This window comes from Rana temporaria, chromosome 3, assembly GCF_905171775.1.
Source record: "Rana temporaria chromosome 3, aRanTem1.1, whole genome shotgun sequence".
NCBI lineage: Eukaryota > Metazoa > Chordata > Amphibia > Anura > Ranidae > Rana > Rana temporaria.
In genome coordinates, this window is record NC_053491.1 from 332,308,431 (window position 1) to 332,885,146 (window position 576,716).

Here is a 576,716-nt window from a genome sequence, read left to right on the forward strand (position 1 = left end):
GGAAGCTGACAGGGAGGATGGAGATGACAGGGGTGGGTGGTAGGAAGCTGACAGGGAGGATGGAGATGACAGGGGTGGGTGCAGGAAGCTGACAGGGAGGATGGAGATGACAGGGGTGGGTGGCAGGAAGCTGACAGGGAGGATGGAGATGACAGGGGTGGGTGGCAGGAAGCTGACAGGGAGGATGGAAATGACAGGGGTGGGTGGTAGGAAGCTGACAAGGAGGATGAAAATGACAGGGGTGGGTGGTAGGAAGCTGACAAGGAGGATGAAAATGACAGGGGTGGGTGCAGGAAGCTGACAGGGAGGATGGAGATGACAGGGGTGGGTGGTAGGAAGCTGACAAGGAGGATGAAAATGACAGGGGTGGGTGGTAGGAAGCTGACAAGGAGGATGAAAATGACAGGGGTGGGTGCAGGAAGCTGACAGGGAGGATGGAGATGACAGGGGTGGGTGGTAGGAAGATGACGGGGAGGATGGAGATGACAGGGGTGGGTGCAGGAAGATGACAGGGAGGATGGAGATGACAGGGGTGGGTGCAGGAAGCTGACGGGGAGGATGGAGATGACAGGGGTGGGTGGTAGGGAGGTGACGGGGAGGATGGAGATGACAGGGGTGGGTGGTAGGGAGGTGACGGGGAGGATGGAGATGACAGGGGTGGGTGGTAGGGAGGTGACGGGGAGGATGGAGATGACAGGGGTGGGTGGTAGGGAGGTGACGGGGAGGATGGAGATGACAGGGGTGGGTGGTAGGGAGGTGACGGGGAGGATGGAGATGACAGGGGTGGGTGGTAGGAAGATGACGGGGAGGATGTAGATGACAGGGGTGGGTGCAGGAAGATGACGGGGAGGATGGAGATGACAGGGGTGGGTGCAGGAAGCTGACGGGGAGGATGGAGATGACAGGGGTGGGTGGTAGGGAGGTGACGGGGGGGATGGAGATGACAGGGGTGGGTGGTAGGGAGGTGACGGGGAGGATGGAGATGACAGGGGTGGGTGGTAGGGAGGTGACGGGGAGGATGGAGATGACAGGGGTGGGTGGTAGGGAGGTGACAGGGAGGATGGAAATGACAGGGGTGGGTGGTAGGAAGCTGACAAGGAGGATGAAAATGACAGGGGTGGGTGGTAGGAAGCTGACAAGGAGGATGAAAATGACAGGGGTGGGTGCAGGAAGCTGACAGGGAGGATGGAGATGACAGGGGTGGGTGCAGGAAGATGACAGGGAGGATGGAGATGACAGGGGTGGGTGGTAGGAAGATGACGGGGAGGATGGAGATGACAGGGGTGGGTGCAGGAAGATGACAGGGAGGATGGAGATGACAGGGGTGGGTGCAGGAAGCTGACGGGGAGGATGGAGATGACAGGGGTGGGTGGTAGGGAGGTGACAGGGAGGATGGAAATGACAGGGGTGGGTGGTAGGAAGCTGACAAGGAGGATGAAAATGACAGGGGTGGGTGGTAGGAAGCTGACAAGGAGGATGAAAATGACAGGGGTGGGTGCAGGAAGCTGACAGGGAGGATGGAGATGACAGGGGTGGGTGCAGGAAGATGACAGGGAGGATGGAGATGACAGGGGTGGGTGGTAGGAAGATGACGGGGAGGATGGAGATGACAGGGGTGGGTGCAGGAAGATAACAGGGAGGATGGAGATGACAGGGGTGGGTGGTAGGAAGATGACGGGGAGGATGGAGATGACAGGGGTGGGTGCAGGAAGATGACAGGGAGGATGGAGATGACAGGGGTGGGTGCAGGAAGCTGACGGGGAGGATGGAGATGACAGGGGTGGGTGGTAGGGAGGTGACGGGGAGGATGGAGATGACAGGGGTGGGTGGTAGGGAGGTGACGGGGAGGATGGAGATGACAGGGGGTGATAAAATGTATGACAGGCCTCAGAGGTAGGATGGTGGGATCATCGTGCTCCTCGTCATCCCCCTGTTCCTGGCATCCCACTGGGATGCCAGGAACAGGGGGATGACGAGAAGCATGATGATGACAGGAGACAGTAGGTGGCATCACAGCATTAGGGCTGTGTGTGAGGTCATCACAGGCAGCTGGTAGCAGGGATGTTCGGGCGCCCTTGTTCAGGGAGTGACGTCACGGGAATCGAATGCTGTCAGTGTCGGGCAGCGGACCGATGATGCACAGTACCTCGAGACTGGTTTGCCGATAATCGCGTTGCTCTGGCAGGTCTTCCACACTACGGGCGTCCATTTAGGAGTCAAGGAGCTGCTCAGCATTACCCGCGCTCTGCACATGGCACTTGGTAGGAGATTCGCAGAGCGCGGGGGAAGGGGAGGAGCCAGGGGAGGGGGAGCTCACCACCTACTGACCAAACAATTGGATGATCGAGGTTGTGACAACCTCCCAGCGCCGCCTCCTCTTCCTCCACAGGACTGCGCGGCGGCAAGGCTTACAATTATTTATGTCACTCACACATTAAATGCAGGGGGAGTGGAGCGGGCGGAACGGCATGGCGGGGCTCTTCATCCTCACCGGGCCCCACTCGGCTGCGGGCCCCATAGCGCCCGCGTGGGTCGCTATGGCGGTAGTTCCGCCACTGGCAGCGTATGTTTTACTGGTTGTTTTTAGCAGGTGAGGCTTAATCCGTGGGTGGATGTTGGATGGCTGTTAATAGCACACTCTGCATACCTCCATCTGAATGTTGCTCATGACAAGCAAAGAAACAAAAGTGCACATAGTGTAATCCAGTAAAAATTCATTTATTAATAAAATAAAAGTGATCCCATGTGGGTATGCACTTACAAGTGTATTACCTTTGGGGGATTCCCATACAAGTAATAAGGATATTATCTGGAATTTCGATCTGCAAAGGTTTGGGTTTTTCAACAACTTTTTTTAAAGTGGACTATCAGTTATCCTACATCCTGCTTTTTTTATTAAAACAAGTGGAACTGTCATCGCTATACATGAACTTGCCAAGCACTAATAATGTTTTAATGATTTATTTATTTTAACATATTTTTGATGCAGTCCCTTATGATCCCCTCCAATAGCTTGCATACAATTGATGTTAGGTTAACTGGTCTCTAATTCCCAGGGATATATCTTGGCCCTTTTTTAAATATTGGTGCCACATTGTCTTTTCTACAATCAGCTGGTACCATTCCAGTCAGTAGCCTGTTCGTAAAAATTATGAACAATGGTCTGGCAAATGGCAATTACTGGACTGAGTTCCTTAAGGACCCTCGGGTGCAAGCCATCTGGTCCTGGTGACTTATTAATGTTAAGTTTTTCAAGTCTATTTCTAATTCTGTGCCCTGTTAGCCATGAGGGTGCTTCCTGTGATGTGCCATGAGGATGAACATTGCAGTTTTGGTACTGAAGCCCCCCAATTCCCTTGTGAAGACTGAGGAGAAGAATAAATTCAATACCTTTGCCATCTCTCCATCCTTAGTAACCAGATTCCCTTCATCATTCTTTATGGGACCAATATGATCTGACCTCCCTTTCTTACTATTTATTTCTTTAAAGAATTTCACCAGGGGTAGGCTTTGCATGTCAGAGCATGTGAGAAACACTGAGAGACTGACTCCCGGAGCTCTGCCGAATATCCGCTAATAAGAAGGGTGGTATACCTGTGGATCTCCTATCTCCTATCTGGATCTCCCCTTTGCATTCTATTGGGATTATTTGTGGGTCTCTGCCTTGCTCGACATTGGGACTACCTTTGATGCTAAAACCAGCTAGCATCAGTGTAGTACACCAGTACACCAGTGTAGTATAGGCATTGGGATCGGTATAATCTGTATAATCTCAGTAATTTCAGTAACATTACTACCGAGCAGAAAACCCTGGCTAATTACCAGTTAATTACCTGTTAATTAACCTGCGGATTGCGGATTGCAGCAGTGCTTGTCTGCGGACTACTATCCTACTATCCTATTATCCTTTGAAGGCAGCTGGATATTAGCGTGTAACACCTGAGTGGATTGTGTAACCTGCTGTTAGCTAAGAGCATTGCTATATACCTGCTATCTACCTGTATTAAATGTATTTCTATATTGCCAAATAATATCTACAAGACCTGTGTTACCCGTGCTACTGGAATCAGCTGATTTAGAACTCAGACCGAAACGGTTACCAGAGCAATGAGGAAGAAGCTTAAGGATGCCAGAGCGGACGCTGGAGCCAGATCAGGAAGGCATGGAGGAGCAGGGGTCCAGAGCGGAGAGAGAGGCTGGAGAGGCTGGAGCAGCAAACCAGAGAGATGGAATGTCTGATGAGAGGACAGGGACAAGCTCACGTGGAGGAGGTGAGGAATGCCTGCCAGATAAACAGCCTGGCAAGTTAACTATGGAGAAAGATTTGCGGAGCGAAGGGATGGCTGCAGTGGCTGCCAAATTGGAGCACTTTGTGTGGAGCTCCGCTAAGATCATGGACTCTGGTAAGGACATTTCTGTTATGTCCAGTAACATGTCTTCTGGTTTGGAGGTAAAGGGGCCGGAGGAGCAGGAGACTGTAATAAATGTAATGATTGGAGTAGAGATCTTAGTTGCGAGGGAGTTAAAGGAGGTACCTGAAGTGAGGGACAGATAACGGCAAGATGAGGACAGCGTGGAGCTGGCTGTGACTGATAGAGGGGAGTGTGATATATTAGGTGCTTCTGTCTCTGCTTCTGTGTCTGAAGCCTAAGGCCCCGTACACACGGACGGACAGTCCGCTGAAAACGGTCCACCGGACCGTTTTCAGAGGACATATCTGCCCGGAGATTTCTGTCTGATGGTTGTACACACCATCAGACAGAAATCCACGCGTAAACAATACGCGGGGACGTGGGCGCGCCGTCGCGCCGATGGCGCGGCGACGTGGGCGGCCTTGAAGTTCGAAGCTTCCACGCATGCGTCGAATCAGTACGACGCATGCGAGGGATGGTGGTCGGTCGGACATGTCCGGTGAGTCTGTACAGACGACCGAACACGTCCGACGGACAGGTTTCCAGCGGACAGATTTCTTAGCATGCTAGGAAATTTTAGTCCGCTGGAAAAAGTCCGCTCGGCCGGGAATCCGTCGGACAAATATCAGCGGACAGATCCGGTCGTGTGTACGGGGCCTTAGAAAACTAGGTTACTATAAAAGAGAAAGATTCAGGATGTATTAAACAAGAAATCAAAGCAGTCGAGCTGCAATCTAAAGTCCATGATAACCATATTGATGAAATTGAAAATAGATTAAGAAGGAATAATGTATGAATCCTTGGAATCCCAGAACGCATAGAAGGTGTGAATATTGCTGAATTTATTGAGAAGTGGTTGCTGGACTTTAAAAAAAAAAAAAAAAATGATCTCCTTTTTTGCAATGGAATGGCACATTGCGTTCCTGCCAGACCACCACCTCTGGGAAATCTTCCCTGACCAATTATATTACAAATGCTCCATTGTGGAGACAGAGACAAAATTCTCTCTCTAGCTCGTATTAAAGGAAATATAGAAGCTAATGGTTCTAGAGTTTCGTTTTTCCAGATTTTTATGTGAATTTTTAGTTCAAAAACAGAGAGCTCAATTTATGGACATTAAAAGACATCTCCGAACCTTTCAAATTCAATATGCAATGCTTTACCCTGCTAAACTCTGAGTTGTGGCTAAGGGAGAAAAAAACATGTCTGATTCAAAAGAGGCCAATAGCTGGCTGGATATAAATGAGCAATTTCTTTCTCCCCCTGCATCTAATAAGAATATAGCATGAGGACCGGAAGATTGAAATTTAGGCCGGGTACACACGGACAAACATGTATGGTGAAAGCGGTCCGTCGGACCGTTTTCACCATACATGTCTGCCAGAGGGCTTCTGTACGATGGTTGTACACACCATCGTACAGAAGTCCGCGCGTAAACAATACGCGGGGCGTGTCCGCGGTGTCGCCGCGTCGATGACGCGGTGTCGCCGCGACAATGACGCGGCGACGTGGGCGGCCCGCCTTTAAAATGCTTCCACGCATGCGTCGAAGTCATTCGACGCATGCGAGGGACGGCGGGCGCCTGGACATGTACGGTAGGTCTGTACTGACGACCGTACATGTCCGAGCGGGCTGAATTCCAGCGGGCTGTTTTAAAACAAGTCCAGGAATATTTGTCTGCTGGGAAAAGGCCCGGCGGGCAAATGTTTGCTGGAATTCGGCCCGCTCGCGCCCACACACGACCAAACATGTCTGCTGAAACTGGCCTGCGGGCCAGTTTCAGCAGACATGTTTGGTCGTGAGTATGGGGCCTAAGACTGAAATAATGGAATGGGTTAACCCTTTTTTTTTATATATAATTTAAACTGAACTGTTGGAGTGTTGGACTTACTATAGGACTGAAATAGTCGTTATATAAGATTTGCTTAGTATTGAGTTTTTTTTTCCCTTTTAAATCTGCGGGAATTTGTGTGGCATACAAATTTTTTGGGGGGTTTTTGGACGCATGCATGGATGCACGTATGGTTGGGTGGGGTGGGTTTTTTTATTTTTTTATTTCACCCCTTCTTGCCTCCTCTCCTCTCCTCCGTCTTCCCCCTTTCTCCTTCTTATTTTGTACAGTCCTCATAGAATTTAAAAGGCTATATGCCTATGGATTAACTCCCTCTCCTAATGTTTTTCTTAATATTTGTATGGATAAATGCTTAAACCTCAACTTGCTCATAAGCCATAGGTACTTGTTATTTTACCCATTTTTTCTGCTTATTAAGGTTTCTAATAATATTAGCATATATACATATATAGTGGATTATGGCAAGGGAAATCTTGATATTATCATGGAACATTAGAGGAATAAAGGATCGTACTACGAAGAGGACAGTGGCATGTCCAGTGACGGCCCGTCCATAGGGGGCGCCCGGACGCCGCCCCCCCCCCCCTCCTGTAGTTACAAAATAAAATAAATAAAACAAAAACAAAAACAAAAAAAAATGGGCCCTTTAAGAATTTTTATTTTCCTTAAAATGTTGTTTTTAATGAAACTAACTGCAGTGATAGCGGTCTGTCTATAGAGGTCGCTGCAGCGCCGCCGGCTCTCGCAAATAACATACATTCATGCATTGCATGAATGTATGTTATTGTTGCAAGCTGCCGCTGGTCTATTCAGGTGGCCGGATGTTGAGCGCCGGCCATCTGAATAACGGCAGCTGGTTGGCTGTGCGGAAGTGCCTATCAGAGCCAGCGGCTCTGATAGGCTTTCCGAGTACAGCCCTCGTCTCCCGGATGTCTTATCCTCGGGATGTACGGGGGGTGCGTTCCTTGGATAAGACTGACGGCCGTCTCAGCCAATCAGGTTCGCCGATTCTGGGTATCGGTAACCTGATTGGCTGAAGCGTAACCAAGGGGGATAGAACTGGGTCTACATAATATATGGCGACTTAAACATTAATTGTCCTATATGTACTCTTGTTGTTCTAGTACATACCAGACTCTATCGAGAATAGATTTAACGTTGGGTATGGAACTAGTTTTTCCATGGGTTTCCAATATACAATATTTGACTAGGGGTTTATCACCCATCCCGCCTATAAAGGGAATACCCTTGCTATGGTTGCCAGCCAATTATGGGTGATTTGTAGATGTTACAACAAATAACAAAACCTTTCAGTTTGGAATATATATTAGCAAAACATTGTTTGTACCTGACAAGGGAATATAACCCGCTAAAGCAGAGAGTGTACTTTGTATTCCTCATATATCACTAAGCCTCCTCCCTATTCCGGAAATCCAAGAGATAGACTAGTAATTGAGTTTACCAAGTTCATCTTGATGACACTCATAATCATTCAGCTTTGTGTCCATACTAATTATTAATTTCTCCTGTAACAGATAACTTGTGGCAGGATTATCCTGTTAACTTTTGTTGAACCTAAACCTAGTTATAAGAAACTTTGGGCAGAGGTATCACAGTCCTTATCAGTCAAAGACAGAGCCAGAGATGTAAATAGAACCACATAAACATACAACGTACATAAATGGAAATTGTACAGGATATAGCTCCTTAAAATCCTTAGCGTGCTAATGAGAATTTAAAATGGGCTAAGATATCCTCCTTCTTACCACCCTCTCATGAAACACCTTCTGAAGTATTTTTTTTCCAGATAACTCTAAAGTCTATGTCCCTTACTGGAGCCACTTCAAGCAGGTATTAGCAACAATCCAGCACTGCAGTCAAGGTCGCCATCAGGAATTATGGGGCCCATTACACAGCTTCAGGCATGGACCCCCAGGGAACCGGGGGAGTACTGCCGCATGAAATTGAGAAGCGGGGGGGCTGCCGCTGATTGAGAAGCGCGGGGGGGGGGGGGTAGCCATCCGGGGCCCTGGGGACCTCCGGGCCCCTGGGGATCTCTTGGCCCTTTCAAAAAATATATATATAGAAAAAAAGAAATATAAAAAAAGGGGGGTTGCCATCTGGGGCCCTGGGACCTCTGGGCCCTTTAATAATAAAAAAAATTATATATATATATATATATATATATATATATATATATATATATATAAATAAAAAAATAAACATTTATAAACAAAAAAAAAGGGGGGGGGGTTGCCACATGGAGCCCTGGGGACCTCTGGGCCCTTTAATAATAATAATAATAATAATAATAAAAAAATATATAAATATATATATAAAAAAAAGGGGGTTGCCACCGGGGCCCCTGGGGACCTCCGGGCCCCTTACAGGTGTACTGCCTGTACCCCCCTGATGGCGGGCCTGATCTACAGTATACTGTATGTCCAGCCAGACATCACCACCGCTGTCACTACAGATTCTGAGAGGACTCTGCTACTTGACAGCCAATAGGAATTGTTCACACTCTACTCAGTGAAGATGATACAAGTTTTGAGACCAGGAGTGCCACTTGACCACAGATTTAGGTGATTAAAAATAGTTTTGTTTTTGTTTTTAGCCAACCCAGTAATTAGTTGGGGGGTGCAGGGGCTGGAGAAGAGGAGAGTTCCTGAAGTATTTCAGCTTTAGGCTTTTAATAAATGAATACTTGTAAACCTGCACAGAATGTTCAGCCACTTGCCCTTATGCATAGCTCCCAAGTCTCCAACATGTGGAGGCCTTGCCTTTTTTTGGATCTGAATCCCTCTGTTTCTATATCCTCCTTTGTTGTTCCTATTTTGTGACCTAACTTGTATATTGCTATCAGAAATGCATTATTATTAATTTTGTTTTATTTAAAACAATTATTTATTAATATAAAATCTAAGTTTTTCATTATTTATTTATTAAAAGCCAACAATAAAAATCGTTTTTTCAAGTGATTTTATCACGCTAAAACTTATGAGAATGTAATGGTTGGGTTGACATCCACTTTTACAAACTGCGTTTCAGTTCTATCAATTGCAGTGCTGGGTACATTTTTATAGGCACAGATCTGTACACCAAAAACAAATTTTATAGACCAATATCTGTCTGCAACAACTTATTAGCTAGCACTTAATTACCAAAATCTTAGCTACTGTTTTCTTCTATTTGTGGCATTTTTTCTTTTTTTAAGATGCTACTTTGTTTGGGGTGATTCAAGCGTATCAGGCAGTTGTTGCCAAAATTCAGTTCAAGAACTTTCTTTTTCACAGCATTTCACTGTATTCCTTTGAAAAAAAATCTAAATAATAGTCAGATTTTTCAAAGTATTAAAATATTAGCGCTATAGCTTATAATATAGCATATAATATAACAATGGAACAGCAGCAGGACAGGATATAAATGTGATCAAGTAGAATAGCCTGGAAGATTACAGCAATTACTATATTGATTTTCAACTTTTCCAGCAGCCTCTGGTATGAGATATGCATACCGGTACTTACATTGTGCCAAGCTGGATCAATATAAGTAAACAATACAAATAATCCCTTATTTTTCTATTTTGCACAATGAAGCAGCATGTATAGAACTCTGTCCCCACTGCTGTTTTTGTTTTTTTCCTTAACATAGGCTCACTATGACCCCCTTTTCCTATGCCTTTTTTAACAATAGTGTGCCTTGCAGCCTTGAAAATGGACAGATTTTATCGTCAAAATTTGCCTCCTCCCCCTCCATAGACTTCAGTGGGATTCAATGCTAAGTTCTGGTTTGTGAATTTCAAACAGGATTCCTCAACCCTCACCCCTTACAAGCTGATCTTGAGCAGATTCACCCTATTCACAGGTGATGATCAATATATAGCAAAAATATATAGCAAAAATCAACTTTACAATGTTCTGTCCCAGTAGTCCGCCTGTTCTCTTAGTAAAAAGGTCAGTGATCAATACCTCCATGTTACACTGTTTAAATTTAGGATCTATTTCTAGTGAGCTGCTGGACCATTGCCTAACCACTTTCTATGAAAATCAGCCTTTTAGGCTTCATGCAAATGGAAAGAAATACACTGCTTTTAAAGACATTTTTTTTAATATATATTTTTTTTATTCCTTTGAACGCAGCTTTATTTTAGCCAATGTGCCCATGCTCATTGTGGTGTTTAGATTCAAATTTTAGGGTAGCATTTAGAGACATTAAAAAATGTCTCAAACCTGCATATGGAGAGATGCTTTCTGGCATAATTTACTAGTGGCTAGAAGAAGTGATTATATAGAATGGCCCAGATTCACAGAGAGCAAGGCGCACATTACACCACCGTAGAGCAAACACTGTACGCCACGCCAATGTAGCGCGGAGAGGCAAACATTGCATTCAGCAAGCCAGTGCTCCCAACGCTGTGCCAGCGTGGCGTTGGTTTCGAAGGCGCATGCCGGCATAGGTGGAAGTGGGCGTGACCCCATGCAAATGATGGTCCGAGCGCCAGATCGGTACGTCGGTGTGGCGCAGTGTTTTACGCCCGGCGTATCAAGAACTGCGCATGCGCCGTGACGTGGACGCATGCACAGCACCCCCCTGTGCCTGCTCACAACCATGCCGGCACAACCGCCTAAGCTACGCCGGATCACCGCGTACATAACGTACGCCCAGCCAGACGCACCTCCAACGCAAAAGTACGCCAGCTTGTGTTCCCTGGTGCAGACGTGCTTTGAGAATCTGGGCCAATGAGTTTATGCAAGTAAGCTTCTTAACATGTGCCTGTAAACACAAATAAAAACACATAATCATGTGCAAAAAAAGAATTTTTTAAAACCTCTTGCCAACCGCCCACATTACATTTATGTCATTACTTTGACATTAAATACCATTGTTATGGCAGCAGATGTCATAACCCCAGTATGGTTTTGTACTGTGGGGGATTCTCATTCACATAATGGTGGTCCTAGCCCTGAATTCCTCACAGGATTACTTTTAGAGGTGGTGGGAGAGGTGCCCCCTCCCGTCGCTTCCCAGTTGTTTCCGAGCTTACCAGAGCCGTCAGTAAGCCTGGAGCCGATCCCTCAAATGCCTGGGCAGGAAGTTGAATGAGGGCAAGATAGCCCCACTCGGCTCTATGCCCTTGGAGGACCAGAGAAACGTCTGATGTCACTTCCGCCTCTCAGGCTTAAAGGGCTTATTTTTTATTTATTTTTTGCTTTTAAAGGGTAAATGAGAGATCTGGGGTCTTTTTGACACAGATATCTCAATATAGAGGACCTGTCATGCTTATTTCTATTACAAGAGATGTTTACATTCCTTGTAATTGGAATAAAAGTGATAAAAAAAAGGAACAGTGTAAAAATAAAAAGTAAAATAAATAAGAAAAAAATACAGTAAATGTAAAGCATCCAGTCCCTCCGTGCTCGTGCTCAGAAGCAAACACATACTTAAGTTGCGCCCGCATATGTAAACGGTATTCAAACCACACACGTGAGGTTTCACCAGGATCATTAGAGTGAGAGCCATAATTCTAGCACTAGACCCCCTCTGTAACTCTGAAAAGGTAACCTGTAAACATTTTGAAAAGTGTCGCCTATGGAGATTTTTTGGTACCATAGTTTGATGCTATTCCACGAGTGTGTGCAATTTTAAAGCACAACATATTAGGTATCTATTTACTTGGTGTAAAATCATCTTTCACATTTTACAAAAAACTTGGGCTAACTTTTTATTTTTTAATCATTAAAGTGTATTTTTTGTAAATTGCGTTTGAAAGACTGCTGCGCAAATACTGTGGGACATAAAATATTGCAACGATTGCTCTAGGGCAGGGGTGGCAAACACAAGGCCCGCGGGCCGAATTCGGCCCGCCGGACCTTGTAATGTGGCCCGCACAGCAGCCTCCTCATTTTGGCAGGTTGGAATCCCAGTCCTTCAGTCCCATGAGCGACGCGGCCTGTCAGTCTGAGCACAGGCATCTTCCCCTTACTGTGCCTCTGTCTCTGCCTCCGTCTCCGCCCCTGCCTCCACCGCAGTGTCTCCAACCGTATTGGCTTAGGCTGCCACTCTGGCCTCCGCCCTGTCTCCGCCTCCACCGCCGCCTCCGCTCTGTCTCCACCCATGTCGGCTTACAATGCCGCTCTTGTCTCCGCCCACTGACGTAGTGGGGGGGAGGCCGTGGCACCGAGCGCAAAATTTAGAGGGGCGCAGCGCCGCATCCAGTGGCACCAGTGCCAGTGTCCCTCCTTCCTATGGACTGTGTAACTCGCGCTTCAGCCGCCATGTTGCGGCTCCCCGATAATTGGAGAAACGGGTGTCGTGCGGTGGCAGGGGCCATCATCTTCTCCTCCTCCGCGCCGGACAGGATTTCCCCTTGATGTGGCAGCCAATCTGGGACTGGTGCAGCGGCGCCTGCTCTACCCCACAGGGCAGCATATGTGGTGAAAGGACATCTCCAGGGATCTTCAATCCTGACCAAGTGAACTGTGGTACGTGACAGTGACACAGATGCACAGTACAGTCACACAGTGTACACTACTACACGCATGCACAGAGCATCACCATCTCCCCCAATGTTCTCCTGTCCCCCAATGTTCCTCCTGCCTCCACTTATTCTCAATGTTCCCCCTAATTATCCCCAATTTTCCTCCTGTCCCCCAATGTTCCTCCTGTCCCCAATGTTTCTCCTGTCCACCCAATGTTCCTCCTGTCCCCCCAATGTTCCTCCTGCCACCCCACTTATCCGCAATGTCCCTCCTGTTCCCCCACTTATATCCAATGTCCCTCCTGTCCCCCCAATTATCCCCAATGTCCCTCATGTTCCTCATGTCCCTCCTGTCCCCCAATGTTTCTCCTGCCACCCCACTTATCCGCAATGTCCCTCCTGTCCCCCCAATGCTCCTCCTGTCCCCCCACTTATATCCAATGTTCCTCCTGTCCCCCCAAAAAAGGTACTATAGCCCAATAAAAAGGGAGGGAGCTGCCTATACAGGGAGGTACCAGAGCTGAGCCAGGTAGGAAGGTAGGAGAGAGTACAGATGTGAGGAATTGCACTGTATACGTAGCGCAATCCTGACCCCTGCACTGTATACGTAGCGCACCCGGCCCTTTGAGGGTAACCATACTGCTGATGCGGCCCCCGATGAATTTGAGTTTGCCACCCCTCCTCTAGAGTATCTGCTTAAAATAATATATATATATAATGCTTGGGGGGGTTTCAAGTAATTTTCTAGCAAAAAATACAAATTTAAACAAAAGGTTCCAGAAAAGGCCTGGTCAGCAAGTGGTTAAGCCTGAATTCTCTGCCAGGTCATGGCAGAAAGATCCAGCTTACATAGCAGTATTTTAATACACTGGTTTGCATGAGGCTTTATATTGGTCACAAAACTAACCGCTACATTCACGGTTAACTTCATGAATGCACTCTATTGAACATTTTTTTCCATTGCAAGAGGAAGAGACTTCAAAAGACATGGTAAGCAGATTATTAAGAGATAACACAGTAACAAAGACTGATAGGAGCAGATTGCCTACGTGGAAAGCACCATGGCTTTAGTTAACCCATTTGCTCCCAGACGTAACACTTTTAAAGGAACAAAGTCATGGAAACAATTTAGCTCCTTGTAAATGAAGAGTTAAATAAAGTCAGCCCTCTGCTTCACTCTTCATTCACAATGGTTATATGTTGCCATCTGCAGGCAAAATATGAGTACTGCAATCATAAAACCTTGCGTGGAATTGACTATGATCATCAGACCTCATTAAGATCTTTAGTGAGGCTTTAAAGCAATTGTATAGCTGCTGATTTATAAGGCATTGTTTTCCTGAGTAAATAAAGCGAGCCATTAAAACAGTAGCAATGAACACTATAGTAATTTAATTTATGATTATGGCCCAATGTAGTATAGATTTTCTCTTCGGAAAGTGTTTTATGCTTCTGGGTCACATGACTGTGCATTATAAGGTCTAAGGGTCTAATGAGTATGGAGTTGTGAAATGCATGCAAGGTGACAGAATTATTACAATGTGAAAGCAATATGGAATCCCCTTTGGATTTTAGTCAATAGGTAACAAACAGATAAGATTGCAATCTAGGGGTCATATATACAGTAGACTTAAACTGTGGCCATATGTGTAAAGATTTCCACTGAACTAGAGAACCCAAAAAGTCCCATATCCATGCAAAAGCACGTGGATGGAGGGATCTCCATTGCGGACTACTGTATTCTGACCACCTGCATATGATTTTGTGCACAAGAAAAATAGAGAGCAAAAACTTAATTTAAGCCTATGCATTGTCCAGTCTTTTACTTAAAGCTTTTGTTACCCTAAAAAAAAAAAAAAAAAGATCCTGTTAAAGCATAAATAACAGCACAGTGTTTGTGCTGTGTAATTTGGCCCTTTGTATCATCTAAAATACCTGGCTGCATAGGTGTGGCATTAGGGTGTGCACACCAAAGCTCAAACACAAATGCGTGTGTAATATACCGTATATGGCAGTGGGCAAGTCAGTAGGGCTTTGTCAGTAGAGATGTACAGAACTGTTCGCCGGCGAATAATTTGCGGCGATTTTCGCGCATTCGCGTTCGCCGCCACGGGCGAACATATGCGATGTTCGATCCGCCTCCTATTAATTAACATTGAGCAAACTTTGACCCTCTACCTCACAGTCAGCAGACACATTCCAGCCAATCAGCAGCATACCCTCCCTCCCTGACCCTCCCACCTCTCGGGTAGCATCCATTTTAGATTCATTCTGAACCTGCATTCTTAGTGAGAGGAGGGATAGTGTTGCTGCTGCTGAATTTATAGGGAAATCTATAGCTAGGCTAGTGTTTTCAGTGTCCACTCCAGTCCTGAAAGACTCATCTGATCTCTGCTGTAAGGACAGCATCCCAAAAAGCCCTTTTTAGGGCTAGTATATCAGTCTGCTTTTTTTTTTCTCTGTAATCTAATTGCAGTTGCCTGCTAGGCAGCGTGTGTGTGTCAGGATTACAGCGTACACTATGCCCAGTGCCACTCATCACTCATCTATCTTGGTGGCATAACATTTAAAATATATATATATTTTACTGCAATAAAATAGTAGTCAGTTGCCTGGCTGCCAGCGTGTGTCAGGGGTACAGCGTACACTGTGCCCAGTGCCACCCACCACTCATCTATCTTGGTGGCACAGTACATAACATTTAATTTTTTTTTTTACTGCAATAGAATAGTAGTCAGTTGCCTGGCTGCCAGCGTGTGTCAGGGGTACAGCGTAAACTGTGCCCAGTGCCACCCACCACTCATCTATCTTGGTGGCACAGTACATAACATTTTATTTTTTTTATTTTTTTACTGCAATAGAATAGTAGTCAGTTGCCTGGCTGCCAACGTGTGTCAGGGGTACAGCGTACACTGTGCCCAGTGCCACCCACCACTCATCTATCTTGGTGGCACAGTACATAACATTTAAAAAAAATATATATTTTACTGCAATAGAATAGTAGTCAGTTGCCTGGCTGCCAGCGTGTGTCAGGCTCATAGTGTATACTGTGCCCACTTGCCCAGTGCCACCACTCATATATCTGGTGGCATAGTAGATTAAATAAAATAAAAAAACACACAATTTTGACTGCAATAGAATAGCAGTTAGTTGTCTGCAGGCATGTGTCAGGCCTACAGCGTCTACTCTGCCAACTTCTGCCAGTGCACAGTGCCACTCATATCTGGTGTCACAGTAGCTTGCACGCATAGTACAACTAAACAAATAAAAAAAAATGACTGGCAGAGGCAGGCCACCCTGCAGGGGCCGTCGTGGTCGTGGTGCTGTGATTCCCTTTGGCCCTAGAATAATGCCCAGTGTTCAGAGGCCACGTACCCTAAACTCGAAAAGTTCTGAGGACATAGTTGACTGGCTAACACAGGACACCCAATCTTCTACAGCTTCCGCTCGGAACCTTGACGCACCATCCTCCTCCAGCTCAGCTTCGGGCACCTCTGAAGTTACCACTCGCCCGCATGCCTCCACCACCAACACTAGCATCACAGCTGCTTCACTTGATCTGTCAGAGGAGTTATTTACACATGAGTTGGAAGAAATTAGTGATGCGCAACCATTATTGCCAGAGGTTGTAGATAAAAGGGATATGACTCAGTCATGCAGCATTACACACATGGACGTATGGTGTGATGATGATGTACCCGCTGCTGCTTCCTTTGCTGAGTTGTCAGATACAAGTGAAGCGGTTGATGATGACGATGTGTCCGGGGATGTCACGTGGGTGCCCACTCGAAGAGAAGAAGAACAGGGGGAAAGTTCAGATGGGGAGACAGAGAGGAGGAGGAGACGAGTTGGAAGCAGGGGGGAGGTCATCGCAAGGAGCTAGTGGCACAGTCAGACAGCATGTATCGGCACCCGGGGTCAGCCAGACAGCACGCCAATCAACGCATGCTGTTGCCACCACCAGAATGCCGTCATTGCAAAGCTCAGCAGTGTGGCATTTTTTTGTGTGTCTGCCTCTGATAACAGTGATGCCATTTGCAACCTGTGCCAAAAGAACCTGAGTCGTGGGAAATCCAACACCCACCTAGGTACAACTGCTTTGTGAAGGCACATGATCGCACATCACAAACGCCTATGGGATCAACACATAATGACGAGTACAAGCAGCACACAAGCTCAAAGCCACCATCCTCCTCCTGGTGCAGCATCTTCAGTCACGTCAACCACTGCTGTCCTCCTTGCCCCCTCTAAACCATCCGCCACTGCGTCTCTCACCTTGAGCAGTTCCTGCTCATCTGCCCACAGTCAGGTGTCTGCCAAGGACATGTTTGAGCATAAGAAGCCAATGTTACAGAGTCACCTCCTTGCCCGGCGTCTGACAGCTGGCTTGTTGGAACTCTTAGCCCGCCAGCTTTTACCATACAAGCTGGTGGAGTCTGAGGCCTTCAAAAAATGTGTAGCTATTGGGACACCGCAGTGGAAGGTACCCGCCTAAATTTCTTTTCACAAAAGGCAATCCCCAACCTGTACTCTATTGTGCAAAAGGAAGTCATGGCATCCCTGGCACACAGTGTTGGGGCAAGGGTCCATCTGACCACTGATACCTGGTCTGCAAAGCACGGTCAGGGCAGGTATATCACCTACACTGCGCATTGGGTAAACCTGCTGACGGCTGCCAAGCATGTAATGCGTGGCTCTGCAGGGGAGTTGGTGACACCGCCATGACTTGCAGGCAGGTCTGCTGCCACCTCCTCTACTCCTCCTACTCCATCCTCTTCGATAACCTCCTCGGCTGAGTCCTCTTTTGCTGCTGCGTCTTGCTCCACATCAACTGCAACCCCCCCAGTTCCCCAGGGGCTATTCCACATCACGGATACGACAGTGTCACGCCGTCTTGGGGTTGACTTGCCTGAAAGCAGAGAGTCACACCGGACTAGCACACCTGTCCGCCCTGAACGCACAGGTGGATCAGTGGCTGACTCCGCACCAACTGGAGATCGGCAAAGTGGTGTGTGACAACTGAAGCAATTTGTTGGCGGCATTGAATTTGGGCAAGTTGACACATGTCCCGTGCATGGCACATGTGATGAATCTGATTGTACAACGCTTTGTGCATAAGTACCCAGACTTACAGGACGTCCTCAAGCAGGCCAGGAAGGTGTGTGGCCATTTCATTTCTGACTGTTTTTCACTAGTTTTGCATCTGACTAGGGTCAGTGTTACTACTGGTAGCACAAGGCGATACTTCAAGGAGGAACAGGATGAGCACTGCCAGAGCCCTACAAAATGACCTCCAGCAGGCCACTGGTGTGAATGTCTCTGACCAGACAATCAGAAACAGACTTCATGGGGGTGGCCTGAGGGCCCGACGTCCTCTAGTGTGCTCTGTGCTCACTGCCGGACACTGTGGAGCTCGATTGGCATTTTCCATTAAACACCAGAATTAGCAGGTCCGCCACTGGTGCCCCATGCTTTTCACAGATGAGAGCAGGTTCACATCACTGGACATCACTGGATTTTTGCAGTGGTGGGCAGACCTCCGCCTTAATGCCATATTGGTTTATATTGTTTGTTAATATGCTTGTAATATTTCTGCACTCTCTCTTCAGCCCTCTCACAGTTCTTTCTATTAAAACCAATAACACATTTATTAAAGTGATTTTAAATCTTAGCATTTATTTTTATTTTTTTAAATAACAGGCATAGTATACTTACCTGGTCTGTTCAATGGTTTTGCACAGAGTAGCCCCAATCCTCCTCATCTAAAGTCTCCCCTTCTCCCCCCGGCTTAGTGACCCCATAGCAAGCCGTTTTCTTGCCATTGCCACACAGAACATGTCTCGGCCCCCTGCTCCCTCCCCACTGTCTATGATTGACAGAGGCTGGAGCCAATGGCTCTTTTATATATACAGTAATATGAATTAAAAAAAAATGATTTTCAACACACCTGTATAATCCTTTTTTTAAGGAGTACAATACGTGTCACTACCAGTGCCTTGAAAAAGTATTCATCCCCCATAAAATTTTCCACATTTTGTCATGTTACAACCAAAAATGTAAATGTATTTTATTGGGTTTGGTGGCATATAATTGTGAAATGAAAGGAAAAACATAAATGATTTTCCATTTTTTTTTACATAAAAATATCCAAAAAGTGTGGCGTGCATTTGTCTTCATCCCCCCAATACTTTGTAGAACCACTTTTTGCTGCAAGTCTTTTGGGGTATGTCGCTACCAGCTTTGCGCATCCTAGAGAGTGAAGTTTTTGCCCATACTTCTTTGTAAAATAGCTGAAGCTCTGTCAGATTGGATGGAGAACATCTGTGAACAGCAATTTTCACGTCTTGCCACAGATTCTCAATTGGATTTAGGTCTGGGCTTTGACTGGGCCATTCTAATACATGAACCATTACATTGTAGCTCTGGCTGTATGTAGCGCCTGTGTACTTTTCAGTACAGGTGCTATGTCAAATTTAGTTGGGGGATGAGAGAGTTATCTTGCTCTCATCCGTGTTGATCTATTAAATTGGGTTTCTGTCAGCCCTGGGCTGTCCTGTGGTGTCAGAGTGTGTTCCAAAGATACCTTCCCATATTTGGATAGCAGGTGACGCCAGAGGGGGCCAGGCGGAGCGCTTTTCTCCAGCAGCCAATTAGAGGAGTGTTTCCCTGGCGGGGCATGCTGGGGGAGGGTATTTCTGTGACAGGCGCCATTTTGTGGGGTTCTTCGCCCGTTCCTGGTTCCAGGTGCGGCACCCACCTTCAGAGTGTGCGCACATCACGGGCCCCGGCGAGATGGCCTACCAGGCCGGGGCGCACGTGCAACGTGGAGTTCCTGACTCGGCCTGTGGCAGAGGTCTCATTACTAATCTTAAACTTACTAGAGTCAAGTCGGTGGCAGAGACTTGTTCCTTCCCAGAAGTTCTAAGTGACACTCTGGCTGCCAGGCCTGTGGGAGGGACCTGTCCAGGGGCACTATGCCCACTCCGGCTGGAGTGGCGACGAAGCAAGAGCTATTATCCTGAAGCAGGACTGCTTCGCTTATCTAGAGGCCTGAATCTGCAAGTTCTCTCCTTTCACCAATCTATTCTATCTACCTCGAGTTAACTGTTTGGTCATGTTGGACCAGTAATAAAAGCACAGAAAACGTCACCCTGTTGTCTGGACATTTCGTCATTTGCTCTCATCACCATCCTATCCATCATCGTCATCCCTAGATACATCACAGAGGTAACATAATCATGCCGTCCCAAATCTGGCCAGCGGCTCCTCCGGGGGTAGCGCTATATGTATGTTTAGGGTTGTTGTCCTGCTGGAAGGTGAACCTCCGCCCCAGTCTCAAGTCTTTTGCAGACTAACAGGTTTTTTTCTAAGATTGCCCAGTATTTGTCTCCATCCATCTTCCCATTAACTCTGACCAGCTTCTCTGCCCCTGCTAAAGAAAAGCATCTCCACAACATGATGCTGCCACCACCATGTTTCACGGTGGTGATGGTGTGTTCTGGGTGATGTGTGGTGTTAGTTTTCAACCACACATAGGGCCAGATTCACATACATTTGCGGCCCTGTAATGTAACCCGTTTACGTTACACCGCCGCAAGTTTCCAGTTTTAGTGCCCGATCCACAAAGCACTTACCTGGAAACTTGCGGCGCAAGGCGGGCCAATTCAAATAGGCGTGTGCCATTTAAATTAGGCGCGCTCCCGCGCCGGACCTACTGCACATGCTTCGTTTCGCAATTCCCGTCGTGCTTTGCGTGCAGTGACGTCATTTTTTCGAACGGCGACGCGTGTAGCGTAATTCCGTATTCCCGGACGTCTTACGCAAACGACGTTAATTTTTAAATTTCGACGCGGGAACGACGGCCATACTTTATACAGCAATACGATTGCTGTGTAAAGTTAAGGCACCAAAAACGACGACTAACTTTGCGACGGGAAACTAGACTAGCGGCGACGTAGTGAACGCGAACATCCGTTGTGGATCGCCGTAACTCCTAATTTGCATACCCGACGCTGGTTTACGACACGAACTCCCCCCAGCGGCGGCCGCGGTACTGCATCCTAAGATCCGACAGTGTAAAACAATTACACCTGTCGGATCTTAGGGATATCTATGCGTAACTGATTCTAAGAATCAGTCGCATAGATACTCTGAGAGATACGACGGAGTATCTGAGATACTCCGTCGTATCTCCTTTGTGAATCTGGCCCATAGTGTTTTGCTTTTAGGCCAAAAAGTTACATTTTGGCCTCATCTGACCAGAGCACCTTCTTCCACATGTTTGCTGTGTCCCCCATGTGGCTTTTCGCAAACTGAAAACAAGCTTTCTTTTAACAAAGAGGCTTTCTTTCAACAATGGCTTTCTTCTTGCCCCTCTTCCATAAAGGCCAGATTTTTGAAGTGCACGACTAGAAGTTGTCCTGTGGACAGATTCCACCACCTGAGCTGTGGATCTCTGCAGCTACTCCAGAGTTACCATAGGCCTCTTGGCTGCTTCTCTTATTAATGCTCTCCATGTCTGGCCTGTCAGTTTAGGTGGATGCCCATGTCTTAGTAGGTTTGCAGTTGTACCATACTCTTTCCATTTTCCGATGAACAGTGCTCCATGAGATGTTAAGAGCTTAGGATATTTTTTTTATAACCTAACCTTGCTTTATAATTCTTCACAACTTTTTCTACGACCTGTCTGGTGTGTTCCTTGGCCTTCATGATGCTGTGTGTTCACCAAGGTTCTCTAACAAACCACTAAGGACTTCACAGAACAGCTGTATTTATACTGAGATTAAATTAAACACAGGTGGACTCTAGTTACTAATTTGGTGACTTCTGAAGGCAATAGGTTCCACTAGACTTTAATTGGGGGTATCAGAGTGAAGGGGCTGAATAGAAATGTCTGCCACACTTTTCAGATATTAATTTGTCCAAAATTGGAAAAAACGTATAATTTTCTTTTCACTTCACAATTATGTGCCACTTTTCGTGTTGGTCTAGCACATAAAATCCCAATAAATGACAATTACGTGTTTGGTTGTAACATGACAAATGTGGAAAATTTCAAGGGGCGTGAATACTTTTTCAAGGCACTGTAATAATATTTTAAAAACACTGGGTTATACTGCCACTTTTAGGAGGAGGCAGGTAATGAATGACTAGGTATATTTCTTACAACACTTATGACCTTGAAGAAACCACTTGCTTGGAGGGTGGTGAGGAGGTTGCAGTAGAAATCCTGGAACTCTTCTCCTTTGGGACTCCTTAGGAGAGAAGCTGTTTCAGAGCAGCGTGGAGGTCCGCCAATCCGCAAGTTTGACAATATGAAGAGAGGTAGAGGCAAGGACCAAAATTCTAGATGGTAGCCCCCACGGACAACAATCCAGACCCAAGTGTCTAAGATGTCCTGGGACCAGATGGCTGTGAAGTTCAAAGACGAATCTTCAGATTTAAAAGATGAGGGGGGTTGCCTCACTCAGTAAGAAGGCCTTACCTCTGGTCTTGGAAGATTCCAGGGCCAGGGGCTTAGTCAGAGCTCTTTTTTTTTTTCAAGAGCAGGGTTTTTTTCTTTTCATCTGTGATTTTTCTTGATAAAGGTGTCAAGGGATTTGCCAAAAAAAACATTCCTATGTGAAAGGCATCCTTGATAGACATTCTGAACACATTTCTGGAATTTTATGAAACCTTCTATCAATCCCAGTCCAGATGTACAGATCAGGAGCTTCCCTCCTATTTGGAAAACCTGAATCTTCCTTCTCTGGACTCGGAGAATTATATGATGCTATCTCCTCAGCAAACCGGGCAAATTGCCTTGATTGGATGGTTTCCCGGCAGAATGGTACCAACTACATAGAGAGAGCATAGTGTGACATCTACAAAAAGTTTTTATAGCAGCAGAAAAAGAAGGTATATTACCAAAATCCATGTGTGAAGCTCTGATTGTAGTGATTCCAAAGCCTGGAAAAGATCCACAGGAGTGTGAGTCATATAGACCAATATTGGCCAAAATTTTGGATCGGCAATCCTTAAATTGATCAATTCACATCAGACGTGATTTATACAGGGCTGTTGTACTCAAATGAACCACAGAAGACTCTATGTAAACTTACAAATCCCACATATGAATACAGGCAAAAGAGTGATAGCATCACAAGATACTAAAAAAGCATTTGACTTGATCGAATGGGACTATCTTTTCTCCCTGCTTGTTAAATTGGGCTGTGGACCCAAATTTGTAAACTACTTTGGGTTAAACTACTTTACAAGGATCCCAGAGCAAGTATTAGAGTGAATAGGCACATACTTTTAAGATCGGAAGGGGGACAAGACGGGGATGTTCCCTGTCTCCTCTCCTATTTGCTCTAGCCATAGAACCCCTTGCAGCCAAAATTAGGACTCGGGATACCATGAAAGGACTATTGGTTGGGAATCTGGAGGAACGAGTGTCCTTATATGTGGACGATATGCTACTATATTTGGCAAACCCGGAACTATCATTGCCTGCTGCATTCACCTTAATCCAGGAATTCCGAGACTTCTCTGGCTTTAGAATTAACTGGTCTAAATCAACGCTGTTTCCTGTAGATCCACAGCCAAACTTAGTACCTCCCGTTCAATAGCTAGAAATAAATATTAAATTACCAGTGGATTCATTCACAGATATGAACTTATGGCCCGTAGTTAGGACCTTTAGAGACAGAGTACAGAAACGGAAAGCCCTCCTGCTCACATTTTTAGGTAGAGCTAATCTGTTTAAAATGATTTTCCTCCTGAAATGCCCCATTATACATTCCAAAGAAAACGTTTAGATACATTTATTCCCTGTTGACCTCCTTTTTATGGGGTGACAAGGTGGCTAGAGTATAGCTGGAAATTTTGCTGTTACTGATGGGGAGGCGAGGTCTGGCAATACCTGACCTTAGCCTCTACTACCTGGCATCACAGCTGGTGCAGATTCACTGGCGTATATTTCCACAGCTGAACAATGCTTCAATTGTGGTGGAGGCAGCTGCGGCAACCTCCTATGAGGCACTGTTTTCTTTAGAGGGGAAGTCTCTACGGCAGGAGGTATGACCATGCTGAGGTCAGCTAAATGGGTGCTTGGGAATTGTATAAAACACATAAATGACAGACCTCTACACCTATCACCCAATGCCCCATTATGGTTTAACCCATGTTTGAAAGAATTTATTCATCTAGAGGACGGACATGGGAGTGCCAAATTTATCATACTTTCCTGCACCAATTGTATGACAATGGCAAACTCAAGACATTTGCACAGCTGAAGAGTGAGCTGGGTGTCCCAATTCCAGGACATTTCACTTCACCAGGATGAGGCATGCAGCTCATGCTTAATTTGAGACGGGGCCAATACTTTTAGAAAACACTAAACTAGAAACACTCTTTACTGCACCTGACCACACCAAACGTATACCTACATATTATACTGTACTCATGGAAAAAAAAAACACTTGAGGGAAGAGAAAATAAGAGCCAGATGGACCGCTATAATTCCAGAGCTGACTGAGGCACAATGGGAGGAAGTTCTGACCTCTTATATGCCCATGGACAAACTGATACAACTGAGATACCTACATCAAATGTATTATACCCCATACAGATTATATAGGATGGGTAGAAGAGATGACCCCACATGTCATAAGTGTTTTGTGGCAGATGATACTTTTATGCACATGGTGTGGGATTCTAATAGAATATGGCCCTTATGGTCGCAGGTAACCCAATTTATCGCAGATACGTTTGATCTCCCGAACATATGTAGCCCATTGTTGGGTCTCCTAGGTATTATAGAAGATGACGTCATGAGTAACAATATGAGAATGTTCCTGAGACTACTGTTTTATTATGTTAGGAAGCTAATTGTCCTCAACTGGATCATCTTACCATAACTACTTGGAAAGGACTGGTTAATGCAAATATCAAGCTGTATAAACTGACTTATGAAGCAAGGGGAAGTAAAAATAAATTCAATAAAGTGTGGGGAAGATGGCTAGACTCCAATGAAACTATACCTTGTGATATCTAAAATAGATTTTCTGTATGCCACGGTAGAGTTATATATAATGTAAGTGTAGCGCCCTGCTACTTTCATAGATGGTGTTGCCTTAAATTTAGAGGGTGATCAGAGATTTAGTTGCCTCTGACCGTGTTATTTTTGCCAAATTTGGGCCTCTGTTCCAGCCATGGCTGTACTTTGAGTGACCACTATTGCTGTCTGGGGTGTTGGTACCACCCCAGGCCAAGGGTGGCATGCGGTCGAGTCAGGGCATATTGGGTGTTTTTCCTCAGCAGCCAATCAGTGGGGGTTGATCGCCTTGCTGTGCATGCTGGGGGAGAGTACTTAGGGGCAGACCTCATTGGTTTGCGGTCGTCGATCGCTGATCTGTTGTCCCACCACCCACCGTGTATGGCCCTTATGGCCGGGGGTGCATGTTCAAGTGTTCCTGGCTCCGGGACCACATTGGTCCGGGGTTGTGATCTACTATGTAGGCCTAGTAGTTTAGACTGGGTCTACAGTTGCAGAGTGGTCCTGTGCTGTCCGTCCTGAGGAAGGAAGCCGCCCGATGAAGAACCTGTCTGGGGGAGTACCAAGCACAAGGCTAGTATCTCAGGAGAGGCGTTGAACTTAATCGAAGGACGTGCGCTTGCCGAGAGGCTGAATGATGGTCGCCTGTAGGGTTGAGCGAACCCGAACTGTAAAGTTCGGGTTCGGTACGGACTTTGGGTTTTTCCCGAACCCGGACCCGAACCCGAATAATTGGAAAAAATCCGGGTTCGGAGTTCGGGTATGTTTTGGCACACTGCACGGCAGCCAATCGCCATTCGTGTTACTACTGTGACTGGGAACTGATCACAGCCATGCCTACTTATGGCATGGCTGTGATTGGCCAGTGCAGCATGTGACCCATCATGTGACGTGCCTCTATATTAGATAGAGGCACACAGCACAGATCGTCACTCTGCTTCACTCATGATAGGGAAAGGCTGCTGAATCTGCTGGTTAGGGAAAGTGTTAGTTGTATCTGGCTCGTTTTCACTGTATTTCACTTATGTGAGGGAAAGGCTGCTGAATCTGCTCAGGGACAGTGTTAGGTCTATGCTGGTATGCTGCTCCAGAAATATCAAGAAGCACACTCTATTTCTTTGATATCTGCATCATCTTATGGCATCTGGCTCGTTGTCACTGCTTCACTTATGTGAGGGAAAGGCTGCTGAATCTGCTTAGGGAGAGTTTTAGGTGTATGTTGCTCCAGAAAAATCAACAAGCACTCTATTCCTGTGACATCTGCTGTGCTTCATATAGTTTAGGAATTTTGTTCAGCTATAGTGGCAGTTTGTAATCTATAGGTGACTCTGAATATTTCAACAGCAGTACACCTGCCACACCACCTGTGCACCTGTGATATACTGTGTTTCTGTCAAGTACATAGTCAGGGAGAGTTTGCTGAAATATTTTCCCTATAGGGGCAGTCAGCACTCTATAGGTGACTGAGTATTTCAACAGCACTACACCTGCCACACCAACTGTGCACCTGTGATTTACTGTGTTTCTGTCAAGTACATAGTCAGGGAGAGTTTGCTGAAATATTTTTCCTATAGGGGCAGTCAGCACTCTATAGGTGACTGAGTATTTCAACAGCACTACACCTGCCACACCACCTGTGCACCTGTGATATACCGTGTTTCTGTCAAGTACATAGTCAGGGAGAGTTTGCTGAAATATTTTTCCTATAGGAGCAGTCAGCACTCTATAGGTAACTGAGTATTTCAACAGCACTACACCTGCCACACCACCTGTGAACCTGTGATATACCGTGTTTCTGTCAAGTACATAGTCAGGGAGAGTTTGCTGAAATATTTTTCCTATAGGGGCAGTCAGCACTCTATAGGTGACTGAGTATTTCAACAGCAGTACACCTGCCACACCACCTGTGCACCTCTGATATACTGTGTTTCTGTCAAGTACATAGTCAGGGAGAGTTTGCTGAAATATTTTTCCTATATGGGCAGTCATCACTCTATAGGTGACTGAGTATTTCAACAGCAGTACACCTGCTACACCACCTGTGCACCTGTGATATACTGTGTTTCTGTCAAGTACATAGTCAGGGAGGGTTTCCTGAAATATTTTTCCTATAGGGGCAGTCAGCAATCTATAGGTGATTCTGTATATTTCAACAGCACTGCACCTGTCCCCTGTGATATACTGTCTGTGCAGTACATTGTTTAGGGCTGGGTTCCTGCTTCTTGCTGTAGGTGGAGAAATATATAGGTGAATCTCTGCCTATTTCACCAGCTTACACTTTTTTGTATTTAAAATTTTTCAAAATTAGGGCAAGACCCTAAATTTGAGAAATATATAGGTCAATCTCTGCCCATTTCACCAGCACTCCACCTTACCCCTGTGATATACTGTCTGTGCAGTACATTGTTTAGTGCTGGCTTCCTGCTTATTGCTATAGAAATATATAGGTGAATCTGCCTATTTCACCAGCTTACACTATTTTTGTATTTAAAATTTCTCAAAATTAGGGCAAGACCCTAAATTTGAGAAATATGAGGAAAACGTCAAATAAGGGACGTGGCCGCGGTCGTGGTGCTGCTGGTGGAGCTCCTGTTACAGGGAGAGGATGTGGTCGATCTGTGCCAGCTACAAGCACAAGTGAAACACCTTTCTCAGGTGCGAGTAGCCGACAGAGCCTGCAGCGGTATTTGGTCGGGCCTAATCCAGCTCTACGAATGTTGAGGCCAGGAGCAGAACAGGCGGTAGTAGATTGGGTTGCTGATGTGCCTCCAGTTCCTTCACATTGTTTTCCAACCAGTCTTGTGCTGAAAGCTCAGAGTTGGCGCCTGCAGCCGATGTCCACCATCAGTCTTTCACCTCACCCCCTTGCAAATCAGCCAAGCAGTCTGAGCCCCAAAGCATGCAGCAGTCTCTTCTTCTTTTTGATGAGTCTGTTAGCATGTGTTCCCAGGGCCATCCACCTAGCCCAGCCCCAGAAGGGGAAGAGATTGAGTGCACCGATGCCCAACCACTTATATTTCAGGATGAGTTCATGGGGGGACCATCACAGCACGTCTTGCATGATGATGATGAAACACAGTTGCCAACTGCTGGTGCTTTTGCAATTGTTCAGACCGACAAGGAGGACAGTGGTGAAGACTGGGTGGAAGATGATGTGGAGGACGATGAGGTCCTTGACCCGACATGGAATCAACCTCATGCAGGTGACCCATGTAGTTCGGAGGAAGAGGCGGTGGTCGCACAGAGCCACCAGCACAGCAGAAGAGGGAGCAGGGTGCCAAAGCAGAGCGTCCGTCCCCTAGACAGTACGCCTGCTACTGCCCAACGCAGCAAGGGACCGAGCACACCAAAGCCAGGTCCAAGGAGTTCCCTAGCGTGGCAGTTCTTCACACAATGTGCTGATGACAAGACACGCGTGGTTTGCACGTTGTGCAATCAGAGCCTGAAGCGAGGCATAAACGTTCTCAACCTGAGCACAACCTGCATGACCAGGCATCTAAGTGCAAAGCACAAGCTGCAGTGGAGTAGACACCTCAAAAACCAAGAAAGGTCTCTGGCTCCTCCTGCTTCCTCTTCTGCATCAGTCTCGGGCCTCTCTGCCTCTTCATCCACCTCCGTAGTGACAGTGCCACCTGCCACCCCTCAATTAGAGGACCGGCAAGCAACACTACCACCTGGGTCACCAAACATCTCCACAATGTCCCATGGAAGCATTCAGCTCTCCATCTCCCAAACACTGGAGCGTAAGAGAAAGTACCCCTCTACCCACCCGCAATCCCTGGCCCTGAATGCCAGCATTTCAAAATTACTGGCCTTTAAAATGCTGTCATTCCGTCTGGTGGAGACGCAGAGTTTTAAAAGCCTGATGGGATTGGCTGTCCCACAGTACGTCGTGCCCAGCCGCCACTACTTTTCCAGGCGAGCCATCCCTTCCCTGCACAACCAAGTGGGGGACAAAATCAGGTGTGCACTGCGCAACGCCATCTGTGCCAAGGTCCACCTAACTACGGATACGTGGACCAGTAAGCACGGTCAGGGACGTTATATCTCCCTAACAGCGCACTGGGTAAATGCAGTGGCAGCTGGGCCTGAGGCGGATAGCAGTTTGGCGCATGTCCTTCCACCACCGAGGATTGCAGGGCGCTTCAGTTTGCCTCCTGTTCCTAACTCCTTCTACTCCGCTTCCTCATCCTCTACCGCCTCCTCATCCAGTCAGCGTAACAAATTCACCACCAAATTTAGCACAGCCATGGGTAAACGCCAGCAGGCAGTTTTAAAAAGTTCCTGTTTGGGGGAAAAACCACACACCACGCAGGAGTTGTGGAGGGACATGGAACAACAGACCGATGAGTGGTTGGCATCAGTGAGCCTCAAGCCAGGCCTGGTGGTGTGCGATAACGGGCAAAATCTCATAGCAGCTCTGGGCCTAGCCGGTTTGACGCACATTCCTTGCCTGGCGCATGTGCTGAATTTGGTGGTGCAGAGTTTCCTGAGAACTTACCCCAATATGCCACAGCTGCTGCAGAAAGTGCGGGCCGTCTGTGTGCACTTTCGGCGTTCTCACCCTGCTGCTGCTCACCTGGCAGCGCTGCAGCGTAACTTCGGCCTTCCCGCTCACCGCCTCATATGTGATGTGCCCACAAGGTGGAACTCCACCTTGCACATGCTGGCCAGACTGTGCGAGCAGCAGCAGGCGATAGTGGAGTTCCAGCTGCAGCACGCACGCGTGAGTCGCTCTGCGGAACAGAACCACTTTACCACCAATAACTGGGCCTCCATGCGAGACCTGTGTGCCTTGTTGCGCTGTTTTGAGTACTCCACCAACATGGCTAGTGCCAATGACGCCGCTCTCAGCGTGACTATCCCACTTCTATGCCTCCTTGAAAAAACGCTACGGGCGATGATGGAAGAGGATGTGGCACAGGAGGAAGAGGAGGAATCGGGATCATTTGCAAGGCTTTCAGGGCAGTGCACCAACAAAGGCCAGGTACACAATTGTCTAGCAAGGGCACAGTTCTGGAGGATGACGCGGTGGAGGATGAGGAGGAGGAAGACATGGAGGAGGAGGAACCATGTTCACAGCAGGATGGCATCCAGACCAGCTCATGGCCATTACTGGTGCGTGGCTGGGGGGATACAGAGGACACAGATGATACACCTCCCACAGAGGACAGCTTTTCGTTGCCTCTGGGCAGCCTGGCACACATGAGCAATTACATGCTGCAGTGTCTCCGCAACGACCGGCGTGTTTCGCACATTATGACAGGTGCTGATTACTGGGTGGCCACGCTGCTGGATCCCCGTTACAAGGACAATGTACCGTCCTTAATCCCCTCACTGGAACGTGAACGCAAGATGCGCGAGTACAAGCGCACGCTGTTAGATGCGCTGCTGGTGCAATTCCCACCTGGCAGCAGGGCCACAGTGGAAGCAGAAGGCGAAGGCAGAGGAGGAGGAAGAGGTCGCCAACGCAGCAGGGGCACCGCCAGCTGATCCATGGGCCCAAACAGTTGTAATTTTGTTTCATCATTCCACAGAACACAATCCCAAAACGTGTGTGGTTTGCCCACATGACTTTTGGCATACTGCAGTCGACTCTTCTTATTCTTTGGAGACAGCAAGGGGGTGCGCCTGGGAGTTCTGGCATGGAGGCCTTCATTACGCAGTGTGCGCCGTATTGTCTGAGCAGAAACTTCAGTACCCACATCTGACAAATATTTTCTCAGTTCCTCAGCAGTCACACGGGGACTTTTCTCCACTCTACGCTTCAGGTAGCGCACAGCAGTCGAAGTCAGCATCTTCTTTCTGCCACGACCAGGTAGCGTTTCAACAGTGCCCATTGCATTTACTACTGTATTAAAAAACCAATTGATGTCATATTAGTTGCATATGGTTCTTTATGAAGTCCTTGTAGGAATTCATTCTGAATACAATTCCAAATGTACACTAAATTCCCTAAAACCCTTTACAGCATTGGGGGGTTCAATAATTTTGAACAAAACTGTATGGACCTCGTCCTCAAAGGTCAAAAATCATTATATATTTTTTTTTTTTGTTATGTTATTTTAAGTTATTTCCCTATCCACATTTATTTCCAAAGTACTTGCCATGCTCTTCCCGACATTTTGCTGCCATTTGCAGCCCTCCAGCCCTTTCCCTTAGTTTTTTAGAGACATTTTTGTAGTCAAAAGTCCGGGTCCCCATTGACTTCAATGGGGTTCGGGTTCGGTCCCAAACCCAAACTTTTTTTTCAAAGTCCGGGTTCGGGTCCGAACCCGAACATCCAGGTGTCCGCTCAACTCTAGTCGCCTGTCAGTTCTGAATTCACTAAAGTTTACTCGAGAGGGAGATCCGGGTGCTTAATCCTGTGTTAAGAAGGATTCTGGACCGAATACGTCTCCACCTTTGGGAAGGTCTATGGCAGAGACTTTGCTAAAGTTTCCGTGTGACACTCTGGCTGCTAGGCTGGTGAGAGAGGCCTATCCAGGTGCACAATACCCACTCTGGCTAGAGTGGCGACAAAAGTTTTATCGGTGGAAGCAGGATTGTTTCCCAACGAACTGCAACATAAGGACATGGATAAGCGATTTTGGGGTGGAGGAACTTGACTGGCCTGCACAGAGATCTGATCTCAACCCAATAGAACACCTTTGGGATAAATTAGAGTGGATACTGCGAGGCAGGCCTTTGTAGTCCAACATCAGTGCCTGACCTTACAAATACACTTCTGGAAGAATGGTCAAATATTCCCATACTTTGACAAAGCGTCAGTGATGAAAAACATGTCATTCACGGCTCTTTTTTAACTTATACTGATGTCCTTTGATGTCCCCATTTGCATCCCATTGCAGCCCTTTCTTTAAACCAGCGTCCTGTCATATCATACAGTGACGCTCGGGTTTGTTTACAACATCATTGTCCGCTTCTCTGACTGGTTACTGTGGTCACGTGACTCCAGGAGGTCGGCGTCCGGACACCGCATCCTCCTCCTTCCGTGACGCTGCGGGTGTCCCACCCACCATCCGAACAGCTGACGCGACTGTGTCATTCCCAACTCCAGCGGTGTTGTGCCAGGGTTTCCCCGCCGGCTTGTGTCGCGGCGGTGTTGGGGGTCCTGCTCCTGCTGGCTCCCTACATTGGGCCGTTTTTTTTTGTGCCTCTTCCACCTCTGGGCCTCCTTGTACACTGCAGCGGTGTGGATCGTTCCCCGCCTGACAGTGTCTCCACCTGTTCCCTCTGGCCAGCTGATCCCCTCCTAAGTGGTGTATCCATCTACAGCACAGCAGACTGGACATTGGAGTGTTTCCCGTTTGAGGTACTGTACACTTACCTTCCCTACAACAACTTGCCAACCGATCTGGTTACTTGCCAACTGTTCTGGTGTGCACCTGATTACCCAATCACAGCGTGACTACTATATTTAATCATTCCATCACAAGACTTTGCCTTGCTTTGTGGATTCATTGTGGACTAGTTGTTTTATACATGTGGAAATTGTATTTATTTTTAATTTTGTCTGTGCTTATACCTTTGTCAACTGTTATTCTCCATTTTAGACTATAAAGTGTGATTATTATTTTACCTATTGTGCGCTGCTCTTTTGTTTGTACCATAGACACTCCTACACCGTGTGGACAGCCTTCCCAGAAGAGATGAAGCTGGTATAGCTGCAAAGGGTGGGCAAACTCAATATTGAACCCTACGGACTAAGACTGGGGATGACATCAAAGTTCATGTGCGTGTAAAGTCAGGCGTCCCAATACTTTTGGCAATATAGTGTATGTTGATTAAGTCTTAAACACGACGTGTAGGTGACTGTGTGCCTAGCACAGCAGCTTTTATCACCTTAGGCCACAGCCTCCCAAATGTCACTAATTTCCAGGGACTGTCCCTGATTTGGAACAAGTCCCTCTGTCCTTCTCATTTGTGCCTCACTTTGGTCTGATCTACATAGTTGTATATAAAATGCACTTATTTATCTTTCAAGTGTTTCCCAGCGCTAAACCTTTCATCCGATTTCTAAACGGCTTCATTTGTAAATTTGAAAAGTCAGTATAAAGAAATAGTAGTGGTTAAAAATAGCACTCGTGGGTTTAACTAATCTTTAGTTTGTATAATTCTCCTTTAAGGGGGGGTAGCAGGGAATGTGTCCTATGCCTACATACTTTTGATTATAGGTGACAATAGGTGTCCATTGCTCCCATCTGAAAATGTTGGGAGATCTGCCTTTGTTGGTTATGCAGAAATCTGGCCACATGTGTATGAGCCCTTAATAAAAGTCACTCCGGCTTCTACCGAGGCTACAATAAGCACATGCAGTGGATTTATTGATTTAGGCGAAATGGACTTATCTTGTCAGGTCTCAAAGTGAACATGTTAAAAACCTAGGCAATATAGCAAAGCAAATGATGAACAAAATGGATAAACAGACATAATTTACCGTAAAAATCACACGTTTGGCAGAGCCATTAATATATGCTTAGAAAAAAAGAAAGACAGAAAGAAAATAAAAATAAAAAAGAAAGCAGACGTCATAAAATTTCAGTTTGTGCCATTTATTGAAATCAGACATCAAGATTAAAATATACAGCCAGAAAATACTGTGCCAGGGTATTAACCACTATCTTACCAGTGTAACAGCCACAGGCTGGAAAGAGAGAACAAAATTAATTGACCTGAACAAGTACATCTGCAACACGTTACACCGGTGCACGCTCTGAATTACTTAGAAAATAAATAGATTTTTTTTAGTTTTAAAGTTTTCATTTCAAACATTTTGTGCCTAGAGCAAACTGACAGTTGTGCTTTTTCCTTTCACCTGTTACAGACTTAACGTCTCAAAGTTTGGGACATTTCCAAAAAGTAAAGATTGTAGAAAATGTAAACATTTTGTAGGAAATTCTACCATTACACCACAGAATATGAGAACAAAAAAAATCATACATGCTTTCCATGGTGCTTACAAATTTTATGTTATATGTTATAAATCTTTCTTTGACATAATCCCAAACATTTATAATTTTAACTCTTTATATGAATCGGTTCCTATTATTTCCTTGCATTTCTACCAACCAACACATAAGAAAAAATATTTCCCTGCATGCATTGCTTCTCACCAAGGATTTATAAAATTAAGAGTTTTCATCTCGTCAAAATTTCTGTAAAAATCGAAAGATTTTTTTAACATTTTGACATTTTAGTACAATTCATTGCAGCCAAAGGATAGGCATAATGAAGGAGATTTTTGATTGTTTTTAGGAGTGCAGAAGCCTTTGAAAATATCCTGAGGTCCTCCTAAATGGAATCTTTCATTTATCTTTGATTATCTTATGTCCTTTTTCACAGAGAAAAAAAGCAGTGGGAAAACAGTAGACATGTGCATTCGTTTTTGTCCGAATGCATTTTCGTCCGAATTTCGGGTATTTTCGTTATCGTTTTAAGAAACTAAAACGAACACGCAGAATCCGAAATCCGAAAGATTCAACATAAAAAAAATGCTTTGTTTTCGTTGCTACAGCAGTTCGATATAGATAGGAGATTCGACATGACGCTGACAATAGCAATCTCTGTCTATCGAACCTGTGGTCGAATGTGCCTAACCTTAACTCTATTAGTCCAAGATTATTCTACATAGAGAGGAAAGTTTCGACATTATAGAGACAGTGTTTGGGTAGACCATTCGACATGAATGACGAAGATTCGACGAAGCAGCGAAAAACATACAAACGTTGAATATGTCATTGAAGGCTTATGGTGTCTGGCGAAAGTTCTAAGAAGGTTAGACAGAGCAGCTAAACTGTACGACGCCACAATAATACATTTCCGGTTAAATGCTCGGCCCATAGGCTATAGAAGAATTCTAATGTTGGTTGACTAGTAATAATAATTTATAAATCTAATTATTACTAGTGTCATACAACATTAGAATTCTTCTATAGCTTGTAGGCAGAACATTCGACAGGAAATGTACGATTGCAGCGTCGTACAGTTTAGCTGCTCCGTCAAATCTTCTTAGAACATTCGACAGACACCATAAGCCTTCAATGTCAGATTTAACCTGAATTAATTTTGATTTTCGGACGAATGCATTTTTTAACGAAACAAAATAAATAAAAGCGAATTTCGGAAATAACAAAATAAATGTATTTTTCGGACGAAAACGAAATTCCGAAACAAAATATTTCAGTGTGCACATGTCTAGAAAACAGCACTGTTGGCAATCACATAGATTTATAAAAAGGGAAAAAAAAAACACAAATATAAGTTACATTAAATAAAATAAAGTAAAACTACCCTAAATACACCCCATAAAAGTAACCCTTTAAAAAAAAAAAAAACGTTTTTTCATGCAATATCCTTCGCTCATTCCTAATTCTCACATGACGAATGCGTACAATAAGGATCTGGCAGCTATTATATTTTGCTCATGTAATCTGAAGCAGGTTGTCTGTACCAAGCCACATCAAAGTGAAGAATCATGGAAAAAGTTAAAAGAAAGTCTATTAAATCTAAATGAAAAAAACAAGACACTGCAAAATGGCACTGCTAGTAGACATTGTGCTTTAAAAGTTTGTTTCAACTTTCTTTTTTTCTTTTTTTTTTTTAAACATAAAAGTAATCATATTAATGTAACCATCATCTAAATATGTTAATGCATCAAAAAACTTATTTTCTATATATAGTCTATAATTTTATTTGTAAACGGGAGCTTACGCAAGCTTGCAAAATTTGCCACACTTACATCAAATTTCAGGCAAACTTAACTGCATTCATCCAGCTTTGAATTGCATTAATGATGAAAAAGAGCAAGGTCACCTACCTCTATGAGTTGCTATCAAACGTTTGAAACAATTGGTGATAGGTTGCCTTAGTTTGTTAGATATTCTTGATTGATAGCTGGTTGATATTAGCTAAAATTGCCAATAGTGTCATGGGCTAAGCTATATAGGTGATTTTACCCAGATAAAGACCTTGGGGTATGCCATAATCTAAATACCTTGGACATATCCAGCACATCTAGAGCCTGCTCCTCTACCTGGCCCAATCTACACAGTGAAGGCACAAGAACTGGCTGTCACTTTAACAGTTCAACTCAGGAGTGCTGACAGTAGGTCCTGTATGAATGAAGCCTAAAAACTTTGTTTGCAAGTTTCATTCATAAATATATTGTAACAATACTATTACATTTTATAATGCTATATTATGCCCTCTATATATTGTAAGCTTTTGCAACCCTTTAAGTTTAAATTTGTTTCTTAAACTGGTTTCAATGTAATATATAACCCTTTCTTAACCCTATTCAACCATTGTTATTTCAGTCCTTCACATAGCTATTTTTTAATGATTTGTTATTTTTTACTGTATGTATGAAAACTATTTTCCATTTTGTCACATTCACAACATTAAAACACACAAAAAAACAACAACTTGTTTTAATTTTTTTGTTTCATACTATAACTTACTTTTGTCTTTAGAACATTTTAGAATGTATAGAAAATAAAATACAATTTTGTAGACAGTAATGCAAAAAAGGCGCCCCCCCCCCCCCCCAAAAAAAAACGTTGCTAGTACCGTTTTAGCTGAATTAGGCCCACAGCAAAAATGTAGAAAGTGCAAGAGCAAGAGCATGAGCATATGAAAGCAATGTACACTCAAAGTCTCTCTGCTCTCTGCCATTTTATTCACTGGCTCATATAGCAGGTGTTGTCAATGAAAGGAGTTCTGCATAGTTGTGGAAAAATTGTTATATGCTCATAAAATAGAAGAGTGATTATGAGCTGCATAGCAAGCACCCTTTGACACTCACCTTTCTTAAGTATGGGTACAGCACATTGGCTTTCTGTAAATTCAGGAATATCACATTGAGTAGTATTATCCTTTAACCCCTTAAGGACTGCATCACGCAGATTTCCGTCAACAGAATGGCACGGCTGGGCAAATGAGCGTATATATACGTTCTCTTTAGTGCGTGGTCGCGCACAGCCATCGACGCGCTCGCCCGCGGGACTCGATGTCCGCCGGTGTCCCGCGATTGGGTCACAGAGCTGAAGAACGGGGAGATGTTAGTGTTAACACAACATCTCCCTGTTCTTCCTAGTGACATGTCACTGATCGTCTGTTCCCTGTCATCGGGTCCGGGGCTTAAGTGGTTAAAGAAATACTGTAGTGTGTTTTCATATTAGATAGTAATATAGCTACTAGCTCATTCTACTTTTCATACATTGAAAGCAGCAAGGCCAGCATCTAATAGGCAGCCATAGCTACACAATCAGTTCTTCCATATCATATGTGAGGACCCAACACCTTAGTACCCAACCTGTGGCCCCTTGGTATTTACTGTGCAGCCCCCGTGAGCCAGTAGTACGAGGTGGAGTATTGATCTGTAAAGGGCTGTAATAGCAGTGATATATACTACGCTAATGTACTATGTTTCTAGCTTTTGATTGTTTCCTACAGCATGTCTCCAAAGTTTTAGAAAATTAACTAGCTCTGTCAGGGTGTAAATTAAATATAATTCTAGGGTGCAGGTAAGGCAAGAAATGTTTGGTCACTCAAGAGAATACATTCATTAAGTATTGAAAAAGCAAAATTATAGAGCACCCAAAAAAGGTTTAGGCTAGATCATTTATGAAGGTGTGTTTTTTCAAAGAAATAAAAAGGAAAGCAAAATCGATGTTCAAAAAGATCTAGTGCAGTGAAATTGAATCAATCCAGCCTTTTGGCAAGAAACATTACTATTTGGTAGTGGAATGAATCCAAGAGTGCCTACTTCTGTATGATGCTTTTCACAGAAGTGCAGTATTTGATGACTTGTGTTATCCTTTACAGCCTTGATCATTTTAGCTAAGATTTGAAGAGATTCTTCTTTTAGAGTAACTATTGAGGATAAATAAAGTTTCTCCTGTATGAACGTGTTTAAAATAAGAAATCTCTTGCCTATAGCTTGCACCAAGGCTAAAATAACGAGACAATGAAATGGCAGGAGGGAAGTCCAACCTATCTTCTTTTAGATAAGGTTAATGATTCTTACTTTGCTCCCCCTGCTCACTCATTAGGCCACCATCTCCATCCCTCTGTAGCTGTTAGCTTGCACCACGTCTTCACCACAGTTTAGTATTTAGTGGAAAGGTTAGATATACTTATGCCACCAATCCCCCATTTGAGCAGGGGGTCAAACAGAAACAAATTCCCTTTGGTCAGGTGGCAGAAAAAGTAAGGACTGCACCCAGTGGAAGAACTGCTAGCTGTGCAGACACAGTAAGCTACATTTATTAAAATATCTGAAAAAAGGACTGTTTGTGTTGGCCACAGCCAGTATGACACAAACCAGGTTCCAGTTAATGTTGATTTACTGGCACACATCTTTCCCCAAGTCAACCAATACTGTAGGATCTAACTTTTCTACAAGAAATGCTAGGTGAAGGCACGTTTTTATGAGATTTGTGTACGTAGTGTCCAGTTCAAGTGAAGACTGCACTGTAGCCCGTAGCTACCAATCAGATATGAGCTGGGGTTTTTCAAGTATAGGGGGGTTAACAATGTGATGTGGGTATGGGCACATCAAGTTATTTTTTCAGATACTTTGATAAATGAGATTAGCTAGCGTCAAATGATGATGTATTTGTGGTTTGTTGTCTTTTTTTAAGAATGGTTCAAGGTACTTCAAAGTTAGCCCTCACATTCCCTTATAACATTTGAGAACCATTATTCTGTAGCAGGTGAGAGGGTAGTTACTGAAGCGGAGGTATAACACAATATAATCTTTACAGGTACAATTTTCGGAAGACTAGAGACAAGACATTCTGCAAACAACCCTGACCATAAAATTTACCCCAAGAAGTGAATGCAAAAATGCCCCTCTTTGGAGACATTTGGCACAGGCCACATATGGGCAACAAAGACGCCATGCAACAATATATCTGAGTCTACTTAACGTAGAAAGCCTTGCTGATAAACTTATTTGGCCAGTCATTCACATACAGGTTAAACACTAATTGACCTGCAATTCGATAATGAAACTATAATTGCCTAAACTCAAATGCATTCTGAAAACACTGCTAATCTCCATTAGATGGAAATGAAGAACGTGTAGGGTAGATGTGCTATTAGACCAGTTTTTTTTTAATGGCCTATTAAATCAGTGTTACTTACACCAAAATAAATCCATTTGGCAATGATGCACGATTGCAGTCAAGTGAAAAAAGTCATGAATGATCGTCCTAAAAACAAATCAACATCACTGAGGACCACCACTGACCACAAAAAGAGGACAAAATAAATATTAATCAAGAGGTTAGTCTTTGTGGATGGTTTCTGCCTTCTGCGTTCCTCAAAAAGTCAAGATCTTTGAAATTCAGTGATCATTCTGTGTGCATAACACATATCCAAGAAAAAAATTCCACCAGTAGTACCATTCAAGTGTCCTGCTTATTGTGACGCAGAAGTTCCGATTCATTTCTTCGATTCGTTCTGCAAATCTTGCACAAAAATAAATTTGAGTCATGTCAAATTATTCCATCCAGTTTATAGGATAGGGCCTATATTTTTAAACTCCACATCTTCACTAAAGAAAGAAACAGACATCACAGCCCAGTACTGTCATTTGTTCTTAGGTGTTTTTGAAAACAGGAGGACATTGACCCACCACATTTATCATACAGATTATTTCATAAGCAACCTAATCTGACAGATCACTATTATAGCTAAAAATGTAAACATGCCTAGACCTTCTCATCATTAGACTTCATCATTGCTTAATTTTAAAAAGCCACCATGCAGAGGACAGGTAAACTGAATTCCCTGTACATTAGGATGCCTCTTTAATAAGAGCGTTCCTATAATTAAAGTAAATAAAGCAACCACTAATTTAAATGTAGAACCTGAACAACACAATAAATTAAACTACACTCGTCTAAACTCATAAAAAGAAAACTTTTAACTGTTCATTCAACAGCAGAATATTGTACAAGCATTTTAACAAATGTTCAGAAAGGTGAGCAGTACACCATCCACCAAAAGATGGACGTGAAAAAAAAAGAGAGACTGCTTCTAAGGTTGCTTTTGAGAATCGCTGTTCCCCACCCCCTCCCAAAAAATTGTTGTAACATATTGCAAATCAATTATTACAAGAATGTTTTACTTCTATAAAAGCATGCATATATTAGATCTCAAATAGAAATACAATTTTTTCTTAACACACTGATGTATTTGCACAAAATATATATATGTATGAATATTTATAGATATTTATTATTACTATAGCTTGCATCGTTGGTCTGCACTGAACTTTATTTTTTTATTTTTTTTATTGTTTGTCTGTTCATTGCACAACATTGCTTTGCAACGTAAAAACGATGAACCTTTTAGCTCTTTTAAATAAATATACATTCTTTGAAAAAGAAAACATTTGTAGGTGGAGACACTGCACCCACAAAACAGCAAGGTTTTGGGCAGAGTATAGCCAAAAAACAGATAAAAAAAAAAAATCAAACATTTTTTATTATTAATATTATTACTTTTGTCCCTGGACTGCTAACGCAGCATTGAAATTGATCGGATGCTCTAGTAGTTAAGGCAGCCTTTGATAACTCTGATCTAATATTCAAAAAAGTAAGAAAAAAAAAAGAATAAGTCCTTATGAAATTAGATGATTAATGATCAATAAGTACTTTCAACATCTGCAGAACCTTATGGTTTAAAAACCCAGGGTGCCTCTATTATGTGTGAACTTGTGCTTTTGGTTTATGTGAATGTCTGACACTTTTCGCTGACTTTTGTTTTTTTTATTACATTTGTTTAGATGGTGTCAGCTGTGTAAATGTCTGTCATAATACTAATATTAAAGTGATCTGTATTTTATTGTACAATGAAAGTAAAATGTTGGTGATGCATTATTTGATCTGCTTGAGTATCACTGCTGAAATCACAGTCCCAATTTGCAGTGACATAATTTCCAGAGAAGACGCACCCCCTCTCTCCCTGACCTCTTATTGGTGGGTGACTAGAACTGCGCAGAGAACATGTTAACGCACACAGGCTCACACATATCTGGACACAAACTTCCACACTGTATCCTGTCACCTGATACCTCAGAAGTAAAAGAAAGAAAGAGAGGTATGGACCAGCGAAAAAGAGAGGTGCAGAGAGAAAGAGAAGGGGAGAAAGTTGCAGAAGTCGAATGGGGCTGCTTCTTCTGGCACTGATAATTAGAGTCCATGGCCAAAGATGGAGTCTCAGCTGAAAAATACAAAGATTATGACATTCTTTTACTGAAATGTATTGAAGTTTTGACAAAGAAAAAAAGATAGAGGCAATAAACAATCAATGTATAGGCATAAGATTTCAATACACAGTGTACAGAATTTCCTCTCTGATTGTAGGGCATGAAAGGCAATGGCCATATAAGATTAGGACATTGGTTTTATGAACAGCTACACTCATACCTATGAACTTTCCCCACCTAGAGACCCAGAGAATGTTGGGGCTTGGCATGGTTTTCTTCAAATATGGGTAAATTGTTAAAGTATCTAAACCAAAACTTTTTTTGTTTTGAGTAGAGTTGGGATTCTAGATTTACCATCTCTATAAATGCAGGTGCCCAGTGTTACCAGGGCTAAAAGTGAAGGCACAATTGTGTGTTATCACTGCAAAAGAAATACACAAGAAATCTTTCAATGGGGACACATCTGTCTCAAACAAGTGTTTCCCAAATTATGGATTTCAATTCTCTCAATTCCTGTTGTGTCAATGGGACAGGAAGTGAATGTAAATCTCTGACGAAAAAAATTACAGGAGTTTAAACCTTTCCCTTCTCTTTAAAGCGGGGGTTCACCCAAAAAAAAATATTCTAACATTACATTGAGCCGAGTTGTGATAATGACATTATGCTGACCTTTTTAATTTTATTGCCGTACATACTGTTTTATCTATATTTTCACCGCGACTTCCGGGTATGTAATCTGCGCGTCTGGACTTTTCTTATTGATTGACATGCTTCCGACCGGCGCATCACGAGTTGCCGAAAGAAGCCAGACTGCGAGTCGGCTCTATACGGCGCCTGCGCACCGACGTTCGGCTTCTTTCGGCGACTCGTGACGCGCTGTATGCGCCGGTCGGAAGCATGTCAATCAATTAGGAATGCCCAGTCCCGCAGATTACATACCCGGAAGCCACGGTGAAAATATAGATAAAACAGTATGTACGGCAATAAAATTTAAAAGGTCAGCATAATGTCATTATCACAACTCGGCTTTAACTGACAGAGGCAGAATGGGGATCTGCCAGTGTAAACAAAGCGGGTCCCCATTCAGACATGTGAGAGATCTTGTGTTCTCAGTGATCGAGAACAGTGATCTCTGTCATGTCCCAGTGAGCCCATCACCCTTACAGTTAGAACACACCTAGGGAACACACTTAACCCCTTGATCGCCCCAGAGTGTTAACCCCTTCCCTGGTAGTCTCATTTTTAGGGCTAGTTTACACTTGCACTGATCAATGTAATAATGTCACTTGTCCCCAAAAAGTGTCATTTGGGGTCGCTCTTTTTTAGTTTATAGAGCGAAAAAATAAAAACCGCAGAGGTGATCAAATACCACCAAAAGAAAGCTCTATTTGTGGGAAAAAACGGATGTCAGTTTTGTTCGGGTAGAGCATCTCTTAGCAGAGCAATTGTCAGTTAAAGCAACAAAATACTGTATCGCAAAAAATGGCCTGGTCGTGAAGTGGGCAAATCCTTCCGGGGCTGAAGTGGTTTAAATAAAAAAAGTATATTTTAGATGCTAAGGTTGAGAAGCATGGTTGTACAGCCAATAAACACGACTATTTCATAAAAAGTTCAAAAATTGTTGGGTTTTTTACACTTGATCCATTCTAACATTTTTAATAGCAGTACTTAAGTACAACACTTTCTCGTGCCTGTGTTATTCTTCAATTTGATCTTAGGTCCAGATAGTAAATGGGACCTGAACTTCTGCCCAAAATCAAGATTACACCCCAACTCTCTTAAAGTGTTACTAAACCCACAACAGTAAAATCTGTTTGTATAGGCCGGGGATATGCAATTAGCGGACCTCCAGATGTTGCAGAACTACGATTCACATGAGGCATAGCAAGACTCTGACAGCCACAAGCATGACACCCAGTCAGAGGCATGATGGGACTTGTAGTTTTGCAACAGCTGGAGGTCCGCTAATTGCATATCCCTGGTATAGGCAGTAAAGCAATGCTTCTCAACTCCAGTCCTCAAGTACCCCAACAGGTCATGTTTTAAGGATTTCCCTCTGATGAAACGGCTTTGGTAATTACTAAGGCAGTGAAGCTGATCAAATCACCTGTGCAAAATAATGAAAAGCCTGAAATCATGTTGGGGGTACTTGAGGACTGGAGTTTAGAAACATTGCAGTAAAGCATGCTTGCTATTCACTGGGGAACTTAAGGGGTTAATCCTCTGCAATCTGTAAAAAGGCTGTTTGATTCTGTATTCTCTGATCCTCCCCTTCTTCCACTGTCCCCAATCTTACAGAGCCCTGGGGACGCTCTGCACATGCTCAGTTTGGTGTGTATTGCTAGAGGTTTTTTTTGAATTGGGGGAGGTGCATGCGATCAACACAGGGCCAATCAGCACTATCCAGACAGAGGGTCAGAGGTCCTGCAGCCTCACAGTGAGAGGAGAATGAAAACACCTCCTATAAGCTTTAATCAGACACTGATAGAAGACATGGTATATACTGCTGATGAGAGTATGTATTTAACAGTTTATATTTACTAAAATAATTGCATTTCCATGTTCTGTGTACTGTGGGAAACCAGATATAGTGAATGCAGGGTGCTGGATTTAGTAACACTTCAAGCCTTGCCTTTGTCATTTACCTTTTCAAAGGCCAGAACTTCAATGGGTAGTACAGGGTTTAACATTTGACATATTAATGACTGCTTGGGTATCTTGGTGCCTGGAGGAAAAGGAAAGTTGACTTAGACAGAAGTTGAGGCTCTTTATATAGCTGGGCCTAGAATCTAAGGGGCAGCACAGGGATACAGATATCGATAAGAAGACAATTGATAATGTTTTTAACACCACAAGCATTTAAATTACATCTAAAAAACAGAAACTTCATTTTAGATAAAGTGTTAAAAGAATTCAAACCTCCTGTCGGGTTTTTATTGCTGGAATGTGTGTGTATGAAGTGCTAGATTTGACTCATTCGTTATGGCTGAAGAAGGTGAATCACATTCACATAGTGTGCAATGACTCCCTACACTGAGAGACACAAAGCTCGAAGTTTACATGTAAAAAGTTCAATGAAAGTGCCAGCACAAAGAACTGACCATCTAAAATCCTGGACATTTTTCATGTTCCATCATCCAAACAATTAATGGTGGTGATTATGCAATTTTGATTCCTCGCAATTATAATATTTCAGCCCTACAGAATGAGGAGATCTGTGTACCTCTGAAACACACTGGTTGTTTTAAATCATCTTGTGAATGAGAACCGTTATTAAAAAATGTTGTGTTTTTTATTGCTGTCTGTGTCTCTGCTAGGTAGGTTTGTCCTCTTTTTGTCTTGGTGATTATTGTGACCAAGAGTGAGGCCCCGTACACACGTCCGAGGAACTCGACGGGCAAAACTCATCGTTTTGCTCGTCGAGTTCTGTGTGAAGCTGCCGAGGTTCTCGGCGAGCCAACTTTCCTCATTGAACAACAAGGAAATAGAGAACATGTTCTCTATTTGGCTCGACGAGGAACTCGTCGGCTTCCTCGGCCGAAAGTGTACACACGCCGGGTTTCTCGGCAGAATTCAGCTCCGATCGAGTTTCTGGCTGAATTCTGCCGAGAAACTCGGTCGTGTGTACGGGGCCTGAGAGAATATAAAAAAAATTGAGTTGCCTAAGTTGTCAATGGAACAGGACACTAGAAATTTTCCAATAGGAACACTTGTTCTGGTGAAAACTGTCTAAAACTGGGTTTCTTTTCAAGGAAAAAAATATTGCAACATTTTTATCCACAGTTGAAACTCGAAAAATGTGAATATCGTGCAAAAGTTCATTTATTTCACTAATGCAACTTAAAAGATGAAACTAATATATGAGATAGACTCATTACATGCAAAGCAAGATAGTTCAGGGCGTGATTTGTCATAATTGTGATGATTATGGCTTACAGCTCATGAAAACCCAAAATCCACAATCTCAGAAAATTTGAATATTGGGAAAAGGTGCAATATTCTAGGCTCAAAGTGTTCCACTCTAATCAGCCAATTAAGCCATAACACCTGCAAAGGGTTCCTGAGCCTTTAAATGGTCTCTCAGTCTGGTTCAGTAGGAATCACAATCATGGGAAAGACTGCTGACCTGACAGTTGCAGAAAACCATCGACACCCTCCGTAAGGAAGAGAAAGGCTCAAAAAGGTAATTGCAAAATAAGTTGGATGTTCCCAAATTGCTGTATCAAAGCACATTAATAGAAAGTTAGGTGGAAGGGAAAAGTGTGGAAGAAAAAGGTGCACACGCAATAGGGATGACCACAGCCTGGAGAGGATTGTCAGGAAAAGGCCATTCAAAAGTGTTGGGCACTTTCACAAGGAGTGGACTGAGGCTGGAGTCAGTGCATCAAGAGCCACCACACACAGACGGATCCTGGACATGGGCTTCAAATGTCGTATTCCTCTTGTCAAGCCACTCCTGAACAACAAACAACGTCAGAAGCGTCTTACCTGGGCTAAAGAAAAACAGACCTGGTCTATTGCTCAGTGGTCCAAAGTCCTCTTTTCTGATGCAAGCAAATTATGCATCTCATTTGGAACACACTGCAAGATGCTTGAAGTCCAGTGTGAAGTTTCCACAGTCTGTGTTGATTTGGGGAGCCATGTCATCTGCTGGTGTTGGTCCATTGTGCTTTATTAAGTCCAGGGTCAACGCAGCCATCTACCAGGAGATTTTGGAGCACTTAATGCTTCCCTCCACAGACAAGCTCTATGGGGATGCTGACTTAATTTTCCATCAGGACTTGGCACCTGCCCACACTGCCAAAAGCACCAGAACCTGGTTCAATGACCGTGGGATTACTGTGCTTGATTGGCCAGCAAACTCGCCTGACCTGAACCCCATTGAGAATCTATGGGGTATTGCCAAGAGAAAGATGAGAGACATGAGACCAAACAATGCAGAAGAACTGAAGGCCGCTATTGAAGCATCCTGGTCTTCCATAACACCTCAGCAGTGCCACAGTCTGATAGCTTCCATGCCACGCCACATTGAGGCAGTAATTGCTGCAAAAGGGGCCCAAACCAAGTACTGAGTACATATGCATGCTTGTACTTTTCAGAGGTCTGATATTGTTCTATGTGCAATCCTTGTTTTATTGATTGCGTGTAATATTACAATTTTCTGAGATTGTGAATTTGGGGTTTTCATGACCTGTAAGCCATAATCATCACAATTATGACAAATCACGTCTTGAACTATTTTGCTTTGCATGTAATGAGTCTATCTCATATATTAGTTTCACCTTTTAAGTTGCATTAGTGAAATAAATGAACTTTTGCACGATATTCAAATTTTTCGAGTTTCACCTGTATATTCTATTTTATCCAAGACTAAAAAAAAAATCTTAGATACACTTTTAATGCCACCAAATAAGTGTCTTAGGCCAGCACAGGTTCACCGTTAAAAAATCAACCACTGGGCTGGTTGCAGTGGAGGACACCTTCTCTTTTCTCTGAATACATTTTTACAGTTGAGGGATATTGTGTTCTCTTGTTGACCATCATATACTGTACTGTATACCTAAATTGTCATCAACATATAAAAAAAAAAAAAAATACACAGCCATAAAATAAAGTACTAAACAAATCCATTTGTTACTCAACGTTTCATTCACAACCTTGTGTTAAAAATAATCCACCTATTACATTTAGGCCTCGTACACACGACCGAACATGTCTGCTGAAACTGGTCCGCTGACCAGTTTCAGCAGACATGTTCGTTCGTCTGTACGGCCATCCAGACAAATGTCCGGCGGATTGGGCAGGTTTCCAGCGGACAAATGTTTCTTAGCATGCTAAGAAACATGTCCGCTGGAACCATGTCCGTCGGACATGTTCGGTCATCTGTACAGACTCACCGGACATGTCCGATCGGCCGCCATCCCTCGCATGCGTCGAAGTGATTCGACGCATGCGTGGAAGCATTGACCTTCCAGGGTCGCGCACGTTGCCGTGTCATCGTCGCGGCGACGACGCGGCCACGTCACCGCGCTGTCTGTCCGCGCGGATTTCGGTTTGATGGTGTGTACAACCATCAAACCGAAATCTCCGAGCGGACAGTCCGCTCGTCTGTACGGGGCCTTAGGAATAAAAAGTCCAAGTTCAAACTAAGGCCCCTTTCACATGGTCGGACCGTTCAGGTCCGTCTGTCAGTTTTGTTGGCGGACCTGAACGGCCGCTTCATGCATGCCTATGGAGCGTCGTATGTCAGCGGAGACATGTCCGCTGACATCCGACCCAATCCGATCCGCCAAAATCAGACGAATGGCGATACGTCCCCATCCGTCCATGGCGGATTGGATCAGGTGAGATCTGATGAAAACGGACAGCATGTCTCTCCATAGGAGACAGCGACGCTGCACAAGCCCTTCCTGCTCAGTGAGCAGAGAGGGACCTGTCATCTACCGGCTCAGCGGAGATCAGCGGAGAGATCTCCCGCTGAGCTGGCAGGACCTGGCAGACACCGTAGGGACAGAGTTCGCCTAGTGTGAAAGAGGCCTAATAATGAACTTCCATGTAACTCATTCAGAGATCAGCTCTCCACCCTGGTTACAAAACCACTTTTTTAGAATAAAACACTGGAGAATTTTTGTTATTTTTAACACCCAATGGATGGTTTTATTATATATTATAACTTTTCTATACATAAAACATTTAGAACAGACATTTGTGTATACTGATTTATTTGGATATGTTGGTAACCAAACCCCTTAGTTATATAGACTAATTTGATAGTTTTTTTGATTAGGATAGGCTACCGTTTTTTATCTAAGGCCCCATACACACGAGAGGATTTATCCGCGGATACGGTCCAGCGGACCGTATCCGCGGATAAATCCTCTCGAGGATTTCAGCAGATTTCTATGCGATGGCGTGTACACACCATCGCATTGAAATCCACGCCAAAATCCTCTGGCGATGACGTGTCGCGCCGTCGCCGCGATTATGACGCGGCGACGGGCGCGACGCTGTCATATAAGGAATTCCACGCATGCGTCAAATCATTACGACGCGTGCGGGGAATCCCTTTGGACGGATGGATCCGGTGAGTCTGTACAGACGAGCGGATCCATCCTTTGGGATGGACTTCAGCAGATGGATTTGTTGAGCATGTCAGCAAATATTCATCTGCTGAAAATCCATCCCAGGGGAGATTTATCCGCGGATAAATATCCGCCGGAGTGTACACACCATAGAATCTATCCGCTGAAACCCATTCGATGGGATTTATCTGCGGATAGATTCTATGGTGTGTATGGGGCCTAACAGAAGGCACTGCAAGTTGATTTATTAGAAAGGCTGAGTGCCAAAAAAATGGACACTTTAAAAATAGGTGTTGAAAATGTCTTGGTTCGGAAGAGCAAATCAGTAAGTAGTTAAGGAAATAATATTAGACTGCTCGCTGAAAAGACTGTCACTGAAACCGAAGCTATTTTGGACATTTGATGCAAAGACAGGGGATGGTTTTGGGTAAAATTCTGCTGCTGGCAGAACTTGAAAGTAAAAGAAAGGATTGTCAGCATTATTAAATCAATGAATATAAACCCGTAGCTTCTCAGAGAAACAATGGCTGCTAGACAGGCCTGGTGTGCTAGAATTTATGAGGTCAGGGGGCTTCAGAACCCAGAATAAAAAGCTGAAGAGGAAGTCCAATTAGTTTACAACGCTCCATTTATGCCTTTTTGCCATCTGTAAAATGATAACTTTCATCAAAGTTGGTCTAGATCCAATCTGAGGCACAGAAAAAGAGGGATGGAAGTTTATGCTCATCAAAATACATTATCAAAATACCATACACAAATGTGGGACTTTTTATACACATCTGAAATACAGATGTAATGTCTGCTTTGAAATAAATGTTAGCCAGTTATACAATCCAGACCTTCATGATAGATACAATAGAAGGTCCCATTTCAGTTTCCTATTGTCAAATGGTAAAGAATGTGGTGGGTAGGTAATGGCCTGCATTCCTTTACTCTCAGTAAGCTGTGTTGGGTGCACTACAGTATAGCCTGATGGGCTTACAGTAATGCACTCTAGAATGAGTGAAGTGATGACACCAGCAATGTCAATTTTCAGTGATCCTATGTAGGGTTTTGCAAGTTTCCTGTTTGTATCAATGTGGTAGGCCTATAACATATGTAATTGTTCATGGTCCTTGAACAGAAGTAGAAAAAAAAAGACATCCAAATATTAAGGAGCCTGTGACTATCCTACAGAAAAAAATATATAATTAAAGCTCTTACTGTGGGAGGACTGAAGGGGCCCCTGATCGGTGAAAGTGAACATTTTGCCATTTTCCATCACGACGATGCCAAATACATGTCTCCTCTGATTGGGCAGTTCGGGGAACACCACTGGCATCCAGGTATTGGGTTATGCGGATGTAAGCAATGCAAGCAGACTCATCTCCCATCAGGTGAATGTGAGGGTTCAAGATGGTTGTATGAAGAGGTTTATTGCTTCGTGACCACACTGAAAGACAGGTAAGTGTATTGCTTAGACATTTAAAGTGAAACATTTTACATTTTTTAACAGATATCTTGTTTTACAACTGTTTAGATATAAGCATTATATTTCCTTGCTTTTTTATTTTTTTATTTTTTTTAGAATAATATGAAAACGTATTCATACCCCTTGACATTTTCCAAATTTTGTCATGTTACAACCAAAAACTTAGGGGTAGATCCACGTACAACGGCGCATTATTGCACCGGGCGTAGCGTATCTAAGATACACTACGCCGCTGTAACTTACTTTTTTTTGGTTCGAAACCTCAACGAATTTGCGCCGTTAGCAGCTTTAACTATACGCCGGAAAAAGCCGAACGCAAACGTCGTAAAAAAATGCGCCCGGCCGACGTACGTTCGTGGATCGCCGTAACTAGCTAATTTGCATACTCGACGCGGATTTCGACGGGAACGCCACCTAGCGGCCGCCGAAAAATTGCATCTAAGATCCGGCGGCGTACTAAGACGTACGCCTGTCGGATCAATCCCAGATGCCGTCGTATCTTGTTTTGTGGATACAAAACAAAGATACGACGCAGGAAATTTAAAATTACGCCGGCGTATCAGTAGATACGCCGGAGTAGTCCTTTTGTGGATCTGCCCCTTAAATGTAATTTATTGGAATTGTATGTGATAGACCAACACAAGGTGGCAGGAAATGATAATTGGTTTTCAATTTTGTTTACAAATAAATATCAAAATGTATTCATCCCCCTGAGTCAATACTTTGTAGAACCACCTTTCACTGCAAGTCTTTTTGGGTTTGTCTCTATCAGCTTTGCACATCTAGAGAGTGACATTTTTGCCCATTCTTCTTTGCAAAATAGCTTAAGCTCTGTCAGATTGGATGGAGGGTGTCTAAACAGCAATTTTCAAGTCTTGACACAGATTTTCGATTGGATTTAGGTCTGGACTTTGACTGGGCCATTCTAACATATGAATATGCTCTGATCTAAACCATCTCATTGTAGCTCTGGCTGTATGTTTAGGATCGTCGTCCTGCTGGAAGCTGAACCTCCGCCCCAGTGTCAAGTCTTTTGCAGACTCTAACAGGTTTTCTTCTAAAATTGCCATGTGTTTGGCTCCATCCATCTTCCCATTAACTCTGTCCAGCTTTCCTGTGCCATTATGCTGCTACCGCCATGTTTCACAGTGGGGATGGTGTTTTCAGGTTGATGTGCAGTGTTAGTTTTTCACCACACATAACATTTTGCTGTTAGGCCAAAAAGTTAAATTTTGGTCTCATCTGACCAGAGCACCCTCTTCCACGTTTGCTGTGTCCCCTACATGGCTTTTAGCAAACTGCAAATGGGACCAGATTTGAGGAGTACACAACAAATTGTTGTCCTGTGGACAGATTCTCCCACCTGAGCTGTGGATCTCTGCAGCTCCTCCGGAGTTACCTCTTGGCTGCTTCTCTGATTAATGCTCTCCTTGCCCGACCTATCAGTTTACGTGGATGGTCATGTCTTTGCAGTTGTGCCATACTCTTTGCATTTTCGGATGATGAATTGAACAGTGCTTGGTGAGATGTTCAAAGCTTGGGGTATTTTTTTTATAACCTAACTCTGCTTTAAACGTCTCCACTTCTGACTTGTCTGGTGTGTTCCTTGGCCTTCATGATGCTGTTTGTTCACTAAGATTCTCTAACAGACCTCTGAGGGCTTCACAGAACAGCTGTATTTATACTGAGATTAAATTACACACAGGTGGACTCTATATACAGTACTAGTTAGGTGACTTCTGAGGGCAATTGGTTCCACTAGATTTTAGTTATGGGTATCAGAGTAAGGGGGAGTGAATGCAAATGCACGCCACACTTTTTACATATTTATTTGTAAACAATTTTGAAAACTATTTATCATTATCTTTCCACTTCCCAATTATGTACCACTTTGTGTTGGTCTATGACATAAAATCCCAATAAAATACATTTACATTTTTGGTTGTAACATGACAAAATGTGGAAAAATTCAAAGGGGTATAAATATTTTTTAAGGCACTGTAAAAACAATCAGTTTCATGTCAATAATCATATTATTGGTTTCAAAATATCTTGTAGAGTGTGAAATTTTATGTGGGCATTGGGGCAATTATTATATACACAGGCTCTGTTTTCTGCTTTGCAGTGGTTGTAATTAGAGATGTGCTTGATTTTTTTTTTGTAATTTGTATTCATGCGTTAAGGTAATCATTTTGTTTCGTCATATTTGTTATGTTAGAATGATTTGTTTTCAGAATGAATTTTGTATGTTCAGATTAGTTTCGTATATTCATTACAAATCGATGCGCATGTTCGGAAGGTTTTTTGAAAGATTAGGCTCATTCACTATGTTATGAATCAGAGATTCAAAGGGATCCATCTCCATCCAACCCAAACACAATAAGAAGGAATCATACATGTTATACCTTACTGAAGCTCTTTATTGCAATATGTTTCCATTTCACCTGTATTATATAATGCATTTTCTATAATTTATGCTACATTCACTAGGATATAAACAAAAGTATCCGAGTCATTTGTTATGTTGTTACGTTATTTTGGATGCTTCTAACATTACCAAAAGGCCCAAACTATTACATCCTGTCGCCTGAATGAAAATAATGAATACAAATTAATTTGTTGCTTTCGTTATTTATTTTGGATTCATTGAAATTTGTTATTATTGGGATTTAGAGATTTGAAAACATTTGAATCTCTGAATACCGAAAATTTTGTTCAAATTTCAATTCATAATTAAACGAATTGCACATGTCTGATTGTAATTTATTGCTACTCTAAATTCAAATCTATGAGTTGGTTGACTCATTGAAAACAACGCACGTTCCGTGTGGCTGATATCGTATCTCAACAGTTGGTAAGAGACATTAGTGAAATTGCACTGAGCCACTGAGAGATCCCTCAAGTGGGTAATCTAGAAATCACTTATATTTAGTACAAAAACAAGAAAGCAGACAAGCAAACTTATATCATTTTAAAGTTGTGTCAAAAATGACAGTTTATGTCGGTTTAAAAAAAAAATTGTAGTGTCTGTGTGTAGTGTGTCAAAGCGTGTCAAAGGCCCACACATGTGCCCAGACTACAGTCTTTTCAAATGATAAGGAAACATTGAAACAATATGAGATATATATATAAAACAACAAAAAAAAGATTAGAAAAATGTTCTAATATTTTAGAATATTTCCCTAATATTTTTGTTTCAATTACAATATATCTCATATTGTTTATAGCATTTTTTACTTGTGTCTTGATTTTATTATGGTATGGATTCTGGCCCAGGAGAGGACTGATCTGCAGGGTTTAAATTATAGCCCGGTTCATCTCCTGAACCAAATGCCACTTGTCTATTTATTGTGCTGTGTTTGTTGTTATGACTAAATCCCACCTAGGCTGAAATGCATTAACACACTCTGTGTGTGAATTGTATATCCCCTGTGGATCGCAATAAAGAAGATTTTAGAGCGTATACACAGTGATGCCAACCTTTTTTTTTGGAAGTACAGAAGAAAAAAAACTGTCCATCTAAACCCTAAATAGTTGATATTGTGCTTGATAAAGCACCATATAGCATTAAAAAAAAGAAAAAAAAAATCAGACCCTTTTATAAAGTACTGTTTTCAGACTTTTTTATCCCTTTTTTAGTCACTTCCTGTCTACATGAACTGCCTTTCTGATAGTGACAACGGTGTACCATGCCTGCCTGTGTCAGCATGTCTGCCTAAAGTCTCTACCAGGGGTGACAATGCAGGAGCAAAATAAGAAGACCATTGTAATCCCCATAAAAGGGAAAAAGTCTATCGAAGGGCCTTCATGACTGGGATCAGCAGGTATTATTTTAAAGCTTCTGATTTAAAATGACTGACAATTACTTTTGCATCGACATGATGAAGATGATATGAAACTTTAGTGATTGGACTAAGATCTACTTGAAGTAGACAAAATACACACAGGTTTTTTTCTTTGCTTTGGATGTGGGCAAGAGTTATGCCGCGTACACACCATCACTTTATGTGATGAAAAAAAACAACATTTTTAAAAACGTCAATTTAAATGACCGTGTGTCGGGGAAAATGTTGTTTTATGTCTTGTGAAAAACGACAAAAAAAAATTGAAGCATGCTTCAATTTTTTGTGTCGTTTTTCAAAACCTCGTTTTTTGTTTCACAAAAATTGACCGTGTGTAGCAAAAACGACGTTTAAAACAACGTTTTTAAACCCGCGCATGCCCAGAAGCTAGTTATGAAGCGAGCTTCAATGGAAAAAAGTGGTGAATGTAACCTCGCTTTGCTAGAGCATTGTGAAAAAACGATGGTGTGTAGGCAACATCGTTTTTGAAAATTGAAGTTTCATTTTTTCCTTCACAGAAAATATCGTTTTTTTCCATCACATAAAGTGATGGTGTGTACGCGGCATTAGAACCTCTGTCAAGTTTTCATTGCTGGATGTGGCCTAGTGGCAGAGATTTAATTTGTCTAATACAGTCACAAATAGTAATTTTTTACTGGAGCGGCGAAAGGTTAGAACAGCTATCAGGTTGTTATTACTGTCTGCAATGATTTTCACCCAGGGCCTGTTCACCCCAGCCCATTGGGCAGCCTTGTCCAAAGCAGTCCTAGTGCATAGACAAGGCAAACTGCTTTATGTCCTATTGCATCAGTTTACACCAACGAGCCACGATGGTGTGTGTTGAAAAGAAAAAGTAGCAAACATTGCATTTTAGTGCTATAATCCATTACAACAGCTTGCCATGTGTACAGTTAGGGGCCATGCACACTGGCTTAAAAAAATGCTGCGCCTAGAGGAGTTTAGCATAACAAATGTTATCCTTTGTGCAGGGCTTCTTTTCTCAGAGAATAGGTGCAGGAACTCCCTACTTCCGTGTCACATGTTGTGTCCATCCCCTACCCACCTCTGAGCACCATTCCTTGGTTCCACCCCCTACCCACCTCCGAGCACCATTTCCTGGTTTCAACCCCTTATGTACCTCTGAGCACCATTCTTTGGTTCCACTCCCTACCAACCTCCGAGCACCATTCCTTGGTTCCATCCCCTGCCCACCTTCGAGCACCATTCCTTGGTTCCACCCCCTACCCACCTCCGAGCACCATTCCTTGGTTCCACCCCCTACCCACCTCCGAGCACCATTCCTTGGTTCCACCCCCTACCCACCTCCGAGCACCATTCCTTGGTTCCACCCCCTACCCACCTGAGAGCACCAATCCTTGGTTCCACCCCCTACCCACCTCCGAGCACCATTCCTTGGTTCCACTCCCTACCAACCTCCAAGCACCATTCCTTGGTTCCACCCCCTACCAACCTCTGAGCACCATTCCTTGGTTAAACCCCCTACCCACCTCCGAGCACCATTCCTTGGTTTCACTCCCTACCCACCTCTCAGTAATGGATTCAGAACCAAGTATCAATTTGTGGTGCTAAGTAATTTGTAAATGATAGGAAGTAAAATAGATCAACTGTAGCCAGCAACAATAGACTCTGAACAGCTAGCAATAATAGACCCCTCCCTCAACAGTTGATGTCTCCCAGGAGTATAAGAGCCCTTCAGCAACACTAGATCCTCTACCAGCGACAACTGACCTCCCCAGCAACAATAGACTCTACCCCTGTAAAAATAGATCCCTTCCAGCAACAATAGATCCTCCAGCAGCCAGCAATAATAGACCCTCCGGTACACCTCAGCACCCCTTGCCATTACATACATTCAGAGCTGGAGGTGCCGGAACTGCATTCCCCCGCATTCCTGCTGAAAAAAAGCCCTGCCTATGTGTCATTTAAAGCTCAGCTTGTAGAGGCAAAAAAAAAAAAAAAACACTTTGTTTTGCATTTTTTTAAAGCGGTTTTCCAGCAGAAAAAAAAGCTAAACGCACCTAAACGCTAGAACAAAAAGGCGCTCCAAATTTGAGTTTTTTTTTATGCCAAGATCACTGGTGTTTTTTCACATGCACAACACACACCTTAACGTGGACCCGCTGGTATGAATTAACCCCTTATGGAAAACAAGACCTGTTGGTTGCCCATAAGGACTGCAGTAGGAAATCACTACTCTAGTACAAACCTCAGAAATTTTGAGGAGCTGACTGCTGCAACACATTGAAGTGAATCCATTAACTAAATAGTACTGTACTAATTGTAGAATTGAGAGTCATAGAAACGCACTCTAGCAGATGTATCTGCAGGCCAATGAAATCATTGGCGGAAATCAATGGCGGAACATATTTCTGAATTATAACAATGAGGCTATGTCAAAGGCTTTTGTATTCTTCATGTTACAGCTTCATGGTACTGTTGCAATATGTAATTAGCTTTTGAAACAGACATGAGGTTATTTAGAAGAATAAACACAAAAGGAATGGGAATTGTTGCTCAGATTAGACTGTCATTTTTTAATGAAGACTAGAAAACAACAGCTTGCCCACTATAAAGAACAGACTTGTATATAGTAAATGGCCCTGATATGTGAGGCGTTGTTTTTCATAATGTGCACTTTCAATAGCACGAGTGGTTTCAGCACAGATGAACGGAGAGACACACAACGTGTCTGTCCTCTGAAGGCTGCCATTGTGGAACTGTACTTTTCTGAACAAAATAGTTTATTTTCATTCATCAACAAAATGGAAAGTAAGTGAATTGAAGAGAGAGTCGAATCAAATCAAGTCAATATTTGGTGTGACCACCCTTTGCCTTCAAAACATCATCAATTCTTCTAGCTATACTGTACTTGCACACAGTCTTTGAAGGAACTCAGAAGGTAGGTTTTTCCAAACATCTTGGGAACTATCCACATATCTTCTGTAGATGTAGGCTGTCTCAAATCCTTCTGCCTCTTCATGTAATCCCAGACAGACAAACTTGATGATGTTGAGATCAGGGCTCAGTGGGGACCAAACTATCACTTCCAGAACTCCTTGTTCTTCTTTAAGCTGAAGATAGTTCTTAATGACATTGGCTGTATGTTTGGGGTCATTGTCCTGTTGCAGAATAATTTTGGGGTCAACTACATGCCTTCCTGATCATATGGCATGATGGCTAAGTATCTGCCTGTATTTCTCAGCATTGAAGACCACTTCTGGCCAGACTTCTCCGGACAGAAGATAGGTGTACCTGGTCCCTCTGGTTTCTCCAGGGCCTTAATGTGCTTCTTAATGTGTACCTGGTCCCTCTGGCCACTCCAGAACCTTAATGTGCTTCTTCTTGAGACACTCCTTTGTTGCCTTAGCCGTGTGTTTTGGGTCATACCCATCTTCGACCCGTTTTTAATGCCCTGGCTGAGGGAAGGAGGTTATCACCCAAGATTTGATGATACATGGCCCTGTTCATCTTCCCTTTGATGCAGTGAAGTTATCCTGTCCCCTTAGCAGAAAAACACCCCCAAAGCATAATGTTTCCACCTCCATGTTTGACGGTGGGGATGGTGTTCTTGGGGTAGCAGCATTCCTCCTCCTCCAAACATGGTGAGTTACGTTGATGCTAAAGAGCTCGATTTAGGTCTTATCTGACCACAACACTTTCACCCAGTTCTCCTTTGAATCATTCAGATGTTCATTAGCACACTTCAGACAGGCTTTTACATGTGCTTTCTTGAGCAGGGGGACCTTGCGGGCGTTGCAGGATTTTAGTCCATCACGGCATAGTGTGTTAAAAATTGTTTTTCTGGTGACTATGGTCCCAGCTGCCTTGAGATCATTGACAAAATTCTCCCGTGTAGTTCTGGGTTGATTCCCCATGATCATTGAAACTCCACAGAGTGAAAGTGAAAGAAGAAGCAGGACATTGAAGAGTTCATCTCTCTGTTAAGGCAGCTTCACACTGCCCTGCTGTGCTTTGGGCAAAGCACAGCTAAACCATGTTTTTTGTGTGGTTTATCTGCACTTACCCATAGGCTTCTATTATGTTTCATGGTTTTTTTTTTTTTTTTTTTTCTTTTTTTTTAAAGTGTATTTTGTGCGTGTACTCGAGAGAGGAGCCGGACTGCAGGAGTTGGGAGTAGGCAGGCCTCCCCCAGAGGCAATCTGCCATCTTTCTCCATGCCCCGGGTGGCAATGGCGGGTGTGTGAGGGGGTCCTCCCACACAACCCGCCCTACCTGCTCCGCTTTGAAGCCCAACGGGGCAGAGGGACTCCCTATAAGGGAGTGAGAGGATTAGCCCGCTCAACCAGCCCCATTAGTCCTTCGCCTCTCTTTTAGAGACCGCGTGGTCAAAGTGCGTGTGTTAACCCAATTTAGAGTGCGTGTGTAGGTGTGGTGGTTTTTGTGGGAGGGGGGTGGGCGTACTAAGCACAGGCTTACCTTGCATAGCACACCCACCAGGAGCCGGGCTGAGACCACCAAACTCAATTCACATGAAGCCGAGACCGGGATCCGAACCTCTAGCTGCAGAGGTGAATGGCTTGTCAGCACAGTGCCAATCGCGTTGAGCCACCGCAGCTCCCATGTTTCATGGTTTTGATGCATGCAGGAGTTTTCAAAACTGCAGGACATAATAAAATCTATGGGAAAACACAACTAACCCACATGAAAATCATGGGTTAGCTGTGCTATAGCCAAAGTGCAACAGGGTTCAACTTGAACACTGGCTGTTCGCCCGTTCGTCGAATAGTGAACAATTTGGGGTGTTTGCGGCAAATTCGAAAGCCGCGGAATACCCTTTAAAAGTCTATGGGAGAAATCAAAAGTGCTTATTTAATGGTTAATATGCAAGTTATTGTCAAGCAAAGTGTTTGGAGACCCAGGTCCTGCCCCAGGGGACATTTATCAATGCAACAAAAAGTTTTAAAAACTGAAGTTTTTTCGGGAGAAGTGATTTTAATAATGCTTATAGTGAAACAATAAAAGTGAAATATTCCTTTAAATTTCGTACCTGGGGAGTGTCTATAGTATGCCTGTAAAGTAGCGCATGTTTCCCGTGTTTATAACAGTCTCTGCACAAAATTACATTTCTAAAGTAAAAAACGTTATTTAAAACTACTATGCCTGTAAAGTAGCGCATGTTTCCCGTGTTTATAACAGTCTCTGCACAAAATTACATTTTTTTTTTTTTTTTTTTTTTTGCCACTTCAGACTTCACCACAGCGAGAGACTTGCTCATGATTTTATTCATAATTCCGTCTCTACATCAGGTATAGCATCATTTGTGGTGCATTTCTCCTGCAATTTTTTATACTTGTTATTTTTATTTTATTTATTTGTTTATTTTTATATTTTCATCCTTTTTTTTTTTTTTTTTTTTTTTTTTTCACCGTTTAGGACTCACTCTTTTATAGTAAGTACGGAACTATTTAAAAGGTTTTATCTGCGTGACAAAGAAATACCCAGCACCCCATCTCCCCCCTCCCCAACTAAATCCCCCCTCCCCCCCCCTACCCACCCCCTCCCTGAACCATCCCACGACTCCACTATAAGAATTCATTCTCTTAATTGAAAAATGTGTTCCTATTCCTCTCTCAGGTTTTCTGCGAACCTCCAGGACTTTTTAAATTCCAACCAGGGTAACCATATATCCTTTTCCCCTTCCTTATGTTTATAGCTCCCGTATTTTAATTTCTCTCTCCTATAAGTGCCCTCTACGGAGTCGATCCACTCCCACATTTGCGGACTTTTCGCGTCTCTCCATTTAAGGGGAATCAATCGTTTTGCTGCGTTCAGCAAATGAGGGATCAGTGAACCCTTGTACTCCTTCTCTGGAATCTCCCCCCCATGAAAGAGAACTACCCATGGGTTATCTTCCACTTCTTTTTTTGTTATTACCTTTATCAGGGACAAGATTTTTTTCCAATAGGCTTTAATTTTCCGGCAGTCCCACCAAAGGTGTGCCATTGTTCCCCTTGACTCACAACCTCTCCAGCATTTCTCTGACTCTCCTCCTCTGAATTTTGCCATTTTATCTGGGGTGGCGTACCACCTCGTCAAACATTTGAAGTTCATCTCGGCAGTTCTTATATCTACTGCCGAGGTGTGAGTCATTTTCAGGATTCTTCCTATGGTCGTTTTCCCCCTTGGGACCCCTAAGTCTGTTTCCCAATTTTGGATGTATTTTAGCGTGTCCGACTCTTCCATTTTCTGCAAGTAATTATAGATTTTAGATATATTTCCTTTTGAGCTTTCGGTGCTACACAATTGTTCCAATAAGGTGTAATCCTCTTGTGACCTCAAAGGGTGTGGTAGGCGCTTGACGAATGACACTAACTGCAAGTATCTCCACTCGTCGAGCGCCCTAATTCCAATCCTATGTTTAATATCGTGAAGTGTCCTAATTTTACCATCTAGTGTTATATCTTTTAACTGTGTTCTATTTGTGATCCAATTTCCCCCTACTTCTTTTGTCCCTGGAATAAAATATTCGTTTTCTTTTAAATCAATAAAGGGTGAGTTGAATTCTGTTTTTAATTGTTTGTGAAGTCTATCCCAGATCCTCCATGCATTATGAGTAATTGTGTGTGTTGAAGTGTGTAAGGATCTGTGTTGTGGTGGATTCCAAATTAATCTCCCTAACTGTGCCCTTGCTAATGTGCATTCAATATTTATCCATCTTTTGTCCTGGGATTCTTTAGCCCATTCTATAACCCGTGAGAGAACCGAAGCATTATAATACAATCTGATGTCGGGTACAGCTAAGCCTCCCTTTTTCTTGGCCCGTTTTAGAATTTGAGCAGACACCCTGTGTTTTTTATTATTCCAAATATAGTTCATTATGAGGGAGTTGATTATTTTAATGAATGACGGTGGTAGGTATATTGGGACCATTTGGAACTTATATAGGATTTTTGGGATGAGAACCATTTTTACTACATTTATCCTCCCGAACCACGAAATGGGTCTGTTGAATATGTTTTTAATTTCCCTTTTTATTTCGTTGAGCAGGGGGATAAAATTTATTCTATATATTTTCTTGATGGAATTTGCCAGTTTTATTCCCAAGTATTTTATTTCTTTTTGCCATTTAAAATTATATTTCTTCCGTAGATATTGTTCTTCATCTTTAAGAATATTGATATTTAAGATCTCCGTCTTTTCTGTATTCACTTTGAAGTTTGACACCTCACCATATTGTTTTAAAGTAGCTATTAACTTCGGGAGAGTGACTCTTGGGCTACTTATATAAAATAAAATGTCGTCTGCGAAGGCGGATAATTTGTGCTCATCTTCTCCAACTTCTATTCCATATATTTCTGGATTTTGTCGAACCATTGCAAGCAGGGGTTCCAATGATAAGACAAAAAGAAGGGGGGATAGGGGACAGCCCTGTCTGGTTCCATTTCTCATCTCAAAGGGTGCGGATAGAGAACCATTGATCTTGATCCTAGCACATGGATGGAAATAGAGCGTTTGGATCCATTTGATCATCCTTGGGCCTATTCCTATAAATTCTAGTGTTTGTATCAGGAACCCCCAGTCTACCCTGTCAAACGCTTTCTCAGCGTCTACTGACAGGAATAGACCGGGGGTCTCTCTTTCTTTAATCTGCTCCATGAGAAGAAGTGCCCTAACTCCATTGTCCTTTCCCTCCCTCCCAGGTATGAAACCGACCTGGTCCGGGTGGACAATGGCAGTCATTACCCCCTTCATTCGTTCAGCCAGAATTTTTGCATACAGTTTGGTATCTGCATTCAGGAGTGAGATAGGTCGGAACCCTGAACAATTCGTATTGTCCTTTCCTTCTTTTTTAATGACAGTGATCGTGGCTGTTAATGCCTCTCTACTCATCTCATAGTCTAGCCCCAACCCATTGAAATATTGACATAGTCTAGGGACTAAGATGGTGCTAAACCTTTGTATGTAGGCAGACGTAAAACCGTCTGGTCCAGGACTTTTCCCATTGGGAGTATTTTTTAGGACCTCCCTTATTTCCTGCTCAGTTATACTTTCCTCCATTCTTTCTATCTCATGCTCTTCTATCTTCGGTAGATTAGTTTGCTGTAATACTGCCCTGATCTTATCCTTTTTTTCGGCAGGGTCCCAGATCTTCTGTTGAACGTCGTATAGTTTTTCATAATAGCTTCTAAAGGATTCTGCTATTTTATTTGTCGCATATACTAAGTCCCCATTCCCATTCCTGATTTTTTCGATAAAGTTCCTGGTTTTCTTTTTTCTTACCATTCTGGCCAAGTTTTTACTAGGTTTATTTCCCCAGACATATCTTTCTCTCTCTACCCTGTCTATAAAATTCTTGGTTTCTTGCCCGGCAAGGGCTTTGTATTCATCCCTTGTTATAGTTAACTTACGGAGTGTTTCCCTCTTTTGGCCCTGTAATTTATGTTCCTGTTCCAGCCTGTAAATCTCCTCTTTTAATGTTTTTAGTTTACTCATTCTTGTTTTATTTTTCTTTGCCCCCTCAGCAATAAAAATCCCTCTTATATACGCTTTGTGGGCGTCCCACAGGGTTGCTCCTGTGATTCCCTCCTTGTCATTCTCCTGAAAATACCATTCCAATTCTTTCTGTACTCTCTCGACCACATCCTCGTCTCTCAACAGACCTTCATCCAATCTCCATTCAGGAGGAATGCATTTTTGTATGGATGTGCTTATTTTCATGGTTATAGGGGCGTGGTCAGATAGCGTTATGATCTCGCACCTTGCTTCGGCCACCCTCTCCAAAAGTCTATGGTCTACGAGGATGTAGTCGATCCTCGAGTACGTCCCATGCACAGGGGAAAAAAACGTATAGTCTCGTGTCTTGGGGTTGAGAATTCGCCAGACATCCATCATTTGATTTTGTATCATTTGTTTTTTCAGTAGCTTGAGGTGCTCACCGTTATTCCCCTGAGCATGGGACGTACTATCGAGGCTCGGGCACATGCAAAAGTTAAAGTCCCCCATTAACACCACATGTCCCTCTTCGAAATCTTTTAATTTTCTGAGAATTTTACTAATATATTTAGCCGAATTCACATTGGGTGCATACACATTTGCCAGAGTATAGTCCTCCTCTCCTAGTTTTACTTTCAAGAACAAGAACCTCCCCTCCGGATCGTTCAATCTGTCAACCAATGTGCATCTAACTCCCCTTGCAAATCCTATGGCGACCCCCTGGGATCTCAATGAGACAGTGTCTCCATAATACCAGACGGGATAATCAGATGAATATAACTTTATATTAGACTCTAAGGTAATGTGGGTCTCTTGTAGGTAGACTATGTCTGCTTTATACTGCGTGATTTCGGCAAGAATTTTATGTCTCTTAATATGGGAGTTTAATCCTTTTACATTATATGATAAGAACTTAATATCTGTCATTTATCTCTCTTTTTTTTTTTTTTTTTTTTGAGTTTGAGAAGAATTCCTGTGGAGTCGTTCAGATGGTCCCCCTCCCGTTACCCTCCCTTCCCCCATTTCCCATTTCCCCCCCCCCCCTTCCCCCCCTCCCCCTTGCCCCAACCCCCCCTCCCCCCCTCCCTCACCCTGGCCCGCTCTTGGCCTGGGAGCCGCTGGTAGAAGACTACTCGCCTTCATCCTTGGCTCCTCTTTCGTGGTGGTGTTCGGGGCTCTCCCTTGGCTCCACCCTCCCCACCCCCTCCCCCCACCTCACCGTCCCGCTTCTCAAAGTTCCATGCTAGGCAGAGCCCATCTAATCAACCCAATCAGGAAGTTCAGGAATTGTTAAATCCATTTTAAGGCAAAATACATTCAGTTCCTCCGGGTACCTAAGTCGTGCTGTTTTGCCCCCCTTTATACCTATGAGGCACGCCGGGAATCCCCATTGGTACCTAATATTTTGTGCCCGCATCAGCTCTAAGAGGGGTTTCAAGCATCTCCTCCTTGCCAGTGTTTCTTTCGCCAGATCGGAGAATATTTGTAAGTCTGTGTCTCTATATCTCAGGGGAGGTTTTCCCCTAAGCCTACTCCATATTTCTGCTTTATCGACGTAACTCCTGAATCTCACTACCACATCCCTTGGGCCGTATCTTTCCATCTGTTGGGGGTTCCCCACACGGTGCAATCTCTCAATCTTAAGGGGCTTATCTTCTACTGATCTCTCCAGCAGAGGGTTAAAGATTGTATTCATAATGCTTCTTAGGTCTTCATCCTTTTGTTCTATCAACCCCCTGATTCTAAGATTCTGTCGCCTGTTGCGGTTCTCCTGGTCCTCGATCCTATATGCCGCCAATCTCTGATTTTCAGTCAGAACCTTTACTTGCTTTTTCAAGGAGTTTATTTCCTGGTCCTGCTCCTCTATTCTCTTTTCCGTCTCCACCACTCTTTCACGAAGCCCTCCAAGGTCTATTCTTACCTTGTTAATTTCTGTCCTTATAATATTTTCCATGACATTTTCCATCCTCAACAGCATTGCGTTCATCTCTGCCTTTGTGGGGGGCTGTGTATCTTGGGCTAGTTCCTCAGCATTATTTTGCTCTTGCTCGCTTTCTAGTGTCGTTTCACCTCTAGAGCTCTCCACACTACCTGTTCCTACATCTTTTTTTTTTTCAATTTTCTTCTTTTCAGTTTTTTTTGCGAGACCTGGGCTTTTAAGGCTCCCTTCCTGCGTCATATATTGCTGTATGGAGCTATTCCCCGAGTTATTCTTGGTTGGTTTTGTGGTACCGCCCCTCGTTGATCTATTCATTTTATTAGAGGGTCGAATTCTCTTCCCCAGTTTGAAGGTGGATTTTTTTTTTTTTTTTTTTTTTTTTTTTTATGTAATTAGCACCCTTTTCGGCTCAGAATTTTCTTCACCTATGGATGCTCCTATCTTCCCCTAACTGCTTCTCATGCCCTGGGAGAATAGATTTTTTTAATATAGGGAGGGCCACAGGGAGGCGAGAGCCCCGAACTGAACAGAGGAGGTACAGGGCTGGTCAACACGAGAGAAGACGTTTACTGCTGTGGGCAGAGTTACTTGGCCTACCGGCTTTTCTTCTTATTGGGTGCAAACTTTCAGTGTATTTACCGAAGTTTCTCTTGTGTTGCATCCGCCCAGCACGTCCTAATTGTTCCGGTCAACAAGGTCGACACTTTGTGTCAGGAAGGGTCTAATTATTCTTTCCCCTATTCCCCAATCATTGAAACTGGGATTTTACCAGCTTCTCACATTCACGTATGCGTTTTGTACCAGTTCAGTCCGGAGAAAATAATATATTTTTTATTTTTGACCGCTTCAATGCCCAGGCCCTCGAGGTTGTCATTAGTTCCGCTATAAGCCGGGCAATTTAGGCAGGTCACGGACGGGGAGTTTTGTGTTAGGGTCTCCTAGGTTTCCCAAAATTACATTTCTAAAGTAAAAAAAGTAATTTAAAACTACTTGCGGCTATAATGAATTGTTGGGTCCCGGCAATACAGATAAAAGTCATTGAAAAAAAACGACATGGGTTCCCCCCCAGTCCATTACCAGACCATTTTTTTTATATGTTTTACTAAAGGACTTGTCCCAAGCTGTGTGTGTGTTTTTTTTTTTTACCTTTTTTGTCACTTTTTTTGGGTGAAATGGTAGGGGTACAATGTACCCCGTTACCAATTCACATAGGGGGGCTGGCATCTCAGGGTCCCCTTTGTTAAAGGGGGCTGCCAGATTCCGATAAGTCCCCCGTCCACAGACCCACACAACCACCGGGCAAGGGTTGTGGGGATGAGGCCCTTGTCCCCATCAACATTGGGACATCCTCCTCATGTTGAGGGCATGTGGCCTGGTACGGTTCAGGGGGGGCGCTCTCGTCCCCCCTCTTTTCCTGTGGCCTGCCAGGTTGCTTGCTCGGATAAGGGTCTGGTATGGATTTTTTTTAATTCTTTATTTTATTTTTTCTTTACTTTTTCACAAAAGATAATCATAATAAATCTTTACAAATAAGCCATCTTATGCATACTTTCTACTTATTTTACTCTTAAACACTTCAATGTCTCCTATCCCATTTCTACTTTATCTTTAAACTTATATTATTTTAATTCTGTCCTTAATTATATCTTTGTGACGTGGCTATCCCTCTAGCCTATCCACTACATACTCCCCTCTCCCCCAAGAAAGAAAGAAACCGAGAATATCGGTTTAATCTTAGAATAGTTAAACAACAAAACAATGAAAAAAAACAAAACAAAAACAATAATAATTTTGGTTCCTCCCTCCGCCCTCTCTCCTCGGCTCACCCCACCCACTCCCTGTACGCAACATAGGGAGCCCAAATCTGTCGATACTTATCTTCCTGCTCTTTCATACACATAGTAAGGTCTTCCATCAATTGGACTTCTGATATTTTTGCCATCTATTGTGCTTTACTTGGAGACACATTGCTTTTCCAGAGCGCTGGAATACATGATTTTGCCGTGGAAAGCAAATGTCTCAGCAATGAATTTTTATATTTTTCTGTCGAAAGAGGGATGTCAAAAAGCAGGAAGGCAGCTGGATTATCTCCAAGTGACACATCAATCATTTCTTCTATTGTTTCTGAGACCATTTCTCAAAAATTGTTTATTTCTGCACATTCCCAGAAAATGTGTATCATTTTGCCAACAGTTCCTTGACAACGCCAACAGAGATTGGATACCTGTGGATATATAGGATTCAATACTTCAGGGGTTCTACACCACCTGCTCAAAATCTTATAACTTTCTTCTTGATACCTAGTTGCTATTGACACCTTATGCATAAACCTAAATATCTTATTTTTTTGTGCTTCTGAAACCAAGGTTCTTTGGGGCCTTCAACTCGATCACCATGGTATACAATATAGATACTGCATGTCTCACTCACTCTCCCTTTAGGCATAATTTTTGCGAATTTAGAAGGTGTAGCTATTTCTCTCGTTTGCCTAGATATTGATCTGAGAAATGCATTTAACTGCATTCTCCTAAAGGGATCCAAAGTTTCTCCAAACTCACAGTCCAACTCTTCTCTAGACATTACTTGATTGTCAACCATAAAATGTATGGGCCAGATTCTCATAGAATCCGCGGCGGCGTAGCATAAGCCATTTACATCACGCCGCCGCAATTTACTGGAGCAAGTGCCGTATTCTCAAAGCACTTGCTCCGTAATTTGCGGCGGCGTAGTGTAAATGGCCCGGCGTAAGGCCGCGTAATTCAAAGGGGGCGGCTTGTATTTAAATTAAGCGCCCCCCCGCGCCGATCGAAACTGCGCATGCGCCGGCCGTAAAAATAGCCCAGTGTGCATGCTCCAGCTCACGACGGAAAACGTCAATGAAGCCGACGTGAGCGTCATTTACTTAAAGCCCTATTCGCGAACGACTTAGTAAAACGATGTAAACGACGGAAAAAGACGACGCTGTCCCGACGCCATACTTAACATGGCATACGACTGACCTTTGTAAACTTACCCCTCATATAGTAGGGGTAAGTTTACGCTTACGGAAACAACGTAAACGACGACGAGGCGGCGCAAAAATGTTCGGGAATCGGCGTATCAGGCTCATTTGCATAGTCAAATGAGAAATTGTCGTAAACGCCATTCTGTCCACACCATGTTATTTTAAAAAAATAATAAAGATTTGATTTCAAATATATTTGTTTGTCAATTTATTATTATTTATTTTTACTCTGTATACCAAAGGCAATTTTATTTTATTTTGAACATATGACCAGCTCCTCCTGCTTATGTTTCCCTGCAGACAGGCGTGGAGAGAGCTGGGTCATGTGACAGCTGTATATAGATTAGTAAAATTATTACAGCTCCGTCCTCCCACATCCAGAAATAGAAGGGACAATATAATATAAAGAGTTTGCATTTAGTATCACTTTAACTCTGGTCTACATAGAACTCATTCATCAGTCACCACCTTCTGAGTTCTATGTAGATGGTAGGGGAACAGGTGAGAAGGAGATCTTTATATAAATGTAGACTTACAATTCTCAAAGTAAAATCGGTGAAAGTCTAAACCTTCCACCAAGTTTCCCAGTGCTTCAGGTTCAAACGCTGTCATTCCAGGGTCACACATCTTACTGAAAGGTAGAACAACGGACAGTTAGAAAAACTATGCAATGAATGTAGAAAACACCATTCACACTTATCCATTTTCTTACAGTAAAACACAAAAAATTTGCAGTTCAAGTGGAATTTTTTTTGCGTATAAATTGTTTTTATCTCCAAGTAACGCAATGTGTAGGGTAAACAAAGCTCAAAAGCAGCCCAGAAGGTGGTCAGAAGAAGCTTAGAAGAAGCTCAGATGACAGCAGCTCAGGAGGAATTCAGAAGCATCGCACATACAAACTAAATGCAACTGAAAGCCTGCTGACTTCTATTTGGGCCTCTTTCACACGGAGCGGACCGTTTTTGTGTCCGCTCCGTGTGTGTCCGTCGGCTCAGCGGGGATCATCCGTAATCCCCGCTGAGCTGTCGGCGGATAGGGCGGTCCCCGCACACAGTGCAGAGACCGCCCTGTCTCTCCTCCGCTCCCCCCTATGGGGAATCGGATGAAGACGGACCGTCTGTCCATCTTCATCCGTTCCGCCGGACGGAAGAAAAATAGGGTTTTCTTCCGTCCGAAAAACAGGATCCTGACGGACGTGGATGGTTGCGGACGTTAGCGGATGCTCCATCCGCTAACGGACGCAATCCCATAGGGATGCATTACAAGTCCGTAAACGGACTTGTAATAAACGGACGAACGGTTCGCTAGTGTGAAAGAGGCCTTAAAGTCTTACATTTTAGACATGACAAATATTTTTTAAAATTTTTCAAACATGGACAGTCATTAATCTAGTAGCAAAAATACACGTATAAAAAGAGAAACCACAAATATTAAAGAGGAACTGCATTCTGCTCACATATTTGTAAAACACACATCTTTTAACTGTGGGCAGCTGAAGCTGATGCCTGTTCACTTTCCAGATTTACGCAGACACACACCTCCAGCTCTGCAGCTCTCATTGGCCCTCTTATGACTCACCCCCCTCTTGGCAAACTTATCACGAGAGTGAGAGAGGGAGCTGTGCATGATGTCATAAGCCTAAGCTTTTTACCAGACAAGAAACAGGAAGTGGGTTGTATAAGGTATTTACTGTCAGAAAAAATTATGTTTTACAATCCAAAGTTAAAACAACAAGGGCAGAAGTTTTAATAGATGGAAAGTTGAAAAAATGACTGACGGTCTGCTTTAATTTTCACAAGTCTGCTGCCTCTGTTTTTTTATGGCAACTTGCATATATTCCAGAATGTTATGAAAAGTGATCAGATGAATTGAAATGAATTGCAAAGTACCTCTTTGCCATGAAAATGAACTTAAAGTACAGTTCCACTCAAAAGTGGAACTTCCGCTTATCCGTCTCCTTCCTCCTCAGATGCCACATTTGCCCCCTTTCAGGGGGAAGGGGGGAACAGGTACCTATTTTTGACATGTATGGTTCTCTACTTCCGGGAGACAGGGCCACGGCCCTGTCTCTCGGAAGTTCGGCCCCCTCGTTCTGTCTCTGCTGTCGAAACAATTAGAAAACTTTGCGCTCTGTGTGCTTCATGTCTAAGCAGTAGGGAACTGGCTGTGAATCTGAAAGGCTCCACTGCTGGGTTTCCTTAACAGCAATGGCTTCTCCCTACAGCCGATCCGAAGATCAACTGGGGTGCCGTCATCGCAGGCTCCCTGGACAGGTAAGTGTACATATTGTGTGCAGCTGCAGTATTTATAGTTGCTGACTTTTACATTTTTGTGGGAAGGATGGACTTCCTCTTTAATCCCATAACAAACATTTCGACTGCATTTGTGAAGAAGGCTCCAGGGCGCCCAAAAAAGTCCAGCAAACTCCAGGACAGTCTCTTACAGTTGTGGGATCGGGGCAGAGCTTGCTTAGGAATGGCAGCAGGCAGGTGTGAGTGCATCTGCATGCACAGTGAGGGGAAGACTTTTGGAGGACGGCTTGATGTCAAGAAGGGCAGCAAAAATTGGAAAAAAACCTTGTCGGGCTAAGAAAAGGTGAGCTCTACCATCAGTCCTGTGTCATGCCAACCGTAAAGCATTCTGAGACCACTTATGTGTGGAGTTGCCTCTCAGCCAAGGGAGTGGGCTCACTCACAATTTTGCCTAAGAACACAGTCATGAATAAAGAATGGTACAAAAACAACCTCCGAGAGCAACTTCTCCCAACCATCCAAGAACAGTTTGGTGAGGAACAATGTCTTTTCCAGCTTGAGGAAGCACTTTGCCATAAAGCAAATGTGATAACTAAGTGGCTCAGGGAATAAAACATTAACATTATGGGTCCATGGCCAGGAAACTCCCCAGACCTCAATCCTATTGAAAACTTGTTCTCAGGATGTGGCCCAGAAGTTGATTGACAGCATGCCAGGGCCAACTGCAAAGGTCTTGAAAAATAAGAGTCAACACTGCAAATATTGACCCTTTGCATAAACTGAATGTACTGGTAATTGTCAATAAAAGCTTTTGACACTTATGAAATGCTTGTAATTATACTTCAGTATACCAAAGTAACATCTGACAAAAATATCTAAAAACACTGAAGCAGCAGACTTTGTGAAAATTATAACTTGTGTCATTCTCAAAACGTTTGGCCAGGACTGTAGACTATTAATGTACCCTATGAACATTGAGCGGTAACCCCCATTGATAATCAACGTTCTCATCTGTAAAGTGTGTTGCAGAATGGCCCATCATGGACTGCACACTATAAATTATTATTGCGTTAAATTCATGCCTATTCTTGCTGAAACTTTCAGAAAGATGATATAAAAATGATTTAAAAAATAATGTGTCTGTGTATGTATAGGTGTACTTATACTCACGTGTAACACTCAAAGTCGCCATTGCTAATAGCCTCTATCAGCTGCTCTGTCACTTTAATAATCTCCTGCTTCCTCACTGAAATCACGAGAAGAGTGAACGTTAAATCAGAGATCAGATGTCAATGAAAATGTTAATGGAATGCTGTCAATGTGCTATAAATAAAATGATCCTATTGTGAACATAGCTCAGAATTGTCACCTCTAATATCTAAGCTTCCAGACATTTGTCCTAATTATGTATCCTGCAGAATTAAGTTACGGAGGGTTAATGTTTACAGAATTGCTTATACTTACCACTTCATTGCATAATTAGTACAGAAATGTGCTTATTTAAATTAAATAAATGATTTAAGCTTTTGGAGGACAGTAATTAGATCACTTTAAGTGAACCTATCAGTGCTTTAAAAACTCTCAGCTAATAATAGCTAAGTGCAGACACCTTGCAGTGCCTGTGAGATCAGGTTTTAGTCTTCATCTCTGTGCCCCTGCAGAGTTCCTTGGAATTACGCTGTACACAGGGCCATAATTACTGCCCAAGCTGTCATTAAAGCAGTATTAAACCCAAAAGCAAACATTTATTATATTACAGTGTAACTACTCTTAATGTGATGGTTGCATTTGTTTCCTTTTTTAGGCTTTCTTTCTTCTTTTTTTCATCTGGTGAACCAGCCAGCATGTATGTTTTTTAAAAGCTAAAGTTCCCCAGCAGAATGTATAATTTTACATGGATGAGACAGACCACTTAAAGTGGTTGTAAACCCCCGATTTTAATTTTTACCTATAGGTAAGCCTGGAATAAGGCTTACCTATAGGTCGTGGAAATATCTCCTAAACGTGCGCCGTTTAGGAGACATTTACATTGTAATGTGCTTTGTGATGTCATTGGCGCATGCGCTGTGAAGAAAACAGACCTCCGTGCTGTTTTTTCACTCGCAAGTGCCGTGACTGACGGATCCCGCTTGCATGCGTGGGAGTGACATCACGCGACTCCGGACAGTCAAAGAGCCTGAGTCCACGGCCCTGGAAGAAAGAAAGGCAAAGATGGATGCGGCCACCAGTGGGGACAGTGCGGGCTTAGTTTGCAGGTAAGTGCCACATAACGGGCTAGTATACAATGCTTACTAGCCTATTATGTTTTTACTTTGCAGGGGAACAAAGAGGAAGTAAAACCCATCAGGGTTTACTTCCTCTTTACCACTGGCAGGGTTGATTAAAATGATCAGCTTTTATCAGGGGCATATTATGAAATCAATGGGCCTGTGTGCAAGATCAAACGTGGGCCCTAGGCTTTGAGAAAAAAAGAAAGCGTGGGTGTGATTTAAATTGCACTTAATATTAGGCGTGGCTTAAAGTGTGTGTGGTTAAATAGAGTTTGATATGACTTACATAGTGCAGAACATGGTAATGATTACACAGGGAATGTACAGTGTGGTGGTGGGTAGTATGTGCAATAGAGGAGTACGGAGTGTATGGCGGTGGGTGATATGTGCACAGAGAGAATTACGGAGTGTATGGCGGTGGGTAGAATGTGCAGAGAAAAAAGTGCAGAGTGTATGGCCGTGGGAAATATGTGCAGAGAGAGGGGTACAGGGTGTATGACAGTGGGTAGTATGTACAGGGAGAGGAGTGCGATGGGTAGTATGTGTAGGAGGTGAATGTCGAGTGTATGGCGGTGATTAGTATGTACAGGGAGAGGAGTGCAAAGTGTATGGCGTTGAGCAGTACAGGGAGAGGAGTGTGAAGAGTATGGCGGTGGATAGTATGTGCAGGAGAGGAATGCAGAGTGTACTAGGTTGGGTAGTATGTGCAGGAGAGGGTTAAGAAGCATATGGTGGTGGGTAATATGTGTGGGAGTGGAGTGCAGAGTGTATGGCGTTGGGTAATATGTGTAGTAGACGCATACAGATTGTATGGCAGTGGGTAGTATGTGCAGAATAGGAGTGTGGAGTGTACGGCATTGGATAGTATGTGCAGGAGAGGGGTAAGGAGCGTATGGCAGTGGGTAGTATGTGCGGGAGAGGAGTGCAGAGTGTACAGCGTTGGGTAGTATGGGCAAAAGAGGGATAGGAAGTGTATGGTGGTGAGTAATTTGTGCAAGACAGGAGTGCAGAGTGCATATACTGTATTACTGATATCTATACAATCCTCCACTCCATCTCTATTCAATGCTGCTGCCTGCTGTGCCTCCTATGTTCATTCCTCCATAATTGTGTCTCACTAATAGTATTTTACTGGCCAGATCACCAGGTGAATATAGAAGGGATAAAAGCCAAAGAAAATGAAACAAATGCTGCCACTACATCTAATGATTGGTAAGCTGCGATACAATACATTTTTGTTTTTTTGGGTTTAAAAATGCCTTCTTAATGCTGAACTCTGTCACTTGCCATGTAAAAGTCCAATGCCAGAACCTCAGTAGCCACTGGAGATTTCTCCAGTTTAAATGTTGGTGTTAACCTGGCCAGAACTACGGGCACTGTATACAGCTAAGGTATAGTAATTTTGGGGCTCCATAAAGACTGAATGTCCCTAATAATGTAACTGTGACACTAACTGGTAATGGGAAACATGCACTGTTTGTTGCCCTTGAGGACTGAGTAAGAGTATGGAATGTACATTATAGCATATAAAGTAGGTCAGAAATATGTATAAACAGTTAATTTGTTGATTTTAAAGCAGTACTTTTGGGAACTTGTGCAATAAATGTAGAACCTTTCTATGTTGCTTGCACATTTGTGTATTTTTAATTTTGGACATAGGGCATGAAAGGGTTACAGTCTGACAACTTTTTTTTTTCAATGTGAGTGCCCACTGGGGAGACTGACCCTCATTTCCTGTCATTTAACTAGTCCAGGAGGTTAGCTGAAATGGAGACACAGAGATCAATATACATTTTTATAAAGTTTTTTCCCCCCCATTCTTTAAAAAACTTTTGCCACTCTGGGCAAATTGGTATTGAATACCTTCAGTAACATAGAAGTATTTTTCCATGCCCTGGCAAATCAGTTTTTTTAAGGGTGAGTCGGGTAGGGGCCTTCAGAATTTGTATTTATGTAAACTTCACTTTGAGAGATGCTGTACAGTGATTCTGCAGCATCTGTTAAATAAAACCAAATAAACTAACACATTTGTTTGACAGTATGTTCACAGCTCTAAGGTGTTACAATGTAAACTGGGGATTAAAAATAGTCATAGTGCTTTTAAATGTAATAGATGCAGCACTACAATCATCCTTTTAAAAAGCTGAACGCTAGTTAACTCTAAATGCTCTAAATGCTTGTTTTGTCTAGGGCCGCCATTCTCAAACTTTTTACCCCTGTTAAAACCCTCTATTTATATATCCCTCTTCTAGTATCTGTTTTTCCAATATATGGAAAAACAGATACGAGAAGAGGGATATATAAATGATCAAAGGCCAGAGATATGGCAACAATGGGAAGAGTTTCAGACCTCAAAAAGAATAATAGATTATTTATGAAGTAAAATGAAGTTGGACCCAGGAGGTGAGGGGAATAGAGGGAAATTGTTTCTGTCTTATGTTTTTTTTTTTGGGGGGGGGCATGAATAGAATAAAGAATTCTTATAATTAGAATAAAATGTCCCTTTAATAAATCCCAAAGCAGGTAAAGGATAGACAAGATATACGGGACGTTCTATAAAACAAGCAGAATGTAATGGAAAAAGTTTTTGTTGAAATGTGATAATTTGTTTGTATGTATGTTTTAAATAAAGATGGATTGAACAAAAAAAAAAAAACCTTGACATCCTTTTAGGTCATGAGGAACTATTTCTAAAACCAATTCATTGGGCTCAGTAGAAAAAATTTCCATTAAGTTGGTGGCCAGTAGGAAGAAGGCTATTTTTACAGTAATAGAATGACAACCTTACAGACAGCTAAAAAGATTACTGGTGTCATCCTGCTCACTCTGCCATATGGTTTCGGCCCTGGCACTTTGCAGGCATCGTCGGATGGGAGGTCAGTTAGCCACCGCTCAAGGAACCCCGTAGAAACCTCTGGAGAAACCCTAGAATTCCACAGAACCCAGGTTGGGAATGGCTGGTCTAGAAGGAAAGGAATAAGGAGCCATACTTAATTTATTTTTTTGCTCCATCAGGCTTAATATCCTCAGTACCACCCGTGCCTGAACGTTACGTTCATCTAGATTTGGTTTCCCCAACGTCATCACATAAAATGCTGGACCAGCAAGCTTGTGTTGTATGTGAGTAGGCTGAGTGTCCGCTCACATCCCACAAAGTGTTGGGGTAACGAGGAATGAGGTAAGCATTGTTGCTTAAGCCAGCCATACATGGATTGAAATTCGGCCAGTTCAGTAGGGGCTGGGCGAATTTCGATCCATGTATGGGCATGCCAATTGACTTCTGTAGAACCAGCCTATTGTGGAATTTCTGCATGATCAGTGCCTCTGGCTATAGCCAGCAGCCTTGATCAAGTGTATTCTGATAGTGGGGAAGTCTCCCCACTGTCAGAATATGACAGCTCAGCAGGGAGGATTCCACCATCCACATCCAGCTGGTTGAACAGAAAAATAAAAGAACCATCTATGGGCTGCCTTATTCCTCCCCCCCTAGACAAAACTAAGAATATACAGTGCCTTGAAAAAGTATTCATACCTTCTGAAATGTTTCACATTTTGTCATGTTGCAAAAAAAAAACAAAAAAAAAAACACGTAAATGTATAAATGTATGTAAGTGGCACATAATTGTGAAATGAAAGGAAAATTATAAATGGTTTTCAAATTTTTTTACAAATAAATATGTGGAAATTGTGGCAAGAATTTGTATTCAGCCCCCTTTATTCTGATACACCTAAATAAAATCTAGTGGAACCAATTGCCTTCAGAAGTCACCTAATTAGTAAATGGTCCACCTGTATGTAATTTAATCTCAGTATAAATACAGCTGTTCTGTGAAACCCTTTGTTAGAGAACCTTAGTGAACAAACAGCATCATGAGGACCAAGGAACACACCAGACAGGTCAAAGATAAAGTTGTGGAAAAGTTTATAGCAGGGTTAGGTTATAAAAAAAAATATCCCAAGCTTTGAACAACTCACAAAGCACTGTTCTATCCATCATCCGGAAATGGAAAGAGTATGGCACAACAGCAAACCTACCAGGACATGGCGTCCACCTAAACTGACAGGCTGGGCAAGGAGAGCCTTAATCAGAGAAGCAGCCAAGAGGCCCATGGTAACTCTGGAGGAGCTGCATAGATCCACAGCTCAGGTGGGAGAATCTGTCCCTAGGACAACTATTAAGCCGCGTACACACGATCAGTCCATCCGATGAGAACGGTCTGATGGACCATTTTCATCGGTTAACCGATGAAACTGACTGATGGTCAGTCGTGCCTACACACCATCAGTTAAAAAAACGATCGTGTCAGAACGCTGTGACGTAAAACACAACAAGGTGCTGAAAAAAACGAAGTTCAATGCTTCCAAGTATGCGTCGACTTGATTCTGAGCATGCATGGATTTTTAACCGATGGTTGTGCCCACTAACGATCGGTTTTGACCTATCAGTTAGGAATCCATCGGTTAAATTTAAAGCAAGTTGGCTTTTTTTAACCGATGGTTAAATAACCTATGGGGCCCACACACGATCGTTTTTGACCGATGAAAATGGTCCATCAGACCGTTGTCCTCTGTTTAACCTATGGTGTGTACAGGGCCTTAGTCTTGCACTCCACAAATCTGGTCTTTATGCATCATGTTGCTTTTCTTCAGCAGGGACAGAGAAGCTGGTCATAGTTGATGGGAAGATGGATGGAGCTAAATACAGGGCAATCTTAGAATAAAACTTGTTAGAGTCTGCAAAAGACTTGAGACTGGGACGGAGGTTCACCTTCCAGCAGGACAACGACCCTAAACATACAGCTAGAGCTACAATGGAATGGTTTGGATCAAGGCATATTCAAGTGTTAGAATGGCCCCAGTCAAAGTCCAGACCTAAATCCAATTGAGAATCTGTGGCAAGACTTGAAAATTGCTGTTCACAGATGCTCTCCATCTAATCTGACAGATAAGGATGAGCTCCAGCGTGTTCGTATGGTACACGTGCAGAGCCCCCCAGGAAGTCTGCATGGTAAAGCGCTAATCACAGCAAGGGAGACATTTCCCGATGCTTGGCTGCAGAGATCGGAAAATGTCTCCCTGGCTGTGATTAGCGGAGCGCCGTGCAGACTTCCTGGCGGGCTCTGCACGTGTACTATGCGAACACACTGGAGCTCATCCTTACTGACAGAGTTTGAGCTTTTTTTCAAAGAAGAATGGGCAAAAATGTCACTCTCTAGATGTGCAAAGCTGGTAGAGACATAACCAAAACGACTTTCAGCTGTAATTGCAGCGAAAGGTGGTTATACAAAGTATTGACTCAGGGGGCTGAATACAAATGCATGCCACACTTTTCACATATTTATTTGTAAAAAAAAATTGAAAACCATTTATCATTTTCCTTCCGCTTCACAATTATGTGCCACTTTGTGTTGGTCTATCACATTAAATCCCAATAAAATACATTTACATTTTTGGTTGTAACATGAAAAAACTTGAAAATGTTTGTATATTTGATTTTTTTACACTATTAGTATGTTGCGTGCTGCTTTATTTGTCTAATTTTTTTTTTATATATATCGTATTTATACAGCAATTAATGTATTTTTATAGCACTGATCGCTGTATAAATGTGAATGGTCCCAAAAATGTCCGTTGTGTCCTACGCAATATCGCAGTCACCATAAAAATCGCAGATTGCTGCCATTACTAGTAAAAATGTATCCCCTATTTTGGAGCCGCTAAAACTTTTGCGCAAACCAGTCAATATACGCTTATTGCAATTTTTACCAAAAATATGTAGAAGAATACATATTGGCCAAAACAGAGGGAAAAAAAATAGTTTAAAAAATAAAAATGGAAATTTATTATAGCAAAAAGTAAAAAATATTGTGTTTTTTTCAAACTTATCCCTCTTCTGTTGTTTATAGCGCAATAAATACAAACCGCAGAGATGATCAAATACCACCAAAAGAAAGCTCTATTTGTGGGAAAAAAATGATAAAAATGTATTTTGGGTACAGCATTGCATGACCGCGCAATTGTGATTTAAAGTGTGACAGCGCTGAAAGCTGAAAAATGGCCTGGGCAGGAAGGGGGTGAAAGTGTCCTGTAGGCAAGTGGTTAAAGACACATTTCTCCACAATTCCTAAATCTACAGAGATGAATGAGGACTTGTTTTAAAGTGATTATGGAATACCTTTATGCTGCGTACACATGATAGGTTAGTCTGATGAAAACGGTCTGATGGACCGTTTTCATCAGACCAAACCGATCATGTGTGGGCCCCATCGGTTATTTATCCATAGGTTAAAAAAATAGGAACCTGTTTTAAAATTATCTGATGGATAAAAACGATCGTCTGTGGGTACGTCAAACCGGTTAAAAATCCATGCATGCTCAGAATCAAGTCGACGCATGCTTGGAAGCATTGAACTTAATTTTTTTTCAGCACGTCGTTGTGTTTTACGTCACCGCGATCATCAGTCAGCTTCATCGGATAACTGATGGCAAAATCCATCAGACCATTTTCATCAGACTAACCTATCGTGTGTACAGGGCATTAGTGTTTTTTTAGCCTGGGCACAAGTTCACACATGTACATGAGGGAGCAGGGTCTAGTACAACTTTTACAGGAAAGGGTGAAATTTGCATATCATTTCATTTTTTCTGTCTTTCTGGATCAGATTGTCTTAACACACAGCTTTTGCGCAACCTCTGCGTTTGCACTTTTTTTTGCATTTGCATAATTTAAATTGATTAGGTATGTGCTAGAATTACATTAGGTCACAAGGGTGTTAACCTGAGTCACATTTAGCCTCCTACACAATGAAGCATCTGCAATCTCTAATCCTAAAGTTGTTTTAATATTGGCTTAATACTCTCTCCTAGGCCAGCTACCCTGTGCTCCTCTTCACACAAATGCCTGAGCGGCTCTGGAGGCAGATGGGGTGGACTGGGCATACTAGAGAGACTAGGGGAAGCTCATGGGCATAGGGGCACTGCAGAGTGCTAGATGCACCTAAAGAGGATGGGGGTCACTACATAGGGATGGAGGTACTCCAGAGGACTGGAAGATGCTCAAGTGAGGCTAGGGTGACCTGAAATAGCAATCCAGAGTACTTCAGAAGGTTGAATATAGCTAAAGGGCTTGCAACTAGGGTGCCAGTGCATGGGACTGGAGGAATCGGCAAGCGGCAATGGAGAGGAATGGGAGATACCTAAGGGGTTTAGGTGTTACTTGTGGGAGCTAGGGGGAATAGTAAGAGATTTGGGGGGCACTGCAGGGAGCTAGGTGCTGAGGTGGTGGTGGTGGTGGGGGGGGGCCTCCAGAGGACTGTGCAGAGATGAGATGCTTCTCTCAGCCCGCACTTACTTTTCAGTCCTCCTCTTAGAACAGACACCCAGCAAAAGGTGAAACTTCTCCTTTTCCAGTTTCTCACATGATAAGGGAGAAAGGAACAATGACACTGCCCTTCCTGGGGTGCCTGTTCTGGAAGGAGTTCTGTGTTTTGAATCAAGACTGAAACCCAGACGCATTATTCAGACTGGGCTGTGGCTCCCCACATAACCAAGATAGTCACACATATCTGTTGCTCTCCAGGAGCTGTGGGTGGCTGTCTGGAGGTAGGTTCAGCATCACTGGGGGCAGGGCAATGATGTCAGCAAGAACAATTTAGCCACACCCAAAGTTAGCTGTGGCATGCCATGCACACAACATTATTACTCTCCTTGGGGATACTTACTAACTGTGACCATGGTGTCTCCCCCAGTGACAAGGCCAGATAGGTGGTGATTGGTTTTATAACAGAGATAAATGATCTCTAGATTGATTTTTGTACACACCTGTTGCAAGGGATTAGTTACATTCAAAAAAACATACCTGCACCCAATAGTGTTAAAAATATGTGCAAGTCCTACATTTGTGTCTAGTTGCAAATTAACTTGACCACATACCTTTGGTATCTTCGTCTTCAATAGTAGTATTTGTACTTTCTGAGGATTCCTGAATAAAAGTAGGAAAGGAGGGAAGAATTGTATTATTTCAGGTGAAACAACATACTATGTGTTTTGGGCACCAGAAAAGCACCCCATGGCGAAGAGGTTCTTGCTGTGCATCGCAATACGTCCTGTTCAGAAGTTGAGGCGAAGTTCCCCTGCTTTCTAAATATAGGCCACTAGATGTCACCACTGACCAGGAAAAATGGGTTATAGTGCTAAAATCCTGTACTTTTTTTTTTCTTGCTCTTTATCCACAGCAGCTCACTGTATTATTTTGCTGAGAACATAAAACTATTTTATATCCCAACATTATGTGCAGTCTTCATGTCTAGGAGGCAATTACAGCTCCCACATATCCCAATACCAGCTGCACCAACTGACTGCACACAGAGCTGTGGCTACAAACACAGCTGCTCATTCCTCTGTGAGCCCCATAGTGAGGATGACATCGCCGTCTGCTGGGCAAAAAAAGGTACTGGACAATCTATTACAGAATGCCTTCGTAATGGTCCATTGCCTTCTTGTGCATAGCAAAGAGCATGTGCTGTACAGTGGGCAAAAAAAGGAGGCTGCTCGGACTGGCACAGTTTGTGATTTCATTGTACAGAAGGTTTATAAGCATAAATAGACCTAATTTGATAAAGCAATGCAAAAATGATGATGATCTGTATTATACCCTTAAAACCAGGCATTTAGGTTTTACTACTCATCTCAGTTAAAGAAAACATGTCATGACAAACATTGAAGCCCTGTACACACGACCGGGATTCCCGGCGGTAAAAAGTCCACCGGTAATCCCGGGGCGAAAACCGAGAACCTGCTCGGTAACTTTGCCCCTGTACACACCAGAGGTTTTCCCGTCTGAAAAACTGCGGTGAGAGCTTTGGCCGGGAATCCCGGTCATGTGTATGCTCCACCGCAGTGTTTCCCATAAGAAAACTGCCGGGAAAAAGACCGCCGGGAATCGCTACAGTAAAAAAGGGAACATGTTCTCATTTTTCCTGCTTTAATTCCCGGCAGTTTTCCTGTCGGGAAAACTCCCATGGAGCATACACATGGCCAGTTTCCCCGGCCAAAAGCTGTCATGGCAGTTTCCCCGACAGGGGAAAACTGGTTATGTGTGCAAGGCTTGAGGCTGGCAATGATGAACTCTGCTGAAAATACCAGAAGCCTGACTTATGCTTTTGCTTCAGATCTGCATACTTGTTCCAAAATAGTGACCCCAAAGTAATGGAGCCAGTAAGTCAGCATAACTAGTATTTTAAGAAAGAGGACAATAATGACACCCCATTTTTCTCACAATAGATTTACTTTAAGAGAAGATTCCTAAATGCATTGAGTGGGTTACAGGATTTGGGACATCACAATTGCTTTTTGCGCTGCCTTACTAAATCAGCCAACTAAAAGCTAGTAGCTATATATTTTATATCAGTTTATAACAAATATGGATACTCTTAAGCCTCAGCTTTGGGTTACTATAGCAATTCTAGGAGGTTAGGTTTTGGGAGGTTAGGTATCACAGTGATTTTACACAAATATATTATCCTCTCTTTCTTCTGGAGACCCAAGTAAAATGTTATTTTCAGTGTAATCTTAATGATAATTTGCTACAGTGTTTAGGGCATTCTAAGTCCAAGGGTCTGTGTCGATGAGCTTTTGTTCACATCAGAAGTGCTTCTTGTCCCATACAAGTCTATAGGGATGCAAAAGCAGCTAGAAGCAGGTTGATGCACCTTAGAAGGACAGATGAAGGTCAACTGCACCAAGGAAACTAGATGAAACAGGTAAGTACTTCAAACTGATCTCAGATTCAAGGTAAAAGCAGCAAGCTGCATTTGGCCATCCAAACAACTCTGAAGCCCATCGACACAGGTCCTTATTCTTTATTTTTCCATTCTCTAGTGGGTTCTATGCATAACTATAAGAATTGCCTTGGGTAGCTACCTTCTACCATGGATGGGAGTGATGCAGCGTACTTCTGTAAAATTCCACTATGTGCAATGGTTCCACCAGATCATCCCCAAGCATGTGGTTAGTGTACAAAACTGGACCTGTCTACGAAGCAATATGTTTTTGTAGATATAACCTGGTGTGTCCTGTGCCATTCTGAGTAGACCAAAACTCCTTGTAAATTGAGCAGTCTGAAGCTTTAAGCCTTTTAGGCCTTCGACAAATTTTCCAGTGACACTGAAAATGTATTGTTCAGTATCTGTAAATTTCTCACCCCTTTTTCAGACTGTTCTGTTTACAGGGAACTGCAGAGCTCCTTACTGGGACTCAGAGGAACCAGCACTGAATAAGACAAAACATAGACTCACCATCAACTGGACACTGGAACTGGACTTTCTTTTCTGGAAAAACAAGGAGAACAGATAGGAAGGATAGTGAGACACACAGCCAGCAGCACAGTGACCACAGAGGGAAGCACAAAAGACAACACACCAACTGCAAGCAATAGCAGAAGCACTGGAAAAAAAAACATGGCGCCAAAAGCATGAAGATATACAATAGGAACACAAAAAGACAAAAAAGCAGGGGCAGCCATAACACACATCAGGTGCAAAATTGAAACTGAAATAAAAGGAGAAAGCTGAGAATTATGGATTTCTGGTATGACAACAAGCAGCAAAGTAGCACAAGATTTGAAAGGAGGTTAAGGCATGAGTGTTCCTTACACAGTGTGCTGCAGAAGCATATAGAAGCAAAAGCACAATCAGAGGGTAGAGAAGGGAGCACAGCGGGAGACATACATTAAAAAGAGGCATCCTAACATGTCACCAGAATGTCAACCTGCACAAAAGTGAGTGACAAAGGTAAGAGAAGTACAAGGCCAACGCTCAGGACAGAACACAGTGACCAAAATTGAATCAGGTGAGAGAATGGAACCAGCAAGCAGAGCCAGAATGAACCAATGGTTTTCTGCATTAAAGGGAACATGTATATATACTGATAAAACATGCTCTCAGCTCTCAGGTTGTGTGTTCTTCTTTATTCTTTTCTAATTCATCTCCATCATGACATATGTCTTTAGCACATGCTGAGGGGCAAAACAAATTCCTTCAAAATTCTATAGTTCAAAGGCTCAGTTTACCCAAATGTATATTCTACCAATAGGTCAAGCCTAGTGAGCTGCGCCAATCCCTGGCTTCTAATATGTTTTTGATACTCCAACAGTGAACTCTTCTCAAAATCCTTTCTCTTCATCTTTTCTGGTGTTTCTGGGGGTTTTGGCCATTCCTGTCCATTTTTGGAAGGTCTAGAATCTCATGTTACATTTTCCATAATTACAATACATTTAAAATTTAGTAGCAAAGTGGGTAATTCTTATAAAGCTACAGTAGGTGTACAGACTAAGGAACTCAAAAGCAGAGACCACATTTGGGAATTATGGTATAAGGACCTATAAAGTAATTTAACTATCCAACGCTTTTCAAGTATCTGGTTTGGGCAGACTGATCCCTTAAAGTGTCTGTAAACCCTTTAATACCACTTTTACCTACAGGTAAGCCTATAATAAGGCTTACCTGTAGGTACCATAAATATCTCCTAAACTTGCACCGTAGGAGATATTTACTGTATCCACATGTGCCGACATCATCGCACATGCACACTGAAGAAATGGCGGCACCCGCGCGAATGCGCGGGAGTAAGGTCATCGCGGGTCCAGCCAATCGCAGGTTTTCGGATACAATCACACATGGAACTAGTGGGGACAGATGATTTTCCCAGAGAGCAAGGAATATGCTGGATTCTTGCTGCAGCTGTCAGTAAACTCCCATGTGAATGAGGCATTAAGTCATTGGGATTAGTTTCACTTTAAGGGTTGAAATAAATGGAGGTTGTAGTGACAAGGTGATAAGGAGAACAGTATGGCACACAAGGTCACAGTTAAAGGATTTGTTTCCTGGCAAGAAGAGGACTGTGCTAGATGTCCTTGCTCCTGATGATCATGCTTAGGTTTCCCCTAGGGTCTTTTTGGTCTCATTTAGAGTGGTCGACCCCTAGAACCATGGCTATTAACTGTTAATGTTTAGGTTATATTTCAGAGTGTTAGGCTACATTATAGTATTAAGGGTAATTGTAAGGGTTAATTTTGGGGTTAAAGTTACAATGAGGTTAAGTGGTAGGCAAAATTTGGGGAATAACTTAAAAATATCTGAAGCCAAAACTTTTTTTAATCTTGGATAGACTAGGATATGTTTAACAATTTTTGTTTTGCTAGCTGTAGCTTAGTGGATGGAATTGTCCTCACTTTCTCTCCCATAGGCACAATAGGAAGTAAAAAGAGATCTTTCCAAAATAAAGGAAATACTCTCTGTGACAGTTGGGTCCCCATTCAAAGCTTTCCCATCTATTTTTGCCTTACATTCAGTCTTCGTGACAATTGTCACCAGTACATATAGAGAATACATAGACAGCAACATACAGCTAACAGAGGTTCCAATACTTCAACCAAAACTATAAAGAAAAAGTTTTTGACTTTCGATACACAATAAAGTATATCGAAAGTCAAATCTTTTTTTATTTATAGAGTCGGAGAGGGTTAGAATGTGTGTCTGTTTGAGAACTTGTCACAGGAACAAGTGTCCATTTTAGAAGATTTCCCCTCTATTACAGTTCTGGTGGCAACTCAAAATTTGTTTCTACACTTACTTTCATTCACAGTGACATTGGTGATCAGGATAATTAGAGAGAATGTATCATCCTTATAAAGACATAGACAGCTTTTTGGTTTTGGTAAGGTTACGTGTTAGGGTCAGGCTATGGATTAGTTTAGAGATCAGGCGGTTCCTGTAAGTGCAAATGGTGCAAAAATCACCAAGACAAATGAGACTCTTGAAGCTGTGTCAGGCGTACCCATGGTAGGTTAGGCCCACTCAGGAGCACTGGCTAGGCGATCTTACTGCTGAAGTCCTTGAATAGCATGGAAAGTAAGCCATTCATTTAACCATTTATGACTGTGACTATGACTTGAGCTTTTAATATTTTCAGGTGAACAAATCACAATACTATGTGGCTTGGCATCCATCCATTGCCTCTGTGTATCTCCAGCGGATCAGCTCTTGTGTCTCAACCTGCTGTGTTACTATCCACTGGTGGATTGGTGATTTCTTACATGTAAGTGTGCTGCACTTAGTAAGGGGTGTTTTTGTGCTTGGTATTAACCTCAGTGCCCTGCTTTTTGCTATTTCGTACTATGTGGCATGCCTTTTAAAATGCCAATATACTTTCCCTTTAAGGCTTTGCAGTGCACACAACAGTTTGATATATAAGCCAGTGCAATGACTCAGGAAATGAAGCGATGTGTAAAAGCAGCAATATGGAACAGATTTATCCACTAAAACATTCATTATGACAAAAATTTTTAGCAGTCTGTCTAGAGCAGTACAAAACAATGAATTATCTCTGATACATAGTGCAGTACAATAAAGCAACATTGGAATCAATATGCAGTGCAGTAAAGCAGCATGTCAAACAGTGCGCAGTGCAGTACAGCAGCAGCTTGTAGAGTGTGCAGTGCAGTAAAGCGTCAGATGACACAGTGTGCAGCAGGAGCGCAGCTGATGACAGGAAACTGTTTTGTGGGTCCTTTTGGTCACCTGTCCTTGGGATTTTTTGATATCAACAGGTGTTATTCCACAGTCTATTTTAGGTTCCTGCAGCTTAATGCAGTGAAAATCATAGCACAAAAGTTCCTTGAAGACAATCCTAATTCAATACCCACCCTGCAAGAAATGTCTGCAATCTAAGCACTTTCTGTGCATGTTTCTTTAACCAAAAACAAGAGACAATTCTAGAATTAGAATGCTTAAAGGGGATGTCCACCTTACAGCTCTCTCATTTTATCAGTTGACTGGTAGGACCCAAGTAATGCTTAAAGGGGATGCCTACCTTACATAATCTATTTTATCAATTGACTGATCAAACCATTGTTGATAAACTACTAAGATCTTCACCTTTTCTATGCAAACAGTGCCTCTATGTGAATGACCACAAGCTTGGCAAGTGCTGCATCCAATTTCAAATTCCTCTTATAGTAATTCCACTTAGATACACTTGCAACACTAAAACCCAAAAATCAGTTTTGCCAGGATGATTTTAAGGGCAGAATTTTTAAAGGGAATGTTCAAATAAAATGGGTTTACAATTCGTTTTTAAATTAGTAACTATCCATTAAGTGGAGAACCTTAATAAGTCTTGATTAACACACTTAACACACTTAAGCCGGCCATAAATGATTCAAATCTCTGCAGGTTTAGCAGGGACCGGCCAAGATTCCAACTATCTATGAGTAGGCTGATTGTACCCAAGTCGATCTTAATCAACATACAAATCTAGACTCACCTAAAGTGCCACCTTGTGAAATGGTAAATAGGAAGTAAAATGTAATGCTTTATAATTATATGATTAAAAAGACATTTTAAAAATTATGTATTCTTTTTTTTTTAGTGCTGAGCATATTAAAAAAGAAAAGAAAAATATTTAAAATATTCTGTAAATTGTCTTCAAATGATTATAAACGGTATTAATTAATTGGGATCATTTTGGGGTAAATGTTTCAAAGAGTAAAAGCAACTGCAGAAAATAGTTCTCAGTTTTGTGTGGAATGGGTTGGATTCAGTCCCTGACATATCTTGACTTTGTAAGGGACCATAGAAAGGAAGAATTCTATCTTGGCTTTTTGGCTTATGCCGCGTACACACGATCATTTTTCGGGTTGTAAAAAATGATGTCATTAAAAACGATCGTGTGTGGTCTTCAAAGCATTTTTCGGGTTCTGAATTTTTTTCCCCGAACATGCTCTATTTTTTCACAACGTTTTTAACGTTGTCGTTTTTCGGGTTGTAAAAAATGGTTGTGTGTGGGCTTTAACAATGTGAAAAATCCGCGCATGCTCAGAAGCAAGTTATTAGATGGGAGCGCTCGTTCTGGTAAAACTACTGTTCGTAATGGAGTAAGCACATTCATCACGCTGTAACAGACAGAAAAGCGCAAATCGTCTTTTACTAACACAAAATCAGCTAAAGCAGCTCAAAGGGTGGCGTCATCCGAATAGAACTTCCCCTTTATAGTGCGGTCGTACATGTTGTACGTCACTGCGCTTTGCTAGAGAATTTATTTTTCACGATCGTATGTAGGCAAGGCCGTTTAATGATCAAGTTGAAAAAAAAGTTGTTTTTTCTAGAGCCTGAAAAACATTGTTTTTTACAACCCGAAAAAATTATCGCGTGTACGCGGCATTAGAGTTGTGAAAATTGAATGTAGGCTTACGCAGGAAATATCAGGATTAAAGGGCCTGTTCATGTTATAAACTTTAAATTACCCATGTACCTTCTGCACTGTCAAAAATACTTCATGCAGGATATTTTTTTAAATACTAACTGATATCTACAGGAAAAAAAATGGCTTCCGTTTGCAGGATAATTTTGGAACTATTGATATTAACTATTGATATTAATTATAAGAAAGACAAAGGCATTTTTAAAACTACATGAATAAAGGAATGAGACATGGTAAATTTGAAGGCTGGGCTTTCCCCTTTAAGCACACTTATTTATCAGCATGTTCTTGGTCTTGTCGAGGAAAAGAAAAGAGTAACAGATGGTGTTCAGCACTGAACTGTAGTTCTACATTCAAAGCCCTAATTAAGGCTGCAGATTACAATATAACCAGCAGTGAAAGGCGCATAACTGTAATTACAATTAAATTATTACATACTGTAATTGGAACATCCGTCTCTTTCGGGAAGATATTTGTCAATACCTATGCAGCATTTACATATGTCACAATGTTTAAACAAATCTAAAAACAGCAATCAGTCAACAAGTGATATTAAAGGCCAACTCCCCCTAAAACTAGCATTTCAGTTCTGAGTGGGCACATATATACAGTATATATAGAGATAGAACTAACTCTTGGCTTTTAATTTATTTCAGAGATTTCAGTGGCAAAATTTCCCTGCAGTCAGAAGTGGCAGGAGGTGGGTGTTTGAGCCTCTGCAAGAAGGGGCACAGTACCCACACAGAACCCACTTGATTGAGTCATCAATATCCTACATCTGTATCCCCCAAAAAATCGTCCTTTCCCAAGCCAATGACTTTTGTTGGTTTTTGCTAATAATTACTGGAATTAAATCGAGATACATTTTTCACCACCGTGATGAGAAATTTGGAAGGAGCAGGGTGGAAGATTTTTCTCAAATGTATAAATTTTTAAAAGTTTATGTGGTTTTTGCTCAGTAAAGTCCATAAATTCTCAAACTGCTTTCATCCGACATTTGAATGTTCTGAAAATTTTCGTACATGTTTTCCCAAGAATTTTTGTACAAATGTATATTCAGCTGAATTTAACAGGTGTTGCTAATTTCGTGTGAAAAATAAATAAAGTCAACAAAAAATTAGCCTTATTCAGTAAACTTAGTGTATATCTGTAAAGTTAAAGGAGAAGTAAGGCCAAAGCTCTTTTGGCCTTACTTCTCCTGGGGACCACTTAGGCCCCGTACACACGAGAGGATCGATCCGCTGAAATTGATCCGCTGACCGGTTTCAGCGGATAGATCCCCTGGTGTGTACAATCCAGCGGATCTGTTTCCGCGGATTTTTGTCCCCGGGGATGGATTAGTACAACCAGGAGATCAAAATCCGCCAGAGGATTTATCCGCGGAAACGGTCCGGAGGACCGTTTCCGCGGATAAATCCTCTTGTGTGTACTAGGCATTAAAGTGGTTGTAAACACACAACATTTTTAAATATAAAAATAAACCAGCAAGACAAAGGCATAATGAGCTAGTATGCATAGCATACTAGCTCATTATGAAATACTCACCTTAAATCAAAGCCCCTGCAGCGGTCCCGGCACACTGCTCTGCCCGGCGACATGTCTCCCGGATTTATTTGCGGTTATCGCAGGCATGTGCGCGAGAGCCAATGGTAACGGCACATCAGCTAAAGTAACGGCACGAACGAGCCCCTGCTTCAGTGCACATGTGGCGGTAACGTCGGCACATGCTGATACAGTGGATATCTCCTAAACCGTGCAGGTTTAGGAGATATCCACGGTATCTACAGGTAAGCCTTATTATAGGAATCTCTGTAGTAAAAAGTGGTCTGTAAGGGTTTACAACCACTTTAAGCTTTGCACTTCTGTCACCCATATTCAGCCGTCAGTGGGCTAAAATCCACTCCTGACCAGCAGCTGGCTCAGCCTGTCAGCACACCACTGAAGCCCCATACACACTATCAGTTTTCCTGCTGGTTTTCTCTTCAGGTTTACCAAAACCATGTAGTACAAGGACCTGCCTGATTGCATTCAAATTGAAACGTTTAAGGTTTGACCTCATATTAGATGGTTTTGGTAAACCTGAAGAGAAAACCATCAGGAAAACTGATAGTGTGTATGGGGCTTCAGAGCCAGAGCCAGCCGTTCCCACACTCAACCCAGTGCTCCAGCTAGTGATGTAGGCGCAGAGCAGAGAGCCATTAACTGACAGTCACACTAGCTCTCTGCCCCCGAAGACCGAGAATTGAGCGATCAGTGGTCTTTGAACGCTCAGTTCTCAGTCATAGAGGAGACAGAAGACACATGCTGCATCGGACTGATGCTGCATTCACCTAGGTGATTATGATTGTTTTTTTTTTATTCTCCCAATTCTCTTTTGAAATTCTGTACCCCTTTAGTAAATAAGCCCTATTTTTTCAAGCTTAAACTTAGTGTATGAGCTAAGAATTCGGAGATACTCTCCCAGAACTCTCACAGTTGAGCTTGAAATTCAGAATTTCTGGTTTAGAGGCCAAATATTTTCAATCAGAATCGTGGGATACTTTCCCAGAGCTTTGACATAAAAGTTCCGAATTCTGAGATGTTGTTCCAGAGTTTTAATATCTTAGCTTAGAATTCTGCTATACTGTCCAAGAGGTCTGACATAAAAGCTCAGAATTCTGAGATACTGTGCCAGAGTTTTGACATAGTAGTTCAGAATTCTGAGATACTGTCCATAAGGTTTGACATATTAGCTCGAGATTCTGGGAATATTGAGATATAGTGCCGTAGGCCTAAAATTTGAGGTCAGAATTTTAAGATACCGTCCAAGATGTTATCTCAGAGTTCATTATTTTAAACTGACTGCAAACCTCTTTTGTAAATAGCAGTTGCAAAGAACTAAAGCCCAAACTTGTTTTTATTTTTTATTTTAGAGGGAGGGTTGCAGCCTCTGTCAATTGTTCCCCAATGGGAAAAGAAAAAGGGGGTTCCCCTGGGTGGACTTTTAAGGCACTAATAGTATTCCAGTATTCTGTGTCCCATTGTGGAGATTTCCCTTCACTTTCTGTCTTATGGCCACAACAGGAAGTGAGAAAAAATCTGTCTAAAGTGAGAGAAATCCCTGGTTGACACCAGAGTCGCAAGAACGAATGATATCAGATTTTGATTGCAGTTGTACTTTAATAACATTGTTGGCTATAGCGTAGAGAGAAAGCTCCCAAGGCAAAAAGCAAGCTGCATAACAAGGAAATTCATTGTTACAGCCATCTTTCATTGTTCCGATTGCTGTGATCTAATAAAAGATAACATTGTGTTATTGCACTGCTCTTTTTGCCAAGCATTAAATGTAATTTTTGCAATCAATCACCAGATGGCGCTTCACCATGCCTAATGCATAACACGCTGGCATCCGTCATTATCCAGATATATGGTATTGGCTGATTCAGTCAGCATGTTAAAATGGTAAATTCATCTGTGACCAGCAAAGATTACAGTTCCATTGATACAGTAACACAACACAGTATATGAAATTCTGTCATCGGTTATTTACTTGAGAATAAGAATCTTGGCAAAATGATAAGCAAGAATTATTGCAAGTAAATCAAATCCAGTGTAAAGTGTGACTTGTAATACTTGACAATACTTTGCCTTTTTAGAATATTAATACAGGAATAAAATATTGCCAACGCTGCCAAGAAAAAGTTAATAGAGAGATTGCAAGATTCATCAAATACATCACACATATTATAGCCAGAATTGGGCAACAACTAGCAAGCTTGTTCACAGGTGAAGAACAAGAAAAATGAGAAGACCAGGTAAATAATGAGGGCAAGGAAAACATGAAAAAGTTTTTTCCCCCAGATGTCTAAAGCTCGCCATGCATGGATTGAATTTTTTCAATTGACTTTCGTCATAAGAAGCTGGGCAGAAAACTCTAGGCCGAACAGCAGCTGCATGCGATTAGATGCAGGCAGTGTTCAGGTATTCTGACAGCCGCGAGTGCCGACTGTCAATAAACAAGATCCAGGACTGCAGATTGGTCCATTCACACTATTTAGTGTTAACATGGCATTTGACTGATGTCTCTTGTTCAGCCCATTTATGGCCAGCTTCAGCATGCATGGACTGACATAAGCCTCTTTATTAGCCAAAGTAGAATGAGAGGAGTCAGGGAAACTGACAATAAGAAAGTCATGCTTCTCAGTTTTACTTGGTTGTCAAGAGAATTAGAGCAAGAGAAGTAAACACAGGCAGTCAACTGCTCTAAACCTGACCATTTACGCTTATATTTTCTTACATTTACTCTTATATTTTGTGTTCGGCTTGAATCCAACAGATTCCTCCATCCACACTATACAGCACGCTGTCAGGTGTCAAAATACCTGAACAGCGGCTGCATCTGATGGAATAATGTTAATGCTAGGAAGTCCTCCTTAAATTAGCATCTACTATAACAACTTTGTTGATTTTTTTTCAACTGTATCTTACCATGCGCAGCCAGCTTTAAAGTATATAGGCCAAACTCTTTTTGGAGATCGATTGGAAAGCCCGTCAGGTTTTTTATTGGCGCCTGTGCCCCCAGTAGAGAGATACACCTTCTCTATTTGTCCTATTGATCACCGAAAATGAAAGTGAAAGCGAAAGAAAATCCCACATTTTGAGCCATCACCAGAACAGGAACTAATTCTGGTGACAACAACTCATTTCCTGGTTCGATTGTGGAACAGGACATGAATAGAGATCTTCCCAAAGGGACACAGAAGGCAAAGCAAACCTGACAGGGATCAAACCTTCCTATACTGTATCCAAAATGAAAAGTAGAACATATTAGGACCATTAAATCTCAAGTACATGCTGACTGACAGAATTATTATTTTTTTGGCACAATTACAAAGATCCTAGGCAACTACACTACATTCTAAAGGCCATCGATCAAGAGAGAAAATGGTCCCCCAAAGCTTGTGGAGCACAAAGGGGCTACGTTGGTTGTCATGACTGTTGTTCAACCCCTGCATAATTGCTTCATTACATTTTTATTAACCAATACAAAATAAGTCTTGTTGGCTTTTTTCAGACCCTTGTGATTGTGAGATAAGAGATTCCCGACTCCAACATCAAGAAATTGGAAAGCAGCAATGCAAGACATATCACTGAAATAAAGTAATGGTTAGAGATTTTTGGAATCACAGCTACCACCATCTCTTTGTAGCATAATCAAATATTCCCTTACCTTAACCCCATCATTCTTCTTGTTGCCACTCTTGCCTCCTAGGAAAAGAAAGCAGGCAGTGAGAACAGCCAATCCAGGAACCAGTAGGATACCCAAGATCATAAGAAGCATATTGACCAGTTCTTTGTCTTCAAAGATCCTGACATCAAGCTGGGGTAGGCTCAGATGACAAACATTCCTAAACAAGCTGCATTTTAATCAATACAAATTCCACTTTCTGTTGTCCAATTATATACATCAGTTGGGATCCTGTTCAATCATGCGTGCACGGTTCACTTTCACTAGACTAATAGACGTTCTTCAATAATCTCCATTCATTGCATGTATGTCCTTAACCATGAGCCTTTACCACTAGACTGAAGCTCTCGTTCATTCTATAGCCAGTCCCTTCACTACTGGTGTCTGGCACTCTCCTGTCAGCTTGACTTGCCCTGATGAATACATGAGGCACATCTGTCCTTTTCCACCCATCCTCTGAGTTGTATCTTTATTTCCAGTCTGTGTACGCCAAGCACTCGCTGCTCACCTCTCTAATAATAGTCATTTAATGCTCTGGCCATTTGAAGCTAGTATACCGCAAAGACAGCTGCACAAGTATATGATAGACAGTTGTCTTTCTATATCTCTCACTCCCTCCTTCAGTCCTGAAGTGTGACCCAGAATGTCCTGTGGATAACTTCCAACAGACATTCCAAACAGGGAGAGGAGTGTAGTCAGCGGAAGACTTTGGAGGCAGGAAATATCTTGCTAACACCCACTTTACCCTATATATATAATGAGTTCAAGTGAAAAAAAGAAAAAAAAAGATTTGTAATACTCCAAAATATAGTAGATTTTTAAAAAATGGAATTAAAATAAATGAAACCTGTGCTGGAAAAAAATATAGCCATTGTCATTACAGACCTCCCCTTCTGAGAAAGCTAGTTGCATATTTATCACGCTAATACATCAATACTTTCAGATGCAGATTTGATGTTTTGCTGAAGCTGTGAACCAGAAGAGAGCCAATCAATGATTGCCTTCATGGTTTTCTTTGTTTAAACAACATATACTGACCATAGAAGCCATATCAGGTTATTTCTTTTGTTTTCTAATGCTAACTGGAACAACTTAAAACCTTCAACTGGCCATACACAGATCAAATTTTGGCTGATTACTGTTTAATCGGCTGGATTTTGAGGTGTGGCTGAGCCTATCGGCACCACTCGGCTTGACAAATGTTGATTTCTATCAAAAGTGGCATAAAATTCTTGGCCAAACCGTGTCTAAATCCAATCAGATGCAGGCACTGTTTTGGCATCCTGATCCAAAATACAATATCTGACCTTAGAAATGTGTCCATCCAGCATGGATGGGGGAATGGAGTGATGTCTTTCGTTACTGTGAATGGATCTGTATAATATTTTAATTAAGGCTGCATGATAAGCTCATATAGGCATAAGATAATTGTCTGCTTATTTGACATCAGCTAAGTCAGGTGACAGTCATTTTGCCCAGGGTGTGCCTTCAAATTTTTTCTACACATGATATGCTTCCATATCGAGCATTTATGTAATGATCATCCGTAAAGATAAACATGTGAAGGCCAGATCACATCTGTTTGTTGGCCTCCATATAACACCCATTGCCATCTTTACACAGTGTTCCCTGTCCTGTCGGTATTCTCTGCAGTAAAAAAGGTACAATGTACTATAATACATAAAGAAGTGGTATCACTTACCAGAGAAATTCCGGGTTGCCAGCATTGTGGTCAGAATAGCACCCTAATTTGGCAACAGAAAATACAATTATGAGTTATTAGATACTGAGAGGTAATCCAAGCAATCTGTATAGATATATCCAAAGTAAAGATGAACTTTTGAAGATTATTTAAAGGGATCTGGGTTCTGAATGTATGTCTCAAGTCTCAAGCAAGAGTGCACTAGCATGTAAGGTGTCATGGTGTGTGAGGTGAGGCTGTGTGTTATGGAGAGGTCCAGAGACAGAAGTTATGGGAGGGGGAACAAAGAAAATAAACAGGGGGGGCTTGTGAGGGAAGGAGATATTGGGGTGGATTGTTAAAGGAGTAAGAAGGAGTAAAGGATTGTGGGGTTGCCATACCCCAAACTAGGGGGTTTCATCAATAGTGATTGAGTATGTAGGGATGCTTCACTCGGTATGGTACATATCCATGGGGACCAGATTTTTAGTAATCACTTGAGCATGTTTTGAACAGTTGCAGTGAGTCTCTCTTTCATCTTAAAGTGGAGTTCCACCCATAAATATAACATTACATCAGTAGTTTTAAAAAAATTTCATTAGTCCTTTACGAAAATTTTTTTTTTTTTTAGATGCCTTCAAAGTGTTGTTGCTAGGCAGAATAGTTAATCTTCCCACTTCCTGCACCTAGGTGCTTAAGCTTCCTAACCTACACCGCACAGACTCATGGGAATGTAGTGGGTGTAACTTTCCAGGAGTCTGTGCACTCCCCAGTCTCAAAGAATCATGTGACTTGGACAGCACAGGTGCTGAAACCTGATCTGACACTGCTTGTGCAGCACTGAGCATGTGCGAGATCTGCAAGGCTGAAATCCAGGAAGTCATACAGTCTGGCTTCATGATGCCCACACTTAAGATGGCCCTAGTCAATTTCTATTTTATAAAGTGTCTAAATGCTGTAACAACCTAACAAAACGGACCTTAGTTTACAGACTAACTTTACTAGAATACATTAAGCTTGTGTATTACAGGGGTATTTATATTTAAAAAGTGAAATTTTGGCCAGAACTCCGCTTTAATGCCATTAAGATGATCCATGAGTGGGTGATAGTTTGCTTGGTTCCACTAAATATGAAGTTAAGAAAACGTAAGCTTTGGTCTGCTTAGCAGGGATTAAACAGGGTCATTTTTTATGTTACATTGTAGGACTGTAGAAATTAAAGATTAATTCCTTGATTAATCGTACATTTTTTTGATCAATCAAAATTCTTTTGATTGGTACTACTGGTGCAACAGATCGTAAATGATCCGTGACCCGAATGGGTCACCATATGCGGATCGGCACACCACGTGATCTGCGGAGCTCCGCTGCTGCCTGGGCCATAGGAAAGGCTGCGGCTTTGGCCTAGTTCCCGGGAGCGGCGGCCATCTTGGTTCACCCACCTAGGTGAGCCTAGTGCGGTGTGCTGACGTCATCACCTGGCCTCAACTGCTCGTGTTCGGCCGGCTTCTCTGGTAAGACTAAGCAAGCACTAATCTTCCTATACAGTGATGGAGATGTGGACCATATTACAGTGGGGGAATATCTGTGGATTACAGTGGGGAGACGTCTGAGGATATTACAGTGGGGGAGATGTCTGTGGATATTACAGTGGGGGAGATGTCTGTGGATATTACAGTGGGGGAGATGTCTGTGGATATTATAATCGATTAATCGAACACGAAAATTTAATCAGTAACAGCCCTATTCCATTGTAATTATGTACTGAATTAATAAATTATGGCCCCTGATTCATTAATCATTTTGCCCTGGGACAGGACCACTAGATGAGCAGCATTGTGCTTTTTTATGAACATTGTTTAAAGCAGTTTAGTAAGTAATCCACAACTTTATTTATCTATACAAGATGAACTAAGGTACTATCTGAAAAGTACTTTATATGAGTTTTCTAAAGCTAATATATTGGTGGAGCTCTGGCATTGGAGTTCCAGCTCTTTTTCCAATCTGGAGTACTTGCATGGCCAAAATCAGGTCTGGAACATGTATACCCATGCGGAATCTATTTTCAAAAGTTTGTGAAAATGGGTATTGAGTCATGCTATTGAAGTAGGGAAGAACTGAGATGCTGATATTATCTATACTAAAAAAGCAATTGTGTTGGGTGCTTCATGAGTTTTCCGGAAGTAGTGAAAGGTTTTTATATTGGTAAATGTTAGATAATAATAGATACCCAAGAAACCCTATGCATATTCACCAGCCTTTACGTATTCTCACAATTGCATTTGTGGTGGCAAGAAAGGACACCTGATTATTCCAAGCTGGGGCAAGTCCAGTGAGATGACTCTTCCAGAGTATTTAGTTAAGCCCCTATATTACTAAAGATTACTTTAGGGTTCGCACAGTTAGGTCAGTCATAAGGTTGTGGGGAGGGGGTAACCAGATTAGTGGGAAGATTTCTACCATTTGTTTTTATGGGTAACAAGGCAAGGGGGCTTTGTGTGCTGCTTAAAATAGTTTTCTAGTATAAGGAACCCCAAGTGTTATGTTTATGAGGCTATGAAGTGGTTCAATTGAGTCGTGTGGGGCCCTATATAAAGTGCATTCATTTGTTTTGGAGAGAGCAAAGAACAAAGTTGGATACGGCTACTGATAGCACCCAATAGAATAACGTAACGTATGACGTTAAGTCAAGTTTATGGCATTTAAACTGCCTATCAAGATATGTGGTAGTGGTTACAGATCTCCAACAATGTATTAAGTATGCAGACGAGTGGAGGAAAGTTTTCCCTGTATCATGTGTCACATGTCAGGGTAAGGTGAATGCCTAAATAAGAGAGGTGACTGGTCCAACTGAAGGTACTGTTTTGTTGTGCTGACTAGAGGGTTTCTGGTTTCAGTGACATATTTATGGCTGTGGATTTAGTCCTAAGACTGCAGAAAATTTGTCCAGGGAATGGAGTTGGCAGGGGAGTGAGATGTACATTTAAGTAAGAGAATATCATCAACTATTTGCAGCCCCCTTGATATCTTTGTGCTGACAAAAAGAGGTTGTTAAGAATGGGCATCCCTGGCATGTTCCCTGCTAAATTGGTTAAATTGGTATCCAGTGTATCTTGCCATGGTACTGTACTGCAAACGTACAACAAGCAGGTATGCATGTCGGAGAACTATACAAACTAATATGATAGGATAGGATCATATACTGATCATATATTTCCTTTAATACAAAAAAGCATTACATTGAAGCTTAGACAACATTTAACTTGGCACATTTCATCACTTCAGCCTACAGAATGATTTACAGACTCCTATGAATAAATTGATAGTGTTAATAATCTGCTAATACCCCACATTGTTGAAAGTGATCCAGGGTAAATAAAGAATCGCTGTACAATGTTCTCTAATGCTCTGCCAAATCTACAAATGTACAATGCTTCCGTATTTACAGCTTCATAATTAGAACGTTCCATACAAAGAAAGGATTCCTGACAATACTTGTGTGGGATTTCTCTAAATGTCACAGCGGAAAAAAGATTACAGATTACAATAAACATCACAGTTTTTTTCCTTTGTGCAGAGATAGGTATAGGCTATATTGTCATCTGGGGGGGCTAATGAAAAGGGGAAACCAAGGGGGTGTAAACATAAAGAGGCAGGGTTGTTTTGAGACATGCTGTTGCCCAAGACACACATAAACAAGTTTTTTTTTTGTACAGAATCCACCCCGTATTACCAATTCAAAAACTACTGGAGCTAGCATGGTGTGCATTTAATAAGTAAAGATACTATTTAATGCAACGTTGTACTTACCGGTATATGTTTGTGTTTGAACTGGCAGCAGCTTATTCATTCCTTCAGCCCATGCAATACAATGCATAAGCCCTTAAAAAGGTTTACTCTATCGTACAAATATTGAAGTCTCCTAGGAAGTTGACGTTTGGCTGTGCATCTTCCCACGTCCTGTGTCTCATAATAAGGCTACCCATCAAGTGAATGAGTAGCTCAGGGAAGTGAACAAAGATGAGGAGAGTGCCAGCTGCCTATTGGGAAGTTTTTCTGGGAATATCAGAACTCCACAAGTTGAGGATTAGCCAGGGTGTTCTGGTGTAAACTACGCCTCTGTCGCTGTATTGTGTTCCGCGCTGGAGTGCATATGGCGACTGCGCGATGACGTCATCGCTCGGTGCCGCGTGCGTTCCAGCTTGGAACGGGAAATTGTGGCTCAAATCAGTGCTTATGCACTACACATGCCTGCCTCCTATAAATAGAACAGTGTGCATAGTACACGCTATCCTATTATTGTCGGCCGTAGCTGGCCTGGCTACAAATGAACTACAGGTACCATCAATCCCTAAGCTGGAGACAATGCCATGCTGGATCCCTACCTGAATCAAGCCAATGCAGATTGCCATTGCTGGGACACCCTAAACAGATCTTCCTTCAGGAGACCCTCCATAAAAGAATCCCATTGCTGCTGCAATACTCTGTTTACCGGAGAGCACTCATCCTTTGCAAGCGGATAAGTACTATTACTACGTTACATTTACTGTTCTAGAATTGCTTGCTTCACATATAGCCTCTCCAAGTACTGTATTTAAAATTGGCTTATTTAATGCTATGCTGCTGCTTGGGATTATTTAGTGTGTCTTCAGCTGAGTGCTGCAATATCTTAAAGGGACATACACTCTGAAACCATCTGAGCTATAATTGCCTTTCTTACGCCAATGCTACTTGCATACAGTATTTTCATATGCTACGTGCTTGACATTCATTGTTACTTGTATACGGGCTTCCGCCCTAAAATACGTTTTTTTATGCTAAGGGTTGAAGGTATTCTATACCTGCTCCCTTAGTGGCCCAATTCATTCCTTTGTGTAAGGTGATATGATGTAGAGAACCCCTAAACTCCTGTTCTCAGATTGGAGTGGCGCCTGGGGTCCGGTACTGATAATCACTTACATAGAGAAGTGCATTGGTTGTGCTCATACACGTCTATCGTATTCTTTCAACGCTAGGGGTTGGAGGCATGTTGTAATACGTCCAGCCTTAGTAGCTCAACGCATTCCTATATGTGAAAGTGATATGATGGAGAGAACGCTCAAACTCCTGTTCTCTGATTGGAGTGACTCCTGGGGTCCTGTACTGAAATTTCACATAACATAGAGAGGTGCATTGAAATCTGTCCTTGTCCGCAGTTGTGGTTCACTCCCGTTCATCGTAGTTTGCGACATCTGGATGGAAAGTGAGGAGATGTGCAGGTACCATTGGGTTGCTTTAAGTGTGTGGGCTACTAAGCAAGGGACTAGGAATTAGAGTTAAAATTGTCTGAGCTTCTAACTGGAAAACATAAAGTGGAATGACAAAGACTAGCAGTATCCAGAATTGTTCTTAGATATCGGTTGCCTAACGTGTATTATACATGGATTCTGTCCATCTTCTGTGATGTAATGGTCTATTTCTCTTATATGATTATCACTGTAATTCATCTATCATCTAAATAAAACACTGAAAAAAATGAGCTTCAGAGTTTTGTAATTCCACCTTTCTTCTACTGTTCTTTTGCTGTATTTTTACACAAATGCCCAGAGGCAGCTAAACATGGGAGAACATGCAGGTGTAAAGCAACCACACTTTTATGGTGTTGTGTTCCCTTTCTAAACCTTCTCCCCCAGACACTGACCCATGAGCATCTTATGGCAAGTATAACACTAGGAAGGGGAAACATAACTTAATAATCTGCACTTCAGAGATGACTAAATATCTCTTTCTCCGATTATAGTTTAATATGTACCTTCAGCTTCCTCCTGGCATTGAACTTCTTCAAGCAGTCGACTGTCTCCTGTCTGTGCATACAGGAAGCCACTGTAGAGCGGTGCTGAAAGAGGAATTAACAAATTCAGTATCTACACACAGACTATTGATAAATATAGGAAAGATTAGTAAAGGGTTCGAATGGCGAAAAAATTATCCACTCACTGAAATCCATGGGTGCTTCAGGGCTTCCGCAGCCGTGATTCTTTTTGCGGGATTTATGGTTAACATCTTGTTAATGAGGTCCTTTGCTTCTGGAGTTACAGTGTCCCACTCAGGGGAAGGAAACTGATCGACAAAAGGAGAAAAGAACAACCTTTGTTAATGTTTACAATACAATTATATTGTAGTAGCAATTTTAAAAATATTCCCCAAGACCTCCAATGCAGCAGCAGTCAAATAATGTTTCTTGGCTTGAGTTCTTTTAGAACTGCTTGATATGGGAGAATATACTATAGGTTTAATGGCAAATTAAGCCCAATGTTCCTTGCCTATATGTTACCACAGGATGTAACAGTGTCAGTGCTTAAGATAACATTTTAGTTTTGTTGCCATTTTTATTTCTTATGTAAGTTGCTCTTATGAATAAGAATATAATTCCTATAGGTTACAGTACAATCACTTACAGAAGCAACACATATTGACATATTTTTTTTAAATTGAACCCACATGAGTCGAATCATCCTGATTTTAGGTGCATAGTTTACATAGTTACAATAGATCACAAGCACCCCTTACTGCCTTACATACAATAAGATGGGTTTTCAGGGCTGGTTGTCTGTAGAAATATGGACCCTCTAGATTTCTACCAAATACTATAAATTAGTTAATTCTGCCTAAATTGATCCTAACTATGTAGAGTTATGCCTGTTCCCTGCTCTCCTTTAAATCTAATAGGGGGACTAAGGTCTGTTCTCCCAGATATCTTTCCTAAACATTTGTCCATACAGACCACTGATTCTGCATAGTGATAATTTACTGAATGTTTTTGTATAAAAAATCAAGACAGGCACATCAGAATAAAATCTTAAAATTACCTTACAATAATCCTTTGTTCTTATCCAATACCTTTTTTTAAAGGATTCCCACATTTTTAGCCATTGTGTGTCAACAATAGGGTGCAGTAAGATGAACTGGAAGTTTTCCAGTAGATTTACTTACATCATATGCTCCTGCTTTGATCTGCTGATACAGCCTGTGCTGATCTTCATCCCAGAAAGGTGGGTAGCCAACGAGTAAGATGTATAGAATAACCCCTAATGGAAGAGGAAATTGATGCAATGCTCAGAGTATAACATTGACTGTAAATAAAGGTAATATACGGACAGATCTGGAGTGCAATCTGACTATTATTGGGTAGCTCAGTCCTGTGTGATAGTCTTGGGCAAAGGTGATATCTTATAATTATAAAAAAAAAATTAAGTATGGCCACATTCACAAATGAAGGTTGATATGCTTTATATGCCAGGGTTGCTTGTTATTTTAAAATTGTACATTTTAAATAAAGAGAAAGCCAGTCAGACAGTTAGCATGGTACAATGGTTCACTATTGGCTATAACAACAGAAGATACTACAACAATAGATCATATGGAATCACAAAGATTCCACTATTAAAAGAACTACAATTAGACCATATCAGTTTGTAACTGAACTGGGCTGAGGAGCTGCAAGTTGCCAAAATATTGGATGGATATGGGATGAGATAAACTAGGGCAGCCCTCAAAATTTCCACTCGCCTACTAGCATTTGGTGAATGGATTTAAGCTGGGGGCGAGTGATGACAGGGCTGCATGACCAATCTCCCTCCAATCTGTGCCTACACTTAGAGTCCCGATGAGATTGGCGGCCGAAGAGGAAAGGTGCATGCTTGGGAAAAGTAGTCTGGTGAGCCGCGCACAGGCAGAGCAGTACACAGGTGCTCTACTTACAATTCTCATTAAGCCATGGGACCCAACAGTATAACCTCTCTGAGCCTGCCCCCCTCCCCCGGGCCCCGACCAATGTAGCTGGAGAGCAGAAAGTAATGAGTGAGGTGGAGGATTGCAAAAATTACCAATCCGGTGCAGCGCTCACTGAAAGTTGCCCTGACATGAGAGCAGCAGCCTTCTAGTTTGTGCAGTTTTCTTCTCCTTGTGCTCTATGTAAGTGTCCAACAGTTTAGCCTGAGCACTGTGAACAGACTGGTCTCAATTTTGTCTTGTGCACTGTCAGTGTGCACTGTGCTATGGTGTCAATGGCTGTGCAGTTGTGTGGATCTCAGCGCTGGATTGTACTCCCTCCCGCTGTGCTGCAGCTCCTCTCCTCTCTGCCAGCCTGAATAAAAGGGGGAAGTGGGGACATGCAAGCGTGGAGCCTCACACACAGGCTCCTGATGATGAGATGAATGGGAGAGAGAGAGAGGATGGATGGGAGTTGCAGAGGAGACAGCAAGAGAATGGGGAAGAGACCCAGTTCTAGTGTCCTGTCCCTCTGGTCTGCCCCCAGTGCCCTGTCCCTCTGGTCTGCCCCCAGTGCCCTGTCCCTCTGGTCTGCCCCCAGTGCCCTGTCCCATTTTGTTAAAGTTGTTGTTGGTAATATTTAATTTTGTAACTTGATTCTGCATAAAACATTGTCATTCCATGAGATAATCTACGAGGGCGTGTTTACGGGTGCAATTAGGCGCAGGGCAGTGTATGAATTAGGTGGGGCAACTGGTGGCGAGTAACTCTTGAGGCCTGGCTAGTAGCTCAGGACTTGAAATTTTGAGCCCTGAACTAGGGTATTCGTAGAGAAAAAGGTAGAATAAATAAATAGATAATTTACAAAGACTCTTAACTAAGACTAGATTAAATAGATGATAGATAGATAAAGAGAGGCAGATAGATAGATAGATAGATAGATAGATAGATAGATATATAGATAGACAGACAGACAGATAAGTATAACCCACAAAGCTTATTTATATATTACCGCAGGCCCATAAATCAACAGCCTTTCCATAGGGATCTTTTCTTAGCACTTCTGGGGAGAGGTAGCCCGGCGTTCCAGCAAATCCTTTGATTACAAAAAAAAGGTTGTGAAATTTCTAAAGAATAGAAAACAACAGTGTCTACTAATAACAGGTTTCCCCATCATGTATCACTCTTATCAAATGCTACATTGCATTTCATTGAAGCTGTACAATATTGAAATCATTATAACTTTTGACTTGCAGGAGTTCATTTCCCACCAAGGTTAGATATTTCTGCAAGTTTATAGACATAATCCTGGAGAGATGTGTATACTTTTCCCATTATTGTTTGGGTTTCTCTAGTGTTCTGGTTTAAAAAAATAAAAATCATATTTTAAATCAACTTTTTGGCAACATTTCCCTGCTGTGTACTTCTATATGATAGGTTAGTACTGAAGAATTTATTGGTGCCATGTAAATAAACCCAGACATTTATATTGTGCAGGTGGTACTGTAAGTGCTAGTAGTAAGACACTGAGTAATGCATAGCACTGAACTGATTGTGCAAATTGCTATCGCTAGTTTTGAAGCTGGTGCGTGTTAACCATGCTTATCCCAATGTTGGCTTTCCAATATTTATCTAGGTTTTCGAGTAAAAGTAGCTAATATTAAACCAGAAGTTCACTCAACTGTTGATGTGTGTATTTCTCATAGCATTGGTTGTTTTTAAGATTACAGAAGTAGTCAAGTGCAGCACCTTGCATTTCATGCAGCACCTTTGGTAGACTTTAATGCAACCTTTAGGTGAAATCTGAGATAGTGGTATAAAAAGCCATGATCCCTTCGAAATTCTTCTTTTAACCAATTCAATACCGGCCACTTTCACTCCCTTCCTGCCCAAGCCAATTTTCAGTTTCCAGCAGTGTTACAGTTTGAATAAGAATTACTTAGTCATGCAACACTGTACCCAAGTGAAATTTCTATATTTTTTTTAGACAGATACAACTTTGTTTTGGTGGTATTTAATCACTACTTTTTTTTATTTATTTTTTTATATAAAAAAAAATACAGGGCCAGATTCTCAGTGGAGATACGATGGCGTATCTCCAGATACGCCGTCGTATCTCTGCGTTGCGCCGTCGTATCTATGCGCCTGATTCTTAGAATCAGTTACTCATAGATATCTGTTAGATCTGACAGGCGTAAGTCTCTTACGCCATCGGATCGTAACTGCATTTTTACGCTGGCCGATAGGTGGCGCTTCCGTCGAATTCCGCGTCAAGTATGCAAATTAGCTAGATACGCGAATTCCCGAACGTACGCCCGGCCGACGCAGTAAAGTTACGCCGTTTATGTTAGGCTTTTCCCGACGTATAGTTGCCGCTTGCTATATGGTGGCATAAGTGTGGCGTAACAATGTTAAGTATGGCCGTCGTTCCCGCGTCAAAATTTGAAAAAGTTACGTCGTTTGCGTAAGTCGTCCGTGAATGGGGCTGGACGTAAATCACGTCGGGTCACAGTACATTTACATAAAACACGCCCCCCTGATCCAAATTTGAATTAGACGGGCTTACGCCAGCCGATTTACGGTACGCCGCCGCAACTTACGGAGCAAGTGCTTTGAGAATACAGCACTTGCCCGTCCAAATTGCGGAGGCGTAACGTAAAGCGGATACGTTACGCCCGCACAAAATTACGCCGCTGGACGAGAATCTGGCCCACAGACTTTTTAAAAAAACAAAAAAGTTTTTCTTAGTTTCTGTTATATAATTTTGCAAATAAAGAATCTTTCTTCATAAATCTAGGCCAACATGTACAGGTCATTCTCAAAAAATTAGCATATTGTGATAAAGTTCATTATTTTCTGTAATGTACTGATAAACATTAGACTTTCATATATTTTAGATTCATTACACACAACTGAAGTAGTTCAAGCCTTTTATTGTTTTAATATTGATGATTTTGGCATACAGCTATCCTATCTCAAAAAATTTGCATATCATGAAAAGGTTCTCTAAATGAGCTCTTAACCTAATCGTCTGAATCAACTAATTAACTCTAAACACCTGCAAAAGATTCCTGAGGCTTTTAAAAACTCCCAGCCCGGTTCATTACTCCAAACCGCAATCATGGGTAAGACTGCCGACCTGACTGCTGTCCAGAAGGCCATCATTGACACCCTCAAGCAAGAGGGTAAGACACAGAAAGAAATTTCTGAACGAATAGGCTGTTCCCAGAGTGCTGTATCAAGGCACCTCAGTGGGAAGTCTGTGGGAAGGAAAAAGTGTGGCAGAAAACGGTGCACAACGAGAAGAGGTGACCGGACCCTGAGGAAGATTGTGGAGAAGGACCGATTCCAGACCTTGGGGGACCTGTGGAAGCAGTGGACTGAGTCTGGAGTAGAAACATCCAGAGCCACCGTGTACAGGCGTGTGCAGGAAATGGGCTACAGGTGCCGCATTCCCCAGGTCAAGCCACTTTTGAACCAGAAACAGCGGCTGAAGCGACTGACCTGGGCTACAGAGAAGCAACACTGGACTGTTGCTCAGTGGTCCAAAGTACTTTTTTCAGATGAAAGCAAATTTTGCATGTCATTCGGTAATCAAGGTGTCAGAGTCTGGAGGAAGACTGGGGAGAGAGAAATGCCAAAATGCCTGAAGTCCAGTGTCAAGTACCCACAGTCAGTGATGGTCTGGGGTGCCATGTCAGCTGCTGGTGTTGGTCCACTGTGTTTTATCAAGGGCAGGGTGAATGCAGCTAGCTATCAGGAGATTTTGGAGCACTTCATGCTTCCATCTGCTGAAAAGCTTTATGGAGATGAAGATTTTATTTTTCAGCACGACCTGGCACCTGCTCACAGTGCCAAAACCACTGGTAAAAAACAAAAAAGTTTTTCTTAGTTTCTGTTATATAATTTTGCAAATAAAGAATCTTTCTTCATAAATCTAGGCCAACATGTATAGGTCATTCTCAAAAAATTAGCATATTGTGATAAAGTTCATTATTTTCTGTAATGTACTGATAAACATTAGACTTTCATATATTTTAGATTCATTACACACAACTGAAGTAGTTCAAGCCTTTTATTGTTTTAATATTGATGATTTTGGCATACAGCTATCCTATCTCAAAAAATTAGCATATCATGAAAAGGTTCTCTAAATGAGCTCTTAACCTAATCGTCTGAATCAACTAATTAACTCTAAACACCTGCAAAAGATTCCTGAGGCTTTTAAAAACTCCCAGCCCGGTTCATTACTCCAAACCGCAATCATGGGTAAGACTGCCGACCTGACTGCTGTCCAGAAGGCCATCATTGACACCCTCAAGCAAGAGGGTAAGACACAGAAAGAAATTTCTGAACGAATAGGCTGTTCCCAGAGTGCTGTATCAAGGCACCTCAGTGGGAAGTCTGTGGGAAGGAAAAAGTGTGGCAGAAAACGGTGCACAACGAGAAGAGGTGACCGGACCCTGAGGAAGATTGTGGAGAAGGACCGATTCCAGACCTTGGGGGACCTGTGGAAGCAGTGGACTGAGTCTGGAGTAGAAACATCCAGAGCCACTGTGTACAGGCGTGTGCAGGAAATGGGCTACAGGTGCCGCATTCCCCAGGTCAAGCCACTTTTGAACCAGAAACAGCGGCAGAAGCGCCTGACCTGGGCTACAGAGAAGCAACACTGGACTGTTGCTCAGTGGTCCAAAGTACTTTTTTCAGATGAAAGCAAATTTTGCATGTCATTCGGTAATCAAGGTGTCAGAGTCTGGAGGAAGACTGGGGAGAGAGAAATACCAAAATGCCTGAAGTCCAGTGTCAAGTACCCACAGTCAGTGATGGTCTGGGGTGCCATGTCAGCTGCTGGTGTTGGTCCACTGTGTTTTATCAAGGGCAGGGTGAATGCAGCTAGCTATCAGGAGATTTTGGAGCACTTCATGCTTCCATCTGCTGAAAAGCTTTATGGAGATGAAGATTTCATTTTTCAGCACGACCTGGCACCTGCTCACAGTGCCAAAACCACTGGTAAATGGTTTACTGACCATGGTATTACTGTGCTCAATTGGCCTGCCAACTCTCCTGACCTGAACCCCATAGAGAATCTGTGGGATATTGGGAAGGGAAAGTTGAGAGACGCAAGACCCAACACTCTGGATGAGCTTAAGGCCGCTACCGAAGCATCCTGGGCCTCCATAACACCTCAGCAGTGCCACAGGCTGATTGCCTTCATGCCACGCCGCATTGAAGCAGTCATTTCTGCATAAGGATTCACGACCAAGTATTGAGTGCATAACTGAACATAATTATTTGAAGGTTGAATTTTTTTTTATTAAAAACACTTTTCTTTTATTGGTCGGATGAAATATGCTAATTTTTTGAGATAGGAATTTTGGGTTTTCATGAGCTGTATGCCAAAATCATCAATATTAAAACAATAAAAAGGCTTGAACTACTTCAGTTGTGTGTAATGAATCTAAAATATATGAAAGTCTAATGTTTATCAGTACATTACAGAAAATAATGAACTTTATCACAATATGCTAATTTTTTGAGAATGACCTGTATACTGCTACATTACTGAATCAGTGTATATTGTTTAGTTTGTGTGAAAGTTTTAGAGTCTACAAACTATGTTACATATACAAAAAGAAGATAAAATGGATACACACAGTAAAGTGGCTACTCACAAACGGAGGTTTTTCACAGCTGTGACGCTGTGAAACGCGTAATCCCATTGGCCGGCTTGAATTCCCACGTCACTTCCGGTGCGACGACGGGACGCTGCGCTCCACGGTGGAGCGCACGCCGATTCTCCTTGTCCTTTCTGGATCTCCCTTCCTCAGATGTGTACATCGTCAGCCTGCTGCTGCCCGGGACAGGGAACCTGAAAGATGATGCCACCACATCGACCCCAGGCTCGCATACTACCACCTGCCACCTGCATCCAACCTTTTCGTTTTACTGCCTGTGAAAAACCTCCGTTTGTGAGTAGCCACTTTACTGTGTGTATCCATTTTATTTTTATTAAAACCAAGGCTTACTGCACTTAGATTGGCGCATCTTGTCTTCTTTTTGATTCCTTCAGAGATCTGCTTCTGCTTCAGGTGCTGCCGCTAAGTGTCCCCTACAGCCATCATTACTACTTTAATTCAGGACTTTCATGGACATTAGGTTCTCCATATGGACTTGATTTGATCATTAGACTATTTTATATACCTCATTTAGTTTTATATGCTTTATTGGATCATGCGCCACATACCATTTTTTGTATATGTTACATATACAGTATTTGAAAATCCTGATGTGCTGATGGCCTCTCATTCCTTGAGTCCCTGGCCAGGACTGTACAAATACCTCCAAAATAACCCCTTTTTAAAAAGTAGACACCCAAAGGTATTTACTAAGAGGCATGGTGAGTTTTTTAAGTTGTAATTTGTTTATCACTATTTTTTCTTTGTTTTTGCATACTGTAACCAAAGCAGTACAGCGTCACCATATGACTGGTGTGGTGGTGATAAGGACACTGACTAGTGATTAGAATGTTTAAAAAATATGCATAATGTTTTCTTTTTTTTTTTTTTCATGTTTTTTTTTTTTACCAGAGCAGTACAGTGGCACTAGGGTGCCACTGTACTGCTCTGGGGAGGTGATCTGGATGTATTAATTGTTTTACACTACAGTGATGATCAATGGATAAGCAATTATGTTTACTTTGTGAATGGCATCTGTTCATGTTCTATTGTGTACTATTGTGATAGCTGTAATTGGTCACAGCTATCACATGGTACACCAGGTCCTCTGTGATTGGCCCTATACTATGTAATCATTGTGAACAATAACAGAGATCACAGTAGTACACAATGGCTATAAATGCAAGCCATTGTTCTTTTACAGCCGCCATGTGATCACTGTGATTGGCCACAGTGATCACATCACACCAGAGCCACATACAGTGGCCTGGTATGCTGATCTTTGTTCCACTGTCCGGTGAACACAGCGGATCACAGATCATGCCTCTGTGCGCCCCCAGGGTGCGCATAAAGCACGCAAGGATGCCATATGATGCCCACCCAGAATAGCAGTGTTACCGCCTGACAATTTTAGTACTATAGGCCAGACGAAAGGTGGTTAATAATTATCCAGAATTTCAAGATAATTTGAAGGAAGTCTATACTGAAAGAATATTGGAGCTCCAGTTGTCTAATTGTTAAACATCAGTCTAACTTGCTATTCTGCATAGTTGTAGTCAGTGGCTCAAAAAGTGAGAACCTGACAGAAAGCTTTTTGTCTTAGAATGAGGTAAGAGAGAGGAAAAGCAGATCATGCATGTTAATAGCTGCAAAGGGAACATAAAATCCCAAATAAACAAACATGTTCTAATTTCTTGTTCTGTGATTAAAGTGTGAATGTTTGGGTTGATTATAAACAGGCTTAATCGGATATTCTGCCTTGGTATCTTAAATGGTCGTTTTGGCAAACAAAGGGTGTTATAAACAGGAGTGATACAGTGGATGGTAAAGATTCAAATTTATGAAAAGCCAAAACTTTATTTACAGTTTTGCATAGAATGTGGAAAGGATAGAAACCCTGTCTGGTCTGTGATACACAAAGTGAGGCCCCGTACACACGACCGAGTTTCTCGGCAGAATTCAGCCAGAAACTCGGTCGGAGCTGAATTCTGCCGAGAAACACTTTCGGCCGAGGAAGCCGACGAGGATCTCGGCGAGGAAATAGAGAACATGTTCTCTATTTCCTCGTTGTTCAATGGGAAATTTCGGCTCGCCGAGATCCTCGGCGGCTTCACAAGGAACTCGACGGGCAAAACAATGTGTTTTGCCCGTCGAGTTCCTTGGACGTGTGTACGGGGCCTGATAGGAAAAGTATCACTTTTTGAGTTGTCACAGGAAAAGGAGAATAGGTGACAATGGGAGATTTACCATTGGGTAAACCTATTTTTGTGATAACTGTTTAAGAGAGGAGTTCGCCTGTTACTTCCTGCTGTGTCTCAGGAAAGGAAGAGAAATAGCTCCGATGGGCACAGGAAGAAAAAGAAAACTGACAATAATTGTAGCCATTTCCTGCTTTATCAAAAACAAAAATAGTTGTTGGCCTTATATACATTTAACCCCTTCACGACGACCGCCTCCCTGCCATTCAAGAGTTTTAAAAGCAGAGGCGGGCATTTACGTCATGTGACCACTGTGATTGGTTGTCACAGCGGTCACATGATTGGAAAGCTCCCGATTGCACGTATGCATCGGAAGCTTACCGATCTCCGCCAGCTACTGTGCTGGGAGCATGCAGGGAGTGCACTCTCAGCACGGTAAGTTGTTTACACATGGCCACATATATGCGGCCACTCAACATTAAGGCCCACCCACGAGAGGCTGCATATATGCATACAGCTGGCGTGAATTGGTTAATATTAGGTGGGCTGGGTGATCCAATCTAACACATTAACAAATTTATGTTAAGAATGTACAATAAATGTATATTTTGAAAGAACATAAGAACTTCTCAGATAAGTGAATAATAATAATAATGATAACTGTGGTGATGTTCACTCCTCCACTGTATCTATAGAGGGAGGCATTGTTGTCACCCAGGATGGAATATAAACATGTCTGCCTTTGTTTATTACATGGCGGTGGGGGGTTATCAAAATACTTAGGAAAGATAACATTATCTATGCTTTTAGTTCAGCTCTCGGGGGGGGGGGGGGTGTCAAGGACACCCCCCCCCCCCCCCCCCCCCATAATTGATGCAGCAACCATATTGATAGACTGGTAAGCTGCAATATATTGCATTTTGTTCTTTGGTTTGTTGATACCAAAGCTGCAATTATGCAAAATAACTACATTTACTCTCTCCAATAACTGAGGGAAACTAAATAAATAGGATATGGAATCAAGTATAACAATATCATACGCAGTACAATTTACCTGCCACACTTCAATTTTGCCCCTGGAAAATTATTCTGATCAGGGAATATTCTCCATTTGGCTGTACAGTATATTTATGCTTTTGTTTGAAGCTGAAAGGTATCTTGTTGCGCTCTATACTGGCACCACATGTTTTATGTAATAATTCAATCCGGAGATTTATGTCTGTATTATTTTAATGTCACTTCAATATGCATGACATATTCTGCCATGAAATGCTCTAGGAACCACTTTATATGAATCATGTATGATAAGAGGCAGCCAAGAGCTCTAGCACACTCTTTCCACATTTTCTACATATTAATATAACATATTTTTATTGCAAAGGCTTCTATTATTGTGTTATACTACATTTTATTGCATTTGCATCTTTATTTAAATCCAAACTATAGGCAGATATAAAAGACCATATATTTTCGAAAAAAAAAAACACCTTACTGAAAAGCATACGTAAACCCAATGAATAAATATCATATAAAATTTAAAGCTGAAGTTTACTTTTTTTGGGGGGGGGGATACAAAACCAAACACATTCGGTATGTGTACTAGTGTGTGTTCTATCACCTGCATCTAGATGCAAAAAAATCCTCCTCTCAGTGACTCCTCAGAGCCACTGGCTATCATGCTAAACAGGCATTGTGGAACAATAATAGTAGGAGTTCAGTAAATGGTGGAGAGGATAGAAGGGATGGGTAAGCGACAAAAATTAATACTAGGGCTGTTACTGATCAAAATGTTTGTGTTCGATTAATCGATTTTTTTAAATCGATTAATCGACTAATTCTGATTAATTATAACACACATACAGATCCAACTACTTTTAGCTGATCTCCTTGCAGGCTGATTCCCAGTGCAGCTACCAACCACTGGAAAAATGGATAGCAGGATACAAAAAACACACAAAGGCAGCGCTCGATGGGAATAGCATTAAAACTTTTATAGTCTTCAAGTAGATAACAAAATAAATATTGCACTGGAGATAAAGTCGATGTAGCTACATAAACTGTAAAAATGGTGTGAGTAATACCAAACGGTAGCAAAAGCAGTCATAAAAAAACATGTAGCTAAGTATGATACTGGTATAAAAATGTGTACAACGATGCCACTGCTGAATCCAGATGAGCCCTTGCGTGTGGCAGATAGTAAGTTCCTGCCGGCATGCAGATATGAAGGCACAGCAAAGGAGCCCTTCAGATCGACACGGCAAGCCCCGCTGGTGTCCATGACGTCACCGGATCTCCGACAGAACTCCCTGAAGCCAGCGGAGAGGTGAGTACCAATCAAAAGAATTTTGATCGATCAAAACATTTTTGATTTTTTTAAAAAAATTAAAGATTGATCGATGAATTAATAGTTAATTTCCACAGCCCTAATTAATACATTTATTGGACATTTACATATATGAAGATAAAAATGTGTGGCATAGGCAAACCCCCCCTTCCCCCTCCACCACCACTTGGGGTATTGGGGCAGCCTGGATGCTGTGGAAGTACCCCAAGTGGTGGTGGGGGGTTTGCTTACGCCACACATTTTTTCTTTATATATGTTAATGTCCATGTCCAATAAATGTATACATTTTTGGATTGGCAGCAGTTTCCTTTGTGGTGTTCTTGTATGTTGTATTTTTGGAAGCATCTCTCCTTTGATTTTGGGTACAGTTACCAGTTCAAATACCATTCCCAGGATTCAATCCTTTGTGAGGGTTTTTTATATCTTTACCTGCCAGTGACAGAAGACAGCCACTTAGGACAGTATGTAGCAGCTCAGAGGAGGCACTACAGGGAAGATTTTTCACAGAAGCAGCTGCCTGTGTGTGGGCCACTTGGTTGCCCCTTTAAAAAGGATTCCTCTATAAAACCTTTACATGAAGGGGAGTGAATTTATTTACTTCCTGGCAGAATCATATACATGTATAAGCTTGGGGTGGAGCTTAGCTAGAGCAGACCAGGCTGGCTGATGGGATGAGAAGAGCCAGGAGATAGAGAGAGCACATAAGGAACAGCATCTTTATTCTGTACTACCACTGGGATGGGCACACCTGCTAAAGGGCACACGAAAGAAGACTGGCACGCAACATGGAACTGATGATTGAGAAACAGAAGGGTTATTTATTTATGAACTTGAGCTGAGAACTGTGACAATAAAATTGAGTTGAACCAAGCTTGGGCTGCTCCGTGGGTCCTCAGTACCTTTGCTGCTGTAAAATTAGATAGTGCCTTTTTAAGCTTATGCTAGACTGTGCATCTCATGAGGTACCCACATGGAGAAAAAAGGATCCCAGGGAAGTCATTTGTGTGCAAACATAGTCAGGCTAGGGGATGGTGGTGGATAGGGGTGTACCACATGCAAGACATCAGGCCCAAAGTTCCCAGCCAGAGTAGCAGTGCTGACTGAAGTGAACAGAAGTATAACCAGTGTGTGCATAGGGCACACCATTAGGCACACTGTACATGCAAGTATGTGAGTGAAGTGGAGTGCTTAGAGGTCTGTGGACTGGTGTAATGGCTGAATAAGCCTTGGTATGGTCCCTGGACTGGTGGAGTACATGTAGGTGATTGAGTCACCTGTGTACATGTCAGTAATGGGATATACACTATTACATATAACTAATGTGATGTATCCAAAAACACTTTAGTGTGTTATTATAATGTAAATTCAAAAGCAATTCAAAAGTTTAAAAATGTAATTTCAAAAGTAATCTTCAATGTTCTTATCCAAGTGTGTTGTCACCCTGGAACACACATTTTTATTGGAGACTACAAGTGGACATTTCAACTCATTATGTAGGTATGGTCCATGTGATGGACTTTTTACCTATATGCTTCAGTTTAATCCTCCCTGCTTGTTTAAGGCTGTTAATTGTAGTTACTCTTCTGCAGCCAGTGCTGTTTCAAATGTTAATTGTTCTAGCCCTGTGTTTACTGGTTACTGTGATTAGATAAGGGGCTCATGTTAATTATGCTGATTGCTTCATTGTGATAATTATCTCTCTATATGCGGTGCCGAACCGGCTAGCTACTGAGTAGTTCAAAGAAATATCTTTATTTCAAAGGAGCTGTATTGAAGACCCCCCACTGTGTGAGGGGGGGCGGAGATTTGTCATTGTAACAGTTGTAACCACATATAAGCTCTGGCTTCTTACGATTAAAACTCTGTGTTGTTCAAGCAGTAAGCTGGTCTCATGTGTGGCTTTCTGGGCGATTCCAGGGATATCCCTCCTCGTGGAATATTGGGGTGATTTTCGTTATGGGAAGAAGGGAACGTTGACGGGGATATCATACCGATACCGTCACAAATTGGTTGGCAGCAGCGGGATCTTCCCTCTACTCTCCTTTACACCCGGATTCCAAGCAGACACTGGGAACAGTGAATGGAAGGCTGCTACACCCTGCTTAAAAGAAATACACTGAAAGAACTACTGGAAGTTCGTGGAAGGATTGCTAGCAACAAAACCAAGCGGGTCATCATAGCAGAATTAATGGAGCTAGACCAGGAGAACGGGATTACAGCAACGCCAGCAGTACAAGAGATGGAGACACCAGTGATTCAGGAGGAGTCACCAACCAACAAGCTCATGAGAGAGAAGCTAGCGTGGTTCGGCCCGAACCCAACGCCAGATGTGGTACTGAAAGTGATGGACATGTTAGCGAAGGAGGCTAAAGAAATAAGGGACGCAGAGCTACAGTTAAAACTGGCAGCAGTCCAACAAGCAGCCGCACCTTCTCCGAACAGTGAGTACAGCACAGCAGACGCAAGGAAGATTCCGTTTAGCGCTTTTAAAGCTTTTGATGAAAAGGACTGTGAGATTGATAACTTCCTGGCGGATTTTGAGCGACAATGTAACCTGCACCGAATAGCTAGAAGAGACTGGGTCGCAATATTGTCAGGCAAACTGTCAGGCAAAGCTTCTGATGCTTTCCGGACCGTGCCAGATCAGGATATCCATAGCTACGCCCGGGTTAAAGAAGCGCTCCTGGCTCGTTATGCAGTAACCCCAGAGTCCCACCGACAGAAGTTCAGGGACTCACGCAAAACCACGAAAGACTCTTACGCAGAATGGGCATGCCAGCTGTCCCTGTCGGCCTCTAACTGGGTTAACAGCAGCCAGGCCACCACCGCAGAGGACATTTTGCAACTAATGCTCCTGGAGCAATTTTACAATCACATCCAGACGGACGTCAAAGATTGGGTGAGAGATCGCAGGCCCATGACTCTACCAGAGGCCGCGAAGTTGGCGGATGAATATGCGGATACTCGCAAGACAAACCAGGTCACACCACGGGTACAACCTCCACAACCAACGGCGCCCTCACACCCACCAGCCGCTAGATACCAACCGCCTAACAGACCGATGACATCTAGCCCTCGCTACCCACGCCAGGAGGACAACGAACAACGCTGCTTCCGGTGCAAACAGTTGGGTCACTTCAAGCAGAATTGCCCCATGAATGACAACACCAGGTCAAATTGGTCTCAACCTGGGTACCGCCCACCAGCAGCAGCCCATTGTGTAGACTCGGCTTGGGATCCCCAGGAGCTGGGTCAGGAAGAACCATTGGGCACCCCTTACGAAGCCCTCATGGTACAATCTGTTATTACGGACAACAGGGAACACCATTGTCAGCTGGTCATGGGCGACTGCCATGAGCCGGAGGGGCCTTGGAGGGAGCTGGGCAGAAAGAGGCACCGCCAGCTACCCTCCAAGAAGAAGAGGTCCTGGAAGTCATATAACCAGCGGACCTGGGAGGAGAAGAAGCGACTGGAGGAGATGGAATCGCAGCGGGCGCCCCAGATGCGGGCCGAGATGTTCGCCAAGGGCCCACCGGTGGCCCCTTACACCACCACCCAGTTCCTGATGATGAAGGACCACGTGGAGAGCCTGCAAGACATGAGCAAGCAGGATCTGATCCGTGAGTACATAGAGCTGGAGGAGTGCATAAGCCGCATGGAGGAGGAGAACAACCACCTGAGGTCACAGCAGGCTGACCCCCCCAGGCTCCATGAACTGGAGATGGAGCTGGAGAGGCTCAAAGAGGAGAACCTGCGGCTGCGGAGGGAGCAGGGGGTGGCTGACCTTATGGGGCTCTGAGTCCCCTCTCCCCCCCCCCCCCCCGGACTCTGAGCACCAGTGCTACAGCATTTCAACAAATATAACTTTTTCTTTTTATGAATCTCCTGTGACTGTCACTTCAGAGCCATAACCTGCCCCTCCCATAGCGGGACACCTAGACGGCAGCGCACAGACCCATTCGCCGTCTTCACACTGACTTCTGGTGACTTTGCAGATCGCACAAAGACTTGGGGACTGACCGGCGTGTGATCTGACGACCCGGTGGCATACCTGAGTCTGAAGCAGTTGCCAAGGGAGGTCAGTCATGCCAAACGGAGTTAACCTCGGACTAAAAGCTCTGAACCCGTCAACCCTATTGGACCAGGAGAGGTCCAACCGGCTTTTCCGGAGCAGGGAGAAGAAGGGGGGCCATTGTGATGGACTTTTTACCTATATGCTTCAGTTTAATCCTCCCTGCTTGTTTAAGGCTGTTAATTGTAGTTACTCTTCTGCAGCCAGTGCTGTTTCAAATGTTAATTGTTCTAGCCCTGTGTTTACTGGTTACTGTGATTAGATAAGGGGCTCATGTTAATTATGCTGATTGCTTCATTGTGATAATTATCTCTCTATATGCGGTGCCGAACCGGCTAGCTACTGAGTAGTTCAAAGAAATATCTTTATTTCAAAGGAGCTGTATTGAAGACCCCCCACTGTGTGAGGGGGGGCGGAGATTTGTCATTGTAACAGTTGTAACCACATATAAGCTCTGGCTTCTTACGATTAAAACTCTGTGTTGTTCAAGCAGTAAGCTGGTCTCATGTGTGGCTTTCTGGGCGATTCCAGGGATATCCCTCCTCGTGGAATATTGGGGTGATTTTCGTTATGGGAAGAAGGGAACGTTGACGGGGATATCATACCGATACCGTCACAGTCCACTGTTGTCATCATTAGGAAACTTGTCATGAGAAAAGCCACAACCAGAATGTTTGTAGACAGGAAGTGGCTGCAAAGTGACTGTAGGAGTATTTTACTTCAAAAATAGCAATTGTTTAGGATACATGCGATAGGAAACTAGGGACTACTTTAACAATATATATAGTGGGCATAATAATGTAACATGCTATAAAATAAAAATAGGTTATAAAATAGAAATAAAACCAGTGTGTGAACATCATACATGTTGTCTTCTTTTGTGTATCATTGATCATAAGCCTTCTCAAAGTTCAGTAAAGGCTAGACTAAGGCCGGACCGTTTCCAGCGGAGATTCCTCCTCCGGATTTTGATCCGATGGCTTGTACACACCATCGGATCAAAATCCGTGTGGAATACATCCGCGGTGATGTGTCGCGCCGTTGCCGCGATGATGACGCGGCGACGTGCGCGACGCTGGAAGGTAAGTACTTCCACGCATGCGTCGAATCATTACGACGCATGCGAGGGAGGGGAGCGGACGGATTGATCCGGTGAGTCTGTACAGACCACCGGATCAATCCGCTGGACAGGATTTAAGCGGATAGATTTCTTAGCATGCTAAGAAATTTTTATCCGCTTGAAATCCGTCGGCTGGATTTTAATCCGCCGATAAATGTCCGCTAGGCCGTACACACGACCGGATCTATCTGCTGGAACTGATCAGCGGATCAATCCCAGCGGATAGATCCGGTCGTGTGTACGAGGCCTCAGAGAGATTTGTTGAAGATGGTATAAAAGAATAGTCATCTTGGGAAAGTGATGTATTACTCTAGCCAATGTGGCTTTAAAATGTATATTTAAATACATAGTAAAAATGCCACAGTTTTTCATTTAATTTAAAATTACCCTGCCACAGTGCCTTGCATAGAAAGACTGACAGGGGAGGTCAAAGTAATATTGGCAATTGCAGATTACTGTATTGCACATTGATGTTAATCTAACACAGGAAACATGTTTACAGACCTCAGGGATAAGCTAAAAATGTTATGCTGGTTAGTCAAGCACTTGCTGGGGAAGGTGGTTGACCAAGCTGTACTATTTACCTGCTGGGAAGAAAATTGAGGTCAAAGGCCTAATTTAGCTGTAAGGCCTCGTACACACGGCCGAGGAACTCGACGTGCCAAACACATCGAGTTCCTCGGCCAGTTCAGCCCTGAAGCCGCCGAGGAGCTCGGCGGGACGAGAGCTCCCATAGAACAACGAGGAAATAGAGAACAGGTTCTCTATTTCCTCGTCGAGCTCCTCTTCGGCTTCCTCGGCCGAAAGTGTACACACGACCAGTTTCCTCGGCAGAATTCAGCCAGAAACTCGGTCGGAAGCTGAATTCTGCCGAGGAAACTGGTCGTGTGTATGGGGCCTCCGTCTAAATTCCAAGAATGGTTGAAAAGCATTCCTAATCTTTTGGAAAGTAACAGTATACACATACATATGACAAATGTGATTTTAGCTGTTTATCTAAGTCTGAACTCTGAAACGGATGAAAATATATGTTTGCCTTTTGCATTTAGTGAATATTTTATGTTATATGTTTTTCTGAGCATACCGCAGATAAAAACACATGACGTCAACTTTTGATAGCTGATGAGGTACTGAAATTGATTATTTTAACAGTACTTAGGTCTCTTGTTTTTAATTTATTATAGCATTATTACAGTGTGGCAGATAAAAACAACTTTTTGTAAAAAAAAAAAAAAAAAAAGACAAGCTTGGGCACTTGAATACATTTTAATCCAAAAGACTTACCAAACCATGCCTGTTGCTCGCCTTCCACTTCGATAGCCAAACCAAAGTCTGCCAGTTTCACAGCTGCCCCTTTTAGCTTTGAAGCCAACAACAGGTTTTCTGGCTGCAGATAACAAAGATGGAGAGGCTTCATCAGAATTAATATACAACATTAACAGTACCTTTCAACTGTTGAAGGGGATAAAGGCAGCTGGTTGATAAGCCAAACCAATACTTTCCTAGCCTCTAGTTACCAAATTCTTAGTCAAGCCATACAGTATGCAGTTTAAAAGAAATATGTTAAAAGATAAATAAAGAAGCTGACATTTTTTACCTTCTGAAAATGCTAGTGCTTCCCCAATAGCTTTAATACTTTTGCGAGACATTGACTCAAAAAAAAAAAAATGATGAGGAATATCAGAAAAAAGTACCAATTTGTATGCTTGCTCTGGGTTAATGAATCAACATGGCAGCCAGGCATCTTCAAAAGGAGAGATCAGAAATAGGAACATTCATGCTTCAACTTTTACTTTAAGTTTTAATAATGCTGAAAGGGTGGTAGATGTCAGCCCAGTGTTAGATAATAAAAATATTTATATGGTCTACCATGTATGCTCCAAACACACAGGTATACCAGCACACTAAAGAACATATGCACACAAGAATATGCATAAAACTACTATTACTTTACAAAACCAGAGGAAATGTACTAATGCAAAGAAGCAAAAAGATCACTTATTAAGTTCAGAATTTGTTTCTCGAATTCCATTTCTGTAAGTGCCTCGTGCATATGGCCAGCACTGGCATCTCCTGAATTTCTCTGCCTCTTCCTCAGAATGCTCGTCAAGGAAGGGGTGAAACCATGGAAACATATATTAGTAGAAATTAGCAAACTTCTGAAAAGTTTGATACATTCTGGCTCAGAAAAACTTTTTGAAAAACTCTAGACATTTTTCATTTCATGAATAGGAAATCCTTTGAAGTCAATGTGGATCAAAACCAAGCTTCAATAAAGGTTTATTAAAAAGCAACCCTAAATAATGGGATAGTGAGGCCAAAAAAGAAAAAAAAACTTGTATGTAAATCTGTAGAAACCAGGAAAACCAGTAGTAATTCCTGAAGATATAAAGCAGAAGTAGTTGAAGCTGTCTGGGAAGCTGAATAACAAAAACACTGAAGTTCAAATTTGATTTGATTTGGGACATCCAAACTTCTGACCTTTAGCCTAGGTTCACACTGAGCTGCAGGAATGAACCCGTGTGAGTTCAGCTGAACTCGCACGATTTTACTCCCGCATGTCAGTCCCGTTTTCAGTGGCTGAAATCGCGAACGTAGTACAGAAACAACTTTTTGAAATCAGTGCGGCACCGCAAATGCGGCATCGCAAATGCGTGGTCACACCGGTTAGGATGGTGTCATTGCCGCAGATTTGACATGTCAAATTGCATGTCAAATTGCACCAGTGTGAACCGAGGCTTAATCCAAATTCCATCCCTTTCAAATTCTGGTATTTTAACATTAGAGATTAATGCTAATTTGCCTTGTGTGGGTGTCACTGTTTTTTTTTTTTTTTTTTTTTTTCATCTTATGCTCTCCCAGCTTACTGATCTGCAGAAAATCAGTATGTCCTGATGATGGCCACATGCAGGAATATGGATTGTAAATTGCAGAGCTGATACAATTTAGGGCATAGAATCCCACCAGGAAAATGTGAGTCTTCATAAAATTCTTAGATGATTGAAAGACAAGGCTCACTTCTAAATCACATAAAAGAAAAATGAGCAGAGGATATTGTTATCCCATAGGCAAGAAAACACAGATGGTAGCTATAGGATGGATGATACCACTGGGTATACATACATAATAGGCAATTATTAGGACCCCTGAGATCTCAGTTTTTTTGTTTTGTTTTTTTTCGCTTACAGAAAAGTCACCTAGATAATGGAGAAAGGCATCTAACAATGTAAAATTAGAAATCATTTTTATTGCTGTGTTACGTGTATTAACAGTATTATCAGTCAAACTTTGTGGGAGTGGTAGGTATGTGTTTTCTTATTCAATGGACATATAGCTAGTGAGTAATGAGTAAGTGAATGATAAGATTACTCTCATTTTCTGCATGCTCTGTGGATTATACACTGTATGACACTGAAAATTTTAAGAGGGTGCTTTCTCTGTCATGGATGTTAAAAATGTAATGTTTTGTCATTTTGATACTTTTTCTTTTACAAAAAGTTTTATTGTCATATAAAGCAACAGTACAGGTTTACGCTAGAGTGTTATAGCATACATTATACAAAGCAAATCCAGGCCCTAACCAACATAAACTAAGCAGGAGCCGAGCTCTTATGCTATACTCAAATAGAGAAAAAAAGTCCTTAGAAGCATAAGGTCTAGAACTTGGTCTACGCCCGGCTGTCTATAAACCTGTAGAACAAATATATAATACACAACAAGAGAACCTAAAGGTTAGCATCCTCTAGAAAGAGTAGAAAGGATTAACTGCAAAAAGAAAAGAGACTATGGGAGAATAAAAAAAAGAGAAGAAGAATGGAGCAGAGCGAGAAGAGGAGTAGAAGGTGAAGAGGGAGAGATAGAGGAAGGGAGTGTGAGGTCCACGGGGTGCGCGCAAGAGGAGTCCTATATTGATAGTAATGCAGCGTCAAACCTAGAAGGGTGGTAGAGTGCAATACAAGGCTGCCATACCCTAATAAACATGCGTGTCAGAAAGGACCTCATTAACCATGACATCATTCAGGCGGTTTTTGACTGCCTCAAAGCTAAGTGTGGGGTTTTTTTATGCTCTCGCGATTGTCAACCTTGTTGCAGTAAAGAGATGCTGGGCTAGTTGCCGTTTTGGACGCAATAATTCCACGATAAGCTTACCAAGGAGTGCTACATAGGGACCCCTTTTAATGTTAATCTGAAATGAATTGCGAAGGAGAGTGTATATCCTAATCCACAGTCTGCACGCCCGTGGGCATGACCACCAAATATGTGTCATGGAGCCCTCCTGGGAACACCCTCTGAAACAGAGCGGAGAATAATTTGGAATAAATCGAGCCAATCTCACCGGTGTGTAGTACCACCTGTATAAAACCTTATAGGCATTTTCCAAGATCAACACGTTACGTGAGCACCTGGACAGAGTTAGAGTCATTACCTGCCAGTCCTCAGGGTCCAACTGCTTCCCCAACTCTCTCTCCCATTGAAGGTGGTAGGATATCACGGGGGTCTCCTTGTGGATATCACAGCTGAATATATCAGCGATATCAGGCCCGGTGAATGGGCTCTGGCTCTATAGAGACCCTCAAAGGGGGTCAAAGTATAAGGGGTAGGTTGAGACTTAGGAAGACTTTGAAAAAAGTGGCAAAGTTGTAAATAGTGATAGTGCTCTCGCAAAGGAATACTGTGAGAAGAGCGTAAAGCATCAAATGTCAAAATCCTAGTAGGTCTTAAGAGTGAGTGAACATCTGTGAACCCGTTCGTGGTCCACCATGAGAATTGGGAGGGATTATCACGACCTGGAGGAAATAGAGGGCAATGCAAAAGTCGTAAGAGGGGGAGATGAGGAGAGATCAACCCCGCAGAGTACTTTACCGAGTCCCAGAGGTGCAGGGAATGGGCCAGACAGGGCCCCATATCCAACGGTCGATGCACAGGAGGGAGCCAGGGCAATGAGGAGATGGGAATAGGGTCGATGTCAACCAAATCAAGCATAGCCCAGAGCGGAAGCTGATAAGTCTCATGAAGGCGCGAAAGAGGTGCTATATTAGCAGCTGTATAATAGGCCCGTAGATTAGGAACCGAAAGACCACCATTGATTCGCCTAGCAAACAAAACCCGTTTGCCAATTCGAGGGCGGGTCGAACCCATATAAATTGCATAATTCTACATTGATGTATGCAGAGAATATGTGAATGAACCAGAACAGGCAGGACACGGAAAAAATATAGTAATTTCGGGAGGTAGGACATACGAATAGCTGTTATTCTGCCGAACCATGACGAAGGTAAATGTGACCAGGACAACAGCATATCCGTTAGCCTTTTAAACAAGTGTGGAAAATTAGCCTGGTACAATCCAGAGTATGTAGGGGTAAGGTGGATTCCCAAATAGGGTAGCGAGGAGACCCATTGGAAGGGGAACACCGACTGTAAATCCCCCAACAAACCAGGAGAAAGATTAACCGATAATGCTTTTGATTTGGCAGGATTAACTCGGAGCCCCAAAAGGGAAGCAAAGGTGTCTAAAAGGGATTGTAAATTTGGTAAGGAAGTTCTAGGGGAGGTTAAAGTGAGAAGAATATCATCAGCAAAAAGGGAAATTTTGTGGGGATAGCCCGCCACTTCAATGCCCTGTATGTCCGGATGTGAGCGAATCGCCTCCGCTAGGGGTTCCAGAGCCAATACAAAAAGAAGAGGTGACAGGGGGCAATCCCTGACGGGTTCCCTCTTGATATTAAAGAGAGAAGATTCAAATCCACAATACTTAATTTTTGCCCGGGGGGAGTCATATAAGACTGACATCCAGTGCATAAACGATGACCCGAAGCCATAATGCCTAAGAACAGACATGAGATAGGGCCACAACAAAGTGTCAAAGGCCTTGTTTACATCCAGAGACAAGAGCATGGATTCCAGCGAGCGAGTGTGAGCTATGTGTTGGAGTTGCAATATACGCCGAATAGCATCATTAGCCTATCTCTGAGGCATAAAACCGACTTGGTCCTTCCCGATCAACCGAGGAAGAAAATAGTTTAGGTGATTTGCCAGAATTTTGGTAAAAATTTTCATATCAATATTAAATAGGGAAATAGGCCTAAAATTGGCCCAGGAGGAGTGATCGCGATTCGGTTTAGGGATCATCACAATGCTTGCCGTTAAGAGGTCCGGGGTGCAGCAATGACCATTTTTAACAGAGTTAAACATGGCCGTTAAACGCGGGGCTACCACAATGGCCAGTTTTCTATAGTAAAGTGCCGTAAAGCCATCCGGCCCCGGTCGTTTTCCCACCTTAAGATCCTTAATACTCTGGAGGACCTCTAAAACTTGTATGTCCCGGTCCATGAGGGTAACATGCGCCTCCGTCAGAGTCGGGAATGAGAGACGGCTGAGGAAGTCAGCAGTGTCCCGAGCGTTAAATTGTTCCGGGTCTGAATACAATTTGGTAAGGCGGAACTCCTCCAATATATGTATCCGGTTGCCCGTGGGAGCGAATTTAGGAGCGAAAGTCCTGAGTCTATTAGCCAGCATTCGATTTGGTTTGTTTGCCCTGGTATACCACCTCTGGCGGGACCAACGTAAGATGCATTCAGCCCCCTCAGTAAGACAAATATCTAACTCTGTACGGGCCTGCTCCAAGAGTTTACGAATGCCAGGGGTGGGGGATTGTTTAAAAACCGCAGATAACGCCTCCAGACGGGTCTCCAAGGCCTTATGCTTCAGACCCCGTTCTCGCTTACGTGTCGACACCAGCCGAATAATGTGGCCTCGGAGTACTGCCTTATACGCCTCCCAAAGCATTACAGATGAAGCAACCGACCATTTATTATCACAAAGTCCAAAGCACAAAATCGACCCACCACAAATGCACTGACAATATCACACACAGATTACGGCCAAGACCGTAAAGGTCACCAATCGTGGCCCGCGATGGGCCGAACACACCTGCAACTCCTGCGGGAATGCTCAGCACAGCGCAAGCCAGCCCACCCGAGCCACAGATCAAAAGCATACAAGAAAAACAAGAAAAAAAAAGGGGGGGAGGGAGAACCAAATGACCATGTGAGCACGACCCAATCACAGAGGCCCAATGACGCCATCACACATTTGGGGAAGCACCGGGCAAGGGGTAAACCACATGGCAAGGCGGACAGGGGCAAGGGAGGGGGGAGAGGAGGGGCTACCAAGACCAGATAGGGGGAAAGAAAGGGGAAAAAATGGAAAAAGGGAGGGGCAGTCCAGATGTCTCATTGAGTTGGAAGCAGAAATGTCCATGTCCTGCAACTGGGCCCCCACACTGAGAAGTCAATGGTGCGATGTAGAGTCATTTTCATAGCTCAAGATGAGACTCAGATGTCAATAAAAAAAAAAAAGAAGAACAAAACCACAGGCGTCGGGCAGGCCAGTCCCTCGGGGCCCCTGGAACATCAAACAAGAATCAATGCTGTCCTCCCGAGGGGAAATCCTGGAATCGCTGAGCTTGCAATGATCGAAGAGCCTGGGACCCCCATTGAGACCTCTGCGAGGATCCGTGGGGTGACCGGGACAGACCCAGAAGGGCAGAGGAAGACTCCGGTTGAGAGGGAGGGAGATCAAACTGAAGATCCTGAAAGTGTCGCCGTAAGTCTGGCAATGAGGATGCATGAAACTGATGACCAAGATGATAAAAGGAGAGCTTAAAGGGGAACCTCCATCTGTAACGGATGCCCCGAGCTTGTAGAATCAGCAAGTAAGGCTTCAGACTCCGCCTCTTGGCTATGGTGACAGGGGAGAGGTCAGCAAATAATTGAAGGGGATTGCCCTGGTAGGAGTGGTCCGGGAGATCCCTTGCAGCTTGCAGGACCCTTTCCTTGGTCCTGTAGTAGTGAAATTTGATGATAATGTCTCTGGGGGGACCCTCTGTGGGCTTGGGAGCAAGAGACCGGTGTTTGCGGTCGAATTCCAATCGCTCCGAAAGGAACATTAGGCGCCAGCTCCCGAAAGAAAGCCGTGGCTGTCCCCTGCAGTGATGGTCTCTGGGAGCCCACGGATGCAGAGATTGTCCCTTCGAGCCCTGTTCTCAGAGTGCTCTAATTTGTCCTGTAGAGTTAAAAGTTCAGCATTCAGCCTCTCAACCTCGTCCTCATGACCCTCCAACACTGTTGTTGTCAAGTCCATCCGCTGCTCCAATTGATTGGCGCGGTGGCCCAGCTCCTTAAGACCCCTCATTAGGTCTGCTGAAAGCTTACGGGAGGCAGCGTTTATTTCATAACGCACTATACCGCGGAACTTCTGAAGCAGGGCTTTAGAGCCATTGTCAGTGGGGTTCACTAAATTGGAGGGGAACTGAAACAAGCTGTCCTCAGACTGCTGTGTAGTGTCGTCCCGGTCCGGAGGCTCGGGCGCCATTTTGCCCTTTCCCTTCCCTCTCCCCACGGAAGGGGAGGCCGTTTGCTGGGAGCGGTAGCGCTGCTGGTTCCGGGGGCGTATTGTACATACCTGTCAGGCGCCAGGTTAAGGCAGGGAGCTTGCGTGGTGGCGTCAGGGAGCAAAATGTGCCTTATACGCCGAGTTTAAGTGGTCAGACGGCGCGGAGCAGGGAGATCAAGCTGTCATCCACCCCGACTCTGCGTATGCGCCCCCCAGGGCTAAGGTTCAGTACATAGCAAAAGTTAAGACAAGCAGCTATTCATTCCAGTTCAGGGACCGTTGCCTGGCCAGCTAAAGTACTTTTGCTTTCAGGGGGGATTTGCTGAGTAAAAACAAAAAACAACACACAAAAAAAAACAAGTCCACTTGGAGGGGACCAGGGTGCAGCAAGATGGCCGCCTAACACAGGGCCACAATCGATCCACCGCCTGCAGGCCACTAGTAAGGGGTGCCGCTAGATGTTGTGGGTAGCGAGTGGCACATGGATATGCGCCAAGGGTCGTAACTAGAAAGATCCAGGCGCAAGGAAAGTCACAGAGAGTGAGAGCTCTGGTGCGTCACGCGGGTGCAGCAAGATGGCCGTCGTGAAGTAGCCTGGAGCCTCTGATCCCTTTGCAAGCCGCCGGAGATGAATCCAGTTTCGGGATCCAGAGGTAGCGGTCAGCCTGCGGGTAGGCTCTGGAGCCTGTGTTGAGGGAAGCTAAGCTCAGGGAGGCCCGCGAGGCCGGGAACAAGCAGGGTTACCTCTAGCTGGTGGAGGAAGATGGCCGCCGATCGTGGAGGGAGGCCGGAGCCACAATCTGTCTCCCGGGCGGTCACAGGCACTCAGGGCACTCAGGGCGCTGCGATTTCGGGGCTTGTGGGGTGCACTCCCTATCCGGCAGGCCCCAGGGGTGCAGTGTTGGAGGCTGGATGGGCCCCCTGGAGGCGAGATTACTGCAGATTACGATCTTGATAGCTGGAGCTCAGCAGCAACACGTCCTGTCCGGCGCCTCACCAAGCCACACCCCTGTCATTTTGATACTTTTTGACAAGTGTGGATATTTGTTCAAGCACTGACTAAATTGAAAGCCAGAACTCTCGACCACTGCAAATGTTTGGACCTGAACCACAAACCCCATTGAAGTCTAAGGGGCCCAAACTTGAAAAATCAAAAATCACAATTTTGAAGGCTTATATGCAAGTTATTGGCCATAAAAAATGATATGAGGGCCCAGCTACTGCCCTGGGGGACATGTACACTTTTAAAAATATTGTTATTAAAGAAGCAGTGATTTTAATGATGCTTAAAGTAAAACAATAAAAAAAATGCCTTTGAATATAGTGCCTGGGGGTCCCCTTACTGTGCCTGTAAAGTGGTGCATATGTACATTGTATAGAACCTGTTTCAGCAGGTTGCACTCGAAACAAGATTAGAGATTTTTTGGATACATTTTGGTGTTTCTTTGGCAGACTTTGGATGAAAATAAAGATTTTTTTTACCACAGTGAGCAAGCGTGAAGTGAAGTAGCTAAATTATAGTACACTCACACCAAGATTAACAATTTTCTTTTCTCTTTTGCAGACTTTAGATAGAAGTAACAGATGCAAAAAAAATGGTCTTTGGGTGTTGGTGGTGCCTTCAGCCCGTAACCCTATAAAGGTACTCTTGATGAAAGCAAGAATTGGCCTTGCTGTAAAAAATAGAAATGTGATGCACCTGTCAAACAGGTGAGGAAAAAATGGTCCTTAATTGTGGCTGTTAATTGTGCCAATGATACCTTTACCAAAGAATTACTTCAAGATAAAATCAACACCCACAAAGGCAGCCTAGACAGTCTTGCACAGATTTGAGTTTCCAATAACACTTAATCAATGACATCGGCATCAGGGGCTTGATAGCTACTGCTAAACCAGGACTTATTCATTTTGACAAATGTCAGCCTGTCAGGGGAATCTGTGGACAGACGCACTCTCTTATCTGTCACAAAACCTCCGGCAGCACTGAATACCAGTTCAGAAAGCACGCTGGATGCAGGGCAGCCCAGCAGCTCAATTGCATACCGGGCAAGTTATAGGCCAGTGGTCTATTCTCATGCCCCAGTAACCCAGTGGATTGTCGACTTGAAAGCTCTCCATCTCTGATTTTGCCCCACATAATCTTCCACCATATAATGCAGACACTGCCAATGGGATCTTGAAGCTGACAGCCCTGGGTCCCAAGGACAACATTTTTTTTAATGCACTGAGGCGGCCCCCTTCTTCGCCGCTCCTCCTTTTACCAACAGAGGCCTCAAAACAAGCTTTTCCATGAGACTGTAACCTACCAGAGCCTGGAAAGGCATTAATAAAACAAAATTTTAAGGTGTCCTTTAAGATACTTCATCCTGTGCTCCCTCTGCGAGGGCAGGATGAGTTCCGAGACTTTACCCTTTTAACTAGGGAGGATGCACCGATACCATTTTTTAAACACCGAGTACGAGTACTGATATGCTTTTGCAGGTACTCGCTGATACCAATTACCGATACCTATCGCCTAGGAAGAGGGGTGGTTTGGGAGGTGGCTTTAGTTGAGGGTGGGATGAAATAGGGATTGTGGGTGGGGTGGGAGAGTTGGGATGCAAAAGGCTGTGATCGCTGGGGGGAAAAGGATGGGGATAGGAGGGTTATAGGGAAACATGGGGGCAGGGGTGACAGCTGGTAAAAGGAAGGAGGAGGCAACAGGCAGAAGTGACTGCAGGCATGGTATAGGAGACGATCAGAGACTGCAGGCATGGTATAGGAGACAGTCAGAGACTGAAGACATGCTACAGGAGACGTCAGAGACTGCAGGCATTGTACAGGAGACAGTTAGGGACTGCAGATATGGTACAGGAGACAGTCAGGGACTGCAGGCATGGTACAGGAGACAGTCAGGGACTGCAGGCATGGTACCGGAGACAGTCATCCAGTGTCCTGTCCGAAAGGACATTCAGCGCAGCAGGGGGGGTCGTGACCGATAAGCGCACTTGCCTAGCTCACAACAGTGTTGACTACCTCACATTTATAAAAATGAATGAAGCATGGATCTCAGAGGAATTCAACACATGTGCCCAGTAGACCATGTTTCATTCAAATTCTGGTGAACGCCTGTGGGCTAATTTTTTGGGCCTGTACTGGCCGACACTTTATTATGTATCCGGTGAATGCCTAATATACCACCAGCCACAGAATACAAAGTTGTTTGCTGCTCGGTGAATGCCTGTGGCCGTGGGCTAATTTTTGGGGCCTGTAATGGCCGACACTCACTTCTGTATCCGGTGAATGCCTAATGTAAAACCAGCCACAGAATACAAAGTTGTTTGCTGTCCGGTGAATGCCTGTGGCCATGCGCTAATTTTTGGGACCTGTAATGGCTGACACTTACTTCTGTATCCGGTGAATGCCTAATGTACCACCAGCCACAGAATACAAGGTTGTTTGCTGTCAGGTGAACACCTGTGGGCTAATTTTTAGGGCCTGTAATGGCCGACACTTACTTCTGTATCCGGTGAATGGCTTAATGTACCTCCAGCCACAGAATACAAAGTTGTTTGCTGTCAGGTGAATGCCTGTTGGCTAATTTTTGGGGTTTGTAATGGCCGGCACTTACTTATGTATCCAGTTTTTCACTTAATACTTCTGGTAGGTCAGTGTCCATGTTGTGGCACTATTTGTGCGCAACTAGTAAGTATTTTGTGGCTGAAAATATGACCTGAAGGTTTTTAATATTCGCCTGCCATTAAAGTCAATAGGGCCCGCCGCAAACTTGCGGTTCGCGGACATTTGCGATCGTTAGCCTCAAAAGGTAATTGGAAAATAAGTTGGATGTTCCCAAAGTGCCGTATCAAACCACATTAATAGAAAGTCATGTGGAAGGGAAAAGTGTGGAAGAAAAAGGTCCACAAGCAACATGGATGACCGCAGCCAGGAGAGGACTGTCAGGAAAAGGCTGTTCAAAAGTGTTGGGGATTTTCAGGCTTCGTACACGAGGGCCACAATCTCGTCAGGAAAAAAATGTTGTTTTTCATGACGAGATTCTTGGCAAGAACTTCCATCCACGTTGCTTGGCGCTGGCTCTGATAGGCACTTCTGTACAGCCAACCAGCTGCCGTTATTCAGATGGTCGGCGCTCAATGTCCGGCCATCTGAATAGAACAGCGGCAGCGGTGACAATAGCATAGATTCGTGCAATGCATGAATCTATGTTATTAGACTCAGTGGCGGTGAGAGCCAGAGGGGGCGGCGCTCCAGCGCCCTCTATGGCCGAACCGCCACTGATAAATACTCCATTCATACAGTGATAATGGAAGAAAGCCAAGAAATCTGGAGCTAAAAGGTCCCAAAAAGCAAACCAGTAAATACAATACTGATCTGGTTATGCTTATTTCTTACAAACTGTGAAACATCACATATGCAGTAAAAAACAAGATTTGGCTACCTTTAAATAGACAGAATATATTACCAGATATTTTTAAGAGTTGATAAGGAAATGATGCTCTATCTATAGCCAGTGTTTATTGCTCTATAAATGTTCAATAAAACATATGGTGATAAATTATTCTGTGCCGAGTCCATATATTTTTGCATACTTGCGTTTATGAATATCAATGAGAGCTTGTGAGGTAACTTAAAATGTCATCTAAAAACAGCAACAAAACAGTACTAGCGATCTAGCGATTCATTTATTCGACAAAAGTGGCTGATTTTTAGCATTGTGTGAACTAGAAGAAACTTTAAAAATTAACTTCAAGTAAACAGTAAAATAAATATTTCAAATACTGTACATATGTGTTGACCCCCAGATAAAAAAGGTTTTAATGAAAAATTTCTTGATCTGCACATTCCTCCTAGATGACACTGCCAGGTCTGGGACCTTCTTTCAGACTGCACTAAAAATGTATCAGTACAGCCTGTTATTGATTCTTCCTAGCTTGTGATAGGACGGAGAAGGAGCAGCAGTAGTCTGATGAGGCCAACTGTGTGCTACTCTCCTGTAAGAATGTTTAAAGTGTTAAGATGGGTATACACACTGAGTTTTTCACGGATGCCTGCATCCACAAAAGTGATAAGGATGCAGGGATCTACCCTGCTGTGCTATCATACTCTGACAGTTAAGACTCCCTCTCATCAGAATGCATTGATCACGGCTGCAGCCATTTGCTGCACACACTGAAATAATGCTGGTTTTCCAGCAGGACCAATCCACAGAAGTTGGTAAATAAAAATACAAAGAGGCATACTGTATAAACGAGCAGTTTGTGCACACTGCTTGTTTATATGCCTCTTTGTAATTTTACTTTTATTTTCATTTAAATTGTAAATGTGGCTGCTGTGTTTACTGTGGTTGGTGCTATTGTCCCTGCAGGAGTTAATGTTTATCGACTGGGTTGTACCCACATTACCCCCCCCCCCTTTGTAGGGGTGGGTCTTGTTGTACTTCGGGCAATCCATGTCCCAATATCTATAGATGACAGTTTGGTGGGTCTGGTTAGCTCTGAGGAAGATGGTACAGCCCTTGAAATGCGTAAGCTAAGCCCCTGTGGATGAACACGTCTACAGCGCTGGAACTGGACTGGATTGTGCATTTTACAATGTATATGTGAGTACATTGGAATTTGTTTTATTTATAACTAAAAGATCTTATGGTAATTTCCTAGGCTGGCGTGCCCCCTTCTATTTGCTTTTTTTTTTCAGTCAGATTTTACCCAATCTGAAGTGATTGGCTAGGCTGAGGTGGTGTCCAGGCCTCATGTGGTGATTGTCTTACATTTGGTTGCACAAGAGAGAGGAGGAGCTGCCTCTGGGACACTATTTGGACCTGCAACACTCCTTCCACCAGTAGCACCAACAAGAGATATTTGTTTGTTTCCTTATTAACCTTTCATTTACCCTAATCACCCCTAATTAACTCTTTCTTTATCCCCTTACATATTATTTTCCTGCAAAAAAATGTCATCTTTATTTTTGCAACGTTAATGTTTTTTTTTTCTATACATTTTTTTGTGTTGCATAAAAAAAAAGAATAAAAAAGACTGTTTCATTCGTACCATAATTCTAGTAATTACATTTTTTGAAACTATCCCTTATCAAAGTAGAACAAAGTATGCTTTTTTCTATTTTGTTATCGTTATTTTTCATTTGTTTTTGTCTACTAATTGTAGAAAAACAAAAATAATTTTTGCAAGACAATATCATCAAAAGAAAATCTTAAAAAAAAATCTATATAGACAGTATCTCACAAAATTGATTACATCCCTCATATTTTTGTAAATATTTTATTATTTCTTTTTATGTGACAACACTGAAGAAAAGACACTTTGCTAGAATGTAAAGTAGTGAGTGTACAGCTTGCATAACAGTGGGAAAACAACTCAACACACAACCATTAATGTCTAAACTGCTGGCAACAAAAGTGAGTACACCCTTAAATGAAAATGTCCAAATTGGGCCCAAAGTGTCAATATTTTGTGTGGCCACCATTATTTTCCAGCACTGCCTTAACCCTGTTGGGCATGGAGTTCACAGGTTGCCACCAGAGTCCTCTTCCACATCTCCATGACGACATCACGGAGCCTGTGGATGCTAGAGACCTTGCTCTACTCTGGAGACCTGCTTGGCCAGTCCATCACCTTTACCCTCAGCTTCTTTAGCAAGGCAGTGGTCACCTTGGAGGTATGTTTGGGGTAGTTATCATGTTGGATTACTGCCCTGTGGCCCAGGCTCCGAAGGGATCATGCTCTGCTTCTGTATGCCACAGCACATGTTGGCATTCATGGTTCCCTCAATGAACTGTAGCTCCCCAGTGACGGCAGCACTCATGCAGCCCCAAACCATGACACCACCATGCTTGATTGTAGGCAAGATATACTTGTCTTTGTACTCCTCACCTAGTTGCCGCTGCACACACATGCAACCATCTGAACCAAATAAGTTTATCTTGGTCCCATCAGACCACAGGGCATGATTCCAGTAATCCATGTATTTAGTCTGCTTGTCTTCAGCAATCTGTTTGCAGGCTTTCTTTTGCATCATCTTTAGAAGATGCTTGCTTCTGGAATGACAGCCATGCAGACCAATTTGGTATGGTCTGAGCACTGACAGTCTGGCCCCCTCCCCTTCATCCTCTGCAGCAATGCTGGCAGCACTTATACGTCTATTTCCCAAAGACAACCTCTGGATATGTTGCTAAGCACGTGCACTCAACTTCTGTGGTTGACCATGGCGAGGCCTGTTCTGAGTGGAACCTGTCCTGTTAAACCTCTGTATGGTCTTGGGCATCTTGGCCACCATGCTGCTGCTCAGTTTCAGGGTCCTGGGAATCTTCCTATAGCCAAGGCCATCTTTTTGTAAAGCAACAATTCTTTTTTTCAGATCCTCAGAGAGTTCTTTGCCATGAGGTGTCATGTTAAACTTCCAGTGACCAGTATGAAAGAGTGAGAGTGATAACACCAAATTTAACACACCTGCTCCCCATTCACACCTGAGACAATAACCAGTCATATGACAAGGGGCAGGGAAATTACCAATTGGGCCCAATATGGACATTTTTACTCACTTTTGTTGCCAGCAGTTTAGATATGTTGAGTTATTTTGAGGGGACAGCAAATTTACACTGCTATACAAGCTGTACACTCACTACTTGTCATTTATTCAGTGTTTTTACATTAAAAGATATAATAAAATATTTACAAAAATGTGAGGGGTGTACTTACTTTTGTAAGATATATATATATATATATATATATATATATATATATATATATATATATATATATATATATATATAACCCTAACTTTGTTATCGTAAAGATGACGTTTAATATTATTATGTATGTTCCTGGCTGATCCCTGTGGAAGGTGAAAAAAACACTACAAAATGATTGTTACTCGCTTCCAGGACCTGTACCAAGCAGCTGCCCTACTGCATAGTGAACCCAAGGGGTGGCTCGCTCAGCATGACTTTCATTCACTATAATGACAGGTCGCCAGCAGCCACAGCTATTTGTGGCAGCAAGCACAGGCAGCGAATATCTGAGGTGATCGCTGCTGGGCGCACACAAAGCTGTGCCTTTCACCTCGCTGCTGAACAAACACAATTTGTGCCCTTTCCCACCTCTGAAAAGTCCATTTCCAGCCTGTGTCTGCCTAGACTTCCACTTCTTCATGACTGTCAGCTGAACTTAAAAAGGACACATGCCCTTGGCCCTGTCTGAATGCCAATGACCTAGGAAGAGTGACCACACAAAGGTCCTAATTCTTTTTGGCTCAAAACAACCTCCCACTGCTTCACATTGGTAGAAGACCACAATGGAATGTGTTCCATTTAGTACAACATGGCAGAAAACAGCTAGCTGTCAGCACATATTTTTAAAATTGCCATTTAGAAACGTATTTTTTTGTATGTCAGGCCGCTGTGTCATTGGTACAGATTGTGCCGCTAATGCCAGCGTCATACAACAATACACTGAAAAGCCTGGCAGGAGACAAGCTATTAATACAGAGTTCTTTCACTTCCTTTACAATGGAGGAGTGTGAAAGCAGTTTCTTGTGTAACGGGATATAATCTTTCTGATTGAAGAAAATGTGTTACTTTATTGTTCTGCTAGAACACAGTGCTCCTGCACGTTAATTATTCTTACTTTGTATCTCTGGTGCCTTTTGTGTTTTATTTGCAGGAAAAATTGAACTGAAAAATAGCCTTTTGTGACTAGGTAGACTACCCCATAATTTAACATAACAGCGTTACACACAGTACGAGCAGCTGATCCTGATCGATTCTTAAATACATCACTTTATTTTAAAAAATTAAGCCAACCCAGTGTTGCTAAAATTTAGTGCCGGGACACGGTCCTGTTGCATGCAAGGTGAAGATGACAAAATATATTTATACTGTATGTAGCGCACCTCCTTAAAGACTGCAAGTAACTGGGATCCCCCACTGTGCACAGCCAGGTACACCGAATTTCCACAGTCACTCCAGAGTCAGAGAACAGTCCCTGACTTTGTTTTTTTGTTTATTGAGGGACATAACTTGGATAGAAATAGGAGATTATGGGATTCCTATTTGACTTCAAACAAACTGCAGGAACAACTCTTCCTATATACAGTCTCTATAGACAGCTCCTCTTCTTCCTCTAGCACACGTTGCTTGCAGAACCCAGCTATGCCAACCTGTAGTAATATTGTAGCAAAGGCCCATTACAGGCATTGACTTGCAGCCTCTATACTAACAGATAGGGTGACACAGCTCACACTTTCCCAGCACTTCCTCTATGTGGTCACAGATCCCAGCACCAGCTCTTCAGTCCCTGCCAGCCCACCTGGCTGCAGCTGCCCCTCTCACTAGCCCTCTAGGCTAGTTCTCCACAGTCCTCCGGACTGACACTCACCAGTTCACCTGGCTGACTCTCAGGTGCTGACCTGCTCCCGCTGTCTTCTCTCCTTGCTCCCGTGCCTACAGGAAGGGTTTCCTCTGTGTGTTGTAGGGGGAATCTTCCAGCACCCAAGCCCCAGACCGAGGTCACCCCCTTTCAGACTAGGGGGCACCCTCAACGACCACCGTCAGCCTTCTCAGAACTCCATCTCCCTCTTGCACACGACTGCCCCTTCTTGCTTGGCTCATGCCTATTTATGAGGTGGCCTGCCCCCTGCCAGCCCTACTGGAGATTAGCTGAGGACCTCATAAATATTACTAACAGCTCCACCTAGCTTACACCCACTATGTCTAGAACATTCTCCAATGTTCCAGAGAACAGAGGAGGCACCAGAAGAGCTGTCAGGATGAGTAATCCAGCCCCTGAGTCACTAATCCCTAACCCAGATTCAAATCCCAGGCCTGGCTCTCGGCGAAGCCAAATTTTCCATTAATTCCTTGGGTGGGAACGCTATAGGGTTAGCTTCAGCAACTACTCCCTTGCCCCCACCCTCTCCTGTTTCTCTTTAATAATCCGGATGATGGTACGTTGTTATGAACTATTATGTTTCTTTATATGAGGCCATACTCCAAATTTCTCCAAATTATAACTGGAAACAAAATGTCAGGGATATACACTTTAACTTGGTATCAAATAAAATTTAAACTACAGCTGTAGATTGTAACCAACGTATTAATGAGAATATTATTAGAGAAATTTACACAGTCCTTTAAGTTTTATTCTATTCTGTATGTATTTTTAGTTCTTTATCACTTAAGCTAAACCTCTCATTTACCACCTAAAGTGGTTGTAAACTCAATGAAAAAAAAAAAACTGCAAGACAAAGGCATAATTAGCTAGTAGTATGCATCGCATACTAGCTGATTATGAAATATTTAGCTTAAAAGGATGCTGTTGCAGCAGTCCAGGCATACAACTGTGACTGGCGACATGTCCGGGTTCGTGGGCGATGTGATTGGACGGAGCCGCGATGACGTCACTCCCGCTCATGCGCGCGGGAGCCACAGGTAATGGCATAGCAGCTGAAGAAAAGGCACAAGCAAGCCAGTTTGTCAGTGTGCATGTGCTGATGATGTTGGCACACGTGGATACCGTGAATATCTCCTATACTAAAATTTGGGAGAAATTCATTATACCTACAGGTAAGCCTTATTAAGGGCTTACCTGTAGGTAAAAGTGGTTATACAGGGGTTACAACCACTTTAAGAGCATCAAGGCAACAAGTGAAACCAGTGAGGACAATAATCAGATAATGCTATTCAGCAAACACTTCATAGGTCTGGGCACACCCTAATCCGGGGTGCAGAAACCCATCAATTGTGATTTACCTGTCAATTGCGAGCAGGTGATGGTAGACCACTATCCTTGCTGCCGACCCCAGTACTGATCACTCACTGTGTTCATTCATAATTGAACCATAGTCAACGGTGTTTATTACGCTATGGTTTGTGAATGAACAGGAAGTAGCTCAGCACAGGGCACTTCCCAATCGTTCACCAGTGCAGCTGAGGCTGCAGAGAAAGGGACTGGGAAATCTCTGTCCTTAGTTCCTTTCTCCGTCAAAAGTGAGACAGCAGGCACCTGTCTAGACTCCTGCCATTTTACCAAAGCCCACCAAAGGGGCTCCTAAAAAATAGTAAAATAATAAAAAATTTAAGAAAATAAAATTAGAAAAATAAAGTCTGCGAGTGTTTATATGCATATATATATATATATATATATATATATATATATATATATATATATATATATATATATACACACACATATATATATATATATATATATATATATATATATACACACACAGTGGGCCAGATTCACATAGAGATACGACGGTGTATCTCCTGATACACCGTCGTATCTCTGACTTAGGCCAGTCGTATCTATGCGACTGATTCATAGAATCAGTTACGCATAGATATGCCTAAGATCCGACAGGTGTAACTGTGTTTTTACCGTCGGATCTTAACTGCAATTTAAAAATGGCCGCTGGGGGCGTTCTCGCTGATTTATGCTGAGAAATATGTAAATCAGCGAGATACGCCAATTCACGAACGTACGCGGGCCCGACGCAGTTTTTACGTAATCGTTTTCCCGGCGTATACTTACCCCTGCTTCTATGAGGCGCAGCCAATGTTAAGTATGGCTGTCGTTCCCGCGTCAATTTTTTTTTTTTACGTCATTTGCGTACGCCTATTCTCAAACGCGCTGGACGCAAGTTACGCTCACGCCGAAACCAATGACGTCCTAGCGACGTCATTGGGAGCAATGCACGCCGGGAAAATTTGCGGACGGCGCATGCGCATTTAAATCGGCGCGGGGACGCGCCTGATTTAAATAGTACACTCCCCCTAGCCGCGGAATTTGAATTCCGCCGGGGGATTTACGATCCGCCGCCGCAAGTTTGGAGGTAAGTGTTTTGTAAAATTACCCACTTGCCTCTCAAACTTGCGGCGGCAGATCTTAAATCACATAGGTCACGCGGATCTAAAGATCCGCTGATCTATGTGAATCTAGCCCAGTATCTCACATTTTTTTAAATATTTTATAATATCTTTTTATGTGACAACACTGAAGAAAAGCTTGAATAACAGTGTAAATTTGCTGTCCCCTCAAAATAACTCAACATACAGCTATTAATGTCTAAACCGCTGGCAACAAAAGTGAGTACACACCTAAGTGAAAATTTCCAAATTGGGCCCAATTAGTAATTTACCCTGCCTGGTGTTATGTGACTTGTTAGTGTTACAAGGTCTCAGGTGTGAATGGGGAGCAGGTGTGTTAAATTTGGTATTATCTCTCTCACGTTCTCATACTGGTCACTGGAAGTTCAACATAGCACATCATGGCTAAGAACTCTTTGAGCATCTGAAAAAAAAGAATTCTTGCTCCACATAATTCCATTTAGAACAGACCTCGCCATGGTCGACCAAAGAAGTTGAGTGCACATGCTCAGCGTCATATCCAGAGGCTGTCTTCGGGAAATAGACGTATAAGTGCTGCCAGCATTGCTGCATACACACGTGTTTGAGCTTTGGCTGCACACACCTATAAAACACTTGAAGCTATGAACCCAATTGGCACACCTGCTCCAGTGACAGCTCTCTTACAGGGGATTTCCTGTTATTTTGGACAGTTTTCTCCTCTCACTTTCTGTTAGGTTCCTGGGACAGAAAGTAAAGGGAAATCTCACTAGAAGACATAGAAAGTGAAAAACACACGGAAAAAAGGTTTCAACCATTTACTACTCTGTCCAAAACCAATAAACAAAAACATTTTGGCTTTAGATATTTTTTAAGTTAGAACATTACCTCAGTTGGCAATATCTGTAGTCCTTTGAAACTAGAATTCACAGAGCTTCTCAAAAAGAAAAGTGCCAATGGCAATAATATGGTCTTAAATTCAACAAACAGCAGAAGATTTTTTTAAATGTGCCTATTAGTAATGACCTCTCCCCACTACTGAGCTGGTTGAACGTTGGTCTGGCAGGGAAGCCTTTCATTTGCTGCCCTAGCTAGTTGGCAGCATACAATAGCACAGGACTCAAAATGTCAAGTCCTGAGCTACTAGCCAGGCCTCAAGAGTTACTCGCCACCAGTTGCCCCACCCAATTCATACACTGTCCTGCGCCTAATTGAACCCGTAAACACGCCCTCGTAGATTATCTCATGGAATGACAATGTTTTATGCAGAATCAAGTTACAAAATTAAATATTACCAACAACAACTTTAACAAAATGGGACAGGGCACTGGGGGGAGACCAGAGGGACAGGGCACTGGGGGGAGACCAGAGGGACAGGGCACTGGGGGCAGACCAGAGGGACAGGGCACTAGAACTGGGTCTCTTCCCCATTCTCTTGCTGTCTCCTCTGCAACTCCCATCCATCCTCTCTCTCTCTCCCATTCATCTCATCATCAGGAGCCTGTGAGTGCGGCTCCACGCTTGCATGTCCCCACTTCCCCCTTTTATTCAGGCTGGCAGAGAGGAGAGGAGCTGCAGCACAGCGGGAGGGAGTACAATCCAGCGCTGAGATCCACACAACTGCACAGCCATTGACACCATAGCACAGCGCACACTGACGGCGCACAGCACACATTGAGACCAGTCTGTTCAGTGCTCAGGCTAAACTGTTGGACACTTACATAGAGCACAAGGAGAAGAAAACTGCACAAACTAGAAGGCTGCCGCTCTCATGTCAGGGCAACTTTCAGTGAGCGCTGCACCGGAGTGGTAATTTTTCCAATCCTCCACCACACTCATTACTTTCTGCTCTCCAGCTCCATTGGTCGGGGCTCGGGGGAGGGGGGCAGGCTCAGAGAGGTCATACTGTTGGGTCCCATGGCTTAATGAGAATTGTAAGTAGAGCACCTGTGTACTGCTCTGCCTGTGCGCGGCTCACCAGACTACTTTTCCCGAGCATGCACCTTTCCTCTTCGGCCGCCAATCTCATCGGGACTCTAAGTGTAGGCACAGATTGGAGGGAGATCGGTCATGCAGCCCTGTCATCACTCGCCCCCAGCCTAAATCCACTCGCCAAATGCTAGTAGGCGAGTGGAAATTTTGAGGGCTGCCATAGCATATACTGTTGCTATTCCATCCATTAAATGCCCTACTTGGTGAGGTGCTTTCAAGAGTCTGTGATCAATACATAGCAGCTCAACAGCATAGCAACCCTGTAAAAAAAAACTATAGATCAGCAAAATAAAAGTTTGCTCTGAGGCTAGAACTACATGGTGATTTCTAGTAGTCCAATCTTACTAATGAAGTCACTAGTCATTAATGGCTAAGAGTAGTGACTTCTTTCTAAACATTTGAATCAAAATGGCTTTCAATGGAGTAAGCTGCACAAGTAGTAGCATGTGGCAAACCAATTCATTGTTACTACAAGCCTATATGTAGTAGCGATGAATTAAACTTACACCTCAAGCCTCGTACACACGAACGAGGAACTCGACGGGCGAAACACATCGTTTTCCTCGTCAAGTTCCTTGTTAGGCTGTCGAGGAACTCGACAAGGCAAGTTTCTCCATTCCCGTCGAGGAAAAATAAGACATGCTCTCTTTTTGGCTCGACGGGATCCTCAACAGTTTCCTCGTCGAAAAATGTACACACGACCGGTTTCCTCTGCAAAAAAAAAATCCCAGCAAGTTTCTTGCTGGTTTTTGACGAGAAACTCGGTCGTGTGTACGAGGCCTTAGGGAGCCATATGTTTAATTTGTTTTGTTATCAGTTGATTTCACTAGGGAATAATCACTAGTGATTTTTAGTAGCACGGTTGAGCTTGACCATATAGTTTAGCCTTCGACTTCATATTTTCTTTTCTCACCTTCAGGTCCCTGTGTACCACCCCCATCTGGTGACAATGGAGTACTGCCTCTAGGATCTGTTGAATACAGTGACTGAAAAGAAAAAAAAACATGCTTACAAAAAACAATAATAAAACATAGCTAAAAACAAGAAATGTGTACCTTTGTATAAGTATATACTGAACATGGCAAGGATTTTGAAAATAACCCTATTCCAGTTCATTGGACCTGTCCTAAATGGAACCTAATGTAGAAGGGACATGTTTTTTATTTTTTTTACAAAAGTACACCTGTTATTAAAGTCAGGACGCCCACTAACACACAGCTCCTTTCTTTATCTGCAACGTAGAGAGCGTCCTGACTCTCCTGTAGTCCAAGGGAGGGGGCGAGCATGACACTCCACACCAGGGAGAAAGCCTTGCATTACTGTGTGGAGTTACAGACAGAAGAACAGGAAGTGAGGATTGCTCAGAAGAAATAAGGACATTTAAAAGCAAAATCGAAGGATGAGGTAAGTGAAGGAGGACTGCACTAAGGTAAAGGAAGCTATTTAGGGAATTTTTTTTTACCTTTACCAGCTTTTCTTTATTGCGGTTGCATTGTCTATCAAAAGCCCCTTTAAACTTTATGCAGTTAACTAATTTATTTATGAAAACAATCCCATGATTCCTTTTTTTTTTTTTTATTCTCTGTTTTTATTTTAAATAAGAAAGATATACAGAGATAAAGATTGAAGGAACATACCAAATCCAGTAATAATACAAACAGCATATATAGACTTTACATCTTCCTCTTCAACGATATTTCCTTTCTTATATTACTTCAGAGAAAAATAATAATATATCCGTAGTAACTTAAAATCCAATATAGCAGGAAAAAATGACATAAACCAAATACCATCCTTCTTTAACATAGACCCATTTTTCCCTAGTTATTTCATTTCCTAGCCTAGTTATCCATATATTCCATATTTTTTAAGCTAATTCCCTCTCTAGCTCCGCATCTCTTCCTTCCCCAATTATTTTCCCTAATACCCTCACCCCTTATCCCCTCCTACTGACCCCCATCTCCTCATCTTCCCATCTCCACCCCGTGCAAAGCAGCGGCGCAGAGAGGGAGGAGAAAAAAAAATTAATAGACCCCCCCCCCCTCCGCCTTCTTCTCCGATCCGCAATTTCCAGACAGGCTTCCTATTTTCTCGATCTCCCTATCTACCTCGTTCTTATTATTACTCCCCTAATAAGTTTTTACCTTCCTATGATTGTATAAATGACTCCCAAGGTGCCCATATCATTTTTATTTGTTCTTTCTTGTCTATCGTCATTGGCAAAAGTTTCTCCATTATTTCTATTTTCCTTACTTTTTTAAGTCACATTGAAATTGAAGGTGCTTTAGGATCTTTCCAATTTATTGCAATACAGCTTTTGGCCGCATTTATCAAATGACATATTACTGACTCTGTATATCTTCTTGGTGTAATTTGTATATGATGTAGCAGACAAAAAGCAGGATTATCTGGGATCTGATATCCCGTAAGTAATCGGGTAATTCTCTGAACTGCTTGCCAGTATTGTCTTATTGATGGGCAGCCCAATCCCATGATTCCAATCACACACCATACAGTCAATGGACCTTCTTTATTCAGTTGGTGGGGTAGTGACAAAGTGGATGATGTTGACCAACGTAGATCCTAACTGGGGGTATCCATAATCCATGATCACTTGATGATTATCTTTTAGCTGTATCCTAGCTATTCATATGTACAGTAAAATTAAGCTATTGACAACTTTTAGGCTGGGTTCATATATGTGCGAATTGGATGCAGAGAAACCCCCATCCAATTCGCATGACATGCAAGTGTGTCCGGCTCGCAATGAAGCCAGTTTACACAGGTCCGGGGCGGCCACGGTACGCATTTCAAAAGGGTCCTGTGCATCTTTGGGTCCAATTCAGGTGAAAATTCAGGCAAAAATTGGGACCTGATTTGCACCTGAACTGGTGAACAGGGACGCACCGGACCCCATGCTGGGAACCGCGGCCAAACATATGTAAACCTGCCCTTAAAACGCATACTGGTACACATTAAAACTGCTTATACATGATAATGATTTTAACAGTTTGGAAAAGGTGGTATGCAAAATCTTTTTGCAATCCAATGGGGGTCTGTAATTGTAAAAAGGTTAAAAATCCCTTTCAGTAGCACACCATACTTCTTCAGAAAAAGCTGCATAAAATGATCTTAATTATTTATTAATAATTTTAAGTATCACATAATTTTAATTATATTAATACATTAAAATAACTGGAAAATAAATTCATAAATAATTAAAAACTAAAAAGTAAGACAAATCAAGTATTTAGTTTATCTTTGAATTCAGGTAATGCATTTTGTCTAGTTTTTAACCCTGTAAACCTTTAAAGAATGGCAATATGAACAAATTTAATTTAACGTAAATACTCGAATATAAGCCGACCTGAGTATAAGCCGAGGCACCTAATTTTACCACAAAAAAATGGGAAAACCTATTGACTCGAGTATAAGATTAGGGTAAGAATTCAGCAGCTACTGTAAGCGGAAAAGAGGGTCAACAATGGCCATTTGCAGCCTCACTGTGCCCATTTGCAGCCTGAGCTCACTGTGCCTATTTGCAGCCTGACCCCACTGTGCCCATTTGCAGCCTGACCTCACTGTGCCCATTGCAGCTCTTCAACTCGACCATCCTCTCACCTACATTCTCTCTACTGTTTGTAACGTTAAGGAATGTGCCATCACTGTGCCTATCACAGACAACTTCTCGCCCTCTCGTCTATCACGGACAAGAGGGCGTCCATGATAGGCAGAACACTGAACACAGTGTTTGCTCTGAAACCGAGTGTTCTGCCTATCACGGAACAGCACAAGGAGGAGCGCAAGTTTTTAACACTGCACAGACTCAGGTACACAGATCGGATTCTGCAATGGGCACAGTGAGGTCAGGCGGCAATGGACTCAGGTACGCTGACTCGAGTATAAGCCGAGGGGGTAATTTTCAGCCAAAAAAAGGACTGAAAAACTTGGCTTATACTCGAGTATATACGGTAATTTAGTGTTTCATTATTTACTTTGTTGTATGTAGCATTTAGCACTGTTTATTCTTTACTATTTATCAATTGTTTACATCAATTTACACTGCAGCTGCTCCAGTCATGTGATAATCTTTTTTATCCATGACATTTTCACAATGTTATTATTATTATTACCTTTTAGTATCTGCATCACTGTCCTTTGGCGCTTTGGTCCTTATATATTTTAGCACAATATGAACAGGGCAGAATTGCAGATCTGTTTTCTCACTGATGACACTGTATATATTAATAAATCGCAGCTAGAAATTAGGCCTTTACGCTGGGAGTACTATTCAATTTAGGCTTTGTTTCAAAGATGCATGACACTTACACTGCTGAGTCAGACTGCTCCTTTTAGGAAAAAAAAATAATAATATAAATGCTGACCTTTGCTATTTGTAGAGTGTACTGACCTGGCATCTGCTTCACTGTAATATTCCCTGGCAACGATATCCTCGAACAGTTCTCCTCCAGTGACCCTGCAGACAGAGACAGTGCATGTGAGTTCAGCCATGATAACACATTGTGTTGGGTAGACACACTAGACCCCTATATATACAAGTACATGAAAGAAGAACCTTTTGTGTGATTTAGTTGGGAGAGAGAAATTAGATTTTTGGTTTGGGTTTTTACTGTCATCTGTGTCACCAATGGGGACATTTACTCTCTCTTCCTGCCCCAGTGTCACCCACGATAGTACTGTGGGATGATTTACTGTACCTAATTTAATGATACATGTCCCCCCGGGGCAGTACCCAAGTCCCCATACACTTTTTATGGCAAATAACTTGCATACAAGCCTTCAATAAGGACTTTTGTTTTTGCAGGTTCGAGCCTCGTTGACTTCAACTATTCTCGCAAATGCTGATTTAACAGGCATGTTCACCGGCAATTGCGCAATTTGCCATTTGCATTTCTGCCTAGTTGAAGTATTAATTGGCTTGATTGAGTGCTATTATCATGTACCGTGAGATCGCATATTCGCGCTGTAGTAAATGACCCCCATAGTGTCACTATTCCTTAGTAGATTGCTCATAAGAAGACATAAAGGATACAACCCAGCGTGGGCAAACAAAAAAGATTAACTGATTATTCACCAAAAGAGGAAAAGAGGGAACAGAGCCTGGGTCAGGGTTTTAACCTTTGTTGGGATTTTACTGCTATCTAAGCCTCGGTTAGAAAGATTTATTTCCAGCAACATGGTAACATGGGTTTCACCAGACTGTAAGTACCGTATTTATCGGTGTATAACACGCACCCTAACTTTAAGAGGGAAGTTTCAGGAAAAAAAACTTTCCACATTTTCCTGCGTATATAACACGCAGGCACAGTTTACCCTCTATTTTCAGGGTAAAAAAGCGAGTGTTATACGCCAATAAATACAGTAAATAAAAATCTGCAACAGGAATACTATAAACACAAACAGTTTTCCCATGACATATAAAGTACTTAAAATTTTAAGTAAATATAGTTTATGAAAAAGAAGGTGGATGCTGTAAATAAAGTTTTACAAGACTTAAATTTGGCTTTGTGACATTATTTATCCTATGGTTTTGTAGTTTAAAGAACTAATTATTGCATCAGAATTTACAGTTTAAGGGGGAAACAAATTGTATTCTCCAGAAAGACAAATTCTAGAAAACGTATTAAAGTTGTTATGCCTCATAAGCTCTAATAACCAAAGTTTAGGAGAAGGGAATCTATGGTATTAGAAAGAAAGTTAACAAGTTATCATCTATAACCATTCTCTCTTGGCCATAACTTTCTATTTTATACAAATTGCAAGAATATAAATCAGAATGTAAAAATGTGGGCAGAACAACCCAAGGATTGCATTATCAAAACAACCCAATTTCCCATAAAAATGTAACATTGCAACATGGGGATGGATAACTATAACATATCTATACAGTATATTTAAACATTTACTGTATAAGCTACTTACAGATCAAATATAAGGTAGTGGTGTCCTTCTTCTGAAATACTGTCATGCAACCTTACTGCAAAAAAGAAGATAGGAAATGTCAATTTATACAAATCATTCAGCTGTCATTAATTCTGAAAAGCACAAATTTATAATAGTTGTCATTGTATTATAATGATGCAAAATTAAACTGAGAGTAGCAAAAACAGCAGGCTTTTTTTAAATACCCTTTTTTTTTTTTACCGTATTTTCCGGCGTATAAGACGACTTTTTGGATGCAAAAGAATGCATCCAAAGTCGGGGGTCGTCTTATACGCCGGTGACAGTCTCCATGCTGCGAGCGTCCATGATTTAAAAACCGCTCCTTCTTCTCACACTGTCCTGTGATAGGCGGAACACAAATTTTCCCAGCAACGACTCTGTTCTGTGTTCCTCCTATCACAGATGCCTTCTCATCCTCGGACGAGAGGACGTCCGTGATCACAGGACAGTCTGAAAAGAAGGCGCGGCTTTTAAATCATGGACGCTCACAGCACCGAGACTGTCATCGGCTTGTCAGAATCAACAAAACGTGAGTGATGGCACTGTTGGCACAGTGGGGGCAAGTGATGGCACAGTGGGGGAAAGTGATGGCACAGTGGGGGCATGTAATGTAATGGCACAGTGAGATTTTAAATAAACCTGTTATGTCAGCGGTTCTTTCTACCCCTCAGCTTCCAGAAAGACTAGTAGGAAGGGGGTAGTCTTATATGGCGAGTATATCCCAAAACCAAAATTTTTCCTGGAAAATTAGGGGGTCGTCTTATACGCCCAGTTGTCTTATACGCCGGCAAATACGGTAAATACACTTGTAGTACCCTGCCCCCACTCCCCTTTATCATCCTGATTCTTAGAATAAAAAAAATAAAAGGTTTGAGTGTATATATATATATATATATATATATATATATATATACTGCATGTACGGTATATATTGTAACTATTGTAAATACATAATATTGTGCAACTTCACATCTCTACTTATTTTGCTGTATATCATATCCACATTAAAATGATACAATTTTTTTTAGAGTAAAGAAGAGTTTAAACTTGTCTTTTTTTTTCACTTCTAATCTCACATACACAGTGGGGAGGTAACCTTGCTAAAGTGGAGGGGTCTTTCCGCTAGATAGTTCTCACCAGGATAAGTGTCCCCATTGGAACATTTAACCTTTATTCCTGTTCTAGTGACAACTCAAAATTTAATATTTTCCCCTACTTTTAGTACTAATTTGTCACCATAACAAATAGAGAGGGTGAATCTACCCATTTACAGAGATACAGAGAGCAAAAAAATATAAAAAATGGGTGAATCTACCAAATACAGCGAGCAAAACAAAATCTGAGATAAATTTAGATGTCGCTTTAAATTATACTTATCTTGTCCAAAGACACTGCTCCTGTAGTAACCAAACGTGGGATTATTTGGCATTTGGTTATCAAAACTATTGGGAAAGATGTCCAGGAAGAACTGGCCAATCAGCGGCTTATGATGGTTAGGAAGGTGGTGTTAGATCCATTTTGTATTTATTAGAAAATGGTTTAATCCTGGTACACACATAACGTTTTTTTTGTACAACCCAGCAAGCTGAAGGAAAAAAAACTGACATATTGCCGTACTAACACCTGTGATTTTAGTGCGGCGATCTTCCCCACTGAGCCTTTGCATTCTGCTAGAGGGAAAGCCCCCACCAGAACACACTGATTAGCCATCAGCTGTGAGAGCTGATTGGATGCTGGTGTTCCAGCATGTCCCTTCGACAAAAGTCAGACAATAGTCTGGCTTCTGACGGAAAGATAGCTGTACACACAGATGGAATGTCAGCTGGTTTTTGCTGAACTGGCCGATACCAGTTGATATTCCGCTTGTAAGTACCCAGTCTTAGGCACAAGCTAACAGTCTTCAAATGCTGCCCAGTACAATTAAAAGAAGCTTGTCATGTGAAAAAATAGAGGCTTCCATAGATGATCACTCGTTCTGAAACTGCTTGTCACCTCTCATATTAATCTTCTTACTTCAATATGTTGAGTCTCAGCCCCAAAAACAGAAAAGCAGAGCAGGACATGTCTGCTTTTTTGGACTTGATGATCTAAAAATGTCTACTAGGTCAGAGCGTCAGAAAGTTATTGTCAGGTCACCTGTGGCCAGGTGACAAGTGCATCCCGTTGGGGTCAGGGATGCACCACAGGGTAGTGAACCTTATAGCCGACTGTGTTCACCAGAGCCTCTAGTGGTGAGGATGGCCTTCGCCGCAGCAGGATCCAGGTCGCGACCCCTGAGATCCCCTAGGTCACGCTCCGCAGGGAGAGAGGGGAAGCAGCAACCAGGACAAGCGATAGTGATGATTAAGCCGAGGCCAGGGCAACAGGCAGACACGGGTAACCGAGGGACAGGCAAAAGGTCAGGGTCACAGGCAAACAGAAGAAGTCAGGGACGAGGCAAAAGCGGTACACAGGAAGGTAAACGTAGCACACTGCAGAAAGGAACTTAAGCTAACAACACGGTTGAACAGCAAAGCAGACCTGCAGTGCAACAGTTAATATAGACTTCCTGGGATGGCCTGGGGTGGGGCCATACAGGAAGGAGAGGTGATAAAAAGGCAGCCAGAAGATAGTCAGGCCTCTGATGGAGGCATGAGAAGAAGGTAAGCTGCCAGACATTATTGCATGTCCATGACAGTTATGAAACCAGTTAAAAAACATGACAGCCAAGCAAATATAATTTCAAGACTAACGACCGCCCCTGTATCTCTCTAATAATGGGTATATCTATAGCCTAAACATGTCTTCTAGTATTGGAGACAGCAGTGATGGGGTAGAAAGTAGAAACTCTGTAACCTTTTTTTTTGCTATCTCCTGGTAGTAGATTACACCTCTGTGTATGGTACTGGGAATGAAGTTGAGGAGAAAGCCAAAAATATTGCCCCACTGATAACTGTCTTATTGCGCGTACACACAACCGTTTTTAATGTCATGGAAAAAACGACGTTTTTCTCGACGTGATTCTTGTCAAGCCTGCCTTGCATACACACGATCGTGAAAAAAAATGCTTGCGCAAAGCGCAGTGACATACAACACGTACGACGGCACTATAAAGGGGAAGTTCCATTCGAATGGTGCCATCCTTTTTTCACGACGAGAAAAACGACGACGTGAGAAACGTTGTGAAAAAATAGAGCAGGTTCTAAATTTTTAATGCCCATTTTTCTCGTCGAGAAAAATGCTCTGGAGCCTACACACGATTGTTTTTAATGACCAATTAAAAAAATGGCATTTTTCTCATCATGAAAAATGGTCGTGTGTACGCGGCATAAGAGTGGATTTCCCTCACTTCAAGAAAATACCTCTTACTTTCTCTTGCGTCTACTGGACATGTGAAAGGAAATCTCTCCAATGAGACACAGATGGGCAAAAAAACCAACTTACAGAGTTTGTAACCATTTCCTATTCTTAAAAAAAAGTACTAGCCATACTTAAAGCAATCGGGAAAATTCAAGTATTGTCTATAATAGGGTTAGCTATAGAGCACTGGACATGCACATTATCGAGCATTAATGACATTTTGGAAAAACTCTCTGTGGTTGATCACCAATTTTTCCCTTATGTATAGGACAGTCTAATAGCTTAAATGAAAGTGTTATTTAGTTCTTTAAAGCAGGTCCTCTTTTTAAACCTTTCTTTTTTAATTAGGCTGGAGCTGTTCTTTAAAGGGAAATGATGGCACACAAGAGGCGTTCATGAACTCCTGATTACGTAATTGTAGCTCTGATTGTTTTTTCCTTAACCCCCTCGGCTTTGGAAAACCCCACACTGTGGTGGGAGGACAGTTTAGGTGGGGGGACACCATACAGCGACAACTTAATAGTAGCATTGGAGACAATGAGCAGCGAGGGAATACTTGTCTATTTCTGTACGTTGACACACAAGTGCACATTCTAAACCTGGCAATTAGCTTTCGATGTGTTAATTGCAGCCTAATTCTCCCATCATCCACACTACACTTACACAGCAAGAGCCACCAAATACTCTCCACAAAGATCTCCAAAGCATCACATCCTGAACACACACACGGAAATTTGGAACATGCTGCCATTGTGTTTCTATTTCCAATTCATTTTCCAAATCACTGGGCTGTACCCTTCTTTATTCTCATTGTTACCCTTTATAATGACTAACATTTGCATTTTGGAGTCTGAGGGAGATTGAGGACACGGTGCCAGAGTATTAAGGGTTCTCGTTGCTGCTTACTGTAACTGCTGGAAAGAACAACATTGCCCCTTAAAGTGCACCTGTATGGTTTAGATGAAATAATATGGTGTAAAAACAGGGGATTAGGGATTGAAGGATTACAGAGAGACTGTACTTTTGGCCTTGTATAGCAAGGTGACTAGTCTGCGTGCGCTTAACATCCACCTAGCTATGCTCCCTTGACCCTCCTGTCCTGACTGATGGAGCCTATGCCTACAAGTGGGATTCTGGGTAAAGGGTAGCACTGTGTGTGATAGAGCTTGGACATGGGTGGCCAATCACCAAACCTGAACACTGTCACGTTGTCATAATGTCATCCGTTTATCTACAGCTTGCTTTATAACAGATTACTCCATCCATGCTACAGCTATTGTACTCTGACAGCTGGTGGCACCTACTGTCAGAATACCTGAACAGTGCTTGCATTTGATTGGATACAGGTGCTGTTTGGCTGACAAATTTAAGCCCAGCAACTTCTTTTTTTCATTTTAAGGTTGTTGGGCGAGTGGGTGCCGCAGGGCCACCCATGGAGGAAATTTAAGCTGGTTCTTAGGATACTCTCGTATGGTCACCTTTAGCTACATGAGCAGGGATGCTGCAGCAGGAAGAGGGTGAAGGAGTGTGGCTGAATAAGTTTACATGCCAGGCAGGGTGAGTTAGGTGAACAAACTGTAACTTTGTCCTGAATGGACAAAGTGACGTCTTTTATAAAGCCCGGTTCCAACCAAAATGTTTTTCTATTTTTGAATAGAGTGGGGATGTGTTAGAACTTCTATCAGGTTTGTACTGGTGACTGCAACTCCACTGGAGAGATTACCCTTCGTTGTGTATCTAAGTGAAGCTGGACATATCTGATTGTGTTACAATCTCTGTACAATCTTCTTTAGATTTACGAAAACTATTTAATTAGAGGATTTACCTGAAAACAATCCATTCAATTTGTATCAAATGAGGCAGGTCCTTGCACTATACAGTATAGTTGATGGTAGCTTCAAAGGAGATTGTATAATCCAATCAGTCAACAAGCCAATTAGCCAACCGGTCTACCAGTCCAGCAGTCTGTTTTACAACAGGATGAAGAAAAGAGGGGAATGGAAGTCACTGGGATAGCAGGGCACACACAGCAACAAAACCCTCTGTAAGGGTTCAGGATTTCACATCACTCCTTGTTGCTATGACTCCCTGTCACTTAAGCAGAAAGTAAGAGGAAGTCTCCCTAATTGGGACACCAACAGCAATTATGAACATTTTCCTCATGTTATTCCCAACAACAACAAAAAAAAACGTTTTGGCTGGAGCTGGACTTTAATGTTCTATTTTCTTTTGCTTCCTGGTGGCACTCGAGATACAGGAAATATGCTTCCTGCAACAAACCATTAATTCAATATCTAATGCCTTGTACACGTGACTGGTTTTCACAACGAGAAAACTGACATTTTTTTATATTGATCGAGAAAACCGGTCATGTGTATGCTCCCTAGCAGTTTTCTTGACGAAAAAACTGCCCAATTTTTTTTTAAAACCAGCTCTCTTTTTTCTCGTCGCGAAAAACGGTTGTGTGTATGCTTTTCCGAGGGGATGCTAAGAATCAAGTTTGCAGCCCAAAGGGTGGCGCCATTTGAAAGAGGAACTTCCCCTTTATAGTCCCGCCATAGGTGTTGAATGTCACCGCGCTTTGGTCGGACGTTTTTTTGCATGAACCTGTGTATGTAAGTCAGGCTGGAGGGGAATCACATTGTGAAAAACAGGTTTTTGAACGTCAGGAAAAACAATGGTGTGTACACGGCATAACAATCATAAGTACAGTACTTCAATTTTAAATAATAACCTATTGTTTGTGCCAAAGGAAACCCTTAGGCCCCTTTCACACTGGGGCGTTTTTCGGGCGTTATTAAAGCGTTTTTCCGGGGCTTTGGCGTTTAAAAAAAGCCTGTAAAGTGCCCGAAAGAAGCCTAATCTGCAATCCCAATGTGAAAGCCCGAGTGCTTTCAGAGCCCTTTCATACTGCCAGCGCCCGAAAAATGCTGGTAAAGCACCGCTAAGACCCTAACTTTTTAGGGCGTTTTTGCAGTGCCTCAGTGTGAAAGGATAAGGCGTTTTTTACATCGCTTTCAATTCATTTCAATGGAGAGGGGCGTTTTTGGAATGTTTTTTTTCAGCGCCCAAAAGCTGCTCCAAAGATGCTGCTTGCAGGACTTTTCTCAACGCCCCGCCAGTGCAACGCATCCTCAGTGTGAAAGGGCAAGGCGTTTTTACAGCGCTTTCGATTCATTTCAATGGAGAGGGGTGTTTTTGGAGCATTTTTTTCAGCACCCAAAAGCTGCTCCAAAGATGCTGCTTGCAGGACTCAGTGTGAAAGGGTCCATTGAGATGCATGGAGAGCATTTTATGAGCGTTTTAATAGCGCAATTTTTAACGCTAAAACGCTGTAAAAACGCTTCAATGTGAAAGGGGTCTTACAATCCTCACTGCTTTCCTTCAGTGTTGGAAGTGGTATAAGAAAATAATGTTGGGTGGTAGTCCTGCCAGACACCAGTCAATCAGTGCAGTGGAACAGGAAATGACTAGCAGTGATTGCTTGTAGAAGGTGGCACTGATGTATGACATAAACGATGCCTGGAGCGAGCTGTAAAGGGGGGCGAGTACTAAACCTTGTTCTGAACTCACAGGCAAGCTGCAGTGGTGTCTGGCTTTGGCATTGGGAACCAGTGGGTTAGCGTTATCACCCTATTAAAAAAGGTCCCATAGGCACTAAAAATCTAGAATGATCAACAGGTATTTACTATTAGAAACCTACATTCAAGTTTATGTTTGAACGTCTACATTTACAGAACTTTCGACCATAATGTTTTTTTTTATTATATGCTGCTGTAATTAAATGGATCTGAACAAAACTGTGCTTGGAACTGAACATTTTAAAAACACAGTGGCAGTTCTTTCCCACTTAACATGTACTGTACGTTAATGAAAGTAAACCATCTTTGTCAAGGAGGCTGTGGGAAGACGTGGGATAATAAAGTAAATGAATATCATTTATGTAAGGCAAATTAAAACATGACAGGGTGAGGCGACGCAAGCTAAATTATAGGGTGTTGTACATTTATGTAGAACATACCTTCAAATATCCCAGGATTCAAGCCTACCCTACCGATAGTTCTTTTCAAGCTCTTCTTTTTTTTCTCATAATGAGATAGAGATGGATACATTTTAATATCAATTTACAAAAGCGTTTTACAGTATATTTCTCATAAAGGACAGCGGGGCTCTGACAGGTCTGTCTCTGCACAGTGAGCAGAGACAGACCTGTCATCCACCGGTTCAGTGGGGATCAACGGAGCGATCTCCCACTGAGCTGGCGGAATCTGCTGAGCGGATCCGCCCCGTGTGAAAGGGGTCTAAAATTATAGACGAAGGTACTGGTCATGTGATTTTAGCTGAATAGGAGAATCAGTGTACAGGCAAAGTAGCGCACTGGCTGACTCAGTTCTTTAAGTTTGGCATTTGGTTACCAACACCGGGAATAGCTATTTAAAGCACATCTCCAAGCTTAGTGACAGCTCTGAGTCTGTTGGGACTGCTGACATCACATCCAAGATGGTGGCACCCAGCATCAGCCTCTGGGCCTTTGGATGTCTATACAATGGAGACTTTTACAGGTAAATAACATGCACAAAATACATTACATGCACATAAGATGACATATCTCAAGCAAACTGGTAACATAATTAGTTGCAAATCATGCTGTATTTCCATCTACAAAGTCTCTTTGACGGGTTTATTAATCTGTGTTTCTGTATTCCTGGGCAGCCAAGTGCAACACTTTGCAAACTTCAGTGACAGATTTGAAACCAGAGATAAGACAGATTTTCACTCTAAACAGATGCAAATTCAAGATGTGGTCAGGACAGGATTTGTTCAGTCACAAATGGCACTTTAGAAACGGAAAATATTCATGACTGAGGCTGTAACCTTGTAATTAATCTGCCTCACAATGCATTTCACTGCTCCTGTTTAGCATTGCTTTGCCTTGCAACAGGATTGATGAACATCCCCCATATAATCTTATTGAAAGATTGATGTTGAAATTAATATTCTGGTGACTGGTTCCAGAATATTTATGTGCCTCTCTAATCAAAGTTGTGAGTACTGAATGCTAAGAACCGTTTGGGAGATTTCCCCTCACTTCCTGTGCCAGAGACACACATAATGGGAGAGTGAGGGAAAATCCTTTGTCTCCAGAAGTTGTTCCCATTTGAAGAGTTCCCATTATTTTCTAGACATGTGCGTTCCCGTTCGTAACGAATGGATTTTCGTACAAATTTGTTAGTTTTCGTACATTCGTATCAATTCGAACATACGAAAAGCTGAAAGAACCAAAATCCGAAAATTACGGAATTACGAATAAGCAAAATAACGAACAAGCGAAAAAACGAACGTATGATTGGACAATCTTACTAAAATACGAAACACCGAAAAGCAAAAGAACGAAAATTACATCTATAACGAACGATTTGCATTCCGTGTTTTAAATCCTTTGTTCGTATTTTCACTTGTGTGTTTTGTAAATCTGTTTCTTTGTCTGTTCGTAAATTTGTGTACTTGTATCGTTCTTTCTAATGGGCACTGGGCAGTGTAGTTAGTGAGTGATTACTTAATATCTTAGCCAATCAGCTTATCTCTTTTGTGCTGAGTCACATTGTACAGTGTAAAGCCTCGTACACACGATCGGAATTCAAACAAACGTTTCCGTGGATTTTTGTCTGAAGGGAGTTGGCCGGACTTTTGAAACCGAAAAAGTTTGTCCGATAGAGCGTACACACGGTCGGATTTTTTGGAAAACGCTCATTTTGACGTTTGTTGGCAAAAAGTCAGACCGTGTGTACGGAGCTTAAGAGAAAGTATATCTTAATATGGATTAGCCGTGTGTTGCTATGTATTTACGAAAGTACAAAATTACGAATCCATTAAAACCAAAATTATTATCTAACAAAATTACGAATTTCGAATCAACGAAAATAAATTAGACAGAATTACAAATCACTCAGTATAAACGAAAATAAAACTGTTACGAAAATACAAACGGGTCCGAATAGGAAAACTTTGGTATTACGAAATACGAACGGGTCCGAATAGGAAAACTTGAGTCTTACGAAATTACGAATCTTTACGAACCTACGGAACGAGACGAAACGGAACAAAAAAATACGAAAATTTTTGTTGTGCACATGTCTATTATTTTCTATCCCAGGGACAAAGGTCACCAAGATAAACAGATTTTCTCCCAGGATCGAATCAAATCGTAATAAAAAAAAAAAAAACGTACTTATACGTAGCTAACAAATCTGTGTAAGGTATAAAATTAAAAACACAATTTTAATGTTTTAATCTGGAATGGTGCTTCTGTCACTAAAGGGGTGTCGTTTTTCTTTTTTTGTTCATTCTTCAAAGCCAAGTCTTGCATTATTTGGGTTTCATGGACTACTGAACTTTATTGGTTCTCAGCAGTGTTGATGACCTTTTGGATTTAGAGACAGCATGTACCTTTCAAATACAATACTATAACACCGCCTACACTGCCACTAATTCTATCTTTCTTACTTAAAATTAGGGATGGTTCGGTTCATACCAGAACACAGCGAACATGCAAAAAGTTCTAGCGAACATGCAAACCCTATTAAAGTCTATGGGACACGCACATGAAATATCATTGTACCCCTACCCATTTACCAAAAAAAGTGTAAACATTACAACAGACAGTTTTTGACAATTCCTTTATTAAAAAAAAACAAAAAAAACATCAATAACGCCACCCGATGGGCCCGAAAAATACAAAAAACTCTGCCTTCACTTTGACAGCCCTTATATGGGCAAAGACGGGGCCACCCGCTGAAATAACTGGATGACCCCGCCCCTCTGACATCACATAATATCACATGATGCCAGAAGGGGCAAAGTCACTCCGTTATGTTAAAATTGTTATTTTTTATTCTGTCTAAGGTTCCCCTAACCACTCAAATATACTGTATTATATACTCTGCATTGCACTATATATTCTCCACTGAATTATATATACTACACTGCCTGCCCTATATACTCTGCAATATATTATATATACTACACTGATGGCACTATACACTCTGCAATGTATTATATATACTACACTGATGGCACTATATACTCTTCACTGTATTATATATACTACACTCTATACTCTGAACTGTATTATATATACCGTATTTATCGCGGAATAACGCGCTCCCGCGTATACCGCGCACCCCTAAAGTTGCCCCCGAAATTCCTGTAAAAAAAAATGTTATATGATTTTATTACTTACAGTTTTGGTGTCTTCCCAGCGTCCATAGTCCGGTCCGGCGTCCGTCTGCGGCCTCCATGGTGTCCTCCCGCCTTCTCCAGCGCGCGCCTCACATCGAGTCCCCGCTTCCCGCGCTCAGTTCGAACGCCTCCGCCGACATATACCGAGTGCAGTGCACTCGGGTACATTCGGCAAGGCTCGGCTTAGCTCGCGCTCACGCTCTGTGACGTTTATGCGTGAGCACGAGCGAAGCCGAGCCTGGCCGAATGTACCCGAGTGTACTGCACTCGGTATATGTCGGCGCAGGATTTCAAACTGAGCGCGGGAAGCAGCTATCGGCGTATATCGCGCACCCACGATTTTCCCCTTATTTTAAGGAGAAAATAGTGTGCGATATACGCCGATAAATACGGTACTACACGGACTGCACTATATACTCTGAACTGTATTATATATATACTATACGGATGCAAAATACGCAATATGAATGTGATCTACTCACTGGGGCGAGAACCTCTGGGGGAATCAAGAATATAAAAGGACCTGGGGGTCCTAGTGGATGATAGGCTTAGCAATGGCATGCAATGCCAAGCTGCTGCAAACAAACCAAACAGAATATTGGCATGCATTATAAGAGGGATTAACTGAAGAGATAAAGGGATAATTATCCCACTCTACAAGACTCTGGTTCGGACACACCTGGAGTATGCTGTCCAGTTCTGTGCACCAGTCCTCAGGAAGAATATGCTGTAAATGGAGTGAGTACAGAGAAGGGCAACAAAACTAATAAAAGAACTGGAGGACATTAGTTATGAAGAAAGGTTACGAGCATTGAACTTATTTTCTCTGAAAAAGAGACGCTTGAGAGAGGATATGATTTCAATTCACAAATACCATACTGGTGACCCCAGAATAGGAATAAAACTTTTCCGCGAAGGGAGTTTAATAAGACACGTGGCCACTCATTAAAATTAGAAGGAAAGAGGTTTAACCTTAAACTACGTAGAGGGTTCTTTACTGTAAGAGCAGCAAGGATGTGGAATTCCCTTCCACATGCAGTGTTTTTTTTAGCAGGGAGCATCGATAGTTTAAAAAAACTATTACATAAGCACCTCAACGACCACAACATACAGGGATATACAATGTAATACAGACATATAATCATACACATAGGTTGGACTTGATAGTCTTTTTTCAATCTCACCTGCTACTATGTAACTATTATATATACTACATGGACTGCACTATATACGCTGAACTGTATTATATATACTACACGGACTACACTATATACTCTGAACTGTATTATATATACACTACACTGACTGCACTATTTACTCTGAACTGTATTATATATACTACACTGACTGAACTATATACTCTGAACTGCATCATATATACTACACTGACTGACTGCACACTACACTAACTACCTTCCTAATCTCCATACATTCACTATATACGGCCGCCATGTAAGCAGCAGCCTTATATAGTGTTGGGTGTGGACTTAGCCCCTAAGCCATGATTGGCCAACAGCACCCTGCCTTTGGCCAATCATGGCTCTCACAGCACATCGTGCTTTGATTGCCCAAAACATGGAGGTCAGGTGCTTCTTTGGCCAATCAGCAGCCGTCAGTGGCACTATATTATATATACTATACGGACTGCACTATATACTCTGAACTGTATTGTATATACTATACAGACTGCACTATATACTCTGAACTGTATATACTACACTAACTGCATTATATACTCTGAACTGCATAATATATACTATACGGACTGCACTATATACTCTGAACTGTATTGTATATACTATACAGACTGCACTATATACTCTGAACTGTATATACTACACTAACTGCATTATATACTCTGAATTGTATAATATATACTACACTAACTGCACTATATGCTCTGAACTGCATTATATATACTACACTGACTGACTGCACACTACACTAACTACCTTCCTAATCTCCATTCATTCACTATATACGACTGCCATGTAAGCAGCAGCCTTACATAGTGTTGGTAGTGGACACCCTGCCTTTGGCCAATCATGGCTCTCACAGCACATTGTGCTGTGATTGCCCAAAACATGGAGATCAGGTGCATGCTTTGGCCAATCAGCAGCAGTCAGTTGCATTGCTATCTCGCATTGCATTATGATTATTGCTCATCGGCGCACGAACGTCACGCGAGTGCCCCATATGTTTGTTTGTTCGACTTACGTTCGACTTGAGCATAGGGACCATCCTTACTTAAAATCGTTGTTATTACTTTAATAAAGACCAACATTTTATGACAGCGTTTGAAAAAAAACTTTAATAATAATTTAATGGTTTTCAAAATTACTGTTCAAAGAAACCAGAACACTTTTAATCTATTTCAATTATGCTGGCAGCTCAGCGAAACAATTTTCGCGCAGAAGAGCACATAAATTGAAACACATGATTATTCTAAAGTGACATTCAAATAATGACTCGCTCTAAGATGCAAATGACAACATTAAACAGTGCTACTGCTTTATACTGTGTACATTTTTTGTATATGTACTAAGTTGAAGCAGATCTAAAATCACCACTCTCCATTCATTTTTTTAACCTCCTTGCTGCCCTCACAACCTGAAAATAAAATATTTATTTTCTTTATCTAATACCTGCTCAGGCTCAGTCCTTGGGTCTAATCTCAGCTGGGAAGTCATATAGGTGCTTACATCATCAACGAACTGTGTTCAGGTTGAGACTCCAACTGCCTGACACTGCCAAACCAGTCTATCTAAGGCTTTGTGTGAACACAGTTGCTAGATGATGACAGGGCCATTAACATGTTTTCTGGCCACAGCCAAAGTTTGGAGCTTCAGTGGCAACCTATACTGGAGTGGAAACCTTCCTGATGAAGAGGCCCTGCGTGGCTACGAAATGTTGCCGTATGTTTACCATGTGACCATGAATATAAAGCTTTGGGCAATTTTGAGGAATCCTTAGTGTGCTGATGACATTTCTTTACTTCTATCCTAGAGTGAGGTTCAATAACTATATAATAATATAATAAATCTTTTTATTTTTTTCTGCAGATTAGGTGTTAAGGCAGTTGGCCAGTGACTTTTGCTCTGCTTTAATAAATATATATAAAGGTCCAGTCAGTTTTGTGTATTGTGATATTGCATGTGTGTTAACATGCATTTTTTCGTGGGATAATGTGCATTGTGTCAAGGTAGCCCCTTCAAGTGAATGCAATGCCTAGGGGAAGAGAAATGCAATGCACCAAAATGTCAAAAAAAAAAACGTCCCTGTGTCCTTAAGAAGGAGTGGGCTCCCTCCAGGAAAACCTTTCCATTAATTTAACTCTGCTATATTCACATGCTCCAACTTGGAGACTGTAAATAATATAGAGCTGGGACTGCAATTCATAAAGGAGCCTTGACATAGGCACCACGGCTTCCACATATATTTGAAAATGTGTGCAACTAAAACCTCTGTTTTCAAGTAAATTCTTATACAGGGTCAATATGGGTTTTTGCAGGCTAGCAGGCAACCATGAAACAAAACAGAGGGTGGACCAGCCTAGTGCATTATCCTCAAAACATATCTTTTATTGTTAAAAAAGTGAAAAGTAATATACTCACAAACCAACAGGTACATCAAACCCTGTCATAATATAACATCTTCAAGTGCTCAATACATCATATCTCCTTATGGGTCTAACACATTTCAAATGGCTTTACTCTTCCTGAGGGCTCTGAGGTAAGTCCCTCAAAACACGTAAGCCTGTTGGATTTTCATTGTTCCATTATGAGATGTGATGTATTGAGGACTTGAAAATGTTATATTATGACAAGCTTTGATATACCTGTTGGTTTGTGAGTATATTACGTACCCCTTTTTAAGAATAAAAGATATGCTTTGAGGATAAAACATATAATTTATGGTAGGTATTCATATTTATGCAGGTATGCCATATGCATACTCACTATGTTGGACCAATGCAACTATGTAATGGAATCCATACCTGGGGTTCAGCTTTAAATTGTATGTAAAAACACATATTTTTGATAGAATAGGAAATGGTTGATGATAGAATAGGAAATGTCACCAGCAAGGGCTTAGCAAGCAATAAAAACCTGACACCTCTTAGGGCTCTTTCACGCTAGCAAAGTCCAGTTGGCACAACTTACTTACAGGGGGAGGGTGAGAACGAGGGTCAGGTGCTATGCTGGTGGCCTGATGCAGTCACTCACAGCAAGGCAGGCTCAGGCTGGCAGCTCTCTTCAGAAGTGCTCCGCTCCCTCTGAGCCACGCTGTCTGAAGAACATGGCAGAGGTAGGTGGAGCTAGATTACTAGCCGCAGAGGCGGTGTGCTATGAATGCTTGTAATGGCTAAGTTGAACATCTTCATATTCATATCTTGAATTCAACCACCATGTCCCTGATGAATGTGTGCGGGTGTGTATATATATATATATATATATATATATATATATATGTGTGTTTGGGCGCATGTATATGTACCGTATTTATCGGCGTATATCGCACACTTTTTTGCCCTGAAAATCAGGGCAAAATCGTGGGTGCGCGATATACGCCGATACCCGCTTTCCCGCGCCGAGTTTTGAATACTGCGCCGACATATATACCGAGCGCAGTACACTCGGGTATATTCGGCCAGTCTCGGCTTCTTCCGCGGTCACGTCCTGGACGTACAGGACGTGAGCGCGACAGTTGCCGAGCCTGCCCGAGTGTACTGCGCTCGGTATATGCTGGCGCAGTATTCAAAACTCGGCACGGGAAACGAGCGGGGAGGACGCGAGGATGCCGCAGAAGGACGCCGGACCCGCCGAAGAAGACACCGGACCCGCCGAAGAGGACGCCGGACCCGCCGAAGAAGACACCGGACCCGCCGAAGAGGACACCGGACCCGCCGAAGAGGACACCGGACCCGCCGCAGAAGGACACCGAAGCCGCAGAAGGACACCCGAAGCCGCAGAAGGACGCCGGACCAGACGAGGCCGCCGATGGACGCCGCGCAAGACACCAAAACTGTAAGTACAAAAATAACTTTTTTTCCACAGGATTGGGGGCCACTTTAGGGGTGCGCGGTATACGCGGGAGAGCGTTATACCGCGATAAATACGGTGTATATGCACACATGTATGTATGAAATATATATGTGGTCAAATGTAGCTGTATATGACTTTACAGTTACAATATATTTTCTGATAGGAAGTGACCCCTCATTACCTTAAAAGGAGTTCCTGTCATCCCCTGTCTGATTGAAGACCACATTTAGATTGACTGTGTTAATTAGACAATAATACCAGGTGTGTGTGTATAGAGCTTGGCCAGACAGGAAATATCCATTTAGCCAGGTGTCTTGTGATATGCTAAGTGTGGGAGTTAAGTGAGTTAGAGATCACAAAGGAAGTTTGCTGGTGTTAATTATGCAAACTCCAAGACATTTCCCTTGTCAAAGGGATGTGACACATTGGCTTACTGGGTGGGGGGTCCTTATCTGTCATACTGAAAAGACACATGAGCAACCAATCATATCAAAGTTTTTTTTTTTTTCGTTTTTGGAGGGAGAAAGTGTAGACTGAGGGGTATAAAAACCAGTCAAGTTAGATTGACTGGTTATCAGTGTATGATATGTAATTATGATGGATGAGCTGACCTAGACATCTCCTTCCCCCCTCTCTCTCTCTCTCCCTCTCTCTCTCTCCTTCCCCCTCCCTCTCTCCCTCTCTCTCCCTCCTTCCCCCTCTCTCTCTCACTCTCTCTCTCTCTCTCTCTCTCTCGCTATCTCTCTATCTCTCTCCCCCCCCATCTTAAGAGTGGGCCTAAGATTAATCGCTGTAACTTTTCCTTTCCTATGACTTGTCTTGAGACACTGATGTATCCATTTTAGCCATCTTACTGTTTGTATAATTGTGTGCCTTGGATATCATCTTGGTTTTAAAGGTGGTATCGGTTATATTATGGTTGTAAATATTGGATTAATACAAGTGTCTTCTCTGTATCAATAAATGTAATAATTTTTCCCTTTTTCGCACCCCTATCGTTTGCTTTAATTTTTATATAAACAAAAAGGTTTTTATAGCTTATTTTAATTATTTACGTACGTTATTAATAATTCTATGACAAATGGTGCCCCGTGTGTAAGGAGAGTTTAAAGTTTGGATGAATATGATTCCTTGTATGGTAGACAGAGCTGGGTTAAGTCTTTTGTTTTAACCTGTCTGAATACCTAACAACAAACTAACTTTTCAGAACTTAACTGTTTTCTTTTTGTCTATGCGAATATGTTGATGAGACTGATTTTGAATAATGTAGATATATAGAATGAAATTGCAGCAGGGTGTCAGTGCGAATAATAAGGATTCTGTTTGGAATCTTGAAGACAGTGTGCCTCTCTGCAGTTGACCCTTTGAATGAGATTAGGCCAATCTTTGTGAGTGAAACACACCTATGCTTTTGGGCTGCGTTCCCACTAGTGCAACTCCAGTGTTGCCTAATTCAGGGTGCGACTTTGAGATGCAGCTTTAGTGCGACTGTGGTGTGGCTTTGAATGCGTTTTTGATCCAGAAGTCGCATCAAAAAGGTGCAGGTACCTTATCGGTCGCTGCAGCTTTGAGCCACATAGATTGGAATGGGTGCTATTGAAATCAATGGGCTGCGATTTGTAATGCCACTTTGTGTCCAAAGTCGCATGGCAAATCGCATCAGTGGAAACTGAGACTAAATCACACTGAATTATCTGGATAGATGTGAATCTATTCCTCTATTTAAACTAATAACCCGGAATTGTAAGCGGTGTAATTAAATTTGGAAACACTGGCTATATTGTAACTGCTAAAAATCATAGTGTAATTAGGTGTTCGTCGGTTAAAATTGCCTCCTGTACTACAAGCCATCATAGGGTCTAATCAAGCTTAACGCTTGGGAAGCCCTGTGGTACAGTAAGCATTTATTTTAGAAAACTTTGGAAAGTCCGCGGGGAGATTAAACCATTTGGTTTGGAAAATCTCTGGGCTAATTTTTTGAAGGACTATAATCAGTACATGAATTGTTCTGGCAAGTAGTGAAAAAAAAGCGGTAAAGGGAACGGGGGAGGTACCCGTCAACCCAATCATTGGTCAAAGTGTAGCTAGCTTTGGAATAAGCGACCTATAAGGTTTGCGGGATCAGCTCAAAGTCCTTCGTCCGTAAAAGGATGGGAAATCAAATCGCTTCAAAAAGGAAGTCTAACCGTGGGGAACCTTACCACTTGATAGAAATAATAGATAAATATGGACCTTGGGTTGTGAAATATATAGATGATGGGAATCGCTGGACTGGAAACGGTATTTTAAGAGAAATGAGAGATGCTTGGAGGGCAGGGATGGTAGAATAACAGAACTGATGAGGTGAGTATTTTTAATAGGGACAGCCACTAAAATGGTAAGAATCCACATCCCCAGAGAAGTGATGAACAGAGGTTATGGGTTTAATTAGGATAGAGAACATGCAGATCTGTGTAAGGTCTAGAGGTCATATTTGACCTAGCTAAGTGTGTTGTGCGGAAATGTGTGAGATCCATGGATTGTGATGGTGTGTGGTGGCATGATGATTTGTTTTGTGTTTGTTAAAGTTTAAAAATTAGTTTAAAAATTAGGAATGGTGTTCTATAGTTCAAACTCTTTCTTTGACACAAGTTAAATTGTGTGATGTGTGTTCTCAGCTGCTGACAGCCCAAATGACCCCCCTACTTTCCAGGTCTGTGAGAATGTAAAACAGATCGTATTGACATGCAAATGACCTGAGCCAAGGAAACATCGGTAATGGTAAATGGAAAAGTGCCTTTACTAACATGTGTGTTGTTTTTTCACAGAAGGTTCTGCGAAAACGTTGTGACAAAGTATTATGATTGGTTAATACATGGTACCGTTAAAAGGTTTATTACGAGTTGCTAATATTTTTTCTCTCACCATGGTGAATACATTTTTTTGGGGGGAATTATTGGTATACCATAAAACGAAAATCCATATGGCATTAATATGTTTTATAGTAATACATAGTAATGAAAAGTTGAGCTCAACAATTTTTGGTATTTTAAAAAAGTGCACGGTTTATGTAATATAATGTAATGTAATGTATATTTGTGTTTCATATGCTAATGTCTTGTGACAGGTATATAACCATTGTTTTTTGTCTCCAGGTTAAAAAAAAAAGTGAATGTTTATTACTAACTTTTATTTTGTGTTTTATCCCTCAGACTCGATAACTGGGTTTTCAGGATTTCAGAATAAGAGGAAATCTTTATGTTGGTCAGTCGGTCGGGTTTCACAAGGTTTAGGTTTTCATGACCATTATCTAGTTGGAACGTCTAGTGGTCAGTCCATTTGGCTATGTTTTTGGACCACCTAGTGTGGGTTGCATGTTCTGATCCACTGAATAGCAGAACCAACTAACTGAGGTCCGCGTATTAGTTTTTTTATGAAAAGTTGAGTAAGACTGCAGGGGATAATTGGCACTCTAACACATATATTAGGCTAAGTAGGGTTCCGGGGTACCACACTTAGGCCTCGTACACACCATCCAACATGTCCGATGAAAACGGTCTGCGGACCCATTTCATCGGACATGTCCGCTGGGATCATTTGGTCTGATGTGTGTACACACCATCAGACCAAATTCCGTGGCAGCGACGATGACGCCGCGACATGCGCGCACCAGGAAGTTTAATGCTTCCACGCATGAGTGGGATTTCTGGCTAGCGGACATGTCCGATGAGTCGTACTGACCATCGGACACCGACGGACAGCCTTCCAGCGGACAAGTTTCTTAGCATGCTAAGAAACTTTTGTCCGCTGGAAACCTGTCCGCTAGGCCGGGAAACTGTCCGGTCGGCCCTACACACGACCGAACATGTCCGTGGAAACTGGTCCGACGGACCAGTTTCAGTAGACATGTTCGGTCGTGTGTACAAGGCCTTAGTGGTAAAAGGGTTTGGGGATATTCTCCAGAGGTTGAAATGGATCGGCCATAGATCCGTGGCATATCTGTTTTCTTATTACCAAAGATCAGCCATGCTGACACGTATAGTTCCATAGCTCTAAAAGGTAAAAGCCTGATGCTACTTTGGCCGGACTTGTGTTTAGAACTGCTTGAACTCCCCCCCCCCCCCCCGCTGTTAAGCCTAGCTGTACAAGGTTGCATTGCCTCAGGCTCATGTCCCTAGCTATCTGTATGTCCCCAAATATAGTTCACAACTGTTTCCTTCCGTGTCACCATGCGACCCTATTTTCTCCTAGAGTTTACTTTTGTCAGTTGTTGTGGTTATTTGTTACCAATTGCCTAATGAATAGCTGTGGGTGTCCAGGCACACTGGTCGGCTTGTGTATCCCCTACTGTTCAGTGATCCTGGCGCCTCAGTGTTGCAAGGGATTTTTCTTAGTCTATTGGTCAGTTGTGTCTGGTAGCACCAGTTCCCTTGAGCTGGATACACATTATGCAATTCTTGTTTTCCAATTTCTTTTAGATTTACCGGCAGACGTGTAGTACGAGGGCCTGCCTGATTGCATATACGAGTTGAAAGTGCATAGGTCTCGCCTCGTATTTTATAGTTTTGGTTGAGTCTGGAGAAAAGGTGGGCAAGAAGATCATATGGGGTGATACCAGCATTTGGCTGTTCCAAGGGCCCTTACTTCCGATATATATGTGGGCATGCAGTATTCTCCTCAGTTAATATCCATAGGTGTCCTTCCTGTCCTACATTACTTGTGTACCTTAACTGGTGGTCTGTGACTTGCATGCCAAGAAGATCAGTGCCCCAGGGTGGCACTAGACTCCTGTCTTTCATGGGAGTCCTGTCTGAATGGTGAAGGCAGTTTGTTTTGTAGGGGTGAAGGATAACATAGTCTAATTACTGAATTGATAGAGGAGGGAGAAAGTGTGCAGCCTCTATGAGGGATCGGGTGTAACTGGTGGTAGATGGTTTTCAATCCGGGTATCCAGACTATTTCCCTTACTAAAGAGAGGCTCAATGGTGACTGTCTTTGGAGCGGGAGGTGGGTCATTGTGTACCGTAATCACTATAGAGCTGGAGATAATCAGGAACACATTGGGAGGCCCTGTGCTACATATCAGGGAAGGGTTAGGAAAATCCAACTCGTTCTATTCTCATCCCTAAGGGCAGGGACGGAACTTTGGGCAGGGACGGAACTGTGTACATATGTCACGGTCAATTCGGGTACTATCCTATTACTCTGCTGGGTTACACCCTGGAGTCCATCTGGTTCTGAGGGTTTTGAGTCCAGACAGGAATTGAAAGAAATGTTGGAATGGGTGACTAGTATGACATAAATGTATGTGGTGCAGGTACCCAGGAGACTGGCACCTATGCATAATAAGGTGTCTGTTGGCCAAACTAGAGGGTGCCAGGTGATACATCAATGGGGTGAAAACTTCCTCGTAAAGGCAGTGTCTCAAGCTTAGCAGTCCTATAGAGAAGCTCTCGGTTACTGGACATGGGAGAGGTACACCTAGTTGATGTCTCACCTGAGAGGTTGAATCTCTGCAAGAGTAATGCCAGTAACTACATACAGGGTACAGTATGCCTTTACCACAGGGCGTTTCAGCATCTCACAGTGATTGATAAAACTATTACCCTGTATGGGCTGAGTACACACTGAATTCAGTGACCAATGGCTTTCTCCCAGAGATGTGCGGACACAGAATGAGGTTCACGCAGGACGCTTATTTCTGAGGAGTAACCTAACAGAGGAGGGGTGTATTCATCACTATATAGGGGGAATAGGAGCAGGGATGGGTGTTAGTAATGGAGTGGACGGTGGTCTCCTGAGGAACAAACTCGCAGCCATGGCTTCAGACAATAAGCACGGCTTTGTTGCTCAGAGAGATTGGTGACAGTTGTGACAACATGCAACAAAGTTACATAAATACCCAGTTTAATATGGCTCAAGATTTTATCGACCATGTTAAGAGGTTGGAAGAGAGTGTGATAGGGTATAGGACGAAAATATGTCATTGGCTCTGGCGTCAATGCAGGGGCAGGCGGAGTTATTGACCAGTATCAGGCTGATTGTACAAATCTCTGTATGATGGGCAGTAGCCTGAGGAGTTAGCATCACCACTCAGTAGGACTTTGACAAAGCTCGTCGCTCACACTAATCCAAAGTGGTAGTCTAATGCCTGGATGGGCTGTACTGGTTTGGATTGTGAAAGGTGAGGTGCTGTATGATCCCATATACGGAAGTGCAGACTCGGTCTGTAGATCTGTTGGCATCAATGAGCTTACTGACTGGGGATTCTATCTTGGTGCATTTGTGGCTAAGTGATCCACATGTTATTAGAGGGTACGGAAGCTGAGGGCAGGTTGATATTTCCCCCTGTCAGAAGCGTGACCACGATGTCTTTTGCAATCCAGGTCAATACACGGTGGTGAATGAGGAATGTTGAGAAGGTATTTCACTCTGTGTTCTGGATTGGGAGATCATTGCGGGGGAGGAAACACCTAAGTATTATTTAGCACATAGGCGAGTTTTGTTTCTTTGTCCTAGAGGATACAGACGGGGTGTTAGTCATGGAACTAGGGTGTTTTTTGAACCTACCAGGTGGTAGAGGGGCAGGGTCACTGAAATATAGTCACAAGGATGGAGTTTTTATGGGTTTTGTCATTGTTTCAATGGTATATGTGCTGTTAGACTCAATACCAAATGCCGGGGGAATGGTGCTGGTATCACATGTTTAATCATGCACTATTGTCAGCACTAGGTTGAATTGTACCCAGCTGGGTACACTACCTCTGGGAGTCTATTGTACCTATTCTCTTGTCCTTGGGATGGATATAGACGGACCCCGGCATACACCCCGAGTTGCCCTGAAGAAAGGTTTTATAGCAAACCTGACATCCCCTTTACACTTACTGAATCTTCCGTTGGGATTCGGGGAGGAGTTAAAAGTTAGGTAGTTAAACTTTGGGCAACAGGATTTAAATGGTGCCAACAGTTTGGGCAAGGCGTGAATAAAAAGGCCCGTCTCAAGGGGTTTATAATCTAAGGGGAGGGGGTGGAACAAATATAATAACTGCTGGGAATTATCGGACATGGAGCTGGCTGAGAGAACATTTTAGGTGGAGGTGGGGTAGGCTTCCCGGATAAAATAGTTTTTTGGACACCTAGGTGTGGAAAGGGTAGCGCCTGGATGGACATATGGGGGTGGGGAGAATATTCCCCATTAGAGCAAAGAGAGACCTAATAGATACTGCCTGAGGAGCAGGAGGTGTTGTCCTGAGTAGCCTAAACACAATGGATTTAGAGGTACTCAGAAACAAACTAGGAAGGTTGGCACAGCAGGAAGGTGGAAGGGGTTGAGGTGCAGCTAGATGTGAATCATATCCTTGAAAATCTACAACATGCTCATATTGATGCCACTGCCTCGATGTCTGAGATAATGAAACAGAAGTTCACCGGACTGATAGCAGGATTATCCAAGGTACAGGAAGACATCCAACTTGCTTTATCTTGCACCCAGGTACAATCAGAACTGTCCCAGAACCTCAGAGTAATGATTGCTTCAGCAGGACAATTTCCACTAAATTTGAGAAAACAAGCAGGTAGGGTAGTATCCAAATTTGCTATGAGTCATATGGATTGGTGGATGACTCAATTCCATGGCTGTCAAAACCTGACTTGCACAGTCTCATCCCTGATTCCGGTCGCCGGGATTGAACATTGTGCTTATACCACAGTTAATTTGGGTACTATCCTATCGGGCACTACCGTGGTACACCACCGAGTCCATCATGATCTGATGGTTTCTGAGTCTGAACAACCTCAAATGATTGATGTATATGTATATATATATATATATATATATATATATATATATATATATATATGTGTGTGTGTATCCAATTTTTAATTATTTTTTTTGTAGTAATTTTTTATTTCTATTTGTTATCCATTACAATTTTTTACTTTTCATTTTTATAAATTTAAAAAAATTTTGTAAGTTATTTTTTATTCCTTTTTTTTCTCTCTCGGTTTATTTACATTTTTAGTCATTTTTAATCAATTTTTCTCATTTCTCATTTTTTATTTTTGTCAGTTTTATTTTTTATTTTTATTTATTTTTTCTCTCAGTTTTCTCCCTGAAGTGTTATGGTTATAATTTTTTATTTAAATTTTTTTAAATTTTTTTTCATTATTATTATTTTTTTTTCTCTCTCATTTCATTCAGGTGAGAAAAGTTCCAAAAGGATTGAACTTTGTCCACCTGAAGGGGGGAGTAGTGCATAGACCTGTAAGAAAAATAAAATAATGCATTGTTTTTTTAATTGCCCTTTTGTTAGAGAGCTGTATATTATTGTTTATTATTATTCTTTGGTTTGGGGAAAAGCCTCTAAAATTTTTTTTTAGTAATAAGTAGTCGGGTTTGACTAAATTCTAAAAGTGTTTTGGCAACCATTGTTTAGTCTCTCCTTTTTAATATTTTTATTTTTTTTATGTTTTCAACCCGACTTGTAAATTGTTAAGTGACCATGGTCGTGTTCACCTGTTGATCACTAGTATGAGAGAGGAATCGTTTTTTAACGGAATAATAGTTTATTTTTTTTTTATTATTTTTTTTTTATCGCTGTCAGCTAAAGTTGACAGGGCAACTAGGTATTAGTTTTTTTTTGAATACCGATTCAATGCTCTTTAACAATCTAAAGTGGAATCTAAACTGGAGAGTTTGGTTGGAGCAGCATTAAATCTGTAGTTTTTTTTTTTTCTATTCACCTTATTCTTTTTCATTACTCACCTGTCTTCCTTTTCTCCTTTAATATTATGCTCTCTACGTTTTTATTTTTGGCTTCTATCATACATCTTCTCAGGATAATGTAACTAGGACATCAGTCATATCATTTTGTTTTTAAGGCGCGTGAGCATTCCTACCCGCCAGTGCCAAATTTTAAACCCAGTAAAACCAAAGTATCCCTGGACATCCAGGTTTTTATATCTTAAAGTAATTCTACCTCCCCTAGTCTACCTACGGCTTTATAGTCATAAAAGCCACCCCACTGCTCCTATCTGACATTCCTCCAATAACTGTACACTGACGTTCTCCTTTTGTATTCATACATGACTGTCCGGAGGCCCACCCAACCACCACCTGGAGAAGCAACGACAACCAAGTCATTCTTTTTGAGACAAACGTGCCACGAAGAAGACTCTCCTAAACCTTCCTTCATCATGCTGAAAAAGTGCTGTCTCGCGGTCCGATCCAATGGTGACAATCAGAACACCATATTTCCAAGATACAGGACTAAATATATAAGGATCCCGCCATCAATGTTGGAATTCCACTCCTCCAATGCAGAGGGGCGATGAAACATTGCAGTACAGACATTCATGGTTCAGATCTGAAGTTTCAAAGGCACCAGGACTGTCTCAAGTCTACCTTGATGAGTTACGGCGAGTTCAAGAAAGGAAGAGGCCGCGGTGGTGGTGGGGGAAGGGTCGGGGCTTCTGGGCCGTTGTGAGTGGGTACCGGATCATTGAAGGAGAACATAAGTTCAATCATGAACTTCAGGGGGAACTGTAATGGCTAAGTTGAACATCTTCATATTCATATCTTGAATTCAACCACCATGTCCCTGATGAATGTGTGCAGGTGTGTATATATATATATATATATGTATATATATATATATATATATATATATTGTACAGGACGCCGTGGCTGGGTCCTGGAAGGACGTTATATTTCCCCTCTGTTTGGACTGTGGTGCCTTGAAGGGAATGGAAGGGTTAATGCACCTGTCTAAGGAAGTAGTTTAAAACAGACAGGAAGTTGCAGGTGAGAGTGGAGGAGCATAGTGGAGGCTGTGCATGGTGAATGGTGGACATGGAAAAGCTGTAAAAGCACTTGGCAGTGTCCTGCCTGAAAGCCTGCTACAGGGAAACTTACCTGCAAGGACTATTTAACTGCGATAGCAGTTCTGAGCTGTACAAGTCGGTGAGACTGTTATTTCTTTTGTTTTTGCTGTTGTGAAGCCATTTAAGTTTAATAAACCTCAGTTTTTGATTTAAAAGCCTGTGTCCTGCAATCAAGCTGGTTCCTCAAACTTTACAATATATATATATATATATATATATATGTGTGTGTGTGTGTTTGGGCACATGTATATGTATATATGCACACATGTATATATGAAATATATATATGTGGTCAAATGTAGCTGTATATGACTTTACAGTTACAATATATTTTCTGATAGGAAGTGACCCCTCATTACCTTAAAAGGAGTTCCTGTCATCCCCTGTCTGCTTGAAGACCACATTTAGATTGACTGTGTTAATTAGACAATAATACCAGGTGTGTGTGTATAGAGCTTGGCCAGACAGGAAATATCCATTTAGCCAGGTGTCTTGTGATATGCTAAGTGTGGGAGTTAAGTGAGTTAGGGATCACAAAGGAAGTTTGCTGGTGTTAATTATGCAAACTCCAAGACATTTCGCTTGTCAAAGGCTTACTGGGTGGGGGGTCCTTATCTGTCATACTGAAAAGACAAATGAGCAACCAATCATATCAAAGTTTTTTTTTTGAGTTTTTGGAGGGAGAAAGTGTAGACTGAGGGGTATAAACAACAGTCAAGTTAGATTGACTGGTTATCAGTGTATGATGTCCTGATCAAGCAGACTGAATTATGATGGATGAGCTGACCTAGACATGGTGATGTAAATCTCTCTCCTCCCCCCTCTCTCTCTCCCTCTCTCTTCTCTCTCTCTCTTCTCTCTCTCTCCCTCTCTCTCTTTCTCTCTATCCCTCTCTCTCTCTATCCCTCTCTCTCTCCTTCCCCCTCCCCCTCTCTCTCTCTCCTCCCCCCCCTCTCTCTCTCTCTCTCTATATCTCTCTCTCCCCCCCTATCTTAAGAGTGGGCCTAAGATTAATCTCTGTAACTTTTCCTTTCCTATGACTTGTCTTGAGATACTGATGTATCCATTTTAGCCATCTTACTGTTTGTATAATTGTGTGCCTTGGATATCATCTTGGTTTTAAAGGTGGTATCGGTTATGTTATGGTTGTAAATATTGGATTAATACAAGTGTTTTCTCTGTATCAATAAATGTAATAATTCTTCTCTTTTTCGCACCCCTATTGTTTGCTTTAATTTTTATATAGAAAAAAAGGTTTTTATAGCTTATTTAAATTATTTACCTGCCTTATTAATAATTCTATGACATGCTGCGGCGGCCGCGGCGCACTCTAAATGCCTGGGCGGCCATGGCACACTCTGATTGCTGGAGCAGCCGTGGCCTCTGACGTCACTGTTCGATAGACGCCGGACTAGCCAGCCAGCCACAGATTTGGCACCCCTCCTCTGCATCAGCTTGCGGTGCCGGGGCGCGGTGCAACCCGTGCACCCGTCCAGGATTGGCCATGTCTAAGCTATCTGTTATACTTTTCATAGAAGGCCTGTTCAGATAAACTAATTAAGATTTCCATAATGACTTTCAGATGATATAAGGCTTTACTGTATTAACAGTGTATGAGCCCTGGGTGGTACTTAAACTAGTATAAACACATGATTAAACATTTCCTCAAGATGTTTAGAATTTTCTCCAAACCCCGAAGACCAACCTTTAATTGTGTAGGTCTTATTTTATTTGTACCATTAAGAAGGAAAGAATCAATTGATGTACAGAAATGTACAGATAAATTAGCCATCTTCCGAATTGCTCATAATACTTTTAAAAATAACGTGCTGGAATAGTTAGGCCATTTATAGCCAGGACAAAGTGTTCTGTAATACCTAAGGAGAAACATGTAAACTGTCTACTATTACTAATGTATTTTTCTGCACTTATCTTTAAGTGCACCTATTTGGAGATATTAGCATCAACAGCGAGTGGAAAACAATCGTCTGGAAATATTACGTGATGACAAATTCTGTAAACAGTATTGATGACATTTGTAACCACTGGCAGTTCCAGCAGATATGTACCGGCCTAAAATAATAGTATTTTATCTTTGGACTTTGGACTTCAGATTTATTAACCACTTCAGTCATACAAACTTCCAATCCTGATCCCAAATTACAGTCCTTTAAAGCAACTCTGTTGCAGATTTAAAAACATAAAAACCAGGAATGCTGGTTTTAGTTTGTGACCGACCCAGGCTTGGGAGGAGAGAGTTAATGTGTGTGCTACAGATCCCAGGCTTTTTGGATCCAGCCTACCCACCGGTGGTATAATTTTTGGGGAAGGCTGGATTCAGGGCTCTCGGAGCACATTGAGTAGGATATGCTGTGAGTACTGTGGAGGACTGTTGCCCCTTGCAGCCCATTGGAGGCACCAGGGATCTGGAGATAAACAAAGACCTAAAGGATTCCAGCTATGGACTACTACCTTGTAGAGGTATGCCTTGGCAGCCAGCCAGAGATAGTTAGGGATATTCTGAAGCAAATGTTCATCTTGGACTGAAAGTCTTTTAAGTAAAGTTGTATCAACTCTTCTGAGCCTGGTCTGAAGTTCTTAAAAGGGATGCATGTTGGTCTTGGTGTATAAAAATAACTTGGGTCAGTAAGATACATGTGGGGTATGAAGCTCAGCTACTACAAAGGTCTACTCGACAAGACAAGCATGAACAGTAATGCAGTTACTATGGGTAACTAAGTGCAAGGTAAATTTCAGCCAGTTGTGAAGCTTTGTACCCGGTATAGGTGACAGTACCTCTGGCAGGGAGGGGTCCCTGCCCAGTGGAATGTTTTCAAAAGGCAACCGGAACCAAACCCTCATTACAAACCCACAACCTGGTCACAGGGTACAAGAGTGAAGGAGTTAAAGCGATAGTAAAGCCTTGTTTTTTTTTTAAACAAACAAGTTATACTTACCTGCTCTGCGCAGCCTGGATCCGCCTTTTCTCAGGTCCCATGCTGGCCTTCCTGGCTCGTCCCTCCTGCTGGGTACTCCGAAAGCAAGCAGCTTGCTTTGGGGGTACCCACACAGGCACACTCCCAACCCACGGCTCTGTGTGTCCAAACACAGAGCCACAGTCCGGCCCCTCCCCCTCTGTCTCCTGATTGATAGCAGAGCCTTTTTAACTGGTGTCTTGAATTTAATCTGGTAAATGTTACCTCTATTGTATAAAGCCTTCTTTATACCATCATAGCAGAATTTACAGCACCACATTTTATCTAGGATGTTAAACGTAAGGCACTTACTTACCCAACAGGGGAATTTATTTAGATTGCACACTCTTAAAAGCAAAGATAAAGCAAGTTTTCATAGCAGTTTAATTTCCTCTACAAACATGGCCAGCACTCTTGCCGATTGGGCAAGAGTTCCAATTGGATGGTGAACACTGTGACACAAATTGAGGACTAATCTCTCCAGTAGGGACACCACAGTAAGGGTGAGTGTTGATGGGCTTTGCTTCAGAAATGCTTCTCTACCAATACAGAGCTATAGGAATCTATAGCTGAAGCTGGTCAAACATACTTGCAACAAATTCTGAATTTTTACAAAAGCATCTCAAAGTGATATCAAGCGCATTGCCCATTAAAGCTCATCAACACTGGCCCTAAAGACAACGTAACACAGGGCAACATTTTTGGCTGGAGTTTCACTGAAAATAGATATTTAAAGTGGTTGTAAACCTTTTACAACCACTTTATGCTAAGCCTATAATAAGGCTTACCTGTAGCTACTCAGGATATCTCCTAAACCTGCACAGTTTAAGAGATATCCCCTATTCCCTGCATGTGCCAATGTCATTGGCACATGCGCACTGGGGCAAACTGAAGCAATGGCACCTATGTGCCATTGCTTCAGTTCATGTGCTGCTACCGCATGTGCGGGCGTGACGGCATTGTGGCTCCGGCCAATCACAGCGCCGGAACCGCGATGACCGGAAGTAACCCCCGGGAGAGATGTCGTCGTCGGAGGGGGGGGGGCGAGGGCCGCAGAGGGGGCTTCGATCTAAGGTAAGTAATTTGTAAAAAGCTAGTATGCTATGCATACTAGCTCATTATGCCTTTGTTTTGCAGGGTTTTTTTTCTGGGGGGTTTACAACCATTTTAAAGCAACCCTGTTGCCAAACTAAAATTCTCCAGGAAAGATGCCCCTTTAAAGAAGAAAGCATATATTTACCTCTCCTACAACTCACACTGCCTATTGTTACTCCACTGAAAAGGAATCATTGGGTGAAGTCTCTGCTTGTTCAACCAACACTTCCAGGAGTGTACGCCACTGCTTACAGTGGCTCATCTCACTGACCTCCATGGCACTATAGAATACAGTAGTATTGTAGGGGTAGGTAGAAGGAATCATTGAGTGCTATGGGGATCACAGGAGATTACGTCCCCAGGAATTGTGAGTTTTAGAAGAAGCCTTTACCAGCATCTTTTGGCAATGTGGGCGGCAGAAGAGGTAAGTATACACTTTTTCTTTACATGTACCGATTTTCGAAGGAATTTTAGGTGACCAAGGGTGACTGGGTTTGCATGCTTTTAGTACCAAAACCTTGTGCCTAGCCACCTATGGTTAGAAGATTTTAATATATGTTTTTTTCTAACTTCTAAAAATAATTAAACATCACAGTTCCTGAAGCACTGAAATCAACTAAAAATGCAATAAAACCTGATGTAATGTGTCTGCAAATAAGGCTGTTATTGCTCCTGAGAAATTGCTCCACAATAAGAAAAAGTATGGCTTCTGAAATAAACATCCACATAAAAGAACATGTTGTACCACCTTACCACCTTGTTCCTACTTTTAAAAAGTCACATTTCTATCACAGAGTGTAAAATGTCTGAAAACAGGAATGTAAGTCAGCCTGCACCCATAAGAAAATTACTTTAAAAAGTAATTCCAAGGTCAATAATGTATTACACACTAATCCACTGCAATATATACCATAGAGCAGGGGTAGGCAACCTCGGCCCTCCAGCTGTTTTGAAACTACAAGTCCCATGAGACATTGCAAGACCCTGACAATCACAGGCATGACTCCTAGAGGCAGAGGCATAATGGGACTTGAAGTTTCACCACAGCTGGAGGGCCGAGGTTGCATACCCCTGCTGTAGAGACTCCGGCAGTTTTCTTCTTCTATAATTCTGGTTGACTGATTCTCATACATCCCCTTTCTAACAGCAGCCCTGAGCATAAGCTTTGCTGATTGTAGAAATGTTGGTTGTGCCAGAATTCTGCAGCGAGGCTAATCTTTCCCCCACACTCTACAGCTGCTAACAGGTGACAAACTTTTTTTACTCAGGTTTTCGCTTTTTCAGAAAGAAAACCAACTGTGAGACATTGATCGTCTTTTGTTTTATGCACCTAGAATGTATTTAGCTGACTTGAATTGAGGAAACAGTTGGGCTTTAAAAGCCTTTTTGCTCTACCACTTGCATATGCAGGAAATCCTTGTTTGCCCTAACTGCATATTCAAAATGAAATCTTAAACATTGTATGCATTGTATGAGGCAAAATTATGCAATTTTTTAATTGAGTCTATTTTTCTTTAAAGTGTTTGTAAAGGGTCTGCTATATGTGTATGCCACCTTTTCTTTACTGTTTTTTTTTGTTGGTTTGCTGCTGTTTTTGCAGTCTGCCAGGCTAGTGTTTACAGTGGGGGCTCTGTTAAACATCTATTTTGCATTCCTTAAAGTATTTAGAACAATAGGTAGCTCTTTTTATTTTCGTGTATTTTTGTACCAGTTTTGAACTCTTGAAGCCCATCTGTGCCCACTAAGCATCCATGGCTATTGAAAGAACCTTTGAACTTCAGAAATCTGATCATCATGAATTGTTCCTCTGGTGACAAACATCTCACTGTCCAAAGGGATGAGTTTCAATGATGATCTTCCCCGCCAAGTTGCTGTCAGCGTGCAGCACAGCTGCCTGTGTGCAGCCCCTAGAACTGACAGAGCAGCTTAGCCTTCAACTTTTCAAACCCTCCTCCCTAGAAACATACTGAGCCCTGACCTACTTCCAGCGGAGCAGGTGTGATAACAGCTGCAGTGTATAACCTGGTCACGCTAGAATCAAGGTGCATTTATCTGGAAGTGGTAAATCTATCAGCCATGTATACAGAAATGTGGACGGCGTTTCACAAAGGTGTGACTGGAATATATTATGTGCCAGGTTGACCCAAGGGAGATTACACTGCATATAATTGTCTCAGAGCCCATGGTCATGTAACATCAAGCGTAATTTACAAGATATGTGTTGCTATCGTTCCTTCCCATCCTCTTGCTCAGCTATATCCCACCCTCATCACATCACCTCTGCATTGTCTGAATGCCACATGAACTATAAAAATGATTACATTTCCCTTGTATCTACACTGCCAGCATCCGACAGAATGTTACCATTACTAGAAAAAAATGTGCCCTTGAGCCATAGTAAAGGGGACTCTTGACTGGTGGAAGTATGGTGAATCTGCCAAGGTTGAATTCGCGAGTTCATCAAATCACATTTAAAATGTGCAAAACCTGAACTATGAATTCCTTTGAAGTTTACCTTGATACAAAATTCTGCCCATTTTCAAAACCAATACATAAGCTATTGTCAAAAAAAGGGCTCAGTATGCTGGGCACTGCCATGAGAGGCATTGAACATAGCAAGTGTATATGAGACTTCACAGCTGTATCAGTTTGATGATCAGAGACCTGGACCTTCAAGACAGTGTAATTCCCTGGTGCCCAGCCTGCAACCTGAGTGCCACATGTGACATTTTGGTACTTGTTGTGCAGCCCTTGGAGTCTGTAGTAGGAGTGTAAGCATCCATTAGTAATGGGTTAATAGCAGTTATCTCTATTAGCCTCATGTAACTTGTTTTCAGTCTCTCGCTGTCTTCCAAAGCATATCTCCAGCTGTCAACCATACCTGTAGCCTGTCCCTGATCTCTAACCATCATTTCCTTATAATATTTCTGCAGTTTCTGACATTCCTCCTAGGCATTACATATACTAAACATTATTTGCATCTCTGTGATGATATCATGGAAAACAGCGGTGGTCCCCTATATGTCATATCCTAAGTTAACAGCCACAGATAGTAACAGCACTGGTGAATGGAGTGAACCACAACTTCGGTTAGCAAGGACTTCAATGCGCTTCTTTATGTGACAACTCAGTATTGGGCCCCAGGCGTCACTCCTTACAAACAGGAGTTTGGGGGATCTCTACATCATCACTCTGTCACATAAGGATAGGCGTTGAGCTACTAAGGATGGACACATTACAACATGCGACCAGAGCTTAGCGTTTAAAATTATATAAAATACTTTAAAGATCAAGATTCCAATACACCTCTATATGCAAGTGATTATCAGTACGGGACCCCAGGCATCACTCCAGACAAACAGGAGTTAGGGGGTTCTCTACATCATATCACTTATACATATAGGGATGTATTAGGCCACGAAAGGAGACGGTATAAAATACCATAAACCCTTAGTACAGAAAAGTTAGCGTGAACATGTTTAACAAGTTAGGATGAGGCCTATAGTAATTTAGTATGTCAAGCACGTAGTAACTAGGAGTTAGAGACAACTAGTAATTGCGTATGAGAGGCAATATAGCTCAGGTAATAATAGTTGCATATAAGAGACAAATATTGCTCAGGTAATATTAATTGCATATGAGAGGCAATATAGCTCAGGTAATATTAGTTGCATATAAGAGGCAAATATTGCTCAGGTAATAATAGTTGCATATGAGAGGCAATATAGCTCAGGTAATATTAGTTGCATATGAGGGGCAAATATAGCTCAGATAATTTAAAGGGTAGATGTGACTTTAAGATATTCCTTAGCAAACAGTCCTTAGCACAACAGTATATCCAAAGTTGTATGCATAACAGATAACAGCAATTGTTTTAGATGGAACATATGTAACAGTTCTTCCTATAGCACTACAAGTATCATAATGGCTACTTATTCGTTTGCAGGCTTGAGTGTAGAATATAGGGAATCCGTAGTGGATGGTGTCCGCAAGAAAGGCTCAAAGGTTGTCCCCAGTAATGGCACTCTGTTGCAGTAAATGCAACACCTCTAATGCAGGCTGGTCCGTTGTTGCAGCATGGGGAGCATTGGCACCTATTGTTTGTAGCGTGGCCGAGCTACGGCTGACAATAATAGAACGGTGTGCAGAAGGCACACCGCTCTGTTTAAATGTAGGGGTCAGGTGCAGTGCATCAGCACTGATTTGAAAAGGAGCGATGAATGCTGCGGCGCACTTCTGCGTTCCACGCTGGAACGCATGCAGCATCGGGCGATGATGTCATTGCGCGGTCACCTCAATGCGCTCCAGCGTGGATTTGTGAAGCAGGACTGACTCCTATATATTTCTCTCCCTATAAGAACAATCTGGAACCTTTCCCTAAAGTATCTAATGCAGAGTATCTCACAGGAACATATGCAGTGCTAGTGCAATATGCAGGGTATCTCACAGGAACATATGCAGTGCTGCTGCAATATGAAGAGTATCTCACAGGAACATATGCAGTGCTGGTGCAATATGCAGAGTATCTCACAGGAACATATGCAGTGCTGGTTTAATATGCAGAGTATCTCACAGGAACATATGCAGTGCTGCTGCAATTTGATTTGTGAAGCAGGACTGACTCCTATATATTTCTCTCCCTATAAGAACAATCTGGAACCTTTCCCTAAAGTATCTAATGCAGAGTATCTCACAGGAACATATGCAGTGCTGGTGCAATATGCAGAGTATCTCAAAGGAACATATGCAGTGCTGCTGCAATTTGATTTGTGAAGCAGAACTGACTCCTATATATTTCTCTCCCTATAAGAACAAACTGGAACCTTTCCCTAAAGTATCTAATGAAGAGTATCTCACAGGAACATATGCAGTGCTGCTGCAATATGCAGAGTATCTCACAGGAACATATGCAGTGCTGCTGAAATATGCATAGTATCTCACAGGAACATATGCAGTGCTGGTGCAATATTCAGAGTATCTCACAGGAACATATGCAGTGCTGGTGTAATATGCAGAGTATCTCACAGGAACATATGCAGTGCTGCTGCAATTTGATTTGTGAAGCAGGACTGACTGCTATATATTTCTCTCCCTATAAGAACAATCAGGAACCTTTCCCTAAAGTATCTAATGCAGAGTATCTCACAGGAACATATGGGGCCAGATTCACGTAGCGCAGCAGATCTATAGATCCGCTCGTTCTACGTGAATTAAGATCCACTCCCGCAAGTTTAGGAGGCAAGTGGCTAATTCACAAACAACTTACCTCCAAACTTGCGACGGCGGATCCTAAATCCCCCGGCGGAATTCAAATTCCGCGGCTAGGGGAGTGTACTATTTAAATCAGGCGCGCTCCCGCGCCGATTTAAATGCGCAGGCGCCGTCCGGGGAATTTCCCGGCGTGCATTGCTCCCACTGACGTCGCTAGGATGTCAGTGGTTGCGACGCTTACGTAAACGACGTCCGTCCGTATTCGAGAACGACTTACGCAAACGACGTTAAAAAATTTAAATTCGACGCGGGAACGTCGGCTATACTTAACATTGGCTGCGCCTGATAAAAGAAGGGGTAAGTATACGACGGAAAACCGCTACGGAAACGGTGTAAGAACACTGCGACGGGTCCGCGTACGTTCGTGAATTTGCGTATCTCGCTGATTTACATATTATTTATCGTAAATCAGCGGGAACGCCCCCGGCGCCATTTTTAAATTGAAAAAAAGATCCGACAGTGTAACACATTGTAACACTGTCGGATCTAGCCCTATCTATGCGTAACTGATTCTATGAATCAGGCGCATAGATAGGACCAGTTTACGTCAGAGATACGATGGTGTATCTGTAGATACACCGTCGTATCTCTTTGTGAATCTGGCCCATGCAGTGCTGGTGCAATATGCAGAGTATCTCAAAGGAACATATGCAGTGCTGCTGCAATTTGATTTGTGAAGCAGGACTGACTCCTATATATTTCTCTCCCTATAAGAACAAACTGGAACCTTTCCCTAAAGTATCTAATGAAGAGTATCTCACAGGAACATATGCAGTGCTGCTAAAATATGCAGAGTATCTCACAGGAACATATGCAGTGCTGCTGCAATTTGATTTGTGAAGCAGGACTGACTGCTATATATTTATCTCCCTATAAGAACAATTAGGAACCTTTCCCTAAAGTATCTAATGCAGAGTATCTCACAGGAACATATGCAGTGCTGGTGCAATATGCAGAGTATCTCACAGGAACATATGCAGTGCTGCTGCAATTTGATTTGTGAAGCAGGACTGACTCCTATATATTTCTCTCCCTATACGAACAATCTGGAACCTTTTCCTAAAGTATCTAATGCAGAATATCTCAAAGTAACATATGCAGTGCTGCTGCAATATGCAGAGTATCTCACAGAAACATATGCAGTGCTGCTGCAATATGCAGAGTATCTCACAGGAACATATGCAGTGCTGGTGCAATATGCAGAGTATCTCACAGGAACATATGCAGCGCTGGTGTAATATGCAGAGTATCTCACAGGAACATATGCAGTGCTGCTGCAATTTGATTTGTGAAGCAGGACTGACTCCTATATATTTCTTTCCCTATAAGAACAATCTGGAACCTTTCCCTAAAGTATCTAATGCAGAGTATCTCACAGGAACATATGCAGTGCTGGTGTAATATGCAGAGTATCTCACAGGAACATATGCAGCGCTGGTGCAATTTGATTTGTGAAGCAGGACTGACTCCTATATATTTATTTCCCTATAAGAACAATCTGGAACCTTTCCCTAAAGTATCTAATGCAGAGTATCTCACAGGAACATATGCAGCGCTGGTGTAATATGATTTCTGTAGCAGGACAGTCTTACTCCTATCTAATTCTCTCCCTCAGATCAGATCAGCAGCAGCCTTTCCCTACGCTATCTAAAGCAGAGTGACGAGCTGTGCTATGTCCCTCTAGCTTATATAGAGTCTGGGTCACATGCTGCACTGGCCAATCACAGCCATGCCATTAGTAGGCATGGCTGTGATGGCTTCTTAGTCACAGGAGTAAAACAAATGGTGATTGGCTGCCCTGCAGCCCGCCATTACATTGCCGAACACCGGACCCGAACCCAAACTTACAGCAAATTTTCCGGGTTCGGGTCTGGGTACAAAAAAAACCAAATTCCGTACCGTTCGGGTTCAGTTCGGGTTCGCTCAACCCTAATATTGAACCTAAAAATAAATTATGGTAAATCGGAGGCGATGGAGGTGGCACTTACGGATTCCATTAAAAGTGGCCTGGAACATAGCTTTAAGTTCAGGTGGACGACTAAAGCATTGAATTACCTGGGAACACAAATGCCCCCAGATTTAAAGGAGTTCTCCAAGCTAAAACTTTTAACCCCCGCTGTGCCCGGGCTGTAAAACTATACAAAATAAACTTTCACTTACCTGCCTACGATCCCCCGTTGTTCCGATATCGCCGTCCCGTTCTCCGGTCCCGGTCTCTTCCACTTCCTGCGGGTCGGTGACTCACAGTGCGCTCAGCCTATCAGCGGCCGCAGCAATGTCCCGTTGCGGCCGCTGATAGGCTGAGCGCACTGTGAGTCACCGACCCGCAGGAAGTGGAAGAGACCGGGACCGGAGAACGGGACGGCGATATCGGAACAACGGGGGATCGTAGGCAGGTAAGTGAAAGTTTATTTTGTATAGTTTTACAGCCCGGGCACAGCGGGGGTTAAAAGTTTTAGCTTGGAGAACTCCTTTAAAGGATACTTTTGAATTAAATTTTAGACCAATACTTAGCACAGTTAGAACATTGTTGGAAGGCTGAAGTAGAGGTATGCATTCATGGTTTGGGAGATGTAATATCCTAAAAATGAGTGCAGTGCCAAAATTTCTCTATCTTTTTCAAGCACTGCCGATTAAAATCCGCATGTCTTACTTCAGTCAAGTCCAGGCTGCATTTACTACATTTATCTGGGCTAGTAAATGGCCAAGGGTAGGTAGAAAATGATTGACCTTACCCAAAAGGGCAGGAGGAATATAAGCACCAGATATGAGTAGACATGGGGATCATAGACTGTGGATTACTATTGAGAAACAAATGTGCCCAGTGCCCTTAAATAGGGCATTATGGTGGTATATGGCATTACCCCACATAGTCCAAACTCACCCTACGATAGGCCCAACCTTATGGACAGGCAACAAAGTATGCCAGAATCCTAAATTCTCTACTAAAAATTCTCCCCTTTTCCCGATTATAGGAAACCCAGAGTTTCAGCCAGGCATGGAATCCCAAATATTTAAGAAATTAAGAGAAAAAGGCAGATTTCAAGCCTCACACTTTTCAGGAGATAGGGGGTGGCCAACAATCTGTGAATTAATACAAAGAGGAGGGCGATTCGAAATCCCTATATGGCAAGCTCGGCAGGTTTGACATTATTTAGAAACCCTGGGTAATGCAGAAAATTACATTTGGACATTAACAAAATTTGAGGAATATTGTGAGGGAGGGGAACCCCTCCCCACGTTGTTTCAAAAATGTATACACTGTTGCAGGGGTCAAGTCCTGGGGAAAAAAGTGTAGGAACTCCCACCCAAGATCCACTCCCCCCACCAAAAAAAATAAAAATGATACGCTCATATGCATAAATACTAAACCGCAAGTTTTTTGTAAATCCCGCGATAAATCGCGGCAGACCTCCGCAACGTCTCCTAGGAACAATGACAAAAGCTCCCAGGCGACATTGCGGCATAGAGGAAGTGACAGAATACCCGCACACTACCCGATGAATCCATATACAGGAAGCGGCCAGTAACATAAAGGATTACTAAGGTTTGCCTGCCCCTGACAGTGGCTCGAGATGGGCATCGTCGCTTAGTGAAGGATTGGCTCGGGTGGCTCGGCTGCTCTAGTCCTGCAAAGGGAACTGCGTTCCTGCTGTGAAAAAAGTGCAGGAACTCCGTTCCCACACGTTCCCGCAGGACTTGAGCCCTGCACTGTTGACTGCACCCCCAGAAGACTTTAAAATGTCATGCCTGGCCAAATAGGAGAGAGATTTAGGCCAAACCTTCTCCCCAGCACAATGCCAGAATATTATAGACCTGTCATTAAAATCTTCAAGGTGTACGAAAATACAAGAATTAAATTATAAAATATTAACACGTTGGTATTATACGCCATCTGTCTTAACCACTTAACCACCAGCCGCCGTCATATAACGGCGGCAAGGTGGTTGCTTAACTGGGGGTCGCCGTTATTTAACGGCGCCCACCAGAAGCAGTAATGCGCGCCGCCTCGGGCGCGCACACTGAAAATTCTGTGCGCGCCGGGTCTATGAGACCCGGCGCTACACAGATCAAGGTAACTGACCGACAACCGCGGTCTTTTACCATGTGATCGCGCCGTCCAATGACGGCGCGATCACAGGTAAACAAACCGGCGTCATTTGATGACGCCGGTTCCTCCCTCCTCTCGCTGTACCGATCGGTACAGTGTGAGAGGAGAGCGCGGATGGCAGCAGCAGTGTGGGATGGATCTGTGACTATTGCAGTCACAGATCCATCCATCCCTGCTCAGCCATCCCTGCATTAACCCCTGCAATAGTCTGCCTTCCCTGTGCAATACTCTGCATTAACCCCCTGCAATACTCTTCCTTCCCTGTGCAATACTCTGCATTAACCCCCTGAGATACTCTTCCTTCCCTGTGCAATACTCTGCATTAACCCCCTGCAATACTCTTCCTTCCCTGTGCAATACTCTGCATTAACCCCTGCAATACTCTGCCTTCCCTGTGCAATACTCTGCATTAACCCCCTGCAATACTCTTCCTTCCCTGTGCAATACTCTGCATTAACCCCCTGAGATACTCTTCCTTCCCTGTGCAATACTCTGCATTAACCCCCTGCAATACTCTTCCTTCCCTGTGCAATACTCTGCATTAACCCCTGCAATACTCTGCCTTCCCTGCGCAATACTCTGCAATGCTCTGCCTTCCCTGCGCAATTACTCTGCAATACCCCCTGCGCAATAATCTGCAATACCCCCCGCGCAATACTCTGCAATACCCCCCCGCGCAATACTCTGCAATACCCCCCGCGCAATACTCTGCAATACCCCCCGCGCAATACTCTGCAATACCCCCGCGCAATACTCTGCAAAACCCCCGCGCAATACTCTGCAAAACCCCCGCGCAATACTCTGCAAAACCCCCGCGCAATACTCTGCAAAACCCCCGCGCAATACTCTGCAAAACCCCCGCGCAATACTCTGCAATACCCCCGCGCAATACTCTGCAATACCCCCCACACAATACTCTGCAATACCCCTGCACCATACTCTGCAATACCCCTGCACCATACTCTGCAATACCCCCGCACCAATACTTTGCAATACCCCCCGCACAATACTCTGCAATACCCCCCGCACAATACTCTGCAATACCCTCCACACAATACTCTGCAATACCCCCCACACAATACTCTGCAATACCCCCCACACAATACTCTGCAATACCCCCCACACAATACTCTGCAATACCCCCCACACAATACTCTGCAATACCCCCGCACCATACTCTGCAATACCCCCGCACCAATACTTTGCAATACCCCGGCCAATACTTTGCAATACCCCGGCCAATACTTTGCAATACCCCGGCCAATACTTTGCAATACCCCGGCCAATACTTTGCAATACCCCCCGCACCATACTCTGCAATACCCCCGCACCATACTCTGCAATACCCCAACACCAATACTCTGCAATACCCCAACACCAATACTCTGCAATACCCCAACACCAATACTCTGCAATACCCCAACACCAATACTTTGCAATACCCCGGCCAATACTCTGCAATACCCAGAAAAAAATGTGTTTTAACCACTTCCCGCCCACGTCATATGAGGTCCTTGACTTTGTGCAGGGATATCTAAATGATGCCTGCAGCTACAGGCATCATTCAGATATCATTTTTTTCAGCCAGCGATTCCCTACACCATAAGAACGATCATGGCGGCTGTTCCGCCTCTTGATCGTTCTTACGGGAGGCAAAAGTGGACGTCCCCACTCCCTTCGCCCTCCGGTGCTTCTTCTGACTCACCGCTCCGATCGAAGCCAGGATCGTTTTTTTTTTTTTGTTTTTTTTCAGGCTTCCCAGCCTAGAGGTGAGATGTGGGGTCTTATTGACCCCATATCTCACTGTAAAGAGGACCTGTCATGCTATATTCCTATTACAAGGGATGTTTACATTCCTTGTAATTGGAATAAAAGTGATCAAAACATTTATTTTTGGGGAAAAACGTGTCAAACTAAAATAAATAAAGTAAAATGAACAATAAAAATAAAATAAAAATATTTAAAGCGCCCCTGTTCCCGCGTGCTCGTATACAGAAGCGAATGTGTACGTAAGTCCCGCCCACATATGAAAACGGTGTTCAAACCACACATGTGGGGTATCGATGCGAACGTTAGAGCGAGAGCAATCATTTTGGCCCTAGACCTCCTCTGTAACTAAAAACATGTAACCAGTAAAAACATTTAAAACGTCGCCTATGGGGATTTTTAAGTAGCGAAGTTTGGCGCCATTCCACAAGCGTGTGCAATATTGAAGGGTGACATGTTGGGTATTTATTTACTCGGCGTAACTTCATCTTTCATATTATGCAAAAACATTGGGCTAACTTTAATGTTTTTTTTTTTAAAAAGCACAAAACTGTTTTATTTCCCAAAAAAATGCGTTCGAAAAATTGCTGTGCAAATACCATGCGCGATAAAAAGTTGCAACGACCGCCATTGTATTCTCTAGGGTCTTTGCTAAAAAAGCATATATAATGTTTTGGGGTTCTATGTAATTTTCTAGCAAATAAATGATGATTTTTACATGTAGGAGAGAAATGTCAGAACTGGTCTGGGTGCTCCAGAACGCCTGATGGTGCTCCCTGCATGTTGGGCCTCTGTATGTGGCCACGCTGTGTAAAAGTCTCACACATGTGGTATCGCCATACTCGGGAGGAATAGCAGAATGTGTTTTGGGGTGTATTTTGTGGTATGAATATGCTGTGTGCGAGAAATAACCTGCTAATATGAAACTTTTGTGGAAAAAAAATAAAAATAAAAAAAAACTTGATTTTGAAAAGAATTGTGGGAAAAAATTACAACTTCAAAAAACTCACCATGCCTCTTTCTAAATACCTTGGAATGTCTTCTTTCCAAAAAGGGGTCATTTAGGGGGTATTTGTACTTTTCTGGCATGTTAGGGTCTCAAGAAATGAGAAAGGCCGTCAGTACTTCAGATGTGATCAAATTGATACATTTTCAGTAATTGGTACCATAGCTTGTAGACCCTATAACTTTCACCCAGACTAAATAATAACCCAATTTTTTTTTTTTTAACCAAAGATATGTAGCAGTATACATTTTAGGCCAAATTTATGAAGAAAAATTCATTTTTTGCAAAATGTTATAATAGAAATGAAAAAAAAATCATTTTTTTACAAAATTTTCGTTCTTTTTTCATTATTAGCGGAAAAAATAAAAACCGCAGAGGTGATCAAATACCACCAAAAGAAAGCTCTATTTGTGGGAAAAAAAGGACAAAAATTTCATTTGGTTACAGTGTTGTATGACTGAGTTATTGTCATTCAAAATGTGAGAGCACCGAAAGCTGAAAATTGGTCTGGTTATTAAGGGTGTTTAAGTGCCCAGTTGTCAAGTGGTTAAATAAAACAAAACTCAGAAGTTTCTGACAGGTGCTGGAGAGGATGCAGGGAGAAAGGGACAATGATACATATATTCTGGGCTTGCCCAGTAATAAGACAATTCTGGCAAACAGTGCAGAAAATCACTCAAATATTTACTGAGTATCAGATTCCAGAGGATCCAGCTTTTTTCGTGTTACATTATACACAAATACCACCCAAAAGATATATGAAGTCAGTTCTGTGCCATCTGATAAATGTGGCAAAAAGCTGTATCGCAATAAATTGGAAGGATTCAAATGCACCCTCAATCTCAATGTGGCTCAATAAAGTCAGAAGAATGGGGAAACTTTTGCCAATGAAGATAGATAGGAAATAACAAATCAAAATAATATGGGCACCATGGGAGATATTTGTACAATCAGAAGAAGGTAAAAAGCTATTAGGGGAGTAAGGACAATAATTAGTCCGGTAGGGAGAGAGTAAAAGGAAGGTATTTTGGACATCATGCACCAGAGGAGACAACAAGTATTCCCCCCCCTCTTCCCATTTTTCCACGTATAGTGGAGATGAGGAGTGGATGAGATTGGGGTCTTGAGGAGGGAACGGGGGAAAGAAAACAGGGAATGAGTAAAAATGGAGTTAAAGGAAGAATCTAAATTGGAATTGAAGAAAGGCCTTTTTGATGTATTATTTCTCTTGATGTATTATATGTGTAAAAAAAAGAAAGAAAAAAATATATCATTTGAATGGTATATGAGATATTAGCCGACTTTGAAACCGTAATGCAATATTTATATACCCTGTTTGTTTTTGTTTTTTTAAAAAGAGGGAAAGAAAAACAAAAAAAAAGAATAAAAAAAAAAAAAAGAAAGGTTTAGCGCTGGAAAACACTTTTTGATAGATAAAAAGTGCATTTTATATACATCTATATAGATCAGACCAAAATGAGGAGGAATGAGGGACAGAGGGACTTTGCTCCAAATCAGGGACAGTATGGAGCTATGGGCACTGGTTAGCAGCACTGGTGGTGACTGTAATGTCCCTTTTACAGAAGCTGGCAATTGGAGTTATTTTTTTCTCCATATGCTATCAATGTGAGGGGAAAAAAAGCTGATTACCAGCGTCTGTTTACATCATGTGATCAGCTGTCATTGGTTGACAACTGATCACATGGTAAAGGGCCGTGATGGGCCATTTAGTCCGATCTGTGATCAGCCGAGTCCGCAAGCACGGGAGGGCATCCATGTACATCCTGGCAATATATCTGTCTTTAGGCTATAGCGCGGGCATCAAGTGTATATTACATTTTTGTTAAGTTTAAGCGATGTGTTTAAAATTAAACAGGTAAGCCTACAATCAAACCGATGCGAAATACAACACTGAAATCGACTGAAATTGTTATTGTAATGCATGTTTTGCTCCAATTAGCACATAAACTCCTAATTACACACATTGTGGCATAAATCGCCTTGTAGAATTATTTTCTTATTGTCATAGGCATGGGTTTGTTTCGTAGGTTTATAAGTGCTTCCTACTCTTGAATCTCCATGTGTGCTTCTGAATTCTGTTGCCATGGAAACCTCACTGCAAAAGGCAGTTCTCCTGTCCCATATAAAGAGAGAGAGAGAGAGAGAGAGAGAGAGAGAGAGAGAGAAAGAGGTTCTCGCCTGGTGTTGGGGAGACAGATTGAACCTGACAGGCTGCTCATAAATGATATGAAACATTAATAAATCCCTGGCACCACAGTTCTGTATGTGCTAGTATGTGTGCAGCAGTATTGCCACAGCAGCAGAAATCCACACATAAAATTGTGCCGCTCTGTCAGGTGCTCATGTTCCTAATGTGCATTAAATATTTTTATTGCTTGTGTTTATGTAGAATATTATGAAGGGGGGAAATGAGAAGAAATAAACAAAAATATAAATGGCTGCAGCAGTTGACACAAATGATGTTGCCTTTAAAATGGCTCTCAGCATGGCGGTTTTTCTCTGTTTTATACTAACATAACTTTTACCTGTATGATATACTGCTATATTCTGTTTTCGGAGACTGTCCCAGGTTTGGCCAACTGCTCTGCAGGAAAAGCTAAAGCTACACAAGAGACTTGGAAAAGCTCAGCCCTATTATTGGCTTTGATAGTAAATTATTGCTGAGAGTAGTAAATGATCGCTGAATAGATGAAATAAATGGCTCCTGGCAGTGTAAGCTACACAAGTCGTACGCAGTAGCATATTGGAACAATTTAAGTCGCACTTGATTGGAGAATTGTGCAGTCATGCAAGATTGATGACTACTGCTTGTGTATCTTACAAAATAGGGAACCATTTGCCCTATCAGTTGCAAGCAATTTTAGGCGTGCTTCACATGGGCTTTAGCCTGTAAAAAAGCATTGTGAACAGCAATGACCCTTCAGGTCTGGTATGGATTTTAAGGGAAACCCCACGCCAAAATAAAAAACAAATGGCGTGGGGTTCCCCCCAAAAATCCATAACAGACCCTTATCAGAGCATGCAACCTGGCAGGCCGCAGGAAAAGAGGGGGGGGGGTGAGAGAGCGAGAACTGGAGATCCGTCTTCCCGGGTTCTCAGAGACACTCACACTCTGTTCCGCTCAGCTTGTCTGCAGTTCTCCCAGAAGTATCGTAGGCAGGAAATGGAATTAGAGGAAAGAAAAATACTTCATAGCGCAACCAATTTAAAAAATGTTCTTATGAACACTTTTATTTGAAAAAAAATGTGGCAATAGACATCTAGGTTTGTCAACCACTTTTTCAATAAAGTTGAAAGTGGTTGCCAAACCTAGATGTCTGTTGCCACATTTTTTTTCAAATAAAAGTGTTCATAAGAACATTTTTTAAATTGGTTGCGCTATGAAGTCTTTTTCTTTCCTCTAATTCCATTTCCTGCCTACGATACTTCTGGAAGAACTGCAGACAAGCTGAGCGGAACAGAGTGTGAGTGTCTCTGAGAACCCGGGAAGACGGATCTCCAGTTTCCTGCATCCCCCTGGCACAAAGAAATCCTTACCTTATGCCTATATGATCTCTTGGCATAGAGATCCATCTTTTCTGGTAAGGGGCTACACAGCCTGGATTATTACATCCTATTTTCTGCATAATTGAAGCTGTAGTTTGTGTGGAGGATTCAGCCGCCCCTTTGAGTGGTGACTCAGCGCTCGCTTTCATTACAAGTGGACTATATGTGTTTTACACATCCCGCCAGCTTGTCACAGCAGACCCACAAATTTATTTAGTTTCGATGTTGCCATCCTGCTTAGTAAAATAACATTACTGTTGGAGATACCAGTTATCCTTTGCACAGCGATTGAGTGTTTTTTCCTGTTTTATTCAGTGGACTTTATACATTTCATTTAATCTGGTGTAATGGTTACACTGATTCACTTTTTATGTATTACTTGTTACATTTTTTACATTCTTCATTGAGTGTTGCATTTTTTCACATTGGGGGTTGCGCTATATATTTGTCCTTATTATCTCTGTATTTCAGCAGTTTCACAATTAGCAGCACCGTATAAGAATTTTTTTCTGTCCCATCACTATTTATTTTAAACACCACTGTGGTTGATTAGCAGGTGTTGTCCTGCTTATATTTGTAATTAACCCTTTAGTTCATTAGTTGTTTCAGGTTGTGTATATCACTACACCTGTCCTAAGGGAAGCACAAATTCACTACCGTTTTATATATAGTCTCATAGGACAGTCAGAGGAGAATGAAAACTCTTCCTACAAGCTATAACTGGTGCTCGGCTGGACACTGATAGAAGTCACAAGACTGCTACAGTATATACGGCTGACGAGCAAAGGTATTTAGCAGTCTATATTTACTAAAATAATTGCATTTCCATGTTCTGTGTACTGTACGAGACCAGATATAGCGAATGCAGGGTCCTGGGTTTAGTAACACTTTAAAAATAGATTTCAGTACCTTTAATTAATATGCAATAACCAATAATAAATAATACCAATGTGATACCTCTGTGCAAAACAATCTGTAGTGTGAACCAAATAATTTAAATGATACGTGCTCAAAGTTAGTTCCCGGTGTGGTTGTTCCCACCAGTAATGAAATAATATATATATATATAAGTGTTGCACAAATCAAAGGTAAAACATAATACCTCCAACTAATAAACCTCAAATAGTCCATAATAAAAATATATATCAATTCATCAAAAAATCATAAAAATGTGCATTACAGTAATTTGTTTAAAGTAAAGTGCACATGTGCTAAAAGTACATAATAGTCCGTATCCAATAATAAATAAACTGCCCATTCCTCTGTCTTTAGTAAAGGAAACCTCAATGTGACAACATAAAAATAAATGGTGTACTTCAACCCAATCGTGACATCTAAGTGCTCCCAGTATTCTCACCTTAGTGAGTAATAAAATACGCTTTTGATTTCATATAGAAATCATCCTCCAACAATGTTAGCCCAATTGTAGTCCTTTTCAGTTGATTTGGATATCCAGTGGTGGTGGTCCCTTTAAGACTCCCTCACATGCGCTTATCCATGTGTTAGGGAAAAAACAAAGTGACCTCCCATAGTGTAATATTCCCAATAAAACTTTTTTATTAAAGGAATAACTCATATTAAAAAAGTAGGAATACCTTTGGTATATACTCGGCATACTTTGATCTCCAAACATAACTTCTGGTCAGGGATGCCCTACCCATTATGTCACGCTCAAGTGACTTCATCAGGGGTCAATTGAGATTGACTGAGTCCCTTGATGAAGTCACGTGACTTCATCAGGGGTCAATTGAGATTGACTGAGTCCCTTGATGAAGTCACTTCTGCCCTAATTAGGTCCCTTTTCTCAGCAAACATGATGACAGCACAGTCACCTCTACCCCTCCACCTCTTGCTTTTATAAAATTAAAATTCTATCCCATATGCACCTGTTCTTTTATTCCCATTAAACTCATTTAGCTGTCATTTAGCTCAAGGATAGAGATACAGTAATGATATCATTAAGCCACCTTCATATCAGGAAGTTCAGCACACAGGACCGCAAGATTACCCAACACAGCCAATCAAATACTGCTTTTTCTTTTCCCAAATGTCAGTGCAAATATTAAAGTGAGAAAATGATTGACTGCTATCAGCAAAATGAACAGTTGCTTCTTCCAACCCGTTTGATCATAGGACTAAAGTTCAAAGCTCCAGTATATAGAGAGGATTCCAATCAGACTTGAAAGTTTTTTTAATTTATTAATAATGAAATACACCTCTGGGAAAGTAATTAGATACAAATCTGGTGTTACTTTGTGCTTTTCAGACATTCTTCATCTCTAGTTCTTGAGTATGTTTGGCTAGATTTCTAGATGGTTATGGACTTTTTTTTTACATTAAACAATAGTTGATGGCCCTGATTCCAATGAACCTTACAAGTATATAAATTATTTGCAGAAGACCCACCAAGAATCCCTGTTTGTTCATTGCTTTGTGGCTACCATCGAAATTCAAAACACAAAGGGGTTGGTTTACTAAAGGCAAATAGACTGTGCACTTTGTAAGGGCAGTTGCATTTATTTTCCCCAGAGCTTAGTGAATGAAGTTCTGGTGCTGATTTCCGTCATCCAAATGTGTACAAGCAAAAATGCTGTCTTCTTATTTCCTTCCCCCTGATTGAGTATTCTTTACAAAGTAAAGCTTCACCACATTCACTAAGCTCTGGGGAAAATGAGTGCAACTGCACGTGCAAAGTACTCATAGCTAGATTCACAGAGAGTTAGGCCGGCGTATCAGTAGATACGCCGACCTAACTCGGAATCTGCACCGTCCTAAGTTTAAGTGTATTCTCAAACTGAGATACACTTAAACCTAGCTAAGATACGACAGCTTGCGCCGGCGTATCTTAGGGTGCAATATTTAGGCTGGCCGCTAGGTGGCACTTCCGTTGAGTTTGGCGTAGAATATGTAAATCACTAGATACGCCTATTCATGAACGTACGTGCGCCCGTCGCAGTAAAGATACGCTGTTTACGTAAGGCGTTTTCCAGCGTAAGGTTATTCCATCAAATAGCTGGACTGGTCAATGTTAAGTATGGCCGTCGTTCCCGCGTCGAAATTTGAAAATTTTACGTTGTTTGCGTAAGTCGTCCATAAATAGGGCGGACGTAATTTACGTTCATGTCAAAACCAATACGTCCTTGCGCCGTACTTAGGCGCAATGCACACTGGGATATGTACACGGACGGCGCATGCGCCGTTCGTAAAAAACGTCAATCACGTCGTGTCACAGTTAATATACATAAAACACGCCCCCACATCCTCATTTGAATTAGGCGCGCTTACGCCGACCAATTTACGCTACGCCGCCGTAACTTAGGAGGCAAGTGCTTTGTGAATACAGCACTTGCCTAATGCCATACGCTACGCCTGCCTAACGTTGCGCGCCCCTACCTGAATCTAGCTATCAATATACCTTTAGTAAATCAACCCCAGAGTCTTACAATATGAACTTTATCAGAAAGGTTAAAGGAGAAGTCCAGCCAAAGCTTGTTTGGCTGGGCTTCTCCTATTGATGACAGGAGTACAGTTCATTTTGCACTCCTGTGACCCGTTTTCAGCAGTCCACTCTCTGCTGACATCACAGAAATCAGTCCAGGCACCTCATTATCCTGACAATGGGAGTCTGGATCCACTAGGAGCCTGGACGGACCCCTGTCTCAGCCTCTCAACTAGTCGCGGAGAGCCTGGGATGGCCGTTCTCCACCCCTCCACAACTCAGCACTCCAATGAGCGTGGAGGGAGATGAGCAGAGAGCTGTGACTGACAGTCTACTGTGACTGATCACTCGGTTTTCAGTGCAGAGGTGCCGGGGAACAGATGCAGCATCGGACCAATACTGCATCGACCTAGGCCTAAGTAGGAATCAAAAAAAAAAAAAAAGAAACCCATACTTCTCTTTTAAAGTTACTTTAAGCCTAGGTCAGTGCAACAATTCTGTAATACCTGCTATGGTGATCAATGAATATTAACTATCAGTGGCGGCTGATGCTAAACTTTTTGGGGGGTTCACCCTAACCCGCCCGCTTTCCCCGACTTCTCCTCCTGACGAACCTGGTCTTCTTCAGATCCACCTCCTGCCCTGATTGGCCTGGGAGGAGAAGCTGGAAACCAAAAGTGAATACTGATCCACTAGTGTCACAAGTGGGTGGGTTCAAGGCGCACTGCTCTGAGCCCCGAGCCCAACCTTGTTCAACCCACTTAGAGCCTCAGGCTCTAATCGTGCTTGGGAAAGAAAAATCATAGAAAGCTATGAGCCCTGCGCCAGGCATGCAAAATGCATGCAAAATAGGGGGCGGCGCCCATGCGCCCCTTGCGGACCGGCTGCTGCTGTTACCTATTTTTTTCAAATCAAAAAAAGTATGCATTGGGTTTATTTACGAAAGGCAAATCCACTTTGCACTGCAAATGCACTTAAAAAATGAAGCATTTTAGCTTGCACAGGATTGGATGAGAAAATCAGCAGATCTTCCCCTCATTTCAGATCTTCCCCTTTGATCTACAGCGACTGCACTTCCAAGTGCACTTTCAATGCACTTCCAAGTGCACTTTCAATGGACTTCCAAGTGCACTTGTAGTGCAAAGTGGATTTGCCTTTCTTAAATACCCCCCGTTGTCTTGATAGTATACAGTATATGTACTGCACATATAACAACTGATGGTGACTAACCTATGTTCGGATGCTTCAAGAGACGACAAATTCGTGCTTCACGTTCTAGCTTCTGGTGATCTGGAAAAGATAAGACATATAGTTATTGCAAAGGCATTCAAATGCATGCAGCTTAGCCAACTTAAAAGTCCCAACAAAACCTAATGCCCCGTACACACGATCGGAATTTCCGATAGAATGGACTTTTTCCATCGGATTTTCCGATCGTGTGTAGCCCCATCTGAGTTTTTCATCTGAAATTCCAATGAATTCCATCGGAGTTTAGATATAGAACATGTTCTATATTTTTCCGATGGAATTCTTTCGGAATTCCGATGTGATTTGGCCGGGCAAAAGCCTGATCGTGTGTACGCGGCATAACTGTTCTATTTGTTCTCTCCTTGAGACTTTAATGCAGTCACTCAAGTATACCACCATCATATTATATAAAAAATGTTTAGCAACAACTTTATTGATACAAAAACATGTTAAAACATAGCACATCCTAAAATGTACACAAGCCCTGGTGCAGAATCAGTTCCAATATACTGCAAAGGCTCTTTGTATAGCATATCCTGCCAGGATAAGCCCCAACGTGTTTCAATTGCCTCAGTCCAAATCCTTAAGGGGCAAGATTGGAGGGGCAAGATAGGAAGTCTTTATATGATCAGAAATGTATAAAAATGTAAAGAATTATAAGGGAAACAATCCAATATAATAAACATTGGATTTCTCAAATATCAATGGAAATCCACTTACAGAAAAGAATATCGCATTGAACATGGACCAGATCTCTTTAAAAACCAGGTGTGATAACCACAGTCCTGCGGGCGCCAGCCAGCTTAGGGATGCCTATCTCAGAATGCATGAGGGACCTCATGGACTTTCCATCGCTAAGAATAAAGGAACCGCCAAGTAGGACAGAATATATTCAAAGTATTGTTTTGAAAATGAAGAATCATTATATTCAGGAAACATGGACCAAAACATCCTCACACTGTCTGCATGTAATATAAAATTACTAACCACCATAGTGGGAATATGTTACCATCAGAATGGTGAAGTACTTAGAATAAGTGTCCAACATACAATCATATACCAAACCCAGGTTCTCAAGGCTTATCAGGACTACTTTAATGAATGAATGATTCTTGATCCATCTGAATCGTAAGTAAAAAAAGTTTCAATATAGCTACCACCAAGAGTTCTCATCATGGTTCCAATTGCAAGGATGAGCAGTGATTTACTCTATGACTATTATTTCTCCATCAAAACCCAGCTAAGTTTCAAAATCTGATTTATTAAAATAATAAACATGGCATACTTACCTGCTCTGTGCAATGGTCTTGCACAGAGCAGGCCTAATCCTCCTCTTCTGAGGTCAACCACCGGACCTTCTGCCCCCCCCCCCCCCCAACGAGTGCCCCCATCATAGAAAGCTGCTTCCTATGGGCTTTATACTTGTGCTTACTCGATCCTGAGCCAGGCTTTTTGCATCAATTCAGACACATAGCTCGGCTCAACCCCTGCTTTCTGCTCTCAGCCAAGCCTGTGAGAGCTGCTGCAGACATGCACAGTGCTGGACTGAGATTGAGGTCAAGTGAATATTTAGTGGGGGCAGGGGGGGGCTACTATTAAAAGTTTTTTATTACCTTAATGCGGAGAATGCTTTAAGGTAAAAAATAACACTTTTAACTATTAGAACCTCTTTAAACCTTCTCTCACCTCCATTCTTAGGGTCCTTTCACACGTGCGGACCGTTTTTTAGATCAGTTTTTTATCATCAGTTGATCAGTTTTTTCATCCGTTTTTCATCAGTTGTCATCTGTTTTTCATCCGTTTTTCATCCGTTTTTCATCTGTTTTTTTTTTTTGTTAGAACTTTATTTTTATTACATATTTTGATGAAAAACGGATGTTAGCGGATCGGATGTTAAGCGGATCGTCCGCTAACATCCGTTTTTTGTCCGTTCCATTTTTTTGCCGGAAGAAAAATAGGGTTTTCTTTCTGTTCAAAAAAACGGAGCTTAACGGAGACAGATGTTAACGGAAGTTAGCGGATGCTCATCCGCTAACGTACGCTATCCCATTGGAAAGCATTGCAGTCCGTAAACGGACGTATGAAAAAACGGACGAACGGTCCGCACGTGTGAAAGGACCCTAAGCCCTATCTAACTATCCTTGTAAAGGTCAGATGTGTAAATTTACCTAATCTAACAAAGCTCCAGTCTGGTTACATGAGTTCCCTTCCTTCAGGGAAGAGGAAGGAGAGGTGATGTCACCTACTGTAAAGACGTACTATGGGAGATCCATTGTTTGCTGTACCTCCTTTACATTGAAGTCGGCACTGGGACCCAAGTACATGACCAGACCAGTCCACCCGTAGATTAGGTAAGTATACACATCTTTTCTTTACAGAGTAGTTATCATGGGCCTAAGAATGAGGGTAGGAGTAGGTTAAAGGTTAGTTGATTTTTAACCAGACTTCTACTTTAAGGTTTTGCACTATAGTGAGATAAAAGCTAATAGCTATGAGATAAAGGCACCTCTGCCGGGTTAGCCCCCCCTTATTAGAAATTTTTACTTTTTTTATGCAATTTGTTAGATCTTTGTTAGATCAGGTTAGATCAATCATTGTTTGCGTTAGATCTCACACAGAAGAAGCAATATTAACAGTTATTTGCTGGGGGGCTAACCCGTCGTCAGCCCCCCCTATCAAATTTTCTGGCCAAAAATCATTCAGGCTAATAGATATTCGTTAGATCCGGTAAGATCAAGTGGTTTTAACGTTAGATCTCACATAATTAGAGACTTATTAAGTGATTAATGAGGGGGGGCTGGCCCCCCCTCATCAATTTTTTGGGGCAAAAATCATTCCGGCTAATAGATATTCGTTAGATCCGGTAAGATCAAGTGGTTTTAACGTTAGATCTCACATCGTTTCCGAGATATTCCACATATAAAAATAGATTTTAGGTGGTACATATGCATGGACATATGGACGGGTTGGCCCCCCCTTATCAAATTTTCTGGCCGAAAATTATTCAGGCTAATAGATATTCGTTAGATCCGGTAAGATCAAGTGGTTTTAACGTTAGATCTCACATCATTTCAGAGATATTCCACATACAAATACAGATATTGGGTGTATACAAGGACTAATGAGGGGGGGCTGGCCCCCCCTTCTCAATATTTTTGACCAAAAATCATTCAGGCTAATAGATATTCGTTAGATCCGGTAAGATCAAGTGATTTTAACGTTAGATCTCACATAATTAGAGACTTATTAAGTGATTAATGAGGGGGGGCTGGCCCCCCCTTATCAATTTTTTGGGCCAAAAATCATTCCGGCTAATAGATATTCGTTAGATCCGGTAAGATCAAGTGGTTTTAACGTTAGATCTCACATCATTTCCGAGATATTCCACATATAAAAATAGATTTTAGGTGGTACATATGCATGGACATATGGACGGGTTGGCCCCCCCTTATCAAATTTTCTGGCCGAAAATTATTCAGGCTAATAGATATTCGTTAGATCCGGTAAGATCAAGTGGTTTTAACGTTAGATCTCACACAATTAGAGACTTATTAAGTGATTAATGAGGGGGGGCTGGCCCCCCCTTATCAATTTTTTGGGCCAAAAATCATTCCGGCTAATAGATATTCGTTAGATCCGGTAAGATCAAGTGGTTTAACGTTAGATCTCACATCGTTTCCGAGATATTCCACATATAAAAATAGATTTTAGGTGGTACATATGCATGGACATATGGACGGGTTGGCCCCCCCCTTATCAAATTTTCTGGCCGAAAATCATTCAGGCTAATAGATATTCGTTAGATCCGGTAAGATCAACTGGTTTTAACGTTAGATCTCACATCATTTCAGAGATATTCCACATACAAATACAGATATTGGGTGTATACAAGGACTAATGAGGGGGGGCTGGCCCCCCCTTATCAATATTTTTGACCAAAAATCATTCAGGCTAATAGATATTCGTTAAATCCGGTAAGATCAAGTGGTTTTAACGTTAGATCTCACATAATTAGAGACTTATTAAGTGATTAATGAGGGGGGACTGGCCCCCCCTCATCAATTTTTTGGGGCAAAAATCATTCCGGCTAATAGATATTCGTTAGATCCGGTAAGATCAAGTGGTTTAACGTTAGATCTCACATCGTTTCCGAGATATTCCACATATAAAAATAGATTTTAGGTGGTACATATGCATGGACATATGGACGGGTTGGCCCCCCCCTTATCAAATTTTCTGGCCGAAAATCATTCAGGCTAATAGATATTCGTTAGATCCGGTAAGATCAAGTGGTTTTAACGTTAGATCTCACATCATTTCAGAGATATTCCACATACAAATACAGATATTGGGTGTATACAAGGACTAATGAGGGGGGGCTGGCCCCCCCTTATCAATATTTTTGACCAAAAATCATTCAGGCTAATAGATATTCGTTAGATCCGGTAAGATCAAGTGATTTTAACGTTAGATCTCACATAATTAGAGACTTATTAAGTGATTAATGAGGGGGGGCTGGCCCCCCCTTATCAATTTTTTGGGCCAAAAATCATTCCGGCTAATAGATATTCGTTAGATCCGGTAAGATCAAGTGGTTTAACGTTAGATCTCACATCGTTTCCGAGATATTCCACATATAAAAATAGATTTTAGGTGGTACATATGCATGGACATATGGACGGGTTGGCCCCCCCCTTATCAAATTTTCTGGCCGAAAATTATTCAGGCTAATAGATATTCGTTAGATCCGGTAAGATCAAGTGGTTTTAACGTTAGATCTCACATAATTAGAGACTTATTAAGTGATTAATGAGGGGGGGCTGGCCCCCCCTCATCAATTTTTTGGGGCAAAAATCATTCCGGCTAATAGATATTCGTTAGATCCGGTAAGATCAAGTGGTTTTAACGTTAGATCTCACATCGTTTCCGAGATATTCCACATATAAAAATAGATTTTAGGTGGTACATATGCATGGACATATGGACGGGTTGGCCCCCCCTTATCAAATTTTCTGGCCGAAAATTATTCAGGCTAATAGATATTCGTTAGATCCGGTAAGATCAAGTGGTTTTAACGTTAGATCTCACATCATTTCAGAGATATTCCACATACAAATACAGATATTGGGTGTATACAAGGACTAATGAGGGGGGGCTGGCCCCCCCTTCTCAATATTTTTGACCAAAAATCATTCAGGCTAATAGATATTCGTTAGATCCGGTAAGATCAAGTGATTTTAACGTTAGATCTCACATAATTAGAGACTTATTAAGTGATTAATGAGGGGGGGCTGGCCCCCCCTTATCAATTTTTTGGGCCAAAAATCATTCCGGCTAATAGATATTCGTTAGATCCGGTAAGATCAAGTGGTTTTAACGTTAGATCTCACATCATTTCAGAGATATTCCACATACAAATAGATATACGCCTACCAGCGTGACTGAGCTTAGGTCATTTCTAGGATTCTGCTCTTATTGCAGAAGATTTGTCAAGGGATTTGCTGAAATGTTGACCTTGATCTGGCGAAGTCTGTCAGACCAACTGGAGGATCCAGAAAACCCAGAGAGTCCGTCCAGTAACAATGGACTCCGAAGTGTGAAGAGGTTTTAGGCAGCTGAAGTGGAGCCTAAGGCTCCATTCACACCTAGGCAGACAAATTCGCGGCGCAAATCGCGGTACAAATAGCAGCGTTTTGTACCGCGATTTGTGGCGACAAAACACCGGTATTGTCCGCCTAGATGTGCCCCAGATTGACCCCCTCTATGTAGATGGTTCCCATCTCCTAGCCGAATGCCGAAAGCCTGCTGAAAAAAAGGTCCGGGACCTTTTTTCAGGCGGCAGGCGTCCGGCGTTCAGCGTGGAGATGTGAACCATCTCCATAGAGGGACATGTGTTTTCATCCCTCTGGCAGCAGCGGCGTAGGACTACAGGCGTAAAAACGCCTAGGTGTGAATGGGAGCTAACAACCGCTCCAGTCCTGGTCTATGCAGAGCCAACCAAGCCATACGAGCTACACTTTGACGCCCAGGGCCATCGTTACCACAGGGCAAACGGGGAAGCTGCCCAGGGCCCTTTCACTGTTTGAGGCCCAAAGCAGAGCTGTTAGTTAAGCCCGCGTGCTGCCTGCAAATCGGCCTTGATCCCCACACACATCCAGACAGTCTGTCACTTTCATTGGCGGCGGCGGCGCTCGCACAGTTTAACAGTCAGTGTTAGTGCTGTATTTTATTGATCGAGGAGTGGGCAATGGGTGGGCGGGGCCTTGAGCTCCACTGATGCTCTGGCCCCGCCCCTTGCTATGCGTACACTGTGTGCGTTTGATGGGCACAATGTCAGCTTCCCTGCCCTCTTGCTGCTACTGGTGCAAGCAATACATTGCTACTCCTCCATAAAAAAAGGCCTAAATAGGAAAGTAAGCAAAACAAAAGCAATCCTCTTACTAAAGAATACTTTCACCCTATGTTGGGGTGAAGAGCAAAATTACATTGGGGGGGAGCCCAAAAAAAATGTTTGCCCAGGGTCCAAACCATATTAAAGATGGCCCTGTTGACGCCAGTCAAGATGGTTTAGGGGTGGTTCTATGTCAAGAGCATGATGGCCATCTACGGCCTGTTGCCTACATGAGTCAGAACGAGAAGAACTACCCCTTGCACAAACTTGAGTTCCTGGCCTTGAAGTGGGCGGTGGTGGATAAGCTGAGGGAGTTTGTGATTAAGAACGACAACAATCCTTTCACCTACATCATCACTACCACCAAGTTGGACACCACGGGTCACAAATGATTGGCTACTCTATCAGGGTTTATTTTCAGCCTTAAATAAGATGCGGATGCTTTGTCAAGAAGGCCCCATTGTTCCAGAGACCCTCCAGAAGAATAGGCCCATCTGACACCTGAAGTGGTAGGAGCCTTATGTCAAGGAGCAGAACATCAAAGTGGAGGAGGATCCAGGGCCGAAGACGTTGGAGTGTGAGCCACTGGTGTCCCCAGATGTTATTGCAATGTCAGAGATGAGGGTCTGCTCGAAGCTGTCAAAGACCAGTTGGAGGACCGTCCCTGAAGCTTGGCATTGAAGGCCTTGGAGAGCCAACGCCCTGACTTGCTCCTCACTGACTCCCCAAAGGAAACCCGTCTGCTACACAGAGGGTGGGAACGGTTTCTGGTGCACCAAGGGTTGATCTACCGAAGGGGCCCCTCTGATGATTCTGAAGAAAAATTGCAGCTATTCTGACCTGAAAAACATAGGGAGACAGTATTAACTGCCCTACCCGACAACTATGGCCACCTAAGGCCCAAGAGGACTTTTAACCTGGAGAGGGACCGGTTCTACTGGCTCTGCATGCGGGCTGAAGTTGAGGACTATTGCCACTCCTGCTTCAGATTTATCCAAAGGAAGACTTTGCCTCAGTGCATTGTTAGTTCACTTACCTTTTCCATCCATTTCCCTTGTAAATGTTTTTTTTCTTTGTTTTCTTTGTCTGAATTTCTCACTTCCTGTTCCTCCTCAGTAAGGTGTTCAGTAAGCTGTTCTAAATTACTTTTCACCGCTCGGATGATGGTGGAAAGCTTACTGAGGAGAAACAGGAAGTAAGAAATTCAAACAAAGAGAAAATACATTTAGAAGGGAAATGGAAGGAAAAGGTAAGTGAACCAACAATGCACTAGCTTAAAGAAGCCTATTTAGAAAATAAAAGACAAACCTTTACAACCCCTTTAAGCCACAGGTTACTCTCCCTATAGTTTGATGTTCGGACGGTTGGCCCGGCTGCCAGTAGACTTTGACCTCAAGGTAGGAGTGCAGGACCTACAGCCAGATGACAAGGTACTGCTGAGAAACCTGGGTGTCCATGAAAAGCACAAGTTGGCTGACCACTGGAAGTCACAGCCCTATGTCATTTGCAAGCATCTGCCAGGATTCCCAGTATATCAAAGCCGGCCAGAGGGAAGCACAGGCCTGCTGAAGACTTGGCATCGCAATCATCTGTTGCCTCTGTCAGAAGCAGTTCATGTGCCACCACAGACAGATTTACAGTCCACACCAACGGCCTCTCCAAGATCCCAGCCAGTGACTAGATCTCAGTCTGTACCCCTTGCTGAAGATGAAAACAGCGAGGCAGGACAACCTCCCCTCCTATAGTAATTGGTGGGATGTTCCTCTGCCAGGGTTATATGCAGATGCAAATTGTCTGGTTTCCTGTGCACACTAAACTTTTTTTTTTTTCCGTGTGTATATTAAAAGCATGTAACACGTCATAGATTTTTTTACCTCCTTTGGTGGAACAAAGGTTCTTTGGTGGGGAGAGTGTGCAGCGGGGGCTGCTCTGTCACCCATGGTCCCGCACCTACCGCCAGCAACCGTCGGACTGAATAGACACAGGCACTTACTGTCAGTCCCTGTGAGGGATTTCTCCCCCTCCCTCTCCTCTTCCTTGAGTGACGAGCGGCGCTCATTCACCGGCATCCCGCCCACTATGCTCTCTTCTCTGTGTCCCTATTGGCATGGTGAGGGAGCCAATCAAGCGGCAGCAGAGGACCACGGGACTTGAAGTCTCATCACAAAATGGCACCATTGATTTCTACGGGGGGCGGAGCTACTACTTTTGCTCTGCAAGAAGGGGGGCTAGCTAAAGACTTAAGCTTGTTGGTCTGAGGAGAGATCACCATGAGGCAGGAACAGAGGTGTGAGGAGAGACTACAGGCATTCGCTAGAGAACCATCCAAAGAGACAGTTCCAGAGACCCTCCAGAGACAGTTGTAGATGGATGTACCTTCTGTACCACCTAATATCCCTATTTCTATGTGGAATATCTCTGAAACAATGTGAGATCTAACGTTAAAACCACTTGATCTTACCGGATCTAACGAATATCTATTAGCCTGAATGATTTTCGGCCAGAAAATTTGATAAGGGGGGGCCAACCCGTCCATATGTCCATGCATATGTACCACCTAAAATCTATTTTTATATGTGGAATATCTCGGAAACGATGTGAGATCTAACGTTAAACCACTTGATCTTACCGGATCTAACGAATATCTATTAGCCGGAATGATTTTTGGCCCAAAAAATTGATAAGGGGGGGCCAGCCCCCCCTCATTAATCACTTAATAAGTCTCTAATTATGTGAGATCTAACGTTAAAATCACTTGATCTTACCGGATCTAACGAATATCTATTAGCCTGAATGATTTTTGGTCAAAAATATTGATAAGGGGGGGCCAGCCCCCCCTCATTAGTCCTTGTATACACCCAATATCTGTATTTGTATGTGGAATATCTCTGAAATGATGTGAGATCTAACGTTAAAACCACTTGATCTTACCGGATCTAACGAATATCTATTAGCCTGAATGATTTTCGGCCAGAAAATTTGATAAGGGGGGGCCAACCCGTCCATTTGTCCATGCATATGTACCACCTAAAATCTATTTTTATATGTGGAATATCTCGGAAACGATGTGAGATCTAACGTTAAAACCACTTGATCTTACCGGATCTAACGAATATCTATTAGCCGGAATGATTTTTGCCCCAAAAAATTGATGAGGGGGGGCCAGCCCCCCCTCATTAATCACTTAATAAGTCTCTAATTATGTGAGATCTAACGTTAAAACCACTTGATCTTACCGGATCTAACGAATATCTATTAGCCTGAATGATTTTTGGTCAAAAATATTGATAAGGGGGGGCCAGCCCCCCCCTCATTAGTCCTTGTATACACCCAATATCTGTATTTGTATGTGGAATATCTCTGAAATGATGTGAGATCTAACGTTAAAACCACTTGATCTTACCGGATCTAACGAATATCTATTAGCCTGAATCATTTTCGGCCAGAAAATTTGATAAGGGGGGGGGGGCAACCCGTCCATATGTCCATGCATATGTATCACCTAAAATCTATTTTTATATGTGGAATATCTCGGAAAAGATGTGAGATCTAACGTTAAACCACTTGATCTTACCGGATCTAACGAATATCTATTAGCCGGAATGATTTTTGGCCCAAAAAATTGATAAGGGGGGGGCAGCCCCCCCTCATTAATCACTTAATAAGTCTCTAATTATGTGAGATCTAACGTTAAAACCACTTGATCTTACCGGATCTAACGAATATCTATTAGCCTGAATGATTTTTGGTCAAAAATATTGATAAGGGGGGGCCAGCCCCCCCCTCATTAGTCCTTGTATACACCCAATATCTGTATTTGTATGTGGAATATCTCTGAAATGATGTGAGATCTAACGTTAAAACCACTTGATCTTACCGGATCTAACGAATATCTATTAGCCTGAATCATTTTCGGCCAGAAAATTTGATAAGGGGGGGGGGCAACCCGTCCATATGTCCATGCATATGTATCACCTAAAATCTATTTTTATATGTGGAATATCTCGGAAAAGATGTGAGATCTAACGTTAAACCACTTGATCTTACCGGATCTAACGAATATCTATTAGCCGGAATGATTTTTGGCCCAAAAAATTGATAAGGGGGGGGCAGCCCCCCCTCATTAATCACTTAATAAGTCTCTAATTATGTGAGATCTAACGTTAAAATCACTTGATCTTACCGGATCTAACGAATATCTATAAGCCTGAATGATTTTTGGTCAAAAATATTGAGAAGGGGGGGCCAGCCCCCCCTCATTAGTCCTTGTATACACCCAATATCTGTATTTGTATGTGGAATATCTCTGAAATGATGTGAGATCTAACGTTAAAACCACTTGATCTTACCGGATCTAACGAATATCTATTAGCCTGAATAATTTTCGGCCAGAAAATTTGATAAGGGGGGGCCAACCCGTCCATATGTCCATGCATATGTACCACCTAAAATCTATTTTTATATGTGGAATATCTCGGAAACGATGTGAGATCTAACGTTAAAACCACTTGATCTTACCGGATCTAACGAATATCTATTAGCCGGAATGATTTTTGCCCCAAAAAATTGATGAGGGGGGGCCAGCCCCCCCTCATTAATCACTTAATAAGTCTCTAATTATGTGAGATCTAACGTTAAAACCACTTGATCTTACCGGATCTAACGAATATCTATTAGCCTGAATGATTTTTGGCCAGAAAATTTGATAGGGGGGCTGATGACGGGTTAGCCCCCCCAGCAAATAACTGTTAATATTGCTTCTTCTGTGTGAGATCTAACGCAAACAATGATTGATCTAACCTGATCTAACAAAGATCTAACAAATTGCATAAAAAAAAGTCAAAATTTCTAATAAGGGGGGGCTAACCCGGCAGAGGTGATAAAGGCTGGTTTCCATGTCCCTTTTCTAATAGGGGAGCCTACTGGCAAATTTAGAATACCCACAAGGCAACCTAGCTGGGAGCATAGGACCTGGTGTATGTCCAGAGGGCCCAGCTACAACTTTTATGCTCATGTGATAAACCAGAGGAATAATGCAGCCAGAAAAAGAAGAGATGCACTTTTTATGCTTTATTGCTACACTTAAAAATCAGAGCAGTTGGAGTTCCATCTCTACCCAGTGTCACAATATTGCCTTTTCTTTGTTTTCTGTAGCTGTGAACTATTAGCAATATATCAGAGAATTTTTGTCAAATATAGCACTTACTATAGCAGGACACACCTCATAGCAAAACAGTACTATTAATAGTGGTACCAACAACCAAAACTGCCCCTGCTCTTCTACATAAGTGATGGCAGGGAAGGTAATTAACCACTACAGATCCGCACTATAGACAAAAGACGTCTGCAGCGCGGACCTGAAGTGCCCGCGCGTGCCACTGGGGGGCGCACAGCGGGTAAACACTGTCCCGGCGGCCACGATGTCCGCAGGGTACTCGCGATCGTCGGTAACACAGCAGGGACGTGGAGCTCTGTGTGTAAACACAGAGCTCCACGTGCTGTCAGAGGAGAGGAGACCGATCTGTGTCCCTTGTACATAGGGACACAGCATCGGTCACCTCCCCCAGTCACCCACATCCCCCCACACAGTTAGAACACACCCAGGGAATACATTTAACCCCTTCCTCACCCCCTAGTGTTAACCCCTTCCCTACCAGTCACATTTATACAGTAATTAGTGCATTTTTATAGCACTGATCACTTTATATAAATGTGAATGGTACCAAAATTGTGTCAAAAGTGTCCGATATGTCCGCCGCAATATCGCAATATCGCAGGCCTGACAAAAAAAATCGCAGATCGCCGCCATTACTAGTAAAAAATTAAAAATAAAAAATAAATCATAAATCTATCCCCTTTTTTGTAGGCGCTATAACTTTTGCGCAAACCAATCAATAAATGCTTATTGCGATTTTTTTTAACAAAAATATGTAGAAGAATACGTATCGGCCTAAACCGAGGAAAAAAATATATTTTTTTTTAAAAAAAATGGGATATTATAATAACAAAAAGTAAAAAATATTGTGGGGTTTTTTCGAAATTTTCTGTCTTTTTCTGTTTATAGCGCAAAAAATGAAAATCGCAGACATGATCAAATACCACCAAAAGAAAGCTCTATGTGTGGGGAAAAAATGATAAAAATATAATTTGGGTACAGTGTTGTATGACCGCGCAATTGTCATTCAAAATGCGTCAGCGCTGAAAGCTGAAAATTGGTCTGGACACGAAGGGGGTTTAAGGTGCCCAGTAATGAAGTGGTTAAAGCCCAACCTCTATTTTTTTAAAAAGTGGTTCTAAAGGTTGAAGGTTTTTTCTAAGCATGAAGTTAAAAAACATTCAGTATGCAGCTCCCCCCACAGCCTAATACTTATCCAAGCCCAATTTCCATCCAGTTATATAAACAAGAGTTGCTGCTCTCCCAGGTCTCTGCCTCCTCACTGGCTGAGAGACAGCAGCGGAAGCCATTGGCTCCTGCTCATGTCAATCACAGCCATTGAGGAGGGAGTGGGGGCAGGGCTGAGCCCCATTCTGTGTGTCTTATGAAGACACAGAGCAGGGTTCAGGAGTGAGCACTTAAGAGTGCATTTATAGCAAGCAGCTTGCTATGGGGGCACTCAGAGAAGAGGAGGAGCTAGGAGCACTTGCAGAGCATGTGAGAAGAGGAGGATTGGGGCTGCTCTGTGCAACATCATTGCACAGAGCAGGTAAGTATAGAATGTGTGTTTTGTTTTTTGTTTTTTTAATTTAACCTTTAAAATCACTTTAATTGCAGACAGAATGGGAACGTGATGAGCCTGATAGAGGTTTTTATTTGAAGGATGTGTCCCCCATTGGGGAGTTTTCCTTTCACTTTCTATCGCAACAGAAAGTGGTAAGACATTTTTTAGGGGGGGGGGGCAGTGACAGAAACAAAACGCTATCTTTGTATTCCTGTGTCACACCCCTTATTTCTGTTGAAGGCAGGGGCGTACCTAGAGCATTTGGCACCCGGGGCGGATCCAATATCTGGCACCCCCCCCCACACGTTAAAATGTAAAAACACCCCACTGTGCCCCCTGCATACCTCTGCATCCTTCAATATCTTTTTGTTACTACTGTGTACCCCTCTCCACAACTGCACCTCTGGACCCCTTTACATTACACAGCCCCCTGCATCACTGGACCCCTTTACATTACACAGCCCCCTGCATCACTGAACCCCTTTTACATTACACAGCACCCTGCATCACTGGACCCCTTTACATTACACAGCACCCTGCATCACCGCACCCCTTTTACATTACACAGCCGCCTGCACCTCTGCACCCCTTTACATCACATAGCCCCCTGCACCTCTGGACCCTTTTACACTACACAGCCCTCTGCACCCCTTTACATTACACAGCACCCTGCACCTCTGGACCCTTTTACATTACACAGCCACCTGCACCTCTGGACCCCTTTACATTACACAGCACCCTGCATCACTGCACCCCTTTTACATAACACAGCACCCTGCATCACTGGACCCCTTTACATTACACAGCACCCTGCATCACTGCACCCCTTTTACATTACACAGCCGCCTGCACCTCTGCACCCCTTTACATCACATAGCCCCCTGCACCTCTGGACCCTTTTACACTACACAGCCCTCTGCACCCCTTTACATTACACAGCACCCTGCACCTCTGGACCCCTTTACATTACACAGCACCCTGCATCACTGGCCCCCTTTACATCTCATAGCCCTCTGCACCTCTGGACCCTTTTACATTACACAACACCCTGCATCACTGCACCCCTTTTACATTACACAGCACCCTGCATCACTGGACCCCTTTACATTACACAGCACCCTGTATCTCTGGACCCCTTTACATTACACAGCACCCTGCATCACTGGCCCCCTTTACATCTCATAGCCCCCTGCACCTCTGGACCCTTTTACATTACACAACACCCTGCATCACTGCACCCCTTTTACATTACACAGCCACCTGCACCTCTGGTCATGTCAGCTAAAAAAAAATAAAAAAAAATAAATTTTTTTTTTTTTTTTTTTTTTTTTTTAATCGGGATGGTGTCACCCCTCTAGTGGGTGTCACCCGGTGCGGCCCGCACCCCCCGCACCCCCCTAGCAACGCCACTGGTTGAAGGGACAGGAACTGTGGTGAAATTCCCACAGCGGGTTCCCATATGGCAATGTAAACTTGACAGAACAATGTATAGTAACTTTCCAAATTTTTTTTTAACGGTTTGAGTTGGTGTCGGGCTTAGGAAAACCCTGATGCCGAGTACACACAACCGGTTTTAATGTCATGGAAAAAAATTACATTTTTCTCGACGTGATTCTTGTCAAGCCTGCCTTGCATACACGCGAGCGTGATAAAAAAATGCTCGAGCAAAGCGCAGTGACGTACAACACGTACGACGGCACATTAAAGGGGAAGTTTCATTCGGATGGCGCCACCCTTTGGGCTGCTTTTGCTAATTTCGTGTTAGTAAAAGTTTGGTGAGAGACGATTCGCGCTTTCAGTCTTCGTGCTTTTCAGTCTGTTACAGCATGACAAATGTGCTATCTCCATTACAAACGCTAGTTTTACCAGAACGAGTGCTCCCGTCTCATAACTTGCTTCTGAGCATGCACGTTTTTTCCCATCGTTAAAGCCTACACACGACCATTTTTCACGATGTGTTCTAAATTTTTAATGCCCATTTTTCACATTGAGAAAAATGCTCTGGAGCCTACACACGATCGTTTTTAATAAAAAAATTAAAAAAAAATTCTCGTCATGAAAAACGGTCGTTTGTATGCGGCATTAGGAATTGGATGATAGATTTCTATTCTTTTTTGGCCAGATCAGACAACAATATCATTTCTCTGGGGCAGTGCATGATTGCCCCAACAAGAGTTCTCGGGCCATTTAACCTTGTCCAATTGCAATTATTTTCTTTAGTGGGGAGCTGCCTGTGCAGAGCTCCCACTACTTCATTGACCTAAACAGGAACAGCAACTAGAATGCACTTATTTAGTCAAGAAATTCGCTAAGAAAACTTTATGAGATGGTTAGATTCTGCATTAACGTTCAAGAATTTTTCAATGCAAATCAGCATCAACATCATATATAAAAAAAAAAAACACTATTTTACTCCCCCAGCTTTACATTTGAACAGTGAAGAATAATAATAGAACAGAGTACAGATAGTTTGAGGGTGCAAGCTAGAGGAAGGTGGATGTGTAGTTCAGCAAAGACCTGCAAGCTAAAACCCCTTAAAAAAAAAAAAAATATGAAAATTATATACCACAGTTTAACTCACTTGTATTATAATATTTTGTTAAAATAGAATAATTTTCTAAGTTATCTTTGATGGAAGATGTTCCCTAGGGACACAACTGAAATCTCGCTGTGATTTGTACTGTCTTTTAATTTGCATGTAAAAAAAAGGCCTAGACATCATTCTGTAGAAATGTTCTAATACATTTAAATTACCTATCATAATACAATTGAATTCTATTAGGTTGGTATCCATGTAGAAAAATCCTTGCACCAATTGTAATGAAATGGAAATTTGTGTGCATTGAGTGCATTCAGGTGGTTTCCAACTCTCTTCTAACTGTGGTCATTTGAATTCGGGAAAGAATTTAGGAGATGCATCAAGCCTCCTCAACTGTGTGGACCTGTCAAAATGCACTTTTTGGCCCGGATTCACAAAGCACTTACGCCGGCGTATCTCGAGATACGCTGCGTAAGTGTAAATGTGTGCCGTCGTATCTATGCGCAGTGCCCACAGAACTAGATACGCCTGAAAACAGGCTTTATCCGACCGATGTAACTTTCCTACGCCGGCATATCGTGGGCGCATATTTACGCTGGCCACCTCATTGCAAATATGCAAATGAGGGAGATACGTCGATTAATGAACGTAGTTGTGCCTGGCGCATAATATACGCGGTTTGCGTAAGGCTTACGTCCGGCGTATAGTTATTCCCCATCTATGAGGCGCAACTCATGCAAAGGTATGGACCAGGGAACAGCCGTCGTATTTTACGTCGTTTACGTAGTAGTACATGAATAGGGCTGGGCGTAGGTTATGTTCACGTCGTAGGCAGTGATCCATCGTATCTTAGGGAGTAGTTTCGACGTGATTCTGAGCATGCGCACTGGGATACGTCCACGGGACGGCGCACGCGCCTTTTGTTTTAAGTACTTCTATGACGCTTGGCCCATCATTAGCATGGGGTCACGCCTCATTAGCATGGCTCACGCCCACTTGCACCTACGCTGGCTTACGCCGAGGAAGCCCAGTGTATCTTTAACAGCGAGTGGGAGCGAGTGCTTTGTGAATACTGTGCTTGCCACTCTGCGCTACGCCGGCGTAGCCTAAAAAAGATACGCTACGCCGGCATAAATATGCGCCAATGTATGTGAATCCGGGCCTTTGCTTTTATCTCCAAATGCCTAGGTCTGCATTAGCGGAACAGACACTGATACAGCCTGCTCTGCACTATGGGCAGTTGGATGTAAACGGACCGGCTATCTGTTTACACTCGACTGCTCTTCGATCTGGTCAGACAGAGAGGAACGGATCCCCTTCAGTTTGCTTTTGCCAGATCCGTTCTGATTGGAGGTAGCCAGGTGTAAACGGACACAAATCAGTTTACATCCAGCTCTGTGGCGGTTTGTCCATTAAAAGCGCATGGGCACCACCTCCTCTCTCCAACCACCCCCTATTCAGGTGTCCGGCCCCTTTTCAAATTTGGGGCGCCTGAATTACAGCGAAAAAGGGGGGTGTTTTTGAAGTGCCTGATTAGAGCCATAGGCTCTAATAGGCTTCAAAAAGGTGGACTTTTGGCGCAAAGCATTGCGATACGAGCCCACCCAGGTGTGATAGAAAAGCTAATGAATATTTGCTTTCCTTAAACTGAACCGCCTCACCACCAATCAGGTGCCACAGACGGTGAGCGTGTGGGGGGTCACAGTGGAAGCATTTGATGGGGCACAGTGGCAGCATTTGATGGGGTACAGTGGCAGCATTTGACGGGGTACAGTGGCACTATTTGATGTGCACAGTGGCTGCATTTGATGGGCACAGTGGCTACCTTTGATGGCACAGTGGCTACGTTTATGGGCACAGTGGCTGCGTTTGATGGGCACAGTGGCTGCGTTTGATGGGCACAGTGGCTGCGTTTGAGGGCACAGTGGCGGCAATTGATGAGCACAGTGGCTGTGTTTGATGGACACAGTGGCTGCATTTCATGGGCACAGTGGTTGCATTTCATGGGCACAGTGGCTGCATTTGATGGCACAGTGGCTGCATTTGATGGCACAGTAGCTGTGTTTGATGGACACAATGAGACTGCAATTGAGGTTTTTGTTTCAGAATTTTTCAGTTTGTTTGCGCTCCCCCCAAAATTTTGAGCACCAGCCACCACTGATCCAACTACCCATAGATGAGAATGGAGGGTCTGATCGGGTCCACCTGAAAAATGGACAGGTGAACCTGATTGCCCTTATTGCAAGTAACTTTGTGTTGCCAGTGTGCAAGTTTGCTATGCCTAATGACGCCGTAAATAGTGCATACCATAGAGTTTGTGCCCCATACAGCCCTAGAGACCTCTACAATCTATCACAACAGTGAGGGCTTAAGCCAGGAATACTTTTATTGAAATCTGGCCGGTTCAGCAGGGACTGGCTGAATTTCAATCCATGTATGGACAAGGTGGTTGTAAAGAAATTGATCTACCGATTGACTTCTGTACCATTGCCCTGTTGGAAAATGTCTGCTTGATCAGCACCATGGGCAATAGCTGGCAGTGCTGATCAGTGTATTCTGATGGTGGGGAAGAATACATAAGGCACAGCAGGGAGGATTCTGCCATCCACATCAAATGAATGAAAATATTTAATTGTGTAAAGAGAAAATAGACTAGGGGCTAGTCATGGACTTTACGGGCATTATATGTTGGTAAAGATACAGATCAGCACCAAAAAAGGATTTTATATAAAAATGTTATTTATTACAAAAATATATTTTTTAGACAAATTAAAAAATATATATATTCTCCAAGAAATATGCATAAGATCATAAAACAGCACAGCGTATGGCAGGGATTATAGAGGCTAAAGCATAGAAGGTTTACATCTGGTTATAGTATAATGACGTTAAGGTCAAAAGGTCATAAAGAAATGGAAAATAAATAACAGAATTGTGGTGCGGACACCCGCTTTAAACCATCAATGTGTAGTTTATCTCCTTGAGAAAGCCTGCAGAGTAATCCACTGGGGATCTTAAATGTTGACGCTGGACTGGTAGTGGCCCGACATGTTTCGCCTTTAACAGATATCCAGCATCCCTCACGAGCTGGGCATCTCGACAACACGTACCTTCCTCCGTGAGAAGGACCACTATCAATGGAACTTTATTGAGTTCGTGATCGAACTCTTACGGTTCATATTGACGCGTAACCACTTTGTTTTTAAAGAATCCCACTTCCTCCAGGTACAGGGCGTAGCCATGGGCACTTGCTGTGCCCCTGGCTACGCCAATCTGTACCTGGGGGGGTGGGAACGAGATATTTTCTCGGATGAGAAATTGTCGATGTACACTGGCCATGTCATTAATTGGCTAAGGTACATCGACAATATTTTCATCATATGGTCAGGCTCTAGTAACCTACTCTACCAATTTATAGATGCTCTCAATGTGAACCATCGGAATTTAAAATTTACTTTCACTAGTTCTTCAGATCAGGTCACGTTTCTGGACCTGACTATATCTAAAGACCTTGAAGGCAGAATAAGATCTTCCCTCTATAGGAAAGAAACTTCTGGAAATACACTGTTGCACGCAACCAGTGCACACCCAACCAATCTACTCAAAAGTATACCTTATGCTCAGTATCTTCGCTTGCGTAGAAACTGTACTATGACCAAAGACTTCATACTACAGGCCAATCTACTTAAGCAACGGTTGACAGCCAGGGGCTATAGCAAGTCTTTACTCCGCAAAGCCTTTAATAAGGCCGCGCGACAATCTCGCACTAGTCTACTATTTAAACAAAAACCCACCCCGGGGTCCCAACCGGTTAGGTTTATCACACGATACTCCAGTCATCACAATGAGGTACGAAACATCTTGACCAAACATTGGTCACTCCTTACTAATGACTCGAACCTTAGTAATTATATTGGACAGAGACCAGACATCACATATAAAAGATCACATTCTTTGAGAGACAAACTGACTTCAAGCCACTACAATACCAACTCCAGCCAATCTCGGCTTGGTAATGGCATCATGAGATGTGGCAGATGCACCTTCTGCCCCTGGGTCTTAGAAGGTAAAACTTTTCTCCTACCCAACGGAGAAACCTTCATCCCCAATTTCTATGCGGACTGCAACACACAAGGTATCGTCTATCTCATGACATGTAGATGTCAAGCATTTTATGTGGGGAAGACAATTAGACACTTCAAACATAGAATCCGGGATCATGTATACTATTCTTCCCAAGGCAAAATGATAACATCAGTCAGCCGTCACCTTGACTTGTATCACAAGTTCAACACTTCAGTGGTCTCCTTTATAGTCCTGGCCATTGTCCCGCAAGATTGTCGCGGAGGCGACTGGGACAAGCAGGTACTTCAAAAGGAGGCATACTGGATTGAACGTCTGAATGCTCTCCAACCCCCAGGCATCAATGAATCACAATCATATAAGTCCTTTCTATAGATTGTTTTATGTAACTGTCGATGTTTATCTTCCAATTTTTTATTTTATTTTTTCTTTCTATCATTATTGGTATCAAATCCTATAATTCCCTTTCTCCCTCGTTTTCAACCTTCCAGTCCCTTTCCCTTTTCATTCCCCTTTCTTGCCTTCTCCTTCCCCCCCTTCTTTCCCCCCCCCTTTCCCTTCCAACTCAAGAGATATCATGGGGGTTTCTGTCCCCCTTTATTCGCTAGTTAATACCCATACATATAAAAAATCAATATATATATATATTTTTGGTTTTGATTATTATTCATGTAATGCTATCAATATATGTGAATTGTTCTAGTTTTTAAAAAAATATATTTTTCAAATTATTACTTTTCTATTTATATTTCACTTCTTCACTTCCATTCTGTTTGCCGTTTTTGATATTAGAGATATATTGTCCAAACTTCTATTTCACACTTATCTGCTATATTAATTTTTCTCCCATTAATATTGATACCCCCTTTTGTGTATACAATGTGTGATCACTGGGAACTGGTGCTGTATTAGTTATTGGACCAGACCTGGAAACCCCCAATTGGCTTTCATGTATCCACGGTTATCTCTTGGCTGCCTCATTCGATCCCCTTTCCACACAATGTGGCCGCGTGAGATACAGCCTATTTTTATCAGGGCTGTATCTCTTAGTGTCCACTAGATGGCGACTATTCGCTATCGCCCTGTGGTTCACTGTTTTCCGATACTGCGCGCGCTCCTGTCACGGCGCGCGCGCACTTTGGAATCAACTGCGGCCAGTTTCGATGACGTCACTCGGCAGCGCCGAGTTGATTGCTCACTCGAGGCGGGACTCGGGGACTATTTATAGGCTGTTTGGCCCTACGTTTCACTAGCCTAGCCTCCCGGGAGGCATAGGCATTATATCTGCGTGTCCAGAGTCTACTCCCCAGGTACACTGACTGCTTATCTTCATTCCTCGGCTTTCAAACCAGACAGGCTCCTTCTAACTCTATCTCCTATTTTACCTTGTCTCAGCAGTTGGACTATCCTGGTATCCCTGGTCTTTTCCTAAATTGGGATTATACACCACTATACCTTTTATGTTACCTCTACAACAACTTGGTTCCTTCCTGGGAATAACTGCTTACATTTTTTATTATTCCCTGAGATTCATTTAGCTGGTTTATAATACGCGGTAAGCCATTGGCCTATTAAGAACCTTTAACAATTGTCCCCAATATTCTTAATTGCTCCTTTTTGGTATTTGTTTATTCATTATTTAATATATCTGTTGCAGCTATTTTTTGGATTTACCAGGCCATCCTTCTGAGTCCACTTAATTGGTCACTCTTTGCTGGCCCCTTTGAATAGTTACTTTATTTTATAAGGTACTATCTGCCCAGCTCTGGACCTATATGAGAAAAAAATTTTTTTTTACTTTCTTATGACTTGCAGGTAAGCATCTATGTTAATATCCCCTGGCTATAGCTATATCTTTTTCTATCGCTCCCCCTGTCTCCATTGTAGTGGAACTTTTGGGTTCTTTGGCGACCAGTTTTTTCTGTGGTGTACTGGGCTCCATATTTCCATCTATGGTACACATTGGTGATTTTCTTGTTCTGGTCCTTATATACATGCACTATGGTTCCCAGTGTTCACAACTATCCAGCTAAAATTTACACATCTGTTTGTATACATATGCTTGTTAAACTATATTATATATTTATGTCCTCTTCTCCATTATTATAGCACATTGATCTAAACAGGTCCCTTGAAGAAGCGCATATCTGTTAAGCGCGAAACATGTCGGGCCACTACCAGTCCAGCGTCAACATTTAAGATCCCCAGTGGATTACTCTGCAGGCTTTCTCCAGGAGATAAACTACACATTGATGGTTTAAAACGGGTGTCCGCACCACAATTCTGTTATTTATTTTCCATTTCTTTATGACCTTTTGACCTTAACGTCATTATACTATAACCAGATGTAAACCTTCTATGCTTTAGCCTCTATAATCCCTGCCATACGCTGTGCTGTTTTATGATCTTATGCATATTTCTTGGAGAATATATATATTTTTTAATTTGTCTAAAAAATATATTTTTGTAATAAATAACATTTTTATATAAAATCCTTTTTTGGTGCTGATCTGTATCTTTACCAACATATAATGCCCGTAAAGTCCATGACTAGCCCCTAGTCTATTTTCTCTTTACAAAATTTGTTTAGGACGTGGCATGCGTGCTATTATTGTGCATCCACATGCGCACTACTGTACATGTGAGGATGCATTTCTCTTTTTGAAAATATTTAATTATCTATGGGCTGCCCTAGGCAGGGGTTTCTGCAATGCTAATTTAAAATAATAGACAACATATTTTATCTATTCAAATTATTATTATTATTGCTAATATAACCCCACAGAACATGTCATGTTTTTCTTGTTAAAGTTGTTTAGTCATAGCAGTCTCGTTCTAGAATTTGGTGTCTTTCCCAGTTGGGGAAAAAAAGTTATGCTCAGAAATAAATGTTTCCTATCAGCACAGATAAGGGCTACAGTTTTGTTAAGGAAAATTTTCTCTTCAAATACTAGTATTTAAAGACTATACAGTAAAACCTTGGTTTGAGAGCATTTTGCAAGATGAGTAAAATGTTTTAATACATTTTGCCTTGATATACAAGCAATGTCTTGATATAAGAGTAGCGTCATGTCACAACTAAGAGGAGACGAGCCTCTAAGTGTAGCAATATGGTTACATTTAATGAAGGTACAACATTTAGCAACGTATTGCTACACTTAAGCCTCGTACACACGGGCCAGAATCTTGTCAGGAAAAAACTGTTGTTTTTCCTGACTAGATTCTTGGCAAGAATCTCTTGCCCCCAGAGTGTACAGACGCTCCTTTCAAAAGAACCGCGGTTCTTTTGGAAGGCAAGAACGCGGTGACGTCAGCGCGTACGATGAGCATGCGCTCATCACATTCGATGCAGTCGCCGCCATTTTGCTGCACCCTACCTATGCCTAGGAAGCTACCGCGCATGCGGCAAAGTCATTTCGAGCATGCGCGGGTTTCCACGGCGACAGGTAAGTATACACACTCTCTGGTTTCTCAGCAGGAAAACACTGCCGAGAATCACAACAAGAAAATAGAGAGCAGGTTCTCTATTTTTCTCGTCTAGATTCTGGGCAGTTTTTTTGACGAGAAACCTGAAAGCCTCATACACACGCTCGGTTTACTCGGCAAGAAAGCTCTGCCAGCAGTTTTCTTGCTGGTTCTTGCCAAGTAAACCGAGCATGTGTGAGAGGCTTTAGAGGTGCCTCTCTTGTCTTTTATACCCTGTAAAAAAAATGCTTTGATATACAAGTGCTTTGGATTACAAATATGTTTCTGGAACAAATTATGCTTGCAATCCAAGGTTTTAATTATGGTAGGTTTTGAAAAGTCTGATTTTTTAAAGTTCATTATATTGCCAGTCAATTGCCCAAATCCTGCCATCCTGCCATCCTATGTTGAACCCTTCGCCCTAACCCTACTTAAATTTTACATTTCTCCTTTACAAAACTATCTTTAAAGGGGTATTAAACCCAAAAGCAAACGTTTATTGTATTGCAGCTTACCAATTCTTAAAATGTGCTTTTCTTTTTTAGATTTTCTTTTCTTTATTTTCATTTAGTGATCTCGCTAGTTAGACTGGCCATGTATGGATCGAAAATTCAGCTAGTTTAGCAGGGACTGGCCACTGTGGTTGAACTAAAAATGTATCTACTGCCGATCTGTTTATTCTGACGCAAGAGGAGTTCCTCAATGTCAGGCCCCGTACACACGTCCGAGGAACTCGACGGGCAAAACACATCGTTTTGCCCGTCGAGTTCCTTGTGAAATTTGCCATTGAACAACGAGGAAATAGAGAACATGTTCTCTATTTCCTCGCCGAGGTCCTCGTCGGCTTCCTCGGCCGAAAGTGTACACACGGCCGGGTTTCTCGGCAGAATTCAGCTCCGACCGAGTTTCTGGCTGAATTCTGCCGAGAAACTCGGTCGTGTGTATGGGGCCTCAGAATAGAATGACACAACGGTTCAAATGTGTGGATGGAGGAATCGGCTCAGTTTTATTCATTCAATCCATTGGTTGAACAAAAAAAAAACTGACCCATATAGAGACAAGTTAAAGGGATTGTAAAGGTTTGTTTTTTTATTTTCTAAAAAGGTTCCTTTAAGCTAGTGCATTGTTGGTTCACTTACCTTTTCCTTCCATTTCCCTTCTAAATGTTTTTTTTCTGAATTTCTCACTTCCTGTTCCTCTCAGTAAGCTTGCCCCTATCATCCAAACTGTTCTGGCTGGGGGTTAGTCAGCGTGCTCGCCCCCTCCCTTGGGACTACATCCCTGCGGGGAGACGCTGTGAACATGCTGTGAATGCATAGGAAGATCAGGGGAAGATGTCAGCCCTCTCAGCGGTGACATTCTATGCATTAAGGTGCATGCAGCCCCCATAATACTTACCTAAGCCCGATCTCGAGCCAGTGATGTGATGAGAGCAGCGGCTCTCTTGGATCTCTCCCTCCTCATTGGCTGAGATGCAACAGCAGGAGCCATTGGCTTCCGCTGCTCTCAATCACAGCATGTGTTTTATGGACACAGAAAGCTGTCTCGGGAGTGAGCATGTATGAGTGCCCCCAAAGCAAGCAACTTTCTATGGGGTCGCTCAGCAAGAGGAAGGGGCACAGAGCTCTGGCGGGGGACCAGAGAAGAGAAGGACCGGGGCTGCGCTGTGCAAGACTATTGCACAGAGCAGGCAAGTATGACATTTTGTATGATTTAAAAAAAATACAAAATGTTCTTTAACTTCACACCTAGACTATGGAACGCTTTACCAACCAGCATTCGGTTGGAGGAAAACCACCTGACTTTCAGAAGACAGATCAAAACTCTGCTCTTTTGATGTCATGAGACACGAACAACTAGCGCCCAGAAGCGATTCAGTTTGCATGTGCCGCGCTTTATACGTTTTTCATTCATTCACACCGATATACGTCGGCAGAATGGCACGGCTGGGCACATCAACTTACCTGTACGTTGCCCTTTAAGCCCAGCCGTGGGGTCGCGCACGCGCCGTGGGCCCGGTTCCGAAGCTCCGTGACCGCGGGACTCGTGGACCCGATCGCCGTTGGAGTCCCGTGATCGGTCCCCGGAGCTGAAGAACGGGAGAGCTGTGTGTAAACACAGCTTCCCCGTTCTTCACTGTGGCGCCGTCATCGATCGTGTGTTCCCTTATATAGGGAATCACAATCGATGACATCACACCTACAGCCACACCCCCCCTACAGTTAGAAACACAGGTGAGGTCATACATAACCCCATCAGCGCCCCCTTGTGGTTAATTCCCAAACTGCAATTGTCATTTTCACAGTAAACAATGCATTTTAAATGCATTTTTTGCTGTGAAAATGACAATGGTCCCAAAAATGTGTCAAAATTGTCCGAAGTGTCCACCATAATGTCGCAGTCACGAAAAAAAAAACGCTGATCACCGCCATTAGTAGTAAAAAAAAAAAATATATAAAAATGCAATAAAACTATCCCCTATTTTGTAAACGCTATAAATTTTGCGCAAACCAACCGATAAACGCTTATTGTGATTGTTTTAAGCAAAAATAGGTAGAAGAATACGTATCGGCCTAAACTGAGGAAAACATTTTTTTATATATTTTTGGGGGATATTTATTATAGTAAAAAGTAAAAAATATCGATTTTTTTTCAAAATTGTCGCTCTATTTTCGTTTATAGTGCAAAAAATAAAAACCGCAGAGGTGATCAAATACCAGCAAAAGAAAGCTCTATTTTTGGGACCGCGCAATTGTCAGTTAAAGCGGCGCAGTGCCGAATCGCAAAAACTGTCCGGGTCCTTTAGCTGCCTAAAGGTCCGGGTCTTAAAGCGGAGTTCCGGCCACAATTTCACTTTTTAAATATAAATACCCCTGTAATACACAAGCTTAATGTATTCTAGTAAAGTTAGTCTGTAAACTAAGGTCCGTTTTGTTAGGTTGTTACAGCATTTAGACACTTTATAAAATAGAAATTGACTGGGGCCATCTTAAGTGTGGGCATCATGAAGCCAGACTGTATGACTTCCTGGATTTCAGCCTTGCAGATCTCGCACATGCTCAGTGCTGCACAGGCAGTGTAATGGGTTTCAGATCAGGTTTCAATAGCAACGGGAGTGTCAGAGAAAGTTGCCGCCCCTGTATCTATGCAAACCTCTCCTCCCCTCCTCCTTCCAGGAACCAGTAAAACACTTTAATTGACAAAATACTTTATCATTCTTTTCAATTCACTTTCATTGGATCCAGCAACACACAATCAGATGGCCGCATCAACAGGAAGGATAGTTGTACTGTGTCAGAAATAACGTGACATGACCATGAAACACCTGCCAGCAAAATACATTTTAAAAAGCTTTTATTGCATTTTTTGGTCAAAGTACATCTCTCGCGATGATCATGTAGGGGAGTGACAATTTACACACCATGCTCAGATACAGGCTCAGGCCCGTTTAACTCCTTTTTTCACAACTTCCTGGGTTCCCGGACACACCTCAGGAGCTCGTAGACACCAGACCTGATGAGGCACATGTAGTCGGACAAGAGATCTGCAGGCTGCCTAATTTACCTGGACCTGATTGGATATCATACACACGACCGTTTTTCGCGATGTGAATTTTTTTTTTTTTTTTTATGTCATTAAAACGATTTTGTGTGGGCTCCAGAGCATTTTTTGCGACGTTAAAAATGGGCATTAAAAATTTAGAACATGCTCTAAATTTTCGCTTCGTTTTTCATGTTGTAAAAAATGGTCGTGTAGGCTTCAACGACGTGAAAATAATGCGCATGCTCGGAAGCAAGTTATGAGACGGGAGCGCTCGTTCTGGTAAAACTAGCGTTCGTAATGGAGATAGCACATTCGTCACGCTGTAACAGACTGAAAAGCGCGAATCGTCTCTCACCAAACTTTAACTAACACGAAATCAGCAAAAGCAGCCCCAAGGGTGGCACCAACAAAATGGTACTTCCCCTTTATAGTGCCGTCGTACATGTTGTACGTCACCGCGCTTTGCACGATCGTGTGTAGGCAAGGCAGGCTTAACAATAATCGGGTTGAAAAAAACGTTTTTTCTAGACCACTAAAAATGGTCGTGTGTACGCGGCATGAGTCACAGAGCCATTGCTTTCAAGAGTCCATGTTTGTACAGCTTTCATTATTCTGCAGTGTATGCATGTATTTCTTGCCACCCTGAACCTGTTTTGAAGTATTTCATCTGACTTTGCACCTATTTAGACAACTGCAAGTTACAGTTATGGTCCTTTCCCAAATGTGGACACTAGCCATTTATTCACTAGGGCATTTAAAATGTTTGCAAACATTTGTGTGCATGGCACCTAACATGGAGAGCACATCTGTAAATGGATGCAGTCGTAGGCATGCACACAATGTGTTCCTGGGCACACCCTAATCACACTGTGTGGTGCTGATTCCCCCTGCTTCTCCTCTCCTTCCCCTCTCCTCCCTGCAATTCTGCCAGCGTCCCTCCTCTTCTCTCAAGAGCAAGGAAGGGGCTGGTAAACAATTCATGTACCTGTCTTTTGTTTCTAAATGAACACAGTGAGTGATCTGTACCGATTGCTCCAGTTTTCATTCTTAACTGAAGCATAGTAAACTATGTTTACTGCAGGCTGCAGAGAAAGGGCCTTTGGAATCTCTGTCCTCAGTTTATTTTTTTGTCTCAAAAATGAGACATCATGGGTCTGTTTAGAGTGACCCTAAAATTTTACCAAAGCCCCATAAAAAAATTTAAAAAATATTTTTTATAATAATAATCATAATATTGTAAAAAAATAATTTAAAAATAATAAACATCAAAATCTAATGACAACCTCCACTGCCCTACTGACACCAATCTTTGCTCTGCTGACACCGTCCACTACTCTGCTGATATACACTCATGTGTGTTTGTGCTCTGGTGTAATAGGCTGTGCACACCAATGGATGCAGTTCATAAAGGGGCACTTCTGCAGAGCTCATATAATCTATGGCCCGGATTCAGAAAGCCCGGCGTTGCTTTGTGCAGGCATAGCGTATCTCAGATACGCAATGCCGCCGTAACCTAGTGAGGCAGGTTCTGTATTCGGAAAGAACCTGCGCCCTAAGTTACAGCGGCGTAGCGTATGAGGACCGGCGTAAGCCCGCCTAATTCAAAATAGGAAGATGTGGTCGTGTTTTATGTTAATTCAGTGTGACCCCACGTAAATGACGTTTTTAACGACTGGCGCATCCGCCGTCCGTGGACGTATCCCAGTGTGCATGCTCCAAATTATGCCACAAAGCCTCATTGGTTTCGACGTGAACGTAACTTACGCAAAGCCCTATTCGCGAACGACTTACGCAAACGACGTAATGGACGCAAAATTCTACGCTGGCCCGACGCCCATACTTAACATTGGCTACGCCTCATATAACAGGGGTAACTTTACGCCGGAAAAAGCCTTACGTAAACGACGTAAAAAAAATGCGCCGGGCGGACGTACGTTTCTGAATCGGCGTATCGACCTAATTTGCATATTCTACGCGTAAATCTCTGGAAGCGCCACCTAGCAGCTAAGCGTAAATATGCAACTAAGATACGACGGCGTAAGAGACTTACGTCAGTCGTATCTTAGCCAAATTTCGGCGTATCTTGCTTTCTGAATACAGAAAGAAGAAACGCCGGCGCATGCTAGAATTTACGCGGCGTATCAATAGATACGCCGACGTAAATTGTTTCTGAATCCGGGCCTATGAGTTTGATGTTGGCACTGAATTTTTAAATATAGTTCAGACTTGGTCACAGGTTGCTGCCTGGTGGTAATCACTCATTTTTTTGTTTTGGTGCACATACCTGGGACTTTGAAATAAGCCCAAATGCAGTGGGCTAAGGCCCCATGCACACGAGAAGCAAATGCAAACACATGTAAACTCAAGTTTTCAAAGGCAAAAACCGGCGTTTAAAACGTGCGTTTTTGCAGCGAATTTGGCGGCGTTTTGCCGCGTTTAGCAGCGTTTTACCGCGTTTGCAGCTATCAGCGTTCATAACAAAGACATTGTAGACCCTCCCAGAGCTTTGAAACGCAAAAACGTTTCCGCCTGAACCCAAAATTTGGCGTCTGAAAAAAACGAGCCTAAACCCAACTGCTTTAAAACGCCAAAAAACGTGAATGTGTGCATGGACACATAGGATAACATTAAATGTGTTATGGGGCAGTTGAAAAAAATGCCCAAATGCCTCTGAACTCGAGTTTACCAGCGTCTCGTGTGCATGGGGCCTAAGAGAAACATTTGTTTTTTGGCAAGTAATCTCCTAAGAGCGGGTTCACACTGCGGCAGCACGACTTGCCGAGCGTCCCGGCACGGCGACCTGCCCACGACTTCAGAGGCGACTTGCAAAATAACTTCTGTATTGAAGTCAATGCAAGTCACCCTGAAGTCGTCCCAAAGTAGCGACTTGAGTCGCTCCTATTAGAACGGTTCCATTGTACAGAACGGAGCACGACTTGTCAGGCGGCTAAGTCGCCTGACGAGTTGCGCCTGTGTGAACCGGCTCTAATTGTGCGGTCTTGTCCATGTGTCAGGACTGCTGATGATGCAAGATATAATATAACACACCAGGACACTGTTATAATACATCAAACAGAGAGCAGCAGAAGCCTGCTGAAGAGGCTCAAAAATGTAACACTATCAAAATGTTTCTGTCTTGATTACTCAGAGCTTGCTCAGCTAACATTTCTAAAGTCTGCAGAGGCTGTAGGCTCAGTGACTTTCGCTGTTCCACCCAGCAGGCAGCTATTGAAAGCCATATGGAACACAACTCACTCAGAGCTGGATTTACCAATAGGCTGCACAGTAGTCATATACCTACAGGCAGAAGAGGTCATTTATCTTTCTTGTAAAGTCAAAAGCCACACACTATTTCCAGTTAGACCTCATGCAGACTTGCCCAGCTTTTCAGAATGCCTTTTCTCCTGCCAAAAAAAAAAGCAGGATTAAAAAGACAACTAAAGCTGCATTTTGCCAGCGCGTTCAGGCGTGCATTCATTTAATTGGTCAGAATATTAATTTATTCTGTCCAATTAAATGAATGCTCAAGCATTAAACAAGCCTAGCGGTTGGGTTTAGATGTGTTTATATGGATTTATGCATTTTTTTTTTTTACTGCCAAAACGCCCCTCTCCCCTCTGATGTTTTGTTTTTCTGCTTCATCTTGTATAATGCCGCGTACACACAACCGTTTTTCGGGTTGTAAAAAATGACGTTTTTTTTAATGTCATTAAAAACGACTGTGTGTGGGCTCCAGAGCATTTTTCACAATGTAAAAAATGGGCATTAAAAACATGCTCTAATTTTTCACAACGTTTTTAACGTTGTAAAAAATGGTCGTGTGTGAGCTTTAACGACGTGAAAAAAAACATGCATGCTCAGAAGCAAGTTATGAGACGGGAGCGCTCGTTCTGGTAAAACTAGCGTTCGTAATGGAGTAAGCACATTCATCACGCTGTAACAGACAGAAAAGTGCAAATCGTCTTTTACTAACACTAAATCAGAAAAAGCCACCCAAAGGGTGGCGCCATCCGCATGGAACTTCCCCTTTATAGTGCCATCATCACCGCTTTTTGCTAGAGCATTTTTTTTTCACGATCCTGTGTAGGCAAGGCTGTTTTAACGATCGGGTTAAAAAAAACGTTGTTTTTTCTAGACCATTAAAAAAAACGGTTGTGTGTACGCGGCATAAGGTTATTTATACCTTGTTACAATATACTATGTTAGTTTAGTCCGCCCCTTCCCCCCAAAAAAAATGTTTTATAGAAAATACTCTGATGCAGAGGGGTATTCCAAAGGTTCTGTGTATACAGGCTCCAAAGATATACATACAACCCTTTTCTAAGCAAGCCATTTTAGCCCTGGATGGGCTTCTGCATCCAATGGTTATATGAATAAGGAACTAAAGTGAACCTGTCAACAGGTTATGGACATTCAAGTATTTATCTTCTTAAATCCCAACTCTGGTAAAAGTAAAAACCCTCCCTTGCTGTGGGGCTATAAGGCCCCGTACACACGACCGAACATGTCCGCTGAAAATGGTCCGCAGACCAGTTTCAGTGGACATGTTCGGTCGTCTGTACGTCCGACCGGACAATTTTCCGGCGGATCGGACAGGTTTCCAGCGGACAAATGTTTCTTAGCATGCAAAGAAACATGTCCGCTGGAAGCCTGTCCGTCGGACATGTTCGGTCGTCTGTACAGACTCACCGTACATGTCTGCTCGGCCGAAAGTCCTCGCATGCGTCAAAGTGATTTGACGCATGCGTGGAGGCATTGACCTTCCAGGGCCGCGCACGTCGCTGCGTCATCGTCGTGGCGACAGTGCGGCCACGTCACCGCGTATCCTGTCCGCGCGGATTTCTGTCTGATGGTGTGTACAACCATAAGACAGAAATCTCCGAGCGGACATGTCCGCTGAAAACGGTCCGGCGGACTGTTTTTAGCGGACAGCCCGTCCGTATGTACGAGGCCTAAGAGCTAGCTGTTTCTTTATGTCTAGGGGACTGGATCCTCCACTCCCTGGTAGATGCCACTTCCCTATTATCCAGTGGCAGACTGAAAAAGTAAAACTGCTCTTCCACCTCCCCTAGACATCATAAATGAGCATTTAACCCATGCAGTGTTTTATGCGCAGTCCCACTGCAAAGTAAGACTTCTACTTTTCCTAGAGTTCAACCTTGTTTTTTTTTAATCAAGTCGTTTTTAGTTTATTTTTGTTATTGCTTGTTACATACAAAAGTTTAAGCGCTTGATAGTGAACATAAAAATAACGAACATTCCATTTAGATTCTATAGTGCAAATAGAAAGAGATTAATTCAATCAAAAACTATAATAGATATCTATTTTACAAAAAAAAAGTCAACAAAAAACATCTAACAAGACAATACAACAATAAACATACACCTCTATATAGGATTCCATTTTAATTCCAACTTTAACAAACACTGTGTAGCAATGACAGTACGGTAGGATTAGCCCATCAGTGACCCAACGCCTTAGCTCACTGTCTTCTCTCTTCTCTCCTTCACGCATTGACTCAGCAGCTCTGCTCAATCCATTTCTATTCCCAGCAGTGACTGAAGCCTCATACACACGACCGAGGAACTCGACGGGCGAAACACATCGTTTTCCTCGTCGAGTTCCTTGTTAGGCTGTCGAGGAACTCAACAAGGCAAGTTTCTCCATTCCCGTCGAGAAAATATAGAACTTGCTCTCTTTTTGGCTCGTCGAGTTTCTCGACAGTTTCCTCGACGAAAATGTACACACGACCGGTTTCCTCGTCAAAAAAATATCTCCCAGCAAGTTTCTTGCTGGTTTTTGCCGAGAAACTCGGTCATGTGTACAAGGCCTTAGCGATCCATTGTACCTTGCTGCTCCCTCCCAGCAATAGGGCTACATCCACATTGGCTAAGGACGCATAGTTTGTTGCATTGGAAGGTGGCTAAACAACACCCCTATTCAGCCATGAGAATATAGCCTTACAACCTTTTAGTATCTAATGTAAACGCAGAGTAGAAGCTCAGGAAGGGTGAGGCAGAGAGAGTTGCTGCTGAGGGAACCAGAGGATGAATTACTCCACAGTGTCTGCGGCTAGAGATAGCGGGAGGAAGAGGGTGGCTTGTTTTAAAGATAACTTACTACTTGTTAAGAATATACAAATTGTTGAACATCCATAGCCTGGCCATGTGTTTGCCAACCAAAACATTTTTTTTTTTACTTTTGAGTAGAATGGGAAAGGATTAGAACCTTTGTCAGATTTACATATTTTTTTGTTGGAAAGAATTCCCTTGTAGTTCTATTCTACTCACACGTGTAAACTGGACAGGAAGTGAGGAATAATTTCCCCATTAGGAACACATAAATCAATAGAAATAGTTTTTTGCAGTATCCCTTTTTAGGAGATTTTACCTCACCTTCTGTTCTGCCACACACTCTACACACTCTCTAAAAATGATTTACAGTACTGCTACTTTATCTTAAAAACCGTGCTAACTGGACTTTTACTCAGATCATTCCAATTGTTACTTATGCTCATGTTCCTTGAGTAACACCTGCAATAAGATTCTGATAATAAAAAAGGCTGTTTATGTTTAGAACATAGGTAGAAGATGTAGGTTGGTGATGTATAAGCTGTCAAAATGTGCTGTAATTCTGTGTGTCAAGGAAAAGAATACATTGTTAAACCTACACAGCTTAGATCTTACTCGGCTCGCTGTCTCCTTCAACTCCGGTTCACTGCTACTGTTAAATTATTCGCCAGCTTGGAAAATAGCAAAGCTGAAGCTCACCTGAAACCTACATGTATGGTTTAAGGCAGAAGAAAGTAACATGTTGTGGTTAAGAGGAGCTCTGGCCTGGATTTTTTTTTTAAGTCAGCAGCTACAAATACTGTAGCTGCTGACTTTGATTATATGGACACTTATCTGTCCAGGGATCCCGGAATGTCGTCACCCTAAACTGATTCATCAATCAGTTTCGGGTGCAGAAATCAGCATTTTAACTAAGGGAAACTGTCAGGGAAGCCTTCAGACTTCACAACTGGTTTCCTACTGTACATGCACAAGTCATACTGCACTTTCTGAATGGTCCCACTGTCTTCTGGGACCTATGTATGCCCCAGAAGGCAGCAGGGGGAAGGAGGAGGGGCCAGAAATGCACGTAGATCACCGATCTTACATGGAAGTGGGAGTGGGTACCTGTCAAAACCAGGTACCTTCTCCCACCAAAAAAGTGCCAAATGTGGCAGTGGAGGGGAGGGAGGGTGCGAACCTTTAGGGTGGAGCTCTGCTTTATGCTGATGTGGAACAATGAATGCATGTCATGACAATCAAGGTAAAAGTTACTAAAGCATGATGAGACTTGTTGTTTGAATGCAGCGCCCTGGAGCCAGGAGCAGAAGGGATATGTGACAGGGGATTGGGCAGTGTAGGTGGCTTAATTGTTATACTTCTAGCACTACTCTCGTATGAGCTGCAGGAATACTGTCCAGGCCTTTCCCACAAGCTTTGCCCTGCAGCCAGGCACATAGGCTCATCCACGCGTTTCTGCAAAGACTTGTCTAGATGTTTTGTTTTTGTTGTTTTATTTTCGGAAAACTTGGATAGGGTCAAATTAATTGCTTTTTTTTTCTTCAGAGCACCACCCAGTTTCCCTTTTAACTAGACACACAGCTGGCTCTCTTTAGCACCAGATGGGTGGCAACAACGCACATGTCCCCACGACCTGTACTCACACAAGGACCAAGGACAGCTGGTCACCTCCTTCCAACTTCAAAGCAACACCTTACTCCAGTGATACCTGACTAGATCTTCAGCGGACAGCCTCTTTCAGTCAGCTCTCTTTCTAGCTCCAGGGTCTCAGCATCCCACACCCTCAGGTCACCCACCTGAGGCCTTATGACAGCAGATATTGCCGTGTACCCTCAAGGCTGGACTAATCCTGTCCAGAAAAAGACCTTAAGCTTAATGTGCTCACAGAATATATACAGTCTCCCGGCTTAGAGAGCTATTAGACTGGCAGCAGCTGAGCACACTGAGCAGACCTGACTAGCAGAATGCAGCTGCACTGATTGCACCGAAATACTACATTTACCTTACCAATTACCAAACCAATTATAGCCTCACTGACTACAGTGAGGCAACTAAATCTACCTATCAAAAATACAGCTCCCCCTTTTGAAGTTTTGGAACTTTACGTTTTCTGGGGGGAGAGCGAGTGCCTGGTTTTGACAGGTACCCCCTCCCACTTCCGGTTTGATTGCTGTGGCAGTCCGAGTGGAAGTTCTTTCCCCTGTAGCCTTCTAGGACTCATCAGAGCTCCCTGTGGGACCAGTCACAAAGCAGAGTGTGCCTCCCACATGCACAATGGGAAGCCAGCTGTGAAGCCACAAGCAGCCACAGCCAGCTTCACAAAATAAACAATCTGGTGCCTGGACCCAAAGATGGCTGAAGAGCTGGCTTGGGTGCAGAGTAAGTGTCATATTATTAAAAGTCAATAGCTACAGTATTTGTAGCTGCTGACTTTATTTTTTATTTATTTTTTCTAGGGTGAAGAACTGCTTTAAGACGAGAGTGTTTATCTTTGCTAGTTAATGCAAGGGTGGAGATGTTCAGGCTAATTCAGACATGGGTTTAAGGTGGTTTAAGGTGGGGGTCAGAGCATGGAGGGTAAAACCAGTAGTAACCACTAGGAAGCTGGGATTTTGGTAGAAGGGAAATCAAATCTGTACCACTCACCCTTCCTAGTTTTGGTTTATGCCAATTAGGTGCTGTAAGTGTATCGTTTTGAGAGTAGGGATACAATTTTATCTTCCACAAGTTTGGTTATGCTGATTTTTGGTTGTGTTTACTATCTGCAGGTTGCATTATGTTGCTTCTGACAATACCAGAGGAATACAACGATGACGATTTGGAAGAGGTGGGGGTAAAGAAGATAAGTGATTTGGTAGGTCATGGTGGGGCAAGGTTGCCTCCATGGCCATAGGTGTTTATGGGCATAAACACTAATCTAATCTAAGTTAATTTAAGGGACACGTTTTAGATACTAGTTCACTGGGTCTTCAGCATTTAGGGCATTGTCAGGATCAGGGTAAAAATTGTTAATATAGGTACATAGTTGTAAGGTTAAATAAGATACCAGTCCATCCAATTCAACCTGAGTGTGTATGACTACTGTGTTGCTTATCCGTGTACATTGTGTTCGATAAGAAATACATCTAGTTTTTTGAGCATATTTGAATGCCCCACTAATACCACCAACTGCGGAACGGAGTTCCACATCCTTACCACTCTACAGTAAAGAACCCTTTTTCGCAGTTTAAGATTGAACTCTTTTGATGCAACTTCATTGTGTGGCTGTTTGTCTTTTTTTTTTTTTAGAGACTTTTAAATTAAAATGTCCCCCCTACCAATGCTAGTATCTTCATTTAAGTAGATGTATATTGTTATCATATCCCATTAAGTGTCACTTCTTCAGGGAGAATAAGTTTAATGTTTGGAGTAGTTTCTCATACCTGAGGTCCTCCAGCCTCCTTATTAGCTTTCTTTTTTATATCAAATATTTTCCTTTTTCTTTTTATTATTAAACATTACATACAAACAAATAGCCACATTTATATAATTATAGGGATAAGTAATCCCCAAAGAAGAAGAAAATACATCCAATTACACAGATTATGGCAAATTAATCCTTACATTATCAAAAATAGAAAAAACACACAAAACAAACAAACCTTGAACCTCTCGGACTAATAAACAGAACATAATATTATATACTGTAGAGACATGAATACATTTTACATGTCAAATTCTTCGCCACTGATATCAATCATCGTACTTTGGCAACCTCCTCTAGGCAGCATCAAATTATCTCTGTTTTACGTACTCATTTTTTCTCTTCTACCCCTCCACCTCTGCTCTTTGCTCTTAACTACCTCCTCTGCCTTCACTCCTCTTCACTGGGTAGACCGTCATATACCGTAGTTGATTACTAGGTTCTATCCAACATAACCATTTGGGGTGTACCTCTATGCTTGTATGTTCATTTTTCTCTTTTAATTATGTAGTTAAGTTTCTCACCACTTTGTTTATGGGTTGGAGGATCAAACGATGACCATTTTTGTAAAATAACTTTACATGCTAAATTTAAGGATCTTATCTACATAGTATGCATCTCTACTGGTAAGGCTCCGTCAGGGATTATTCCCAATAGTGAAAATTTGGGCGTTCCTGATATCTCAGTGGAGCATAATGAGTTTAGGGTTATAAATATTTTTGCCCAATATCGATGAAGCTTTGCACAGCGCCAAAGCATGTGGATAAGACATCCATTATCCACTTGCTGATCAGCTGCCATCATTATACTGCAGCAGGTAGGCACAATTATGTGAGCCGTCGTAGCTGTACATCGCAGGGCTCAAGTCCTGCGGGAACGCATGGGAACGGAGTTCCTGCACTTTTTTCACAGCAGGAACGCAGTTCCTATTGCAGGACTAGAGCAGCTGAGGGCAGCCGAGCCGCCCGAGCCAATCCTTCACTAAGCGGCGATGCCCAGCTCGAGTCACTGTCAGAGGCAGGCGAACCTTAGTCATCCTTTATGTTACTGGCCGCTTCCTGTATATGGATTCATCAGGTAGTGTGCGGGTATTCCGTCACTTCCTCGATGCCGCAATGTCTCCTGGGAGCTTTTGTCATTGTTCCCAGGAGACATTGCAGAGGTCTGCCGCGAGTTATCGCGGGATTTAGAAAGAACTTGCTTTAGAAAAAACATGCGGTTTAGTAATTATGCATATGAGCGTATCATTTTATTTTTATTTTGGTGGGGGAGTGGATGGGGGAGTTCCCACACTTTTTCCCCCAGGACTTGACCCCTGGTACATCGGCTCCTTTAAGCGGGATAGCAGGCAGGCGCGAGAGAGGCAGAACAGGGATGTGTGTGTGTGTAAAGTAATCTATACAGGTCTCCCCTCTTCCACTCTCCCCCTCCACATATACTGAGTATCCACTTCAAAGACTTATGCCGCGTACACACGGTCGTTTTTCGGCACGTTTTTAAAAAATGATGAACAAAGCGCGGTGACGTACAACACGTACAACGGCACTCTGAAGGGGAAGTTCTATTCGCCTTTGGGCTGCTTTTAGCTGATTCCTTGTTGGTAAAAGACGATTTGCGCTTTTTTGTCTGTTACAGCGTGATGAATGTGCTTACTCCATTATGAATGGTAGTTTTACCTGAACGAGCAGAAACAGAATGTTCTTTCTTAGGGATCAGAGATTCTCATCAGCAAAATGCTTTAGTTGAAGTGCTTTAATCTTCAATGTTAGACTTCAGAATAGTGTGTTTTACGGTATAACACTCCTGGCATGAAGATGTGTCTGGTCACCACACAGCCTTGTAGAAGTTGAAATAAAATAATCATGTGTGAGAAGAATCCTAAATTTTTAACTTATTTTATATTTCATTCCTGAATGAAATAGTTAAAAAAAGATTTGTGAGAGGTATTGGAGATTAGGTTGGGTTTTAGGACTAAAGAATACTGTGTTATTTGTCATTACACTTTGAGAAGAACCCAAAGATTTCTTAATAGTTTCTTTATATTGTCCCCTCATACAGCCGTTTTTATGATATGCATTTTAATGGGATCAATTTAATGCAAATAACTTTCACAGAGCCTGTTAAAATTTCACAATTCTATAAACCCCATATATCTTGTTAAATACACTAAAATAACTGTATTTAAATGTAATTAAAATACATAAGATCACAGTTGAGATAAATACTAAAAAACATCAAATTAAGCTACCGTGTTTCCCCAAAAATAAGACCTACCCTGAAAAGAAGACCTACTGGGATTTTCGGGAGGGTTGCAATATAAGCCCTAGTTTAAAGCGGTTGTAAAATCCTCTCTATTACAGTAGTATATAATGTAAAATGTGTGTGTTTCTGTAATTTAATTGTGTCAAATACCATCGGTACAGCGCCGCTTGGTGCTGAATTGACCTCCCGCTGCTCTCCTACATAGTTACATAGTAGATGAGGTTGAAAAAAGACACACGTCCATCAAGTCCAACCTATGTGTGTGATTATATGTCAGTATTACATTGTATATCCCTGTATGTTGCGGTCATTCAGGTGCTTATCCAATAGTTTTTTGAAACTATCGATGCCCCCCTGCTGAAACCACCGCCTGTGGAAGGGAATTCCACATCCTTGCCGCTCCTACAGTAAAGAACCCTCTAGGCAGTTTAAAGCTAAACCTCTTTTTAGTCATCATGTGTTTTATTAAACTCCCTTCCGCAAAAAAGTTTTATCCCTATTGTGGGGTCACCAGTATGCTATTTGTAAATTGAAATCATATTCCCTCTCAAGCATCTCTTCACCAGAGAAAATAAGTTCAGTGCTCGCAGCCTTTCTTCATAACTAATGGGGAACTGTGTCAAATGCTTCACCTCTTCTTCCAGTTGTCAGTGTGGGATATTGGCGCTATAAGAATGTATTTGACACAATTAGATTACAGAAACACACATTTTACATTATATACTACTGTAACAGAGAGGATTCTAGGATTTTACAACCACTTTTACTCTGTTTACACTAGGGATTCCTGACAGGCAGGGAGGGAGAGGGGGGGAGACAGCACATTGCATGGCAAGCCTTACCCCGAAAATGAGCCCTACTGTGTCTTTTGTTGCCAAAATTAATATAAGACCCGGGCTTATTTTCACAGAAACACAGTAAATGATAAGATAAAAGTACAACGTATACAATGAGATAATAAAAAATAAAAAAATGCCTAAAATCAATGACAAAAAGGGTGCCTACATAATATGACACCAAATGACAGTGCAGATATGATTTAAACAGTACAATGTAGGGGTAGGGTGTACCAAGTAATTATAGTAACACAACAATGAGATAGAAGGAGAACTGAATAGTGTGGAAACAGAGGGGTAACTTTCAAAAGGGTAGATTACAAACACTCCAGCTAGAGGGGTATGCTACGTATATACTTTCCAAATTAGAGACAGGAAGAAAACTTTAACAAGAAAGACAGAAAACATACATTACAAATCTAAGATAAGAGAATGCTAGACGGAAAGTAGGACACACACAAATACACACAAGCTACAAAGTAAAGACAGGAGGAGAACTCCAACTAGGAGGATAGGATACACACACACCTCAAAAATTAGAGACAGAAGAAAAACTCCAACAAGGAGAATGGATATGCACGCTACAAAATGGAGACAGGAGGAGAGCTCCAACAAGAACGGATACACACACTACAAAGTAGAGACAGGAGGAGAACTCCAACAAGGAGAATGAATACACACAATACAAAATAGAGACAGGAGGAGAACCTTAAATGAGAACCATAGGATGCACACATCACAAAGTAGAGACAAAGGGGAGAACTCCAACAAGTCCACTAGGATACACACACACTTCAAATTAGGGAAAGGTGTAGAGCTCAACAAGAATATGAGGATACTCACATGTAAATAGGGGTTAGTACCCCTTTTAGTGTGGTCCCTCCCATAGATGAGTATAGTAGGTGGAGTGAGTGCACCCTATATAGACTAGAGCCAGAAGAGCCTGGTGCAGAGTGTAATGGATATAGGCTACCCCTGGTTTACTAACATGTAAGCCTGTAGCCTACGGAAGAGAACTCTTCAAAATAGAGACATGTGGAAAACTCCAACAAAGAAGATAGGATACACACATTGCAAAGTAGATACATAGTGAGAGAACCAACAGGGAGAATGTGATACACACTCACTGCAAAGAAGAGACATAAGGAGAACTCCAACAGGGAGAATATAATATACACACCAACTACAAAGTAGAGACAGAAGGAGAACTCCAACAGGGAGAATATAATATACACACACACACTACAAAGAAGAGACAGAAGGAGAACTCCAACAAAGAAGGCAGGATACACACTCGCTACAAAGAAGAGACAGAAGGAGAACTCCAACAAAGAAGGCAGGATACACACTCGCTACAAAGAAGACACAGGACAAAAACTTCACCAAAGAAGATCAGCTATACACACTGCAAAGGAAAGGCATGGTAAGAACACCAACAGGGAGAATAGGATACACACTTACTGCACAGAAGAGACATCAGTCCAAAATGTCCCTTTGGATTGATGCTCCTGGTATATAATTTTGTTTGTGGATCTCTTGCTGGCAGTGCATACTCTGAATGAGTTAAGTCTGCTCTAGTGTCTAGCTTGGCACCTATGGTTTATGTGAGTGGTAAACTACTTCTTAAACATCTGTAATGCCGCGTACACACCATCACTTTATGTGATGGAAAAAAAACGGCGTTTTGAAAAACGTCAATTAAAATGACTGTGTGTGGGGGAAAACTTCGTTTTATGTCTTGTGAAAAACGACAAAAAAATAATTGTGTCGTTTTTCAAAATGTCGTTTTTTGTGTCAATTAAAATGATAGTGTGTGGGCAAAACAACGTTTAAAACAACGTTTTTAAACCCGCGCATGCTCAGAAGCAAGTTATGAAGCTAGCTTCAATGGAAAAGAGTGCTGAACGTAACCACGCTTTGCTAGAGCATTTTGAAAAAACAATGGTGTGTAGGCAACGTCGTTTTTGAAAATGAAGTTTCAAAAACATCGTTTTATTTCATGATTTAAAACGTCGTTTTTTTTCATCACATAAAGTGATGGTGTTTACGCGGCATCATGGTACCCATAGATCCTGTTAAGGGAGACAATGGTTGAACTGTGTTTTTTTTAGCTTCCTGTCATGTGATCTATGGGGGTTTCTCTACATATTCTCTGCACACCTGAGGAAGAACGCAATTTTGAAACACGTCAGTTTATTGAGGAAATTGTACCCAATAGATGTTAATCACAAAACAATTTTATGAAGTTTTATATTGTGTTTTAATAGATGCTGTGCAATATGTTTTAAATAAAAATGTGTTTTATATAGTCATCTATGTATATGGGATTTGTCTTGTGTTTGTTATTTAGTAGATAACATGTTATTCTTTGTATTATTAATAACTATACTTCCTTTCCTATTGTCTTTTCCTCTTACTATTTATTTTACACAACATCATGACACCCCTGGCCTTCTCTATCCAGTACAGATAGGTTTTTAATTTCTTTACACAGATAAGATCTAGATTTATTCCATATGGAGCTGTGACCTTATCAGGCAAGGGCAGCTGGAAAGAAATAAAGGTTGTCAGCCTGCACTCACCTCGAGCTGAAAGCTTCTTGGTGTTAATGATTTTTGCTGCATACTCTTGCCCAGATAAAACTTTCACGCATCTACGGACAATGGAGAAAGCTCCCCTGGGAAAAAAAAGAGACAGAAAAGTCAATGGATTTCTTCATTTAGTGATTTTCTTTAACATGCACAAATCAGAATGATTATTAAAGTTAAATGTAAGAGTTAATTGATTGTACTGTAGACAAATTACATTGCAGAAGTATTGTTGTTTGGTGGTAAAAAAAAAATCTTAAAATACATCTTGTGATGGCAAACCGTGTCAAGAAACGTTGCGGTTACCATTGGGCTGGATTAAGTCCTAACATAAATTTGGGCAATCCAACCTGACCCTCCCCTTGCTCTGACCCATTCATTGATAAAAGTGAACTTGTAAAGTGGTCCAAAAGACCACTTTCAGCAGAGCAGATCATGCCAAGAGGCCTCCCCTGTTTGGCACCACTGCCCTAATATAAGATTTAGTCTAGCATCTAGTATCTAGTGAGCATTTATTATAGGAGAAGTTCTGATGTCACAGGAGATTTCTATCTCTAGTGTATACCGTGAGCAGAAGAGGCAGAATCACTATATTATATAGTATAGTATATTGTAGTGTTACCTCCACAGCCCAAAGGCATTGTTACCCTGATCTGAACTGAGATTTAGTGCCTGATATATCAAGAATGATAGCTGTAGAGTGATAAATAAATGGTAAGATGCGCTGATCGAGTATAGATAAAAACAATTACCTTGATTTTCACTTGAATTTGTCAAGTACACGAAAGTTAAAGATGAAAAGGGAATTTAATCTACCTCATAGGACAAGACCTACCTCTTAAGTTTGAAGAAAATAAATGGTACATGCAGAAATCAGAATGTTTATTGTTAGTTAGACACAAACATCAACTGGTTTCAGATAATGCCTTGAGGTGTTTTACTCTAAAAGGAGTTAAAGTGGTTGTAAACCCAAACACACAACTTGCACCTGCAGGTAAGCCTAGATTAAGGCTTACCTGTCGGTGCATGAAATAGCTCCTTAACCTACATGGTTAAGGAGATATTTGCAGAAAACACTGCACCGATGCGCATGCACCCCGTAGACAAAGGCGCAGGCGCACTGAGCGTGCCGATTTTCTGAATGTGAAAATGCCGGGACCCGCGTGCATGCGTGTGACGTCATCGCCACTCCGGACAATCACAGCGCTGGAACGGCAATACCGGAAAGGCACTCGGAGGAGAGATGGCTGCGGAGGGGAACGAGGAGCCCTTCGATCTCAGGTAAGTGCCACATAATGAGCTAGGAATTTTTTTGGGGGGTTTACTTCCTCTTTAAGCCCAACACCATCATAATCATTTGTTTAAAGCAATTCCCAAGACTAGTTAATAAAAAAAAACTTTTGCTGATGCTCTGACATCCAGTGCTGGACCTCTTTCAGGCAGAATGATGGCATTAACTCACAGGAAATGCTGCAGTATTCAGAACCTGGCCCCCACTGGAGGATAGCGACAAGTGGCATCCCCTGACCAGACCAAAGACTGCTGTAAAAAAGTTGTAAACAAAAATGAAATAAAGGCAAAAGTGGAAAGGAGGTACTTAGGGGGGGGGGTGGAAACATACTGGGGGAGCCTGGTTGGAGGCTGGACTTACTCTTTAATCATAAATCTATCCTAGACATCTAATTTAGCACTTTTAGCCCTGGTTCACACTGGGTACGATTTGGAACGATTTGAGATGCGATTTGACATGTCAAATCGCATCTCAAATCGGCGGCAATTGTCGGCAATGGCACTGTCCTAATAAGTGCGACGCCGCATCTGCGATTTCAAAAAGTAGTTCCTGTACTACTTTTTGCGATTTCGGGACGCGATTTACATTAAATTGCGGCCAAAATCGCGGCAGAATCGCGGCAAAATCGCAGCCGCGAAATCGCGGTAATCGCGCATTTTACCGCGATTTTGAATTCGCAGCAGTGTGAACCTAGGCTTAGGTTGAAACAGGTCAAGGTATTATTTGGTGTTCTTCGACGTTTGTGAATTATTTACAAAACAATTTGTGTGGGCCACACTTTTCTTTTCTTCTTAGTGTAAGTTAAAATCCAGGCAAGGTTGGGATAACATAGTGCCATGGTGGGCAAACCAATGCTGGATTCCTTGGTAGCAGCATATTTTTCTTGAAAAGTTTAGGCCTAACCCCTGAGCTGCTCTAATTTTTACCTAAACATTTGTATGGTTCTGGCTGCCCATCTACCATGCCTACATATGCTGTATGCTACATGTTTCTCTTCGGATAGAACCTGAATTTTTGAGCCTATGAAAATGCAAACCACAAGTCCCTGGGTTCCAAGCACCACCTTCTGGAGCTTTCAGAGGTAGAAGTTGCACAGCAATGAATCTTGAGGGAAAGGCTGTGGTCCCAGCTAGAAAAATCCTGCTAATTCTGGCAGCAGTGGTTTATATAAAACTCAAATTAAAGTCTGCTGGTTCTCCCTGACTTTATCGGATCTGCAAAGTTTCCTGGATTATATTAGCAATTAATTTATTGCCTAGTGTTCATTGTTCATTGATATTACCACATTTAGTTAATAGTTAATGATTTTTGTTTTATAACCTGAGGGATGTAACTGTACTTATACCAACCATCTGTATGTTGTAAAAACGACTACACTAGTTATAGTGGATCTAGCATCTAGCATCTTTCCATGTTAGGTTCATGCATGCTAAACATCACTGTACTGTCCTAACAATATATAAATCCTATATATACACAACACTACAGAGCAATACTATGTGCCATATACTGTATATACTGTATTTATTGGCGTATAACACTCACTTTTTTACCCTGAAAATAGAGGGTAAACTGTGTCTGCGTGTTATACGCAGGGGGCTGTGGAAAGTTTTTTTCCTTAAACTTCCCTCTTAAAGTTAGGGTGTGTGTTATATGCCTGTGCGTGTTATACGCCGATAAATACGGTACCTCCAATCCCAATCTGCTGTAGATATACCCCAAAGGATGACAGAGAATAAATTAATAAATATAGCGCTACAAAATAATAAACATAAAAAAATATAATACATCTTATAAATAACATAAATTGCAAAGTGCAAACAATATACAGTAATCCACTATAATCAATACAGTCCCCTGAATTTACACTGCTGTAGACATACCTCAAAAGATGGACGAAAATTAATGAATAAATATAGCGCTACAAAATAATTCCTTATAAAAATATATATAAAAAACAATCTTATAAATAACATAAAGTGAAAATAATATAATCCACTATAATCCCCTGAATTTACAATTTACACCGACTCTAAAGCCTCGTACACACGATCAGTCCATCCGATGAAAACGGTCTGAAGTACAGTTGACTTAAGTTAACCGATGAAGCTGACTGATGGTCCGTCGTGCGTACACAACATCAGTTAAAAAAACGATTGTGTCAGAACACGGTGGCGTAAAACACAACGACGCGCTGAAAAAAACGAAGTTCAATGCTTCCAAGCATGCGTCCACTTGATTCTGAGCATGGGTTTTTAACCGATGCTTTTGCATACTAACGATCGGTTTTGACCTATTGGTTAGGCGTCCATCGGTTCAATTTTAAAGCAAGTTCTCATTTTTTTTGACTGAAGGTTAAATAACCTATGGGGCCTACACACGATCGGTTTGGACTGATGAAAACGGTCATTCAGACCGTTCTCCTCTGGCGATCCTATCGTGTGTACGAGGCCTAATGCTGCCAGTCTATGCCAATCTGTGAAACAAATAAACACTCCTCACTCAAAAGGTGTGTATCCACTCCACCTCCTAAAAGGATGGCAGCCCCCCTATGGGGCCCAACTCACTGAACAGATGTGACCTCTTAGTTTCATACAAAGTAGAATGAGTGCTTTGTTCATGTACTGTTAATCTCACATAGCACAACACAGGTCAAATACTATGAATGCAACTCCTAATACACACCATTCATTCTCCAAGCAATATCAAATGTAAAGCAGAAGAGAAAGCGTGACTGGTGATCAAGGATTGCTTTTTAATAATAGGTCCACAGAAAATGGGGTGCCTTGCCAGGGCTCTGTGGCTTACGCATGTATTTGCAAATGTGTGCAACTTAACCCCTGTTTTTAACGCATATTGTTGGACAGGTCAGTTTGGTTGGTCGCAGGCTGGTTGGTAAACTGAGCTTGGAAATCTCTTCCTTTTTTTTTCATATGCATTGCCTTTCCAATGCTCCTTTGCGGCAGGGACCAGTTACAGGTGGGGGCAGTAACCACTTGTTTTTACTATGAATTATATTGGCCAGGCGATGCATTGACACCCTTGCTGCCATAGTGCTATGGGCTGGGTGTTCAGTGTGCCCCTGCACCTTTAAGAAGGAGTGGGCTCCCTTCAGGTTTATCTGCCCTACACCTGTCATCTAAATGCATGTGCTTCCATTGTTGGAAACTCACAAATTAGAGTTTAGGTCCATAGAAAATGGGGCTCTGTGGCTTACGCATGTATTTGCAAATGTGTGCAACTAAACCCCTGTTTTTAACGCATACTGTTGTACAGGTCAATTTGGTTGATCGCAGGCTGGTCGGTAAGTTGAGCTTGGAAAGCTCTTACTAAACCATCCACTTGGATGATAAGTGTATCTGAAAGTAGAAATGTCTTTGTTGCCCCCTAAAGATATAGGAAAATAATTATAGCACAACAGACCTAACACCTATAACATAATTATATCAGCAGCACTAACATACGTACAAATATTGATTCATTAGCAATATGCATTGTGCATTAGCATTATGCAAGTGTCTGCATTTTGCAATACATATGTGTCTTTTTACTAGAAAACTTTATCAACAACATACATTTTTCTATCATTCAAAATAGTAGTGAAGACTGAGAAAATTCATCTTTCAAAGCTGAAATTGATAGGTAGAATTTTCCAGCCAATTGAATGACAAATGTTGTTTATGCTTGTCTGTTTATTCATTTTAAAATAATCCAGAGGATACCCAGGGGGAGTAATTTCTCTATAGTGGTCACATTTTGTTGTTTGTCAAATGTTCAGTAATCCTTTGATACAATTTGACTAGGTAATAAATACAACAATATAATGGAGCATTTGTCTGGTGGAGTAAAGCTAACGTAGTAGATGAGCTTTATTTTGATTCAGACATGTGTAGCCCTGGCTGGCAGTCACTTCAAGCTGTGGGAGCCACAGAGCCCGGCCCTTCTTATGATCCTAGATCATTCCTCTGTCACCTGCTGTTTGATTAGATAGGGTGGTAGAAGAAAGTGAAAGAATGAGGATGCATCATTGTCCTGGGCTTTTACCCTCACCACCAGTGCATATAGGAAGAAGGAAGTGCATCAGGGACTGGGAGCTACCCATGAGCATGGAGGAGGAAAGGCAACTGGGAACAAAGCGGCCAGGGACATGAAAAGGTAACCCATATGTATGCTGTGTACCACCTACTATACACCCCTCTCATATCCCCCCACTATAACTACCAAAAATTTGTCTGACACCAAAGGTTGGGAAAACTGGTTGTTGTATGGCCCCTTTATTAAAGTAAAAGATAATTTAACAATATAACCAAAACAAGGCATAATCTTCTTTGGCTGACGATCCTTGGAGGCACTACCTATAAAATCTTTTTACCTTATATCTGCTTAAATACTATGCCTGGTCCCTGCCACATTGCACCGACTCGGGGATGAGCACCTTCAGCAGATATACCATTCTAACTTTCCAGTTAATCCACCATAATTGGTATTCACCGGGGACCCATACGTCAGATGTGTCCCAACCCATCAAATTCCAGAAGTCTGTTTAACAATGCCTCCAAAGACCCAACCGCATACCTTGTAAAAGTAAAACATATAAAATAACGACAACACACACACCCCCCATTATCAAAATCAAACATGTAGGGCAGGAGGGCTGGAAAGTTTCTGGGACCAGAGGCTGAAAACATATATATTACATTTTTAATAATAAATAAATACACACAAACTGTAGTATGGATAAAAATGGCCATGGTCCTTTATTATTGGCATAATAATAAACCAATTTATCAATAAAAGATTTTCATATAACCATCGTACTAAATTTATAACAATAGTTCAGCCATCACAGCTCGAACTATATTAAACTATTAATAGCCAATAGTTCAGCCATTATGCCCCCTCCCCACCCTGCCTCTTCCAATATGCCCCATCCCCACCCTGCCTCTACCAATATGCCCCCTCCCCATCCTGCCTCTACCAATATGCCCTCTCCCCACCCTGCCTCTTCCAATATGCCCCCTCCCCACCCTGCCTCTACCAATATGCCCCCTCCCCATCCTGCCTCTACCAATATGCCCCCTCCCCACCCTGCCTCTACCAAATGCCCCCTCCCCACCCTGCCTCTACCAATATGCCCCCTCACCATCCTGCCTCTTCCAATATGCCCCCTCCCCACCCTGCCTCTACCAATAAGCCCCCTCCCCATCCTGCCCCTACCAATATGCCCCCTCCACATCCTGCCTCTACCAATATTCCCCCTCCCCACCCTGCCTCTACCAAATGCCCCCTCCCCACCCTGCCTCTACCAATATGCCCCCTCCCCATCCTGCCTCTACCAATATGCCCCCTCCCCACCCTGCCTCTACCAATATGCCCCCTCCTTACAATGAATACATCTTTGAATTTGATCTGCATTATTATGGTGTGTTATGACCCTATTCCCAAGTTCTTATAGTAAGCATCCCAGGTTGGACGGGAGAGCAGACGTATCCTGTCTGAAATTAACCCCTTACATGTCCCACACAACAATTCAGTACATGTTAATAGATTCAGAGTATCACACGTCCAACTTCCAATTTCTTGGGAATGGTTTAGTAACTGTTCTTGTAACTGTCCCACTATTTCACATGGTTAACAGGAGCATTTCCATGCTGTGCTGTACTCACTTGTGTCCCATGGAGTTCTAGTCCCATGAATTAGGCCTCCTCTGCTCCAGAGCCTCCTCCCTAAGCTCCAGGGGAGCTCGTCCACACTTACAAGATCACCTTGTCTGTTCTGCTGCTTTCCTCCCAATAGCCTGAACTAGATTCCTTCACCCATAAAGGTAGAGGGCAGTGCAATGGCTGCCGGCCCACAGGGGATATCATAAAGTTAACCCTCTGGGGACTCGCTCTTCCACCTGCCTACAGGGTGACCACAGATAATACTGATAGCTAGTCCTTTTCCATCTATCTGCTTTTTCCCCAGACACAGCCTTATGCCATGAACACATGACCGTTTTTCGGGTTGTAAAAAATGAATTTTTTTTCATGTCATTAAAAACGATCGTGTGTGGGCTCCAGAGCATTTTTCACAATCTAAAAAATGGCCATTAAAAATTTCGAACATGCTCTATTTTTTCACAACGTTTTTAACATTGTCGTTTTTAAGGTTGTAAAAAAAGGTCGTGTGTGGGCTTTAACCACGTGAAAAAAACGTGCATGCTCAGAAGCAAGTTATGAGACGGGAGCGCTCGTTCTGGTAAAACTACCATTCGTAATGGAGTAAGAACATTCATCACGCAGTAACAGACTGAAAAGCACGAATCGTCTTTTACTAACAGGAAATCAGCAAAAGCAACCCTAAGGGTGGCGCCATCCAAGAGGCAGGGTGGGGATGGGGCATCCTTTATAGTACCGCCGTACGTGTTGCTAGAGCATTTTTTTTCACGATCGTGGGTAGGCAAGGCCATTTTAATGATCGGGTTGAAAAAAACATAGGGGCAGATCCATGTACCTCCGCGCCGGGCGCAGCGTATCTAAGATACTCTACGCCGCCGTAACTTTTTTCTTTTTTTTCGAATCCTCAAAGAATTTGCGCCGTAAGTTACGGCAGCGTAGTGTATCTTTGGCGGCGTAATGGTGCGCCATTCAAATCTCTGTGATGGGGGCTGTGTTTTATGTTAAAACGTCGTGACCCAACGTAAACAACGTTTTTTTTTTTAACTGCGCATGCGCCGTCCGTGGGGGTATCCTCAGTGTGCATGCTCGAAATTGACCGGGAACAAGCCAATGCTCACGACGGTGACGTCATTCTACGCAAATCCCTATTTGCGAACGACTTACGCAAACAACGTAAAAAATTCAAAATTGTACGCGGGGAACGACGGCCATACTGAACATTGAGTACGCCACCATATAGCAGCTTTAAATATACACCGTAAAAAGCCGAACGCAAACGACGTAAACAAATGCGCCGGCCGGAGTTTTTTCTAGACCCTTAAAACGTAATTTTTTACAACCCGAAAAACGGTCGTGTGTACGCGGCAAAAGAGTTTAGTTCCTCCTTCACCTGTCTTTGTGTCGTGTTTGCGCATGACTTTATACATCATATTTTGTGTTAATGGCTCTATACCTATGCCTCTTAACAGTCATGCAATTGTAAAAAATAATAATGATTTCAATCTTACATAGCACATAATTACACAGTTGTGACTTATACTGTCCTCAGAAACATTGATCAATGATGCCCACCATGGATTCATCTTCCATAACTACCAGATACCATATGTCACATAGTCTCAAATATTTGAAATATAGAATGCAAAAATTGTATTCTGGTCCCACAACAGCTTCAGTAAACAGCATAAATATGTAACAGCAAAAGAAGTAAGCTAAGCATACTGTGCCAAAGTCAATGTTACCTCGAGGAAAACTGCCAGAGTGTGTTATACCTTCAAACATGATGCATTGTATCAAATGTAGAACATTCTACCCCTAAAGAATATTATTCAAGAAAATGCTGAATATAGAGCATGACCTCTGGGAATTTAATGATATAGTGTGTGTCAAGCAGAAAGCTGTACACTTTGATGAACAATAACAGTTTAAGGGGATATTTTTAGTGTTTTAAATCTAATAAAGTTCATATTTAAAGAGGATGGAGTTTTATCTGTTTAACTTATGAAAAGTAGGCAAACCTTTTATCATAAAAACAAAAAAAAATTCCGCTATGGAGGAACTCTATCAGTCATGACTTGTCACTGTGAAGATATCACATTCAAAGGAGGCTGGATTTACTGTTAGGCCTCGTACACACGACCGGACATGTCCGCTGAAACTGGTCCGCGGACCAGTTTCAGAGGACAGATCCGATCGTGTGTACAGGCTAGCGGACAGATTTCCAGCGGACAAAAGTTTCTTAGCATGCTAAGAAACTTGTCCGCTGGAGAGCTGTCCGTCAAACATGTCCGCTGGTTAGTACGTCTAACCAGCGGACCGAAATCCCGCGAATGCGTCGAATTGATTCGACGCATGCGTGGAAGCATTGAACTCGCGCGATAGAGAACGTCGGTGTCGTCTACGTCACCGCGTTCTCTGTCCGCGGGGATTTCGGTTTGATGGTGTGTACAGCCATCAGCCCGAAATCTCCGATCGGACATGTCCTGTGGTGTGTACGAGGCCTTAGGCACAATAGGTGTAGGCTGCTTTCACACTTCTTCGTTTTTCACCAAACATGCAGCATGCGGGATATAGCTGAAAGACGGCTACAGCATGGCTTGGGTGCGCATTGGGTATGCTCTGTGACCAAGGTGTCCCTGGGACACAGCTGATCACAGAACGCGGTAAAGGGCCAATCACAGCGGCGCTTTGCCTTGTGATCAGCTGTGTCCAGTCACGCTGTCTCTGTGTGAGGAAAGGAAAGCCGATAAACAACAAAGCTATCAGCACATTGTTCTTTATAATTCTAAACAAAAAAAGAAACCAGAAAAAATAAATAAAAATAAATAAATACATAAATAAATAAATAAATAGAAAAAAACAACAACTACTGTAGCTAACAAACTTATCAGTGCAGCCCCATCAGTGCAGCTTATCAGTGCCCATCAGTGTCCATTAGTGCAGCCTCATCAGTGCCTCCTTATCAGTGCAGCTTATTAGTGCCATCTTATCAGTGCCACCTCATCAGTGAAGCCTTGTCAGTGTAGCCTCATCAGTGCCTATCATTGCAGCCTATCAGTGCCCATCAGTGCAGCCTCATCAGCGCACATCAGTGAAGGAGAAAAATTACTTATTTGCAAAATTCTATATAACATTTTTTTTTTCTAAATGTTCGGTCATTCTTCATTTGTTTAGCAAAATATAAAAAACCCAGCCGTGAATCAAATTCCACCAAAAAAAAGCTCTATTTGCCTCAAAAAAAATTAAAAAAATTTAATTTGGGTACAGTGTTACATGAGAGCGCAATTGTCATTCAAAGTGTGACAGCGCTGAAAGCTGAAAATTGGCCTGGGTAGGAAGGGTGTGAGAGTATTGAAGTGGTCAAAAACACAGCTGACCCCATAATTGACTGGTGTAAATAGTTCCATAGGATTTAATGGTCAAGCATCTTTCTTCTACTTTTGTGATGACAAAAACACAAGCAAAAAACAAATTTGTGTGAAAGGGTCCATAAGCCTAAAGGACTGCTTTAACCTTTTTAGTCATTAGTGTACGGCAAGTGTTTTTTTTTTGTAAACTGTCTGTGAGGTTGTTTACATTCATGCCTGGTAACTACCATAGAGTTCTTGTTGCAAACAGATTCTTCCTGTTAAGAGGCTGTTTCCTGCCCCTGCTGTATCCATCCAGGCTGAAAAGGGACAATAGGCAAGTGTTACTGCACTGTGTTGCTCACTGTTTGCTATATTACTGTCACTCCTGTGTGGGAATCAGAGGTATCTGTCAGGCCCCATACACACGAGAGGATTTATCCGCAGATACGGTCCAGCGGACCGTATCCGCGGATAAATCCTCTCGAGGATTTCAGAAGATTTCTATGCGATGGCGTGTACACACCATCGCATTGAAATCCGCGCTGAAATCCTCTGCAGATGACGTGTCGCGCCGTCGCCGCTATTATGACGCGGCGACGGGCGCGACGCTGTCATATAAGGAATTCCACGCATGCGTCAAATCATTACGACGCGTGCGGGGAATCCCTTTGGACGGATGGATCCGGTAAGTCTGTACAGACGAGCGGATCCATCCGTTGGAATGGATTCCAGCAGATGGATTTGTTGAGCATGTCAGCAAATATCCATCTGCTGGAAATCCATCCCAGGGGAGATTTATCTGCGGATAGATATCCGACGGAGTGTACACACCATAGAATCTATCCGCTGAAACCCATTTGATGGGATTTATCTGCGGATAGATTCTATGGTGTGTATGGGGCCTCAGATGCTTCTCTCTGATTCACTGAAACTTTCTATTTGCATACTGCAATATACTTGGGCTATTCTCAAGTGTATGAGAGCAAAGCTCATTTGACTATAACCTATCAAGTGACTGGTTTGTGTTGAAGTGTATATCTGGCACTTCATTATTTAACCACTTCAGCCCCGGAAAGATTGACCTACTGTACTTCCTGACTGGGCCATTTTTGAGATACGGCACTGCGTCGCTTTAACTGACAATTGCGTGGCCGTGCAACACTGTACCCAAACAAAATTAACATCATTTTTTCCCACAAATAGAGCTTTTTTTGGTGGTATTTGATCACCTCTGCGGTTTTAATTTTTCGCACTATAAACAAAAAAAGACCAACAATTTTGAAAAAAAAAAGCAATATTTTTTACTTTTTGCTATAATAAATATCCCCCCAAATATATATATATATATATATATATATATATATATATATATATATATATATATATATAAACTAGTTTCTTCATCAGTTTAGGTCGATATGTATTCTTCTACATATTTTTGGTAAAAAAAAAAAAATCACAATGAGCGTATATTGATTGGTTTGCGCAAAAGTTATAGCGTATACAAAATAGGGGATAGATTTATGGCATTTTTATTATTATTATTTTTTACAAGTAATGGCATCGATCTGTGATTTTTATCGGGGCTGCGACATTGGGGCGGACAGATTGGACACGTTTGACACTATTTTGAGACCATTGACTTTTTTTTATACAGCAATCAGAGCTAAAAATAGCCGCTGATTACTGTATAAATGACACTGGCAGGGAAAGGATTAACACTAGAAGGCGATCCAGGGGTTAAATGTGTTACCTAGGGAGTGTTTCTAACTGTTGCGGGGTGGGATTTCCTGGGGAGGAGACCGGTCCTTGTTCCTAAGCTGTAGGAACAACAGATCAGTGTCCTTACCCCTGACAGAACAGAGATCTGTCTGTGTATATCGACATATCTTCGTTCTGTCCTTCTTAGGAGCAATCGCGAATAGCCGCGGCCACACGCATTGGCTCCTATGTCATGTGGCGGGTGTGCGCTCTTTAAGGAGTAAACGGGGCACGCGCGCCGTGTGACGTAGGAGCCAATGCGCTACCTGCGATTGCTTCTGAGAAGGTCAGAATTAAGATCTGACAATGTAAACAGCTATGGCGATTTGCACAGGAGTGCCATTCTGCTGCCGCCAATCAACGGCAGGTGGTCGGTAAGTGTTTAAAGCAACAGTGTCCCTTTTTGGTCTGGGGGGGTTCCTAGCTAGTATTAGCCTAGGTAATGGTAAACAGCTCAGGGTAGTGACAGGATATGCTTCTGATGGGCATTTAGATAGGTAGAGGTCTTTTGATAGCCTACAGCACCCCTTGAAATGTTCCACATTTTTTCATGCTACAACCAAATTGCAATTTATTTTAATTGTATATGACCAAAAGTTACAAAATTACAGTTTTAAGTACACATTTCAGTATATAAGCTACAAATAAGTACAATATGCAATTAGAAATGTGATTTAAGGTAGCTATTAAGACAAAAAAACACATTTCTTATTTTATTTTCGATATAGTAAGTAAGTAGCTCAAGGACATGAAATTGACTCTAAAGCCTCATACACACAATCGGATATCTGATGGATTCTAATCCGATGGATTTTTTTGTCGGATATCCGATGAAGCTGACTTTCATCAGTCTTGCCTACACACCATCAGTCAAAAATCCGATTGTGACAAAACGCGGTGACCTACAACATTACGACGAGCCGAAAAAAATGAAGTTCAATGCTTCCAAGCATGCGTCGACTTGATTCTGAGAATGCGTGGATTGACTGATGGAGTTCCATACAGACGATTTTTCTATATCGTTTTTTTATCCATAGGAAAAATGTAAAACATGTTCTATTTTTTTACACTGATGGAAATAAAACCGATGGGGCCCACACACAATCGGTTTGTCCGATGAAAACAGTCCATCGGTCTGTTTTCAGCGGACAAACCGATCGTGTGTACGCCGCTTAACAGTGACACTGACAGTGTGCAGCACCACAGATCACCTACACGATACGTCTCCTCCTGAGTCACAATGACAATCTCTCTCCACACCAGATGGTCCCTCCACTTCAAACAGCACTGACAGTCCTGCTACTGGCTTTCCTTGCTCCCTCAGACCCGCACACAAGGCTCTAGCTGCTCCACTTGGCTCCCTTACACCATGACATCACACAACACTCTCAGACACAACCTCCATCAGTCCCGTTCCCTGCTGGCACTGACTGAACACACTGGATTCAAGAAGCTATTGCGCCCGCGCAACCATAGGTTGCGCGGCGCAATAGCTGTTTTGCTCCCGCGTAGCGAATGCCCCTGATTCAGGAACATCGCTACGCGGACTGCAGCCTAGGATATGACAGACATAAGCCTCCTTATGCCTTCATATCTCAGGCTGCATTCTTGCGTTGGCCGCTAGGGGGCGCGGCCATTGTGATCGGCGTATAGTATGCAAATTGCATACTACCACCGATTCACAAAAGTTGCGCGGGCCCTGCGCACGCAAGGTACGGAGTTTCCGTACGGCGACTTTAGCGTAAGGTTGCTCCTGCTAATAGCAGGGGCAGCCAATGCTAAAGTATAGCCGCCCTTCCCGCTCGTGAAATTTAAATTTCACGTCGTTTACGTAAGTGATTCGTGAATGGCGCTGGACGCCATTCACGTTCACTTAGAAGCAAATGACGTCCTTGCGACGTCATTTGCCGCAATGCACGTCGGGAAAGTTTCCCGACGGAGCGTTTCTCTGCAAAAACCAGCAAGACAACTGCTTCTTGACGAGATTCCCGTTCGTGTGTACGAGGCATTCAGGTTTCTCATCTGGAATTCTGTCCAGAATCTCGACGAGAAAAAAAGAGAACCTGCTCTCTTTTTTCTCGTCGAGATTCTCGTTTGCCTGTTTCCAGACGAGAAACCCGAGAGTGTGTATACTTACCTGTCGCCGTGGAAACCCATGCATGCTCAAAATAACTTTGACGCATGCGCGGTAGCTTCCACGGCATAGAGAGGATGAAGCAAGATGGCGGTGACGGCATCGAAGGTGACGAGTGCATGCTCGTCATACGCGATGACGTCACTGCGTTCTTTCCTTTCAAGAGAACCGCGGTTCTTTTGAAATAAAAGCCAGTACACTCGGGCGGCAAGAGTTTCCTGCCAAGAATCTCGTCAGGGAAAACGACAGTTTTTTCCTGATGAGATTCAAAAGAAAATCCCAAGTAATAGAGGGGATATATTCCAATGGGGACACTAGTTCTAATGACCTGGGGGTCCCCAAGGAATTCCCTTCATTTGCAGGGATTTTCTCTAACTTCCTGTAAGACTATTGGACAGGAAGTCAAGGGAAATCTCAGCAATGGGACACAGATGACAAAAAAATATCCAACAGGGGTTATAACCTTCCCTTGCTCTGTCCAAAATGAAAATATAAAGTTTTGCTTATAGTTCTACTTTAACCACTTGCCGACCGCGCTGTAGACAAAATACGTCTACAGCACGGTTGAGTTATTCTGGAAGGACGTCTATGGACGTCTATGTTCCTCCCTCCCCTCTCTGTACAGATCGGTACAGTGTGAGAGGAGAGGGGGAGAGATCGGATGGCAGCAGCAGTGCTGTGGGCTGGATGTGTGACAATTGCAGTCACAGATCCAGCCATCCATCCATCCATGCTCAGCCATCCCTGTGCAATACTCTGTGCAATACTCTGCAATACCCTGTGCAATACCCTGTGAAACACCCTGTGCAATACTCCGCAATACCCTGTTTAATACTCTACAATACCCTGTTTAATACTCCGCAATACCCTGTGCAATACTCCGCAATACCCTGTGCAATACTCCGCAATACCCTGTGCAATACTCCGCAATACCCTGTGCAATACTCCGCAATACCCTGTGCAATACTCTGCAATACCCTGTGCAATACTCTGCAATACCCTGTGCAATACCCTGTGCAATGCTCCGCAATGCCCTGTGCAATACTCTGCAATAACCTGTGCAATACTCTGCAATACCTTGTGCAATACTCCGCAATACCCTGTGCAATACAATGTTTACATTCCTTATAATAGGAATAAAAGTGATTTTTGGGGAAAAAAGTGTCAAACTAAAAAAAATAAAGTAAAATGAACAATCATTTTTTAGATTTTTTTTAAAGTGCCCCTGTCCCCGTGTGCTCACATGCAGAAGCGAACGCATACGTAATTTCCGTCGACATATGAAAACGGTGTTCAAGCTACACATGTGAGGTATCGCTGCGAACATTAGAGCGAGAGCAATAATTTTGGCCCTAGACCTCCTCCGTAAATCTAAACATGTAACCAGTAAAAATATTTAAAACGTCGCCTATGGGGATTTTTAAGTAGTGAAGTTTGGCGCCATTCCACGAGCGTGTGCAATTTAGAAGGGCGACATGTTAGGTATCTATTTACTCGGTGTAACTTTTTCTTTCATATTATGCAAAAACATTGGGCTAACTTTACTGGTTTTTTTTTTTTAAGCACAAAACTTTTTTTTTTAAACGCGTTTGAAAAAGTTCTGCGCAAATACTGTGCGAGATAAAAAGTTGTAATGACCGCCATTGAATTCTCTAAGGTCTTTGCTAAAAAAGCATATATAATGTTTTGGGGTTCTATGTAATTTTCTAGCAAATAAATGATGATTCTTAAATGTAGGAGAGAAATGTCAGAATTGGCCTGGGTGCTCCATAACGCCTGAAGGTGCTCCCTGCATGTTGGGCCTCTGTATATGGCCACGCTGTGTAAAAGTCTCACACATGTGGTATCGCCATACTCGGGAGGAATAGCAGAATGTGTTTTGGGGTGTAATTTGTGGAATGCATATGCTTGTGTGTGAGAAATAACCTGCTAATATGAAAATGTTGTGGAAAAAAAATCTCGATTTTGCAAAGAATTGTGGGAAAAAAATTACAACTTCAAAAAACTCACCATGCCTTTTTCTAAATACCTTGGAATGTCTTATTTCCAAAAAGGGATAATTTGGGGGGTATTTGTACTTTTCTGGCATGTTAGGGTTTCAAGAAATGAGATAGGCCGTCAGTACTTCAGGTGTGATCAATTTTCAGATATTGGCACCATAGCTTGTGGACTATAACTTTCGCAAAGACCAAATAATATCTACCAATTTGTACTTATTTTTACCAAAGATATGTAGCAGTATAAATTTTGGCCCAAATTTATGAAGAAAAATTACAAATTTTATAACAGAAACGAGAAAAATTCATATTTTTTACAAGAATTTTCAGTATTTTTTCTTTGATAGCGCAAAAAAAAAAAAAACACAACGGTGATTAAATACCACTAAAAGAAAGCTCTATTTGTGTGAAAAAAAGGACAAAAATGTCATATGGGTACAATGTTGTATTACTGTCAGTCACAGCTCTCTGCTCTGCTCAGAGGCTGAGCCGGGAGTCAGTCCAGGCACCTGGCGGATCCAGACTATATTGTTGCAATGATGCGGTGCCTGCACTGATATCCGCCTGCTCTCTGCTGAAAACGGATCACAGGCGTGCAAAATGAACTGCACTCCTGTGATCCATAGGAGAAGTCCAGCCAAACGAGCTTTGGCTGGACTTCTCATTTAACCACTTAAGCTCCGGACCAATACGCTGTCTAAAGACCAGAGGTGTTTTTACAATTTGGCAATGCGCTGCTTTAACTGGTAATTGCGCGGTCATGCAATGTTGTACCGAAACGAAACTTGCGTCCTTTTCTTCCACAAATAGAGCTTTATTTTGATGGTATTTGATCGCCTCTGCGATTTTTATTTTTTGCGATATAAACGCAAAAAGACCGTAAATTTTGAAAAAAAATGATTTTTCTTATAACAAAAAGTAAAAAAAATAGAATAAACTAAATTTTAGTCAAACATTTAGGCCAAAATGTATTCAGCCACATGTCTTTAGTAAAAAAAATCGCAATAAGCGTATATTTATTGGTTTTCGCAAAAGTTATAGCGTCTACAAACTAGGGTACATTTTCTGGAATTTACACAGCTTTTATTTTATGACTGCCTATCTCATTTCTTGAGGTGCTAAAATGGCAAGGCAGTACAAAACCCCCCCAAATTACCCCATTTTGGAAAGTAGACACCCCAAGGAAACTGCTGAGAGGCATGTTGAGTCCATTGAATATTTAATTTTTTTGTCCCAAGTGATTGAATAATGACGAAAAAAAAAAAAAAAAAAAATGTTTACAAAAAGTTGTCACTAAATGATATATTTCTCACACATGCCATGGTTATATGTGGAATTGCACCCCAAAATACATTCTGCTGCTTCTCCTGAGTACGGGGATAACCATGGCATGTGTGGGACTTTTTGGGAGCCTAGCCGCATACGGGGCCCCAAAACCCAAGCACCGCCTTCAGCATTTCTAAGGGCACAAATTTTTGATTTCACTCCTCACTACCTATCAAGGTTTCGAAGGCCATAAAATGCCAAAATAGCAAAAAAAAAAAACAAATGATCCCATTTTGGAAAGTAGACACCCTAAGCTATTTGCTGAGAGGCATGTCGAGTCCATGGAATATTTTATATTTTGACACAAGTTGCGGGAATATGACAAACTGATTTTTTTTTGAACAAAGTTGTCACTAAATGATATATTGCTCACACATGCCATAGTTATATGTGGAATTGCACCCCAAAAGACATTCTGCTGCTTCTCCCGAGTACGGGGATACCACATATGTGGGACTTTTTGTGAGCCTAGCCACGTACGGGGCCCCGAAAACAAAGCACCGCCTTCAAGATTTCTAAGGGCATACATTTTTGATTTCACTCCTCACTACCTATCACTACCTATCACAGTTTTGAAGGCCATAAAATGCCAAGATGTCACACAACCCCCCCAAATGACCCCATTTTGGAAAGAAGACACCCCAAGCTATTTGCTGAGAGGCATGTTGAGTCCATGGAATATTTAATTTTATGGCCCCAAGTCACTGAATAATGACCAAAAAAAAAAAATACAAAACGTTGTCACTAAATGATATATTTCTCACATATGCCATGGGCATATGTGGAATTGCACCCCAAAATACATTCTGCTGCTTCTCCTGAGTACGGGGATACCACATGTGTGGGACTTTTTGGGAGCCTAGCCGCGTACGGGACCCCGAAAACCAATCACCGCCTTCAGGATTTCTAAGGGCATAAATTTTTGATTTCACTCCTCACTACCTATCACAGTTTCGAAGGCAATAAAATGCCAAAACAGCACAAAACCCCCCCAAATGACCCCATTTTGGAAAGTAGACACCCCAAGCTATTTGCTGAGAGGCATGTTGAGTCCATGGAATATTTAATTTTTTTGCCCCAAGTCACTGAATAATGACCAAAAAAAAAAAAAATACAAAACGTTGTCACTAAATGATATATTTCTCACACATGCCACGGTTATATGTGGAATTGCACCCCCAAAATACATTCTGCTGCTTCTCCTGAGTACGGGGATACCACATGTGTGGGACTTTTTGGGAGCCTAGCCGCGTACGGGGCCCCGAAAACCAAGCACTGCCTTCAAGATTTGTGTGAGTGAAATCAAAAATTTATGTCCTTAGAAATCTTGAAGGCGGTGCTTGGTTTTCGGGGTCTCATACGCGGCTAGGCTCCCAAAAAGTCCCACACATGTGGTATCCCCGTACTCAGGAGAAGTAGCAGAATGTATTTTGGGGTGCAATTCCACATATAACCATGGCATGTGTGAGAAATATATCATTTAGTGACAATGTTTTGTACATTTTTTTATTTTAATTTTTTTTGGTCATGATTCAATCACTTGGGGCAAAAAAATTAAATATTCCATGGACTCAACATGCCTCTCAGCAAATAGCTTGGGGTGTCTACTTTCCAAAATGGGGTCATTTGGGGGTTTTTTGTGCTATTTTGGCATTTTATGGCCTTCGAAACTGTGATAGGTAGTGAGGAGTGAAATCAAAAATTTGCGCCCTTAGAAATGCTGAAGGCGGTGCTTGGTTTTCGGGGTCCCGTACGCGGCTAGGCTCCCAAAAAGTCCCAAACATGTGGTATCCCCGTACTCAGGAGAAGCAGCAGAATGTATTTTAGGGTGCAACTCCACATATAACCATGGCATGTGTGAGCAATATATCATTTAGTGACACATTTTTCTTTTTTTTTTTTTTTTTTTCTCATTATTCAATCACTTTGGACAAAAAAAAAAAAAATCAATGGACTCAACATGCCTCTCAGCAGTTTCCTTGGGGTGTCTTCTTTCCAAAATGGGGTCATTTGGGTTTTTTTTGTGCTATTTTGGCATTTTATGGCCTTCGAAACTGTGATAGGTAGTGAGGAGTGAAATCAAAAATTTACACCCTTAGAAAGCCTGAAGGCGGTGATTGGTTTTTGGGGTCCCGTACGCGGCTAGGCTCCCAAAAAGTCTCACACATGTGGTATCCCCGTACTCAGGAGAAGCAGCAGAATGCATTTTGGGGTGTAATTCCACATATGCCCATGGCATGTTTGAGCAATATATCATTTAGTGACAACTTTGCGCAAAAAAAAATATATATATATATATATATATATTTATATTTCCCGCAACTTGGGTCAAAATCTAAAATATTCCATGGACTTAAGATGCCTCTCAGCAAATAGCTTGGGGTGTCTACTTTCCAAAATGGGGTCATTTGGGGGGGTTTTCAATTGTCCTGGCATTTTATGCACAACAATTAGAAGCTTATGTCACACATCACCCACTCTTCTAACCACTTGAAGAAAAAGCCCTTTCTGACACTGTTTGTTTACATAAAAACATATTATTTTTTTGCAAGAAAGTAAAGTTGAACCCCCAAACATTATATATTTTTTTAAAGCAAAGGCCCTACAGATTAAAATGGTAGGTGTTGCAAAAAAAATTTCCACACAGTATTTGCGCAGCGTTTTTTCAAACGCATTTTTTGGGGAAAAAATACACTTTTTTTTATTTTAAAGCACTAAAACACACTATATTGCCCAAATTATTGATGAAATAAAAATTATGATCTTAGGCCGAGTACATGGATACCAAACACGACATACTTTAAAATTGCGCACAAACGCGCAGTGGCGACAAACTACATACATTTTTAAAAGCCTTTAAAAGCCTTTACAGGTTACCACATTAGATTTACAGAGTAGGTCTACTGCTAAAATGACTGCCCTCGATCTGCCCTTCGCGGTGATACCTCACATGCATGGTGCAATTGCTGTTTACATATGACTCCAGACCGACGCTTGCGTTCGTCTTTGCGCAAGAGCAGGGGGGGACAGGGATGCTTTTTTTTATTTTTTTATTTTTTTATATATTTATTTCGCTTTTTTATTTTATTTGTTAACTGTTCCTTCCATTTATTTATTTTTTTACCATTTTTATTGTTATCTCAGGGAATGTAAATATCCCTTATGATAGCAATAGTTAGTGACAGGTACTCTTTTTTTTTTTTAAATGGGGTCTATTAGACCCTAGATCTTTCCTCTGCCCTCAAAGCATCTGACCACACCAAGATCGGTGTGATAAAATGCTTTCCCATATTCTCAATGGCGCCGTTTATATCTGGGGGGGGGGACATTCCCTCCCACTGAATGTAAAAGCAGTCTAGAGGCTAATTAGCCGCTAGGACTGCTTTTACATGAAAGCCGACCGCTGGCTGAAAAGAATGATACCAAGATGATGCCTAAACCCGCAGGCATCATTCTGGTATAACCATTCAAAGTCCTGCAACATACCAGTACGTTGATGGTTCTTGTTGGACATGTATTGTAATCTTTTTTTTTTTCATGCAGTCTGTTGGCTGAACAAAAAAAAGATTGATCGGTGGGTATGCCCACCATTAGAATACCTCCCTTCATCCACCCACTTCTAATGATGGGCATACATGCACCATTTATATATGCCGAAGCATGGGGGCATCCTCCCGCAAAAAAGTTATGCCGCGTACGGTCGGACTTTTCTATGCCGCGTACACACGGTCGGACTTTTCTATGCCGTGTACACATGGTCAGACTTTTCCACAGGAAAGCCTCCGTAGGAATGTCAACCGTATGTACGCGGCATTAGGAGCAAAATCGCTCCTCCGCCCCTAATGCCCCCCATGCTCGGCATATATGCTCTTTTTTGAACTGTAGTGGTGAAATCACCTCCTACAGCATTGGAGTCGCGGCTTTATATATCGTGGGAGCAAACGCTGTTGCTGTCACGCTAAATAAATCCGCACTGCAACTGAATGGCGTACCTGCTAAGCAAATGATGGTTAACATTAAAACAAAGTAACATTCCAGTATAACAGTAAGATCATACCATACCTGCAAAGCAAATACCTATAAAAAAACATAGTAAAAAATAAAACATTTTTTAACGCAACCTGTGCCTAAAATATATATATATGCCAAAGCATGGGGGCATCCTCCCGCAAAAAAGTTATGCCGCGTACGGTCGGACTTTTCTATGCCGCGTACACACGGTCGGACTTTTCTATGCCGTGTACACATGGTCAGACTTTTCCACGGGAAAGCCTCCGTAGGAATGTCAACCGTATGTACGCGGCATTAGGAGCAAAATCGCTCCTCCGCCCCTGCTGCCCGCATGCTTCGGCATATATGCTCTTTTTTTTAACTGTGGTGGTGAAATCACCTCCTACAGCACTGGAGTCGCGGCTTTATATATCGTGGGAGCAAACGCTGTTGCTGTCAAGATAAATAAGTCCGCGCAACAGCTGAATGGCGTACCTGAAAACAGTAAAATAAATTACATACCTGAAAAGCAAGCATGAAAAAACATAACAACAATAAAACTTTGCAGAATAGAATACAGTAAAAAAGAGCAGAACAATAGAGAGAGAATAGAGAGGGAGAGAACAATAAAACGACAACTATTTTTGGTTTTTTTATTTTATATTTTTTTTGTGTGTTTTTATTTTTTACTTTTTTTTTTTTTTTTTTTAACACTTTTTTTTGTAACTGTGAACTGTAACTTCAACTTTTCGGTTCCAGGTTTGGGTCTCTCAAAATGCGATGGCATCTTGGGAGACCCTGTGTGAGTGTGCCTAGCCTGTGAAATGTTTCACCCTACACTAATAATTAACGTGTGTGTGGAAGCGTTCAAAACATTCACCAATACAAAGACCAGGATTGCCAGGACATTTGGGACAAAAATAACGGGTGTCACGCCTAAATCCGCGCTTGGTACAGACACGACATTTTCTTTGGGGGGCTCGTTGGGTAGGGGTACTCGGGAGGACATAAGAAAAATGCCTCTCATGCAGTCGGCTTACTGCATTTGGTAGGAGATGGTGAGGTACAATACCGCCTGGATACAGGAGTTCTGTGATGATATCCCTCTGGAATTGAAGGAAGGATTCATTCCGTCCTGAAGCTCTGTATACGACATGAGCATTCAGTAGAGCCAATTGAAATAAATGTAGAGACACTTTTTTGTACCAGCGTCTCGTCTTACGGGCAATATGATACGGCGCCATCAACTGGTCGTTGAGGTCCACCCCTCCATATTAAGGTTATATTCGTGGACACAGAGGGGTTTCTCCACAACACCAGTCGCCGTACGAATTTGGACTGTCGTGTCTGCGTGAAGGGTGGTAAGAACGAAAACATTCCTATTGTCCCGCCACTTCACAGCGAGCAAATTTTTACATCTGCAGCAGGCTCTCGCCCCCGGCCTAACACGGGCATCTACAAGCCGCTGGGGGAAGCCCCGGCGATTAGGTCGCACGGTGCCACATGCTCCAATCTGTTGATCAAATAAGTGGCTAAAAAGTGGCACGCTGCTGTAAAAATTGTCCACATACAAATGGTACCCCTTTCCGAATAAGGGTGACACCAAGTCCCAAACAATCTTGCCAGCGCTCCCCATGTAATCTGGGCATCCTTCCGGCTCTACCTGACTATCTTTTCCCTCGTAAACCCTAAAGCTCCATGTGTAGCCTGTGGCCCTGTCACAGAGCTTATAGAGCTTGACCCCGTATCTGGCACGCTTGCTGGGAAGGAACTGTTTGAAAGACAAGCGGCCAGCAAATTTAATCAGGGACTCATCAACGCATACAACCTGCTGGGGATTAAACAAGGCTGCAAAACGTTCGTTGAAATGGTTTACGAGGGGCCGAATTTTGTAGAGCCGGTCAAATTCAGGGTCTCCACGTGGACGACAAAGTGCATTGTCACTGAAATGCAGGAACCGCAGGATCGCCTCGTATCGTCTCCTGGCCATGTGAGCAGAGAAAATGTACATATGGTCAATGGGATGTGTGGACCAATACATCCGCAATGACGGAAATTTGTGTATGCCCATGTTGAGGGTAAGGCCCAGAAAGGTCTTAAATTCGTAAACCTCGAGAGGTTTCCATTCTTTGGCAAGGCGAGACTGGGGGTTAGCGGCGATGTAAGTACCAGCATATAAATTGGTCTGGTCCACAATAGATCTATAGAGATCTTCCGTGAAATACAGCGAATAAAAATCAAGTGACATAAAGTTCGCTGTATCCACCTGAATACCGGGTTGGCCAGTGAATGGGGGAAGTACAGGTGCTGTAGAAGTGGTGGGGACCCAATCAGGATAGGCAAATTCTACAGGAAGGGCACTATGGGCACGACGGGCCTGTCTCTGTCTTTTTCTTGGTGGCAGCGGGACACTACTTGTGCTTGCCACATCGCCAGCTTCAACTGCACTTATGGGACTCGCCACGTCACCAAGTGTTACTGCAGTGCTGGATAAACGACCAGGGTGTACTAGGCCGCTGGTGCTTGCCAATTCACCAGAAGGAATAGCGGCGCTAGTACTGGATCTCTGCTCCATACGAGGGTCCTGCGGTTCTTGCTGCTCAACAACATCAGAATGGGATCGGGTACGCCTGGCCTTAGCAGGGACCTCAACTTCGTCGTGCGAGCTATCTGACATGGAGCCGCTGTCGTAAATGGGTTCATATTCTGAGCCAGAATCTGTCAGATGCGTGACCTCCTCCTCTTCACTATCTGACATGCACATGAACTCCAAGGCCTGCTTATCATTGTACCTTCGGTTTGCCATTTTGGACTCTAAATTTAGTGGTACAATGGTAAGGATTCACAGGTAAAAAAAGCACCTGACTATAGAAAAGCAAATGTAGAAAACGCTTCAAAAAAAACTGTAAGCGATCGCAGGGATCAGGCCTGTCTCTGCGAACGCTGCAGTTATGTGTCTTGTGTTTTGTAAGTGACAGTGATCGATCGATACTGCACTTGGGTGGGTTGGGCTGGGCAGAGGGGGAAAACGCAGGTGCTAGCGGGTATCTGGGCTGATTCCGCTAACAATGCGTTTTTGGGTACCCTAAACTGCTGGGTACGCTAGTATAGATCTGATCAGATCAGGTATCGATCCGTTCAGATCCTATACCACTAAGGGGGGTGTATGCTTAGCGAGTGGGTGTAAGCGGTACTGGCTCTAACCTAACGCTGCCTGGGGTGACGCAGACCCTGACTGGCGCTAAAATTAAATTTATATCACCCGCCGGGTGATCAGGGGGTTAAACCTATTGGGTTATATACGGCGGGTGCTCTGATGCTATAAACAGCAAACTAACCAACCAGCGTCAACCGTAACACTTATACGGTGATCACTGGTGAAAGGGTTAACTAGGGGGCAATCAGGGGGTTAAAACCTTTATTCGGTAATATATGGGGGTACCTAACGCTTTCTAAAAACCTGGTGGCGAACCTAAAATAACTAAATAACTAACTGGCTAACCACGTCACCAGTGACACTTATACAGTGATCAGTGGTGAAAGGGTTAACTCTAGGGGCAATCAGGGGTTAAAACCTTTATTTATGGGGGTACCTAACGCTATATAAACCTGGCGGCGAACCTCAAAAAAAACTAACTGCCTAGCGGCAACAGTGACACTAATACAGCGATCAGAAACCGATCGCTTAGTGACACTGGCAATAGGGGTGAAAGGGTTAACTCTAGGGGCAATCAGGGGTTAAAACCTTTATTTATGGGGGTACCTAACGCTATATAAACCTGGCGGCGAACCTCAAAAAAAACTAACTGCCTAGCGGCAACAGTGACACTAATACAGCGATCAGAAACCGATCGCTTAGTGACACTGGCAATAGGGGTGAAAGGGTTAACTTTAGGGGCAATCAGGGGTTAAACCTTTTTTGGGGGGGGGGTAGGGGGCTACCCTGGACCTAAAGGGGCCTAAACCTAACTGCCCTGACACTTTTTTCTGTCACACTGACACTAAAAGCAGTGATCAGAAAATAAATGATCACTGCAATCAGTGACACTGTGACAGGGGGTGATCTGGGGGTGCTGGGGGGGTGATCGGGGGGGGTTATGTGCCTATGTGTGCTGTGTCAGTGTGCTGTTGGTGCAACTCACAGTACTGACGTCTTCTCTCCTCTGGAATCAAACGAAAAGACCGCCAGAGGGGAGAAAACGTCACTTCCTCCCTGCCTGTGTTTACAGTTACACAGGCAGGGAGGGCTCTGCTGCAATCCGATTCGCCGAGGGAGATCGAGAGGGGACGGCTGGAAACCAATAGCCGCCCCCTCCTCCCGGACCTCCCGTACACCGTTCCCGGCCGCCGCATGTACCGGAGGGGGTCCCGATCGGACCCCCGAACCGAGGTAAGGCGGGGACGTACCTATACGCCCATGTGCCTGTACGTGCCATATTGTGGACGTATATGTACATGCGGTGGTCGGGAACTGGTTAAGCCTAGTACACACAGCTCAGGTTGGAGCCACTGTATTAACAACCAGATCTTAGCACAGCAATCTCCCCTGCTGAGCTATTGTGTTCTGACAGGCAGACGCCCTCCCCCGCCGCCAGAACACTCTGGTAAGTGCTCTCAGCCATTGGCGGAAAGTTCTAATCGGCAGACATTTTTCAGTCATACCCCCTTTGACAGTAGCCAGACAAACGGCTGGCTTCTGACAAACCAGCGGCAGTACACATGGGCCGAACGTCACTCAACATTCGGCCTGTGTGTACAGGGCTTAAGAGTAATGGTAAATCACAACAATTATATCGTTTTATTAAAGGGGTTGTAAAGGTTCATGTTTTTTCACCTTAATGCATCCTATGCATTAAGGTGGAAAAACATCTTACAATTAGCGGGCCCTCCAGCCCCCCATTTTACTTACCTGAGCCCTGGAAGTCCTGCAGCCCAAACGTGCTCTTCCTCTGCCTGGTCTTCTCGGCTCTTCATTGGATAGATTGATAGCTGCGCAGCCATTGGCTCATGCTGCTGTCAATCAAATCCAATGAAGCGGGGGGCGGGGCCAAGTCCTGCAGTTGGTGGCTTTGGACGCAGAATACAGGACTCGGGAGCGTGCACGCAAGGTAACCACCGTGGGAGAGCGCTTCCCAGAGGGGGTTATCTGAGGCGGGGAGGAGCCGAGACAGCCGCCGTTCAGGGCCACTCTGCAAAACTAGCTGCACAGTGGAGGTAAGTATAACATGTTTGTTATTTAAAAATGTTTTAACCTTTACAACCACTTTAAGAGGAAGAAAGCACAGCAAATATTTTAACCCACATGTACTTACATATTTAACAAATATTGATAGAAGCAAGTTAAAAAAAAAACTGTTAACACACATTAATACATATCGTTACATCTTGGAGCCAACTATTATGGAGCCATACAAACATTCCAATTAGTTTGGCTCCTTTACAACTGAAACTGGAAATGTTCCACTGAATTATGCTCCATTGTATATACCTTAGTTAAGAGGGTCCATTTGTAACACAAATCTTGCAGCCGTTTGATTTCTTCTTAGGTACACACAAATTTCTGGGAACATTATATGTTCTCTGGTAGATTGCTACTAAACTTTCTGGTCTGTAAAACTGTATCAATTACAGGTACAGTAGCACCTTGGATTATCCGTACCAGAAGAATGCTTGAAATCCCCAAAGCACTTGTATATCAAAGCGAGTTTACCTATAGGAATCAATGAAAACTCAGATAATTTGTTCCACAGCCACTGCTTGTCTATGCGTGACCGCATGTGGCCAGAGGTGGGGGGCGCCGGAGACACTCGGAAACACTTGGAGAAGCTCGGAGACCACAGAAACACTCAGGTATGTTTCTGAGTGTCTCAGAGAGTCACCCGCACCTCAGGCCAAATGAGGTACTACACACTCCACATACGGGATTCCTGCTCGTCTTGCGAGACAACGCTTGCAAACCGAGTCAGGATTAAAAAAAAAAGGTATTGCGAAACGCTTGTAAACCGCGTTACTCACAATCCCAGGTTTTACTGTATAATTGTTTAGACCAATAATTGTATTTATAGAATGCAGCACTCTGTAGAGTATATACTGATATTGACAACCATTAACACTATATTACAACCCCAGTATAGCTACCATTCAGTGGTGTGAAGACCTTGGTCATAGAAATACTGAAAAACACATTTTTTCCAGCTCGCCAAGTATATATTTACTTTTAGGCACATTTAAGGACAAAAACAGAGATGTGCTAAAATTTGAAGCTGGAGTATAGGGCACTGAAAATTCACAATGTATCCACCATGCATAAGAGTTCAGGTGTTAATGATGCAGCATACTGTACAAAGCAGAGGGTTACGCAGCCCATTGCATTAGGGTTTGCACCCCAAAGCTCAAACACACATGCCTTTCTCTGCAGCCTCAGCTGCATGGGACAGTGAATGAACAGGATAGTGCTCTGTGCGGAGCGGCTTCCTGTTTATTCACAAACTGAACCACAATAAACACAGTTTACTATGCTTCAGTAATGAATGAACACAGTGAGTGAGTGAGTGTGTTCACTGTGTTCATTTAGAAAAGGAAGGGGTCGGTAAATTACATAATTAACAGCCCCATCTCTCTTCTATTTGGAAACATCCCCCACATGGAGAGGAAAGGAGAGAAGATGGTATCACTGGCATTTTAGACAGCTGTGCCCTTCCAACCTTGCTATCACAGTTTGAGGAAGGTTATTTTCTGTTTCAGGATGACTGCGCACAAACCCCGACCTTAACTCTGCTAAACACCCTTGGGATGATAACAAACACTGATTGCACGCCAAGTCATCTAATCCCTCATGAGTACCTGCTCTCACAAATGTTCTTTTTGCTAAATGGTCATAAACTTCATCAAACACACTTCAAAAACTTGTTGAATTTTTTTTTCTAGAAGAAGGGAAGCTGTTATACGAGGAGGCAACTTCAAATTAATGCCCGTGGCTCAATAAGACCAAAACTTTAAATTGATGGTTTACTTTGTTGATACACGACGCCTTAAGTAAGGTCCTTAAGATGAACCGAGGCATACCTTCCAACTTTCTGAAATGAGAAAGAGGGACAATACACCAAAAACTTTTTAGGCAAAGAGCACATGAAGAATTCATAAGTCAATCCACAATTCCTTTTTTCACCCCTACTTTTCCTTTGTACTTGGTTTTTCAAAAAACAAATGTAATAATTTAGAGGTAGAATGAATGATTAAGTGTGGTATAACATGTTTGGTAGTTAAATAATTCATTATATTAATAGAGGTCTATATATACGACTAAAAAGAGGGAATACTGAAGAGTAGAGAGGGACAGAGGGACTTCCGAAAGAAGGACAGTCCCTCAAATTGAAGGAAAGTTGGAAGCTATGCCAAAGGGCCTACTATTTAAATGATGCAAAGCTACAGAAAACTGTGACATACAACGGGAAATGGTTGCAAGATACTGGAGATGGTCCGAGACCGGAGACACATTACGAGACTGCCAAAGATAGCCCCTAGAGACTGCTAGAGACAGCCCCCTTAGAAATCCAGGCTTCCACATTGGTGCTCCCCACAGCTCACTCACAGCTCAAATTACCTGAGTAACAGCAAGACCCATGGGAAAGCAGATGGAACATACCCTTAATACTTTAAAATAAATAAGAGACATCAGACAACTTGTTGGATGATAAAGGCCGCGAGTGTTTATTATTGGTTTCAAAAGGTAAATAAGTAAATAAATAAATAACTGAAATATTTACATAAATAAATAACCTTAAAATAAGCCTTAAAGCTAACCTAGCCACTACGGCTCAGGCTGCCAATAAAAATTACCCAGCTTTACACCAAGACCATAGCACAGCTAATAATAATATTATTATCATAACACATACTCATGTAATATAAATAAATAGCTAGTCCCCCTCTGATAAAACAAAGGTGACACTACCACATAACAAACACCGCGACAAAATTACCAAAAAGGGGGGGGGGGACACCACAGCTCCTAAGTCTTCTGAGGCGAATGAGCCCGAGCTAACGGAACCCTGCTTAAATAGCCCAGAACCAGGTTGGTTCTGACCAGTTCAAACTGGATTTTCCCGGGCTTTCTACCCCAGACTACAGAGGTCATCTGTCGGGCAATGAGCCCGCCAAAATTCCCCTGCAGTAAGAGGTCAACTGCAGGGCAAAAGAGCCCGCCAATTTACCTGAGGGAGAAACTGCTCCCTAGGGAAAATGGAACCATAGGATCCATCGCTTTCCCATGAGGAAAAGGGGGGCAAAGGCTGCCTTCCCCCTTTTCCTATCATTCTAAATGGCAGAGGGAAAAACATGAAAATATAAAAGTGATACACATCACAAAAAAGTAAGATAGTCTGAAAAAATAGACCAAACCTGTTAACTACTTAAAGCCAGTCTAAAGAAAATTTTCCTTCACTGACTTGAATAAACACAAAAGGAAAAAACTGTCTGCAAGGATTTTGAAGGGCACACAATAAGTGCTAAGGGGTAGTCTACAACCCTCAGGGCATAGGTTGGGTGCCAAGGCTTAACAACATGGAAACCCACAGTAGCACTCATAGACACGCTAGACACCCATGATCTGATTGACCCAAATTTGTCAAGATTTTGTTTACTGAGTTTAGGAAACCCAAGCAAGGGCATACCACCCTTCGTGAGCTATGTGCCTGTTTTTTACATAGTTCATCAACATGCCTTTCTTTCAAAACAAGTATTCTGCTTCATCAAAACAAAAGCATAGCCTCACCTTATAAATGGATGAAACATTTAGTGGAAGGGCTCCCAAACGAGTCCCTGCCAACTTGTCTGTTGATATGGTGTAATAAAGAGTTTGTGTAGAGCTTTACAAAATTAGGGCAGATGGAAGTTACAATACAAATTTCTGTGGGAACACTGGTGTTTCTTTTTAGATGCCTATTAACTGCTAATTTTTAGGTATGTGGAAAATTGAGAGTTTTAATTCCCAAAATGAGCAAACATTTTATTTCAGTTAAACTTTACCATTAATGAAATTGCACTGGAGGCAATGTTGAAGGCAAAATTTAGGTGGTGCAATTTGTGCTCCTAATCTGGCACGCTGCAGGATTGTATTTGGCCCGTTTGCTAGGGTCAACTTTTCCCATCTGCTCTGTCTTTCTCCTGGTCAGTTGGTTGCTTGAACCTCTGGGCATCCAATGACATGCTTGCCTCAGCAGAAGGATGGAACTTCCTCCATCAATACTTGCACAGCCTCCCGACCCCCACCATGCTGTAAGCAAGGTACTGTAAGGGTGGACTACTTATATGGAATCTGAGGTTAGAGGGGCTCTGATGGGGGCCCTAATGTAAGGTGGGACTCTTATGTAAGAGGAAACTCCTAAGGGGGACTCTAATGCAATGAAGGGGGCACTGATGAGGGCCCTGAAATGAGGGGAGGGCTCTGATGGGGACCTTAAAGTAAGGGGGGCTCCGATGGGGACCCTGATGTAAGGAGGGACTTTTGTGTAAGAGGGGACTCATAAGGTGGATTCTAATGTAAGGGGAGCTCTGATGGGGACCCTGATGTAGGTAGGGACTCCTAAGGTGAACTCTGATGGTAGGGGGAATTCTAAGGTGCACTCTTGTGTCAGGGGGCTGTGATGGGGACCTAGATGTAAGGGACTCTGATGGGAACCCTGATGTACAGACACACACAGACAAAACAATAAGAGCTCATTCAGACCTATGAATTGCACCAATGTAAAACTCAAGTAAAAGGTATGTTTGCTTTCCCTACAGCAAAGTGTGTACCATGGTGCTGTGTCATTCATTTTGAATTGCACCTTAGGTTCATCCATGCAGTAATGGGCAATCTATCTGCACTGTGGCACAAATGGTAGCACGGTGGCTATGTGGCTAGCACTTCTGCCTAGCAGTACTAGGGTTGTCGGATCAAATGCCAACCACGGCATTATCTGTCTGGAGTTTGAATGTTCTCTGTGTGCCTGTGTGGATTTCCTCCAGATACACTGGTTTCCTTCCACACTCCGAAGACATACTGGTAAGTTGATTGGTTCCTCTCTAAATTGGCCCTAGTATGTGTATGTGAGATAAGGATCTTAGGGCCAGATTCACAGAAGAGATATGATGGCGTATCACTTGATACGCCGTCGTATCTCTGTGATCCGCCCGTTCTAACTATGCGGCTGATTCATAGAATCAGTTACGCATAGATAGCCCTAAGATCCGACAGGTGTAATTGACTTACACTGTCGGATCTTAGGATGCAATTCTAGGCCGGCCGCTAGGTGGCGATTCCATTGCGGTCGGCGTAGAATATGCAAATGACTAGTTAGGGCGATCCACGAAGATCCGCGCGTTCGTCGCAATCTCGTACGTCGTCGCTAGTCGGTTTTTCCCGTCGCAAAGTTACACCTGCTTTAACATGGCTTATCTTTAGAACAGCCATGTTAAAGTATGGCCGTCGTTCCCGCGTCGAATTTCGATTATTATTTTTTTTGCGTAAGACGTCCGGGAATACGAAACGCTGTAACTAGTCTGTAGCTAGTCGGTTTTTCCCGTCGCAAAGTTACACCTGCTTTAACATGGCTTATCTTTAGATCAGCCATGTTAAAGTATGGCCGTCGTTCCCGCGTCGAATTTCGATTATTATTTTTTTTGCGTAAGACGTCCGGGAATACGAAACGCTGTAACGCACGTCGCCGTTCAAAAAAAAACGGCGGGGCGCCGTAATTTCGCGCAAAGCACGTCGAGAAATTTTAACACGGAGCATGCGCAGAACGTTCGGTGCAGGAACGCGCCTAATTTAAATGGTGCCCGCCCCATTTGAATTAGGCTGGCTTGCGCCGAGCGCTTTTACGTTACACCGCCGCAAGTTTACAGGTAAGAGCTTTGTGAATCAGGCACTTACGCTGTAAACCTGCGGCGGTGTAACGTAAATGGGATACGTTACGCCGCCACGGAGTAACGTAAATGTCTCTGAATCTGGCCCTCAGATTGTAAGTTTCTTGAGGGCAGGAATGGACGTCAATGTAAAATATTAATGTAAATTAACAGCGCAATAAAAGTACCTGTAATAAATAAATTAATAGAACTCACATGCCACACTTTATAGTGCACAGTTTGGAAAAAAATAATATAGCAGGTTCAACACAAGATAAGTATCCCTTTTTCTATTTTACTATCATATGTTTGCTTTAAAATGGACCTCAAAAACATTTAATACATTATTCATATACTTCACAGCGCAGGTTAGAAAATAATCTTTTTTATATGCAGCATTTTCAGATTGTCTGGTGACTTCTAATTGGTCTCTAATCCCATCACTGGTATTTTACAGACTTCTTACAACTGGTTAATCATCAATAAGCTTTTTAGAATTATTTTAATCCCTACCTCTACCCTCCTTTCAAAGAATATACCAGTATGCATATTTAATATGATATACATATTTTTACCTAAAGACTCTGGCGTCTTGCTTTCTCATTGAAACATATGTTAAGCCCTAAAATTCCTTGGTTGTATTATAGTAAAAGCAATTTTTATGATAAATCTTGAGGAATAAAATACAGCTATTAATATTTCAGTGGTTCAAAGCCTTTCAGCTAACTAAACCAAATATTGTTTGTATAGTATAGTCACTAGTATTGCCTGTGGTTGTCCTGCAGTTGATCATACCCCTACTTTGACTTACTGCATATTGTTTTGAACTGTGTGGAAGAGGCCATATTAGTTAATAGACATGTGCATTAGTTTTCTTTCGAATGCATTTTCGTTCGAATTTCAGGTATTTTTGTTATCATTTTAACAAACGAAAACGAATGTGCAGAATACGAAAACCGAAAGATCCGACATAAACAAATGCTTTATTTTCGTTTTCGTTGCAACAACAGTTGGATACAGATAGGAGATTTGACATGACGCTGACAATAACAATCTGTGTCTATCAAACCTGTGGTCGAATGTGCCTAACCTTAACTCTATTAGTCCAATATTATTCTACATAGAGAGGAAAGATTTGACATAGAGAGAAAAGATTTGACATTATAGAGAGAAAAGATCCGACATTATAGAGAGAAAAGATCGCTGCTGGAATTGGGTGGGGGAAGTAAAATAAAAATAATGATGATGATGAATGTTATTGGCTGATTGTAACCAAAGAGGAGGTGCAGTAAAATAGCTAGAACTAACTTGACAATTCAACATGAATGACGAAGATTCGACAAAGCATCGAAAAACATACAAAAACGTTGAATCTGTCATTGAAGGCTTATGGTGTCTGTCGAAAGTTCTAAGAAGATTCGACGGAGCAGCTAAACTGTACGACGCTGCAATTGTACATTTCCGGTCAAATGCTCGGCCCATAGGCTATAGAAAAATTCTAATGTTGGTTGACTAGTAATAATTAATAAATATAATTATTACTAGTCATACAACATTAGAATTCTACTATGGCTAGCTTGTAGGTGGAACATTTGACCGGAAATGTACGATTGTGGCATCGTACAGTTTCGCTGCTCCGTCTAATCTTTTTAGAACATTCGACAGACACCATAAGCCTTCAATGACAGATTTAACCTTAATTCATTCAGATCTTCAAACTAATGCAATTTCTAGTGAAAAACGAAATAAATAAAAACAAATTTCGGGAGTAACTAACTACATTTTATTTTTCGGACGAAAACGAAATTCTGAAATGAAATTTTTCAGTGTGCACATGTCTATTAGTTAATACAGGGTTTGCTTCCTCATGTCAGAGCCTCCAGTAAGGTAAAATAGTGGATAGTAATATCAACCAAATTTCACTCCAAATCTCTTCTTAAGACAAGCAGTCAGAGGCAGCAGTGTCTTAGATTTTACACTGCAGACATATAACTATGAGGCTGAAGGCAAAGCAATATGTCTGAAAGTGCTAAGCTTTTTCCAAGAGAAAATTCAAGAGAATTGGTAAGTCTTCATGATACTAATTAAGCAAGGTTAACATTTATTTAACACAAATATGCCCTATAACATAGCATATCTTAAGCCCCAGATTCAGTAAGAGTTAATAAAGGCTGTCATTACACATGAGATGAAGGTTCAGCTTTTTCAGCTAGATGTGTGAATACCTTAGACGCAGAGGTATAGCTTGAAGCTTGTGGACCCCGATGCAAAAGTTGACCTGGCCCCTGGGCTGTTCTCACCCTGTGCTCCTCTCCATTCAGGAAATGGCTCACAGCTTGTCCCCAGCCAATGAGAACCGAGGGGTGTGGACCGTGGAAGGCAAAGTGGAAGCGCAGTACTGGAGCGTGGCTGTGGGGCCCTTGGGAAGATCGGAGCTGGACTTTGTGGAGAATATGATTATATGACAGGGAGGCTGCAGGGGTCCCCTTGAGCTAGGGGTGGGATTGCGATTGTGACCCCTGCAACCCCTTATGCTACGCCCATGCTTGGACGCAAGTATGTCTTGGAAAAGCAATGGGCATTCAGGATAATCTGTTTTCCCCCAAAATCAGTCATACATAGAACGTAGACATGCAATTGTTTACTGATTTGAAGCTGAGGTTACTTATCATTGGGCCCCATAGAAACAGTTTTATATGCCCCCTTACTTTATGCTTTACTTTTCTGAAGAAATCCATGTGTATTTGTCTCTGCCTCTGTTCTGACTAGGTCTAATTGGAGTGGTTTCATAATTAACTGTCAGGTGTGAAGCTACAGGGCACTAATGAGGAAATTTGCTGGGCCTGCATCCCTTTTAAATCTGACTTAAATCTTAGGCAGACTTCTGGTAAAATTGGTGAACCAATCACACAAGCAGGAAATTATGTTTCTGAGGACTGGTAAGTATTGGTAAGTACACACTCCAGGTAGCCATATTTTATTGTATTCTCGGAAAATTACATTGGCTGCAGATTGAAAAAAGGTTGTTTTTAATAACATTTCATTACAAAATGATTAGTGTCGCATCATATGCTCTATAATATTTTTTCTTTATTTTCTATTTTTTTCCCACGAAAGTGGAGATACCCTTTAACTCTTAAAGTATATACATATTCTCTATCTCATGTAAGCTTTAAATGGGTTGTAAACATTCCTGTTTTTTCACCATAGTGCATCCAATACATTAACCACTTGCCGACCGCGCACCGTCGATATACGTCCACAAGGTGGCTCTGCTGGGCGAGAGCACGTAATATGACGTCCTCTCTCCCAGCCGCCACTAGTGACTCCCGTGCGTGTGCCTGGCGGGCGCGAGCGCCGCCGGGCACACGCGATCGCTCGGTACAGAGCGGGGACCGGGAGCTGTGTGTGTAAACACACAGCTCCCGGTCCTGTCAGCAGGGGAAATGCTGATCTTCGGTTCATACAATGTATAAACCGAGGATCAGTGTTTCCCCTAGTGAGGCCACCCCCCCCCCACAGTAAGAACACACCCAGGCATACTTAACCCCTTCCCCACCCCCTAGTGTTAACCCCTTCACTGCCAGTGGCATTTTTATAGTAATCCAATGCATTTTTATAGCACTGATCGCTATAAAAATGCCAATGGTCCCAAAAATGTGTCAAAAGTGTCCGAAGTGTCCGCCATAATGTCGCAGTACCGAAAAAAAAATCGCTGATCGCCGCCATTACTAGTAAAAAAAATATAATAAAAATGACATAAAACTACCCCCTATTTTGTAAACGCTATAACTTTTGCGCAAACCAATCAATAAACGCTTATTGCGATTTTTTTTTACGAAAAATATGTAGAAGAAAACGTATCGGCCTAAACTGAGGAAAAAAATGTTTTTTTATATATTTTTGGGGGATATTTATTATAGCAAAATGTAAAAAATATTCATTTTTTTCAAAATTGACGCTCTATTTTTGTTTATAGCGCAAAAACTAAAAAACGCAGAGGTGATCAAATACCACCAAAAGAAAGCTCTATTTGTGGGAAAAAAAGGACGCCAATTTTGTTTGGGAGCCACGTCGCACGACCGCGCAATTGTCTGTTAAAGCGACAGAGTCCCGAATCGCAAAAAGTACTCTGGTCTTTGGGCAGCAATATGGTCCGGGGGGTAAGTGGTTAAGGTGAAAAAAAATCCAATACTTACTGGCCCCCCAGCCCCCCGTGTTACTTACCTGATCCCTCGAAAGTCCCGCGTCGAGAACGCACTGGCTTCACGGCTCTTCTTGGCCTGGACTTCTTGGCTCTTCTTTGGATAGATTGATAGCAACGCAGCCATTGGCTTCCGCTGCTGTTAATCAAATCCAATGACGCAGGAGTGGGGCCGAGTCCGGCATTCGTGTCTATAGACGCAAATGCTGGACTCGTGAGCGCGCCCGCAAGGTAACCCCCTTGGGAAAGTGCTTCTCAGAGGGGGTTATCTGATGCAGGGAGGAGCCGAGACAGCCGCCGAGGGACCCCAGAAGACGAGGTTTGGGACCACTCAGTGCAAAACGAGCTGCACAGCGGAGGTAAGTATAACCTTATTTTGGAAAAAAGAATTTGAACCTTTAGTATCCCTTTAATATGCTATTGTAATTTACACATTTTTAAATCTACAGCTTTCATTAAAATACTTCCTTGTGATCCTGAATGGAGGTCCTTGTTCAGCACTCCCGTCTATAGGACAGCAACGCTCTGGTCTTGTCTTCCAGTTGTGCCTCTTTAGTTGTCACCCAGGCTACTGATGAAGGTTGCAATGGCTATTTTAAAACACATTACACAGGCATGATCCTTTGGTGTCACCATAAGGAAACTCATCTTGAGAAATATCATGCAGCTATTGTAGAGTGCATACTTCTAGTCAGAAAGTGGTTGCTAAAAGGCTTCAGATCAAAGGCACTGGGATACATAGCTGACATAGCGATTACATGATTGTGAAGCAATTTGATTTGTTTTCAATTGTCAGTAAGAACTGGACTTGCAAATGGCAGCTGAGATTAATAGCAACCAACCATGAAAAGTGTTGGCTTGTGGGGCTTAAAGGAGGACATTAGTTAGCATATCAGGGCATCATCCTAGGCAATGATGATATGTGTATTACAGATGGGCAACAGTTGACTGTGCTCTCACAATAAGAATTGCCACAGCTGCCTAAAATCTCCACTGGAAGTGCATGTGACATGATGACAATGCAGAAAAGTAATTGGGGGACAGGGGTAGAGCATTGTCACCTCATAACAGAAAGCACCCAAACAAAGACCTTCATTGTAGGATAGCCAGGTGTTATTTTTATAAAAACTGTAGATATGAAAAGACTACAAATGGATGTTTACGTTATATTAATCTGTTAAAGCTTAAGTGGGGTTTTGATGATCAGGTTTACGTCTCCCTCTAACCCTAAACCCCCCTCCCCCTACCCATCCCTTCCTTCCCCTTCCTTTTTTCTCTTTCTGTTTCCTTTTTTTTGCTTGGCTTCTCTGGACCTCACTCAATGTGGAATGCTGTCAGGCCTTGCACAGCTGGTCTATGATTCTGTTACTGTCTTTTTTCCCCCTTGTCCCCCCTCCACTGCTACCCTCCAGTTCAACCATGGTTCCACACAATAGTTCTACTGTTTTCTGTTCTCAGGCTGTTGACAATGTCAATGTTCCATTGAATATTGACACTGTACTCTGGGATTTTTTATTACCGTTGCTCTGTATCTTGAGAACCGAGTCTTACACCCAACAAGAAAGTAAGCTAGCAATTATGCACCAAGCGCCAATAAAATTGCTGTGCCACAAAGGGAATAATTGCAGCTTTGGCACATGCCATGGGCAGACTGGTGGTTAGAATACCAATCACCATGTATTGCAAGGTTCCTGGGCTTAATTTCCACTCAGGACACAGGACACTTGCTGTATGGAGGTTATATGCTGTGCATCTGTTCTGACACATTTCAAAATGCACTGGTATTTAAATTAAAAAGGTGAAGCATGAGAAATACAAGCACGCCATTTGAAGGGGCATGGTCTGTGTCTAAAAGACTGTTCTTTACTGCAGTCATCTTTATAAAGCTGGAACATTTATAAGTGATACTAAAGTCTCTGTTTTTTTGCCCCCCCCGCCGAGTGCCCCCACAGCAAGCGGCTTGCTATGGGGGCACCCAAGCCAATCTGCTGCTCTGTGTGTCCATTCAGACATGGAGCCGCAGTTTGGCCCCATCCCCTCTCTCCTCATTGGCTCACTGATTTTGATTGACAGCAGCGAGCGCAAATGGTGCCAATGGGGAGGGAGAGTCCCAGGCAGCCGAGACACTCCTGCAACATTGCTGGATCGAGATGGGCTCAGGAAAGTATTAGGGGGCTGAGGGGAACTGCTGCGCACAGAAGGTGTTTTTATCCCAATGCATTCTATGCATTAAGATAAAAAACCTTCTGACTTTACAAACACTTTAAAGCAGAGGTGACGCATTTCAGGCATCTGCATCCCCCTTTATCGGGACAAATAATAATCATATTAGGTAATAAACATAATCATACAGTATCGTTTAAAAAATAAAAAAATAAAATAGTGTGCCAATACCCCTCAACAAAGGTACACAATTATGAAAAGATGACACAATAGAATGTGAAGAAATCTGTGGTAGTTAATGATAATTTTATTGACAGCTGACTAAATTGATCTTAGTATGAATTTTCTGCTCTTCCATTCCCAGACCTCAATATATGCTGAAAACGGAGGGGTTGGATCTAGGCCTTACAACTAACCTGCGTGATAACTGGCAGCTGCTGCAAAAATAGCAAAATTGTTAGCCCTGTAGTTTAAGAAACATTGAAATAAATACTCACCATGTAGCAATCTCAAAACATAGCATTAACATCCTGCTAGCTTACACTTATAAAATGCTGTGTCAAAAAGCAGAACATTTTGTACTTTTCCTAAATGATGGCTATTAGCAAGCCTCAAACTGCCTATAGGAAGGGGGAAACAAGGTGATAAAGTGCACCATGACATGAAAAAAAAATACAGTATGTGCAACTCTGAATGATCATATTCTTGGAAATAAAAGTGTTTTATAATTAAACATTTCTAGTGTTACCCTGGCAACCATGAAAAGGACTAAAAACCACCAGAACACATTTACATAATTTTTGGCTTTGTGCGCCCCAGTAAAGTCTTTACATTCTTGTGTTGTACCTTCTGAAAGATGCTGCTGTGTATACCAAGTAACGGGATGGCAGTCTCATTATAACATTTAAATAATCATAATGGTGTGTTCAGCAAGCAATTTAAAGCATTTCAGTTCACTGCTTTCTGAATTACGTTATAATGAGCTGTCTAGCCCACCGGGGGAAGACGGCTCTAAATGCATAAGGGGCATAGGCAAATGACGCGGTCCAGCTTCTGGTCAGCCTATAAGCAAACAATGTGCTCACACTGTTCTGGCATTTTAACACACTTCTACACATCATTAATGGTTACATCTGGGGTTGTGTGGGGAAGAATATATGATTTGTATCCGTGTTTAACAGACTTTTCATAAAAAAAAGTACCTAAAAGCGCTCATTTATAAGGACGAAACAATTTGGGAGTGTTCGCATTTCCAAAATGTTGGCGATATTTTACAGTTCAGGAAAAACGTATTGGAGAATATGGAAAATAATAAAATTAAAGCGTTTTTATTTATTTTGAGGGTTTAATGGCTGTTGAAGGTTGGAGAAAATTATTCAATCTATACTGGACCTTCCTTCTTTAGAAAAAGTATTATTTTTGCAAATTGAGCCCATCTGGGAAGAATTGTGGTAAAAGTCAACAAAGCCATTGATTACCCTTGACATGGTGATTGCATAGCTTTGTTTAAGGACCCTTAGTAATGGTGAATATTTTTATAAAACTAATTCCGCGTAGCAATGGAAAAATTAGAGCCAAATTTTGATAGAATTTCGACAAAGACAAATTCATTGTTTTCACAAGTTTGGTGAAATCACCTGCTCATTTCTAGAAACACTAAAGAATCAAGCTGCTCACATCAAAAAAAATTCCAATTAGCACTCACGGATGCTGCCCTTTCTCAGTAACAGTAGTTAGTAGTCATTTTCTTCAACCTGTGACACTTCTAGACAGCCTGCACTGTTCCCTCTCTCCCCCTTTCTGGCCCACTAGGGTGTCCATCTGCTGCTTTTGAAGCCTCCAGTGAATGTGATATTATAGAACACGATGAGTTTTCTCTGCCTGTGCTAAGCATCAGAATGCACTGTCAGTGCCAGGACAAGGTTCCTTGGCACCTAAGGCAACAATTTCAAAGTGTGCCCTGCAGCTCCTTAATTCGGCGCTACAAAACTAATTTATAATGGTTTAATAAAGCCAAGGGAATTGAAAAAAGGAGTTAATAAAATAATAACGGTTAACAAATTTAAGCCTAGGTTTACAATAATGTGATGCGGAAAACGCTGTGATCTCTGCGTATTTCCCACACTACATTCCAACCGCGCTGCCGTTGTGATCCGCTGTGGGTGTCAATACAAACTTACTGACACCCCAAACACAGGTTGAAAATGCAGTGAGTTTGCCTGCACCCGACTGCATGGTACAAAATGACCGTGCGATCCGTTTGCGGTACCGGCTCCAAAAAAGGTGCATGCAAGTCATTGGTGCAATGCGGTGCGATTGGAGCCCATTCAAAATCAATAGGCTCTAATCGCACTGCACTGAATCACTTGTGAGTTGCACAGGTGCAGTATATGGTGAAGTTCCTGTACGATTCATATAGTGTAAACTAAAGCTTAGGGTTCAATAAACTAATTAGGGTTAACTATAAATGTTAATCTATTATTTGTCCATTTTATAAAGGCAGTACAACCATGTTTATGGTACAAAGAAAAGCCCTGTGTAATCATCAGAGTTCCAAGGCAGCCTGGCGCTATGCTCTGTCGATTAGGAGCACACGGAGCTTCTGATACAGAGTGAGCAGCCGTCAATGACAGTGGAGTGACAAGCCATTTTTATACAGGGAGAGCAGTGATCTCTCAGTGTAATCTGCAGGACTAATCTCCAAGTTTGACAAGAGACGGCCAGTGAGGCTCAAGCACCTTCTGTGTTCCCTACATCACAGCCTGCATGGAAGGTGCCTCTTCTGCCTATGCCTTGGCCAGGCCACTGCTGTCACTGATAATAGCAGGCACTCTCTTACAAACAATCTCAGGTGTTGAAAGCCACACAGGCAGCAGCCACACACCTTGGTGACGTTGTGGTTAGTACACATGCCTCCCAACTGTCCCTGTTTCCGAGGGACTGTCCCTGATTTGAAGCAATGTCCCTCTGTCCCTCATTCCTCCTCATTTGTCTTTCATTTTGGTCGGATCTATATAGTTGTATATAAAATGCAGTTTTTATCTATCAAAAATTGTTTCCGAGTGCTAAACCTTTCATCTCATTTCTAAATTGCTACATTTCTAAATTCCAAAGGCCAATATAAAGGAATAGTAGTGGTAAAAAAGCAGTTGTGGGTTTAACCGATCTTATTTATTTATTTGTATTATCCTTTAAGGGAGCGTGGCAAGGGGCGTGTCCTATGCCTGCATTATTTTGCTGATAGGTCTCCCTCATTCCCATCTCAGAAAGTTGGGAGGTATGAGTACATGACCTGCTACAGGAAGTCGCTAACATTCCTGAAAGTGTCAAAGTATGATGAAAACTACAGAACTATCACTGACAAAAGCATAATAAATTGCTATAGCAAGGGATGCATGTGAACAGACCAATTTCAAACATGTTATGCATGTGAGCAGCATGAAAAATGTTACTTGATGACTGTGTCTCTTTATTATGTGTCTTATATTATAAAGCTGCAAGTACCTGGAGGTGTATGGACATACCATACTTTAAATGCTACTAGTGCATCTGATCACCAGGTCATTCTGAATGGGCAAAGCTTCAAAACATCTCGGTGGTACCAGTGTTTGCTATCTCTTTTCCATCCCTGCACATCCCTATTCTCAATTCAACATATTGGGCTTCCTCATGGGCCAGAATGAGGTGTGTGGGAGTTTTCTTTCTTAACCACTTCCTTACTGGGCACTTAAACCCCTTCCTGACCAGAGGACTTTTTGCGATTCGGCACTGCGTCGCTTTAACTGACAATTGCGCGGTCGTGCGACGTGGCTCCCAAACAAAATTAACGTCCTTTTTTCCCCACAAATAGAGCTTTCTTTTGGTGGTATTTGATCACCTCTGCGGTTTTTATTTTTTGCGCTATAAACAAAAATAGAGCGACAATTTTGAAAAAAAATAAAATATTTTTACTTTGTTGCTATAATAAATAGCTCAATTTTTTTTTTTACGTTTTTTTTTTTATCCTCAGTCTAGGCCGATACGTATTCTACATATTTTTAGTAAAAAAAAAAAAAAAAATCGCAATAAACGACTGGTTTGCGCAAAAGTTATAGCGCCTACAAAATAAGGGACAGAATTATTATTATTATTTTTTTTTTTTTTTTTACTAGAAATGGCGGCGATCTGCGATTTTTATTGGGACTGCGACGTTATGGCGGACACATCGGACACTTTTGACACATTTTTGGCGCCATTCACATTTATACTGCAATCAGTGCTATAAATATGCACTAATTACTGTATAAATGCTTTTTTTTTACTAGAAATGGCGGCGATCTGCGATTTTTATTGGGACTGCGCCGTTATGGCGGACACATCGGACACTTTTGACACATTTTTGGCGCCATTCACATTTATACTGCAATCAGTGCTATAAATATGCACTAATTACTGTATAAATGCTTTTTTTTTACTAGAAATGGCGGCGATCTGCGATTTTTATTGGGACTGCGCCGTTATGGCGGACACATCGGACACTTTTGACACATTTTTGGCGCCATTCACATTTATACTGCAATCAGTGCTATAAATATGCACTAATTACTGTATAAATGTGACTGGCAGGGAAGGGTTAACACTAGGGGGTGAGGAAGGGGTTAAATGTGTACCCTAATTAGTGTTCTAACTGTGGGGGAGGGGGGGTGACTGGGGGGGTGACCGATCTATGTCTCTATGTACAAGAGACACAGATCCGTCTCCTCTCTCCCCTGACAGCACCGCTGTCTGCGAGAGCCGGGAATGAGAGATGATCTCATATGTAAACATATGAGATCATCTCTCATTGGCCGCACAGATCGCCTAGGAAACGGCCGCTCCGATTGGCCGTTCACGGCGATCTGTGACTGGCTGTGTCCAAGGGACACGGCCAGTACAGAAGTTCCCCGCCGCGCGCTCGGGAGCGCGCGCGGGGAACGTGTAAAGGAGAGGCCGTAAAAACACGGCCTGTTAGAAATTGTGAGCCGCGCTGAGGCCGTACAAAGTCGTACGGCCGTCAGCAAGTGGTTAATAAATTTTAAACATCTGTCTAGCTTGGCTTCCATTTGTGCATGAGTGTGGGTCCACATAAGCGAGCAATGTAAGCTGATTTGCAGGCAATTCTGCACTAGGTAGCTGTATTGAAGAACAGGGCCACCATGATTGAAATCTAGCTGCTATGCAAATCGGATGTGTATTAGCACACCAGTTACTTCTGCAGTGAAAAGCGTTGATTCAGACTGACTAATGAAAGGTGCATCAATGCATTTTGCAGCACACTGCATTATGGTGTGAATAAGCCCTAGAGGTTGTACCATAGCAACAGAAAAGTGTCTTTGGTAACTATTGTAGAATGTTGCCACCAATGTACTCCCTAGAGCCTATACATTAGCTGGAAGGAATTTGCTTTTTACAATGTAGAGATCAATTTATTGATTAAACAAACCACCCCCTCCCCCATTTAGAAGTTAATTGGTATAAACTGCTAAAACACATTGAATTACCAATTCAGCCCTGTGAAGCCTGTTTGTAGTCTCTCGACCTCCTTACTCTCTAAAAATGAGAAAACTAAATAGGAGTCCTTTTAATTTAAATGATTAACCAATGAAGGGATTCCCGCCCCTTACCAATTAATGCTATGTAATTAACCCAATAAGGAGATACCATACTTCCTTACTAGGTAAATAGTACAATTACGTCAACGAGAGTGGATCATTATGTACTGTAGATAAGTAATGAGCAATTATGTTATTTTCTCAAGACAAAAGTATCCTTCTGGCCAAGCTCAGCTATTAAAAAGTTCCACGTGGGTGCCTCTGCCATATTTTAAGGATTTAATGCTTATTTAATCTAGGAGGCATGTAATAGAGAGAGCCCTGCAGACTCTCTAATATCTGGTATGGATGACTGAATCTAAGGCAGGCCATAGATTTGATTCCCCACCACAGTCAGTGTTAATAAGGGAATTTTTTTTTTTTTTTTTTTTTTTTTTTTTTTTTTTTTTTTTTTTTTTTGGTTAGGTGCTCGTTCGAGATCCTAGGGGATTAATCGGTACGGGCCTTTTGTTGTGTGTGTTTTTTTTTTTTTTTTTTTTTTCTCTCTCTCCTGCTTGCTCTCTCTCTCTCCGTACGGTGCTCCCCTCCCCCCCCCGCCCCCTACCCCCCTTGTGTGACGGCTGTTCTCGCAAACGAGGGGAGCCTCCTCTCCCTCGATCCCCAGTTTTGGGGGAACACGGTAAAATTTAAAGGGAGAAGAGAAAGAAAAAAAAAAAAGGGGAAAAAATGTCAATCACAGTAATGTCCTATAATGTCAAAGGACTGAATAGTCCGGAGAAACGATCTAAACTAAGGGCAGAATTATGGAGAGCGAAGGCACAAATAGTATTTCTCCAAGAGACTCATTTTAAAAAAAACAAAACACCAAAACTAGAAAATTATAGATTCCCAAAGGTGTATCATAGCTCTTCAACTTTAACAAAAACAAAGGGAGTATCAATCTTGCTCTCTAAAAATATCTCATGGAAAGAATTAAGCGTAATACAGGAAGAGGAAGGAAGGCTCCTCATTGTGAAAGGATACATTGACGACCGGAAGGTGACCCTGGTAAATGTATACCTGCCCAATGAGGGTCAAGTTGGGGCATTAGAGAGATACATAAACAGGATACAACGGAATATGGAGGGGATCTTAATAATGGCAGGAGATCTAAATATTGCCTTGGATCCAATTCTAGATACATCGAGGGGAGCCTCACACCTGGCATACAGTAAATTAAGCAAAGCTAATAGACTCTTGCAAGAGATACAGGTAGTAGATTGTTGGAGAACCAATCATCCCTATGAGAAAGATTACACCTTCTTTTCAGCTAAATATAGAAGCTATTCTAGAATAGACTATATATTTATATCACAAAATTCCCTACAAAGTATAGAAGAGGCCTCCATTGGGTCATTTTCAATATCAGATCACGCACCGACAAAATGTACATTAAAATGGGGGAGTACTGAAGCACGGGAATGGCAATGGAAAATTAATGAATCCCTTATAAAAGACCCAGAATATGAAGGAAAGATAATTCAGGAGATGAAGATGTTTTTCTCCAACAATGTTGCAGGAGAGGTGTCCCCAATGTGTATTTGGGAAACACATAAGTGTTTTGTTAGAGGAATCCTGATATCTTTTGGGTCCCATAAGAAACGTAAGACAGAAGCACAGATGGAAACCTTGTTAGGAGAAATTCGAAGATTGGAAAAAATGCATAAAAAATCATTAGCTATACAGGTAGAGAAGAAGTTGAGGAAGACACGAGAGGAACTGAATTTATTACTAACGGATAAAGCAAAAGCATCGCTGAGAAGGTGTAGACAAGCTTTTTACGAATTTGGCAACAAACCAAGTAAAATGTTAGCAAGAGCTTTAGGAGAGGTAAGAGCGCAAAACCATATAGAGGGTATAAAATCTACAGGAGATAAGATAACAAAATCCCCACAGGAAATGGCGGAAGTATTTAGGAACTATTATGTGGGTCTATACCAGTTGAAGGGGGAGCAGGAGTCAGAAGAAATAGGGGAGAGGGAGAGAAAAATAAAAGAGTATATAGAGAAGTCGGAAATGCCAAAGCTATCAGAAGAAATAGGAAGAAGTTTAGAAAACCCAATAACAGCGGAAGAAGTTAAAAATACGCTAAAGCAGTTAAAACCAGGTAAAGCACCAGGACCAGACGGTTTTAACCTCCTGTACTATAAGACATATGTAGAAGAACTGTTGCCGAGATTCTTAGATGCTTTTAATTCGATACGGGAGGGACAGGAGATGCCAGAGGAAACCCTAATGGCACACATAGCGGTCATAAAGAAAGAGGGTAAAGACCCAGCGCAATGTGCCAACTATCGCCCAATTTCATTGCTGAATGTCGATCTAAAAATCTTTGCAAAGATCCTTGCTAATAGAATAATATCATACATTCCTGGGCTGGTACACCAAGATCAGGTGGGCTTTACGCCAGGAAGAGAAGGCAGGGAAAACACCCAACGAGTAATAAATGCTATCCACCTCTCGCAGACACATAAAATGCCCTTAGTACTAGTATCTACCGACGCTGAAAAAGCATTCGATAGGGTAGATTGGAAATTTTTAAAAGCAATTATACAACATATAGGCCTGCGAGAGGGGATGCAAAGATGGATCATGAGCCTTTATTCTAGACCTAAAGCGAAAATTAAGATAAACAGCATGATGTCCAAACCTTTCGAAATACGAAACGGGACGCGGCAGGGATGCCCCTTGTCACCACTGATTTTTATTTTGACGTTAGAACCTTTTTTGAGGACAATAAGATTATGTACAGATATTAGAGGTATAAAAGCGAAGGGGGGAGAACAGAAACTAGCGGCATTTGCTGATGACTTAATGTTTTTCGTCTCGGAACCAGTGATATCTCTACCCCCATTGTTAGCTGAGATAGATAAGTATGGCAAACTCTCAAATTTCAGGGTGAACTATAACAAATCGGAAGCGATGGGGGTAGAGATGAGCATTATACAACAACAACAACTGACTAACTTTTTTCCATTTAGATGGACAAACTCGCATATAGGTTACCTGGGGACTAATATTCCAAAGAAACTAAGCAGAATACATGAGTTAAACCTAGCACCTTTGGCAAGACAATTGAAAAAGGACCTACAGAAATGGGATAAGGAGGTGTTTACCTGGTTTGGTAGGATAAACATTATTAAGATGAATGCAATGCCGAGAGTGCTATATTTATTACAGACACTACCAACAAAAATATCTCAGGGAGTCCTCAAAGAAATCAGAGGGAAGTTTGTAGGATTCATATGGGCAGGAAAACCAGCTAGAGTAAGAAGAGATATCCTTACATTACCTAAGGAAAAGGGGGGAGTAGGATTTCCAGACCCGTTAGCTTATTACGAGGCAGTACATTTATCGAGAGCACTAGACTGGTGTGTAAGGCCAAAAAATAAACCTTGGATTCTACTAGAACAAGAAATGACAGAGATTCCACTGGAGGGACTAATATGGCTCTCGAAATCGGTGATACCTCAGACAGTGAAAAGACATCCGATGATAGGGACGACAATTAACATTGTGAAAAGAATATTTAAAAATGTAACAGATGAAAACGAGGCGAACCCGATGACTCCAATCCTAGGGAACCCAGCGTTCGTACCGGGTATGAAGGACTTAGGGTTCGCGAATTTAAAAAATAGCGGACAAACTAGACTGATACATTTTCAGAGAGAGAAGCGGATAATGTCAAAGGAAGAAATAGAAAGGGATTTATCAGAGTACATAGATCCCTACAGGAGGAGACAGTTAGGGGGATTTCTTCGATCTATACGGGGACATATTAGGATGAGAGAAACACCAACAGAGTTTGAGAAAATGTGTCTTAGGGGAGAGTCGGTGAGACATTCACTTTCTATATTCTACTCCTTGATAAACGAAATGAAAGCACCGCGAGAGATAGGCTTTATTCAGAAGTGGGAAACAGACTTAGGGGTTAGATTTACGGAAATTCAGAAAAAAAAAATCTTCCAATTTAATCATAAAGCATCAATCGCTTCCAAATTTCAAGAAGGAGGATATAAGATACTGAGCCGATGGTATAGGACACCGGAGGTATTAAACCAGATTTACCCTCAGGTGTCAAATACCTGTTGGCGATGTCAAAAAGAAGAGGGAACACTTTTGCATATTTTTTGGAACTGTGAGGGGGTTAAAGATTTCTGGAATATGGTATCTGAAGTGATAGAAGAAATAACGGAGATAGCATTAGGAGAGGAACCGGCGACTTATCTGCTATTAGACATACCTATGTCAATGGAGAAATACAAAAGATCCCTTGTAAGACATTTAGTGGTTACAGCTAGATCGTGTATCCCGGTACTTTGGAAGAGCACATGCTATCCAAGTAAAGCACAATGGCTAGCTAAAATTAAGGAGATGCAATGCATGGAGAACCTTACGGCATTTCTAGGGGAGAGGGAGGAGATAGTGAGGGAGACATGGGAACCTTTTGTGAGATGGGAACGGGGGGGGGACTAGGGAGGGATGACGGGGTGTAGGAGGAGGAGGGAAGGAGAGAGAGAGGGGATTTTCTCCCTTTTTTTTTTTTTTTTTTTTTTTTTTGTGTTTTTTTCTCTAAGCCCGGAAGAAGGGCTTGGAGGCAAGGGGGGGAGGGGGGGATGTGATTGCTTGAACCAGGGGAGAACATGAGTAAGGGGACGATACAATAGGATGAAGTGGGATAGAAAGGAATAACAGTTCTTGGAAATGCAAGAAACACAGCAATAGAAAACTGTTTATATTTTGTGTATTGATACTAAACTGAGTTCAAGACAATGTAAAAGGTGAAAAATGTAAAATAAAGAATATATAAAAAAAAAAAATAAGGGAATCCCTCCCATGGAGCTATTGTGTTCTCTTAGCCGGGTGGCCAGGAGTACAGTAAGGCCCCGTACACACGATCATTTTAAACTGATGAGAACGAACTGAAGTTCAGTTTCATCGGTCCAAACCGACCGTGTGTGGGCGCCATCAGTCAGTTATCCTTCGGTCCAAAAAATTTAGAACTTGCTTTAAAATTGAACTGATGGACGCCTAACCGATAGGTCAAAACCGATGGTTAGTACGTAAAAGCATCGATTCAAAACCCGCGCATGCTCAAAATCAAGTCGACGCATGCTTGGAAGCATTGAACTTTGTTTTTTTCAGCACGTCGTTGTGTTTTACGCCACTGCGTTGGACTTGATCGTTTTTTTAACTGATGGTGTATAGGCACATCAGACCATCAGTCAGCTTCATCGGTTAACCGATGAAACTGAACTTCAGTCCGTTATCATCGGTTTAGACTGATCGTGTGTACAGGGCCTAACTATTGCTAGCGGCTATAGCCACAAACAATAATCGGATGTAAAAATCCAACATTCTGGTTGTACCCAAGTCAATCAATGGATCAACTTCTGTACAATCAGCCTGCTCGTAGATGGTTTGAATCTCAGGATGATCCCTGCTGAACCATCCCAGATTCAAACCATCTATGGCTGGCTTAAAAAAGCCGCTCCTCTTTTCTTGTTGGGTTGCTGTTCTCTTGCCAACGGACCAGTAGCCACTCTTAATCCCGTTTTGTACTTGAAGACGTTGAGGGCCTTCCCACTTTCTGGGGTTAGCATGGGAGCATAGGAATACGGTAAGAATTCCTCTGCATTACACCCCCCAAACTAAATGAGCATTAAATCACAAATATACAGGGTGCCACCCACATGGATTTTTTTTAATAACTGACCAGAGTTCAGTTTTAATTATTTTCTCTTAACTGCATAATATAGATATACTATAGGATATGTGGGCCATATTCTCATAGAAGTCTCCCTTTTTTGGCCCGTGTATCTATGCGACTGATTCTTAGAATCATTTTCGCATAGATACACTTAAGATCCGCCATCTGTAAGTCACTTACACTGGCGGATCTTAAATGTAATGCCGCCGGCCGCCGCTAGATGGCATTTACGTGAAGGACTCATTTGCGTATGCAAATGATCCTTCTACGGCGATTCCCGAACGAGTTTGCGTCGCGTAACCATCGCTAATGTCGTTTGCGTAAGCGGAAACTTACTCCTGCTATATGAGGAGTAAGTTTCCGCAAGTCCCACGTAGGCCATGTTACGGATGGCGTCGGGTCCGCGTCGTGTTTTTTCGTCGGGTACATCGTTTCCGTAAGTCGTTCTTGAATCCGACTTTACGTCAATGACGCACACGTCGGCGTCATTGACGTTTTCTGCCGAGAACTGGAGCATGCGCACTGGGCTTTTTGAAGCCCGGCGCATGCGCAGTTCATTAGAATCGGGGGCGCGCTTAATTTGAATACAAGCCGCCCCCTTGGAGATCCGCCAGGCTATGCCGGGGCATTTACACTCCGCCGTCCCAACTTACGGAGCAAGTGTTTGGGGAATAGAACACTTGCTCCTGTAAGTTGGGACAGCGGAGTGTAAGTGCCTTAAGCGCAGCCCGCGGATTTTTAGAGAGAATATGGGCCTGGAACAGAGATGGTCAACTATACTTCTAGTTTTTCTTTACATTTCCTGATCTGAATGCTTGTTCTATATCAGTGACTCAAAAAATATTGAAATCAGAGATGCTTGGGCAGCCATCCTTTGCAGAAAGAGGACAGCAATGATTTTATCATGGTCACATAAAAAATTAGAAATAAAGGGAGAGATTTTATGTCATGTTTAACCACTTCAGTCCCTGAAGGATTTACCACCTTCCTGACCAAGTAATTTTTTGCGATATGGCACTTTAACTGACAATTGCCAAGTCATGCGATGTTGTACCCAAAACAAAATGTATGTCAGTTTTTACCACAAATAGAGCTTTCTTTTGGTGGTATTTGATCACCTCTGCGGTTTTAATTTTTGCGCTATAAGCAAAAGAAGAGCGACAATTTTGAAAAAAACACAATGGGCCAGATTCACGTATATAAGCGTAAATCTGCAGCGGCGTAACGTATCACATTTACGTTACACCGCCGCAAGTTTTACGGGCAAGTGCTTGATTCACAAAGCACTTGCCTGTAAAGTTGCGGCGGCGTAGCGTAAATCCGCACCGCGCAAGCCCACCTAATTCAAATGATCCGGGTAGGGGGCGTGGATCATTTAAATTAGGTGCGTTCCCGCGCCGATCGTTCTGCGCATGCGCCGTCCCTAAAATTTCCCGATGTGCATTGCACTAAATGACGTCGCAAGGACGTCATTGGTTTCGACGTTAACGTAAATGGCATCCAGCGCCATTCACGGACGACTTACGCAAACAACGTTAAATTTCAAATTTTGACGCGGGAACGACGGCCATACTTAACATTGGCTACGCCACCTAGGGGGCAGCTTTATCTTTACGCCGCTAATCTCTTACGGAAACGGCGTACATTTACTAACTTACATATAAATTCAACTTAAGAAAAAACCTACAGAACCTTGTTTGTAACCAGGGGACTGCCTGTACTGACTATGAATCTCTGCCTATTTTGTTTCTGACCTCAGCTTCCCTCTTTGATATCTCTGTCATAAATTCTGAATTGGTTCTTTGCAGCCAACCTGCTCTTAACCTTGTCTTGCCTTGGGACGTCTCTCTCCTGTCTCTGATCAGGTATCTCATCTTAGTCTTTACTCATGTTATTTGACAAGATGCCTGTTGATTACCCTGGGCATATTCCTGCCACCATATCCACAGGGAGACCATGTACTGACAAGTGCATTTTATCTGCCATCCACTTTCCTGCATCCTGTGGGTTCCTCCCAGCTGGTTTCCTGAGCATTAGACTTCAACTTCCTCAGATACTCCACTGCCCAAGCATTACCTGCTGTTCTTTCACGGGAGACCTAATCATTCCAGTTCCCTACCAAGTGCATCACAGTATGGTGCCTTCTGCAGAGAAGGAGTTTTAATTTAGGATTTTCAGATTTCTTGTAATGGGGAGCTAAAGAGTAAAAATGAGTGGCAAAGGTACATATTCATAGGTTATTGGCACATGCTGTTCCCCCTCATTTGATTGTGAGCAGCAGCATTTTTTGAGCCGAAGGCTCCTCCTAACTTGGTACTCCTAGTTTAACCGATCGGGAACCAGCTTGCGCAGATATACTGTGGCAGAATGGCTCCCCTGGGCGAAATCCCATAAGGGTACGTCCTTTTCTTTTTGGGCCACGGCGCACGCACGCCTGCTGCGTGGCGGGGGAACACAATGTGTGTGGCCGGCGGGCACAATTGCTGCCAGCCACGCGCGATCATGTGCACGGGCGCCAGCATGGGGATTTGTGTGTAAATACACAAATCCCTGTGCTGTCAGGGAAGAGGAAACATAGGGCCAGATTCAGGTACAAATACGTTACGCTGCGGCGGCGTAACGTATCCCATTTACGTTACACCGCCGCAGGTTTACAGCGTAAGTGCCTGATTCACAAAGCTCTTACCTGTAAACTTGCGGCGGTGTAGCGTAAATCCGCTCGGCGCAAGCCCGCCTAATTCAAATGGGGCGGGCACCATTTAAATTAGGCGCGTTCCCGCGCCGAACGTACTGCGCATGCTCCGTCCGTCAAATTACCCGACGTGTATTGCGCTAAATGACGTCGCAAGGACGTCATTGGTTTCGACGTTAACGTAAATGGCGTCCAGCACCATTCACGGACGACTTACGCAAACGACGTGAATTTTAAAATTTTGACGTGGGAACGACGGCCATATTTAACATTGGCTAGGCCACCTAGAGGGCAGCCTTAGTTTTACGTGGGTAAAGCGTACGTTCGTGAATCGCCGTAACTAGTCATTTGCATATTCTACGCCGACCGCAATGGAATCGCCACCTAGCGGCCGGCCTAGAATTGCATCCTAAGATCCGACGGTGTAAGTCAATTACACCTGTCGGATCTTAGGGCTATCTTTGCGTAACTGATTCTATGAATCAGCCGCATAATTACGACGGGCAGATCACAGAGATACGACGGCGTATCAGGAGATACGCCGTCGTATCTCTTTTGTGAATCTGGCCCATATTGTTTGTTCCTACTAAGTAGGAAAAATGATATGTCTCCTTTCCTAGTCACTCCCATCCCCATACAGTTAGAACACACTGAGGGAACACACAGTTAACCCCTTGATCACCCCCTAGTGTTAACCCCTTCCCTGCCAGTGACATTTACACAATAATCAGTGCATTTTTATAGCACTGATCACTGTATAATTGTTAATGGTCCCAAAAAAGTGTCCGATCTGTCTGTCACAATGTTGTAGTACCACTAAAAATTGCAGATCACCGCCATTAGTAATAAAAATAAATAAATAATAAAAATGCCATACATTTCTCCCATAGTCTGTAGATTTGCTATTTTTTGCGCAAACCAATCAATATAAGCTTATTGCGATTCCTTTTTACCAAAAATGTGTAGCAGAATATATGTTGGCCTAAACTGATGAAGAAATTTGTTTTATTTGAGGGATGTTTATTATAGCAAAATGTGAAAAATATCGTTTTTTTTATTTATTTTTTTCTAAATTGTCGCTATTTTTTTGGTTATATCACAAAAAAGTACCTGCACCAGGCATTATAGGATGTTTATTTTTTCCCTCTGTAATCTACTGTACATTCTGTACTGTGTGCTGAGACATTTATAAATGATATCCATTTGACAGCTAGCAGTTGACAATATGCACAGCCATCAAAACTAGCTGATAGTGATAGTTTTGGTCCTCACAATCCAGACAGTAGCACAGGGACATGGTGATCAAATGCAGCCTTGAGCCTTCATTCAGAAATTACTAGTTTTAACTGACAGAGGCCACTGAGGGCTGTAGACTGCAGTCTGCCTCAGTTTAATACTGTAATTGTCCAATCGTCCATTAGTATATAAAAACATTGTTTTTTATTAATTTAAACATGTAAAACAGTGAAATGTCATATGAAAAATTAAGTACACCATTTGGAAATTGTTGGGCTGATGTATTCATCTTCATAATGCACAATAACAAAACTACAGATTTGTCACATAAATTATGTACCGTATGTCACTGCATTTATTTACCCTTTCAAAGCCATGAAATGTGAATTGGGCATTCCAGGTCCAGGCCAATGATTGGGTTCTACTTAAGGAACTTGCAGGTGGAACCTCTCTTTTTTTAAACCACAGATATTTAGGATCTGATGTTGTATTTTCTGTTGATTTGTGTAGTGTCAACGTGTGAAGATCAGAAGAGCTCTTTAAGACTCTCAGAAAGAAGGTGGTAGATGAAACCGGTAAGGGATTTGAAAACAAATTAACAAATGATTTGAAATCAATAATTCCACTGTAAGAAAAATAATCTATAAATGGCATAGAATTCAAATGACTGCTAATTTGTCCAGGAATGGTTGGCTCAATATATTCAACCCGAGAGCTGGCTGCTTGTTGCTAAAAAATAAAAAGTCTCCAAGAACCCTAATATTTCATTGTGGAAACTGCAGGTAACTTGCAACATTTGGGGTTTATTTATAAAGCAGAAAATGTGACTTATAAAGCAGAAAATGTCAGTGACAGTCACATTCTTTGCTTTAAAAAAAGACCCCTTGGTGTCAAAGTGAATGCACCTACAATCAGAAAGATATTACACCAAGGAACTTACATACCGTACTTACTTTGGGAGCACATGTTGCATGATGTGTATAAATCAATGGTTCCCTATGAAAGCCGACTTAACTGGTCTGACACTGGTCTGACACTGGTCTGACACTTTGAAAAAGTCGGACATGAAGTCATAGGGCAAAGTCAGAGCGGATGTCGTCCGACATCCATGTCATACCAGTGTGAACCCGGCCTTAGGCACAAACAGGTGAAATAAGGACATGTAAAACATTTATAGAAGAGTAATATAAAAACAGATACCTTATAGTATAGGTTGTAATGCCAAATAGGAAGAGGGAGGAAATCCCTGCAAATAAAGGGAATCCCTTGGGGCCTCCCAGGTCACCAAAATGAGTGTTCCCATTGGAAGATTTCCCCTCTATTACTTTTTTGGGGACAACCCAAAAATTGAGATTTTCTTTTCTTCTACTTTCAATGAAAATGGTAAACGTGACAAACAGAGAGGGTAACAGACATCAATAAAAACATAATAGGTGTTCTAGCCCATCTCAACTCTATCCAAAACTAAAAAAAAAGTTTTCCCTTTAGTTATACATTAAGGATTAGTATTTTCTAATAGATGGTTGAAGTTGAGCTATGAGCCAGTTACCTACCCTTTGGGTAATGTTGTCAGGCCTAATGTTTAAGGATTATTTTCTATGTATTTATAATTCAGACCCCTCACTCTTTTTATTGTCTGCATTCATGAGTTTGCTAACTTCTCTCCTGACAAGTATTTGTATATATAGTTCACGATGATATGTGTAACACATTGCTCCTGTTGAACAGGCGCTGCTGTAAATTTAGTGGGGGTCTGAACTGTCATTTGGCCCAGACTAGTTATTAATAGCAAATTTAGCCTCTGTTCCAGTCATGGCGGTGCATTATTCGCTTGGGGCAGTCATTACCACCCCAGGCCAAGGGTGGCAGCAGCAAAGTCAGGGTGTATTGGGTGTCCCCCTCGGCAATGAATCAGTGGGAGTGGTTGCCTCGCTGTGCATGCTGGGGAGGGGTACTTAAGGGACAGACGCCATTGGCGGGGGTCGGTCTGTCATCCCACGCGCCTCATGGCCCGCCTGGCCTGGGGTGCATGTCCTGAATCCTGGCTCCGGGACCACGTTGTTCCGGGGTCGTGGCTTTGCCTGGTAGGTCCAGTAGTCATACTGGGGCCTGCCTTTTTTCAGAGGTGTTCCTGTGCTGTCCATCCTGCGGGAGTAAGCCACTTGATGAAGGAAGCCAGGGGAGGACCTATCCTGGAGAAGACCATGCAAGAGGCTGGTATCTTGGGAGAAGGCCTGGAAACTTCATCGAAGGATGCACTGTGCACTGAGAGGCTTGACAGTGTCGCCTGTCGGGTCTAAAGTTTTACTAAAGCTAAACTGGAGAGTTCCGGGTTCTGAATCCTGTGGCAGGGGATTCTGGACCAAAAGTGTTTCCTCATAAAGGAAGGTCTGTGGCAGAGACTTTACTTTATTTCATGCGCCATCCCGGCTGCTAGGCCAGTGAGAGGGACCTATCCGGCTGAGCAATACCCACTCTGGCTGGAGTGGCGACGAGAACTGTTTGCTGGAAGCAGGAGTGTTTCCTATTTGTGACTATACACCTGAACCCATCTACCTTTCCACCCCACTTGTTTCTGTTGAAGTTCTACAAATAAATCCCAGAAAAAGAGGTGCATTGTGTGGACATTAAAATTCTTCAGGCTCTCACTTCACCCTGGACGGCGAGAAGATAGAGGTAACATGTCACTAGGGATGATGTTCGTATTCGAGTCTAACTCATGTTCGACTCGAACATCGTATGTTCGATCGTTAGTCGAATTACGAACGTTTTGGGCCATTCGCGCCAAATTCGAGTTACGTTTTACAGCCCATAATTCACTGCGGCATCGCAGTGCATTGCTGGCTGATGATTGGCCAAGCATGCACTATGACCCTCATGCTTGGCCAATCACAGCTTGCAAAAAACGAAGAGCCATAATTGGCCAAAGCCAGAGTGGCTTTGGCCAATTATGGCTCAGGGGGTTTAGTACACGCCCCACACTATAAAAGGCCGCCTGCAGGTCGGCCTTGTGTAGTGTGTTGCGGTGGTTAAAAGAGAGAAGACAGAGAGAGAGAGTGTCATTTTTAGTAGGTAGATAGAGCAGGCAGGCAGGCTAGTCAGTTAAAGTTACAGTGTGTAGAGGATATATATGCATCCCAGGTGTTGTATATACATTTATACAGGCCCAGATTCAAGAAGCACTTGCGCCCGCGCAACCATAGGTTACGCAGCGCAAGTGCTTACTTGCTCCGGTGTAACGAGTGCTCCTGATTCAGGAACCTCGTTACACCGACTGCAGGCTAAAATCTGCGCGGCATAAGGCTCTTGTGCCTCGCAGATTTTAGGCTGCATTCTTGCGGGGGCCGCTAGGGGGCGCTCCCATTGTGTATCAGTTGCATACTACCACTGATTCACAAGCTTGCGCGGGCCCCGCACAAGCCAGGTACGGAGTTTCCGTACGGCTACTTTTAGCGCAAGGCTGCCCCTTCTAATAGTAGGGGCAGCCAATGCTAAAGTATAGCCGGCCTTCCCGCACCGTGAAATTTGAATTTCACGGCGTTTGCGTAAGTGAAACGTGAATGGCGCTGGACGCCATTCACATTCACTTAGAAGCAAATGACGTCCTTGCGACGTCATTTGCCGCAATGCACGTCGGGAAAGTTTCCCGACGGAGCATGTGCTGTACGCTCGGCGTGGGAGCGCGCCTAATTTAAATGATTCCCACCCCCGGCGGGATCATTTAACTTGTGTGCGCTTACGCTGGGCAAATTTGCCGGCGCGCCCTCGCAATTCACGGAGCTACTGCTCCGTGAATCGAGGGCAGCGCAAAATATTTGCGGGGGCGCAGGGCAAAATCCTTGCCCTGCTCCCCCGCAAATATCGCGCAATTCTACTTGAATCTGGGCCACAATGTATAGTTTAGCTAGATCAGCTCTTCCTAATTTACTGGCAGGCAGGTGATTGTGCTAGCTGCAGTATTCTCACGTGGTGTATTGCCTGTGTCCTCTGCAGTGTGCACCATAAAGCTACGTGGTGTGTGTACTGCCTTTGTCCTCTGTAGTTTGCACCTAAAGCTACTTGGTGTGTTCTGCCCGTGTCCTCTGCAGTTTGCACCTAAAGCTACGTAGTGTGTGTACTGCCTTTGTCCTCTGCAGTTTGCACCTAAAGCTACTTGGTGTGTACTGCCGTGTCCTCTGCAGTTTGCACCTAAAGCTACGTGGTGTGTACTGCCCATGTCCTTTGCAGTTTGCACCTAAAGCTACGTAGTGTGTGAACTGCCTTTGTCCTCTGTAGTTTGCACCTAAAGCTACTTGGTGTGTACTGCCCGTGTCCTCTGCAGTTTGCACCTAAAGCTACGTGGTGTGTACTGCCCGTGTCCTCTGCAGTTGGCTTCTAAAGCTATGTAGTGTGTGTACTGCCTTTGTCCTCTGCAGTTTGCACCTAAAGCTACTTGGTGTGTACTGCCTGTGTCCTATGCAGTGTGCACCTAAAGCTACGTGGTGTGTGTACTGTCTGTGTCTGTGCTATTTTTCTCAATGACTTTCATCCATATTGCAGGAACCAGACATTACATTAAAGCCGCAAGCAGTTTTAAATTACTTTTTTCTTATAGTAATCTCATTTTGTGCAGGGACAGTTCTAAACACGTGCCACTTCACAGACATACTATAGACACCCAGCAGGTACGACATTTAAATGAATTTTTCATATATATATTTTTTTTTTATTTAAGCATCATTAAAATCACTGCTCCAGAAAAAACAACCGTTTTTAAAACTTTTTTTCCATTGATACATGTTCCCTGGGGAAAGACCCGGGTTCTCAAAGACATTTTACGACAATAACTTGCATATCAGGCCGCGTACACACGGTCGATCCACCCGATGAGAATGGTCCGACGGACCGTTTTGATCAGTTCAGCGCTGAAGCAGACTGATGGTCTGATGTGCGTACACACCATCGTTCCAAAAACCAATCGGGTCAGAACCCGGTGACGTAAAACACACTACGTGCTGAAAAAAAAAACGAAGTTCAATGCTTCCAAGCATGCGTCGACTTGATTCTGAGCATGCGCAGGTTTTGAACCGATGCTTTTGTGTACTAACCATCGCTTTGGACCTATCGGTCAGCGGTCCATCGGTTCGATTTTAAAGCAAGTTCTCTAACTCTGGGGCGTCCACACGGACGGTTTGGACCGATGAAACTGAACTTCGAGTCCCATAGACGTCAATGGGGTTCTAAATGTTTGCGCAAACGGTCGGTCCGTTCGAAGGTTCTGGTGCGAACCGAATGGGGGGGGGTGTTCGGCTCATCCCTACATGCCACCCACAATATTCAGCAGCTTTTTCGGGGGTAGTGCTACATATGTTAGTGAAAGAGTAAAGCTGTCTTTTATGTTCTGAAAGTCACACTAGTGACTGTGTGGTCTCATTTTATTTTCAGATATAATAGAGTTATTCTTCACGCTGAACAAATCACAGAACATACTATCACATTAGTAGCCACTGTCATCCAATACATGGCAGCGTTCCTGAAACAGATGGTCTGATATTGTCTCAGTATGGAGGCCTTGAAGTCCTAGTGCCTGGAACTAGAAAAGCCTTCATGTATTGCTGCAGGATCAACAAAGCCTGATGGGTTCCAGTACAGAACAGCAGTCTGTAAATGCCTAACTGAATACTGTACATCAAATGTGATACATGTTCACCAGTCTGCGGAAAAATGAGCACAGCTAGAGCAAAAACTTAACAAGCCTCACCTGCTGGCTGGGGTGCAAGCAGTGTAACACTCTCTACTGATGCTAACAGTAAAACTTATAGATCTCTACAGCATGTTTGTCGAAAGTAAAAAATAAAAACACAAACATTTGATTGTCTTTAACTAATTGCCAACTTGCCTGCCGCACTATCACAGTTTCGCTATAAGTTGCTGCTTGCCACCATTACTAGTATATATAAAAATACTAATCCCAGTATATGTCCCATAGTTTGTAGACGCTAAAACTTTCATGCACAAACCAATTAATATACATTTATGTACAAATAGCCGCAAGCAGTTTTAAATGACTTTTTTCTTATAGTAATCTCATTTTGTGCAGGGACAGTTCTAAACACGTGCCACTTCACAGGCATACTATAGACACCCAACAGGTACGACATTTAAAGGAATTTTTCATATTTTTTTATTTTTTTATGTAACAGAATAAAATTTTGCCTACATTTATAAAGAAATTAGATTTTTATTTTTTTTATTTATTGGATATGTTCTTTAATAGAAAGAATTTTTTTAAATTTTCATTCTATTTTTGTTTCTATAATAAAACATAAAAAAGCAAGTGGTGATCAAATACCACCAAAAGAAAGCTCTATTTGTGGGGGGAAAAATTATAAATGAAACAAAGGTACAAGCGTTGCATTGCAATTTTCAGTTAAAGTAGCGTAGTGCCGTATAGCAAAAAAATGGCCTGGTTATGAAGGGGGTAAAATCTTCCAGAGCAAAGCTACAGCTTCACTTTTTTTTGCCACATCCCAAAACTAGGTAAACTTTCTTCAATCCGATGCTGATCCTGGACCGTTACTTTAAAAAAAAAAAAAATTTAGTTGCATCTTGGTTTTTGGCCTATGCCAAATTATGTCATACATCCCAGGTGTCTTCATACCATTTCTTTTGCTTTCATCTGGATGAAAGGTTTTCTCAGCTACACGAGCCCACCTGCCTATGTTTCGTCAGATATGGTGACCCGTCAGAATTGGTAACTGAAGTGACGTTCCGTCACCACCATCTTGCTAAACCCTGCACTCCTCCATTGTAAGGATACTCTGAGAAAGGGAAAGCAGACATCTTGTTACACCCACCGGAGTTTTGCATTTTACACTTATATTTAACAGTAAAGTGAGTTTATATATTGAAGTCCAGTACTTAGAACTCTGACTGACTGTTATGATGTTGAATTTTAATAGCAGTGGCAAGCCTACTCATCTCAGTTTGCTAATCTGACAGAAGCTCGCTGCTTTTTAAATTCAATATCTAATCAGTCAGATGGACTTCTAAGCACTGTATTTTACTATATAAACTCACTTTCCTGTTAAAAATAAGTGTAAAATGGAAAACTCTGGTGGGTGTAACAAGATGTCCGCTTTCCCTCTTCTCAGAGTATCCTTACTATGGAGGAGTGTGGGGTGTAGCAAGATGGCAGCGACGGAACATCACTTCCGTTACTAAAATTCGGACGGGTCGCCAAATCTAACGAAACACATGCATGCCTGATCTGAGGGCAAATGAATTCCAGGAAGTAAATGCTACATAAGTTATCTGCCCCTACTCAAGATGGCCAAGGCTAGAAATGCTAGGGGGGAGGGGGATTTAAAAGTGATTTCTCAACAAAATAGACATGGATTAAATGTTGAGTTTGCTTTGAATATTAAAAATGAACTAAATGTTTTCAGTTTAAAAGTGACCCTAAATAAATTAAGAAAAAAATAATGTAGTCTCCTTAAATATAAAAAAAAAATCACACTGTGTAATGCATGACTGAATAAAGTATCACATCTACAACATGAATCACTCCTATAAAAATATACTACTCATTAATGTGAATCCTAGGTGCAAAATTGCATAAATCATCATAACATATGAAATTCATTTAGTTGTGAAAAAATTCAAAAGTTCATAATAGCATATGTGCAAAAAGTAAAGTCCATATATAAAAGTGCTGAGAACAGTGCTCTTGTGCTTTGCTGTAAACAATCAATAACAACAGTGAAGTAATGCAGCCTCTTACCGGACCCAAATGATCTCAAGTTATAGAGATCATAAGCACATGTGTTTATCCAGGAAGCCGACATTCAAAGGCAACAGAATGCTATTTAAAATATTGTCGCCTGTGGACGACCTGACAGCCCAGTATCCAGCATCTATTAAGCCTTTAACACACATTCCAAATGGACTCCGACACTTATGATAATGAACGTAAAGAAGAGGATCCCATAGCGCAACCTAACTGATAACACTTATTTATTAGAAATGAAGAGATAAAAGCATGTAACACAACAGCTAGTACTGAAGCCTCTACGGCGGTGTCATCCGAGCAACTTCGGCGTGATGACATCACAGACCTGACTCTAACTGACGCGTTTCCCCGTATGAGGCGTCTTCTGGGATTGGAGAGTCAATCTCCAATCTCAAAAAACGCCTCATACAGAGAAAACTCATCCACTTGAGTGTCTCCCACAAGAACATAAACAGTATTTACCGTCAGCCTGGATCCAGCTATCCTCACTAAAAGGACTGCTTTGTACTATGCATGAGTGACACTGCCCAATTAATTCCTTTGGGAGAGCTGTACTTGAGTTGTCGCTTAGGATACAGCTTTCTGATATGAATGAATGGGACCACTGCAAGTGAGTACACAGCAGACATTTTAGTGAGAAGGGCTATGCGACCTTGAGTTGGGCTGGATATATACCCAAGAAACGCCATGTCTTCTTATGTAAAGTGCTGGAGTGTCAGTGAAGAAAGGATGTGTTGCACTGTGGAGGAAAGTGATGTCTGCTTCACAGTAATCAGTGCAAGTGTGCTTTCAAGTTGTGTTCAGAAAAACAGTAACCTGGGACGCAGGGATTGGTGCGTCAGGCGTTGTGTCTCTACATGTGCTGTGGAAGAAAATGTCTGCTGCGCAGTCAGCAACAGCAGGACAATTTCTAACAGAGAGAGAGAGTGAGAGAGACTGGCTGGCATGTGAGCAGGAGAATTCAGCTGGAGCTCAAGTATTGGCAGATGAATGTGTGTCCATGGCAAGGAAACAAAAACTGCATTACAGTATCATTCATGGAGGCTGAGCAGTGTTATGGCAGCATTGAAGGGTTACTGTATGGCAGAGAGTGCACCAAAGAGATCCGCCCAGCAGGAGGAGCCACCGCTGGAGAGTAAGCTAGTCTGGGGCCGTGGGTGGAGTCGTCGCTCGCAGGCTGCCAATCTGAGAGCCTGCGAGCTTGGGGCCAGTGTGGGCACTGCAGCAACATGTTGCTGCGACTAGAGTGAAGTGATTGCCAGTGCAGAAGTCTATATGTAAATTGGGAGGTAAGAATCACTTCAGAGATACTGACAAGCAATAATGGCTATTCCATTTGGGAGAGGACGGAGAGTGCCGAGAACATCGTTGGGGCCAGGACCAGTGGTGCACACCCGTACCACAATCTGCTAAACCAGGGCGACCCATGTCTCAGAGGGGCAATTTACTCAAGTTATGAAGGCCGAGTCACAGCCACGGGGTGCATCAGTGATAGTTGCACCCCGTGGTGCAACTATCACTGATGCAACCAAAAGTCCACCTTTTGGTTGCATCCAAAAGTCCAGCTCTAAAGAGGCAGAAGGGTTTCAATGGATCCAGACGCTGCAGTCCTCCAGTGAAGAGGGATAATTGATGTGGGGTCACCTTGATTTGAGTACCGATTTGGGTCTCTGGAAGAGGGAATTAGTGAATGGGGATACGAGGTGGAGACTGAGTGGGACTGGGGGACTGAGGGAAGAAGAAGCTCCCCGAGTCCCAGTTCACTCAGTGAAGAGACAGAAGCAGCAGTCATTTGCATGAGGTATGCATGGAATTTGGGTTTCTGCAAGGCCTTAGCCACAAGGGTCCCCGACCTATCCCCATTCCACATCTATGCTCAGGCTCGAGCACAAAATTATCCCTACTCCCGAGGTTCTCCCATTTTCAACGATTTATCCAGTGGAAGGTGGCCACTATTCATATGTTCCAAGAGAGATTATGGAGGAAATCGAGAGTAAGGGGGACGCCTGGTGTGATGAAGCCGGCTGGGATTTCCTATATGTCCCCCAAGCCACACCAGAACTCATCCAGATCATTGTTATGTGACATGTTCCTCTCCATTGAGGAAAACTGGAGTCTGGGGCAGTCGATATGCATCAATCGGGTGGCAGTCAACCATCCAGACAGAAAAGGACAATCTTGGTCCACCAGTATTGTCAGTCCAGAAGACAAGATTGTGTAGATCCCTCATCCACTACTATTAAGGTATGCCAGGTCTGGACCAGGTTCAAGGACTGTCGTTGTCAAGGGGCTGCTGAGCCTGAAGAGCACTTGCGCTTAAAACTTGGCATGTTATTCATAGGGTTGAAGGCCATTTTCCCAAATCCCCTTCCCTTCTATCCTTGCAAACGAAGGAGGGGACTACTGAAACTATAAGGGAAAAAAAACCTTATGCCACAGAGGATTTTTTGCTATTAAAAACAGGGGCTGCTACCTGGAGGGGGTAAACCCCTAGTTCACACAGACATTTTGCAAAGATATTCTGCCAAAGACACTTTGCGAAAGTCTTTGGGCCATGGGCTATTGTAGTTGCTTAAAGTGGTTGTAAACTCTGTTACACCACTTGTACCTATGTGTAAGCCTATTATAAGGCTTACCTGTAGGTACTGTACATATCTCTAAACGTGCACAGTTTAGGAGATATTCACGCTGCCAACATCATCAGCGCATGGTCACTGAAGAAACGGTACGCTGGTAACGTTTCTTCAGGGCCCATGCTGTGACCAGCAGGAGCCAATTACAGCACCGGAGCCTGCGAACCCTGTAGTAACTCTTTCGAAAAATGTTTCATAAAAATATTTCATAATGAACTAGTATGCAATGCATACTAGCTCATTATGCCTTTGTGTTGCAGTTTTTTTTTTTGTTTTTTACGGAGGTTTGCAGTGTGAATAGTTCAAGTTGGAGTATCCCACTATTCACTTCTCCCACCCAAGTTCCAAATAAATATCAAAACCAAATCCCCTGGACTGTTTATTGAGTAACGAGCAAGCAGGAGTAAGAGGGGATAAGTGAAAAATCCTAGCAACTGGCTGCAGGTAATCAGAGATGATAAGTGGCACTGATGAGGTGCGGACTGTGCCAGTAATATTTTATTTTTATTTACATTTTTTTTTACAATTTTATTTCTTACAATTTTTTTTACAATGCTTTCTTTTGAGGGGGGGGGTTGATGAAGTCCAATGTTTTTTTTTATTTTTATTTTATTATTAGTTTGTTTACAATTTAACTTTTAAATATTTATTGCAATTCTTTCTTTTTTATTATTATTATTATTATTATTATTATTATTATTATTATTATTATTTATTTTTGTCAGCCCTGTGTGTGTGTGGGGGGGGGGGGTAACTTAACAGACCCCTGACATCTTCCCTTTGAGACAGGGAAAAGGATTAAGGACAAAGATTCCCCAGTCCCTTTCTGAGCATCTTCATGTGCACTGAAGATGAGTGGACAGGAGACAGCGGCTCATCCCCATTCATAAGCTGAAGCATCGTAAGCACAGTATATTCAGAAAAAAAAGGAGTCGATAAATTACAGATTTACAGACTCTTTCCTCCGATCTCCATCCTGACAGATCTGGGACAGGGCGGAACTGGGGGAGGACAAAAATGCATTAAGAACCATACACACTTAACAAACTAAAAAAAAAAAATGTATTTTTGTACTCACAGTAAAATCTTTTTCCCGGCATTCATTGAGGGACATACCCAGATAGTAAGAACACTAGGTTTATACTGCCAGCTACAGAACTGGACACTAAGCACATAGACAACTACAGTGGGGATTGAAAGTTTGGGCACCCCAGGTAAAATGTTGTATTAATGTGCATAATGAAGCCAAGGAAAGATGGAAAAATCTCCAAAAGGCATCAAATTACAGATTAGACATTCTTATAATATGTCAAAAAAAGTTCGATTTTATTTCCATCATTTACACTTTCAAAATTACAGAAAACAAAAAAATGGCGTCTGCAAAAGTTTGGGCACCCTGCAGAATTTATAGCATGCACTGCCCCCTTTGCAAAGCTGAGACCTGCCAGTGTCATGGATTGTTCTCAATCATCGTCTGGGAAGACCAGGTGATGTCAATCTCAAAGGTTTTAAATGCCCAGACTCATCTGACCTTGCCCCAACAATAAGCACCATGGGTTCTTCTAAGCAGTTGTCTAGAAAACTGAAACTGAAAATAGTTGACGCTCACAAAGCTGGAGAAGGCTATAAGAAGATAGCAAAGCGTTTTCAGATGTCAATATCCTCTGTTCGGAATGTAATTAAAAAATGGCAGTCATCAGGAACAGTGGAAGTTAAAGCAAGATCTGGAAGACCAAGACAAATATCAGACAGCATGATTGTGAGAAAAGCAATTCAAAACCCACGTTTGACTGCACGATCCCTCCAGAAAGATCTGACAGACACTGGAGTTGTGGTACACTATTCCACTATAAAGAGATACTTGTACAAATATGGTCTTCATGGAAGAGTCATCAGAAGAAAACCTCTTCTACGTCCTCACCACAATAATCAGTGTTTGAACTTTGCAAATGAACATATAGACAAGCCTGATGCATTTTGGAAACAAGTTCTGTGGACCGATGAGGTTAAAATAGAACTTTTTGGCCGGAATGAGCAAAGGTATGTTTGGAGAAGAAAGGGCACAGAATTTAACGAAAATAACCTCTGTCCAACTGTTAAGCATGGGGGTGGATCAATCATGCTTTGGGGTTGTATTGCAGCCAGTGGCACAGGGAACATTTCACGAGTAGAAGGAAAAATGAAATCAATAAAATTTCAGCAAATTTTGGATGGTAACTTGATGCCATCTGTGAAAAAGTTGAAGTAAAAGAGAGGATGGCTTCTACAAATGGATAATGATCCTAAACACACCTCAGAATCGACGGGGGATTACATCAAGAGGTCGTAAACTGAAGGTTTTGTAATGGCCTTCACAATCTCCTGATCACAACATAATTGAAAATCTATGGATAGACCTTAAAAGAGCAGTGCGTGACAGACAGCCCAGAAATCTCAAAGAACTGGAAGACTTTTGTAAGGAAGAATGGGCAAAAATACCTCAAACAAGAATTGAAAGACTATTGGCTGGCTACAAAAAGCGTTTACAAGCTGTGATACTTGCCAAAGGGGGCAGTACAAGATATTAACTCTGCAGGGTGCCCAAACTTTTGCAGACGCCATTTTTTTGTTTTCTGTCATTTTGAAAGTGTAAATGATGAAAATAAAATCTAACTTTTTTTGACATATTATAAGAATGTCTAATCTGTAATTTGATGCCTTTTGGAGATTTTTCCATCTTTCGTTGGCTTCGTTATGCACATTAATACAAATTTTTACCTGGGGTGCCCAAACTTTCGATCCCCACTGTATAAACCAGCCCCCCTTCGATGAGAAGTCCTCCCACTTACTAAGAGAACAATAGCATATAAAGGGGGAGCTGTGTCCCTTAGTGGACTTTGAGAAAATAATTTTATGGTAAGTACAAATAATCATTTTTTCTTCATTGCCCATTGAAGGACATAGAAAAAATCGAGGGATGTCCAAAAACTATCCAAATGGAAGGTACACCAAAACAAACAAAAGTGAACCAACCCAACAGAAAAAAAAATAACAAAAGGGGCAACATGTGTAACCACTTGAATAAAAGTACAAATGATTAGTACATTCAAAAAGTATGGAGAGTGCAGACATTTGACATTGATGTTGCTAGGGGACAAAAATGGTTTAGCTCCTAATGGATAAAGGAAAGTGTGGGTCTAGCTGAGTGTGGACAACTCCCAGAGACTCACACGGGTGAAAAACAATGAATTACTGAGTCCTAAATGCCCTTGTTTCTAAGTTTACTACAACTAGACCATCAAGCCAGTGGCTGAGAAAGCCGTAGGGAAGAACGTGCTTTGACAAAAACAGTTAAGGCCAGTCTGATGGAGTACACAAAGGGGCTGATTTAATAAAACTGGAGAGTGCAAAATCTGGTGCAGCTCTGCATATAAACCAATCAGCTTCCCTTTTTTTTTGTCAAAGCTTAATGCCGGGTTCACACTGGTATGACACGACTGTTGTGGGTCCGACTTTGCCCTGCAACATCAGTCCTACGTCCATCCGACTTGAATGAACAGGATACGATTTTTCTCCGACTTTGAGATAGTCCGACTTGTCCTTTGACTAATCAAAACAATCCCAGTGTGACAAAAATTCAATTTCCTGCTGCTGTAATCACCATGTCGGATGTCACACGTCGGATGGTTAGGACGAGGATCCGACTTTGATCCGACTTCAATGATATTGAATGGGCTAAAAATGGTTTAAAGTTGGACCAAAGTAGTGCAGCAACCTTTTTAAAATTCAGACTGACTTGTGTCAGACCAGTTAAGACCGCTGTCATACTGTAGGGAACCATTAATTTGTACACGTCATGCGGCAAAGTCGAAGAGTATGTTGCACCAGTGTGAACCAGGCCTTATTGAACAAGCTGAAGTTAGAAGCTGATTGGCTACCATGCATAGATGCACCAGATTTTGTACTCTCCAGTTTTAGTAAATTAACCCCAAAGTGACAGTGAGCAGATAGAAGAGGTCGACATACCAGACTTTTTTTAGTGGCCCATCCAGGGCTATGAGAATGACTGAAAGGAGCTTAGCCTCAACCCTACCAAGCAGGCAAGGTGAAAGTTCCAGAGGAAAAGTTCAGGGTATACTAATCCCACAATGCTAACAGGGCATCTGTAGCATCTCTTGTAATGTTTTGCTCCCTACAAACAATCTGTCTAGTTTCTTGATGATCGAGGAACTAACAAATCTGCATCCTCAGTAAACCCCTCCCCCTTCAAATTCCTGTCTTCAGGTGTCTCCACCCCCTTACAGGGACTCAACTTTGCATATTACATCTCAGCTGACTCTGTAGACAAGTCTCCTTATGTCCATTATAGCTGATAGCCCTGGCAGAAAGTTGCTAATCCCACCCTACCCATTACAAGCACCTATTTTCTAATGATGGCTGTAAGCCAAATTGTCAAGGACCCCAACACTTTGTTCCTAAAACGGGGAAGTAATCAACTTTGTAAATACAAAGGACATATAGCACACTACCTCGTAATGGAACAGAGATACACTGGTCGATATATGTCCACACTCGACTAGACCCACGGGAAAATCTGCACTGTCATAAGTCAGTCAGTCATGTAAAAAAATGGGGCTGTTAAAAAAAAATTTTTTAGGATAGACACTCTGATAATCGATCAATGTCAGCTCACTCAATATCCAGTTAATGCAGACTGTTAACACAGGTTCAACCAAATCACTGCTGTACTGTGTCTGTGAAGGAAACATGGAGGATGCTCCATTATCTGGAAATTCAAGAGCAGCCTTGCTGAGGACCTTGAACCAATGGTGATAAGCAGGGGGTAAGTAAACATCTGAACACAGACAACAAAAAAGATGTATAGGGGCACAGGGGCTAAGTGGTTAGTACTTCCGCCTAGCAGCACTAGGGTTGTTGGGTCGAATCCCAACCATGGCAACACCTGCCTGGTGTTTGCATGTTCTTCCTGTGCCTCCATGGGTTTCCTCCCACACTCCAAAAACATTCTGGTAGGCTAAATGGCTCATGTTTAAAGGTCCTAGTATGTGTAACATATGACTGTGAGTTAGGGACCTTAGGTTGTAAGCTTTTTGAGCTGAAGTGAATTTATAATATATATAAGTTCAGTTAAAAAAATAAATAAAAATAAGTTCAGTTCAATATTTGATGGGAACTTTTCAGATAGATGGCATTAATAATTCCATCTCCAGGAAACGCTAAGCCACATAGCCGTACCTTGACCCCTGCTAAAAGGTATATTAGTCCCAACTATCCCATGAATAATCATTCTATTGACCAATAAACTACCTTATTCTTCTTCTTTTTAGGTTCCATGTCTTTTCTCTTCCATCAACCTCTTAACTTATGTGTATCAAGCATAAACAAAAGATGTTTTAAGTAAAAATACCCATTATATTTAAAGGGTCACTAAAGGAAAAATTTTTTTTGCTGAAATGACTGTTTATTGGGTATAGAGACATAAAAGTTAACTGATTCCTTTTAAAAATGATTAAAAATTGAATTTAATCTATCATATAATGTGCCTCTAGTTTCACTTTCGGTTTTAAAGGTACATACATGAAGTTCCGGGTGAGAGGTGAGTCGGGAAGACTCACAGAACAAAAACAAACAAATCCAGGGCAGTGTTTTGTTTTTAAAATGAATCTGATTGGTTCTGAGGAGTTTTAGACACACAGTAATGACAGCTTAGACCACCGTGAAAATCTCCCAGTACCATGGTTATAAGGAAACAGGCAACCAGGAAGTGTGGAGATCACAGCAGAATTACAGCTACTTCAAAGCAAAAACGAACAATGAGGACATGAAACCAGTACTGCAGTAAGGTAAAGGAAGCTATTTAGCTAAAAAAAAAAAAATTCCTTTAGTGACCCTTTAATAATTTACTGGTATTATTCAATAACATTTATTTTGTCTCCAATGATTACTGAGAAACCTTGATATACATATATGTTTATCTTGTTCTATTTCAAAATGTGTACTAATAACATGTACTGTACTATCTTCAATAACATATTTGAAAAGGAATTTATAATATATACAGTGGGTGAAATAAGTATTGAACACGTCACCATTTTTCTAGGTAAATATATTTCTAAAGGTGCCTTTTGACATTAAATTTTTACTACATGTGCCAATTCATGCAATCCATACATACTGTACACAGAAACCAAAACAAATAAGCTCAGAAATGAAGTTATGTGTAATAAAATGGAATGACACAGGGGAAAAGCACGACACTCCACACCAGGGAGAAAGCCTTGCATTACTGTGTGGAGTTACAGACATAAGAACAGGAAGTGAGGATTTCTCAGAAGAAATAAGGACATTTAAAAGAAAAATGGAAGGATGAGGTAAGTGAAGGAAGACTGCACTAAGGTAAAGGAAGCTATTTAGGATTTTCTTTTTTTACCTTTACAACCCCTTTGACTTGGTATCAGCCCTCGGTGGTCCCTGTACAGCAGTGCTCAGATTAGAGGTGGGAAAAGTTGCACAATGGGCATATACAATATACTGTGTCCCCTTCATATTATCTTAAAACATTGGGCTAGATTCACATGCCTTTAGGCGGGCGTAGCGTATCTCCTATACGCTACGCCGCCGTAACTTTGAGAGGCAAGTATGGTATTCTCAAAGATTTTGCGGCCGAAGTTACGGCGGCATAGCGTATTAGGGCCGGCGTAAGCCCACCTAATTCAAATGTTGAAGCTGTGGGCGTGTTTTATGTATATTAAGTGTGACCCCACGTAAATGACGTTTCGATCGAACGGTGCATGCGCCATCCGTGGACGTATCCCAGTGCGCATGCTCCAAATGACGTCAGCAAATCGTCAATGCTTTTGACGTGAACGTAAATTACGGCCAGCCCCATTCATGGACGAGTTACGCAAACGACGTAAAACTTGAAAAATTCTACGTGGTTTCCGACGTCCATACTTAACATTGGCTGCGCCATCTTTTTGGTGGTTTATCTTTACGCCTGAAAACCCCTTACGTAAACGGCGTATCTTTACTTCGACGGCCGGGCGTACGTTCGTGAATAGGCGTATCTAGCTGATTTACATATTCTAGGCGTAAATCAGCGTACATGCCCCTAGCGGCCAGCGTAAATATGCAGTTAAGATACGACGGCGTAGGAGACTTACGCTGGTCGTATCTTAGCAATATTTAAGCGTATTTCAGTTTGAGAATACGCTTAAATATACGACGGCGGGGATTCGGACATATCTATTGATAGACCCGTCGAAAATCTACCTGAATCTGGCCCACTGTTATTAATCAGATTTTGTCTTACCAATACCTGAAGAGATTTGCATAACGTTCTTTTTTAAAACATATTACACAGTTCTTAGAGAGGCTGTGAATGACAGTATGGTGCAGAAGGAGACGGATCTTTATGACAAAGCTGTATTCAAAGGGATAATGTCACATTGCAAATAAGAAAACTGCGATGGCTGACCTATTTCAGATCTTGCCAGTTGCCAGGCTGTCATCCTCAACATCTGACCTTACTATCCAGTGAGTCACTGACACCGAATATGTGTGATGAAAATTAAATCAGAATTCCTAAACTGCATACTTTTTTCCAGGTCTATGACTCACTATTAGTTTATTAAGTCACCATTAATGAAACAATGGATTATGGTATGTTAAGTAAGGTGTTTGTAAATCCTATAAATAATTTTTTTCTGATTTGCTCCACGATAAGACTGAAAATCGGAGTTGGGGACAGATGCCACTCATAAGATTTACTCTGAGCTTGAACAGCGTCATTCTGTTTAATTGTTTTTGATTACAGCACTGTGGGTTTACCTTCTTAAAGGGGTTGTAAAGTTTCATGTTTTTTCACCTTAATGCATCCTATGCATTAAGGTGAAAAAACATCTGACAGTTACGGTCCCCCAGCCCCCCCATTTAACTTACCTGAGCCCGTTCACCTGCTGCGCTCGCCCCCTACGTCCTCTTTTCCGCTCAGTCTGGTCGTTGATTGGCTAGAGTGGATGGATTGATAGCAGCGCAGCCATTGGCTCGTGCTGCTGTCAATCACCGGGGGGCAGGGCCAAGTGATACAGTGAGCTGCTATAGCCTCTGGCTGTATTACGGGAGCACACTCGCAAGAACTAACCCCCATGGGAGAGAGCTCCCATGAAGGGGGTTAGTTCTTGCGGGGAGGAGCCGAGACAGCCGCGAGGGACCCGAGAAGACCAGGTTCGCACACAACCACTAGAGCAACTTTTCTCAGCCAGGATTTCTTTTGAAGTTGCTAGGAGTTCCTTGGCAGTGGCAAATTGATCTTTCACCTATAATAACCACCAAAGTAAGGGGTTACTTTTTCATGGACCAGTACATACCTCCCAACATTTTAAGATGAGGGGACACCTACTAACAAACATATGTATGCAGGGCTGGACTGGGACAAAAATTTGGCCCTGAACTTCATCCAGACCGGCCCACTTTGACATGTCTCTCCCATGGTGGCCGGACAACTCCCCCCCCCCCCCAGCCACCCAAGCCCCCTCTCCCCCTTCACTAGCCATTCTACTTTATTAGAGTAGAACGGCTGGTACTGGTACTCTTATAGGCAGTATTAGTGGGGAAGCTAGACATTATTTCAACCGGGGCAAAGAATCAGTTCGGTGCCCCCCCTTATGGGACAAGATTAGGCAGGAAAGTGAGAAACTCAACCAGGCCATAGCTGTTGAGTCAGCTGTCTGTCCCCTCCCCCATGCTCCTCTGTTGTCCCCCCTGCTCCTCCCCCTGCTTCTCTGCTCCCCCCAGTTGAGTGCTGCGGGGAGGGAGAGACAGAGGAGCGGAGGGGGGCGGTGGTCTGCTGTCACTGAAGCCGGCCCACTGAGCCCTCGGCCCACCGGGAAACTCCCTGTAGTCCCAATGGCCAGTCCATGCCTGTATGTAGGCATAGGACACGACCCCTGTCACACACCTTAAAAAAGAATTAACCCCCCAAAAAAAAGGTTAATTAAATCCACAAGGACTTTTTTTTACCACTACTATTCCTTTATATTGGCTTTTAAAAATGTACAAATGCAACAATTTAGAATTTGGATAAAAAGTTTAACACTGGGAAACACTTTTTGAAAGATAAAAAGTGCAGTATATATACAACCATAGAGATCAGACCAAAATGAGGGACAAATAAGGGGGAAAGAGGGACAGAGGGACTTTGTTCCAAATCAGGAACAGTTGGGAGCTACAGTATACACTATAGTTGGGTGACACCACCAATAGTAGTAGACAGCACAATTTTCACTATCAACATTTTTTTTTCCTGTTATTCATTTAACTCCAAGATCATTACTAAAAAATATTTTTTTCACATACAGCAGGTCTGTGTTAAAATATAATCTGCTGTAGGGGTCAACTATTTAAAGGAACACTAAACGATTTCCTTATTCTCCAAAAAAAAAATCCATATACATTTACTACTTAATGGTCCTTTAATCTATTTTTTAAGAACTCGTGTTTTTCTGCCTCCTTGTAAGATCTTCTGTCAGCTCCCGAGCCTCTATTTTTCTCTGTCACTATATTTTTGGCATGAGCAGTGCACGTTGGTTGCAGTCATGTGCACTGCTCTATGCATTTTACAAATCCCGTAGTCTAAAACCCCTAGTCCATTACCAAGAGAGGGTGGTTAAGTTCCTACATACAGTAGGACCATGGAGAACAAATGTAATCATCCACTAACAGGACGTCAGATCACAGCAGCAAAAAAAAGGAATTTGGAGGAGGCCGAGAACAAGAGAAGTACTTTTTAAAGTTAAAGCTACATACATAGATATATCCTAAAGTGTTAATAAACTCAGGACCCTGCATTAATTATATCTGGTTTCTCAAGCCTCGTACACACAATCAGCTTTCCCATCAGGGAAACTGCCATAAGAGCTTTTGGCCGGGAAAACCGGCCGTGTGTATGCTCCATCGCAGTTTTCCCGACAGGAAAACTGACGAAAAAAAAAGAGAACCAGCTCTCATTTTTCCCGCCGGGATTCCCGGCGGTTTTTAACCTGGCAGTTTTCCTGTCGGGAAACACTGCGGTGGAGCATACACAGGGCCGGGATTCCCGACCAAAGCTCTCATGGCAGTGTTCCTGTCAGGAAACCCGGTCATGTGTAGAGGGAATAACAGTACACAAACTGAAAAAAAACATACATCAATTACAGCCACTGTGCCCATCAAACGCAGCCACTGTGCCCATCAAGTGCAGCCACTGTGCCCATGAAGTGCAGCCACTGTGCTCATCAAGTGCAGCCACTGTGCCCATCAAGCGCAGCCACTGTACCCATAAATTGCCGCCACTGTGCCCATCAAACGCAGCCACTGTACCCATAAATTGCCGCCACTGTGCCATCAAATGCAGCTACTGTAACCATCAATTGCTGCCAGTGTGCCCCATCAATTACCGCCAGTGTGCCCCATCAATTGCTGCCAGTTTTCCCCATCAATTGCCACCAGTTTGTCCCATCAATTGCCACCAGTGTGCCCCATCAAATGCTGCCAGTGTGCCCCCTGCCTGGCACTTATCTGTCTTGGGTCACAGCGATGTCCTCCAAGCTCCCTCCCGTCCTCTTCTGCTATGATTGGACTCCTGATAGGAGTCCAATCACAGGGCCTGATTCTTCAGCCAATCAGGTGACAGGTAACCAGACCCGGTGCACCTGATTGGCTGAGAGGTGGGTCAGTGTTAGGGAAGCAATTTATTTGCTTCTCTAACACAGCACTGTGTAAACAACGAATGCACAGCATAGCGCCCTCTGTTTACTAATTTGGAAGCCTATTAGAGCCCATGGCTCTAATCAGGACGCCTATTAGAGCCTGCGGCTCTAATCAGGCAATTCCAAAAATACCCCCACCGCTGTAATTCAGATGCCCGGCACCCGACAAGGGGCTGGATACCTGAATAGGGGGCGGCAGCGGCGACAATAGACAGATTCATGCAATGCGTAAATCTATCTATTGGTGAAAAAGCAGTGCAGGAGAGAGGGGGCGACTCTCCTGCGCCCTCTATGGATGCACCGCCACTGGTTTTAGTAAATTTAAACTTCTAAACACCTTTTCTCATCAGCAGCATAATGCAGTCTTATGACTTCTATCAGTGTCTGGCCAAGCACTGGTTAAAGCTTGTATGAGTCCTATGAGTTCTTCATGACCCCTGACTTTCTGTCTGGCTAGTGCTGATTGACCCTGTGCTGATCACATGCAGCCTCCAAAAAAAAACACACCCAACTGAGCATGTGCAGAGTGCCTCCTAGGCCTCTATTAGCAAATGGATTGGGGACAGTAAAATAATTGGAGGATCAGAGAACACAGGCCTTTTTACACAATGCAGAGAATTAACCCCTTAGGTTTAACAGTAAGTATAGTAAGCATGCTTTACTGCACATACAGACTGATTTTACTGTTGTGGGTTTAGTAACACGTTAAAAAAAAGACACTTTTGTGTTACTTTAAGGTATGCCACTTTCTTTCTCTTTAATTTAAAACTTTCTACAACTTATAAAGCTATAGTACCATGAAGTCTAGGTATAATTATGAAGACAAGAGGTACTCCCGCACTGTCAGAAGATCCAACTAAGTGAAACTAGTGCGGTGTTTAAGCTAAAGGTAACACTGCTGCAAACACCTGGTGATCTATCCTAAATAGAAAAAATGTGTCAGATGAAAAAAGGTGATGGTGTCTGCGCTGTGTAACAGGAAAAAGGGAGAGGGGGGGGGTAAGGGAAAAGGAGATAAATAATGTAACTATAATACACTCTATTGGCCGGATTCAGATACCTGTCCGGCCCGCGTAACGTATCTCCGTAACGTATCTCCGATACGTTACGCCACTCTAACTATGGGCGCAAGTTCTTTATTCAGAAAGAAATTGCGCCCTTAGTTACGGCGGCGTAACGTATGTGTTGCGGCGTAAGGCCGCGTAATCCAAATGGGGATGTTGGGGGCGTGTATTATTTAAATATGACTTGACCCTGCGACTTTGACGTATTATTTGAACGGCGCATGCGCCGTCCGTAAAATCTCCCAGTGTGCAAGGACGTCATTGCTTTCAACGTGAAAGTAAATTACGTCCAGCCGTATTCGCGAACGACTTACGCAAACAACGTAAAATTTCAAAACTCGGCGCAGGAACGACGGCCATACTTAACATAGGATACGCCGCACATACCCCTCATATAGCAGGGGTAACTTTACGCCGGAAAAAGCCGAACGCAAACGTCATAAAAAATAAGCGCCGGGCGGTCGTTCGTTTCTGAATCGACGTAAATACTAATTTGCATATTCCCCACGTAAACAAACGGAAGCGCCACCTAGCGGCCAGCGTGATATTGCAGGCTAAGATACGACGGTGTAAGACACTTACACCTGTCGGATCTTAGGGATATCTATGCGTAACTGATTCTATGAATCAGGCGCATAGATACGACGGCGTATCAGGAGATACGGCGTCGTATTTCTTTTCTGAATCCGGCCCTATATGCGTAGAAAATGTGTCTATATAGACTCCCAAATATTACAGATCTCTGCCTGGATCAATAAGTGAAACAGATATCTCAAAAAAACACAACTCACAATGACGTAAGTGCCACACTATACACAACCAAATATATAATGCATAAATATATAGATAGACTTGATATAATAAATAAGTGTAAGAGCCGAGCAAAGTCAGCATAGAATAAGTGCATTTTTTTTTAATATAAATAAAATGTATATAGGAAAGTCTCTGAGTGGTGGTACCAAAAAACAAGTGTTGAGAAATAAGGAGCTTCAGTGTGCAAAGGACACCTCTTGTGACTTCTTATCAGCTTACCTCACAGCTGTTGCTCTAAAGACCTGATAATTCTCAAGGGATACACATCCGAAAATATGATCAGCCAGGTGGTAGGAAACCCAAACCAGTGAGTATCTAGGTATAATTATATTTATCTGGGGTTCTGCTGAGACCTGAAATTTATTTCAAGGGTTCCTCCAGGGCAGAAAGGTTGAGAATGGCTGTACATTTCTGAATCTATAACTGATATGCCAAAAATATGAAAAATATGAAAATATGACAAAGAAAAAAAGAAGGAAAAAAAAAACCACCTTTTAGCTGAAAATATATATATATAATTATTTCCATTTAATTAAATTTGACTATAATAAAATGATAATAATAATGAAATAATTAATAATTTAAAAAATGTTTCCTGTAAGATAATAATGTGATTTGTGTGAAATAGGGCAGTTTCCAACATTGCTATACACGATCAATCCTTCTTACACATTACCTGACATAAAATATGCAAGTTAAATTATTCGACTCTTGGGGTCTGCCAGGCTTTTTGTAACCATAAAATATACTGTATCTATGGCAGGCATTTAATGTAGACTGCACAAAGAAATGGGTTACTCATTAATCAATGCTTCCTTCAAAATGTATCACTTCCAATTCCTCTGAAACAAAGAGTACATGAGATGTGGTCTTCAGAAGAAATATTCACATGGGCTCTTGTGACTGTATTACATGAACCTGAAAGGTCATTGGATCCTCTATGTAATGCATGTTGTAATGTATATGTTTGTATGTGATGTTAAAGGGGTTGTAAAGGTAATTTTTTCCCCCTAAATGTCTTCCTTTACCTTAGTGCAGTCCTCCTTCACTTACCTCATACTTCCATTTTGCTTTTAAATGCCCTTATTTCTTCTGAGAAATCCTCACTTCCTGTTCTTCTGTCTGTAACTGCACACAGTAATGCAAGGCTTTCTCCCTGGTGTGGAGAAAGCCTATTGACGGGGAGGGGGTGAGCAGGCAAGTCAGGACACTCTCTACTTTGCAGATAGAGAAATGGGCTGTGTGTTAGTGGCCGTCCTGACACTCCTGCTCGTCCCTCCCCCTCAAGAAGCTTTCTCCACACCAGGGAGAAAGCCTTGCATTACTGTGTGGAGTTACAGACAGATAAACAGGAAGTGAGGATTTCTCAGAAGAAATAAGGACATTTAAAAGCAAAATCGAAGGATGAGGTAAGTAAAGGAGGACTGCACTAAGATAAAGGAAGCTATTTAGGGAATTTTTTTTTTACCTTTACAACCCCTTTAAGAATCATGTATACTCCAGCTGAAGAAGAAATATGTATGAAAGGGTTTCAGTTTACTACACAATATTAGCAATAAGATGCCCAGAAAGGGTGCGATCATCTTACATGTTGAAGCAAGGATAACTGAGATGGAGATGCACTTTGTAGCTGAAAACTGTTTTATTTTTTAGCTGGCACCATTATAATACAATTATCCTAGACCTATCAATCTAAATTTGTAAAACACAATTCTATAGTACCTCCACAACTACAGTACATAAACAGTCCATATAATAAACTTGATGCATTGTATTCACTTTACAGTCATCGGAAATAATCATAGTCTGTGTTGCTTTGGATATTTTAGTGATTTTTACAGCTTGGATATGAGTATTGTTAGATTTTAGTTACATGTGTTGATTTTATAAGCTAGGACTTCCTCACTGATATGCAAATGAAGTTGTTGGACTGGTTTGTGAAGCTCAGCACAAGAAATGATGCTACAGGAAATGATGTACAGAAAGTGGGGGAGGCGAAATTACTTGAACAACCATGTGGTAAGAGACAAAGGAACAGTCGTGCTGGAGGACTGGGAGAAGGATATGTGTTGCCACATTTTGCTGGTTGGAAGTGAAAAAGTGGGACATTTTTGTGAAAAACAGTTTTGCTTTTGACTGTTGGTAATTGCTGTGGTTGCAGTTTTAGGTTCTTTACTAGCAGCTTTTTAAACACCTTTTCTGTCACTTTTTAAATAGCATTTTTTTCTTTCTTTCCTTCAGGCTGCTAATTAAGGGAAGTGGTTAATTGGTCACAGGTGCTCCAGGTACTATATGACTTTCTGTAGTACTCACTCTGAGATTGCTCACAATTTGCTTGCTGGATCTTTGACCACGTGGTGAGTTTAGATACAGAGGCCCAGATTCTCGTAGATCGGTGTATCTTTGTGCAGGCGTAACGTATCCTATTTACGTTACGCCTCCGCAACTTAGACGGGCAAGGGCAGTATTCTCAAAGCACTTGCCCTGTAAGTTGCGGCGGCGTAGCGTAAATAGGCCGGCGTAAGCCCGCCTAATTCAAATTTGGAAGATGTGGGCGTGCGTTATGTAAATGTTGTGTGACCCCACGTAAATGACGCTTTTTACGAACGGCGCATGCGCCGTCCGTGGACATATCCCAGTGTGCATTGCTCCAAAGTATGCCGCAAGGACGTATTGGTTTCGACGTGAACGTAAATGACGTCCAGCCCCATTCACGGACGACTTACGCAAAGAACGTACATTTTTTAAAATTCGACGCGGGAACGGCGTCCATACTTAACATTGGTACGCCGCATGTACGCCTCATATAGCAGGGGTAACTTTACGCCGGGAAAAGCCTAACGTAAACGGCGTATCTGTACTGCGTCGGCCGGGCGTACGTTCGTGAATTCGCGTATCTAGCTGATTTACATATTTCAAGGTGTAAATCAGCGTACCCGCCCCTAGCGGCCAGCGTGAATATGCAGTTAAGATCCGACGGTGTAAGAGACTTACTTCGGTCGGATCTAATACAAATGTAAGAAGCAGGTGCAAAGATACGACCGCTCAGCCTCAGAGATACGTCGGCGTATCTGGAGATACGCCGTCGTATCTTCTTTGAGAATCTGGGCCAGAGTTTATAACAGGAGTCTTCTAACCTGTCAGTAACATCTGAAGTTTCCTGTTAGTAATATTAATATAGTAACTGAGATAATGCATGCTAGCAAGGTTGAAGGTTTTGTGCAGAGTCGCATGTAAACCACAATGAAGCAACAGCTCCAGGATGGATATCGATGCGACAGATGTGAGCGGGTTACCCTTCTGGAAGCACACGTTAGAGATCTGGAGGAGCAAATTGCAACACAGTCTGGGCAGAACTGACAGAACTGATGAAGGGGGTCCTCTGCTCACTCAGCAGGTGGTTAGTAGTATTTTTGTCAACAAAGACAATGGTGCATTTTAGTGACACCCCATCACCACCAGTGTTTGGTACCAGACCGGATGGAGTGATGAAATGCTGCACTTGGGAAAAAGCTGCATTACCTGCAGTGTTGCTTTTTAATCATGTGACCTCATAAGTTTTACATTTGTAGGCAGATGGTTTGTGCTCTGTCTTGGTGATGCTGCACTGAAGTCAGTGCAAGCATCTTGCAGTAGATCTGCACATGTTTGTCACCGCACAATTTTATTGGACTTTTTGTATGAAATGTATGTTTTATGCATATTATTTATTGCAGTAGCTCTTCCAATAGTATATGTCTCCATCTCTGTATGTCCCTTCCTCCACTGAGGCTGAGGGATCCCTCCATGCTATTCCTACTTCTGTGCCTGCTTGCCCCCCCTGGTCTCACTCGGTTCCTCCCCCCTGTCTCACACACCTCCAGTTCAGTTAACAGAACACATTTTTTACTGAGAACCTGAAATATGACAGAAACTCCTATTATAATCTAAGAGAAGAAGAGGGGGTGGAGGGAGAGAGAGCCCCTACAGGCTACAGGAGTACCCCCTGATGGCCTTCTTCTCTTCTACTATCCTGTTCTGCTTTCACCCTCCTGCCAGGCAGTGCCTGAAGTCCGCCCCTGATACAAGTTCTGAGCAGACACAAAAACAGCCTCAGGAGCGGCATCGGGCAGAGAATAGCAGAGGGAGAGAGAACACAGTCCTCACCGCCTCTGTCTCTTTCCTCCTCGCTCCCAGCACTGGGCTGACAGGAAAAGTGTTACCGCTGTCACTGCTCCTGTCAGCAGCGCCCCTCTCAATGCGTCGTCAGGGGCAGGTACCCCCCTGCCCTCCCCCCCAGTTACCGTCCTGCCTACAAATGTGTGTTTTACGACGGCAAGCTAGTTAGCCTGCCTAGGCTGGGAAGGGGTTGACTGGGTACTCACTCTTTTGCTAGGCTTTTTGGGCCCTACCTTCTGTAACACCCTCTGCATGTTAAATGTGGGAAACAACACCCATTTATATTAGACGTAAAGAATGTCTGCAAATGGAGAATGTCTGCAAAATCTGTCTGTTTACAGCTGAATGACGGAACCATCATATGACTGTAGGCCTTCCCCAGTGCCTGATGCTTCCTCAGGAAAAAGACTTGATAGAAATGGATGGGTTTTCCAAGCTGATTACAATGGTTTACTCCCATGATAGGCTAGGCCCCACAGTGCTCCTCTTTGGTTCTCCATAGGCAAAAACATGCAAATTCGCCAGCCGTATTTACCTAGTATCTGCAGGCACCTTATGGCTGTTAGAGAAAAGCTCTATGAAATATTTGTTATCAGTAGAAAGCAGCTTTTGAAGTTGCTGTGGAACTATGAATCCCATGAGTCCCAGTATAACTGATTGAGCTCCAAACTACTTTTTAAACTTTTGTTCGGTGTTCAAAATATTTTTTTTACATTTAGTCGGCCTAATACAAATATGTTAAAGCTAAACTCCAAGAAAAAAAAAAAGTACCCTTGCAATGGGGCAACCTCTGCATAGCCAGGGTTCAACGCTCTTTTTTGCCCATGGTGGGGTAGATTCAGAGAGCAATTACGCCGGCGTATCCATAGATACGCCGCATAATTGCTAAGTAGCGCCGGCATATCTACTTTCTGTATTCAGAAAGCTAGATACGCCGACTTTAGCCTAAGGCCCCATACACACGGGAGGATTTATCCGTGGATACGGTCCAGCGGACCGTTTCCGCGGATAAATCCTCTCGAGGATTTCAGCAGATTTTAATGCGATGGAGTGTACTCACCATCGCATTGAAATCCGCGCCGAAATCCTCTGGCGATGACGTGTCGCGCCGTCGCCGCGATTATGACGCGGCGACGTGCGCGGCGCTGTCATATAAGGAATTCCACGCATGCGTCGAATCATTACGACGCATGCGGGGGATCCCTTCGGACGGATGGATCCGGTGAGTCTATACAGACCAGCGGATCCATCCGTTGGGATGGATTCCAGCAGATGGATTTGCTTGGCATGTCAGCAAATATTCGATCTGCTGGAATCCATCCCAGGGGAGAAATATCCGCGGAAACAGATCCGCTGGAGTGTACACACCATAGGATCTATCCGCTGAAACCCATTTGCTGGGAATTTTCAGCGGATGGATTCTATCGTGTGTACAGGGCCTAAGATACGACTGGCATAAGTCTCTTACGCCGTCGTATCTTAGGGTGCATTCTGACGCTGGCCGCTAGATGGCGCTCCCATAGATGTCAGCGTAGAGTATGCAAATTACGTACTTACGCCGATTCACGAACGTACGTGCGCCCGGCGGTAGTTTTTTTACGTCGTTTGCGTACGTCGTTTTCGTCGTAAGGCTGCTCCTGCTATTAGGAGGCGCAGCCAATGTTAGGTATGGACGTCGTTCCCGCGTCGCGATTTGAAATTTTTACGTCATTTGCGTAAGTCGTTCGTGAATGGCACTGGACGCCATTTACGTAAACGTCGATACCAATGACGTCCTTGCGACGTCAATTACCGCAATGCACGTCAAAAATTTTTAGGGACGGCCCATGCGCAGTACGTTCGGTGCGGGAACGCGCCTAATTTAAATGATCCACGCCCCCTACGGGATCATTTGAATTACGCGCGCTTACGCCGGCACCTTTTACGCTACGCCACCGCAACTTTATAGGCAAGTGCTTTGTGAATCAAGCACTTGCCCATAAAACTTGCGGCTGCGTAACGTAAATGTCATACGTTACGCCGCCACAGTTTTGCGCACCCCTACCTGAATCTACCCCGGTATGATTTAATGGCACTATCATTTACCTTACTTTACCTTTTACTCCCACAGGCTACTCCTCTCACTGCAACTGGTCACCCAAGTAATGTTTCCTCAGCACTTTGTCCATTGGTCATCATGATATAGATATATATATATATATATATATATATATATATATATATATATATATATATACATATACATTTTAAAATATATCTAAAGCCAGCATTTTTTTTCCTTTTGGATATAGTTGAGAATGGTTAACACCGCTGTATTCTGTGTCACATTGGGGAGATTTCCCTTCACTTCCTCTTCTGTAAACCCAACAGAATGTGAGAAGAAATCTCTGCAGGGTGGAGAAAATATTGTTTTAGGTAGTTGTCACCATTGGAACATTTTCCCTCTATTCCTGTTCTGAGTGTGGATTGTTTCCTCTGTAATACTTCATATTCTTGTTGCACACGTTCGTGGATAAGCTCTCAAAGTTTGGGTGCTGCAGCAACAACCAGTTTGGACGCCACTTTTGTTAAACTATGGAGTGCTGGCAAATATCTACTTTGGATTGTTTCCTCTGGACATGGTGGATTAGACCAGAAGTTTCTTAGTTATTGGAGCACATGGTGCTTAAGATCACACAATCACAACCTTTTTTTTGTTTATAAAGACTTTAATTGGACTTCAAATGAACAGAGAAAGAAGCCTTGGATGAAAAGTATCCACGAAAAATTTACTCCGAAGGGAAACGCAGAGTGGTGTATGATTATCACAAACTAGGAAATGTTTATTAATACAATAAAAGTTCCATGACAAAAAGGCGACCTTTATCACACCATAATAAAAACAATTTGAGACAACATTGTCAACAATCAAATAGAATAATAGAGAACCCGGGTTCACATGCATTACCCACTTGCACACCACCAGTCAACCATTTGCACTAATTAAATACTATGCGAAAAACAGCGATGGCCTGTGTCAATGCGATAATAATTGGCAAGCAACAATTCAGGGGGCACATCAACAAAAATGTCCATAGAAAACAATAAGGAAAAGAACAAGCTGACCTTGTTGTATGGACTGATGCTGTATTTTCTAGTGCTTACAGGCGCAGGTAAAGGATTAAAGGCTATTTGACCACCATGCAATATTGGCTAGCAGGTAAGTGAAGGAGGTGACATCTACCTCCTACACAACTCGATTCCGGATCGGCTTCACTGTTACTCTGGAGATCTGGGGAATTTGGAGGGTGAATAGACTAGTGGGATTGCTATTATTGAGAAAATCTACCAGTGAGGATCGAGCATCAGCAAGTAAATGGGCAATGTTGACAATGTGCATGTAGGCCGGTGCAAGTTGACCTCCCAGCACTGGTGACACTGTTGCATCTACTGTGCAGGGAGAGTGTAGGACAGAAGGAAGACCCATTCCTCTTAGGTCTCCATACGTGTCATTGGGTGGGCTGCTATCCGACTGGATCTTGCCACCTGGGAGACCTCTGCAGCCATCTTTGGTGAGGGCAGAGCTTACAAAAAGTCCTGCAGTTTGCAAGTATTCTGCGTATGGTATATGCAAAAGAGGAAAGATATGGACAGCCGCACTCCAATTTCTTAAAAAGACGTGCCCTTTATTGGGTAAAGGAAAAATGCACTACAGGTATCAGCACACAGTGGGAAAAACAGCTGACGCGTTTCGCATTGGATATCAATGCTTAGTCATAGCTTAGTAGCTGGCAGGGTCAAAGCTCTCCAAAATATGACGACCACAAAACAAAACAAAACATTTTTCATATTTTGTTATAAAATTTTGCAAACCAGTAATTTTTCCCCTTCACTGAATGACACTGATGAGGTGGTACTGATAGGTGACACTTATGTGCACTGATGAGGCTGCACTGATGGGTGGCACTGATGACCACTGATGATGAGGCACTGATTGGCAGCACTGATATGAACTGATAGGTGGCACTGCTGGGCACTGATTAGCAGTACTGATGGGCAGTGATAGATGGCACTGGTGGGCATGGATTTGCAGCACTGGAGGGCACTGATTAGCAGCACTGGTGGGCACTTAGGGGACCGATGTCCCTCTAACAGAAGCCGGTTACCGGCTTTATTATTTTCTTAACGCTAACATCGTGAAGAAAGAAAAAGCAGATAACCAGCTTTCGTGATAAGCTGTCATTGGCTGACAGCTGATCACACGGTAAAGGGCCCACTGTGATTGGCCCTTTACCCTGCTCTGTGATCAGCCGAGTCCCAAGAACGCGATGATCACAGAGCACGGGTGGCGCAGGAACGGGAGGACGTACATGGACACCCTCCCGAAAGATGGCTACAGCACAGATGTTAAGTGGTTAAAAAAAGATGCACACACTGATGGCCACTGATGATGAGGCACTGATGGGCACTGATTGGCAGCACTGATGGGAACTGATAAGTGGCACTGGTGGGCACTGATTAGCAGCACTGGTGGGCACTTAGGGGACCAATGTCCCTCTAACAGAAGCCGGTCACCGGCTTTATTATTTTCTTCACGCAAACGGCATAAAGAAAAGAAAAAAAAAGATAATCAGCTTCCGTGATCAGCTGTCATTGACTGACAGCTGATCACATGCTAAAGGGCCCGCTGTAATTGGCCCTTTACCCTGCTCTGTGATCAGCCAAGTCCCAAGAACTCGACAATAACAGAGCACGGGTGACGCGAGAATGGGAGGACGTACATGGACACCCTCCCTAAAGATGGCTACAGCGCAGACGTCAAGTGGTTAAAAAAAGATGCGGTAACAAAGCCCACCAAGTTAGCTTCTGCTCAATCTCCCGCTAATAAGGTTTCCCCCTGTAACCCATGCTATGACTAAACCCTTAGTGGATGAAATGCATTAGAGAGGCCTGCCTTATAGTTGGGAGACTGAGCTGGAGGTGTTTTTTTGTTTCCGTGGTTCACCTTTACAGTGTACGGTATTTGCATCTCTTTTTAAATCCTATTGTTGAGCAGATGTGCTCTATTAGGACAACAAGAACATCCCTCTAATGAGTGCTATGTCTAAGACCTTATGCCACGTACACGCGATCGAAAATTCCGACAACAAATGTTCGATGTGAGCTTTTGGTCAAATATTCTGACCGCGCGTATGCTCCATCGGATATTTGCTGTCAAAATTTCAGACAACAAATGTTTGAGAGCTGGTTCTTGTCGGAAATTCCGATTGTCTGTATGCAATTCCAATGCACAAAAATCCTACACATGCTTGGAATCAATTCGACGCATGCTCGGAATCATTGAACTTAATTTTTCTCGTCTCGTCATAGTGTTGTACGTCACCGCGTTGTTGACGTTCGGAGTTTCAGACAACATTTGTGTGACCGTGTGTATGCAACACAAGTTTGAGCCAAAATTCCGTCGGAAAAAAAGCAGCGGTTTGGTTGTCGGAAATTCCGATCCTGTGTACGCGGCATTAGCGGCTAAAATGCATTAGAGGGACGTGCCTTATCGGTGGAAGACTGAGCTGAGGCCAACTTGGTGATTATTTTGTTGCCGTGATTCACTTTTACAGTGTGTGATATTTGCATCTCTTTTTAAATCCTATTGTTGAGCAGACGTGCTCTATTAGCGCACCAAGCACCTGTCAGCTGTGAAGCCGGGCGGTTCATTTACACAGCGGCATCTGAGCGGTGCCGTTGTCCTAGTTTTTGGATGTGGTACTTGTTGAAACTGTCAAACAGAAGTCTTAAATGTACTTAAAGCGGGAGTTCACCCATTTAAAAAAAAAAAAAAAATCTCCCCTTAGCTTCCTGCTCGTTCGGTCTAGGGGAATCGGCTATTTATATTAAAATAGGTGCAGTACTTACCCGTTTTCGAGCTGTATCTTCTTCCGTCGCTTCCGGGTATGGGTCTTCGGGAGCGGGCGTTCCTTCTTGATTGACATTCTTCCGAGAGGCTTCCGACGGTCGCATCCATCGCGTCACTCGTAGCCGAAAGAAGCCGAACGTCGGTGCGGCTCTATACTGCGCCTGCGCACCGACGTTCGGCTTCTTTCGGAAAATCGTGACGCGATGGATGCGACCGTCGGAAGCCTCTCGGAAACCTGTCAATCAAGAAGGACCGCCCATTCCCGAAGCCCATACCCGGAAGCGACGGAGAGGATGCGTCTCGTAAACGGGTAAGTACTGCACCTATTTTAAAATAAATTGCCGATTCCCCTAGTAATAACGAGCAGGAAGCGAAGGGGGAAAAGTGCCCTCTAAGGGTGAACCCCCGCTTTAAAGAAGAGTTCTGTTTAGGCTTCTCTGTAATCTCGTGTGCGCATTTCATCCATGCTGTTTCCCTGTTATTATGTCAACACTAGCAGACTAAGCAATGGAAGTCATAACTGTCATTCACCTTAGAACGCTTTGACACCTGAAGTGTATGGCTGAGCAAAAATTCTTATACATTTCTGCAAAACGTGCACATTTCCCTTTACAAAATGACTGCAGGACATCTCTCCTTGAAGTTATGGAGTTGAGGAGAAAGGAGGTTGTTCTTTAGTCCAGTAGAAGAGAACTGATGACTTGAGATTTTAGTGCAACGGAGACAGAGATGTCAGCTCAAGCAGGAATCAGTGCCTAATGTGAATTCTGGCAGATCAACAAGTATTTGTCTGTACTCATTGCATTTTTAACCACTTGCGGACCGCACTGTAGCCGAATGAGCTTTAGCACGCTGATGTTCTCCCAGAACGGCGCCCACTACAGCGCGCCCGGCGCTCTTTATGATCTCTGTGTCCTTTAAGGTATAATACACCTGGTCACACAGTGCCCATCAGTGCAGCCTCATCAATGAAGGAGAAAAAATACCTGAAAATTTTTATAACAAACTATAAAACTGTTTTGTTTTTCCAATTTTTTGTTCTTTTTTTGTTTAAAAAAAAAACAAAACAGTGATTAAATACCACTAAAGAAATCTCTATTTGCAGGAAAACAATTAATAAAAATGTAACTTGGGTACAGTGTTGCATGACCGCGCAATTGTCATTCAAAGAGTGACAGCTCTGAAAGCTGAAAATTGGCCTGGGCAGGAAGGGTTTTTTTTTTCCACAAAAAGTCTTTATTGGGTGAATAATTGTGCATAATACATTGTAAATAATACATCATGTAGGTAGGAAGGTGGTTAAGTGCCCAGTAAGTAAGTGGTTAAGACAGATGTAGGAAGGTTGTAATATGTCTGCCTGGGAAGGGGTTAAACCTCTCTCTACCTTATCGTTCTCTTCGTTCCTCCCAAGACCTCCTGTTCTCTAGCTCCCTCGTCACCTCCTCCCATGCTTGCCTCCAGGACTTTTCCAGAGCCTCTCCAATCCTATGGAACGCCTTACCCAATCTGTCCGATTATCTCAGACTCTATTAGCTTTTAGACGATCCTTGAAAACACTTCTCTTCAGATAAGCCTATCCTACACACACCTAACAACTGTATTTTCATTTTCTTCATCACCTCATCCCCCACAGCTATTACCTTCTGTTCCACTCGACCCTCCCTTCTAGATTGTAAGCTCTAATGAGCAGCGCCCTCTGATTTCTCCGGTATTGATTTGTATTGTAACTGTACTGTCTTTTCCCCATGTTGTAAAGCTCTGCGTAAACTGTTGGCCCTACATAAATCCTGAATAATAATAATAATTCTATATAAACTGTACCTGAAGTCTTTTCCTCAAGGGGGCTCTGGCAGTGCTTTGTGGAAAATTGTTAAAGTAAAGGTATTATCAGGCACTTTAAAGTTCCCACAATCCTCCTGTGGTCTTTATGCTATTGAAAAATGATTACTTCCTATCTGAAGATAAAAAAAATATAAACATTTACAAAATATCTTATTAGAGCCATAATAAGACATCTGGCTATTCAGAAATCTAGATCTTGATATATTTTATAGTTAGGCTGGACAGTATTTGAAAGATTTTATGTCTTACACTGCACAGCCCACACACACCGTATATCTACACCTGCTGAGTTTGCATCTATTTGACAAGTTGTTGCTGCTTGCGTTGATCTGTGGCTGATAAGATGCTATTGCATAGAACCTGAAAATGAGCAGAAGAGTGTGATAGCGTACTATTTAGATTCAAATTGTTTGTAGATCGTAGCTACCAAACATCGAATGTTGTTGTCATTTTCACAGCTAGAGTTCTTTTATTGTTTTATGTAATTTTTTATTTTATTTTTTGCTGTCCCCTAGGACCACAAACCTTGGGGGTCACAACTGCTTTACACATTTAGAATAACAGAAACAAGGACTGGTGTATATAGTGTTTGATATTAGTCAATGTGGATCTGAACTCGAAAAGTGAAAGTTTGCTATGGTATGGAGAACATCTAGAAATGTTAACTGTGCCTAAGCAGCAACCTGAAAGATTTACTTTTTGTCTTGAATTCTTCCAGATAAATGTCACTGCACTTTTTGTGGCTAGGCACTTTATTATATGAAACTTATAACTGTATATTAGCACAGTCACTGGCAAAATCTGCCACCCCTTGTGACTCTGGCCATCTAGGGTCAGGCAGAGCCTATTTTAGGCCCTGGCTCACAATTTTGGTGTGCATTTGGTGAGTGGGCAGTGTAGGGTAAAGTACAGCTCCAGTAAGTTCTAGAGGTACTGAAAGGTTCCTGAGGAGGAGGGAGAGCATAGGGTCTGCAACTTCTTTGGACATCTTCCCCATTGGACACAAGACTGCCAGGCTGCATTCTGCCCTTTTTTCCAGGGGGGGGGGGGGGGGCTGTCAATTCCGGCTGAGTATCGCTCCTTTCACATTACTGGAAACCATGAGTGACCGCGGTTGGACAGTCTTACCTCCAGGTTTTGTTGTGAACTGTTACTGCATTACTTCAATACAAGTGTTCTTTATTGCACCTGACTGTGTAAACTATTTCTGCCGCACCACGCTGCACGCCACCTACATGTTGCCCATTCATTTACTTGCTGGAGAGGAAGCTGTACCTGAGGAAGATCTGCAGTACAATGATTCCCGTTCTTCTGTCTCTACCATTCTGCAGATCTAAGCTTTATGAATTGTTCCTGCCTCTTCTTAAAAATTGTCCCATCAGTCATTTGACCATCAGGAAGCAAAACCCTGCTTCTTTACCAAGATGGCAGCCTTCCCACAGAGACACAATGTAGAACAAGGCATGATACGTATATAATGCTGCAAGAATCCTACTTAAAACGGAGCTACACCCAATTTTCTAAGGTTTATAAATAAGTAACAATCTATGTCAAAGTTTTATTGTTGTTCCAGTTCCCGTTTGGCAAACGTCACCTCATTCCTGTCTTTTTGACACCTGTCACCAGTACAGAAAGTCCCAAATGGGAACATAAGAAGAAGAAGAAGCAAAATCATACACAAGTTTTAAAACCTATTTCCAGGCTGCTTTTAAATGTATCCACCTATTCTTCTGTTGTCCGACATCCTAGGCAAGTCCTCACCATCCTCCCATACAATGCAGGACTGCTGGTCCTCATTGTAGGTAAGGATGTCAGAGGGCTGTGATTGGCCTGAAAGTGAAGTTACGAGGCTTCAGGAGAATGGTCACACAAAAAGGAGGAAAGCCCATGGGAGTGAGGAATAAGGAAAATATTTCTACATACCCCTAGCCAAACAAGCTTTTAACCCATCCAGTGGGTCTGAGTGTAGCTTGGGCTTTAACTCTTACCTTCTCTACTAAAAAAAAATGTAGTTCTTGATGTTTGCGTTCCAATTAAGACCCATGAGCATTTGTTTGCATTTTAACTGCTTCGCTTCGCCCTATAAGTAAACTACATTACAAAAGCAGCTCAAAGCAACTCAGAAGCAGCTTCCTGGAGAAGCACAGAGGCTATAAATGTGTTTATGGGCTACAGTAGCTTCCCAAGGGGAATTGAGATGGGCAGAAAAAAAAAACTTGAGGTTTCTGATTTTTCCACTGTATCCAAAACACAAAAGAAAAAAAAAGTTGCCAAAAGGTTCTCTATAACATTATATTTGCACATGAGCATGGTACACAAGAGATTTATAATAACTTTATGGCAGAAAGTTATTTTACTGCCCATGCCAACCAAATAAAATGTCATATACCATCTTTCATCTTCCATTACACTGGCATAGGCATTAAAGCAACCTGTCCCTAATTGCAAAGCCTTAAAAGCTGAACTCCAGTTAAAATAAAAATGGCACTACTCAATATATCTACTGTTTATTTTGTTTTTGTTATTTGAACAATGCATTGTGATGTACAACATGTATAACATGAGATTGCATACTACCTTTTGTACTGTATGTCACTCATTGCTCTATACTTTTCAATAATAAAAAATTGATGGTTAAAAAAAAAAAAAAAAAAAAAAAATGGCACTTTCATAGTGGGGGAAATCTCACCCACTGTAAACACTTGTTTTTGTCTATGGAGAACAGAAAAAGCAGTTTTACTTACCGTACTCTCTTGCACCCCTGTCAACCCAGCCCCCTCCTCTTCTCTGACACTCAGCGCAGCCATCAGAAATTTTGGGGCCCCTTACACAGCTTCAGGCATTGGCCCCCTGGAGCAGAGCGTGGGGGGGGGGTGCTGCCACAAATTGTGAAAATTGAGAACCGGGATGGGGGAGTGTTGCTGGGGTTGCAGAAAATGACACTGACATCTCACTCACCTCTTCCTTCGGCCGTGAATTGTTTTCTCTCCTCTTGCTGCGACATCTGAGGGTGAGGGGGCCTGAAAGTTTTCTCCTCTCAGTCGCAAGCTGAGAAAGGGGGGTGGTCGGGCCCCTGGGAACATTTGGGTCCCTTACAAGTGTAATGCCTGTACCCCCCTGATGGCGGCCCTGCTGAGACTCCAGGTTGTGGGTGGGCTTTTGGCATCCTCACTTACAATGCATGACTGCTGGTCCTGCATTGTGGGTGATGACCTCAGAGTACCTGTGACTGATGGAGCGGCAAAGGAAAGCAGCTTGGGGGGGACCAGACATGCAGCTGGGGAAAATCCATAGACAAAAATAGGCATTTTACTCTTGCAGTGCAAGGTGAACCCCATTTCAGGGGTCAATTTATATTTTAGCTGCAATTAGATTTGAATATGAGATACAATGAAGGAATCCTTTGGATGTCTGCACAGATCTTTTATTATTTTCATGAGTTCTCCATGTTCTTATTCTCCAGGGTCCCTTGATACTTTACATTTTCTAATATGCAGGGCTTGGGCCCTTCCACCTCCTTCAAATTCTGTTGATTATCTCAAGTAATGGGTGACCTCAATTTCCTATAGTAAGCAGTGAGCAAGCTTTTGACTTAAAAGTCAATATTTTCACATCCAAGTGTCTTAGAATTTGGGGATCATGGGTTCACTTAAAATGTTAAAGTGTAGGTTTCTGCATTGTTACAGGCATGTCAGGACGCCCACTAACACACAGCTCCTTTCTCTATCTGCAAAGTAGAGAGTGTCCCGACCCTCCTGCTCGCCCCCACCCCCCTCAAGAGGCCTTCTCCACACCAGGGAGAAAGCCTCGCATTACGGTGTGTAGTTACAGACAGAAGAACAGGGAATGAGGATTTCTCAGAAGAAATAAGGACATTTAAAAGCAAATTCGAAGGATGCGGTAAGTGAAGGAAGACTGCACTAAGGTAAAGGAAGCTATTTAGGGATTTTTTACCTTTACAAACCCTTTAAGTTCACAGCCAATAGAGTCTGTCTCAGTGCAGGGTCATTCATCATTGGTTTGACCACCAATAAGCTATAGTAGGAAGGGGTTTGGTAGGACAAACAATCTGAAAACTGACTGTATGAACATAGATCACCTAGGGTCACTGATATATCAGTGTGCAGTCAGAATGCTAGAAGTATAATGAATGAACCAGCAATAGGAGTAACACAAGGAAATAGATTCTGAAAATTTAATGGGTGGCAGATGATCTTGGATCTGGTTAAACCTAGAATAACTATAATTGCCTTTTTAACTGCCACAGCCATTGTTCAGCCAAGCAATAGGCTTTTATCCCATCTGCCGCATCCTTAGTAATGCAATATAAATGGGAACTCCAGAGGTTAAATCAAAAATTCAATGTTGCCATGGCAACTGTGTTGAGCTGGGAACCCCGGGTGTGGGAATCCCTGGTAGATATCACAATATTAGTTGGTAATTTAATCTACTAACCAGGGCTCATATTTACTTTGGGCCAGTACATACCAAAACAGGGTCAGTGGGGGGCATCACCAAGCCCCAACATTTAGAAACTGTAATAACCTATTTATGTTTTTCCCCTTTTCTTCCCATCTCTAGACAATTGTAGCTATATTTAGAAGAAAGGGAATGTTGAGAGGAGTCACAAGGCTTTTTATAGTCCTCTCTCCTGTATCTTGTTTGGTGGTCTCTACAGGTGGATGGTAACCACATATATAAAGCAGAGAACATTCTGTCTCTAATGCATTCTAGCAGCAGTTTTCACAAAAATGATCACATAACACAGGACAGAGGTTTTTTACTAAAGTCAACATAGGCCAACTTGATGTCTTAAATGGTATGTCAACCATAGCAATGAACCTCCTTTTGTTTAGTGCCGGGAAGCACTAGGTGGGCCAAAGAGCACAGGGGTGAAGAGCACGGGGGATGGAGAGCACTAGGGGGAGCCAGAGAGCACAGGGGAGCTGGAGAGCACTGGGGGGTCGAAGAGCACTGAGGGGGCAGGGCCCATGGGGGGCTGGAGTGCACAAGCAGGGAAAGAGAACACAACGGTGAAGAGCACGGGGGGCGGAGAGCACAGAGGGTCTGGAGAGCACAGAGTGGGTCGGAGAGCATTGAAGGGGTGTGGACCATGGGGGGGCTGGAGAGTAAAAGCAGGGGCAGAGAACGTGGGAGGCGAACAGCACAGGGGGGTGGAGAGCACTGGGAACAGCTGGAGAGCACTGGTTGTGCCATTGAGCACAGGGGGGCCTGAGAGCACTGGGGGGCCGGGGGGGTAAAGGGTGTCTGATGAGCACAGGGTGCCTGAGAGCACTGGGAGGGTCTGGAGAGCATGGGGGGCTGGAGAGCACTAGGGTGACCGGAGAGTGCAGGGGGCTGATGAGCACGGGGGGCCGGAGAGTACAGGGGGCTGATGAACACAGGGTGCCTGAGAGCACTGGGAGGCGCTGTAGAGCATGGGAGTGCTGAAGAGCACAGGGGGGCCTGAGAGCCCTAGGATGGGCTGGAGAGCACTGGTTGGGCTGATGAGCACAGGGGGCCTGAGAGCACTGGGGGGCCTGAGAGTAAAGGGGGGCTGATGAGCACAGGGTGCCTAAGAGCACTGGGAGGTTCTGGAGAGCATGGGGGTGGTGAAGAGCACAGGGGGGCCTGAGAGCAATGGGAGGAGCTGGAGAGCAGGGGGGCTGGAGAGCACTTGGGGGCGGATAGTGCAAGGGGCTTATGAGCACAGGGGGGCTGGTGAGCACAGGGTGCCTGAGAACACTGGGAGACACTGGAGAGCATGGGGGTGCTGAAGAGCATAGGGGGGCCTGAGAGCACTGGGAGGTGCTGGAGAGCATGGGGGGTGGAGAGCACTAGGAGGGCCGGATAGTGCAGGGGGGCTGATGAGCACAGGGTTGCCTGAGAGTACTGGGGGGGGGGCTGGAAAGCACTAGGGGTTGCCGGAGAGTGCAGGAGACTGATGAGCACTGGGGGGGCCTGAGAGCACTGGGGGGGCTGGAGATCACTGGGGGAGATGGAGATCACTGGGGGGAGGCTGGAGTGTAGTGGGGGAGCATGAAAGCCGGGAGGGACACATCTGTAAGCATGGTAGGAGCCTGAGAGCACTAGGGGGCAGTAGAAAGAAGCTGGATAGGAGGAGCCACTGCATACACACATTAGAAGAATCCATCTCTTATTTTTCTCCTACAGCCTCTGAATGCCCACGGGAGGGAGAGAATGAAAAACAGGCGTTCAAAGGCTGTAGGCGAAAAATAAAGAGATGGATTCTTCTACTGTGTGTATGCAGCGGCTCCTCCGATCCAGGCACACGCATGAAGAGCCACACTCACATTTCCTCCTGTCTAGCGGCCGCGTCTCCTGTCCCTCTTCATGGTCACAGGTAGCGTGTAGTCTCCACCCCGGCCCGACAGTCGAATTGCAATGGCGGCCGCATATAGGCCGAGTAAACGGCGGGGGCTCAAGGAGCAGCTCAGTCCTGGCCCCCGAAGCACATTCAGCCCAGCAGCCCCCCGGCCCACCGGGCAAATGCCTGGTGTGCCCTATAGCCAGTCCGGGCCTGGTCGTGATAGTCAAAAAAGCTGCCCAGGGTGAAAAAGCTGCTTCTCCAGAGGTGCAGGAGAGTCATTGAGCATTTTCACCCTGGGTCAAGAAGTGTGTTACCAGCAGGACCATGAAGTGAAAATAAAAGAAAAAAGCATGAAAAATAACAAACTAATGCAACACCACATCTAAGGGCTAGTAAGCTGCAATACAATTATAATTGTGTTCTTTAAATACACAAGCCTGGCAGAGAAGATTTTGACAAAGTAAGAAGGCCACACAGACAAGATCTCTCTAAATCGGGGACAGACTGGAACATGGATAAGGGGTATGGGGGGGTCCAAACCCCCCAAAGTGTCTGCAGCATGGGCATCAGGCAGGGCAGGCACCCAGGGCACAGCCCTACTTCTTATACCTAGTGCTACATGTCCCAACACTGCTACTGACCACATTTCTCTGTTGCCTGTGGCTGCCAGACATGTTGCTTCTGGGCAGCCACATTTTTCATATACAGGTGTGAGGAGGGCGACCTTAAAAGGGGCACAGTCCATTAACTGCTCCTTTTAAGCACCATCACCCTATGCTTCCCACTGGCAGTAGCGGCTGAAGGTCCAGCCAGCCATGCCACTAGAGGCACTGCATATTTGTGACCCCATAAATACCAGGTGCATCAAAACAAAAGTTATGAGTAGTCTGTGAAAGTTACCTTTCTTCAGAAAGCACCCACAGCCTAAGTAGAAACACTTGTCCCCTGGAACCTTGCTGTAAAGAGGACCCTTGCTTTCTTTGTGGAAGCAGTGGTCTCTCTGCAAAAGTCTGATAAACCTCCCGTGAAGTCAGAATCAAGCTGCCAATACACAGTCGATTTTTTTTCGTTCAGTCAGTGAGATAAATAGAGAAACCCCCGCTTGGATATTTCATTTTAACAGTTGCACCCTGAGTGGCTACAGCTGCTGATAGATGAAATATTTTCCAACATGTCCCTTTGACGGAAGTCGACTAAACGACCAACTTCTTTAAAATGTGGGGACAGCCGCACAATGGTCGAAATTCAGCCAGTCGTTGTTGAAATGGTCAAAGTTTGATCAATGTACAGCCAGCTCTATGGCTGTCTAATGAGCTATATAGCAGAGCTATAGGCTTGTCTTAGCACCTTGGACCTCTGGAGAGAGACCACTTCTATCACGCAAGGGTTCTCCTCTGCAGCTTGCGGGATGTGGCTGTTTTCTGAAGAAATATAATTATAAGACTGCACACTTTGTTTATTTATTTTTTTATGCACCTGCAATTGATTTAGCTAATTAAAATGTTAATTAAACTTAGGTTCACTTGGGCCTTTAAATAATGGACTTGGTGGTCAATTGATTGATGAATATCTGCCTGGTGAGTCTATCTTTTACACAAAGCAGAGCCTTTACAGGATACAAAAAAAAGAACCTGCCGAAGTGCTGCCTAGAATTCCAACCTGAAAAATGTTTTTATTCCTTTTTTTTTTAAATCAATTTTTTTTGGCCAGGGCAACACAGGCTCAATAAACAAGTCGGCGTTTGTATTACACTTAGATAGCGGAGCCGTGCTGAGTCAATTTTGCTCTTTCCTCCACCAGTCGAATGAAAAGCACACTACCCTTTTGAGCAGCCTTGAGATCCAATTGAATACAAATAAACCCACACGGAAGACACAAAAACTTTCAAAGGTCTTTTTAGTATGCCATATTATTTAGAGTGACTTGTTGATGCTGTAAAATCTTCAGCCCATCAACGAAGAAGCGGAAAAATACCATTCTGCTCCTTTGCTAAAGCTCTAAGGGTTGTTTGAGAGCAGCGTGGGGTCTCCCATTAAGGCTTTCTGTGTTGGATGTCATTACACTGCAGTGGGTGGGAAGAGGCTGTCAGAACATCCATTCTATCTGGGGGTGTATGAAATTCATTTTTCCTCCTGCGCGCTTTTAAACCTGCTTCTCTCAGGGGGCTTAACCATCAATGTTTAAATTAACAATTGTCTCAATGCCTCTGAGGATTGAAAATAGCCACGCTGGAGCAGATAAAGACATCCTATGGAAATGATGACCTCCGTAATACTGAACCTGTTAAAAGCAACAGGATTTGTGCTGCTTTAAAAAACACAAAGGGGAGGGGGCAGATTTTCCGCACAAGGAAAGAAAAAAAAAAAGAATGACTTAATTAGCTGTTCACAGTACCGTGGGTTAAATCAATGCCATACATTCCAGCATGCATACATAGTCCCAGAAGCAGGTAGAGCAATATGTTGGCGCTTAGCAAATCCGCCAACACACTGGGCAATCAAACTCATAAGTTAGCAATAAACATTGAGGAAAAGTATTGGTATAATCTGTATGAGCAGTCTTTCCAGATCTGTCCCCAGAGTCTAATACAAAACCATACATTTTGGGAGCCCAAAACCAAAGCTATCTTAACTACTTAAAGTGGAGGTTCACCCAAAAAGTTAATTTTTAACATTAGATTCCTGCTCGTTTTGTCAAAGGGAATCGGTGTTTTTTTTAAAATCGAAGCAGTACTTACCATTTTAGAGAGAGATCTTCTCCGCCGCTTCCGGGTATGGGCTGCAGGACTGGGCGTTCCTATTTGATTGACAGGCTTCCGACGGTCGCATACATCGCGTCACGATTTTCCGAAAGTAGCCGAACATCGGTGCGCAGGCGCCGTATAGAGCCGCACCGACGTTCGGCTTCTTTCGGCTACTCGTGACGCGATGTATGCGACCGTCGGATGCCTGTCGGAAGCCTGTCAATCAAATAGGAACGCCCAGTCCCGAAGACCATACCCGGAAGCGGCGGAGAAGATCTATCTCTAAAACGGTAAGTACTGCTTCGATTTTAAGAAAAAACACCTGATTCCCCTTGACAAAATGAGCCTCAATCTAATGTTAAAAAAAAAATTTCGGGTGAACTCCCGCTTTAAGACCCGGACCTTTAGGCAGGTAAAGGACCTGGCCAGTTTTTGCGATTCGGCACTGCGTCGCTTTAACTGACAATTGCGCGGTTGTGCGACATGGCTCCCAAACAAAATTGGCGTCCTTTTTTTCTCACAAATAGAGCTTTCTTTTGGTGGTATTTTATCATCTCTGCGGTTTTTATTTTTTGCGCTATAAACAAAAATGGAGCGACTATTTTGAAAAAAAAAACAATATTTTTTACTTTTTGCTATAATAAATATCCCCAAAAATATATAAAAAATTTTTTTTCCTCAGTTTAGGCCAATACATATTCTTCTACCTATTTTTGGTAAAAAAAAAATCGCAATAAGCGTTTATTGATTGGTTTGGGGGATAGTTTTATTGCATTTTTATAAATTATTATTTTTTTACTACTAATGGCGGCGATCAGCGATTTTTTTCATGACTGCGACATTATGGCGGATACTTCGGACAATTTTGACACATTTTTGGGACCATTGTCATTTTCACAGCAAAAAATGCATTAAAAATGCATTGTTTACTGTGAAAATTACAATTGCAGTTTGGGAGTTAACCACTAGGGGGCGCTGAATGGGTTAAGTGTGACCTCATCTGTGTTTCTAACTGTAGGGGGGGGGGCTGGACGTGTGACGTCATTGATCGTGTTACCCTATATTAGGGAACACACGATCAATGACAGCGCCACAGTGAAGAACGGGGAAGCTGTGTTTACATACAGCTCTCCCCGTTCTTCAGCTCCGAGGACCGATTGCGGGACTCCAGTGGCGATCGGGTCTGCGGGTCCCGTGGCCGCGGAGCTTCGGACCGGGTCGCGGGCGCGCCCCCGCGACCCACGGCTGGGCACTTAAAGCGGTGGTTCACCCTTAGAGGGCACTTTTTAGCCTTAGATTCCTGCTCGTTTTTACTAGGGGAATCGGCTATTTGTTTTAAAATATGAGCATTACTTACCCGTTTACGAGATGCATCCTCTCCGTCGCTTCCGGGTATGGGCTGCGGGAATGGGCGTTCCTTCTTGATTGACAGTCTTCCGAGAGGCTTCCGACGGTCGCATCCATCGCGTCATGATTTTCCGAAAGAAGCCGAACGTCGGTGCGCAGGCGCAGTATAGAGCCGCACCGACGTTTCGGCTTCTTTCGGCTACGAGTGACGCGATGGATGCAACCGTCGGAAGCCTCTCGGAAGACTGTCAATCAAGAAGGAACGCCCGCTCCCGAAGACCCATACCCGGAAGCGACGGAAGAAGATGCATCTCGAAAACGGGTAAGTACGGATCATATTTTAATACAAATAGCCGATTCCCCTAGACCGAACGAGCAGGAATCTAAGGGGAAAAGGGGAAAATTTTTATAAATGGGTGAACTCCCGCTTTAAAGAGGACATACAGGTACGTGCTTGTGCCCAGCAGTCAGCAGCTCATTGCGAGGGGAATATCTCCTAAACCGTAAAGGTTTAGGAGATATTTTTTTTTACCTACAGGTAAGCCATATTATAGGCTTACCTGTAGGTAAAAGTTAAAAATTTGACTATACAACCACTTTAAAGTGAACCAGTCATCAAAATGCAAGCAATTGCACATTTACCAGTTAACTCCTCAGAAAAATTCAAGACCAATTGTGATGTTGTGGTTTTACAATAAAGACAATTAATTCACCTGTAGTGTAAGCTTTTTCATTCTATCTTTGATGTCAAGATACAGAAGGGAGAAAAGGCACAAGCAGCCAATCAGTTGTATTACAGTACAAGGAGCATTTGGATAGGGGGAGAGAGCAGATTGACAGAAAGATTTTCTTATCAGTGTACTGCTTCTTTCACTGGTTAGTAGGGATGAGCTTAGGTGTGTTCATGATCCCAATCTGAACCTGCCTGAGCTTTCCCGCCAGTCACCACCAATCATAAGTGGCCAAGGCATTCCCTGAACCGCAGCATGTATACCAGGGGACGCCCTGGCAGGATAACTTAGGTGAGTTCAGACTAGGATCTGTTAGTTAGTCAAAGGGTATGGGCAAGAAGAAGACCTGTAAGTGAAAGTGAAAATGTGCAAGAAAGACCCCTCCCATTCTAGGGCTGTGCAGTGTGAAAGAACTGTGAAAATCTCAGATCTAGATAGACAGAAAATCCGAATCCCTTGGCAAGTTTCACTTTAAGGTCATCACTGAGGACAAGGGGGGCACTCTTTGCGTCTAGAGGAAGAAAGATTTCATCTCCAAATACAGAAAGGTTTCTTCACAGTAAGAGCTGTGAAAATGTGCAATAGACTCCCTCCAGAGGTGGCTCAGTAGATTTCTTTAAAAAAAGGTCTGGATTCTTTCCTAAATGTACATAATATATCTGAGTACTAACATTTAGGCTGCATTCACACCTAGGCGTACAAAATCGCGGCATTTTGTCCCGCGAATTGCGGCAACAAATTTCGGTCTTTTGTACCGCGATTTGCGGCGACAAAACGCTGCGATTGTGAATGCAGCCTCACCCCCTCTATGGAGATGGTTCACATCTCCTATGCCGTATGCCGAAAGCCGCCTGAAAAAAAGGTCTGGGACTTTTTTTCAGGCGTACGGCGTTCGGCGTTTGGCGTGGAGATGTGAACCATCTCCATAGAGGGCAATGTGTTTTCATCCCTCCAGCGTCTCGGGGCTGCTGCGGCGTCACGCTACAGGCGACAAAACGCCTAGCTGTGAATGGGGGCTTATACTGTAGGTAAAGTTGATCCAGGGAAAATCCGATTGCCTCTCGGGGGATCAGGGAGGGATTTTTTCCCCTGCTGTAGCAAATTGGAGCATGCTTTTCTGGGGTTTTTTTTGCCTTCATCTGGATCAACTGTGGGTGTAGGTTTGTGTATATGGAATTGTATTATTTTTTTTTTTTTGGTTGAACTTGATAGACTTGTGTCTTTTTTCAACCTGACTAACTATGTAACTATGTAAGTAAAACAGCTTTCATGTATGTTTTTTATCTGTAAATTTAGCTGTTTGGAGTTCAGCTTCATATAATTTGGGGAATTTTATGTTTAGCAGTCCACAGTCAAAGGTGGGCTGACGGTGGTGGCATTTAATAATCAAAGAGTAGTCATGATCGATAACACATTGACAGTCGTGTTATTATTTAATAGGCTAACCACTACCTAACAACCAACAATTTTCTTTAATTGCTCTGAATTCATGAAAAGGTAAAATCCCCTATAAGTAGCTGTGAGCAACTGCACTTCGTTCATCTTAAGGACTCTTTGTCAAACCAATTCTATAAACCCACCAACATGCCATAAAGCTGTACCATGACACTTGGGGCCCTGATAAAAAAAAAAGGTTCCGCAACACAGACCTAAATTGATTTTTTTTTGTATAGTTTTTTAACAAAGTGATAATAAATACATTAAGCCATTTATCATAGGCTTTCTGAGTTCTTCAAAGCGCATACACTGGGGCAGATTCAGATAGAGATACGACGGCGTATCTCCTGATACGCCGTCGCATCTCTGAGATCCGACGGTCGGATCTATGCGCCTGATTCATAGAATCAGGTTCCGCATAGATCTCCCTAAGATCCGACAGGTGTAAGTGACTTACACCATCGGATCTTAGGCTGCATTCTCCCACTGGCCGCTAGGTGGCGCTCCCGTTTGTATACGCGACGAATATGCAAATGAGGAGATCCTCCGATTCAGAAACGAACGCCCGCCTCGCTTTTTTTTTACGTCGTTCGCTTTCGGCTTTTTCCGGCAGATAGTTACCCCTGCTATATGCGGCGTATCTTATGTTAAGTATGGCCGTCGTTCCCGGGTCGAATTTTTTATTTTTTACGTCATTTGTGTAAGTCGGTCGCGAATACGGATGGACGTAATTTACGTACACGTCGAAACCAATGACGTCCTAGCGACGTCATTTGGAGCAATGCACACTGGGAAATTTAGCCGGCGGCGCATTCGCAGTGCGATCGGTGCGGGGACGCGCCTGAATTAAATAGTAAACTCCCCCTAGCCGCGGAATTTGAATTCCGCCGGGGGATTTACGATCCGCCGGCGCAACTTTAGAGGCAAGTGCTTTCTGAATACAGCACTTGCCTCAAAAACTTGCGCTGGCGGAACGTAAAGATAGATTACGCGGATCTAAAGATCCACTGATCTATCTGAATCTACCCCACAGATTCTATACTTGTAGCGTGCAGCAACCAAGTTATTGTAAAGCAATACAATTTAGTGGGTTATTCAACTGACATTTATCTGAAATGCATTCCCGGGTGTAATTAGCATATTATGGCTATAGATAAGCTGAATTCCTTTTGGGATTATGTTGGATATATCCATAAATAGGAGTTACATGGTGTTTATGCATATAATATATCAGGAAATGCTGTCAGTCTTCAGTCAGATAGCACAGGTTTCTTGACTCTCTGCCAGTTGGGAGGTTTAGGATGTCCTTGATTCTTTTAAAGTGAGCCAATTCCCTGTACGCTGTAAAGCCATATGCCACTGACAATTTTCTAAGAGGAACTTGTCACCGATGGGAACTGATTACTAGACCAACACTCTGCGTGTGTATTGTGTATGCTCTTCTGCATTTCAGCACCAGTCCTACATATCACAGCACAAGAAAATGTGCTTTCCGGTTAGAGTTGCCACCTCATCCCTTTAAACCCGAACACATATTGATTAGACGGGTTCTGTGGGTGATTAAGGTGGTAATTAATCTCACTTGGTGCCTTATCTGAATTAAATTAGCCTCAGAACTTGTGTAATTCATATGTGTATGGGTTTAAAGGGATGAGGTGGCAACCCTATTTCCGGTTGAGAGTGCTACCAAAGACAAGTAAGCAGTTTAAATCACTATTAATAATGTTGAACATTACCTGTTAAGGTTATACTGTGCATCAAGCATAGCTATGACTGGGGTACAACAATAGAACTACAAGGGCTAGCATTCTTTCCCAGTAGGAACACAGATTTCGACAGGTAGATTTAAGCCATATTTACGACCCCTATCTAAAAACACAGCCATGTTTTACAATAGAGAAGAACAAGTAAGAGAGGCACATGCCACCTACAAGCTACTAAAGCTCCTGGGCACACATATCACTTATAGAAGCTCATTGCCATACATGCATCTTATCAAATGCCACTGTCACACATGCTTCTTATGAAAGCTTATTGCCACACATGGTTCTAAACAGATGTATCTTATCACACATACCACCTACAGAAGCACCTAGTCAATATAGACCCGGCACAAGTGCAGATGTCACTTCTACAAAATCCTAGCCAACATTGCACCTAGCAAAAGCCTAGATGTCACCTCTAGAAGCTCCTAGTCAACATGCCATCTAGCACAAGCCCAGATGCTACTTCTAGATGCCACTTGTTAGCATGCCACCTAACAGCTCCAATGTATCTTCTAGAATCTCCTAGTCAATGTGCCACCTAAAACAAGTCCAGATGCCTCTGTTAGAAGCTCCTAGTGAACATGCCACCCAAAAACAAGTCCAAATGCCTCTGTTAGAAGCTCCTAGTGAACACCTACAGAAGCACCTAGTCAATATGGACCCGGGCATAAGTGCAGATGTCACTTCTAGAAAATCCTAGCCAACATTGCACCTAGCAAAAGCCTAGATGTCACCTCTAGAAGCTCCTAGTCAACATGCCATCTAGCACAAGCCCAGATGCTACTTCTAGATGCCGCTTGTTAGCATGCCACCTAACAACAGCTCCAATGTCTCTTCTAAAATCTCCTAGTAAATATGCCACCCAAAAACAAGTCCAAATGCCACGTTATGGAAGCTCCTAGTCAGTATGACACTTGACATAATTTCAAATGCCACTTTATTGAAGCTCCTAGTCAGCATGCCACTTGACATAATTTCAAATGCCACTTTCTTGAAGCTCCTTGTCAGCATGCCACCTGAAGCCCATATGCCACTACTAGAAGCTTCTAATCAACATGCCACCCCACAGCCCCTGAACAAACAGGTCTATAATCAAATCTTTAAGCCCTACATGCCACCCAGTAGAAGGCTCCTCAGGTACACTTGCCACTTAAAAAAGCCCAGTGCTACCTTTTAATTGCCAAACTTTTCCAAAATCATCACCAAAGCAGGTATAAAAAACATGAATTTTGCAAAATGTCACTTTTCGTGATACTACACAATTGCCTTCGTAAAACATGAATTTTGCAAAATGTCACTTTTCGTGATAATACACCATTGCCTTCTTAAAACATGAATTTTGCAAAATGTCACTTTTCGTGATAATACACCATTGCCTTCTTAAAACATGACTTGCCTATTATTCTGACCTGTAGGGCTTTCATAAAATATGCAACTTACTTTCCCAGTTCCTCGAACAGTTGGTACTCCTCACTGAAACGTGTGCAGGTGATGGTAGCCATGGCTTGTTCACACTGCAGTAACCCCAGAGATGTTCAGTAGTAGCAGGATAGAGATGTCACAAGCAGCTGGCAGGACAGGTGCACCCTCTTCACGTTGTACAATAGCAGAAGCTCTTTCGAAATACAAAAAGATGCAGTCTGTTTTTTTTTCTTATATGCCCCTGTGATTGAATGCCTCTCTAGCCCCCCTCTATTCTCTCGCCCTCTTCTTGGTTTCTTGTCGCTACGCTTTTCTCACTTTGACACGTGCTCCACCTACCCTAAATTGAAGACATAAAAATGTTCTCACACGTAGCTATCTCTCAAGTGTTGCTTTCGCTTTTTTTTTATTTCCTCCACGGTCACCTTTCAGTCTACTAATTACTGAGTCTCTCTCAGTCTGTATTGCTTCTCTTGCTCTTCCCACGCTATGTTGTTTGCAGGCTGCCTGGCACTATACCTAGACCTATGTATATATTTTCTTCTCCCTGTGGCTTACGCTTGTTCTGCCTGGTCCCTGCTGCTATCGTGAAGGTGAGGAAGGCAGGGACTCTGACTGACAAGCCTGCAGATAAGCATGAAGCCGATCTGTCCTCCCAACCTTATCAGCCGTCGTCAGCATCCACATATCCATAGCAACCACCCTCTGAAACGCCCTAACTCTGTTGCCAGGGCAACTACTTCCCAAACATCATTCCCCCTCTTTACACTGCTCCCGAGTTTTTTTTTTTTTTTTTTAATGCTGAAGGATGTTAAGTGAGTGTAGAGCTCAATCACAGGCACAGAACACACAAAGGACACTGGTGTTGCTACAGCATCTCAGATCTATCCAAATTATATGCATGGACAGTGACCCTGTTCTGTACTAGCTGAGGGATCGCTATGGTAACAACAGCTTCCTCGTCGGTCCCCAGGAAGACAGGATGTTGTTACCATGGCAACCATGATTGATACTTTACAATAGACAGGTATCAAATTGTTTCCAAGCAACATTTTATTTCCTGCTAAGTTAATTGTTCAAGAGAACAGAATTTTCTGCTCCAATGTGTTTAAGAAACAGCAATCACTGTAGCTGCCATATAATGCCATCGCATTTTCTTAGCTTTTTACTTTAGGAAGTAAATTCACTCTTTTTGGTATCTGGATGTATATGTTGTGTGCCATGGGGCAGCAGGAAATGCATGTATTCTGGAACCTCATGCATGGGAGTACAGTAAAGCCTTGGTTTGAGAGTAACTTGGTTTGAGAGTATTTTGCAAGACAAGCTTTTGACTTGATATACAAGCAATGTCTTGATATGCAAGTAACATCATGTCACAACTGAGTATAACAGAGAAGAGAGGCGACTCTAATGCCGCATACACACCATCACTTTATGTGATGAAAAAAAAAAACATTTTCTGTGAAGTAAAAACGACGTTTTTGAAACTTCAATTTTCAAAGACGAAGTTGCCTACACACCATCGTTTTTTCACAATGCTCTAGCAAAGCGAGGTTACGTTCACCAGGTTTTTCCATTGAAGCTCGCTTCATAAGTAGCTTCTGGGCATGGGCATCCCTATAATCTTTTTATATGGACTATAAACTGGAGGACATATGAATAAATGGTTGTGGAAGGAATCATTTGAGTTTCCATTATTTCTTATGGGTAAATTTGCTTTGATATACAAGTGCTTTGGATTACAAGCATGTTTCAGGAACGAATTATGCTCGCAATCCAAGGTTTTACTTAATTATTACTTAATTATTTTGAATGGCAGGTGTACTTTAAATTAAAAGCCTGCAGAGAAGGCAGCAATGGCTGATAATGAAGCTGCAGGAACTCCTATGATTTCTCTTATCCATTCCCAAGGTATGCTATTATGTTCAGTAGTGCCCAAATAATGTACACATAGATAAAAGTTAAAAAAAAAATGTACAATATGTCATAGCTCCCAATTGTCACTGATTTCAAGGGGCTGTCCCTGATTTGAAACAAAGTCCCTCTTTCCTCCTAATTCTTTTTTTTCCATAAAGATTTTATTGAAAAAGACCAACATTTTTAACTGGCATCTTCAACAACATCAACAGAAATTAAAACAGAACATACAGACCAAGGAGCTCCATTTACATGTAGGACACAGTTACATATAGCGCATTCCTAGAAAGCCCAAACAGGATTTACAGTAAACAGCATGAGCAACAGCAACATATGTAGCATAGGAGCTAGGTACCCCACCCATTAATAAGGATCATGTGAGTCTAGACTATCTCCAGTGATTTTTGTCCCGGCATGGCAGACCAGGGAGCCACCACACCCGGTCTAAGTCTTCTCTTCGCTGTTGTGTCTCTCTCTAAAAAGTCACAAACCCCTAAAAGGATGGGAGGAAGGTTCACCTAAAGGTAGACCCATCCTCCCATCGTCCTCTCCCAGCAAGTCCCTTATACCCTAAAGATAGGAGGAAAGAAGAGGGAAGGTCAACGGGTTAGAAAAGAAAGGAAACAAAACAAAACAAGACAAAAAAAAAAAGGGGGGGTTGCTGCCAGGTATTCTTAATGCACGTATTTGGGGAGGGGGTGGGGGAACCACCTGCTACCCTCTCCGGCTTTTTCATTTGGGTATCAGGGCAAGCAAACTGCATCACTAACCAAGCATTGCCCCGGACTGTGCAACAAAGTCACGTCTAACCAACAGTCTGTGTCAACTCACGGTAAGCCGCAGAGCTTCGAAACTTAAGCCAGTCCTCCCAGACATAGGTAAATCTGGAAATTCTATCCTGTGCGGTGTATATCAGCTCCTCTATCAATGCAAAGTGGTTAATGCGTGCCACCCACTGCTTAATAGATGGTGGCACCACAGCTCTCCAGTGGACAGGTATACAGAGTCTGGCTGCATTAATCATATGCAACGCCACTGAGCTACCGTATAGTTTCTTGGAAATTTTTGAGAGATGAAGGGGATATTGATCTGGGGAGAACTCCAGGGGTAGCGAGGATACCTCAGTCATCACTTTGTGCATTTCCTCCTAATTTGTCCCTCATTTTGGTCTGATCTATATAGTTGTATATAAAATGCACTTTTTTTCTTTCAGAAAGTGTTTCCCAGTGCAAAACATTTCATCCAATTTGTAAATAGCTGCATTTGCAAATTTTAAAAGCCAATATAAGGAATGGTAGTGGTTAAAAAAAAGCACTTGTGTGTTTAGGTAATAATTTTTTTGTATAATTCTCCCTCGTTCCCATGTCAAAAAGTTGGGAGGTATGACTGTGGTGTTTATACTGTTTATACTGTTTATACTGTAAAGCCCCATACACACTTTGGGCTAGATTCAGAAAGAATTTACGTTGGCGTATCTATTGATACGCTGCGTAAGTTCTAGGTTGTGGATAGTACCTTTGCTTTGCAGTAAGGACTATGGCCCGGATTCAGATAGGAGTTACGACAGCGTATCTCCGGATACCCCGTCATAACTATGAGTGTGTGGGGTCGTATCTATGCACCTGATTCATAGAATCAGTTACGCATAGATTTCCCTAAGATCCGACCGGCGTAAGTCTTTTACACCGTCGTATCTTAGTTGCATATTTATGCTGGCCGCTAGGTGGCGCTTCCGTAGATTTACGCGTCGAATATGGTAATGAGCTAGATACACCGAATCACGAACGTAGTTGCGCCCGGCGTATCTATATACGTCGTTTGCGTAAGGCGTCGGACCGGCGTAAAGTTACCCCTGCTATATGAGGCGCCGGCAATGTTAAGTATGGGCGTTGGGACAGTGTCGAATTTTCCGTCGTTTACGTTGTTTGCGTAAGTCGTCCGTGAATGGGGCAGGGCGTAAGTTACGTTCTCGTCGAAAGCATTGACTATTTGCGGCGTGATTTCGAGCATGCGCACTGGGATACTTTCACGGACGGCGCATGCGCCGTTCGTGAAGCGTCAAATACGTGGGGTCACTTGTAATTAGCATACAACACGCCCCCTGCAAGCCTATTTTGAATTAGGCGGGCTTACGTCGGCCCATATACGATACGCCGCCGCAACTTCGGCCGCAAAATCTTTCTGAATACTGGACTTGCCTATCAAAGTTACCGCGGCATATATGCGATACGCTACGCCTGCCTAAAGATAGGTAAATCTCTGTGAATCTAGCCCTATCAGTTTTCCTGCAGGTTTTTCTCTTCGGGTTTATCAAAACCATGTAGTGCAAGGGACTGCCTGATTGCATACGAATTGAAACTCTTTAAGGTTTGACCTCATATTAGATGGTTTTAGTAAACCCGAAGAGAAAAACCTGCAGAAAAACTGATAGGCCCAGATTCACGAAGCTCAGCGCATCAATAGGCGGGCATATCGCAACGCAGATACACTAGACCGTCGAAACTTAGAGAGGCAAGCAGCCTATTCAGCAAGCAAATGCGCGCTGCGATGCGCCATCGTAATGTAATTTTGATGGCGTAACCCGACGTAATTCAAAGTGGGAAGGAGGTGGGCGTGATCCATTTAAATGAAGCGTGACCCCATGCAAATTAAGTTCCGAACGAACGCCGCATGCGCCGTCACGTGATCGCATCCCCCGCATCCCACTGCGCATGCGCCCCAATTCGCCTATCGTATTCCCCAACGATAACCCAGCCCACCGTTTCCGCCCAGGGCATAAATCCGCCCGGACATGCGCCAGTCAAGTGCAAGAGTACACCTGCTGGTTTTGGTCGTTTGGTGTGGCTACTTTTGCTTTGTTCATATCAAAAAAGATGTCTGAGGCTGGGTCGACAGATAGGAGGGAAAAAAACTTTATTATTGAGGAGAAGGCGGTCATTATTGATGCCATGAGAAAATATAACAAGTTCCTCCACGGCAAGGAAAGTGGCTCGACCAGCAAGGTCCGTAAGGATCAAATCTTGGCACAGATTGCAGCGGAGGTGAGTGCCATTGGCTATGCCAACCGGACCCCAGACAAGATCGCCAAGAAGATCAACGACCTGCGGCGTCTTGTGAAGGAGAAGGTGGCCAAGATAAAAAAACACAGTAGGGGCACCGGAGGTGGACCAGCCCTGAAAATAAGACTGACACCTGATGAGGAGGTCATTGCCAGGTGCCTGGAGAAGGAGCAGGTGGAGGGCCTGGAGGGCTTCGAGTCAGTTGATCAGCCCTTGAGGACAGGTGAGTGTGTTTTTTCTTTTATCTGGTGTATAGCATGTGGGGGGGGGGGGAGTGAATATGTGACAAGTGTGTGGGTCCACCAACATGTTAATGTTTTGTGTCATCCACAGATGTGCAGGATGAAGCGGGACCATCCTCGGCTGCTGGCCAACCAACCCCATCCCAGGATACCAGTGTCCACACCTCTCCATTAGAGGAAGTGGAGGAGGAGCACGGGCACCTGGATGATGGCATATATCTGGGGGATGAGACCACCGTCGCTGGACCCTCCCATACCTCCACCTCCATAGGGGATACCCCCCCAAGGGACTCAAACTTCATTGTAACCCCCCCAAGGGCCTCCACCCTTTTGGGAAGCCCCCTAAGGGCATCTGACCTTTTGGGAAGCCTATCCTCCCTAAGGGAAGTGCCCTCAGGGTCCTCCCCATACATTCGTCCCCAAGCCTCACCTGCACCCAGGAAGGCAATTTGGAAGACGAGGGGTGATCCTGATGCCTTAGAAGCCACTTTGGCTATGGACCTGGCCAGGCAGACCCACCATGTGGGTTCTGTGGCATGTGATATGCGCCGGGTGGCAGCCAGCCTGGCCTCCATGCAGCAGACCCAGGCTGCTTTCACTGCCACCATCACCGAAAATGTGCAGGAGGTCAGTGCCAACAGCACTGCGTTGGTGACCTGCGTTAGGGACCTGGATGACACTAATTCAGGCCTTGTGGCAGAGGTCAGGAGCCTGGGAGTGGCCATACAGGCCAATACAGCAGCCATTGAGGCGGTGGGGAATCAGACCACTGCGGTCCTTACCCGCATAGCCCTGGCTTTAGAGGGTATCCAGGCAGCCAGGGAGAGACCGGGGGATGTTCCTCCTCCCAATGACCCACCCCCCCCACCCGCGGCTGCCCCCAGGCAACAGAGGGCACGGAGCCTTGGCACTAGGCGTAGTCCACGTCGGGCCAGATGAGTGCCAGTTAGATTATTTTATTTTTATATTCAATTTGATTTTTGGTTATTAATTGATACTCATGATATGAGTGATATTTTGTTATTATGATACTCGATTGGAGTTGTATTTATTTTATTATTATTCGGGATATATATATTGACAATTATTTTCAGAGAAACATACAGCAACATAATTGGAGCCTTGACGTGGCGTTGCTGCTCCCAAGTACCGCACGGTGTACTTCGGTCTAATCCAATTTTTTGGGGTTTGGGGGGGGGGGTGTGTTAGGGACCACAGTGGGGTGCATGCGTGCATTATCATTGTGACATGTTTCATGTGCGTGTTGTACGTGAAAATAAGCCTACCACGAGGCATCTCCTGACTGCTCTTCCCTCTGCAGACGGGGGAACCTCGGTTGGGGGGGGGATGTCTGGTTCGGGGGTCAGGTCATGACGGAGTTCAACCTGCAGGCCCCTTCTCATGGCGAAATTATGCAAAATGCAACATGCACCGATAATCTGGCACACAAAGTCTGGGGCATACAACAGTGTACCCCCAGACCTATCTAGGCACCGGAACCGTGACTTCAGGAGGCCAAACGTGCGCTCCACCACTCCCCGGGTACGTATATGAGCCTCGTTGTAGCTTCTTTCTCCTGGTGTTTGTGGGTTCCGGAATGGGGTCATCAGGTGGGGTCCCAGGGCATATCCAGAGTCACCTGGAAGGGAAAAGACAGGAGGATGTTAGTCATGCATGTGCCCCTCGTGATGTCTGCATCATGGGGGGGACAGTAATGCCTGACACCCATGTCACTCACCAACCAGCCAGCTGTCCCCATACACGTTCTCTTCAAATTGTCTTGGGATGTCGCTTTGCCGGTAGATAAAGCTGTCATGGGTGGCCCCAGGGTGTTTAGCACAGACGTGCCATATGAGGCCTTGAGCATCGGTTATTACTTGTACATTAATTGAATGCCAATTCTTCCTGTTACGGTACATATGTTCAGCGTCACGGGGGGGCTGGAGTGCCACATGAGAACAATCAATGGCCCCCACAGTGCGTGGAAATCTGGCTATTTTATAGAAATCGGTTCTTGCCTTTGCCTGCTGGACCTCCTGGGTGGGTCTCACAATGTGGTGGGACATCCGTCTCAGGATAGCGGGTACAACTTGGTGCACGCACCTACTCATTGTGGATTGGGACATCCCAGCCAAATTTCCACTGGTTCTTTGAAATGATCCACTGGCTAAAAAATGCAGGGTTGCCATGACCTTGAGCAGTGGCGGCACTGCTTGTGATCGATGTGTTGGGCTGGTGAGGTCATCCTGCAGGGATCGTACTATTTCCATGATGGCTTCAGTGTCAAATCTCAACAAGCGAAACACCTCCGATTCAACCATGCCAAAGAGGTCCATGCGATCTCGGGGTACCCTCTCCTGTGCCCTCCTCCTCCTCCTGCGTGCTTGTAGACGCCGTAGTACTATGACTAGTGTTGCTCACGAATATTCGCATTGCGAATATTCGACTCGAATATAGCATATTCGAGAAATCGCGCTATATTTCGAAATTCGCGGTGAATATTCGCAATTCCGAATATTCGATTTTTTACAATTTTTTTTTTGAATCAGATCACATCCTAGATATCTCCATCGACGTCTAAAAGCATTGCTGGTATAATTAGAGACCCTGGGCCGAGTAGCTGAAGCGTTCATTGAATTTTCCAGAAAGATCGCAATGCGATTATTCGGCAAACGCAATATCGCGCGATTATTTTCCTCGCCCCGATCTTCCGCATCAGAGCGATTTTTACAGTTTCATTTTTAAAACAGATCACATCCTAGTGATCTCCATAGACGTCTGAAAGCATTGCTGGTATGATTAGAGCCATTGGGCCGAGTAGCTGAAGCGATCATTTTATATTGCCGAATATTCGCAATGCGAATATTCGGCAATAGGAATATTGCGCGATTATTTGCTCCGCCCTTTTGCATCAGAGCCAATCAGAGTTCTCCTTCCACACTCGTCACAGGTTAGCAACCAATAGGAACCTGCCTGCATGGACATTATATAAGCTCACTCCCAGCACCATTTCATTGCAGATTCAGAAGCTTGCTATAGAGTGTGGAGGCTGTTTCTGTGTTCCTGGTTTCCTGGTTTCCTGTGTCTTTGTTCTTGATTGATTGATTTAGATCATCACCAGCATTGCTATTTAGTGATTCCAGTGGATCTTTTCCAGTATATCAACTGCTTTTTTCAAAGCAATAGACCCAAGAGCTTTTTTCAAAGCTACGTTTTGTGCTGTTTTGTGCTGTTTTTTTCATTTGTGTTACTGTTTGATCCTGCAATCCTCCCTGTTCAGTTATATTTGCAAGAGATTTCAGAACACATATTGATCTGAGCTTTATAAAAGAGCTTTTCTAAAAGCTAAGTTTTGTTCATCTTGTGTTACTGTCAGATCTTGCAGGTTCACTGTTCAGTGATATTTGATAGGCATCTCAGTTCAAATTTTGTTTAGTTTTCCCTAAAGAGCTTTTATAAAAGCTAAGTTTTGTGTTCAGTTTAGTTAAATTTTGTGTAGTAAGTGTACACACTGTTAGTGTACATTTATTTCATCTAGCTTAGCTTAGTGTGTGTTTAGTGTCTGTGTTTAAAAAAAAAAAAAAAAAAAAAGTTAGTGTTTGTTTAGTGCTTTTTTTTTTTTCTTTAATTTTGTAGTCCTTGTCTGGTGTACTACTTTTCTTATAGTTTAGTAGCTGTCTGTGTACGTCTTTGTCTGCGTGCCTGTCTTGTAAAAAAAACACAAAAACACATTTTGTTCACATTTTCCCCCCCAATAAAGTTTAACCCCCCCACACACATATCAGCAATTATGAGCGGCATCCGTGGCCGTGGCAGTAGGGGTAGGGGAGTTACTCCCAGTGCTGGATCGCTGCCAGCACGGGGTACCTCTCGTGCCCCTACTAGTGGTAGAGGATCGGGTGCAAGGGGAGTACGCCTGATCCGGGAGTTCTTCCCATCGGGCAGCCGCCCGATATTGCCATCTCAGGCTCAAGTAGTGGTGGACTACATGGGGCACAGCAGTGCCACTGAGTCGTCGGTCCCGACTCACAGTAGTACCACCATTACACCGTTGCCTGTACTACCCCCCCCCAGCCCCCAAGAGTCCAGCATCTTACTGTTCGACAGCGACAGTGATAGGGATCTCTTGGGGGAGGCCATGCATCAGGCAGACCTCCAGCTCTGTCCTGATGGTCAGGACCTTTTTGAAGGGATGGATGAGGAGGATGGGATACCTGCTGGCAGTATCCCAGAGACATCCCTTCAAACTGGTGCTGCTGTTTTGGTGCAGGAAACAGCAGCACCTAGTCAGACCCAGGCGTGGGTGAGGGGACAGCGGAGCCAGGCTAGAGGCTCCATGTCACGTGGTTCCCTCAGACCAACACATCTCAGCCCTTGGTCTGACATCTCTGGGGGCGAAGAGGGTGACCCATCATGGTTGCCATCTGACGCGTCGGCTCACTACGTCAGTGACGACGGGGAAGGTAGGCACCCTGGTGAAACGGTGCGCCAGGTCACCACCAGGGAGACCATCGTCAGGGTCTCCACTGGTGATGGCAGCAGGAGGTGTCAGGAGGAGGAGCAGCAGCAGCAGCAGCAGCAGCAGGCAGCTCCACCTGTGCGCACCGAATCCCAGCAGGTGCAAGTAAGCGTCACCCCATCTGACAGGAGGGCGGTGCTGAAGTCACCTGTCTGGAATTTCTTTACCCTGGTGGCAGACAACCCTACCGTGGCCATCTGCCGGATTTGTAAAGTGAGGGTGAAGAGAGGGAAGTGTTTGGCTCGGGTGGGTACCACAGCCCTGAACCAGCACCTCAGGATAAACCACTGGGCGTTGTATGAGGAGATGAAGCGTGGTGGTGGTAGCAGCGCCACCACCACAAGTGAGCAGGGTACAGCAGCCCCTGCCACATCTTCATCTGTTTCCAGCAGGTCATGCCCCCCCGCTCCCTCTAGTAGAGGTACTGGTACCGGCAGCCAGACCTCTACTTCCACAGCACCCTCCACGTCTGTGTCCCGCACTGCCGTCCGGCGCCAGGCGTCGATTTCAGACGCCTTTGACCGCACCACTCCCTTCCCCCCTGGAGACCGACGTGTGCGTTCCCTCAATGGGCTCCTGGCAAGGGTTATTGCCCAACATCTGCTGCCCTTCAACATAGTTGACAGCAACCCCTTCAGGCAGATGTTGGAGCAGGCCCAACCCCAATGGCGTGTCCCCAGCCGCCATTTCTTTGCCAGGACTGGTGTCCCTGCCCTACACCAGCACATTGTTCAGAATGTAACCCTGTCGCTGGATCACGCTGTCAGCGACAGGGTTCATCTGACAATGGATGGCTGGACCAGCAGGCATGGGCAGGGACGCTACATCAGCTTCACGGCCCATTGGGTTTCCCTCCGAGGCGTCGGTGAGGGATCGTCGGCAACCGATCTTGTGGTGCCGCCCCGGGGTGTCCAGGGGAGAACTGCTGGTCTCCCTCAAGCCACTGTCTCCGCAGCTGCTGAGCCTCCCAGCAAGCGCCCCCGTAGCTACTCAAGTGTGGGGCACGTGCGCTGTCAGGCCGTGCTCCAGCTTGTTAGTTTAGGGGACCGGAGACACACTGCAGAAGAAGTGCTGAAAGCACTTCAAGCTCAGGTCCAGAAGTGGCTGACACCCCGAAGGCTCCAGCCAGGTATGGTTGTCTGCGATAACGGCAGCAACCTACTCGCCGCCCTCCATGCTGGCAGTCTGACGCACGTGCCCTGTCTGGCACATGTCCTCAACCTGGTGGTGCAGAAGTTCCTGCGCACTTATCCAGGGTTGAGTGACATTGTGGCAAAGGCGCGTAGGATTGCCAGCCACTTCAGGCGCTCCCCAACCGCTACCGCGTCCCTGTCCAAATTGCAGCGGAAGTACAATCTGCCCCTTCACAGGCTGATTGTGGACAGTGTGACGCGGTGGAACTCCACCCTCCACATGCTGAAGAGGTTGTGGGAGCAGCAAAGGGCGGTGAGGGAGTACCTGATGGAACTAGGCACTCAGAGGGCTTCACCACAACTCCCTTTCATCGCCTGTGCGCAGTGGGGGCAGATAAACCAGGTCTGCCAAGTGTTGTCCTCCTTCGAGCAGGCGACCAAGATGGTCAGCAGTGAGCAAATTGGCCTCAATAGCGTGCTGCCAATACTGTTCATGCTGGAGAGGACACTAGATCGCCTGCTCGAGGCTGGGGAGAGTGCCTTGGTGGAGCAGGAGGAGTCAGCAATGCTCCACCGAGACCAGGGCCAGGACCAGGAGGAGGAGGAGGAGGAGGAGGATGATGATGAAGAGGAGGAGGAGGTGGTTGCTGGTGTCGTCCCGGAGTCAGGGCCTGGTCAGGAGGGAGAGCCGGTGTTGGGGGCACCGATAGTCCGGGGGTTGGGCATGTCTGAGTTTGACCAGCAGCGCCTCAGGGAAGAAGAGTCGCACCTCATTCACCTGGCCAGCATTGAGGAGTCACAGCGGGCTGTGCTCTTCCCCATGGCTGCCCACATGCTCAGATGCCTCAGGAGGGACCCCCGGGTTAAGACCATCAAGACGAGGGATGATTTCTGGATGGCCACCCTTTTGGATCCCAGGTGCAAGGGGAAACTGGAGCAGTTCATCCCAGCCAGCCGGAGGCAGCACCGGATGGAGGAACTGCAGGCAGCCATTGTCAGACGGTTGGAGCAGGCAACTCCCCGGCCTCCAGTTGTCCCCCCTCATCTCACCCAGCAGGTGGCTGCACCCAGCTGCAGCCGAGCAGGGGACCTAATGGAAGAGATGAGGATGTTCTTCCAAACCGAGCGACCCAGTACCACCACCAGCAGCAGCAGCAGCAGTCACCACCAGCGGCTGGCCCACATGGTGGCAGACTACATGGCGTCCGTCGGTGCTTCTGACAGTATGAGCACCGACGACCCCATGGAGTACTGGGTTGCCAGATTGGACACCTGCCGCGAGCTCGCTCAGTATGCGCTGGAGTTATTGTCTTGCCCCCCCTCCAGCGTACTATCTGAGCGGACATTCAGCGCGGCAGGTGGGGTGGTCACGGACAAGAGGACCCGTCTGTCCACAGAGTCCGTGGACAGACTCACATTCATAAAGATGAATGAGTCCTGGATCGGCGGTGACTTTCTGGCACCCGTCGTCGGTTCAGGGCGCTGAAGGGTCCCTTGCCATGCATTCCCTGATGAAGCCCCGGACCTGATGTATTTACAGTGCTGAATATAACTATTTCAACATCAGAGAAAATCAATGTTAATATTTGGTACAGTAGGCTTTCTTTGCAATTACAGCGGTCAAAAATTTCTTTTATTTTTACACCAGCTTTGCACACACTGGAGGAGGGATTTTGGCCCACTCCTCCACACAGATCTTCTCTACATCAGTCATGTTTCTGGGCTATCGCTGAGAAACACGGAGTTTGAGCTCCCTCCAAAGATTCTCTATTGGGTTTAGGTCTGGAGACTGGCTAGGCCACGCCAGAACCTTGATATGCTCCTTACAGAGCCAATCCTTGGTTATCCTGGCTGTGTGCTTTGGGTCATTCTCATGTTGGAAGACCCAGCCTCGACCCATCTTCAAAGCTCTAACTCAGGGAAGGAGGTTGTTGCCCAAAATCTTGCAATACATGGCCCCGGTCATCCTCTCCTTAATACAGTGCAGTCACCCTGTCCCATGTGCAGAAAAACACCACCAAAGCATGATGCTACCACCCCCATGCTTCACATTAGGGATGGCGTTCTTGGCATGGTACTCATCATTATTCTTCCTCCGAACACGGTTAGTGAAATTATGATCAAAAAATTATATTATAGTCTCATCTGACCACATGATTTTCTCCCATGACTCCTTTGGATCAGTCAAGACAATTATGTCAGCAGTTATTTCACACCCTATATACTCTTATTAAGACTGCTGTACATCATGGCAACTCCTGCCCATGTGATATGACTCTGTATCAACTACTACTGTTAATACTACTACTGATGCTTCTGCTGCTGCTGCCGCCCAGTCAATACACCTATGTCAGCAGTTATTTCACACTCTATATACTCTTATTAAGACTGCTGTACATCATGGCAACTCCTGCCCATGTGATATGACTCTGTATCAACTACTACTGTTAATACTACTACTGCTGCTTCTGCTGCTGCTGCCGCCCAGTCAATACACCTATGTCAGCAGTTATTTCACACTCTATATACTCTTATTAAGACTGCTGTACATCATGGCAACTCCTGCCCATGTGATATGACTCTGTATCAACTACTACTGTTAATACTACTACTGCTGCTTCTGCTGCTGCTGCTGCCGCCCAGTCAATACACCTATGTCAGCAGTTATTTCACACTCTATATACTCTTATTAAGACTGCTGTACATCATGGCAACTCCTGCCCATGTAATATGACTCTGTATCAACTACTACTGTTAATACTACTACTGATGCTTCTGCTGCTGCTGCCGCCCAGTCAATACACCTATGTCAGCAGTTATTTCACACTCTATATACTCTTATTAAGACTGCTGTACATCATGGCAACTCCTGCCCATGTGATATGACTCTGTATCAACTACTACTGTTAATACTACTACTGCTGCTTCTGCTGCTGCTGCCGCCCAGTCAATACACCTATGTCAGCAGTTATTTCACACTCTATATACTCTTATTAAGACTGCTGTACATCATGGCAACTCCTGCCCATGTGATATGACTCTGTATCAACTACTACTGTTAATACTACTACTGCTGCTTCTGCTGCTGCTGCTGCCGCCCAGTCAATACACCTATGTCAGCAGTTATTTCACACTCTATATACTCTTATTAAGACTGCTGTACATCATGGCAACTCCTGCCCATGTGATATGACTCTGTATCAACTACTACTGTTAATACTACTACTGCTGCTTCTGCTGCTGCTGCCGCCCAGTCAATACACCTATGTCAGCAGTTATTTCACACTCTATATACTCTTATTAAGACTGCTGTACATCATGGCAACTCCTGCCCATGTGATATGACTCTGTATCAACTACTACTGTTAATACTACTACTGCTGCTTCTGCTGCTGCTGCTGCCGCCCAGTCAATACACCTATGTCAGCAGTTATTTCACACTCTATATACTCTTATTAAGACTGCTGTACATCATGGCAACTCCTGCCCATGTGATATGACTCTGTATCAACTACTACTGTTAATACTACTACTGCTGCTTCTGCTGCTGCTGCTGCCGCCCAGTCAATACACCTATGTCAGCAGTTATTTCACACTCTATATACTCTTATTAAGACTGCTGTACATCATGGCAACTCCTGCCCATGTGATATGACTCTGTATCAACTACTACTGTTAATACTACTACTGCTGCTTCTGCTGCTGCTGCCGCCCAGTCAATACACCTATGTCAGCAGTTATTTCACACTCTATATACTCTTATTAAGACTGCTGTACATCATGGCAACTCCTGCCCATGTGATATGACTCTGTATCAACTACTACTGTTAATACTACTACTGCTGCTTCTGCTGCTGCTGCTGCCGCCCAGTCAATACACCTATGTCAGCAGTTATTTCACACTCTATATACTCTTATTAAGACTGCTGTACATCATGGCAACTCCTGCCCATGTGATATGACTCTGTATCAACTACTACTGTTAATACTACTACTGCTGCTTCTGCTGCTGCTGCTGCCGCCCAGTCAATACACCTATGTCAGCAGTTATTTCACACTCTATATACTCTTATTAAGACTGCTGTACATCATGGCAACTCCTGCCCATGTGATATGACTCTGTATCAACTACTACTGTTAATACTACTACTGCTGCTTCTGCTGCTGCTGCCGCCCAGTCAATACACCTATGTCAGCAGTTATTTCACACTCTATATACTCTTATTAAGACTGCTGTACATCATGGCAACTCCTGCCCATGTGATATGACTCTGTATCAACTACTACTGTTAATACTACTACTGCTGCTTCTGCTGCTGCTGCTGCCGCCCAGTCAATACACCTATGTCAGCAGTTATTTCACACTCTATATACTCTTATTAAGACTGCTGTACATCATGGCAACTCCTGCCCATGTGATATGACTCTGTATCAACTACTACTGTTAATACTACTACTGCTGCTTCTGCTGCTGCTGCCGCCCAGTCAATACACCTATGTCAGCAGTTATTTCACACTCTATATACTCTTATTAAGACTGCTGTACATCATGGCAACTCCTGCCCATGTGATATGACTCTGTATCAACTACTACTGTTAATACTACTACTGCTGCTTCTGCTGTTGCTGCTGCCGCCCAGTCAATACACCTATGTCAGCAGTTGTTTCACACTCTATATACTCTTATTCCTACTGCTGTTCATCATGGCAACTCCTGCCCAAGTGATATGACTCTGTATCAACTACTACTGCTAATACTACTACTGCTGCTGCTGCTGCTGCTGCTGCTCAGTCAAGACAACTATGTCAAAAGTAATTTCCCACTCTATATACTCCTATTACCACTGCTGTTCATCATGGCACCTCCTGCCCAAGTGATATGACTCTGTATCTACTACTACTACTACTACTGCTGCTGCTGCTGCTCTGTCAAGACACCTATGTAAAAAGTTAATTCCCACTCTATATATACTCCTATTACCACTGCTGTTCACTGATACCACTGATAGTTAATTTATCCCTTAACTACCCCCATTTGTGAGGGTCGGGGTTTTCCTTTAAAGTCCCATGCAAATCAATGGAAAATGTATGTTCCCACATAACTTCTGTACGCCTGGAGATATTTCAATAATACCCGCTATACATATTACTTATATGCCAAATAAAAATATATAACAGTTAAATTAACCCTTACCAACACCCTTATATAAAAGATGGGTATATTTATATTACTATGATTTTCCTCCCCAAAAGGTTAAGATAGGAAGACCGGGCAACGCCGGGTATTCAGCTAGTAATAGTATAAAATGTTTTCGGTTATTATTAAGCTAGATGTGTTGATGTTGATGTTGATGTGTTAGATGTGAAGTTAGATGTGAAGTTAGATGTGTTTAAAAAACTAACAATTTCAATAAGAAATGAAACCTTTGCAAAATATAACATTTTTTATTAAAAAAAAAAAAAAAAAATTAGGACATTAACTTCTGAAGCTCTGTCACCTCATCCATGTTTTTCGCCAGTTGTTGCACCAGTTGTTGATTTTGGCGCATCAAAAACAGTATCTGCTGCTCATTTGCCATTACTCTCTTCGTGAGGTTTTTCATGGCAGCTTGCTTCACCTCTAGCTTTTTTAGAACTGTTAGGATATAAGAAAAAAACATTTGGATTTCAAAGACCGTTACGAAAGATTATTTTCAGCCATAAAAATAATAAAGTCTGACTTAAGAGACTCTATGAAAGAGGATCTGGCAGAGGCAATTCTCTTCCTTAGAACTCTACATTGCATTTATTTGCATTTGCTAAGCCTAGAACTACATTTCAAGATTAATATAAACCATTTCTAGGTTTTTCATATTTTTTTTTTTGGGTTCATTATAGATAAGCTTTGTTTTGGTTCTAAAACAGCCAAATAATGTGGTCTGTATTTTTGAACTGTTAAAGATCATGTTCCTGATGTTTAAGCCTGCTGCTACTATCCAGTCACTTGATTGTTTTCATTGTGTTTGTCTTTTGCTTAAACTGTGCAATACAGTAGACTGTTGGCTTCCCAGCCAGTAGTCCTGTGGTAGTTTGCGTTTCTTTCCCTCAAGGAATCTATAAAATACATTCGCATATTAATACAGAGGAGTCGGAGTCGGGGAGTCGGGGAGTCGGAGTCTGAAGTACATAAAACTGAGGAGTCGGAGTCGAAAAATTTATCTACCGACTCCACAGCCCTGCTTTAAATGCTGTCCATTTTTAGAGCTACATTTTATTGTTGAAATTTTATTAATATATGTGCACATATTTACCCTCCTGATTGACGGTATAATTAACCGTCTCATCCTGCTCCTCTTCCTCGTCACCCACTACTCCACCAGAAGTTTCGGGGGGGGGGTGCAGCTCCTCCTCTTGCTCCTCCACAGGAACTGGGGGTGGTGATGTGGATGGCCCTGGCTGCTCCTCCTCATCCCTCTCCTCCTCTTCCACATCCTCCTCCTGCTCCTCCTCTGCGGCCTGTCGCCTTGTGCGCTTGGGGCGCACAGTTGGTAGCGGAGCTCCTATAATAACACAATGTTCATATATTATAAAAATGTTTTCTAATGACGTATGCAAATTCTGTGTACTCTACTGTATTGTATATGAATACAAATTAATTTATATAGACAGTTAACCAATGGGACAATGTTATATTAAAGGGTCTTGTGGGCACTACAGGGGACTGAGCGTGAGCTGGGCTGCCACCATGGTAAAATGAGCTGTTTTTGTCTCCTTTGTTTTGTTCAGACGATCTCATGTTAAAAAAAAGTACTTGATGGAGTACACAGGATTACTATAACAACCCCACGCCTAACACAGGAATTTAGTGGGAATCTATATATATAAAACTCAACGTGTGTGTGCATGTATGTATGTATGTTCCACCATCACGTCCAAACGGCTAAAGATATTTACATGAAACTTGGCACACAGGTTACTTATATGTCAGCCACAAATATAGGATTGGTGGTTTAACCCATACCCACCCCCATTTGCCTTGGTCAGGGTTTTTCTTTAAAGTCCCATTCAACTCTATGGGAAATACATGTTATTTCATAACAGCTGTAGATATTTCGATAACACTTGGTCACATGTTATCTATACGTCCACTTAAAGTATAGGATCGTTAATTTATCCCTTAACTAACCCCATTGGTGAGGGTCGGGCTTTTTGTTTAAAGTCCCATGCAAAGCAATGGGAAAAGTATGTTCCCACATAACTTCTGTGTTCCTGTCTGCTGTCCCATGTTTTTTTCCAACAGTACTATGAATACCTTGGCTGGTGGTGATATATGTTACAACAACATGGCGTCTTGGTTAACAACATCTGACCTTACATTAATTACATATGACCTTCCATAACTGTCCCCAAGGGACCCGGGCTGGCTCAACGCGATTGCCACTGCGCTGACAAGCCATTCACCTCTGCAGCTAGGGGTTCGGATCCCGCTCTCGGCTACATGTGAATTGAGTTTGGTGGTCTCAGCTCGGCCCCCGGTGGGTGTGCTATGCGAGGTAAGCCTGCGCTTAGTATGCCCACCTCCCTCCCACAAAAACCACCACACTTACACACGCACTCGCAATTGGGTTAACATGCACGCACTCTGACCATGCGGTCTCTAAAAAGAGAGGCGAAGGACTAACGGGGCTGGTTGAGCGGGCAAATCCTCTCACTCCCTTATAGGGAGTCCCTCTGCCCCGTGGGGCTTCGAAGCGGAGCAGGTAGGACGGTCTGTGTGGGAGGACCCCCTCACACCCGCCATTGCCACCCGGGGCATGGAGAAAGGTGGCAGATTACCTCTGGGGGAGGCCTGCCTACTCCCAACTCCTGCAGTCCGGCTCCTCTCTCGAGTACACGCACAAAATACACTTTAGGGAAAAAAAAACATAACTGTGACCAATAACTTACCAGGATGATATTTATTCCGGATACGCCTGACCCGGTTCATCTGGCGCCTCTTCAGGTCGGACCACTTTTTGAGGATCGCCATGCGAGTGTGTTCTTCGCCTAGTTCCTCAATCAGGGAGCTTATAACTCCCTGTTTTTCTTGCTGCCTCCGCAGCTCATCGTATCCTGTTTCCAGGAACTTCTGCAAGATGAAGAACAAAGTATATTGTAATACTTTTGTTGACAGCCTTATGGATATATGACATAAATGTATGCTATTCAACAATTGGAAGCATTCTCGCCTTATTAATCAATGACAGGGGTAACATGACAGATTTTATATACTGCCATTTCCGTCGCCACCTTTTTTACATAAATATAGCAGCCATTATCATTTGCATAATTATGAATATATACTAACTTTTAAACTAGACTAAAATGCAGTTGAAGATAATGAAATAACAGTGGTCAAAATACTTACACAAATCAGCAACTTTTCCTCAGATACAGTGAAATTACTTCCAACCATCTTGCTCTGCGATTGCGTTGCGATCATAAAGTTGGAAACTGGCAAGGGTCCAGGAAATGGTCGCGTGTTGTTCGCGTGTTGATTGCGCTGCTTGGACCGAGATGGGTCCATATGGCTTCGGCTGTATGGACCACAGTAACTCTTTTCCCTGTCAGGAGCCTAACGCCCCGGGGGGTCAGAGACGGGACCTTTTCGGAGGACCACTGACGTATGCAACCGTCGCAGTTTTTTGTGATGTCACTCTTTAGGTGTGTGCAAATTTTTCCTTGCACCGGGTGGAGTTTTTGGGTTGTGTTTTGCACGCCACAGGCTTTTCAACAGAAAATAACCAGCTGGAGGCAGAATGGTTGCAAAACACTACGGGTTTGTTACCTAACTCTGGGTTTCAAGACCAGTCCACCTCCAGCTGTTGCAAAACTACTACTCCCATCAGCCACGGTCTGTCAGTGCATGCTAAGAATTTTACTTTTGCTGCATCTAGGGTGCCACAGTTTAGAGACCCGTGCATAAAGGCCTGAAAAATGTGGGCCTGCAGAACTTACAATACTAGAAGTGCCAGCATTCCCAGGCATGCTGGAAGTTGTAGTTCTGCAACATCTAAAGGGCAATATGTATTCGAACGTCCTTGGGCCTTGAGGACACTGAAGTCAGGACGTTCGCATACGTCCTATGTCCAAAAAAATTTTAAATTCATTATGCTAAATAACAAGGAAAAGTGCCTAAATACACATTTGCCAACCAGGGTGTCTGCAGCTGTCCAGGCATGCTGGGACTTGTAGTTTTGTAAAAGCAGGAGACACATTTTTGGTTAAATACTAATATCTGATCATATATACTAACTTTTAAACTAGACTTAAATGCAGTTGAAGATGATGAAATAACAGTGGTCAAAATACTTACACAAATCAGCAACTTTTCCTCAGACTTTGAGAAATTGCTTCCCACCATGTTGCTGTAATATTGGGAAACTGGCAAGGCTCCAGGAAATGGTCGCGTGTTGTTCGCGCAATTGCGCATGCGCGATCGAAAAATCGCAATCGCAATATGTATTTTGGTTAAAATATCATACATATTCGATTTCAGAGTGCTGCTACAGCAGTTTTCGAAATATCTGCAATAAATTTCGCATTCGCATGTTGCGATATTTCGATAAAATATCAGGAATATTCTGAGCCAATCAGAGCGCTCCTCCAGCATATCTCGAAATTGCGCAATAAATATCGCATTCGCATGTTGCGATATTTCGATAAAATATCAGGAATATTCTGAGCCAATCAGAGCGCTCCTCCAGCATATCTCGAAATTGCGCAATAAATATCGCAATCGCATGTTGCGATATTTCGATAAAATATCACGAATATTCTGAGCCAATCAGAGCGCTCCTCCAGCATATCTCGAAATTGCGCAATAAATATCGCATTCGCATGTTGCGATATTTCGATAAAATATCACGAATATTCTGAGCCAATCAGAGCGCTCCTCCAGCATATCTCGAAATTGCGCAATAAATATCGCATTCGCATGTTGCGATATTTCGATAAAATATCACGAATATTCTAAGCCAATCAGAGCGCTCCTACCGCAGTTATTAAAAAATCGCAATTATTTTCGCATTCGCAATAGCGAAAAATCGCATTCAATTAATTTCGATAAAATATCACGAATATTCGAATTTAGCGAATATATCTCGAATATTCGAATATATATTCGAGATATATCGCGAAATCGAATATGGCATATTCTGCTCAACACTAACTATGACCACGGCTGCCCCTGACATGTTGGCACACAGATGTGTTGTCCTGCAAGTGTTGTTGCTCAGCTCCTCTGTCACGCTGCTGCTGTTGCTGCTCTCCATCTGACCTGTGCAAGTCCGTTGCAAAGTTACCCCTGCTTTTATGAAGGGTAACTTTAGATCGGGCTAGCAGCTTACGCGCACCGCGCGTAGCCTACGACGGACAATCGTACGCATGTGAATCGGCATTTCTCCCTCATTTGCATAATTGAATAGCTAATCAATGGGAACGAAGAATACGCCTAGCCTAAATATGCGCCTAAGTTTCGCCGGCGGAGGACAGTTGCGTTGGACGGGTGAAGCCTAAGTTCACGTGTATGTGCTTCTGTGGGTACCACGCATCGATACGACGGCGCACATCTACACTTACGCCGCGTATCTCGAGATACACCGGAGTATCTCTTTGTGAATCTGGCCCATAGTGTGTATGGGGCTTAAAGCGGATGTCCGCTGAAAAAAAAAATATTAAAAGCCAGCAGCTACAAATACTACAGCTGCTGACTTTTAATATTGGCACACTTACCTATCCTGGAGTCCAGCGCCATCCACAGCAGAGGACGAGCGATCGCTCGTCACTCTACTGCCCCCCCCCGCCATCCTCGGTGAGGGAACCAGGAAGTGAAGCGCTGTGCTCAGGGCCGGCCTTAGGCCTTTAGGCACCCTGTGCGAGAAAGCTTTACAGCGCCCCCTAGTGACCACGCCCCTTGGTAACCGCACCCCTTGGTAACCACACCCATTTCTTCAATACCAGCTCCATTTAAAGCCTTCCATTCCGTTAAGTTCCCAACAAAAAGATTACAAGCTATGATAAAAATACAACTTTTATTCACAAGGTATAATAACGCCACCTATACTGCAAATCACACTCTATAATAACGCCACCTATACTGTATATCACACGGTAAAATAACGCCACATATAAAGTAAATCACACGCTATAATAACACTATCTGTAAATTTACTATCAAATATCAAACATAATTACAATAAAGTATTTTTTAACATTTGCATTTACAGTTCCTTTAAGAAACACCCTATTTAAAAAATAAAATACAAAACAGACATTAAGCAGTACACTGCACTTATAAAAAACGAATTTACTTACAGAAAACAAATCTGCTGCCTGCTTCTGTGGATTTTTGCCCTCTTTTGTCTTCTCAGTGCGCATGGCATATGAGCTCCCCATAGCAAGGCAAGGACAGCCGCCATACCATCTTTCCGTCAGAATCCGCCTGTGGCCTGCCAGGTGTACCTAGAGCATTTGGCACCCGGGGCGGATCCTATATCTGCCCCCCCCCCCCGTAAAATGTAAAAACACCCCACTGTGCCCCCTGCATCCTTCTATATCTCTGTCACTAATGTGTACCCCCTCTCCACAACTGCACCAATGGACCTCTCTACATTACACAGCCCCCTGCACCTCTGGACCCCTTTACATTACACAGCACCTCTGGGCCCCTTTACATTACACCGCACCCTGCACCTCTGGGCCCCTTTACATTACACAGCACCCTGCACCTCTGGGCCCCTTTACATTACACAGCACCCTGCACCTCTGGGCCCCTTTACATTACACAGCACCCTGCACCTCTGGGCCCCTTTACATTACACAGCACCCTGCACCTCTGGGCCCCTTTACATTACACAGCACCCTGCACCTCTGGGCCCCTTTACATTACACAGCACCCTGCACCTCTGGACCCCTTTACATTACACAGCACCTTGCACCTCTGGACCCCTTTACATTACACAGCACCTCTGGGCCCCTTTACATTACACAGCACCCTGCACCTCTGGGCCCCTTTACATTACACAGCATCCTGCACCTCTGGACACCTTTACACTACACAGCACCTTGCACCACTGGGCCCCTTACATTACACAGCACCCTGCACCTCTGGGCCCCTTACATTACACAGCACCCTGCACCTCTGGGCCCCTTACATTACACAGCACACCACAGCTCTGGACCCCTTTACATTACACAGCACCCTGCACCACTGGACCCCTTTACATTACACAGCACCCTGCACCACTGGACCCCTTTACATTACACAGCACCCTGCATCTCTGCACCCCTTTACATTACACAGCACCCTGCATCTATGGACCCCTTTACATTACACAGCACCCTGCACCACTGGACCCCTTTACATTACACAGCACCCTGCACCCCTTTACATTACACAGCCCCAGACACCTGTATGTAACACAGACACCCCCTAACAGTTCTGGACCCCCTGCATGTTACACAGACCCCCGCACAGTGCATACCCCCTCCCCCTAAAATACAGATCTCTCCTTACAATACAGAACCCCCTCTAAAATACAGATTTACCCCTACAATACAGAACCCCCCTACAATAGACCACCCCTACAGTGCAGACCCCCCTACAATAAAGAACCCCCCCCACAATACAGAACCCCCCCTACAATAGACCACCCCTACAGTGCAGACCCCCCTACAATACAGAACACCCCCCTACAATAGACCACCCCTACAATAAAGAACCCCCCCCCCCCCCCACAATACAGATCAACCCCTAAAGTGCAGACCCCCCCAACAATAAAGAACCCCCCCCACACAATACAGAAAACACCCCCCCCCCCTTTACGATACAGATCAACCAATACAATAAAGAACCCCCCCCCCCTAAAATACAGACGACCCCCCCCCCTTCAGACCTGTAAAGCAAGCAGGCTCAGATAACCTGCTTGCCGCGTGCTGCACACACAGCACAGTACAGGCAAGGGGGAGGCTGCTTCACCGCTCGGCTGCGTGACTGAGACAGTCACAGGCAGCCGAGACTCAGAGCCGCGGAGCTGCCGAAGGAGAAGGGGGATCACTGCCGCCAGGTCCCGGGTGTGCCGACGGCTCGCTGGGATGCGCTTGCACGGCACCCCCCCTGCAAAGCCAGGCACCCGGCACCATGCCACCCGCCAAGGTCCTCTTCAGTCGCGGGGGGGGGGGGGGGGCGCCGGCGCCGGCCTGACACCCCCAGTGTGCGGCACGCCCCCCGCCCACTACTTAATATACAGGCGAATTAAAACATCTGTGCGGTCGCCAGGCGCCCATGTTGTTATGGCGCCCTGTGCGTTCGCACTGTCCGCACACCGCAAAGGCCGGCCCTGGCTGTGCTGACTGACTCCCGCTGTGTTCTGGTCTACCCGCAGACTGTGTGGCCGGAAGTGGGTGCAAATACCTATCTTTAGACAGGTATCTGCACCCCCCTCCCCCCCTGAAAGGTGTCAAATGTGACACCGGAGGGGGGGAGTTTTCCAATTAGCGGGAGTGGAGGTGGAGGGTGGAGCTCCACTTTAAGGCTGTGGAAAGATTAGTGATACTGATATACTGCCCTGTAAAGTACCACAACCAATGATCTTTTACTGTAGAAAGCTGAAAAAAAATTCCTGTAAGTTACAGTATCTGAGCTCAAGAACAAAAATATAATGTATTGCAACTTATCAGTCCTTAGATGCAATTGCTGCATTAGTTTTCTTATTATTTTTTTTCAGGCAAAGTACATTCTCTGCAAGTAAAGAAAATATCTGTTCATTTTGTTAGAAAAATGATTGTTCAATTTCATGTGCATTGAACTGAAATCCAAAACAATGGTATTAGCTTACTTTCGTGAACTACAATACACCTCCCATTCTATTTCAATTTCAGCCTTATGCATTGACATACCTCCTTAGACCCAGAGGCGTAACTAAAACCTTAAGGACCCCGGTGTAAGAAACCATTAAGGGTCCCTGACCCCCGGGGTCCTTCCATCTGGCCCAGGACCCTTCCCATTAATCCTAAACTCCCGTTGTGTGGCCCTTTATTATGATCTGCAGCCCCCTTTCTGCCACTGGTGTCAGTAGGACTGTCAATGGTGTCAGTCAGTAGAGCAGTGGACGGTGTCAAAATGGCAGTGGACTTTGTCAGTAATGCAGTGGACATGATCAGTAGGGCAGTGGACGGTGTCAGTATGGCAGTGGACTTTGTCAGTAGAGCAGAGGGAAGGTTCAGTAGGGCAGTGGACAGGGTCAGTATTTTTTTTATTTTAGTTATTTTACCTTTTTTTTTATAATTGTTTACCATTTTATTTAATTTATTTGTTTTTTACACATTTCGTTTTTATTATTTAAAAAAAATGTTTAGGAGCCATCTGATGTTTTACCTTTGAGACAGAGAAATGAGATTGAGGACACTGCCCTCAATCTCCATTTCTGCAGCTCCAGCTGGACAGAATAAGTGAACAGTAATAACTCTGTACAGAGCTTCCCGTTCATTCTGTCAGGAACCATGAATCAGACTGAGACAGAAGTACAGTTAAAGTGGTTGTAAACCCCTTCTTACAACTTGCACTTACAGGTAAGCCTAGATTAAGTTTTTGCTGTCTTCTGGGACCTGTGTCTCCCAGAACACAGCGGGGGGGGGGGGGCGAGGAGGGCGCGGAAATGGCGCAGATCGCCGTGGATACTGCGGCGATCTATGCCCCGGAAGTGGGAGCGAATACCTGGATTACACAGGTATCTGCTCACCCCTCCACCCTGAAAGGTGCCAAATGTGACACCGGAGGGTGGGAGGTATCCGGAAAAGCTGAAGTTCAATTTTTGTGTGAAACTCCACTTAAAGTGACCTCAAAGCACTGCTGACTCTTTCTAGCCATACGGCAGAGGAGTCCAACTCATCTGGTGAGTGCGGAACTGCTAGTGGTGGAAATAAAGTCATCTTTGAAGCACAGAGCACCAAGCACTTTAACTCAGCTATATTTTCACAGTTTAGTCACTTTATAATATATATAACAAGTCACTAAAAATCAGTTACTGTTGTAATATTTCAGTCACTAATTCACAGATTGTCACTCAAGCATAATTGTTTATTGAGCTAGCTACTGTGCTACTTACCAGTGTATGTATTGATTTTATATATATATCGTTTTTTTTGGACGTAGTGGGGTCAGCACTGTTTAGTCTAAATTTATTGTCACATTTGTCCCCTAGTTAGGGAACAGTACATACAGCAGCGGCCAGATTCAATTACACTACCCTACCAAGGTGCAAATGTCACTTAATTTCTAGTCAAATATTATGTTTGACCCTTTTTCAATCTGCTGAATCTTTATTTATTCAACTGTGCCTGTGTCATTAATTTTCCTGACAACGTAATATACTAGTGCTGTAATGGCAGTATATAAGTAGGAATGCAACAGCACCATAAAGTAAACACGTCACCAACCTAGTCAAAGTATATTGAGAATAATTTAAATACAAGCATTTGTCAAAACTACATGTCAAAATGACCAGTAGATCCAGAGATACAGGCAGTTGTATGCACAATTTAAAGTTTTAGCCTGTTTATTGGTTAGCGAAGCTGCCTATAACAGTAAAGCACCAATAAAAATTCCCCGTGAGGAAAAGGAGGCAAACATGGCTCAACAGTTGAAATCTGGAGATTTTATTGCAGAATAGACATGCAGGGCCAGATTCACGTAGATCAGCGGATCTTTAGATCCGCGTGATCTATGTGATTTAAGATACGCTGCCACAAGTTTGAGAGCCAAGTGGGTAATTCACAAACCACTTACCTCCAAACTTGCGGCGGCGGATCGTAAAACCCCCGGCGGAATTCAAATTCTGCGGCTAGGGGGAGTGTACTATTTAAATCAGGCGCGTTCCCACGCCGATTTAAATGAGCATGCGCCGTCCGCGAAATTTTCCGGCGTGCATTGCTCCCACTGACGTCACTAGGACGTCAGTGGTTTCGACGTGAGCGTAACTTGCGATGCGCGGGTTTCTGAATCGGCATACGCAAACGACATAAAAAAATTCAAACTCGACGCGGGAACGACGGCTATACCTAACATTGGCTGCGCCTCATAGAAGCAGGGGTAAGTATACGCCGGGAAAACCGCTACGGAAACGTCGTAAGAAACTGCGTCGGGTCCGCGTACGTTCGTGAATTCGCGTAACTCGCTGATTTACATATTATTCAGTGTAAATCAGCGGGAACGCCCCCCGCGCCATTTTCAAATTGAAAATAAGATCCGACGGTGTAACACAGTCGGATCTTAGCCATATCTATGCGTAACTGATTCTATGAATCAGGCGCATAGATACGACCAGTTTAAGTCAGAGATACGACGGCGTATCAGGAGATACACCGTCGTATCTCTTTGTGAATCTGGCCCGCAGTGTCTCTTCTGTAATAAAATGTCCATACCTGCCTGTTCGCTGTCTTCTTTGTCGCTGTACACTGAAATGCATAAGAGCCGCTAAACTTACAGTGCTGGGCTGGTCTCTGAGTGCTGGAATGGCTAGCTCCTGTGCATACGCAGGAGTGATATCATCTCCTACCAGCCAATGAAGAGGCCTGAAGACCGGCACCCAGTCTGCAGTTCTGACAAAAAAAAAGAACACAGGCACAGTTTAGGGAGAAGTCTACTGTTATTGTGGAACTATACAGCCAATGTCAAGGCTGCCTTCTACAGAATAAGGATGCACACAGGATGTGGACTGCAAGGATTGTGGGAGGTGTCGTTCTGACAGAATTAGTAAGCTTGGTGAGATGGAAAGGAGACTGCAAATCCCACAAGGCACTGGGGCAAAGAGGTAAAGTGATTCCCTGGTGTTTTCCTGGGGTGAGGAGTAGATGTGTGAAGGCTGTATAGAGAGGACTGATTGCACTTTTAGTTGCTAGCATTCTGCTCATCACTGAACCTGAGATGGATAGAGGTACAGTAACAGAAATCTTGGGAAAACAGAGAGCTCCACAGATGCTGATAGAGCTTGCTGTCTGATGAAAGGAGAAGGATGCTGCAGACACAAAACGGCTGTGTTTCACCCAGTATACAGAATGGACACCATCTGCCAACACAAGAAGTTGGTAAAGGGCCGCTTTCCAAATGCTGTCACTCCTACCCCTAGCGTTGATGGTCAGGCACTATAGCTGGCTAGTCAAATGTCCAATTCAATGTCAGGTTAAGGTACAGGTCAAGGCTCAGGAATAAGGCAGTCAAACAGGGAGCTTGAAGTGCATGCTGCAAAGATTATCACAAGTATGGCACTAAGGTCTTGGCAGCCTTAAAACAGGGTTGGACTTCACCAAGTGTTTACATGAATCACCATACAGATGGACGGTGAGACAGGTAGAGTTCAGCTCAGCTAAAACCAAGATACTGGAATAAGACCAGCAGCTGCCAGGGAACAGGAGCTTTACATGCTCCTGACAAAACCACAGTTCCCTTTAACTTAACAGGGACAGTTTTTTTTCTGTGAGGATCAGTCATTGCCTGTCAGTGCCTGGCCTGCGAAAGAGGGAGGAATTATATAACAGACTGCTAGGCCGCTAGGGGCGTGTACGCTGATTTACGCCTAGAAATATGTAAATCAGCTAGATACGCCAATTCACGAACGTACGCCCGGCCATCGCATTACAGATATGCCGTTTACGTTAGGCTTTTCCCGGCGTAAAGTTACCCCTGCTATATGAGGCGTAGATGAGGCGTACCAATGTTAAGTATGGACGTCGGGCCGGCGTCGATTTTTCCGTCGATTACGTCGTTTGCGTAAGTCGTTCGCAAATAGGGCTGTGCGTAATTTACATTCACGTTGAACGCATTGGCTTTTTGCGGGTTAATTTGGAGCATGCGGACTGGGATACTTTCACGGACGGCGCATGCGCCGTTCGGAGAAACCGTCATTTACGTTAGGTCACCATACATTTACATAATGCACGCCCACATCTTCCACATTTGAATTAGGCAAGCTTACGCCGGCCTATTTACGCTACACCACCGCAACTTTGCTTTGAGAATACTGCACTTGTCTCTCAAAGTTGCGGAGGCGTAACATAAATAGGACACGTTACGCCCGCCCAAAGATACACGCTTCGTGAATCCGGGCCACAGTGTATATATATAAAAAAACAGTATACATAAATATATATATTTAGCGCCCCACACTCACCCCTCTACAGCACAGTCCCCCCAAGCTCACCCCTCCTCGGCTCCTCCCGGCCAACCAAAACCACCTCCTGTTCTGATTGGCCGGGAGGAAAAGCCGGAAGACAATAGGAAATATTGATTTTCTATTGTCACAAGTGGGTAAGCACTACGCTTAGAGCCCAACCTTTTTCAAGCTAATTAAAGCCTCTAATCATGTGACTTGAAAAAAACCCTCATGTAAACATATAAGTCTGGCGCCCTGCATGCATCCCTGCATGCAAACTAGGTGGTGCAGCCCTTAATGGACCAGCCGCTTTTGATTCTCCACCCAACTAGGTGTGTCAGAGTGCATAGTGCTGTTTGCAGAGTTGTGGGCACAAGAACAGGGGATGCCCTACATCTAGCCATTCCTTTAGGGGTAAGTGCTACATACAGACAGGCTTTAAAGGAACATGCTACAGTATATCCTGACCTTTTCCGCTGCAGGTATCTGATATTTCTGGGTCTGTTGGAACACCTGATTACTCTATTACATGCTGTGGTTCCTCCTGAATGTGCAACAGCAACAGATACCTGAATCAACCATGTACCATCAATTTGTAGAGTTGTAACACATGGGCCTTTGGTGGCAAGGTAAGCATTTAGAATCTTCATTTACAGGTTGTTCTTATTTTACTTTGGACACTTTAGTGACAGGGTCACTTCGAAATGTATTGCTCCTTTCTGGATGTTTTTATAATTCCTCTGGAGTGAGGGGTTTAGCCTATACCTGGGAAGTGTATTTAGCATCCAGCTTGGGTCAGGAATGAGTGGTGGTCTGGAGACAGCAGTCCTGCTAGTTGATTAGTCTAATAGGTTCAGTGAATGCTGTCATTAGGATGTTTTGGCTACTGCAATGCAGTCCTCTTACATGGAGCAGGGCTAATGGTCTGGCTGCGGAGACCTAGGAGCTATAACCAGATCCATTCCTCTGGCCAATATCAAAAGCCTAAGATGGTTGGTACCCGGGCCTTGTGTAAAGAAGAAACGAGGTTTGCCTGTAATGTCTCTCTGCGGAGGTCTGGGATCCAGACTTTGGTATACTAATACATCTGTGGCACGAAAAGTTTTTGGCAGAGTCTTCTACAGGTCCAGGTATGAGGTTTTCTCTAATAAAACCCTTGATAAACCTGAAGGTTGGCACAACTTGCCCGCTGTGATGGGTGAAAGCTGGAACTACTTTTAGTAGCTTTCCTGCGGTGTGGATAAGGTAAGAAGAGGATCATTTTATTTGTATATTATCTTCTATGAGTAGGATGTCTTTCCTGGTTCTCACCACTGGAGGGAGTAAGTACAAACCTGGTGTTGTCTTACATAGCCATCCAGGATACAAGCTCAGTGAAGTCGGCCAAATTTAAACACCACTTACCTCCTTCCGCTACAGGCTCTGCCACAATATGCATACAGGGGTCCATAATGATGCCCCCCAGTAATCTCTCCCCCCTCTTCCTCATCTCCTGGGCGCCGCCATGAAAGCAGCGAATGCGCGTGCGCCGGGAGAGCCCTTTTGTTGTCCAATTGAGACATGGATAGGGGGAGGGCCAAATGGTTGCTAGTTATCTCAGCACAACTTGGGACACCTGTGTGCAGGCGTTAAGAGGCTGGTTCAAAAGCCCAGCATGCCAGAGCTTTCTGTAAGCGGCATGGACACAGAGCTGTGGGCTGTAAGCATCCCTGTGGATTAAACCAGGCAAACCTACGGCCACATCACCCTGAAAGTGCCCGATCTCGTCTGATCTCAAAGGGCATCAGGTTGTGCAGTGACCTGATATTTTTGTGTATTGTAAGACTATAGCAACAACAGTGATTGCATTTATTTTGTGGATAGTACCTTTGCAGTAAGGACTATGGCCCGGATTCAGATAGGAGTTACGACAGCGTATCTCTGGATACGCCGTCGTAACTCTGAGTGTGTGGGGTTGTATCTATGCACCTGATTCATAGAATCAGTTACGCATAGATTTCCCTAAGATCCGACGGGCGTAAGTCTCTTACACCGTCGTATTTTAGGCTGCATATTTACGCTGCCCGCTAGGTGGCGCTTCCGTAGATTTACGCGAGGAATATGCAAATTAGGTAGATACGCCGATTCAGAAACGTACGTCCGCCCGGCGCATTTTTTTACATCGTTTACGTTATGGTTTTTCCGGCGTAAAGTTACCCCTGCTATATGAGGCGTATCCTATGTTAAGTATGGACGTCGGGCCAGCGTCGAATTTTCCGTCAATTACGTCGTTTGCGAATAGGGCTGGGCGTAATTTACATTCATGTCGAAAGCATTGGCTTTTTGCTGGTTAATTTGGAACATGTGCACTGGGATACGTTCACGGACGGGGCATGCGCCGTTAGCCAAAATGTAATTTACGTGGGGTCAGCCTTCATTACCATACAACACGCCCACTGCATGGATAATTTGAATTCCGCGGGCTTACGCCGGACCACATACGCTACGCCGCCAACATTTTTTTGGGCTAAATAGCTTGCTTTACCTTATAGCAGTCTTGATTTCATGTCCTCATTGTCCGTTTTTGCTTTGAAGCAGCTGTAATCCTTTGCTGAAATCCTCACTTCCTGGTTCTCTGGCTCCATAGTAAATTTCTCATGGGAGCTTCTCACTGTGGTCTAAGCTGTGTGTCTAAAACTCCTCAGAACCAATCAGATTCATTTTAAAAACAAAACACTGCCCTGGATTTGTTTGTTTTTGTTCTGTGTGTCTCTTTACTTCACATAAACATGAAATCAGTTTAAAACCGAAAGTGAAACTAAATGCACATTATATGATAGAATTTAATCTATTTTTCATCATTTTTAAAAGGAATCAGTTAACTTTTATGTCTCTATACCCTGTAAACAGTCATTTCAGCAAAAAAATTATTTTCCTTTAGTGACCCTTTAACTTAGGGCGCAAGTTCTTTCTGAATACGGAACTTGCGCGCTATGTTACGGCGGCGTAACGTATCTGAGATACGTTACGCCCACCGATAGATACACAATTGTATCTGAATCCGGGCCTATGTCTCCGAGAAGATGGTCAAGGGCTAGTAAAAGGGGCACCAGAAAATCCACCCGGCTAAGGATTCTGAGCTTGCCTGCAGTTTACCATCCCCCTCTGTCCGCCTGATAGCAGCCTCACAGAATGAGCCCCTGTCTGGTTTTGCAGCTTCTCCTATGGCAGCTCCTGTATACGTCACCGAGGACGCTTTAAAAGTTGCTTTGGATGGCTTAGAAGGAAGGATTGCTAATATTGTAGCAACCTCCTTGAGAGATAGCAGAAAATGGGGTAGATCCCTTTCATCTGCTCTGGCTCTCTTTTCAGATGACCCTTCTGAGGTTGAAAATCCCTCTCTTGAGATGAGGCTCATGTGCAGTCTGAGGACTCAGAGGATTAGAGGATTCCTGCGACTTTTCAGTCGCTAAAGATGCAGGTGCAATTTTGTGCAGAGATGGTGCGTGCCACTTACAAATTGCCTCCTGTTGAAGCTTCTAGGCCCTCTGTTTCCTTTTTGGGATCTCGGAAATCCCTGCAGGCTGAATGCGCCTTTCCAGTTCATCCCTTGCTGGATAAACTGATGTATAATGACTGGGTTCACCCAGATAAACTGTTTTCTCCTCCTATGCAGTTTTCCCTCCTTTATCCTATGGAGAAAGGTTTAACTAAGAAATGGGGGGCACTTGCTATTGATGCAGGTATTTCTTGTGCAAACAAAAACCTGACCTGTCCTATAGACAACGCAAAGGGTTTTAAGGATCCAACTGATAAAAAGCTGGAGTCCCTATTAAAAGCCTCCTCTTCCATGGCTGGGGCTGTAGTACAACCTGCAGTTGCAGCCATTGGTGTATGTCAGTTCAAGGAACAAGTGAAGCAGATGATTAATCTCCTCCCTACAGAGGAGATTGAGGTTTATGAGGACCTTCCTAAGGCCTTGTATTTTGCGATTATGGACTCTGTTCAACAAGCATCTCACTTGAGTCTCCTGCAGGTACACATGCGCAGGTCCCTTTGGTTAAAACATTGGGAGGCTGAGGCTTCTTGCAAAAAATACTTGGCAGCGTTCAGAACCCCTGTTAGGGGATGAGCTGGATAAATACATCCAAAAGATTACCGGAGGCAAGTCTACTCTATTGCCGGTTAAGAAGAAGAGTAAGCATCCCTCATTTAAACTTACTCTCCAGCCCCTGGAAACTCAGTCTCCAGGCAGTGGGGATGGCCTCCCAGTCTAACACTAGGGGAAAAGCCCAGAGCCAAGCCCAAGGGCAGAAAAGGACTTGGGGTTCAAAGTCAAAGCAGACCCCCAAAACGTCCCTATTAAGGGATGCCCCCGCTCGGCCGAGTGGGGGGGAAGGCTGCTGCAATTTGCAAACGCCTGGAGGAACAAAGTTCAGGACAAGTGGGTCATCGCCACAGTGTCCTCAGGCTACAAGATAGAATTCAGAGAACTTCCGCCACCCCGTTTTCTGAGACCAAGAATTACCAAAGATTCAGAAAAAAGAAGGCCTTTATTATTGGCCTTGGAACACCTGTTGTCCCAAGGGGTAATCTTGGAGTTAGCCCTAGAGGATCAGGGGTCAGTATTCTATTCAAACCTTTTTATGGTTCCAAAACCAAACGGGAATGTCAGGCCTATTCTAGATCTGAAAAGCCTGAATCAGTTTCTGAACATTTGCTCCTTCCGCATGGAGTATGTCCGTTCAGTGGTTTCCACCCTTCAAGAAGGAGAATTCCTGGCATCAATAGACATCAGAGATGCATATCTACATGTGCCAATTTTTCCTGCTCACCAAAGGTTTCTAAGGTTTGCGGTGGATCAGCGCCACTTTCAGTTTGTGGCCCTTCCTTTTGGGCTGGCTACAGCACCTTGAGTGTTCACAAAAATACTGGCCCCCGGCCCTGGCAAGGCTGATGACACGGGGCATAGCAGTAACAGCTTACCTGGATTATCTGTTGATCATAGTTCAGTCTGCCACACGCTTGGGCCACAATGTGCACAGCACAGTGGAATATTTAGAGTACCTAGGCTGGGTCTTCAATCTGAAGAAATCTCCCTTACAGCCTCAAAAAAGGCTTGGGCATGATTATAGACACGTCCCTAAGCAAGGTATTACTTCCCAAGCCAAAGACAAAAGCCATAGGAGACTTGGTCTGAGTGGTAAAAGCGAAAATAAGGCCTTCCATCCGTCTATGCATGAGATTATTGGGAAAGATGATAGGCTCATTCAAGGCTGTCCCTTACACCCAGTTCCACTCAAGACCGTTACAGGGCGGAATTATGTCAGCTTGGAACAAAGATGTTCAGGCCTGGATCTTCTTATGATCTTATCTCCAAGGTTTCGCCAGAGCCTCAATTGGTGGTTGCTCCCCCAAAATCTGTCAGAAGGAAAATCCTTCACTCCAGTTACCTGGAAAGTGGTGACCACAGATGCCAGCCTTCTGGGCTGGGGGGCAATTCTAGAAGAATCATCTGCCATGGGGAAGTGGTCCGGGGCCAAAAAGCTCCTACCCATCAACATTCTGGAGATTCGGGCAATTAATTTGGCCCTCAAAGTTTGGTTTTACAGACTGCAAGGCTGGCCTGTTCGGGTTTAGTTTGAAAATGCTATATAAATCACCAAGAAGGCACCAGAAGTCTCGATTCCCAAAAATAGGTGAATCACATCTAGGCCTGGGCAGAAAGGCATATTCCTCGCCTATCTGCGGTCTTCAATCCAAGGGTAGAAAATTGGCAGGTGATGTATTCCCAAGAAAAGGATTTTTTAGGTAAGCTGTATTAAAAAAATGTTTACCCCAAAACGTCATATTCCTGATATGTGCCTGCTCTACCATGTACTTGTATGAGAAAGTATCCTGTTCTCTTTGTATTGCTTCCGTTGTGTGAAATCTCTGGTGTTTCTGCTTGTCTTGACATGTCACCGCTGCACAGCCATTCACTGGGAAGCTCAGTGTGCTGCTGTTTCTCCTCCCCCCAGCTCTTGTGCAGCCGGGAACAGGGGGGATGTGATCACTTATAAAAACAAAGGGAAACAGGTGTTTATAATGTTTTTTTTTTTATATCTATACAAGAATGTTTTGCCTTTCATTCCTATTTTTAACTGAATGGTTTATTTTACAAGGTGATCGTTTACACTCACTTAAACATTCAGGAAATTTGAACTTTTAATAATTTTTTGTATTACACAAAATGGTTAGGAAGGTATTTTAACCTCTTGCTTACTGGGCACTTATACCCCCTTCCTGACCAGGCCAATTTCCAGCTTTCAGCGGTGTCACACGTTGAATGACAATTGAGTGGCCATGCATGCAACACTGTACTAATATTACATTTTGTATCAATTTTTTTTTTGAGACAGATAGAGCTTTCTTTTGGTGGTATTTAATCACCACTGTTTTTTTTTTTTTTTTTGCTAAACAAATAAAAAAAGACAGAATTTTTTTTTTTTTTTCGGTTATAACATTGGACACAGCTGATCACTTGGTAAAGGACCGCTGTGATTGGCCCTTTACCAGGATCTGTGATCGATGAAAACAAGCTACTTTCTCATACAGTATATAAATTTGTTGGGTTACTTGGGCCCGGATTCACAGACAGCGGCGCACATTTATGCCGCCGTAGCGTATCTCCTGTACACTACGCAAACGCAGCGCAGAGAGGCAAGCATGGAATTCAGGAAACCAGTGCTCCCAAAGCTGCGTCGGCGTGGCATATATTTCGAAGGCGCAGGCCAGCGTAGGTGGAAGTGGGCTTGCCCCATGCAAAGCCATGCAAATGATGGTTTGAGAGCCAGACAAGTACGTTGAACGAACTGCGCATGCGTCGTGGACGCATCCCCGTGCGCATGCTCAAAACCACGCCGGAACAACTGCCTAAGATACGCCGGATCACTGCCTACGCCATGAACGTAATCTGCGCCCATCCAGACACATGTCCAACGTAAACTACGTAAAAAACACCGGCTTCTGTTCCCTGATGCAGACCTTTACATGTCTGCTGCTGAGTTACACCTCCTTTATAGGGCAAAACTTTACGCCGGACGTACAACTTGCGCGCACCTCTCGTAGCCTGCGTCGGGCGGGCGCAGGTTCGTGAATCGCCGTATTTTCCTCATTTGCATATTTGAATGGCTAATCAATGGCAGCGCCACCATGCGGCCAGCGTAAATGTGCGCCCACCCTACACTGGCAAGTTACGTTGGCGGGATTAAGCCTGTTTTTAGGCGTATCTTAGTTTGTGGGTACGGCGCACAGACGCGGCGTATCTGGAGATACGTCGGCGCAAGTGCTTTGTGAATCCGGGCCATATTCTTTAAATAGATTGGTTTATTTCCACAGATTTGCCTGGCAAGTACAACCAAGCAAGCAAGCTAGACTTCCAAGTTCCTATTTTTTCCAGCTTCACATGACTGATCATCAATTCTTATCTGCCTTGGGTTGGAGGCTCAGCATCTATGCAGAGTGAAGTGTACTTTTTTTTTTCCGCCTGTTTCCAGAAACTATTTCAGTGATAGCACCATATGCTTAATCTGCTGGATTCTTGGATCTGTTTTATATGTTCTCATATGTTTGCTATCCACCTCATGCTTTTCATTGCATATCATTTTTGGAATTGGTTATTCATCCTAGCTTGCAATCAGTATGTTAGAATAGATAGGATGGGTATATGATTTAAGGAGGAATTCTAGCATATGTTATATTGCTTCCTATTTAAACGTGCCAAAACTATCGCTTTGCTATTTGTATAAAGTCAATTTAAACACAATCTTGCAAAATCCATTATAATTTCAGAATATTAACCAATTTTCAAAGTGCATTTCAATATCTTTTACATCTTCAAGCTTTCCCTTAAACCAGGCATGTCCAAAGTCCGGCCCATGAGCCAATTGCAGCCCGTGTTCCGGTTTCGAACGGCCTGTCTGGTAATTTGGACATATATATCTTTTGTGGCCCCCCCAACCAATCCCCTAGCGCCGGGGGCCACAAAAGATATATATGCTGGCTGCCTTGGAGGGGACGGGCTACATTCATGGCAACGGGGGTGCTGCATTCATGGCAATGGGGGTGCGGCATTCATGGCAATGGTGAGTCTGCATTCATGTCAACGGTGATGTTGCATTCATGTCAATGGTGGGGCTGCATTCATGTCAATGGTGGGGCTGCATTCATGTCAATGGTGGGGCTGCATTCTTGGCACTGGTGGGGCTGCATTCATGGCACTTGTGAGGCTGCAGATGGGCACTGATTAGGCTACATTGATGGGTACTGACCCTTATTTTGCTTCATGCCGCGTACACACGACCGTTTTTCATGGCGTGAAAATGCATTTTTTTTAATTTGTCATTAAAAATGACCGTGTGTAGGCTCCAGAGCATTTTTCTTGATGTGAAAAATGGGCATTACAAATTTAGAACATGCTCTAAGAGAATTCTTGTTGGGCAGTGTATTAGTGCTCGGACAAAGTCACTTAGACCAAATTTTAATGTTTCAAAGAATGTCAGGCAAAATGTTCACTTCATCAAATCTGACCCACTTTGAAAAAAGTTTGGACACCCCTGCCTTAAACAATACCTGTTCATCCTGCCATTAAGATCCTTGTTCACTTCCTGCTACAGGTTGATAATGCTTTTGCTTCCTATTGTACTCAGGGCCGACCTTTGGTGTGTGTGAGCTGTGCGGCCGCACAGGGCGCCATGGGCAACAGGGGCGGCGTGCGGCCATCACAGCTCGCAGAATGTGAGTCGCAGTCACTCACATGATCAGATCATCATAGGAGTCCAACTCCTACGAGTCACAGCAGCAGGCGCTGCCAGGTCCCCCTGCGCGCTGCCAGGTCCCCCTGCCCTGGGACTGGGTGAAAAGCAATGCATCGGCTGTGGCACCTGAAAATGGCTGCTGTCGGACCCGACAGGCACACTGCGCATGCGCCGCAGCTGCTCGGGAAAGCCCGAAAAAGCTCAGCAATTCTCAGGCAGACGGCGCATGGGCAGTGGCGTCTAATCGCAGGGCAGCGCCATTTTTAAATGCAAAGCCGCACCGTCCACCGAAAGGTAAGTCACACTGAGCCCTTGGCCATGCATGCATCTACTTTTTAAGATAAAAAAGAAAAAGTTTACTTTTTATAGCCAGCCTACACACAGAAGGGGAGGAGGACATATTTGCACATGCACTTAAAAGAACTGTTATTAAAACAAATTATTTGTTACAAATATTTTTTTCCTCTTTGTGTATGTTTAGGTGACCGGGGGCGAGCGGTGAAGATGGGGGGGAGGGGGGGGGTGCCACAGGATTAGCTTGCACAGGGCGCCTGAACACCTAAGGCCGGCCCTGATTGTACATCCTGGCCAATGACATGCAGCTGACACCGAAATATGGAAAACTTGTATGATAAATGCTTTTTTTTTTTTTAATTATGTTTCAGATAGTGTAATCAATGAAAACCTTTTAATGGAGAAGGAGGGGGCATTTCACCCCTGAATCATCTGTAATGTTTTTCTGTTTGAACACCCAAAGCTGTTATCCATTGCAGTGCTGTAAGTTCAGAGCCAGGAAGAAGACAGGCATTCCTGCAGTGAAGATTCCTCCAGTACCCAGCAGCCTGTGCATCGTGGAACATACATTTCCCAGATCAGTTTCTCCTTAATTTAAATGTAAATGTGTTTAAGCCCTGGTTCACACTGGGCTGCTGGAGTGAAGCCGTGCGAGTTCAGCTGAACTTGCACGGCTTCACTCCCGCTGGCAGTCCCGATTTCCAGGTTTCTGCACAGATGTCAATGTAAATCGCGGCCCAAAATCGCAAAAAGTAGTACAGGAACTACTTTTTGAAATCGGTGCAGCGCCGCAGATGCGGCGTCGCACCGATTAGGACGGTGTCATTGCCGGCAAATGCCGCCGATTTGAGATGCGAAATCGCATCTCAAATCGAAGCAAATTGTACCCAGTGTGAACCTGGGCTCAATGTTTAGAGTAACTAATCTGCTGCTAAACATAGATTTCTATCAGTTTTTTTATTCTAAATACAGCTAAACTAAATTCACCTGAACACAAGTAAACTCACGGAGTCATTTATACCACTTAAAATCAGTATATGCATTTATATGAGTTTAGAAATGTCCTATAAATACATATAATCACATCCAAAATGAAAGCCAACTGATCCCAATGACATGCTCAGGTGTTCCACTGGATAAATCGCTCTAAATTGTAATGTCCTCCTTAAAGCGGCCATTCCCAGGGTATGACAAGGATATGTGGATCACCTAAAAACAAGAAAAAACAAGGGCGGTGCAAGAATGAGTGAAAAAAGGGGGAGATAATTGCGCTAAACTCTATTGTGCACTTGTGTCAAATTGTGACCAAATGTGTGCAATTAACGAGCAAATCTACACTGGAGGTGTAGAATTGTCCTATAGGACCAGGGGATCCAGTCACCTGTTCCCACTGGACACTGATAAATGTGAACCCAGTAGTCAATGATGCTGGGATGTGTCAATCTTAACTGCAATTTGACAAAATCAAGGGGCTGTGACTACCAGACCCTCTCAGGCAGTGACTATTTTAGGCCCAAAACAGTGCAGTGATGTACCATATATCTTAAATATTAATATTATAGAAATAATATACACAAAAATTCCAAGAGCCGTATTGGCAATGTTGGCTGGGATTAATCACAAAATTAATATTCTGTAGAAAAGTCCATACAGTCCAAATTTGGAAATTAGATAATTAATAAGTCCATATGGTTTGTAAACACCCGTGAAATTCCAGAAACTGAAAACCAATTGTGAATCCACCACCAGTTGTGCAGGCTGCTTACCAGAACTTCAGGTCCTGCCGGACCACTATCAACTTATGTCTTAACCCAGGTTATTTATGGCAGTAGTGTATCCTCCACTTGCACCGAAGCCAAGCCGTATCCAGCGAAGGGTATAGAAAACAAGACAGAGCTCCACATGGCATAAAATCCGGGTGATTTATTTTAAAATAACATAATATGAATAACAACTCACATTTTGTAGATAAAAAACAGCAATTGGCCTGTAACGCCGGCCGGACGTATGCAGGAACAACAGCCACTCGCTTGGAGAGATGAGGGGGATGGCGTCCACACGTCACTCACTCCACCCGACGCGTTTCGTGACAAAATCACTTCTTCTCGGGGTACGAGTGGCGTGGGACGCCACCCCTTTTTATAACAAAAACAGTAAAAACCAATTACACTAACCAGGCCTCGCTCCGGGATCCACACGCGAACCGGAAGTAAATCAAACCACATCCGGAGTATTGAGCTCACCGGAAATGGATGTCCATAGGCTGTCCAGATGGCTTATCCCAAAACAGCGGACACCCCCGGCGCTCGTGACGTCCAACGTAGCGAGGCGTGGCTAAACCATCCCCTAGGCAGGACTTTGGTATCACTGCCCACGGTTACATCTTTATAAATAATAAAATACAAAAACCGGCATCATCCGGGTATTAAATGACAGTTACCGCAAGTAATCGCATATATGTGTTAGCGATTAAGCGTTGAAGTTTCTTGAGGGAAATGTACCAATCATGACGTAAGCCATGACGCTGCAAACCAAACCTCGTCCTGAGTTTATGGCGCATGCGCCCATACACCGCCTCGAACTATATGCGTTCCACCTAAGGTAGATCTTGATTGGTTGGCAGGGCGGGCTCACCACGTAGGTCATGACGCTGTAACCCCAACCTCGTCTTGAGTTATGGTTCATGATCCATACACCATCTCAAGCCCCATGCGTTCCACCCAAGACAGATCTAATTGGTTGGTAGGGCGGGCTCATCATTATCCTTATAGGTTACAATGACATGACCTAGGCGGATTTACATAGAGCTGCTGGCAGATGAACATAGCACTAAAATATAAGTAAATAAAATTATAATTTGTAAACCCCGCATATTGGTAAGTATCTTTTGGGCCGATGCATAGATTAGGCCCAGCAAGCCAATACCGTCTGAGAGGCTTTAGCATAAGATAACTATATCCAATCTATCGGGTTGTGTGCTTCTATGTATACGAACAATAATTAAACCAATTAGTGAAATTAGACCATTATTATTGTGTAAGTGACCACACTGAGCATTGTCTCATAAATTAGAGACACTATTAGTGATTGTGTCTCAATAAATCCACATTCAAACCTTAATTGAAAATTAATATATAAAAAAAGAAAATTTAGATTTATAGTTAAAAGTTAATGATAAATGTACTAAGTGACACTAAAAGTGAAAAATAAATGAATTATATTTTCAAATAACACGCCCGTGATTGATTATTATATCATCTGTATAGCCAGCATTATTATTTTTCCAAGAGTTAGATGTTCAAACTCAATGGATAGAAGAGGGGGGGGGGAAAGGAGAATGTCACGGAGTGACATTAAGCGTTGTTTATAAAGGCATTAATATCAGTATCCACGTTGAGGCCATAAGGAAGGTATGTCCTCAATCTGTGGATCCATGCCATTTCGGTTTTGGAAATTTCTCTAATTAAAGAGCTCCCCCTCCAGTTCGGTTTATATTTATCGATGCCTATGAACAGGGTTCCCTCAGGGTTTCTGTGGTGAACTAAATCATAATGCCTTGAAACCGAGTGGTTCGGAAAGCCACTTCTTATCTTAGCTATGTGTTCGTTCAATCTAATTTTTAATTCTCTTTTAGTCCTCCCCACGTACTGTAACCCGCATGGGCATTGGAGTAAATAAATCACCCCTTTGCTCGAGCAGGTGATAAATGGTTTCACTTCATGCGTTCTTCCAGTACTGGTGGAGGAGAAATGAGAAATCTTCCGATCTTGGCATCTATTTAGACGGCACACTTGGCAATTTTTGCACCTGTGATAACCCGTGAGGTTTTGCCAGAAAACTCTTGTTTCACTGGGAGGGTCTTGAACACTTGGGGCCACACTGGCTCCCAGGGATGTAGCCCCTCGAAACACCACCGACGGTCTTTTTGGTAACACAGGTGCAAGTACGAGGTCACTTTGCAATATATGCCAATGCCTCCTAATCAGGCGTTTTATGTTCTGATGTTGTACTGAAAACGTAGTTATGAACGGCAAGGAAAAGGTGTTCTTCTCTTGTTTGGTTTGAACCCTTAACAGAGATTCCCTATCCATATCTCGAGCAGATTGCACCGCCTGATCCAATGTCAGAGGATCATAGCCCTTCTCAAGAAATTTATTTGACAGGACTGCAGCCTGACTGTCAAAAACTTCAACCTCTGTACAGTTGCGTCTGATCCTGGTGAATTGTCCTTGAGGGACTGCTTTCAACCACGGGCCATAATGGCAACTGTCCAGAGGAATGAACGAGTTCCTGTCAGTCGGTTTAAAAAATGTACTGGTGACAAACTTATCACCCACTATGCCAATATTCAAATCCAGAAAGTTTACCTGGGTTTGGCTGGCGAAAAAAGTAAATCTAATGCCTCTAGTGTTGTCATTAAGAGAACTCATGAACAGATCTAGGTCATCCCTCTCTCCATCCCAGAGGAGGAGGACATCGTCGATATACCTGACCCAAAGTATTACCTCGGGTCTTCGGCAATCATCGACGACGTCCTCCTCCCACTTGGCCATGAAGAGATTCGCCAGACTGGGGGCATATTTGGCCCCCATGGCCACACCTCGATCCTGGCGAAAAAAACAGTTGTCGAACCAAAAATAGTTATGGCTCGCTGCATATTGCAGCAGAGTCATGATGAATTCGATCTGTTCCGAGACCAGAGTAGCATCTCTGGTTAAGTAAACTCTTACCGCCTCGAGGCCCAGATCGTGAGGGATTATGGTGTAGAGGGATGTCACGTCTGCCGTGACCATCCACACTCCATTCTTAGGGGATAGGCCAGATAGCAGATTGATCACCTGCTTCGTGTCTCCAATAAAGGAGGGTATATTGCGCACCAGAGGCTGCAAATAAAAATCAATGTACTTGCCCACCCGGGACGTGATGGAATCAATCCCACTAACAATGGGACGTCCCGGGGGGCAAGTTTGATTCTTATGAATTTTCGGGAGATAGTATATTACCGGTGTACGAGGAGCCACCGGTATCAGGAACAGACTCTCCTTAGTGTTTAATATCCCTTTTTGGAGGCCCTGTTCTACTATAACCTCAAGATCACGTTTGTATTTGACTACTGGATCGCGGTTTAAAGGGGTATAGGTGGCATCGTCGTCCACTATGCGATGCATCTCAGCTACATAGTCGCATCTGTCTAGGACGACGATGCCACCCCCTTTATCAGCCGGTCTAATGACCAGTGATTTATTAGAACACAACGAGTCAAGTCCTGTCTCAAGGGCTTTGTTCAATCTGGCCTTCCTAATCTTCATCCCATCCAAGTCCTTAAGCACAACGTCCCTAAAGACCCTTACACTGGCTGGTAGAGTCCCGGGATTGAATAGGGAAGCATTGGATAGGTTGGAATGCCTATATTCAGAGGTGCGTTGAGGCCCCTCAACCATAGGATTCGTTAGAAAGTGTCTCTTAATGCTCAATTTTCTTGAGAATTTATGGACATCCATAAAGGTTTGGAACTTGCTCAAATTCCTCGGAGGAGCAAATTTCAAACCCTTGTCTAACAGCTCTTTTTCAGAGTCTGTGAGTGTCTGTTGGCTCAGGTTATAGATGCCAACACCTACACTCTTCTTCTCTTTGGATGCTTGGGCTCTCCTCCCCCCTCTGGTCCCTCTCTTGGTTCTGTGGGCCAGGCTGGGCCGTGATGGCTCCTGGGAAAACCCCAATTGTAGGGAGAGCGGGATGATGGAGGCCCCTGAATATTCTCAGGTCTAAAATTCGCATATCCCCTATCCAGTGATCCAAAACCTGGTGGGGGAAAGAATCTTTCCCAGTTGTTATAGGGAGTATCTCTAGGTCCAAACCCATAGGGCCCCGTGTGCTCTGATATAGGGAAAAAACGGTTCTGGGTTGGAACATTAAAGTCATAAGTACCCTCTCTTCTATTTTGAGGATTAAAATCCATATGTGTAGGATTCCTAAACGGAGGTGCCTGATCTCGGCCTACTGGAGAGTCAGTCCTGTAGTGTTGGAACTGGGACTCTGATTTATGACTTTTAAATTTCTGTCTGCCTCTAATAGGAGTATTAGATTGGACTGGATCTTTTTTAGAGTTTTTCTTAGCTCTAGGTTTCTGCTGAGCCTGAGAAGATGTAGAGGTACCAGGTTGGTCCAACCTATTCTTTGGAACCAGTGTACGTTGCAAAAGCACTGGAGGGACAGCAGCTATTTGCGGAGTGGTGTCCATTACCTCTCTATCTCCAGCCTCTGAGGCAATTTTTATCTGCCATTTAAATACCAACCCCGACTTGTAATCTTCCAAGTCGCGGTTGTATTTCTTTTTCTTTTTGACTTTTTGGTCTTTGTCCTCTTTTTCAAGGTTTTTTTGTAGGCTAGTGGAATAATTCTGATATTCTTCCTCTTTTTTATGAGGAATCAATAATTCCTTAACCGACTTTATTTCAGAGTCTAACTTAACCAGTTTGTCTCTCTTCCTCTCCGCTAGAAAGCGCAAGAAGGAAGTGCCTGCATCGTTAAAATACTTGGCCCAACTGGTCAGGTCTGACTCATCTGTCTGTGGACTTACTTCCCAACGTAGGCTCCTAGGAACCATCCCGCTCTTGACATACGTCTCCAAAAAAACGATGTCCCACTGGGTATGTATTTCTGCTGTCATGAGATTTTTCAATCTCATGAAGAGCCCACTTACTTCAGACATGGTGGGTAATGGGGTGGAGTCAAACACCCCTTCTGTGTTGACCACTCTATTTGAACGAAAATCAAAAATATCCATAGTGTCCTTGTGAAGGGATCACCGTTCTAAGCTGGAGTGAGTGACGTGTGGACGCCATCCCCCTCATCTCTCCAAGCGAGTGGCTGTTGTTCCTGCATACGTCCGGCCGGCGTTACAGGCCAATTGCTGTTTTTTATCTACAAAATGTGAGTTGTTATTCATATTATGTTATTTTAAAATAAATCACCCGGATTTTATGCCATGTGGAGCTCTGTCTTGTTTTCTATACCCTTCGCTGGATACGGCTTGGCTTCGGTGCAAGTGGAGGATACACTACTGCCATAAATAACCTGGGTTAAGACATAAGTTGATAGTGGTCCGGCAGGACCTGAAGTTCTGGTAAGCAGCCTGCACAACTGGTGGTGGATTCACAATTGGTTTTCAGTTTCTGGAATTTCACGGGTGTTTACAAACCATATGGACTTATTAATTATCTAATTTCCAAATTTGGACTGTATGGACTTTTCTACAGAATATTAATTTTGTGATTAATCCCAGCCAACATTGCCAATACGGCTCTTGGAATTTTTGTGTATATTATTTCTATAATATTAATATTTAAGATATATGGTACATCACTGCACTGTTTTGGGCCTAAAATAGTCACTGCCTGAGAGGGTCTGGTAGTCACAGCCCCTTGATTTTGTCAAATTGCAGTTAAGATTGACACATCCCAGCATCATTGACTACTGGGTTCACATTTATCAGTGTCCAGTGGGAACAGGTGACTGGATCCCCTGGTCCTATAGGACAATTCTACACCTCCAGTGTAGATTTGCTCGTTAATTGCACACATTTGGTCACAATTTGACACAAGTGCACAATAGAGTTTAGCGCAATTATCTCCCCCTTTTTTCACTTGTTCATAATTTGCTTATACACAATTTAATTGCTGCTTATCAATCTCAACCTTTCATCTTAGCGCAGTTGTTCCCAAAAAATTTTCCGGTGCAAGAATGAGCACAATTAAACTCCTTATTCAAATGAAATGTAAAACATAAATGAATGCACTCAATAAATTCGCATGTCTTTCAAATTCCACAGCAGAGTCCAAGATGGCCTGGCCAAATCTCTAGCTCTTCCCGGAATTGAAATATCCCGCTCAAGGCAAAGTAAACACTGCTTGTGCCTATATGCTGGAGGAAGGAGGCTGCAAGCACCCGCAGCGTCAGTGTTGAATACACAGGGAGGGCTCAATGACTGCGCCGGTACACAGAGCACTTCTTGTCCCCCCTTCCTTCAATGCCTACCTGTTCTCAAGCATCTCGCATTCATTTATTTTTTTAATTTAATTTCAATAAAGAGGTTAATTGCGCTAGTTCTGGCACTTTCCTTGGTGTGTTTTCTTGCATATAATAATTTTTTTTTTCAATCTTTGTGAGCTGTGATAGAAGCTTTTGCTGCATACATTTTGTTCCTATTGGATTTGTGCACATTACATTACAGGCGAGCATGTCTCATATCTCTTTCTGTTTGGCAATGTGACGTATACTTGCCCTTTAAACCACTTCAGCCCCAGACCATTTGACTGTCAAATGACCGAGCAACTTTTTGCGGTAAAGCACTGCGTCGCTTTTATTGACAATTGCGCGGCCGTGCGACGTGGCTCACAAACAAAATTGACATCCTTTTTTTCCCACAAATAGAGCTTTCTTTTGGTGGTATTTGACCATCTCTGCGGTTTTTATTTTTTGCTATTAAACAAAAATAGCACAACAGTTTTGAAAAATGTGCTATAATAAACATCCCCCAAAAGTATATAAAAAAATGATTTTTTTTTCGTCAGTTTAGGCCGATACGTATTCTTCTACATATTTTTGTTAAAAGAAATTGCAATAGATGGTTATTGATTGTTTGCGCAAAAGTTATAGCATCTACAAAATAGGGGATAGTTTTATGGCATTTTTATAAAAAATAATTTTTACTAGTAATGGCAGCGATTTTTTTTTTTCGTGACTGCGACATTATGGCGGATATGTTGGACACTTTTGGGACCATTCACATTTATACAGCGATCGGTGCTATAAAAATGCACTGATTACTGTATAAATGTGACTGGCAGTGGGTTAAGTGTGTCCTACGAAGTGATTCTAACTGTTGGGGGGCATGGCTACGAGTGACACGTCACTGATTGCTGCTCCCAATGAGAGGGAGCAGACGATCAGTGTCAGTGTCACTAGGCAGAACGGGGAGATGCTTGTTTACACTTGCCTCTGCCTGTTCTGCTGCTCTGTGTGACCCGATCGCAGAACACCAGCGGACATCGAGTCCGCGGGTCCCGCGGGCACGGTCACTGAGCTTGCGGCAGGAGCTCTCGCGTGCACGCACGGCCGGAAATTCAAAGTGACGTAAATATACGTCACTTTGCCCAGCCATACCATTCTGCCGACGTATATGTTCGTGAGCGGGTTGTTAAGCGTTTAAACATTTTATTAGTATTATTCAAAAAAATATGTTTTAAAATTGTCATTAACGGGGTGGTAAAGTCTAAATGTTTTTTACCTTAATGCATTCTTTGCATTAAGGTAAAAAATGTTTAGGTGTCAGCATTGCCCCCTCAGCCCCCCTTTACTTACCAGAGACCTCATTCTTACAGTCTGTGTTTGGGGGTCATAAATCGGCACTGTAAAACTAGGACCTAACGCTGTGTTCGTACATCTGCCACGTCCCTTATAGAGTAACATAGGCTGCCTGCACGCAGCTCCAGGCTGCTCAAGCCACATAAACCAACCACTGATTCACACTGTTATAAGCCACCAAGCCCTTGTGAATGAGCCCCAAGATGTCATTCACACACAGAGCTGTATTTTTAACTCTGCACAGATGTCAATGTAAATTGTGGGCCAAAATCGCAAAAAGTAGGACGGAAACTACTTTTTGAAATCTGTGCAGTGCCGCAGATGTGGCGTTGCACCGATTAGGATGGTGCCATTGTCTGCAATTGCCAGCAAATGCCGTTGATTCAAACGCACCAGTGTGAACCAGGGCTTAGCTTTAGCATGAATTTTGTAAGTTATGCTGTGTTTGTGTAGACAAATTAAGATTTTAATGTTGTTTTAAGCAAAAATATCGAGGGGGGGGGGGGGGGAACCTGTCAGGTAGGCTGTAAGGGGCCCCATCATTTCTTTGTCTCCATCCTCGTTCACATCATAGTAGGAATTTGCTTCAAAACTTTATTATTACGTATATATATATATATATATATATATATATATATATATATATATATATATATAGATAAAAGGAGCCTATTCTGGCCCCAGTATAAAAAAATACAAAAAATACATATTAATTTCCAGTTATTGAGAGACCCCCCACCCTAGCCCCCCCCCCAAAAAAAAAACTCTCCCCACCCAATCCACCCTCCTCTCTCCCAACATCCATCTCATGTCGTGTCTCCCTTTGCCTATTGCCCTTCCTGCTCTAACTATTGACACTGCAGACCACCAAGCTCTGAAGAAAGGGGTACGCCCCCAAAACGCGTCAGCCCTAATGTGCTGTCACACAGCTTTTACTGTCTAGCAGTTATTACATGTTATGTTATTATGTTATTTGGTATGATCCTTACCCCCCCTGCTGTTCTGACTAGTTTGGTTGCTCCCACCCACCATTTCCTGCTCTAAACCCCATCTTTGCTTAGTTGCTTGAAAAGTCTGCAGAGTGTGGGAGCTGTGTATCTTCATTGGAAATTTACCTATGGAAAAGCCTCTATGTTTATATCCTTGTTACCTTGAAGCATAAAGAAGCATTGGAAAACACCTCTGGAGTCTTTATTCATTGAGTAAGCTGTCTGTTAAAGTCATCATTCAACCTGCTGCATACATCCTTACAGACTGGGTCTACAAGAAGCTTGTCACAGGTACAACCGATGCTGATACAGAACAGTAAATTTCCAGCAAATTTCTAGTAAATTTCCAGAAGAATCCATCACACAGCTATCTCTGCAGCTTCAGAAACGTGAGTAACCACATGTGTGTGTGAAGAACAAACATCCTAACACAGGATACCATCTGCAGGCTGTGCACTGAGAGTTAGGCCTGTGTGTGACTGCTGCAGCCACCAGAAGCATTACTCTGTGTATGAAGGCAGCCTTCTACTGAATGCTCCACAACTGTTCACTGCCAGGGATTTTGCCTTTATTGGAGAGCAATAAGTACCTTTTGAACTGCTCAAAGACTGTATCATAGCTTCATCAAGTCCCTAGGATTTATCATTGTCAAGCTGTTTTTGGTTGTGAATCCAATACCTGAATCTACTGAAATAACTGTGTATTCCTGCCTGTATAAAGTGATAGTGAGCTGAGCCATCCAGTCTGATCCAGTTGCAACACTAGATGTCACAAATATCCAGCTCCTCAGTTCAATCTGCCTAATATCAGAAGTCACTACAGAGCTCAGCTCTGGCAGATTTGTAACAAGACACCAAAACTACAGCACTTGTCATTATGTCTGATAGAGATCCCACAGAGTCACCTGCATTTAACCAAGATAAAGCAGACTCCTTACTTCATTCTGCTCGTCCCGCTAGAGGCCCTCATCCATCCTTGAAGGCAAGGGAGGTTTATGAAGCAAGTAAGGAAGAAACATCTGGTAACCTGACTGCATTATGGCATAAGACTTTAAGTTGTATAAAAACCGCTAATGAAACTAGCAACAATCCTGAGCAATTGAACACTGCTCTCTCAAGGGTTAAGAAGGCATTTGAGAATTATAAAAGACTTTCTGAAAAGTTCTATTCCCTATTGTCACATTACAGCATAGAGGAAGCCGCAGTGGAATTAAAGGACTTTACTTCTACTGACCAGCAGAGGCATAGCACATATCTTGAAGCAAAGGCACAGATAGAAGGTAGATTAGCACAGCTACATGAAACTACATCCTGTAAATCTGCTTCTTCCAGACACTCAGGAAAATCATCTAGATCTGCCCGCTCCTATCATAAATCCTCTTCTAAGTCACTGCAGTCCTGCTCTGTAAGGTCAACGCTGAGCGACCAAATAGTCAAAGCTCGCCAGAAGGTCGCAGCAGCCCAGGTTCAAGCCGCCTGCTCTGAAAGAGAAGCAGCCATCAAAGCTCAGCTAGAAATCCTTCAGAAGACTAAAGAAAAGGAAGTAGCATTGGCGGAATTATCCGTCTTGGAACAAGCCCTATTGGAAGAAGAAGGAGCAGCTTGTCCCAGCTTGGCTGCTTGTCAAGACCCCATTGAAAGGACCCTACAGTTCGTCTTAAGCCAGAACCACGACATCACAGTCCCACCTACAGTTGGAGATTTTTCTCATAATCATCCAGCATGTGGACCAGAAGGCAACGTGTCACAAAATCAAGCTGGTCAACTAGACACACCTGCTAACAGAGACACTCCGCAACTACCGCATGTCACAAAATCAAGTGAGTCAACCTACGCAGCTCACGTGCCACTGCAACCCTATGCGAATAGAGATTACAAGGGTACAGCAAAAGACTACAGGATGAACTCCATGACCCCTGTGATACAGTTCTCTTCAACTTCAAATGCTCAGAGACCTTCAGACGTCAGACCCTTACCTAGATTGAACCCATCTGCAACACCTTTCGCTCCACCAACCAGCCAACTTCAGATACCAACCATGGCTCAAGTCGGCGCACCATCAGTATCCCCGGTGGCTATAAAAACTGAAAGCATCAACGCTACGGAGCTCAGCAAGAGTATGGCTTTACAAGAATTGATCACAACTGGACTGTATAAATTTGATGACCGCCCAGAGAACTACAGGAGTTGGAGATCTACATTTAAGGCGGTAATCAAGAGCTTGCCCGTTGAACCTCAAGCAGAACTCGATTTACTAATAAGGTATTCGGGTCGACAATCTTCAGAACAAGTAAAGAGACTTAAATCTGTTTACATCTATAACTTTAACGCAGGCCTTGATGCTGCCTGGGAACGTCTAGAACAAGACTATGGGAGTCCGGAAGTCATTGAATCTGCCTTATTCCAGAGACTAAACGACTTTCCTAAGATCTCTGTTAAGGACAATCATAAGCTTAGAGAGTTAGGTGACCTCCTTCATGAACTTGAAATTGCTAAGCTAGATCCTAGTTTACCAGGTCTTAGCTATTTAGACACTGCTCAGGGCGTGAATCCTATTGTAGCAAGGTTGCCTAGTTATCTTCAGGGAAAGTGGACTAGTGTAGGATCAAAATATAAGTATGAACATCATGTTTCCTTCCCTCCCTTTTCTTATTTTGCAGAGTTTGTGCGGAAGGTTGCAAAATCCAAGAATGACCCAAGCTTCTTCTATCCTGATACAACCACCACTCCTTTAACCACTTCAAGGGGTATTGCCACCAACAGTAAGTTCAAGGATTTAAAGTATCCTATTGCCGTGAGGAAGACAGAGGTAGCATCCAACGTCTTGGCTACAGGCATTAAGGCAAGCAATCTCAATCAACAGTGTCCTATCCATAATGCGCCACATTCTCTCTCCAAATGCCGTGCATTTAAGGATAAGCCTATTGAAGAACGCAAGTCATTTCTCAAAGAGCATAATATCTGTTTCAAGTGTTGTGCATCCTCCGATCATTTAGCAAGAGACTGTAAGATCACCATCAGATGTTCTCTGTGTAACAGTGCCAAACATGTGGACGCTCTTCATTCAGACCTGTTCAAAAGGAAACCTTCACCCGGCAGAAACCCCAAGCCTACATCAGATGATGGCGGGGAGAGAACTGAGCAACATGCCAACCCCGTAACCACAAGGTGTACAGAGGTATGTGGAGAAGGGCTTCATAGCAAGTCTTGTAGCAAGATATGTCTTGTAAGGGTTTTTCCTGAAGGATGCCCACAAAATTCCATAAAAATGTATGCCATACTCGACGATCAGAGCAATCGCTCATTGGCCAGTCCAGAATTCTTTGACCTATTCAACATTCATGGAGAGGCCTGGTCCTATACCTTGCAGACATGTGCCGGAAAGATCAATACTTCTGGAATAAGAGCCCATGGCTTCATAGTGGCATCAGAATATGAGGACATAGAGTTTCCTCTTCCAACTCTAATCGAATGTGATCAGCTACCGAACAACAGAGAAGAAATCCCCACACCAGAGGCTGCACGTCATCACCCCCATTTAAGCCACATTGCTGACTACATTCCACCACTTAACAAGGATGTTAAGATCTTGATTCTACTAGGGAGAGACGTTCCTAGAGTCCATAAAATAAGAGAGTTATGTAACGGTCCAGACGATGCTCCTCAGGCCCAGAAACTTGATCTTGGATGGGTGATAATAGGAGAAGTCTGTTTAGACCAATCTCACAAGCTCTTGGATGTAGCTTCCTACAAAACCAATGTTGCCTATCGGTCGATGAAATGTCCATTGCATCATTATGTGAAGGAAAGATTTGATTTTAAAAACGAAGTTCCATATCAAGCACTCCAAGGTATAAACTGCAAGCTCACTTCTCAGAAGGACCTTGGTGATTCAGTGTACCAGACTACTTGTGATGACAACAAGATTGCCCCTTCAGTTGAAGACAAGGAGTTCATCAAGATTATGGATGAAGAGTTCTTCAAGGACAATTCCAACAGTTGGGTAGCTCCATTACCCTTCCGAGTACCAAAGCTTACTCTCCCTAACAATCGAGGACAAGCTTTAACCAGATTTGCTGCACTTAAGAAGACTCTCTGTAACAAACCTGAGATGCAAGAGCATTTTCTAGCATTTATGCAGAAGATTTTAGATAACCTTCACGCTGAACCAGCACCAGACCTGTTGCCTAAATGGGAGAAATGGAGAAACTCCATGAAAGTACTGAAAGAACTTAATATCCCACACTGCTATTCACCCACTTCAACTTCAAGAAGTCTGAGGAAAGAGATTCACGTATTTTGCGATACATCTACCGAGGCTATAGCGGCTGTCGCTTATCTCAAGATCATAGATCCCTCCGGGAGATTCAATGTCGGTTTTCTACTAGGAAGAGCCAAGTTAGCTCCAAAACCTGCTCACACTATTCCAAGATTAGATTTGTGTGGCGCAACCCTAGCTGTCGAAGTCGCAGAATTCCTGCAAAATGAAATGGACTCTGAAATTGATCAGGTTAAGTACTACACCGACAGCAAGGTCGTACTTGGCTACATATGCAACAGCGTAAGGAGGTTCCATGTGTACGTGGCTAACAGGGTAGAACGAATAAGAAAAGTCAGTAGACCTGAACAATGGAACTATGTCCCGACTGGTTTGAATCCCGCAGACATTGCAACGAGGTCAGTGCCAGCAGGTGTCCTCACGCAAACCATTTGGTTTTCAGGACCCAAGTTTTTATCGGACCAGTCTTCTACAAACTCAAAAGAAGATATCGATTTCCACCTGGTGGATCCAGATACTGATCCAGAAATCCGCCCTGAAGTGATAACATTGAGTTCCAACATCTGCTCAAGAAGAAACTTGGAAGCAAGACGCTTTAAACGTTTCTCTTCTTGGAAAAGATTGGTCAAGACTATAGCAAGATTGAGACATATTGCTCAGACTTTCCGCAAGCCCAATCAGACATCGTCTTGTCATGGATGGCACACTTGCAAGGAGTCACCCAATGCGTTAGAGTATGAGAACGCAGAATTGTTCGTCATACATCTTGTGCAAGAAGAAGTCTTTGCAGAAGAGACTAAATGTTTGAGAGGCAGTAGCCCACTACTCAAACTGAATCCAATAATCGACCATGAAGGCATGCTTCGAGTCGGTGGACGACTAAATAAGTCAAACCTGCTAAAAGACCAGAAAGCTCACCGTATCCAGTGGCCAGTTGGACTTATTACAAAGGCCATCACCAGTGATGATGGAAGAGTCCGAAGTGTGGAAGTCAGGATTGTTAAGGATGGGGCTTCAAAAACCTTCCTGAGACCAGTCACAGAGACAGTCCTAATAATGCATGCTTCCAAAAATTCTGATTCAGTGTTATGTGAAGGAGCCACTTAGGACCTTTAATATAGCCAGCTTATAGACTTGAGAAGGCTAGATAGCATGTTACTGTATGCAATGTTAATAATATGTAAAAGAAAACAGAGTATAGTGGTATCTCACGATACCAGGCGGGGAGTGTGCTGTCACACAGCTTTTACTGTCTAGCAGTTATTACATGTTATGTTATTATGTTATTTGGTATGATCCTTACCCCCCTGCTGTTCTGACTAGTTTGGTTGCTCCCACCCACCATTTCCTGCTCTAAACCCCATCTTTGCTTAGTTGCTTGAAAAGTCTGCAGAGTGTGGGAGCTGTGTATCTTCATTGGAAATTTACCTATGGAAAAGCCTCTATGTTTATATCCTTGTTACCTTGAAGCATAAAGAAGCATTGGAAAACACCTCTGGAGTCTTTATTCATTGAGTAAGCTGTCTGTTAAAGTCATCATTCAACCTGCTGCATACATCCTTACAGACTGGGTCTACAAGAAGCTTGTCACAGGTACAACTGATGCTGATACAGAACACCTAACATCAATTGTAGATTCAAGCGGTTATCATGTTCTGCTGATATTGCTGGATTTCTGCAGTATTGTATTTCAAGGCCTGATTTTAAACTCCACTTTGTGAGTATAATGATTGATTTTAACAATTTTAATAAAATTCATTTAGCAGTATCACACTAGGTCGGTGCACCCTCCCTTCTTTTTTCTTTTCTTAGTTTCATGAATTCCCACGATTCTGAGGAGGGTTGCAAGACTCTGGAAGATACCTTTTAATTGAACTTTACCACCCCATAACATCTTCCAAAAATACCGGAGCGCAGGAGATTTGTCTTTGTTTGTCCTTCCTGCTCTAAACCATCCTGTCTACAAATCTCTGTGATAGCTTATATTTGACCCAGTCTCATAATTTCTAACTGCAGCAGTGGCCACGTCCTCCTGCATCAGTTTCCCACAGAGCACTATGACAAGCATTCAAGAACTAAAGTATCTCAGGTTAATGAGGTTATAAAAGTTCCCATGTATGCTTCTATTGCTTTATTAGCCAAACAGCTTCTGTGCCCCTCTCTCATTTAGCTTCACATTGGTACCAGGGTTTGGCTTTTTCTGACTTAATGGCTAAACTGCGATTCTGCTATTGATTGAAACTGTGAAAATGCATGGGGTGTACACATGGTCCTCCTCAGAAGAGAAAGATCCCAGGGCCTTGATTCCCTGGGGCGCAAGACTACTGATGGGGACTGGGGATTTCGTGGTCCACCTAGCTGGAACCAGGCAAACCACATTCTTTAGGTGACCTGCCAAAGCAAGGTCCACCAAAGTACTTAATATGGCTTCCCCAAAGGGAAATCATATGTGAGGGGGAGAAATAAAGCATAAGGCCATATGCCTTCCCCCCAAAACATTTAGAGCAAGTTCAAGGACCTACCCTACTAATACAAACATTAAAAGGGTTGGGTAAAAGATAAGTGCTTCAGTGTCAATGTGCCATGCAATGATAGTATTAAACTGGTGCAATGGCCATTAAGACCCTACTTCCTACTTTGTATAGAAAGGGCTAGAGTATGAACCTCTGTCAGGTTTATAATGCTCTCTCTGTCACTGATTCACTCCCTCTATGTGTTCTGTTGACCATTGTCACTGGGATTGAAAGTGAGTAAAATACAACATTTTGCATGGTTAACAGTACAGGAATAGAGGAGAAATCTTCCAGTGGGGACATTTTTCTGGTGACAGCTAAGGGCTCATTTAGACTTGTAGTTCAGGAGGCATTAAAAATGCACAGTTGAGCAATGTTTCCGCCCCCCCTCTAACTGGGTTAAGTGGGAAAGGTAGTGGACTGGGTGTTCACATGCCATGCCCACGCTATCAATCCTGCTGCTTTCAGTGAGTGGTACTACTGCAACCCATTTGAGTAATGCGTTAGTGCAAGATTCATGAGGTTTAAAAAGGTGGTAAGGAGGCATGAAATTACCTCCTCACACTTCTAAAAATTGATCCGCAAGTCTAAACTTAGCTTAACAGCATTTCCCTCACTTTGGAGAAGTTTCCTTTCACTTCCTAATGTGTCTATAGGACATTAAATTAAGGTAAATTTCCCCAGTGGGACACAGACAAACACAGTAAAACAATTCCCTACTTTATCCAAAAACAAAAAAATTATGGTTTTGATTTAGTTATACTTTACACGCTCCCATAGACACTGTCTAAGACCCCTTTCTCACTGAGGAGTTTTTCAGGCGGTACAGCGCTAACAATAGCGCTGCTATACCGCCTGAAAAACTCCTGCACTGCATACTCATTGTTAATACCGCACCGCTAGCGGCCAAATCCCGCGGCAATTCCGACCGTATAGCGCCGCTATTTTTAGAGGTGCTATACTGCCACCGCGCCTCCCGCCCCAGTGTGAAAGGGGCCTAAAGCTGGCCGTACAGTAGCAGAATTTTGTTGGACATCTTGAAGAACATTTGCTCGATTTTCAATATGTTAGTTTGGTCAAACTGACATTTGTTTTTCAACCAATGCGACAAGACCAATTTCTAATAGTGAGTGTAGTTTTTGTATGAGAAGGTTCATTTATTCCAAAACTCAATGTTAAAAGCAACCACAAATTGAAAGTACTTTTTAAATGCCCTTCACCAAGTCATTGAATTTTCATTTAAAAAAATTAATACTGAAGGTTATGAAGGTTGTAGGTGGCAAAACATCTGCCGTTAGTTAGGAGTTTACTTTGATTAAAATTGGAGTTGAGCTTTGCATTAAAGCAGCCATGAGGCCTGTTCCTAGTCTCTGTGTTAAGACTTTTTTTCCTTGAACTGTGCAGTAGAAATTGTCTCTATCATACTACCATCTGTTAACCATCTGAAAAGCAAGCTTGTCCTTCAAAAATGTATTAAAACTAAACAAATGTCAGGCAGCTTTGACACCAATAATTTAAGCAAAATCCATAAAAAAAAGGAATGCATCTGGTAAATCAATATGGAGAAATCATGCAAGATATTATGCAGTGTGCTATGATGGAGCTATATAAGACTGCTCTATGGGCCAGATTCACAAAAGAGATACGACGGTGTATCTCCTGATACGCCGTCGTATCTCTGAGATACGATTGTCGTATCTATGCGCCTGATTCATAGAATCAGGTTACGCATAGATAGCCCTAAGATCCGACAGGTGTAAGTGACTTACACCATCGGATCTTAGGCTGCAATTCTAGGCCGGCCGCTAGGTGGCGATTCCATTGCGGTCGACGTAGAATATGCAAATGACTAGTTACGCCGATTCACGAACGTCCGCTTTGCCCGTCGCTCTAAATTTACGTAGTTTCCGTAGAGATATGTCGCGTAAAACTAAGCATGCCCTCTAGGTGGTCTAACCAATGTTAAGTATGGCCGTCGTTCCCGCGTCAAATTTCACGTCGTTTGCATAAGTCGTCCGTGAATGCCGCTGGACGCCATTTACGTTAACGTCGAAACCAATGACGTCCATTGCAAGTATTATAACAACCTTTGTTGCAGATTCCTACCTTTTGTTATTCTGAAGAAATCATTGTTTGTTCCTCTGTGCTCATGTGCCATCCATCACACAAGAATCTCTTCTATACTTTTCCAATTGAGATATGAAATAAGTAGCATAGCTACCATTGCTGTCCACCTTTTGCAATTGCTGGCTGCCTGGACATCTCTGATTTCAATATTTTTGGAGTCACTGACCTGGAACAAGCATTCAGATCAAGAAATTTAGAGGGGAAAAAAAATAGGTCCTTATCTGAATATTTGTTCCATGTTAGTGTTCAAGCATTTGGTTAACATTTTGTTAACATGACAACCAGCGATCGAGCCGAACACATCCCCCCCGTTCGGTTCACACCAGAACCTGCGAACAGACCAAAAGTTTGTGTGAACTTTAGAACCCTGTTAAAGTCTACGGGACTCGAACGTTTGAAATCTAAAGTGCTAATTTTAAAGGCTAATATGCAAGTTATTGTCCTAAAAAGTGTTTGGGGGCCCGGGTCCTGCCCCTGCAAAAAAAGTTTTAAAAACGCCATTTTTTTCGGGAGCAGTGATTTTAATAATGCTTAAAGTGAAACAATAAATGTGAAATATTGAAATATTTCCTTTTTCGTACCTAGGGGGGGGGGGGGTGTATGGTGGGCCTGTGAAGTAGCGCCTGTTTCCTGTGCTTAGAACTGTCCCTGCACAAAGTGTCATTTAAGGAAAAAAAGTAATTTAAAACCACTTGCGGCTATAATGAATTGTCGTCTCCCGGCAATACAGAGAAGTCATTAATACAATATAAAATACGCGGGGGTCCCCCCAAATTCAATTACCAGGCCCTTCAGGTCTGGTTGGCATATTAAAGGGAACCCTGTGTCAAATTATGTGGGGTGCCCCCCAAATATCCATACCAGACCCTTAAGGGGGATTATCAGAATCTGGAAGACCCCTTTAACAAAGAGCACCCCCAGATCCCACCCCCCCATGTGAATTGGTAATGGAGTACATTGTACCCCTACCATTTCACAATGAAAGTGTAACAAATTGTAAAAAAACAAACAGACACCGTTGGGAAAGTCCTTTATTAAAAATACAAAAATAAAAAAAAGGTTCCAGCGGTGGTAATCCACTCTCGGTCTCCGCTCCAACGCTGTCGGTAACCTGCGATGGGTGATCTCCTCTCCAGGGTCCAGCAATGACATGATCTCCTCTTCATCCAGGTCCAGGATCCAACAATGAGATGTCCGCAGCGTAGCGCATCACCTGTCCCCACCGGAGACACCCCAGGAATGATGCAGGGCTTTTTTTTATAGAATAGGTGCAGGAACTCACTCTCGCCAGCCAGCTCTTCGCCCTCCCCAACCTCGTTGTTCTGCGAAGAGAGAGGTAAAGCAGTAAATCTGCAAATTGCTCAAGGTCCAAGAGGCACAGAGGACTGCGCTTAGGAGTGCATAACACAGAAACAGGAAAACAGTTCACATCTTTTCCCCCCTGTCTGCAGCTCACTGTTTCTTCCCCCTATCCACAGCTCACCTCTTCTTCCCCCTGTCCACAGCTCACCTTTTCTTCTCCCTGTCCACAGTTCACCTCTTCCTTCTTCGTCCACAGCTCACCTCTTCTTCCCCCTCACCCAGAGCTTACTTACCAATTCTCCCGCCTGCCCCACCTGCAGCTTAACACTTCTTCCACCTGTCCGCAGCTAACCACTTCTTCCCCCAGCCTGCAGCTCACAACTTCTTCCACCAGTCCACAGTTCATCGCTTCTTACCCCGCCATCCACAGCTAACATCTTCTTCCCCCTGTCTGCAGCTCACCTCTTCTTCCCTCTGTCCACAGCTCACATCTTCTTCCTCCTGTCCACAGCTCACCTCTTCTTCCCCCTGTCAACAGCTCACATTTTCTTCCTCCCAGCCATAACTAACCTCTTCTTCCCCCTGTCTACAGCTCACCTCTTCTTCCCCCCTGTCCGCAGCTCACCTCTTCTTCCCCCCATCTACAGCTTACAAATTCTTCCCCCCATCTGCAGCTTAACACTTCTTCTCCCTGTCCGCAGCTCACCGCTCCCCCCCTTATCCTTGTCCACAGCTCACCACTTTTCCCTCAGTCTGCTGCTCACCACTTCTTCCCCCTGTCAGCAGCTCCCTACTATTTCCCCCGTCTGTTACTCACCTCGTCTTCCCCTTGTCTGCAGCTTACTAATTCTTCCCCCGTTGGCAGCTAACCACTTCTTCCCCCGTGCGCAGCTCACCACTTCTTCCCCCTGTAGGCAGCTCACCGCTTCTTCCCTTCATTTGCAGCTCACCACTCCTTCCCTCTGTCCCCAATTCACCTCTTCTTCTACCTGGTCGCAGCTCACCTCTTCTTCCCCCCATCCACAGCTTACTAATCCTTCACCCCGTCTGCAGCTTACCACTTCTTCTCCCTGTCCACAGCTCACCACTTCCGCCCCATCCCTGTCCACAGCTCACAACTTTTCCCCTGTCCACTGCTCACCACATCTTGCCCCTGCCAGCAGCTCACTACTATTTCTCCCTGTCTGTAACTCACCTCTTCTTCCCCTTGTCGGCAGCTTACCAATTCTTTCCCCCGTCTGCAGCTTATCACTTCATGTGACAAGTGAGTGGGCTCAGGGCGCATTGCTCTGTCCCCCAAGACCAACCTTTGTGGAAGCTAATTAGAGTCTCGGGCTCTAATCATGTGCTTCAAAATAAAATTTAAAAAAACATAGAAATCCATGCGTCCAGTGCCCCACATGGAGATTAGGGGGTGACGCTCCTTATGGACTAAGCGCCGTTGGTTAGGACTAGAGTATACAGAGGGGCCTTGGCGTAGGCACTGATGCTTTCATATATATTTGCTAATGTGTGCAACTAAACCCTCTGTTTTTAACTTGAATTGTTAGACAGGAACATTTTTGTCTATTTTTGATGCCGTGGATGATAAAGCCCTGTACACACGATCGGTTTGTTCGATGAAAACAGACCAATGTGTGTGGGCCCCCTTCGGTTTGTTTTCCATTGGTGAAAAAAAATAGAACATGTTTTAAATTTTTCCTATGGATAAAAAAACGACAGAAAAAACGATTGCCTGTGTGGAAGTCCATCGGTCAAAAATCCATGCATGCTCTGAATCAAGTCGACGCATGCTCGGAAACATTGAACTTAATTTTTCTCAGCACGTCGTAGTGTTTTACGTCACTGCGTTTTGGCACGGTCGGATTTTGGATGGTGTGTAGGCAAGACTGATGAAAGTCAGCTTCATCAGATATCCGACGAAAAAATCCATCAGATTAGATTCCATCAGATATCCGATCGTGTGTATAAGGCTTAACAGTTACAGTTGCTAGTATGCTTCTGTTAATTCTCAATTAAACTTTCGTCAATCTTCCCCAACAGTAAACCTTTTCTCTTTTTTTTCTTTTGTATTTCTTTTGCTTTTCCATTTCTTTCTTCATACCTTTTACTTCTGAGTTTTGATCCATTGGACTCACTGCATAGCTAGCTAGTTTAACTTAGTCACATTCAGCTGGACTAATGGTTGTCAGCATGTATAGTCATCAGTCCCCTTGATCCAATCACTATATAATGTGTCAAGGCAAATATTGATTGTCTAATAACAATATTAAAACCACTTGCGGCTATAATGAATTGTCGTCTCCCGGCAATACAGAGAAGTCATTAATACAATATAAAATACGCGGGGGTCCCCCCAAATTCAATTACCAGGCCCTTCAGGTCTGGTTGGCATATTAAAGGGAACCCTGTGTCAAATTATGTGGGGTGCCCCCCAAATATCCATACCAGACCCTTAAGGGGGATTATCAGAATCTGGAAGACCCCTTTAACAAAGAGCACCCCCAGATCCCACCCCCCCATGTGAATTGGTAATGGAGTACATTGTACCCCTACCATTTCACAATGAAAGTGTAACAAATTGTAAAAAAACACACAGACACCGTTGGGAAAGTCCTTTATTAAAAATACAAAAATAAAAAAAAGGTTCCAGCGGTGGTAATCCACTCTCGGTCTCCGCTCCAACGCTGTCGGTAACCTGCGATGGGTGATCTCCTCTCCAGGGTCCAGCAATGACATGATCTCCTCTTCATCCAGGTCCAGGATCCAACAATGAGATGTCCGCAGCGTAGCGCATCACCTGTCCCCACCGGAGACACCCCAGGAATGATGCAGGGCTTTTTTTTATAGAATAGGTGCAGGAACTCACTCTCGCCAGCCAGCTCTTCGCCCTCCCCAACCTCGTTGTTCTGCGAAGAGAGAGGTAAAGCAGTAAATCTGCAAATTGCTCAAGGTCCAAGAGGCACAGAGGACTGCGCTTAGGAGTGCATAACACAGAAACAGGAAAACAGTTCACATCTTTTCCCCCCTGTCTGCAGCTCACTGTTTCTTCCCCCTATCCACAGCTCACCTCTTCTTCCCCCTGTCCACAGCTCACCTTTTCTTCTCCCTGTCCACAGTTCACCTCTTCCTTCTTCGTCCACAGCTCACCTCTTCTTCCCCCTCACCCAGAGCTTACTTACCAATTCTCCCGCCTGCCCCACCTGCAGCTTAACACTTCTTCCACCTGTCCGCAGCTAACCACTTCTTCCCCCAGCCTGCAGCTCACAACTTCTTCCACCAGTCCACAGTTCATCGCTTCTTACCCCGCCATCCACAGCTAACATCTTCTTCCCCCTGTCTGCAGCTCACCTCTTCTTCCCTCTGTCCACAGCTCACATCTTCTTCCTCCTGTCCACAGCTCACCTCTTCTTCCCCCTGTCAACAGCTCACATTTTCTTCCTCCCAGCCATAACTAACCTCTTCTTCCCCCTGTCTACAGCTCACCTCTTCTTCCCCCCTGTCCGCAGCTCACCTCTTCTTCCCCCCATCTACAGCTTACAAATTCTTCCCCCCATCTGCAGCTTAACACTTCTTCTCCCTGTCCGCAGCTCACCGCTCCCCCCCTTATCCTTGTCCACAGCTCACCACTTTTCCCTCAGTCTGCTGCTCACCACTTCTTCCCCCTGTCAGCAGCTCCCTACTATTTCCCCCGTCTGTTACTCACCTCGTCTTCCCCTTGTCTGCAGCTTACTAATTCTTCCCCCGTTGGCAGCTAACCACTTCTTCCCCCGTCCGCAGCTCACCACTTCTTCCCCCTGTAGGCAGCTCACCGCTTCTTCCCTTCATTTGCAGCTCACCACTCCTTCCCTCTGTCCCCAATTCACCTCTTCTTCTACCTGGTCGCAGCTCACCTCTTCTTCCCCCCATCCACAGCTTACTAATCCTTCACCCCGTCTGCAGCTTACCACTTCTTCTCCCTGTCCACAGCTCACCACTTCCGCCCCATCCCTGTCCACAGCTCACAACTTTTCCCCTGTCCACTGCTCACCACATCTTGCCCCTGCCAGCAGCTCACTACTATTTCTCCCTGTCTGTAACTCACCTCTTCTTCCCCTTGTCGGCAGCTTACCAATTCTTTCCCCCGTCTGCAGCTTATCACTTCATGTGACAAGTGAGTGGGCTCAGGGCGCATTGCTCTGTCCCCCAAGACCAACCTTTGTGGAAGCTAATTAGAGTCTCGGGCTCTAATCATGTGCTTCAAAATAAAATTTAAAAAAACATAGAAATCCATGCGTCCAGTGCCCCACATGGAGATTAGGGGGTGACGCTCCTTATGGACTAAGCGCCGTTGGTTAGGACTAGAGTATACAGAGGGGCCTTGGCGTAGGCACTGATGCTTTCATATATATTTGCTAATGTGTGCAACTAAACCCTCTGTTTTTAACTTGAATTGTTAGACAGGAACATTTTTGTCTATTTTTGATGCCGTGGATGATAAAGCCCTGTACACACGATCGGTTTGTTCGATGAAAACAGACCAATGTGTGTGGGCCCCCTTCGGTTTGTTTTCCATTGGTGAAAAAAAATAGAACATGTTTTAAATTTTTCCTATGGATAAAAAAACGACAGAAAAAACGATTGCCTGTGTGGAAGTCCATCGGTCAAAAATCCATGCATGCTCTGAATCAAGTCGACGCATGCTCGGAAACATTGAACTTAATTTTTCTCAGCACGTCGTAGTGTTTTACGTCACTGCGTTTTGGCACGGTCGGATTTTGGATGGTGTGTAGGCAAGACTGATGAAAGTCAGCTTCATCAGATATCCGACGAAAAAATCCATCAGATTAGATTCCATCAGATATCCGATCGTGTGTATAAGGCTTAACAGTTACAGTTGCTAGTATGCTTCTGTTAATTCTCAATTAAACTTTCGTCAATCTTCCCCAACAGTAAACCTTTTCTCTTTTTTTTCTTTTGTATTTCTTTTGCTTTTCCATTTCTTTCTTCATACCTTTTACTTCTGAGTTTTGATCCATTGGACTCACTGCATAGCTAGCTAGTTTAACTTAGTCACATTCAGCTGGACTAATGGTTGTCAGCATGTATAGTCATCAGTCCCCTTGATCCAATCACTATATAATGTGTCAAGGCAAATATTGATTGTCTAAGAACAATATTAAAACCACTTGCGGCTATAATGAATTGTCGTCTCCCGCAATACAGAGAAGTCATTAATACAATATAAAATACGCGGGGGTCCCCCCAAATTCAATTACCAGGCCCTTCAGGTCTGGTTGGCATATTAAAGGGAACCCTGTGTCAAATTATGTGGGGTGCCCCCAAATATCCATACAGACCCTTAAGGGGGATTATCAGAATCTGGAAGACCCCTTTAACAAAGAGCACCCCCAGATCCCACCCCCCCATGTGAATTGGTAATGGAGTACATTGTACCCCTACATTTCACAATGAAAGTGTAACAAATTGTAAAAAAACACACAGACACCGTTGGAAAGTCCTTTATTAAAAATACAAAAATAAAAAAAAGGTTCAGCGGTGGTAATCCACTCTCGGTCTCCGCTCCAACGCTGTCGGTAACCTGCGATGGGTGATCTCCTCTCCAGGGTCCAGCAATGACATGATCTCCTCTTCATCCAGGTCCAGGATCCAACAATGAGATGTCCGCAGCGTAGCGCATCACCTGTCCCCCACCGGAGACACCCCAGGAATGATGCAGGGCTTTTTTTTATAGAATAGGTGCAGGAACTCACTCTCGCCAGCCAGCTCTTCGCCCTCCCCAACCTCGTTGTTCTGCGAAGAGAGAGGTAAAGCAGTAAATCTGCAAATTGCTCAAGGTCCAAGAGGCACAGAGGACTGCGCTTAGGAGTGCATAACACAGAAACAGGAAAACAGTTCACATCTTTTCCCCCCTGTCTGCAGCTCACTGTTTCTTCCCCCTATCCACAGCTCACCTCTTCTTCCCCCTGTCCACAGCTCACCTTTTCTTCTCCCTGTCCCACAGTTCACCTCTTCCTTCTTCGTCCACAGCTCACCTCTTCTTCCCCCTCACCCAGAGCTTACTTACCAATTCTCCCGCCTGGCCCCACCTGCAGCTTAACACTTCTTCCACCTGTCCGCAGCTAACCACTTCTTCCCCCAGCCTGCAGCTCACAACTTCTTCCACCAGTCCACAGTTCATCGCTTCTTACCCCGCCATCCACAGCTAACATCTTCTTCCCCCTGTCTGCAGCTCACCTCTTCTTCCCTCTGTCCACAGCTCACATCTTCTTCCTCCTGTCCACAGCTCACCTCTTCTTCCCCTGTCAACAGCTCACATTTTCTTCCTCCCAGCCATAACTAACCTCTTCTTCCCCCTGTCTACAGCTCACCTCTTCTTCCCCCCTGTCCGCAGCTCACCTCTTCTTCCCCCCATCTACAGCTTACAAATTCTTCCCCCCATCTGCAGCTTAACACTTCTTCTCCCTGTCCGCAGCTCACCGCTCCCCCCCTTATCCTTGTCCACAGCTCACCACTTTTCCTCAGTCTGCTGCTCACCACTTCTTCCCCTGTCAGCAGCTCCCTACTATTTCCCCGTCTGTTACTCACCTCGTCTTCCCCTTGTCTGCAGCTTACTAATTCTTCCCCCGTTGGCAGCTAACCACTTCTTCCCCCGTCCGCAGCTCACCACTTCTTCCCCCTGTAGGCAGCTCACCGCTTCTTCCCTCATTTGCAGCTCACCACTCCTTCCCTCTGTCCCCAATTCACCTCTTCTTCTACCTGGTCGCAGCTCACCTCTTCTTCCCCCCATCCACAGCTTACTAATCCTTCACCCCGTCTGCAGCTTACCACTTCTTCTCCCTGTCCACAGCTCACCACTTCCGCCCCATCCCTGTCCACAGCTCACAACTTTTCCCCTGTCCACTGCTCACCACATCTTGCCCCTGCCAGCAGCTCACTACTATTTCTCTCTGTCTGTAACTCACCTCTTCTTCCCCTTGTCGGCAGCTTACCAATTCTTTCCCCCGTCTGCAGCTTATCACTTCATGTGACAAGTGAGTGGGCTCAGGGCGCATTGCTCTGTCCCCCAAGACCAACCTTTGTGGAAGCTAATTAGAGTCTCGGGCTCTAATCATGTGCTTCAAAATAAAATTTAAAAAAACATAGAAATCCATGCGTCCAGTGCCCCACATGGAGATTAGGGGGTGACGCTCCTTATGGACTAAGCGCCGTTGGTTAGGACTAGAGTATACAGAGGGGCCTTGGCGTAGGCACTGATGCTTTCATATATATTTGCTAATGTGTGCAACTAAACCCTCTGTTTTTAACTTGAATTGTTAGACAGGAACATTTTTGTCTATTTTTGATGCCGTGGATGATAAAGCCCTGTACACACGATCGGTTTGTTCGATGAAAACAGACCAATGTGTGTGGGCCCCCTTCGGTTTGTTTCCATTGGTGAAAAAAAATAGAACATGTTTTAAATTTTTCCTATGGATAAAAAAACGACAGAAAAAACGATTGCCTGTGTGGAAGTCCATCGGTCAAAAATCCATGCATGCTCTGAATCAAGTCGACGCATGCTCGGAAACATTGAACTTAATTTTTCTCAGCACGTCGTAGTGTTTTACGTCACTGCGTTTTGGCACGGTCGGATTTTGGATGGTGTGTAGGCAAGACTGATGAAAGTCAGCTTCATCAGATATCCGACGAAAAAATCCATCAGATTAGATTCCATCAGATATCCGATCGTGTGTATAAGGCTTAACAGTTACAGTTGCTAGTATGCTTCTGTTAATTCTCAATTAAACTTTCGTCAATCTTCCCCAACAGTAAACCTTTTCTCTTTTTTTTCTTTTGTATTTCTTTTGCTTTTCCATTTCTTTCTTCATACCTTTTACTTCTGAGTTTTGATCCATTGGACTCACTGCATAGCTAGCTAGTTTAACTTAGTCACATTCAGCTGGACTAATGGTTGTCAGCATGTATAGTCATCAGTCCCCTTGATCCAATCACTATATAATGTGTCAAGGCAAATATTGATTGTCTAAGAACAATATGACGGGTGTGGTAGTTTTTGAAACCATCCTATTCTTATTATATCACCATCATTCTGGGAAGTCTTGGAAAGGTGTCGGTTGTTCAGTTTACTCAATGTGAAAGTGCAAGGCCAATACCAACACTAGTATATATGGACAGTCTATGGCACTGTGTAAGCCATGAAGCAGCCTCTCCTGTTCCTAGCAGCAGAACAGAGCATCAGGGAATTATCACGCTTACCCCTTGCATAGGTGGTCAGGCACTATAACTGGATGCTATGTTTTTCACCTATGGCAGCCTCTTTTCCCAATAACCAAGCAGGCCTACTGGTACTCAGTTGCCCCCAGATCTTATACACAATGCTTTAGTGCCTGGTAACCACGCCAGGGTAGGTGCGAACTAAGCGCAGCAATCAGGTACTAGCGCTGGCAGACAGGCAGAGCGGTCCAGTGACAGTCCAGGTTCAGAGAAAGCAGATTTCTGATTATAGTCAAAATTCAATCTGAGGTAGTCAACAAGGGAATCCAAACAAACCTACATGGACAAAGCACAAGTTCCCTTTAAGGGACCACTAATCCTTAAATAGGTATTATCTGTGATTCAATACAATGTCACAATTCTTAGATGCAGTTCACCGGTCTGAGAAATTCAGTTTGCCTAAAGAATCAATATTGGATTGTGAAATTTTCAACATAAGAATTAGAGAGCATTCTAGTTATGAGTTGGCGTACTGTATTTGCTAGAAGCAAATATTTTGCTACAGTTGGATGGAACCATTTGCATATATCTTTACCGTATGTGTTTGTTACAGTGATTGTCACTGTCTGAAAGCTGAAGTCCAGGAAACAGCAAAAATCCATTGTAGAACGCGAACTGCCTGCCAAAAGGTTTATAAATATGTTCAGCTGGCCTGAAATCCAATTACCTCTACCAGTAGAATAGGAAAGTGTTAAACTTTTTTTTTGGTTAAACTCATCCTAGGTGGTTTATGCCATAATATGCTAGTATACACTGCACATTAACACTTTATGACAGACTTACCTGTGAAACGAAGCACTCAGGTGCCGTCACTTCTCCAGGTGCTTATATCTTCATCTGGTCTTCTTTCCAAGTTCCTGACCATGCCGTAATGATGTCACTCCTGTGCATACATAAAGGACACAATATCATAGTTAGTTGAAAAAGGTCCATCTAAGGCCCCGTACACACGGTCGGACAAAACCGATGAGAATGGTCCGACGGACCGTTTTCACCGGTTCACCTCTGAAGTGGCCGTACGCCTGATGTGTGTACACACCATCAGTTCTAAATCCGATCGGGTCAGAACACGATGACGTAAAACACACGACGTGCTGAATAAAACGAAGTTCAATGCTTCCAAGCATGCGTCGACTTGATTCTGAGCATGCGCGGGTTTTTGAACCGATGCTTTCTGTACTAACTATCGGTTTGGGTCCGATGGGGCAGCGATCTATCGTTCGGTTTTGAAGCATGTTTTAAAATTTTGGACCAAAGGAAAACAGACCGATAGCCTATAGACACGGTCGGTTTGGTCCGATGAAAATGAACTTCGGTTCATTCTCATCGGACAAAACCGACCGTGTGTACGGGGCCTTAGTCAGCCAATAAAAAAAAAAACCACACAATTCCTATACCCACAGTCACAGTTAATCCAGAGGAAAACAAAAATCCCCAGCAAAGCATGATCCAATTTGCTACAGCAGGGGATACATTTCTTCCTGATCCCCCGAGAGGCAATCAGATTTTCCTGGAATAGATTTACCTATAAATGTTAGTAATCAGTTATATTATGTACATTTAGGAAAGAATCCAGGCCTTTTTTAAAGCAATCTACTGAGCTGGCCAGAATCACCTCTGGAGGGAGTCTATTCTACATTTTCACAACTCTTATGCCCTGTACACACAATCAGAGTTTCCCTCGGAATAAACTCAGATGGGTTTTTTCGATGGAATTCCGTTCAAGCTGTCTTGCATACACATAGACACACCACATTCCTACCTTAAAAAACGTGGTGACGTACAACACTACGAATAGCCTAGAAAAATGAAGTTCAAAGCTTCCAAGCATGCGTCGAATTGTTTCCGAGCATGTGTGTTTTTTCTCCGGTCGGAGTTTCATACAGACCGGACATGTTCTCTTTCTAACTCCATCGGAATTCTAAAGGAAAAAGTCTGATGGGGCATACACATGGTCGGAATATTCCATCTGACTTTTTCCATTGTAAATTCCGAATCGTGTGTACGAGGCATAACTGTGAAGAAACCTTTCTGTATTTAGAGATAAAATCTAATTTCCTCTAGAAAAGGAAATAGTGCACCCCTGTTCTCTGTGATGACCTTAAAGGGTTGTAAAGGTTCATCTTTTATTTCTAAATTGGTTCCTTTAAGTTAGTGCATTGTTGGTTCACTTACCTTTTCTTTCTATTTCCCTTCTAAATGTTTTTTTCTTTGATTGAATTTCTCACTTCCTGTTTCTCCTCAATAAGCTTTCCACCATCATCTGAGTGGTGGAAAGTCATTTAGAACAGCTTACTGAACACCTTACTCAAGAGCAGGGTCTCCAAACTTTTGAAACAAAGGGCCACTTTATTGCCCTTCAGACTTCAGGAAGGCCGGATTATGGTCAGCAGTTGAAGAAAATGTCAAGGGCCCCGGCATCAGTGAGAACAAATATGGCCTCAGGGTTGGTGGTCAATAGGAGGAGGAGTATTCCCCCTATTAGTAGGAGGAATAGTATCCCATTATTGGTATTGGTGGAACGATATAGTGCACCATTGTTGGTGTCAGTGGGAGGAATAGTGCCTCATATCAGTGGGAGGAATTGTGCCCCAAAGGCCAGATAAAGGCTAGCAAAGGGCCACACCTGGCCCTCGGCTGCAGTTTGGAGAGCCCTGCTCAAGAGGAACAGTAAGTGAGAAATTCAGACAAAGAAAAAATAGGATGCATTAAGGTGAAAAAACATTTACCTTTATAACCCCTTTAAAGAGAACTCAGCAAGGACATTTTGTGAAGTAAGACATCAGTGAAGATCCCTGGGATTGAGGACAAAGGTGAGTTTTAGACCAAGTGGGCGGCATTTAGCGGGGGAGCTGCTTTCCATAAAGGGCAACTTGTGCCAACTTGTGCCAACGGTACAGATATGCTGTAATGCAAAAAATAAAAGAAAAAAAGTTAGGCTTCTGTTGAATCCATGTTTATATTGTGATAGGTTAGACGCAACTAAGCAAGCTTTCTAGATGAAGTTCAGCATGTCATTTTGTGTACAGTTGTTCCTAGAGACATTGTCAGCGTCTTTCTATATCCTCATTATTACAGCAACAGCCATGGCAGATAGTCGTTAAACCAACTCCATAGTAAAAGCTTTGCAGTACACATCTAACATAGCTGAACCCCACACCCCCACATCCCAGCATGCTATTCTCAGCATGTTAAAAATGTATTATTTTATTATAAATGGGAACATGAATAACATAAAAACTCCTTTAATAAAGCAGTGTGCTGCTGGTAATGATTATGAGCTTGTAGCTTTGGATTGTAACAGGAACACTCAGGTGATAATGTCCAACTAAACCAGCGTAAATAATGGAACTGCAGTAAAACAACACATTTAATGTTCTGCTATGTAATGCCAAACCAGATGGTACCCATTAAATCCCATATGATCTGCTTCCTGAATTGTCCTGATGATAGAATAATGGAACTAGACTGTACATATTTAAAGGGGAATTTGAATTCCAATGTAGACCTTGTAGATTCCAGCAATACAGAAATGTAATTGGAAATGCAATAAGATATAAGAACATTTTTAATGATTTATATTTCTGTTCAGCTATTCATCTAATTCAGAGACCTCAAAGATGACAAATCTGCCCGGGTTTTGAATTTGTTCAGCAAACCTGGTTTGAAGCTCAGTGAGTATGAACTTTATGGTTAATTCTAATAAGGTCTGTGGGGAAGTGGGGATAGAAGGGGAACATGTAACAAACACGGCTTTGAGGGTAACATTGACAAAACCCCACTAATCCTTTAAATGACATGCTATATGCTATATGTAGTGTTTTGGAATACCGGTAGTAACATTTTCATGGACAGCGTCAGTGGCACCCTATTCTGGCATCCCCTGTGAAACCCTGTGACGCGACAGAGGGGCAGGGCTGGTGCAAGGATTTTTGACACCCTAGGCGAAACCTCATTTTGCCGCCCCTGGCTCCACCCCTGACTCCACCCCCTTTGCCCTGCTCATGTACACCCCACCTTTTTAATGACTGCTACTATTTTGCATGCAACACTTTGCTAGGACCAGCTAATGTGAACGTCTCACCTCTGCCCATCAAATACAGTCTGACCTGTGCCCATCAAATACAGTCTGACCTGTGCCCATCAAATACAGTCTGACCTGTGCCCATAAAATACAGTCTGACCTGTGCCATCAAATAGTCTGACCTGTGCCCATCAAATACAGTCTGACCGGTGCCCATCAAATACAGTCTGACCTGTGCCCATCAATACAGTCTGACCTGTGCCCATCAAATATAGTCTCACCTGTGTCCATCAAATAGTCTGACCTGTGCCCATCAAATACAGTCTGAACTGTGCCCATCAAATACAGTCTGACCTGTGCCCATCAAATACAGTCTGACCTGTGCCCATCAAATATAGTCTCACCTGTGTCCATCAAATACAGTCTGACCTGTGCCCATCAAATACAGTCTGAACTGTGCCCATCAAATATAGTCTGCCCTTTGCCCATCAAATACAGTCTGACCTGTGCCCATTAAATACAGTCTGACCTGTGCCCATCAAATACAGTCTGACCTGTGCCCATCAAATATAGTCTGACCTGTGCCCATCAAATAAGTCTCACCTGTGTCCATCAAATACAGTCTGAACTGTGCCCATCAAATACAGTCTGACCTGTGCCCATCAAATACAGTCTGACCTGTGCCCATCAAATACAGTCTGACCTGTGCCAATCAAATACATTCTGACCTGTGCCAATCAAATACATTCTGACCTGTGCCCATCAAATACAGTCTGACCTGTGCCCATCAAATACAGTCTGACCTGTGCCCATCAAATACAGCCTCAGTGCCCCATTAGTGCCACATCACCTGGCCCATTAATGCCGCTTCACCTGTGCCCATTAATGCCGCTTCACCTGTGCCCATCAAACGCAGTCTCACTTGTGCTCATTAATACCGCTTCACCTGTGTCCATAAAATGGTCTCACCTGTGCCCATCAAATGCAGTCTCACCTGTTCCCATTAATGCACTTCACCTGTGCCCATCAAATACAGTCAGCTGTGCCCATCAATGCTGCTTCACCACTGCCAATCAATGCAGCCTCACAGGGGGGGCCTTGGTACATACTTAGCACTTTGGCAGATCAGTCATTGGTGAATATACGCACATATAATACACACATAAGATTTGCAAATTGCATTCCATTGTCAATATATACACAATCTCGTCGTGCTTATCTAAGACAGCAACAGTGTTACTGATCCACACAGCAGGTGATGGTCTTGTGCTCAGCAAACTTGAATCCAACGTGAGTGACCCTGGCCTGTGCTTTGCTGTCTGCCTGTTCCTTGCTTCACACCAATCTAAAATTCTGCTGTATAGCCAGTACCTGCCTCTGTCTGTGCCTCTTCCAGGCTCACCTGTCCCCAAGCCCGGAGAGCAGCCGCCAGGCGCCATGCTACAAGACTGACTGTCCCATGATTTACTCCATTCCAGTGTGACACGGCCAGCCAGGAGAGCATCCTGGGGGGAAGAGGGGGGGGGGGGTGATGCTGGACAGACACACGGAGAGCAGAGAGCATCGAGGGGGAGGGGTGCTGGACACAGGACTCATGTCACTGTGTCAGAATGATCTCCGTTCCGATTCAGAGGCTAAGAGTGCAGAGCGGAGAGCCGGCTGTGGGGGAGGGAGGGGTGAATCCACGGCAAAAATGTCAGAGGCGGAGAGCGGCGGGGGAGATGTTCTGCACACTGTGGACACAATGTCAGAGCGGAGACCCGGGAGTGGGGGCGCTGCTCTGCTTCACACGTCGGAGGCTCAGAGGAGTCAGAGCAGCTGCCTGGTGTATAGTTCAGTTGCAACTGCAAGCTCTGTCTACAGTGGCCGGGCGCTCCAGGCGGCAGTGCGCTCTAGGCGACTGCCTAATCCGCCTAGTGGTAGCGCCGGCCCTGCAGAGGGGGCAGGGTCACCCGTGACACCACAGGGAAGCCGCCGGAAACCCTGTTACGTCAGAATGGGGCGGGGTCACTCGTCCACGCCACGGGTGGCCCCCGCCCTCAGGTTTAAAAGAAATGTCACACGGCTCAAGCGTCATTCGCCTGGGAGCCTTCTATGGAGGAGGCTGTATCGTTCGTAACGGCGGGTAGGAGCAGGTAGCGGTGGGTAGCGTGGGTCCGGGTCTTGGAAGGATTTACATTGCTGGGAATTTATTTACTACTATTATTTATTACGCTTTGGTACTATTTTCATTTTGCATGGGGACATTATAATATTGAATACATTGAGGATTACTATCACAAGAGATTCAGGAGTGCCTGCTGTGTTCCACCTAATGCCTAGTACACACTAGAGGATTTATCCGCGGATACGGTCCCCCGGACCGTTTCCGCGGATAAATCCTCTGAGGATTTGATCCGATGGAGTGTACACACCATCGGTTTGAAATCCGCGTGGAATTCCCTATCGCGATGACGTGTCGCGCCGTCGCCGCGATGATGACGCGGCGACGTGCGCGACGCTGTCATATAAGGAATTCACGCATGCGTCGAATCATTACGACGCATGCGAGGGATGTACAGACCACCGATCGATCCGCATGGAGCCGATTCCAGCGGATAGATTTCTTAGCATGCTAAGAAATTTTTATCCGCTGGAATCGGTCGGCCCGAAATATATCCGCGAATAAATATCCGCTGGATCGTACACACCAGCGTATCTATCCGCTGAAACCGATCCGCGGATCAATTTCAGCGGATCGATCCTCTCGTGTGTACGGGGCCTAAGACCCAGGGCTGGGTAAGCAGCCACACGCGGAAACGATCTCCCTAAAAAGAGATCAAACCTGTCGGTAAGCTGCATTAATATTATAGGTGGAGGATATCCTATCTATCTATTGCCTCACTTTTCTTTGGTGGTTTTGGTTTGGAGTCACCGTGGATTTTTCCATAGAGGATTGGTGTACCTCTATGAACTGTGTTTTTTACCCTGTGAGGAATTTACATATATCTGATTCTGTCCTTCAGTATTTGAACTTTGGGAAGAGTCCTCGATTTTGATCTTGATTCTGATTTCCTGGTCATCTTTAATCATTATTTATTTCAGGACACAATTGTCACATTCCTTCCATCATTTAGGAAAAAATAATTAATGTTTTACAGGTTGTTTTGGATTTTCACTGTTATTATTATTTATGGTGCACATGTCACTTTTGATGCATGTAATTGCAGCGCAGCTCGTTTTCGTTTTTAGAGGTACAATGTACCCCGTTACCAATTCACATGGGGGGGCGGAATCAGGTCCCGTTTGTTAAAGGGGGCTTCCAGATTATGATAAGCCCCCCGCCTGCAGACCCCCACAACCACCAGGCAAGGGTTATGGATGAGGCCCTTGTCCCCATCAACATGGGGGCAAGGTGCTTTGGGGGGTCACAAAACCCCAAGCATCCTCCCCATGTTGAGGGCATGCGTAACACTTCTCTGCGCCACTCCCGCCGGAGTGGGTTTAGTGTACCCGGACAGGCCTCTCTTACTGACCTGGCAGCCGGAGTATCACTCGGACAATTATAAAAATAAGTCTCTGCCACAGACCTCCTTGGTGAACTTGACTTGGGAGAAAGTCTCTGCCACAGACCCCTCTCAAAGAGCCTCAGAAGACACCTCTGCCACAGTCCCCTCTGGGCAGAATTCTTGGAGATATGCCTCCTTGGTTGAGTTACATCTGGGTCTCCTTCAACTTGTTGCCCAGGTACCGACTGACAGGTGATCAGTCCCTCAGTGTCCGGCTACCTGTGATCCCTGGTGGTTTCGGCCAAGCCCTATTGGACCACCAGCCTCTCAATGACGCTCCTCAGACTGACTCCTCACCGATCAGTACCCAGCTTGGGATCTTCAAAAGAGGGAACCCAGTCGCTCACTGGATGCCCATCGCTGGTTCAGATGTTCCGGGCCAACATGGTCCCAGAACCAGGAACACCGCGTGGCACGCACGCCCCGGCCAGGTAGGCCATAACACTGGGGCGCCGTGATGTGACCACCCTAATGGTGGGTGCCACACTGGACGAAGAAGAACCCAGAACCAATGACGTCTGTCCCACAAACACCCCTCCCCAGCATGCACAGCAAGGACAAACCCCCGTGACTGGCCACTGGGAAGAGCACCCAAACCTCGACTCCACCGCTGCCCCTTGCAGTACCGGGGGTGGAAGAACACCACAATACAGCAGAATGACCCACAGCACAGCCAAGCCGAGACAGAGGCCATATTCTCACACCTAACAATCAGAATCAGAGTCTAACTATACTCTGATCTATACTTAAATTTGACTAGCACCAGTACTATAAAGTACATGGGCGCTACACTTCTAAAAAAAAAATCTTGTCTTACTTTCTTGTCACTAGAGGCTGCAGATATTGTGGTGGATGCAGCAAGAGAATTTTGGGAAGGGAGATGCAGAAAGTGAGCAATAAAGAGAAGGCTGTGGCTGTTTTGCTTTAGACTTCTCTCATTTGAATGAAGTTCTCACTGAGCTCTTTGGTGCAGTCATGTGTTTTCTCATATATGTGGTACCTGAGTAGTTGTACCAAATCTGCTTGTAGGCAGGTTGCCTACAGTTTTAGCCAGACTAGTGTGGTTGCCCAGATTAGAAGGGGTTAAAGCTGTGTTTTCGTGCTCACATTTGTGGGCTTTTGTGGTCCAGCCTCCTGTCCTGTGGGATAAAAAAAAGGCAGAGGTGTGGGTCTTGAGGGCGCAGGGATCAGCAGGATTAAATATGAGAACCTGACCAGGCATGTTGAGAGATGTAGTCCCTCTATGTAACACCGGTCTTTGGAATACACCCAAGTCGTGAACTTTGATGGCCTGATCACTGGGCATTGAGAGTAAAGTTAAAAGTAAAATGAGCACGAATGAGATCCCTGTTATGTGCTCGGCAGGACCCAATTTTGTACCAGGAGTGAGGTAGCAGAGGTACACTGACTGGTGGAGTGGGCATGGCTCTGTATTTCTTTCCTAATGCAACACAAGCCCTGTTTAAGTGTGTAGCACTATCCTTGAAATAATTTCACATGACACTACACACAAATGGCTCATCTTGCATTGGAGGACTTAAACATGGCCACAGCTCTTGTCAGGTCCTGGTCCTGTTGAGCACGCCTTTGGGCAAGGTGTAATCCAGTGTTGGAACAACACGCCCCCTATCCTATAGCTGGGGAACATTACCAGCAGATGGATTAGGATGGTTGCTCCCTCAAACCTTCTGCAAGCTGCCCCTGGGAAAAAGTCATCCTTCATTGCTGTTCTGCTTCTAAACCAGAACTTACCTTCTCTCCAGTTGGTGACACCAAGAGACAATCTCCTTATTAACCCTTCCTCGTCCATGGAGCCCACTTTGCAGTAAGCTCTAGCTGGAAAACTGCTGTCTACTGCTAATCCATGCCTGATGTCCACTGACTGCTGCATGGCAGAAAGCCTCCTCACCTTCTATGGTCATAGTGTTATCTTCATCATGCTCAATAGTTGTAAGAAGAATGCCTATGCATGACCAAGATCATTTTCCTGGAGCAAGTCAGTGATCATGTGATCAAATAATTTTACTCACTCCTCATAGCTGGTGTGTGGGGCCATGGTGGGCATAGCAGAAAGTTTGGAGAAGAGGCCACATAGTAACACTTGCAGACATCTGGCTGTTCTGTGCCTGAAAGGAGGAATAATAGGAAAGCCTTGTCAGTCACTTAACTGCTCCCGTGCACACTTTAGTTATATAAAACTGTCACTCTGAAATAGAAAAAGCAATTTGCGCTACTTCTAGACATTGTGAACGTTTCCTGCAAAACCTGCTCTCCTCTACTACTTCTGTGTGCAGAATCTCTGCCTCTCACTTTAGGACTGTCTGACGTTTTCCCTCATCCCTAATGACAGTAAGTGCAATCTCGCTTTTTCCACTTCTGTTAAGCAATGCAGTTTGGTCATTTTCCGCCGCAACCTACAATTTGGAAAAGGCTGTTGCCTAATAACATTGACTAGGTGATCAATCTGCATACTCTACTTTCTCATGTAAACAAGTCCCCAGTTTCAAATTGATGGCTCTGTGCAGTGTAGTAGAGACTGACTCATAGTAATATACTTCCCTCTCCCTGTCTGAATTTTGCTGTTTAGGTGATTACAGGAACAGAATCAGATATATATAGTAGCTGTATTCAAAAATACCTTTGTATCACTTTATTACACGTGATATCCTATTGTTATTGTTATTTGTAGCTTTGAAATATTACATGTTTCATTGACCCCTTTCCTTAATGCAGGGTTATAAACTGCAATGGCTGGTTCACACACCAGATTCAGTCCGGTGCATTTTTAAAGGAGAAGTACAGTACAGCCAAAGCTCAGTTTGTTCTGTACTCACTGTGATCTGTTTTTCAGGAGACAGCGGCTTCAACCCGATGTCGGCTGACGTCACAGAGCCGCTGACAGCCAGAGCTGCCCGTTCCCGTTTCCTCCACAGGTCCAGTGAGTGAGGGGGGGGGGGAGCAGTGATTGGTGACTGTCAGTCACCAGCTCTCTGCTCATGGAGTCCTGAGAACCAAGCGATCCGCGATGTTTGATTGCTCAGTTCTCAATCCTAGAGTCGGCAGGGGACCTAGGTATGTATGTATCTGAAAAAATAAATAAAAATACTTCTCTTTTAATCTGCATCAAAAAATGCATGCACAGTGTTTTCCATGTATCCAAAATGATCATGAACATTTAGATATATAGATGTATACAGACCAGTACACCAGTACAGTACAGGTGAGCTACATGTGGTTGTACAAATGGGATCAGGGTGTGCGTCACTAGCAGGTTCCACTCTACCACACAATGCTTTTAGTCTAATGGAAAATTGTTACATCAGAACATACAAGAAGATAGTTTTGGGTGCACCTTAAGGAAGGGTGAGGACTGCGACATTCACATTGCAATAGTACAGTGCTCTTTATTGTGCATGTGTGGCACTTACCCTGAAAGAAACACTATTTTCTTGGGTCCCCTATTCCCAGAGCCATGACTCTGTAACCAGTGCACGCTCTCTGACACCCCGGGGCTAAAGAAGGGATATTTTTGGTGACAAATATCAAATATGGTGATCAGTGGCGGACCATCCTTTAGGGGCCCTGGGCGCTGCCTTCTCTCTCCTCCCCACCCCCTAAGTGCAGTGGATAGATTCATGCATAGCATGAATCTATCCACGGCCGCCACTGCCACCCCCTATTCTGTGTCTGGCCCCTTTCTGGTCACCGGGCACATGAATTATCAGCTGCCAGGGTTTTTTATGAAGCACCTGATTAAAACCATAGGTTCTAATAGGCTTCAAATAGCGTGGGCTTGAGACGCCCAGGTGAATATTCGCTGTTGCAACACTTATCCTCCTCCCGGACAATCAGGAAGCAGGTATGAAACCCATTTCCTGATTGCCAAAACGTAGGCGAGTCCTATAGGAACCAACACGCTGTTCAGATTGCGGATCCCAGGAGTTGGAGACGATCGTATGGAGTGATTGTTCAGAGCCTTATGAATTCTACTTTCTGGTGAGTAGATCCCCTTGGGGGAGACTGGCACGGGAGACGTTCGACGGGTGTATCTTCACGTGTGATGTCACCAGCTCGGACAGCTGAACATTTGTTTAGGACACCTTCCCACTGAACTTTGGCTCACCCTCTTACTTTTGGAGAACTTTCTTGCTTTATGTATTATTACACATACAAAAGAGTGGTCACATTCAAGAATTAAGTGACTACTAGCGCTGCTGTATCATTTGATGAAGTTTTATGTGATTTTATCAATTTTTACTGTATATATTGTTGGTTTATTTATTAAGCGGCTGCTCGATCAATGTCTAAAGTTATTTGATATTGATTTATATCTGCACTGTTGTGAATACCTTGAGCCCCATAGCGCCGAGATAGTGGAATTAGGCCATATTTTTCACTATTTGCTTGGATCCTATTGGACACCTAGCGCCAGGAGGAGCATAGAGGAGAGGACTCCAGGAGAAGACACTGAGCCCGCCACACTGGAGATGGCCACAGCAGCTCCAACCGCTGCTCTTACAGCCTGCATCCAACGGTAAGTACAGCGGGTGGTGGGGGGTTTAGTGCGTGCCATGCCATGCCGCGTGGGGGAATGTTGCCGCCTCCCCCCCCCAAAAAAAAACAGCAGTCGCCACTGATAGTAATGTAATGGTCCAAACCATAACCAAAAATTTCAGTAAATGACATTAAGAACTATCCTCAGCGTGTAAGCAGGTTGAAGTGGTCATTAGGTGCTGTCCTGGCTGGGAGGGTTTAATATTTGTCTGCTCTCTTGATTTTGTTTTTCAAGGGTTTCTGTCTAGGTCCCGGCGCACTTGCCTGTGCAATATAAATTGGGACAGTGGTCCGTTCCAGCGAGTTTCCCCAAGGAAGTCCAGGGAGTCGTCATTGGTCCCATAAGAGAATCCTAGTGAGCATGTTGCAGTTCTGAGTGTGAGACCCGCAGGGGATGAAGATGGAAGAAGAGACCGGCAGGAGTAGGAGAAGGTCACTTGTCAAGGCCTGCAACAGAGACTTTTAACTGGGGTTATCCTAAAGATACCAATGCTGGAGTATTCCTCCGAAGGACCTGCACTTGCGTAAGAGAACCTGTAAAGGACTATGCACACTTAAAAGCACTTTCATAGATATGCCGGGGCAGCACACCAGCCTGTAGCTATAGTTAGGGAATTAGGAAAGAATAATGCCTTTATCTCTTGGATTGTAGAATGTCTATTTTGAACTTTTTCTAAGTAAAGTATTGAAATATTGTCATTTGCGTGGTGTGAAGTTAATAAAGAGGTGTATCTTAAGTAACTGACGCAGACACAGTTAAAAAGTGGGTCTTTAACACATTGGGGTATGTAGACACCAACATGGAATAGAGTAATGTGAAGACATAAGTAGTTTACCAGGAGTTACAGAAGTGTAACTAGCAGCCTGTCAATAGTGGGTGTGTCCGCACACATTTGCAAATACATGCGTAAGCTACAGGCCCCGCCAAGGCATCCTGTTTCTGTAGTCCCAGTGAGTCTCTACAATGAGAGCACAGGGTGACTTGATGAGGCCTGTAGCTTACACATGTATTTGCAAATGTGTGCAGACTAAACCCCTGTTCTTAATGCCTATTGTTAGACAGGTCAATTTGGTTGGTCTCTGGCAGCTTGGAAATCTCTTTGTATTTGCTTGTCACTCTTCCAGAGCTCCTTGCTGCAATAGACCAGTCATAGATGGGGGTAGTGTCCACTTGTTTTGGGTTGTGGACATTGGGTTGGCATGTCCCACTAAAATGCAAGTTACTGTGAAGGTGTACATTGTGAAGAAAAACCAAGAGTTTACTGGAGAACAGTTTCAGTGCCAGTGTACATTGTGTATGCTCATCCTCGAAGAGTAGAAGTCCTCTTTAAGGTAAAGTATTCCCCCACGGAAGACTCAGCCTTGCCAAAGGCATTGATGACGAAGGCACAAAACAAAAGGTTCACCATATGTGTGTGTAAAGTGACCTGGAATGTTTGGCCTTGGTACCAGACACAGAAGGTGGCACACAGAGGTTATAATGGCAATTAAAGGTTAATTCTCGCTTTTGTGGCTTTTTAAATCACAACTAGTGTCTGTGTATAGAGATAGGTGTAAATTGTTTAGTAAACTTTGAGAAAAGAGAAGGGCTAAAAATATAAATACCTTTACTGTATGCCAGAAGCATTAACCCTAGCACTTTACCGTTTCTATTTTACCTACCTTGCTAATTAACAGAGGGATTTTTGAAAAGAAAATAAATACTAACCACGTTTGTTTGAGTCATCCTTTAATGTCCCACTGACGTATGTTTATTACCATAATAACACACACAAAAAAAAGTGTTTCTACGCAATGGCTTTTCGAAAATAATTGAAGGAAACTGAAAATGCCTGGGAAGAAGGTCAAACCTTTGACGAGTTTATCTATCTGTGATTAACATGTTGGATCTCAGAAAGCATGGCTCTCCCTAGAGAGTTGACTTTTTCCATTTACAGGAAAGTATCTGCAAGGTCATAAAGGTTTGTTGTTCAATATGAGACCGTTGACCACTGGGGACCCAAGGAGAAGACAGCTACAAGTGGCTGGTCCCATTTGACAGCAATCTGATCCAGGCAAGTGAGACAGATGAACACAGCGGCTTGCTTGAATGCACTTAAACACTGAAATAACGGTGTCCACTTTAGATTTGAGATTCTGCTTGGCAGGGAAAAAAGTTGTTAGATTATTTTTACAGAAAGCTGTGGAAAAGCAATTTGTTGTGTTCAAATGCTTGAATCTGTCATTTAATAGACTGCCCAAATCCCAAAGAACCGGTAGAATAGGTCAACTGCCATCTGTCATTGTGTCCTTATCAAATTTTTCAAGAAACGCCAGGCACAGGCACCTGTTTAAAAGATAGTGGCCAACATTTCATGCCCATTAAAAGCCAACAGAATTGGGACAATTCAAACATAAGCTAAATTTAAAGTGTACCTGGATTAAAGTAAAACTAAACTAAATTGACCCTAGAAATTTACCATCTCCACCTATAGGACTCAAAGATACATTTTACTTCTTTATTTATTTTTACATCCTGTTAGCTATCTCTGGAAATGTTGGCCCGGATTCACAAAGCACTTACGCCGGCGTATCTCCAGATACGCCGCGTAAGTGTAAGTATGCGCCATCGTATCTATGTGCCGTGCCCATAAACTGAGATACGCCTGAAAATAGGGCTTCATCCGACCGACGTAACTTTCCTACGCCGTCGTATTGTGGGTGCATATTTACGCTGGGCTCATTTGCAGCTCCCATATGCAAATGAGGGAGATACGCCGATTCACAAACGTAGTTGCGCCCGGCGCATAATATACACGGTTTGCCTAAGTCGTACGTCCGGCGTAAAGTTATTCCCCATATAGGAGGCACAACTCATGCAAAGGTGTGGACCAGGGAACACAAGCGTCGTATCTTTTGTCGTTTACGTAGTACGTGAATAGGGCTGGGCGTAGGTTACGTTCACGTCGTAGCCAGTGATCCGTCGTATCTTAGGGAGTAGTTCCGACGTGATTCTGTGCATGCGCACTGGGATGCGTCCACGGGACCGTGCATGCGCCGTACGTTATTCGTACTTTATGATGCTCATCCATCATTTGCATGGGGTCACGCCTCATTAGCATGGCTCACGCCCACTTCACACTACGCTGGCTTACGCCGAGGAAACCCAGCGTATCTTTAGGAGCGAGTGCTTTGTGAATCCAGTGCTTGCATCTGTGCGCTGAAGCTGAAATCAAGACTCATCAGACTCAGGCAACATTTTCCAATCTTCTATTGTCCAATTTTGGTGAGCCTGTGCAAATTGTAGCCGCCGTTTTCTTTTCTCAGCTGACAGGAATGGCACCGATGAGGTCTTCTGCTGCCGTAGCCCATCTACTTCAAGGTTCGATGTGTTGTGCATTCAGAGATGGGTATTCTGCATACTTGTTTGCAACAAGTGGTTTATTTGAGTTACTTTTGCCTTTCTATCATCTCAAACCAGTCTTGCCATTCTTCTCTGACCTCTGACATCAACGAAGCATTTTCGTACATACTACTGCCGCTCACTGGATATTTTCTCTTTTTGCGACCATTCTCTGTAAGTCCTAGAGATGGTTGTGCATGAAAATCCCAGTGGATCAGCAGTTTCTGAAATACTCACACCAGCCTGTCTGGCACCAACAACCATGTCATGTTCAAACTCAAGTTCCGCAAAGGCTTTGGAGCAAAGAGGACAGGTGGATCCTTGCTGTTTTCCTGGGCTGAGCAGAAGTGTGAGACTGTTTTTACGAGCGCTAAGTGCACATCAGGCTGCTAACAGACCACTCAACCCTGCACCTCAGAGGAAGAGAGGTGCAGTGATAGACATTCTGGGACATGCTGATCTGTGATATCTATCAGAAATGCTGATAGAACATGCTGCCTGATAAAGGGTGAAAGACACTGCAGATACAGACTTTGAGGGTTATTTATGAAGGCAAATCCAATTTGCACTACAAAGTGAAAACTACAAGTACAAAGTGCACTTGAAATTGCACTGAAAGTGCACTTGGAAGTGCAGTCGCTGTAAATCTGAGGGGTAGATCTGAAATGAGGGGAAGCTCTGTTGATTTTACCATCCAATCATGTGCAAGCTAAAATGCTGCTTTTTATTCTCCTTGCATGTCCCCCTCGGATCTACAGCGACTGCACTTCCAAGTGCACTTTGCACTTGTAGTTTGCACTTGCAGTGCAAAGGGGATTTGCCTTTCGCAAATAACCCCCTTTCTGTGTTTCACCCAGTATGCAGAGGGATACCAACTGCTAACACAAGAAGTTGGTGAGTTGCCACTGGCCAAATCCACTTACACTTTGGCAAAAGAGAGACTATGGGGGTTATTTACAAAAGGCAAATCCACTTTGCACTAAGTGCAAACTACAAGTGCAAAGTGCACTTGAAATTGCACCGACAGTGCACTTGAAAGTGCAGTTGCTGTAGATCCGACATGGGGACATGCAAGGAAAATAAAAAAACTGCATTTTAGCTTGCACATGTTTGGATAATAAAACCAGCAATGCTTCCCCTTATTTCAGATCTTCCCCTCAGATTTACTGCAACTGTACTTCAAAGTGCACTTTGCACTTGTAGTTTGCACTTGTAGTGCAAAGTGGATTTGCCTTTCGTAAATAACCCGTAGTGTTGCCTGCTAGTATCGCAGAGCCAGTGACTTTATCACTTCTTAAAAAAACAGAGTCATTGTCTTCATCAGTGCTTAAAGGGACATTATCCAGAGCGCTCGGACATAATAATTGGGCCCCAATGAGATTGCCAGCAGAAGTCAGTAGATTACAGACTGCTGAACTGATAGAATGGTGTAATTATCCTTAGTTAGGCCAGACATAGACTATAGACCATTTAAATCTTGACCAGTTCAGCAGGAACCAGCCGAGATTCGAACAATGCATGGCCAGGGTGAATGTGCCAGGTTGATCGGTCAATTAAATTGGGTGCAACCAGCCTGCCGAAGTGGGTGGTACTGTATAGCCCTCCTGCTGAGCCAATGTATTCTCCTGGTGGGGGAAGCTCTGTATATTGCCTGCTTTAGGATCATCCCAGTATAGGGTTTGTCTTTTCCTGTCTGCGAAGAGCCTTGTTCATTAGGCTAAGTTTACTATAGAAAAAAAGAAGAACCTGCTATACAATAGACCATAAAGATTCAGCTGATAAGCTTTATTTTTCTTGTGTTGTCCATTTTTTATGGTAGCTCATATAAGAAAGCACTCGGCACCTTGTATTTTCTCCTGAAAAACATTGTGTCCTACTAGAGGGGAAGAGTACAATATACATGTGTCAACAAAGGGTGCTTATTAATGAAGGTACCCATAGATATAAGATAACTGCAACCTGATCTGGCCAAAAACACTCCATTAAAGCGGAGTTCTGGCCCACCCTCCGAAAAGTTGTTCTGTACACCCATTGCTTGTATTTACAGTATAATTATTCTACTGCTCACCTCTTAGTAATTATTCCTTGCTATAGTTTAACTGTTTGCTGTATTACTGCTGTTGTGTCATACCTCTTTTGCTACCGGGTACTGCATATATACCTTCAATAAACATTTCCCACCAGAGTGTGTATCTGATTGTGTGGTGTTATTTGCAGTCATGGGCATGCGAAAAGTGGACACAATACATCCAACTTCTTTTTCGGGGGTAAGTGCTACATACATAATTGTGATTTTCTCTTCACTTCAAATTTGGGCTCAACTTTCTCCAGCTCGCTGCTCTTGTTTAACAACTAGATACACACTTATCAATTTTTTTGCCTTCCCATGACAGAAAGCAAGGTATAACAATTGAATTTATAATCCTTTTGGTTTCTCACACATCCTTCTTTACATTATATACAGGTAATATCCACTTCTCCCCCTCTTCTCACCAGTTTGAAAAGATCTCATATAGCAATTGCCAATATATGATGCCAATAAAGGTTAATATAGTCAAAATCTGTTTATTAAATTACACAATTTTTTCAGAAGTTGTTCCATTCATGTGTATAAAGTGTACACAGCACTAAAATAACTGTTTGAATGCTTGAACTGCTTGACCAAATAGATTCACTAGTTATGGCTCAACTTAATGCATTTCATCAATGTATTGACTTTTTTTAAAGGCATTTGCTAATAGCAAGGTTTAGGAGGCAGGGTATGTGCAGCCAACTAGGGGAGCCTGCATGGAACTGTAATGGACATGTACACTGCTATGGATTGTAAACTGAGTGTTCTCTTTTGCAGAAAAAGTACATGCATCACATGTGTTGATGCGGTTAACTTAAATTTGGAGTAGAAGGGTGCATTCGTTTATAGGGTAAGAAGCACACTCCATGTGATATAAACCACCTAATGGGAATAAGTTGTTCCAGAGTCAACGACTGACCAGTCAGTGCAGTATAGATTAAATTAAAAGCCTTACGTCCCGTACACACGACCGGGTTTTCCGACGGGAAAACTGTGAGGAGAGCTTTTGGCCGGGAATCCCTCCCTCGCAGTTTTTCCAAAAGTTAACAATCACTGATATAGATAAAGTACTTGAGTAATACCATTTATTTTTTTGTAATATTCTTTATTATTAAAGTTAAATAGGGCAAGATAAAACTAGTGCGATATTTGACAGGTTTTGATAAACTAAGGCCCCTTTCACATGTATGGATCCCGTTGTGGATTGAAATGACGTATTCGTTTGCTCAGCGGGATCACTCCATTGATCCCCGCTGAGCCTGGGGGTTGCTCATCAGATATTTTGTAAGAAAAAGGGGTAAATTCCGCCATAATGGTTAAAAATTGATAAACATGAATTGAAGAAAAGCTGCAAACAAGAAACATGTGATAACCATGTGATAATAGTAGAAAGAATAATATAGTTGTGCTAATTAAACTCACTAAGTGATAGACCAAAATGGAAAACAATAATTGAAAAATACAAACACTAAATAGTGAAAAGTGAAATATAAATATAAAAATCACCGTTTATTGATGTGAGAAAGGGTGAAAAAGACTAATATGTAAATGATACTGAAATACACAAAATAAACACAATACAGATCTCAATAGTGGCTCTCGAACAAAAATGATCATATAACATTTTAATTGAGCAACAATGTCCAAATAGAAGTGAAAAAATCCACAGATGAACATACAGATGCCACTGTGTCCAAAAGGGAAGTTTAGGTGCAGGTTGTAGGGAATGAGCATCCTGTCAGCCACCACCACTATGGATACTTCCTCAAGTGCCACACACAAATGAAAGAGGGGGGACCCTTACCAGATGGGTTGGACCTCAGATGACAAGGTCGTGAAGGCTTTGCAGATAACCTCTATAGGGTTTATATGGTAGACCGGGATATCACCATTGGGCTCCTTGAAGTTCCTCGTCCTGATATCCGGGAGAGCTGCTGGGGTCCCAATAATGTTGGTCGCTCCAAGAGCAGACAAAGCCGGAGACAGTGTGAGGAAAAAAATAGGCAACAATGTGCATTACCTCTTAAAAGTGGATCATTTATTTGATATCACACCAAAAAACGATACAGCAAACGAAACAGTTTTGATAAAAAACAAAATTTAAAAAGCAGCCAGCAGGCTGTAGTAAAAGCGAACGCCCGTGCTTCCGGGGTCACGTGGCGACGTGGTGACGTCAATGCGTAGCACCGCCCAGACCAGTTTCGTCACAAATGACGTTCTCAAAGGGCACTGATATTTTGGTTCTAATTTTTCCCTTTGTGTGCTTCATTCTTGAAAAGATTTACTCACCAGTGTAGGTTGGAGCGTGGAGTCCCCCATTTTTTCTTCCCCCTCTCTTCTTTGCCTCCCTCTCTTTCCCTCTATTTTGGCCTTCTGGTCTCTCTTCTCCATTTATAACTATGCACTCTCCTATTACCAACTCAATGAGCATGCTTGTTCCAGGGGTTCACCTAACGTGATTGTCTCTCTGTAAAGGAGGCTGCAGCCATTAAATATTTGGGAAGTGAACTTCAGGCTCGAACTGGAATACACATTTTCTATTACATTCAAACATGATATGGATAATGGGCTCTTATGTAACATATTGGGGGGGTGACTGACTTCAGTCTGGGAAAAGACTGCAATATGTACAACAAATATGAAAACACACCCCTGTTACACGAGTGTGTTATGCTAAATCCAAATATTGGCATTCTCCTCTTGCTTTTGGAATTACCAGTACCTAAGTACCATTCTCTATGTTTTTCAGATTTATTATCCTTTGTGTTCTCCTTATGCATACACTTTGTCCAATGGAGATTCCACTTTGCGGTAATTATTATTTTGTCTTCGGATAACAATTTGTGACATGTTTATCTATTACCTTTTTACCGAAAACTGACATAAGTAAGACATGATTGTGAACAGTGTGACTTTTTTTCGGCTACATATGTTCACATTTTTACAAAAAAAAAACTTTTAAGTAAGTTTACGATTTTGTGTTGGGCTGCATTCCTAGCCATCTTGGGCTGCAGGTTGGACACCCGTACTTTATAATGTCTGTACACAGATACAGACATCTGAGTTCTCCATACATAATATCTCTTGTACCGACTTTGACCTGCAGACTTCTGGTTATCTCTGTGATGAATGATGATTACCAGGGTGGGGGAGGCACAATGCATATCACTTAAAAGTAGAATAAAAAAGGCAGATGCATGTATTGATGTAAAGCAGATGAATGTATCGATTTGTAGATTTGTGCTAAAATGCAATTTGTTTCATCACAAAGGAGAACAGAGGTGAGTGGACAGCCATTGATAGCTGTGAAAGTCCTGAAAGACTACGAATATGAAGTTCTTGGATGTTCATACCTATGTAGCTGAATGGCTAAAGTGTATAGCCCAAACTTTCTTTTAGTTTAGGAAACAATAGATTATGTTAAAACCTGTTAATTTTTTTTTCTGTCTGTGTACAGTTGGGAAAATGTTGTTTTACTTCCAGTCCCAAAGACGCAATTGGAAGTTCAAGGAGATTTCCCCAAGGTATCAGTCCCTGGAACAGGTATTCCCAGTGGACGATTTGCCCTCACCTCTTGTTCTGTGGATAACTGAAAAATGTTACATTTCTCCTGACTTTCTTTCTTTTACATATTCTTTAGAATGACTTTGTTTTCAAATACTGCCTACCATGCTCTGGAGAAAATCTAAAAGGTTCATACGAGGTTGCATTCTGATGTGTGTATCAACCAGTCTTCGCTGAATACTTTTCTTAAACTTGTTTTGCCTTCAACTGTTTTATCTCCCCTGGGTCTATTCTTACATTGTGAAAAGTACTGTTAAAGGCAAGGTAACATTTTTTATTTAAACATTTCACAGAAAATACCGTATTACAAGTAAATAAACAAAAGGAGCCATGTGTACGTGTACTGCAGTCACATCTTTGTTGCTTCAAGAGAGTCTGGGTCAGTGACTCAGAAAGTCACTGATTTAGCATGACAGTTAGGCATTATCTGCCTTTTCTGAGAGATCAGCAATAGCAGTCCACTTATACCTCTCAATACAGATTTCCTTTAAAAATACCAGTGTATCTATTATTCTGCATTGCAGTATCATTGTTTTGTCCTCTTCAAATATGGCTGCTGTGCCCTCGCCACTTTCTGATAAGATCATCAAGTGTGACCTGCTAATTCCAAGGGATTATTGGGTAAGTCCTATGGGACAGAACATAGACAGAGGGCCAGATCCTCAAACGAATTACGCCGGCGTATCTATGGATACGCCGCATAATTTCAAAGTTCCCCCGTCGTATCTCTGTTTTGTATCCACAAAACAAGATACGATGGAATCTGGGCTCGATCCGACAGGTGTACGTCTTAGTACGCCGTCGGATCGTAGGTGCATATTTACGCTGGCCGCTAGGTGGCGTTTCCGTCGAATTCCGCGTCGAGTATGCAAATTAGCTAGATACGGCGATCCATGAACGTACATCCGGCCGGCGCATTTTTTTACGTCGTTTGCGTTCGGCTTTTTCCGGCGTATAGTTACCCCTGCTATATGAGGCGTATCCTATGTTAAGTATGGCCGTCATTCCCGCGTCGAATTTTGAAAATGTTACGTCGTTTGCGTAAGTAGTTCGCGAATAGGGCTTTGCGTAGAATGACGTCACCGTCGTAAGCATTGGCTTGTTCCGGTTTAATTTCGAGCATGCGCACTGGAATACCCCCACGGATGGCGCATGCACCGTTAAAAAAAAAACTTAATTTATGTTGGGTCACGACGTATTAACATAAAACACGCCCCCATCACATACATTTGAATTGCGCGTCCTTACGCCGCCTAAGTTACACAACGCCACCGAAATCTTTGAGGATACAAAAAAAAAGTAAGTTACGGCGGCGTAGTGTATCTGAGATACACTACGCCGGACGAAGAGGAGCGCCACGCTTCGTGGATCTGGCCCAGAGAGTTAGGCCTGGTACACACTACAGCAACCTGGACGGGGTCCACTGTACTTACCATGTGAGGTTAGTCCAGCGATCTCCTCAGCTGAGCTGATGCCAGAACTCTCTGATCCACGCTCCCTGCCATTGGCTGAGAGCGCTCATTGGTAGTCGGTCAGCTGCTGGTTTTCCAGCATTCAAGTCTGGCAGAAGCCGGCCGGCTTTTGTCAGACAGACTGACATACACACAGGCAGAATGCCAGCCGGTATTTTTTGTACCGGCCAATTGTCTCCCGACATTCTGTCCGTGTGCGCAGGGCTTTAGGGAAATGTGGATCTCTATTCACAGGGCACAGACTGTAAGTTGATGCAGCATTCCCTTACTGAGACATGATAGGAAGATAGTACAATGTATTCATTTTCCTGTCTGAGGGATATGTACATTTTGGTAATTCACCAGATGTTACCCGTTTCTGTTATTCAGTATATGGAATTGCAAATACAATCCTGTAGTGGCATGCACCACATGACCTAAGCAGATAGAACTCTTTCAGGTGGCTAGTAAAATATAAACTGGCGCATGGTCTTCTCCTAATTAACAGGGGGAATGTGGCAGTTTTCCATATAGAAAACTATGACAGATGCTCACCAGGTGTGACATGTCATATGGAATGCAAACTGCCAGTAGATAGCTCACATCCCCTTTTCTGCTCATGCAGTGAATACACTATACAAGCATAGAATGGAGAGTTAACAACCTCTCTGCTGCTCTGAGCTGAGCGAGGGGCAGGTCAGACAGAGATCAGAGCATGCAGCTCCAGCTCTCCTGTTCTCTGTGCTGTGTTTGTTATAGATATAGCAGTACAGAGAACTTATTGCTCATAATTGAAGTGTAATTAAAGGCAAAACTTTTATTTTTCGTTTTGGATAGCGTGGACAGGGATGGTCAGTTTTTATTGCTGGCTGTGTCCCTGTAGAGAGATTCACTCTCTCGATTTGTGCTGTTTACCATTATCATCAAAAATTAAGGTAAAAGAAAATCCCAAATTTTGAGTTGACATTAGAACAGTAATAGAGAGGACATCTTCCAATGGAGACACTAGTTTTGGTGACACACCCAGATTACCTTGTTTTGGGGTGACTTCCTTTCACTTTGTTTTGGCTATGGGGCAGGAAGTGAAGGTAAATCTTCCTAATGGGACACAGATGACAAAAAAAAACAAAAAACCCTCCCTTACTCTATCTAAAAAAATAAAATAAAAAGTTTTGCCTTTAACTCCACTTTAAAAATGTTGGTAATTAGGAGCCATATCTCTTTAATTTAACATGCTTGGGACAAACAAAAATCTATCGACAGACAAACAAGTAAAACAAAAAAAGTCAGATATCAATAAAAAAAATGGGGCAGACTCAATGGACCACTTGGTCTTTTTTTTGTTTTCACTCTTCTATGTTTCTATTTTTTTTTATGTTTAGAAGAGTGGTACAAGCATTATGCTTGCACCACTCTTTGCTAATTATCCCCAATGGGTAGGTAACCTGTTTTCTCAATTTGGACTACACTTGTTATTCACAAGACCCAATTGAGTAGGGGCACTGGTGCCTATTAGAAATTCTGTCCTGTTCCTACCAATAAAGTAAAGGCCCTAATGTATAAAACCACAAGTGGTGCCACCATACACCAGTAGCCTGCAGAGGGTGTAAACATAAGGCTACACTTTTATTAAGGATATCTTGGACTACATTCTGGCAGCTTGGTTATAGGAACTGCCAGTTGTAAGAATGCCATCCAGCAAACCCATTGTACATATGTAGCAATGGAAGAGCTGTAGTAAGTGACCTATGTAATTCACTTGGAATACTGCTTTAAAAAATCTATTGCAGTTGGATATAAAGGGGTCTCACAGTGCCTTTGGTTGAAGATAAAGGTCTGAGCTTTGCAACCTTCCTCTCTTGCTCCAGTTTGTGTGGGAAAAGTTGGGAAAGACTCAGAACATAATGGTTATTGCATGGCAATTAATGCCAGCTACATTTGACACATACTGCACCGATCTGCAAATAGCTAACACTTGACAGTTTGCACTAAAAAAGTTGTACTGTTTTCAGTTCCTATTGAACTATGTATCTTAATTCCTCTCCTTTGCTAAAGCCAACCGGGTGGACAGACATAACTCCACAATAGTGATGGGCTTAGGCGTGTTCAGATCGAACCTGCCAGGAAGCCGTCACTACACAACACCAATCATATACAATAAGACATTTCCAGACACATACACAGGCTGCCTATGATTGGCGGTGTGCAGTGTCGGCTTCCTGGCGGGTTCGATCTGAAACAGCCTGAGCCCATTCTTACTCCAGAATAAAACAAGTCCAGGAGCATTGTAATTCATTAATATCATTATCAATCAAGTAGCTGACATCATTGCCCAAATATGGCCACATTGCTATGTTTGGGCAATGACAGGCAAAACAGGCAGTAAAGGCACTTTTAACTCATATTAGCCACCTGTCAAAACCAGGCAATAGCCCCCATAAAGGCCTATACACATTGCAAAACAAAATAGAGCATGTCATGTTCAGCAGATGATACCACCTGCCACTGCTATCCATTGAGGGAAATATGGCTGCGCATAAACTGTGATGCAACCAATCCAATGGGTGCAGTTGTGGAGCAGTAAAGAGGGATTTATTTTAGTGTGAAATCTCTTTTTCCAAGAGGCATGCATTTGGCGGAATATCACTACCTAATCATCTGCCAATTGCAGGCCAGCCACAGCTGTAAACACAAGCCATCGAAGATCGCAATCAGCTGGCCATGTGAAAGAGGTCTAAAATTTTCTTTGTTTTTTGAACTATTTAGTACCCTCATACTTTTAATTTAAGCCCAGCCAATTATTTCTGTGGCTAACAGGTGGAATAATAATTTCACATCAGACACCAATCAGACTCAACTTTTTAAAACAGGATTGAATATGATTGGTAGCAGAGGGTAAGTAGTTCCAGTTCTCAATAAAATCACATAAATACTGTACACCAAGCCCTGGTAACCAAGGGACAACGTTAATTAAAAACTGAAAGTTATAGGTTTAGAATTGTGAAATTCAGGGCTTTTTTGTCCTGTTTGTGTGCTACAATAACCCTGAGTAAAAAAGAAAAAAAAGAAAAAGATAATAATCACCTAAAGGGGTTGTAAAGGTTCGTCTTTTATTTTCTAAATAGGTTCCTTTAAGCTAGTGCATTGTTGGTTCACTTACCCTTTCCTTCAATTTCCCTTCTAAATGTTTTTTTTCTTTGTTTGAATTTCTCACTCCTGTTTCTCCTCAGTAAGCTTTCCACCATCATCCGAGCGGTGGAAAGTCATTTAGAACAGCTTACTGAACACCTTACTGAGGAGGAACAGGAAGTGAGAAATTCAGACAAAGAAAACAAAGAAAAACAATATTTAGAAGGGAAATCGAAGGAAAAGGTAAGTGAACCAACAATGCACTAGCTTAAAGTAACCTATTTAGAAAATAAAATACAAACTTTTACCCCTTTAAGCAAGTATGTGAAACTGTGACAAAAATAAAGTATACAATTGGTAATAAGCAATTGATAATACCTATCTTGTTTAAGGTGCAATGCTATGACAATGGTCAAGTAAGATCCGAAATAACAAATGCTGTATCCAAACGAATGGAACATAATGAAATAATAATAATAAATAACAATAATAATAAAAAAAAATGTTTTATTATTATTATAGGGCCTAATCCTCAAAAGAGATACGACGGAGTAACTGCTGTTACTCCGTCGTATCCCTGGTCCTAACTATGGAACTGATCCACAGAATCAGTTTCCCATAGTTAGGACGAAGATCCGACATGTGTAATTGAATTACACTGTCGGATCTTAGGATGCAGTACCGCATCCGCCGCTGGGGGCATTTCGCGTCGAAATGCCGCCTCGGGTATGCAAATTAGGACTTACGGAGATCCACAAAGCTTTTCAGCTTCGTTTTTTCTCCGTAAGTTTTATTTTGCAAACGCAAAATTTTTTTTTTTGCCGCCGTATCTTTTTTTTTACCCGACGCAACTTTATTGTCCCGTCGCAATCCACAAAGCCTGACGTAACGTAATTTCGCGCTATGCACGTCGGGAAAATGACGTCACGAGCATGCGCAGTATGGCCGGCGCGGGAGCACGCCTCATTTAAATGGGAATCGCCCCCTGGAGAAGAGGAACGCCTTGCGCCCGCCGGATTTAAGTTACACCGCTCAAAATTTCTAGGTAAGTGCTTTGTGGATCGGGCACTTAGGTAGAAATTTTGCGGCGGTGTAAATTAAATAGGAAAAATTACGTTACGCCCGCTGGCTGAGGATTTGGCCCATAATTTTTTATTATTAATTCACTCCGTTCTAATTGTTTAGATGCGGCATTCGTTATTTTGGATAATTCAAAACTTCGGTCAAATTCATATTTGTTACGTTCACTAACAGCCAAATTTGAAAGGAAATTTCAATACTTAAAATGTAATAGTTAGTTATTATTAGTAAGTTAGTTAGTTATTCTTTTGAATTTTTGGATTTTATTGTTAAAGAGTTGTAAAGGAAAACATATTTTTTGCTGAAATGACTGTTTACAGGGTATATAGACATAATAGTTAACTGATTCCTTTTAAAAATGATTAAAAATAGATAAAAATCAATCATATAATGTACCTGTAGTTTCAGTTTCGTTTTTGCATGTTGTTTGCTGCTTATGTGATGTACAGAGTCACAGAGCCAATACAGGGCAGCGATGGTTTGGAAAACGAAACTGATTGGTGTTGAGGGGTTTTAGACACACCTCCTTGATTAGTGACCACAGAGAGAAAGCTCCCATGACTTGTTTCATCATCTAACAGAATAAGTGAGTTTTCAAGGATTACCTAAAGGCGGCCAGGGTAGGAGCAGACCGGGCATACTAGGGCAGGGATTTCCTAAGGATACAATATATGGAGAAGTCCTGGAGGCGAGCATGGGAGGCGGTAACAAGGGAGCTAGAGAGCAGGAGGTCCTGGGAGGAGCAGAGAGGACGATTTGGGCGATAACTTCAGATAAGGTTGGTGATGTAGCTGGGGGCAATGTTGTGGATGGCCTTGAATGTTGTGGTTAGTATTTTGAATTTTATACAATGGGGTAGGGGAAGCCAGTGAATAGATTGGCAGAGAGGGGCAGCAGTCACTGATTAGTTAGTAAGGTGTACTAGTCTAGCAGCAGCATTCATAATAGACTGATGGGGGGGGGGTAGCCTGTGTAAAGGAAGGCCAGTGAGAAGGGAGTTGGAGAAGTCAAGGTGGGAAATAACCAAGGAGTGAATAAGTTGTTTTGAATGAATGAAAAAATGAATGAAAAACTTATAAAGCGCGGCGCATGCGAACTGAATCGCTTCTGGGCGCTAGTTGTTCGTGTCTCATGACATCAAAAGAGCAGAGTTTTGATCCGTCTTCTGAAAGTCAGGTGGTTTTCCTCCAACCGAATGCTGGTTGGTAAAGCGTTCCATAGTCTAGGACCCTGAAAAGCAAACCTTCTTTCTCCTTTGGACTTGTATTTGGTTTTTGGTACCCTGACCAGATTTTGGTCGGTGGATCGCAGAACGCGATTCGAATTGTGAGGTTCTATCTTGTCGCAAAGATATTGCGGAGCCTTCCCATGGATGCACTTATGTGTCAGGCAGAGTGCTTTAAATGCAATTCTGTCTTTTACTGGCAGCCAGTGAAGGGTTCTCAACGAAGGTGAGATTGATTCCCATTTTTTTTTCCCAGTCACCAGTCTGGCGGCCGTATTCTGAACGACTTGCAGACGGGAGATTTGGTACTTTGGGAGTCCGAGGTACAGGGCGTTAGCATAGTCCAGTCTGGAATTCACGATTGTTCCCACCACGACTGCTACGTCTTCTTTGGGGATAAATGGAATAAGTCTGCGTAGTAGGCGCAACAGATGGTGCGCTCCACTGACTACTGACCCTATTTGTGCGTCCATTGTCATGAAGGTGTCGAAGATGACCCCGAGACTTTTGACTTTGGAGCTAGGGGTGATGATTTGGCCCAGAATGGGCGGGGGTGTCCAGGTTGTTGCCAGTTGACTCTTTCGGCTGGCGTGAAACATAAGGAGTTCTGTTTTTGAACTGTTGAGTTTAAGATAACTCTTAGTCATCCAGTTTTCTATCAAAGAGAGACATTTCTCTAAACTGAGACGATGATCCTTTTTGTTGCAGATGCGAAAATACAGTTGCGTATCGTCTGCATAAGAGTGATAGAGTAGTTCTTGGCTACTGATAATATCAAAGAGAGGGCGAAGATAGATGTTGAAAAGCACCGGTGACAGGGGGGATCCTTGGGGGACTCCACATGACACCGTGCGCTTTTCCGACGTGAAACAACCCAATTTAACTGTTTGTGATCGGTTTTCAAGAAAGGAAGAAAACCATGGTAAATCACCTTCTGCGACTTCTGCTACCTTGGCTAGTCGCATCAGTAACAGTTTGTGGTCTACCGTGTCAAAGGCTGCGCTTAGGTCCAGCAGAACCAGGAGACAAGATTCTCCTTCGTCTGCGGCCTCGAGGGCATCGTCCCATATTTTGAGTAAGGCCGTTTCTGTCCCGTGTCCGGGACGGAAGCCTGATTGTAATGGATCCAGTAGATTGTGGGTATCTAGATGCTGTTGCAGCTGTTGTACCACTACTTTCTCCATTATCTTGGAGAGAACATTTAGGCCTGTTATGGGACGGCGGTGAGTTGGGTCCTTGGGATCCAGGTTAGGTTTTTTCAAGATGGGCTGGATTGTGCCCTCTTTCAACAGGGATGGCACTGTGCCTTCCTTAAATGACTGGTTTATAAGCTGTGTGATGGGTGGTGCCAGGATGTCGGCACATTCCTTCAGCAGTTTGGTGGGGATGATATCATTGGGCGATGTGCTGTTCCGCAAAGCACCAATGATATTTTTGGTGGTATCGATGGAGATCGGTTCCAGAGTGAACTTTGTTGATTGTAGAGCGTTTCTGTGGATGTTTTGTGGTTGATTGACGGTGGGGTTGAGGGGGGTATTGTTTTGCATGATGCTTTCCCGGATTCTTTCAATTTTGTTGATGAAGAAATCCGATAGTTCATTGCAGAACTCTTGGGTGTCTGAGTTGGGGACTTCAAGACATCCTGGATTCATGGTCTGGGTGACCATCTTGAAGAGTTCGCGGGGGCGGTTTAGGGCGCTGTTAATCGCCATAGAAAAATGATGTTTCTTGGCTTTGAAGATTTCTTTATGATATCGTGTTGTTATTGCCTTGTAGATGATGAGGTTATCCTCTGCAGGACTTCTTTTCCAGGCGGCTTCCGCCCTTCTGCGCTCTTGCTTCAGAAGCGACAGCTGGTTGTTGAACCAGCCGGACTTTCTTTTTCGGATGCAGGCTTTGCGTTTCGGTGCTACTAAATCGGCTGACTGTAGCAGGGCTGCGTTTATGGCATCCAGTGTATCTGCGGCTGTTTGATGTGGATGGATTGTTTTGATTCTGTTTCCCAAGGTAGATTTGAAGAGTTCCGAATGGAGCTTCTTCTGAGATCTAGCCCAGTGTATTGTCACCGGCTTGGGTGCTTTATCACTGGGGGAATTTTGGAGATTATGAAATTAATTGCATGGTGGTCTGTCCATGGCAATGGTTCATTTTCTAAAATGCTTATTTTCAGATTTTGTCTGAAAATTAGGTCGAGTGTGTGACCTGAAGCATGTGTTGGCCCGCATATAAGTTGCTGTAGCCCTAATCCCTCCAGGTGATCAATGCAGGCGTCCGCAATGGGATCCTGTGCGGAGTTGGCCCACAGATTAAAGTCCCCGAGCAGCAAAAGGTGTTTGCTGTTAAGGGTATAAGTGGATATAAACTCCGTTAATGATGGCAAAAAACTGCGATTTTGGCCCAGGTGGCCTATAGCAGAGGAGAATGTGAACAGTCTCCTGGGGGGAAGTTTGAAGTTGAAGAGTAAGGGTTTCCATGAATGGAAGAGGATTTTGAAGGGCTGGCTTAGTGATTGTAATGCGATTCTTGTGGATCACCGCCAGGCCTCCTCCTCTTTGCCCTATTCTGTTTTCCGTTATAATGCGATAGTTTTCTGGCACCAATTCTCCGAGAATGGTGTTGCAGTCGTCTGAGAGCCAGCTTTCTGTAATAAAGAGGCAGTCTAGATCGTTTTGTAGTAAGAAATCGTGGATTTCTAATCAGTGTTTTACTGCCGATCTTGTGTTGATCAAAGCACATGATATGTGCTCGAGCTGGGTTAAATAGTTAAAATTTTTGATGGTCGATCGTCGATCGAATCTCAAAAGTTGCTCTATTTTTAAGGCCTTTTTGGTGACGGCTGGTAATGCTGTTGCGAATTGTCTCAGACCCCGAATAGAGTCCGCAGAGTATCGCAGATTAGCCATTGTCGCCAGTCACATTGTCGTCAGTCTTTCCTAATTGCGGCGGCCGCGAATGAGGCCTGGTCTGGCGCGGATGCGGGAAGAGCCGCGAGACGCCGGACGTGATGGGTGGAAGACTGTCCAAGTGAGCCGTCACTCGTTGACTCGTTGTGGTGTCATTAGTTAGGAAGGGGTGAATTCTGAAAATGTTGCAGAGGTTAAGGTGGCAAGATTTAGCCAGTAAATGGATGTGGGGACTGAAGGAGGGGTCAGAGTCTAGGATTAAACCTAGAACCCTGGCATGTGTGTAGGGACCAATGGTTGTGCCATTGATCTCAATAGTAAAGTCTTGGGGAGGGGATTGGGGAGGAGAAAATATTATAAGCTTAGTTTAGAATGATTGAGTTTGAGGAAGTGGTTTGAAATCCATACTGATATGTCGATCAGTAAGTTTCGATACATGAGGAGATTAAGGGGATGAGTTGAGGAGTTGAGAGATAGATCTGAGTGTCATCAGTATAGGGCTGGTATTGAAAGCCATGGGAGATTATTAACTGGCCCAGGGCAAAAGTATAGAGAGAAAATAGGAGGGGCCCAAGTACAGATCCTTGGGGTTCCCCGACAGAAAGAGGAAGAGGAGCAGATGAGATGTTGTTGTATGTCACACTGAAAGTGCTGAGGTAGGTAGGAGGAGAACCAGGAAAGAGCAGAGTCATGGAGGCCTAGGGAGTGGCGTTTATTTAAGAGGAGTGGGTGGTCAACTGTGTCAAAAGCAGCAAAAAAGTCTAAAAAAAGAGTGTAAATATGAAGTACTGCCCATTGGTTTTAGCAGTTAGTAGGGGAGTTTTAGTAGGGCAGTTTCAGTGGATTGTTGTGGGCGGAAGCCGGACTGTAGGGGATCAAGTAGGTTTCTGTCAGTGAGGTAGCAACTTATAAGGTTGTGGACAGGGCATTTAAGAAGCTTGGAGGCAAAGGGAGCAGGGAAATGGGTCTTAAGTTATTCAAACAGGTGGGGTCCAGTGAGGTTTTTTTAAGTATGGGGGTAACCAGTGCATGTTTGAGCTGAGAGGGAAAGGTACCAGAAGAAAGGAAAAGGTTGAAGATTTGGGTTTAAGAATTTAGGATAGAGCAGGAAGGTGGTCGCAGTAAATGTGTCACGCTCAGGGGTCAGGCTCAGAGGCCAGTAGCTATAGCAGTTGAAGACAGGTATACAGGCAGTCACTTCTGGCAGATGGCACAGGCTCACCTGAGGTGCGGAGTCTAAGTACTAGCTGGTTTTCCCCAGAGCTCCCGATGGTGGAAATGGATTTAGCTGCAAGCTTGTACCAGGTCGCGGTCCTCAATTTTGCCCCACCAGGGTGTGAGCAAGCCAGGGTTCAATAGCGGATAAACAGACAAGGATGAAACAGCAGCGTGGTCAGTAAACAAGCCAAGGGATCAATCAAAAGTGGTTGCAGGTTGGGATCAGGCAGTAGAGTAGTCCAGGAACAGGCCGAGGGTCAAACACGGGTGGTTGCAGGTACAAATGGCAGCAGGAGCGACAACAGCAAGGCACTGGCAGGGAAGGCACAATAACCTGGCAAAGAGGAAGTGCTGAGACAAGGCTTTTATAGGAAGTTCATGGAAGGAGCTAGGGGTTCAAGGTTCAAGGCAATCAAGACACCAAGCAGAGTAGTCAATGGAGCAGATAGGTTTATCCAGCAGATCAGACAGGGAGCTGTCCAGCATCCCAGATAGCTCAATGGGAAGAGTTAATGCCAGACACAGAAGAGGTTCCAGGTTCAAGCCCAGGTCCTGACAAAATGTGAGGGCACAGAGTCCAGGAGACAGGTGGTGAGGATGGCTGTGGAAAGGAGTTTGGCACTTCCTCAGTGGTAACAGGGTTGAAGGAGAAAAGTGTTGAGTGTTGTGTTGGACCTAATGTGTTGCATGGTTGATAACTCATCACAAATTGAGTCGATTTTTAGTTTTTGAAGTGATTGGCGATCTCCTGGACAGTAAGTGAGTTGGTGGGTGGAGGCAGTGGGGGGGGGGGTGAAGTAAGGAATTAAGAGTTGAAAATAGTTGAGAAGGTTTGGATGAAAGGGTTTTGATGAGAGTGGTGTAGTAGGTTTGTTTAGCAGGAGTTGTATTTGAAAAAGACAGATCTGTAGAGGGTGAAGTCTTGTAGGGATTTAGTTTTACGCCATGTTCACTCCAGAGCACAGCTGCGTCTCTTGAGATTTCTGGTCATCTGTTTGCCCGGGTTGTAGCAGGTGAGGCCTTGTTCTGTGTGTAGAGAGGGGAGCGAGTGTGCCCAGGGAGGATGACAGTATGTTGTTGTAGACAGAAGTGGCCAGGTCTGGGCAGAACAGGGGTGTGATTTTTATCATGAAAGGCAGTCAGTAGCAGAATGAAGAAGGGAAAGGTTGAGGTGCCGAAGGTTCCTGTAGATAACTGTTTGCAGGTTGGCGGCATCGGAGGTAGGAGACAGGGAGAGTGTGAAACTGATTAGGTTGTGATCAGAGAGAGGAAACGGGGTGTCAGAGAGGTTGCAGGGAGTGCAGAGATGGGAGAATACGAGGTTGAGGGTGTTGCCATTGGAGTAAGTGGTGGTTTGTGTCCACTGTGTTAGGTTAAAAAAGGAAGTTAAATTGAGGATGATGGCAGATACTTCAGAGGAGAGAACTTACTTTTCCTCTTTATGATTTCAAAAAGTTTGATTTGACTCAATGACAAAAATATTTCCTTGGAAGTTGGTCATATAATGTGTTTTATTCAAGCTTTGTCAGATACATTTTGAAAAATATATAATTTAAAGCACTAGGCTTCTTGCACATGGGCAGAAAAAGGAGCTCATGGATGTACAGTGTAAAATATATCTGTTTTTGGGATGCCTGGGAGCCACATCTGCAGCTTATTTTAGCCCATAGGACTGCATTTCAGAATACACTGTGCGCACATTACTGCCATTGTTGGTATGTACTCACATGCATACATGGTTGTATTTTTATGCTTTGAAAAGTACCCCCATACACATGTGAGTACACACCAGCGCCAGCAGTTATGTGTGCACAGGTGCTGTGGCTGTCTGAATACCTGTCCTTCATCTATGTTTTTTAATGTGGATTAGGAAATCAAGTGATTTCTCTAACTCAGGCTCATGAAGCTAAACAAGGGAGCCTATGTCTGGATTTCTGTGTGTAGCACTACCCCCGAAGGAGCTGCTGGTTTGTTTTGGGTGGCACATTTACCTCGTGGCTCTCCGAATTCTTAGGGGTAGTCTATAGCAGTAGTAAATGTAATGTCCACGACAGGTGCCTTTTGCTGTGCTCTTTATTACCCAGCCGGGTAAAAACAATAAAACTTGTGGTGAAGAAGGTAGAGTTAAATGGAGAAGAAGAATAGCAGATTCAGGTGTAGCAATAGGGAAAACAATCCTGCTCCCACGTGTAAAACTTCTTGCGCCACTCCTGCTTGAGTGGGAATAGCGTACCTGGACAGGCCTCTCTCACTGGCCTGGCAGTCAGAGTATCGCTCAAACTTTTAAGGAAAAGTCTCTGCCACAGACCCTCCTGTAATGAACTGGATCCTTTAGGGAAAAGTCTCTGGCACAGGCCCTCCTGGAATGGACTCGGGGAAAGACCTCTGCCACAGGCCTTCCTGATTGTGAATATGGAGATGAACCTCCTTGGTAGAATTATGCCTGGATCTTCTTCAAGTTGCTTTCAGGTACCGACTGACAGGTGACCAGCCTCTCAGTGTCCGGATATCTCGATCCCCGGTGGTTTGTTGAGACCCTATTGGATCGCCAGCCTCTTATTGGCTCTCCTCAGATGGACTCCCCACCGAACAGCTACCTCGCTTGGGATCTTCAAGATTGGGAACCCAGTCGACCACTGGGCTCCCTGCCACAGCTCAATTGTTCCGGACCAACATGGTCCCGGAACCAAGAACACCACATGGCACGCACGCCCCGGCCAGGTAGGCCATAACGCTGGGGGGCCGTGGCGCAATCACCCTAAAGGTGGGTGCCGCACTCGAAGAAGAAGACCAGAACAAATGGCGTCTGCCCCATAAATACCCTCCCCCAGCATGCACAGCGATGCCCAACCCTCCTGATTGGCTGCTGAGGAAGAGCACCCAAATCTTGACTCCACTGCTGCCACCTACTGCCCTGGGGTGGGAAGAACACCCGGCAACAACAGAATGAGCCCACAGCACAGCCAAGCTGAGACAGAGACCTACGTTTGAACACATTAACTGGATCAGAGTTCAATTAACACTCTGATCTCCCTCTAAATTTAAATAGCACTGGTACTTTGAAGTAACCAGGCGCTACATGTGCAAGAAAAAAAAATGTATAATACATACTGTACACATTATTTTCTATCTTTTAAATTATAACATGTTATACCAAAATATCAATATTAAAAATCTACCTTTAGTCATACAGTGTTCAGTTTGTGTCTGATCTAGTAAAAACTACTGGGGGAAATAATAACTGCAGTTTATCACAAGGTTAGCATTAAAAGACATTCTTAATTACTGCAGACACTTTAGATTACAAGAGAATGCAGCCACACTTTAGATTCTGTGCCTTAACTGCGTACACATGTTCACAGTGCAGATGGTGATAAATGATTTACAATAAAAACATTTATTTCAGCCACTATATCAATAAATGTGATTTATATCACAAGACACATGATCGATTCCTTCTGATACAAACATTAATCTGAATTACGGACTATGAATTCTGTGGGATGGCTGATAAAATGAAGCTTTGTTGGAACTGCTACATGTATCACATATTACATTCACAGATTTAATCGGTGGGTCATCATTATATGCCATCTGTTCTCAGCAGCATGTCTTTCTGTCTATCTGTGAATGTGTGGATAAAAAGATCAATTCATTAACCAAGGAAGATTTAAATATTAAATTCAGAACAGTTTTCTAGAGATGTATAATTGACAAGTGTCCATAGATAAGGAGATAAAAGTATAACATAGGAATATATAAACCAAAAAATGACAGATGGAGGTTTTCATTTCTGGTGCCGGCACATGCTGGAGGTTATCATTGCTGGCCATGTCACATGCTGAGAGTTATTGCTGGGGGCTATCATTGCTGGCCCTGATACTTGCTGGGGGCTATCATTGCTGGCCCTGACACTTGCTGGGGGTTATCATTGCTGGCCCTGACACTTGCTGGGGGTTATCATTGCTGGTCATGTCACATGCTGAGAGTTATTGCTGGGGGCTATCATTGCTGGCCCTGACACTTGCTGGGGGTTATCCCTAGGTGTTATTGCTGGGCAATGGGGAAATGACAAATCGCTGTTCATACATTGTGTGAACAGATGATAGGTCATTTCCCCCCCTGACAGGACCGGGAGCTGTGTGTTTACACACACAGCTCCCGATTCTCGCTCTGTAACGAGCGATCGCGGGTTCCCGGCAGTGATTGCACCCGCCGGGCATGCGCGTTGGGATCAGGGGTCACCGGAGGGTGCACACACACCCCTAATGGCTGATTCACAAGGTGACGTATCACTAGGGTGCGCACACGCCCCTAGTGGCTGATTCGCAAGGTGATTCGCGGGGTAATTCGCGGCGGCTGGTCGGCAAGTAGTTAACATATCATATCTCAATGGTAAATTCAAAGACCATTGTCTCATTGTCTAATTTGATGAATGATTTGGTTCCAATCAGCAGGGGATCAGCTCTTAGATCGTCTGCTGATCAATGCAGAGTAGGCGGATGACACATCCGTGTCTGCTCAGTTTCTGTACTGTTTTCACCCAACTAACCTGCGATCTGCTCCTCCTAAACAGAAGGGGAGATCCTAGTAGATCCGAGCGGACCAGAGGTCAGCAGGTGTAATTGGATACAAGTCAACAAAATATGCCCATCAGAGCACCCCTTATTTTATGTTAAGGGGTACACTGATGGGTATATTTTATGTAAAGGGGTACTCTGATGGGCACATTTTGTTGTGCCCATCAGAGTGAATCTTAGCTTAAAATGTGCCCATCAGCGTGGTCCTTAAGAGAAAATATGAACATTATTGTGCCCCTGTAAATATTACATCCCACATACCTTGATGGCAGGCAGGGAGTGGAAGTCAGCAGATGTAGCAAGTTGCAGGGGGCAAGAGCTGTGCCGGGAGTCTTGCTGAAGGGGGTGGGGCGCGAGAAAACGAGCAGCAGAGGACAGATGAGCACGTGACGTTATGTCTTACCTCACGGCCTGGCCAGGAGCCATGAGATAGGCAGCAGCAGGGGGCGGGATGCACATGCAATGTCATTGGCTGCAGGTACACCTGTGGTCCCTGCAACCAATGGCAGCAGAGCAGATGCACTTTACACTGGCAGCCTGACGGTCCAAACAGAAGCATCGCTCAGTCCGTGTCACTGTTTTTTATTCTGCCCTTCCAGTGTTCTCTGGGGGGATGCAGGAGCAGGTGGCTCCCAGTGGCACACTGAGAGGCTGAACCAGCTGCTGATCAGGTATCCGGGTGGATTAAACAATATGGCCAAGATCTTTCCAGAACTGTGGCAGGAGAGTGGCTAAAGCTGTCAGTGATTCTGGTTAACAAGAGAACAAAAGTAAGTGCACTCCTGTAACCCACTAGAGAAGTATAGTCAAAAATGCTTTGGCCATACTTCTCTTTTAAATTCTCTCTGGTATGAACAGTGTGTAGTATGTGTTGGAGAGAGAGTCTGCAAGCAGGCTGTGCTTGAATAGCCTGCAGGTCTAAGCTGACCCAAAAATGTCTTATAACTAGCCAGGAGGCTGACTGTTTTGTTGTACACTGGACTGGAGCCGACACAGGATTTCCCCTTGGGGGAAATTATTTTGCTTTTAATTGATGCAACATGAATGAATAAACATGGTCAGGAAGCCCTTAAATGCACGTTGGCAACCTTGACTGCCAACCAGATGTATAGATCTGCATACTAATAGGGAGATATCATCAGATCGATAAACGCACAGACTAACAGATGATAGATATAATAGATTCTAAAGAAAAATATAAAAAAAACTAACAAAAAACAAACATGTTATACTTACCTGCTCTGTGCATTGGTTTTGCACAGAGTAGCCCTGTTCCTCTACTTTTTGGGTCCCTCAGCTGCATTCCTGGCTCCTCCCCCCTGCCGAGTGCCCCCAATAGCATGCCTCTTGCTATGGGAACACTTAAGCAGGCTCACCCCTGTTCTCTCTCATTAGTTCACTGGCTGTGATTAACAGCAGCAGAAGCCAATGGCTCCCATTGCTGTGTGAGCCAATGGTGAAAGGGACCCGGAAGAGCAGCTGCTCTCATGCACATGGCTGGATCAAGATGGGGCTCAAGTAAGTATAGGGGGGCTTGGAGGACAGCTGTACCCAAAAGAGAGAGAATGCATTCATGTAAAAAACCCTGAGCCTTTAGAACCAGTTTAACATTATCAGCCTGGAAAGGTCATATTCTCCAGCCTGTCAGTGAATGTTCCCAAACATTCATGGTGTGATGTCACTCTTGTGAGTAATGCACACTACACTTCTCAGTAGTTTTCATTTTCTCCAGATCATCAATTTGTAAGTTAAGTGTTTTTCAGAATGCCAGATATACGTGTGCATAAATACTGTAAATATGTGTTGTTCTGTCATAGATCACTTTTCAGATGATGGTTAACAGGCAGTTGGAAGGCGAAATGTCACATACTCACCATCCATTTTAACCCTGAAAAGCCACCATGCTGCAACAATATACATTACATTAAGGCCCCTTTCACATTGAGGCGTTTTTCATGTGGTACAGCGCTAAAAATAGCGCTGCTATACCGCATGAAAAATCATGCCCTGTAGTGTTTAATGTGAAAGCCCGAAGGCCTTCACACTGAAGCGGTGCGCTAGCAGGAGCGCTCCAAAAGTCCTGCTAGCCGCATCTTTACTGCGGTATAGGAGCGGTGTGTTCACCGCTCCTATACCGCGCCTTCCCATTGAAATCAATGGGAAACCGCGGTAATACAGCAGTAATACCGCCCTCACCGCTAGCGCCCGAATATCGCGGTAAATATGACGGTATAACGGCGCTAAAAATAGCGTGGCTATACCGTCACCGCGGCTCCACGCCTCAATGTGAAATAGGTCTAAGTTGTGGTGTGGCTCTATTCACTTGGATGGATCGCTTTTGGTAGTGGTACTGCACACCATACGTGATGGGGTTATAATTATTGCTGCAGTCAATCCATGTGTACAGCCATGAGCAGCTGTATGTTCTAAACGCCTCCAGCCACTCATGTTAAAAGGGCCAGGGGTTTAACCCCTGTTACTTTGTCCACCCAAGCATTTTAATGCTGCTTGCTTAGCAGCTGGGAGCTGCAGATAATGTAATAAAGGAGGCTTGGTGATGAGCCTGAGGATGTTGTGGATAAAACACATTGGATGCCATCATCCAGCCTGGTCTTTTTGTTGGCCTTTTTGTTGTAGAAAGATACTTGTAGATCTGTGGATGTGGTCAGTTCACCAGCTTAAAGTGTGAAGCACTGAAGCAGCCCTGCCATATTTATTGAAAACTAATAGTGGGTTTGGTTAGCAACATAGTAGGAATTGGCCCCTATACACATCAGTAGTTGTAGGATTTGTCAGTCAAAGACAGCAGGTTGCCTTGTTGACATTGTCAAAGACATGGGCTGGGTAATCTATAGAGTTCGTAATTCTTATTGTCACTACTGTCACTACTATTACTGCTTAGTGTCAGGATTACCCACATATTTTAACCGTTGCTCATTTGAAGTCCAAGTTTAGTTAGGAGTACCCTTGTTGCCTTTGTATTCTCAGGGCAGGGCAATCTCTTTAGAGGACCACATTACTATAATTTAATCCTCTGCAGTTCCGAGCGCTAACAAACTGCAGTTAGCTCCAAATCTGCCTGGGGAGCCCTGTATGTGCACCTTTTCCCCCTTTTACCCACCCATTAACCTGCCCCAATCTCAGGATCACTGACTTTAGAAAGTTTCCAGATAGATAGACAGACAGGCTAATATATACTGTAGATATAAAAATAGAATTAGCTTAAAGCGGGAGTTCACCCGAATTTTTTTTTTTTAACATTAGATTGATGCTCATTTTGTCAAGGGGAATCAGGTAGTTTTTTTTTAAATCAAAGCAGTACTTACCGTTTTAGAGAGCGATCTTCTCCGCCGCTTCCGGGTATGGTCTTCGGGACTGGGCGTTCCTATTTAATTGACAGGTTCCGACAGGCTTCCGACGGTCGCATACATCGCGTCACGAGTAGCCGGAAAAAGCCGAACGTTGGTGCCGACCTATACGGCGCCTGCGCACCGACGTTCGGCTACTTTCGGAAAATCGTGACGCGATGTATGCGACCATCGGAAGCCTGTCCGAAGCCTGTCAATCAAGTAGGAACGCGTAGGAACGCCCAGTCCCACAGCCCATACCCGGAAGCGGCGGAGAAGATGCATCTCTAAAACTGTAAGTACTGCTTCGATTGTAAAAAAAAACACCCGATTCCCCTTGACAAAACGAGCCTCAATCAATGTTAAAAAAAAAGGTTTTTGGGTGAACCTCCACTTTAAACAGGGTGGTAATACTATTGTTATTGTATAGCATGCTACCTTATCACTGCATGTTGCTATCATAATGTCAAATGAACAAATGTAGATCCTCAAAGAAAACAATGAACAGATTAATTTGTATGCTATCAGTTACACTTGTAGTTAACAACTGTAAGCTCCTTTGAGTAAGACTCACCAATCTCATGAAATGTTAAAATGCTTGTAGGACAGAAAGGATGACAAATTCGAGAGTGTGACAGGGACAGAACGCTGAATATTGAGCTGACCATTATTCTTCCCATTACTGGCAGATGTAATTTTAGAAACTGCATCCCTATTTCAGGAACATTACTAATTTATATTTAATATAATTGGAAGATGGTGGGCTGTCAACAGTGCTTTTTCAGACACCGAAGAACCCCTGATTCCATGCCACAAGAGATTTAAATGGACAATGTTTGATAATGAATATGAAGTCTTTGCTCTAGTAAAGATACTAGCTTTCTGCCTTCGTATTTTAAATGAAGGCACCACATTTAATATATGTAGAATCAAAAAAGAGAGAGAGAATGTAATGGGCTAGTGCAGACACCATTAAATCAATAAAAGATTTTTACTAAGATACCCATAAGAGTTAAAATTGCAACCATATTGTGATGTCCTAGGTACAAAGTCCTTTCACAACCTCAGGGAATAGATGTATAATAAGACAAAAGGACTAAAAGATTTAAGGTCAAGCACATACTGTATGTAGTCTGGGTCTGAAGAAGAGGGCTTGACCTTCGAAACCCACAAGCAATCTTGCATCTACTACTGTTGCATGTGCTGAAGAGGTTGCTTGTCTTATCGCACATTTACTGCCTGGGGATGTGAAAGGACTCTGTACCTAACACTTTATGGTTTGGCTGTGATTTTAACTCTTTTGTGAGTATTTTAGTAAAAAACAAATTATTGATTTAATTGTATCAGGAAATGTTGCACTAAGCTGATGCATTCTCTCTCTTTTCTATTTCTGCAGTGTCAAATATTACCCTGGTCACAAGAGAGCTGCAAGGCCTAGAAGAATAGGAAGAAAAAGTTGTTGAGCCCGACGTTTGATCTCTGTTTCCCCTAAGAGTTGAGGGCTAATATTGTTTATATATTTTAGACTTCTATCACATCTTATATATTTGAAGGTGACACTGCAGTGTGATAACCAAAACAGTGCTTAAAATGTATATATAGCCAAAATTTGGTTTTGAGTAGTGCATGTGCAGTTAGTGCTCTCCATAGTGGCACTGTTGTTGGAGAGGAAGTCAAGAGGAACAGGGTTCCTCTATAGTTTCCTGGGTCACTGGGGAAGCTATCCTATTGGATGCTGACACCCCATGTGACTCTGGTGGCCATCTTGAGTCAGGCAGAGCCACACATTTCGTGAGTGGGCAGTGTAGGGAAAGGTATCCTGGCAGTTAGGAACATAGTTAGCAGTAGGCAAAGGTTCCTAACGAGGAGGGAAAGCGTAGGGTCTATGACTTCTCTGGACATCTTCCCAATTGGGCACGAGACAGTAAGGTTGAATCCTGCCCTCTTTACAGGAGCTGTCAGTCCGGCTGAGCATTGTTCCATTTACATTGCTGAAAACCGTGAATGTACCTGGTTGGGCAGACTTCCCTCTGGGTTTTGTTGCAAACTGTTTCTGCATATTTCAATACAAGTTCTTTATTGCACCTGTCTGTGTGAATAATTGCCACCGCATTTATCCTATGCCGCTCTACAGTGACCTAAGAAAGCACTGACAGCAGAGAGATTAGTGGATGTGTGGCATATACTGCCTAGTGACACATACATAATTTTCTGCACCCCATAATTCTTACTTTCATTTATATTACTTTTTACTACACCAATCTATACTCTCCCCATTGGGCCATGGACCATTTCGCCCATGCATTAATTACAGTGTCTCTGCTCTTGGAAGAGTTAGTTCAACAGCCTGGAAACTGGAGGATGAATGAAGGTTTAATGCAACAACAATAACATATACACACTTTTGAGAACAAAATAAAGATATATTTTGCCACAAACAAAGCATCATGTGACCTCCTCCTGTGTAATGTTGGAAGCTCATCAGTGTGTAATAAGGGACACTCTCATTACACTAAGGGCCAGAATCAAAAAAGAAAAACTACAAGAGACTCAGTCCCTTTTGGATTGTATCTTGTACTAGAGAAAATCCACAATCAGCCCTTAACCAGTGACACAGCTATTGGGTTTAAGAATTCTTGGAATTCTATTTTGCTCATCAAAGCAAAAACAAAACGTATGTACTCTTAGGCCTCGTACACACGACCGGACATGTCAGCTGAAACAGATCCGATCCGATCGTGTGTACAGGCTAGCGGACAGATTTCCAGCAGACAAATGTTTCTTAGCATGCTAAGAAACATGTCCGCTGGGAAGCTGTCCGGCGGACATGTCCGCTGGTTAGTACGTCTAACCAGCGGACAGAAATCCTGCGCATGCGTCGAATTGATTCGACGCATGCGTGGAAGCATTGAACTCGCGTGATAGAGAACGTCGGTGTCGTCTACGTCACCACGTTCTCTGTCCGCGCGGATTTCGGTTTGATGGTGTGTACAGCCATCAGACCGAAATCTCCCAGCGGACATGTCCGATGAAAACGGTCCGGCGGACCATTTTCATCGGACTGTCCGCTCGTCTGTACGGGGGCCTCAGGGACATTTCTATGAGTTTGCATGCTTTGCCATGTGGGAAGAGTCCCCCAATATGTGCTCTTGGATAGATGCAATTTACTCACAACCATTCAGGGCAAATTCACCCTTAGCGATGGGACCTGATAGGGATGCCCTCCCTTGTCTCTGATATTCACACCGTATAGCATTATGTAATGTAACAATGTGTATAGTGTTTGTATGCTGCATTGTGGAATATGTATTGTTTCACTGGACCAGAATTTATATATTGTATTTTAATCATATCATGACACCGGACATTTTCTAAATAAATAATTTTTATAGTGTCATTTATTCTACTTCTTTGACCTTGTTACACTGCTGTTAAAAATACCCATTGGGGAAACGTTTCCATATTATCTGTTTTCGGGGTGTGCAGAACATACATATCTCTCATATTTGTCTTCCCCATACTGTCTCTGATATTCACACCTGTTTTGGAGCTCCTGCTATGCCATATCAGAGATAACCCAGATATCAAGGATATTTACAGTGGTAGTGAACATAACAAGGTCACGGTATATGACGACGATCTGTTATTTTTCCTGATTAGCTTCAAAATCACCATTCCTAATCGTAATTCCTATGATGTACAGTATGGGGACTGCTCCAATTATATCATTCATGTGCACAAATCAAAAGCCTTAAACATGAATCTACCCCCTTATGATGAATTCAGCATAACTTTCCCTTTTCATGGGCTCATAATAAAATCAATACTCAGTCTCTCCTGGAGATATTTAGGAAAAACTTTCTTACTTGGTTGGCAACAACTGACACTATTGTATCTTTTGCAGACCCTCCCAGTAGCCATTCTGTGCTCATTACTCAAGCTGAAAAGGGGGATTTTTTTTACTTTCTTTGGAGCTATGAAACTAAATGAATATTGCCAGAAGTGAGCGGGGGTATCGGATTCCCAGACCCAGGTATCAAATACAATTATGTTGTACACATGATGAGAATCTTGGATTGAATCAACCACATATCGGAGAAAAGCTTGGTGGGGTTGGAGCAGATTATGTTCCAAATCCTGCAAAAAATTGGGTAATATCACACAGGGAAACTCCAAGAAGCAGAGAGACCCCGGAGATATAAGGGGCTACTATTGGTAGTAACGAACAATAATCAGGGTATTGATAGAAAATATGTTAAATTTATTATATAGAAAATCCCTAGGTAGATAAAATTACAGCATAATGCTACAAATAGCCAATCACAAAAACTAGCTTCTTAATGCCGGCCAGTGTTGCACCAATAAACAAAGGGGTGGATTCAGGTAGGGGCGCGCATTACTACCTAGGCGCAGCGTACCGTTTTTACGCTACGCCTCCGTAAATTACCTGCGCTACGCTTCATTCACGAAGCAGTAGCTCCGTAATTTGCGTGTGCGCTCCGGAAAACTGCCCGGCGTAAGCGCGCGTAATTTAAATGATCCCATAGAGGGCGTGGATCATTTAAATTAGGCGCGTTCCCGCGCCGAACGTAGTGCGCATGCTCCGTCGGGAAACTTTCCCGATGTGCATTGCGGTAAATGACGTCGCAAGGACGTCATTTGCTTCAACGTGAACGTAAATGGCGTCCAGCGCCATTCACGATTCACTTACGCAAACAACGTAATTTTTAAAAATCGCGACGCGGGAACGACGTGTATACTTACCATTGGCTGCGCCTCCTAATAGCAGGAGCAGCCTTACGCAGAAACCGACGAACGCAAACGACGTAAAATGCGAACGCAGGGCGCACGTACGGTTGTGAATCGGCGTAAGAATGCAATTTGCATACTCTACGCTGACCACTACGGGAACGCCACCTAGCGGCCATCGTAAGAATGCAGCCTGCGATACGACGGCATAAGAGCCTTATGCCAGTCATATCTTAGGCTGCAGTCGGCGTATCAAGCTTTCTGAATACAGAAAAGTCGATACGCCGGCGCAACTAAGCAATTGCACTGCGTATCTATGGATACGCAGACGCAATTGCTTACTGAATCTACCCCTTTTATTGTGTACATGCAGACAAACAACACATAAAGACATGGACTAACATAAAACAAACAATACAGAAGCAGTCCGGACGCCTAGATGTCCGCATTTGTTGGGGTCCCAAATGGAAAAACACTGTATACCTTCATTAAATAATGACAATAATATAAATATAGGGAACAACCAACAAGTGTGTCCCCGCGGGGGATAGTGGGGAAATAACGGCTATGTAATGATGGGGCTTGGATGCTGATGACCAATTGCTAGTAGGTGTGACACTGTACAGGTATAATAAGGGCAACAAACTTGCGGCAGTCCTTTTTTGTAAATGCTGAAGATGGTCGCAGTAATTGGACAGTTATGTACAGAGATGCTATTCAATAATAGAGTTTCCCTCTGTATATGAATAATGCCAGATGTTGCAGAGCCTGGCATCTATTGAACAGTGAGTCACTGGATAACCAGCAGTTCTCCTATATAGGAGTGAGTGTTGTAGCTCAGTTGGTCCGCTGTGTGCTGACTGCTATGGAGTGTTGCTACTAGCGACAAAGACCCTGCGGGTTAGTCCACGTGCCTATTAGACTTAGTTGTCTACAAAGAATCCTCGTAGCAATACAAGCGCAGTGCACTGACACGCTAACAGCTGTCCGACAACAGAGATTACATTCCACCTTACCACTTCCGTGTGTCATAGGAATATGCCGTACTGACTCATCCTCTACTTCCAAAGTGAGACGTGCCCCATGCACCAAGGTACACTTTATCTTGATACACTCCTATTGGGTGGTGGGTGGATAGACGCAGTCCTCTCTCCCGTATGTCGGGCACGTATTGCCGTGCGGTGTCGCCTTAAAGCCAAGCCACTGTGTATCTCCCACTGGTCCGGGGAATATTTAGCGGCGTCCTGGAGCTGCATGACATCAATGCGTTTCGCAAACGTGATCGCGTAGCTTCGTTACTTATATCCCATCAGTGCATGCCTACTATGTTCCAAATCCTGCTACAGGCCCTAATGGCTGACCTTGGCAGACCTCAACCTCAAGACAGTACTTGAACTTCATTCCATTTGACAGAATACCTCAAGGGCCTGAAACTCCCTTTGAGGAACACTGTTTAAATCCTTCCCCCTCTTGACATTCTTTATCAATTTATTACTCCCTGCTGAATTAGCCCACTGAAGGCTTTGTAAAACCCTTCAAACTGAAGTGGGAACACGATTTGGACTGGACATTCACTAGTAAACAGAGAGAATGTATTTATTTTTTTGCTCACTGCTTCACTAAGACCCCTTTCACACTGAGGCGCTTTGGAGGCGATATAACACTAAAAATAGCACCTGAAAAGCGCCCTGAAAGAGCGGCTCCATTCACTCACCCAGTGTGAAAGCCCAAGGGCTGGCAGGACGTTAAAACATTTTGTTACGTACCTGGTTTCCAGAGTCTGATGCAGGGTAGCCTCTCTTACGACTCTGGTTCGCGAGCCACTGGATATGGGACAGCGGGCTCGGAGCACAGAGGGGTAGGAGTGCCGGGTGGTGATGTGTAGAAGCAGGTGGACGAATACCTCTGGCAAGTAGATGCTGAACGTACAGCGGAGGATGGGTCAGCGACCCGCACAGAAGCTGCGACTACAGCGGCACAAGTTAGTAATAGTTCAGGTATACCGGGAAAGCAGGGTCAAACAAGCCGGGTCATAACAGGTGATCGTGCAGAAAGATGACTGAAGAATAGTTGGTAAACAAGCAGGTGGATCTGGCAGCAGTGAAGTCAAGCAGGCGGATGGTCAAACGGAGCCGGGTCAGGATAGGAGAGATGAGAGGAGTCAGACAAGCCGGGTTCGGTGTTCAAATCAGGTTTCAGGTAGAGTAGTCAAAACAAGCCAAGTTCAGTGTTCAAATCAGGTTTCAGATAGCAAACAGGTCTCAGATAGGATCCACGTCAGAACTGCAGATCAGGCAGCAAAGACACTGTGCTGCTGAGGTGTTTAAATAGGGCAGCCTGCTGTTAATCACTGAAATCAGTCTGCACCATTAACCCTTAAGTGGCAGATCCATGACATTGCCCCCCCCCCCAAGGGGCAGCCTCCGGATGCCCAGTCGGGCTTCTTTGTCAGGATGAGCAAGGAAAAAAGCACGTAACAACCTCTTGGCATGTATATTACCTTCTGGCTCCCAAGAATTATCCTCTGGGCCGTACCCCTTCCATTTGACTAGGAATTGATTCTGGCCTTGTCGCTTCCTACAGTCCAAGATAGCTTCCACCACGTATTCTTCCCAACCGTCAACCTGGATGGGTTCGGGAGGTCTGGATCCTCTGTTGGGAAAAGGATCGGCCACTGCAGGCTTGAGTAGAGAAACGTGGAACACAGGGTGAATTTTCAATGAGTCAGGCAAAAACAGTTCGTAAGAAGCTAAGTTGATTTTTCTTTTAACTGAAAATGGACCCAAAAACCTAGGTGCCAACTTTTTGGATGGGCAAGGTAATTTGAGATTACTTGTAGACAGCCATACCTGATCGTCTGGTTTCAGGTCCAAGTCACCCCTTCTTTTCTTGTCAAAAAAACTCTTGCTATCGGCCTGGGCTTTAGTTACTGCGTCGTGCAATAACTGATTGTTGCGTTGGAGAAAGTCCATAGTACTCTGCACAGCTGGAACTGCTGACACTGAAAAGAAATCTGGTAAAAATGTTAAATTAAAGCCATAATTAGAGAAAAAAGGGGATTGCCCAGTAGCTGAGTGATTGGTGTTATTATATGCAAATTCTGCCAAAGGCAGCAGAGAGACCCAGTCGTCTTGAGAGAAGGCTGTGAAACACCTAATATATTGTTCCAGGGTTTGATTCGTCCTCTCTGTTTGCCCATTAGACTGGGGGTGGTAGGCTGAGGACAAGGAAAGTTGAATCTGTAGTGTTTCACAGAGGGCTCTCCAGAAACGAGAAGTAAATTGGACTCCCCTGTCTGAAACGATGTTGGAAGGTACCCCATGTAGTCTAATGATTTCCTTGATAAACACGCGGGCCGTTTCTGCAGCAGAAGGTGTGTTTTTTAAAGGCAGGAAATGAGCCATTTTAGTAAAACGGTCCACGACAACAAAAATTGCGGTACATTCCTCGGAACGAGGAAGTTCAACAATAAAATCCATTGCGATCATCTCCCATGGTCGGTTAGGTACTGGTAAGGGTTTTAGTAAACCCCAGGCTAGTTTTCGGGGTGTTTTATTTCTGTTGCATATCGGACAAGAACTGATGTAAGACTTGCAAAATTCCTCCAAATTGGGCCACCAGAAGGTGCGTCGTACCAATTCAAGAGTCTTATTAACTCCAAAGTGACCTGCAAGTGGGTGATCATGAAGAAGTTTCAAGACTTCCACTCTAATGTTTTCTGGGACAAAAACCTGACTTCCTCTCCAAAACAGCCCGTTTCTGGAAGTTAGTGAGACATTAGAGGGTTTGGACGAATCGGAAGATGCTCCTCGGATCATGGAGATTAGGTCAGTGTGTAGGAGCAGGAAGTTGCCATCCGACAGGATGGTATCGGGAATAGAAGTATCCTTTGGGTTATCGTACATTCGGGATAATGCATCCGGTTTAATGTTTTTGGATCCTGGTCGGAAGGTAATATGGAAACAAAAACGAGAAAAGAAAAGAGCCCGACGGGCTTGTCGAGGTTTAAGACGTCTGGCAGATTTCAAATACTCCAAATTCTTATGATCTGTGTAGATCAGTACAGGATGAATGGCGCCCTCCAATAGATATCTCCATTCCTCTAGAGCTGTCTTAATGGCCAGTAGTTCTCGATCTCCTACATCATAGTTCTTTTCTGTGGGGGAAAGCTTTCGAGAGAAGAATCCCACTGGGTGTATTAAATCTTTGTCCCCCAAGCGCTGAGAGAGAACGGCTTCTACCGCAACTTCGGAGGCATCGACCTCAAGAAGGAAAGGTAACGTTGGATTGGGATGTCTAAGGATCGGAGCTGAAGTAAAGAGTCTTTTTAAAATGTCAAAGGCCTTCTGCGCTTCAAGGTTCCAACAGAAACGAAGATTTTGTTTCGTGAGTTGTGTGATAGGGGCCACAATAGCCGAAAACCCTCTAATAAATTTTCTATAGAAGTTTGCGAATCCAATGAAACGCTGCACCCCTTTTTTATCCAAGGGTGTTGGCCAGTCTAAGATTGCAGATACCTTCTTTTGATCCATCTCAATTCCTGTAGGGGAAATTACCAGGCCTAAGAATTGGATGGTTTGCTGTTCAAACTCGCATTTTTCAGCTTTCGCATATAAACTGTGCTGACGGAGGCGATCCAGAACCTTACAGACATGTCCTCGGTGCTCCTCCAAGGAACGGGAGAAAATCAGTATGTCATCTAGATACAGGCCCGGACTGGGACAAAAAATAGGCCCGGGCATTTTAGACTGAGCAGCCCGGGGGGGGGGGGGGACACGCGGCGGGGGTTAATGATGGAATGCCCGCACAGAGAGAGAGAGACTGCTCCACATTTGTGGCACAGAGAGAGAAATCACTCCACATTGCTGGAACAGAGAGAAATCGTTGGACATTTCCCGTTGTTGTACTGAAGTCAGTTGATAGATCGGAGTCTGTATAACCAGTCTGCACATTGATAGATTGAAATTTCTGCTGAACTGGCAGATTTTCAATCTATTTATGACGGCCTAAGTCCACCAGTCTCTGAGTTTAATAATATCCTCAAATCTTCTGAAAGGGGTTCTCAACTTAGGTTTAGAAATTCACTTTGAACTCCACCTTATTCCCAGAACTCTCATTATGTATTAGATGTGCAAACAATAAGGTGAGAGAACATCTAATACCTATAAAGAGTAATGAAAATAAGGTGGAGTACAAAGTGAAATATCTGGAGGGACTGGCTGAGGTTAAAACAGGCAGGGAGGAAATTAGGCATCACCTCTTTACTGTCTGTCAAATGCCTCTGAAAAGTGACATGAGAATTGATAACTTTTCAGTGGAGTATCTTTGAGTGCAAGCCTTTTGGCTCACACTGGTGCTCAACATTTTTTTGGGGGGAAGCAATCAAACTGAACAAAAACATCAAATGCAGCCACTGTGCCCCATTATATGCAGCCACTGTGCCCCATCAAATGCAGCCACTGTGCCCCATCAAATGCAGCCACTGTGCCCCATTATATGCAGCCACTGAGCCCCATCAAATGCAGCCACTGTGCCCCATTATATGCAGCCACTGTGCCCCATTATATGCAGGCACTGTGCCCCATCAAATGCAGCCACTGTGCCCCATCAAATGCAGCCACTGTGCCCCATCAAATGCAGCCACTGTGCCCCATCAAATGCAGCCACTGTGCCCCATTATATGCAGCCACTGTGCCCCATTAAATGCAGCCACTGTGCCCATCAAATGCAGCCACTTTGTCCCATCAAATGCAGCTGTTGTGCCCCATCAAATGCAGCCACTGTGCCCCATCAAATGCAGCCACTGTGCCACATCAAATGCAGCCACTGTGCCCCATCAAATGCAGCCACTGTGTCCCATCAAATGCAGCCACTGTGCCCCATCAAATGCAGCCACTGTGCCCCATTATATGCAGCCACTGTGCCCCATTAAATGCAGCCACTGTGCCCATCAAATGCAGCCACTTTGTCCCATCAAATGCAGCTGTTGTGCCCCATCAAATGCAGCCACTGTGCCCCATCAAATGCAGCCACTGTGCTACATCAAATGCAGCCACTGTGCCCCATCAAATGCAGCCACTGTGTCCCATCAAATGCAGCCACTGTGCCCCATCAAATGCAGCCACTTTGTCCCATCAAATGCAGCCACTGTGCCCCATCAAATGCAGCCACTTTGTCCCATCAAATGCAGTCACTTTGTCCCATCAAATGCAGCCACTGTGACACACCCTCCACCCACTCGCTGTCTGACCGACACTTACTCCATCTTAGTGGCCGGTCAGGCATGAATCTATCCATTTTACATATGGGGGTGGCATAATGGAGGGGGCAGTGCCTGTGTGCCCTTAATGGACAGGCCGCCACTGTGGCGGTTTTCCATAGCCCCAGTCCCTCAGACTTCTAATTAGAAATTGTGCGTTTTTGCTGCATTTTTTGGAATTGCACCACAGATGCGGCATGCAGGACTTTTTGTGCACTTTCAGGACATGCAGCAAAAATGTACAACCTAATAGAAGTCTATGGGACTGGAGGGTAACATGCCAGAACTGCAGCTAAACTGCAGCTTGCCAGTGTGAACCCACATCATAACATCTAGGAGGGCAAGAAACTGTCACAGGCTGCTGTAATATAACACTTAATATGCAGAGAGGGGGACGTGGCCAGTGGACAATCCACCACTTGTGGCAGGTGACGTGGCCAGGTGATTTGGCAAGTGGATAATCCACTTGTGGCAGGTGACGTGACAAGTGGACAATCCACAACTTGTGGCAGGTGACATGGCCAGTTGACGTGGCAGATGACGTGGCAAGTGGACAATACACAACTTGAGGCAGGTGACGTGGCAAGTGGACAATCCACAACTTGTGGCAGGTGACGTGGCCAGTTGACGTGGCAGGTGACGTGGCAAGTGGAAAATCCACAACTTGTGGTAGGTGACGTGGCCAGGTGACGTGGCCAGGTCACGTGGCCAGTGGACAATCCACAACTTGTGGCAATTGACGTGGCCAGTTGACGTGGCAGGTGACGTGGCCAGTGGACAATCCACAACTTGTGGCAGGTGACGTGGCAGGTGATGTGGCCAGGTGACGTGGCAGGTGACGTGGCCAGGTGACATGGCAAGTGGACAATCCACAACTTGTGGCAGGTAACGTGGCCAGGTGACATGGCAGGTGACGTGGCCAGGTGACGTGGCCAGTGGACAATCCACAACTTGTGGCAGGTGACGTGGCCAGGTGATGTGGCAGGTGACGTGGCCAGGTGACGTGGCAGGTGACGTGGCCAGGTGACATGGCAAGTGGACAATCCACAACTTGTGGCAGGTGACGTGGCCAGGTGACGTGGCCAGTGGACAATCCACAACTTGTGGCAGGTGGCGTGGTCAGGTGACATGGCAGATGACGTGGCAAGTGGACAATACACAACTTGAGGCAGGTGACGTTTCAAGTGGACAATCCACAACTTGTGGCAGGTGACGTGGCCAGTTGACGTGGCAGGTGACGTGGCCAGTGGACATTCCACAACTTGTGGCAGGTGACGTGGCCAGGTGATGTGGCAGGTGACGTGGCCAGGTGACGTGGCAGGTGACGTGGCCAGGTGACATGGCAAGTGGACAATCCACAACTTGTGGCAGGTGACGTGGCCAGGTGACGTGGCCAGTGGACAACCCACAACTTGTGGCAGGTGGCGTGGCCAGGTGACATGGCAGATGACAAGGCAAGTGGACAATACACAACTTGAAGCAGGTGACGTGGCAAGTGGAAAATCCACAACTTGTGGTAGGTGACGTGGCCAGGTGATGTGGCAGGTGACGTGGCCAGGTCACGTGGCCAGTGGACAATCCACAACTTGTGGCAATTGACGTGGCCAGTTGACGTGGCAGGTGACGTGGCCAGTGGACAATCCACAACTTGTGGCAGGTGACGTGGCCAGGTGATGTGGCAGGTGATGTGGCCAGGTGACGTGGCAGGTGAGGTGGCCAGGTGACATGGCAAGTGGACAATCCACAACTTGTGGCAGGTAACGTGGCCAGGTGACATGGCAGGTGACGTGGCCAGGTGACGTGGCCAGTGGACAATCCACAATTTGTGGCAGGTGACGTGGCCAGGTGATTTGGCAAGTGCATAATCCACTTGTGGCAGGTGACGTGGCAAGTGGACAATCCACAACTTGTGGCAGGTGTCGTGGTCAGGTGACGTGGCAAGTGGACAATCCACAACTTGTGGCAGGTGACGTGGCCAGTTGACGTGGCAGGTGACGTGGCAAGTGGACAATCCACAACTTGTGGCAGGTGATGTGGCCAGGTGACGTGGCAGGTGATGTGGCCAGGTGACGTGGCCAGGTGACATGGCAAGTGGACAATCCACAACTTGTGGCAGGTGACGTGGCCAGGTGACATGGCAGGTGACGTGGCCAGTGGACAATCCACAACTTGTAGCAGGTGGCGCACTCGGCCAGCTCAGTGGCCTTTTTGCAGGACATTAGAGCAGCCCAGGGGGCAAATGCATTCTTGCAACCCAGCCCAGTCCGGCCCAAGGCCCTTGGTACACCTCTGGGTAGAAGTGACATGCGGGCCGCCGAGGGCCGTTCGCGGGCCGCTATCGGCCCGCGGGCCGCCAAGGGCCACTCGCGGGCCGCTGCCGGCCCGCGGGCCACCGCGGCCCACCGGGCATATGCCCGGTATGCCCTATGGCCAGTCCGGGCCTGTCTAGATACACGATTACAAAAATGTCCAAAAAATCTCGGAATACGTCGTTGACGAAGTGCTGAAAAGTAGCGGGCGCGTTACATAGCCCGAAGGGCATGACCAAATATTCGTAATGGCCATAGCGGGTACGGAATGCTGTTTTCCACTCATGTCCATCCTTGATACGTATTAAATTATACGCTCCCCTTAGGTCTAATTTTGTAAAGATAACGGCAAATCTTAATTTTTGGAAAAGTTCAGGTATTAAAGGTAGAGGGTAACGATTTTTCACGGTGACTTTGTTGAGTTCCCGGTAGTCAATACAGGGACGGAGAGTTTGGTCCTTCTTTGTGACGAAAAATATTCCGGCACCTGCTGGTGAAGTGGACGGGCGGATAAATCCCTTTTCCAAATTCTCGTCAAGGTAGATTTTTAACGCGTCTTGTTCTTTTTCAGAAAGTGGGAAAATTCGTCCGAAAGGGATCTCGGCCCCTGGAAGAAGATCAATCGGACAATCGTACGGCCGATGAGGTGGAAGGGAATCTGCCCCTTTCTTACTGAAGACATCCAGAAATCCATGGTAGGGTTTGGGGATGGATTGAATCAAACTTGGGTCAGTGTTTAAGCACAGCAGGGCAGAAGATGGTTTGGGACGTTCGGGAAAACAGTGTTCCTGACAGTAATGAGATGGGAACGAAAGATTTTTAGATGTCCAGTCAATTTGAGGATTGTGTACCTGAAGCCAGGGTATACCCAGGATTACTGGAAACAAAGGAGATGAAATGACGTCCAAAATTAAAAGTTCCTTATGATTGGATGAAGTAATAGCAGGTAAAGGAAGGGTCTCATGGGTCACTTGCCCAGACTTGATGTGTGAGCCATCAGCCAAAAAAACGGAAAGTCTAAAGTCCTTTGTGCGGACGGGAATGTTATGCAGATCGGCAAATGAGGAATCGATGAAACAACTGCATGCCCCTGAATCAACGATAGCGTTGACTGACACCGTCTTTCCCGGAAGCTGTAAGGAAAGGAAGAGAGCAAGATGGTTGGGGTTGGTAGTAATAGCAGAGATGTTACCAGGAACTGAAGAACGGAACTTCCGTATTTTGACGGGACAATTGTGTACGTAGTGACCGGCCTCACCGCAATATAGACACAGGTTTAGCTGACGGCGGCGTGTGCGTTCTTCAGGTGGCAAGGTGGGTCGCATCACGCCTATTTGCATGGGTTCTGAAGTATCCATGGGTGGACCAGCAGAATTGGAAGAAACAGGTGGTGGAAAACGAGAAGGAGGCAAGGGAGCCCGGGTGGTGACCCAGACTGGGCGACTCTGTTGAGAGGATCGTTCCGCTCGGCGTTCCCTTAGTCGTCGGTCGATCTGAACGGCTTTGTCAATCAGATCATCCAGGGTGTCAGGTACCCCAATGCGGGCCAATTCATCCTTTAAGGCTTCAGACAGACCTAAGCGAAATTGGTGGCGCAAGGCTGCGCTATTCCACTGGGTGTCCGCACTCCAGCGGCGGAAATCAGTAACATAGTCCTCCACTGCTCTACGCCCCTGTTGGAGAGCGAGTAAAGCAGCTTCAGCAGTAGCAGTCCTTTGCGGGTCGTCGTAGAGCTGTGCCATAGTCTGGAAGAAGTTTAGCAAAGTCTCTGTCTGGACACCGTTCTCCTCTAACAAGCGATGTGCCCAATTTTGGGGTTCCCCTTGGAGTAGGGAAACGACAAATCCCACTTTAGTGGCTTCCAAAGAAAAGGTTCGGGGTTGCAAAGCAAAGTATAACTGACATGCGTTTCGGAAGTCCCGGAACTTGGTTCGATCCCCGGAGAATCGTTCGGGCATGGGAACCCTGGGTTCAGGTGGCAACATTAAAACTGACGGACCCGCAGATGACGATGATCTAGCGGTGGATGCTGAAGTTGCGTCCCCAGAAGCTGATAAGTTCTGAACCTGCCCCTCCAATCTCAGGTAGCCATCTTGTAGGTTTTTAACGGCCTGGGTAAGTGATGCTAAGTGTTTACACACCTCTTCCATAGCCGGAACTACGCCTGCAGACTCTGTCATGGCTGCCTGATACTGTTACGTACCTGGTTTCCAGAGTCTGATGCAGGGTAGCCTCTCTTACGACTCTGGTTCGCGAGCCACTGGATATGGGACAGCGGGCTCGGAGCACAGAGGGGTAGGAGTGCCGGGTGGTGATGTGTAGAAGCAGGTGGACGAATACCTCTGGCAAGTAGATGCTGAACGTACAGCGGAGGATGGGTCAGCGACCCGCACAGAAGCTGCGACTACAGCGGCACAAGTTAGTAATAGTTCAGGTATACCGGGAAAGCAGGGTCAAACAAGCCGGGTCATAACAGGTGATCGTGCAGAAAGATGACTGAAGAATAGTTGGTAAACAAGCAGGTGGATCTGGCAGCAGTGAAGTCAAGCAGGCGGATGGTCAAACGGAGCCGGGTCAGGATAGGAGAGATGAGAGGAGTCAGACAAGCCGGGTTCGGTGTTCAAATCAGGTTTCAGGTAGAGTAGTCAAAACAAGCCAAGTTCAGTGTTCAAATCAGGTTTCAGATAGCAAACAGGTCTCAGATAGGATCCACGTCAGAACTGCAGATCAGGCAGCAAAGACACTGTGCTGCTGAGGTGTTTAAATAGGGCAGCCTGCTGTTAATCACTGAAATCAGTCTGCACCATTAACCCTTAAGTGGCAGATCCATGACACATTTCCTGCAAGCAGCATCTTTGGAGCGGTGAAAGAGCGGTGTGTTATGAATTTCTGGCACAAGGTACTGTAAAGTTCGGGGAACCAGCTAGATCGCAGGACACAGGCTTTTCAATCAAAAAGGAGGTTTATTAAACGTAAATGGCTTCACAGCAGCAAAAACTAAAGAAATAACAGTCTCACCGACTTGTAGAGCTCAGAACTGCTATCGCAGTTAAACAGTCCTCACTTAATGATGCAGGTAAGTTCACCAGCTAGCAGGCTTCCAGGCAGGACACTGCTTTTACAGCTTTTCACAGCTTTCTCAGCTTTTCCCTGTCCACCATTCACCATCCATAGTCTCCACTATACTCTTCCACACCCACCTACAACTTCCTGTCTTGCTTTAAGCCACTTCCTTGGACAGGTGCATTAACCTTTTCTGTTCCCTTAAAGGGACCACAGTCCAAACAGAGGGAAAATATAGCGTCCTTCCAGGACCTAGCCACCGCATCCTGTACAGTACCCACCTTCAACATAAGACCTTTCTTTTGGTCTCCCCTATGTGTTGGCATTGCCGAAAAGAAAACAGCTCTCTGTTACATATCTTTTGGACATGCCCTGTATATTTTCCATGTGGGACTCGATTCAGAGTTTGATCTTTAAACTGATAGATATCTCTATGGAGGGCAGACCGAAGATGTGTCTACTTTCTTACACCACTCTTGAGGTATAGACACTTTCCTGTTCCTCCTGTTCCACCTGCTTAATGCCAGTAAAATTTGTATCCCACAAAAATGTCAGGACTCCCCAACAGTTGGCCAGTGGATAGCTGTGGTAAATGAGATCAGGGAGATAAAAAGCTTGATGATAGCTCTGAAATGGGAACAGAATGGTTTTGCAAAATATGATTTTACTGGTACAATTTACCTGTGGTGAGGTGTAACACATCTGTAGCTTAAAGGTGTGTTGGGGTACCATTCACATTGAATAGCTTCACAGTGCACCAACACAGCATCATCGCAGCAAAGTGGTGGAAATGGGCCCTTACCATTTATATATTGAGTTTTCACTGGAGGTAGCTTCTGTTTATACAAAACTATGACAAGTTTGCTCTAGAGATTAACTTCAGGATAAGCAAATCCTGGCCCTTTAAGAGGTTTCTGATGCATGGAGACAGAGCAGGGTTTTTGATCATGTGATCGCCGTGATTGGCTGTCACAGCATTCACATGATCAGATAGTTTGCGGTCTCAAATAGAGAGTGGGTGCTTTCCGTTAGCTGCCAGTAACTGCGCAGAGAGCGGCCAGGGCACACGTTTATGGCACAGCTCTGTTTACATTCTAGTATGCATACATGCAGCCACTCTGCATTAAGGACCACCCGCCAAAAGGCTACAGCTATGTGTACCACCAGAGTGATAGGGTGATTCTGCTCATTCATGAAATAGACTCGGTTGTGTGATCTGCTTCTGTCGAACTGCCAGCTGTACACATGGGCCGCAAGTCGGCCGGTTTTTACTGTGATGGCTGACTTAGGCCGATATTTGGCCCGTGTGTATGGGGCTTTAACCTCTGTGCAGGAGCTTCCTGTAATAAGAACAAATCACGGTTGCTCTCTCTCTTTGTGCAGGGTGACTGGTCTTGTATCCACCCCCTGTAGTTTTCTGCAGGCAGCTAGTAGCGGATGGACCCTTCTAGGTCCTTCCCACAGATCTGCTCTCTGTATAGGCACAGTGATAACGTGGCTGCTATTTTTACAAGGTAATAACTGAGTGTACAACTACCAGGGTCGCAGCAGTCACACTTGCAACCAGGCCCTAACGTTCCGCCAGTGTCCTGGGGGGCCCACCAGCTGCCGCCAATTCTAGGCAATGATCGGGACCATCCCATCCCCCACCATCCCTCTGCCACTGATCCCATCCACCCACCATCCCTCTGTCACTGATACCATTCCTCTGCTACTGATCCCATATTTCACCACCATCCCTCTGCCATTGATCCTATTCCTCTGCCACTGATCCCATCCCCCACCACTATCCCTCTGCCACTGATCCCATTCCTCTGCCACTGATCCCATCCCCCACCACTATCCCTCTACCACTGATTCCATTCCTCTGCCACTGATCCTATTCCCCACTACCATTCATCTGCCACTGACCCCATTCCTCTGCCACTGATCCCATCCCCCACCACCATTCCATGCACCTTTGGGCATAGTAACCTTTGTCATCACCTTCAGGGGTACTCTGCACTTAGATGCAAGGGAAGCAATCTCGTCACTTCAGCCTACTGTCGGGTATGTGACACACTATTGCCACTGATCCCAAGGGGCACTCAGGAGGATGTAAGGGGGCACTCTGCAGGTACTGTTTTAGTACCTGCAGAGTGCGACCTTATATCTTCCAGAGTGCTCCTATACATCCTTCAAAATGTCCCTAGTAATAGTAAGGTCTGTGTCTGAACTGCCAGGGTCTCAAAGGTGGCACTTGCCACTGGGCCCTGACATTCCACCACTATGTGGGGGGCCCACTGTAGAACATGAGAAAGGGTCCCAGGATGGGGTAAGGGGGGCCTTCATGGTTTCTTGCATCGAGGCCCTGAAGGTTGTAGTTACGCCTCTGGTGCACACAAAGCTTTATATTCCATTTGATTATTGAGGAATAAATTTAACTAAAAGCCTTTCTGCCCAGAGATCAGCTTTAAGTATAAGCACTGCCTCTCCACTGTTTAATTGGCTGTGAACCTTTACTCAGAATTATACACTTATCTTTTCTGACATTAATTTGAACAGCAACCACATATGCTGTTTGTTAAAACAATCAGCATCAATTCTCTTGATGAATTTCAGCACAAGAAAAGGTTAATATTCATGCAGATAAATGAATATACTACAGTTGTATGGATAATTAAGCAGCTGCATACATGCTGTAGAGGTAATTAGTAAAGTAACAGCCCCTTACATTTCATTCGCACATGATTAGTTATTGCACAGCGAAGCCTGCTATTGTAGATGGTGTAAAAGGGATGGCAAATGAGGTTAAAACAATGTATTATCAAAGATAGGCAAAAGGTAGTAAAAGAAATAGGGGTGGATAGTTGAGAGAAATAAAAGTGGTGAGCTAGATGGAGACATAGTTGTACAATGATAGCTGATTCTGAAGTTAAATTGATATCTAATTGCTCAGAAAGCATTTGCTGAACTGCCATTCTTCTGTTTTTTTGTACATATATAGTCAGGTTTGCTACTACTGTGAGAAAAGGTGTAAATCTTTTGAAAAAAAAAAAAATCCTACCTTTTGATCCTTTAACTGTCAGGCACGGTTCACAATGCATGCCAATGCAGTTCACCATTTCAGGTCCGATTTCAGCCTGAATTTTGGGTTGAATTCGGACCTCAAACGAACCAAAAGACGCTCCTGTGTAAATTTGGACCGGAGCCGCATCGGAGATGTGTGAACCGACTCCATAGGGAGCTGGTCACAATCTCCTGCTATTGCGAATTGGATGCGGGGATCCCGGCCTCAGATGTACTTCCACACATCACAGAAGGGTCCTTTTAATGCATCAATGGGCCCAGGGCAGCCAATTCCTCACTCCAGCAAAGAACAACCGATGAACCATATAAAATAAAATAATGAAAACATAGAGAATATAGACTGTAGCTAGTAGTGGTTAGAAACATTCAACTGGACTTGTTGAAGTCCACCCAGTACTAACTCTACCATGATCTGGATAAATCAAAACCCTCAAATAAACATAGAGAAAATATACATGATTTCATGTAGTACATAGAGATTTGTGTATATAAATTTCAAATAAAATAACTGTGACCACGAATGTACTATATAATTAGTTAGCTAAAGTTACAAATGACATCCTTATTTAGGGTATAGCATGTAACATAGTGCCAAATGTCTACCCCATACAGCCCCCCTCTAATAGCTTGCAGGGATTCTTCAGATTTGAAATTGGTACAATTGTTAGGGAGGAAATCTATGAATTGACTAAAACTCCTGTTCACCACAATGGCAGATGTAATACAAGTGTGGTTATCACAACATTTGTGGTTCATCTATACTTCCTCCAGCTCTTCAACTGAAATCTCAAAGGCAGAGTCTACAGAAGTCTGGCATTGCACCCGCAATCCACTGAGCGCAGTTGCAGTGCTTTGCTTTGGTCACAAAGCTCTAATTTAGGCAAAATATGGTGCCCATTCTGAGTGGCCAACCTCTTGTATTCACAATGCATCAGGCTGACCATTCAGCACAGGACCCAGAAGCAAAGAGGAGATCACGGAAGCATTGATTTTCAGCTTGCAGGGGCATCTGTCAGGTATGGTATATACATAGTTCCATCGGTCCAAGCTGGACCAATGTACAGTGCCTTGAAAAAGTATTCATACCCCTTGAAATTTTTCACATTTTGTCATCTTACAACCAAAAACGTAAATGTTTTTTATTGGGATTTTATGTGATAGACCAACACAAAGTGGCACATAATTGTGAAGTGGAAGTAAAATGATAAATGGTTTTCATTTTTTTTTACAAATAAATATCTTCCTTCAACCTTACAATTATGTACCACTTTGTTTTGGTCTATCACATAAAATCCCAATAAAATACATTTACGTTTTTGTTTGTAAAATGACAACATTTAAACAATTTCAAGGGGTGTGAATAATTTTTCAAGGCACTGTAGCTTTGTAAAAATATACCATGTCTGGAATTCTTAGGTCTGCTGTCTTTACACATTCTACGACTGAGCACAGTTCCAGAGTCACAGCTAATCTAAGTGATTTTAAAGCAAATCAGCTAGTTTGGAGCTGCTGATCCTTCTGCAACTGGCCCTCCTGCTCACCTATTACTTAGTCTCTACCATCATGTGTCCCCTGTGGAACCAGTAAGGAGGAGGAAAAGGAGGGTGCAACTGACAGAATGTAGACTATGCTTTTCAAGAAATGATCAGTAAGCTTCAAAGCATCAAGCTTTAAAGAATGTTTGCAAACAGAAGCAGTAAAGGGGTTAGGTTGGCAGCCATGGGGCAACCAGCATTATTCTGATTTGGTCATTGTCACCAGAATCCAGCTGATCCATGGGCAACTGCTCCTATGGTTATACTGGCCCTCCATCATTAGCACGCCACTGTGTACACCATCCATGTCAAACTCACATCAGACAGAGGGTTGAGTTGTGTATAACTCTGTAAAGGGTTGCATTATACTAAGAGAAGGTCACACCTAGCTTACAAACAAAACCAATAAAGCACTTTGTTCATTTAAAAGTATTATTAATATACTGTAGCTTACAATAGTTTATCTATGATAAAGAGGCAAATGAAAAACGTAAGTGTTGATTTTAAAAGGCAATATAAACCCCCAACATCACATACATGGTACCTAGCATGTGTGCAGAACATAACAGTGCAAGTGCTGCTTTGGGTATCGGCAAACCTGGGAATTTATAGCAAGCAAGAGAACCTAAGGCTAAACAAAACCATTTTTTAACTGCCTTTTTCTAAGCTAAATCAATAAAACAGCAAGACACAGCTATTATATCCAATTGTAGGAGGTTATAGATTGAGAGACACAGAATCTGGGGTTAAGGGTCCTCCTACAAAGGTTATGCAGGTTCAGAGCCCCCCTAGATACTAACATTTGAAGCAGGGTAAAGATAATGAATATGATTTTACATTTTAATTCAAAGACATCTAAATTTGAGGATTGTGTTAAAATATCTTACTCGAAAAAAGCAAAGAACTCTAGAGACAGAAGAATATAATTATAAAACTGCAAATACACTTTTATTATGTAGTGCTAAAAGCGGGTGAAACACATTTAACTGTTAAAAAAATAAGGAAACAGAGTGAAGATAGGTGGTGAACCAGTGAGCAAAAGCAGTGAAGAGGAAAGATATAAATAATCCAGTCCCAGGGACCTTCAGGATACGCATGACACTATCAACCTCACTGGATGCCAAGAGGTTAAAGTGAAGGTGAAACAAAGATGGGAGGATGAAGAAAAGTGTAAAATGAAGGTGTTAACAGAAATCAAGGGGGGGGGTGAAGATGAAGAGAGCGAGGAGTGGAAAAGAAGAAACAAGGGTAGTTGGAAAGAAAAAACCTAAAGAAAAAGAGACAAAAAAGATAGAAAGAGTGGCAACGAAAGGAAAGACAACATAGAAGACAGAGAGGCAGTGAGGAGGAGAAAAATATAGACAATAAAATATAACTAACAAGAAACCATAGATAGAGAGTTATTAATAATAATGGGGGATATATAGATCAATAAATGATTGATAAATATAGAAGATAGATAGCGAGAGAGCTGAAGAGATGGAGGAAAAATAGAGGAAGGACAGAGAATAAGACAAGGAACCTGAGTAATGAGGAGTAGGGTAAAAGAAGACAAGATGGGGGAGGAGAGGGAGGAAGAGGCAACATTAACATTAAATGCTTTTTATTTAATTGCACCATTTCCATGGCTAATATGTTTTTTTTTCTCTTTTTTAACTGAGCCGCCAACGTTGCAGATAAAGCGAGACAAACATTTTAAATGTAGCAGACATCCACAGTGCAGTCATTGGCTGATCACACATCACTGCAGCAAATATTTAGGAATGAGTTATATTTAACCACTTAAAGACCTCAGGTGTTTTTCAGATTTGGTGTTTGCAAGACTAAAACATTTTTTTCTGCTAGAAAATTACTTAAAACACCCAAACATTATATATTTTTTTTTTCTAACACCCTAGAGTATAAAATGGCGGTCATCGCAATACTTTTTGTCACACCGTATTTGCGCAGCAGTCTTACAAGCGCACTTTTTTTGGAAAAAAATCACTTTTTTGAATTAAAAAATAAGACAACAATAAATTTGGCCCAATTTTTTTATATATTGTGAAAGATAATGTTACGCCGAGTAAAATGATACCCAACATGTCACGCTTTAAAATTGCGCCCGCTCGTGGCATGGCGTCAAACTTTTACCCTTAAAAATCTAGATAGGCGACGTTTAAAAAATTCTATAAGTTGCATTTTTTGAGCTACAGAGTAGCTCTAGGGCTATAATTATTGCTCTCGCTCTAACGATCGCGGCGATACCTCACTTGTGTGATTTGAACACCGTTTTCATATGCGGGCGCTACTCGCGTATGCGTTCGCTTCTGCGCGCGAGCTCGTCAGGACGGGGCGCTTTAAAAAAAAATGTTTTTTGTTTTCTTATTTAATTTTATTGATTTTATTATTTTTTACACTAAAATATAAAAAAAAAAAAAGTGATCACTTTTATTCCTATTACAAGGAATGTAAACATCCCTTGTAATAGAAAAAAGCATGACAGGTCCTCTTAAATATGAGATCTGGGGTCAAAAAGACCTCAGATCTCATATTTAGGCTTAAATGCAAAAAAAAAAAAAATGACAGAAAAAAAATTGTCTCTTTAAGAGGCTGGGCGGGACTGAGGTTTTGACGTCACTTCCGCCCAGCAGAGCTATGAGGACGGGTGGGGGCCATCTTGCCCTCACTCAAGTCCTCACTCTCCAGGCGGCAGCATCGGATCTCCTCCGCCGCTACCGTCGGCTTCGGTAAGCGGCGGAGGGCGCGGAAAAGCGGCGGGAGGGGGGGGGCCCTCTCCCGCCACCGATAACGGCGATCTCGCGGCGAATCCGCCGCGGAGACCGCCGTTATCGTTTACACGGCCGCCCGCTGAAAACATGGATATCTCAGTTGTGGCAGCAGCTGCTGCCGTTACTGAGATATCCATGTTTAAAAAGAGGACGTACATATACAGTGGGGGGTCCTTAAGTGGTTTTAAAAGCCTATGATAGGACCATGACAATACTTACATCATATGTTGTTATAATAGCTCTAATGTGTGCAATCCAATAAATTATATTATATACTTTTTTTATAGTACCTGTGTTCACTGGAAGCTTGATCAAGTTTTGTTATTTTGCCTCATATGGGCATTGAAGAGATTTTGATAATTGTCACCCATAATAAGGAGTCTTGAAGGCACATTATGTAGGGGGGGAATTTTTTTGTATTATTCCTAGAATTTACCACTGCTTTGAATGGTTTAAAGGATGATTTTTGTTCTGTTAAAAAAAGAAACAGACACAAACAGATGTAAACAAACTTTTTTTTGCATTGGTAGTTGATATAAAACCGATGAAAAACTGATATAAAACAGATGAAAAACTGATGTAAACTGAGTCAGTTTTTTCTTTGAAAAAACAAAACAAATGGAATGCCCGAATAAAAGGACCCTAAGGCCCCATACACACGATAGAATCCATCCGCTGAAAACTCCCAGCGAATGGGTTTCAGCGGATAGATCCCCTGGTGTGTACACTCCAGCGGATCTGTTTCCGCGGATATTTATCCCCTGGGATGGATTTCCAGCGGATAAATATTTGATGACATGCTATCAAATCTATCCGATGGAATCCATCCCAACGGATGGATCCGCTGGTCTGAACAGACTCACCGGATCCATCCGTCCGAAGGGATCCCCCGCATGCGTCGTAATGATTCGACGGATGCGTGGAATTTCTTATATTACAGCGTCGCGCACGTCGCCACGTCATAATCGTGGCGACGGCGCGACACGTCATCGCCAGAGGATTTCGGCGCGGAATTTGATTCGATGGTGAGTACACTCCATCGCATGGAAATCCGCGCAAATCCTCAAAAGGATTTATCCGTTAAAAAACGGTCCGCTGGACCGTATCCGCGGATAAATCCTCTCGTGTGTATGGGTAGGCTCAGTTAAATCTGATCCCCACTGATCCCCGCTGAGCAGACAGGTGGCTAGTCTGTGTCTGCTCCGCTTATTCAGACTCAGCCTTCATTTACACCCAACTGCCATCTGATCGGCTAAAGAAGGATGGGAAACAGATCCCCATCCGTCTGCTGGTGTGGTTGTCGTAGGGTGTCAACAAATACATGTTCGTTGACACCTGCCGCTCTATAGAGGAGACTGGCGGGTCTGACCAGGTCTGCCTGAAAAACTGACAGGTGGATCTGATCGGTCCACTAGTGTGAAAGGAGCCTAAGACAGATAATCTTAACCAAGGGTACTTATACTCTTTGGGGTTTACATAATGTTAGTGGTATCACACTGATCAAATCTAGAAATTGTGCAGACTGAGGAAAGACCTGGCAAACTACCTAATTAAAAAGTTATAATAAATTACACTGCTCAAAAAAATTAAAGGAACACTTTTGAATCAGAACTCCTGGGATATTAATCTGGTCAGTTAGGTAGCAGAGGGGGAGGGGTGTATACAGAGGGGGTTGTTAATCAGTTTCAGCTGCTTTGCTGTTAATTTAAATTAACAATAGGTGCACTAGATGTACAACAATGAGGCGACCTCCAAAACAGGAATGTTTTTTCAGGTGGAGGTGTCTGACATTTTTTTCCCTACTCATCTTTTCTGACTGTTTTTCACTAGTTTTGCATTTGGCTAGAGTCAGTGTCATTACTGGTAGCACGGGGCGATACTTGGACCCATAAAGGTTGCACAGGCAGTCCAACTCCTCCAGGATGGCACATCAATACGTGTCATTGCTAGAAGGTTTGCCGTGTCTCCCAGCACAGTCTCAAGAGCATGGAGGAGATTCCAGGAGACAGGCAGTTAATCTAGGAGAGCTGGACAGAGCCGTAGAAGGTCCTTAACCCATCAGCAGGACCGGTATCTGCTCCTTTGTGCAAGGAGGAACAGGATGAGCACTGCCAGAGCCCTTCAAAATGACATCTAGCAGGCCACTGGTATGAATTTCTCTGTCCAAACAATCAGAAACAGACTTCATGGGAGTGGCCTGAGGGCCCAACGTCCTCTAGTGTGCTCTGTGCTCATTGCCGCACACTGTGGAGCTCGATTGGCATTTTCCATTGAACACCAGAATTGGCAGGTCCGTCACTGGTGCCCCATGCTTTTCACAGATGAGAGCAGATTCACCCTGAGCATATATGTGACAGACGTGAAAGGGGCTGGAGAAGCCATGGAGAACTTTATACTGCCTGTAACATCGTTCAGCATGACTGGTTTGGTGGTGGGTCAGTGATGGTCTGGGGAGGCATATCTATGGAGGGACGTACAGACCTCTACTGGCTACACAATGGCACCCTGACTGCCATTAGGTATAGGGATGAAATCCTTGGACTCATTGTCAGACCCTACGCTGATGGGTTCTGGGTTCCTCCTGGTGCACAACAGTGCCCGGCCTTATGTGGCGAGAGCATACAGCCAGTTCCTGGAGGAAGAAGAAATTGATACCATTGAATGGCCCCCACGCTCACCTGACCTAAATCCAAAACAACACCTCTGAACATTATGTTTCGGTCCATCCAGTGCCGCCAGGTTGCACCTCAGTGCTTTTGTGGGCACCGAATCGCATGGTACCACAGTTTTTTAAAACTAGTGCATGCACAAATTTTTCCACGTTCTGGTGCGATTTACAGCCCACCATCAGCTGCAAAATTGCATCACACAGGAATGCATGGGAATCGCACAGGAAAGTGGCATGCATTCCTATAAGATCCCTGTTGGTTCATCAGAGCTTCAGCAAAACCAGCAGGAAGAGTGCAAAACCCAGACTTAGTGCCGAACAATAAAGGCTTGTTTAGGTATAGGGGACAGGAAAAGCAGTTTTACTTATCTGATGCTTTGCTTCCAAAGAAGCGCATTCTTAACTACATTATGGACTATATTTCGAGGGCCTCACATCTAATTCTGGGCTGTGGACCCTGCAATGGACTTGTTGAAGTCATAAAACTCATGACTCCTGGAGCATAAGGCAGTAGAGGCTGTAGGAACCAGTCTGGAAGCATGGAGGCAGCTTGCAGGAATGGAGGGTCAGGTAAGCAAAACTGCTTTTCCTATTTAACCACTTAAGACCCGGACCATTATGCAGGTTAAGGACCTTGCCCCTTTTTGCGATTCGGCACTGTGTCGCTTTAACTGACAATTGCGCGGTCGTGCAACGTGGCTCCCAAAAAAAATTGGCGTCCTTTTTTTCCCACAAATAGAGCTTTCTTTTGGTGGTATTTGATCACCTCTGCGATTTTTATTGTTTGCGCTATAAACAAAAATAGAACAACAATTTTGAAAAAAATTAAATATGTTTTACTTTTTGCTATAATAAATATCCCCCAAAAATATATATAAAAAAACGTTTTTTTTGCCTCAGTTTAGGCCGATACGTATTCTTCTACCTATCTTTGGTAAAAAAAATCGCAATAAGCATTTATCGATTGGTTTACGTAAAATTTATAGCGTTTACAAAATAGGGAATAGTTTTATTGCATTTTTATTATTAATTTTATTTTTACTACTAATGGCGGCGATCAGCAATTTTTTTCATGACTGCGACATTATGGTGGACACATCGGCCAATTTTGAAACATTTTTGAAACCATTGTCATTTTCACAGCAAAAAGTGCTATAAAAATGCATTGTTTACTGTGAAAATGACAGTTGCAGTTTAGGAGTTAACCACTAGGGGCACTGTAGGGGTTAAGTGTGACCTCATATGTGTTTCTAACTGTAGGGGTCAGGGATGGACGTGTTACATTTTTGATCGTCTTTCCCTATATCAGGGAACAGACGATCAATGACATTGCCACAACGAAGAACAGGGAAGGTGTGTTTACACACACCTCTCCCCGTTCTTCAGCTCCTGTGATCGATCGCGGGACACCGGCAGCGATCGCGTCCGCGGGTCCTGCGGGCATGGTCATGGAGCTTCGGACCGGGTCGCGAGCGTACCGCCAGCGCCGCGCTCGCGACCCCACGGCTGGGCTTAAGGAATCACATACGGGTACATAATTGTGCCCAGCCGTGCCATTCTGCCGACCAGTGGCGGCTGGTGATCAAAATTTTTAGGGGGGCGCAAACAAATGAAAAAAAAAAAGAAAAGACAATTGCAGCCTCACTGTACCCATCAAAGGCAGCCACTGTGCCCATCAAAGGCAGCCACTGTGCCCATCAAATTCAGCCACTGTGCCATGCCATCAATTGTCGCCACTGTGCCATGCCATCAATTGTCACCACTGTGCCATGCCATCAATTGTCGCCACTGTGCCATCAATTGTCACCATTGTGCCATCAATTGTCACCACTGTGCCTATCAATTGTCACCACTGTGCCATGCCAAACGCAGCCACTGTGCCATCAAACACAGCCACTGTGCCATGCCATCAATTGTCCCCACTGTGCCCACATCAGTTGTCCCCACTGTGTCCACATCAATTGTCCCCACTGTGCCCACATCAATTGTCCCCACTGTGCCCACATCAATTGTCCCCCACTGTGCCCACATCAATTGTCCCCCACTGTGCCCACATCAATTGTCCCCACTGTGCCCACATCAATTGTCCCAACTGTGCCCACATCAATTGTCCCCACATCAATTGTCCCCACATCAATTGTCCCCACATCAATTGTCCCCACTGTGCCCTGTAAAATGCTGCCAGTCAGATTGCTCCCCCCGCACGGCACTTACCTTTCTGGGGTTCGCCATCCTCCTTCCACGGTCCCTCGATGTCTTCTGCCGCCCTCGATGATGCTTCAGCCAATCAGGTTACTGATAACCAGAATCAGTGAACCTGATTGGCTGAGACGGCCCTCAGTCTTATCCAAGGGACGTAGCCCACTACGTTCCGAGGATAAGACATCCGGGAGCCGAAGGGCTGTACTGGGAAAGCCTATCAGAGCCGCTGGCTCTGATAGGCACTTCCGCACAGCCAACCAGCTGTCTTATTCAGATAATCGGCGCCCAATGTCCGGTTATCTGAATAGGCTGTGCATGAGTGTATGTTATTTGCGCGGCGCTGCAAAACAAATTTTTAAAAGCCTTAAAGGGCCCGTTTTTTTTTTTTTTTAATGACTACAGGAGGGGGGGCAGCGCCCAGGTGCCCCCTATGGACGAGCCGCCACTGCTGCCGACGTATATCGGCGTGAAGGGGTCCCTAAGTAGTTAATTAGACCTAAGGAGCATTTGCCCCAAGCAGAGTGGGGCATCCCCGCTGCAAGGGAGGATTTTTATTTTCCCTGGAGTCCCGCCTAAAGCCTAATAGCCAACTTATTGTTGAAAATGCATGGAGTCATTGGCACTGCCGTGAGGAACATGTAACAATGCAAAAAAATATTTGAAGAAAATAAAGTCCTTTCTAATAGTTTAATAAACTCTAATGCCGCGTACACACAGTCGTTTTTTGTGATGAAAAAAAACGTCATTTTTACAAACGTCGTTTAAAATAACCGTGTGTGGGGAAAACGTCGTTTTATGTCTTCTGAAAAACGACAAAAAAAAATTCGAGCATGCTTCAATTTTTTATGTCGTTTTTCAAAACGTTGTTTTTTGTGTCATAAAAAAATGACCGTGTGTAGGCTAAAACGACGTTTAAAACTACGTTTTTTTTTTTTTTTTTACCACCTCAGCTTTCATTTACCAAGTTCTAGAGACCAGCTCATGATTTGATGCTTCTTACGTCTCAAGTTGTGGTTTGCATCATATGTGGTATTTATTCTGCAATTTTTTTTTTTTTTTTTTTTTGTAAGTATTACGGATTCTTAGTCGGCCAACCAATAGATCAAAAAGGCATTAACCCAACGCCCTGTTGGTCGGAACCCAATAATATTTGACAGAAAAATAATTTTTGCAATTATTTACGCCCTCCCCACCCCCCATGGCTCCCAGGGATCTCATCCTATTCTCTTCTAACATATCTCCAGAAAAGTTCAGCAAAGGGAACTATTTTTGAATATCCCTCTGAAAGTAGTCGATAGAAGGGCGAGCGGGAGGTGCATGTGGGTTGATACCCACTTACACCTTTCCCGTTCCTAACAAACCCTAACTCTTTCAGCGTAGCTCCATGTTTTTTTGTAATCCTTCCATTTTGCCCATTTCTCCCTATATTCCCCATTTCTTTCCAGGTGACTGTCCCTTAGTTCTTCTAACCTGTACGTTTCCTCTACTTCGTCTATCCAGTTCCAGACATGGGGGCTTTCCTTCTCCTGCCACTTTTTGGGAATGAGTCTCTTCGCTGCGTTTAAGAGATGGGGTAGTAAAGACTGCTTGTATTTTTTTACCCCTTGAAGACTGCCGTGGAAGAGCACGACCCAGGGGTCTTTCTTTATCTCCTCCCCCGTTATAACCTTTATTTGGGTCAATATTTTGTCCCAATAGCTTTGAATTTTTGGGCATAGCCACCATAAGTGGGCCATCGTGCCTATTTCAGAGCATCCCCGCCAGCACTCAGCTGGCTGGCTTGCTTTAAATTTATTAGCTTTATCAGGGGTGATATACCATCCTGAAAGGCACTTGTAATTTGCTTCGGCTGTGCGGACATCTATAGCAGATGAGTGAGTTAATTGAATAATCCTCTGAAAAGTGTTTGTCCCTCTCGTGATACCTAACTCTCTTTCCCATTTGTCTATGAAGGGTGTTTCTCCCCGAGACCCTATCTTGACCAATATCCCGTAGAGTTTAGTGATCGTGCCCTTTGAATTCTTGGATTTGCAGATCCTCTCAAGTGGGGTGAGCTCCGCCTCCGTCCGTAATGGGCGGGGGAGGTGCCACACGAAGTGATGCAGCTGAGAATAATGCCACCTATCGAGATTCCAGTAGTCCGTTTTGGACTTCAAATCTCCGTAGGTCATTATCTCTCCGTCATTAATAATATCTCCTAAGTGCACTGTGTCTTTCCTAATCCAATTCCCTCCAATTTTGTTTTCCCCAGGTGCAAAATAAGGATTTTCTTTTAAATTCATTAGTGGGGAATTAAATTTCCCCTCTAGTTGTGCCTGAGTTCTATCCCATAATCTTAATGTGTGTCTTGTTATTTCATGTGTTTTGTGATCTAGTGCTCTGTGTTGTGTAGGGATCCATATAATATTATTCAAGTGTTTGCTAGTTAACGCCTTCTCAATTTGCACCCATCTTTTATCTGGCCTGTCCCGGGCCCATTCAACCGCCCGCGATAGGACCGCCGCTTTATAGTAACTTTTGATGTCCGGAACACCCAACCCACCATGCAGCTTTCCCTGTTTTAATGTGGAGAGCGAAATTCTATGCTTCTTGTTTTTCCATACATAGTTTAGTAGCAAGGTATTCAGAATGCTCAGAAATTGCTGTGGAAGGGCGATTGGTACCAGTAAAAATTTATAAAGAATTTTTGGGACTACGACCATCTTCAGCATATTTATACGTCCGATCCAAGATATAGGTTTATTTACCGTGTTTTTTAATTCGTTCTTGATTTCATTTAGTAAGGGAACATAGTTTATTTTATACATCTTCTGTACTGTATTGGCTAGTTTAATACCTAGGTACTTTAGTTCTTTAGTCCAGGGAAAGGCGCAGACTTCTTTTACTAATCCTACCTCTCTTTTATTTAAATTTATATTCAAAATTTCTGATTTATTTATATTTATTTTAAAGTTAGAAATATTCCCGTATTGTTTCATTACTTTGGAGAGCTTTGAGATGGATTTGATCGGGTTGGTTACATAAAATAAAATATCATCGGCGAAGGCCGATAATTTATGTTCCTCCCCGTCTACTCCTACTCCGTTGATATCGGGATCCTTACGGATAGTAGCCAATAGTGGCTCCAAAGATAGTATGAAGAGAAGGGGTGATAGGGGGCACCCCTGCCTTGTTCCATTTTTCATTTCGAATGGTTCCGATAACGTTCCGTTTATTTTAATTTTTGCGGTAGGATGGAGGTACAGTGTTTTAATCCAACGGGACATCCTATTCCCTATTCCCATGATAGTGAGGGTCTTCATCATAAGCCCCCAGTCTACCCTGTCAAAAGCTTTCTCAGCATCAACTGACAGGAATAGACCGGGGGATTTATTCTGCCTAATGGACTGAAGCAGGAGAATTGCCCTTAGGCTATTATCTTTGCCCTCTCTGTTGGGTACGAATCCTACCTGATCGGGGTGCACCAAAGAGTGCATAACCCCCTTCAAGCGACCTGCAAGGATTTTGGCAAACAGCTTAATGTCTGTATTTAACAGCGAAATAGGTCTGTATCCCGAACAGAGAGTGCTGTCCTTCCCTTCTTTCAATATTAGCGTGATCACGGCCGCTGTTGCTTCACTGCTGGCTTCGAATTCGGAGCCTAGTCCATTAAAATATTTGCACATCCTTGGAATCAATATATTGCTAAATCTCTTATAATACATGGTTGAGAACCCGTCCGGACCCGGGCTTTTTCCGCCCGTGGAGGTATTTAGTGCTATTTTAATTTCTGCCTCGGTTATGGGGTGATCCATATCCAAACTCTCCATCTCCTCTAATCTAGGGAGTCCTGCCTTTGCAAGAAAGTCTCTAGTCTCTTCTTCCCTTTCCCCTTCCTGCAGACCTGGATGTTTTATTGTGTATAATTCCTCGTAATAGTTTTTGAAACTGTCTGCGATTTCGGGAGTTGCGTAAGCCAAGTTCCCATTTTTCCCCTTAATTTTTTCAATGTAGTTCCTAGTTTTCTTTTTTTGGGCCATTTTGGCTAACAGCTTACTTGGTTTATTACCCCATATGTACCTCTCCTTGGAGATGCAGTTTAGTTTGTACCTTGCTTCCTGTTCCATGATTTCCTTAAGTGCATCTCTTTTCAGGGTTAGATTAAGGTAGGTCTCTTTTAATCTTTGCTCTTTGTGTTTACTTTCTAGGGTCTCTATCTCTATCCTCAGGGAGTTGGCTTTGTTTTTCCTTTTTTTTTTTTAGCGGCCTCGGCAATTAAAATTCCTCTAATATACGCTTTGTGCGTCTCCCAAAGGGTTGCGCTGGAAATCCCCGCTGTATCGTTGATATGAAAAAATTGTTTTAGTTCGGCCTCCACTCTTCTAACCCCTCCTTCATCTCGGATCAGGCTATCATCTAGGCGCCACACCGGCCGCTGCCTCTTTTGTGTAGATAATATAATTTTCATTGTTATTGGAGCATGGTCTGACACCGTCATGATTCCAATTTCAGTCTCTGTGATAGAGTCTAGCAGCCCATGATCTGCCAAGATGTAGTCTATTCTAGAGTACGTTCCGTGGGGAGGGGAGAAAAATGTGTAGTCATGTTCTTTTGGATGAAAAATCCGCCAGACGTCCACTAATTGGCGTTCGTGTAGCTTATGTTTGATTCTCTGCAAATGCTCATTTTTTGTCACCTTCCCACGGAACGTACTATCTTCTGTCGGATTAAATACAAAGTTTAAATCCCCCATCAGTATTATATATCCCTCCGCAAAGTTATTCAGTTTTCCCAAAATTTTACCTAAGTATTGGGTTGGGTGTACGTTTGGTGCATATATATTTGCTAGAGTATAGATTACATTTTCGAACTTTATTTTGAGAAATAAAAATCTCCCTTCGGGGTCCGTCAGCCTCGCCTCAAGCGTAAATCCAAAGCCTCTTGTAAACCCGATAGCCACACCCCTTGCTCGTTTGGAGATGGAGTCTCCATAAAACCAAACGGGGTACACCGGGGAGTATAATTTAATGTTTGCGTCAATGGTCAAGTGAGATTCTTGGATAAATACCACATCCGCTCTGAGGTGCTCCAGCTCAGCCAAGACTTTTAGTCTTTTGACAGCTGAATTTAAGCCCTTTACATTGTAGGATAAAAATTTAACTTCAGTCATTTCCTATTACTGGATCGTTCCGTGAGCTTGCTGGACTTTCTAAGAGATCCCCTGGGAGCCATTTTCCCTGTTCCCTCCCTATTTTGAAGGGGGAGAATATTCTCTCCCCTTCCAAAACCACCCCTCGATCCCCCCCTCCCCCCCCTTGCCTAGGCCCATGCATCGCCTCTGAACCGTGGGGATCCACTGTATCCCCTACCCGTCGGTTCTTTTGGATGAGGTGTAGCACTCAGCGCCCCTCCCATACATTGTCTCCTGGAATTTCCCGGGAGATCGATCTTATATGTGTGGAGGAACGGATCCTCCCTACTTGTTCCCCTCTCCGATCACCCACCCTCCATCCCCTCCCCCTCTCCCCCCCTCTATGCCAATCTCACAGGGCCACCCCGGAGTGCCGCTATTTTCTGGTCCCTAATCAACCCATCCCTATTCGACCCATTCAGGTAACTCAATCAACGGTATATCCAGTTTACGGCAGAACCCTACCAATTCCTCAGGGAATGTTAATTTGGCTGATATACCCTCTCTAAACCCTATCAAGCAAGCCGGGAAGCCCCATTGGTAATTTATATTAAATTTCCGCATTTGTTCCAATAAGGGTTTTAAGTGCCTTCTTCTGGACAGGGTTTCCCAGGCCAAGTCCGTGAAGATCTGGATCTCAGTCCCGTCATAGGATAAGGGAGGCTTTCTTCTCAGTTTTTGCCAGATTTCCTCTTTATCTTCGAAGTGTCTGAACCTGGCAATTATGTCCCTGTGCCAGTTTCCTCCTCCCTCCCTTGTCTTTCCAACTCGATGTACCCTTTCTATTTTGAGGGGGCCTTCCGAACCATTGTTTAGGAGGGGGAGGAACAAATCGTTAAGAATTTTCCTCAGGTCTTCGCCCCTCTCCTCCTTAACCGATCGTATCCTAAGGTTTTGCCTTCTGTTACGGTTCTCGTGGTCTTCTAGACAGTATTGCAGTAACCTCTGGTTTTGTTTCATGTTCAAATGTTGGATTTTTAATTCTTTTAGTTCAAGATCCTGCTTTTCTATTTTTTTCTCTGCTTCCTCTACCCGTTCTAACGTATGGAATAAATCCGATCTTAGGGTGCTGATTTCCTCTCTTATTACATTCTCCAACCTCCTTAACATAGCATCCATTTCCCCCTTTGTGGGAATGTGAGAGTCCAAGCTAGAGTCTTCTATTTGGCTGGCTGCCTGATCAAGTTCTGTTGAGGTATCCGCGCTTGGGGTTTCTGCCCCCCCTACTCCCTTTTTATTTGTCCCAGTTTTTTCTGTTTTTTTTATCAGTCCTGGACTCTTAGAACTTCCTTCCGACGTCATATAGTGTCTGATCGTACTGGTAGTGGAGGTATCTTTAGGTATTTTCGGGGCCGCCCCCCTAGTTGATCTATTCATGTTATATTTCTTTATCGCTCTGATGCGTTTCCCCAGTTTGATCGAAAGATGAGGAGCATCTCCCCCTTCCCCCTTTTTTTTTTTTTAAGAAAGTTTTTATAACTCCCTAGGGAGCAATTTTGCAAAATTTTGGGGGTATTAATTAAATCTTGGTGAGTATTTGACACCGGGTGTTTCCATTAATTAAAAGAGACAAGATATAAACCGAGGATTCTCCCACTTGCGCTGAGACGGGTTTTTGAAAGGGAGGGTTGCACGTCCTTGGTAATAAAGGCTGTGCACTCCCTATTTGGATTTGAAATTATTTTGGGGATTTTCCGCTGCGGGATGCCTTGCGGTTTTTGCGCAGCGACAATCCTATGGTATGGGTTGCATTTGCACCCCCCTTCTTTTTTCCCTTTTCTTTTTTCTTTGCTTTATAATTAAGTCAGCGCCTAGTGTGTAGTGGGGCATGCCATACGATGTCCGTCGATAACTTCCTCTCAACCCTCCCGTACTTAGCAGACGTTTTTATGGATGCAAGATCTGGGGTCTCTCAGACATCTAGCACCCTTCGCCCTGGGCCGTAGTGTATGCTGCCTAAGAGCTTGTGGGCCTGAGACGATTGGGCATCTTGGGCAGGAGAGTCAAACACCGTCCAGCACTGAGTTCGCCTCCAGATGACCTGGCGATATAGGGAATATTACTTGTCAACCCCTGAAATTTCAGACAGTGCTGCGAAACATGTCCCTTCCAGGCTTTAAATTTAATTGGTGGAGGCAGGTACAGTGCTATGAGATGGCTGGTGCTTTTATGCTTGTCTACCAGCGTGAATGTCAGCCGTCTGTAAGGCTCTCAACCCATAGAGGCATGGAGACCTGTGTTAATATGTATGAGGAGAGACAAGTAGAGCTTGTGTAAGCCACATTCACTCCTGGTACCCCTCTGCTGTTTAACACATTTTGCCAGATACCACAAGTGAGTTCACTCTTTGCTCTTTACTGAAACAGCTCTGAGGTGTCTGTGGGTAAATTGCTACATTGTCTTTTCAATAACAGAGTAGGGAGGAGAGAAAAACAAACTAAGTGGCAAACGCTGACAACATAAGGTTCTAACCATTACCTGCGATTTCCGATTGTCCACCTGGATTAATTATCCTGTAGATGTACTTCCATAGGAAAAAAAGAAGAAGGTTTGCATAAATATTACCTCAATGTTTTTCTGGGCTCGATAAGAGCTGATGAGGAGCCGTGATCCACGGGGGGCTGAGAGCCATAAGCACCCACCATACGACGCTGCAGACAACAGCACCTGTTCACCGCCGTCAGTACCGCTCGGTACAACTCCTCCTTCAGAGAGCGGTGGGGAGAGTGAGGGAGAGAGGGGGGGCCTCGGCTAAGACGGAGGGGGAGAGCGGCCTCGCGGAGGGAGCGATCGGCGGTCTAGCAGCCCCGCAGTCTCCCGCTCTGCTCCGTTCCTGCCGCCGCCGATGCACCCTCGAGTCCTTCGGCTTCCTCCATCCCCCGTCGTAGGGTCCGATCCGTGGCGCGAGCTGCTGCTCCCTCGGCGTGCGTGCGTCACGTGCACCACGTCATGACTCCGAGCGCTGATGTAAAGTGTTTTCTGATTGGGAAAAGGCCTAAAGCCTAATAGCCAACTTATTGTTGAAAATGCATGGAGTCATTGGCACTGCCGTGAGGAACATGTAACAATGCAAAAAAATATTTGAAGAAAATAAAGTCCTTTCTAATAGTTTAATAAACTCTAATGCCGCGTACACACAGTCGTTTTTTGTGATGAAAAAAAACGACATTTTTACAAACGTCGTTTAAAATAACCGTGTGTGGGGAAAACGTCGTTTTATGTCTTCTGAAAAACGACAAAAAAAAATTCGAGCATGCTTCAATTTTTTATGTCGTTTTTCAAAACGTTGTTTTTTGTGTCATAAAAAAATGACCGTGTGTAGGCTAAAACGACGTTTAAAACTACGTTTTTAAACCCACGCATGCTCAGAAGCAAGTTATGACGTGAGCTTGAATGGAACAGAGTGCCGCCGTACGTGCTGAACGTGTCCGCACTTTGCTAGAGCATTTTGAAAAAACGATGGTGTGTAGGCAACGTCGTTTTTTAAAAAGAAAGTTTGAAAAACGTCGTTTTTTTTCAAGCTAAAAAATGACGTTTTTTTTTATCACAAAAAACGACCGTGTACGCGGCATAATAGTCCTTTAAATAATATGTTGGGAATGTTCTAAAGGTGAATATGCAACAGCACGACCTTTAAATATATTTTTAAAAAGTGGAAAAATGGCATTGGGTTCCTCCTAAATTTTCAACCAGACCCTTATCCAGCATTGTGGTCTGGCTGGTCAAGAAAGGGAAAGCAGCGAGCATGGAGCTTACCCCAATCCTGTATCAGATTGGTGTAAACTGAGGGGGTTATTTACTAAAGGCAAATCCACTTTGCACTACAAGTGCAAGACATGCAAGGAAAATAAAAAACAGCATTTTAGCTTGCACATGATTGGATATAAAATCAGCAGAGCTTCCCCTCCTTTCAGATCTACCCCTCAGATTTACAGCGACTGCACTTCCAAGTTCAATTTCAGTGCAATTTCGGGTGTTCTTTGCACTTGTAGTTTGCACTTGTAGTGCTAAGTGGATTTGCCTTTCGTAAAAAAATAAAATAACTCTCTCTCTTGTAAGGCACCTTTGATCCAATGAAAGGAACAAGGGTCCCTTCTCCATAACTTACACCAAAAAAAGATGTGGTTGTAAGGGGGGACTAATAGTGGAAATTTGGACGTCCACTTTATAATAAGGGGAACCCCCTCTTTAATTCAAATAAAACACAAGGCAATGAGTGAGGGGACATAGAGAGGTGAATATAAATAAATGCACACGTTTTGGAAAAAAGGAGCTTTGATTAGAGTGCAGAAAATTTCATGAATCTCCCTAATGTACAGTAAGCCTCAAATTGTCAATCACCATGTCCAGCAATGTAATCCACATCAATAATAGTGTTCAGCAATGTAAATCTGTTGTCATTCGTGATGCCCCAATGCCCTATGTCAGACCTGGACAAACTACGGCCCGCGGGCCGTATACGGCCCGGCGGACCTTTTAATCCGGCCCCCGGGCAGTGTTGCCAATAGGGTTGTCCCGATACCGAGTATTAGCGGGAGTACTCATACTCCCGCTAATACCCCCGATACTAAAATAGAATACTCCCCCCCCCCCCGCCGCCGCCGAAACCGCCGCCGCTGCCGCCACGTTAATCACCGCGGCGGGGAACGCTGTCTGTAATGTTCCCCGCCGCGGTGATAACAGTAGGTACGGGGGACAATGGCTGCTGTACGGGGGACAATGGCTGCTGTATGGGGGACAATGGCTGCTGTACGGGGGACAATGGCTGCTGTACGGGGGACAATGGCTGCTGTAAGGGGGACAATGGCTGCTGTACGGGGGACATGGCTGATGTACTGGGGACATGGCTGCTGTACTGGGGACATGGCTGCTATACTGGTGACATGGCTGCTATACTGGGGACATGGCTGCTGTACTGGGGACATGGCTGCTGTACGGGGGACATGGCTGCTGTACGGGGGACATGGCTGCTATACTGGGGACATGGCTGCTATACTGGGGACATGGCTGCTGTACTGGGGACATGGCTGCTGTACGGGGGGACATGGCTGCTGTACGGGGGACATGGCTGCTATACGGGGGACATGGCTGCTATACGGGGGACATGGCTGTTATACGGGGGACATGGCTGCATTTGGGGACACATTTTAAAAAAAGTATCGGTATTCGGTATCGGCGAGTACATAAAAAAAAGTATCAGTACTTGTACTCAGTCCTAAAAAAAGTGGTATCGGGACAACCCTAGTTGCCAACCGTCCGTAGAATTACGGACAGTACGTAAATAAAAGGCACTTTTTCCCTGTTCGTAAAAGTCCGTAATAAGGGAAATGTGCCCGTAAAAAGATCCGAATGTGAGCCGCAGCGCAGGCAGTGTCTAGTCCTCCTACATTATGCATAGCCTCGCCCTCTCTGACCGCCCAGCCCACCACCACCAGCCGCGCAGCCAATTATCAAAGCGCATTTTCGCGCTAACAACACTGCTGCCAGCCTATTCAAAAGAGCAGCGCGGGGAAACTGAGGAACATCGTAGAATGTGTGGACTCTGTGGAGAGTGGCACCGGCAGGATAGCACACAGCAGCAGATGTAGTGGACACACTGCAGACGCACCCCCACTGTGACGGAGTGGACTGAGTGAAGGCAGACGGAGACCGACCAGTGCGCCTGCCTGCCTGCTCTGCCCGCCCGACTGACTGACTGTAGCAGTCGGCCAGCCGCCATGCTGGTGCCCAGACCTGGAGTGGACCCTGGTCTCCACTCTCTTCGTTGGAGTAGGACTCCTCGCAACGCCTGCTGCCTGCCCTCAGTGCCACTGCCCTGGCCTTGTCTGGTGACTCCTCCTCAGTCCAGCAGCAGAGTGTGAAGTGCTATCCTACCTAGACATCATCAGTATGCTGTGTCCTCCTCCTGTGCCCCTTTCACCTCTCCACAGGTCAGATCTGTGGAGAGGTGAAAGGGGCACAGGAGGAAGACACAGCATACTGATGATGTGAAGAAGTGATATGATAATTTATTTGCAGCCTCTGTGCCATGTCCCCAGCCTCTGTCCCCCTCCTGTGCCATGTCCCCAGCGTCTGTCCCCCTCCTTCGTCATGTCCCCAGCGTCTGTCCCCCTCCTGTGCCATGTCCCCAGCGTCTGTCCCCCTCCTGTGTCATGTCCCCAGCGTCTGTCCCCCTCCTGTGTCATGTCCCCAGCGTCTCTGTCCCCCTCCTGTGTCATGTCCCCAGCATCTGTCCCCCTCCTGTGTCATGTCCCCAGCGTCTGTCCCCCTCCTGTGTCATGTCCCCAGCGTCTGTCCCCCTCCTGTGTCATGTCCCCAGCGTCTGTCCCTCTCCTGTGTCATGTCCCCAGCGTCTGTCCCCCTCCTGTGTCATGTCCCCAGCGTCTGTCCCCCTCCTGTGTCATGTCCCCAGCGTCTGTCCCCCTCCTGTGTCATGTCCCCAGCCTCTGTCCCCCTCCTGTGTCATGTCCCCAGCCTCTGTCCCCCTCCTGTGTCATGTCCCCAGCCTCTGTCCCCCTCCTGTGTCATGTCCCCAGCCTCTGTCCCCCTCCTGTGTCATGTCCCCAGCCTCTGTCCCCCTCCTGTGTCATGTCCCCAGCCTCTGTGCCCCTCCTGTGTCATGTCCCCAGCCTCTGTCCCCCTCCTGTGTCATGTCCCCAGCCTCTGTCCCCCGCCTGTGTCATGTCCCCAGCCTCTGTCCCCCTCCTGTGCCCTGTCCCCAGCCTCTGTCCCCCTCCTGTGCCATGTCCCCAGCCTCTGTCCCCCTCCTGTGCCATGTCTATAACAAGTACTCGTACCAGTTGTCCAACAATGATATTTACTGCTTTTTATAAAGAAATACAATTGATTTTATGCAGTATTGAGTTTAGCCTTTTGGCCCGGCCCTCCAAAATATTTTTCGTTTCTCATGTGGCCCCATCGAAAAAATAATTGCCCACCCCTGCCCTATGTGTACACATCCTGCTCCTGTTTCTAATTGACAGATCCCCCTCCCTGCGGTAATGTAAACACAGCATTCGGGATACTAGGTGTTGTAATTGACCAAATATTATCATGACCATGTTTGGTCAATGACATTGAAACACAGCTGTATTGCACAGGAGGTAGGCTTTGCTGGCCCCTTGCAAGGTATCCCCCAATGTTAAAAGACTTGTAACCTGGTCTGATACAAAAAAGGGAGAGGACACTCACTACCGTCCCTTTCCAGGCCACTCAAGCTACATGCTTGGATGAAGGCCTCATGGCATTTTTCCACACTGTGACTTTTTCTTCTAGATGTGTAGTGATAAAAAAATAAGAAACTGTGGCATTCCCTTGAAAACTGAATGTTTACCCCCCTGCTTACTGTGCAAGAACAGACCACAAGCCTTTCAACATTCAGGTTACCTTGCAAGGGGGGACTTCAGAACCAGCCCTCCCTCTGCATGCAAGGCACCTTGTCTCCGTGTTGAAGGCCCAGGGCCTCTTTCTTACATCCAATACCCCAAGAAGTTTGTGGTTGTTATTTGAGAGGAGGGACTTGTAATTGAAGCTGAAAGTCCTCTTTATAATAAATAGGCCTCCAGATATCTGCCCCCATCCAGGGAAATGAGTACAGAGATACATTATACTCCTTACCCATTCTTACAAAATGTTAAATGTAAATCAACACACACACCTTATGCCGCGTACACAGGTGAAGGCCCAAATAATGGACAAAGTGGTCAAAACTCTGTACCACAAATTTGGGGTGCGCAGATCCAAGCAACTGCTCCGCAAAAGATGGTCTGACATCAAATTGAGGGAGCCGGAGCAATACCAGAAAATTAAAAGAGTCATTAGAAAAAGTAAGTAATTTTCCTGTGTACTCAGATTAGAAATAATATCATGGTGCTGCATGTGCTTTTTCTTTCATGTAGTACAGTTCAAGATGTCAAGTTTCATGTTTGTGGGCACAATAATTGGTCGTATGAATCATCGTTCATTCGCTCACTAATAATTAAATACAATCTTTTTGTCTGATACAGTGTTTTAGAAATGTCATCATACCTATTTAGACATGGACAAATGTAGTTAACACTGTATCAGACAAAAAGATCGTATTTTATTATTAGTGAGCGAATGAACGATAATTCCTACGACCAATTTTTGTGCCCACGAACATGAAACGGCATCTTGAACTGTTTATGTGAGAATATTTTTTTTTGTTTTTATTTTTTGTGTAGATGTGTTCTTAACTATATTTAACTAATCTAACTGAATTCAATATACAGTAAGGAGAGTATGCTCAGCAGTTGGTTACACATGTGGACTCAGTAGCACAAGTGTTGGCCACAAGAACAACCTATTTAGGGTGTCACACACATGTGAACCAGTGGATACTTGGTGTGTTTCCATGTGGGAAACTTGACCAAAAATAGATAAATGTAGCAGCTTTGGTAATGGATACAATCCTGTGTTCAGCTTAGAAGTATTGACAAATAAGGCAATTGTACCACACTTCCAAAAAGAATGATTCATATTCCTCTTTCAGGCCTCTAATCTTTTTGACTCAAGTATCCCTTTTGTTACAATCTCATAGGGCGTCAAAGAGCAGAAAGAGGAGAAAGAAGAAGCGGAGGAAGTAGAAAGTCGCACCACAACAGGTCAGTGTCATACATCACAGCTTCAGGTAATAGATGTAGGCCTGCATATTTATAATACACGGTGTGTTTCAACATTTTAGGAGCTTTTCTGGCTGCAGACCGATTTGATTCTCACAGCGCACAGATGTTAATTGGCGAGGTTATGGCCTGCTCTGCTGACCTGGATGACATCAACACAAGCTTGGTGCATATAAGGGAAAAGACGAAGCAGGTGGAGCAACGGATAAAATATGTGATTGATGTTCTTGGGAGGGTTTAAATTTTTTTTTTAATATTTCATACTTTTAATTTTGTTTGTTGGTAATATTTTAATTGTTTTTATTTGTATTTTCAATAATAATGTAATTTTTTAGAATCTGAATTTTTAGTTTTACTTGCTAAAACGCATGAACAATGTAAAACTTGAAAAAAGTTACATTGTTCTTGCGTTTTAACAAGAAAAAACTAAATTTTAGATTCTAAAAAAAAAATATCAATTTGTTTGGAATATTATCTAAAAAAAAAAACAAAGATTTTTACAAAAAATAAATAAATATATTTTCACAAAAAAATATATATTTTAAAAAAATAGCAAAAAAAAAAAATAACCCAAAAAATGAAACAATAAAAAATGTTTTATACTCAACAATGTGTGGCTTCTTATATCAATGTTGCCTAAAAGAACAAATACATATTTTTGGTGTTTACATTGGCAATGATGGGTATTTAGTAAAGGAAAATACACATGGCACTACAATTGCACTAGGATAACCTAGGAGAAAGATAAAATAAACCCAAATTAAAAAAGAAAAAGAAAAAAAAAAGACTTTTTCATTACAAAAAAAAAAGTATTTGAAGTTTTTCCTCAAACAAAATCATCAGGCATTGCAATGGCCCCCCTACCCAGAAAATAATCCACATATTGTTGCCGGACATCACGGGCGCTTTGGGGGGCCAAGACTGTAGGGCCAGCTTTATGGGCCGGCAATGGCATTTGTGATTGTTGAATGGCCTCATCAGGCCCAATGGATAAATAATTTGTAGAATTTTTCTTTAAAAAGTTATGTAGAATGCAACAGCATATTATTACATGGTTCCATTTGTACTCTGCAAGGTTGATGGAGGTGAGAAATAAGCAGAAACGGCTGGTCATGATGCCAAAGGCATTTTCTACCACCCTTTTGGCTCTGGCGGAGGGTCGGCTGCCCTGCGCGAGAGCACGTAATATAACATCGGCTCTCGCGCAGGCCACTAGCGCCCCCCCGCTCGCCCCCGACTCCCGTGCGCATGTCCGGCGGGCGCGATTGCCACCGGGCACATGCGATTGCTCGTTACAGAGCGGGGACCGGGAGCTGTGTGTGTAAACACACAGCTCCCGGTCCTGTCAGGGGGAGAAATGCCTGACAGTCTGTTCATACAATGTATAAACAGCGATCAGTCATTTCCCCTAGTGAGGCCATTCCCCCCTACAGTTAGAACACACCCAGGGAACATACTTAACCCCTTCCCCGTACCCTAGTGTTAACCCCTTCACTGCCAGTGGCATTTTTATAGTAATCCAATGCATTTTTTTAGTAATCCAATGCATTTTTATAGCACTGATCGCTATAAAAATGCCAATGGTCCCAAAAATTTGTCAAAAGTGTCCGAAGTGTCCGCCATAATGTCGCAGTACCGAAAAAAAAACGGTGATCGCCGCCATTACTAGTAAAAAAAGATATTAATAAAAAAGCCATAAAAATACCCCCTATTTTGTAAACACTATAACTTTTGCACAAACCAATCAATAAATGCTTATTGCGATTTTTTTTTACGAAAAATATGTAGAAGAATACGTATCGGCCTAAACTGAAAAAAAATGTTTTTTTATATATTTTTGGGGCATATTTATTACAGCAAAAAGTAAAAAATATAATTTTTTTTCAAAATTGTCGCTCTATTTTTGTTTATAGCACAAAAACTAAAAACGGCAGAGGTGATAAAATACCACCAAAGAAAGCTCTATTTGTGGGGAAAAAAGGACGCCAATTTTGTTTGGGAGCCACGTCGCACGACCGCGCAATTGTCAGTTAAAGTGACGCAGTCCCGAATGCCAAAAAGTGCTAAGGTCTTTGACCAGCAATATGGTCCGGGGGTTAAGTGGTTAAACACCCTCCTTTCAGGGGTGAGGGTTCTTTGGGGAAAATGCCTCATCAGGTGGGGACCCAGCGCAAACGCCTCATCTGAAATAAACACGAAGGGTAGGCCCTCTTCATTCTCCGCTGCAGGTGGCAATGCCAGGTCATCCGATTGGAGCTGTTGGGCGAACTCGGTCTGGCCAAACACTCCGCCGTCAGACATCTGCCCATTTTTCCCTACATCCACAAATAAGAAATCATAATTGGCTGACACCACCGCCATCATCACGATACTGTGGAACCCTTTATAATTCAAATAATAGGATCCCGAACGGGGTGGTGGCACGATGCGGACGTGCTTGCCATCAATGGCTCCTCCACAGTTTGGAAAGTTCCAACACTGTGAAAACTCTGATGCCACAGTCTGCCATTCCTGTGGCGTAGAAGGGAACTGTGGAGTAAAAAAAAAAAAACTTTCAAACAAACATTGCAATCAGATTATCCAAAAACATTCTTGCCAAAAACAACAGTATATAATTATTTTGAAGGAGTATTTTAAGACCAAAAAAAATAATGGATCACTAATCAGGTTCATCACCACCTCTTATGGCCAAATACAATTTTGTTTTTGGGGAGGGGAGTTCAAGATGAGTTGGGGACCCCAGAAATAAAGGATCTAGCACTCTGTTTGAATTCCACAAAAATATTAAATGCACACATTTGGGGGGGGGGTTGGGCAAGCACTACAATGGAGCAGACAACGTACATTGTGATATAGGGAGACACCAAATGGAGCACTACAATGGAGCAGACAAAATACATTGGCAAGTGACTAGGCTAGGTGTGTTTGGGCCCAGGATAGAATGTTGGAGAGGTTGGCTATTGGAAATATGCATGTAGGCCAAAAAAGGAGCATTAAAAGCTTACAGCATGCATGGGGACAACGGGGACATTCACAGCATATTACAAACCTGTTAATTAGGGACTGATTAAAAAAATACAATACATTAGCAAGCATTAAATACATAGATTGTGGGGTTAAAGGACACAATTTACCTTAATATAGTCCTCCTGCAGGACTTGGATTATAGCAGAACAGGTGTCTGGGATTATGATCCCCAGAGCCTGGGGGGAGAACTTGAGGTCCTGCAAGCTTCTCCCTGTTGCCAGGTAGCACAACGTAGCAACTAGCCTCTGCTCAGCAGTGATGGCTTCCCGCATAACGGTGTCCTGCCTGGTGATATAGGGAGACACCAAAACCAAGAGCTGCTGAAAGATGGGGTCAGACATCCTCAGAAAATTCCTGAAGTCATCAGGGTTATTCTCCTGGATCTCCTGCAGCAGAGGCATATGACAGAATTGGTGCTGCTGGAGCAACCAATTCTTGGCCCACAAACTCCTCCTCACCCTGTTCATGGACCGGAGCCGGGATAAAGCAGAAATCCCAGCATCAAGCACAGCACGATCTCTGCAACGAGAACGTACACCGCAACATGGCTAGAAAACAGTCGTCTAATCAGAACGAACTAAAAGAACGCACTGAAGAACAGCAAGGCCTCTGAAGAATGGCCTGAAAAACAGTAACGAGTGGAACAGAACGCACTGCAAAAACAGATACGAACTGACTACAAGCACTAAAAGACAGATACGAACCCACAAGCACAAACTGAACACCAGAAAACGATCTTTAAAGCACGAAAAGCGCAAATCGTCTCACATCAAACTTTTACTAACACGTGGTAACACGAAATCAGCAAAGGCAGCCGCAAGGGTGGCGCCATCCTCATGGAACTTCCCCTTTATAGTGCCGTCGTACGTGTTGTACGCCACCGCGCTTTGCTAGAGCATTTTTTTTTCACGATCGTGTGTAGGCAAGGCCGTTTTAATGATCGGGTTGAAAAAAACTTTGTTTTTTCTAGACCATTAAAAACGTCATTTTTTAGAACCCGAAAAACGGTCGTGTGTACATGGCATTAGAAAAACAAGTCCATCAATTACAGTACAATAAAAAAGTCACTAATAAAACTCAATGTAAATCTAATGTCAACCACAACATTTTGCAATTTATATCCATCATCAAAGCAATCCCATTGCTAAATGACATCCTACTACTGTAGTAATTTAAACACACTGCCAGGGATCCGGGGTGACATTATTGACTAAATATGGTTGATGATGATGCCTTTGGTCTTCCTAATGTGTGTAGCCCTCTAGTGTGCCTCTTGGGGGTATTTGAGGATGAAATTATGGATAATGCTACCAAAATCTTCCTGAAACTCCTGCTCTTTTATGTAAGGAAATTGATAGTGTTGAATTGGGTACGTACAGATATCCTTGACCTGGCCGCCTGGAAGAAATTGGTCAACCTAGATATTCAATTATATGAGATGACATACGAGACCAGGGGGTGCCTGAAAAAATTTACAAAAAAATGGCCCAGATGGGGGGGATTTGTCTGAAATTGTGGCGAAAACCCCATAGGGGAATAAAATAGATTATAGTTTGTAAGTACTTTTTGCAGTTAGCGTACTGTATAAGTAATAATATTGCTTTTGAACTTAGGTAACACAGAGCATTGGTGATGTGTTTGATGAATGGACTGGGATGGGTAATAATTTACTCTGGTATGTTTTTGTTGTTTTCATGGATGCTAGAACTGTTCTGTATAGTTTTATTTCTCTGCGTATCAAAAAAAAGCCAGCTTCACTATTCTACATGTGATTTGGTTTCCTGTAAATCTTTTCATTCGAGAACCTGGACATTATATATTTTGTAAAATGCATTGTCTGATGTTGGTTTTTGAAATATGACCCTGATGTGTAATATATTTTATATGTATCGAGATTTGCCAACTGTATAATGTTTGCTGTACATTACTTGCATATGGCAATTAATAATAATAATATACATTTTTCTAATTATATCTATCAGAGTACAATTCCCCTGAAGAAGACCGTGACAGTTTAGGTCGAAACGCGTCGGGGTACTCATATGGAAACAATTGAATCATGATGTAACGTGTATTGTATTGTTGTTGATTTTTGCCACTGTTATTTTTATTTTCATGTATAATCAGAGTGTACTATATGTATATTATCTACATTATTTTACAAATGCTCCAACCATGTTGTACATTTTATTGTAATTCAATGTTGAAACCAAGTAAAGATTTTAACTTCAATATCATCCAACCACTCTTATTTATTGAGAACATCATGCCGCTAAAAAACCCCACTGGGGGACCTTCCCATTTTTGTTTGAGCATTTTCGGGGTGCGCGGCACACGGACTCCACATATGCGTTTTTCCTTGTTTCATTCGATTTTTGGGTGGTTAAACACCCGCTTCCCCCTTTACGCATGAGAGCCACTATGAGCTATGTGTTAGTCTATATAATGGTGGTTCAGCAGTATTTATTCTGTCCTTAATGTCGCTTACCTTTTGATTACACCATGATGGAATTTGAGACAGGCCTTTTTAGGATTTAACTCTGGTCTGTGATGAGCAATATACCCATATAATCTTGGTATATGAGTTACCCCCCTATTTTGGGCACTCATAGGCACTATTTAATATGTTCCCCCTCCGAAAGGATCGTCCAAGCTATCTGTCCAAAAACATACATTTTTGGTTTATATTTGCCCTAAAATCACGTTACACCGTAATCCTAAATATACAGCCTCAAGTACCAGTGTGTACTACTTTTCATGTTCCTCTCTCACTGGGTCTGCCCAAAGTTTTTTATCCAAGAGTATTCACTTCTTGGTGCAAACGTACTAGAACTTTATGTGCTGCTCCAAACCCCACATATAGCCCTTAGCTCCAACAATTGATGTTCCTTAATTAACCTAACGTAGTAATATTGAATATCCCTTTAGTACTTATTTGTTTCATCTACTATGGACATACTTGGTTCCACCCCCACTAATACAATTTTTTCCACCCCTTCCGCTGGTGGGTCCAACGCCTTTCCTCAGGTTTCCTGGCACGGTGGGGAGATGTGGAAAGTTTTCACTTTCTCCCCTTTAATTTGTTTTCCCAGGGTTGTGCTATTCCCTTGCCAACCACCAGGGAAAACACTACGTGCCAGTGGCGTCCCTTGATAGCGCTAGACAGTGCATGGCGCGGTACGCATGTGCGGCTTCGGCCCTGCATGCGTCCTAACGTCATGACGTCACTTCTTCATTGAGGGGGTGATGGTAGCTGCCGGGGCGTTGCTCACTGGAGCGCCGAGGGAGCTGCTGAGTGCTTGCCCAACGGCAATTGGAACAACGGTGGGGAGAGAAATGATGACACCTGATACCCATTGATTTAGACTCTATTTAAGCGTCTCATCTTCCTTGGATCTTATTGTGATCCTGGGACAGCTCCCTCCACATATACATTAGGATGGAGCCTATGTAAGTACTACTACTTAGCATATTTCCATTTATCCCCCCCTTTTTGCTATTACCCCCATGGTACAATTTTAATCTTTTTATATTATTATTCAATGCTACCTACCAACACTGGGACATGCACTCAGCACTGTCATTCACTTCCTCACACACATTTTTTTTTATTTACCATTTATATTCACTTCCTCACACACATTTTTATTTACCATTTATATTCACCTCCTTTACTTGCAATCACATTTATTCTGGCACACACTCTCACTTTTTATTTTTATCCTCTTTTGCCCCTTTCACACATTTCATCGACATACACACTCACATTTATTTGTTCACCACACTCTCACACAATTCTCTTAACCCTTTTCCCCCCCTCATTCACATCACACTGACACCAGTATGATGTTCATTTTACCAGTACAAAACCTTGGGTTTTGGTATATTTCCATCCACACCTTTGCAATACCAGCATTGGTGTATCAAGACTTAGTAACACAGTCTACTTTAATACTTACCTCCTACATATGCCCATGTTTATGATCCTATTAGATCGTCACATGTGGTCATGGTCATAGCCCAATGGATGTTATCTATGCTTATGCAACATTATTAGTACTCACATTATTACTCATATTTAATTAAACTAAATATTTAATCAATACAGGTGTCCTCCTGGTCGTCCCCCCCCCCCCCCCCCCCGGGAGGGAGATGATGACACCTGATACTAATTGATCTAGACTCTATTTAAGCTTCTCACCTTCCTTGGATCTGGATGTGATCCTGGGACAGCTCCCTCCATACATACATTAGGATGGAGCCTATGTAAGTACCATTACTGAGCATACTTCCATTTATCCCCCCCTTGTTGCTACACCCCCATGGTATACTATATAATTCCTTGATATTATTATTTAATGCTACCAACTAACACTGGGACATGTACTCGGCACTGCTATTCACTTCCTCACACACACTTTCATTCACCATTTATATTCCCTCCCCTCACTTGCAATCACATTTTTTCTGGCACACACTCACTTTTTCTTTTATCCCCTTTTTTGCCCCTTTCACACATTTCTATTGACATATACACTCACATCTATTTGTTCACCACTCTCTCACACATTTTTCTTAACCCCTTTCCCCCCCCTCATTCACATCACACTGACACCAGTATGATGTTCATTGTACCAGTACAAAACCTTTGGTTTTGGTATACTTCCATCTACACCTTTGCAATACTAGCATTGGTGTATCAAGATTTACTAATATATTCCATTTCAATACTTACCTCCTACATACGCCCATGTTTATGATCCTATTAGATCGTTACATGTTGTCGGGGTCATAGCCGAATGGATGTTATCTATGCTTATGCAATATTATTAGTACTCACATTATTACTTATATTAAATTAAACTAAATATGCAATCAATACAGGTGTCTTCTGGTCGTCTCCTCCCCCCTATGGTCCACACTTGTGACTCCTTGTAAGCCCGGTTTGGTGGGTTCCCGTCAAGCGGAACGGGGGTTTCTCTTGCTATGGGGGTCTTCGGATCATTTTTACTTCTCAGCAACCATCTCTGATTACATATTAATTCATTAACCCTTGAGTGGTAAATATAATTTCAACAATATTCTCTCAGCAGATGTTAAACATTTTTGTTAGAGGGATGTAACTTTAATAATAATTTTTCTAATTATATCTATCAGAGTACAATTCCCCTGAAGAAGACCGTGACAGTTTAGGTCGAAACGCGTCGGGGTACTCATATGGAAACAATTGAATCATGATGTAACGTGTATTGTATTGTTGTTGATTTTTGCCACTGTTATTTTTATTTTCATGTATAATCAGAGTGTACTATATGTATATTATCTACATTATTTTACAAATGCTCCAACCATGTTGTACATTTTATTGTAATTCAATGTTGAAACCAAGTAAAGATTTTAACTTCAATATCATCCAACCACTCTTATTTATTGAGAACATCATGCCGCTAAAAAACCCCACTGGGGGACCTTCCCATTTTTGTTTGTGCATATGGCAATTAAACCTTTTAAAAAAAAATGATGGTTGATGATCAAATTTTGTCAGTGACATTATAAGGCATTCCCAACTGTTTGTTTACTTTACAGCAGCTGTAGTTTCGAATGGGCGAAAAAGCCCAATATGACCAGTTTGTTTGGTGGGTCCAGAAACGTTAGATCAAGCTGAGTTTGCCTCAAACCCACATTTGGCCTGAATATCATCATTAGCCAGAAGTAAATATATTTAGTACACAAATGACAACATACCTAATGTTTCTGGTTTATTAACATGTTTTCCTTTTCTTTGCCCTTAGACCGTTCTCTGTTTCTTGCTCTTTCAGTGACTCATTTTAAAATGGAATGAAGTGCTTATCATTGAATGACATTTCTCTAAAGAGAAAGGATTGTCCCTATTCATTCTGTAAAGGGTAATGACAAAAGAATCAGTGGGCAGGTAGAATACAGAGGGCTGTAAGCGCTTTCAATGCAGTTTTAACTTTGTCTGACCGTGTGTTTGAATGCAGATTGGTGGCTTGAAAATTTAATTAGGTTCTTTTTAACAAATCTAAAGCTACACTCAATTTTCCAAGAATATATATATATATATATATATATATATATATATATATATATATATATATATATATATATATATATATAAAGCAAAAAGTACAGTATCATTAAAATCCTTTGCATTATTTTTCCTGTTTAACAGTTTCCACTGGAAAGTTTTTCCCAATATAAGATTTACCCTCTATTAGTATTTCAACAGTGTATCAAAATTTGGGATTTCCCATCACTTTTTGTTTCAGTGACAATAGTAAATCTCTGCCTAGTGGAGGCACAGACAGAAATAAACATCTAATATGATTTTCAACCAGGGGTCAAGTCCTGGGGAAAAAAGTGTGGGAACTCCCACCCAAGATCTACTCCCCCACCAAAAAAAAAAGATACGCTCATATGCATAATTACTAAACCACTGTACCTTAGTAATCCTTTATGTTACTGTTCCCGTATAAGGATTCATCGGGTAGTGTGCGGGTATTCCGTCACTTCCTCAATGCTGCAATGTCTCCTGGGAGCTTTTGTCATTGTTCCCAGGAGACATTGCGGAGGTCTGCCGCGAGTTATCGTGGGATTTAGAAAGAATGTTCCGCAATATCTCCTGGGAACAATGACAAAAGCTCCCAGGAGACATTGCGGCATCGAGTCAGTGACGGAATACCCGCACACTACCCGATGAATCCATATACAGGAAGCGGCTAGTAAAATAAAGGATTACTAAGGTTCGCCTGCCCCTGACAGTGACTCGAGCTGGGCATCGCCGCTTAGTGAAGGATTGGCTCGGGTGGCTCGGCTTCTCTCGGCTGCTCTAGTCCTGCAAAGGGAACTGCATTCCTGCTGTGAAAAAAGTGCAGGAACTCCATTCCCACGTGTTCCCGCAGGACTTGAGCCCTGGTTTCAACACATTACCACTCTATCCACAAAGCCAAGGGTGCAGGCAGTGCAATCAAAATGCAGGTTAGGATGAAGGAAAAAAGCTGGGACAGCCGCACTCCAAAAAAACTCCTCCTTTAATTAAAAATCACAAAATACATGCCACAGCAAAAAACAGCACAACAAAAGAAAAGCTGACGTTTCGCACTATGCCTTAGTGCTTCTTCATAGCTATGAAGAAGCACTAAGGCATAGTGCGAAACGTCAGCTTTTCTTTTGTTGTGCTGTTTTTTGCTGTGGCATGTATTTTGTGATTTTTAATTAAAGGAGGAGTTTTTTTGGAGTGCGGCTGTCCCAGCTTTTTTCCTTCATCCTAACCTGCATTTTGATTGCACTGCCTGCACCCTTGGCTCGGACCACAGTAATCAGATTACCTGGTTCTCTTTGAGCGGTTACCCACTCTCTCAATTAAAAAGATGTTTAGGCATTAGATATTATTTAAGACTGCACAGAGATATTACAGGATGGTTGGTTTATACCTCAGGGCTGTAAATTCTGCTGTGCTGAGTGCTCCTTACAATTACTAGGATGGCTCTGCTGATTTACCAAGCTTATATCAATAGAGTGGGATGTAGTGCAAATATTTAGGATGGGATCCCTCCACAGAAGGGCCCCTGCAGGATGCCTTCACCCAGAAAGTCTCAAGGGTATTAGTGAAAAGTGCACATATTACCATGGCACGTTAGAAACACGAGAGGTCTCTTTCTCTTCCATCCTTCTGGGTAGCCACTCCAACATGTAATGTGACTATCTGGCTCAACTTCTTTTTATAGCACCTCTGAAGACAAGGAAAACACCATTTGCCTTGTGGATCTAAAGATCTTATTCATTTAAAGTGGATGTAAGCCCTTCATACACCCAGTGAAGTGAACAGCCTCAAATGATACGCAGAGATTAACCAAATCTCCCTACATAGGTTTTAAATGTATATCTGCTGTGTTTACATTTATATACTGTTTAGAAAGTTGAGATCCTCTTAGGATATTTTCTCTTCGGCCCCGTACACACGATAGAATCCATCCGCAGATAAATCCCAGCAAATGGGTTTCTGCGGATAGATCCTATGGTGTGTACACGCCAGCGGATCTGTTTCCGCGGAGAAATCTCCTCTGGGATGGATTCCAGCAGATCGAATATTTGTTGTGCTGCACAACATATCCATCTGCTGGAATCCATTCCAACGGATGGATCCGCTCGTCTGTACAGACTTACCGGATCCATTCGTCCAAAGGGATTCCCCGCACGCGTCGTAATGATTTGACGCATGCGTGGAATTCCTTATATGACAGCGTCGCGCCCGTCGCCGCGTCATAATCGCGGCGACGGCGCGACACGTCATCGGCAGAGGATTTCCGCGCGGATTTCAATGCGATGGTGTGTACACTCCATCCCATCGAAATCAGCGGATATCTTTGAGAGGATTTATCCGTGGAAACGGTCCGCTGGACCGTATCTGCGGATAAATCCTCTCGTGTGTATGGGGCCTTCCTGGTTAACACAGAGTGTGATGTCTGGGCAAAAAGCCAAGATAGCTAACATTGCTGATTGGAGGAAAGGCACACACACCCTCTCATCATAGGCAGAGACTCTCAAAGCTGTTTTGTAATAGGAGCTGCTCTCTGCTAATCTATTTTAGCAACCTCCTTTGACAAAAGATTCAGGCTGCTTTTGTCTAAAAAGTAAAAAAATATGTCAGGAGTTCTCAGGCTGATAATAGAGGAACCGTTCAGAAGAGAGCTATAAGACTTAGCTCATTGAAAATAGATAACAAAATATTGCAGATATATGTGTCCAGCTCAAATTTCATGAATCAGGTTTACATCCACTTTAAATCCAGGAGGGACAAACCAAAATTACATTCATGATCTCAGATCAGATACAAACAATGTGCAGGAACCACTAGGAACCCTCTTGCTCGTGTACTCTGTCTATTGCATTGGTTACTGTCCATGGCATTATTATCCTATGCTTTGTAAATATGTGCATCAACAAGAAATCTGTAGTAATAATGTTGCTTTTTGTTTCTTCGTTATTTGAATTATCTTTTTTTAAGTATGCTTAAAAAACAACTTCTTCATTTGTTGTTGTATTTTTTTGATCTATTAGGTTATGTTTAGACCCTCCTTGTACCTAATAACAGGTTGGATGAAATAACAGATATTAAACAACAAAATATATTTAGATACAACTATTCGTAAATTTTACCTTAGAATGTTTTTTAAACACTTTCAACCAAAACATAATAGGCAGAAGGAAAATTTGCACTCAATCCAACTTACAGGGGTGCTCTACGTGCTATGTATTCCTGACTTCTGAACCATGCTGCTTGAAGCTCTTTACACATTGCAGTTTCACCTCACTCTCTTCAGGTCTCCCAAAGGTGCACCAAGTCTTTCACATTCCTGGCAAGACCCCTACATCAGCTGGCTTAAAAAAATAAATCCTCCTTTTCTTTCTTTAGTCATGAGTAAACTCTACTGAGTGAACCATGTTAGACCTGTACATACTAGGTGGAATTGTCTGTACCATAAAGAGTCTAACTAAATTGAACTGAAGGCTCTTTTATGGTGACTGCCTTCCTTTTGCTTTGCAAAGTTAGAGTGTGACGCTTGAAGTTCAGCCAGAGACTACTGGGAGCCAGCTCGGGGAATTATCAAACAGCAGTGCCTGCAGTGGAATATCGTATCTTAAATACCTTCATGAAGTTCTGTTTTGTTATGTGCCTTGACTATAGTTTTTAAGGGTTTGTCTGCTGCATGTGCTGATGGGGCCTGCTGTTACTTTTCCCAGCCATTTACAATTGCATTCCAACAAGAACTTTTTCCAGGAGATACTAAATATTTGTGTTACAAAGACAAAGTAGTGCTGCATGGGGATATATGTTTTAGTATCAATTAATGTACTCTATTCCAGGCCCGGACTGGGACAAAAAATAGGCCCGGGCATTTTGGAATGAGCAGCCCATGACACCTTAACCGGCCCATCCCCACTCTCCATCCTAAAGAATCCCCCGGGAGAGGCGAGGGGGAAACCCTGCAAAAGGTGCAGGGGGCAAGGGGACAGGGAAAGAGCAGGGGGGGCAGAGAGCAGAGCACAGGGAAGAACCTTGAGAACATTGGGTGGGGTGAGAGCATGGGGGAGGTGGAGAGAATGAGGGGGGCAGAGAACACAGGGGAGAGGCAGAGGTCACAGGGAGGAAGAGGAGAGCACAAGGGGGCCAGAGAGCATGGGGGTCTGGAGAGCACAGGGAGTGGGGGGTTGAAGAGCACAGGGGGAAGCAAAAACACAGGGTGGGGCAGAGAGCACAGGGAGGGCAGGAGAGCACGGGGGTGAAGAGCACATGGGAGAGGCGGAGATCACTGGGGGGAGGCGAAGGGCACAGGGGGGGGGCAGCAGAGAGCATGGGAGGAGGTGGAGAGCACAGGGGGTAGGTGAAGATCAATGGGGGGCTAGAGAGTACTGGGGGAGATGCGTAGGGCACAGGGGGCAACGTAGAGCATGGGAGGAGGTGGAGAGCACAGTGGGGGCTGGAGAGCACTGGGGGGTAGAGAGCGCTGGGGGAGAGGCAGAGGGTACAGGGGGCAGCGTAGAGCATGGGGGAGGTGGAGAGCAAAGGGGGGGCTAGAGAACACTGGGGGGGCTAGAAAGCACTGGGGGAGAGGCAGAGGGCACAGGGGGGCAGCATAAAGCATGGGGGAGGTGGAGAGCACAGGGGGAGAGATGGAGGGCATAGGGGGCAGCATAGAGCATGGGGGCAGGTGGAGAGCACAGGAGGGAGGTGGAGAGAAGAGGGGGGCTGAAGAAGAACTGGGGGGATAGAGAGCACTGGGGGTGATAGAGAGCACTGGGGGGGCTGGAGAGAATTAGGGGGAATTGAAAAGAGCACAGGGGGAGAGGCGGAGGGCACAGGGGGCAGCATAGAGCATGGGGGGAGGTAGAGAGCACAGGGGGAGAGACGGAGGGCACAGGGGGGCAGCGTAGAGCATGGGGGGTGGTGGAGAGCACTGGGGGGGGGCTGGAGAGCACTGGGGGAGGTGAAGAGCACAGGGGGAGAGGCGGAGGGCACAGGGGGGCAGCCTAGAGCATAAGGGGAGGTGGAGAGTACAGGAGGGAGGAGGAGAGCACAGGGGGTGGTGGGCTGAATAGCACTGGGGGAGAAGTGGAGGGCACAGGGAGAGGTGGATATCACAGGGGGGAGGTGCAGAGCACAGGAAGAGAGGCAGGGGGCAGCAGAGAGCATGGGGGAGGTGGAGAGCACTGGGGGGGCTAGAGAGCACTGTGGGGGGGGGGGGTAGAGCGCAATGTGGGTTACAGCAGAGATGAGCAGGATAGGTGGAGCGGTGGGTTGGCTGCATATAGAAGAATCATTCTCTCCATCTCCTTCCCGCAGTACCTGAATGCCTGCGAGAGGGAGAGGAGCAGAAGCAGGCATTCAGAGACCGCGGGAAGAAGATGGAGAGAATGGTTCTTCTAGATGCAGCCAGCCAGCCACCCCACCGCTCCTCCTATTCAGGTTACAGGGGCCGGCACTTACGTTTTCTCTGAGATCCCATCTGCAGAACATGCTGTAGCAGGCTCCTCTCTCTTCCTGGTCACGCCCCCCCGGCACCAACGGCTGAACTTCACTGGCGGCCGTGGAGCAGTGTCTCCTCTAGTCCCTCCCCCTTCTTGTTTACGTCCTCCTGCTGCAGATCCCGATGCCGAAGGCTGAGCCTGAGGCTGAACTGGCAGCCGGGCGGCCGCGGAAAGGTCGGAGGACCGGCGCCGGCTTACAGAGCAGCCTGCCTTGGCCCCCGCAAGCAAGAACAGCGGCCCGGCGGCCGCGGCCCACCGGGCATATGCCCGGTTTGCCCTATGGCCAATCCGGGCCTGCTCTATTCCATTCTACTGAAGAAATGGTTGTAGGTGCTGGATGTTGGGTCAGAGTATGCCTGGCTTTTAAATTACAAAGCAGCTTGCTACTCTTCCTCTACGTCATCTCCACCCTCAGTGACAAGGTCATGGAGATGGCAAACTGTGCTTTTCCCCCTGGGTGGAGGAGGAATGATGCTGATAGAGTCACGTGTGCAGTGCAACATTGTATCTAATATTTGTGGCATATAGTACCAATAGTTGTGGTACACCACAGACAACTGCGTTAAAATTGATGTACAAATGTGGGGCTAACACTGGTGAAGGGAGAATGTTCCAGCATCAGTGTGATCACTATATGGAAAAATGTCCCTACATCAATGGTGTTAGTTTGAGGATTGCTTTGGAATCTTTGTCAATCGGATGCAGGAAGGGAGATGGGCTATGTGGGGTGCATGGAACTGAAGAGGTCTAAGGGGGCTCTGGGGAAGAAAGTTGAATAAAGGACTGTAAAGCCCTGTACAAGTGATCATTTTGTCTGATGAAAACAGAATTATGGACTGTTTTCATCGGACGAACCGATCGCGTGTGGGCCCCATCGTTTTTATTTCCATCTGTAAAAAGAACATGTTTTTCATTTTTCCTATGGATAAAAAAACGATCGTCTGTGGGGAAGTCCATCGGTCAAAAATCCACGAATGCTCAGACTGAATTAGGAGACAGGAGTGCTCGTTCTGGTAAAACTAGCGTTCGTAATGGAGATAGCACATTCGTGATTCAGCAAATTATTGCATCGTCTAATGCAGTGCATTGTTTTCTTCGTTCTAATGCTAGAATAAAGAAGTTGTTTTGCTGATGGTATTTATACAGAGTTCTGACATACTGATTTCTTTTAATTTTTGCTTGTGATCTCATGAATAATCGTTTTTTTTTTTTTTTTTTAAGCCAGATCTATATTATATATATATATATATATATATATATATATATATATATATATATATTGTAACAGTAGGAGCTACTGTGATGGTAAAATGGACCCAGGGTATGCACAGTTGAGATGTGCAAAACTACAGAACATAGCTGTGGACTGGAGAAGACTGCTTTTGCAGCTTTCTCCAGGTTTTGGTAATCCAGGCTTTGTTCATTACCAGCAGGGTGTGTGTGCTCAGGTGAGCACAGCCCTTTATAATGAGTGTGTGGGAAGACCTCATGGCTCCCAGTTGGAGACAGCTCCTGGAAGAGACAGGAGGTCTCCAGGAATCAGAGAGGCTGTAGGAGACAGCCAGAACGGTGACTGCAAGAGGCAGAGCTGTAGACGCTGAAGGGAAGCGGTCTATGTTGAGGAGTCCGCTGGTCTGGGCAACCAGGATAAAGAGCAGAGGTACTGCTACAGAGAGCCAGAGGAGGACTAGCATTTTCTATTGTATATTTGATGGAGAAGAACCCCTGCGTGGGAAAACGTTTGTTTGGACTTATTTTTGCCTTTTTAATAAAAATGGGCTACCATGCCCTTAACCATAGTTCCTGGCTGGAGTGAATCGCTGAAAAAACGCCCATACCACAAGAGCTAATAACCCCCAACCTTATAATATATATATATATATATATATATATATATATATATATATATAATTTTTTTTTTTTTATCCAGATCTTTTTTTGGGGGGGGGGGCTTTTAATATTTTCTGGTGATCTACATTTTTTTTGTGAAGTTATCAAAACAACAATATTATTTATTTATTTCCCCCCTCAAGGAGGTTGGTGTCCTTTGTAAATTACACATTGGCCCAGATTCTCAAAGACTTACGGCGGTGTATCTCCAGATACGCCGTCGTAAGTCTGAATGAGCGCCGTCGTATCTATGCGCCTGATTCATAGAATCAGTTACGCATAAATTCGGCCAAGATACGAGCGGCGTAAGTCTCCTACGCCGTCGTATCTTGGGTGCATATTTACGCTGGCCGCTAGGTGGCACTTCCGTTGATTTCTGCGTCGAATATGTAAATGAGCAAGATACGCCAAATCACGAACGTACGTACGCCCGTCGCAATTAGTTACGCCGTTTACGTAAGACATACGCCGGCGTAAAGATAAAGCTGCTCTCTAGGTGGCGCAGCCCATGCAAGGTATGGACGTTGGAACAAGCGTATGTTTTTACATTGTTTACGTAAGTCGTACGTGAATGGGGCTGTGCGTAGGTTACGTTCACATCACAGGCATTGAGCCGGCGTACCTTAGGGAGTAAATTCGACGTGATACTGAGCATGCGCACTGGGATACTTTCACGGACGGCGCATGCGCCGTTCGTTAGGAGCGTCAATTACGTGGGGTCACGAGTCATTAAAATACAACACGCCCACTACATGCCTACTTTGAATTACGCGCGCTTACATCGGCCCATTTACGCTACGCCGCCGTAACTTAAGACGCAAGTGCTTTGTGAATACTGCACTTGCCTCTCTAAGTTGTGGCGGCGTTGCGTAAATAAGATACGCTACGCCCGCACAAAGTTACGCCGCCCTACGTTAATCTGGGCCATTGTATTTATGAAATGTTATAGCTATTCACCAGAAAAACACATAGACAAGTATTTAACTTAAATCAAATCTCCATTTATTCTGGTTAAACAAAATAAAAAGGAAGGGCAACAATTGTAAAATTAGAAGAATATATGCAGACTTTGGACCCCAAAGGCAGACATGAATTGGATGAACAATAAAATTAATAACCTGAGGAGTCCCTCTAATTGGGATCACAATCTGGTCCCCAAATTACAGAAATCAGGAGCAGCAGCATATGTCATACATGTCCCCAATGTGATGATTGGGGTATCAAAAAACTGCGCCCGAATGATAACCCACTACTGCGCCAGATGGAAAGAAGTTGAAGCGCCTAGCTGCTGCTTAAATAAATAGTATGTGAAATAAAGGAATATATTTTGTACATAAAGTGTCAATATAAAACCACAGCGCTATGAGAATAAATTAATATTCAAATCTAAATATGCAAACACAAGTGTACAATGAGATATCACAATATTAAGTAAATAACTTATAAACTTGTAAACATGCAAAGTAAGTGAAAAAAAGTGAGAAAAAGTTCGTGACGCTACAGAATACGTAACGTATTCAAACAAGAAAATTCATGTGACTTCAAGAGTAGTTGATCCACTTTCCAGGACTTCCACCACACCTCAGTGTTCAGTGCTCCAATCCCCCTCACAGTGGACACTCACCACAATCATATGCCTCCCACTCTCGTGTTTGGCTAACGAGCTTGTAATAAGAGTATCTCCAGGGTATCACCAATATATATCCAAATGTTAACTTTGGAAACTTCTCGGAATTAACATTTGGATATATATTGGTGATACCCTGGAGATACTCTTATTACAAGCTCGTTAGCCAAACACGAGAGTGGGAGGCATATGATTGTGGTGAGTGTCCACTGTGAGGGGGATTGGAGCACTGAACACTGAGGTGTGGTGGAAGTCCTGGAAAGTGGATCAACTACTCTTGAAGTCACATGAATTTTCTTGTTTGAATACGTTACGTATTCTGTAGCGTCACGAACTTTTTCTCACTTTTTTTCACTTACTTTGCATGTTTACAAGTTTATAAGTTATTTACTTAATATTGTGATATCTCATTGTACACTTGTGTTTGCATATTTAGATTTGAATATTAATTTATTCTCATAGCGCTGTGGTTTTATATTGACACTTTATGTACAAAATATATTCCTTTATTTCACATACATGTCCCCAAGCTGTGATACTCCAACAACAAACTGTGTTTTCTGGCAGAGCAGCTTGAAGACTGGGAATCACTTTCTGGTCTTCCTTGTAGCCTTCCCTCTACGCTTCCCTGCAGCGTCCCTGATGATTTTAAGCGACTCTTCCTCCACCTGCGTCATCCGCCTGGGTCTCTTGGCTCTGACGTGGAGGGGAGGCACCTGGGACTGGGTGCTGCCACTTGGCCTGGGCACCTGCTGACTGACAATTGGCCCAGCCGCCTCCTGTCTGCCACTCACCCCTTCCTCCTCCTGGCTGCCACATTCCGGAGCCTCGTCCTCCTGGCTGAGCTATTCCTGTGTATAAAAAAGGGACATTGTTTTAGTTTTTGCTTCATCAATCACACACAATTTTAAGCTTGTGACTGTTGCAATTTGAATGTTAAAGAAATAGAAAAGACTCTCATTCTGACCCCTGACCCCAGCAGTTTGCATCCCTGTCACAATCATTTCTGGCCACTACTGTTCTTTTTTTTTAATTCTTTCATTTGGGATAAAAAACATCTAGTTCCCAAAAATAATTCTAGGCCAATAAATATGTTGTGAACTACTATACTTGGCTAAAGATGTGGAGATCCGGCTCTTCCAGCTCAGCTTGCTCCTCGTCACCCTCTGCAGGGGTGGGGGAAAGGGTGGAAGGAACGCTGGAGGGAACGGTGGAAGGAACGCTGGAGGGAACGGTGGAGGGGAGGGTGGAGGGAAGACTCTAAAGTGATTCCCTGGTTTCAATCTGGTCGTCCAGAAATCGCAGGTGTTTGAAGTACCACAGCTTGGGCACATGCACTTGGTCTGCTGTTGCTCCTGATCTCTGTGAAGCGCGGACCTCTTTGTACTGCTTCTTATATGAGTTCCTCAGATTATTTATTTTATTTTTAATCATATTATAATCTGCCTCTGGGATCCACGTCTTCATATATTCCACAAATTCTACAATTGTTGCCCTTCGTACCACACTATTGTGGTAAAGAGTGTTCTTAACCTCCCACAGGTTGCGGAGTTCTTGATATTTTTCAATGAATTTCAGCAGTATGTCTGGTTGCCTTAATTTATGCATTGTTTCTACAAGGTAAACCAAAAGACATAAACACTAGGTCAGCTTAAATTGTCCTAATCTTATCACAATATAGGCCTTTATACACAGTGTGAAGTGCTGCTACTAATGATGCCGAGCTCTGCCCTATTTTTGTGTACCCGATGACTCACCTGCAGACCCTGTGTTTACATGTGAATAACTGGCATTCATATGTAAAAGTAATGAGAGCATTCTTATGTAAATCAAGGCACCATTCATATGTATGTCATGCCCTTTTGCAGTGAAGAGATGATACACTGTAATAACCTCTGGCAACCAATTACAATTAATGCCTGATCTGATACACAGTAAACTGTTTTTAAGTCTCGCTGATATATATTGTATGTCTCAGAGGAGATGGAGAGCAAAATTGCATGGGGGGCCCCCAAGATTTTTTTTGTCAAGGGTCCAATCAACATTAAAGATGGCCCTGCCTTTATATCATGACTCAGTATATAGGCCACTGATGGCCCCAGTTTCATTTTTACCTTTGTTTCAGTCGTTCGGCACTTCCGTTCGTCCTTACTCCGCGCACTCAACGTAGTTACGTCCTTCTCATTATATACCCTGCACATGCGTGAAACTCCACCCGTGTCGCCCGCTCACTGGGAGACGACGACATGGTGGTGACACAGGTGCGTGGTATACCCCGTACCGACGAGATAATGCCAGAGTCGGGAACGTCCCGATCCAGGCCCAAACGATACAAGGCGACTAATATGTCAATTGATGAGATGGTGGAGATGGTGGACATACTGCGGAGGAAAGATTACGATGGCGATCATGGGCTATACAACACCCCTAATCTGAGGAAGTCAAAAATAATGGACAAAGTGGCGAGGAGTCTTTACCAGAAATTTGGGGTCACGAGATCCAATGAGCAGCTCCGTAAAAGGTGGTCTGACCTTAAACTGAGGGAGCCGGAGCAGTATAGGAAGATCAAGAAAATTCTGGCCAAAAGTAAGTGTTTTTCATGTGTTATTCCAAATTGTATTATTATTTTTGCATGTTTTTCTCCATGTGCTTGTATTGCCTGGTTGTACTTTTGAAAATAGCAACTTTCAGGTTAGTGGCCAAAGTTTATTATCTTTCGTGGTAAACATTGTTTGTCAAAAATACGATGTTTTCCGCAGATCCAGGTAAACCACATGTGGTCATGCCTATTTGTCTTAAAACAAAGTTTATAAACATTGTTGTCTAGATGATGTGTTTGTTAGTAGAATGTGAAATGCAAACCTGATTCAGTGTAAAGGAGAGGACACTCAGCAGCTGGTTACACATCTGTACTCAGGAACACCTGTGTGGCCCACCAGAACAACCTTTTTAGGGTGTCACACACAGGTGCTACTGTGGATATTTTGGGGGTGCCTCCATGTGTGTCACTTTGACAAAAAACATCAGTATTCCAGCTTTGTGAAAATCCCCAAATCTTGTGTTCATTTTGGGACTGTGCCAAAACAGACAATTGTACCCCACTTCCAAGCAATGTTTTCAATTTCTGCCCTCCAATATCTGTGTGCTGAATATACCTTTTGTTTCATTTTCTTAGGGGATAGAAGACTGGGAGAACACCAATCGGAGGAGGCTAGGAAGCACAGACCACATAAAGAACCCCAACCTCAGCATGTGGAGGAAGTAGATGTGAAGGAAGCAGAGGTGGAGGAAGGAGAGGTGGAGGAACCTGAGGTGTAGGAAGGAGAGGTGTAGGAAGGAGAGGTGGAGGAAGTATATGTGGAGGAAGCAAAGGTGGAGGAAGCAGAGGTGGAGATTATCACCACAACAGGTCAGTGTATGTCACCACAGCTTCAGGTAAAGAGATGTAGGCCTGCATATTTATAATACCATTTTTATTTCTTTTTAGGGGATGGACATGGTGGTGTTGCAGAAAAGACTACTCTTTTCTCAATTGCTAGTGCACAAATCTTGATACAAGAAATACTGCAATGTAGTAGTGAATAGGGATGAGCTCCGCGTTCGATTCGAACGTATGTTCGAATCGAACATCGGTCGTTCGATTGTTCGTCGAAAATCGAACAAAACGGGTCGTTCGCGCCAAATTCGAATGACACTAAACGTCCCATAATTCACTGGGGCGTTGAGCGCTGATGATTGGCCAAGCATGCTGTATGTCCCGCATGCTTGCCCAATCACAGCGCTCAAAAAACGAAGAGCCATAATTGGCCAAAGCCAGGGTGGCTTTGGCCAATTATGGCTCAGGGGGATTAGTACACGCCCCCCACTATAAAAGGCAGCCTGCACGGCTGCCTAGTGTAGTGTGTTGGCGGTTCTAGAGAAGATCAGTCAGTCAGACAGAGAGAGATAGAGAGATAGAGACACAGTGTCTTAACTAGATAGATAGATAGATAGAAAGATAGATAGAGTAGGAAGTGTAGTCAGTATAGTTAAAAGTACAGTTTGTAGAGAATATATTCACATCCTTAGGCGTTGTCAATATATTTATAAACTGTACAGCTCAGCTAGTTTATCTATCAGGCAGGAGATTGTTCTACATGCAGCGCTCTAACGTGTTGTATTGCCTGCATTAGGGATTTACTTTAAATATAATTATTCTGTGTTATTTAACGTGTGCTAGTTAATTGCACACACAGACGCATTACCTGTTACTGCACGTGTGCAATTTATTTGCACAGAAGCGCAGTCGCTGTTAATGCAACTGGGCTATTGAATTGCACAGAAACGCAGTCGCTATTACTGCGTGCGTGCTGTTTAATAGCAACTAAAGGCAGTTGGTGTCACTGCGTGCGTGCTGTTAAATCGCATTTGACCGCAGTCGCTATTACTGCGTGCGTGCTGTTTAATAGCAACTAAAGGCAGTTGGTGTCACTGCGTGCGTGCTGTTAAATCGCATTTGACCGCAGTCGCTATTACTGCGTGCGTGCTGTTTAATAGCAACTAAAGGGAGTTGGTGTCACTGCGTGCGTGCTGTTAAATCGCATTTGACCGCAGTCGCTATTACTGCGTGCGTGCTGTTTAATAGCAACTAAAGGCAGTTGGTGTCACTGCGTGCGTGCTGTTAAATCGCATTTGACCGCAGTCGCTATTACTGCGTGCGTGCTGTTTAATAGCAACTAAAGGCAGTTGGTGTCACTGCGTGCGTGCTGTTAAATCGCATTTGACCGCAGTTGCTATTACTGCGTGCGTGCTGTTTAATAGCAACTAAAGGCAGTTGGTGTCACTGCGTGCGTGCTGTTAAATCGCATTTGACCGCAGTCGCTATTACTGCGTGCGTGCTGTTTAATAGCAACTAAAGGCAGTTGGTGTCACTGCGTGCGTGCTGTTAAATCGCATTTGACCGCAGTCGCTATTACTGCGTGCGTGCTGTTTAATAGCAACTAAAGGCAGTTGGTGTCACTGCGTGCGTGCTGTTAAATCGCATTTGACCGCAGTCGCTATTACTGCGTGCGTGCTGTTTAATAGCAACTAAAGGCAGTTGGTGTCACTACGTGCGTGCTGTTAAATCGCATTTGACCGCAGTCGCTATTACTGCGTGCGTGCTGTTTAATAGCAACTAAAGGCAGTTGGTGTCACTGCGGCTATTTTGTTACTTTACACTTGAGCCAAGTCGCTCTTACTGTGTGGTTGCTGTTTAATACCATCTGAAAGCAGTTGGTGTGACAGCGACTATTTTGTTACTTTACACTTGAACCAAGTTGCTCTTACTGTGTGATTGCTGTTTAATACCATCTGAACGCAGTCGGTGTGACAGCGACTATTTTGTTACTTTACACTTGAGCCAAGTCGCTCTTACTGTGTGGTTGCTGTTTAATACCATCTGAACGCAGTCGGTGTGACAGCGACTATTTTGTTACTTTACACTTGAGCCAAGTCGCTCTTACTGTGTGGTTGCTGTTTAATACCATCTGAACGCAGTTGGTGTGACAGCGACTATTTTGTTACTTTACACTTGAACCAAGTCGCTCTTAGTGTGTGATTGCTGTTTAATACCATCTGAACGCAGTCGGTGTGACAGCGACTATTTTGTTACTTTACACTTGAGCCAAGTCGCTCTTACTGTGTGGTTGCTGTTTAATACCATCTGAAAGCAGTTGGTGTGACAGCGACTATTTTGTTACTTTACACTTGAACCAAGTCGCTCTTACTGTGTGATTGCTGTTTAATACCATCTGAACGCAGTCGGTGTGACAGCGACTATTTTGTTACTTTACACTTGAGCCAAGTCGCTCTTACTGTGTGATTGCTGTTTAATACCATCTGAACGCAGTCGGTGTGACAGCGACTATTTTGTTACTTTACACTTGAGCCAAGTCGCTCTTACTGTGTGGTTGCTGTTTAATACCATCTGAACGCAGTTGGTGTGACAGCGACTATTTTGTTACTTTACACTTGAACCAAGTCGCTCTTACTGTGTGATTGCTGTTTAATACCATCTGAACGCAGTCGGTGTGACAGCGACTATTTTGTTACTTTACACTTGAGCCAAGTCGCTCTTACTGTGTGGTTGCTGTTTAATACCATCTGAACGCAGTTGGTGTGACAGCGACTATTTTGTTACTTTACACTTGAACCAAGTCGCTCTTACTGTGTGATTGCTGTTTAATACCATCTGAACGCAGTCGGTGTGACAGCGACTATTTTGTTACTTTACACTTGAGCCAAGTCGCTCTTACTGTGTGGTTGCTGTTTAATACCATCTGAACGCAGTTGGTGTGACAGCGACTATTTTGTTACTTCACACTTGAGCCAAGTCGCTCTTTCTGTGTGGTTGCTGTTTAATACCATCTGAAAGCAGTTGGTGTGACAGCGACTATTTTGTTACTTTACACTTGAACCAAGTCGCTCTTACTGTGTGATTGCTGTTTAATACCATCTGAACGCAGTCGGTGTGACAGCGACTATTTTGTTACTTTACACTTGAGCCAAGTCGCTCTTACTGTGTGGTTGCTGTTTAATACCATCTGAACGCAGTTGGTGTGACAGCGACTATTTTGTTACTTTACACTTGAGCCAAGTCGCTCTTACTGTGTGGTTGCTGTTTAATACCATCTGAACGCAGTCGGTGTGACAGCGAATATTTTGTTACTTTACACTTGAGCCAAGTCGCTCTTACTGTGTGGTTGCTGTTTAATACCATCTGAACGCAGTTGGTGTGACAGCGACTATTTTGTTACTTTACACTTGAACCAAGTCGCTCTTACTGTGTGATTGCTGTTTAATACCATCTGAACGCAGTCGGTGTGACAGCGACTATTTTGTTACTTTACACTTGAGCCAAGTCGCTCTTACTGTGTGGTTGCTGTTTAATACCATCTGAACGCAGTTGGTGTGACAGCGACTATTTTGTTACTTTACACTTGAACCAAGTCGCTCTTACTGTGTGATTGCTGTTTAATACCATCTGAACGCAGTCGGTGTGACAGCGACTATTTTGTTACTTTACACTTGAGCCAAGTCGCTCTTACTGTGTGGTTGCTGTTTAATACCATCTGAACGCAGTTGGTGTGACAGCGACTATTTTGTTACTTCACACTTGAGCCAAGTCGCTCTTACTGTGTGGTTGCTGTTTAATACCATCTGAAAGCAGTTGGTGTGACAGCGACTATTTTGTTACTTTACACTTGAACCAAGTCGCTCTTACTGTGTGATTGCTGTTTAATACCATCTGAACGCAGTCGGTGTGACAGCGACTATTTTGTTACTTTACACTTGAGCCAAGTCGCTCTTACTGTGTGGTTGCTGTTTAATACCATCTGAACGCAGTTGGTGTGACAGCGACTATTTTGTTACTTTACACTTGAACCAAGTCGCTCTTACTGTGTGATTGCTGTTTAATACCATCTGAACGCAGTCGGTGTGACAGCGACTATTTTGTTACTTTACACTTGAGCCAAGTCGCTCTTACTGTGTGGTTGCTGTTTAATACCATCTGAACGCAGTTGGTGTGACAGCGACTATTTTGTTACTTTACACTTGAGCCAAGTCGCTCTTACTGTGTGGTTGCTGTTTAATACCATCTGAACGCAGTCGGTGTGACAGCGACTATTTTGTTACTTTACACTTGAGCCAAGTCGCTCTTACTGTGTGGTTGCTGTTTAATACCATCTGAACGCAGTTGGTGTGACAGCGACTATTTTGTTACTTTACACTTGAACCAAGTCGCTCTTACTGTGTGATTGCTGTTTAATACCATCTGAACGCAGTCGGTGTGACAGCGACTATTTTGTTACTTTACACTTGAGCCAAGTCGCTCTTACTGTGTGGTTGCTGTTTAATACCATCTGAATGCAGTTGGTGTGACAGCGACTATTTTGTTACTTTACACTTGAACCAAGTCGCTCTTACTGTGTGATTGCTGTTTAATACCATCTGAACGCAGTCGGTGTGACAGCGACTATTTTGTTACTTTACACTTGAGCCAAGTCGCTCTTACTGTGTGGTTGCTGTTTAATACCATCTGAACGCAGTTGGTGTGACAGTGACTATTTTGTTACTTTACACTTGAGCCAAGTCGCTCTTACTGTGTGGTTGCTGTTTAATACCATCTGAACGCAGTCGGTGTGACAGCGACTATTTTGTTACTTTACACTTGAGCCAAGTCGCTCTTACTGTGTGGTTGCTGTTTAATACCATCTGAACGCAGTTGGTGTGACAGCGACTATTTTGTTACTTCACACTTGAGCCAAGTCGCTCTTACTGTGTGGTTGCTGTTTAATACCATCTGAAAGCAGTTGGTGTGACAGCGACTATTTTGTTACTTTACACTTGAACCAAGTCGCTCTTACTGTGTGATTGCTGTTTAATACCATCTGAACGCAGTCTGTGTGACAGCGACTATTTTGTTACTTCACACTTGAGCCAAGTCGCTCTTACTGTGTGGTTGCTGTTTAATACCATCTGAACGCAGTTGGTGTGACAGCGACTATTTTGTTACTTTACACTTGAACCAAGTCGCTCTTACTGTGTGATTGCTGTTTAATACCATCTGAACGCAGTCGGTGTGACAGCGACTACTTTGTTACTTTACACTTGAGCCAAGTCGCTCTTACTGTGTGGTTGCTGTTTAATACCATCTGAACGCAGTCGGTGTGACAGCGACTATTTTGTTACATAACACCTGAACGCATAACTATGGCTGGAAGGACAAAGAGAGGCAGAGAGTCACGAGGGCAAGCAGGCTCTGCATCTAGAGGTAACGCTGGTGATGGATGTGGTGCATCCTCTTCAGCACGTGGCCGTGGCCGCTCGTCCTTCTTTTCGGGAGCTGGCCGTGTTGAGCCTCAACATGCTGAGAAATTAGTTGAGTGGATGACCAAGCCGTCCTCATCCTCCTCATCCTCTCTCACACAGACTGATTATAGTTTGTCTGGCAAAGCAGCTGCCAAGGCGTCCTCTACCCTCTGCACAATGGGATCACACAATCCTTCCCTAGTCCCACCGTGTCCTCCTGAGGAGTCCCCCGAACTGTTTCAACACAGTGTTGGGTACATGCTAGCTGAAGATGCACAGCGTTTTGAAGACTCCGATGACGGAACACTGATAGAGGAAGGCATTGATGTGAGCCCAGGGAGAGGGGGTGGCCGAGAGGGACAACAATCTGGGAGTGATGTTCCCCCAGCTGGAGCATACTGCCAGGTTGTCGCCAGTGATGATGAGGAGGGAGGGGATGATGAGGTCATTGACTCTACCTGGGTGCCTGGTAGGAGAGAGGAGGAGGAGGAAGAGGACGAGGCACAGGCACATCTTCAAAGAGGCAGGAAGCCCTCCAGGGGTCAGCTTAAGGGCAGTACACCAACTGCATTACGTGGCGCTGCTGTGTCTCAACGGTACAGCAAAAGTTCTTTGGTGTGGGCCTTTTTTGAAACCTGTCCATCAGATGCTACCTTTGCTGTTTGCAACATATGTCTCAAGCGTATCTCGCGTGGCCAAAACATCACCCGCTTGGGCACCACATGCTTGTCCAGACATATGTCGACCTGCCATGCAGCTCGTTGGCAGGCATACCAGAAAGACCCACACCAAAGACCAAAGCGGTCCTCCCCTTGCCCTTCTGTGACCTCAAACCCCACTAGACCCCTAGTCCTCTCTGCAGCCTGCACCGAAGGTGTAGAAATAGGTGTGTCACAACGTAGTAGTGGTAGTACATCCGGCCAATCTACTGATATTACCAGACAAATTTCCCTGCCCCAGCTGCTGCAGCGCCGAAAGAAGTACGCTCCCAGCCATCCACATGCCCAGCGGTTGAATGCTAGCTTAGCAAAATTGCTAGCACTTCAACTGCTACCTTTTCAGTTGGTAGATTCTGCCCCCTTCCGTGAGTTTGTGGAATGTGCAGTACCTCAGTGGCAAGTACCCAAACGCCACTTTTTTTCACGGAAGGCGATTCCGGCTCTCTACCGGCATGTGGAAGGCAATGTCCATACCTCGCTGGACAGGGCGGTCAGTGGTAAGGTGCATCTTACCGCTGACTCATGGTCCAGCAGGCATGGACAGGGACGTTACCTGTCTTTTACGGCCCATTGGGTGACTCTGCTGGCAGCTGGGAAGGACGCAGGTCAAGGCACAGTAGTTTTGGAGGTTGTTCCACCACCACGCCTCCAAAACACTACAACTGCTTGTGACACACCTCTCTCCTCCACCCCCTCCTCTTCTTCTTCCTCTGTGGCCTCTTCCTGTGGTGATGTTGGCTCAGAACCAGCCGTGCTCCGCAGGAATGCAGGCCAAGAGATGCCATGCGGTCCTAGAGCTGGTGTGCTTGGGAGACAGGAGCCACACTGGGGAAGAGGTTCTTTCAGCTCTGCAGGGGCAGGCTCAGAGGTGGTTGACGCCACGCCAGCTGAAGCCTGGAATGGTGGTCAGCGATAATGGCACCAACCTCCTCTCTGCCCTGCGACGTGGAAAACTCACCCATGTGCCCTGTTTTGCGCATGTTCTCAATTTGGTGGTGCAGCGGTTCTTGGGCAGGTACCCTGGCTTACAGGATGTCCTGAGGCAGGCCAGGAAAGTCTGTGTGCATTTCCGGAGGTCATATAATGCCACTGCTCGGCTGACAGACCTCCAGAGGGAATACAACCTGCCCAAGAACCGCCTAATCTGTGACATGCCCACCAGATGGAACTCTACGTTGGCCATGCTGCAGCGGCTGCACACGCAGCAGAGGGCCATCAATGAGTACCTGTGCCAATATGGCAGCAGAACTGGCTCAGGGGAGCTTGGGTTTTTTTCACCACGCCAGTGGGCCTTGATCAGGGATGCATGCACTGTCCTGTCACCATTTGAGGAGGCCACGAGGATGGTGAGCAGTGACAGTGCATGCATCAGTGAGACTGTCCCGCTTATTCACATGTTGGAGCACACCCTACGTGGAATAATGGACAGGGCCCTTGAGGCAGAACAGAGGGAGGAAGAGGAGGACTTCCTTACCTCTCAAGGCCCCCTTTATCCAGACACTGTTCCTGCTTGCCCACCTGGAACACAGGAAGAGGAGGAGGAGGATGAGGAAGAGGAGGAGGAGGAGGAGGAGGATTGTATCAGCAGCATGGAGGTGGAGCCTAGCACTCAGCATCAACAGCAGCAGTCTTCAAGGGATCATTTACAGTCCCAAGGAACACGTGGACTTTTACGTGGCTGGGATGAGGTGGCTGAGGATCCTGTCGTCCTCAGTGACCCAGAGGACTGTGCCCCGAATGCCTCTGCAAACCTACGCTGCATGGCCTCCCTGATTCTGCAAAGCCTGCGTAAGGATCCTCGTGTACGTGCTATCAAGGAGAGGGATCATTACTGGCTGGCAACTCTCCTTGATCCACGTTACAAGAGTAAGGTAACGGATCTTATGTTGCCATCGCAGAGGGAGCAGAAGATGAAACTACTGCGGGAGGCCTTGCAGAAGGGTCTGTGCAATGCGTTCCCAGAACCGGGGGGATTACCAAAACCTGGCCCTGGACAACGTCTTGCTGAGGCTTCGGTGAGTCAGAGAAGGAGCGGTGGAGAAGGTGGCCGTCTGACCGATGCGTTCAGACAATTTTTTAGTCCGCAGCCCCAAGGTCTGACCGGTTCCAGCAACCTTCGCCAGCGTCTGGTTTACATGGTCCGGGAATACCTAGCGGCAAGATCCGACTTGGACACCTTCCCCACGGAAAATCCTCTGGCTTACTGGGTCTTGAGGATGGATCACTGGCCAGAGCTTGCACAGTACGCAATTGAGCTACTGGCTTGCCCTGCATCCAGTGTTCTTTCAGAACGTACATTCAGTGCTGCTGGAGGCTTTGTGACCGATCACAGGGTACGCCTCTCCACCGACTCTGTTGATCGACTGACCTTCATCAAAATGAATCAGGCTTGGATCAACACCGGCTACCAAGCACCTGATGCTGATGTTACTGAATAAGAATTTTGTGTTGAAATATCAGATCCCTTTGAGACTGCTGATGCTGAGTGACTGTCCTGTTGTGCTGCTGATGGAATATCCTTCTCCTCCTCACTTTTCATGCTGTTAGCTAGTAAGAAATTTTGTTTTTCTGTGCTCCGCCACCAGTGCCTAAGGCCTAATTTTTCTGCCCCTGTTTAACAGGGGCGCCTAATAACAATTTTTGATGCAATACTTTGCACGTGGCCTAAGGCCTAATTTTTGTGCCCCTGTGTAACAGGGGCGTCTAATAACAATTTTTGATGCAATACTTTGCACGTGGCTCCTTGTTGCGCTCCAATTACAGATATTGGGAGGGGTTGCAGTGTTATGTTGCGCCTAATAACAATTTTGGATGCAATACTTTGCACGTGGCCTAAGGCCTAAGGCCTAATTTTTCTGCCCCTGTGTAACAGGGGTGTCTAATAACAATTTTTGATGCAATACTTTGCACGTGGCTCCTTGTTGCGCTCCAATTACAGATATTGGGAGGGGTTGCAGTGTTATGTTGCGCCTAATAACAATTTTGGATGCAATACTTTGCACGTGGCCTAAGGCCTAAGGCCTAATTTTTCTGCCCCTGTGTAACAGGGGTGTCTAATAACAATTTTTGATGCAATACTTTGCATGTGGCCTAAGGCACAATTTTTGTGCCCCTGTGTAACAGGGGCGTCTAATAACAATTTTTGATGCAATACTTTGCACGTGGCCTAAGGCACAATTTTTGTGCCCCTGTGTAACAGGGGCGCCTAATAACAATTTTTGATGCAATACTTTGCACGTGGCTCCTTGTTGCGCTCCAATTACAGATATTGGGAGGGGTTGCAGTGTTATGTTGCGCCTACGGACACATTTTTATGCCCCTGTGTAACAGGGGCACCTAATAACAATTTTTGATGCAATACTTTGCACGTGGCTCCTTGTTGCGCTCCAATTACAGATATTGGGAGGGGTTGCAGTGTTATGTTGCGCCTACGGACACATTTTTATGCCCCTGTGTAACAGGGGCACCTAATAACAATTTTTGATGCAATACTTTGCACGTGGCTCCTTGTTGCGCTCCAATTACAGATATTGGGAGGGGTTGCAGTGTTATGTTGCGCCTATGGACACATTTTTATGCCCCTGTGTAACAGGGGCACCTAATAACAATTTTTGATGCAATACTTTGCACGTGGCTCCTTGTTGCGCTCCAATTACAGATATTGGGAGGGGTTGCAGTGTTATGTTGCGCCTACGGACACATTTTTATGCCCCTGTGTAACAAGGGCGCCTAATAACAATTTTTGATGCAATACTTTGCACGTGGCTCTTTGTTGCGCTACAATTACAGATATTGGGAGGGGTTGCAGTGTTATGTTGCGCCTACGGACACATTTTTATGCCCCTGTGTAACAGGGGCACCTAATAACAATTTTTGATGCAATACTTTGCACGTGGCTCCTTGTTGCGCTCCAATTACAGATATTGGGAGGGGTTGCAGTGTTATGTTGCGCCTACGGACACATTTTTATGCCCCTGTGTAACAAGGGCGCCTAATAACAATTTTTGATGCAATACTTTGCACGTGGCTCTTTGTTGCGCTACAATTACAGATATTGGGAGGGGTTGCAGTGTTATGTTGCGCCTACGGACACATTTTTATGCCCCTGTGTAACAAGGGCGCCTAATAACAATTTTTGATGCAATACTTTGCACGTGGCTCTTTGTTGCGCTACAATTACAGATATTGGGAGGGGTTGCAGTGTTATGTTGCGCCTACGGACACATTTTTATGCCCCTGTGTAACAAGGGCGCCTAATAACAATTTTTGATGCAATACTTTGCACGTGGCTCTTTGTTGCGCTACAATTACAGTATGTTTGAGGGGTGCCCTTTTTTCTACAATTTTGCTTTCCCAAAAAGATAATGCCACCCCCCCACCACCCCTAAAATAATCGAGATATTGTTCCCACACAGCACGTGCGCAACCAGTATTAAATTACTTTGTTCTTATAATAATTTAATGTTGTGCAGGGACATTTCTAAACATGTGCCACTACTAGAGACACACAGCAGGTGTGATATTTGAAGGAATTTTTCATTTTTTTTTTTTCACTTTAAACATCATTAAAATCGCTGCTCCGCAAAAACGTCCGTTTTTAAAATATTTTTTTCGATTGATACATGTTCCCTGGGGCAAGACCCGGGTTCTGAAAGACGTTTACCAACATTAAATTGAATATTGGTCTTTAAAATGATCGTTTTTGAATTCGAACGTTCGAGTCCCATAGACTTCAATGGGGTTCTAAATGTTCGCGCGAACCCGCGGTCTGTTCGAACGTTCTGATGCGAACCGAACCCGGGTATGTTCGGCTCATCCCTAGTAGTGAAATGGACCTTATGAGGAATAGGATGAATGTGATTGAACAAAATTTTAAAAACATCATTGACATTTTGGGGCAAATTTTTTACTTTTTTGTTATGCGTCGAAATTTTGCACTTGATATTCCACAAGCCAACACATCCACATGTGCTATCTGCCATCACAGGATATCTATGTCTGTGTTTTGTGGGTGCAACCCCTTCCTCGCTACTCAAGTAGGTGAGAGGAAGGGTTTGCACCCTCAAAACACGTCCATTGATCCCCCATGATGGCAGATAGCACATGTTGACATTTGGCATGGGATCAGGATATAAATACCCATTTTGCCACACAAACTGTATGCATCTTCAAATTTTGGCTTGTTCAGGGGTGACATCACCCCATCTCATGTGTTTCTAAGGTTGAACTTTGTAAGTTCCATTGTTTTTAGATATTTGCTTGTTGAAACCATGCCTGGTTAGGCAAACCAAAAAAAATAAATAGTTATATTTTTATAAAATACATTTTATAACGCCAGGGGCGGACTGACAGCTCATGGGGCCCCCGGGCAAAAGGAGATCATGGGGCCCCCTGTGTCTCTGCCCATGTGTCCCTGCCCACGTTCAAGCTGCATCCACACAAATCCTACCTACATATTGCACTGCCCATATTGCATGCATTCAAAGAATTTCTGGATGCTATGTTCCAAATAAATGTTTATTATAGGAATTAAAGAAAAATAAAATGTACATTAAAGTGCAACAATGGTACATTTTCGAAATTAAGGTTTTCATAAATTAGCACAATATTCCCGCATAGCTTTCCAATCGGCTCTTCATTGGTTAGATTGATAGCAGCGCAGCCATTGGCTCTCACTGCTGTCAATCAAATTAATGTTGTTGCACGCCAGGGGGTGGGGCTGAGTCATACACTTATTGGGTATGGCCGCCAAGTGTATCACACAGGAGTGCGCCTGCAAGGTAACCCACTCGGGAGAGAGCTTCCCAGAGGGGGTTAGCTCTTGCGGGGAGGAACCGTGAGAGCCTCCGTGGGACCCCAGAAGATGACGATCGGGGCCACTTTGTGCAAAACAAATTGCACAGTGGAGGTAAGTATAACATGTTTGTTATTAAAAAAAAAAAAAAAACTGAACCCATACAACCCCTTTAACTATGAATTATGGCCCTAGAATTGCTCTCACTCTGATGTTCTGGTGGATACTATACATGTATCCATTATTGTTTACATACATATGCTCATCCTACATAACCCTTTTTATATAGAGTGTGTGAAGGGATTATGGGTGTGTTTTACATTTTTTTTAAATAATTGTATTTACTTTAAATCATTTTCACTGACTACCAATGTAAAGAACATTCTTCCCACTGATCACCAATGTAAGGAACATTCTTCCCACTGATCACCAATGTAAGGGACATTCTTCTCACTGATCACCAATGTAAGGAACATTCTTCTCACTGATCACCAATGTAAGGGACATTCTTCCCACTGTTCACCAATGTAAGGGACATTCTTCTCACTGATCACCAATGTAAGGGACATTCTTCTCACTGATCACCAATGTAAGGAACATTCTTCTCACTGATCACCAATGTAAGGGACATTCTTCCCACTGTTCACCAATGTAAGGGACATTCTTCTCACTGATCACCAATGTAAGGGACATTCTTCCCACTCATCACCAATGTAAGGAACATTCTTCTCACTGATCACCAATGTAAGGAACATTCTTCTCACTGATCACCAATGTAAGGAACATTCTTCTCACTAATCACCAATGTAAGGAACATTCTTCTCACTGATCACCAATGTAAGGAACATTCTTCTCACTGATCACCAATGTAAGGAACATTCTTCCCACTCATCACCAATGTAAGGAACATTCTTCTCACTGATCACCAATGTAAGGAACATTCTTCCCACTCATCACCAATGTAAGGAACATTCTTCTCACTGATCACCAATGTAAGGAACATTCTTCTCACTGATCACCAATGTAAGGAACATTCTTCTCACTGATCACCAATGTAAGGAACATTCTTCTCACTGATCACCAATGTAAGGAACATTCTTCTCACTGATCACCAATGTAAGGAACATTCTTCTCACTGATCACCAATGTAAGGAACATTCTTCTCACTGATCACCAATGTAAGGAACATTCTTCCCACTCATCACCAATGTAAGGGACATTCTTCCCACTGATCACCAATGTAAAGAACATTCTTCCCACTGATCACCAATGTAAGGAACATTCTTCCCACTCATCACCAATGTAAGGAACATTCTTCTCACTGATCACCAATGTAAGGGACATTCTTCCCACTGATCACCAATGTAAGGGACATTCTTCTCACTGATCACCAATGTAAGGGACATTCTTCCCACTGATCACCAATGTAAGGGACATTCTTCCCACTGATCACCAATGTAAGGGACATTCTTCTCACTGATCACCAATGTAAGGAGCATTCTTCTCACTGATCACCAATGTAAGGGACATTCTTCTCACTGATCACCAATGTAAGGAACATTCTTCCCACTGATCACCAATGTAAGGGACATTCTTCCCACTGATCACCAATGTAAGGGACATTCTTCTCACTGATCACCAATGTAAGGAGCATTCTTCTCACTGATCACCAATGTAAGGGACATTCTTCTCACTGATCACCAATGTAAGGGACATTCTTCCCACTGACCACCAATGTAAGGGACATTCTTCCCACTGATCACCAATGTAAGGGACATTCTTCTCACTGATCACCAATGTAAGGGACATTCTTCCCACTGATCACCAATGTAAGGAATATATATAGGGAATAACACTCACTTAGGCTGGATTCACACCTACAGTATGCATTTTTAGTGCTTTTTGCATTTTGCAGATTTGCACTACAGAACGTGTTCCATAGGAAACCATGTTAAATGGACTGTTGTGCAAATCTACAAAATGCAAAAAGCACAAAAAATGCCATAGATGTGAATCAGGCCTTAGTCCAGGTTCACACTGACAGCGGGAATGAAATTGTGTGAGACAGTTCAGCTAAACTCGCACGATTTCATACCCGCATGTCAGTGTGAATTTGGCGGGTGATTTCAGAGACGTCTGTGCGGATTCCATACACAGATGTCTATGGAAATTGCACCAAGAAGTCGCCAAAGGTTATACAGAAACTACTTTTGGGAATCGGTGCTGCGCCAGAAATGGGGCATCGCACCGATTCGGGTAGTGCTATTACCATGCGATTTGACATGTCAAATCGCATGGTATATTGCTTCAATGTAAATCAGGTCTAAGTGCTATTCCCTATATATAACACTGATATCTATACACTGAGTGGCATTCAGTGTACCAGATATCAGTGTGCAGGGGCGGACTGACCATTCGGTCAGTTGGGCACTGCCTGAGGGCCCCGTGGTGGGAGGGCCCGGGCCGGCTCAGTCCGAAACCTGGAGGTGCCCGGAGCAGTGGCAGCTTATCATACACAATAAAAAAAAAAAAAACGAGTCTGTACCCCCGAGAAAGCAGTGTCTTGAACCATTAAATCCTGCTAGCTAGGATGATGTGGCTGTTGTATGAGAGGCTCGGGAGGGATGAGCTGGCCGGGATGGATGGCTCATCATGTGCACTAGTGAATAGCACCTGACCTGCTACCTGGTAAATAAGCACAGACACAGCACAGGGAAAGAAGGTAAAGTAACAATCAGCATGGCTCTTATAACACAGATGAGACACAGACAGTGCTTTCATTATGACACTGACCTGCTTCTGCACAGGCAGGTCTGTGTGGATGCCATGCCTGTGGCTGTGCAATTCACTGATTTCACTCTGCCTCCGAGTCCAGCAGCTCCTTCACAGACAGTCCTCCGCGGCAGTGACTTACGGCCCCGCCCCCTCAGCTGAATTCCACAGGGGGGAGAGGTGGCCGGAGCGCCTGTCACTGTAAATCCCCGCACGGCTCCATCCATCTCCAGCTCACACCTCACAAGCCTCTCATACAACAGCGCAGCCACATCAACCTAGCTAGAGGGATCCAAGGCACTGCTTTCTCTGGGTTTTTTTCATTGTGTAGATTGTAGAAGCTGACGCTGCTGCAGGCACCTCCATGGGCGGACTGAGCCAGCCCGGGCCCCCCCCACCACGGGCCCTCGGGCAGTGCCCGACGGACCGAATGGTCAGTCCGCCCCTGTATAACGCACAATTTGTGCACAGAGTAGAAAAAATGTTATACTCAACAATGTGTGGCTTCTACTTTCTATGCTCAATACCAGTTTGTACATTTAAAAGTGCTTGTTTACTGTGACAATTGTGATTATTTACTAAAATAGAGAAATCGACTTGGCACTACAAGTGCACTAGGAGAATCTGGGAGACAGATAAAAGAAACACAAACAATAATGATGACACAAGTTTTTCAAAGAGCATATTTTTGGTTTATTTTTTGGTTAAACAATCAAAGATTATCCCTTAAGTACTCCATGTATTTATCTTGTACTTCACGGGCGCTTTGGGGGGCCAAGCCAGTACGGCCAGTGTCCAGACCGGTCATTGATTGTGTTTGAGAAAGTCCGGGCCTCAAGCCCAACATTTGTGATATAAGATGAATAATGTTTGCACAAAAAATTGTGAAGTATGCAGCAGGTGAACACAATATGATTCAGTTTGTATTCCGCCATGTGGATGGATGTCAGGAACAGACGGAACCAGCTGGCCATTATCCCGAAGGCATTCTCAACAACCCTCCGGGCTCTGGCCAGCTGGTAATTAAAAACCCTCCTCTCCGGGGTGAGGGTCCCCTAGGGGAATGGCCGCATTAGGTGTGATCCCAGCCCGAAAGCTTCATCCGCAATAAAAACGAACAGAAGTCCCTTGACGTTATCTGCATCAGGTGGCAGTGCCAGGCCACCAGTCTGCAGACGTTAGGCAAATTCCATCTGTGCGAATACTCCGCCATTGGACATCCGGCCATTCTTTCCCACGTCCACATACATAAATTCGTACTGTGCCGACACCACCGCCATTAACACAATACTTTTAAAACCTTTGTAGTTAAAATAGTATGACCCCGAACGGGGTGGTGGCACTATGCGGACGTGTTTCCCATCGATTGCCCCTCTGCAGTTAGGAAAGTCCCACCGCTCTGCAAAATGGGATGCTACAGTCTGCCATTCCTGTGGCGATGGAGGAAACTGTGGAGTCAAACAAGAAAAAAATATTAGTACTTTTGCACATAAACATTGCAATCAGATTACAAAAATACATTCTTGTCCAACATCAGTATAACATTTATTTGAATGAGTATTTAAAGCCAAAAATATAAGGCCCACTTATCAGATTCCTCACCCCCTCTGATGACCCATTGTAAAACGTTAAGGGGTTGGGATTCTAGCTGAGTTTGGCCCCTTCCAAAAAAAAAGCCTCTAGCACTCTGCCTAAATTGAATGATAAACAATACATTTGGACACATTTTAGGGGGAGGAGGGGGGATTATTCTAGCTGAGTTTGGGCCCTCCAAAAAAAAAGCCTCTAGCACTCTGCCTAAATTGAATGAGAAACAATACATTTGGACACATTTTAGGGGGGGTGGGGGGGGGTCAAAACTACAATGGAGCAGACAAAATACATTGTTAACAGACTAGGCTAGGTGTATTTGGGCCAAGGATAGCATGCTGGAGAGGTTAGTGAAGGTAAATATGCATGTAGGCCAAAAAAGAAGCATTACAAGCTTACAGTATGCATGGGGACAAAGGGGATATTCACAGCATATTACAATCATGGTAATTAGGGAAGGATGAAAGAAATACAATACATTAGCATACATTAAATACATAGAATGTGATGTTAAAGGAGAAAACTTACCTTAATATAGTCCTTCTGCATGACTTGTATAATCGCAGAACACGTCTCAGGGATTATGATCCCAAGAGCCTGGGGGAGATGCCTGTCGAGAACATGAGGTCCTGCAAGCTTCTCCCAGTCGCCAGGTACCTCAACGTGCCAATGAGCCTCTGCTCGGCAGTGATGGCTTGGCGCATCACAGTGTCCTGCCTCGTGATATAGGGGGACAGCAAATCCAACAGACATTGAAAAACGGGGTCCGTCATACTGAGAAAATTCCTGAAGTCATCAGGGTTATTCTCCTGGATTTCCCGCAGCAGAGGCATATGAGAGAATTGGTCCCGCTGGAGCAACCAATTCTTGGCCCATGAACTCCTCCTCGCCCTGTTCACGGACTGAGCTCGGGTTACAGTATTAACTTCAGCACCAAGCCCATACGCAGCACGAACTCGAGAATGAGAACGTACTTCCAACATGGCTTAAATCCGGTCGGCTGGTCAGAACAAACTTTAAACAGAACGCACAGAGGAACAGCAAGGCCTATAAAGAGCGACCTGAAAACCATAAAACGAGCGGACAGGAATGCACTGCAAAACAGATACGACCTGACTACACGCACTGAAAGACAGATACGAACCCACAAGCACCAACTGAACACCAGAAAACGATCTGAAAAGCACAGAGACTGAAAAGCGCAAATCGGCTCTCACCAAACTTTTACTAACACGCGGTAACACGAAATCAGCAAAAGCCGCCCAAAGGGTGGCGCCGTGCTATTTGAACTTCCCCTTTATAGTGCCGTTGTACGTCACTGCCTTTGGACACGATCGGATTTATGACCGATGGTGTGTAAGCAAGACTGATGAAAGTCAGCTTCATCGGATATCCAACAAAAAAATCCATCGGATTAGATTCCATCAGATATCTGATCGTATGTACAGGGCATAAGAGAGGGAGGGGGCTAAGAGGCTCTTGGGGATTCTGAGGGAGAGAGTGGAGGTATAGAGTTGAGTTGTCCCCCACTCTCAGTGTAGTAATAGCTAAAACCTTCTGAACAGAACGCCCACTGGGAATGAAGGCAGCTTCTCATCTTAGGTCATGTGATATGTTACATGATAATGGGAGATAAGAAGAGGGGCAAATCTGCTTTAAACCCTAGAGGCATCGCCCTTACATGGAGGTGTGTTCTGAGCGGCTGCCTGCCCTCCTCCACCCACAGTAGACTGCTATTGGAGGAAGAAAGGTGCATAATACTCCCTCCAACAGCTAATGAGGCTGCTGCGTCTTCTGACAGGAGTGGCGCTGCAGTCACTTCTGCCAGTGAGGTACAGGAGAACAAAGCTTCCAGTTCATCTCTCCCCCACATATCAAATCTGCGCACACCCCCCCATCACTTGTCCCCACCCTGTTCACCTCCAATTACCCACAAGTGACTGCCTGTGGCTGAAGCCTCTTTTAAACCATCTTACCTTGTAGCTTTAAAAACAGGCCAGGACAAAAGCAGAGAAAGCAGAGAACATTTTTTCTGGGCATCCCTAACAAATCATGGGATCATACCAATTTATTTGTAATAAAAATGCATTATGAAACAATCCCAGTCTAGTAGTCTGAAGTGATCTTCATAATCACAGCAGTTATTGTCTTGGGAGCTATTATTATGAATAATTAGAATGAAGATTAACTATAAGAAATGTTTAATTATATTGTTAAAAAAAACATCTCAGCTTTTTCCCTTTCCCCTGATCTCCACACTAAATCTCATGTGAATTGTATGTGGGTGAATAGAGTTATATGCATTGAAACCTCCGTAATATCTAGTCAAGCCAGTCATGCAATTTACCAAGCCAAGTAAATTAAATGAAAGAGTGGAAGAAGATAAAAAGGGACAGTAGATAAAAGGGTGTTGGGGGTGAGGATGAAACAACCAGTAGACAATCAGAATATTAAAATATATTCGGCCTTCATAAATTATTATTCCACTGAGATTAAAAGAAAAAGAAGCATGGATGCAATATCACTTGGGCACCCAAGAGCATTTTAGGAAAACACTGGGGAATTGTTTTCCTGTGTTTGACATATATTTGGAATTTTGGAACGCCTTTGCGATATCAGCCCATTTATTTTGAATGGGCTGAAATTGCATGGCACCAAAAGTAGTGCATGCACTACTTTTTTAAATGCACAGCAACCAGATACAAAAGTAGCATGTGATACAGTGCGGGAAAATGCAATCTGCATTTGGGGTGTCGTTAAATTTTAACTGACCAAAGGCATTGCGATCAGAATGTGTATAAAAATAAATACTGCGCAGGTCTAAACAATCATAAATAGTGTGAAACCACTTAAATTGGATCAAAAACAGTGAAAAAAGAAAAAATGAAAAATTAAATAAAATAAAATAAAAAATTATAAAACAAAAAGCTGCTGCAGCTCAAAATGTCAGATAAACATAAAATGCAAATAATAATGGTAAAAGCTGCGCTGCGATGTGAAAAAAACAATATAACAGTCAAATTATAATGTGTGTGATGCACACAAAACACTAGTGCAATCTGAAATAATCAAGTGAAGGTGCAAAGTCCATATGAATGGATGTATCTCAGGGAAAATCAAGATGACAGAAAGTTCTCCGAGTGTGTGAAAAGGTATCCAAATATTATCCAGTGAATCTGTATAGCAGATGAAAGTATCCTCCACCGTTAAATCCTAACTGCTTACCACAATGATAAGTAAATCAAGCATGTAACCGTAACTGCCAGATCCAGGATTCCAGGATATATTTTCACCTTATCTCTGTTTCACATATCAGACTATTCACTCTCCATAGTGTGACCCAAAAGAGAAAAGGCTGTGTACAGTGCAGGGATTCTCCTCTCTGTGGCTCTCAGTCCGCCGGAATCATAAAAAGTATTTCAGCCGGCATGTGACGTCACGGGGCGGGGCTCACACGTCGGCGGAGTCCATAATGACCTTCATTGCGATCAGAATGCAGTATAGGAAGCCATGTGAGAATGTGGCTCTCCCACACTCCACACTGCAATCATGTGTGAACAGGCCCTTAAATAGCAAACACAGTGTTTGAAAAGAATGCCTATCATAATGAGCCCTTACACTGTTATGAAGTCTTATGCCGCGTACAGTGCGTACACACGATCGTAATTTCCGATGGAATAAAATCCGATGGAATTTTCCGTCGGAGTTCCGGTGAAGCTGACTTCCATCAGTCTTACATACACACTGTCAGACTAAATTCTGGCCGTCCAAAACGCGGTGACGTAAAACACTATGACGAGCCGAGAAAATTAAGTTCAATGCTTCCGAGCATGTGTCGACTTGATTCTGAGCATGCGTGTGTTTTTTCTCCATCGGAGTTGCACACAGACGATAGGAATTTCCTATTGTTTTTTTTTTTTTCCATCGGAAAAAATAAAACATGTTCTATTTCTAAACACCGACTTTTTTCATCGGAAATTCCGGTCTTGTGTACACAGCATCAGGGTCTTTGTACACTTGTTTTGGCAATACTGGAAGAAAAATCCAAACCTTGCCATTCTGCCCACATCAAGATTCCAAATGTACTGAGTAATGCTGCTGAGTATGTTATAGCTAATAGTAAGTTAGTCACATTCAACTGGACTTGTTCTGTAACGTTAAAGATATTTTGATGTTTATCCAAGCCACTTATTCTGTTCTAATGAGTGGCAGAAACATACCATAGTATTTACTGTATACTCACACAAAAGTGTGTAGGCAGGTTGCCTACAATGCAGATTTTGTATTAGCATGTAAATTAGCCTGCCCAGGCTGGGAAGAGGTTAATTGGAATTGGACTCCTTCCCTGGGCTTTTTGCCTTCCTACAATGTGATGTAAAAAGAGGGGGTAGATCGGGTCCTGAATAGGGATGAGCCGAACACCCCCCGTTCGGTTCGCACCAGAACCTTCGAACGGACCGAATGTTCGTGCAAACATTTAGAACCCCATTGACGTCTATGGGACTCGAATGTTCGAATTCAAAAGTGCTTATTTTAAAGCCTAATATGTAAGTTATTGTCGGAAAACGGGTTTGAGAACCCGGGACTTGCCCCAGGGAACATGTATCAATGTAAAAAAAAGTTTTAAAAAATAAATGAAAAATTCCTTTAAATATCGTACCTGCTGGGTGTCTATAGTATACCTGTGAAGTGGCACGTGTTTAGAACTGTCCCTGCACAAAATGAGATTACTATAAGAAAAAAGTAATTTAAAACTGCTTGCGGCTTAAATGTAATGTCTGGTCCCTGCAATATGGATGAAAATCATTGAGAAAAATAGCATGGGTTTCCCCCAACTCCCCCCAGGTCATTACAAGCCCCTTTGGCCCTATATACTTTGAACAGCAGTATATAGGCGGTGCAAACAAGACAGGGACTGTAGGTTTGTTGTTAAGTAGAATGTGTTTGTAATTGTGAACTGGTACTTTTTTAAAGTGTAGCTCCAGCCATAAAATCTATTTTTAAGCTTTTTTGAAAACATAGAGAAGGGTTATCACCCCTGTAACATTTGTTTTGCTGTCTGTGTGCATCTGTTCAGAAGATTGCAAGTCACTTTCTGTCCCAATGACAAATGTTTTTTTTATTTGTTTTTTTTTGTGAAACAAGGATTGGTGATAAAGCATCAGTGGACAGGAGACACCTCTTATAGAATTTCCCTTCCTAGGGGTAGATTTCCTCTCACTTCCTGTTGTCTCCTTTCGTTTGCAAGTAGGAGTAGTTTGTAAGTTGGATGTTTGAAAGTAGGGGCCTGCTGTATATACTCTGCATAAATTTGGGCCCTAGGTGTTGGTGTTGCCACAACACTGTAAGCCCTCACAGTTTGTCTTGGTGGGCGCTGGAACGCCCTGCTGTGTGAACTATTATATCAAGAACTATAATTACATGCCATTGTTGAATAATGGTAGAAAAATTGGGCCTTTGTTGGTGGTGGTGGTGGTGGTGCTGGTGCCACAACTCTGTAAGCCCTCACAGTTACTCTAGTTACTCTAGTTGGAGCTCAGGAATGAGCCCAATGCAAAGTATTGCATCAAAAATTGTAATTACACGCCCCTGTTAAACAGGGGCAGAAAAATTGGGCCTTATGCCGCATACACATGGTCGTTTCTTGTCTTGTAAAAAAACGTTGTTTTCAAACTTTATTTTAAAAAACGACGTTGCCCACACACCATCGTTTTCTGAAAATGCTCTAGCAAAGGGCGGTTACGTACAACACGTACGACGGCACTCTGTTCCATTCAAGCTCCCGTCTCATAACTTGCTTCTGAGCATGCGCGGGTTTAAAACGTTGTTTAAAACGTTGTTTTAGCCCACACACGATCATTTTTTATGACCCAAAAAACGACATTTTGAAAAACGACATAAAAAATTTAAGCATGTTCGAATTTTTTTTTGGTCGTTTTTTAGAAGACAAAAAACGATGTGAAGCCCACACACGATCATTTTAAATGACGTTTTTTAAAACGTCGTTTTATTTCATCACAAAAAACGATCGTGTGTACGCGGCATTAGGCACTGGTGCTGGTGCCCAGAATCAAAAATGTTCTTACAAGCTATCAGCATGATCATTGAGGAGGAAAAGGATAGTCACTCAGCATCAGCATAGGCAGTCTTGAAGGGATCTGACATTTCAAAAAAAATTATTCAGTTACATCAGCATCAGGTGCTTGGTAGCTGGTGGTGATCCAAGCCTGATTCATTTTTATGAAGGTCAGTCAATCGACCGAGTCGGTGGAGAGGCGCACCCTATGATTGGTTACAGAGCCTCCAGCAGCACAGAATGTGCTTTCTGAAAGAACGCTGGATGCAGGACAAGCCAGTAGCTCAATTGCGTACTGTGCAAGCTCTGGCCAGTGATCCATCCTCAGGACCCAGTAAGCCTGAGGATTTTCGGTGGGAAAGGTGTCCAAGTCTGATCTTGCCCCTAGGTATTCCTGCACCATGTAAAACAGACGCTGGCGATGGTTGCTGGAACCGGTCATACCTTGGGGCTGCGGACTAAAAAATTGTCTGAACGCATCGCTCAGACGGCCACCTTCTCCACCGCTCCTTCTGTGACTGACCAAAGCCTCAGCAACACGTTGTCCAGGACCAGGATTTTGTAACCTCCCAGTTTCTGGGAATGCGTTGCACACACCTTTCTGCAAGGCCTCCCGAAGATGTTTCATCTCCTGCTCCCTCTGTGCCGGCAAGAGAAGGTCCACAACCTTACTCTTGTAACGTGGATCAAGGAGGGTTGCCAGCCAGTAATGATCCCTCTCCTTGATAGCAGGAAAACGAGGATCCTTCCGCAGGCTTTGCAGGATCAGGGAGGCCATACAACGTAGGTTTGCTGAGGCATTCTGTGCAGAGTCCTCTGGGTCACTGAGGACGACATGATCCGCAGCCACCTCGTCCCAGCCACGTACAAGTCCATGGGTTCCTTGAGACTGTAATTGATCCCTTGAAGAATGCTGTTGATGCTGAGTGCTAGGCTCCACCTCCATGCTGACACAATCCTCCTCCTCCTCTTCCTGTGTGATAGGTGGGCAAGCAGGAACACTGTCTGGATAAAGGGGGCCTTGAGAGATAAGGAAGTCCTCCTCTTCCTCCCTCTGTTCTGCCTCAAGGGCCCTGTCCATTATTCCATGCAGCGTGTGCTCCAACAGGTGAATAAGAGGGACAGTCTCACTGATACATGCACTGTCACTGCTCACCATCCTTGTGGCCTCCTCAAATGGTGACAGGACAGTACATGCATCCCTGATCATGGCCCACTGGCGTGGGGAAAAAAAGCCAAGCTCCTCTGACCCTGTCCTGCTGCCATATTGGCACAGATACTCATTGATGGCCCTCTGCTGCGTGTGCAGCCGCTGCAGCATGGCCAACGTAGAGTTCCACCTGGTGGGCATGTCACAGATTAGGCAGTTCTTGGGCAGGTTGTATTCCTTTTGGAGGTCTGCCAGCCGAGCACTGGCATTATATGACCGTCGGAAATGCACACAGACTTTCCTGGCCTGCTTCAGGACATCCTGTAAGCCCGGATACCTGCCCAAGAACCGCTGCACCACCAAGTTAAGGACATGAGCAAAACAGGGCACATGGGTCAGTTGTCCCTGTCGCAGGGCATTCAGTGCGGAGTCCTCTGGGTCACTGAGGACGACATGATCCGCAGCCACCTCGTCTCCCAGCCACGTACAAGTCCATGGGTTCCTTGGGACTGTAATTGATCCCTTAAAGATTGCTGCTGATGCTAAGTGCTAGGCTCCACCTCCATGCTGACACAATCCTCCTCCTCCTCCTCGTCTCCTCTTCCTGTGTGATAGGCGGGCAAGCAGGAACACTGTCTGGATAAAGGGGGCCTTGAGAGGTAAGGAAGTCCTCCTCTTCCTCCCTCTGTTCTGCCTCAAGGGCCCTGTCCATTATTCCACGCAGCGTGTGCTCCAACAGGTGAACAAGAGGGACAGTCTCGCTGATGCATGCACTGTCACTGCTCACCATCCTCGTGGCCTCCTCAAATGGTGACAGGACAGTGCATGCATCCCTGATCATGGCCCACTGGCGTGGGGAAAAAAAGCCAAGCTCCTCTGACCCTGTCCTGCTGCGATATTGGCACAGACACTCATTGATGGCCCTATGCTGCGTGTGCAGCCGCTGAAGCATGGCCAACGTAGAGTTCCACCTGGTGGGCATGTCACAGATTAGGCGGTTCTTGGGCAGGTTGTATTTCTTTTGGAGGTCTGCCAGCCGAGCACTGCCATTATATGACCGTCGGAAACACTGCAGCGTCGCCTGTTGCTGTTGCTCTTCTTAGCGTGTGATAGCTGTCAGGGGGAGAAATTACTGATCGCATGTTCATACAATGTATGAACAGCGATCTGTCATTTCCCCTAGTCAGTCCCATCCCCCCTTCAGTTAGAACACACCTAGGGAACATAATTAACCCCTTCCTCGCCCCTAGTGTTAACCCCTTCCCTGCAAGTGACATTTTTACAGTAATCAATGCATTTTTATAGCACTGATCGCTATAAAAATGGCAATGGTCCCAAAAATGTGTCAAAAGTGTCCGAAGTGTCCGCCATAAGGTCGCAGTACCGATAAAAATCACAGATCGCCGCCATTACGAAAAATATGTAGAAGAATATGTATCGGCCTAAACTGAGGAAAAATATAGTTTTTTTTATATATTTTTGGGGGATATTTATTACAGCAAAAAGTAAAAAAATATAATTTTTTTTCAAAATTGTCGCTCTATTTTTGTTTATAGCGCAAAAAATAAAAACCACAGAGGTGATCAAATACCACAAAAAAAATGCTCTATTTGTGGGAAAAAAATGACGTCAATTTTGTTTGGGAGCCACGTCGCGCAGCCGCGCAATTGTCAGTTAAAGCGACGCAGTGCCGAATCGCAAAAAGTGACCCTGTCATTGACTAGCAAAATGGTCCGGGGCTGAAGTGGTTAAAAAATCTTGCTGCAGCATAAAAACAAAACATGGCCGGAAAAAGTTAGGACGACCACCTTCTCTAAGTTCTCCTTTGTATGAGCTTTTTTGCATAGTACCAGTCTCCTATGATGCTCCCGGACCTTCTACTGCTTTGAAGGAGACATTGCCTAGCTTCAGGAATCAGGATACTGATACAATGCTTTCTAAGGTCTTATCTGTGGTGAGTGCATAGAATGGTGAAGGGTTACCAGGGCTCGAGTCCTGCGGGAACGCATGGGCACTGATCAAGCTGCATTTGCTGGGCACTGATCAGGCTGCATTTGCTGGGCACTGGTAAGGCTGCATTGCTGGGCACTGGCAATGCTGCATTGCTGGGCACTGGCAAGGCTGCATTGCTGGGCACTGGCAAGGCTGCATTGATGGGCACTGGTAAGGCTGCATTTGATGGGCACTGATCAGGCTGCATTGATGGGCACTGGCAAGGCTGCATTGATGGGCACTGATCAGGCTGCATTTGATGGGCACTGATCAAGCTGCATTTGATGGGCACTGGTAAGGCTGCTTTACTGGGCACTGGCAATGCTGCATTGATGGGCACTGGCAATGCTGCATTGATGGGCACTGGCAAGACTGTATTTGATGGACACTGGTAAGGCTGCATTTGATGGGCACTGATCAGGCTGCATTTGATGGACACTGAGGAGTGAGCAGCCCGGGGGCCTGGGCCCCACTTTACACAGTCAATACAGGCAGCCTGAGGAGAGGGACCCCGGGCCAGCATGCTCAGCAATCACGCCTCACTCCTCTGCACAGACCAACACATGTATGCGGACACCTTGGGGCAGCAGGGGCCACACATATCGGAGCCTGCATAGAAATATAGTGCAGAAGGGGCTCCCAGTCGTTGCAACTTGTTTTAGAAATTCCCTGCGAGGGAACCATTATCACACAGGGTGGTGTTTTTTTTGTTAGTATAGCATACAGATTAAATGGGAAGGCCGGCCGCAGGCTGGCCTGAGTTTGTAGGAGGAGTCTGGGGGTTCATAAACCCGCCCTCCTTCTCCTTTCTCCCGCGGCCGGACCTGGTGTTTTCTCGACGTGACGTCATCGCCAGGCGACTCACGGCTCCACGAGGCGAAGAGGCAGAGAGGCGGCTCCCACGGCTCCACGACGGAACGGCTCCACAGCGGCACCGCTCCACGGCTCTACGGCTGCACGGCTGCACGGCTCCACGGCTCATCGGCTCCACGGCCCCCGGCGGCCTCACGGCTCCTCCTTCTCGGGTTGGTTCTGCCTTCTCGCTCGGCCACCTCGTACAGGTATCGGGGGGGGGGGGGTTTCGTCACTGGCTGGCAGGTCACATCACCAAAGGGGGGGGTTTCATTACTGGCTGTCTCGGGTCACATCGCGTGGTCAAGAGGGGGGATTCATTACTGGCTGACAGCACAGGGATAGGGGGGGTCATCACTGGCTGACACAGTATCACGTCGCACGGACAAGGGGGGGGGGGTTTTCATTACTTGCTGACTCAGTATCTTGTCACATAGGGAGGGGGGGTGTCTCTCTGGTAACCTGTTTGGTGAGGGGGAGGGGGGGCGCTTCTTTCAGGTGGCAGCCAGGGGAACTGTGTTTTTGTTTGTATTTTTTGCCTTGTTTCATCACCATGTGTATTAAATGTTTTTTTTTCCCTAAAAACGTACATGTATTCCGGTGTAGGAGGTATCTGTTGATCCCCCCCCTCATCCCTCCAAGCAGCAGCTTGTTCAGGTGTATTTCTGGGACAGAGCCCTGTAGGTGTCACTCAGAGATCCTGGTCTCCCTGGGGGGAACCACTCTAGGTGAACCAAGTACCTTTTCCAGGTGAGCCAGCCGGTCGCATACGTTTGCCTTGGATACGCCAGTCATGGTGCGATCTCCTTTTCGGTGTTTTGTTGTCTCTCAGCAATATTGTCATTTTTGTTTTGACGTATATCTATCATTTCCGTCATGTCTATCGTTTCCTTCTCTGTTTCAGGACTTTTTCGTACAGTTACGTTTACGTAAACAACAGGGTTCTTGTTAACTGTTGCAGTGAGTGTCATGCAGTTGCTTTCGCTTTTAATCAATTTCTCACGCAGGGTGCTGGTTCCACTTCACTTAGCTTTCACGCAGGTATCGCTTGGGAGTGGGGGGGGTCTCCACTGGGGAGTCACCCACCACGTTTGTGGGTATGTACGGTTTGAGATGCTTCGTTTTTAATTAGCATGATCAGTGGCAAGTTCTCCTCAACCGTCGGGTATGGGACACCTTTTCCATCTTTCATGCTTCACGTGGCATTGTCGTAGCACGCTCATTGTACCTGGTTCGTTCCAGGGGGGGTCTGACTCGCTTCAGTCCCCTGCATCTTTTGTTTCAGGCGCCAGACGCAAGGTTCACGTGTTAGGTGGAGGACTGCCGGTGAAGGTAAGCTGGGGTTCCGGGAGCCAACCCGGTCTGTTCCAGGTCATTAAGGGTCTACCTGCCACTGGGGGTCACCTAATTCATTTAGGTTGAAGCGGGTTGAGTTGTTTCGTTTTTAATTGACTTGAACAGTGGCAAGTCTCCTCACCCGTTTCGAATCCGTTCATGTCTCGAGTAGTCACTCAGCAGCTTCTAAAGCTTGGGACCTGTCACGTTTCAAGGTCCGGGGGGGGGCCTGAGTGTTTCGTTTTTAATTTGTCTGCGTCGGCAGATGGCTCGGCCCTCCTAGTGGGGAGGTAGTGGGGTGGCTAGGGGGGTGCAAGAGCTGGGGGGGGCTTGGTTGGTGTTTTCCTTTGTCGGCCTGTTGTGGGATTCTGTCATGGTGTTTTGTTTCCATTTAATTTCAGGACATGTCGCAAGCAGCGCATATCGAAGAGTTCGCCTCGGGTTCCCCTTCTTCAGCTAGGGGTTCAGCGAGGGGGTCAGAACGGGGCGCCACGCCTACCCTGAGGTCCTGGACTGTGCCAAGATTGGTGGCGGAATTGCGGCCAGGGGCATTTCCCATCCGGCTTCGGCACGCAAAGCTGAGCTATTCAGACTGTTGTTCCCCTCCCCCGCCAGTACAGACAGCGCAGAACAGGTCACTCTTCGGGCCATGGCCACATCCCTGACGCAAATCCATTCCACCCTTAACTCGCTAGCGGGCTCTTTTCAGGATCTAAGGGCCAGGGTGGAAGTGCTAGAGGCCAGCCCAGTTCTTGCCCCGGTGGTCCCGGCTATTCCAGAGGTCTTGGTTGTCCCTGAGGTTTCCACGGTTCCTGAGCCTCCGCTGTCAGGTACCAGCTCCGGTGTCCCTTCTGTAATCCCATCTCATTTCATCCCGGCAGGCATTAGGAAGGACATCCTCGATGGGAAGGACGTCAACCTGGCGTCCTTGTTGATAGCCACTCATGATGTGGCTGACAACAAGTCCTGTGGGGACGTTTCCGTGATCATCAAAGCCAGGGATCACAGGTTGAACCGGAAGCTCTCCATCCCTGAGTTCGTGCTGGCTTTCAGCTTGTTCAGGGATGTAGTCTGCTCTGCGAGTCCCCTTCGGAGAGAAGAGCTGGACCACTATCTCTACGCAGTAGTGGAGTTGGGTCACAAATTCGGTGGCTCGGCGTTCTATGATTACCACCGTTCATTTTCCGCCAAGGCTGCCGCTTTGTGTGCCCAGCACCAGGTAGTGGCTGTTTGGAGCCGTGTTGACACGGAACTGTTCTGCCGCCATTTTGCGGGGTTGAGGTCACCGGTTTGCGCCACCTGCCAGTCATCGTCCCACACGGCCTATCGGTGCCCCAACTCGGAAGCTTCGGCCCTCCCGGGCACTTCCAGAGCTTTCCCCGGGTCTCTTCCAGCACCGGCGCAGGCAGCCACTGTTGACAAGTTGGGTCGGCCTATCCAGTATTTGGGGAAATCCCCTATTTGCAACAATTTTAACCATGGGGTCTGCAACTACGGTCAGTGCCAGTTGCTGCATATCTGTTCAGGATGTTTCAGGGCCCATCCGAAGTCTACCTGTTCACTGAGACTGAACAAAAATAGTTGACTGAGCCGCATCAACGTTGGGTTGCTGCAGGACTGGCTGTCCTCCCAACCATCCGCGGAGCTAGGCCCCTTTTTGGTGGAGGGTTTTACTCATGGCTTCCACACCGTGTTCATTACTTTGCCACAGCAGACCTTTGAATGTCCCAACCTCAGGTCATGTTGCGGGGACATGGGGGCGGTAGACACCTTACTTCAGTCGGAACTGGACAAGGGTTTTGTCATCGGCCCTTTCGCTGTGTCCCCTTTTCAGTCTTGGAGGGTCAATCCGTTGGGTCTGGTTAAAGGAAAGTTCTCTAATAAACTAAGATTAATTTATGACTTGTCCGCCCCTCATTGCTCCGCTGTGCCCAGCCTCAATTCGCTAATTCCATCGGAGGAGTTTTCCCTCAAGTATGCGTCAATAGATCAGGCCATCCAGCGAGTCATCAAGGTAGGGCAGGGCGCTTGGCTGTCCAAGGCGGACATAGCGGACGCCTTCAAACTCCTCCCAATCACACCGTCACTCTGGCAGTGGCACGGGATCAAGTGGAGAGAGTTGTACTATTTTGCCACTAGACTCACCTTCGGGTCCAAAAGCAGTCCATGGCTTTTTGATGTGTTTGCCCAAGCGCTTGAGTGGATTCTCGTCCATAAGGAGCGATGCCATGGGGTCATTCACTATCTGGATGACTTCCTCCTCATCGAGAGTCCCCGGCGAGCCCCCGTGGATTTGCAGAAGCTGCTGGGGGTTTTTTCAGCGCTCAATGTGCCACTGGCAACCAAAAAGCTTGAGGGCCCGGCATGGACTCTCACCTTTTTGGGGGTCGTTTTGGACACCAAAGCCATGCAGGCCAGGCTCCCGGCTGACAAACTCGCCAGAATCAGGGAGTGTATCCACGTCTTCACAGTCTCTCGGGTTTGTACCAGGGTGGAGTTGTTGTCTCTTCTGGGCATGTTAAACTTCGCCATGCGTATCATCCCGCAGGGTAGATCTTTTATTTCCAGGTTGTTGGCCTTGTTACCATCGGCACCGGATTCGGACTCACGGGTCAATCTGGACGTGGCCGCGTTAGCAGACCTCCGTATGTGGGACGAATTCCTCCGGTGTTGGAATGGGGTCGCCATGTTCATTCCCGGGGAATCTTGTTCCTCTCCCCAGGTCGGAACTGACGCGGCGGCCACGGTGGGTTACGCTGCTATTTTTGGCACCCATTGGTTGGCAGGTCCGTGGCCGGAGGATGTCTTGGCCATCCCTGGGTTCACGGAATCTTCTGCCTTGTTCGAGATCTACCCCATAGTGGCCGCAGCCTGGGTGTGGGGCAGCTCTTGGGCAGGGCAGACAGTGGTGTTCTCCACGGACAATCAGGCGGCTGTGGAAATCCTCACTAAGGGGAGGTCCCGGTCCTTGGTCATCATGTCCCTGGTACGCAGATTAATCTGGTTGTCCCTGTATCACGAATTCCATTTTCTATGCAAATTCGTCAGTGGGGTGGAGAATGGTGCGGCGGATGCCCTGTCACGGCTCAATTTCCCATCTTTCTTTCTGCAGGTCCCGCATGCCGATGCTCAGGCCACGCCATCCCCACAGGCGTCTCTGCTAATGCTGGACTGAACACCCTCTTGCTCGATGCGGCAGTTTTAATTGGGGCGTCTCTGGCGAACAACACCAAGAAGGCTTACGCCACGGCCTGGAAGGCCTTCCTGGTTTTTCAGTCCTTGAACCCCTGTGACAACGGCCTCGATGTCCGCTATTTGTTGGCATTTGTCACTTACTGCCACACTCGGCTGAGATTGTCTCATGGCACCATCAGGACGTACCTCGCCGGGGTGCAGCACTATCTGTCCCTGCAGGATCCCAATCGTCCTTCCCTCTTCTCAGCCCATGTCATCAAGGCTGCATTGAGGGGTGTCCTGAAGAGGTGTCCTCCAGCTACCACTCGCCGTCTCCCAGTCACAGGGCACATCTTCCGCGGCATGTCTGGTTTACTGGATGGGCTGCCTTTCGGGAGGCTCCTCAGTGTGGTGTTGAAAGCAGCCATTTATTTAGCTTTCTTTGGGTTCCTCAGGCCAGGCGAGTTTTGCCGTACTGGCCCGGGTTCCCAGATCCTCACGGTCAGTCAGTTGGTTAGACACCCGCACTGTTATAATCTGCATCTAACAGCTTGCAAGACCCAGCAGGTTGGGGCTGGCACCAATGTGTCGTATTTTGAGATTGGCGGGGCGTGGTGCCCCATGCTGGTGTTAGATCAGCTAAAGGCATTGATCTGCAACAAACCCATGAACAGTCCCTTGCTCCCTTTCCCGGTGGCTCCCCTCACGGCGGCCCAGTTCTCTAGTCACTGCCGCACGTTGTGGGCTAGTTTGGGGCTAAACCCGGCAAGCCGGTCGGGTCACTCGTTCAGGATTGGGGCAGCCTCGGCAGCATCCCGTCAGGGGATCCCGGCCCATGTCATGTGGAAGTTGGGGAGGTGGAATTCGGCTTGCTTTGCCAGATACATTCCAGATCCGCAGGTTGAGATGGCTCGTGCTTTCAGGCACCTGACTGATTAGGTTTGTCGTTTTGCATTAAACATATTCACCATTTACCCCTGTGTCCTTTGCTTTTTTGGCCCCTTTTAGGCGTACCGACCACGTGACCTTTGGCACACTCTCAGGTCTTGTCCAGGATATCTTTCCACGTTCATATCCACATCCACGTGGAGACTCCAAGTACAAATGGGAAGGCCGGCCGCAGGCTGGCCTGAGTTTGTAGGAGGAGTCGGGGGGTTCATAAACCCGCCCTCCTTCTCCTTTCTCCCGCGGCCGGACCTGGTGTTTTCCCCACCCTCCCGTCCCCCTTTTAATTATTTCATTTCATTCATTCATTCATTTCATTCTTGGGTATGCCCCCTTTTAGGCGTACCGACCACGTGACCTTTGGCACACTCTCAGGTCTTGTCCAGGATATCTTTCCACGTTCATATCCACATCCACGTGGAGACTCCAAGTACAAATTATTTTATTGTTACATCTGTGCTATAATTATTTGTTTAATGCATGTGAATAGATGTGTCCTCGTAAACTGGCACTTTACAATAAATGTTGCAGTTTATTTGTTAAAAAAAATTGTATATATATATATATATATATATATATATATATATATATATATATATATATATACACACACACACGCACACACACTTTTTTATTTTTGAGGTTGGGGTGTGGAGAATCTTGGGTGAGTTCCCACACTTTTTTCCCCAGGACTTTACCCCTGTGTATTGCCCTATATTTGCTATATTGAGTCACTGTCTGCTGTTGCCACCCCAAAAAAATCCTTGGTATAGGGTTAAAATCCAGGGGTAAAAAAAGGTCCTATATGTTCTGAAAACTTAGCGCATCTCATGCTCTACATGAATTTTCCAATCTCCTAAAGTCATCAACTGCACCAAAGCAGACATATTGACTTTTTTAGTAAATTAGTGAATGGTTCAGCGGATAAGCTGATTATTGTCGAAAAACTTATCCAGACAGGATCTCAATGTTTCTGGATTCATTCTGTCTTTTTAATGTTTAATTTTTCAGCCATTTTGGCTGTAGTGATACAGCAGAGTAGGAAATGCATTCTACACTTGGCATTAGACTTGAAAGGCAGCAGTAGGATTCCTTTCATCATCTGTGAATCTGCGTGTCTGATGGCAGCCTCAGATATCTGTGATGAGATGCATCACTCTTTTAATATGTTTGTTGATATCAGAATTAAATCCATATGCCAGGGGACATTCATTTACTGCTTACGGTTTGCGATCAGAACAAAACCTTAATCAGTTTCCACCCACCCTTGCATGACTGTGGTATACCACTGGGCTGGCTCTTTTTCTCTGTACTGCTGCCAGAAACATGACTATTGTATAACAGATGTACTATACTTCCCATACTGCCAAACCAACCCTTACTCCAACCACCATACCATTTCCAATTAATAGAGACCACACCAAGTTGGAGTAAATATTGTCCGTAGCAGCCTCTTTATTAACCAATAAATTTAAATGAACATAACCATAAAAAACATCTGATCTTCGCGTTGGTCTTTGCATGCACTCCACATACCATCTGTTAAGTAAATGCACTACGGTACCTTTTATATATGATAATAGGCCTCTAGCCAACATACTGGCTCAGAGACAACCAACTGACCGCAGTGCACCCGTTAACCAAATTCTAGCTAAACCACCGTTGCTGGAATATCACCCTAAGGACCCATACCACTGACGGGTCCCGAACTCTCCTTATCCAAGGTTTCTTCATTCACCCACAAAGACCAACACCCGCCACAGTGCCCAAGGGAAAAACTAACCAACGCTCACTGGATGCCATCCAGCAACCCCAGGACCCACATCTTAATCCCCCCAGATCAGAGGTGTACCCCGTCACCCGAACCACCACCAAGTATCCATTCCTAACCCACAATCTGCTGACACCCCCTTTAACCATTTTTATGAGCTATTTCCCTCCTCTCCGCCAAACGGTCCAATCCCCAAATCGTCCGAGCGATGATCTCGGACCTCACAATCAGCATACACGGGAAAGCCCTGCGGGGTGCCTAAATCTACCTGCATATCCCTTGTTATGTCCCACATGGACTGTAAGCCCAAATAATCACCACTGATGTGTAACACCACAACGTCCGGAGGCCCCATCTAGTCATGCAACGATATGCCCTCCCGACACCATCCTGCTCCCTAGCACGTCCTGTACTCCTAACCAACGAACACTTGTTAATCGGCTAGCAAAGCCCCCTTTTTCCCCTCCTACCTACTGTCTGCTCCTCTTGTCTCCCTCAACTCAGATGAGAGGCCCATATCCAGCCCAGGCCTTGTGTTCCACGTGCAAGAGAACTTCCCAAACCCCAACAAACCCAATGGGCTAAAACCTGCCGCTGAATCTCCAACAACGCAGTGTGCCCCATGCCCCTTTTGCTTACAAGAGAGCCGATACCCTATGAGTGCTCGTCCTAAACTTGTAAGGAAGTACCATCCACTCTGCCATTTACCGAAAAAGGGGGCTTCAAATCTGCAAATTCAGGGTCACCACTGACATCTGGGACCACAAACCCCCTAGTTACTCTGGTGCAGACTAACAACTCCCAGGGTACATCCCCTCTGTAAGATAGCTGTTGCTATGACGTTCCCCACCCCCAGGAGGTGAACAGCGCTGATAAACCCATAACTTCAGACCGCTACACCCCAAATGACGGAGCAGCCTACCCACAGGTAGATGCGACTGCCGCCATACTGTGACCTGTATCACCCCCATAAAATTCCTGTGAAGGAGCCTGACAGCGCCCCTCCCTCACAGCCAGCACCACCGTAAACAATACCTGTGACACAAATTACATATAAAAACCGACTGCCTGCACAAATGTAGCAGGGCACCATACTCCCCCGGCCTTGGAAGGAGGCCCCACAACCTGTCGAGCCGGTCGCATGCACTTAAATCGCCTGATCGCAGCCCCTAGCCTGCCCGAACCCCAATACCCGCTGCGATAAAGAAACCAGGAAAAAATGCCACCCTCGCAACTCCTCCCTGTTTTCCGCTGGAATAAAATGGTCACATCAGCCTTTCTCCACAAACCACTTAAATCCCCCATTCACAAGAAAACACGTTCAAGGCCCATAAAACAATCAATGCCTAACCAATAAACCCACTTCAGCTTATGCCCTGCCTAAGGTCATCGACGGCCTATACATTCATGATTAACCGGTTTAATTCACCCTCCCCATCAAAGGCCCCCCAGCCACCACTACCCTGGCTCAGGGACAATTAACCACTTACATATTACTAGATACAACCTAATTGATACCCCGATAATACCCCCATAATGTCAGGAAGGGACACCCATACTTCAGATGGGCCCAACCCACAGTTATTTTAAAGTCAGAAAGGGACACCCATACCTCCGATGGTCCAAACCCACTGTTATCCACAGTTAGGAAGGGACCACATACCTCAGATGGGCCCAACCCACAGTTGTTCGTACAGTCAGGAAGGGACCTCCATACCTCTGATGGGCCCAACCCACCGCTATTCAGTTAGGAAGGGACACCCATACCTCCGATGGGCCCAACCCACCGTTATCCAGTCAGGAAAGGACCCCCATACCTCCAATGGGCCCAACCCACCGTTATCCACTTAGGAAAGGACACCTATACCCCTGATGGGCCCAACCCACCGCTATCCACAGTTAGAAAGTGGACACCCATACCACAGATGGGCCCAACCCCCAGGTATCCCCAGTTAGGAAAGGACCCCATACTTCAGATGAGCCCAACCCACCATATTCCTAGTCAGGACGGGGCACCTATACCTCAGGTGGGTCCCACCCCCCTTTTTCCACAGTTAGTAAGAGCCACTCATCCCTCAGCTGAGCCCAACCTACCGTTCTTACCCCGTTAGGAAGGGACACCCATACCTCATACAGGCCCAGCCAATGGGACGCCCCTAGATTCCCGAAGGGCTTGACCCACCATTTCCCCCCAGTTAAGAAGGGACTTCCCTACCTCAGATAGACCCAACCCACAGTGTCCCACTGGTAGGAAGGGATCCATACAACAGATGTGGCCAACCCACTATTTTTCACTGGTAGGATGGGAACCCCGTGCCTCCATTGAGCCTGTCCCTCCCTTTCTCCATGCGGTCCCCACCCTTGTCCCGGGGTAGACACTCCGCCGGCCCCTCCTTTGGAAACCAAAACAAAACCGATTCGGGCCCTCGCCTAGTACAGAAGGCGCCCCCACCAACCACGGTGCCTGTAATATCACCGCAAGGAGGCATAGCCTCCCCGTAGACTCCCCTGTGAGCCCCATGCACTGCTTATGTTAACCGCAGCACCGAACCTGTTTGGGGGGGGGTTCTTTCCCCCACTCACTCCCGCCATAATGGCAAAAACAACCGTAACTAATCCAGGAAAAATTCCACTGGATCAGTCCGTACCGGCTCATCCCCCATTGTGCTCTACGCTCTCTTTGTCCCAGCCAGCTTGCCACTTGTCCACGGCAGGCGGGAGAACTGTACCCCAGACCCACCTTCCACAGCTGTCCCATGGATCCCGGTGTAAGGTGCGCCCCTAGAGGCCCCTCAAAAACCTGTACACCTCCTATCGTGTATGAGTCAGCTAAACTAATGGCCGCTTGTGCGCCAGCAGCCTCCCTCGCCATCCCAGCCATGTCAAGCCCACCTGCGGCAACCAGGCTGCAGATGAGCCCACTTGTGCCTTACACCCAACCCAGCAACCTCTGCACTCCAGTATTGCCCCGTTAGCGGTGTGACCACGGAAAATAAGCACCTGGGGAACCCCCCCACAGGCAAACATGACTGTGTGTCCATCCCCTTCCGCTATGGCCTAGGCCCACCCCAACTTACCACCTCTGCTAACCCGCAGACTGCCCAGAAATAGAACATTTGAAAATGGACTTACCAGGCTGCCTAGGAAGTGTCCCACCAGCCAAAGGTCCTGCCTCCCTTGCCTCCGACCATCTCTGGGGCTCTTCCTCCTCTCCCGACACCAACAGTGTGCCTTCTGACCTGACCTTCTGTCAGGTAGGGCATGCCAACATCCAAGAAGGCGGCCGTAGAAGCTGGCCTGTAACTTCAGCTCCTGCCAGAACGCAGCTGGTGCACGTGTGCGTGCACGTGCGTGTGCCGCGGTGCGCACCCCATGACAGTCTTGGCACCAGACAGGCTATTTAAACTGGGTCAGTACCCAGACTCAGGTGCTGTCCGTTCTACAGCGTTCGTGTGCTCTGTTCCCCAGTATCTGATTCCTGTTCCTGTTATCTGACCTGGCTTGTCCTTGACGCTCCTACTTTCTGCCTGCACCTGATCCGGCCTGTTTGACTTTGCATCTGCCTGCTTCTTCTGCTACCTCGCTGCCACCCCTTGCTCTCTCCATTTCATTACAGTTGCCAGGAGGGACTATCCAGACTTCCGCTATAATTGATTCCGGTTTTGTGGACTTATCCTTTGCTGCAAAACATTGTATTCCACTTCAACCCAAAACACTTTCCGTCCATCTGGTCGATGGGTCCACTATTAACTCCGGGGCAGTTACGCAGGAAACTATTCCTCTACCTACCACCATTGCCAAGGATCACCGAGAACTATTGTGACTGGGTGCCATTGCTTCTCCTTTGTTCCCGATCATCCTCGGCATGCCCTGGCTGAGAGCTCATAATCCCCTGCATCAACTGGGCCACAGAAGAAATCACGTTTCTTTCTCCCTACTGCGTCCAGCACTGCTTACGAATCCCTTGTGACCAGCCTTCTTTACTATTCTGAGGCTTGTCAATCCGTACCCACAGTTTATCACGATTTCCTTGACGTATTCAGCAAGAAAGGGGCAGAGTCTCTCCCTCCTCATCGGCCCTACAATTGTCCAATCGAACTCCTTCCCGAAGACTAAACAAGGTGCCAGATTCTGTTGGTCTCTGGAGGCTCAGACTGCCTTCGAGACTCTGAAAAAGCTGTTAGCCTGCTTCTGTCCTGAAGCATCCTGATTCGGCCCAGCCATATGTCTTAGAGGTGGACACATCTGAAACAGCGGTTGGAGCTATACTTTCTCAGAGGCAGGGACCCAAGGCTCTGCTGCACCCAGTTTTTTCTCGCAAGTTGTCAAATGCTGAAAAGAATTATTATGTCGGGGATCGTGAACTTCTAGCGATCAAAGCTGCACTGGAGGAATGGAGGCATCTATTAGAAGGGGCTGCACACCCGATTTTAATCTATACAGACCGCAACAAATCTAGAATATCTGAAGACTGCAAAGAGATTGAAACCCCGGCAGGCCAGGTGGGCACTTTTCTTTTCTAGATTTACCTTCCATTTAACATACAGGCCTGGATCAAAAAACACAAAACCTGATGCATTGTCACGCATGTTCAGCAAGTCACAAGAAATCTCCCCTCCAGATACCATTCTGTCGTCCGGAAACTTCCTCCTATTACAAGGGGAATTAATGACCCAAATCAAACAAGCTTCAGTAGGAAGCCCCTCGCCACCCGGGATCACCTTACTAGCAAGAGATGGGCTACTTTGGTATGGAGACAAAGTCTTTGTACCAGAGGGTCTGCGAATCTCCACCTTGGGCTTGTGCCATGACCACATGCTTGCAGGACATTTTGGCATTAACAAAACGTCCGAACTGATGCAACGAACATTTTGGTGGCCCGGAATGGAGAAAGACTGTAAAAAGTATGTAGAATCATGTACCACTTGTATCCGCAACAAAAACAGCAGATCCAAGGCTTGGGGTCTGTTAAAGCCACTTCCGGTTCCGAGTAGACCTTGGCAGATGATTTCCATAGACTTTATCGTGGAGCTGCCCCCATCCGAGGGCTACAATACTATTTTTGTGGTCGTCGACCGCCTGTCCAAGATGACCCATTTTCTCCCTATGAAGGGCACTCCCTCTGCACAAGAGACTGCACAAACCTTTATCAGAGAGATTATAAGGCTTCACGGAGTTCCGGCAAACATAGTTTCCGACAGAGGGGTCCAGTTCACCTCCAGGTTCTGGAGGTCTTTGTGCGAATCTCTGGGAATTGAACTTTCATTCTAATCAGCCTATCATCCGCAAAACTAATAAACAAACAGAAAGGACCAATCAAACACTCGAACAATATCTTTGCTGTTTCTCTTCATTTTCACGAATTCTACAACATTTCTGTTCATTCAGCCACAAAGCAATCGCCTTTCTTCGCAAACTATGGTTTTCATCCTTCTTTTCTATTCAACACAATTCCAGAGTGCTCTGTACCTGCTGTTCTTGAAACGATGTACTTTTTTTAATACCAACAATAAATTGTTACAGGAAACAATGGCCAAGACCCAGGCCTGCAACAAAGAAGTCTTTAAAAGAAGAGAAGGGGGGAATCACTTGCCCCACGAAGAAACTGAGACCTAAGTTCATGGGGCCATTCCCTGTGAAGAAACGGATCAACAATGTTGCATACGAGCTGGAACTACTGGACTCTTTCAGGATCCATCCCATATTTCATGTAACCCTACTAAAACCCGCTATCCCTGATCCGTTTCCTGGTCGAGATGTTGCTCCACCTGAACCTGTGCTGGTAGACGGTGAGGAGGAGTTCAAAGTAGAGGCGGTATTAGATTGCAGGAAGAGGAGGAATCAGGTTCAGTACCTAATTAAGTGGAGGGGATATGGACCGGAGGACAACTCCTGGGAACCGGAGGGCAACATTCATGATCAAGAGCTCATCCAAACCTTCAAGAACGCTCATCCTGACAAAGTGGCCAGATTGGGCATCCGGAGGCTGCCTGTTAGGAGGGGGCAATGTCAGGAAGGGCATGCCAACATCCAAGATGGCAGCCGTAGAAGACGGGCTGTAACTTCAACTCCTGCCAGAACGCCGCTGGTGCGCATGCCCGCGCCTGCGCGCGTGCACGCACCACAGCGTGCAACCCGTGACAGTCTTGGCGCCAGACAGGCTATTTAAACTGGGTCAGTACCCAGACTCAGGTGCTGTCCGTTCTACAGCGTTCGTGTGCTCTCTTCCCCAGTACCTGTTCCTGTTATCTGACCCGGCTTGTCCTTGACGCTCCTGCTTTCTGCCTGCACTTGATCCGGCCTGCTTGATTTTGCATCTGCCTGCTCCTTCTGCTACCTCGCTGCCAGCCCAACACTTACCCGGCCTGTACTCTCCGTGGGGGCACTCAATGCGGGGAGGAGCCAGGAGCACCTCTGGGGGACCACAGAAGAGGAGGATCAGGGCCACTCTGTTCAAAACCCTTGGACAAAGGGGGTAAGCATAAAATGTTTGTTATTTTAAAGAAAATAAAACAAACCTTTACTATCACTTTAAGAGCTTGAAAGAAATTGGACAGCAGCAGGAAATTTTGCATCAATGAGAACAGGGACAACCACATAGAACTAATGGCCAATTTCTATCTGCCATTTAAAGCAAGCCTATTACTGTTTAATGAAAAAGCAGATATCACTGCTAAAGCTTGTAAAAAATCGTTTTTTTTTTTAACTAAAATTAATCAGATACAAATGCTGCTGCTGTATGTAAGCCAAGCAATGTGTAAAAGAAAAAAAGAAAAACACTGCAAAATATATGCTGCCAATGAATGCTGTTGAGACTGTGAGTAAAAAGCTTCATAACACTACAAACTGCTTTAGGTCACCCACAAGGATTGAAGGATTTTCCCTTTAAAGCTGAATTAAAAATCCCTCTCTCTACCCATTGAACAGTATTTAAAAAAATATTTTGCATCACTACTCTATGGCTGTCCCATATGACTGTGCACAGTTTCCTATGCCTTTTGTCACAGTAGTCTGCCTATTAGCCAAAAATGGGCAGAGTTTAAGAACAAGGATTGTACATAGAACAATATTGGACCTCTGAAAAGTATAAGCATGCATATGTACTCAGTACTTGGTTGGGGCCCCTTTTGAAGCAATACTGCCTCAATGTGTCGTGGAATGCAATACTGTGCAATACCCCCCCTACAATACTCTGCATACCCCCTATAATACTCTGCAATACCCCCCCTGCGCAATACTCTGCATACCCCCGGCAATACTCTGCATACCCCCCTGCGCAATACTCTGCATACCCCCCTGCGCAATACTCTGCATATCCCCCTGCGCAATACTCTGCATATCCCCCTGCGCAATACTCTGCATATCCCCCTGCGCAATACTCTGCATACCCCCCTGCGCAATACTCTGCATACCCCCCTGCGCAATACTCTGCATACCCCCCTGCGCAATACTCTGCATACCCCCCTGCGCAATACTCTGCATATCCCCCTGCGCAATACTCTGCATACCCCCTCCGAAATACTCTGCATACCCCCCCCCTGCGAAATACTCTGCATACTCCCCCCTGCGAAATACTCTGCATACCCCCCCCTGCGAAATACTCTGCATACCCCCCCTGCAAAATACTCTGCATACCCCCCCTGCGCAATACTCTGCATACCCCCCCCTGCGCAATACTCTGCATACCCCCCTGCGCAATACTCTGCATACCCCCCTGCGCAATACTCTGCATACCCCCCTGCGAAATACTCTGCATACCCCCCTGCGCAATACTCTGCATACCCCCCTGCACAATACTCTGCATACCACCCCCTGCGCAATACTCTGCATACTCCCCCTGCTCAATACTCTGCATACCCCCCTGCGCAATACTCTGCATTACTCCCCGGCAATACTCTGCATTACTCCCCGGCAATACTCTGCATTACTCCCCGGCAATACTCTGCATTACCCCTGCACAATTACTCTGCAATACCCCCCGCACCAATACTCTGCAATACCCCCACACCAATACTCTGCAATACCCCCACACCAATACTCTGCAATACCCCCGCACCAATACTCTGCAATACCCCCGCACCAATACTCTGCAATACCCCCGCACCAATACTCTGCAATACCCCCGCACCAATACTCTGCAATACCCCCGCACCAATACTCTGCAATACCCCCACACCAATACTCTGCAATTCCCCAACACCAATACTCTGCAATACCCCGGCTAATACTCTGCAATACCCCGGCTAATACTCTGCAGTACCCAGAAAATACTCTGGGAAAAAAATGCGTTTTAACCACTTCCCGCCCGCCGGCCGTCATGACGTCCTTGACTTTGTGCAGGGATATCTAAATGATGCCTGCAGCTACAGGCATCATTCAGATATCATTTTTTTCAGCCGGCGATTCCCTACACCATAAGAACGATCATGGCCGCTGTTCCGCCTCTTGATTGTTCTTACAGGAGGCGAAAGGGGACGTCTCCCCTCCCTTCTCCCTCCGGTGCCTCTTCTGACTCACCGCTACGATCGAAACCAGGATCGTTTTATTTTTTTAAATTTTTCTTTCAGGCTTCCCAGCCTAGAGGTGAGATGTGGGGTCTTATTGACCCCACATCTCACTGTAAAGAGGACCTGTCATGCTATATTCCTATTACAAGGGATGTTTACATTCCTTGTAATAGGAATAAAAGTGATCAAAACATTTATTTTTGGGGAAAAACGTATCAAACTAAAATAAATAAAGTGAAATGAACAATAAATTTTTTTTTTTTTTTTTTAAAGCGCCCCTGTTCCTGTGTGCACGTATACAGAAGCGACCGCACACGCAAGTCCCACCCACATATGAAAACGGTGTTCAAACAACACACGTGAGGTATCGCTGCGAACGTTGGAGCAAGAGCAATACTTTTGGCCCTAGAGCTCTTCTCCACCTAAAAAGATGTAACCAGTAAAAATATTTAAAGCGTCGCCTATGGGGATTTTTAAGTAGCGAAGTTTGCCGCCATTCCACAAGCGTGTGCAATTTTGAAGGGTGACATGTTGGGTATCTATTGACTCGGCGTAACTTCATCTTTCATATTATGCAAAAACATTGGGCTAACTTTAATGTTTTTTTTTTTTTAAAAGCACAAAACCGTTTTATTTCCAAAAAAACACATTCGAACAATTGCTGCGAAAATAACGTGCGCAATAAAAAGTTGCAACGACAGCCATTGTATTCTCTAGGGTTTTTTCTAAAAAAGCATATATAATGTTTTGGGGTTCTATGTAATTTTTTAGCAAATAAATGATGATTTTTCCATGTAGGAGAGGAATGTCAGAATTGGTCTGGGTGTTCCAGAACGCCTGATGGTGCTCCCTGCATGTCGGGCCTCTGTATGTGGCCACGCTGTGTAAAAGTCTCACACATTTGGTATCGGCATACTCGGGAGGAATAGCAGAATGTGTTTTGGGGTGTAATTAGTGTTATGCATATGCTGTGTGTGAGAAATAACCGGCGAATATGAACATTTTGTTAAAAAAAAAAAAAAAAAAAAAAATCTTGATTTTGCAAAGAATTGTGGGAAAAAATTACAACTTCTAAAAACTCACCATGCCTCTTTCTAAATACCTTGGAATGTCTTCTTTCCAAAAAGGGGTCATTTGGGGGGTATTTGTACTTTTCTGGCTTGTTAGGGTCTCAAGAAATGAGAGAGGCTGTCGGTACATCAGATGTGATCAAATTGATCAATTTTCAGTAATTGGTACCATAGCTTGTAGACCCTATAACTTTCACCCAGACTAAATAATAACCCAATTTTTTTTTTTTTTTACCAAAGATATGTAGCAGTATACATTTTAGGCCAAATTTATGAAAAAAAAATACTTTTTTGCAAAATGTTATAATAGAAATGAAGAAAAATTCATTTTTTTTACAAAATTTTCTTTCTTTTTTCATTTATAGCGGAAAAAATAAAAACCGCAGAGGTGATCAAATACCACCAAAAGAAAGCTCTATTTGTGGGAAAAACAGGACAAAAATTTCATTTGGTTACAGTGTTGTATGACTGAGTTATTGTCATTCAAAATGTGAGAGCACCAAAAGCTGAAAATTGGTCTGGTTATTAAGGGTGTTTAAGTGCCCAGTTGTCAAGTGGTTAAAAACAAAAGTGAAACTGTAGGCACATTATATGATTGAATTTAATCTATTTTTAAAAGGAATCAGTTAACTTTTATGTCTCTATACCCTGTAAACAGTCATTTCAGCAAAAATATTTTTTTCCTTTAGTGACCCTTTAATGAAGCACAGTGGACCAACACTAGCAGATGACATGGCTCCCCAAATCAACACAGACTGTGGAAACTTCACACTAGACTTCAAGCATCTTGCAGTGTGTGGCTCTCCATTCTTCCTCCATATTCTGGGTCCTTGGTTTCCAAATGAGATGCAAAATTTGCTCTCATCAGAAAAGAGGACTTTGGACAAACCAGGTCTGGTTTTCTTTAGACCAGGTAAGATGCTTCTGACGTTGTTTGTTGTTCAGGAGTGGCTTGACAAGAGAAATACCACATTTGAAGCCCATGTTCAGGATCTGTCTGTGTGTGGTGGCTCTTGATGCACTGACTCCAGCCTCAGTCCACTCCTTGTGAAAGTCCCCAACACTTTTGAATGGCCTTTTCCTGACAATCCTCTCAAGGCTGCGGTCATGCCTGCTGCTTGTGCACATTTTTCTTCCACACTTTTCCCTTCCACATAACTTTCTATTAATATGCTTTGATACAGCACTTTGGGAACATCCAACTTATTTTGCAATTACCTTTTGAGGCAAATCAATGATGGTTTTCTGCACAACTGTCAGGTCAACAGTCTTTCCCATGATTGTGATTCCTACTGAACCAGACTGAGAGACAATTTAAAGGCTCAGGAACCCTTTGCAGGTGTTATGGCTTAATTAGCTGATTAGAGTGGGGCACTTTGAGCCTAGAATATTGCATCTTTTTACAATATTCTAATTTTCTGAGATTGTGGATTTGGGGTTTTCATGAGCTGTAAGCCATAATCATCACAATTATGACAATTCACGGCTTGAACTATCTTGCTTTGCATGTAATGAGTCTATCTCATATATTAGTTTCACCCTTTAAAGTGGAGTTCCACCCATAAATATAACATTACATCAGTAGTTTTAAAAAAATGTCATTAGTCCTTTAAGAATTTTTTTTTTTTTTTTTAGATGCCTTCAAAGTGTTGTTGCTAGGCAGAATAGTTAATCTTCCCTCTTCCTGCACCTAGGTGCTTAAGCTTCCTAACCTACACCGCACAGACTCCTGGGAATGTAGTGGGTGTAACTTTCCAGGAGTCTGTGCACTCCCCAGTCTCGAAGAATCATGTGACTTGGACAGTACATGTGCTGAAACCTATTACACTGCTTGTGCAGCACTGAGCATTTGCGAGATCTGCAAGGCTGAAATCCAGGAAGTCATACAGTCTGGCTTCATGATGCCCACACTTAAGATGGCCCCAGTCAATTTCTATTTTATAAAGTGTCTAAATGCTGTAACAACCTAACAAAACGGACCTTAGTTTACAGACTAACTTTACTAGAATACATTAAGCTTGTGTATTACAGGGGTATTTATATTTAAAAAGTGAAATTGTGGCCTGAACTCCACTTTAAGTTGCATTAGTGAAATAAATGAACTTTTGCACAATATTCAAATTTTTCGAGTATCACCTGTATATATTGTGACAGGAAGTAAGGTAAATCTGTGGGTGTTGTCACAGATGGGAGATACATGTCTGCCTTGTTTAGACAATACACCAATTATTATCAGGCGTCGGCTGCAGAAGTAGCCAGAAAGGTTTAAGGGCGTTGGAAAACTTCAAATGTTCAGAATGAGACAATTAAGGCCTCTATAAGTAATCCAGAGGATTACTACTGACTGCTGCATCCTGAGGCTTTTTGAGTGAAGGAGAGCAGTGAACAGAATACTTCTGAAGAGGGGAGGTGTTGTTGATTTTTCTGTGTGAAAAAAATCAAAAAGAGACTATTGTTTTCTGCTGTAGGACCAGCAGTGTCTGCCCAGCACTAGCCTGTGCCAGACTCCATAGATAGGGTCCTGTGTGGTGAAGGTAGATGCCCCAAAGTGGCCAGGGTTTATTTTATGTATGATTTTGTTTATGCTGTTTGGATGCTTGCACTTGTTTCCAGCAAGATGGAAGAATAAACCAAAATCTTTGTTTTCAACCGTCTTCGACTGCCTTTCTATATAAATTCAGTGTGTAGTGAACCCATCCAGGAGGTCACACACCCTGCTACCGAGCTAACCCCTTACACAATATATATATATATATATATATATATATATATATATATATATATATATATATATATATATTGCAGTCAGTGTAGAATATATATATATATATATATATATATATATATATATATACAGTTCAGGCAGTGTAGTATATATCGATTTATATATACAGTATCTCACAAAAGTCCTAAACCCCATTGGGCATCTGTGGGGAATCCTCAAATGGAAGGTGGAGAAGCGCAAGGTCTCTAAGATCCATCAGCTCTGTGATGTCGTCATGGAGGAGTGGAAGAGGACTCCAGTGGCAACCTGTGAAGCTCTGGTGAACTTCATACCCAAGAAGGTTAAGGCAGTGCTGGAAAATAATTGTGGCCACACAAAGCATTGATACTTTGGTCCCAATTTGGACATTTTCTCTTATGGATGTACTTACTTTTGTTGCCAGCGGTTTATACATTAATGGATGTGTGTTAAGTTATTTTGAGGGGACAGCAAATTTACACCGTTATACAAGCTGTACACTCACTTCTTTACATTGTAGCAAAGTGTAATTTTTTCAGTGTTGTCACATAAAAAGGTATAATAAAATATTTACAAAATGCGAGGGGTGTACTCACTTTTGTGAGATACTGTATATACCGTATTTATCAGCTTATAACATGCACCCCAATTTTAAGAGGGAAGTTTAAGGAAATAATGTTTTGACAGGCCCACATCCAGTACACAGCCCCCCTCTCCCTGCACAGTACACAGCCCCCCGTCCAGTATACAGCCCCCTCCCCCATCCAGTATACAGCCCCCCCCCCTGCACAGTACACAGCCCCCATCCAGTACACATCCTCCCATCCAGTATACAGCCCCCATCCAGTATACAGCCCCCTCCCCCTGCAAACTGCACAGCCCCCCCCCCTGCACCCCCAGGAGACCACCAGTCTCCTGGGACAGCACTGCCAGCATTCTCTACACATAAGAAAAAAAATCACTGCCTGGTCACATGACTGCTCTCCTCTGATGTTACACAGATGGTCGTGTGACCGCTCTCCTCCTTAAAACTAAAGCTACACTCGGAGAAGGAGGAGCAGGAGGAGCAGGAGGAGGAGAGCAGCCAGAAAAAAAAAGAGCTATTGAAATATTTACATGGTTTGTTTTTACAATGACACTGACACAGGAGGAGCAGTGTATGAGAAGGGGCTGGCAAGTGATTTTTTCAACCACCCCAATGGGTGGTTTACCGCCCGATCCCCGCCCCCTGTTGATAAAACATAGTATTGGCGTATAACACACAGGCACTGTTTCCCCTCTGTTTTCAGGGGAAAAAAATCGCGTGTTATGCACCGATATATACTATATATATATATATATATATATATATATATATATATATAGCACTGACCCCCGAAGGAGCTGCTGGTTTAATTTGGGCCTGCACTCTACTAATAAACCCCACTAACTTGGCTCAATCCCCTTGGCACAGCTGTGATGCAATGCAATACAATACAATGTAAGACAATACAAAATACCTGTATTATAACCCCAGGATCCACTGACTGCACTTGGAGTGAGAAAAACAGTACGCCACAACAACTGGATACTTAACCAGAGATATATTTTACTGTGAAATATGCAAAGAAGTGATTACAGTAATTGTGCTGTCATCCCAACGTAAGATGACAGCACAATTGATTTAAACATAAGCTATTTGAAAACAGTATACATAAACATTTTATACCTGGGAGCTCCCCCTACTTTATTAGCTATGCGTGAGATCTCACTTAAAGTACTTGGTCTTGGATCTTCTTTTCTTCGCTAGCTAAAGTGATTTGTAATCCACAGTTTTGATGAGTCAAATTGAAGTGAAAATGCTCCTGGTGTAACTGCAACAACTATTTTAAAATCGCTTGAAATGTCAAATTAGATAGGCCTCAAGCCTTCTCAGTTTCAGTTCCTCTGTGGAACTATAAATCCCAGTGAGGCCTGTATATGAGTCTAACTGCGTGTAAACTTAGCAAACTGTGGGTCGTGACCCGCTCACCCACTGGATCGGAGCTCCGGGTAGTAACTTTTGTTCAGGGTCCTGTGACTGCAACTTGCTTCTCTGTCAGCTCTGTTCAGCTCCGCTGGATGGATCCGGTTCTCTGATGCTCGGATGAGTGTCTCTCGGTCTCTGCAATCCGGCCACTGTCCTCTAGCTCTCCGAGCTCAGCCTTCCCTCCCCAGCAGCTCGGCATCCGCATCCAGAAGGCTTTTGTTTACACTCCTGTCTCCCCCCGTCTCCAAGGCAACCAAAAACCTCAACCAAAACATCTCTCTGCATTACCAGTATTTGGGTCTCTCCTCGTCTCCAAGGCAACCAAAATACTAAACAAAACATCTCTCTGCATTACCAGTATTTGGTCACTAGATGGCTCCAAATACTTAAACATAGCAATGTCCATAGACGTTGTATTAAAGTATGCAAACACACATCAATATACAAGAATGTCAGCGCTACACACTCCCCCTACTTTATCTCTTTGGTCCTCCAAAGAGGTTCAAATTGCTAACTCTATTCTGCATTTTAGCCTCTATACGGTTATACAATACAGACAGAGGAGCTTCCCACCAATTGTCATATGATGGGGAGCTATCCTGTGCACTCACAGCTGATACTACTGTGTCTGGTACAGATGTGCCAAGGGGTGAGGTGGGGTTGTCCCTTACTGAATCAAAAGTAGAGGGACCAGACAGTTCAAGGTTTCTTTTGCTGATAAACTGAGATGCTTCAGAGCATTCGCCCAATGTATCATAAGTCAGTCTGCGTGGTGGGCGAATGTCTCTCTTTGCTCTTTGCACTTTCGGGGTATCCATTCCTTTTTGACAAATGTCGTCATCCCTCCTCTCAGTGACTAAAAATGGAGAGTAAATAAGAGTACTGGGCTCTTCTGCAAGATGAGTTGCCGGCACAAATTCTGGGGCCTCTGCCCTGAGAGTTCCGTTATTATCCTCCTCTACTTCTGAAGAGATATCAGCATCTGTTTCTGAAGTTTCCGGAGGCCACAGCCAACTCATCTCCACTTCCTCATCTTCATCTGTAGAGGGTGCAGGCTGAGATCTGGTTATTGGCCTACACACATCGGTGGATGTGGATGGGAATTCCTCCTCTGTGCTTATCCTGACTGCCTCAGTGAGAGGTAAAAGGTGATTCCGATGCCAGGTTTTTATTGGCCCAGTGTTTCCTTCTGGCTTGATTTCATACACTGGGAGCCCTGGAAGCTTCCTACACACAACATAAGGCTGTGATCTCCAACGATCAGCCAACTTATGCTTGCCTGGGATGCCTAGATTCCTCAGCAAAACCCGGTCACCTGGTTGAAGATCTTGAACTCTTACTTTCAGGTCAAAGTTTCTCTTGTTCCTGTTGACTCTGGAGTTCGAGGTGGCTTGAGCCTGCTCGTAAGCTATCTTCAGGCTCCTCCGCAGCCTGTCCACATACCCTCTATGGGAGGTCTCTGATGTGTGATCCAAGGAGGAACCAAAAGCCAGGTCCACTGGTAATCGGGCTTCACGGCCGAACATCAATCTGTAAGGTGAATACCCAGTGGTGTCACTTTTGGTACTGTTGTAGGCATGAACCAGTGCAGTAATGTGTTTACTCCAATGGGGTTTCTGTTCTGCAGTCAACGTCCCCAACATATTCAGGAGAGTCCTGTTGAACCTTTCCGGTTGAGGGTCCCCTTGTGGGTGATAAGGAGTAGTCCTGGACTTTTGTATGCCTAGTAGATCCAACAGTCTTTTTATTAATTTGCTCTCAAAGTCCCTTCCTTGGTCCGAATGTATCCGTTGAGGTAAGCCATAATGGACGAAGAACTTTTCCACGAGAGTCTTTGCTACTGTGGTTGCTTGCTGGTCTCTAGTAGGAAATGCTTGGGCATAACGGGTAAAGTGATCTGTTACCACCAAGATGTCCCCCTGCCCACTCAGATCGGATTCCAAACAAAGAAAGTCTATGCAGACCAGGTCCATTGGTCCCTGGCTCTCCAAATGGCCCATTGGGGCAGCCCTCTGGGGCAATGTCTTTCGTTGTATACACCTGAGGCAGGAATGACAGTAACTCTCCACTTCTTTCCTCATGTGAGGCCAGTAGAACCTGTCCCTTACTAGTTGGAAAGTCCTCTCGGCTCCCAAATGACCATGATGATCGTGTAAAGCAATCAGTACCCTCTCTCTGTGCTTTTCCGGCAGGAGCAGCTGCCACTTTGCTTCTGGATCATCAGAGGGGCCCCTTCGGTAGACCACCCCTTGTTGCAACTGCAACCGATCCCATTCTTTCAGTATCAGCCGGGCTTCCTTCTTGGGGCTCTTCTGCAGCACATCAGACTGTTGATGTTCCAATGCCTTCAGCACCAGCCCACACAGTGGATCTTCCTCCTGATCTCTCCTGAGATCCTTTCTGGATAGCTTGGGGAGACCCTCTTGTACAACCTGGGAGACGTTGCAATAGCACCTGGGTACTCCCGCTGAGGATACTCCCACTTCTTCAGCTCTGGCCCCACCTCTCCCGTGTAGACTTGTCCCTTCACAAAGGGCTCTTACCCCCTCTGGAGTAAGTTGAGTCCAGTCTTCTGATGGATTTCGGGGGTCATGAGGCCTTCTTGATAGAGCATCCGCATCTCGATTACCAACCCCTGGTCTGTACTTCAGGCTGAAGGTAAATGCCGAGAGAGCAGCTAGCCACCTGTGACCGGTGGCGTCCAGCTTTGCAGTGGTGAGCAGGTATGTGAGGGGGTTGTTGTCCGTCTTTACCACAAATTCAGCCCCGTAAAGGTAATCCTTCAACTTGTCTACCACTGCCCACTTCAGAGCCAGAAATTCAAGCTTGTGAGTCGGATAGTTTCTTTCGGCAGGAATCAAACTTCTGCTCACATAGGCGATCGGCTGCAGATGCCCTTCATGCTCTTGATAGAGCACTCCTCCCAGTCCGTCACGGCTGGCATCCACATGCAACTCGTATGGTTTGGCAGGGTCTGCATAGGCCAAAACCGGAGCAGTGGTAAGGCTCCACTTCAATTGTCTGAAGGCTTCCTCACATCCTGGAGTCCACTGGTCCTGGATGGACTCTTTCTTCCTTCTGGGCCCTTCTTTTGGCTTCCTTGACTGATCTGGGCTTACACTAACTTCTTCCTGTTTCTTCAGGAGCTCAGTGAGTGGGTGGGCTATTTTAGCGAACCCCTCCACGAACCTTCTGTAGTACGAACAGAAGCCTAAGAATGACCTGAGTTCAGTCACGTTGGTGGGCCTTGGCCAAGAAGTGACAGCTTCTAACTTCTTGGGATCGGTTGCCACTCCCTCTTCAGACACAATGTGTCCCAGGTAATTCACTGAGGGCTGGTAGAACTGGCATTTTTCCATAGAGAGCTTCAGACCTTCATCATGAAGTCTCTTCAGGACCTTCTCCAGGCGTTCTTCGTGCTCTTCCAACGTTCTTCCAAATACTATGATGTCATCCAGGTAAACTAGTACTTCAAGTAGGTTCATGTCACCCACTGTTTTTTCCATCAACCTCTGGAACGTTGCTGGGGCCCCAGACAGGCCTTGCGGCATCCGGTTGAACTCAAAGAATCCGACTGGGGTGATAAAAGCGGTCTTCTCTTTGTCTTCAGGGCACATGGGGATCTGATAATACCCACTCTTTAAGTCCAGCACACTGAACCACTTCGCTCCCGACAGGCTCTGCAGAGCATCCTCTATCCGAGGTGTGGTGTACTGGTCAGGAATGGTCCTCCGGTTCAGGGTCCTGTAATCGATACATAGGCGTAGGGACCCGTTCTTCTTCCTGACCACCACTATTGGGGAGGCATAAGGACTCCTGGACTCCCGGATAATGACAGTCCTCTTGAGTTCAACCAGTTGCTCCCTCAAATCTTCCAGATCTCCCAATGGGATTCGCCTAACCCTTTCACGAAACGGCTTGTCTTCCTCCAGTCGAATTCGGTGGGTGGCACTCTTTGCCAAACCCACATCAAATTCACTTTTTGAGAAAGCTGCCCTCCATCTCAGAAGTTGGGCTTTAGCTCTTTCTCTCCATGCAGGAGTAAGAGGCGTATTCTTTGGGCAGAATTCTTCTACAGAGATTTCTGCTGCTGGTCCTTCCGTCGAACCACATGCTGCGACTGGAGTTGCTGGGCTGACCTGTCCTAACAGTAGTCTGGCTGGCACCCTCACTGGCACAGCTGCTGTGTTGCGGACACTGACTGGAACTTTGCCGTGAGTCCTCTTCAATGCCCTGGTGGGCAATACTTCAGGGATAAGTTCTAACCCCTTTTTTTCTTCCTGGCTTGTATTTTCAAGGACAATGAAAGGACCTGTTTTTTTCCAGCTTAACTTGACGGAGGCTCTCAGGCAGACTACTTCACCCGGCTGGACTAACCTCTTTTCCCTATCCAGGAGCCAGATTTTTCCCACTCCCTCTTCAGGAGCCTCTTCCTCCTGTCTAAGGTCTCGGTATGTCTGGGCCAACATTGGATGTATTTTAGTTGGGAGGGTCCCCTTCTGCAGCACAAGCGGTGCAAGTAGCCTCCTCACCAAGTTAGTGTTCGTCCCAATGATGAGGGAATTTTTGTCAGCCCCTGAGGGACGAGGGCACACTATGGCCAAGGTGTCGAAAGTCTCAGCCTCTCCTGCTGTACTTGGGTCGAAGGTGAGTCTGACCGGCAGGTAACCATCATATGGGAAGTTCTGGGTGCCTAATCCCCATATCTCTAGTTCCTCCAATTTCTGTAACGGCAGGTGCTTGAGATGTCTGTCATAGAAATCCCTGTAGAGCAAGGTTACTTGGGCTCCAGTGTCCAGCAGGGCTTTCGTATAAATCCCCTCTACTTGGATGGGAACAATTGGGGAGGGTCCCACTAGCTTGGGGGGGAAATCCACTGATTGCAGTACCTTTGACCTGCCTGGTGGCTTGTACCTTCGCCTTTGGGGGTCTCTCTCTTTTCCATCCTGGCTTGTTGGTGACCTCAGTGGTCAGGGGTATATGAGTCGGTGTGGAGTTCGCTATTGCAACCGGGCGCCCAGTTGACTCCTTCACTGGGGACCTCTGAAGTTTTCCCCCCAGTTGTTTGGATTTTGTTTCAGTTACTGGGCTTGGGCACACTCGCCTGAGATGTCATACTCCTCCACATTTGAAGCAGACTCTCTGTGTTTGTTTCATAGGATGATTAATGGTAGGAGTCTCTGGAGCCTTGAGTGGCAGGACTTCTTCTGTCTGGGGTTTCACCAGACGAGTCATCATCATGGTCATCATTTCCAGTATTTCTTTCTGGGTCTGGAACAGCTTCTCCAGTTCAGTCTGACCTACGGGTAGGTGGTGAATAGGTGAAAGCCATGATCCCTGTTCAAAGCTTGTTGCCAAAACATTAAGTTCCTGAGTGTCTGAGGGGACACCTATCTGCTGTATTTTAGCACTTGTGGTGCTAGGAGGTTGAAGTTTCCCCTGTTTTTGGTCCCTCTCAATCTCCATTTTATCCGCTTCATTCACTTTCTCAATGAGGACCTCATCCGGAGTTGAGGGATCTTCCAAATACTGCTTCAGTTGTAGCTTGATATAGTCACTCCTCAATCCCGTAGTCACAGATCTCCTAAATTTCCTCTTAACTAGCTCGGCTCCAAAATGCTCTCCATTTCCTTCTTCCTTTGATGTGAACAGCAGGCGGTCCTTGAGCTCAATGACCCGAAATAGGAAGTTCTGAGGAGTCTCTCTACTATCCTGTGTCATATTTATCAGTCGATGAAACAGCTCAGTGGCATCTTCCTCCTCATAATAGCTTTTCAGTATCCTCTTTAGCTGGTTCAAGGTCAATCCACTCTTCCTCTCCAACATGCCCCTAACACTTGAACCTGGGCTGATGGCATGGATTACAGCCTCTCTAATTTCCGATTTCAGATATCCTTTCTGTAGCCCCAACTCTATTTGGTGTAGGAGGCTGGTGTAGGACAGTTTGTCCTTCTGCCCTCTTTCTCCTATCTGGCCGTCAATGTGGAAATCCTTCCGGATGGTTACTTCCCCTGGGTGCGTTTCTTCAGTACCTTCCCAGTGTTGGGCGTTATCTGGCCATCTTTCTGGTCCTCCAAAACGACACGTAACCCATTAATGCGTTCAGCTATCATACTGGAGGTCTCCTGAAACCTCTCCTGTATGTTACAGTATTGTCGCTTCAGGTCAGCCAGCTGTCGTTCTGCCAGTGATTTAACAGCAGCCTCTGCTTTCCTGTCTAAAGGTTCTAACTGCTTTTGACTGGGAGAGCACCCTTCATGTTTGCTGGGGTGTGTCAGGTGGAACTCTGTCTTTTCGGACAATTTTATACTGGCACCGTGGAAGTTTTCAGGGACATCCCGTTCCCACTCTATCAGTGCATAGGTGCAGTCGGTCCCAGGATCGGGTTTCACTGCGACCACGTAAGCCTTTCTGTCCGGGGACAATGCTTGTACCACCTCTTTAATTTGTTTCTTTCCCCAGTCGCTCCCTGGAAGTTCAATGACCACGCTCTCTTCTGAGCGTGTCCCTTCTGCTTTGCACCATTGGACTACTTTGATGGGGTCCATGATAGCGTGAAGGGACGGGCTTGCTTGTAGAGTGACAGGAATCCCGGACGAGCCCCCACGTGTAGCACTGACCCCCGAAGGAGCTGCTGGTTTAATTTGGGCCTGCACTCTACTAATAAACCCCACTAACTTGGCTCAATCCCCTTGGCACAGCTGTGATGCAATGCAATACAATACAATGTAAGACAATACAAAATACCTGTATTATAACCCCAGGATCCACTGACTGCACTTGGAGTGAGAAAAACAGTACGCCACAACAACTGGATACTTAACCAGAGATATATTTTACTGTGAAATATGCAAAGAAGTGATTACAGTAATTGTGCTGTCATCCCAACGTAAGACGACAGCACAATTGATTTAAACATAAGCTATTTGAAAACAGTATACATAAACATTTTATACCTGGGAGCTCCCCCTACTTTATTAGCTATGCGTGAGATCTCACTTAAAGTACTTGGTCTTGGATCTTCTTTTCTTCGCTAGCTAAAGTGATTTGTAATCCACAGTTTTGATGAGTCAAATTGAAGTAAAAATGCTCCTGGTGTAACTGCAACAACTATTTTAAAATCGCTTGAAATGTCAAATTAGATAGGCCTCAAGCCTTCTCAGTTTCAGTTCCTCTGTGGAACTATAAATCCCAGTGAGGCCTGTATATGAGTCTAACTGCGTGTAAACTTAGCAAACTGTGGGTCGTGACCCGCTCACCCACTGGATCGGAGCTCCGGGTAGTAACTTTTGTTCAGGGTCCTGTGACTGCAACTTGCTTCTCTGTCAGCTCTGTTCAGCTCCGCTGGATGGATCCGGTTCTCTGATGCTCGGATGAGTGTCTCTCGGTCTCTGCAATCCGGCCACTGTCCTCTAGCTCTCCGAGCTCAGCCTTCCCTCCCCAGCAGCTCGGCATCCGCATCCAGAAGGCTTTTGTTTACACTCCTGTCTCCCCCCGTCTCCAAGGCAACCAAAAACCTCAACCAAAACATCTCTCTGCATTACCAGTATTTGGGTCTCTCCTCGTCTCCAAGGCAACCAAAATACTAAACAAAACATCTCTCTGCATTACCAGTATTTGGTCACTAGATGGCTCCAAATACTTAAACATAGCAATGTCCATAGACGTTGTATTAAAGTATGCAAACACACATCAATATACAAGAATGTCAGCGCTACATATATATATACAGTGCAGTCAGTGTACAGTATATAATACAGTGTGTTGAAGTGGTTAAGGGGAACCCTAATGACAGAATATATAAGTAACAAAATGGCATGGGTTCCCCGCCCAGTTCATACCAGGCCCTTTACGTCTGGTATAGATTTTAAGGGGAACTCCACGCCAAAATGCATAAAAAAAAAAAAACAGCGAGGAGTCCCCCCAAAATACATACCAGGCCCTCTAGGTCTGGCATAGATTTTAAAGGGGGAACTCCATGCACGTTTTTTTTTTTAAATTGGCGTGGGGTCCTCCCCAAAATCCATACCAGACCCTTATCCGGGCAAGCTCTTTAAGAAGGGGGCCCCCATATCCTGGCCCCCTCATATGTGAATGGGTATCGGGTACATTGTTCCCCTACCCATTCACCAAAAAAAGTGTCAAAAAGTAAAAACGAGGCCCTATTCTCAATCAACATGGGGACAAGGTGCTTTGGGGTGGACCCCAAAGCACCCTCCCCATGTTGAGGGCATGTGGCCTGCTATGGTTCAGGAGGGGGGGTGCTCGCTCCCCCCCTATCCTGTCCTCCAGGCTGCAGGCTCGGATAAGGGTCTGGTGTGGATTTTGAGGGGGGCCCCACACCAACTTTTTTTAACTTTTCAGTGGCGTTTGCGTTAAAATCCATACCAGACTAAAAGGGTCTTTAGAAATATAATTTTGCTGCGGCACTGTAAAACACATCACAGAGATGCACAACTTTACAGGCAGACTAAGGGGACCCACCAGGCACGATATTTAAAGGAATATTACATTTTTATTGTTTCACTTTGAGCATTATTAAAATCATTGCTCCTGAAAAAACGCTTGTTTTCTAACCTTTGCGGCCCTTAAAGGGGTGCGCTAAATTTCATATGAAAATTCGATTTTTTTATTTTACTCATTATTATCCTCCTTGTCAAGTGCTCAGGTGTAAAATATGATGACACGTGCCGTATATTCCCTTGATGCCATCTTGCATATCTGCTGGTCAGCTTCTTGTTGAGACATGACAAGCCATTTTCCATGTTTATTGGCACTACAGTCAGCATTAGATTGTCATGCCAGCAGAGTTTCCAATTACTGCCTGCAGTTTACAAACAGAGAAGCAATGTAGCACACCCGAAGCTAGTCTCATTAGTGCACCTATATGACAGTCATTAGGGTTGCCGTGCAGCATTCTAATGTATCTATACCAACCCTACTAATACACAGCTGCTTCATAGCCCTGCAACATCTTTTATTAGTAGCCTATTAGTGTTCTGTGACTGAGCTCTGCCTAAGGCAGTCCCCAGTACCTGGATATATGTCAGCAGATAATCAGATTTATTGTGTAAGACAGTGCAAAGAGCAATGAGGACGTGCAAACTGGTGTTCCGAATAAAGACCAATCATATTACCACAGTCACCTAAGTTAAAGGTGCTCATGTACTTCCCAAGGCGGTCAGACTTGTATGCTATATCCAACCGGCCTAAGGGCACCACCATTGCCTGGTGGGTCTGTGAAAAGAAGTATCGTAGTTTATAACAATGTACAATAGAGGGGGTAAAAAAGACCAGAGCCATTGTATCATAGGTAAAAAAAAGCAGTGGTCGGCTGTTCTCCCAGATAACATTTGGCTAGAAGGGTTGGGGCATTCCATATACATAAAGATGTCTATCGACGATGAGCTGGGTGTCTGTCATCTCATATCTATGTGTGGGTGTATCCTGCCAACTATGCCAAGTATGTGGGTGGGGCCTACTTGCCCTGCACACGGTGAACTAGGAGCGTGGAGCTCGCTCATCAATGTCAGGGACTAGGTGAAGCCTGTGACATACCTCCCAACATTTAATAAATCCAATGCGGGACATCTTGTTGAGCGGGGGGGGGATCAAAGTTGTTGAGCGGGGGGGGAAGGGATCAGAGATGTTGAGCGGGGGGGGGCGGGGATCAGAGTTGTTGACTGGGGGGGTTTCTCCTACCTCTGTTCCGAATCCCCGCCAGCGCCATCCACCTGCTGCATCCCCTTCCACCTGCACCACCATCATCCACCATGGTCCGTATTTCCCGCACTGTGATTGGGCGTATAGCGGTCATGTGTGGAGGCGGGACTTCTAGACGTTCGCAGACAGGCCAGCCCCACGACGCACATGACGCCAATACGCCCAATCCCAGGCCAGGCACCGGACACCAAACATGGCGGGGGAAATCGAAAAAAGAAGAAGGAACGTAGCCCCCCGTAATGTCGCGCCCGGGGCCCTGTTTTCCGGGAATCTAGTCTAGTCCGCGGGACCCCGGGACACACTTAGAATTCCGGGAGGATCCTATGGAATCCGGGACGGTTGGGGGGTATGCTGTGATCATGTGAAAAATCTACTATTAAGGCAGTTCCCCCGACTTTGAGATGAGCCTTCACTGTGTGCAGTAATTAAAGTGCAGAGTTCCTCTGAAAAGCGACTATGTCACTACCCACTGTAACTTGTATGTTGAATTAGGAGAGATGTGCTGAGCCAGCACCCACTCCACCAGTTCAGCTTTCCTAACTCCCAGTAACAGAATGGGGTTCCACTGAGCACATCATAGGGACCTCATGCATGCTCATTAACGCCTTCCTTCCAGTACCTTGTGACCAAGCCATAGATCTCCATAACGTGGGTTCGGATCCAGTTGCTATCATATACCAACTGCTAGGAACGGAGCCAGACATCAACCCCTTCCCTACCAGAGGACCTGTCATTTATACAAGGTACCACAATTAATGACTGCTTGCTTGGTATCTTGAACGTGCTTGTTTAATCTAAAGCCTCGTACACCCGATCAGTCCATCTGATGAGAACGGTCTGAAGGACCGTTGTCATCGGTTAACCGATAAAGCTGACTTATGGTCCGTCGCGCCTACACACCATCGGTTAAAAAAACGATCGTTTCTAAACGCGGTGACGTAAAACACAAAGACGTGCTGAAAAAAACGAAGTTTAATGCTTCCAAGCATGCGTCGACTTGATTCTGCGCATGCGTGGATTTTTAACCGATGGTTGTGCCTACTAACAAACGGTTTTGACCTATCGGTTTTGACCTATCGGTTAGGAATCCATTGGTTAAATTTAAAACAAGTTGGCTTTATTTTTAACCGATGGTTAAATAACCTATGGGGCCCACACACGATCGGTTTTGACCGATGAAAGCGGTCCATCAGACCGTTGTCCTCTGGTTAACCTATCGTGTGTACGAGGCCTTAGCAACAATGTTTACCTGCCTTGCCGAGTTAACCAGTTCATAACAATGTTATTTCAAACCCCTAATCGGCGAAAAGGATGACAGAGCTCTGTGAATGTAAACAATACAGAGCTCAGTCCGGTCAGCTGGGTGGTGGCAGTTTTTGTTTCCCTGCCAAGCAGGGGGAAAAAAACGACACATCCCTTAGTCCTGGTTCACATTGATGCTACTTTGAAATCGTGCTACTTCACTTGAAGTAGCGCAATTTCAAAGTAGCAAGGTCAGCGCGATTTCAGCTGCTACTTGATAGACATCTGTGTGGCTTCATACACAGATGTCTATTAAAATCGCACCTGAAATCAGCAAAAGTAGTGCAGGAACTACTTTTGCAAATCGGTGCAGCACCACAAAATCGGTGTTGCACCGATTGGAACAGTGCCACTGCCTCCAATAGGCTGCGACTTATCATGTGATTTGATCTCTCAAATCGCATGACAAATCGCTCCAATGTGAACCTAGACTTAGTGAAAACAGCACACAGTGAGCGCACCAAGCACTGTTAGGCACAAATGTAACCCTTGATTGCCCTAGATGTTAACCCCTTTCCAGCCAGTGTCATTATTACAGTGATAGTGTACATTTTTACAACTAATCATTGTAATAGTGTCACCGGTTCCCACAAAGTCTCAAAAGTGTCAGTTAGTGTCAGATTTCCATCATACTATCACAGTTCTGCTATAAGTCGCTGATCACAGCCTTTACTTTAAAAAAAAAAAAAAAAAAATCAAGTATGTACTGTATACTGTATCATAGTTTGTAGACACTTTGGGGGTTATTTACGAAAGGCAAATCCACTGTGCACTACAAGTGAAAACTACAAGTGCAAAGTGCACTTGAAATTGCACTGAAAGTGAACTTGGAAGTGCAGTCGCTGTAGATCTGAGGTATAGGGGATATGAAATGAGGGGAAGCTCTGCTGATTTTATCATCCAATCATGTGCAGGTTAAAATGCTGGTTTTCATTTTCCTTGCATGTCCCCCTTAGATCTACAGCCACTGCACTTCCAAGTGCACTTTCAGTGCAATTTGGATTTGGATCTCTCTCTCTCTCTCTCTCTCTCTCTCTCTCTCTCTCTCTCTCTCTCTCTCTCTCTCTCTATCTATCTATCTATCTATCTATATATATATATATATATATATATATATATATATATACAGTACAGACCAAAAGTTGGAATTATACATAACAAAAAAGTGTGAAACAACTGAAAATATATTTCATATTCTAGGTTCTTCAAAGTAGCCACATTTTGCTTTGATTACTGCTTGGCACACTCTTGGCATTCTCTTGATGAGCTTCAAGAGGTAGTCACCTGGCGCAGCACCCCATCACTCTCCTTCTTGGTCAAATAGCCCTTACACAGCTTGGAGGTGTGTTTGGGGTCATTGTCCTGTTGAAAAATAAATGATGGTCCAACTAAACGCAAACCGGATGGAATAGCATGCCGCTGCAAGATGCTGTGGTAGCCATGCTGGTTCAGTATGCTTTCAGTTTTGAATAAATCCCCAACAGTGTCACCAGCAAAGCACCCCCACACCATCACACCTCCTCCTCCATGCTTCACGGTGGGAACCAGACATGTAGAGTCCATCCGTTCACCTTTTCTGCGTCGCACAAAGACACGGGGGTTGGAACCAAAGATCTGAAGTTTGGACTCATCAGACCAAAGCACAGATTCCGACTGGTCTAATGTCCATTCCTTGTGTTCTTTAGCCCAAACAAGTCTCTTCTGCTTGTTGCCTTTCTTTAGCAGTGGTTTCCTAGCAGATAATCTACCACGAAGGCCTGATTCACACAGTCTCCTCTTAACAGTTCTAGAGATGTGTCTGCTGCAAAAGGTGGCTACTTTGAAGAATTGAATTGAATTTTAGAATATGAAATATATTTTCAGTCGTTTCACACTTTTTTGTTATGTATAATTCCACATGTGTTAATTCATAGTTTTGATGCCTTCAGTGTGAATCTACAATTTTCATAGTCATGAAAATAAAGAAAACTCTTTGAATGAGAAGGTGTGTCCAAACTTTTGGTCTGTACTGTATATATATATATATATATATATATATATATATATATATATATATATGTGATAAGGCCGAGCAGCGGCCTGTGTTTATGGGAGGAGCCCGGGGGGCCTATATAATCTCCTCGCCTCCCTCCGGGCTCCGTCGGCTTCCTGTCTCAGCACGAGACTTCTGGCGCACTTCGTTCGCGTCATTCGTCGCATCCGCTCCATCCGAGCCACCTGGGCCATCCGAGATACCTGCACCATCCGAGCCACCTGCGCCATCCGCGCCATCAGCGTCATCCGAGCCAGCCACAGACACCGAGGCATCCCTCGGTTCGCCCCCGCCCGACCGCGACAAGGTAGGCCTGCTCCCCCAGCACCCGAACCCCTCCCGCACCGGGGGCTCGCCAGCCATTTCAGCCCCACCGCATCTACAGCCCGCACGGCGGCTGCAGCCAGACATTTCAACATGTCGCCCCACGTCCTGCTCACCCCTCCTTGTGTTACTACTGACTCTCCTTTGACCCTCATTTCTGTCACTCTGTCAGCTTGTCACAAATGTATGTTTGCCTTGCCAAGTACAGTAACAACACCATGCACATTCCACTTTCTTCATGTTACCCACATTTTAAACATGTACAATTGTGATCCAACTAGCTTACTGATCAATGCATGCATCCAACCATGACAGGTTTCATCAGGCATACATATTGAGAGTAAGCACATAGGTATTTTTCATTGTCCAGTTATATGTCAGCCTTGCTACACTTGTATGGCTCCATGTTATAACTACAGCAGGGCCCTCCACGGCACGCATTATTTATTGTTTTCCACAATCATGTCTCTCAGGTGGTCGAGTTTAAACAATCACCACATGCCAAATATGCACACATGGTTCACGGACACGCAACACTAGCTTCCATACCACATGTATTCACGTTGTTTATCTGAAAAATTTCCTTCTCCCTTTTCTTATTATTTTTTTTTATTTATCAAGCTGTTATGTCATGGTTTTGTTTTTTGTTTTTTGTTGTTGTTGTTCTCTTGTCCACTTCACACACGCACTTCAGCACAGCAAACCAAACTTGTAGCTTTTCTGATTCCCCGCAGTTACAGCTGAATCACTCATCCCCAAACCCTACCTGCGCAGGGACGCATGTCTCTATCCCACATAGGAAACCCACGTGACTCATTCCTCCGGTTGGTTTACAGCTTACTGCACACCTCTCGTGGCACGGCAATGCATGAGGCACGCATGCCGTCATTTGTTGTGCCGTGCGTCATGCTTAACATAGACTTATTCTTTCCCACTTTGCTTCAGAGCAATTCCAGACACACCCCACTTGCCTTCAAGGCATACCTCCACACAGCCTGCGCTCCTCTCACGTCACACCGGCACGCACACCACCCTCGCTCAGTAGCGCCCTCACTCCCAGCTCACGCTCCACAGCCCGCCAGTCGCTGACCACACGACAACGCACTGTCACGCCTCTCTCATGGCACGTTCCCTCACTTACCCACCAGCACTACATCTTGGGTGTACACAAGCACCTTCTCAGCTGCAGCTTCACCCCATTCCATACATGGCCAAATCCACCGTGGCCCCCTTTCAGTACATGATCCAGAGCCCGGTTGTCAGTCACAATCACAGTGCACCGGTTCATGCCTCTGTCATGGGTCATTTCAGCCACTCGCCCTACCACAAACACGCCCCAGCAAGACCACACACATCCTCACACACATTCCGGACCCAAACAGGCCCCTCTCTTCTTAGCCCCATTTCAGCACATGCTCCAGAGTTTCGCATCTCTGCCATGGGAATTTCTGTCACTCATTTACTTGACACAAGTCCAGATCTCAACCCCTGCACGTTCCAGCTGGCAGGCTCGCCTCGAACGTTCCCCAACAGTGTCACCCTCATTTCGGCACATGCTCCAGAGCCCCGCGTTGTCAGCCACACCCGCAACGCACCGCTTCAGGCCTCTGTCATGGGACATTTCGGCCACCAAGCCATCGCCGCCTCACCCCCTTCGTCGGTCGCTTACAACATTCGAGCTTGGCTAGCCCCCGTCCTTATGTATTATCATTTCTCCACAGGTCAGTCAAGCTCGCCAGCTTCCCCTGCACACCAGGTTCAGTAATTCTACAGGTAAAAAAAAAAAAAAAAGGTGGATCCCCCATCCCCGGCACGACACGGAAACAACCCGTTTTATCTCACCCCTGCAGGTTCCTGCTCGTCCCACCTCGACCTCCTAGACAAGACTCCGTACCCAGGGCACGATTTACCCTGAGTCATGTCTCAGGACGGCAGCGAAGACCTTTTTGCCCCTTCCTCACCGCCCCCCGCTTCAGAGAGCGGCAGCGCACGCTCCTTCAGGGGATGGACCATCCCCAAGTTAACAGCGGAGTTGAGGCGCAAGCATGTGCCCTTTCCGTCCACAGCCAGGAAGGCAGAACTCTTCAGGCTCCTGTTCCCACCTCCTGCTTCAAACAACTCCCTGCCAGCCTCACCCGGACCGAGCACCCAGCGAACCTCATTACACTCCATATCCACCGCCGTGTCCCAACTCCACAACATGGTCGCGACACTATCCACCACAATTACAGATGTACAGGCGAGAATGATGCTTCTGGAGGCTCGCCCTCCTACAGCTTCCCCCGATCCACCTACGCTCACCCCGTCTACAGTGCAACCGCTAATACCTCCCCCGCTTACACCCGCAGGCAAGTGCTCCGTAGTCCTCCCAGCCCACTTGGTACCTGCCAACATCAGGAAGGACATCCTGGACGGCAAGGACATCAACCTAGCCTCCCTCCTCATCTCAGTACACGACCTAGCCGAGAACAAGGCCTACGCCTGGGGAGACGTCTCAGTGGTCCTCAAGGCCAAAGACCCAAGGCTTAACCGTAAACTATCGGTCCCGGAATTCGCCTTGGCCTTTGGCATGCTCAGAGACGTCCTATGCTCCGCCTCCCCCAGTAGGAGGGAAGAGCTGGACCTTTATCTCCACACCATAGTGGATCTGGGCTACAAGTACGGAGGGTTTTCATTCTATGACTACCACCGCTCCTTCTCAGCCAAAGCAGCGGCCAGGCTGCTGCAGTTCCAGACAGCTACAGATTGGAGTCTCATGGACACTGAGCTGTTCTGCCGTCACTTTGCTGGCCTGCGCTCACCATTATGCGCTGTTTGCCAGTCCTCCACTCACACCGCCACCTGGTGCGCCAACACCACCAACACCACCACCAACACTCGCCCGTTCGAACTCCCCTCGACCTCGAGGGCAGCTCCGGGCCTGCCGGCCACCC

General features: G+C 43.9%; 1 protein-coding gene and 1 long non-coding RNA gene across 4 annotated transcripts; one reads left to right on the forward strand and one right to left on the reverse strand.

Annotated features, from left to right (window-relative positions):
* Window positions 1–38,882: 38,882 nt before the first annotated feature.
* On the reverse strand, window positions 38,883–342,224 carry CAMK2A (calcium/calmodulin dependent protein kinase II alpha). Of its 3 annotated transcripts, XM_040345016.1 has the most exons (20): window positions 341,524–342,223; window positions 236,794–236,888; window positions 194,821–194,880; window positions 144,855–144,909; window positions 143,323–143,388; window positions 139,825–139,897; window positions 117,948–118,050; window positions 102,267–102,350; window positions 100,478–100,572; window positions 99,482–99,604; window positions 99,297–99,380; window positions 93,527–93,569; window positions 91,807–91,844; window positions 81,635–81,667; window positions 79,272–79,320; window positions 70,240–70,315; window positions 67,354–67,448; window positions 49,290–49,518; window positions 43,650–43,729; window positions 38,883–41,018 (listed from the first exon to the last, which is right to left on the reverse strand). In XM_040345016.1, the coding sequence occupies exons 1-19, from the start codon at window positions 341,583–341,585 to the stop codon at window positions 43,669–43,671; spliced, it is 1,524 nt and encodes a 507-aa protein (XP_040200950.1). In that variant the 5' UTR covers window positions 341,586–342,223; the 3' UTR covers window positions 38,883–41,018; window positions 43,650–43,668. The 3 variants fall into 3 exon arrangements, with proteins under 3 accessions (XP_040200950.1, XP_040200952.1, XP_040200951.1); XM_040345018.1 differs by lacking the exon at window positions 43,650–43,729 and having other exon boundaries at window positions 341,524–342,224; XM_040345017.1 differs by lacking the exon at window positions 81,635–81,667 and having other exon boundaries at window positions 341,524–342,220.
* A 156,648-nt stretch (window positions 342,225–498,872) lies between these two features.
* On the forward strand, window positions 498,873–499,417 carry LOC120930861. The gene is made up of 2 exons (XR_005747757.1): window positions 498,873–499,065; window positions 499,163–499,417. It is a non-coding gene; the product is annotated as an uncharacterized LOC120930861 (long non-coding RNA).
* Window positions 499,418–576,716: the final 77,299 nt, after the last annotated feature.

Bases quoted from the DNA above. Each gene is read 5' to 3' on its own strand.
- CAMK2A (XM_040345016.1), bottom strand. From the start codon at position 341,585: ATGGCTACCATCACCTGCACACGTTTCAGTGAGGAGTACCAACTGTTC. The intron at 143,389-144,854 runs GTAAGTAGCTTA...CTCTGTCTGCAG, and splicing joins CACTACCTTATATTTGATCT to GGTCACTGGAGGAGAACTGT. The intron at 118,051-139,824 runs GTGAGAAAAGAA...TGTTATCTGCAG, and splicing joins TGGTACACAGGGACCTGAAG to CCAGAAAACCTGTTGTTGGC.